Source organism: Eubalaena glacialis, chromosome 18 (genome assembly GCF_028564815.1).
Source record: "Eubalaena glacialis isolate mEubGla1 chromosome 18, mEubGla1.1.hap2.+ XY, whole genome shotgun sequence".
NCBI classification, from domain to species: domain Eukaryota; kingdom Metazoa; phylum Chordata; class Mammalia; order Artiodactyla; family Balaenidae; genus Eubalaena; species Eubalaena glacialis.
Window position 1 is genome coordinate 1,604,877 of NC_083733.1, and position 570,101 is coordinate 2,174,977.

Here is a 570,101-nt window from a genome sequence, read left to right on the forward strand (position 1 = left end):
AGAAACACTACGTTGTTATAAAGCAGAAACTAACACACCATTGTGAAGCAATTATACCCCAATAAAGATGTTAAAGGAAAAAAAGGAAACACTGTGAATAACTCTGTGCTGTAAATTCCACAACCTAGATGATATGGACCAATTTCTTGAAAGACACAATCTGACAAAACTCACCCAAGAAAAAAAAGACAATTTGAATAGGCCTACACTGTATTAAAGAAATTGAATCAGTAATTGATAACCTTCAAGAATAGAAAGCATCTGGACCTGGTGGTCCAGTGGTTAAGAATCTGCCTTCCAACGCAGGACATGCAGGTTCGATCCCTAGTCAGGGAACTAAGATCCCACATGCCGTGGGGCAACTAAGCCTGTGCACCACAACTACTGAGCCCGCGCACTCTGGAGCCCGTGAACCACAACAAAGATCCCACGTGCCACAACTAAGACCCAACGCAGCCAAATAAATAAATAAATAAATAAATAAATAAATAGAATTGGGTCTTAAGAATGTGTTAAAAAAAAATTAGGGACTTCCCTGGTGTCGCAGTGGTTAAGAATCTGCCTGCCAATTCAGGGGACATGGGTTCGAGCCTTGGTCTGGGAAGATCCCACATGCCGTGGAGCAACTAAGCCCATGCACCACTACTACTGGAGCCTGCGCTCTAGAGCCCACGAGCCACAACTACTGAGCCTGTGTGCCACAACTACTGAAGCCCGCGTGCCTAGGGCCCGTGCTCTGCAACAAGAGAAGCCACCGCAATGAGAAGCCCCGCTCACTGCAACTAGAGAAAGCCTGTGCAGCAACAAAGACACAACACAGCCAAAAATTTAAAAAGAAAAAGAAAATAGAAAGCATCTGGCCCAGATAGGTTCACTGGTGAATTCTACCAAACACATAAGGAAGAAATTATATCAATTCTCTACAATTTCTTTCAGAGGACAGAAACAGACGGAATACTTTCTTACTCATTCTATGAGGCCAGAATTACCCTAATACCAAAACCAAACAAAGACACTGTAAGAAAATAAGTCTATAGACCAATATCTCTCATGAACACAGATGCAAAAATCCTCAACAAAATATTAGCAAAGTAAATCCAACAATGTATTGAAAGAATTATACACCACAACCAAGTGGGCTTTACCCCAGGTGTGCCAGGCTGGTTCAACATTAGAAATCAGTTAAAGTAATCCATCACATCAATAGGCTAAAAAAGAAAAATATGTGATTATATAAATAGATGCAGAAAAGGCATTCAACAAAATCTGACACCCATGCATGATACAAACGCTCAGTAAAGCAGGAATATAGGGAAACTTTCTCAACTTCATAAATGCTATCAAAATAATCTACAGCGAAAGTGTACAAGAGAAGGAGGAACCAAGATGGCTGAGTAGAAGGACGTGCTCTCACTCCCTCTTGCGAGAACACCAGAATCACAACTAGCTGCTGGACAGTCATCGACAGGAAGACACTGGAACTCACCAGAAAAGATACCCCACATCCAAAGACAAAGGAGAAGCCACAATGAGATGACAGGAGGGGCACAATCACAGTAAAATCAAATCCCATAACTGGTGGGTGGGTGACTCACAGACTGACGAACACTTATACCACAGAAGTCCACCCACTGGAGTGAAGGTTCTGAGCCCCACGTCAGGCTTCCCAACCTGGGGGTCCGGCAACGGGAGGAGGAACTCCTAGAGAATCAGACGTTGAAGCCTAGTGGGAATTGATTGCAGGACTTCAACAGGACTGGGGGAAACAGAGACTCCACTCTTCGAGGGCACAGACAAAGTAGTGTGCACATCGGGACCCAGGGGAAGGAGCAGTGACCCCAGGGGAGACTGAACCAGACCTCCCTGCTGGTGTTGGGGGGTCTCCTGCAGAGGCAGGGGGTGGCTGTGGCTCACCGTGGGGACAAAGACACTGGCAGAAGTTCTGGGAAGTACTCCTTGGCATGAGCCCTCCCAGAGTCTGCCATTAGCCTCACCAAAGAGCCAGGTTGGCTCCAGTGCTGGGTTGCCTCAGGCCAAACAACCAACAGGGAGGGAACCCAGCCCCACCCAGCCCCACCCATCAACAGTCAAGGGGATTACAGTTTTACTGAGCTCTGCCCACCAGAGCAACAGTCAGCTCTACCCACCACCAGTCCCTCCCATCAAGCCTCTTAGATAGCCTCATACACCAGAGGGCAGACAGCAGAAGCAAGAAGAACTACAATCCTGCAGCCTGTGGAACAAAAACCACATTCACAGAAAGATAGACAAGATGAAAAGGCAGAGGGCTATGTACCAGATGAAGGAACAAGATAAAACCCCAGAAAAACAACTAAATGAAGTGGAGAAAGGCAACCTTTCAGAAGAAGAATTCAGAATAATGGTAGTGAAGATGATCCAGGACCTCGGAAAAAGAATGGAGGCAAAGATCGAGAAGATGCAAGAAATGTTTAACAAAGACCTAGAAGAATTAAAGAACAAACAAACAGATGAACAATACAATAACTGAAATGAAAACTACACTACAAGAAATCAATAGCAGAATAACTGAGGCAGAAGAACAGATAAGTGACCTGGAAGACAGAATGGTGGAATTCACTGCTGCAGAACAGACTAAAGAAAAAAGAATGAAAAGAAATGAAGACATCCTAAGAGACCTCTGAGACAACATTAAACGCAACAACATTCGCATTATAGGGGTCCCAGAAGGAGAAGAGAGAAAGGACCAGAGAAAATATTTGAAGACATTATAGTCGAAAACTTCCCTAACATGGGAAAGGAAATAGCCACCCAAGTCCAGGAAGTGCAGCGAGTCCCATATAGGATAAACCCAAGGAGAAACATGCCAAGACACACGGTAATCAAATTGGCAAAAATTAAAGACAAAGAAAAACTATTGAAAGCAGCAAGGGAAAAATGAAAAATAACATACAAAGGAACTCCCATAAGGTTAACAGCTGATTTCTCAGCAGAAACTCTACAAGCCAGAAGGGAGTGGCATGATACACTTAAAGTGATGAAAGAGAAGAACCTACAACCAAGATTACTCTACCTGGCAAGGATCTCATTCAGATTTGATGCAGAAATCAAAAGCTTTACAGACAAGCAAAAGCTAAGAGAATTCAGCACCACCAAACCAGCTCTACAACAAATGCTAAAGGAACTTCTCTAAGTGGGAAACACAAGAGAAGAAAAAGACCTACAACACAAACCCAAAACAATTAAGAAAATGGTCATAGGAACATACATATCGATAACTACCTTAAACATGAATGGATTAAATGCTCCAAGCAAAAGACACTGGCTTGCTGAATGGATACAAAAACAAGACCCATATATATGCTGTCTACAAGAGACCCACTTCAGACCTAGGGACACATACAGAATGAAAGTGAGGGGATGGAAAAAGATATGCCATGCAAATGGAAATCAAAGGAAAGCTGGAGTAGCTATACTCATATTAGATAAAATAGACTTTAAAATAAAGAATGTTACAAGAGACAAGGAAGGACACTACATAATGATCAAGGGATCAATCCACGAAGAAGATATAACAATTATAAATATATATGCACCCAACATAGGAGCACTTCAATATATAAGGCAACTGCTAACAGCTGTAAAAGAGGAAATTGACAGTAACACAATAATAGTGGGGGACTTTAACACCTCACTTACACCAATGGACAGATCATCCAAAATGAAAATAAATAAGGAAACAAAAGCCTTAAATGACACAATAGACCAGATAGATTTAATTGATATTTATAGGACATTTCATCCAAAAACAGCAGATTACACTTTCTTCTCAAGTGTGCATGGAATATTCTCCAGGATAGAGCACATCTTGGGTCACAAATCAAGCCTCAGTAAATTTAAGAAAATTGAAATCATATCAAGCATCTTTTCTGACCACAACGCTATGAGATTAGAAATGAATTACAGGGAAAAAAACGTAAAAAACACAAACACATGGAGGCTAAACAATACGTTACTAAATAACCAAGAGATCACTGAAGAAATCAAAGAGGAAATCAAAAAATACCTAGAGACAAATGACAATGAAAACATGACAATCCAAAACCTATGGGACGCAGCAAAAGCAGTTCTAAGAGGGACGCTTATAGCTATACAAGCCTACCTCAAGAAACAAGAAAAATCTCAAGTAAACAATCTAACCTTACACCTAAAGGAACTAGAGAAAGAAGAACAAACAAAACCCAAAGTCAGCAGAAGGAAAGAAATCATAAAGATCAGAGCAGAAATCAATGAAATAGAAACAAAGAAAACAATAGCAAAGATCAATAAAACTAAAAGCTGGTTCTTTGAGAAGATAAACAAAATTGATAAACCATTAGCCAGACTCATCAAGAAGAAGAGGGAGAGGACTCAAATCAATAAAATTAGAAATGAAAAAGGAGAAGTTACAACAGACACTGCAGAAATACAAAACATCCTAAGAGACTACTACAAGCAACTCTACGCCAATAAAATGGACAACCTGGAAGAAATGGACAAATTCTTAGAAAGGTATAACCTTCCAAGACTGAACCAGGAAGAAACAGAAAATATGAACAGACCAATCACAAGTAATGAAATTGAAACTGTGATTAAAAATCTTCCAACAAACAAGAGTCCAGGACCAGATGGCTTCACAGGTGAATTCTATCAAACATCTAGAGAAGAGCTAACACCCATCCTTCTCAAACTCTTCCAAAACATTGCAGAGGAAGGAACACTCCTAAACTCATTCTATGAGGCCACCATCACCCTGATACCAAAACCAGACAAAGATACTACAAAAAAAGAAAATTACAGACCAATATCACTGATGAATATAGATGCAAAAATCCTCAACAAAATACTAGCAAACAGAATCCAACAACACATTAAAAGGATCATACACCACGATCAAGTGGGATTTATCCCAGGGCTGCAAGGATTCTTCAATATACGCAAATCAATCAATGTGATACACCATATTAACAAATTGAAGAATAAAAACCATATGATCATCTCAATAGATGCAGAAAAAGCTTTTGACAAAATTCAACACCCATTTATGATAAAAACTCTCCAGAAAGTGGGCATAGAGGGAACCTACCTCAACATAATAAAGGCCATATATGACAAACCCACAGCAAACATCATTCTCAATGGTGAAAAACTGAAAGCATCTCCTCTAAGATCAGGAACGAAGGAAGGATGTCCACTCTCACCACTATTATTCAACCTAGTTTTGGAAGTCCTAGCCACGGCAATCAGAGAAGAAAAAGAAATAAAAGGAATACAAATTGGAAAAGAAGAAGTAAAACTGTCACTGTTTGCAGATGACATGATACTATACATAGAGAATCCTAAAAATACCACCAGAACACTACTAGAGCTAATCAATGAATTTGGTAAAGTTGCAGGATACAAAATTAATGCACAGAAATCTCTTGCATTCCTATACACTAATGATGAAAAATCTGAAAGAGAAATTAAGGAAACACTCCCATTTACCATTGCAACAAAAAGATTAAAATACCTAGGAATAAACCTACCTAGGGAGACAAAAGACCTATATGCAGCAACCTATAAGACACTGATGAAAGAAATTAAAGATGATACCAACAGATGGAGAGATATACCCTGTTCTTGGATTGGAAGAATCAATATTGTGAAAATGACTATACTACCCAAAGCAATCTACAGATTCAATGCAATCCCTATCAAATTACCAATGGCATTTTTTACGGAACTAGAACAAATCATCTTAAAATTTGTATGGAGACACAAAAGACCCCAAATAGCCAAAGCAGTCTTGAGGGAAAAAAACGGAGCTGGAGGAATCAGACTCCCTGACTTCAGACTATACTACAAAGCTAGAGTAATCAAGACAATATGGTACTGGCACAAAAACAGAAACATAGATCAATGGAACAAGATAGAAAGCCCAGAGATAAACCCACACACCTATGGTCAACTAATCTATGACAAAGGAGGCAAAAATATACAACGGAGAAAAGACAGTCTCTTCAATAAGTGGTGCTGGGAAAACTGGACAGCTACATGGAAAAGAATGAAATTAGAACACTCCCTAACACCACAAAAACAAACTCAAAATGGATTCGAGACCTAAATGTAAGACTGGACACTATAAAACTCTTAGAGGAAAACATAGGAAGAACACTCTTTGACATAAGTCACAGCAAGATCTTTTTTGATCCACCTCCTAGAGTAATGGAACTGAAAACAAAAATAAACAAATGGGAACTAATGAAACTTAAAAGCTTTTGCACAGCAAAGGAAACCATAAACAAGATGAAAAGACAACCCTCAGAATGGGAGAAAATATTTGCAAACAAATCAACGGACAAAGGATTAATCTCCAAAATATATAAACAGCTCATGCAGCTCAATGTTAAAGAAACAAACAAGCCAATCCAAAACTGGGCAGAAGACCTAAATAGACATTTCTCCAAAGAAGACATACAGGTGGCCAAGAAGCACATGAAAAGCTGCTCAACATCACTAATTATTAGAGAAATGCAAATCAAAACTACAATGAGGTATCACCTCACACCAGTTAGAATGGGCAACATCAGAAAATCTACAAACAACAAATGCTGGAGAGGGTGTGGAGAAAAGGGAACCCTCTTGCACTGTTGGTGGGAATGTAAATTGATACAGCCACTATGGAGAACAGTATGGAGGTTCCTTAAAAAACTAAAAATAGAATTATCATATGATCCAGCAATCCCACTACTAGGCATATACCCAGAGAAAACCGTACTTCAAAAAGACACATGCACCCCAGTGTTCATTGCAGCACTATTTACAATAGCCAGGTCATGGAAGCAACCTAAATGCCCATCAACAGACAAATGGATAAAGAAGATGTGGTACATATATACAATGGAATATTACTCAGCCATAAAAAGGAACGAAATTGAGTCATTTGTTGAGACGTGGATGGATCTAGAGACTGTCATACAGAGTGAAGTAAGGCACAAAGAGAAAAACAAATATCGTATTATTAACGCATGTATGTGAAACCTAGAAAAATGGTACAGATGAACCGGTTTGCAGGGCAGAAGTTGAGACACAGATGTAGAAAACAAATGTATGGACACCAAGGGGGGAAAACCACGGTGGGGTGGGGATGGTGGTGTGCTGAATTGGGCGATTGGGATTGACATGTATACACTGATGTGTATAAAATCGATGACTAATAAGAACCTGCAGTATAAAAAAACAAACAAAACTAATACTAAAAAAAAAAAATAATAATAATCTACAGCTAACATCAAGCTTAATGGTGAGAATCTTAAAGCTTTCCTGACTAAGGTCAGGAACAAGGCAAGGATGTCCTCTCTCACCACTCCTTTTCTACATCGTACTGGAAGTTCTAGTTAATGCACAAGAAAAGAAAATTAAAAATATACATATTGCGAGGGAAGAAATAAAACTGTGTTTGTTCACAGATGACATAATTGTTTATGCAGAAAATCCAAAAGAACTGACAAAAAAATAAACACTGCAGGGACCAATAAGCAATTATAGCAAGGTTGCAGAATACAAGGTTAATAGGCCAGGGTCAAGCACTCGCCTGTATATCGCAACATGCAAGTGGGATTTGAAATTAAAAACACAATACCGTTTACATTAGCACCCCCAAAATGAAATAGGCAAAAATCTACCAAAATATGTATAAGATCTGTATGAGAAAAACCACAAAACTCTGATGAACAAAATCAAAGAACTAAATAAATGGAGAGATATTCCATGATCATGGATAGGAAGACTCAATATTGTCAAGATGTCAGTTATTCCCAGGTTGATGTACAGATTCAATGTAATTCCAATTAAAATCCTAGGAAGTTATTTTGTAGATATCGAAAACTGACTGTAAAGTTCACATGGAGAAGCAAAAGACTCAGAATAACCAACTCAGTATTGAAGGGGGACTTGAGGACACGGGGAGGGGGAAGGGTAAGCTGGGACGAAGTGAGAGAGTGGCATGGACATATATACACTACCAAATGTAAAACAGATAGCTAGTGGGAAGCAGCCGCATAGCACAGGGAGATCAGCTCGGTGCTTTGTGACCACCTAGATGGGTGGGGTAGGGAGGGTGGAAGGGAGACGCAAGAGGGAGGGGATATGGCGATATATGTATACATATAGCTGATTGACTTTGTTATACAGCAGCAACTAACACAACAATGTAAGGCATTATACTCCAATAAAGATGTTAAAAATAAACAAATAAATAAAAACACCTATAAAAACAAAAAAAAAATATATTGAAGGGGAAGAAGAAGATGACCCTACCCAAATTCATGACTCACTCTAAAGCTACAGTAATCAAGACAGTGTGGTACTGACAAAAGAATAGACAAATAGATCAATGGGACAAAGTAAAAAGCCCCACATTAGACCCCCATAAATATAGGCAATTGGTCTTTGGTCAAGGAGCAAAGGCAAGACAATGAAGCAAAGGTAGTCTCTTCAACAAACGGTGCTGGAACAACTGCACATCCACATGCAAAAGAATAAACCTGGGGGCTTCCCTGGTGGCGCAGTGGTTGGGAATCTGCCTGCCAATGCAGGGGACACGGGTTCGAGCCCTGGTCTGGGAAGATCCCACATGCCGCAGAGCAACTAGGCCCGTGAGCCACAACTACTGAGCCTGCGCATCTGGAGCCTGTGCTCCGCAACAAGAGAGGCCGCGACAGTGAGAGGCCCGCGCACCGCAATGAAGAGTGGCCCCCGCTCGCCGCAACTAGAGAAAGCCCTCGCACAGAAACGAAGACCCAACACAGCCATAAATAAATAAATAAATAAATAAATAATAAAAAGAAAGGAATTCCTTTAAAAAAAAAAAAAGAATAAACCTGGACACAGATCCTTCACAAAAATTAACTCAAAATGGATCACAGACCTAAAAGTAAGATACAAAAATAAAACCTTCTAGAAGATGACATAGGAGAAAACCTAGATGACCTTGAAACAATGCCAAAGGCATGATCTATGAAAGAAATAATCATAAGCCGGACCTCATTAAAATTAAGAACTTCTGCTCTGTGAAAGACACTGTCAAGAGAAGAAGACAAGCTCAGAGTGGGAGAAAATATCTGGAAAAGACGCATCTGATAAAGGACTGTTATCCACAACAGACAAAGAACTCTTAAAACTCAACAATAAGAAAACAACCTGGGGGCTTCCCTGGTGATGCAGTGGTTAAGAATCCGCCTGCCAATGCAAGGAACATGGGTTCAAGCCCTGGTCCAGGAAGATCCCACATGCCACGGAGCAACTAAGCCCGTGCACCACAACTACTGATCCTGAGCTCTAGAGCCCGCGAGCCACAGCTACTGAGCCCGTGTGCCACAACTACTGAAGCCCACGTGCCTAGAGCTTGTGCTCCGCAACAAGAGAAGCCACGACAACGAGAAGCCCGTGCACCGCAAGAAAGAGTAGCCCCCGCTCGCCGCAACTAGAGAAAGCCCGTGCGCAGCAACGAAGACCCAACACAGTCAAAAATAAATAAATAAATTTATAAAAAAAAAAAAAACCAACCTGTACTCAGCCATAAAAAAGAATGAAATAATGCCATTTGCACCAACATGGATGGACCCAGAGATTGTCATACTAAGTCAGACAGAGAAGAGAAATATCGTATGATATCACTTATATGTGGAATCTAAAAAAAAATGATACAAATGAACTTATTTACAAAACAGAAACAGACTCACTTCAAAAACAAACTTGTGGTTACCCAAGGGGACAGCAAGGGTCGGGGGGGGGGGGAGAGATAAATTAGGAGTTTGGAATTAACATATACACACTACTATATATAAAACATAACCAACAAGGACCTACTGTATAGCACAGGGAACTATATTCAATATCTTGTAATAACCTATAATGGAAAAGAATCTGAAAAAGAATACATATACATATACACGTATAACTGAATCACCTTGCTGTACACCTGAAACATTGTAAATCAACTATACTTCAATAAAAAAACAGAAGTTAAAAATAAACTAAAACAATGCAATTAAAGTATGGGCCAAAGGAATTCCCTGGCGGTCCAGTGCTTAGGACTCCGAGCTCCCACTGCCAAGGGCCTGGGTTCAGTCTCTGGTTGGGGAACTAAAATCCCACAAGCCGCGTGACAAGCCAGAAGAAAAAAAAATGGACCAAAGACCTGAACAGACCCCTCACCAAAGAAGACAGACAGATGGCAAACAAGCATCTACAAAGATGCTCCACTTCCTGTGTCATCAGGGAACAATGAGACAACAATGAGACAGCACTACACACCTATTAGAATGGCCCAAATCCAGAAACTGACAACACCAAACGCTGGCGAGGGCGTGAGGAAACAGGAACTCTCATTCATTGCTGGTCAGAATGCAAAGTGGTGCAGCCACTTTGGAAGACAGTTGGGCAGTTTCTTACAAAACTAACCATCCTCTTATCGTATGAGCTAGCAATTGGGCCCCTTGGTATTTACTCAAAGGGGTTGAAAACTTATGTCCACATACAAACCTGCACATGGATGTTTACAGCAGCTTTATTCATAACTGCTGAAACTTGGAAGCAACCAAGATGCCCTTCAGTAGGTGAAGGGATGAATAAACTGTGAAATAAACATCCAGGCAGTGGAATATTATTCAGTGTTTAAAAGAAATGATCCGTTGAGCCATGAAAAGACACGGAGGAATCTTAAATGCATATGACTAAGTGACAGAAGCCAATCTGAAAAGGCTACAGATTGCATGATTCCAAGTCTGTGACATTCTAGAAAAGGCAAAACTATGGAGACAGTGAAAAGATCAGTGGTGGCCAGGGGTTGGGGGGAGGGAGGGGTGGCCAGGTGGAGCGCAGGATTTTTAGGGCAGTGAAACTACTCTGCAGGAGACTATAAAGGTGCATACACGTCATTACACATTTGTCCAAACCCACAGAATGTTCAACACCAAGAGTGAGTCCTAATGTAGACTTTGGACTCGGGTGATGATGGTGTGTCAATGCAGGGTCATCCTTGGTAAATTCTCTGAATACGCTTGTGTGTAGAGTTTTGTGGAACCCATGTTAATATTTTACATATGCAAAAAAAAAAAAGGATGGAGCGGTGACTCTCAACAGATTCTAGATAGAAACAAAAGAACCAAACCGTGTTTCACATGAGTAATGTTCGGGCAGGGAAAACTCACCCACGTAATTTTTGAACAGCCTTCTGATTAAAGACAAAAAGAAATGTAAGCAATATTAAAGTCTGGTTAATAGGTTTGTTTTTCACAGTGGTGTGGGTCAGCAATTCTGAAACTATTTCCTGTGTATTCTAGGATTGAGCACAGAAGTAAATATGTGGAGGCCAATGGAAGCCAGGTTCCTTGCTGTCGGAGGAGGGAGTGGCGAGCGTGGAAAAGGGGGGCAGCAAGAGTGCACCGGTGGTTCAGGACGCAGGTGGAGGTGTCGGCGGGAAACGCGTGATGTGTGTGCAAACACTACGGGGAAATTCGGATGCAGGCGTGTCTTGCCCCTTTCTCTTCTCCTCCCTCCTCCCTCTGTGCTTCCCTCCCTCTCTTCCTCCCTTCCCTCCTTGCCTCCGTGCAGCCACTGAGAAGCCTTAGAAGCAGAGGCACAGTGGCAGCAACCACGCCCAGCACCAGATCCTGGTTTCCAGATATACCACTCGCCACTAAAGGGAGGCTTCTTGGAAGAAATGCCAGCTTGAAGGGCTGCGACAGAGGATGCCCAAGATGAGCTGGGAATGTCTTTTTTTTTGCCAGAAAATAAGGGAGTGTTTGAAGAATGATGGGAACATGTCAAAGGGACAGAGTCCCACTGGCCAAATCTGTGACAATTTGGGCGTCAAACTGTATCAGTAATGGATTATAACCCACAAATATATAAAAACCCATGAATCCATACTGATATAAGTATACAGATGAAAACAAAAGTGGGAGAAAAGAAGATCTCCTCCCCATGGTAGAAACCCCACTAGTGCATGTCAAAGAAATGACAGAATTGGAAAATCACAGTTTATTAAGTTCAGGACATTTGTACGTTCCCAAAGCATCTCACCGAGTAGTTATCCATCACTACGGACAGGCAGGCTAAAGACTGGCTCCCAAAGACACATCGGGCCCTAACGCCCTCACCTGGGAGTGCATCCCACACAGAGAAAGGGTCTTTGCAGATGTGAGTGAGTGATCTAGAGGTAAGGAGAATTTCCTGGGCCCTGACTACAATCGTTTCTATCATTTTAAGAAGGAGGCACAGCCTGGGGTGACGCGGACGTGAGCCCAGGAACACCTGGACCCACAGGAGCTGGAAGGGGCAGGAGGGACCCTGCCCTGGATTTCTGACTCTGGCCTCCAGGACTTGGAGGGAGTAGATTTCTATTCTTTTGAGACCCCTTGTCTGTGGCGCTTTGTTACAGCAGCTGCAGAAACCTCATACGACTGCCGCCTCCCAGTGGAGAAACCTGGGGGCCCCGTTCAGCAGGTGGTCAGTTACCATCACAGCAAGGGGCCCCCGGGCATCCGGTGCCTCAGGTCGGGGGTCGGGACACACCGAGGGGCGCCGCCTGCCTCACTTGCTGCCATTCCCACCGCAGACGCCCAGCGGAATCTCAGCTCTGGAGGCACCAGGCACGCCAGCGAGGGGCATCCTACCTGCCAGACCCCCGCAGAGCCCCCGCGTCCCTGTATGGAGACAAGGACAGGCCGAGACTGAAGGACAACAAAGAGCCGGGCAACGCGTGCAACACTGGCTCCGGGTCGGTTCCCAGACCGGGAATAACTTTTTCTTTTTTCTTTCTTGGTATAAAGGGCCTTATTGGGACAGTAGGCAGGATGCGAACAAGGTCTGTAGATTAGATGCTAATTTTTCAATCTCAAAAGTTGAGCCGTGGTCATGGAAGGGGCTGTCCTTGTGCTGAGGAAACATGCCTGAAGTATCTGGGGGTGAAAATGAACGAAAACTTCCAGGGGAGGCGCCCAGACCTGCGTCCTGTCCTGCTTCCCCCGGGTGGCACATCTGCCCAGGACGCACACCTGCACCCCTTCCTGGGGCAGCCGGGTCCTTACAGATGCCTGCACCCAGGGCCAGGCAGTGCCCTCACCCCACCCCCCACGTGTGGGCTGTGGGGACTGGCGCCCCTCGGCCACCCTGGTGCCCCCCTACCCCCCCGGGACCCTCCACGGCCCCAGCCCCATTCCTCCTTGGAACATTCTTGAGGCTTGGCTCTGCTGCGGACTTTCCTTGGTTTTCAGGCCTGCTTTCCAGATCTGTGTTAACCCATCATTTATCTGGCCTGTGCGCGCCCCAAGAGACACCACTCTTCCCCTCCACGACGGCTCAGGAGACCCAGCTTCCTCTTCATAGAGAAGGAGGGGCGGTGCATCCCTGAGGCCCCGCCCCAGCCACAGCAGGCACTGTGATGGGAGACCCCGTCCCCGTCCCCGTCCCCGTCGCCTGTTACGTGCGGGGCCGGCTCTGGCCGTTCTCTCTCCTTGTGCAAACTTTTCTGGGGAATTCCAGCACGACCCCAAGGCCCCTGACCCCACCTTCAGGATTGCCACACGGGTGCTCAGCGCGTTAAACTGATGTGAAGGGAAAGGCCGTGACGCGGGTGGTGGACTGTTAATGGCTGCTGACCAGGGGATTAGAATCCCGAAAAACGGCTCTTGCGAAACAGCCCGAATGCGGGACTCTGCTTGGCAACAGATTTCCAGGCACAGAGATGCCTCAGGAAACCTTCTCCGGCTCCCCCCGCCCGGGGGGCCCCTCAGATCTCCCGGAGGACACAGGGAAGTAATCAGGGGACAGGAGACACTGACTTTGTTTCGGGAACACTTTCCACTGCGGTTTGAGGTTATGTATTCGGATATGATCTTCCTCGTTCACCATTTATTTTCTTAAAGTAACGAGCTCCTTCAGATTCTCGCGGCCAAGAGCTTCGAGGACGTCAGGGGTGAAATCGGGGTGCTGGGGAGGTTGCAGGCTTTGGGCGAGGCTGCCTGCCCTGTCCTCCAGCAGGACAGGGCAAGACCCTGTGCCCTCAGCAACCCCTCCGAACGTGCTCCCCACTTTCCACATTAGCAACCAAAAGCTGGCCCCGCTCCGGTTCCTGCTGGACGCCTGCAGCCCACCGCCCGCCAGCTTCCTGGACGCCAGGAGGCTGGGGCCAGCACCCAAAGTGGAACTCCTTCGCTTCCTAGTAACTGCTCCACTGCCCATGTCGGGCTGCTCCAGGTCTGTGGGGTGACGGTGGGAAGCTGCAGACTTCTGAAAAGCACATGGCGGGCCCCACCCCACGGCCACCAGCTTCCAATAGGCAAGTCCAATCGAGCGGGGACCGTAGCAGAGATGTCTAACCACCCCGAAGCAGCCCAGCCGCCCCGCTCTGTCTGCACCTCGTGCCTGGTTCCCTCCGACAAAGGTGACCCTGAGCTCTGGCCAACGAAGCCTCTTGTCTGCTGGAGAAAATCCTTCAGAAGCTTGAAGCGGAACCTCTCTTCCCTCTTGTCCGCCCGCCGCCCTCTGGACAGTTTTCTGCGCTGAAGGGCAGGAGGGCCTGTTGTGAGCGGCTGAAGAGAAGCAGAGGGGCCGCTCGCAGGCCCACACAATTCTGCTTTGCTCTGGTTCCCAGGAACCTCAGGGCCAAAGCTCTGGTCGCCTCTAGCCACTCTGAGGGGCTAGGACGTACTTCTTAAAAAATTCTTCTTACTTAAAAATTCATACTTGTTACGGGTTGAATTATGTCCCCCCCCCCAAATACATGCCCAAGTCCTAACCCCCAGCACCTGTGAATGTGACCTTATTTGGAAACAGGGTCTTTGCGGACGTGATGAAGTCAAGACGAGGTCGTCAGGTGGGCTGTAAACCAATGACTGGTGTCCTCATTAGAAGAGGGAGACTTGGACGTGCAGACACAGAGAAGGAGGCCACGGGAGGACAGGGGCAGAGACGGGAGGGAGGCGGCCACAGGCCAAGGACGCTGGAGCCCCCAGGAGCTAGAAGAGGCAGGAGGGACCCTCCGCTGAGCCTCCTGAGGACACTCGGCCCGCTGACACCTTGACTTTGGACTTCTGGCTCCAGGACTGTGAGAGGATAGACTTCTGTTGTTTGAAGCCCCTGGTTCATGGTCATTTCTTACGGTGGCCCCAGGACACCAGCACGAGGACCTGCTCGGTTGAGCTCCCACGAGGACTGAAGATACAGTGTGGGTAAGACCCGGGCACACCCAGTGCCCCCGAGCAGCAGGCTGATGGCGGAGGCTCCAGGGCACGGACAGAGATGGGTAGCCCCCAGCTGAGGCTCTCGGGCACCCAGGCCAGGTCACAGCCCCTGTGGAGGCACCCTGCCTCCCCTCCGCCTCCCTCTCGGCTCCGACTCCCTGGTGGCTGATCTGAGCCTTCCTCTTGTTCCCAAAGTATCACTCAGGCTGCCCTTGTCACAGGGCACTTTACCCAGCTGTGCGAGGCTGCAGCGCTGCTCAGCGAGGCCCCGTACACTGTAGGACATGTGCCGCGCGCCAAGGGCCACACGGGCAGAGACCCCTCCTGGGGCCGTCATCGCACACCCCTGTCCCCGTCACCTCCGCGCCCCGGGTGCTGGCCCAGGGAGACTCCCTCGGGGACAGTGTGGGGCCTGAGGACATCTAAGCGGGCAGGAGGATGAGAAATGACACACGCCCCTCGGGGCTGCCCTGGAAGTGCAAGCTTGGCTGTGTTCCCCCAAGTTCCTCCCCAGAACCGTAAACCCGTTCTGTGCCTCAGGTTCTAAGAGGAGATGAACCTGGATCCTTCAGGGCCAGAGCAAACGCGTCCTGCTGGGTGGCTCCGTCGGGGACGAGGGCACCAGGTGAAGGATGAGACGCCACCTGAGGCAGGTACACAGGGCACCTGGCCCCAGTTCGCCCATTACAGCTGACCCGACCTCGGGAACCTCAGGGATGCCGAGCAGGGCTCACCGGGGCCTCCATGCCTACACGTGGCCGGACGGCCAGAGCCCAGCCCCCAGGCTGGGGCTGCAGGCACCTCCTGAGGGGCAGCGAAGCTCGGTCCCTTCTACATGGCCTCGCCATGAGGGCTCACGGGACGTGATGTCACCCTCATCTCACACGGAAGGATACAGCAGCCAATGCACACTGTGGGTCACTGGGTCCCAGGCCCCTGAGCCCTGCTAGGAGCTCCCTGAGGCTGCCCTTCCCTGGGTTAGGTGCTGCCCTCTGGGGACTCTGAGATGCAAATCTCCCTGGAGGGGCCACTAGTTTGGGGAGTTTGGGGAGAAGGGAGGGGGTGGGGGAGATACCGGAGAAGGCAGGGAGGGGAGAGCCCAGCGGGCAGGCGGGGTGAGGCCAGCAGGGTCTGTCAGCCAAGAGCATGGAGGGAGCGGCCTGGGGCTCAGCAGAGCCCCGCCCACCAGCAGCCACGGCACTTCTGGGAAATTCTTAGCCTTTCCAAGCCTCAGGTCCCTGACTGGTAAAACATGGGGCCAAGGCAAGCGACCGGGGGAGCCACGCCCGCCGTGCCCGCCAGGCGTCGCGCTGCTCGGGGCCTCTGGGGTCCCTCTGAGACAGGCGCTGTTTTCACCCCGCTGTCCACTCCAGGGGTTGCAAACTGCGGCCCACGGCCGAGTCTGACCTGTGAACTGAGACCGGTCTTCAACCCTGCATTTTTAAAGAAAGAAGCTGCAAAGCAAGAATAAGTGACAAAAACGTATTTACCATTTGGCCCTCTGACAGAAAAGAGCTGCTGCCTGGTCCAGATGGGTGAGCTGGGGCGCAGAGCAGGCTGGTGGCTCTCAGGGCCAGGGAGAAGCGCGCAGCCCGGCGGGGACCACGACAGCGCTGGCGCCTGGGGGCGTCTGTGGACACAGCAGGGACACGGAACTGCCCAGGCCCCTGCCCAGTGACAGTGTGCCCGGATGGACGGGCCACCTCATCGCACACACAAGGGACTCACTCTGTCCCCAAGGCCAGGGCCACCGCTCCCCCTCCTGCATCCGGAGCAGCTGCTGGGAATGGCATCGGGGCCTGGGCCTGAGCGTGGGCGGAGGGCGTCTTTGGGAGAACCTGAGGAGCTGACGGCTATTCACGCCCAGAGACTAGGCGTCAAGGCTCTCAGAAAACTGGAAACACGTCTTGTTTGTTAGGATTTTTCTCCGAAGTCACATCCCACGCCATGGCTTTAACAGTGAGACCAGGCAGAGTAAACCGGCTGCCCTTACCTGGCCGTGCCGTGACATCCAGCCCACGGCCATGCAGACGACAAGCAGAGGCACGGCCGGCCGTTCAAAAATACGTCCTTGTATCGAAGACCATTGGTCCGGCGACGGGAGAGGGTTGGTCTTCCTGCTTAGCTCGGCTGCGGGAGCAGCGGGGCCGAGGCGTGCAGAGGATGCGCTCCTCCTGGGGGGCCTTCGGTTCTGGTGACAGAGGGCAGGTAGCCACCCTCTGAATGAGGGAGTGACAGTTTCTCGGTCTCCCAGGCTCCAGGGAAGGCTTCTGTCCAAGCCCCAGAGGCAGTGCCTGGACACAGAGCTGCCCCTCTTCCCGGGGCACCCTGGAGAACCGGGCACGTCGCTGCTGAGCCTGCTTCCCGATTCCATCTTCTCCAGGAAAGCCTGCCAGGGTTTGGCGGTGCCAGCGCTGCGTGCCTGCCCCATCGCCGGCCCTTCACTTCGTGCACGTGTCCCTTTCATCCACCGGCCATCCTCCCCACGGGTGGGAACACCTCCCCTTGCTTACTGACAGTCCCACTGCTGGCGGATGGGACCCGGAGGGGCTGGCCGAAGAGCGCGGCATGAACGGCCCGGTGACGGATGCTTGCCCGGCACTGGCTGGATTTTTCCTCTGAAAACACCTGTTTTATAATGAAAAGGTCTCATCTTTTCTGGAAGCTCCATCGTCCACTGTCACATGGGCTTTTCGTCGCGGGGCTGTCGGATGCGGGAACCCAGGGGAGGCCACTGGGGACGAGCTCACAGGTGCAGAGCTGCCCAGGCAGGCCGGGCTGGTGCCCTGCAAGGCTCCCAGACCAAGGAGCCCGGGGCCCCAGGGCCGCCGTGCTGCGGCCATGAACCCACAAGCGCGTGTGCCCGGGACCCGTCTATGTGCCTGGCAGGTGCACAGCCACTGACAGGCAGCCCTTAGAACGTCATGTGTGGCCACTGCCGAGGAGCTGGCCAGGGTTCCTCGTGCAGCCTGGACCGTCCCTGCGAAGCCAGAGTGGGAAGCCCAGGAGGAGGCATTTTTGGGAGAGAGGGAGGGCCAGGCCTGGGCCATCAAGCCACAGCACAGAGCCTGGTAAGCCCCAAAGGCACCAAGGGGAGCCCCTGTGGAACCTGGGCTGACACCGGTCACCGAGGAGACAGCAGCGTTCCTGTAAGTAGAACGAGAGCGATAAAGAGAGGGTCTCTCTCCCCAGCCGGTGCTGGCTCGCCCCGAGTTGACATGTACAGAATCTGAGCCACGCGGGCTTGTCACCATCACATCTGTGCTTCATGGCACCCCTGAGAAGCCAGCACAGTGACGACCCCTACTCTTAGGAGACTGAGACTTGGCAAGGTTTGGGGACTGGACCCAGCCCACAGAACCACTCGTTAACCAAGCCGGAATTCAAAGCCGGGTTTCACAGTCCAGAGGCCTGGGCAACTAGCAACCCATTCTGCTCATCACCCATCCATCAAACACCTGTCAGCCCCACCCTCAAAATGCACACGGGCTCTGGCCGCTTCTTACCTCCTCCCATGCTGCCACCTGCGCCCAAGCCACTGTGGACCTACTGTCCACTACAGCCACCTTGAACCACGGGTGCTATTTAAGTTGAAAGTCATTAGAATTAAATACATTTTAAATTCACTTCCTCAACTGCACGAGACATAGTCCAAGTGATCGAAAGCCACGTGTGAGTGATGGCGATTGCATTCGTGCAGATGTAGAACATTTCCACTGTAGCAGTAAGTTCTACTGGACGGTGCTGGTCTGGACACTGCCGTCGCCCCCACTGGTCTCGCTGCTTCCACGCTTGAGCCCCAGCCCAGCCTCCCGTCCACCAGCAGCCAGAGCAAGCCTCTAGACCCAGGAGGTAGAGACCCATGTGGGTCAGCACCTCCTCGGGTTTCTGCGCTAGTGTCAGCTGCCAGAGGCTTCCCTGCTTTCTCCACCTGAAACAGCATCTTACCCAGTCTTTACCCTTTAAACCACACAATCTGGAACACACCCATGTGTTGTCTGTTCACCCACTGCCATGTGAGTACATGACGGCCACTTATGTCTGCTCTGTCCCCAGAACTGGGGACATAGCAGGTGCTCATTAAATATTTTTTGGATGAATGAAGAAATTCGCTTTATCTAGCTTTAATGGGCATGGTGGTTTAAAAATAAGCTGTGAAATGTGTGGACACTCCTCCCGTTGAAAGGTGGTGCCTAATTCCCTTCCCTTCAGTGTGGGCTGGGCTTAGAGATTCGCCTCTAATGAATAGAGGTTGCGGACATGACAGTGTGTGACTTATGAGGTCAACAGGCACCACCTCGCTCCCGTGATTCATGGCTCTGGGGGGCGGTGGCGGGGGCGTCAGCTGCCAGGTTGTGAGGAAGCTCAAGCAGCCCCATGGGGCCGTCCACATGGCAGGTGAACCCAACAGCAGCCAGCGTGAGTTCTCCAGGCGTGAGCTTGGAGGTGGACCCTCCAGGCCCGGCAGGCCTTCAGGTGACCACAGCACAAGCCCATCTTGACGGAGAGGCTGTGAGGCCACAGCCACCCTGCCAAGCTGCTATCAGAAATTGTGAGATGGAGCACAGCTGCTGCATCTCGGGGTCATTTGTTACACAGCAGTGATAACTACCACAATGGGAACGGGCTTTGTCTGAAACGCAACGTCACCCCAAGACTTTGGCCCACACGCCCTCGGGAAAGACACCTGCTTTGTTTGCGCCTTGAGTCCCATGTGACACGTGGTGACAGAGCACCGGCTGTGCAGCCAGCACTGAGAATAGAAAGAGGAGCATCTAGATGGCGGGTGGTCCGTGGGAAGAGGCATCCCTGCCAGCTTCTGTCTCACTGGCCCCAGAGCCTGCTCCCCGTCTCTCTGTACAGGGGGCAGGACCCCTGAGGCCACGGCTGGTCTAGGCCGCTGTCCCCCACTCCCCGCAGCACGGTTCACATAAAGGCCTCGAGAGAGGGCATAGCCAGCCTCCTAGATGGGATGTCCGGTAGCGCTGTCCAAGGCCAGTAAATCACGACCTGATTTACTGGGGCAGCAGCCACGAGGCTCCAAGGACCGTCAAAGGCAGAAACCCACGGACAAATTATGAACAAGATGTTTCTCCTCTAGAGACCCTTGGGGACCATGACCCAGGTGAGAAGTAACTGGCTGTTCAAGAGCGAGATGTCCCCTCCACGACGTCCTGCTGGAGGCACAAGTGGGGCTGATCCTCACGAGGCCTCGCGGCCCCTGGGGAAGAGCTCTGTGTGGGGCAGGGCCTCGCCTTCCTGCTGTGTGGCCTTGGGCACCTGGCTGCCCTCTCTGAGTCTCACTTTCCCGTCTAGGATGAACGGTGACACCAGGGTGCGAAGGGCCATTGTGAGGACCCAGGCAGAGAGTGAGCGTGAGACAGGCCTCGGGGTCCATGGCGCGTGACCACTACATGGCCCTCCCCACTCCCTGTGGCATCTGTGCAGCCAGTTCTCAGTGGACCCGCCAACCCCTCCTCCTCCTGTTTAAGCCCCGTGGGCGGAGCCCAGGCTTCCCCAGTTGCGGCGTGGGCAGACCCAGGGAGAGCTGAATTGCGCTGGCCCTTCCCTCTGAGAGTCACAAAACCGTCCCACTCAGAGCCAGCCCCTTACCTGGTCCAGGCAGCAGACCCGACCCCGGACCGGCCCCTCTGAGCTGGCGGCCGACGAGCTTGGGTGCCATCCAGATGAACCCAGGCTGGGATTCAGGGCACTTGTCTGCTAAGCACAGCTTCACACACTCAGTGCCCCTCGGCGCGGGCCACAGCCCTCTCTGGGCCTCAGTTTCCCCCCAGACTGAAAGGGTAGGGCTGGCCTCAGAGGTGCCAGCGTTCCAGGTGCAGCCGGGCAGGCGGGGCTGAGTCAGAGCCCAAACCTCAAGTGAGAATAGACTATTGTTGATTTGACCCGAGGCCTCGGGAGAGGCTGTGGATGGTGCCGCGGCCTCCTCTGGGCAGGATGGTTCCAGATGCCCAAATCAATCATTGTGGGACCGGCTATCTGCCCGTCAAATCATCCTCTTTGGAGTTCCATCTCATCTTCCCAAACCCACAGAGGATGTCCTCGACCAGTTTACTCAGAATATAAATCACTCTGGAAGAGATTTCTGTTTAGATAGCTCAGGGCATGAAAACCAATAAGAGAGTCATCAGGCCCTTTCTTGATGTCCACAGCTCTGCTCTCGTTGGAGCGTCTGTGGTACCCCAAAGTCCCAGAGCAATTGTCCGTTTCTACCCTTTCTCTAAACGAAATTACACACGCCTCACCCATTCGGCGAGGACTGTTACTACCTGTGTGTCGGGCCCTGACGATGTGCCAGGGACACCCGCCAAAGCAGGCCTGACTTCCAGAAGAGAACTGCAACTCATTCCTAGACCAAGGTGGGCAGCAGCCACAGCCTCACATCCACTCCCGACCAGCCTCTCGCTTCCCCAGAAAACCCTCACATCCACAGCCTCGTACCAAACCATCAGTGTGAACTAAACTGTGGATTTTCAAAACACCACTTACCACGGCCCCCAGACAGCCCTGGTCCACCCCTCCTGGCTTCCTCTAGCTGTCTCAAGGCTGGGAGATTTGTTTGTGCACACTGCAGAAATTCACACTCATCTGAGAGCATGTCCGTGCACACCTTATTTATTGCCGAGATGTGTGTGTGATTACAACGCAGCCCAGCTGTGTTCTGAGAACAGACGGTTTGCAACAAGACTGCCACCACGCCGCGAAGCCTGGGCCCCCTTGCCAGACTGGCCCCTGATTGGCGCTCAGAGAGAATTACTTCCTGGGAGAGCAGCGGGGTCTCCCGAAGAAGGCTTCCGTGAGTGTCCACGACCGCCTGGCTCCCTCGAACTCCTGAAACCCGACGCTCCCTCGTCCCTTTCCAGGACAGAACAACAGGACGTTTCCCTTCGGCCGCACAGTCCTGGCACCAGAAAGGTGGATTTATGCAAGTCTACTGAAACGTTGACAAACCCCTGGACTGGAAAATAAAGAAGGGCTTAAATCTGCCCCAGAGCGAATCACAATGGGCGGGGAAGGAGGAAAGGACACAGCGTGAAATTGCAGACCTTGCCCCATGCCCGTCGGAGGCTACGTGGTGAGGCCACCCTCTCCAGCAGGAGCTGAGTGCTTCCAGACGCCGGCCGAGCACCTGGTGCCCGAGGCCACCAGGCCTGGGAGCCACAAGCGTCCTGCGGGCAGATGATACAGTTAACACAGACCATTTCTTCCCCATCACACTGCCTGGTGTGTGCAGGGAAAGTGACCTCTGCCAAGTCTTGGGACAAACCTGACTGGTGTCCCATGTCTGCACCCTCCCCCCGGGGCTGGGATGACCTGACAGGACCCTGAAGTGGTTAAAAGTGAGCTCTGGCGCTGGCCAGCTCAGTGCCATCTGCTGGCCACGTGACCTGGGCAAGTGTCTTCATCTCCAGGTCCCTGATTTCTCATCTAGAAGAGGAGGATAATCAATAACTCCAAGCTGGCTGATTTGTGAAGGGAAATAACCAGGTAATCAAGGTCAAGAGCTCGAGAGAGTGGCTGGACCAAAGTCCATGCTCCACAGGTACTGACCCTCATCATCACCACCACCATCATTACCATCACCAATATCATCAACATTGTCAGCACTATCATCACCACCATCACCATCATCACGTCAACAATATCATCAACATTGTCTGTACTATCATCACTACCACCACCATCACCATCATCGTCACTGCCACCACCATCAGCAACACCATCACCGTCACCATCATCATGACCACATCAAACTACCTTCCAAGGCCCCACCTCCAAATACCACCCCGCTGGTGGCTAGGGCTTCAGTGAATGAATTTGGGGGGGATGCAAACATTCAGTCCTCTCTCCTTGAGAGAGGCAAAATTGACCAGTAACTCACCACCAAACACAATCACTACTTCCTATCTGCCTATATTCCATGAGAGCAGGAATTGTTATTCCTTTTAAAATTCTCAGCTGGGCCTATAACCGTGTCTTGGTGTTTGGGGACTGACGAAAGAATGAATGAATGAGGTTTATCACTTGGCTCCCAGGAGAGATGCTGGAAGAATTCTGACTTTTGCCCCAATACATACCTCTTCTTTTTCCTCTCCCTCAATGCTGCCTCTCCTACTCTTGTTTATTCGGCTCCCTTAGCCCTTTCTCTCTTCTGTGACCGAATGAAGAAAAATAAATATATTTAAAAAGAGTTCAAAGTACCTGCGGATGCATCTTGTCAATTAATCTTCCTGAAACCCTCGGGGTGGTGACGTCATTACCCCGTTTGCCAGAAGTGAGACAAGGCCACACTGTCGAGGCAGCTTGTGATCTCAAATCCAGATTTTCAGACCCCAAATCCAGTACCCACCCAACTGCAGGATGCAGTCTGGTCTGTTCATGGCCCGGGAACCCCTGGCCCCAGCTGGAACCTGGGCCGCCTTTGTGCTTTCCAGAAAGAAGCCGGTCTGGTGCCTGCAGATGCCAGACGATGCTACAGCAACAACTAAGGACACGTGGGACGAGCTGGGGCCTCGGGGCCTCTGGGGAGATGCTGGCCAACCCTAGGACTGCCCACCTCTGTGCCTGGCACCTGAGATGTCAGGTGTCCTGAGGGTCGAGCAGCATCCATTGGACTTTGGGTTTTCGGCAGGCTGGAACCTTTGGTGGAGCCTTCAGGCTCCTTCATTATGGTTCGCCCAGCCCAGAGCCCCTTTCCTTAGGCCTGTCCCCAACACCCAGGGTCCAGCCACGGCCAAGTGCTCAAGCCATGGGGGAGCACCCCTCAAGACCTCAGTGCCGGCAGTTCCCAGGGCTGGACTGAAGTTTGTGGACACCAGTGCTGCTGGGGACCTGGTACAGATATTGACAGATATTCTTTCAAAATAGTGAGTACTTCAGTAGGGCTGTTCAGACCCTGACTCTGTCTGTACAACTGGCACTTCCCTTTCTTCCTGTTTGTAACCTTCAGGCTCTTCCTCAAGCAGCCTCCCAAACACTGCTCTACTGGCCAAAGGGCATCAGGAGCCTCAGAGGGATCAGGACAGGAGCCCTCAAGGGGATCAGGACAGGAGCCCTCAGGGGAAGTAGGACAGGAACCCTCAGGGGAAGCAGGACAGGAGCCCTCAGGGGAAGCAAGATAGGAGCCCTCAGGGACTTGCTGTCAGGTGGAGAGAAGGACTCAGAGCAAAAGCCAACGACTTCTCAGGTAGTCTGGGCTGGGGCCACGGTCATTGCCCCCAGTCCACTAGTGATGGGCTTCCCAGCAACAGCACACACGGTTCTCTCAGGACCCCGTGTCCATATCCCGAGGCCCAGGCCCCGGCCACTGCAGACGGAATGCTCCCCCAGCAGCAGCAGACGGCCCCTCATGTCTCCCTGCCCTTGACGGCCTCCTGGACCCGGGCCACTTGGCCATCCACGGCCCTCCCGCTTGGCGGGACAGTGCCGGCAGCACACCGTGCTGTGCTTGGCGCGAGCCCTGACCCGAGGAAGGATGAGGCGGACAACAACAGCCACGCTGATGCCAAACAAGCTGATTTCACAACACAAGGGTCACCTGCCAGGGCACCTCCACCCCAGCCAGGAGGGCGCCAGCCCCTCGTCCTCATGGTGGGTGCGGGGACAGAAGGGAGGGGACAGCACGACGGCACGTCTGCTCTCAGCGATAACACACCCGCCTCTGGCAACGACCCAAGGGTGACCCATGCCTACCTGGCAGGCCTGCTGCCACAGCCAGAAGGGCACGGAGACCCTGCCGGGAAGCTGGGGTCCAGGGGGCGCCTCCACTTAGTGCACGCATTGTCCACGGCCGCTCTGATCGTGCAGCGGCAGCTCCGGCTGGGTGGCTGGACTTCTGGGTCTCTGGGGTCCCGCCTGCACAGGGGGGCAAGGACGCCGGCCCCACAGGGATGCCGGGCCCGGGGCGGGCGAAGGCAGGGGGCGCGTGAATGGAAAGCCAGCCTTAAACCTTGTTTCCACCACCCTCCAGAGCCTGCAGAGCTGCTGGGAGCTCTAGCCCTGGTGTGCGGGATGCTCATTACACGCGAGAAGACGGCACAGCAGAACAGAAGCGCAGACCTTAAACCAACACGCTTATCCTGCGGGTAAGCAACATGGGGCACCCCCAGGAAATCTGAAGACCTGAGTTTGAATCCGAGCCCTGGCCTTCCAGCTGTGGGACCTGAGTCTGGGGTCATCGTGTGGGAAATTGAGACCCCGGCACCCACCGTGCAGGATTTCGGGCCCCACTGCTCCCCTTCCTCACTCTGTGACGTGGGGTCACAGCACGGGACCCAAGGTGGGCAGGAACTGAGGGGGGTGCAGGAAGGACTCGCCCCTCCCGCCTTCGCCGTGGCTGGGATGGGGGCCCAGCTTCACCACAGGGGCGAGATTAGCTTCCCCAGAGACTCGGGGAGATAGTTCAAGGCACCCAGATCCTGTTCACCCAGGAGAACTCCTTAAACCCAGCACCTGTGCTAAGCCCACATAACTCTCTCCAGTGTCTAAGGGAACCCGGAGGCTCTCCAATGCTACACGCGGTCCCCTTTGCTGGAAAGGGACAGCATTTGGGAGCTCGCCTAGAATGATGACATTCTAATCCAGCAGCACAGGAGGACACAGAAAAGAAAACGTTTCGATTAAAAAGAGACATCGGAAACACACAGCACACCCTGCTCTGCCACCTGCTGCTGGGCGTCCCCGGACAAGTTGTCGAGCCTCTCTGAGCCGCAGTGTCCTCCTGAGGATGGGGTTGGCCACACTCCTTCTCAAGGTCACTGAGGACTGGAGAGCAGACGTCTGATGCTCAGCTCGGCGCCTGGCACGCAGCGGATGCTACGTTCCCTCCCTGCGCGTGATGTGAAGGCTCAGACGCCCACACGTGGGACAGTGATGACCTGGCGAACAGCTGAGGCTTCTTCCCACAAAGTTCAGAACGTCCCTGGTGTCAGAGAGAAGCCCGAGCTGACTGCAGACGTGTGATTGCATTCACATGGAGCGCCTTTCTTTTTTTTTCCCAGTGCACATTTGATGTGGTCACTGGAGTCTTAAATGTTTATAGCTGTTTGCAAACACGCTTCTGCCCCACACTCAGGAGGCAACGGCTAAGTGGAAGTTGAGCATGTGTCCCCCAGCTTCGTGTGACACAGACTCCACACAGGCGGGAAGGTCATCCTCTGGTGTGGTCAGAAGGTCTGCCACTCAGGGTCTCAGGACCAAAACGCCCCCGGGGTGGAGACACTCCCGAGGCACTGCCTTCTGTGTGGTCAGCGTGTTAGCCAGGACGGCCACGGCTCCACGGGGTCCGTGCCCCAGCTTCTGGGACAGCACTTCAGTCGCCCCCATGGCACCCCCACCCCCACCCCCATCTCTACTCAGGTCACGTGGCCTGGGCAGAGCTGACCAGCTCCCAGAACTGCCACATGATCCAGCCCATCCGAGCAACCGTCGCCTGGTCTCGGGGACTGGTCCAGGGGGCAGTGGCCCGTGAGGTTCTGGGACACGGCTGGGAGCCCTGGAGAAAGGAGCTCGTGCCACACAGGGGTGTGACCAGACCCTGGCAGACGCCACCCTGCTGTCATGAGGGCCGGCCCTCCTGAGAAGGAAGCAGCGCCTCGAGCCGGACACATGCCCTCAGGGCTCAGGGCAGCAGGTCCGCTGTGCTGGCGGCGCCTAGGCTGGGCTTCTGCCCTTGCAGCCAAAGGGCCCCGAGTGGTAAACTTCTCTCCTGGCTTCCCCGTGACACCTCCCCAGGTGGCCCGGCCAGCCTGCCGCCCTGCCTGCAAGCCCTTCCCCGGTGCCGTTCATCAGGGCACAAGGCTCGCATCCATAAGTGCCGCTGGCTGGGCGACCCGGGGCCAGTCACTCACTCCCTCTGAGCCTGTCCTTCCTCTCTCCAGGCAGGAGTGCAGCTGCCTGCCCCTCTCGTGGATTCCTGGGAGGGTCAGAGGTCATGGACATGGAAGCACTTCCCAACGGCAGGTCCAGGCTAGGCCAGGGACCACGGAAGCCCCTTCCAGCTAGCAGGGAGCCAGCAAATGAAGGTGAGCCCTTTGGCCCCATGTGAGGGGCTGGACTGTGGCCCAGAGACGTCAGGTACTAATCCCTCAACCTGTGGATGCCGCCCTACATGGCAAAGACGCTGCGGGTGTGAGTTAAGATGAGATGCTCCTGGACGGCTTGAGTTCGGTCACAAATATCCTTAAAAGAGGGAGACGGAGGGAGAGGAGAGGGGGCAGGGATGGAGGGATGCAGCCCCGAGCCCCCGGGAGCCGGAAGAGGCAGGAAGGACCCCCCAGAGCCTCTGGAGGGAGCTCGGCCCTGCGACACCTGGATTCGGGGGCTTCCGGCCTCCAGGTCTGGGAGAGGACAAATTTCTGTTGTTTAAAGCCCCAAGTTTGTAACAGAGGCAAAAGAAAACTAATATTCCACGGAAGGCAAAGCGTGACTGCAACAATTTGCAAAATCCCATTTACACGTTTATACACACACCGCCCTCGTTCAAGCAACCCCGTCGCACTCCCGGGCTCTGCACCAGCCTCACCTCAGCCTCCGTCTCAGCCCTGCCAAATCCAACAGGGATGCTTATAAAGCACAGTTTTGCTTGTGCTACTCCCAGCCTAGAGCCTTCAATGGCTCCCTATTGCCCTCAGGACAACGACGAATCTCAAACATGCATCATACGGCTGTGTGTGGTCTCATCCTCATCTACTTCTCCAGCTCAATCTCTGCTACCCTCTCCTTCCCCGCCCTCCTTGCTCCAGCTAACACGAGCCTCTGTTAATCTCACAAACATGTCATCTCTTCCACTATGCGAATCAAAAGTGTGAGGTGTGCAAAACGCCCAGCATGGCGCCTGGCGTGTGGGGGCCGTGGAGGGGAAGGGTGTCGGTGCTGGTTCAGCCACTACCCAGGCAGATGCCCAAGGGTCCCTCTTTTCTCCTCTAAAATGTGTCGGTGTTGGACCTGAAATTGGCCTTTAAAGCCTTCCCCACTCTTGTGAGTCTATACTAATCAAAACGTTTCAGACCAAGAAAAAAAAAGAGAGACGCCCAGAAAACCGGGAAGGTTTGGGCCTGATGTATCCAGATTAGCTACATACGTGGATTCGGACCCACCCACCAATCCGAAGCCCGAAGCCCAAAGCCCCATGTACAAGCACCCACCTCGCAGCACAAAGGATCAAGATGAGGAAACAAGACAGAAAAGTCAGGGCAGGACAGGTAGGGGTCGGAGTTAGGAATGGTGCATGAGGCTCTCCAAAGTTCCCTGGAATCTGCTTCCCTCCTGGTTGGTTAGTATTTCTGTGGCTTTTTCTGCAGTGGCAACCAGTACAGGTAGCAATTCCCTGCCCCCAGGATCCAGCCCAGTGCCCCGCATACAGCAGAAGCACAATAAATCCAGTGCTTTCCAGAGAGGAGTCCCAGGCCTGTGCAGGCATACGCGTCCACGTGGCCCAACATCCCTCCCCGAGTTAATTCCTCCTTGAGCTCACGAGACCTCTTGGGTACGGCGTCCAAGCGTTACCATGTTCATCATTCTGGTGCTATTTTGAGAAGTGCGCTCAGAAGCTTTTGCTGTCAGAGGTGACGGGGCAGGTATACAGCTCAGAAGGTACCACTGAAGGCGTGCCCTCCCCCCGATCTTATCCACGTTTGCTGAACCTCCTGAAACTTTAAAAAGTGCTGCTGTGTACGTAATGCCCTTCAGTGTTTTTATTTTTATTTTTTTAAATTAATTAATTTACTTATTTTTGGCTGCGTTGGGCCTTCGTTGCTTCGCGTGGGCTTTCTCTAGTTGAGGCGAGCGAGGGCTACTCTTGTTGCGGTGCGCGGGCTTCTCATCACGGTGGCTTCTCTTGTTGCGGAGCACAGGCTCTAGGCGCACGGGCTCAGGAGCTGTGGCGCACGGGCTTAGTTGCTCCATGGCATGTGGGATCTTCCCGGACCAGGGCTCGAACCCATGTCCCCTGCACTGGCAGGCAGATTCTTAACCACTGCGCCACCAGGGAAGCCCGCCTTCAGGGTTTTAGTAGAGCATCTTCCCCTCACTGGGGACAAGGTTCGGGAAAGAAGGGTCTTCCTTTTCAAATGGGAAAATGAGGCAACACCTGACTTATGGAGCATCCGTCCTACAAGCATGTGCAAAGACTGCTAGAGACACAGGACATGGGGTCGCTGCTCCAGGGAGCTGAGGGGCTAAGCCAGCACTTCTCAAACTCTGGTAAACACAGGAGCCCCCTGGGGATCTTTTTAAATGTAGACTTTCGCGCAGTAGGCCTGGGCAGGGTGAGGGTCTGCATTTCGCACAGGGTTCCTGGGGAGGCTGAAGCTGCCAGCCCAGCACAGCCATCAGTGTCCCCACCTCCTGAACCAGAAGCTCTGGGACTGGGGTCCATGCTTAACGAGCCTCCAGGGGTTCTGGTGCTCTGGCAGGCTCACGCACCACGGGATCCAGACCGTGTTCAGCAGACGTCTGCCCAGGAGCTGCCACGATGACATCACTAAAGAAGCCTGCAGTGTCCTACCAGGTCACACAGCCTCAGAATCCTTCTCAACACAGCAGCTGGGGCAATCCCCGGGAGTCACACTCAGGATGACGACAGACAGTCTCCCACGATGTCACAGATGCTACAAAGTGACATGGGACCTTGGGGGAGGGAGCCAGTCGCGGTGTTTGGGGTGAGGGAGATGTCACGGAATTGGTGAAACAGGAACAGACACCGGGAGGATGGGGGACGGGGGCATTCTCAGGCTAATGAGGTAGGCACTCGGGTGGGATAGCAGCTTGGGCAAAAGCGGGGCGGGGGCTGTGTAATGAATGCTCATGGTTTGCTCGGAAACAGTGAGTGTGAAACAGCTTAGGGCCAGACCAGAGTTCCAGAGTGGAAATGGGGTCACGGAAGGAGAAATGGTGGGAGAGGCAGAGCCCAGCAGGCTGGAGGCCGCGATCCCAGCAGGAGGGTCTGGGAAACAGACCCCAGCGGCTGCCCCTACCCCTGCCTCCCAGCCCAGGCTGCTTCCTGAGACCCTGCTAGGGGGAAGAGAGACTGGGGATGCCACGGGAGGAGGAGAAAGAGGATGGAAGAGATTCGAGCCACTCCAAGATAAACACTCAGAGAAACTGAAAAAGTCGGGACCGATTACACTAGCCATGGGAAAAAAATTAGCATTAGGCACTGCATTTTAATAAAGCATCTGTCTGGTTTTGATTTCACAGATGTAAAAAAAAAAAAAAAATGCAGGCAATCTGGAATTAAGTTGGACTACTTCAAACTTCTATAAACTACATTTGGGATTCGCTCAGCATTTCTGAGGTTCAATTTACAGAGACTTCTTCAAGTCAAAAAAAACCCTAAATAAACTCTGGGGGGGACGTTGTCAGGGTCGTGATTCATAATCTGTTTCCACAAAAAGCATTATGCACAGAGTGAGGCAGGCTTTCCTTTATTATTCTAATTGGCATAATCTAGCCTTGTTCTAATTACAGAGAGGCTGTGAATTGCTGCATTTAGAAGACCTGCAGGAGATTTTCCAATTTTATCAAGGAGAACTTGGTTATTAATAGAACGTGTGGGTTCTTGGGTTGAACACAAGCCTGCACAGCGGGCACAGAGGGTGCTGGGGTTCTGGGGACCCCAGCAAGACGGGAGAGGCCGTCAGCTTTGAGGGTCTTTCGTGGGCAACGCCGGGCAAGCACGGGACCACTGGGCATCCACACCCCTCCACGTTCAAGGGCTTTCCCACCAGGAGCGCTGGACCCCCAGCCGCCTCTCACGGGAACGTGGCGGGGCCTCAGCAGGAGCTGACCTAGGGCCAGACTCCCACCCGCTCCTCCTGCTAACGGAGGGCACTCCCCACACCCTGCCACCCCCCAGGACCCCCCTCCCTACCCTGGGCAGTCCAAACTCACGTGGACCGTCCAAAGTCCAGGGTCCCCGAGGGTCCGTCTGACCAGCAGCTACTCTGGAACCCACCCTCCGCTCGGTCACGGGCTGCTTCCTCGAATCCTTTGGCCAATGCACCGCCAGCCCGACCAGCCCCGGGCGGGCCGACCCTCCAGCGAGGGCAGTTTGCTCCCTCCATCCACCTCCCAGCAGCTCCCTCACCCGGGCTGGCGCATTTGAGCAGCCGATGCCATCTGGGCTGAGCTACCTCTTCCTGGGAAAAGGGGGAGCCCTGCCACATTTCGGGGGTACTGGGGCTCGCACTTATTGTTTAGAGCTATCGTCTGACTCTTCAGCCCCTCTGGTGCTCTCCGGCAGAAAAGGCTGGTGCCAAAAACAACTCTGCAGCACGTGACCCAAGCCTGGCTCACCTCCCCGCAAACACGTCGAGTGGAGCCTGCGGGTGGGGCAGCCCTGACCCTCCACACTCGCTACCCAGGCTGGCTGGGGAAGAGCAACTCTTGTTTCCAGAGGCTCCTGGCGAAGCCTCCCATTACGGGCTGATTTATAAGGAAAGGGGATGAAGAGGCCAAGTTTGCATACCCGTCAGCATGACCCAGTTTGACAAATTCAGCGACCCAGCGGGAAAGAGACGTCCTTGGATGTGGGGGCCTGGAGGCGGAGCTGGTCCTCCCAGGAGGAAGGTCACTGGGCCAGGCTGGACTCCTCCTCCTGGGGCCCCAGAATCTAAGATACTGTCACCGTCATCATCGTCAGAATAACAGCGTCTACTTCAGGTGGAGCGATTTCTAAGCGTGCAGGATACTTGTGTTGTCTCACTCACCCCGGGGCAACCCCAGGGAGTGGGAGTGGGAGCGTGTCCACACGTCTGTGTGAGCGTCTTGTGTATGCACCAGCGTATGCACGTCTGTTTAAGCGAGCGTGTTTCCTGGGGGTACTCGCGCCCGCGTCGCAGCACAAGCCCAGCCAAGGCAGGCAGGAACCGAGGGCCAGCGAGGGGGTGTCCCCTGAACACAGCCATCAGCAGCACTTGCTTAATGACAAGATTATGGGAACAGCATCACGGGAGTCTAATGCCTCCGGCACTTTCCACACACCCGTGAAGGCCGTCTTTGTGGTCCTGGAGTTTTTTCTTGCATCACTGGTCTTTTTGCTTGTGTAAACAGTGGCGCTTTATTGCAGACTTGAGAGGTGCCCGCAACCTGAGATGGGGAGGTGACAGGGCGTGGGCGCTGCCCGCTGCCCAGCACCACTGCTCGGCAGTGATCAGAGAGCAAACAGCCCCGACGCCAAAAGCAGAGGAAACCGAGACCACAAGGCCAAGAAAAATTGCCTTTTTCTTTCCAGTCTCCTGCTAAGATAGCTTTCCAGTTGGCTGCGCCTTTGGGGGGATGGCACAAAGAATACGTTAAATAGCCGGTTCCTCCCACTTTCCAAAGGGATCTTCCAGCGGCAGGCCCGGCCGTGGCTCTGCTGTGCCTCCGTCATCGCTCTCCCCGTGTCGCTGGGCGATCTGGGCCCTTTGCCCCGACGCTGCCGGGCCGGGGACACGCCAGGCTGTGGAGCCACCCCAGCACGGCCCGGGGAGCAGGCCTTCTTCACATGGAGCCGTGTTGAGGACTGCGGAATCGGTCAGAGACGTGCGGTCCTCCCTTTGGGGGAAGGCAGCACTGCCACCTGGGAGGGGGTCTTCCCGGCTGTGGACACGAGGCCAGGACAGGTATCTGCCAACTTGGAGCCTCTGTGTGTCCGCCTCACCTCCACATAGTTAGGGCTACTCAAACACTGGCTTGCTTGCATCTGCTCTCCCAGTACACCCGTCATTTTGTCATTTTGTCATTTTGTCAGCGGGTTACCGATCACCGCCTGCCTCGGTTCCCTTAACCATTTCTTGTCCCGGCCCCAGTCTCCACTGAGCCTTTCTCTATGGCTGCACCTGGCACAGTGGCACTACAAGGTCGGGTCCTATTTCCCACATGGCACCCTTGTACGCCCAAGAGCTGGACAGGAGTGGGGCAAGAGGGTGGGCATCTTCGGGAAAACGAGTTTGCTTACTTATGGGTGAGCTGTCAGGGGCAAAGTCAGTTGGATAAATCCTCAAACGTCTGGGCTCCTTCCCAAATGCTGTGGACCTCTGACCCCCGTGCTGGAAAGCCCCAAAAGAAAGTCTCACAAGCTGGGCCCCTTCTGCCCTCAGCACCTCCTTCAGCCTCGTAGGAGAAGAGGGGAAGGGAGCAGGTGGGAGCGAAGTGCGTCCTCAGGCGGGTGGGCTGGGAAGGATGGCTCCAGGCACGAGTATGAGCGCCTGGGGGAGTTGGGGGCTGGCATCTCTGGGTTTAACCTCAGTCTCTGTGTCCATACGGTACCCGGTTAAATAGACACCAAAGGCAGCGGCATGGAGCCAGTGAGGGACGCGTCACTGGGCAAGGGCGGAGGTGGGTGGGCCAGCCTCACCTCCCTGACCCACTGGGGAGGCGAAGGCAGGAAGGAGCAGGGAGAGGGGTTTGTGCCAGAACCTTTGCCTCTGCTGCTCCCAACAAAGCTGCTCCTTCCCTCCTGCCTCTGGAGGGGCTCCCCCTCTGCCTGGAGCACCTCCTCGCATCCAAGCCCACAGGGTCCCCTCCTCCCACGGGACGTCTTTCCTGTCCCCCCAAACAGACAGGTGGGCTGCAATGATGGGATCCCCTTTTAATTGAGCACCTACTACATTTGGCAGGTCCTGTGCTGATGGCTTTACACATTTTAACTAAGTTCTGGCTTCCTGAGGCATAATTTACATACGGTAAATTTCACCCCTTTCACATGTGCAGTTGGATGACCTGACAAGTGTTTCTGGCGAGGCTATCCCTCCCTGGCAACAGAGACACAAAACACCGGTCCCTTAACAGACGGTCCCTCACCTAGCGCTGGCCCCAGGCAACCACCTCTCTCTTTTCTGTCCCTGTGGTTTCACTGTTCTGGAACGTTCTGTACGTGGAATTCCACAGCACGCAGCCTTTGAGTCTGGTCTCGTCCACTTACTACAATACTCCTGAGACCCATGTGGTTGTATCAGCATCCTGTTCCTCCTTATTTCAGAGTAGCTTCCATTGTATGGACGCACCACTGTCTGTTCATCTGGGCACTAGTTGACAAGCACTTGGGTTGGTTCCAGTCTTTGGCTACTATGCATAAAGCTGTTATAAACATCTGCGTGAAGATTTTGTAGGAATGTAGGTTTTCATTTCTCCCCAGTAGACACCGAGAAGCAGAATTGCTGGATCCTATGTAAAGGGTACTTTAACTATTTAGGAAACTGTCAAACAGTTTGCCGACAAGGCTGTGCCACCAGTAAGGTGAGACATTCCTGTTGCACCGCACACCCGTCAGCGCTTGGTATAGTCTGATTTCCTTTACCTTTCCTTTTTTTAAATTTTCTTATTTTAGCCATTCTAGTAGGTGTCTAGTGGTAATTCACAGTGGTTTTAATTTCGATTTCCCTAACGACTAGTGATGTTGAGCATCTTTTTGTACATTACTTCATGTATTATTTCAAATCTTTTACCTGCCTCTTATTGGATTATTTGTCTTAGTATTGAGTCATAAGAGTTCAGTATTCTGGCTACAAGTCCTTTGTCAGATGTGTTTTGCAAATACTTGCTCCTAGTTTGTGGCTTGTCTTTTCATTTCCTTAAATGTGTCTTTTAAAAGCAGATTTTAACTTTGATAAAGTTCAATTAATGAAGTTTTTCTTTTGTGGTCATTTTTGGGTATCCTAAGAGTCTTTGCCTAACAAATTATCACAGAGATTTGTTTCTGTTCTCTTCTACATGTTTTATGGTTTTAAAATTTTACCTTTAGATCTATGACCTTTGTAAGTTGAATTTTGTATATGGGCAAGATCTAAGTCAAGGTTTATTTCTCTCTTTTTTGCATATTAATATCCAGTTGTTCCAGTACCATTTGTTGAAAAGACTGTCTTTATTCCATTGAGTTATATGGGCACCTTTGTTGAAAAATCTATTGACCATCTGTATGTGGGTCTACTTCTGGACTTTATTCTGTTTTGTTGATTTACATGTCAATCTTTATGACAATGTCACACTGTCTTAATTACAGAGGCATTATAGTAGGTCTTAAAATCATATAGTGTGTCTTGCAACTTTGTTTTCCTTTTTCAAAATTGTTTGAGCTATTTAAGTTCCTTTACATTTCCACGTTAAGTGTTAGAATTAGCTTGCCAATGTCTACCAAAATAAGTCTGGTGAGATTTTGATTGGAATTGCACTGAATTGATAGATCAGTTTGGGGGGAATTGGTATCTTAACCAAACTGAGTCTTCCAATCCATGGACATGGTATATAGCTCTCCAATTATTTAGGTCTTCTCATATTTTTTCTCATCAATGTTTTGTAGTTTTTAGCATACAAACCTTGAACATACTTTGTAAGATTACCACCAAGTATTTCAACTTTGTGATGTTACTGTAAATAGTATTGCCTTTTAAATTCAATTTCCAAGTGTCCATTTCTAGCATATATAAATACAATTAATTTTTATATATTGACTTTGTGTCCAGCAACCTTGTTAAATTTGTTAGCTCTTGAACTTTTTTTTTTCTTTTTTGGCAGACCATTTGGGATTTTCTACATAGATGATCATGCTGAATTACACATAAAGGTGATTTTATTTCTTATTTCCAATTTGAATGCCCTTTACTTTTTTTTTTTTTTTGGAGTGACTTCACTGGCTGGAAACTCCAGCCCAATGTCAAATAGAAGTGACAAGAGCAGACATCCTACCTTGTCTCTAATCTTAGGAAGAAGCCTTCAGTCTTTCACTGTGAAGTGTGATGTGAGCTATAGGTTCTTCACAGATGTTCATTATTTGTCCATTATTATCAGAGCCTGAGGTTCTCTTCCACTCCTAATTACCACAGTTTTTTTTTTTTTTTACAAATCAATAATGGATACTGAATTTTGCTAAATGCTTTTTCTGTATATATTTAGGTGATCATATGGTTTTTCTCTTTTAGACCATTGATATGATGAATTACATTCATTTGTTTTAAAATGTTGAATTAACCTTGCATTCCTAGGGTAAAAAGAATTGGTCGTGATGTGTCATTCTTTTTATATGTTGTTGGATTTGATCTGCTAAAATTTTGCTAAGAATTTTTGAGTCTATATTTATGAGGGATATTGGTCTGTAGTCTTCTTTACTTGCAATATCTTTGTCTGGTTTTGGTATCAGGGTTATTCTGGGCTTGTAAATTGAGTTGGGAAGTGTTCCCTCATCTCCTATTTTCTGGAAGAATTTGTGTAGAATTGGAATTGTTTATATCTTAAATATTTGGTAGAATTCACCAGCTACCAGCTATCTGGGCCTGGAGTTTATTTTTGTAGGAAAATGTTTAAGTATGAATTCAAACTTTATATTATATAGAGAGCTGTGTGTGTTATCTAATTCTCCTTTAGTGACCTTTAATAGTGTGTGTCATTCAAGAAATTTGTTCATTATATGTATATTATTAAATTTATTGTCATAAAGGTTAATAGTCTCTTATTGTGTGCCTTACTATTGCAGTTTATGTCTGTAGGATCTGTAGTGATGTCCCTCTTTCATTCTGGATATTGGTAATCGTGACTGCTCTCTGTTTTCCTTGATCAGTCTGGCTAAGGCTTTTCAACTGTTGTTTTGCTCAAAAAACCAGCTTTTGATTTTGTTGATTTTCCTCTACTATTTTTCTGTTTCCAAGTTCACTGATTTCCGTTCTTATCTATATAGTTTCCTTTCTTCTGCTTACTTTGGATTTATTGTGTTCTTCCTTTTTCAAGGCTCTGAAGGGTGGAAGCTTAGATTATTGCTTTGAGAACTTCTTTACCAACAGGTACATCTAATGCTATAAATTTCCCTCTAAGTGCTGCCTTACCAGCATCATCCTATAAATTGTCATATGTTGTGCTTTCTTTGATATATACATCTATCTATCTATCTATTTATTTATTTGGCTGTCTCAGATCTTAGTTGTGGTGTGCGGGCTCTAGAGCATGCAGGCTCAGTTGCCCTGCGGCATGTGGGATATTAGTTCCCTGACCAGGGATTGAACCCATGTCCCCTGCATTGGAAGGCGGATTCTTAACCACTGGACCACCAGGGAAGTCCTGTGCTTTCTTTTTTGTTCAATTAAATTATTTTCTAATTTCTCTTGATTTTTTGACCCGTAGGTTACTTAAAAGTATGTTGTTTAATTTCCAATATTTGGAGTTACATATTATTGATTTTTAGTTTAATTCTGTTGTGGCCAGATAATATACTTCACATAATTTCACTTCTTTTAAATTTGTTAAGATTTGTTTTATGGCCCACCATACTTTGTGAATGTTCCATATGCACTTGTAAAAAAATGTGTACTCTGCTGATATTGGGAAAATTGTCCAATAAATGTCAAGTAGATCAACTTAGATGATATTATGATTAAGATTTCTACATCCTTACTGATTTTCTACTTGTTCCATAACTTACAGAGAGGCATACTGAAGTTTCCAACTATATTTGTGGATTTTTCTATTTCTACTTTACTTTTTGTTTCACGTGTAGATGAGGGCACATTTACAGTGTTAACGTCTTCCTACAGAATGACACTTTTTTTTTTTTTTTTGGCTGCGTTGGGTCTTCGTTGCTGCGTGCAGGCTTTCTCTGGTTGTGGCAAGAGGGGGCTACTCTTTATTGCAGTGCATGGGCTTCTCACTGCGGTGGCTTCTCTTGTTGCGGAGCGCAGGCTCTAGGGACGCAGGCTTCAGTAGTTGTGGCTCGCGGGCTCTAGAGCGCAGGCTCAGTAGTTGTGGCGTACGGGCTTAGTTGCTCCGTGGCATGTGGGATCATCCCAGACCAGGGATCGAAGTGTGTCCCCTGCATTGGCAGGTGGATTCTTAACCACTGCGCCACCAAGGAAGTCCCCAGAATGACACTTTTATTACTATAAAATGTCCCTGATAATCTCTGGTAATTTTCCTTGTTCTGATGGCTACTCTGTATGATGTTAATATCTTTATCCCAGCTTTCTTTTGATTTGCATTTTCATGGTGTGACTTTCTCTGTCTGTTTACTTTCAATCCACTTATGTTTTAATGTTAAAAAAATTTTTTTGAGAGAACATATATTTGTGTCTTATTTTCTATATAATCTTATCTCTATCTTTTCATTGGGAAGCTGAATTTAAATCTATCATCTTACTATTAATTTTCCAATTTGTCTTAATCTGTTCCTTTTAAATTTTTGTCACTATTTTCCTCCTTCTATTGGATTATTTTTTATGATTCCATTGCTACAACCTTATTGATTATACCTCTCCTTTTAGTTTTTAGTGGTTGCAACAGGGCTTAAAAATATAACTTTAACATATTAAAGTCTGTCCAGATAATATTAAACCACTTCACATATAGAGAAATAACTTTACAACAACATATATGTTCTCATTTCCTCTTTCCATCCTTTGGGCTATTGTTGTCATATATTTATTTTGACCAGCTATAAACCCCACAGCACAGCACTATAATTTTTGTTTCACATGGCCTATTTTTGTGTGTGTGTTTTTGAAATATTCACTGAGCATAAAATTCACCTATTTAAAGTGCACAGTTCCAAAGGCCAGAGGTTCTCAAACTGTGTCAGAATCACATGGAGGGCTTATTAAAAGGCAGATGGCCTGGCCCCTCCCTCTAGAGCTTCTGACTCAGCAAATGTGGGGCTGGGCCTGAGAATCTACATTTCTAACAAGTTCCCAGGTGACGCTGATGCCCTTGGTCTGGGGCCACCCCCACCATGAGAATCACTGCTGTAAACAAAATTACTAACACAGGTTATCAACCTAACTTGAATGATGATATATCCATACTGGGAGGATGGGGAGAGGTGGGTTGGGGTTTAAGGGAAAAATTCTGATGGCCCATTAAGTGGTCTGATCCAGTGGGTCTGTGGGAACCCAGGACACCTGGCTGTGAAAGAGAAAGGGCATCCTCCAGTGACAGCGCTCAGCACCCTCTCTTTGCCCAGGCAAGACTGCAATTCTAACCCAATAATCACTTTTAATGAATGAAGGAATCTTTCTCCTCCTTCTCCCCTGATGTGGTCCGTCTCCTCTTCAAGCAAACCTAACATGTGGGGAAACCTAAGTCGACCCAAAATATTAGTTAGCCAATGAATATTTGTTTTACAAAACATTATTTTTTTTTTTTGCTTTTCCAACATATCAAGTCTAGACACCTCCTTTAAAAACAGAGTCCAGGGTATACTGAAAACAGGCAGAATGATGACAAAAGTTCATCTCACGCTCTACCCTTTGGTGGCAAAATGAGGAGTCCTCTTGAGGGTAAGAAGCAGGCGATGGTGCTCCTTTTCTGCATCAGTGCCCTCGGGAAGGGCCCGGCGCATCAGCAGAGCAGATGCCACTCAGGGGCACGGCTCCTTTCACCCCGGCCTTCAGAGGCCAGTTCATAACCTGTGGTGCCCCTTCCCTCCTCTCCCCCAATTCTCACAGCCCAACCCCCGAGCCCCTTTTACCAGAGCCCCCCCAAACCTTTCCCCTCTATTCTCCCAGCTGTCACCCACCCCCCAAGCCTGGGGCCGGTCCTCCCCTCCCATCTCCAATTCTGCATCACGTGACAGAGGGAGGGGGCGGCGGGGTGGTCTCGAGAGTTCAGTCACTGGAATAGGATTGAAAAGTCACAAAACTCCTAGGAGAGAGAATAAAGCGTCACATTCCCCTGTGGCCTACGTTACAGACCGAGGAGCTTTCAGAAGCTGTGGATCACAAGAGTCAACACGACCTCCATGAGAAGTGAGCCAGGCAGTGTTTTAAAAGTGGAAAGAATTCGGTGAGTGAGTTTCACTTTGCTGCAATAAAAAAGCCTGGCTACGTCCTGACGGTGACTGGCCCTGGCAGGAGTGGAAGCGGGATATGAGGGCACATCCCCAGGCTGCTTGGGATGCCAAGTGCCAGGAAGGAGAACGGACACCTCCCCGCTCCCAGAGTAACTATAGAATATGTTGCTTCCTGTCGAGGTAGTGTTCTGATTTCGATGGACTCCCGTGGCAAGAAAAACAAGTTCATCTGCCAGTGGGGAGTGAGGCTGGGGAGAGGGGAGAGAAGAACAGGAGGGACAGAGGAAATTCCACAAGTTACAAAAAGTTGGGCCCCTCCATTCCTCAATAAATAGTGTTTTAATTTGTTGTGATTAATTCAACGTTTCGTTTTAGTTATGAAAGTTGGGTATGTGTGGTCTGGCAAACACGTTCAGCTTAGCCCCCCCCCCCATCCGCTCCCAGTTTCTCCTTCTCTCCCTGGAACTCCCCCCACCCCTTTTAACCCAGATGAGTGAAGGAATAAATTAGTCCGGAAATGTTTCTGCTCCAATAAAACATTATCACCTGTCAATCACCAGATAAGTACAGGAAGGCCTCTCCTTTGCTTTACCATTTCTATGGCCTCGGAAAAGCGTGCCGGGTTCCAAAATTAGAACTTCTTTGCCACATGCCACATGGGAATGAGCCACACCCCATTCTGTCAAAGCTTTTAGGGCCACGCATGAGAACCCATCATTTCACCATCCACGGTTCACACACGTATTTCACGTAATATCTGTTTGGATTTAATTGACTCTTTTTTTTCCAAAGCCGCTTTTTACCCAAACTTACTACAAAAGCAGATGAGTATGCAAGATGATGTGCTGGTCATTTGCGAGTTGTGATAGATGCTCAGATGGCCTTTGGGCTGACAGGTCTGGAACGACCTGCAGCGGGCAGCTGAGAAGCCCGCCAGGGGACAGAGACGCAGTGATAACAATAAAAAATGTGCCCACCTTAACACTGGTATTTCCCTCAGCTGGTTTTTTTTTCCCCACATCTTTATTGGAGTATAAATGCTGTACAATGGTGTGTCAGTTTCTGCTGTACAACAAAGTGAATCAGCCATATGTATACATATATCCCCATATCCCCTCCCTCTTACGTCTCCCTCCCACCCTCCCTATCCCACCCCTCTAGGTGATCACAAAGCACCAAGCTGATCTCCCTGTGCTATGCAGCTGCTTCCCAGTAGCCATCCATTTTACATTTGGTAGTGTATATATGACAATGCTACTCTCTCACTTCATCCCAGCTTCCCCTTCCCACCCTGTGCCCTCAAGTCTGTTCTCTACATCTGCGTCTTCGTTCCTGCCCTGCCACTAGGTTCATCAGTACCGCTTTTTTAAATTCCATATATATGCGTTAGCATACGGTATTTGTTTTTCTCTTTCTGACTTACTTCACTCTGTATGACAGATTCTAGGTCCATCCACCTCACTACAAATAACTCAGTTTCGTTCCTTTTTATGGCTGAGTAATATTCCGTTGTATATATGTGCCACATCTTCTTTATCTATTCGTCTGTTGATGGACATTTAGGTTGCTTCCATGTCCTGGCTGTTGTAAACAGTGCTGCAATGAACATTGTGGTACATGTATCTTTTTGAATTACAGTTTTCTCTCAGCTGCTGTTTCGAGTTCCAAGTTCAAGACGTTTTGGAGCAGGACCTGCTCTATTATTCTGTGGGAGAGAGGGCAATGTGTGAAGCCCGCTGCACCGGCTCAGGGCACCACCACCTCCACCACCCCGAGTTCTGTTGGAGAGGGTTCTGGCAGTGTCTGGAGGGTACTGGATGGGCCTGGGCTTGCTCCTCGGCGTCCCAGGACAGATCTCCTTCTCCGGCGCCTCTGTGCCTTGACTGACAGGACACCAGCTCCCCAGCCAGCTCCCTTGATGGCCCAGGTCCAATTCATCATGTTCTCTCTACTGCATCTCTGGGTCCTCAGAGAGAAACGCCAGCCGCATCAGTTCACCCTGGCATCTCCGAAGACAGAAGCACCCAGGGGTGGCACACACGAGGCCCTTCGTGATGATGGATGTGAGCCTGAATTCACGAGCGTTTGCACAGGCTGGTCCTAATAACACAGGATCACCAGCAACTGTAAGCATGTGACAAGATGCAACTGGAGCCAGGCGCCAGACATCTCTAGCCCACCAGGCGCAGACCTGCTCACCCCCAGGAGTCAGGGAGGCATAGCAGGAAGTGGGTGCATCTTTCAAAGGCAAGAAGGGCTCTGTTCAAATCCTAGCTCCACCACTTACCAGCTGCCTGGTCTTGGAGAATTCTCCTGACCTCTTTGAAATTAATCCCCTTGTGATCAGAAAACACACTTTGAAGGGTTTTAATCTTCTTAAATTTATTGAGATCTATTTTATGGTCCAGAATGTATTCCATCTGCATGAATCTTCCCTGTGTGTTCTACTGCGGTTGGGTGGAATGTTCTGTAAATGCCCATTAGGTAAAGTTAATTGATAACGTTTTTCAAGTGCTCTGTGTCATCACTGGTTTTCTACTTGTTCCCTCATTTGTTGGGGGAAGGAGGGTTGTGACGCTTCCTGATGTGTCTGCTTTGCTGGGATATGGTCTCCAGTTACCCAGTCAAACGCTCATCTGGGTGCTGCTGGGAAGGGATTTTGCAGGTGTGATTACAGTCCCTAATCAGTGGACTTTAAGGAGATGATCTGGGTGGGCCTGGCTTAATCAGTCAGAAGACCTTAAGAGCTGGGCTGAGGCTTCCCCAGGGAAAGAAGAAATTCCTCCCATGAACAACAGCGTTGGCTGTGTCCGCACCCACGTCAACCTGCTGTCACATTTGCTTTGCAGCCTATACAACTGCATGAATGGACTTTTCATCTTCTTGATACAAACACACCTCCTGTGGGTTCTTCTGCTCTGGCTGAACCCTGACGAAGCCCAGGGTATCGAAACTGCCAGCAATAATCGTCGTTTCTCTATTTCTCCTTTCAGCTCTATCAGTTTTCATTTCCTGTATCTTGAAGCTGCTACTGGGGGTATACACATTCAGCATTTGTGTCTTCTTGATGAATTGACACCTTTATCTTGATGCATGGACTTCTCTGTCCCTGGAAATACTCTTTGATGTGAAATCTACTTTGTCTGCTATTAGTACGGTCACTGCAGTTTTCTACTGGTTAGTGTTAGCAAGGTACATCTTTTCCCATCCTCTTACTTTTAACCTATCTGTGGCTTCCTATGTAAACTGCACTTCTTGAAGGCAGCATTTACTTGGGTCTTGCTTCTTTATCCTACCTTGCAATCTCTGTCTTCATTTTGAATGTTAGACTATTTCATGTAATTATGATATAGTTGGGTTTAATTATGTAATTATGATATAGTTGGGTTTAAACCTACCTCCTTGTTCTGGGTTTCTATTTGCCCCATCTGTTCTTTGTTTTTCTTTCTTATTGTCATGTCTTCTTTTAGATTAATCAAGGGTTTTATTTTAATGATTCTCCTTTATTCCCACTACGGGCTTATTAGTTACCCCTTAATTTTTAATTTTTACTGGGTGTTCTAGAGGTTATAATATACCTCTTTAACTTATCACAACCTACCTTCAAGTAATATTATTCCCCATCACATTTGGTGTAAGAATCACTCAACAATATACTCCTATGTCCCCCTCCCATCCCTTGTGCTATTATTGTCACAGATTTTACTTCCTTGTAAACTATAAACCCCCAAATACATTGTTATTATTCTTGTTTTAAACAGTGAAATACCGTTGCAGGAGACGTAAAAATTAGAAAAATATCTTTTACATTTACCTATTTAATTAGTATTTCTGGGTCACTTCACTGCTTTGTGTAGATCTAAATTTCCATCTGGGATTATTTGTTTTTCTGTTGGAAGAACCTCCTTTAACACTTCTTGTAAATCGGATTTGCTGACAATGAATTCTATTGGTTTTTGCTTGCCTGAAATAGTCTCTATTTTATTTCCAATTGTAAACCGCATTTTCACTGGCTAATGAAATCATTGTTGACAGGCACCCCACCCCCCACCGCCCTGAGCACTTCAAAGATGCTTCCCCATTGTTTTCTGGCTTGCATGGTTTCTGGCAAGGAGTCTGCTGTCCCTCGTGGTTCTGTTCCTCTGTCCACAATGTGTCATTTTTATCTGGTTGCCTCTAAGATCTCTTTTTATTACTGGTTTTCAGCAATTTGTTTATAATGTGCCTTGATGTGGCTTTCTCAGTGTTTACTCAAAACAGGCTTTATTTGGCTCCTTGGATCTGTGGGTTTCTAGTTTCCATCAAATTCAGAAAGCTTCTGGCCCTTATTTCCTCAAAACAGGTTTTGTCCCTGCCTCTTTCTCTTTCTAGAACTCCAATTACACACAGGCTAGATGACTGGATACTATCCCACAGGTCACCACAGTTCTATTATTTTGTTTTTTAAGTCTTTTTTCTCTCTGCTCTAATTTGAATAGTTTCTATGGCTTCAAACTTGCTGATCTTTAAATCTACAGTGTTTACTCTGCTGTGAATTCTATCCAGCATATTTTTCATTTCGGATATTAAATTTTCAACACAAAGTTCCATTGTGACTTTTTTATATCTTTCATTTTGCTTCTTATTGTTTATTGCTCTTCCCTCTTGAATGTATGGAACATATTTTTAGTAGCTGTTTTAACATCCTTGTCTGCGAATTCCATCATCTCTGCCACATCTGGGTATTTTTCTACTGACTGATTTTTCCCCCTGGTTTTGGGTCTGAATTTTCTGTTTTTGCATGCATGGTTAATTTTGATTGAATGCCAGACACTGTGAATGTTCACTGTTGCTTTCTTGTTTTTGTGGTGCTCCTTTAAATGGTCTTGGATTTTATTCTGGTGTGCAGTTCTGAGTTATTTGGAATCAGTTAGACTCTTCCGAAGCCTTTTTATCAAGTGTCATTAGGGTGGGTCCAGAACGGACTTAGGCTAAAACTAACTTACTGCCATTATTCAGAAAATACTCATGAGGATTCTACTAATGCCCAGTGTATTCTAAGGTCTTTCCATCCTGACTGGTGTAAACACAAACTATCCTAAGCCCTGTGTGAGCTCCAAGGATTGTTCTGCCTGCTCCTTTGGGCAGCTCTTTCCCCAGCCATCTGTCCTTCCCTCACATACATGCACACATCAGCCACGACCTGGTGGGGCCTCTCTGCAGCTCTCTCTGCCCCAGCACTCTGCCCTCCAAGTCTTGCTAATTTGGCTTCCCTGAACTCCAAGCTCTCTCTCCTCCACTCAGTGAGACCACCTCTATTTCACTTCCCTTCCCTACAGTGAGCTGGTGCAGTCATGGGCCCTTGTTTGTCCCTTTCACTGTCTATTGTCCAGTGTGTGAGAGCTGTGCTTGGCACATTCCCTCCAGCTTTCTGGTCATTTACAGCAGGAAGGTAATTCCCATGCCTGTTACCCCACACTGGCCAGAATCAGATGTCCAAAACCAAAAGTCAGTAACATTTTCAGAAGAGGTTTTTGGTCTAATGTAGAGCTGATTTTTTTTTCCCACATTTTAAATAGAACCCCTAAGATCCATTCTTCTCTACTGTCATTATCATTTCATGAAATAACAAAAAGAATACCATCTCAGGATAAAGGGTATTTCTCCCCAAAGTAGGACAGCTGTGGGTCTTACACCAGTTTATAAACTCTCTGCAATTTCTTTATTTAACCACAGACTTGAATGTTTTTTCCTAGGCTGACACTGAAGACAATATTGATCAGAGATGATGGAGATACCACGCTTGGAATAGGAGTTAGGAATGTGGTTTATTATTATTAGGTGTGTGTATGTGAAGCAGAAACTGTGAGCATGACCTTCGCATGTGTCTTCCTGGCAGAATCAAGGGCAGATGTTCTGCTTCGGAAGCCAAAGTGACACAGGGACAGGTACTTGTCACCAAGACCCAGGGCAGCGATCTCTAAAGCGGGCTCCACACACCTCTAGGTGCCCCCAGGCTGGCACTTCATATCAATATCGTATTGCATTCTCAAAGGGATCCTGGAGCAGGTGGCAGGTGGCCCACCGCCATGAGAGGTGGAGCTAGGGTGAACCTGGGTCCGCCAAGCGTCAGGTCAAGGTGGTTCCCAAATACCAGCTGTTCAAGTACCTCCCTCAAACATTTGCCAAATCTCCGCAATACCTACCTGTTATTCACTTAACATGTTTCTTTAACATCATTTCTAAAAATATCTAAATTTATTTTAAAAAGAAATTTACGTCACTGCCACCAATGAGAAATCAGTATCATTTGCTTTTTAAAGAAAACCCTCAGGGACCCATGAAAATAATACACTATGATTAACTTCTAGCCAGATGCTCCTGCTTTCCTGGGACTTTCTCATTCTTCATTAAAAAGAGAGACCGGCAACTTCCGGAGAGGTATTAGAGTCATATTAATACCTAACTGAGACTTTCTCTTAGATATAATTGGAAGTTTTGAAAAAGATTCTGCAGCACCCAGTTAAATTTGGCTGAAAGAACACACGCCATATTTCTCTGCCCTTTAACAAGAACAGAACTAGAGCAGGGGCAGAGACGGCACACACCCACCAGGAGCAGTGGGGGTCAGAGGTGGACACTGTCAGATGGAAGATGAAAACCAAGTGGAGAGAAGGCTAGGGGGGGTCCCAGTGATGGAGAGCAGAGTTGAGGAGCCTGAGCGAGACGGAGGCCCTGTTCAAATAGAGAACTTGCCACTGGCTCAGGAAGTGAAGACCCCAGGAGTCCCCGAGGGTGGGAGTGTGGGCTAAGATGGGGAGCAAGAGCCCTGGTTGGACCCCGTCCCCTCTCCTCTCCACCCCCAATCGGCTGAGACCATCCTTCTCCCACCCTGGCAAAGGCAGGGGTTGTTCTTGAATTGGGGAATCCAGGCACAAGTCAAGATGACGGCTGGCTGCCTCAATCCATTAATTAACCACCAGGCTGCAGGCTGCCTTCCACGCCCAAGACCTGCACCCCTTCCTCCCACTCACTGGCGAGCAGCCTCTTCACCGGCAGCTGGAAACCAGAGGACCCCCTCCAGAGAAATGGTCATCTGGGGAGCTGTGAGCACAGATACTGACTTTGGGAATCCTCCTGTGAAACAACTGGCTCCTGGGTCACTGCCCTCCTGGGAGGCCCTCGTCAAGCCTGGCTTAATTCAGAGTAACGTGCCATCCTGCTCACACCCACTCTGAGAATGGAGGTCAGCCATGGACCCCGGACAATGAGTGGAGACCCTCACAACAAAGACAGAGATCAAACCCAAAAGCTGGGAAAAAAGAAGGCGGCAGAAAGAAAAAAGAACTCTCAGGAAACAGAAAATGCAGGGAGGAGAAGAAAGCTCCAGAGAAGGCACAGTTAATAACTGTCAGGAAGGGAAAGATGGTGTATCGATGAAAGAAGAACAGGGTGCCATAAGAAAGGAAGAATGATTCAAATAAGAAAAAAATCTTGGAAATTTAATATATATTCGTAAAACAAAACCAAAAATATCATGTAAAAGTAGGAAGAAATTGTTTGAGTTGAACAGCTAAAGAGAAAGAGATAGATTGAGAGATTAAAAATAGGGAGAAGAGGTACGAGAATAAAAGGACCAACCCAAAAGGCCCAGGACCTGACCAGTAGATGTTACGGAACACACAAGATGGAGATAAAATAGTACTATTTTAAATTAAAGGTACAGTAAAAGAGAATTTCCCAGAAGTGAGGGGCAGGAATCTTCATAATGAAAGACACTGCCAAGCTCCCAGGCAGCTCCTAGAAGAGACCCACACTGCAGCCTCACACCATGAGATTTCAGAAGGGAGGGGGCCTAGAAGTTTCCAGACACACGAAACACGTCACAGAGGATCGGGAATCAGGTGGCATCTGTTTTTCAATGGCAACCCCAATACCCTTTAACATTTGGAGGGAAATTATTTCAAACCCAGTATTCTGTAGTCAGACAAGTTATCGAGTGTAAGGACAGAATAAGGACATTTCCAGACACACAAGTTCTTAAAAACTTACCCACCGTGCACTGTTTCCCAAGAAGCTAGGAAGGGAAGGCGAACACCAAGATAAGGCAAGATGTGAGACGCGGAGAAACAGTGCTCCCAGCTGTGGCCGAGGGTGGACAGAAGCATGGGGAGGAAACCCCCTCAAACAGTGGAACCGTCACCTATCCGCAGGGCTTACCACGTGGAGAGAATCTTAGGGTTGAGATAGATGGCTTGGAGAAGAAACAGGGGACCAGACGCAGAAAACTAAGCTTGTAGGAGAGAAGCGTCTATTAACCCCAGAGAAAACAAAAGGTTGTTGCAGAAAAGAAATGTGACTCTAGCACGTCGTGCAGCCTGATGGGAACGTGACTGACACTGTCCATAACGCTTCACACGCTAAGTACTGCTTTAACCGAGGGGCACCGTTTAGCTCCATGAGGATGGGGGTGCGGAAGAGGCTGCAGGGGGCGCAGGGTGGGGAGTTGTGCAAGAGAGATAGAGGGTGTTTAAAATGTGAAAGATCAGGAAGTAGCAATAAAAGCGAAATACTTAGAGTTAGTGAAAAATAATCAGAAGAAACAACTAACAGAGAGACGTGTGAGCCCGTCTGGGAAAGAGGGTTTGAGGTGGGAAGAGAGGCAGGGAATGGTCTTCAGTGGAAAATAACGTCTTGTTGGACTTTCAACACCATGTGGACGGAGAGCTTTGGGGGGAAATTACGTTGAAAAACAAAGAGACAGGAAAAGAATGGAAAGGGACTGAGTTTCTCACGACGGCCATCACCTTCCCAAATCAAGTTTGCCTTGTTTGGCCTGCAAGGACCATCTAAGGGGTCTTGATTTTCCTCTCCGTGAACGTTGTACGTGGTGAGCTGGCCAGTGGGCACTGTCACCGGGCTTCCTCTGGTTTCTGGAGCAGACCTGGAGCCCACCAAGCAGAAAGTCCCTTCCCCCCAAGGGTGACAAGGACCAGGAGAGCCACCGGCACCACCAAGCAGTCCCCCCCAGAGAAGATTCTCAATTTGGACACAAATGACAAGTGGGGCAACTCAGTCTGTATGGGGAGGGGCCGTCCCGAACACTGTGGGGTGCTGAGCAGCACCCCTCCTCCCACGAGACGCCAGGAGCGCCCCCCTCAGCTGCAACATCAGAGCTGTCTCCAGACACTGCCACGTATCCCCTCGGGACAGAGCCGCCAGATTCAGCAAATAAAAATATAGGACGCCCAGTCCAATTTGTATTTCAGATAAGCAATGAATAATTTCTAGTATAAGTATGTCCCAAGCAATATTTCGGATATACTCATACTGTTTAAAAACCTTATTTGTTCGTCTAAAATTCCAGAATTCATATTTAGCCAGGCATTCTGTATTTTACCTGACACCCCTACCTGGTGGGCAAATGTGCCCCTGGTTAAGAAGTGCAGCTCTGGAACAAGTCTTTCAACTCTTCTCGTGGCACATCTCCATTTGTAAGTAATTTTGTTTGCTTGTTTATAAAGTGTACACACGTGCTATCTGATCACTATATTGGCCATACTGTTCAACACATATGCACAGCGAAATTTTAAAAGAATGGTATTCAAAAGTCCATAGAAGTTTTAATATTTTCTTCTCACACCCAAGGGTCCCCTTATTCACCCCATTTGAGAAGGCACGTGTGAACCCACCTGAGACTGGAGGAGCATGACCTCCAGGGGCCACCTGCTGACCCCCTGGGGGTTTCAAGAAAACCGCTGCCCTGTGACACTGACCTTCACACTGGGATAGGACCACCGTTACCAGCCCTGATTCCTCATCATTCACATGCCTGTCGATGCAGCAGGTGCTCACAGGGCCGCGTGTGCCGAGGGCTGTGTCCCAGGCTCCAGACCCGCAGACCCTCTGCGGAGCAGAGGGGTGACCTCCTGGATGCGGGACAGACCGTAAATACTGAATACATCCCGGCGGGGCCGTGTGCCATGGAGAGAAGTCAGGAGGGAACAGGGACAGAGGTGTTCGAGGAGGTGGCCTTGGGGCAGAGCCCGAGTGGAGGGCGGAGCCGGGCAGCCCGGAGGGCTCTGGGCAGAAGATCCCAGGGCGGCAGCCAGGATGCCGGCCCCAGGCGGGAGGAGGACGGGTCTCTGAGGGGGCGCAGGACCTCTCTGACTGCTTTTTGGAGAACAGACTATAGGGTGGGGGGACGGGGAGACCCATGAGCAAGCCTTGGCCATGGTCCAGGTGAGAGAGGAGGGCTTGGGCTGGCAGCAAGTGATGGAGGTGATGGCAAGCTTCTGCATCTCTCTTAATAAAGGCGCCACAGGACCTGCTGGGTGACTGCGTGTGGGCGCGAGAGCGTGGTCCAGGATGACTCGAAGGTTCTCGGCCGAGAAGGTGGAAACGTGGCACTGCCTGTACAGCTCAGGAGAGCTCGTGGGAGGAGCCAGATGGGGCGGGGGCCGAGGCTGGGATGGGAGGACAGCGACGGTAAATGGTTTTCCAGAAAGGACGGCTCACCGTGTATGAGCCACCTTCCTGCACCACAGAAAATCAAACAGACGTGCTTGTGAAGGTGACCTGCAGGCTGGCAAGGCCAAAGATGGATTAACGTCGGTTGCCCTTGTCGCTGATCTCTTCGTGGTCGTGGTGGGGAGTGAACAAGGACGGAAGGGATGTGCTGAGTCCACGGGCAGAGACGGAGCACAGGGCACTGGCGGCTGCTGTTCCTGGGAATCATAACGACGACCACACGACGGACGTGCGGCTGGCAAGCCCCTTCCCACAGTGACCTTGGCCTCCATCCTCACAACAGCCCCCAGAGGCATTATCATCCCCAGCAAACAGCGAAGGAAATGAGGCAAGAGCGGGGAAGGGACTTGCCCAAGGTCACCCAGCGAGCTGGCGGCTGAACTGAGACCGGGACTCAGGCCCCGGCTACCAGCCGGTGCTCCCCGCACCCCACCCGAAACCATGGAAGCCCATGGGAAGATGCTCAACGCACCAGTCCTGAGGGAAACACAAACCAAAACCCTGGCGAGGAGCCACTGCACACCCACCGGGACGGCCAGGCTCACGGACACTGACAACCAGGCCACGGGAACTCCTGGGCATGGCAGCGGGAGTGCCTTGTGGTGCAGCCACTTTGCAATGTGTTCTGGTGGTTTCTCATGTTACATCTATCTCACCGTACAACCCAGAAATCCCAATGAATACACACAGAGCACCGACTGGACACTGGGGAGAGACCGGCAGAGACGCCAGCCCGAGTGCAAGGGTTCCTGACAGCTCTAAGCGCGGCCCCGAGAACCAGAATCGCCCAGACGTCTTGGATGGATGCGTCTGTATCACGGAAAACCAGCCAGCAGTCACGAGGAGCACAGGACTAACGCCTGTGACAAGGTGGCTGTCGGATGCCTTGCAACCAGTGAAAGAAGACAGACCCAAAGGGCAGGTCCGGTCATTCCGCTTCAGGGACGTTCCAGAAAAGGCAAAACTGATCTCCAGCGACAGAAATCAGATGGGGACTGCCGGGGGCTGGCGACGGGAAGGGTCGACTGCAAAGGGAATTCTGGGGGGTGACGGGGTGGTGACGGGAGCATTCTGTATGTTGACTGTGGTGGTGATGCAACTGGACACATCTGTCCTCACTCAGAACAGCACAGTGAGAGGGGTGGATTTTAGTGATGTCGATTATATCCCAATAAACCTGGCTTAAACAACAACACACGTCAGACCACGTCCATCTCCTGCTGCAGACGTGTCGGCAACTTTTCATTACTCTTGGGATACAACGCGTGCTCCTCTCCTCAGCCTCTTCACCCGCCTCCCAGCCGCCCCTCCCGCAGGTCTTCCCGGTCCTCAGGGACCCTGCACACTCTGTTCCCCGCCCCGCCCACACCCTTCCTTCTCCAGCTTCAGACCCTCGTCCCACCACCTGCCGGAGGCGGCGCCTGTCTTGCGCCCAGGAGTCTTTCCCTCCATCGCGAGTGGCAATCACATTCCCGCTTAGCTGTCTGCCTGGCAGTTATCCATCTCCCCACGAAGGACACACACAATGCCTCTTTCTCAACACTGATGCCTGGCCCTTGTTACAGCTCGTCACACAGTAGGTGTTCAATAAAAGTTACTGAATAAGAGAATGAATGAGCGAACAACTAAGTTCTGGAGACAAGATACACACAAAGTGACTTCTCTACACCCCATTCTTTGGCAAAAGAAAACTCTATCAAAAAGGACGCAGGGCAAGGTAACACAGCCACCCCTTGGGCCATCGCAGATCAGCGGCGGGGACAAGTGACGAGCCCTACCTGTCGCTGCGGCAGGTCTCCAGATTCACGGCTCAGAGCTTGCTGTCAGCCTGAAAAACAGAAGGGAAGAAAACAGTTAATAGCTTTGCTGAAGTCTAGGCTTTCCCAACTGCCTGGCTTTGCTCAGCCTACAATCAGCAGAAAATTTCAGCCAAGTCTGGTGCCTGCTTCACCACCAGAGCTTCTGAGTTTCGGACCAATCATCAGTCTTCTGAAGTCGAGGTTCTATTAAGGCTTGGCTCAAACAACAGGGTCAGTAAGAGGCTTATAAAAAAGATTTGAAAGGCTATCTGTGCACCAATTAGCTCTTACAAAACTGTATTTTGATGAGCACCGTGCAGATGAATCAGCTCCACGTGGCTCCCTTTCCCTGGAAACACCCTTGGGCCTGAGAATTAAAGCTGGCGGTTGGGAGAGGTGAGGCCGGGGAGGGGAATCTTTGGGGCCCGACTGCTTCACAAGTTTTGCCAGATTCCTAGCGGAGGGAGGGGGTAAATAGTTGAGGACATCTGGCTGATATAAAAACACCGCTGGATTCATCCTTCCTCGAAGCAAATATTATTCTCATTAAAACATAATCAAATCATCTTTGGGGAAGAGCCGTCGTGGAGGAGGGCAGCACAGAGAAGCCCTCTGGTTACACGCAGCCCCGCTCAGCGGCTGGGCTGGGGTAGGGAGGCCCAGGCAACGCCCCCCCACCCCCCCGCCCCCACCCCCCACCCCCCCAGCCTGGCTCCCTCCACCGGCTGGTGAGACTCTTGACCAGGGTCCTGGCTCCTCCCTTCCAGTTGGGTCTCTGGGACAGGAAACTGCCTTCCCAATTCTCAACCAGGTCCGGAGCGGGAGGTCTCAACACGGAGACATCCCACAGCGAGAGGGCATGCTGGGCGTTGCTTGGTCGAATGCCAGCATCAAGGGTGTGTGAATTTGGTAGACGTGGTACCACCTACCATCAGTCAGCTCCCAGTAAGGGAGATTACTCTTCGTAAGGGGAGCTGGCCCCGTCCAACCAGTTGGAGCTCTTAGGAGCCAAAAGTGAGGTTTCCCAGAGAAGAAAAAAGTTCTGCCTCGTGACTATAACAGACACCCTGCCAGGGTTTCCAGCCTGTTGACCTGCCCTACAGATTTTGGACTTGTCAACCCCCAATCCTTAAAATAAAAATAAATTTCTCTCTCTCTGCAGATAGATAGATTAGATAGATAATTGATTGATAGATGATAGATACCCTCTTGGTCCCGTGTCTCTGGAGAACCCTGGCTGATACACAGAGAAAACAAAGATCTGTGAGTCCCCCAAGGCTAGCCCTTGAAAACTCCTCACCCAGGTGGCAGTACAGACTGGTAGCTAAAAATGCTGACTCTTGGTTTATATGAAGTTCTGCAACAGGCAAAACTAATCAATGATGGAAAGATTAGGACATTGGCCGCCTCACTGGGGTGCAGGCAAGGACTGACTGGGGTGGGGGCTCTTTCTGGGGGGATGGGAAATTCCACGTGCTGATACGGGAGGGGTTCACAGGTGTCTGCTTACGTTAAAACTCAGCGAATGGTACACCTAAGGTTTGTGCATTTCACTGCACGGAAAGTTTACTTAAAAACATAAATACTGAACTCTAGCTGGTGAAATGTGAACCCAAGTGTTACGGGGTGAAGCGTACTGGAGTCTGCGGTGGCTGTTTCAAATGCACACAAAAATAAGATGGACCCACAGATGCAGAGAGGGATGGAGAGCTGGATCACCAGCTAATAAAGTGAGTGCAGCTCGATGCTAATGGTGGGATCAGGTGGTGGGTGACGTGGGTGTTCGTGATAAAATCAGGTCAACTTCCCTGTGTGTGTGAATGGTGGGGCCGGCCTGTCTGCGGCGAGTCCTTAACTGTGCTGAACACCAGCTGCAGAACTGATCGGCGTCTCCACCTCTGCGCCTCTGTTCCCCCAACTAAAAATGCTGCGCGATGACAGCACCCGCTTTCAGGGCTGTGTGAAGGTTAAAAGGTAATGTGCTCAGAGCACGTGGCCAGCACCGGCACGACAGCAAGCGCTCAGCATCAGCAGCCATTCTTAGCAGCCGCTTCTGCTTGCAACGCTAGGAACCAAGAGGCTGAGATGTGACTTGTTAGACGGCCCGAAGTCCTGAACCTCGGACACTTCTGAACACCGGACTCCTGAGTGCGCACCGCCCTGAGACGGGGACAGGACAGGGAGCAACATCCTCATTCCATGACCTTCAACCAGCATCAGGGGACATCACGCTGGAGGCTCGTGGGGACCAGGATTAACAAGCTACGGTCACCTGAGGCAGCGTAAGCCAAGGGCCTGGGGAGCCCGGACCGGCAGGAGTGTGTGCTACCGTGACAGGCGATGGGCAGCCTCCTGGGGGAGTTACGCAAGGTGGGTAGGACTTCAGCGGATGGACGTGGTCCCAGATTGGATAAAAGATGCCCAGTGATGCAAGGTTCTGGTTCTGTATTCCATGTGGGTACAGAATATAAATATACTTGATTTTTAAATGTGGACCTCCTCAGAAGATTCTTCCACTGGTCCAGAACATTCCACAGTGAAATGATAGCAGTGTTCCCAAAGACCCCCGTTCCAGGACCACAGCGTGTGACTCCGCTGGTCCTCCTACGCTTTTGCAGGGAAACATGTCAGCATCCTTCCGTGAGCGACTTTGCTCTGTGATCATTGTGCTTCACTAAAAGCTTCCCGAAGTGAAGTTTTCTGGCACAACATTCATTGAAAAATTTGAAGTTCCCAGTGGATTTTGAATAAAATGCACCCCAAATGTAAAGGGCTTGTTTAACAATTAAATGCCACTGTGGGCCACTTTATTTACTAAGGACCCCACAGCTCTGAGCCCGCTGGATAAGGGTGGCAGTGAGCACAGGGGGAAGGACGACGGCCCGGCTCAACTTGCTTTTGCTTTTCAATTCAGCATCAGCTGCATCACACCGGTTTGGCCGTCCAGTCGCTCCACTTCCTTCTTGTGAACTGGGAGAGCCTCAGCTTCTCTCGCGATGGGGAGGATTTTCTGATGCAGTTATCGCTTGCTGGGCAGCATCATCAATTCCAAGCATACTTCTGCTCCATAGACTTCTCAGTTTGGCAAAATCTTGTTTTCAGCATGATGTGTGTTCCGCCACAATTTGAATTTGTATTATCACTGCAAAAATAAATTACTGTACCTTCAGCGTTGAATTTTTAATCTGGATCCGAGAAAGCCTCTGCACTGTTTCCTATGCGGCCCGCTGCTCTGTCGGCTGGCGGCGTGGGGCTCCTCGTGTCCCACAGGCCACTGGTGGGGATGGCACAACAGCCAGAAACCAGAGGCTGGCAGGGCAGCAGGCTCCACACGTTAAAAATAAATTCATTTTTTAAATCTTTAAATCCTAGCTAGATTCTCTTGCCACCCAAATCTCCAGCCTGATGTTTGCTGTCTTTGCTTCAAAGGGAGATTAGTGAATGTTAGAGACACGACTAGTTAGTGCCTGACCGAGTCTCCCTCCTGGTCACACCACTGTCCGTGACCAGGGACAGAGAATGCTGGGCTTGCGTCTGTGACAACAAGAGAGCTTTTGCACAACGGGAGACATGAAACATCCCCTAGAATATGGCAAATGATTTTAAATTATAGGAAGAATGTTAAGATAAATATTTAGAGGCTCTGAAGGAATGCAGCTCTGTTTCGAAGGAAAATGAAACATTGGAAAAACAGGCTCAACTGCTGTTTTCATTTCCAGAAGCTGCGTCGGATGCAAGAACCACGTGGGGGAAACGTTCTCCCCGCTCCCCGCACCCCAGACCGTGGCTCCACGATCCTGATTCACCCTCTCCTTTCGCAGTCTCTCTCCGGCCCCCATTCCACGCGCTGGCGCTCTGCAGAGGGTGGAGGCCAGTAAACCGGCCTGTTGCCCAGAAGCTCCGAGAACAGTGGGGTGGACACCCACGCCCCTCACCCAGCAGGCACCCCTGTGCCCGTGTGGGGACGGCCCGCCCCTCCTTCCGCAAGTGTCCGCAGGGCGTGTCCGGAGAGGGTAAGTGCCCAGCCCAGCGTCACAATGGAAAGCACATCATTCTTCCCCTCGGCCCCAGCCCAGGCCATCCAGGGCAGACCAAGGACCAGGCCTCCCAACAGGCAGGGCGGGGGAGCACAGCACCTGCAGAGGAGCGGGCACGGCCACGTGGACGCACCGCCAGGACCGGCTCCCAGGGCTGGGGTGGGAGGCAGCAGAGGGCCTCGTGTCTTACCCTGAAGGAGGAAGGAGCCGGACGCCTCTGAGCAGCTGAGGGAGGTACTGGAAAAGTCCCTCATGGCAGAGGGAGGGAGGGGTCCCAGCGAGCAGAGGACGCTGCGCCCAGGTCCTGGGGTCCCCACTGGCCACCAGCACTCAGCAGTGACCAGGATGGCCAGTCCCTGCCCTTGTGGGGATGTACAGTCACATACTAACGTTGCAGACACGGGGGCTGCGGGGGAAGAAGGCGTGAGCGGGCGAGACCCGCTCCATCTCTGTGTCGGGGGGCTCTGGTCGGGGAGGGCTGCCCACAGGGAGGATCTGGGCATTTCTTCAGTAGCCCCACTTCGGACCAAATCAGACTTTCCCGACAGCACCCACCCACCGAGGCACTGCCGATCCCCGAGAAGGTCTGCATGGCGTGGTCACCGACAGCAGGTTTGGGGGACCTCGGGAGGGGGATGACGGAGAGGGAGACCTGAGAGATGGGCACTGCCCACCCTTGAGGGGACAGCACTGCCCTTGACGGGAATGCCAGAGGCTGTAGGGGACAAGTCTCGACCAGCCCATGAGCAGCAGCTGAGATGGTAGAGTGCCAGCAGGACACAATCTACGGATTTTGCCAGGATTTTGTACAGGAAGTGGAATTAGGGGCAAACAGGACGCCTGGAGTAAAGAAGCAGCCCAGAGGCACGATGTGAGTCGTGAAATGATGAGCCACCATCACGCACCCAAGCTCGCAGGTGCTCCGTCGATCCTGGGGTGCAAAACATGCTGGTAGAAAGAGTATCCAAACACCAGGCCCTCCGGACGGACCACGGGTGGTGGTCTTTGCTTCATCCCCCAGCCCACGGCATAGCGACACGAGTGTGGCCCTGAGCTGGAGGTGGCCGCAGACGACAGCTGTGTGCCGGCTGCCTGGTGCCCTGGCACACTTCATGGGGGATTCAAGGAGCCGGAGGATAAGCCAGCCCCGCAGGGGAAGGAGAGCCCCCCACAGCCGCTCTGCGGGAAACGGGGGTCCAGCAGGAAAATCTGGGCCCAGCGGCCTCCCTGGAAAACATTGTCTGGGGCCATGTTTTCTCCGAGGCTTTGTTGCTTTGTTACCAAGGACGCTCTGTTCCAACTCCCTACCCCTCACCTAAGATCATCGTCCATCTTTGTGAAAAGTCAGAGTAATTCTTTCCATCCCCGCTGGCCAGGTCATATTGGCATGCCAACGAGACAGGCTGGGAGGAGGGAAGCGTTACCCCCAAGCTCAGCAGTGGCCACGCTGCCCCCTCCCTCCCAGCCTGTGCCTCTTCCGGGGTGAACGCCTGGCTCCTGTGTCCGCATCATCACCGATGCTCTGAGTGCCTGCTGGGTGCCAGACCATGTATGAAGGCTCCTCATGGGAACTGATCACTGAACCTTCGTGATAGCAATATGATGCAGGCATTAATCTTTATCCTGAGTTTAAGACTAAAATCTGACACTCTAAACCCTCATGAGTATGGTCAATTGGTTTTCAACAAGGGTGCCAAGACCATTCAATAAGAAAAGGACAGGACCTCCCTGGTGGCGCAGCGGTTAAGAATCCGCCTGCCAATGCAGGGGACACGGGTTTGATGCCTGGTCCAGGAAGATCCCACGTGCCGCGGAGCAACTAAGCCCGTGCGCCACAACTACTGAGCCTGCACTCTGGAGCCCGCGAGCCACAAGTACCGAAGCCCGCACGCCTAGAGCCCGTGCTCCGCTGCAAGAGAAGCCACCGCAATGAGAAGCCCGCGCCCCCCAACAAAGGGTAGCCCCTGCTCGCTGCAACTAGAGAAAGCCCTCACAAGCAACGAAGACCCAATGCAGCCAAAAATAAATAAATAAATAAATTTATAAAAAATAAGAAAAGGACAGTCTTTTCAACAAATGGTGCTGACAACTAGACACCCACATGCAAAAGAATGAAGCTGGACCCCTACAAAACAGCATATACAAAAATTAACTCTAAAAGGCTCAAAGACCTAAATGTAAGAGCTAAAGCTGTAAGTTGTAGAAGAAAGTAAAGGTGTGAAGCTTTCGTGACCTTGGATTAGACAATGGTTTCTTGGATGTGACACCAAAAGCACAGCAATAAAATAAAAAAATAGGTAACCTGTACTTAACCAAAATTAAAAATTCTGTGATGGGAAAGGACATCATCAAGAAAGAGAAAAGACACAGAATGAGAGAAAATACTTGTAAGTCACATACCTGATAAAGGACTTGTATCTAAAATAAAGAACTCCTACAATTCAACAATAAAAAGACAAACAACATATACAAATGGGCAATAAGCATGTGAAGAAGATGCCCACCATCATTAGCTGTCAGGGAAATGCCGTGAGATACCACATCACGTTCACTATAATGGCTCTAATTAAAAAGACAGAGGGCTTCCCTGGTGGCGTGGTGGTTAAGAATCCACCTGCTTGCCTGCCAATGCAGGGGACACGGGTTCGAGCCCTGGTCTGGGAAGATCCCACGTGCCGCGGAGCAACTGGGCCCGTGGGCCACAATTACTGAGCCTGCGCGTCTGGAGCCTGTGCTCCGCAACAAGAGAGGTCGCGATAGTGAGAGGCCCGCGCACCGCGATGAAGAGTGGCCCCCGCTTGACACAACTAGAGAAAGCCCTCACACAGAAATGAAGACCCAACACAGCCATAAATAAATAAATAAAAACAAATTTAAAAAAAAAAAAGATCCTTTAAAAAAAAAAGAATCCGCCTGCCAATGCAGGGGACACGGGTTTGAGTCCTGGTCTGGGAAGATCCCACATGCTACGGGACAACTAAGCCCGTGCACCACAACTACTGAGCCTGCACTCTAGAGCCCGCGAGCCACAACTACTGAGCCCACGTGCCACAACTACTGAAGCCCGCGCGCCTAGAGCCCGTGCTCCACAACAAGAGAAGCCACTGCAATGAGAAGCCTACACACTGCAACAAAGAGCAGCCCCCACTCGCCACAACTAGAGAAAGCCCGTGCGCAGCAATGAAGACCCAATGCAGCCAAAAATAAATATATATATTTTTTAAATGCTTTAAAAAAAGACAGAGAACCAGAGTGTTGATGAGGACGGGGGGAAACTGGAACCCTCAAGCGTTGCTTGCGGGGATGTAACAAGGTGCAGCTGCCATGTCTGGGAGCCCCTCAAAAGGTTAGACATGGAGCTACCATACGACCCAGCAATTCCACTCCTGGGCATATACACAAAAGAAGTGAAAACACGACCACACCAAAAATATGTGTTTGTAACAGCATTATTCTTAATAGGCGAATAACAGAAACAATCAAAATGACCACCAAATTAATGGATAAGCAAAATGTGGCCAATCCGTACACTGGAATATCACTCAGCCATACAAAGGAACGAAGCTCTGACACAAGCTAATAAACATGGTGAACCTTGAAAACATCACGCTAAGTGAATGATGCCAGATACAAAAGACCACATATTATATGATTCCATTTATGTGAAATGTCCAAAATAGGCAAGCATAGATTCATGGTTGCTAGGGGCAGGGAGAGAGAGAAATGGGGGGAGACTGCTAATGGGGACAAGGTTTCCTTTTGGGGTGACCAAATAGTTCTGAAAGTGATTGTGGTAATGGTTGCACAATTCTGTAAACAAACTAAAAACTGTTTAATTGTACACTTTAAATAGGTGAGTTGTACAGTACATGAATTACTTCTCAGTAAAGCTATGTGAAGAACAACTGAGGCCCAGGGCAGTAAATGGACCACGTTCCACATAAAGGGCAAAGGCAAGACCTGAACTCAGGCCCTTCAGGTCAAAGCTCTTCACTGCCTGCTCTGTCACCTCCTCTGGACTTACACCTTCACGTAGGTTTTCCCGAAGTCTGGATTTCCGCATCGCCAGTCATCTAGCCCCACGTGCTCCTCAAAGCACGGTCCCTGAGCCAGCAACACCAGCATCACCTGGGAGCCTGTCAGCAATGCAGAATCTCAGGCCCTGCCCCAGACGTGCCGGTCAGCATCTGCATTTTCACTAGACCCACAGGGAATTCGTGTCTACGTTAAGGCGCTGTGATTGTATCCCTGAGGCTGGCTGCTTCATCCCTCCCGTGTGAACGGGAGACATCCGGCTGAAGAAAGAAGAGGAGGCCTCCTGGCCTCAGGAGTAAGAGGCAGTTGCTGCCACTGTTCTGAGGCCAGAAGGAGCGACTCATCAGGGTGGAGCAGGAGCCCTGGAGACAGGCTGCCTGTCCTACACGTGCGCTGTAGGGGTTACAGTCACGGAGACTCTGGGGCACTGTGTTGGAGGGGACTTTAAAAATCACTGAGTCAGCTTCCCATCTCCTCCTGGAGACACTCTCAGTATCCTCAGTGGGGTCATCCACATCCCACAAGGTAAGCGCTACCTCACCTTGCGGCACTGTTAAGCAGGATCAGTCATTTTGGAACTCAATCCCTGATCAGGCAGCAGTGACAGTGGTATGCCTAACACTCTAGCTGCCTGCCAGAAACTGAGACAAATCCTCTCATGGAGGAAGATGACATTGTCCTAGGCCTTGAGTTATCTCTGTATTTTTTCATGTACAATATCCAGCACATAATCAAAAATAATATGACATATAGGGAGATGGGACAACATGATCAAAAATCAAGAGAGGGCTTCCCTGGTGGCGCAGTGGTTGAGAATCTGCCTGCCAATGCAGGGGACACGGGTTCGAGCCCTCGTCTGGGAAGATCCCACGTGCCGCGGAGCAACTGGGCCCGTGAGCCACAACTACTGAGCCTGCGCGTCTGGAGCCTGTGCTCCACAACAAGAGAGGCCACGATAGTGAGAGGCCCGCGCACCGCAATGAAGAGTGGCCCCCACTTGCCGCAACTGGAGAAAGCCCTCGCACAGAAACGAAGACCCAACACGCCAAAAATAAATAAATAAATAATAATTAAGGAAGCAACTTTAAAAAAAAAAAATCTCTGGTACTGTTTTCTCATTTGTCTAACAAGTATAGCAATGCCTTCTATGTTAAAAAAAAAAAAAAAAATCGAGAGACACAACAGACAATAGAAACAGAGCCATGGATTATGGAAATGGGATCATCAGAATATGAACTTTTAATAATCCCTTAAAATACTCAAGAAAATGAAAGACAAGATTGAGAATTTTGGTATAGTGGAAACTATAATAAGGAGTCAAAAAAAAGTTCTATAACTGGGAAATATAATAACTGCAATTTAGAACTTAATAGATTATATCTAACTGAAGAAAGAATTAGTAAACTGGAAGATAAATCAAAGAAATTCTGCAGATGAAAATAATAACTTTTTAGCTATTCTGGTGAAGGTATATTGGTACTTGCTGCAGTTTACATCTGCATTTCCCTAACGACTGATGATATTGAGCACCTTTTCATATGCTTATTGGCCATCTGAAGATTTTTAAATGAAGGGCCTATTCAAAACTTTTGTGTATTTAAAAAATCAGGTTATTTCTCTTTTTTACAAATACTAATATTTATTAGTTTGACAACTCCTAGATACATATTTTAATTTCTACGGTAATTTAAAAGAACAAGAAAGGTATTTATAACTATCAAACTAACAAAGGAGGGTATAAAATAATAAAAATAATTATTTTAAAAAGGCGAGAAAGGAGAGAAAAAGGGACACTGAATAATCAAGACAAATAAAAAACACACAGTAACTTAGATTGGAATGTTAGATGAAATCCCCAATATATTAATCATCACGTTAAATGTAAACAGACTAAATGCTCAAATTGAAAGATAAAGATGGTATCTTTTGTCAATAGGAAAATGTAACTTTTCATCCAAATAAATGACTTTCTTGGAAGCATGTTTTTTTGTCTTTGTCCATCTCCCACTGTCACTACACAGGGAGAAAGAAGCAACCTGCAAATCTGCTCTCATTTAGCTGGAAACATCTGATAATTATTGCTGATAGACTGTTTTGGTTTGCTACTAAAAAGTTAGTTCATTCTGCTAGACAAACTCCCTTTCTAAAAGAAAGGTTATCACTTCTACTTGTCAAGATCCTTTAAATAATGTGTTTTTAAAATCAGATCTGACATCCTTGCAGTTTCTCTTTACAATTCTCACATCTTAGTCCATCCTTGCCTCTAGAATATTGCTTAATGTCTCAAGTTCTGCCTAGGTTTGAGTCCTGACATTTACAGGACTCAGCTCAGGTTGAACAATTCATTTCATCCCCCTGGACCTCAGTTTCCTCATCTGTAAAATGGGATAATGGTCCCTACCTCAAAGGGTTGTTGAGTGGATTAAATAAGCAAAAGCACACGTCTCACATAATGAACACAGAACAAATGACAGCTGTTATTATTATCATAACATGAGGATTTTATTAGTGCTACTCTCCCATCCCCTTCTTGATCTGGTCAGTTCCTCCCGATCCTCTGTCAAGGCTCAATTCAGAAACTACTGGGACTTCCCTGGTGGTCCAGTGGTTAGGACTCCATGCTTTCACTGCAGGGGGCACGGGTTCAACCCCTGGTCAGGGAACTAAGATCCCACAAGCCACGTGGCTTGGCCAAAAAAAAAAAAAATTAGAAACTGCTCCTGTGAGCCCTGTCCCAGCCAATCACCTCACCTCACACACACACAAATGCGCAACTCTGACTACCACAGTCCTGTGCTGCAGACAGGTGTTTAGATGAATTTAACTCACCCCACACTGGAAACAAAAGACCCACAAGGGTAGGAAAGGGACGATATTCTTTCCTCCTCCCTGACTCAATGCCATAGAGTCACATCTTACACGTGAGACTTTAAAGTCAAGTCACAGCTGTGTGGTCAGTGTCCCCTGGCACACGAGTTGGGTGTACACACCCCTGATGCCAGGTCTTGCCCTCCAAAGGTGGAGACCCACGGGGCCAGGCAAAGGACGGACCCAGAGGAAAGTCTACAAGCTGACGTGTGGACCTTCGAGCTGTTCCCCTTTGGAGGGGACCGGCCAGCCCCAAGAAGCAACAGCGGCAGTGGCGGTAAATGGTTCGGGGATGAGAAGCCCAGTGTCCTGCTCACCAGCAAGACTTACGCCATCCGTTGCCACGCATCTTCCCCGTCCTATGGCACAGGAACAGGTGTGGAGCTCGTGGTGAGGATGGAAAGATGCAGAGCTGTGTCCTACAACGGGGTAAGTTCCCAGCTGGGACTCACCTATGCGTGTGCCTGGCGGAGGCTGTGGTGCAGGTGGCTACGGAGTGCTACTGTGTGTCGGGCATGGGACGACCCTGAAGGCACAGGACAGGTCAGACGGTCTGTTTCTTCCAGCACATTCCACTGTCTTCCTTGAAAACCAGTGGGGAGTGGACGTTTCAGGGGAGGGGTCTCTCCACCCTTCACCCCTAACGTGTGGCAGAGGCTCGTCCACGTCTGTGGTTCACGGGAGCGGATGAGGAAAGGGAAGAACAGAACCCCACAAAGGGAGGTCCCAGGAGCACCCGTGCCAGCCTCCTGCGTGCTCGGGGTCTGACCTCGCTCTGAGAACATCAAGGTCAGAAACGGTCCCCGGCAGCCTCTTCCACGTCCGCCCAGGCAGCAAGGTCGCTCTGCTCCATCCGCCCATCCGCGGTGCCCCGAGCCACCCTCCGTCAGCCCCCGCGCTCCGCTGTCACACTCCGGACCCTGCTCTGTCCCTAGACGGCGCCCCATGGCAGGTGCCCACGTTTTAGGCGCTCTCCTTCCTTCCCTCAAGCGGGACCCCGAGCAGGGCCCGCGGCATCCCCTAGGCCCGGGGCCAACGGCACAGGTGAGGCAGGGAGGCCTCCCCTTTGACACAGGCCCCCGGGTCTCCCACACGTCCAGCCCAATGGCCCGACAAGGTGTCAGACTGACCCTCCCGGAGAGGCACCCAGGCCCGGGAGGGGCAGGAGTCGTGTCTGCAAGCCCGCAGACCACCTGCGCTGCAGAAAACGCACCCCATGGAGGGGCAGGCGGCCCCCCCTTCTCTCGGCATCAGAGCTGCCACTAAGCAAACTAGAGCCAGGAGGGGCCAGGTGAGCCCGTCAGATTAACAAGGGTCAGAAGGGACTTTAACACACAGCATCGGCCAAAGTACAGACCACCTTGAAAGTGGGCATCTGAAAGCCAACGTTTAAAGGGCACCTGGATGCAGCAACTGCACTCCTAGGTGTGTGGGTACAGACATCGCTTGAAACCTAGACCAACCTGATTACATCCAAGGGGGCTCAAGGGAAAGGTTTCGGCCAAGGGTGCAAGCTCCAGCCTCCCGTCCCACACCCGCCATGACGGTGAGAGACGTCCTGCCTGGGGAAGGCTGGTGTGGCCGAGCTGGCCCAGTGCCCTGTGCCCTCGCCCGGGTTCCGGAACGGCCCCCGGTCGGCTGGCGCACAGGCATCCATCCTCTGCACTCGGGTCGGTGGAAGCCCCAGAACGAAGCCCCTCTGGTGGGAGGGCCTGGACTCCCTCACGCTCCCCAGCCCAGAGCAGGATGTTGGTTCGGCCGCAGATAACCGGCTGGGCGAGGGGACCTGGGCACCCACAGCGCCGGGTGCCTCCCCATCAAGAAAGACAGAGGAAACGGCATTTGGAGCAAATCCTCTTGACAGAAACTTGCCCCGGGTCCAAAATCATCAGTGAAAACCCAAATGGTTTAAGTCTGGCAACTCATCAGATGGCCGTTTGTGTAGGAAATGTGTAGCGAATGTCCACAGCAAGGCCCTGTTCCCAGCGCTGCGTGCAGATCTCTAGAACCTCAGGATTCCCAGAAAGCGGCAGCTTCTCTGGAAGTGAAGTTGTTTTCAAGGAAGGGAAGGGATTTACCAATTGCTAAGCAGTCTGGCATTTTAAAAACATCCAAAAACTGAAAAAAATCCATCCAGAGACCCAGGTCGACGTTAATTGTTTTTTCCTGTTAGCAAGGACAGTCGGGATAAAGCATCTGGAGGGTGCCCAGCTCCCGGTGACTCAGTCGGGGCTGGCATCAGCCACAGGCCGGGAGCAGACCAGCTGGCAGATCCCAGCGCACCGGTGCTTAGGGGGCCAGGCCGCCACCAGCTGTGCACATCCCGCCTCTGGGGCAGCGGAAGCCCATAGCTGCCCAGGCCCCATTGGCACCGGGAGGGGGAAACACCGTCGAGGCGACAGGACCCTCAGAGACCCTGTGGGGACTGGAGAGCCGGCCCACGAGGCTGTACATCAGCTCTAGAGCAAAGCAGTGCCTGGTGGGGAATTTTAGCCAAATGGTTTTTTTTTTTCACCACATTTAAAAATGAGATTTTCCTTGTGCTGTAGTTTTCAGAATTGTTTTTCCATCAAGGCCTGAGCCACCCGCCCTCCCCTGCCCACCACCTAATGCCCTCGGCCCCAGTTCTCTCTGAAGTCAATTCTCCGCTGGGTTCACCCCCCTCCCACCCCCACCCCCAAGAGCTGGGGAAGCAGGCGTTTTAATTTTTCACTGCACAAGGGCACTGAGAAAGTCTACGGTTGGTGCAGGAAACACACCCTTTACAAAAGTGCCCCCCCAAGCAAGAACGTGTCTCCTGGGTTTCCAGGGTCCCTCAGCTTTGTCACTAAAAGCGGCTTCTGTGCTTTCATTGTGATTAACCCGTGGACGCCCACACTTAGGCGTGTAAAAGTGATGTGCTGCTTCCTGCCCAGCGCTGGGACCGATTTCCTGTGAACTGAAGCTTCTGATTCTGAAGTGACCAGAACGAGGGTTCTTCTGGAACGGTGGGTTGAGCCGCTGAGAACGTCTACCAGAATTCAAGTGGCCGCACAGAGCACGTCCACGGTTTGCTGAAGGACGATCCCAGTGAAGGATGAGGGTCCTTCGGGTCGGCGCCAGTGACCACACGGAGGACACTCGGGCTCTGGAGCGACAGACACGGTGAGGACAAATGACCTCAGCAGAGGCAGATTCCACCCGCAGCCCAGAGGAGGGGTCTCGTCCGGAGCCCGGTGCCCCCAGGGACCTTCCAACACTCCCAGACAGAGTGGGGCGCCCACTGTGCAGCCGGTTCGAAGCAGGGCACTCTGGCCAGTCCTGCTTCATGGCTCCATCGGGGACACACACACACTTGCAGTGTGTGCTCCGGTTTTGCGTTCTAAGTTGTTGCTAAGTAACCGAATAAATCAGGCTGAGAGACACATGGCCCTTCTGGGCCGACCCAGGTTCCCTGAGCCAGTTCTAAGAACCACTCTAGAGGGTGGGGAAAAAATAGATCTCTCTCTCCTTCTCTGTCTTCTTTTTGTTGTTGGATAATAAGAAATCTCCAGACTAATTTCCATCTCTTTTATAAACATCATGACAATTAGTTGATTTTTTTGCTCCATGAATTTCTTTTTTTATCTTATTTAGGAAAAAAAAGCTGGCAGCGAGGCGCGGGTGACGTGTCCTCACTCGGCATGACCTGCGGTGTCAGCCGCAGGTGGCGGGCGCCATGTCACCCAAGCGCCACGTCCGGGAGCACAGCTTTCACCGCAGGGTCTGCCCCGGACCGGCCCGGCTGCGTCGCTCTCTGGGTTCTGCGAGCCTCGCCCTGCAAGCTTCACTCTGAAGGACGCTGGTTCAGGGATGAAGCATCAGGTCTGTGCTCTGGGGATTAGTGAGCTGTGAGCGCTCTGTAAGCACTCTCTTCCCGCATCTGAAACCCACCCACTGGCCGTGACCGCCTCCGGGGCTGTGGGACGCAGACCCTGAGCCTCTGCTCTCAGCACTTGCACTACTCCGTAGGGTGCGGTCCAGCGCTCCCTCGCAGAACCGCAGAACCGGCATTTCTCCAGTGGGGCTGACTTCACGCTGTTGCTTAAATGTGGCTTCTACACAATTAACACCTTCCCACCCTCGCCCACCACGACCAACCTCCTGCCGTCCCTCTGTCCCCGCTCTGCACTTGTGACAGCTCGTATGTAGCTGAGGGTCCTGCATCTGTGTGCGCCGGTTTGCCCCACACTGGACCCAAATCCACGGGGCGGCGGGGTCTGAGCTGAGCTGTGTGAACGCTCACCCAGGGGACGTCTGCTGAGGTGGGGTGAGGGGGAACGCCAGGCCCCGAGAGGCCCCAGGGGAGGCCAGGCCGGGCTCACAGCCCTGAAACCCACAGCAGTAAAACAGCTTCTGGGGCCGGGAGGCAGGAGGGGACGTGGCAAATTAGGAGTGAATTCTGGAAGGACTCCTCTGACAGGTGACAGGGAAGGTTTTCCCCCATGTCACAGAAAATGCTAACTGTCAGAGAAATCAAGAATCCAGCTCCGTCAAAAAATTAAAGTAGAATTTCCATATGATCCAGCAATTCCATTTCTGGGTACATACCCAAAAGAACAGAAAGCAGGGGATCAAAGAGAGGTTTGTACACCCATGTTCACAGCAGCATTATTCATAACAGCCAAGAGGTGGAAGAACCCAAGGGTCCATCAATGGATGATGACAAACAAAATGTGGTCCATCCACAACGTGGAATATTATTCGGCTTTAAAAAGGAAGGAAATCCTGGCACATGCGACAACGTGGATAAACCCTGAGGACATTATGCTAAGTGAAATAAGCCAGTCATAAAGGACAAATCCCGTATGAGTCCACTTATATGAGGTCCCTGGAGTAGACAAATTCATAGAGACAAAAGTAGCAGGGTAGGTGCCCGGGGCTGGGGGAGGGGGAGGGGAAGTGAGTGTTTGATGGGGACAGAGGGTCACCTGGGGAAGATGAACAAGTTCTGTGGACAGTGGTGCTGGTGCTGGTCGCACAACAATGTGAACGTACTTAGTACCTCAGAAATGCACGCTTAAAAATGGTTAGGACGGTAAATTTTATGGTATGTGTATTTTACTACAATAAAAATGAATAAATAAATAAACCAAGAGTCCAGACAGAGTCCTCCCCCGGAAGCCTGGTTCACCAGCCTCTCCTGGGGACTGCGGGCTCCAGACCTGGAAACCCACAGCTCCCACGTGGGCCCCACCCCGCTGTTATCAACCTGCTCACCTGCGGATCTGCGCAGGGGTTTTTGCTGTGCAGTCAGAGGACCACCTACCGCAGAGGCGTCTGGGGCCAGTTTACAATGCAGATTCCTGGGCACCGTTCCAGGCTCTGAATCGATCTCTGGGTGAAGGGGGTGCAACTACTTGTATTTTAGGAGGCCCCGCACACGGTTCTTGTGGCCCCGTAAATGTGAAAAGGCACAGAGGGCGGGTCTGTCCTTCACCCAGAGGCTGCAGATCGCCCTTCAAAACATTGATTCGCAAACCAAAACCCAGCGAAAAGCTCTGACTGAATTCCAGAGAGGAAAGCCACTTGAAAGTGATGTTCACGAACACGTCTTGTAATGTTTCACGGCCCCAGATCTCAACACTGTAATAACCTTTTTTAAAAGGTGTTAGTCTAGAGGTGACCCCCAAACAGCCAGGAATCGTGTGAATTTACAGAAGCAAGGAGTTCGTCCAGAGGGACCAATAAAACCCTGCCCTCTCACTTGCCGGGGAGGCGGCCCAGGCAGCGGGTGCAAAGCTGGGGCCCACAGAAGGGCCCGAAAATCCCAGCCCCCACCGCCAGGACCACGTGCTGCTCCCGGGCTCCCACGGTGGCCCCAAGCCCCAGCTGCTCCCTGGGGAGTTTGCTGCCATGCTGTGAAGTGTGAGTTCTACCCCGATCAGAAGCAAGTCCACCCGGCATCCCGCCGGCAGGAGGGAGGCAACGGCGGTGGGCAGACAGCTGAGAAGTGGTCAGCCACCTGCAGCCAGCCTTGAGGGCCATGGCCAGCCCTGGGGACACCGGCCAAGCAGGCAGCTCACCAAAGACAGTGTCCTTCCCTCCCTTGCAGAGCGCACACCACCCGGAAATCCCAGGCCCGGCCAGGAGCAGGCAGGCCCAGGGGGCCAACCCTGCGGCAGCGTGATGATGCCAGAGCTAGAACCAGGCCCGGGGGAAGGGGCCTGTCTGGTAGGGTGGGGCTGCAGTCACCCAGCCCGGGTTCCGCTCCAGAAGGCCACCCTCCCGGGCGTACTGTGCGCAGAAGAGAGCAGGGGCACCTCTGACAGCCCCTCGCCCAGGCCCCCACAGACGTGCCAGGGTTTGGGGGGCAGTAGGTATTTATCCACTGTGGAAGTTTCCTGGGCCTGCTGTCACAAGTGACCCCAAACTTGGTGGCTCAGAACTCACATCTATGCTCTCACGCAGTCTGGGGCCGGAAGTCCTGAAATCGAGGTGCCGCAGGGCTGGCTCCTCTGCAGGCTCCGTGGGAGGTGCCTCCCTGCCCCCTTGCAACTCCCAGAGCCTCCGCATCCTCCAGCCCGTGCTGCGGGGCCTCCAGCCTCCCTCCTCCAGGAGGTGATCACAGGTGATCCAGGAGAGCCTCCCCATCCCGAGATGCCTCATCTCCTCTGCATTCTGCCGTGGGAGGCCACATCCCCAAAGGTTCCAGGGAGCAGGACGTGGGCACCACTGGGGCCATTCCTCATCCGACCACCCAATGCAGGGGGTGCTTCTCTGAGCTTGGGACCTCCCTGGCGACACTAAACACAGCGGCCCACTGAATCGCCGCCAGAGCCCCAGCTACAGTTCACCGCGGCTCGTCCCTCCAGCCCCTGACCGGCCCTTCCATCCTGGCGGCCCGTGAAATCTGCTCCATCGCTGCGCTCGGGGCTCCGCCCCCGAGGCACAGCCTCTGGATGGCCCCTCTCCCACTCGCAGGGGCACCCCCTGGGCTGACGGCCACCCCTTGCCTGTCTGGGAGGATGGGGAGGGGCGGTAGGAAATCACCTCTGTAAGCCAACAGCATAAAAGGAGACCCCCACTCTGCAGGGGGCCAAGAGCTGCCCAGCCCAGGGCAGAGGCCAGGGAAGGGGGTGGAGAGCCCTACCGTCCCCCGACAATCACGGGGGCGCAGGAGGTGGACGGCACAGGCCTTCCCCAGCCTCTTCTCAGGCTCCAGTCGCCCAGCGGGGATTTGTGGCCCGCTGGGAACTTTCCAGCATCTCAGGCCACCTCCTGACAGCAGGGCCGAGAGTCCTGCTGCAAAGGCCTGTTAGGAGTCTCACTCACAGCGCCCCATGTCCTGCAGTGCTCGTTCCACGTGGGGCGCCAGCCCTGCCTCGGTCTCCCCAGCATCTTCCCTGCGGCGGCGGCCGGGCCCTGGAGGCCCCCTGGGAGAGGAGGGTGCAGAGGCCTGGCCCGGTGCGCTGGCTCCGTAGGGCCCCCGGGGGACCCAGAGCGAGGAGTCAGGAGCAACTGTGGCCCCTCAGGCATCTGGGACATGAGGCCAGCGAGCCCCCTGCCCCAGCCTCTCCCAGGAGGACAGCAGGTCCCTGGCGCAGAGGGGCCGGGCATGAGGCCGCAGGGGTCAGATGGCAAAGCAGGTGCTGCCCGAGAAGCCAGGATCTCGGTGCGTTACTTTGGGAAGGGCACCTGGGATTTGCCTCCAAACAGCCCAGTGGGTGGGGAGCGGGGAGAGTGGGGTATGAGGGGGCTGTGAGGCGGGACGCGCAGCTGGGTGGTGGGTGCACTTGTTCTGTGTGTGCGAGTTTGAATCTTACCCAACTCACTACTTCCGTAACTGCAATCGGTTCGACTGCATATCAGGCTGCTCCCCGGCAACGTGACTCACCGCTGCTCCCGGGACTCGGGTCACTCAAGGTTTAAAAAATTCTGTACTTAATCCCTAAAAAGGCAACAATGGCATTTAACCGTTGCCTGACGTGAGAGGCTCTAGCCCGAAATTTAGGGACATAGCCAGACAATAATATAAAAAGTGCTGCGAAGTCCGCTATGTGGACTCCAGGTTTCATTACTTCAGCTTTGCCTTCTCATGAGAACAAGTGGGTTTTGCTGGGCCACACGGGCAAGCACAGAGGGCTCAGAAAACACATAGCTTAGAGTCTGGGATCAGAGGCAAAAATTAATCTAAAACACTTACACTGCAGCACGTGCTACATCTGTGATCATATCTGTCCTTGAAAACAGGTAGAAAAATGAGCAAGAAAGGACTTGAAACGTAACAGAGAAATGGTCAGAGCAGGTGGAGGGATGAGAGAGAGATTCCACCTCCCTCTTCAGAGCCAGGCAGCTGGATTCATCACATGTGATCCTTTATCTTCTCTCCGCCTCCCCAGGACATCAGAGAGCTAAGTTGACACCAAGTAGATATTTGGTCATATTTTATTCTACTTGCGGCCACGCTGTGCGTGATTGTTGAAGCTACTCACAACCCAGTGGACAAACGGACACAGCTGCAGCTGGTAGCTCCCCACAGCCCCCCACGTGCAGGACCCGTCCTGGACCACCCCAGAGAGCACCCAGGCTATGCACCCAGGGGTCCAGCCTCCCCCGCCCAGAAGGTACTCCAGCCCAGGTGCACCATCTGAGCTCTGTGGTCCGACTGTGGATCATCCACCCCTTGCCTTCTTCCAAATACCACTCCTCCTGACCCAAGGTGTTTGGAATCCTTCCCGGGAGCACAGGGCTTTCGTTCCACAATCACAAACCAAACGTAAAATGAGAATCAACCTACAGAAAGCAACACCTTGGCTTAAATTCTTACTAAAGTGTAAATGACTGATAGCCGACTCCTCAAGGCCCAACAGACAAAGTCTGGGCTTCTTTCTATTAAAGTCTTCAAGGCCTCCCCCACCCCTTCCCTCCCCATCTCTGCCATCTCACTCCTCCTGGGTGCAATCACCTCTCCGTGCATCTCTCTCCCCAGATACACTGGTTCTGCTTCGAACACTTTGCTGTTTCTCCAGCGCCCGGCACATAGCTGGCTCCTGGTAAATGTTTGTGATGGAAAGAAGGGAGGCAGGGAGGGTGGGAGGCCCAGGACCAGATGCTATCGGAGGCCTTGGGAAGAGTCAGGCGGCTAAAACACACACAGAAACAGCAGCGTCCTTGCTCTGGCTAAGGACACAGACTGTGTCACTGACCCCAAACTGTGCATAAGGAGGGCCGGGATCACATGCCAGCGCAGGTGTCACAGCTCAGGGACAGCTCCTGGGCCACTGGCGTGAGCGCCGCACGGTGGACCCAGGCTGCGGGGAGAGGCTTCGCGCTCCTGGTCGGCTCTGTGCTCCCCTCCCCTCCTAGCTCTTGGCAGCTCGGCGGGGCAGGGATATCTGCTGGGGTTCATTTGCATCCACTTTGGAACAAATGGATTTCTTCCATATTTATATCATAGAATAAACAGAGCTTTTCCTGATCAAAGGCTGCCTGGGTCTGGAGACGATTACCAGGAGTGTTTTCCCAACTGAGTCACACTGCGCATTCGGAATACTAACCCTGTCTGTTTCCTTCACGTGATCCAGCTCGGTAACCGTCAGGATATTCCTGAAAAGAGCAAGACTTCACACCCTTGCGGGCACGCACTCCCCGCCTGGAGAGCTAATGGAGCGCCCGGCTGGCAGAGTCAGAGCAAGCATGCCCACCGCCACCACGCACGCGCCCCCCACCACGTCCAGAAACAGCAGTCCACGAGGTAAACAGCAGGGTCGCCCACCCTAGAAACAGGGGTGGAGCCTGGCCTGGCGACACCCGCCGGGTCATACGGCCTCAAGCGAAGGAGAAGATCTGAAGCCACGCCAGAGACCGCAGCCCTGCTCTGGGTCACGGGGAGACGAGTGAGGCTGGTTTACAGAAATGTTCTGGGGACGCATTTCCATCAATAATGAGGGTGCGGGCACAGAGTCAGTGCACGGTGATTTGGGGGGACAAAAGGGAGGAGAGGTAGAGGGGCCTGGAAACCCAACCTCCATTCAGATGGGGAACTGCCGTTAACAGTCGGGTAGAGGGATGGAATTCGGCCGTGCGCAAGCTGTTTCCCGGCACATCCCGGGAGCGGGGAGCGGGGACCCGATGGCCTGGGGGAGGCTGGGCTACTGACACACCTGCCAGGACGGATGGCCGGCTGGGCCAGGGTGTCCCTCGGCCCTGACGGACACTGTCCCCACACCTGGGCGGTGCCCCAGCCCCCAGCCCAGGTCTCTGACTCTCGATGCTGATTTCTTGTCACTTTCTAAGAAGGAGCCCTCAGGCTTTACCTTCCACATGCCCTCAGACCGCATTTGTATTTCTTCCCCGGAAAATGTCTTTTCGGGTCCTTGGCCCGTTATGGGTTATTTTCATGTTATCTATAGAAGAGCTGGTCTGAATATATACATCAGATATCTGTGAGCCACACTTGATCTGAACGTCTACGTCTGTATAAGCGTCCTGTTGCTGCTGTAACAAATTCACCAAACTTATTAAGACGACGGGAGCTGATTCTCTCACGGTTCTGGAAGGCAGACATCCAAAACGGGTCTCTCACTGGGCTGAAATCATGGTGTCGTAGGGTTGGTTCCTTCTGGAGGCTCCAGGGGAGAATCCGTCTCCTTCTTTTTCCAGCTTCTGGAGATGCTGCATTCCTTGGCTCGTGGCCGTGTGCCAGACTGACCTTCACTTCCATGGTCACATCTCCTTCTCTGACTCTGACCTTCCTCCCTCCCTCCTGCAAGGATCTTGTGATGACACTGGGTCCACCCTGCTCCAGGATGATTTCATCTCAGGAGCCTTAACTTCACCTCATCTGCAAAGCCCCTTTTGCCACATGAGGTGACCTACCCATGGGTCCCGGGCATCGGGACACAGGTGTCTCTGGGGGCCGTTGCCCCGCCTATCCCCCTGCCTTCTCCACATGCTGCCAGCGTGTCCTCCTGGTCTGAACTTGTCTTGCAACGTCTCCTTTCATGTCTTTACTACACAACAGTTTAACTTTTTACATCATTGAATGTGTTCATCTTGTCCTTTATGGATTTGGAGTTTGGGATAGCATGCCTTTCCTGCACCAGAATTATGAAAATACTGTATTTTTATTCTAATCCTTTTATATTTTGTTTTGATATTTTGCCATTTAATCCACATAGGCTTTATTTTGTACGTGAGGTAGGGCTCCAACTTTATTTTTTTCCAAAGGTGGATTAATTGTACTAACAATACTTTTGAATGATCCTTTCCTCTGTTTGAAATGTTTCCAAATTCCTAAATTCTCATTTAAAGGGCCACATGCTAGATTCTACTCATTTTCTAAATCCACTTACCTGTCTCTGCACCGTGCTTCTGAGTTAGCATCGCCTCAGGCTGTATTTTAATAACGAGGAGGACAAGGCCCCCGACTTTCCCCAACATCTCCTAATCGCCTCTCTCATATCCCATCTACGCATTGTTAATCCCAGGAGTTGTCACTGGACTTTCCCACTCTAGCCTCTGTTTTCTAAACAGTTCTGTCTTCTTTTCCACACCTCTTTTCTTTTTCTCTCTTCTGTGTCTTCAGATCCTTCTTCCAATTAGCTACTTTTCTCACTGGCTTTGCTAGAGTTTTTTCAGTGTGACTTACCCAGTGAGTTCTTTTATTTTAAAGGCTACATTTTTCATTTAAATATGTTCTGCGGGTTCAATCCCAAATTCATTTCTCCTGTTCTGGTCTTTCATTCTGACTCCTTCCTTTATAGTTCATAATTTTAAATAAACATACTTATTTCATTTTGTTCTATTATTTCTAGTTGACAGAGTGCTAATCCTAGATTGGTTAGTTATTCCTCACAAGAGTTCATTTCCTAGTGTGGTTTTTCACTACGTGCCCATCTCGGGCAGGAGTTGTTTTTTCTGAGGGTGTCTGGGGACCCTGCGTTCACCAGCCCCCTCGTCCTGGCCTCTGTTTTACCCAAAGTCTCATCTGCTTGATTCTGTCCCACAGAGACAGTATAAATGCAGTCCCCAGACGCACAGGTAGTTAAGGTTTGAGCTTATTTTTCGGGGCAAACTTCCTGCTCTACTCAAATCCCTGGGAGCTTCTTCCTCACTGGGAAATCTACTTGTCTATTATAAAGTATTAAACAATGGTTAAGTTTTATATGGCTCTCTCCACACCAAACTAATAAAAGTTGAGAAAAATTTTATAGACATAATTCAAATAAGTCATATCAAAATCAACTTTCGAATCTGAGTTCAAATCTGTGAAGCAAACTGGAGGCCTATATTCTCTGACTCTCAAATGTGTTTAATGGTTCTACCTTTTAATTTACGTGAATTGTTTCTCGCTAGCACTGAACTTGTGCAGAAGGGTGTTGGCAGCTCTCGTCACATTTTTTTTAAAAGTGGGGGTGGGGGGCTTCCCTGGTGGCACAGTGGTTGAGAGTCTGCCTGCCAATGCAGGGGACACGGGTTCGAGCCCTGGTCTGGGAAGATCCCACATGCCGCGGAGCCACTAGGCCCGTGAGCCACAACTACTGAGCCTGCGCGTCTGGAGCCTGTGCTCCGCAACGGGAGAGGCCGCGACAGTGAGAGGCCCGCGCACCGCGATGAAGAGTGGCCCCCGCTCGCCGCAACTGGAGAAAGCCCTCGCACAGAAACGAAGACCCAACACAGCCAAAAATAAATAAATAAATAAATTAATTAATTAAAAAAAAAAAAAGTGGGGGGGGCCTCTTCCTCACTTCCGCAGGAAAAGGGCAAAGGTTTTCAATCCACTTTTGATGGTGCTGCAGCTCTCTGGTGCTTCGAGCTTCATGAGAGGCTCCATTGTTCACGCCAGCTCCCCTACAACGCACGTGGTTGTAGGTGCCCTGGTTGTGGGCGCCCTGATTATCAGGGATAAGCAGACCTACACCGAGGGAGCCAGGCCCCCAGCCAGGCGATGCCATACTGGGCAGGGAGCTCCTGCCAACAGCAGGCCTCCGGGTGGCCTCGGGGTGGCCCCCTCCCAGCTCCACCCCACCTGGGGTGAACTCTCTGACGGTGTCACTGACAGCAGTCCGACAGGCCTCAAATTCTTCTCACCAGATGCCATCAGAGTGGGCTGGAGCCCCACTCAGAGCGGCCGGCAGGCAGCGGGGGCCGAGAAATTCCTCAGCAGACATGCACTCAGGATAAGGAAGCTTTGGGAGGCGAAGGAGGGGAGAGACGGGGATGCCACCCGGGAGCCGAGAAGGTCCCTCCGGAGCCCTGCCCTGAGGAAGGCCCACGGCCCGTACCCCAGCCAGCCGCCTTCCACCTCCCATACGGGCGGGGGGGCCCTGGCCACCTGCACCTCCTCGAAGACACACCAGCCAAGCAGCCATCAGGCCTGACCAAGGGAGCCGAGAGGCCCCCGGAGCAGGGGCATGGCAGACCCCCGGGCCGGCGGAACGGAAGCTGGGGGGCAGCAGCCTTTGTAGGAATTACTTGGATTCCTGTCTGAATGTTAAACGGCCTCACTCCGGATCTGGGATCCCACCTCCAGGGCCAGATCCTAAGGCATTAATAAGATGTTTACACAAGGATGGATAAATAAAGATGCTCACCACCACGGGGTTTGTAGTAGAAAAAATCCGAATTACCTACACCCATCAATCAGGGATCTATTAAATAAATGCCGATGCATCCGAGAAGACCCCCTCTTTCTCCTTCACTCCATACCCCAAGCCCACCCGGCACACAGGAGCCAGTTACTCTCCATCAGGGTCTGCTGACAGCATGAACACACAGAGTGGGGTGGCCTTCCTGTGACGCCATCACCCCCAGATGCCCCAGGAGACCTGAGCTGGAACCGACCGCGGGGCTTTGTGCCCAGAGTGCCAACCGTGCCCCGTCACCTCACAAAGCCCCCATCCGCCCCAGGTCATCTCCGTCCATGGGGTGTCTGCCGCACGGGGCCCTGCCGACCTGCTGACGTGTCTTAATTCACTTAATCCTCCCTCACTGGGGCTGCCAGGCAGCCTTCCAACCTCACTTACAGAGAAACTTGGGCCGACAGGCTGGATGGTCACTTGTCAAGGACACCAGCAAGTCTCTGCTCCAGATATTTCCATCGGTCCTGAAATTTGAATCCACTCTTGCAAGATAAAGGTTTGTCACCACCGAGAACATCCAAAGAAAGGAGATACGGACGCTTTAAACGATTCCAAAAATGCTTTGATAAGTGGCAGCCGAGCCAGGGTGGGTGAGCGTGTGGAATCCGGGGCCGACCTGCCGCCCTGCCTCGTGCAAGTCCTGACTAGTTTGTGAAACCGGGCGGACACAGCTCAGGAGGCCTGGAAACGATCCCAACGCCAGTCAGAGAGACGTCGCCGAGCTCAGCACGCAGCAGACCTGCGGGCGGCAGGCCTAAGCTGAGCCTGTCGGCCACAGCGCGGAGCTGCCATACCCACCATCCGCAGTCCGGTTCTTTGGTTCATATTTACAGCCAGGAAGGGAGTGGAGCAGGGCAGGGAGGTGTCTGAGTGGCCCGCGGCTACTGGAACAAACAGCCTCGAACTTGGTGGCTTAAAGCCACACAAATCGATCCCCTGAAGTCAGGGGGTCGGAAGTCGGACCCAAGCCTCACGGAGCTCAGCCAAGGCGTCACGGGGCTGGTTCCCTCTGGAGGCTCTGGGGGGCCGGGGAGGGTCTGCATTCTTGGCCCTTTTCAGCTTCCAGAAGCTCAGGGCCCCTCCCTCTGTCCTCACAGCAGCCGCCCCCAGCCCCTCTCTGACCCTCACTCTGCTCCCGTGACCATACCTCCTCTCCTCTCAGACCTCCCGCCTCCCCCGTAAGGGCCCTGTGGTGACACAGACCCCCCCCCGAACACTCCATCTCAAGGTCCTCAACTTAGTCACGCCCGCAAAGACCTCACGGCATATCCGCGGACTCTGGGGGTGTGTGGTCTGGTGATGGCCATCCTTGGGGGCCATTACCCTGCCAAGCACAGCAGCAGGACCTCCGGGGCCGGGCGCCGAGGGACGAGGCCAGTGCACAGGTGGCACCGCCCCAGGGCTCCATACAGAGCTGCCCGGCAGGCGCTGGTGCAGCCTCCACAGGTGCAGGGCTGAGATTCAGGCAGACCCAGCGCCCATGGCCACACGGCCAGGAAGCCAGAGTCTCCTCCCGACACGACGCCGCTGCCCCAACCGAACACCCTGGCGGGCCGCACCCTCACGCGAGGCCGAGATGGGACTGGACCCCAACTTGCCCTCTGGCCGTGCTGTGACCATCGCCACCGCTAACCGCCAGCCCGGCTTCTGAAGCTCTTCAGATCCGTCCGGGAAGGGCAGACACACACACAGAGACACTAGATGTACAGTCACATTTGTGAAGCACCTGAGTGGTCACTGCTTTCAGTCCTGATTTCACAGAGAAAAACCCTCTGGGAAAGGCCAGGCTGTTCACTCAGGCCGCCAGAAACGGGGTGATGGAGGCCGGAGGCCGGCCGGGACCCCCCCTGTGTGTGGAGCGCACGGGTCGGCAGAGCGCCGGGGAAGGAATGATGAGAGGCGGTGGCGGCGGTGGCCGGGGAGACCCGAGGTCAGGGCCGGGCGAGGGCGGAGGGACCCCGGGGCCCCGAGAACCTCCCGGCTCTGAGCTGGGACGGGAAGCAGGCCGTGGTCCTGTGACATTACCACAAGGGAGCGTGGGCTAGCTGAAGTCATCGGCAAGGCCGGTCCGCGGAGGGTAATTTCCAAAACGTGGCCGAGAGTGACTGAGAAGCATCGGAACTCCGGGCCACGATGCAAAGCAGATGGAGGGGCGGGACGTGTCCTCCCAGCTGACGGGGCTCCTCGGGGCCAAGGACAAGCACCACTGTCCTCAGCTCCCCGAGACGGATGGGGGACAGGCGCATGCTGCGTCCTGCCTGGCCCAGGCGTGCCCTGTGTGGGCAGCTGGGGACACCCACCCCCAGGAGGTCACAGAGGTGAATCTGACCTCAGCTGTGTCCGGGGGGAGCACACATGCCCGTCAGCAGTGGACAGGGCAACGGCTGGCCCCTGTCCCACGCGCCCCTCCTGGAGGGGGCGCCCACCGAGACGCCCAGCGGGGACGGCTCTGCCTCCTATTTCCGCTTTCCCACGCCCCGCCAGGCACAGCTGCCCCCAGCGCCCTGGCCCCGCCGAGCCCCGCCAGCCTCATCCCCCAGCATCTGCAGAACACTCGCGCCGGAGGGGGGAAATGTGAAACCGCGCTTGCCCAAAAGCTAGAAGATCCGGGAAGGGGGTTAGGGAAGGGCTGCCCCCCCCCCACCGAGAGGGGAGGGCGGGGGGCACTAACCAGCCCCCGTCTGCGTCTGGACGGGTCGCAGGCTTAGCCAACACTCCAAGTCTTTGTTTTGTTTTGCTTTTCATTTTTTCAACAGTCTCTGGCAGAGAAAAGCGGTCATTTTTAAATTTATTCAATGGGGGAGGATGACGTGTGTCAACTTTTCACTTTACAAAGACTCAACCCAGGATGGCCCAGACAGCTCCCCAGCAAGCCCTGCCGCAATGCCCGTTGTGAAAACGCAAATTTGTTCAACACGATTGATGTATTAGGGAACAGTCTGAAGATAAGACAGATCGCCTGTTTTTCTCATGCACGATCTCGCCCTCTGGAAACACTGGGGAACTCGGACACCCAGCTGAACAGAGCCTGGAGGGAACACAGACGCGCACACACCCCAAGCCCACGGCCCCTGCGCTGGGCACACCCACCTTCACCCCAGCCAGCCCCCCTGCACCTACGTCCCCTGCAAACTCCCATCTCTGCCAAGTGCAGGGTCACCACGGTGGCTATGTATGCACCCACTGAACATGGGGAATGGTGCCCTTTTCATTAGGTTCTCATCTTTACGTGTCACTGATGGAGTTTTGAGGGCTATGCCCCCAGCCCCATCTTTCCCGCAAGCCCTGTGGTTTTTATTGCGTGAATTTGCAGGACATGGTGATTTTTAGGAATTCATGTGTTATAGTACAGCAGAATCATCCGTGTTACTGTGATGTGCAGTTTTTCCAGAGAACACCCTTGCCTACTGCATGGATTTGGATCGTGTATGACCGTGAGGCAAGGACCAGACTGTGGCGAGCTGTAGAGCATGACCCCCTCACCCACACGTTTATAATAATCCGTTCAAGTCAGACAAGCGTTTTTCACTAAAAAGAAAGCTCTAAAAATCTCTTCCTGCAGCATGACCTGGTTTTGAGTATAAGAATTCAGTTACCAAATTGGTAACTTTTTCAAATCAAGGACCAAAGAACTTAAGGATTCCCTCAGAATAACTTCAACGGCTGGTTAAACAAACCCTTCAATGGAACAGGAACTGGTTTATCACCTGAATTCTAAGCACCAGCCATCAAACCAAGCAAGACTCTAGAGTGAGAAACAGGCACTTGGACAAGTGGATATAATACAACACAGCGCCCTCAATAGTAAGTACATGTCAAAGACGGGGCCACCTCCCCTGCCGAGTCGCACATCGCGGCTCAGAGAAGGAAGGACCGAGAGCAACTGCGGGTGGTGGGGACCTCCCGCCCGCCAGACGGCACCCCCAGCTCATCCGAGGAGCTGGGGGAAGTCTCCAGACAGCCTGAGCTTGACCCCATCCGAAGGCGAGGGCGCCGAGGCTCAGAGAGGGTTGGTGACTTGTGCAAACGTGCACAGTGAGGGGCAGAGCTGGGTACGGACGCAGCTCGCACTGCCAGGGAGGTCTCCTCGGAAGAAGTGCAGGCACCTCTGGATTGCTGGGGGAGTTTATACTCTATGGCTATATTACAAATTGTTTTCATTAACTGACTTTACTCCTTCTTAGCTATTTAGACGACAGGCGTAGCACAGTGGGAGTTTCAGGAGCAGAGGTGTGTGTTTCACTTGTTCGTCTTGGTGCAAGGCCTCCAGTAAAGAGAAGGGCCCCCTCCATTCTTTACCCCGTTACCTTGTGGCCCTGAACGAAGCCTGAGCGCTGTCACAGCGGCAGTGACGCACCGACAGCAGACAGCCTGCTTGCTTTTACTGCCGCCCCATCTCCCTGTCCCGGCCGCCGCGTCCTCGCAGCCCAGGTGAGCAGAGCCGGGACCGAGTCATGGGAAGCGGGCAGCAAAGGCCCTGGCAGGGGTCCTGGCCCCTCCCCGGGCAGCCCTGGGAATCCACGGTCCAGAGGGGCTTGCTCTACCTTGCGGAGGTGGTGAAGAAGTGCAAAGGGCAGACGTCACACCAGGGGCAGAGGGACACCTGGACAGGTGGGGGGAGAAATCCCTGCTCCGCTGGGAAAGGTCCTCTCGCCTGGGCTGACGGTTTTCACACCACAGAGGGAGCACCCTTGCTTAGCTGCTCAGGTTCCGCAGGTGGAGAGAACATTCCAGAGGAGCCGGGCCAGCTCGGGAAGTGGGGCAAGTGCAGCAGGAAAATGGGTGAGTTCCCAGAGCATTAGTTTCATTGGAGGATTGGAGGTGAGAACAGGAGATTAAACTGCTCAATTATTTTAAACATTAAATATGGCTCTATGGTGGGATTAAATGTAAAACTTCAAAGAAGTGCCATCCTACAGAGCGCTGCACCAGCCCCGTACCCCAAATCGCCGTCAGGGTCGGCGCCCGGGCACGGGCCATAATGACCTGATCCCCACGTGCAGACTGCAGTGTGTGGAGGGTGCCTGCCCGCTCCTTCCCAGGACACACACATCTTAGCATGAAATCGCAATTCATACAGATGAGCTTCCTGCTTATATGTTCTGGAACGTGTTTCCAAGGGAGGCATTTGGGAAGAAACTCTGATCTTCAGGGTCGGAAAGACCCCTTTAAGACCCATTTACCCTCTGGTAACTCAGGGGTAAGCGCTGCTTCAAGTAACAAAGTTTTCCTCCTAAACACAGCTCTGGTTGTCACCAAATCTCATCTTCTTCGTCTCTAGAATAGATCCAAATCAAAAGGAGACCCACACCCACCATTAGCCTGAATCCATCTGAATCCCACACACAACAGTCTGGGGAGACAGGGTGACCTGTAGGTCCCTCCTACTGCAGCCCAGCACGTACCATTTTTCATACGTCAGTCTTTCTAATCTAAACGCACAATTACTGCCATGTCTGAATACACCCTGTCCTATAGCTCACTTCTTATCTTTATTTGTAAGCCCCAATACAAGTATTGAGAAATCAAACTTGACACTGCCGTGACAAATGAAAAAATCAGAATCAACCGACTACATAGAAAGTAACCGTAAGAAACACTGAAAACAGGTGAAACAATTACATTCTAGCTGGATCCTGAGGTCCACGTGGCTTCATCACTGAAGTCTACCAGAAATTTAAGGAAAAAAATAACATTAAAATCACACAAACTGGGACTTCCCTGGTGGCGCAATGGTTAAGAATCCACCTGCCAATGCAGGGGACACGGGTTCGAGCCCTGGTCCGGGAAGCTCCCACGTGCCGCGGAGCAGCTAAGCCCGTGCGCCACAACTACTGAGCCTGCGCTCTAGAGCCCGTGCTCCACAACAACAGAAGCCACGGCAATGAGAAGCCCGCGCACCACAACAAAGAGTAGCCCCCGCTCGCCGCAACTAGAGGAAGCCCATGCACGGCAACGAAGACCCAACACAGCCAAAAATAAATTAATTAATTAATTTTAAAAAATCACACAAACTCATTAAGAAAATAAAGAGAGAGGGAATGATCTCTTATCCACATTATGAGGCCTGTTACTCTGATACCAAAACCAGACAAAGACGTTACAAGGAAACAACAGGCCAAGACCCCTCATGAACACAGACACAAAATTCCTTAGCAAAATATGAGCAAATCATCTCCAGCAACATATGAAAATGATAGCACATAATTACCAAGTGAGGTTTGTCCCAGGAATGCAAGGTTGGTTTTACATTTGAAAATCAATCAACAAAATTCCCCATTTCAAGCGGAAAAAAGGAGACAATAAGATCCTCTCAAAAGATGCAGTGAGGGGCTTCCCTGGTGGTGCGGTGGCTAAGAATCCGCCTGCCAATGCAGGGGACACGGGTTCAAACCCTGGTCTGGGAAGATCCCACATGCCGTGGAGCAACTAAGCCCGTGCGCCACAACTACTAAGCCTGCGCTCTAGAGCCCGCGAGCCACAACTACTGAGTCCACGTGCCACAACTACTGAGCCTGTGAGCCTAGAGCCCGTGCTCCACAACAAGAGAAGCCACCGCAATGAGAAGCCCGCGCACCGCAATGAAGAGTAGCCCCTGCTTGCTGCAACTAGAGAAAGCCCGTGCGCAGCAATGAAGATCCAACGCAGCCAAAAATAAAAATAAATAAAATAAATAAGTTTATTAAAAAAAAAAAAAGATGCAGTGAAAGCTTTTCACAAAACTGAGCAACAAATTACGATAAAAACTCCAAGCCAATCAGAGATAGAATAAAACCTCCTCAACCCGATAAAGGGCATCCATGTAAAATCCAGAGCACACACAGGCCTTAATGGTGAGATACTGGACTTTCCCCACTAATGTGAGGTACAAGGCAAGGGTATCCGCTTGCCTCACTCCTATTTTAATGCTGGAGGTCAGGCCAGAGCAGAAGGGCAGAAACAGACAACACGGGAACACAGGTTGGAAAGGAAGAAGTAAAACTTCTACTCTCATAAACAACAAGGTCCTACTGCACAGCACAGGGAACTACGTTCAGTCTCCTGTGATAAACCAGAATGGAAAAGAATATGAAAAGAATATTAAAAAATGTACACATATGTATAACTGAACTACTTTGCTGTACAGCAGAAATTAACACAACATTGTAAATCAACTATACTTCAGTTAAAAAAACAAACTTCTATTCTTGGGCAATGTGAATGTCTACCTAGATAACCCCAAGGAATTAAAAAGAAAAAATGACTAGAACGAGAATTGAGCTAGGTCTCAGGATAAAGGTCAATACTGAACATCGGTTGCATTTCTCTGTATAAGCACAAGCAACTGGAAATTGAAGAAGAAACTTAAATATCACTTACAACTGAATCTTAAAATGCTCAGAGAAACGTTAACAAAATGCGTGCTAGACCTGACGATGAAAACTACAAAGCATTACTGAGAGAAGTTACAGGAGACCCAAGTAAAAGAAGAGGCAGACTATGTTATGTTCATGAATCAGGAAAGTCAATACAGCAAGATGGCAACTCTTCCCAAACTGGTCCATAGATTCAACCCAATCCCAGGCAAGGACAAGCAGGTTGTTTTTGTAGAAACTGACAGAGCAATTCTAAAGTTTAAAGGGAAATACAAAGGATCTGTAATAGCCAAAACAGCTTTGAAAAAGAAGAACAAATTCAGAAGATGGTATTTAAGGCACACTGTGAAGCCACAATGATCAGGACAGGGTGGTATTAGTTCAAAGACAGATATCTAGGTCAGAGGAAGAGACACAGAAATAGACCCACATGTAAACAGTCAATTCATGTTCAAAAAGGTACCCAAGTAATTTGCGGGGGGCAAGGACAGTCTTTTCAACAAACAGTGCTGACACAAGTGCATATCCATATGAAAAACAAATATGAATCTCAACCTTTACTTCAGACCATACACAAGAATTATCTTGAAATGGACCATAGATCTAAACATAAAAGCTAAATTAATAAAACTTCTGGATGAAAACATAAGAAAAATTATTCATGACCTTGGGATAGACAAATAGTCCTTGGAGAGGACACAAAAAAAGCATGAACCATAACAAAAATTGATAAGTTAAACATCATTAACTTCTGTTCTCCAGAAGATATTATTAAGAAAATGAGAAAGCAAGGCCAAGACTGGGAGAAAAATATTCACAAAACACGTATCTCATCAAGGATTTGTGTCCAGACTACATATAAAACCTCTCAAAACTCAGTAATATGAAAAATATCCCAATAAAAAATGAATCAAAGATTAATGTAGACACTTCATCAAAGATTGCTGACAGGCTCATGAAAAAATGCTCAAAATCATTAGTCACTAGGAAAATGAAAATTAAAACCACTACGTGTACCACTACACACCTATTAGAATGGCTAAAAAAAAGTTTAAAACGGCTGACAGTACCAAGGGCTAGCGAGGATGGGGGGCAATGAGGCATCCCGGTGATCGTGTGAGGGGCGCCCTCTCTGGGCTCATGCAGGCCTGGCCGTGGGGGACACCGAGAGTGGGCACCTCACTCACTTCAGCCTCCTCCCAGCCCTGACACCTGAACTCGGGTACCTTGCTGGTCCAAGTGCACAGGGAACAGCCACGCTGGAAAACACCTGGGTAGTTGCTCATGAAGCTAAGCCTACATTAGTCTAAGACCAAGCAATTCCACTCCCAGGTACGAGCCCAGAAGATGAAAATGGCAAGTGCACGCAGAGGCTTGTACAGGGAGGTTCACAGCAGCTTTATTCATCACAGCCCCAAACTAGAACGAACCCAAATGTCCATCAACACGGGAACACACAAACATCCAAACAACCCACCACTGCCGACAATGAAGGGGGATAAACCTCCGCTAAACAACACTACACAGGTAGATCTCAGCAACGTTACGCTGTGAACGAAGCCCGACGCACAAAAGGTACACGCTGGATGGTTCCGTTTACATGAAATTCTAGCTAATCTGTGAGAGGAAGCAGGTCAGGTGGGGCGATATGACTGGGCTGATGAAAGCGATTTATCTCGATTGTGATGTTGGTTACACACATGCATAAATTTGTCCAAACTCATCAACATGTAAAATTCAAAAGATTAAAAATATCTAACATGAAAAAATTAAAATTAAAAAATTAGAATTTAAAAGGACTCAGGAGCATCTTGGAGGGTTCCCACTGGCCAAGGATGGATTTGAGTATCAAAAACATAAAGACTGCAATAGATTAAAGCAAAGCAGCATACGAACAACCCTGGCCTCACAACCACACTAAAACACACGCGTGGGTTTTGGAGGGTGCTAGTTCATCAGGATGAATGCTTGGTTTCCCCCTCCCTGCTTTACTTACCAACATGATCCTGTATGAAGCAGGAAAGTCCTTCTCTGTAAAGAACCATCGCTAAGACACGCAGAAGGAACGATAGACAGTCAATCCCTGATGCAGCCTCGGACACAGGCTCACTGACCCGCCGCTGAAGCTCCCGGCGGAAGGCAAGTAGGGCCTCTTCCAGTGGACCGAGGGGCCCCGATGTCCCAGCCCACCAGGCAAATCCACACTGAGGTTCACTTTAAGGACTTGGGTAGCAGGAGTGGGGTGGGCCGGAGAGGGAGGAATTGATGAAACAAAATTGCAAAATGTGGATAATTAATTAGCAGGGGCGGTGGAGGATTCATTTATACTATTTATTTCTGTGTGGGATTGAAAAAAGGGAGGGAAACAGCTGGGATGGGGAAGAGAGGCCACTCCATCTCATTACACATTTTAATGAAACTCTAGCAGCCAGTGGAATAAGGAAGAAGAGGCGTCTTTTGACAAAATAAAGCCTGAATTATAAAGAGTAAACTCGACCAAAGCCAGGACCTAGCATGTTAATATTTACATAGTTACATCAGAACTATGCAATTTGGTGTTGCAACTGCTTTGCCAATTAGGGATTAGGAAGGCAGGACTTGAAGGTTACCGAACAACAGACAAAATGATTTATTATTCTGAGGTCACTGGAATAAAGTATAGATATGCTTAACTATTTCTGGAATTTCACCTACTCACTCTCACACAGGCCCAGGGCCAGACTGGGGCAGACAAGCCAGCACCATGGTCCACAGCCAGACGGCAAAGGCCGTGCGGCCAAAGCCGAATTCCTTTCAAGGACGATTTCACTCCTCTGCTAATAATGGCCTTCTGAGTGTTAAGTGCATTTGCCCATCCAATAACCATAATCGATAGTTTTGAAATTTTCAGCCTGTGTTGTGGTGTTGGATGCATCAGCTTAGGTTCTATCTTCTGTCTGACTTTGGACAAACCTCTTAAATTCTGAGTTTGTCTTTTCTTTTTTTTTAAAATTTTTGTACTAGGGTTAACCTCTTGGAGAGCTTTGATGCGGATGGGGGTCCTAGTGAGGGCGACACTTAGCACAGGCCCGTGCAGGACACGCAGCAGGCATCCGGCCAACGAAGCGTGGGGACAAAACATCCGCACCTTATCATGGGGCTTTTCCAGGACCTCAAAAGGCAAACACCTGGGTCTGAGGTCCAGGAAAGGCCAGCCCAGGCTGAGGCCACGTGGGTGCCACGGGAGACCACGTGGGAACTTTGGCCTCTGTCACCCGGACAAGGGTCCCCGTCCTCAAAGCCCCTAGGAGACATGGCAGAGGTCCACCCTCCAGCTCCTCTGCCCTGTGCCTTCTGTCCGCCAGAAGCCAAGTGGAGAGGGTGCGTGGGAACCATCTGTCCTCGCCCACGAGGTCCACCGGAGCTGTGGTGACTCACGCTTTCTGGCAGACTGGACGCTACCAGCCCCGCCAGCACAGCTGAGCGCTCTGTGGATGCAGCACGGCGCCTGCCCCGGTGGGGGGAGGGGGGGGGGCGGGTCTCGCCTCCACTTCGGGGTTCAGGCCTGGGACACCCAGCCTCCTGCCAGTGATGAGTTTTCAGGTGACCCTAGTAACTGACATCCGGCCGCATCCCCCAGCCGCATGAGGTTCAGGGGAGCCCCTCGGCTTCCTTTCCCAGCCCTGTAGCTAGTGACGCCTCCTGAAAGGGCCGATGACATCACCCCATGAAATGGAAACAAAGCTCAGAGGCACGAATGCGTTTATCATCTGCCGTTCCTGTGACTTGCATGAGGCAGAGGAAGGGGCCTGGAGTCCCTTGTCGAGCCCTGGAGAGAGCGCACGTCCAGAGGCACCGCCAAGGAAGGACGGCCCCCGGGCCTGCTCCACACCCTCGAGGACTGGGCTCGTCACCCACGTGGAGCCAGCTTTGCTGGTGGCTTCTCCCTCCAGAACCCCGTGTGGACGTGGGGGGCTCCTCAGCTCTGTCGGTGGGAGATCCAGGCCCCCGGTGCTGTGAGCGACCTCCCCAGAAGGGACTGCTTGCCAAACTGTGAGCGACTTGGTCAGGACAGGCAAACCAGGCGGGCTCCCCAAGCCGGCCAGCCGTCCCCCACAGGATGCTCAGAACAGGCTGCGGGCGTCCACACCCCTCACGCACGGTGAGCTGTCTTCCCTCGCCTGTGCCCACTCTGATGTTTCCCAATTAACAAAGACCAGGGTTTGGGGAGTGGGGCGAAGCCTACTTCCTCAAAGCGCTCCACACGTGGGGGGAGATGCTGGGAGCAGCGCACCTGCCCCGACATCCAGGCCCGCTGACCGGCCAGCAGCTGCCCTGGCGGGTGGAGGCCGCCGGGCAGAGGACAGCTCCCACGCCTGCGCCTCCAGCTCCGTGGCGCCCCCCCCCCCCCACCGTGGATGGCATCCAGGCCCGGGCCCTGGCCCCTGGCAGTAGCAGGCGTCATGAATCTCTGCACACCGCGGGAGGGACTCTGCCAGAAACGTGGGTGTCTGGTTGCTTTGAGCAATTGGCTTGGAATGGGAACCAGTGAACAAGAAAAAAAAAGGTGATTGCCAGCAGCCGGAGGGCATTCTCGCTATGCGCCACAGTGATAACGCACCGCGGGCGCCCGTGTGCCCGGGTTCGGGGCCAAGGGAGCTTGCTCTGAAGGAGGACTGGGGTGGTGGGGGGAGACAGGAGACAGGACGGTAAGTTTTAACGGCTCCAGCCGAGCCAAGAGCTGACATGAAAGCACGGCTGTACCGCGTCCCCCGAGCCCCTCGGCTTCTACAAACCTGATGCACATAAGCCTCTGCAGAGCCTTTCCTCCCTCCATCTCTTTCCTTTACACTCAGGACAACTTGGGGGCTGGGGGAACGTCATTACCATTCAACAGTTACCAGTGTCAGGAAACCTGCAAAGACTCTGAAATGGAGAAAGTCCCGTCTGCCTCTCCGCCCTCACTGCCGGCGACGCTGCCAGCCCTGTGCCCGCAAGGGGGTGATCACGGCGCAGGGACTCTGGTCCACAGAGAGGCAGGTGCAGCAGCGGACGGCTCAGCCCACGTGTAAATCCGCAGACTTTCCTCATTGGTGCCTGCATGTGGAGTTCTCTGAAACCTCTGAAACATGGGCGACATCTCCCTGTTTCCCTTGTTGTTAACGAGTTACATAAAATCTCTGACATGCGTGCATTTTGTACTGTTTACAGTCCGAATTTTATCTTCTTTTTGAAATGATCCTTTTCCACTGGGGTCTCACTGCCAGGAAATGGCCGGGTGTGGCTGCGAGCCCAGATCAGCCCACTCGGTACAGAAGAAAACAGGACAGTGAAGCTATCTGGTGCATCGATAATGGGGCGAACATCTGCATTTCATTTACTCCTCACTCTCCAGACGAGGAAGCTTATGTTCAGCTTCACACAGAGATTAAGTGGAAAGTGAACCGAATGCAGACTGTGCTCCTCAGTCCATTACTGGCCCCAAAGCGGGCCCTCCACCCTGCATGGCCGAACACTGGGTCCTCCCTGCCGTCCGTTCTTGTGGCGGCTGACATGAGGCCCTAGCCCCAAGGCCTTCACCCCTCTGAGCCCGGCTGCGAACGGCCCTTGAGGAAAGTCCAAAGGCCTGAAGCACCGCCCAAGCCTCTGGAGAAGCCCCCCCACGCCCCCGCATACCCCAGAAGAAACACAGCACCTCTGAAAGCTCTAAGGCAACTTTTTAACACAGAGGTGCTGGTAACAGCCATCCACAGAGAAAAACATGTCTACAGGCGTGACTGCCTAGAAAAGAAAGACAGGAGGAAGGGAGGGAGGGAGGCCGGCCTCTCGCGGCCATTTGTCCATGGCCTGGGGATCTGGCTCCTGGTCTGCGGCAGAGACACACTGAGACTTTAGTTATTAGAACCCAGCCTGCATTCTCGAAGAAGTCCCAAACTTTAGTGCTATAAACATCACCTAGGGGCGTGGCTTAGAATGCAGATTCCCAGTGCTGCCCGTAGGGATTCAGGATCTGACCTTCTCCGGGGGGCCCAGCAATCCGTATTTTCGATGAGCAGCACTTTCGTTTCTGAATCAGCCTAATCGGGGGTCCATCTGCCGTCCCCAGGACGGATAAAGAACTCCATGACCTTGGGTGGGAAAAAATTACATCTTCATTTAGTGAACTGTAGCGTTTCCTTCAAGTACAAACGTCGGTCTCAACGTGGGGGAGAATCTGCGGCACCTGGGCCTCTGCTGCCGGTGGGATCGCCTGTGCTCAGCACTGCATCCAAGTCCAGAAGCTGCTGGGCAGCCACTCAGCTCTGTGAGGAGCTCACACCTCACTCGCCGGATTTACTTTGTTGGGAATCTGTCCCACGATGGAGCTGGGCCCCTTTGTACGTCCAGAAGAGAGTTTTTATTTTACACGTTTAGAAGTCTTTACTCCGAGATGGGGTCCATGGCACCTGGGGGTTAGGGGCCCTGATCTGAGCCAGGACCACCAGCAGCACAGCCGGGGAACGAAACCCCTGGGTGAGGGAACGGAAACCCCCCCGGGGTCTGCCGCTGGTACAGGTGCAGGGTGGTGCCCCTCCCCCACAGGAACGTGGCAGCACAGCGATGGGAGGGGTGGGAGCCGGCCCTGAACATGTGCTATGTCCTTCTTCCTCTCATCCGGACCACTGTCTCTCAATCGTGATGCTGGGACAGGAGACCAGGTAACAAGACGCCATCCACAAAGGCCAGTTGCTACTTAGAGAGAAGGAGATGCTCACCTTCGATCAGGCTGCAAAGGAGGGCAGAGGCCGCTGCACCCCAACACACAGCCTGTCAGAGCCTGTCGGTTGGAGACTAGGGCCCAGAGAGGTCAAGGGGCTTACTGGAGGTCACACAGCAGGAAGTTTCAAAGCTGGGCCTCTAACCAGGTTTCAGGCCCCCGAGTGTGCTGCCTCCCCCTTCACTAAGTGGCCTCCCGTCCACAGCAGGACAAGCGCAGAGCCTGTGGGAGAGCCTCTGGGCTCACGGGGGCTTCCCTCCCTCTGACACCTGTCGGTGCTCCCCACGGACAGGGCTTGTCGAGGCTGGGAGACCACTCCGGTGGCCAAGGACCCACAGGCACCGCTGGGCTCTCGGGCCAGAGCGGCTCCACACTCTCTTGGCCTCTGCTGCCCGAGGAGCCCGGCCTCAGCACAGCCCAAGCCCCGGGCCGGGTCAACACTCGGGGAGGACAGTGGGCTGCACCCCGCCGAGGGCTTCCCGGCTGAGCCACCGCTGCTCAGACACACCTCACCGCAGCCACCCTCCACGAGTGGAGCTGGGTGACCCGGGTGGACCCAGACTCGTCCGCACTGAGGACGGAGGGTGACGAAGACCCCCAGGACGTGAGGCAGCCGGTCCAGCCGTGGGGAGTGGGCCTCCAGAACCAGTGTCAGGTTCAAATCCCCGCTCTGCCACGCACTGGCTGTGTGACCTGGGGCTGGCGGCTTCACCTCTCTGCACTCGCTCTGCCTTCAGCGTCTGGCGCACAGGAGGCGCTCAGTAAGTACCTGCTGGCTGGACACTGAGCGCACACGTCGATGGCAACAGCCACAATGTAACTAAACTACACAACCTTCAAATGCTCCCCCTCCCAGCCCGCCTGACAACTTGGTAGGTTACTCACCCGTTACCAAGGCTCAGAGAGACAGGCTTCCCCTGGAGCTCAGCAGGGTCAAGGCCTTCCCGGGAAAGTCCCGCCTTCCCTGGGGTCTGATCAGCCGGAGTCCCCAGAGCCTCCCCGTGACTCAGACGCCGGCTGTTCACAGGACTTAGTCACTTCCCCAAGTTAAAAAGATTAAAGGGACAAAATAAGAATTCGTGGTGCTTTTTCTTCGATTCTCCCCTTCTTTAAAACGTTTAATTTCTTTGTTTTTCTTTTTTTGGCCATGTTGCATGGCATGCAGGATCTTAGTTCCCTGACCAGGGATCAAACTGGTGCCACCTGCAGTGGAAGCGCGGAGTCTTAACCGTTGGACCGCCAGGAAAGTCCCTAAAATGTTTAATCTTTAAATAATGATAAATGCACAGGAAATTGGAAAGAAATGTGCAGGAGGTCCCGTACCCCCCTCCACATTCCCATCTTCCCCGCGGTAACATCCTGCACAGGTGGAGGAGGGCATCAGAGCTGCCAGACCAGGAGGTCCGTACAGGCCTCGCGCGTATTCAGGTATGCCAGCTCCATGAGCACATGTGTGCACGTGTGTGCACGTGTGTGCGTGTGAGCAGCTCTCCACTCACAGAGTTCGTTCCTTTTTACTGCCGACGAGTTTTCCACGGTGGTGAAGGACATCACAGTGGTTTCCAGTTTGGGGCTGTTAGAAATACAGCTGCAGTGACTGTTCTCATGTGAAGATAGGTCTTCATTTCTCTGGGATAAGTGCCCCCAGAGTGTCACTGCTGGGTTGCTTGTTGAGTTTTAGAAGAAAGCGCAAAACTGTTTTTTCCAAGAGCTGTACCGTGTTGCATGCCCCCAGCAACAGACGAGACCCAGCTTCTTTGCATCCTCCTGGCACTTGGTGTTATCACTGTTTGGACTGAGCCATGCTGGCAGGTGTGTGGTGGTATCTCACTGTGGTTTTAATTTGCATTTCCCCAACAGCTAATGATGTTGAACATCTTTTCGTGCCCTATTTGCTACCCGTATCTCTCTTCGATGAAGTGTCTGTTCATGTCTTTTGCCCATTTTCTAACTGGGTTGTTTTTTACTGTTGGCTTTTGCGAGTTCTCTATGTTCTAGACCCAAGTCCTTTGTCAGCTCCGTGGTTTGCAACTGTCTTCCCCTAGCCTGGATCTCGTCTGTCCGTCTTCTCCACAGAGTCTGTCACTAAGCTGAAGCTGTTCATTTTGATCAAGCCCAGTTTATGGGTGTCAGTACATTTCTGACAACCCTTGGAGGGGCTGTGCTTTGCATGTCAGGTCTAAGAACTCTGTGCCTGGCCCAGGTCCTGAAGATTTTCTCCTGTTTCTTTTTTCTAAAGTTTTGTCCTTTTCTGTTTTACATTCAAGTCCACGACCCATCTCGCGCTTGCTTTAGTATGAGGTGCACGGTAGCTGGGTGTCCAGCTTCTCCGGCGCCAGTTGGTGAAAAGGCCATGGTCCCTCTGGGGAGTGGCCTTTGCACTTTTATTGCCGGTCAGCTGGGCACGTCTGAGTGGGTCTGTTTCTGGGCCTTCTGTTCTGCCCCATTTTCTGTCCTCTGTCCCTCCGCTGACGCCACCCTGTCTTGATGGCTGCAGCTCTGTAGGTAAGTGTTAGCAACAGGTAGAGTGGTTCTTCCCACTTTAAAAATCTAGGTTCTTTGCCTTTCCACATAAATTTTAGAATAAATTTGTCCATGTCTACCAAAATCCATGCTGGGTTTTTATTTTCTTTTTAAAAATAAGCATTTGCAATGATCTACATTCATGCAGGCATGTTTGCAAATCCCTGGCCAACAGTGCCCCAAACATTTTCCCAAAGTTTCAGTAGATGTGAACGCAACGTCCTTGGCCACCAGTGTTTACCACTTAGTAAGTGGCCTCCTGGGTGGCCCTCCTTTGGGCCAGTATCCCCTGTCCCCTTGAGCTGGCCCCTCCCTCAGCAGATTCGCAAAACCAGGAGCCTCTCCCAGCAGCGTGGCTGGTCCTGGGAGGAGCATGTAGCAGGCTGGGAGGAAGCATTCCTTAGAAAAGTGGCTGGCCACCTGTGCTGCAGCAGTGTTCTGAGGGCTGTGAACAGCCAGCCTCACCCAGGGCTCCTGAGCCAGGAGGGCGGGGCAGGGCCCGAGAGTCTGCATTTCCCAGGTGATGCTGCTGCTGGCCTGGGGGCCCCACTTTGAGAACGCCTGCATTACATGATAGACTGCTGTTGCATTTTTAAGTAAAGACTGTATCGTTCATATTATTTAAAGGAAGGGTGGAGAAATGAGAAAAATGCTTTCTTACAAAGTCAGTCTAATTTTAATCATATGTTGGCGACTCATAGAATCTTCCCTGAAGGAAAAATCACAGAGTGCAGGACACGTAACATGAAAGCAGCTGTCGCACGTCACACGTGTGGCAGGACTCAAGTCACACGCACGGAGGGCTCTGTGGTATCAGCTCATTCATTCTCCTGTCGTCCACTCAGGGCTGGAAGGTTACCTGTTCCCCGAGCTGAGCCGGGTCAGAGATGGGGACAGCCAGGCCCTTCTTACAGGAACAACTATGCACTACCTGTGTGGGATGATAACGCCCCAGAGACGTCAGGTCCTCGTCCCAGAACCTGTGATGTGACCCCACCTGGAGAAAGGGACTCTGTGGGTGTGACTGAGCTGAGGATCTTAAAGTGGGGAGATGGCCCTGATTATCCGAGTGGACCCTGAGTGCAGTCACAGGTGTCCTTAGAGATTTGGCACAGAGCCGGGGAGAGACCAGGTGACTACTGAGGCAGAGGCTGGAGTGATCCGACCACAAGCCCAGAACGCCTGAGCCACCAGAAGCTGAAGAGGCCGGAGGGACCCCCCCCCCCGGGAGCTGCCAGCGGGAGCACGGCCCTGTGACACCTCGATTCCAGCCCCGTGAAGGTGATCTGGGGTTTCTGGTCCTAGAGCTGTGAGAGGGCACGCTTGCTGCTGTAACTCCCCAGGTCCGGGGCCATTTGCCACAGCTGCCCCAGGACACTCACACCGCGTGTGGGCACCTGCATGTCTTATTTAATCCTTACGAGAGGCCGGTGAGGCGGCAGAGACCTCGGTCACCATTCAGCACAGGAGAAAACCTCTTTCTCTAAGCTCAGTCAAGTAACTGGCCCACAAACCCCAGCCTGCCTCCAGAGCCCCCCCGCCCCGCTACCCCCCACTCTCACCCACATGCCCAGGGCCAAATTCCCCTCCCGCAGAGCAGAGCTCCCCAGGCTGCTCTTGGGCCACCACTTCTGTGGCCACAAGCCCACGCTAGGACATCCCCACCCAGGAGGGCAGATGCTATGAACTCAGCCTGTCCTAAAGTTTACCCCCAAGGCCTACAGCAGCTAGGGACCATGTCTTCAAGGAGGAAGCAAAATGAGAAGATGTCTTTTGGAGACAGTTGTTGTGCTCAGGGCATCTTTATTATACTGGGGCCACCAGACACTGGACCAGAGAATAGACAGAAAGGGGTATCAGTTAGGATGGAGCAGAAGTCCAGTGGCAGAACGGGGCCCGATGCCATCAGGGACCCAATTCCTCTCTTTCCACTCCACCATCCTTAGCATGTGGCTTTTGTCTTCATGACACAAGATGGCTGCTGCACCTCTGAGCATCACATCTGCCTTCCAGACAGGAGGGGGAAGGGTAAACAGTGCTCGCAGGCTGAGTCTGTCCCTTCTAAGCAGGAAACTCATTGCTTCCCTAAAAGCCTTATGAGGAACACTCGGCTACCATCTCCTTGACCTGAGCTGCCACATGACCAGCCCTAACCACAAGGGAGCCTTGGAAGTATTTTTAACGGAGCCCACTGTCACCCCAGACAAGTCAGGGTTAAATCAGGAAGGGAGGAGAGAAGGGATGCTGGCGTGTGCCAGAAAGCCCTGACCACACGGCTGCACGCGGGGCCGTCAGTGGTTTAGACGCCAGCCTCTCTCAGGAGGTGACTGCCCCACCCGCCGGGACTCACATGATTAGCACATCATGCCCTGTGTTCTTAAAGATCCTTATAACGTTTTTTCTGATTATGAAAATAATATATATTCACTGTAGATAAATTAGAAACTACAATGACGCATAAAAATAATCCAACCCACCAGGAATAAATACTGGGCCCATTTGGGGCTTGCGCACTCCCATTTGCCGCCTTTGCACACCGCTATTTTAAGTGTGGCTTCGACTGAGTCATGCCCTAAACACAAGGAAAGGCAGTGTGGTCGAAACAAGTTTGGGGTTTCAGGTAAGATAATCCCGTCTTCATCCGGGATCCACCATCTGCTGACCCCGTGACCTTGGACAGCGTTTTGTTTTTTTATCTCTGGTGGCGTCTGTGTCCTCACCTGCAGAACGAGGACCGGGTATGGTGAAAAGTATAAACAGCGCGGGTCAAAGCCCTTGGCACAGGCGTGTGGAGTCGATGGCAGTGCCAGTGCAGGTCAAGGGGGGCCCACTTATCCTCCACATGGTAAACTGGGATTTAGCTTTTTTGTTCGGTAGATTTGATTTTTCCAAGTGTATGAGGCTCGTGCAGATAGCTAAGACCCTTATCGGAACCGGTGCACAAATCTCTCCCCCAAAGCAGGAAGGGGTCTCTTCTTGGTTGTACGTTTGTGCCCCCAAATCCAGATCCCTGCCGCAGCGGACAACCTGAAGCCCAGAGCCCTTTTCCGGCCGTGCCCTCTGTCCCCCCTGACTGCCCAGGAGGGGTGCGTCCTGCCCAGCAGCCTCGAGGCCCAGGGTCCCAGGAGCTCAGTCCAAGCTTCACGTTCAGCGACCCAGCTGCTCACCACTCTTCTCCCCACTTGCAGGTGGGGGCCAGGCTGGGCCCCGCTGTCGGGAAGGGGCGCTTCTTTGGTGTCACCCAGACAATCAGGGGCAGTGGGGTCCGTGTCACAAGGCACAAGTCTGGCACGGAGCCCGCCGTCCTCCCCCCAGCCCTGTGGCCGAGCAGGAACGCCCTCACAGCAGGTCCCCACGTTCCTGGGGAGGCCAGAACCTCTGCCCAGGGGACCGCGGCGGCTGCGCAGAGCAAACGCATCCCTCGTTCATCCTGTTGCGGCCCCCGCCTCGCCTCACCCTTCACCCAGCAGACACAGTGGGGGCGGGGGTGGCGGCCCACAGGGCTGGCCCTGGACGCGTCCCAAAAGCGGCCCTTTGCTGACCGTTTACAATAGGCCGGAGGCCACGAGAGCCCTGCTGTATGGAGAAAACCGAGGGCCCGAGGTCATAGTGCAGCATCCCGCCAACACGCTGGGCTTCAAACCCAGCTTCCCAGACGCCTGGTCCCCTCTCCTCGCCTAGGGCATCGCCAATCCCGGGGAACCTGGCCACTCCACGACCAGGTGCCATGGGAACCGGCTCTAAGTAAAAAGAGCGTCTCTCAAGGTCCCCAAAGGCAGCAGCACCGCCAGCCCCACTGCAGGAGGTGGTCTGATGTGCGGGCGGCAACAGGCGGTTTGCTTCCCGGTTCCCTGCAGCTCCTTGGACCCCAGTGTCTCTCCTGGGGCCCCAGAGAGGCCAAGACAGGCGAGCACGTGAGACACAGGCCTCTCTCTCCATCATGGCTGCACCAAGGTTGTCGAGAGGTTGGCACCTGCCCGGTGGGTCCTTCCCAGCTCACCTGGGCCCCTCATGAATAACCCATTCAGGGTGAGCTCGCCAGGAAAGCCCAACCTGCACAGCTACCTGTCCTGGTTGAAGGCCTCAGAGGGTCCGCCTCGCTCGAGACCCACCGCTCTGATGCCCACCTCTGACGGAGCAGCTGTCTCTCCTGGAGGAGGTATTTGCAATGAGAGGCTTTTAACAGCCACACGAGGATTCTTAGCTGGCAGCTGCCGCTCACAATAGGAGAACATCTTTTCCACGCTGGTTGGCACGGAGACAAAGGGACGATGGCCTGAAGAGAGCCCACGAGGCCGGGCGCCAGGCTGGGTGACCTCGAGCAAGTCAGGTCCTGCAGGTGGAATCGCTCATTTGTGACACAGACCCTGTGAGCAACCTGCGTCAGAACCATCTGGGGACACCCAGGGACACTCCCGGAGCGTCCTTCCCAGAACCAGAGGGTGAGAACCCAGGGGCTGGGGGAGCCCCCAGTTCAGCCCAACCGTGAACCAGAGGGGGCTCTCCGAGTGTGGACCCTGGACCAGCGGCAGCAGTGCCTCCTGGGAACGTGTGAGAGATGCAGGTTCCCAGGCCCGCCCGGGCCTGCTGAATCAGACACCCCGCGCTGTTTTACCCCCGCCCTCCCCATGGGTTCTGGTAAGTGGCGTCACACTGGGTCATTCCAGAAGGGGCTGGAGTTGGACGTCCTGTGAAAGCCACTTCCCACCCTAAAACGTTAATGTTCCATGCGGTTTCTTCCTTGGAGGGTTTGCATTTCATAGCTGAGCAGTGAGGACAAAACAGGATTGTAAACAGGGGATCCAGGCCATGTGGTGTGTGCCTCAGGGACACTGTTTTTATAGCAGAGGGTTTTCTCAATTCGCCCCACGTGGGTGGCCACTGCTCGGGACACCTGCTCACATCCACCAGATGTTCGCAGGTAAGACGTGAACTCGCTGATGGAGCCCCCGTCCCGGGGGCTGGAATGGAACGCAACACCCACATGGCCTGACGGGCCCAACGTCAGAGGCTTAGTCCCCAGCCTCGTATGAGGACCCCATGGTTATGCCCGGCCCACCTGGACGATCCACGAAACGCTCCATCTCCAATCCCTGACGCAACCACACCTGCAAAGTCCTTCCGCTGTGTCAGGTCACATATCCGCCCTTCTGGGGATCAGGATGGGGGTGTCTTGGGGGCCACCTTCCAGCCCCTCACAGTCACCTCATCTCAAAACAGAAAGTCATAACCCACCCTCACGGGCCTAAGAAGGCAGAGGCACGCGGGACACGCACCCGCCCGTGGGCCTGGCGAGGTCCACGTGGCAGGGGCGGCAGGGACCACGCTGAGGTCACCCTGCCACATGGAGAGCGGCAGCCACCTGGGGTCCCCTCTCCTGGCTGGCAGCGACCCCCTCGCCCCAGACTGCACAGGATAAACACCTCCCAGGCCCTTAACCGGGACAGGAGCAGCCTCAGGCCAGCCTTGCCCACCTGCCTGCACGCCGCAGAGCAGAGGAAACCATGGGTGAGGAGGAGGTGGGGTGACACCCCAAGACAACCTCGTCAGCCCAGACAGGGACAGACTGACCACATCCTCCCCGCTCTGGTCACATTTGCTATCTGGGTTGCTTTTTAAGGGGAAAAGCTGACCTTTCAAGAGAAACGAATTAGGCAAATAAAGGAGACGCATAATTAAGGGGACACTAAAGGAAAGCGCTGGGACCTGGCGGCGAGCATCCAGACACCTGACCCCCCGAGATGGTACACGGGCTCCTCCTCCGGCCTCATCCGTGGGCGTCTGCTATACCCCCTGTCCCTCCGTTGGAGGAATGCTCCTCAGGAGCCCCATCTGCCAAGGACTATCCGTTAATTACGAGCAGGGGAGGCGCCGGGGGCAGGACGGAGCGGGGACGGGCTCGTAACGCCTCTGCAACGCGCTGACCTCAGAGGTGCAGGGCATGTGATGGGGGCTGGAAGCCGGCCCAGCGCTGGCGCCCATCCACGCCACTCCCTCCGCGGGGACCCACCGGCCAAGAAGGAAACGCGCTGTGCTGGCCCAAACGTTGCCAGATGTGGTGAGGCAAGAGATTCTGGTTATTAAATCCTCGATTACTCAGAGGGGGATGACCTGGAAGATGACTTCCTCATGGACTCCCGAAACCAGCCTGCTGGGCCTGGGCCCAGACTCCGCCTTCCTGAAACTTGGCCTGGTCCGCGCAGCTGGGCCTGAGGACGTGTCCTTCCATCCACACACACATGGGCTGGTGTCAACACTTGCCTTCTGAGTGTGCCCGGCCCTGGCTTCCAGGATCCAGGCTTTTCCCTTCCAACCAAATCTGCACCAACCAGAAGCCACCACACAGCTCACTGTCACCCCTTCCCCAGCCCACGGCAGACATCATCAATCAATCACCAAAATTCCAAAGCCAGGGCTTTGGAATCCTTTACAACACAGTGCTTCAGGCAGGTCCTCAATACTCTGTCCACCTGAAATGACACATATTCACTTATCTTGCCTGACATGGCTGTTTGCTTTCAAATACACACCTCATACACCATTTTGAAAATGTCCCCCAGTGTCTCCCGGAAATGGCTTTTACACTTGCAACGGTGGAAATTCCTCTTCACGTCCAAGTGGTGAGGGAAGCCAGCAGGGTCCCACGCATTTATGGTGAAAGGTGTCTGGGCTGCTGACTTAGCAAATCTGGCCACAGGCAGCCAGGGGTCACAGCCTTCTGTGTTTATTTGTCATGACATGGAGAACAGGGCAGAACATAGAATCTCCACGAGAAACGTGAAGCAGTGCCCTGGATGAAGCCCGAGCCTCCCCCTGAGTCTTTGGACGTCTTCTGAGGCTCTGGCGGGAAAGGCTGGGGTCTCACCTAGAGACTCAGGCTGCCACGTGGATGCACCTTGAAGATGTGATGCTGAGGGAGGAGGCCAGACACAAACGCCAAATATTATCTGATTCCGTTCAGGGTACACGTCCAGACCGGCAAATCCACAGAGACACTGAGAGGGTTAGGGGCTGCCAGGGGCTGAGGAGATGGGGTGACTGCTGGCGGGAACGGGGCTTCTGCTTGGGGTGACGAACATGTTCTGAAATTGTTATGGTGAGGGCTGCACCACTCCACGAACACACTAGAAACCACAGAATTGGACTCTTTAAATGAGTGAACTGAACGGTACGTGAGTTACAGCTCAAGAAATCTGTTGTGTTTTCTGTAAGATCACATCTGGGAGGCAGATGACCCCTCTCCGCTCAGCCAGGTTGCCGGGGGGCTCAGAGCTTCCGGCCAGGTGGCCTTGGCAAGCGTCTTAACTGCGCTGAGGTCCAGCTTCTGTGACCATAAAATGAGGTTAAGATAACTCACCCCGCTCGTCTATGGGGACTCACGTGAGGATGAAAAACCACGATAGCAACGGCCTGGCGCGCAGGAGACAGGAAAGACTGAGTTGCCACCACATGGCAAGGGCTTCCCGAGATTCCACGTCATGCCAGATTCTTGCACAAAGCAAAGTGACACTTCAGGAGAAGCAACCTCTGAGGCTGGTCTCTGGCCAACCTCATCCATCTCCCTTCCTGTTCTGCCACTTGAGCCCCTCCCAGAAATCCCGCTAACAATCCAGGGCCTTCTCCTCTGTGACAGCGTTTAGCGGATACAGGGCCCTATGGAAGCACACGCGGTACGTGGCAGAAGGGCCAAGAAATGCTTCCTAGCAGCTCGCGTTTCCATCTGTTTCCCCACTAGATCACGTCAGTGCTGAGTTCATACCATCATTCTGGGCTCTCTGAATTACCCACCAGTAGACGGTAGACATAGATCTAACCCCGTTAACTGTTGGATTTTAAACACACACACACCAAGTTTTCACATCGTAAGAGGCCTCCAGCTGGGCCTCACCTTCTGCCTAGTGGGGGTTTTCTAGGGTAGCACTCGGGTGTAATGGAGAATAACAAAGGAAGGGGCGAACGACTTCAGCACAAAACATGGGACTTATTATCGGAACCCTGGGATTAATATTTCTGTCACTCACTAGGTATGTGTCTTGGTCAAGATCCTCAACCTCAATTTCCTCATTTGAAAATGGTAGTTGCAAAATCAAATGAGATAAGAAAAAATAAAAGCACAACACACAGGGCCTTTGGGAAGCTGTCTATTATTATCAGTGTTACTATGTTGTTATTACCGTTACCATCCCAGCTCTGCAGGCAACAGGATTGCCAAGTCTCATCTTTCATCTTTCCTTTACCATTTAAGAGGTGGGCTTTTGTATTTTAATTTAAAAACAAACAAATAAAAGAAACCAGAACCCATGGGGGGCTGCCATCCTTCATCGCTACGAAGGCCCGCGAGTGAGGGCGGTGGGTGCGTCTGCACGTGTGGACGAGCCCTCCCGGGGTGGTTCAGAAAGTCTATGCACAGAAACTGCGACTGTCACTTTTGCTGGTGGCCTGACCGTATAATGGGAAACAGACACATCAAAGCACCAGGAGGCGACCTGCTTTGAAACTTGCTCAAGTGAAACCGTTATGAAGAGACTGGTGGCCCCATGTCTGGTAAAATGGCTTGTTACCCACAGTGCAGGCTTGTGACAGGTTATATGCAACCACGAGCCCCCCATTCCGCCCGTGGTGGGTCGGGGGACCCAGCCCTGTCTCCACACTTGCTCAGAACAGCCATAATGAGATGCACATTGAGCAGAAAGTGTCGCTAATCGGGCCTGTTTGCGGCACATCCGAGCCTGGGTGGTGAGACAGAACACTGTCACCGGGGACGTATCACAGAAAAAAAAAAAGAATAAATCGGGCAAAGAATAGAAGGCCCGAAGGAAGGAGGGAGACCCTGACTGCGCCCTCAGAGCAGAGACCACAGACAGATCTCTACGCGCCAAACGAATCTGCCTCTGGGCTCTGGCTTTCGGTCCAGCACTTGAATTGTCAACAGGAAAGCAGAATGCTTTGTTTTGCCATAAAGATGTTTCCAGACTGCATTTGTTGTCACGACTTGGTTGCAACTCTGCATGCATTAAGAAGAAGACACAGCCAGCCCTATCACCAGCACATCCCACCTCCTAATGAAAGCACTTCATCTCACACCCCGCTGCCAGCCGGCGGGGACCCAGAGGACCTGCACTTACCCCGGAGGCGGCCGTGGCACGTCTGCCGCGTGTCCTGCGGGTGGCGTGTGACGGGAAGGCTGTTGACGTGTCCTCCCCTACTCCGCGGGCCCAGGTGCCTGCGGAAACCGCAGGGTGGCTGGCGCTGCCTCTCCCCGGGCTGCTTCGCCCTCAGCTGGGACGTCTCAAGTTCCGGGCGGTCTGGGATTCCCTCTCCCCTCGCACACACTTAACCCTGCTCGTGCCTGCCGAGGCGCGGTTGGAAGAAACCCAGTCTCGTGTGCTCCAGGACGAAGGAGCGGCGCCTGGTCCCCGGCTGGCTTCCCTCCTGCTTCTCCTTCGTAAACCGAACACATGTGCAAGGAGCCGGAAGATGCTTCTCTGCAGAGCGGGCCCGCTTCTTAACCCTCCGGACCGCCTCCCCGGGCAGCGAGGGCGCACCTGCCGGCAGGGATTTCTGGAGACGTCCACCCCGGGGCTACCAGCCCGCAGGTCTCTGGGGGGCTGCCTTTGGCCGGGATCCTTTGGGGGCTTCCCTCAGAGCGTGGAGCGGCTCAGACCCACTCGCAGGCTCGGGAGGCTAGTGGGCGCGGGGGTCGGGGGGGCGGAGAAGCATGGCCGGGCGGATACCAGCCTCCCCGCTGGTCCCCCTCGGATGCTCAGCGGTCACGCTCCTTCCGGGACCGGCGTCCTCGTCCAGCAGCTGTCCACAGCGCCCACACGCACACACCAGTGACCCCAGGGTGGGGAGGGGGGCTGCACGTGCCCGTGGGGGGGGAGGGTCGCCTTTCCTCCGAGCTGCACCCCTGAGGTGCCCATTTTGTACTCCCACCGCGGCGCCCTCAACTCTCGTGAGCCCCCGGGGAAACAGAGCCCGAGAGCTTAACACGGCCATTGTTGATGTTGACCCGAAGCGGGTCCTGAAGCCCCACCACCCGCCAGGCTGGGATTCCACGGCCGAGGCAGGAACGGGAGCCGGCAGCGACCCCCTGAGAGCCAGCGGCCGGAGAGGGAGAGAAGTCCCCGCCCCTGAGGGCCCCCAGCCACGCTCACGCACGCATGGCACGCACGCTCACGCACGCCCCCACGTGCCCACGCACACGCTCACGCACGCCCCCACACACGTGCCCACGCACACGCTCACGCACGCCCCCCACACGTCCCCACGCACACGCTCACGCACGTCCCCACGCACGTCCCCACACACGTGCCCACGCACGCACAGGCGCTCAGGTCCTCCCTCCCGGTCTGACCACGTGGACCTTGGGAGGCCCTTGTTATTATGCTCCCGGTCACACGAGGGTCACGTGACCCTCCCAAAGGGTCTCAGGAATCCTCCCTCTTGACTAAGACCCCTTCAGGAAGGACCCTCAGTAGCCATTAGATGGGGAGCCTGAAAAGACGCGTCCCCGATCTTGGTTCAGATTCCTGGTTCCAGAACTCAGCTGATGCCCCAAGAGCTCCAGTCCACAGGGGACATCCCTGGGGTCTCCTTCAGTGGCTCCCCCTGAAGTGGCTCCTGCTCCCACGTGGAAGAAAGGGGTGAGACCCCCCCTGAGCACGCACACCGTGGTGGAGAGGCAGCGGTGTGTAGGGGCCCTGTTGGGCTGCTTCCTGCAGGCCTGCAAGGCCTGTGCTTGCCCAGCCTCAAGACCAAAGAAGGAGCCCGGAGTCGGTGACAGAGACTTCAGTGGTTTCATGGGTGGCGGAGCTTACGTATCTGAAGCAAGAAGGTCCTGGAGCAACACCCCACCGTGTGCGGTGAACAGCCGGCAGGACGTGGCAGCCTCCAGCGGGGAAGGGGAGGTTACCAGTTACAGGGGAATTGCCATCAGGTGGGCTCATTAGTTACCAGGGAAACCAGCGGAGGGGCGCGCCCCTCTCCTCCCCTTGATGAGAACAATCACCAGCTGGCCCGGGGCAAGTATGTAGGAAGGTCAGTCAGGTGCTTCGGGTGTAGGTGAAGCAGGCGCTGGACATGCAGGTCCATACAGGTCGGACCCTGACTCTGGAGCCAGCTGCCTGGGTTCAAATCTGATTCCACCACTTACTGGCTGTGCTGCTTGAGGCAAGTTGCTTAACCTCTCTGAGCTTCAGTGTGCAAATCCGCAAAATTCAGATGATAATACTACCTCTCTAGTGGGGATGGTGTTCAGGATTAAATGACTTTTAACACATGTAACATTCTCAGAGGTGCTATTACTAGAACTCAAAGGAGAGATTCTACCATCCCCTGGTCCTGACACAGGGCTCCTGGGAAGCCCTGTAGTTCCAGCACATAAGAGCAGGCCCCAGGCAGTGAATCTGCCGACACGTATCTGCAGCCCTGAAAACGCTGTGAACCTCTAGGGCAGTCACTCCGTGGGCACTCCTCTATGGAAGAAGTGCCAGATCCAGGACACATGTTACAAGGATGCTGACTAACTGAAAACGAAAGGCCCCCACATAGGGGGCTGGTTAATTAGGAAACATAATGACACAGGTTAGCATGCAGCTCACAGGGTGATGCTTGAGGGGCTGCTACCTTGTGGGCTTTATACCTGAATACATATTTTTAGATATAATTTTAATAGGTTTAATAGATGTTAATATATATATTTAGAATTCTATCTAGAATAGACAAAATAAGATCTCCAGGATGCAGGGTCAATGCATTCAAATAAAATGATTAGAATTTTTAAATCATCTTAACTGATGTCTAAGACATTAAATGCTGAATCGGGGAGGTGGGGGAGGGTGGAGAAGAGAAGAATGAATAAACTAAAATACCCCCAGACTTTAATCTTGGACTTTTCTACAATGAGCAGGACTGCTTCTATAATCAGGAAACAGACATTTGCAAAACAAAAAGCCAACCCTGACCTCTCCCTCATGTTGTCACAGGCTCTTCCTTTGAAATGTCTCTCTCGTTGCTCCCACTTCTCTGTTTCTGCTCTTCTCTGCCTGACCAAGCCACCTCCCTCCTCCAAAGGGCCACCCGCTGTCCCTTGCCTGGTCTCCGGGCCCACAGCATCCTGGCCCACTGTCACGCTCACCACCTAGGGTCTGCTGGTGTTCTTGCCCGACTTACAGATGGGAGCCGAGGCTCCCAGAGGCTAAGTGACCTGCCCAAGTCACCCAGCTAACAGGTGGCAGGGCTGAGACTTGAGCCCAAGCCCTTGGCCTGTGAGGTGAGGAACTCCCCCGTGGGGACCAGGGCGAAGGTGCCGAGTCCCACGTGGGGCTTCCCTTTTGGGGCTTGTCTGGGAGCTGCCCTTGGGGGCGGTGGCCTCGCGATCCATGTCACAGTCATCCCGGCGTCCCCATCATCACAGGGAGCATCTGGGGGCAAGTCTGCACCGCCCTGCAGAGGAGCAGGGGACGCGGGCCCTCAACCAGTAAGGGAACATCACAGGTGTCCAGGAGCGGTGCGTTTGGGCAGAGAATCCCAACACGGCGGCTATTTCAGGGTGAGCGTCCAGGGAAGGCCCCTCTGAGGAAGGGGCGGGAGGGACCTGGGGCGGAGCCGGCCGAGTGAGGGACCTGGTCAGGTTGGCAAGGCACCTGGCCGGGCTGCTGTCCACCCGTCATTCAATCAAACGCTCACCTGGGGGCTGGGGTGAAGGCACCTGTGGGATGTGGGTAGCCTCTGCCATCAGCCGACTTTAGGTGAAGGAGATCCCCCTCCGTGATGTGCGGGGGGCCTCGGCCACTAGGCTGAAAGCCTTTTGGAGAAATTGGAGGTTTCCTCGAGGAAGAAGAAATGCCGCCTTCGGGCCGCAGCGTCAGCGCCTGGCTGTTCCCAGGCGCCAGCTCCACAGCCGTGTGCGCCCAGCCCTGTAAGAACTCTTTCTGCATAAAAACGTCCTACGACTTCTGTCCCTGGTACAACCCTGCCCAGTACGAGACCGAACCGGTCACTGAGTGTCAACTGTCTGAAGGGACCTCATGAGTTAGGAAAACGTGGACGTCCCCGTAGTGCCTGCTTCCTAATGAGTTTCGTACAGTCGGGCAGCTGTGCTCCAGGCAGGTAGAGCCTCTGTGGTCGTTTACAGAATCAGTGAACTACGCTGTTTGTGGCCACTTCTATTTAAAGAGCCCAGCTGGGCATCCTGTCCTCCGCACAGTGTTTCCTGGGGCACTTTTTCCTGTGGCAAAATGCGATTAAACATAAACCATCTCAGTTTAGACCACTGTGTCCAGAAAAACCATTTCCTAAGATGTGGACTGCCTGATGTGTTGGAGTCTCCTTTTTAAACCAAGTGCTTGCTCTGTGTTGTAAACAAGGCCTGGAAACACTTTTAAGCATCAACGTGGCTGATGTGAACCAGCGGTTTCAGCCGCGGCTGCATTCAGAACGCCCGGGTAGGTCTGAGCTTCCTGGAACCCGATGTGTCCCAGACGCTGAGCCGGTGTCGGGCTGGGGCCGGCACCGGGGGCTTCGAGCTACCCCCGCTGCTCCCAATGCATGGCCGAGGCTGAGCGCCTCTGGTCTACCTACAAGAACTCTGATTTAGGCATTTCAGAGGAAGGCTTTTCCTTCGTGGGGCAGACACAGGCTCGCCCCCTGCTAACAGCTTGCCCAGCTTTGGGGAGGAGCCGAGACCCAAACCTGGCCTCCCAAGTGGTGAAACTGCTAGTCTGGTTGTCACGTGAGGGTGTGCCCTGCTTGCGGCCCTGCGGGTTGGAGTGGACCCTCCGAGCAGGTCACTGATGCTGATAGGAGTACAGTTACCCCAGGATGACTAAGAAGGGACCTGGGCAGGAAAATGAGATGGTTTTGTCTGTCCCGGGTGTATCCCCATGTCTAGGTTCTGTGCAGGTCTGGGTGCTTGTTCCAGCCACACCCCCTACTGTGTAATTAGTCACCCCCAAACTCAGTGGCTTCTCTCACACCGTCGGTCGGCCAGGCCTCTGGGGAGGGCTTGGCTGGGCGGTCTTCACTTGGGCTGTGACATGCAGTTATGGTCCTGTGTCAGCCGGGGCTATGGCCTCATCTGAAGGCTGGACTAGGACAGGAGGGGCACTTCCAAGGTGACTCCATCACGCGGCGGGTACGTTGGTGCTCTTGGCCAGAGACCTGTGTTTCTGCAAGTGGCCCTCTCCGTGGGGCTGCCTGAGTGTCAGGACACGGTGGCTGCCGCCATCCAAGAGGCCAAGGCGGAGGCTGCAGTGCCTTTTACAGCCTCAGAAGTCAACCCCATCAGCTCCGCCATATGCTATTGGCCACACGGACCAGCCCTGATTTGATGCGGGAAGGTGATGCTGACCAAGAGGCAAGGATCAATGGGGTCATCGTGGAAGCTGACCACCACAGTGCTGTCTTAGAGAGAGGGTTCAGAGAAAAGCAGTGGGAGGGTCCAGGGAATCAGATTAATCAACCTGAAAATGACCAAATTAGACAGGAGGGTGATCAGCATTAAATCATGGAAGGTGGGCTGACGGTGAGCTTACAGAAAGAGCCAAACGCACAATCTATGGGCCAAAGTCTTAGCCCTCCCACTTCCCATCCGGGGCTGTGACCATCAAAATGGGGACGGTGGTGGTGCCTGACCCCCTTCTACACCCACCTGTTAGGAGTTCAAAGGAGTAACAGAAAGAATAATGAAGTGCCAAAGAGTGATGCTGTTGTCATTAACAGCTTTACTGTGATATAATTCACATGCTGTACGTTTCACCAATATGAAGCCTGTGATTCAGTGGTTTGGGTCTGCCGTCACCACGACAGACTCATGAGGCCTTTTGACACTTGAGAGGGTATTTTCGGGCCCTGAAGAGAAATGCCAGTCGATGTGGCTAGTTCAGCAGGGAACTCCCTTGCCCCTGGAGGTACTAGGAACCACGAAGTTCAGGCTGAAAAGGACATCGGAGGGAAGAGAGGTCTGGACGCGTCAGGGCCGAGCCACCTGTGCGTGGATATCACCAGAGAATCCGCTTTGCTCCCGTGATGCTGGCGTGAAGCCTGGCGGCCTGTCCCGAAGGGCCTCAGCACCACAGTCAGAACCTGTTTCCTGAATCCAGCGCCGAGTTCACGGGCCGACATCCCTACCCACGTTCTCTGGCTCTGTGGGGAGAGGGTCCCAGCGGCCGGTGGTATAATTCCGCCCTCCCCTCCTGCAGAGGCTTCCCAGCCCCTGCAGCTCACCCTGGGACCCGTCCAGCCCCGCAGGGTGGGGAGCTTGGGGGTGTAATGTCGCCCCCCGATCCGACCCTCCTTTCCTTTGTGCTTCTGGCTCCAGCCAGGCCGTCCTGCAGCCAAACCTGGGAGAAGGGGTGGGTGGGTCCTACAGGCCAGAGCACCGGCGGGGGACGGTGGCGCAGCCCCGCGAGCTGGCCGGGCGCCTGCACAAAGGAAACGGGCACTGACCGCGTGACTTTCCTACCGATCGACCACATTCGGTGGGCGTCAGGGTGCGGCTCTGGCGGCCCAGGGAAAAGGGACGTAAGCACTGGCTGACGGTACATGTGGATTCGGACTCACTTCTCCCGGCCCCTTTCCTCGATCCTCGGCAAGTCCAACCAGCAGAAGGCCCCGTGGGCCCCCGAGCCAGGTCACGGGGTGTCCTCCAGAGTGAAGAGCTGGGGGCTCCGTCGTGAGCCCAGGAAACAGCAAGTCCCAGCCACCCCGGACGCAGGTCAGGGGGTCACCGCACTGACCACTGGCCTGCCCTGGCCTAAGTGCAAGCTGTTTCGCCAAAACACTCCCTCCTCCCCTCCCCGGCTGCAGCCTGAGAACACCTGCCTCGCCCTCCGCCCCCTGGCCCTCGGGCGGGAGCCAAGAATTCCGTGACAGACGCCCAAGCCGTAGTTCACGGAATCGCTCCCCACCACTGGACACGGAGGCCTGCTCTACCTTCTGCCAAGGTCAAGAGCTGCTGCAGAAATCTGCTAGGAGGGCCTCGAGGACGGACTCTGTTCTGAGTTCTGCCCCGGTGCAGGTTTCCCGCTGAGCCCAGGCTGCTCCATCCATCAAATCACAGCCTCGAGGGACAGCTTCCTAAGGCCCACAGAACCCTGCCAAGGACCGAGTGAGGAACTCTGTGCATCAGTAAACTGAACACACGGCCCGCCTGGCAGGGGAAGTGAGCCGGCAATGGGGAAACTGATCATGAGATAAACACGGATATAAATGTGTGAGTGAGTGCATTTGTGCGACGGTGTCTGTGAGTGTGGACCTGCGTCTGTACAAGTCCTAGTTCTGTCCACTGAGAGGGCTGGCAGCTGTGACACCCCAGCAGCAAGGACCCAGGGCACCCCAGCACCCAGATCATGGTTTCTAAACACCAGCTTCCACTGACAGTGGCCGGGACTCCTTGGAGAGATGGCCGATTCCAACCTGGGCAGGAAAACACCAGATGCTCCTGGAACATCTTGAAACACCAGACGGCCAGGAAGCCGTCCAGGGCCCCCGGGGGCCCCCAACGTGCTTGGAGCCAGCTTGACAGGGTGCCCTGACAGTAACAGACTACCCCCTGTTGAAGAAAATTGTAATTCATGCGCTTATACTCAGATGAATAGACAAGTAAGTGGGAGTCTGAGGGAGCATGGGATGTTTGTGTAGTTTTAAAGTGCTTTCCTACAAAACAGTTACTTACAATAAAGAGGGAAGGAGTAACTGCAGGGGAGGCTGATGCCCTTCACATGGCCAGTAAAGGGATGAACCGAACCACCCCCCTCCGCCTGTGCGTGGAGCGCATCCGCCCTCCCCAGGTTGGGGGCTGACCCGTCCACAGGCCCAGCTCTGCTCGTCCCTCCACCGGCCTCTCCTGACCCGAACGGAGCCCTCCGGACTGTCCACCTCCTGCTCTGCTGCCCGAGGCCTCGCACCGGACGAGGGCCCAGGCTGGAGGGACTGCAGGGCCTCTGGTCCGTGGGGGTGGGGTAGGGGGGTGGTCAGCAAGGAGGGCCCCCAGGACCATGGGTCTGAGCAAGGCCCCAAGGGACAGGCGTGTCCCAGCGCCCAGAGCACCCACAGGGGGCCCCGGGCCTGGTCCATCCACCGTCCACTCCTCCACGGATGCTGAGTGCAGGCACCAGGGTGAGAGGGCATCCCTTCACGGTGCCTCTGCCCTCTTGCCCGTGCTCCACTGCCACCCCGTCATCCCCGCCGAGGAAAGGAAGGGCTGCCCCGTGGTGGGAAGCCAGCTGTGCCCAGAGGGGCTCCCGGCCTTGCGGGGAAAATGGGGGCCTCCAGGGCTTTCTGGTCTCCCACCCCGCCCCCTTTTGCTCACAATAACTCCCGCACCTGACGTCCCGGGTCCCGCCTCCACCCACTAGATGCCAGTAGCACGCCCGCCCCCAAGCTGCAACCCCCCAGCGTTTTCAGACATTGACCAGCATCTCCTGCGGGGTCAGGATCACCCTGTTGAGAAACTCAGTTTCCTCCTATACCCACCCTTATCCCCTCTGTTCGCTGGCAAGGCTCTGGCACCCGTGGCTTGTGGTTGAAACGACTCCACCAGCCCCGCGTGAGCCAGGGAGGCCGGGATGGGGGCTCCCGCAGGCACTCGAGCGGTCCCGGTCCTCTGGGGCCTGATCCCAGCTGGAGAAAGCAGCACGGGAATAAAGCAAACTGTACTGGGTGCACGAGATATCCATCTGCAGGGCTCGTGATAAACTCCAGCAAAGACCAAACACAGGCCTGCAGTCAGCTACACCCACGGCACTGAGATCATCCTTGAAAACAGCAAGGCCAGGGGGAGCGGGGCCGCGATAAGCCGGGTCTGGGCTCAGGGGTCCTGGAGCTGCCCCAGGCCTCGCGGCCCGGCCAGCAGGAGGTCCTCACTAGGCAGGCCGCCCGCGGGTGGGCGGAGAGAGCCTGGGACTCCAAGGAGCGGCCTTGCCCCACACCCACCAGCCTGGCCGGGAGCCAGGGCCCCTGTGTGGTCACACCCGGAGGTCCTCTCAGGGAGCAGGGCCAGCACGGTCCTCCAGGGGACAGTGCACAGGGAACGAGCTGAAGGCCAGCCTCGCCGCCCGCATCCCAGGCCAGAGCCCTCGGCCCTCCCTCTGGGCTCTTCAGCCACCAGCTCCCTCGAATCGGGGAGCTGGTGACTAGACGGAGAATAAATCCAGGTTTTGTGAGGCCAAGAGCTTACGCAACTTTGGGGAGTCTTTTGCAGGAAAAGCAGTACAAAGTCACGGACACCCGACCGGCACAGCGGTGAACACTCGGCTCCTGCTCTGCCGGTGCCGCAGTGGTGGCGGCATCCCTGCGTCACCACCGGGTGCATCGGGCCCGGGGGCGCTCAGACTCCCCCTGGGCGCCGCCCCTATCTACACCCAGGACAGCTAGCGGTGCTGAGTTCTACTAGAAGAGACAGCAAACCCGTCAACACACCCCACTAAACCCAGACGCTCCGTATCCCCTGCCTGCTGCCCCGGGACAGGCCTCAGATGAGCCGGAGCCACTGCAGCGCCCGTGCCAGGAGGGTAAGGGTGATGGGGGGGGCGCACCGGTGGTCATAACCAAATACAGCTACGACGTCACCGTGCAAACTTTACGGAAGGTCACTCCCATGCATGGGAGTGCATGGCGAGGGCCCCTCCCCAGGCCTCAGGAGGCTGGAACTGGGGTGGGGGTAGGGAGTCCCAGTGGGCACCTCCCAGGGTCAGGCAGGGGCTCAGGTCCAGCCGGGCAGCAGGGGCGTCTGCAGCCAGTCCTCCCGGCTCTGCCCACTTGGGCTTGCAGCCTGGTTCTAGGGTGGCACTAAGCAGCCGAGTCCCACGGGAACCTCAGACCGCCATCCAGCTGTGCAGGCGAGCCAGGCCGCCCACCCTCCCCTCACTCCTGGCTTCCTCTGGGCATCACGGCCCCTCGGCCCTCTGCCCGTCCTCCCAACGAGAGGGCAGCTGACCTAGAAACCCAGCCTGAGCGTATGGGTCCTACGGCCTCATGGAACGAACCCAGTGGTAAAGCAACACGACAAGGACAGTCACAACCACTGCCTGGCAGCTGTGCCCACAGCAGTGACCCTCACACCTGGCATCTGCCGGCGCGGCGGCTGGACACCCTCTGCCTCGCCTTCTCCTCCCGGCAACCGAGGAAGAGGAGGAGCCAGGTCTGAGCTGGAAACGCTCGGATCCGGGTTCTCTGGGCGAATCTCACTCCTTGTAGAGCCAGCCAGTGGCCGCTCGCTCCCCCAGGGCCGTGGCATGTGGGTTTTCAGGGAGGGAGCAGCGAGGGCAGGTGGACGGCAGGCTCTGTGTGATCTGGCACCGTCCTAGAAAGTGGGCAGCGTGGGTGAGTGGTCTTTGATGCCATTAGAGGGGGAACCAGAGCCTGACCCATTTCCACATTTTCTGGCAGAGGAAATGGACAGAGAAGAGGCACGGCTCGCACGGGCCCTGCTCAGTCTGTTATTCCATCCGACTGGTAGGGCGGCCGCCGACTCCTTCCCCTAAACCAGCTGCTGGCTGCTGCCCCCAACTCCACTCTGGAGGGTCGCCAGCCTTCTCAAAAGCCCCTGGGCACCTGGCACGCGTCCCCTACTCGGGGTGTGTGTGGAGGGGTAACCGAGAAACCTCAAGGCTGACTGACCAGCCCTGCGCCCGAGCAGGGGGCAATGGGGGCTCTGCTCTGACCCCTCCTCCCGGCGCCCACGGTCAAGGACAGGAACAGGCTTCCCGAGGTGGCCACCTCTGGACGCAGCGGGAGGAGCTCCCCCCAGCTCGTGTGTGTGTGGAGCTGGGCCCTTTATTACCCTCCGCCTGGCACAGTCCAGAAAGCGGAACCCGGGACAGGGTTACGGCCTGGTGACTTCAAACGGCTGGGCCGCGTGGGGTGGCGGGGGACAGACCCTTCTGAAAACGAGACTCACGGGGGGGATGAGAGGAGGCCCATCCAGGTGAGGAGGGGTCCGAGCTCTGAGCCCACCCAGGCCAGGCCAGAGCGGCAGCCTCCGAACTTCCTGGCATGTTCATTTGTGCTGCAACCAGAGGATGTGTGTGGGAGGGAACAGGAGTGGCCGGGGTTGGGTTGGGGGGACACTTTCAAGGAAGGTACGTGCTCCCCGAGCCACGGCCACCCCAGACCACGCGCTGACGCCAGACCACGTACAGCCCACCTCAGGAGACTAGAACAGCCGGCCAAAGGACTAACCCTCTGGGAGGCCCTGGGAAAGCAGGTTGGGGTACGGGGCATGGGGAGGGGGGCCAGGATGTGGGGCGGTGAGAGGTGGGGGTCAGGTCAGGGGCCGGGTGCCCCCCGGGCCTGCTTCCTCCTCGCCTGGCTGAGACGGGGGGTGATTTTAATGCACAGTCAGGATTCCGTGGGATGCAGCACAGAGAGCGCTCAGCACATCTGAGGCTCTGAGGCTGAGTCCCAGTGGCTGACCTGACCCCAAGGTCACCTCCAGTGCGGAGCCCCACGCAGACACTGAGAGTGTGGGTTTCTAGCTGTGCTCCGACACTTGCTTGGCAGTGACCCCTGTGCTCGCCTCCCTTGATGAAACAGTGAGGCTCTGCCAGCAGAGTGAGGGCGGGAGGAGCTGGAACAGGCTGGGGAGGGGAGAGTGGGCTCGCCGGGCAGAATCACGCGTCCCCTGGGAAGCACAGGGTCCTCCCCCGCTGATCTGTGCAGGTAGGCGAACAGTGGGATTTTCTGTGTGGGCTTTTGCTAGATGAGTAAGAGTTCAAGCAGGTTGAGGAGGGAAGAGAGGGCGTGAGGGGCGAGGCGGTCAGCGGGTTATGGCTCCTGACTGGCTCCCGACTGGGTGAAGGATTCCTGGGCTCAGGATGCCAGGGAAGGGGGCCAAAGCCCAGGAGACTCCAGGGCCAGGGCAACAGGGTGCCTTGTGACCCACCAATGGGGACAGGTCTCCCTCGGGAGGTTCGTGATTTTCCCCCATAAACATCGTATGCATCTTTAATTGGATTTATTTCTTGATATTTTATATATTTTACAGCTACTTTAATGAAGGCTTTTTAAAGTTTCATTTTTATGTGACTGCTGATGGAATGTAGAAATGCAGTAACACTCTGTACAGTAAGTCCCCTACATACAAAGCTTCAGGTTGTGACCTTTCAAAGACGCAAACATGCCCCTGTATGCCAGCTGTTGTACCATACTACTGTACTTTTCAAGGTACTGTACTGTAAGATTAAAAATCTTTTATTTTTTGTGCTTGTTTTTTATGTATTATTTGTGTGAAAAGTATTATAAACCTATTACAGTACAGTACTATGTAGCCAATTGTGTTAGTTGGGTACCTAGGCTAATTTGTTGTACTTATGAACGCACTCTCAGAAGGGAACTCGTTCATATGTAGGGACTTACTGTAAATTGGTTTTGACCCCAAACCTTGCTAAGCTCTCTAACAGTTGCGATAACATGTCTTTGGAAATTGTTTGGAATTTTCTAGAACACAACTGCATCACCTCAAATAATGACAGCTTTGTCTCTCCCTTTCCACTCCTGAAGCCTTGTTTGTTTCCTTCTCTCCCACGGCTTGGAAGGCCTTCAGCTCAACACTGAACCAAGTTCCTGGGGTCAATGGTGAGCCTGCTGCCGGCTGGCCGGGCTTTGTGGAAAGCCTTGATCAAGGTGAGGAAGTTCCCTCTTATTTCTAGAATGCTGCCTTTTTTTTTCTTTTTTTTTTTTTTAACATTTTGAATAGAGGCTGAATTTTTTTCAAAGGCTGGCTCTGCTTCTGTGGAGCCAATCGTGTGACTTTCCTCCTTAATCTCTAAATGTGTTGCGTCACAAACCAGGCTGCACTCCTGAGCTAAACACACATGGGCACCAAGGAAACCTGAAGGATTTATTGTGTTCATGCTTGTGAATTCATGTATTTAGTTGAGGGAGCTCAGCCCGGTTCCTAGAAATAAAATAAAACCTCAAGCCCGATGTGTTTCTCGGTACCAGCAAGTCAGGCAGCGAATGATCTCCTGTCTGTACTTTGCATTGCCAGATTTGATTTGCTAATATTTTGCATAGAATTCTTTTTCTCTGAGTAAGATTGGTCTGTAATTTTCTGTCCCTACTTATCTTCTTCGGTTTTGATGCCAAAGATATATGAGCCTCATAAACTGAGCTGGGAAATGTTCCGTCTCTGTTTTCTGAAGGAGTTTGCAAAAGGGTGGGATAAGTCCTTCTTTGAGTGTTTGGTACACCATTCTTCATTTTGGCTATTTTCTTCTACCCTATTTTCCAGTTCACCAATGATCTCAGCTCTGCCTAATCTGCCACGATACCTACATCCTGAATTCGCCATTTTGATTATTCTATGAAAGTTGTACAATGACGCTTTTGTACTTTGAGAAAGTTTTCAGGTCACTGTTTAAATTCTCAGTGTTTCTCTCCCTGAACATCGTAAGCAGATTGTTGGAAAGCCTGAGATGAGTCCAACACCCGTGGTCCACTGTTTATGTTGGTTGCGTCTGTGCTGCGTTCGCTCGCGTTTGCCTGCTTATCCCTGATTGTGTGCTGGGTAGTGAGTGTGCACAACTGCTTGAGGACTGAATTCCATGCTGTCTTCCTTTCACAAGGATCGTGTTTGCTTCACCCGGCAGTGGGGACACAGCAGTGCAAGACCTCGGCAGCCCAGCGTCTGTACCCCAAGAGGAGCCCCCGTCCTGTGCCCCCTTCTTTCTTGCCTTCTTTCGGAGCCATTGGGTACTTTTCCTCACAGCAACTTCCCCCCTATTAGTCTGGAAGCTATAGATACTGTTCCTAGTCTTTTAAGGGATAAGGAAGGACAACTTAATGGCCTGAAGCCCAAACTACTAGTTCCCTACCATCTTCCCGAATACTCCCTTCATCACATGCTACTTCTTTTTTTTTCTTTGTAAGCCCCACAGACATTACTTTCTCCTACGCGGCCGATTTTCTGGACAACTCACATTTACCACTTTCTCTGTGCTTCCTTCCTCCCCAAATCTCAGATCCTCCGTCTGGCACCACCTGCCTTCTGCCAGAAGCGTAGGTTTTAAGATGTTTTAGTGCTGGCCGACCGGCAGCAAACTTTGGCCCTTTGTGTGTCTTATTTAGAAAGAAGAAGAAGACAAAAAAAAGCTTTTAGGGTGAAGAGTGACAAGGAAAGCATACAAATCACGGCACACCTTCCCACAGCGCCAGCGCACTCAGATTAAGACACGCAGAGATGCCAGCCCCCCGCCCGCCCGCCTCACCACTGCCTCTTCCTCCCTGGATGATTCTAACGCCAGGGAGGAAGGAGGCTCGTCCTGCCCCTCTTGAAATGGGCATAAACGGGGTCACAGTCCTGCCTCTGTCCCCACCCATCGGTGTGACGGCAGGCCACCATCCACTCCCACGGCTGTTGGCGTCCCGTGGGAAGGGCAGGCCAGGCCAGAGGAGGCACCCGCACTGCTGTGAAGGGTGCGGCGCCTGGAGGGGCTGCTGGACCACCCGCCGGGCGAGCTCTCCCCAGTAGGAAGTCTGCGCGCTTCCGCCCAGCCCCGCCCACGCCTCGCGGGAGGCCCCACCCGCACACCCCTCAAGGTCGTTAGTCTTTCGAATCTTGGTGATTCTGGAACCATCTCACGGTGGCTTTGACTTGACCAGTGGAGCACTTTGTCAGACGTTCGTTGGCCGTTTGGAGGTCCTCTTGCTGTGGTCTGTTCATGCGCGCATGTCTTTTGCCTTCCTTCGGGGGAGTAGCACGGGGGCAAAACTCACTAATCATTAAATAATTTGGCAGCAGTGAATGAATGACCGTTATAAACCCCGCTTCTGAAAATGATCAGACGGTTTCCTTCCTCCACCCCATCCCTCTTTCCCCGTCTCCCTAGGGGCACCCGCGCTTTGTCCATTCCAACATGGACTTGTCTGTCTTTATTCCCTTCCTGGTAGTAAGAGACCTTATTATCTTACAGGTCCAGATATATGTCCTTTATTGGCTAGAAGGGCGGCAAACACCTACCCCGCTCTGTGGCTGCTGGGGTCAAGGTCATGCTGCTCACACAAGACGGAACATGAGCCTCTTTGTTTGTTCGGTGCAAGAGTTTATAAAGACGGCTGTTCTTCCGTAAACATTTCCAAGCACTTAACAGTGAAGTCATCTGAGCCTGGAATTTTCCTTGTGGCAAGTTTTTAAGTTATAAATAAGATTTCATAAGGATAGGCGCTATTAAGAGCGCCATCAGGAGGGGGCAGTATAGGAGTTCCCAGTGCTCATCCCCTCCCAGGAATGTCCCTTTGAACAACCATCCACACGTGAAAATGCTTCCCAAGAGCTAAGGACTCCAGGTGAGGGATTACAGCACGTGGGTGGAGCACAGAAATAAGACAAGACACAATGAGGAGGGTAGAAAAGACAGTTTCACATTACCCATCCCCGCCTCCCCTCCCCCAGGCATAGGCTGTCCAGCAGAGAGACACCCTCCCCACTGGGGAGGGCCAGTGACATGAGCGCCCAACTTCACCCTGGACTCTAGCACCCGCAGGTGGCTGCAGGTGCCCGGCTTGCCCCAGGGAACCCAGGCACCAGGCCTGCCCACCGGCTGACCAGGTACCAGCGGGAAGCTGCCCAAGGACTCCAGCAGCAAGCCCACCTGCGGACACCATCCTATGACCCACCCGGGTTCCTGGATGGGCCGACTGGTGAAGGACTTTCCCTGCCAAACCCAGTCTGTATAGTTGGAACAGGTGCCTACTTCTTCTAATGTTCAGACACCAACACAAGGCCACAAGATCACGAATAATCAAGGAAACAAGATACACAAAAGGGAACTAATACATCCAAAAAAAACAAATCTTTATAAAAAAGAAAGGGAACTAATGCAACTCCAACAAATGACACCAAAAAATGGAGGTCTATGAAATGTCTGACAGAGAATTCAGAAAAATCCTCTTAAAGAAACTTAGTGAGCTACAAGAAAACACAAATAGACAACCAAACGGAATTAGTAAAACAATGCATGAACAAAATGAGAAGTTCAACAAAGAAACAGAAAACAAACACACACCACCCATCCACCCCCAGAAACCCTAAAGTTTAAGAATACAGTGACTTAAATGAAGAATCTGATAGAGAGGTCCAACAGCACAAAGAATCTGTGAACCAGAAGGCAGCCCACTTGAAATCATCCAGCCAGAGGCGCAAAAAGAAAAAAAGAATGAAAAAGAGTGAAGAAAACATGTGTGAACTATAGAACACCGTTAAAAGAAATAATGGGTACAATACTGGAATCCCAGAAGGAGAGAAATAATGGCCGGAACTTCCCGAAGCTGGAGGGGAGATTTAGACCTCCAAGTTCCTAAAGCTCATAGATCCCCCTAAAATTTCAACCCAAAACTATCTTCTCCAGGACACAGTACAATAGAACTGTGTAAAATGAAAGCCAAGGGGAGAGTTTTAAAAGCAGCAAGAGAAAAAGAAATTCGTCACATACAAGGGAAGCCCCATGAGGCTATTAGTGGGTTTCTCGGCAGAAGCTGTGCAGGCCAGTGGGATGATATATTAGAAATGCTGCCAACAAAGAACACCCAGTACAGCCATCCTTCCGAAATGAAGGGGAAATAAAGTCTTTTCTGAAGAAATAAAAGCTGAGGGAGCTCCTCACCACTGGACCTGCCTTACAAGAAATGCTTTAAAGAGCTCTTCATGCTGAAATGAAAGGATGCTAATCAGTAACATAAAAGCACATGAAAATATAAAACACACCAGCAAAGGTAAGTATACAGTCAAACTTAGAATACTCTAACACTGTAATATGGTGGTGTGTTAATCACTTAACTCTAGTATAAAAGTTAAAGGACCAAAGTATTAAAAATGACCTATAGCTACAATTAATTTGTCAATGGATACACAAGGTAAAAAGGTGTAAATTGTGACATCAAAAAGATAAAATGGGAGAGTTAAAGGGTAGAGTTTTTGTATATGGTCAAAGTTGGTGTCAGCTTTAAAAGGATTGTTGTTAAACCTACAGGGGATACACAAAAGATGAAGAAAACGGAATCAAAGCACACAGTATAGAAATCATCAATTCACAAAGGAAGACAGCAAGAAAGGAACGAGGGAACTACAAAACAGTAAGAAAACAATAAGATGGCATTAGTAATTCTTCATTTATCAATAATAACTCTAAATGCAAATGGATTAATTCTCCAATCAAAAGTCACAGAGTGGCTGAACAGTAAAAAAACAAGACTCAAATGTATGTTGTCTAAAAAGAGACTCACTTCAGCTTTGAGGACACACACAGGCTCAAAGTGAAGGGATGGAAACGATATTACACACAAACAGGGAACAAAAGACAGCAGGGGAAAAAAAAAAAAAAGACCGCAGGGGTAACTATACTTACATTTTTTAAAAGTTTTGACTTTGAGTCAAAACTGTAACAAGAGACAAATAAGGTCATTATATAACGATAAAAGGGTCAATTCATCCATTTATCAAAAGGATATAACAATCATAAATGTATACAGTGCTCATGGTGCTGATATTTTAAAAAGATAAAATTGACAAACATTTAGCTAGACCAACTAAGAAAAAAAAGAAGATTCAAATAAATAAAATCAGAAATATAAGAGGAGACATCCAAGTGACACCACAGAAATACAAGGGATCGTAAAAGACTACTATGAACAATTACACACCAACAAACTGGATAACCTAGAAGAAATGGATAAATTCCTAGAAACATACAACCTACCAAGGCTGAATCACGAAGAAATAGAAAACCTGAACACACCAATACAAGTAAAGAGATTGAGTCAGTAATCAAAAACCTCCCAACACAGAGAAGCCCAGGACCAGATGGCTTCACTGGTGAATTCTACCAAACATGTAAAGAAAAATTAATGTCAATCCTTCTCAAACGCTTCCAAAAAATTGAAGAAGGAATATTCCCAAACTCATTTGCAAGGCCAGCATTACCCTCATACCAAAGCCAAAGATACCACAAGGAAAGAAAACTACAGACCAATATCCCTGATGAATATGGTTGCAAAATTCTCAACAAAATTCTAGCAAACCAAATTCACCAGCACATGAAAAGGGCCATACACCATGACAGTGATCCCTGGGATGCAAGGATGGTTCAACATACACAAACCTATAAATGTAATACACTATATTAAGAGAATACAGATAAAAATCATACCATCTCAATAGATGCAGAAAAAGCATTTGAAAACTAAAATATCCTTTCACAATAAAAACTCTCAACAAATAGTTATAAAAGGAACATACTTCAACATAATAAAAGCCATATATGACAAACCCACAGCTAACATCATACACAATGGTGTAAAGTTGAAAGTGTTTCCTCTAAGATCAGGAATAGGACAAGACAAGGGTGCCCACTCTCACCATTTCTCCTCGATCTAGTATTGGAGGTTCCAGTCAGAACAATTAGGCTAGGGGAAAAAAAAAAAAAAAAAGACATCCAAGTCAGAAAGGAATAAGTTAGTCTCTGCCTGCAGATAATATGATCTTATATATAGAAAATCCTAAAGGCGCCACCAAAAAACTGTTAAAACTAATAAACAAATTCAGTACAGTTACAGGATACAAAATTAACATACAAAAATCAGTTGTTTCTGTTTCTGTACACTAACAATGAACTATCTGAAACAGAAACAAATAAAACAATCTCAATTACAATAGCATCAAAAACAATAACTTATTTAGGAATAAATTTAACTAAGTAAGTGAAAGATCTGTACATTGAAAAATTATAAGACATTGATGAAAGAAACTCAGGACACAAACAATTGGAAAAATATCCTGTGTACATGGATTGGAAAAAGTAATATGGTTAAAATGTCTATACTACACAAAGCCATCTACAGCTTCCATGCAATCCCTATCAAAATTCCAATGGCATTTTTCACAGAAATAGGAAAAACAATCCTGAAATTCTTATGGAACCACAAAAGACCCGAATAGCCAAAGCATACTTGAGAAAGAAGAACAAAGCTGGAGGTATCACGCTTCCTGATTTCAAACTATATCACAAAGCTATAGTAATCAAAACAGTATGGTACTGCCATAAAAACAGACACAGACCAATGAAAGAAAATCAAGATCCCAGAAATCAACCCACACATATACGGTCAACTTGTATTTAACAAGGGAACCAAGAATATTCAATGGGGAAAGAACAGTGTCCTCAATACATGGTGCTGGGAAAACTGGATAATAACATGCAAAAGAACGAGATTGGACCCCTATCTTACACAACTCACAAAAATTAACTCAAGGGCTTCCCTGGTGGTGCAGTGGTTGAGAATCTGCCTGCCAGTGCAGGGGACACGGGTTTGAGCCCTGGTCTGGGAAAATCCCACATGCCGCGGAGCACCTGGGCCCGTGAGCCACAACTACTGAGCCTGCGCGTCTGGAGCCTGTGCTCCGCAACAAGAGAGGCCGCGATAGTGAGAGGCCCGCGCACCGCGATGAAGAGTGGCCCCCGCTCGCCGCAACTAGAGAAAGCCCTCGCATAGAAACGAAGACCCAACATAGCTATAAATAAATAAATAAATAAATTTATAAAAAAAACAAAAAACAAAAAAAACCAAAAATTAACTCAAAAGGGATTTAAGACTTAAATGTGAGACCTGAAACCATAAAACTCCTAAAAGAAAACAGAGAAAAAGCTCCTTGACACTGGTCTTGGCAACAGTTTTTTGGATATGACACCTAAAGCACAAGCAACAAAAGCAAAAATAAACAAGTGAGGTTACATCTAACTAAAACCCTTCTGCACAGCAAAAGAAATAATCAACAAAGTACAAATGCAACCTACAGAAGGGAGAAAATATCTGCAGACCATCCATCCGATAAGGGGCTAATATACAAAATATATAAAGAATTCACATAACAGCAAAAAAACAAATAAATCAATGGGAAAATGGGCAAAGGACTGGAATAGATACTTTTCCGAAGAAGACACACATATGGCCAACAGGCACATAAAAAGAGGCTCAACATCGCTAATTATTAGGGAAATGCAAATCAGAACCACAACGAGCTATCCCTTCACACCTATCAGAACAGCTATTATGAAAAAGACAGAAAATAGTTAAGTGCTGGCGAGGATGTGGAGAAAAGGGAATCTTTGTGCACTGTTGGTGGGAATGTAAATTGGCACAGCCGTGATGGGAAACAGTATGGAGGGTCCTCAAAAAAATTAAAAATAGAGCTACCATATGATCCAGCAATTCCACTTCTGGGAATATATCTTAAGGAAATATAAATTTTTCTCTAAGCACAGCTTTCGATGTATTCCATGAGTTTTGATATGTCGACCTGTCGTATTTAATTGTCAATTAGAAATACTTTTCCACTCTGATCTCCTATTTGACCTTCTTCCTGGTCTGGTGTGGGGGTGACTTGAATAAGGTTCAAAAGAGCAGGTGGGAAGAACAGAAAGCGTGCCCCGTGACCGCCGCATGCTGTGTTCTACACGTCGATTAGGTCAAGTGCACTAATCACGCCGTCTGGACATCCCACACCTTACTGACTTTTTTTCTGTGCTGTGTTTCCTAAACGTCTGTTATAAATATTGACTTTGATGCCTTACAATTGTACAGCATCCTGATCCTTTCTCTCCAGGGCAAGGAAAGGGGGCTTTACAACGATTTAGCTCCTTTCCTGCCTGCCCCAACCTTCAGAGCAATGTTTTCCAACATTTTATTGTGAGGCAGTTTACGTGGAGTACTAGATACACCTCCTCGTTGTTGTATTTGCTCCCCCCCCGCCAACCTTCTGCTCTCAGAATCTCCTCCTGGGTCCATATTCCTGCTCTTGAAGAAAATGTCTTACAGCTTCCTTTATAGGTTGGAATCGTCTGCAGGTGACACCCTCATTTTTGTTCCTAACTGTTTTTTTAAATGTTGCCCAATTCTTTATTCTTAATAACCTTGAGAGATAATTTATATCCCCAAAACTTCACCCCTTCGAGTGTGCAATTCACTGACTTCTAGTGAATCTACAGAGTTGTGCCAACAGCACCACTAATTCCAGAACATCTTCATCCTCTCCAGAAGAATCCGCATTTGCAGTATCAGTCACTTCCTACCTCCCCTCCCCCAGCCCAGGCCACCGCTCATCTGCTCTCTGTCTCTATGGATTTGCCCGTTCCGGACGTTTCATATCAACAGAACCACACAGTATGTGGGCTATTGGGTCTGGCTTCTCTCATTCAGCACGTGTTCAAGGTTCATCCACCTTGTAGCCTGTGTCAGTGCTTCTTTCCTTTTACAGCTGAGTTACAAGGCTGCTGTGTCGGTGGACCCCATTTTGTAGGCTGTTCCCAGTCTCCGGCTATCGTGAAAAGTGCCGCTATGAATGTTCGTGTGCACATTTACGTGTGGACATACGGTTTCAATTCTCCTGGGTGTACACCTCAGAGCAGAGCTCTGGGCCAGATGCCAACTGTCACCGGCGTTCTTGAACAGCTGTTCTACTAAAGACCCGATTCCGTGTAGAGCATTTTTCCCTCAACGCCTCTGCTTCTGATGTTCCCGCCCCCCATGAGGGTGGCCCATCCTTCCTCTCTGGCTGCTTCTGGATTATGCTTGTCTTCGACGTTCTGCGTGTGTCCAGGCATGGCTTCCTCTGTATTTCTACGTGAGATCTGTTCTGCTTCCCCAGTCCTTTACGTGTCATCTTCCTTCTATTCTCTCCTTCTGGGATTCCAGACACACGTTAATTAGACCGTCAATATGGCATGCTCCTTCGGACACGACTTTCTCTAAGGACCCCCCAGAGCTGGGCCTTTCTGGGGCTGGAAGAGGCCATGCCATTCAACAGCGCAGCTTACTTGTGGGAGCGCCCCAATTCTGAAGGCTCACGCTGCCTCGAGGGACACCGCGCCTGGAGACACTCCATCGTGCAGCCCCCTGCACCCCAGGCCCCATCACGGGACTGCCAGGACAGCCACGCCCCTTCCTCTGGAAGGGCCCACACAGCTACATCAGGGCCGCCACAGGCCCAGGGGCCATCTCCTAAGAGGAAACAACGTGACAGCCGCTGTGGTCATAAATACATTTTATTCCATTAGAAATGCACAATCACAGTGCTGACAACATCCCCCTAGAAAAGTAGGTAAGCAACGTTTCCATCAAAATTGTTAGTCTTCTTTTGCAAATACCTATTCTCATTACGCTGAACAGAGCACACAGCAAAAGGCTTCTGCTACTCCACTTTTTTTTCAATTTTGTTTTTTGTTATAAACACCATAGCAAATTAAAAAAGCTGTTTGAACAGAGAAAAATATCGTAGTTCTTGATTTCCTGCGTGTACTTAACGCAACCGCGCTGTGCTTCCCGCTCCTTCCCCGGACACGGCGGGGTGATCAAAAGAAACAGGGTCTTCGGGCGGGGGCAGCAGGGGCTACCGTCGTCTTTATTTACCGGCGCGCTCTCCCCGAGGATGAGGCACTCGGATGCACTTGAGCAGAACGTGTGCGGGCCCCCTCCCGTGCGAAGCCGAGGGACGGGTGCGTGTGAACGGTGCGGGTGACGGGAACCAGCGCTGAGCGGTGGCTCTGGCTCGGGCCCTGTCTGGTCGGCGGCCGTCCCCTCACTGGATCTGGATGGCCCCATGCTCCAGCTGCATCTCGGACTGCAGGGTGGGCTGCAGGGCGTCGGCCGCCTGCAAGAGGGGAGAGGGGGCTTTCTATCAAAGGGCCCAGTGTGCGCGTCCAGGCCACTCCCTGGTCACGGACACCAGCGGTTTTCAGGCACAGAGTAAACGCACACCCGAGCTGGAGGGTGGGGCTGGGGGCCCGAGTGTCGCCCCTGCTCTGGGAGAGGATGCTCCCGGCAGCTGTGACAGATCCGGGGCCACGGTCCGTCTCTGCGGGGCCCTGTCTTGGCCCCTGCTCCCCCCCCACCTACCCACCGCCTCCCACACGTGCCCCTCAGCTCCCGCCACCAGCACTGCATTCCCATTCCCACCCCTGCTTCCCACTGGGCGTGCACTCCAAGTGGTCAGCATATTCACAGTTTTAAGGTAGTTTAAAGGAAAAAAACACAGTCTTGGAATAAGTCACTGACCATCCATCTCAGCCACCAAGAATGGGCTCCCAGATGGAGATCACTTGGGGGGTTTTTCAGACTCCCCTAAGCCGCTGGTCAAAGGCAACATCAGACTCTCAGAGGTGGGCTCCGTGGCTCCCCTGAGGACCTGTAGCTGGAGGGGCCCGGCGGGGGTGGGTGGGGCGCGGTGCGCGGAGGAGGAGGTGGAGAAAGTCACACAGCGGAGGCAGAGTCCCGGGCGGGGCCAGCACTCCGCCTACGACTGCAGCTCAAGGGGCCGTTTGCGGAGGCAACACGGCATTTTCATAGCGGGGGTGGGGGGGTGGGGGGGTGGGGGGGTGGGGGGGTGGGGGGGTGGGGGGGTGGGTGCGGTTCCCCACCCATCTGAGGACTCAGCACAGGCCTCCTCCGCGCCGTCCCGAGGCCACGAGAGGGGCTGGGCTGGAGGGACGACACAGACGTGGACCTTCTGGAAAAGGGAATGGACTGGCGCGCGCTGGCAGCTGCAGAGGGGGGCGCTCCAGCCCTGCCACAGGCTGCGGGGGCCCCTCCCCTTGAAGATCTGGAAGAGGCGGCTCTGAGCCCAAGCACCCGGGATGGCGGGGCAAGGGCGGTGGGGGGGGGGGGGGAGGGGGGCTGGGCTGGGCACTCGGGAGACCCACACTCTGATGGGGAACCCTGCCCTTCCCCCTCGTCCTCAAAACGCGGCAGGAGACCGGGGCCCCAGGCAGGAGCGGAACACAGCGCAGCGGCGCCAGCACAGACGGGGCGCCCTCTCCCCTGGCCATGGCTGCTCTGGGGAACGGGCCCACCCCTCACGCAGCCTCTGGGGCTCGGGGGGCTCGGGGGCCTCGGGAGCCAGACCCGTCCTTCCCCAGGCACCAGGTGAGGAGTACGACCCCGTTCTGAGCAGCAAACTCTGGAAGGAAACCCACAGGAGGGCGGGAGGCCTCCTGCTAATGAAGAGACCATCGGGAGACCCGTCCCCGTGCATGAGGCGGGCGGGGGCCCAGGGAGGAGGCTGGGCCCCGGGGACCAAGCCCTTCTGCGGGGAAGACACCCCGGGAAGTGCACATGTCCCCCTCCGATCTACTGCTCTGTGTCCTACGTGGTCCCCAAGACCTGCCGGGTGTGACTAGAGACCAAGACACTGGCGGGAAGTCAGGCGCCGGGAGCTCAGTGGACATGGCTCCCCTCGACAGTGACACCCGCACAAAGACCACAGACCTGGGCCAGGAAGACCCGCCACACGACACGCACCCCAGATTCAAGGCACACATTCTGACTACCCCCGTGCGTGTGAAGCAGCAATGACATGGGCGTCAGACCCGCCCAGCTCGGACGGAGCCCTGGGGTCCTTCTTTAGGACAGATGTCCCTCGCACCACATCAATAAGCTCGTCCACACCCCCACCCCAAGTTCTGTGGGCTCTCTGTCGGCCTCATGCCCTCTCGGTCAATCTCCAGAGTGGCACATGCCTCTCTGATCACCGCTGCACAAAAGCACAAGTGTCCAGGCCATGGCTGCTGCCCACGTGGCACAGTGGACAGGTCTGGGGAGAGCAGGGGGCTGCGCCTTCTCCAGGACACACGTTCCAAAACTCTGGGCCAGGTGGGGACTTGTGAACCAGGGTTAAGTCCCCACAGGACCGCTGATCACCCAGCCAGCCACCTGGTCACCAGGGCCACCTTGGGCCACCTGCCTGGCCCTGCTGAGCCGCATTCCTCAGCAACTACCAGCGGGGACAGGACACGACACCTACACAGCGACCAGCGGAGGCCGGGAGGGGAGGGGGACCGCGTGGAAACTCGGGGCTTTAATTCTAAGCGTCAAGGCCGACGGCATGATACGCGCACCTCATCAGTGCTGGGCAGAGGAGGGGGTCCAGGGAGGAGGCAGGGAGGGGCCAACAGGCTGAGGTCACACGATGAGAGCCCCCCGCCCAGAGGTGCTCAGCAGTGAGTCAGCAGTGAGTCAAGCCCACAGCCCGAGGTTTGAGGGCACCCGTGTCACCCTGGCCCCAGCAGCCTGAGCTGCTCCAAGGGCACCCTCTCCGGACCACGCCCTGACAGACCTTGATCACACCGCCCCCAAACAGGCTCAGGCACGAGCACGGGGGCCCACGCCTGGCTCCCCCATACCCAGGGGTCGCCCGACCAAGCACACTCACTGGGGTCGGAGGTGCGAACGCTTCGAACATCTCGAGCAGCAGCGCCCCCGCCGAACTGACGGCTCAGAAACTGTCCAGATGGAGCCCAAGCGCTGCTTTTCTGGGGCTCCCGGGAGAGCGCCAACCGCGAGCAGCGCGGGAAGAGGACCGCAGCCCAGCGCGGCACAGCTCGGCCCACCAGAGGCTGCCACGGGGGAAAAGGGCAGAGGCCACAGGCAAGGGTTGCCAACTGACTGCCCGTGGCCGGCAGGTGCGCAGACCCTGGGTCGGCCCTGCCCCAGCCCGAGGAAGAAAGAGGTCTCAGGTACACTTAATTTGGCCTCTAAATTTATAGGTAAACATTTGCATGAGACAAGAGTATCTCAAGAAATGGTTTAAGGCTGGTATCTGGGCCAAGAAGTAACCTCTCACCTTTACACTTTCAGGCACTTACAAGACATGGAGTCCCAAGCGAGCATCTACGTCCACACCATGCACCTCTCATGGATCACTTACCTTCCTCGCGGGAGAAGGCCCAAGGCAGAAATGCCCAAGCGTGTTCACTACCTGCAGGAGGCCCGAGCCCTGTCCACTTCCCAAAGGGAGGACCCACCTGGGCTGCAGCGGTGTGGTCGGTCACCGGTGCCAGCTGCACGTACTGGACCTGGATGTCGCTGCCCTGGAGTGGCGAGCCGTCCACCCCCGTGGCAGCAGGGTCCGAAGAAGCCACGGCTATCAGCTGGGCCCCCTGCAGCACCTGCAGACACAGAGCAGAACCGCGTCAGCACAGACGGCGCCGGGGGAGGCCGCCCCGTCCTACCTGGACCGCGGGGCGGGGCACCTGCTGACAAGGGTGTGGCGTGCAGGTGTGCCGTGTGGATGTGCACGGCAGGACCAGGCCGCTCCACTGCATCTGCAAGTCACCTCCCTCAAACATCCAAGTGCTGGACACAGAGAGGGGCTTTTAGGCCTTACAGGAAAAAATACCCAAAGAGTGAACTGAACGCAGCGACGTGGCCAAGCGCGGGTCTGAGATGGAACAGGAGCTAGAGCACCTGGAGACCTTCCCAGAGTCACCGCTTTCTCAGGTTCATGGAAAGGGGAGCCTGAGGGCAGCCAGGAGGCCAGGCAGACGGCAGCAGGGCCTCGACCCTGGCGCAAGCAAGACACATTCACTCGAGCGTCAGGGAGAAGCGGCCCCCAGACAGTGGGCCACTGATCGAGTCTGAGAAACAAGCAGAAATGTGCATGTGAGTCACAAGACCCCAGGCTTCAGAGGGAGTCGAGAAGGGCTCTGGGTGTGGAGAGGAGACACAAGCTGGAGGGTGAGGCCCAGATCCCGGGGGAGGATCCGACTTGCCTCCAAGGAGACAAATCACGGATCACGGACCCCCGTCCTGCGCACCAGGAACCCCACTTGGACTGTGCCTGGAGGGAGGGACAGATGAGGCCCCCGTGATGGGCTCTGGGTGACGCCATCACTCACGAGCGCCCACACCAGGCCCACCGCGCCCTCCAATAGGCAGGCAGGCGGACTGGTGCCTCGAGGCCCCACAGGGAGGATGGCGAGCGGCCGGGGGGCTCCAAGGCTCTGCATTCACGGGCGTGAGCTGCCATGAGCTGTGGGGCTTTTGACTTGGGGCTGCACTCCCACCCCCTCAAATTACACGCCCACGGCACCACCTCCTGGGGGCGCTTGTCAGCTGCCCTCGGCGGGGCAGCCGTAGTCACACTTCCTGACCAGCCCACGGCCTCCCACACGGGGTCAGAGCTGAGGATGCTGAAAATACAGTCTGCGGTTTCAAACGCGATTCTAGTTTTTGATGAGCTAAAGTTCTATTTCTTTAATAATGAATCCATCAGTGGAAAAAAACAGGAAAATTCAATTTTCAGGATAAAAGACTGAAGTCCTAACTGGTTTTCCTTTTGTGTCTTCAGAAGCCATCTGCAAACACAGTTTCACATCTCGCAGCGGCCAGCTCTGCTGGGCAGAGTGACGGCCCAGAGACGGGTACGTCCCAATCCCGGGCCCCAGGCCATGTGCCCTGACAGCAAGGGCACTTTACAAATGGGACTGAGCCAGTGATCAAGGTGCGGACGGCGTCCTGAAGCATCTGGTGGCCCCGTGTCACACAGGCGGCTCAGAAAGCAGAGAATCTTCCCACATAACAAAGCGCGGACACCACGCTGATCTGGAAGATGGAGAAGGGGCCACCAGCCAAGGAATGCAGCACCTCTGTCTCCCCAGGATTCTCCAGAGGGAACCAGCCTTGTGACCCCTAAACTTCAGCCAGCAAGGCCCGTGCTGGACTCATGACCTCCAGACTGTGAGAGGACAAACTTGTGCATACTCCACCATGTGTGGTCACGTGTCCCCGCAGCCACAGCCCATGTAGATGGCCATGCTCATCTCCTTGGCTTCCTCCTTCCGGGCAGGAACCGGCTTCTAGGTCCCCAAAGAGCTGACCTGACAACAACAGCTCTCTGTAAAACACCACTCTGTCCTGTATTAACCGTTTGTACTAATGAGTTCACGAGAGGTTTTAAAAAATTGGAGAAAACTGACGTCCCCTCTATTATTCATTTTCTCTTCCCCAGAACTTATCCACCACCAGATCATTCATGGTCAGAAAGTAAGACATGGGCCTGCCCAGTTCTGCAGTTCTGCCACCCCGTCGCCAGGGAGCAGCCACGCCCTGGACCCCGTGGGGACGAGCAGCCTCGGGCAGCAGCCGGTGCGGCCCCAGCAGGGCAGAGGGCAGCGGAGCTCAGGGGCCACCCACACTCAAAGCCCAGCGCCCCCTCCCCAGGAGGCCAGGAGGGCCTCCGGCCCACACACTCCCAGCAGGGACAGAAAGTCAAAGGGTCCAAGCTGGGAAGCCAGCGGGACCTGAAGACAGCGGGACGGGAAGCTGAGTCTAGTCATTTTCCCACAAAGAGTAAAAAGTCAAAAGCCCACCCCAAATCACCCAGCCACAACACGTTTCCTTACTCTGAGCAAACCGAACAGACGGGCCTATTCCGACTCTCACAAACTACGTGTCAGGACGAGGGCCCCCGGGGGTGACCTCCATGGGGGCGGCTCTGCCAGCCGGGCCGGCAGTCCCCCACCCCCAGGCGCGCCCGCTCCCCACTGGCCCGCGCCCCAGCCGCCTGCTCGGCCGTCCAGCCTGCTGGACCACCGCCCCCTCTCCACCGCTGGCCTCCCCTCCCCTGAGGAAGGGTCCGGCAGCGGGGACCAGGGACTCCCACGTCCCTGAGGATGGGGCCAGCAGCGGGGACCAGGGACTCCGGCGTCCCTGAGGAAGGGTCCGGCAGCGGGGACCAGGGACTCCCGCGTCCCTGAGGACGGGGCCGGCAGCGGGGACCAGGGACTCCCACGTCCCTGAGGACGGGGCCGGCAGCGGGGACCAGGGACTCCGGCGTCCCTGAGGAAGGGTCCGGCAGCGGGGACCAGGGACTCCCGCGTCCCTGAGGACGGGGCCGGCAGCGGGGACCAGGGACTCCCGCGTCCCTGAGGACGGGGCCGGCAGTGGGGACCAGGGACTCCCGTGCCCCTGAGGACGGGGTCGGCGGCGGGGACCAGGGACTCCCGCGCCCCTGAGGAAGGGGTCGGCAGCGGGGACCAGGGACTCCCATGCCCCCGGGCCCCTCTGAGCCCTGGCTGCCTCGGCCACCGTGCACCTGACTCCAGACTCAGCTATCCCACGCAATGGGAACATGAGCTCCATGATGACACGGGTGGGAGGGGTCTCTTCTGTTCACTGCCAGATCCCCAGCGTCCAGCAGTGTACCTGACGCTCAGTAACTATTTCTGAAATAAGTGAAGATCACGCTGATGTTGATGAGGAAAGAGGACGAGGAACAGGAGGGGAGTGGAGCGGAGCTGGTCCCGAAGCGCAACATTCAGAAGCGTGTCCGCACGCCCTTCGCCCTGGCTCTCTTGTGGTCCACTCTGCCCCGAGCCTGGCAGTTCTGGGGGAACTTAAGAGACTCAAACGAAAAGCTTTCCGAAGAAAACAGAAGGAAGGAGGGGTTAAGCATTAAGGAGAGACCTTGTCAGCTGGAGGATACAGACTGGTTGGGACGCCTTTCTCGCCAAGAGTGACAGCTCTGGAGCCGTGAGCGGGGAAGAGGCAGGAAGAAACACACAAGCCAGGCTCACGGCCCGCCTGCTCCGTCCACCCACCCGGGGCCTCGGGACCAGACGCAAGGCCAAGCCCCTGGCAGCCTGTGAAGAGACGCATGCACATCCCCAGCCGGGCCCTGGAAAGGCAAGGTCAGGCTAGGGCATCTGGATCCCCAGGCTGGTCCTGCATCAAAGCCGGACACCGAGAACCCAAGGAGCGGGTACGCACACGTGCTCTGCAACCTCAAAGCACCAGCCGAAGGCCGGCCCGGCACAGCACGGAGGGCTCAGGGCAGTCATCCGCTCACGGTGGGCGGGGGGAGCGCAGACACGTTACACAGCGAGATTACAGCGAGCAGCTGACAGAGATAGACGGAACTTACCAGCGAGTCTGAACGTACGAAACGGACGTTGGCTTTTTCTCTGAGTCTGAATCTAGCCACGTAAACCATCTCGAGTTAACTAAAATGTCTCTAATGACCAAACCCCAGCGAGCGGCTGGCCTTCACCGGACACTCCCCAGCACCCGCTGCCCACACGCGCGGAGACCCCCACGCTGCTCCCTCAGTTAAGGACCCACTGCGTGCAAGGCACCGTGGGCAGGACGCGACCCCCAGGAGCCTACATTCTGGAACAATCCCCGGGCTGTGAAGGGAAGTGACTGCTTCTCAGGACCAGCAGATGAGAACTGGCTGGCGTCCAGATGCTCAGCTGGGGGGACCTGGGCCCGTTAGACGGCAAGGGAGAGAGCCAGGGGAGGTGCCAGAGGAGAGCGCCACTGAGGGCTGAGGCTGGGGGACACAAGCTGCGAGGCTGCAACCAGTGCTCCCCTGTGCCAACCCCACCCCCGCCTGCAGGTCCTGGACTCGACTACAAATGTTAACTATTACAACGTCGTCACAGTTTTGTCACTGTTGTACACGGTGAATTTAAAGTCAAATCTAAGACTATCTTTTAATGAAACTTATGAAATCATGGAACTTCTTTCCGAGCTCTGCCTGCCCTCTGGTTTTGGTGATGAGCCACCACTCCCTACAAATGGAAGGTGTACTGTGGTACCTACGAGTGATCTTTTTCCTCTCCGCATTCTCAGTAAAGTGACTTTTCACGTGATCTGCACAGCTGATTAAATCTTAAGAATTACAATGTCAGAAACCCCGGAATCTAAACGTGCAGCGTTTATAACAAGGAAGGTAGGCCCATTACCAGCCTGGCGGGTAAATAAAACATAGGAAAATATTCTCAACTGGGAATTCTTTCAAAATGCCATGCCCTTTAGACGTTTCCACACTGGTTTGGTCTTGATAAGCGATTCAGGAATGAGTTGAACACTTAGCGCTGAGCGAGCCTGAGCACGGACAGGAGGGAAAGACCTTCCGGGCCTTTCGATATCACCCCCGCCCTCCAGGCGCTGCCCTCCCCCGCTCCCCCCAGAAAAGTGCAGGGAGGGGGTCTGCTCTTCAGGTGGGGCGGCAAGGACAGCCAAGGGAGACAAGCGTCTCCATGGAAAACGGGGCTCCGACTCCAGTGGGCAGGAAGGGGCCCGCTTCTCACGTGGCACTCGCACGAGGGCACCTCCAGGCTGGGAGAGGCTGGCGGTGACACGGCCTCCAGGGCTGCTCCGCCCACCAAAGCCGCCTCGCTCATCCGCGGTTTCAGTTACCCGCGGTCAACCGCGTCTGAAAATATTAAATGGGAAATTCCAGAAATAAACAAGTCCTAAGGTTTGGCTCGCGCGCTGTTCTGAGCACTGTGATGAAATCCCGTCCTGACCTTTGTCCTGCGTGTCCCGCCCGTTAGCCACTTAGCAGCATCTAGGTTATCGGCTCCACTGTCTTGGGATCACAGGGCTTGTGCTCAAGACACCCTTCTGTTACTTCGCAATGGCCCCGAAGCACAAGAACAGTGATTCTGGCCATCTGGATGTTCTCTTACTGTGCCTAATTTGTAGAATAAACTTCATCACAGATGTGTACGTACAGGAAAACCCTAGTACAGGTCTGGTGTTACCCGTGGTTTCAGGCGTCCTCTGGGGGTCCTGGAACACATCCCCCGCAGACAAGGAGGCACGACTGCGGCGCCTTCCTGCAGCCTTGGGAAGGCACCACCGGGGCCTCGCCTGGCTTCCCTCCACAGCGGCACACGGGCCCCGGGGGCCTCTGCACTTGGGTGGGAGGGTCACACGGGCCCCCACTGTGGGCCCCTGCGCCAGGCGCCTGCCCCGAGTGACCGGCGGGTACCCGGATGGGACAAACAGCTTGCTCGGTGAAGCCGTCCTGGACACGGACTCAGAGCAAAGCCCTGTTGGGCTTTGGTGGACGGGGAGAGCGGCCCCCACGAGGAGGCCCGGCTGCCCCATCCGCCTCCAACTCCGGCTTAAGAATATGTCTTCTCAAAACCGGACGAAGCTTGGATGAGAGAACGGCCGTGAGAAGGAGTCAGAAGGCCGGCTCTGCAGTGCCCCGCCCCGCCCCCCCACCGGCCCCCGCTGCTCAGGGCAGGAGCGACCCCCCCAGCACCCGGAGCTGGGACATCGCAGGGCAGCCAGCAGCACACCCGGCAGGGACAACCCCACAAAGGACAACCCAAAGGGCCTCTCCCGAAGGAGGGGCAGGAGCAGACGCCCTGGAGGCGGGACGCTTCTCCTGAGGGTAAAACGAGCGAGCGAAGCCAGGACAAAAAAAAAGTGCTCCGCGGGCCAACCACACGGGCGCCCTCGGCGGGGCCACCGCGCAGCTCTTGACACACACAGTCAGGCTGACCTGGATCTCAGCTGGTGACAAGGACTCCCACTGCGCAGAGCAGCAGGACCCCCGCGGCACCCGAGGCCACTGGACACCCGCCGGGGGTCCTCGCTCTGGCGGGGGACGGGGGCGGCCCCAGAACGAGCACAGAGTCAGCCTGCGGCCAGAGGTCCCGCCGGACAGCGAGGGCCTGGCTCACCTGGCTCCCACTTCTCCCGACCACGAGCCGCGGCACCTTCCTGCTTCCTGCTCATTTCTGTTTGCAGCCTTTTCCCAACAGGCGGTGGGGGGCAGAAACAACTGTCTAACTGGAAAGCAGCGAGCTCCCAGGACAGTAGCCAGAAGCAGCGCCTCCGGGCTTCCCAGGGCAGCTGCCCGCGGCTGGACCGGGCGAGGGAGCCGGCGGGGCCCGCTGCCTCGGAGAGACACGCATGCGCGGACGCGGGTGCAGCTCGCGCCACCTGGCCGGCCTCGGTCACAGGCTTCCCTGGCGTGTTTCTGAAGCAGAGCCCATTATTTTCAGACCAAAGAAAAATGGCACAGTGTCCGAATCTGAAGCAGCCGACTAAGGGAATCCTGGATCTACAAGCGCTGTTTCTCTGGAGTGCACACATCTGGTTTTTCTCTATATTCCGCCAGTTCTGAAACGCTGTCTGATACCCAACTGAGATAATGCAAAACTGGTGCAAAGCCTAAAGTAAATGCAAGGAGCCCAAGGACTTTCCAGTAATACTTAGAAACAAAACTCTCAATCCAACCAAGAATCCACCCAGACACACACACACACACAAAACACCAAGCAAAAAACCCTCATGCACTCACAAGACAGGCATTGAGCACAGCTTAATTAAGTGTGTGGCCAGGAGAAGGATGAGACCCTCACACCTGAGGCCTCCGGGAGAAGCCAAGGTCACTGACCTGTGTCTGCATTCCGCTTGAACCCAGCTGGTTACGGTAATGCACTCAACCAGTGGACTTTTCCAAACCTGGATGTTAATTCAAAGAGCAGCTTCCCCCACGACGGAAAGATGAGGAGGTGAGAGGAAGATGCCGCAAACCGCCAACCGGCCAGGAGACCCCGCGACACAAAATCTATTTTGTACATTTGTACAGCAAACGCCAGAAACAAACAACCATTCTTAAGCCTCTAAACCCAGGGGCAGGAACGCTAATCTGCTTCCTTGGATCCCACCTGGAGTTCCTGCCCACGAGGGGGACGGCCAGACACAAGCACAACTGGCAAGGAACCCCAGAACACGACAGAACCGGACCGAACAGCGCTCCCCGGGTGTTCCTGGAGCCCTCAGCGCGAGGCCTGGCCTGGAGACTCCTCACAGGACTCAGGGCTCCAGCCAATGGATGCAACGTTTTAGAAAAGCATGCTACAGCCAGGCCAGCAAGCTGGCGCTTCCAGAGCTGACAGGCCAGCAGTCAGGAGCCAGATTTACAGCTCGGGGCGGTGGCTCCCGTCAACACAAGCAGCTTCTGCCCTCTGCTCTGTTCCTCCTTCCAGCATCGGGCATGAGCTTCAATCACAATCCGGAAGAAAGGAAAACAAAGCCTAAAAATATGATAAAGCAAAAGCGGAAGTCTGGAAATGCGTGGTATTCAGCCCATCATTCCAGAGAGGGCGGCGCTCCTGGGAACAGATCTTAACCATGTGTCTTTAAGACCTTCCAGTCGAGTGAGGTGGGGGTGAGGGGGAGTGGAATAACTCAGCCAGAGTCAAATCCAGGGCCTCCACTTGCCCATGGGCTCCAGGCCTCTGGCTTCTAGAAGGGTCAGGTGGGGGTGGGTAGGGAGCGGGTAAGACAGCGCTGGAAGAACAAAAAAGGTGTTAATTACGCATGTAAGTGACCTGTCCTGTCCCGGGGAAGGAAGAGGGTGCCCAGCCATCACCCTCACAGCGACAAGGAGCTGAAACGCCAAAACGTGGACACAGACGTTGCAGCTGCCATCGCGACCAGGAAGCAGAGCACAGGCCGGGGTCGGGCTCAGGCCGGCCTCCCTCCCTCCTCCCCACCCCCCGACTGTGTGCTCGACTCCCACTGTTTCTTTATTTAATTTGGAAAACTCACCCCACAGAACCACAAAAATTACTGTCGTGTTCACTGTGATGGGATGAAAGAAAGAACTTCCAAAAAGAGATGACGCAATTTTCCTACTGAGTTCCAGTCAGCAGGGAGCATTTAACAAAGGACCCACCATGCAAATGGCCGCTGGGACCCAACTCCACCCCCGGGGCCGTGTCCTCCCCAGGAGCCTGCCCGCCTGAGGCCGCGTCTCAGAACAGTCCATGCTGATGTGAGGCACACGAGATTAGTGTGTGGTCAAGAAGGTATACGGGGACCAGACAGCCCAAATCCCCTTTCTGCATCCACAGCAGAGCTGCCACAGGTCCCAAATCCTTCCCGGGAACAGACAGGGTGCTCTGGACTGAGCGTCGAAGCCCTGATTCCCTGCGTGATGGGGCGCGGGTGCGGAGGTGGGGCCTTCAGGAGGTATTAGGGTTGGACGAGGCCACGAGTGTGAGGCCCCTACGAGGGGTCAGTGCCCTTCTAGGAGGGGGAGAGACACAGGACCCCGCCCACTGGCACACCAAGGAAACCACGTGGGGACATAACCAGCAAGAGGGTCCTCGCCAGAACCCGACCGCAAGGCACCGTGGTGTCGGGCTTCCGGCCTCCAGAACCGTGGGCACACATCTGCCGTTTCTGCCCCGTCCATGGTACCCGATGACAGCCGCCCAACCCAGACAGGGGGAGATAGGAGACAAACATCTCGGCCCCTCCCTGTGCCCTGCAGAGGGGAGCTTGGGGCTGCGCTCTGAGGCAGGTGTGCCATCCGCAAACACGCCCGGGCTCACAAAGAGAAGCTCCGTTCGTGTGACAAGTGCTTGTCTACACCGCACGCCGTGCTCAAGGGTCAACTGACGGACACCAGGAGTCAGAAATGGTGCAAACGTTTAACTTCGGGTGTAAAGAATGCCTTCCAACTTCCTCTAAGTGAAAAGACACCTGAAAGCAGCCCTCCACGCTCAGCCAATAGGAGCCTGCCCGGGGGAGGGGTGGCCCCGAGGGAAGGGCACGTCCACACTTCACTTTACAGTGCATTCCGCAGCAGAGCCAGTAGCCAGTGCGGGGCTGTGTTGATGACGCTGTCCCGCATGCACTGGAAACGAGACACCACCACCACGTGTGACCGCTAACGAGGGGGGGCTGGACGGCGGGGAATCTCACAAATCACATCCCACAGCTGCGGGCTCCAGCTGCACCCCCGGAGAGGGAGCATCCAGGCACTGGGGCTCCTTCCGCCACGCTCCCTCACTGGGTAAACCCATGGAAGCCAGTGGACGAGGGGGCCTGGGGAGGATGGAGCCAGGAGAGCCCAGCTCCCACAAGAGAGCGCCCGACAACCAGCGATATGTGTCTGCACCTGCCCGGCCGCACACGGGGGAAAGAGGGCATTGAGGGCTGCCGGCGTCAGGGTCACACGACCGCCAGGGCCAGTGGGTTTGCATGGGAGCAGCAGGGCAGGTGGGGTCCTGGGGCCTCAGCCCAAGAGCTGCAGTGCTGGGCACCGGGCACAGATGGCCTCTTGTTCGTTATCACGAGTGGCCAGGGAGGAAGCTGAGACTCAGAGGCTAACTTACGTGCCCAGGACCGTGAGCCAGAAAGAAAACAACCAAACAGAAGAGGCTCTGAAGGCGGTTGTTCCGACTCCCTCCAGGCTGCCCCAGTACAGCACGAGGCCAGATCCAGTCACATGGGACGGGGATGCGTTAGAAAGAGTCAAAGAAGAGTTACACAGCAAATCAGACAAGAAGAAACCTCAAAAGCGTCATTTGACTTTAGAAATCAATTCCCTTTAAAATATAAGGAAGAGCCGCACTCTCAACCTCTCCCCATCAGCCTCTGTGATGAAAAGGCTTTGAGCCCTTCGTTCCATCTCCTTGCCAAACACCTGCCCATCTGGCATCATCCACCTGGGGGTATCCATCTTCCGGCTCAGGGGGCTCCGGGGAGCTCAACTCAGGTGCCGGGGGAGCACCGCCCTAAATGGAAGATAATTCTCTCAAAAAGACCCACCTGGCAGTTACATCACAAAGACCTACTTTTAAGGAGCCCCGCTTTCCCTCCTGTTCGCCGTGCCCGGTTTACCTGAGTGCCCCCCGTCCCCTCAGAGCCTGGTCTAGATGGCTGACGGCCGCGGCAGTGGCCGCGCATGTGGCCTGGGAGGCACCTGTCTCCCCCTCTGCACCCACCCTCTCTAGGTAAAGCATCTACTAGCAGGCGGGGTGGCTGTCACTGGGCTGGTGGCCCACGCCGCCCCCTTTCTAAAGGGCTCCGCTCCAAAGTTGGCCGTCCACACCAATGTGCATCTTTTGCCGCAGGAAGGCCACCGTCAGAGTCTGGGCCGACCTTCACCGGTCAGCACGGGGGGCGTGTCTATAGAGCAAGGGGACAACGTGGGAACGTTACGTGGGCACGGGGCTGAAAGCAGCAGCTCAACAGGCAGCTCTGAGCCGGGTTGGGGCCACCTGAGGAGCTGTCTGCTCGTTTTACTTTGGCGTCAGCAAGAAACATCGCCTGGATTCTTGAAATCAGTGACTGTATTTGCCTACACACGAAAATAATTCTAGATTAGTTTTCTACCCTGAATGCCTGTCATGCTCAGCGTGCCTATCGGTTCAAGAGTCCTTCAGTGCCTCCCTCCCTCTTCCTCTCTCGCACACCTGACAGGGGTGCCAGGAGCTACCCTCTCTCTCCAGTCCAAGCCCAGTGGCACGTCACACGGATTTCATTTCATTAGGGGGTCGTAAGTCCTCAGAAGAGATGTAAAGAAAGACGGGAGCGGAGTTTGCCAGTACACCTGCAAATGTCCCCCTTAGTACATGTGTGAGAGGAAACTCAGCATGAGGGGAAGCCGTCCCGATTCCTCGGGATCTTCTTGACCACAAATCGACCTCTGCTCTGGAGCTGCATGGAGCCCGAACATGAGCTTGGCGCCGGTCTTGCCTCGGGGGGGGGGTCAAATTTCTGAACACAACGCCCACAGGGCCCAGGCTGGGGGCCCAACCGCGTCCTCCAACTCTGCCAGGCATTCCAGCCCCGCCGGAGCAGCGGCCTGAGCCCGCACCCGGGCGCCCTGATCAGACCGGGCCTGTGATTTCTAGACAAAAGATTCCTCACGAACACACAGTGAAGCCAACGGTCACCCTGAAGTGCACCCTCACAGGGAGTAAAAGTGGGAGATGACATTGTGCTTGAAAGGTTTGTCTTCTGCAGTAACTCTGCTGAGTGACTCAAGGGCTCACTCGTGTCCCAGCCCCGTGACAGCTCTCACACCACAGGCCCGTCTGGTGGCCCCGGCCCCCCGGCTCAGCTTCCTGCAACTTCCACCACGTCCTCCTGAGACCTCCAAGCCCTGGAGACCCGTGGCGCTGGGAGAGCCCAGCGCCAACTCCGGCACCCCACCCGCCCAGATCCACTGTCTAAACTCAGACGCCTCACCCGGTACAGCGACTCCCCTCTGGGCTGCAGCCACCAGAGTCCACGCATGACCCCACCTAGAGCACGCACAGCGAGCCTCCAGTCTCTACAACGTGGACGGCCAGAGCGCCTGGGGCTTGCTCGGGGAAAAGCCGGGGCCTGGGCAGAACAGGAGGGAAACGTCCCCACGGGTACTTTCCATCCCCTATTTCTCTGACTGTAAGGAAGTGAACCATCTGGAAAAATGGCCAGCACTTCACCCCATTACAGGGCTGGCCTTCCACCCACCCTCCTCCACAGCTAGAAATCCAGAAAGTAAATTCCTGGTGCAGGAGTGGTAACTCGGTTCCTTCCAACAGACAGCAGCTGCCCTGACGGCGTCTGGAGTACAGTTGCTGGGGTACTTAGCTGCTCTGCACCATCACCCAAACGGCAGGGACACTGGTCCAGCACCAGGCATGGGCTCCACTGTCCGCTGCACGCACGCCCTTCACGGAAAACACAGACAGTGACAGAAAAGCTTCAGGAGAGCCCAGAGCAATCACCAAACCTTCCTTATGCAGAAAAAGTTCTACAACTTAGGCCTCACTAAAAAGAAATTTGGAATTAGTCAGAGTCACAATTTTTCAGCCTACTGAGCTGTAAGGTTTAAGTAAGTACCCCTCTGGACATTTCCAAGTTATTACTCATGACTAAAATCATCAGTGAACATATGCTACATATTAAAAGGCTTAAAAATAAAAGTCTATCAAAATGCTTTCAACTCACATGTATATCTTACAGTTAACTAATGCTAATCTGAAATAATTACTATTGTATTCATTCATCAACAAGGAATCACTGAGTACTGACAACTGATACTACACTGGGTACTGTGAAGAACGGAAATGAACAAAATTTGGATCTAATAGCATTAAAGCTATTTAACTTAACATTTTAAACGTATATTTGAAAATGATGAAATTGATCAAAAACGATTCTCGAATTTTAAGGCCTGTCACTCCTCCCTTGACCGTCTGGAGTCAAAGCCTTTGAGGTGGGGCTTGACCAAAGGGGCTCAGGGCCGTGGGCGATGCGTCCAAACAATCGGAAGGGCCTTTGGGGTTTTCTTGTAAAGCTACTCAGCCTCAACTGACCTGAGCCTCCAAAGACATCGTGACTCCAATGACCTACAATACTGGAACTTACGTGTACTTACGTACACGTAAGTACCCACGTGGTGCAACTTCTTCTAAAAACACCATTACAATATCCTTCCCAGCCCGAACCTCAACCTCCTCCTGGCCTTGTCCGACAGGAAACCGTCTTGTTTGTCACCAGCTCCAGGGACAAATGACAGGCCTGGATTGCCATGCCAGCGTCACTAACTGGTCATCCTCAGCCACACCTCCCATGGGCCCAGGAGGTAGCGAACAGCGAGTCCTGGGAGTCGGGTGCCCCTCCGGCAGCCCCAAGCCCCCGCTGGGGACCAGGATTCCCGAGGAACGGAGCCGGCAGCAGGAGACGCTGCCGGGTCCCGACGGGGCCAGCTACCCCAGGCAGGGCGACAGCCTGCAGCGCCACGCTCGGCTCCCACGGCCAGGCGGCAGGAGACACGCTGTTGTTTCTGAGACTCTTCTAGGGTATTCTGGGGAACCATTCAACACCAACTCCCTCCACATCCGGCCTTTTCTCATTTAAACGATATTTTCCACCATTTCTGATAGAGAAGGCTTTTCCATGAGGGGTTAATTCCCTGAGCTACCTAGGTTCTCCAAGATGTGTGTCTGTGTTTTGGAAGGAACGTATTTTCTTGAAGGGAACATTTTTATTAGAAGTGAAGTGACAGTGTGAGGGCTTACCTGGTGGCGCAGTGGTTAAGAATCCGCCTGCCAATGCAGGGGGCACGGGTTCGAGCCCTGGTCTGGGAAGATCCCACATGCCGCGGAGCAACTAAGCCTGTGCGCCACAACTACTGAGCCTGCGCTCTAGAGCCCGCGAGCCACAACTACTGAGCCCACGTGCCACAACTACTGAAGCCTGCGTACTTAGAGCCCGTACTCTGCAACAAGAGAAGCCACCGCAATGAGAAGCCTGCGCACAGCAACGAAGAGTAGCCCCTGCTCGCCGCAACTAGAGAAAGCCCGTGCGCAGCAACGAAGACCCAACGCAGCCAAAAATAAAAATATAAATAAATAAATAAATAAATAAATATTAAAAAAAAAAAAAGTGAAGTGACAGTGTGTACCATCTGCAAGGCTGAGACTGCTCTCCTGGCGTGCAGACCACTAAAAGTGGACTAGAGCCCCTGGGAATGGCAGACACTGTTTCACTGCTACAGATAAAGGCACCCTCCACACACACCACACACCCACACCACACACACACACACACACACACACACACACACAGCCCTTCTTCTCATCCACCCCAAAAAAGGCCTACACTCCAAAAACGTCCTACACATAAAATGTTGGATACTTCCCATCTCTTCTAATCTTTTTCCCAGCTGGGTTTATAATGCCTCATTTTATGGAAAAAGTTCCGAGAGCTACTGAAATTTACTTTTAAGCAAAGTATAAGGATGGACATAAATGCCAAAGAACTCGAGAGAGGTTTAAGAGTCTCGAGAATGCCAGGGCTGTTTAGTTAGATACTGGTGAGGTTATCTGACAGATGCAGGACGAGAGTAACCTGGACACATCACCGTGTTGCCTTTTTTTAACACGTGACCCATGCATGTGTGTGTTTCTGTGTGTGTGTGTGTGTGTGTGTGTGTGTGTGGCATATTCATTATTGCAGAGACGGGCTTTGCCAGAACACACACAACTCCCAGGTTTCCAAGTGTCCTGACGTCGTTCAGCCTACAGACAGACGGACAACTTTTTTCATACGCATCTTAGATGACGTTAACCACAACTGTAAAAGAATAAAAATAAAAATCTACCAAAATACGCATCTAGTTGAAACAGTACTAAACCATTTCGTGATTCACAATGTAAGCAACATGACTAAAGCTCCAGTCTTTAAAGATTCCCCATATGGCTGAAAATCTCCCAACTATGGAGAAAAAATTGACCCAGATTCAGATGTTCCAACAGATACGATATTGCCTGGCAATGGAGCCGGGACCAAGTGAGCGTTCACATCTCACTAGATCTGAATCGCCTGGATCCACATGCCCTCTGGAAGCAGCTCTGTGAATCTTCACGGCTCTGCTCCACACCTGAGTGCCTACTGAATGCACGATGCGACAGGCAAGGAACAGCGCGTGGATCTGCCCCTTACCTTTCTCACACACTCCTAGCTTAAGTTACCTCCCCCCAGTAAAACTCCTAAGGGCCAGGCAGAGGGAGATCTGTCACTTTGGTCTCCAAAGAACGAGGCAGAGAAGACAGATCACAGCTCACAATCATCAAAACTCGCTTGATCCCTTGATGGTGGTGATGGTGGTGTAGGGGGAGGTGACGCTGGTGGAGGTGACAGTGGCTATGCAGTCCTGGTGGTGGAGGTGACAACAGTAGTGATGACAATGGAGGTGGAGGTGACAGTGGCTGTGCAGTCCTGGTGGTGGAGGTGACAACAGTAGTGATGACAATGGAGGTGGAGGTGACAGTGGCTGTGCAGTCCTGGTGGTGGAGGTGACAACAGTAGTGATGACGATGGAGGTGGAGGTGACAGTGGCTGTGCAGTCCTGGTGGTGGAGGTGACAACAGCAGTGATGACAGTGGAGGGGGAGGTGACAGTGGCTGTGATGTCCTGGTGGTGGCGGTGACAACAGCAGTGATGACCGTGTTCTAGAGACCTGGAGCCAAGGCGGGGGCTTGAGGACTCATATGAGAGTTGGGGGCTGCATCCATCCTGGACTTGACTTCCCTGCACAACCCTGGAAGAGCCACTGCCTACTGTCCCCACGTGTAACGGGGAATAACATCCCCTAGTTCACATCATCAACAGCAACACAAGAGGGGCTGGGATGTCAGAGGGAGCACACGTCCAGCTCCAGAAAGGGACATCGGCCCCGTGGACAGCGGGCTGGCTCCTCCCATGGCTGTGGCACCAGGGGTGGCCCTGCCGCCCATGGGTCACCCACACACGGTGGGGAGGCCGGAGCATGACACTGGAGGTGCAGGGGGGCCCAGCCTCCTCCTCCTGGGTTGTGTTCTGACCTTTAGTGACAACTCAGTATTAACTAAAACAAAGGTGCCAGTGCCCTCCCAGGAACGGGCCTGCCCTCGGGTGCTGACGAGCCCTGGAAACAGAGGCGCCGCAGACACGGTGGCCAGGGGACCTCGCGGTCACCCAGCAGCAGCTGCTGCTTATCCCAAAACAGCCTGCTCGGGAGCACTGCTTCTTAGTCACACGAATAAATGTTGCGGTCTTTGCTTTGTTTTCTTAAACTCCCCCAAAACCAAGATGAACAGAATGCAAAACTTAGAAATCGTATAAATCTAGATTTTAAAAATCTCAATTCTTTAAATGCAGAAAAGGACATTTTAAGACTGTTCTAACAGTTCAAGAAAAATTTAACAATACACAACAATCATAAAAAATGCACCCAACTTTTACCATCAGCCAAGCTGCCCCAACGAAGCACACAGTTAATAAGTGTCAAGTTTCTCGATGCAGATTTTATGCCACTCGGGTGGGTGGGCTGAGATCTCAATGCCAGCACTGACAGACTAACCCCCAGCCCACCAGCCTGAGCGGGGAGGCTCATTTCTAGGGCTCGTGGTGCGTGATTCACCCAGTAACCGTCTCCATGGAAATCCACTGGGCCTCTCCGGGCACTCAGGCAGGCCCCTGCCTCCCCGTGAAGGACACGGGCCCTGCCCTTCAGGAGCTCACGGTCAAGCCACGCCGGGCCCAGAATGGATGCCGAGAGATGTCACATCCCTCTTTGCCAGCAACATCCTCTGGATTCAGACCAGGGCGTATACATCCCACACCGCCCTCAGGAGCGTGGTCACCATGGGGCCTGCGCGTCTGCACCCCAGCTCTCAAAAGCTGGTGACATCCGCCCCACGGACCCTGCCACCGTGCTGTGAGGCCCTGGGCCACTGGGGGAGCCTTCATGGAGAACCGAGGGGCTGTGGGGACAGCCCAGCTCCAGGCCCGGGAGGGATCCCCTAGACAGGGCAGCCCCGAGCCTCCAGACAACCCGGTGACATGACGTGGAGCAGAACCACCTCCCTCCTGCTGGGCCCAACGAACCCCGAATGGTGAAGGGTAATAATTTTTATTTTTTTTTAATTTGTTTTTGGCTGTGTTGGGTCTTCGTTGCTGTGCACAGGCTTTCTCTAGTTGTGGCGAGCAGGGGCTACTCTTCATTGCGGTACGCAGGCTTCTCATTGCAGTGTCTTGTCTTGTTGTGGAGCACGGGCTCTAGGCGTGCAGGTTTCAGTAGTTGTGGCATGCGGGCTCAGTAGTTGTGGCTCGAGGGCTCTAGAGCGCAGGTTCAGTAGTTGTGGTGCGCGGGATTCAGTAGTTGTGGCTCGCGGGCTCAGTAGTTGTGGCTCGAGGGCTCTAGAGCGCAGGTTCAGTAGTTGTGGCGTGTGGGCTCTAGAGTGCAGGCTCAGTAGTTGTGGCTCACGGGCTCAGTTGCTCCGCGGCATGTGGGACCTTCCCGGACCAGGGCTCGAACCCGTGTCCCCTGCATTGGCAGGTGGATTCTTAACCACTGCGCCACCAGGGAAGCCCCAAGGATAATAACTGATTGTCTTCTCTGGCCCCGAATTCGGCGGTGGGGGCGGGGGTCGTCCAGCAAGAGACGGCTGCAACCAGATGCCGATCAGACCAGCAGCGCAGGGACGCGCCCCAGTGCTCACAGTCTCACAACAAAGCTCGTGGTTCCCGGCATGCGTTCGTCTACACAGCTGAAGGGTGACTGGTTTGGCACTGGCTCTAGCCGGGGCAGATTCAGAGCCAGGTGCCTCTGTGCCACAAGGCCAGCGCCAACGCGGGTCCCCAATCCTATGGCCTCACTGCCAGCCGCTGCCCCCCGAACACGACCGAGCCGAGAAGAGCCACTCGGCCCGCTTCCCTTGAACTCACGCACGCTGAGCAGCGCAGACGCTCAAAGCAGAACAGTCAGGAGGTGCAGCAGGGGCAGCGCCCCGTCTGTGTCACTGCATGTGTCCCCTCGGAACCCTCCTGAACTCCCCAGACGAACCCAACGCGGGGTCACACTCGTGGACGTGACAGACACGCTCGGCCCCACACCCGCTCCCTCCTCAGCAGTGGTCTTCACTTGAGGGGCCAGACATGAAGCTCTAAGTGAAACAACACACTTCGACGCCTCAGGCAACCCGACCCCCAAGAAAACAGTGACCTTTAGAGAAGTGAGAGGGAAAGAATAAAGCACACGCACACGCCCCAGGAGACGTGTGGCTTTGACATGAAGCGCCTGTGACCCCACAGAGCCCCGCCACAGAGCAGGGCCTGCCCGGACCCACAGCCCCTTCCCGCCAGGAGGACGCCCTCCGCTTCCCCACCACCATCTGCCCCCTGGAAGCCAATGTGACACGGAGAGCATTTCCAGAACAAACGTCCTCTTTCGGCCACTTCTTTCCTCCAATTCTCAGAGTTCACCTCCCGTGTAACATCTATACTTCCAGATTTAGTTCTACAACTGCACTGCCACCTCCTAAACTGAGTAAGATTATTTTGCTTTTCCTCCAACTGATTAGAGAAATCAGAAAGATTATTTTGAGTTGGCTAAATCTTCAACCACATCAAATTCATCAGAACCAAAGCCTGTACCTCTTGCTGTCTAAACTGAATACCCAGATATTCCCTATAAAGCCATGGCCATGTTTTTACCCAAAATTCACCATGCAAATTCAGAGAGCCCACTGTTTGAGTCGCAGGTGATTTCTGAGAAGCCAGGCGGCGCTGTGGTTCCATGGGAGCCAGTCCCCGGTCTGAGAGCATCACCCTCAGCCTTCCCTGCCCTTCCTAAGGGTCAGATCCCTGAAGTCCCAGCACCTGCTGCTGCCAGCACCCGGGGACCCCGCTGACTGGGGTCAAATTCAGACAGTTATCGACAGTACACAGTCCTGCGGTGTGAAGAGAAAGCACCCGAAACTGTCATGCATTACTGCAAAGTCACCCAGCCCCGGCCGTGAGCGGCTGAAGCAGGACAGAAGCCATCGCGGTGCTTTAAGGGCCTGGGAGTGAGCAGAAACCCTCTGTGGACAAGACAGCACAGCGGTGGGTAAGGCGGGTGTCTGGGACGGGCAGGGAGGCCCTGCCACGCGCCCAGGCACGACATCAGATGGGAACGCCCCCTGCACGTGGTGGGGCTGTCCCACACCCCACCCTGCTGCCCACGCACGGCCAGGAGGAGTTGGGAGGGAAACGGTGAGGCCGCCTCTCGAGGCCCGAAGGCAGACTCACGCCCCCAGCGCACCTCCGAGCTCTAAGGAGGGCGGACAGACCTGGAGCCAGAGCCGGGTTGACCTGGCCCACCGGTGAGCTGGGACGAGTGAAAGCCGGCCGGGGAGCAGTGGCCCCAGCTCGGGATGTCCTCTCTCTCCCCCAGACGGGAACCCCTCCTCACCTGGAAAAGCTCCTCCGGCAACCGCAGGGTGGGGAGAGCAGGTCACCAAGCACCCACTGGGGTCCAAGGCCCAGTGTTTGCTGGCTGGACTCACAGAGGCCCCACTTTGGAGGCTCAAATTCAAGCCTTAGCGGTTGAAAGGGGCCCCATGACCTGATTCCCCAGCAACGAGCCCAACTGAAGTGACTGCTCCGTCCACAAGCTCTGGGGCCTGCCTGCCAGCCAACAGCACAGGAGGCTAACGGCATCGCTCCCGCAGCCAGGCCCCCGCTGCCCACACACTCACGACGGCGGGTGGACGTGTCCGCTCCTTTCGAAGAGCAGCATCTTTTTGCTTGAACACAGACCCTCACTTTTCCCCCAAAACAGCCTGCATTTCGAGGGGCAGAACATCAGGCCAGCACAGCCCCAGAGGCAACCAGACTCCAGGCGTGCAAGGCAAACTGTTATGTGACTGAAGTCGAGGATTTATGGACAACGCGAGGAAAGGTCTCAGCAGAAGGACAGACGCTGTGCTAAAGGGACACAAGGCACAATTTACTGCTCCCTAAACATGTTTTTAATCACATCAATCTTAATTAATGCACCAAACCAGGTCAACTTCTAATCCTGTATAATTCATTTTAAAAATTTTAAATATCTTGCTAAGGTTAAAAATGTCCACATAACCTCACAAACATCTCTAACGTATAAAACGGCAAAGCCAAGAAAGCACGTGTTGCCAGAGTGAACCCGACATGAACCTCGCGTGCGGACTTGCTGACCGATGGAACCCTCTGGGGACTGTTCTGTCTGCACTCGGCCAACTCGACGTCCGGGTCAGGGAGAGGCATCTCAGCATCCGACCATGACTGTCACCCCACTGGCAGGGACGGGGTGAGAAGTGCGACTGGGACATTTTTCCAGTGACCGGAACCCGTGCTCTCAGCCCAACTGGAGCTTCACCTCTAACCCCCATGCTCTCCTCTCCACCACCCTCACCCCTCCACCCCGGGTTTGAGTGCCTAGCCTCACAGGGCCTACCTGGGAGTTGGGGGGGCCCCTCAACCCTTAATCTGCTCCAACAGACGCAAGCGGCAGATCACGGTATGTGAGGCCCAACGTGGGCGGCGGGGCCCACGTTGCAGTGTGGAGAAGGCCGCCCTCCCGCTGGCAGAGGCTGGCTCGACGCCCCTGCGCTGCTCCCCGCTGTAACCGACCCTCCAGGACAGGGCTCCTCTCCCTACACCTTCCCCGAAAGCACAACGGAAAGGCAAGCAAACACAGCTGCCCGGAAGCGACGCCCCTCCCCAGGCCGCCGGGTCACCTTGGGCCGCCTCACCAGCACCAGGAGCAGAGACAACCAGAAGCGCAACTCTGGGAAATCAGAGGTTTTGTTTCAATGCTCAAGTGACAAAGCGTCCCCAGCTTTCCTGACCTGGAGTAAAAGCCCTGAGAAGGATGCTAAAGAAGAGGTTTAACTAAGGTTAAAACTCAGTGCAGCTTTTAAAATTCTGCAATTCTTTGGCTTTTTGGCTCTTTGGCAAGGCAGCTATTTTTATATATTAATACTGCTTTAGGACTTTGATTAAAGCGTTCAAGATGACACTTTCAACGAAGAAACTCCAACTTGGACGTCGCACTCGTCCCAAGGCGCTCCAAGGGCTCAACGGGAAACCCTCGGGGCGTGATGGCCTTTGGTTTCGAGTCCAGCAACGCACACCCTGCGTGACCGTTTGTGGCAGACACGAGGCCCTCGCCGAGGACGTGGGAAGCGCACACAGTGTACCGGGGGGGGGGGGGGGGGGGATCTCGGCTCTGCGAATGACGTCTGTGATTATCTCGATAGTGACTGAGCTCCATGCCCATGATTCCTAAGTTACGTTTTATAAAAAGGGAAGATCCTCCAGACTCTCTTTCGTAACTATTCAGGTTATAAACATCTCTGTAACAGAAACTCTTCATGAGGACGTGAAAATGTCAATCCTCGAATTCACCAGCAATTTCACTCCATCTTAGAAAGCAAATTGCCCCTCGAACGCCTCAGCCGGGCGCTTCACTCTGTAGACAGTTCACATCAGGTGAGCTCAATGAGGGTTTCAGGGTCTTTTTCTCAGGACCAGGAAAAAAGGCAGTGGTTGGAGTTTGACAGCAATGAATGAGAATGAAACCTGCCTTATTCTAATAGACAGCTGCTGCACAACAGCCCAGGGCCCCACCGTCCACATGCCCCATCCCCGTGTGTCCCCGGGGCCAACGCTCCCACTCCTGCCACGCTGGGATCCACCGCAGGTGAGCACTTACCTGCCCATCTTGTCCCACGTGGTGTATCTGTAGATTGCCCTGCAAAATGGATGAATAAGAGTGTGATCAAGGACAACAGCTTCAAGATGCACAAGACAGAGGCAGAACATCCCCAGGCCATTAGTGAAAACCAGCAAAACCATTAACATCAATTCCAACATGGTCCCTTGTAGCCATAAAAATCCCAAAATATCAATACTTAAGCTGAGTTTACAGGTGCTATTTTTTCTTACAAAAACAAACAAAACAAACCAGTTAAAAAAACATTGTACCCATCCCCCAACCCTGACCCCCAAATGGAAATGTTTTTCTTCTAACTCTTCACTTTGAAACAATCTCAGACTCACAAGAAGAACCAAAAGTAGTACAGAGGTCCTGCGTCCCATCACCCAGCTTCCCCTTTGGGACACCTGACACATCATGGGGCATTATGGCAACCACGAAATCAATGGGACGTAATGCAATTAACCAGACTACAGGCCTACTGAGATCTCACCAGCTGGAAATTCATTTTCATTTGTTTAAAAAAAATAATAGTTGTTTTAAGTCTGGTAGGAGCTGCTAAATGTCTCTTTACAGATATCCTCATTTTGACAAAATAACTACCTAATTTTTAAGTGAACAGAGTAAGGTTTCATTGTGATGAGAAGACTAATTGCATATTGTAACTTTTTACAAAGTAATCATTACACTATCAGCAATTTTTTCTAATTCAGTGCATTCAATTCCTAATGGAAGCAAAAAAAAAAAAAAAAAAACCACTGGATTATATAGAGGAGGAATTCAGTTAAGAAAACTAAAAAAAAAAAAAAAAAAGGGCAAAATTGATACTAAAAATTGAAATTCAAGAAGTATTCTAATGAATTTTTAGCAGAAACAATATAAAAGCGGATGTGCATTGATTTCTCCTTTTCCAACCCTAACCATTTTCCTTCCTTTCAAGGGCCCCCAGCAAGGCAGGCAGCAAGGTAGGCGTGCTGGTTGACGGGCGGCCCTCTGTGGGCGTGGCCTCCCCCTCACCTGTGCCTGGAGAAGAGAAGCTCCCCAGCCCCCAAGGGGGCGTCTGCGCTTAGCTTGCTGCCCACTCCCCCCGCCAACATGCTGCTCTGTGTGAGCTCACAGACACCCACCCCCAGCCCGCTGGCCCCACAGGAGGCAGGGGGTAGCCCACTCCTTATCTGCGGTCAGGCCTCCCGGGACCTGCCCCCCACCCCCGTGCGCTGCTCCCCTTCACCGCTCCCCCGCCCCCGCTAGCCTCCCCACCCCCCGGGCACCTACCCGGCCGTGCGCCCCACCTTCCCATGGACACACCTGTCCTGTCATCTGACGACGACTCACAGGGATTTGTCCACCTCGGAGCCGTCCCCTCAGAACCTGCCCACCTCTTCCCTCTGACTGTGGGGCTGGGGGCTGGGACTGAGAGGTCGGGGGCACTGACGTCACCCACTTAAGGAAAGCAGCCTGGTGCACGGCCGGAATACGAGGAGCCAGCAGGCACCCCTAACCGAGTCCCAGGCTTCCCGGAGGACTCTGCTGAGACCCGGGGGCCAACAGCCCCTGGCACTGGCAGATGCCCGAGGCCAGAAGCAAGCCCGGCCCTCAGCTCCACCCACGTGGCACACGGGGAGGGGGGGCGTGGTATCCAGGGCATGCACTGCTCCCAGGCGGGGCCAACGTGCAGGAAGCCACGCCCCAATCTGCGGGCTGCAGCCCTGCGCCCCAGGCCCCGACCTGCCTTCGGAGGGTCAAGCTGACCTTCACACACCAAGCCCCCTGGGCAGGTACGAGTGCAGCCAGGAAGGCCTCCTGCCTCTGTCCTTACCGTGGAGTAACAGTAAAAGGACACCAATGGGAAGAGGCCGGGATGGCGGGACCGCAGGCGGTCGAGGCTGAGTCAGAAAAAGCTGCGCCGAAGGCTCACAGGACCTTCACGGGCTCTCTCACCAGAGTCCCACCTCCCTCAAGTCCCGCACTGGCCCCACGAGGACATGTGAGGCCACGGTCTCAAGGGCAGCCCCCTCGTGCTCCTCCCACCCCTGGGGCTGCAGAGGGCACTTCAGCCAGGAGCAAAAGCCTCCATATAGCAAGTGTTCACCAAGAAACCCAGATGGGGCCACGGTGCAGCAAGGGCAGGAAGGTGTGGAGGGCAGGCAGGGCCTCGGGTTGGTGCCCCAGGAAGCGGGAAGCAGGCGGTCTCTGCTGGACACCTGTGTCATCTGGGGATGCCCAGTTGTCCACCGCACTGGACAAAGGTTGGAGTGCAGAGGGCCCGTGGGCACAGAGCGGGCCCTGGGCTGGCAGCCAGACTCACCTCGCTGTCCTGCGTGATCTGCACCTGCTCCCCTTGAGGCACCTGGGCGATGTGGAGGTGGCCCTGTGGGATCCGCAGAAGAGAAGACACCAAGAAGCATCAGAGGAAACAAGAAACGCTCTCCGAAACGTCTGTTCCTGATTCTCCACTCGCCGTTCAAGAAAAGACAGCTAAGGCCTGAGTGGCCAGTATCACACAGGCATGGTGTGAGCTTACTAAACACCCTCTTGAAGTTCTACTTTAAGGACATAACACAGAACACTTTGCAGTAATTCTTAAAGGGGCAATGAGGCCTAGGAAAAATCTGTTAAATCTTTAAACGTTACTAAACAGGCAAATTTAAGAATGTGAAGGTCATACATGAAAAAGGAGAAACCACAACTTTCCAGAAAACTAAACTGACAAGTTTTTTGTTTGTTTTTTTTTTAATTGTACTATCAACTCAGAGGGACCAGAAACCTCATGGACTTTCAGAGAGGGTCCCTAGTGACCTGGGGGTGCTGGAGGCTACACAGCAGCATGACTAGGAGGGTGGGTGGCAGTTGTACACGTGTCTACACAGAAAACACGTCAGCCAACTCTTTTTAAATCAAAGAAACACGTGACTATTTAAACAGCTGAAGTAAACAATAAACGTGGTTCCAAAGTATCAGACTCCAACTAAAATGCATTTATGTTTGTAGATACAGGCAGACAAATAATTCCTGTAAATCTTAACTTAGCTCAACGAAATAAATATCCATTATCTTATTTAAAATTCTACCTTAATCAAAATGGACCTGAAAATAAACTACTGTTGAATTTTCTATTGCTTTCATTTTACTACATCTATGTAAACCCTGTATCACACTTATCTATTCTGGAATTCTTTCAAAGAGCTTCCTTACTAACGAGATCAGAGTAACTGCTTTTGTGACTGTCAGCTAAACAAAGAATCACTGTTTATAACTGCTCCGTCTCCCCTGGAAGAAGAATGACTCTTCACAATCCTCCTCAGTGCTCTCGGGAAGCCCTCCCTTTCCAGACGGCGTGCTGAGTGCAGCATCAAACCAAGGCCGCCTGGATCAGAACCAGGTCTCCAGGAGTCAGCCCTGCAATGAGGCCCAAGGCGAGGAGGCTGGGTGACTAAAGCATCCCCAGGATCCCCTGGAAGCTCCTGCCCTGCTCTCCCACGAAGGGTCGGGAGGAACGTCCACCTGGGCCGGCAGCGCACAAGGGCGACTCGTCCCACAATTGAAAGAAACTACACAATGACTAAGGCCACCAGCTCTCTCCGCTGGCCCCAGAACGAAGTTATTCTTCTCCCCTCAGTAAAGGGTGCCCATGCTTCTGAATGGAGAAAATGTCTATGACACATCTCGATGTCTCCCAGGAGGACAGGCAAAGTGCACAGGCAGGGGAGCCGCGAGGGGCCGGCAGAGAGGTCTACGACACGTAGGAGGCCTACCCTAACTAGTTCTACTTGGACCCCATCCCAAGGTGTCAGCGGGATCCAGAAGTGCCGGGAAAGCTAGTCGTGGCGCCCCTCCCCCCGCTTCCCAGCCGTGCCCTCCCCTTCCACTCGCAAAGGCAAACTGGCGAGAAGTACATACTACTTGGACCTGTCCGTCCTCCCCGATCTGGTGGATCTGGACCTGCTGGGCGTTGGCCAGGGCGTAGTGCAGGGCCTGAGGCGGGGGCTGCTGCAGCTCACTGGCGGGCGGTGGCGTGCTCATCATGGTCTCTGCGGGGAGATGCACACGAGCCTGAGCTGCCAGCCTGGGGCCGAGCCCACCTCTGCCTCCCTCTCTCCCCAACCACACTGCCCACGGAGATGAAGGGAGAGCCCTCGTTCCTGGACTTCCAATGTGCAGCGTCGTGAGCCACAGCTGTTAGACAGCGGGGCTTTCTCACCTGTAGTCAGCATCTAAAGACCCGATGACCCACAGACACAGACGGTTCCCACCCACTACATAAGTGAAGCTCCTCAGATGTAGCGACAAAAATGGAAAACAAAAAACAGGAACAAAGTGCATACTAAACTCTGTGTCAGACCATCGCAAGGTAGGTCCATGGATAATTAAACTAACTTGGGGGGGGGAGGGACTTCCCCGGTGGCGCAATGGTTAAGAATCCGCCTGCCAATGCAGGGGACACGGGTTCGAGCCCTGGCCCAGGAAGATCCCATATGCCGCGGAGCAACTAAGCCCTTGCGCCACAACTACTGAGCCTGTGCTGTAGAGCCCAGGAGCCACAGCTACTGAGCCCATGTGCCACCACTACTGAAGCCCACGTGCCTAGAGCCCGTGCTCCACAACAAAGAGAAGCCACCACAATGAGAAGCCCGCGCACCGCAACGAAGAGTAGACCCCGCTCACCACAACTAGAGAAAGCCCGCGCGCAGCAACGAAGACCCAACGTGGCCAAAAGTAAATAAACAAACAAACAAACAAAAAACTAACTTGGGAGAAAAGCTCCATCCACTCAATTAAAGGAACACTTCCAATAAAAGTTTACTTTCCATGTTTAACCCAGAATGAGATACATTTGTTTTCATGTGTTGTGTATTACTTTTAACTGTAATACTATCTCAATCAGAAGAATTTTCTTATACACTTAGAACATTAGGACTCAGAAAAAAAATTTTTTTTAATTTTCAATGTATATACATATTTTTCTTCTAAAGAATGGATTACTCAAAAAGACTTCTAAAGATAAAAACATATTACATTAGAATGAAATTCTGTGAGAAGTAGAATGCTGATATGAATGGAAAGAGGAAAAAGATATAAAATGTCTGATTCTTGAAGAAAAGAATTTTCATGCATTTTTTAATAGCTTAATGGTGGGTAACAAATTGACATGGTATAGATTCCACTGGCTGCCTTTTAAAAAGTTACAATAAAACAGTGTTAAGATGTTAATCCTTACAAAATTCAAGTTATTGAATTTACCACGTCATCAATAGCTCCCTCTAATTACGCAACGTGAAGACCAATTTAAATCTATGTTTTACAATCAATACTGATATCAAAGTGCAGTGCAAAAAATTGCATCTGTTACTTGCTTGTGGTCAAGAATAATCCAAGAGATACGGCAAGTGACCCCAGGCAAGGACTCACGCCGAGGGAGGACCACGGCCCCCGGCAGTGACACGGAAAGGGCAGCCCCTCAAAGGCCTCGCCCCACTGGCCGCGCTCCCCCATGTCCAGAGAGACACACAGTCAGGAGCTGGTCCTCTGCGACCCTAACGTTCTGGGCCCTACACGGGAGGGAGAGCTGTGGGGAGAGCTGTGGGGAAAAGCGCTGGGGGCGGAGGTTTACACAGTAAAATGCAGCCACCTTAAACTCAAGCACATATGAAAGTTCACATGGTGTGGCCAGACAGCAGTGTGAGATACAAACGTTTTAATAAACTGATATTTTTAAAATCCCTTGAAAACCAGTGATGTTGTGGTCTGTGTTCAAATTGGCAGTACTAATTCAGCTTTAAATAGACCAGCCTCGGCTCAGAATCTCCCTTGTAGCATTTGTCTGCTGATACTTCAAAAGAGAACACGACAACTCCAGCTGGAATTACTACCAATTCAGATTAACGGAATCCTGGCTAAATTACATGTTCCTGGATTATGTCTGTCACCAGAATAGCCTTAAGGACCAGATTCGCTGGGTCAGGCCACGAGTCCGCAGGAAGAACAAGGACGAAATCCCGGGGCCCTTTAACCAAGCACCCTGTGCTGTATCGAGTTTGGGCCAAGTAGGCAGTACGTTAAAGTAGAAGAATATCCAGTCAACAGAAAGGTACAGAACAACGTACTTCCAAAAGAGTTTGATAAAAGAAGAACATGGTCCGTGTTTCTCTCAAAACTCCCAGGGCTCCAGCGCCCGAGGAGGGGCCGCCCTCTGGCTCCCAGCGGACCGCCCGAGAGCAGTCCAGACCCGTCCCAGAGCCCAGAACTCGCCCCTCGTGCTTCCCAGACACACAGCACCTGAGCCAGAGCGGGTGCGATGGTGCCGGCCTCCCTCAAGTGCTCCTTAAAAAGGCGCACCTTGACCCCCGCCCCGACGCGGTGCCCCCTGCTGCACAACCCAGGCACAGAGACCGGGTGGGCAGAGGCAGCAAGGTGCCGGGTGGCACCACGGCGTCCGTCCTCTGAGGCCCAGAAGGCAGCTGGCCCATCAGGACGACACAGAGGGGCCCCTGCTCCTGAGAAAGCGCCCGTCACTCTGGCCATGGACGGTGCCGGGGCCGGCAAGAGTCCATTCTGAGCCACACATCCTGAGGCTCAGCACCTGCCCGGCCACGGCACTGAAGAGCCCCTCATGGTGGCCATTCGCCACCCGCAAGAGGCCACGGGACCTACAGCAGCACTGAGAGTTGCTCAGACCCACAGCCTGGGGACCTCCCTGGTGGTGCAGTGGTTAAGAATCCACCTGCCAACTAAGCCCATGCACCACAACTACTGAGCCCGTGCGCCACAACTACTGAAGCCCGCGCGCCTAGAGCCCGTGCTCTGCAACAAGAGAAGCCACCGCAATGAGAAGCCTGCGCACCGCAACGAAGAGTAGCCCCCGCTCACCGCAACCAGAGAAAGCCCGCGCGCAGCAACGAAGACCCAACGCAGCCAAAAAGAAAAGCAAAAACAAAACAAAACCCACAGCCTCTTAGGAGGAACCCTGACGTGTTTATGGACAGAAAAACAGAGGAACTGAAGACACGCAACTACCATTAAACTGAATTACTGTCATTCAACTGAAAGAAACACTAATAACTAGAAGAAAAACAAACAACAAGTGAGCGAGGGTAAAGACAAAGCATGAGATCACCAGCCTGTGACAGAGATCAGACCTGAGGGACAAAGGCCACCTGAGTCCCCAACCACAAGGTCAGAAGCGGATGCAAGGTGGCCGGCCCAGCAGCCCAAGCACAGCTTCAGGACCCAGCACCCTCCTGCTCCAACGTGGTCCGGACAGGCTCGGGGCCTCACGCAGGTGCTGGCTGGCAACGCCGAGCCTCAGACCACCGCCCGGAGGCAGGATCTGAACTGAACACGATCCCGAGGGGCCCGCCTTCAAGTCAGCTCGTCACGTGTCCCGGGCACCTCCAGAGGTGGGGACGCAGGTTCCACAGCCCGCCTCGTCTGATGGGGACAGGCACTGAGCATGGCCGTGCTGGCCAGGCGGCCCCGGGGTAAGACGGCCGATCCCCGGCCATGATGAAACCTGCATCCCTGGAGCCACAGCCCCCACGCCTACCCTCTTAAGACCACAGAGCCAGTCCGGTTCGGCAAGGAGCCACCCCCAGCGGGCCCCCAACTGCTACCTAAGTTCCCACGACAGAACCCCGGTGGTGACAGAAAGGCCGGACCCCTCACCGAGAGACTCTTCAATGCAGGCCCCGCACAGAAGTTCCGCTCAGGGCATGACCTGTCTGGCCCACGAGAGTCGGCCACCCCCAGCTTGCATGATTCACATGGCAAGTTAAGGCCAAGTATCTGATAACCACCAAACCACTGAGGAAAACCGCTTCCTGCGGTCTGGCTCAGAAAGATTCATAACCCTGCGAGGACTCCAGGTGACCTGGTTTGTCACCGCAGCGTTTCCAGAACGAGAGTTCCGCCCACCCTGCCCACTGCTGCCCCTGAATCCCGGTCCCGACCCCGGTCAGGGCTCAGGTCCTGAGAGCCACTGCCAAGGGAGCATCCGCGGGAGTTAAAAAACCATTTCTGTTACAACGTTTTGAGACATCTTCGGTGACAAGCGGTGCTGGTCTCCTTGTCACTCCTGGTGAACTTTCCCAGCTGTCCTTTCAATGCCTGAAAAGAAAGCCTAAGAGCTTCCCGTTATCTTGAGGATGAGAATAACCGAGGCTGCGTCCTCACCACGGCAGTAACGAGCACGACTTAGGCTTCACCCCAGCCTTCACCTGCAGGCGCCACGCAGATGGTGATAGTGACAGCGAGCCAGCGACGTGCTGACCCACCAGGCAGAGGGAGCTGCGCTCAGGGCGGCGTCCGAGGTGGTCCTGGCCCGGCTCCTGCCGCTGCAGCTGAGCCCAGGATGCCCTCCACCTAGACAACTGCCACGCGAGCCTCTCGGGGTCCGGCCGAGGCTCCCCGCCTCTCACAGGGCACGTGCGGGCACAGAACCACGGTTCTCGCGCTGACCGCCCCCGGGGCCACCTGCCTGGGCCGCCCCGCGTCGTACCTGAGGCACCGTACGAGGACGAGGACGGGGTTCTCCTGGAGAAGCTCTTGACGGCCAAGCTCTGGCCTCGCTGTTTTCGCCGCCAGGCCGTCCGACATTTGGAGTCGATGCTCTGTTTGATTCGATACCAGTCGGATTCCGTGATTCCAAATTTATAGAAGAGGTGACCTGCAAGAACACACCCGAGGGGAGGCTCTGTGAGGCGCGGGCCTTCCGCGCGGCCGGCGGTCAGGGCGCAGCGCCAACAGGAAGCGTGACGGGCGAGAGCCGCCTCAGGCCTGCCTGTCGTGTGCGATGCTCGCTTTTCATTGATTCAGCTTTAACCTATCTGACGTGATCCACCCCCACCAGATGCAGTCGGGCAACAAGCTGGAGGTGAGGGTTCCCACAAGCGTCCCGGATGCCCCGCGCGCCAACTGTCCACCCTGATTTCACGCGCAGCCTCTCAGGTCCTGAGGCCGAGACGGGACGCCAGCTCGTTCCTCCTTGCTCATGCCTGCCTGGCTGCCTCCTTCCCTCCTCTCAAGTCTCGGCTCCAGCGTGAGCTCAGTAATGCTCCCCTCAACCAGCCCACTTCACCCCCCGAGTCCTCCCAACGCCGCCCCCGTCCCGGCGCTCTAACACTTTAGAGAACTTAGATACTGATGGCGTTTACTCCGCCTCCCCCACAAACACAGGGATCTTTGCTCTCCTCATCCACGCCTGCCGAGAGCCCAGAATGTCCAGGCGCATGACAGATGCTTACACATTTGTTGCCTAAATGCTGGTTACAACTCATCTGAAGACTTTCTTCCACTGCTACTTGAGTCTAAGGCTTACGGAACTTCCCTTGCCTCTCCATCTGCCTCCCTCCATCAGAATGAAACTCCCTAAGGGCGGACATAATCCACTCCCTGGGGCCCCCACCGCACGCCCAGCCCAGCCGAGTGGGCATCACCTCCACTGAACTGCTGGCCGCAGAGGGCGGGGCAGCCCTCTGGCACCCACACTGTCCGCCCCTGCGTTACGGCGAGCTCTCAGTGCGTGATGTGGGCATCTGAGACCCCTTACCAGCAAGGAGGAAACCGGGTGGCAGATGGAGACCCCTCCCTGCCAGTCCGCCCACCTCTCACTGGACCACTTCACCTCTTCCTTGTGCTGAATCAACAGGGAGTAATGGTCAGGAACACGGGAACCACAAAAAATGCTTTTCAACAGGGTGACCTCCTTTCTAGCTGGTCATGAAGCTTCGCAGATTAACGGGAAAATAAATGGATGAAATTCAAAAATTTAATAATAAAAAGATTCAGCTGGAAAACTTGCTGTTTTGGCTACGAAGAGCATCCAGTTTGGAGCGTCTGCTGAGAGATCATTTGATGCCCAGTCCCTAAACTCTGCTCTGTGGAGAGCACAGACCCTAGGAATAATCAAAACAAAGGAAGTCTTTGTTTTCTTAACTACTGTATTAAGTTTCTTTTGTCTTGGAAAGACACTTAACTTTTTTGTGAACCTAAGCCTAAGGCATTTTTGACTCCAAACAGAATGACAACCAAAATGTCTGTCACCTTGATAAAAAGAAATTGAGTTAAGGAGGGGCAGGGTTTACAGGATCAGAGAGAAGATGAACTGCAAGGTAGTCTCAGCCCCACTTTGTCCTCCTGCAGAAAAGGAAGCACATAAGGAGGTGGCACCTCTTTGCTGGTTTTCAGGTCATCTCTAAACTAACTGGAGTCATCGCAGTATTTACTGAGACGGCTCCATTCCGGGTACGGCTCTAGATGCAGGCTGGGGCTCACAAAGTTCTGGCCAGTTACCCACTTGAGTGACAAGAGAACCCAACTACCAACTGTAGTTACCACAGAACTCAAATACTGACTGAGCCCAACTATGAGAACAAGAACCGTATAGTCACAAGGGGACCCGACCACTAACTACAGCTGTACAGTCACAGGAGGAGCCAACTACCCACTACAGCTACAGAGGAGCCCAAATACAGGCAAAGAAGTGGCGACCACACGTATCCAACCACCTCATTAGGTACCTGCTCCAATAAAGAAGGGCACCCTGCAGACCACCCTCAGATCCCCTCATGCCTTCCCACGCAAGAAAAACACCTTCCGAATGCCTCTAGGGATTAATGAGATCATGCAAAATTCCAAAGCTTGTTAGTAATAGAAGAGAATATATACAACACACACGTGGGCACACAAACATAAGAAATGAGCGAAAACATTAATACTTAAATTCCACTTTGTAAAAACCAATCTGCCAGTTCCAAACCTGGCATACATCCTTCGAAGAAAAAACGTACACTCGTAGAGTTCTGCATTGGCCATTTCAAAATTTTTCTAAGACATCTTAATACATAGTTCCTTCCAACAGTGACTCAAGACTCCAGCTCGATGGCCAATGCCCCCGTGAAGGCTGCCAGGAAACACTAAGGAAGGAGCCAGCAGCACCGATGCCTCCCCCACCGAGAGCCGTGGTGCAGGAGGGCACAGGGGGCTCGGCTCCACCCCAGGAGCCTCATGGGTGGGCTTCCTCTGACTTTGCTAAAGGCGTTCAACTTTTCTGCCAGCCCTGAGCAACCTCAGCTGAGTGAAAGGAGGAGGAACCTCTTACAATGAGTGATAAAAAGATTACTTTGAATTAACTGGTATTTCACACTTGTTGAAGCATTTTATCTCCAGTCATTTGATGCTCCTAAGAAAACCTCACAAAGTAAGAACGTCAATCTCCTCACTTCAGCTCCAAACCGAGTTATCAGTGAGGAGTGAGAACCAGCCTTAAAATTCAGGCCTCCGGCGCCCACCCAAGTGGAGAAGAAACGGCCACAGAAAGCCCAGCAGCGCCTCCCTCTGCCCGGACAGCAGCGGGCGCCCGGCCGGGACGCTCGGGAGCCGGGGAGGAGGTGGCGGCACCCCCCCCCACCCCGGCGGCCTGGACACAGTCTCATCCGCAGACGAGCCATGTAGCCCCCCAGCAGCCCGGGGAGACGAAGCAGCGGGCAGGCCCTGCACTGCTCCCAAGTGCTGCCCGGGCGCCCCCCGAAGATCTGAGCGGGGTCCTGTCCCTGCTGGCCACCTCCCCCTTTCCAGAATGCCCATCACTGACACTGGTGGTTCCCGGCTCTCATGTGAGCCCCACGAGGGGCTGAGATGCACCGCAGGAAGGACAGACAAGATAAAAGGCACAGGGCTGGTAATCCTGTGTCCTTGGGGAGGGGCGTGGGGTGGGCTTATCGGTCACAAAGGAATGAAAACCAGGGCACTGCTAACACAGCCTTAAGTTCCAGGGAGAGGGAAGCAGCAACCTGAGCGCTGGCACCTGACGTCTTCACGTGCCGCTCTCAGCTCCCGCGTGGGCACCGCGGGGTCCAGCGTCCCGGCCGCAGAGCCAGGCTGGCCCCCTCTCCCCACACAGGGGAGCCCCAGGCGCTGGGCACGGCACCATGAGTGACACCGCTCCTCGGTGCATGAGGGGAGCCCAGGGGCCGCGGAAGGCCGCTCCAAGGTGACCATGAGCCAGGGCGCCCACTCGCTTCCGTTCCCACAGGCTCCGCCCCGCCCCCAGCCCACATTGACCACGACTTCCTCCCAGCTCCCAGAGACACATGCTGGGCCCAGAGGAGCCTCATCACCCAGGTTCCAAAGAACCCAGGCCCTGCGTACTGTGCTGAAGTGTCCCCCAGAATTCATGTCCATTCCAGGACCTGGGAACGTGACCTCCCTTGGACACAGGGTCCCTGCAGACGTGATGAATTAACTGCAGATGCAGTCACGCTGGAGTGCAGTGCGCTCTAAGTGCAGGATGACTGCTGCCCTCAGGAGGAGAGGAGACACACAGACGCACACAGGCGCAGACGGCCACGTGACGACGGCCCCGGAGACCGGAGTTACGCTGCTACAGCCCACAGAGGCCACAAGCTGTGGGTCTCCGCCAGAGGCAAGACAGACTCATCCGCAGCCCTCCGAGGCAGCGTGGCCCTGCCGGCGCCGTGGCCTCAGCCTCGTGGCCCCAGACCCGGACAGGGCACCGTGTTGTCGGCGGAGCTCGGTACGGCAGCCCCGGGCCACTCAGGCAGCCCGCCGCACGCGAGTGAAGCCCCCGCAGCAACACCGTCTGCCCCGGGGGACTGACCCGACGACAGTCCTCCGTGGACACGTGACTCCTCCATCTGTGCCCAAGCTGCTGGGGGGCTCGTGGGATCTCACCATGTCGGCGCCCCGCTCACAGACGTCTTCAAGGACCTGTCGACGCTGGGGAGCGCGTCCACCTCACCTCTGGTCTCATCAGATCAGCCAGGCTTGTCCCGCAGCCTAAGCAGAGGCCTATGTGACCCACCAGTAAAAACCCTAAGAACTAAGGCTATAACATTCTCAATTCGAGGGGGAAAAAGGCAACTGCTACATTCTTAGGTCATATGCCTCATGAAAGCGTGGCCAATTTTTTTAAAGTTACAATAATGATCTACTTTTGCACAGAGCACACAAGCTACACGGCTGCTTATCCAAATTTCTGGGAGGCCCGTCAACCCTTGGGAACCCTGAAGAAGGTGGCATGCCGCACGACTTCTCTCTCCCGCAGTAACCTTGTTCCCTTGCTAGAAGAAGTGCCTATGTGTTTCAAAATGCTGATTCTTTTCCCTTAAAAAAGAAAGGGAGGAAAATACTTCTGACAATCAGAAAAGAGAAATGTTAAGTCCAGCCTTGTCCACAGCAAGGTGGGCGTGGCTGGTGGTGGCAAATGTACATTCTCTGGGTCAGGAATTCCTCTATTTTAAGGACACCCACAGGCTTCCCCTGCCTGAAAAAGAAACTGTAGGGACTTCCCTGGCGGTCCAGTGGTTAAGACTCTGTGCTTCCAATGCAGAAGGCACGGGTTCGATCACTGGCTGGGGACCTAAGATCCCACATGCTGCACGGCGAGACCAAAAAATTAGAAAAAAAAAAAAAAAAAGAAAAAACTGTACGCTAAATGTACAGGGCAATTTGGGCTGCTTACACACAGCAGCTGTCCGCACGGCTCCCAGCCAGCCCCCAGACACCCCCCACCCTTCTCCCAGGCACAGGAGCCTCCGAGAGAACGCAGGCAGGCCAGCCTCGCACCAAAACACTCTCCAGCCCACCGCTGGCTCCACTGTAAGCACGACCACCCGGCTTGTAACTCAGAAGCTTGGGGCAGTAAACCTACCACCCGCTGCCTAGAGAACCGGTGACCCCTGCAACACGCAGCAGCCATGGCGGCCCCCAGGTGACCCTCAGGCCAAGCCTGACATTCCGGCTCATGTTTCCAGAAGCCCTGGCATCAGCCGGCGCGCTGTGAGGGTCCCGGCTGGCACCGTGCTCTAGAGCGGGGACGCTGCCTGCCATGAAAGCAACATTCTTTTGGAACACGGTCACGCCCATCGGTCCACGTTGTGAGAACGGCTGCTTTCAGAGCCAGGTAGGCACGACCCAGGCCTCACAAAGCCTAGAACACGGACAGCAAAGCCCTTACGCATCTGTCAGTTGGCCCGGGCTCTGCCCACTGTGCCCGGCTTTCTTCCCCTCCGAGGGCTGACCTCAGCGCGTCCCACGGGTGGGTTCTCAGGAGCCACCCCACATGATTCCCAGGCTCCGAGACACACACGGGGACTCGGAATGGCCGGGGCCATGAGCTGGGGACCAGGAGGACGAGCCCCCTGGGGTGAGGCAGGGACCAGACGCCCTGCTGAGTACCTGTCAGGAAAACCTGCAGCCAGACCACACCCCAGCTTCCACCAAGGTCAGTGTGCAGACACAGGAAAGACCTCTCCGCCCTGTGCGTGAAGGCTCCTGGAGAGCTCCTCTCCCTGCTTCTCACCGCCCCTCACCCAAAGGCCCGGGGATCGCCGTCAGAGCCCTGTGTGAGGAACGAGGTCCCCCGGGCAGGATGGCACCCCTTCTCTATTGTGAGATAGTGAACTCCGGGTAATCTGTCTTCCATTCTGTCTTGCTAACTTAGATTTAAATTTCACGCCAGCCGCAGCGGCTCTCCAGCACCAGGTTTTTCAGACGTGGCCACCTAACCCTTCTGCTGGAAGCCTACTTGCTTCTTTTGCGTCTTTATCGTAAGCCGTGTCGAACACCTTCTGGGTCGGGTGGGCTCTCAGGTGAGATCAGGCCAGCGGGTGCTGGCGAGAAGGAAGCGGGCATGCTGCACCCCTTCCAGATGTCACCCAGACGATGCCGTCACGACAGACTCCAGCCTGCGCCACCCTCACAGCCACGCGGGGGATCCAGCTCAGCATGACGAGGTCCCCGGCCACCACCAGCGAGGGCAGCCCAGAACCCCAGCCCTCTGGGACAGGGACGAGGCGGGTGGCCTGCCTGTGCCCCTGGGAAGCCCGGGAGAGGCCGCTGTCAACGGAGGGTAGGGAAGGCTCGGCTCTACCCCTCCTCCCTCCTCGAGGGCGGCCCCAGGTCAGGGGAGGCCAGGGTCTGAAAGGCCCCCACTCCCCGGTGTCTTTGCCGTGGGCCAGGCCCTGGGCAGCCCTTCCTAAAGGAAACGTTCGATCCACAAACTCCTCTCCTGGCTCCAGGACCAGATCTGACCCAGAGCCCCCTCCCCATGACAGCATGGGTCCCGCCCCGCTGCACCCACCCCCAGCGGAGCCTCCCCACGACCGGGACGGGGGTGGCGGCAGACACAGGAGGCCGCACTCACAGCGGATGCCGTAGATGGTCAGGGGGTCGAGCTGCTTCTTGCCGTGCTTGCCCTGGCCTGAGAGGTTGGAGACGGCCTGCACCTCGCGGTGGAAGAGGTAGTCCAGCAGCGTGAGGGCCATCTTCTCGGCGGTGCGGCAGTTGGTGCTGATGTGCAGCATGTCGGAGGGGATGATGGCACAGCGCACCCGCATCTCGGGGTTGTTCTCGTCCCCCAGCCACGTCCCGTTCGGGTAGTCCTCTGCAAGAGAGAGGGGTCTTGGTGAGCTCCAGCGACTCCCCCCGCTCTCTCTACCTCCAGCGAGGCAGCCCGGGGCGTTCACAGGACAGGCAGGGGGCCCACAGAGAGAAAGAGGGCAGCTGGCGCTCCTCCCGCCCAGGCAGAGAGGCGGGAGACCCCCTGTCTGCAAGCCCACCGGCACCCCGCCAGCTCCGTCTGGGACGAGGGACGATTTCGGAGGCACACAGTGGGCGCTGGGCTTCCCGGCTACACCCTGACCAAGTGGACCAGCGTCCCCCACCCAGCCTCCCTCTCTGTCACAGCCTCCCAGGAGTTGCAGGATTGAGCATGTGTGTGAAAGGGCTTGACGGTTGTCAAACAAACATCAACTTTAAAAAGCCTTATCCTTTGGCAAAAGGAAACTCCACTTATGATCACAAATCAAGAGGACTCTTGACTCTGCTTGGACACCTGGCCGCTTTCCAAACGCTCCCTTCTGATCCTAACGTGGAGGCAAGTTAAGGTGTGAGAGGCGGCCCCTGAAAGCACCAGCACTGGGGCGGGGGTGGGAGGTGGCGGCGATAAGGGGGAGAGTTAGAACTTCAAAGAGGGACCCAGCTTCCTGCTGAGGCCGGCGGGGCTTTAAGTCGTGTCCCAGCCAGGGTCATCACTGTTTCAAGATTTCTCACGCGATTTATTTTAAAATGTCCTGATATTTACATTCTGGCCTCTATGCGCAAAGAAGGCCCCACAGAGGGCAGCCAGCCCCGCCTGGCTTTGCCGCAGGCCTGGAACAGAGCACGAGGCCCAGAGGCCAGCCGGTCTGTGACTCGCACCCCCTGCCCTGCCACGCCACAGGCAGCCGCTCCCGGCCGGGCTCCTGAATCACACGACGTCCTCCGACACCAGGCGAGGCTCTGCAACCCCGTCAGGACGACCGCGTCACCACTGGGCCGGGGCGGCCGCTGGAAGGGCCGGGGAGGCTGAGCTCCTGACTTTAGCTAAGGACAGAGAACAAATCACAAATCTGATTTTTGGAACTCGGAATAAGAGATAGGTCAGAAGAATCATTTCTCAGGAACACGGATGGTTTAGAAGTGAAGAGGGAGAGCTACGAGCACAGGCTCGGATACGTGCAGTTTTCTCGCTGGCAGCCACCTGTTACGTTTACCTGCCTACAGGAAAGCTAGTGGACACGTGATCTAAACGTGGATGGGAAGCGACTTCTAAAGGCACTCTCAGTCATCCCTGGAATGCCAAGAAGGCTCCAACTCCTGGGGAGTTTATTAGTTTACCTACAGATACTGGGCAACTCTATGCCTGGCACTGGGTCTAGTGCTCAGGATCTAAACCCTCAGCGAATGTAGAATCACAGGCTTAATTACACCAAACAGAGTGGAAGGACCACCCTCCCTCCACCTGCGGCCATCAAACCACGAAGCAAGTAGAGGGAGGGACAGGGAGGGGAGTGGGAGGGGAGGGGAGGGGCAGGCCGCTGCGGGAGGGGCGCAAGGACAGTGGGCTTCGGGCTCCACCCCAACCGCCACGAAGCAGAGAGCCTTGTGCTTTTCTCAGGAACAAGTATCATGAATTCTACAAGGCCGGCTCCCGCATTTAGATAATATCTTTAAAGCAAAGTAAACACTGGGCAGGAGCTCAGCATCCTTTTCCAAACCGCGAGTCAACATCTCGTCAAAGTGACGCTGAGCGTGCGTGGAGGTGGCGGGATGGCCGTTCCGTCCAAGAGGGAGGCTGGCTCGGCTTCTCCACCACTGACTCCAACTGAGAGCCGGCTTCCCCAGGGGCTGCCCGCACACACGCCCCCTCCTTGGCTCCCCAGCCCCGGAAGCATCCTCTTCGCCAGAGCCCTCGCACATGCACCACGACAGAACCAGAGGCTGCGGGGCTGGGGGTTGGGGGGCAGGGACAGAGTCCTGCCAGCCCCCAGCAAGGGGGCCTCGGCTCTCTGGCCGGGGCAAGGAGTGCCCCACCTGTCCAAGCCCCAGACCTGGCCCTACTGCTCCAACAGCGATGCGCCAGAGAAAGGGCCACCCTCCTTGCAGACGCCACCCCGGACAGCCTCAGCCTCCCAGCTCCAGCGACAACCGAGAAAGGCGGGGCCGCGCCACGCCGTCCCACGCACACAGCGGGGGGCACACATGGGTAAAGGCAGACACTGTCAAACTGATCCAAGAGGAAGGAACGAAAAAGCGACCTCATCTATTAAACTTAATTCTTAGGAAGGCAAAACACCACGTTAAATGAATGAAAAAGTTCACAAAGGAAAGCCAAGCCTCATTTTTACATAAAGAATCATCATCCTCAGACTGATCAGAAACTCCCCGGTCTTCATGGATGACCTCCGCGAGCCGTGCTGCAGACGAGAACATGGAACGGGCCGGACGGGCTCAGTGAGGAAGCGACCGGCTGGCCACCGTGAGCGGGGGCGGGGGGGGGGGAGGGGGGGGCGCGTGGCCACTGGGACGGGCTCTGCGGGCCCGCGAGGGCTGTTTCCTCGCCCAGCTCCCCGCTGACACGTGGCCACGGACGAACGCCCAGCCCCAGAGCTGGCAGACGGGCCTCCAGGAGTATTACCAGGACATTCTGGAGGAGGAAAGATGGCATTTTAAATTCCTACACGAGTTATTATTTCAGGGAATACTGCTCCCCCCAAAAAATAAATTAGTCTAAAAATTAACTATTTTCCCTCCCTATCACTCCAGAAAATAATGGCTTAAACATCTCTGGTAACATAGGGAATTGTCCAGAAAGTTTCTTTCAAACACCTCAAAATTTTGGAAGGCATTTTATAACCTGTCTACAACCTAACTTCCTTAATGCTGGAGTCTCAGGTGTGTGGTCATCTGACCAGCAAGAAGCCCGAGCTAGGCAGACAAGAAACACAGCCTGCAGCACGTCTGACCGACACAGCCACTGCCGTAGGAACAGGGGGCCCGTCCGGGGGCAGGGAGGACCAGGGCTGCACGGTCACCGTCGAGACACTCCCGGGAGACGGCAGCACCTCTGCGCTCCCCGGCCCAGACGCTCGGGTGCACAGTCCTCACCCAGGTGCGCGGGCCACACCTGCTGACTCAGCCCCAAGGCACCTCTGACCCAACCCGAGAGCGCGAGCCCAGCCTGGGCCCAGCTTCCCACCAGTGACAATGAATCATGTCTTTTAAATGTAAAACAAGACGGAGCACCTGCCCACATAAATATTTGAGAAATTTGAGAAATTCGCCTTTTGACAATTCAGAAAGGATATATTTATTTTACTAAAATAGCTTGGTCCAGTTTTGGCATCTGAAACAATAGATTCTAGTGGCTTTATTTAAAAACTACCAGTTGGGTTATAAGAAAAATAAACTTGCTTTCTATTCCAATCATTTAAATCTTTAATTAAATTAACTGACATTTCTAAAAAACCTATTCAAAGAAAAACCTTCAGCAGTAGCTTGAACTTTCTTACCAAACAGTTCAGAATACAAATATTTCTTTTGAAGGTCTATTTTAGTTCTAGGAAAATGAAACGAACAGGAGAAAGCCCCAAGATGAAAAGGATGACCACAGTCTCAGGGTCGCCAACTTGACAAAGAGAAAAAGCAGCTACCTGTCTCATGCCTCCCCCGCTCCCCACCCGCTGACACGCATGCATACATACATGTGTATATATGGAATACACACGTGCGTACATGCACGCACACACACGCACAGGCACACGTCCCGAGGTAGTTGATGCACACACCAGCACGCCCACTGACACGAGGGAGCCTTGGTTCCGAGCCACTCGGCCGGGCCCGGGCCTAGGCGTGGGCGTCCCTCTCTCCCAAGTATGGAGCTAATCGCGTGGGGCAAAGACAAGACAGTATCTACTCCGCGCCTCCTACATGCCAGGACTTCACATGCCTTACCGCAATTCAGGGACTCTGAGAAAACGCGACACAAGGCGTCACCAGTCCTCCAAAGCAAAGGGCAAACTGCAAGTCCTCCGACGGCAGCCTGCATGCCCTGCACACATCTCACGCAGGCTGGGAGGTCACCAGCCACTCCAAATGCCACCCCGGAACCAAGCCCAGCCCAGCGCCCGGGCTCTCTCCAAAGACACCGGTGTTCCGTCCAGGGGGCCCCAGAAGCCTCTAAGTCCTGTGCGGGCAGCTGTGATGGAAGGAAGGGCCCCCAGGATGGGCCACTCGGACACTTGCTGCCTCGGCTCCCAGACGCCCCGGGCGCCGGTCCCCCTCAGCGGTCACTCACAACAGGCTCGGTCTCTGCAGCCACGAGAGGGGACCACCAGGGAGGCGTTTCAGTCTCCACCCAAGGGATGGTGACGACGCAGGCTCTGGGGTGAACGGGGTGTCCACACACGGCCCAGGGGTCACATGAGGTCAGGTCCTCGAGGCCGGCTGCAGCACCTCCGGGCCAGCCTCAGAGGACACCTCGTGCCCACGAGCAGGGATCAGGCTGCGTTTCCATCGGGCTTTTATAAAGGCTGCCCAAGCTGGTCACGAACTTCTCCACATGTGAGGTGCGGGCTGGGGGTGGGGGGGACCAAGTGGCCCCGGGAAGGGGCTCAAGGAGGCTTTCCAGAACAGGCCCTGTGGGCCGCCTCCCAGCATGGATCACACTCCGTCCTTAGAAGCTGTCGCCTGTTTCTGAGCCCTTCTGAATTAAGGTGTCTACACCCTGACTGTGAGCCTCGTTCAAGGGTGACACCTGCAGTGAATCGGTAACACTCCAACCAACCACAGACCCTGACAGCTTGCCTTCCTGGCTTTAGACACAGTGAACTACGTGCCTGTAGCCCAAGCACCTCTGCTCCTTTGGGACGGACGTGACATCTTTAAGCTATGGACAGACTGACAATCTGGGGTTTTTAAACTGGGAATTCGAAAGGGTTAGGTTACATACAGGATAATGCTGTAGGGAAAGGGAAAACACAACGTCTCCGGCACTGCAGCCGATTCCGTCCCCCGAGGCTGGGCCCATCCCACAGAACCACGTGGCCACACCTCGGACGGAGCCCAGCCTCTTCCGGGGAATCCCGCCCGCTGAGCACAGTCGTCATGAGCTCAACTGTGACGACAGCGAGTGTCCAAGGAACTTGGCGGAAAGAGCGGGAGCGCTGGGCAGAGACCGGGTGTCCCTATGCTGGGTCCCACATGCCGACCCGAGACTCGGCAAGGGACGCTGTGATGCCACCCCCCAGCCACTCTTCTCTGATCTGGGATCAGTGACCATTCACTACGTGGTCCTGCACAGAGACCCACTGACGTTGTTACACTAATCCTCTTCCTTAACCCTGCTCTTGTCAGCAGCCAACTTATGACGGCTGCTGAAATGCGTTTTAGTGTTACCAAATACACAAAGAATTTATGCAGCGACTTCCCTGGCGGTCCAGTCATTAAGACTTTGCCTTCCAATGCAGGGGGTGCAGGTACGATCTCTGGTCGGGGAGCTAAGATCCCACATGCCTCGCGGCCAAAAAACCAAAACATAAAACAAAACCAATATTGTAACAAATTCAATAAAGACTTTAAAAATGGTCCACATCAAAACAAATCTTTAAAAAAAAAAAGAATTTGTGTTAAGAAAAGTTCATGTAAAATAAATTATGTGAACAAATTCTTAAATGTTTCTGGCTAAATTTCCTCCTCAGCACACGTACAGCTGCAGTTTCGTGAACACAGCTATTTGTACTGATCTTGTTTCGTAGCCCACAGCCCAGCAACACCCCGGAGAAGATGCCCCAGGGTGACCCCTGCTGTGCCTGACAACCCTCCCGAATCACCTGCTCCTCCCAGACTTTATCTCCCTGCCCTGCCCCCCACCCCAGCACATCACAGATATGTGCGTATAAATCATTTCACTGACTCGGGGCTTTGCAACATACACAAGGCTGATTTCTGACAATAATTCAATTATAACAGAAGTACCTTCCTATTAAAGGCAAGTACCAAACATTTTACATGCAGGATTAGTCAAGTTCTGTAAGAATTATCAAATGCATAAACAGCAGGAATTTAAACTCTTTATTAAGAATCTAACTAAATCCCTTCATTAATGAACAGATCCCATTTTTGGTCCATTTTGGCTTATTTGTTTCTCTGACTCAGTTCACCAGCTTAATCTTTGAACGATGAACCCCACACACTTTCAGTACTTACCAAAGATCGGGGTAAACGAAGACCTTGTGCCAGGGAAGAGAAGGGCAAGAGCTAAGAAATAAGCCTACGGCTCACTGCTTCCCACAGTCAGCGTTTCTCTGATCCAAATGGAGTTGGTGCCGTGACAGCCAGAACTGCCGATTAACGCACGGGTAAATCCCCTGGCACCTCTGCAGTATAATAAAGATCTGCTAGGGGACGGCATGCCAATTCGTGCAGACAACGCGGACTTCTTAAGAAATAGCCATTCTGAAACACTGTGGTTCTCTGCAATCAGGCACAGAAATACTTTTATAAGAAGAGAAGAACATCTGTCTATGTGCAGCCCTGGGCTCTTATCAGGAAGTAAGATGACTCCACCTAAGGCCGAGCCTCCAGCCCTTCAGCGCCTACATCTTATCCCCATTTCTCTGCTAGGAACTAGCTGACTGGACGCTCCCCAGTCGAGCCAGCTATTCTGGTCCCAGGAGGACGCGGGAGGGAAGCAGCGAATCCGACTCTCAGTGCAGCATAAATGTCACAGGATGTTGGCCACATGACGCCACTACAGGCCAGTGCGAGACGTTCGCAGATTAGCTCTTTTGCCCACATTTACGTGCACACACCGGCGGTCTCTGTTCCATCTTCCCAAACCCCGTGCCAACCAAGGTAGCTCAACCTGACATTCTCAGGACATAGAACTGCGGGGGTCGGGGGGGGGGACACCTTCCCGAGGACAGTGGCAGCAAGCTTGCACTCAGACACACAGAAAACCTGTACTTTTTCCCTACAGATCTTAATACTAATAAGCTCAAATTCTGATCCCTTTTTGTAAGCTCACATTAGAGTCAGTCTGCAGTCCCCCCTGAAATATATTTCACATTAATCAGATCACATTAGGGAATACAAACTTAAAAGATGACATTTTTTGTTCTTATGATAACCCCAGACTCCCCCCAAATTATCCAATGTCATGTTTCAGAGCTGAGGCCGTTTAAACCAAACAAATTAGGCCTAAAGTACACAGCCAGACCTACAGGAGTATTTACCCAAAATCCACATGGAAAAAGAATAAGAACAATTAGCTTTCTCTGCAATTGTTGCAGATGTAATTTTCATTCGATATCCACTAAGATGAAGTCAGGAGCATCCCTCTTTTCCTCAAGTCTAATGAGTAAAGAGACTAGCTGCCCTGACCCAGCAATTCCACTCCCAGGTATCAGCCCAAGAAAAATGAAAACATACACAAAAACCTACCCACAAACGTTCAGAGCAGCACTGTTTGTGACAGTCAGAAAGTGGGAACAACGCCAGCGTCCATCGATGGGTGACGGATAAACAAAGTGTGGCCCATCTACACAGTTAGACGGGCCGCCATCTGGCCATAAAGAGGAATGAAGGACTGGTGCACGTACAACGGGAGGGCACCACATGCTTCCACTCGTATGAAACGTCCACAACAGGCAACCCCACAGACAGGAAGCAGATCAGAGGTGGCAGGGCTGGAGGCTGGAGCATGGGGGTACTGCTGTGGGGTCTCTTTGGGGTGGTAAAAATACCCTGCAATTAGATAGGGGTGACGTGCACGCTCTGTGAATGGACTAAAGCCCACCGGCACATCTGCTTTAAAATGGTCAGTTTTATGGAATGGAAATTAGACCTCAATTTTTTTTCTAAGTTGCCCAATTTGCTTTTTCTCTGTGCCCTGCTCTGCCATCTCAACCCTAGCAACTTTTGTTAGAGGTGAATGACGTTTTAAGGAAAACGTTTTCAATGCTTCAGATGTGGTAACAAGTCTAACAGGAAAATCTTCGTAGAAAAATCTATACTGTGCTCTTAGGAAAAATCAATGACTCAGATGGAGAAGCAGAAACACCTCTCCAGCCCTTCCTAGTTAACAAATCATAGGCTTGAGGACTCGGTGACACGATGCTACATCTGCCCGAGTTCCCTCCTCTCTCTCTCCGCGCTGTTTTGGGAAACATCGACTCAGCCCTCGAGAGAAGGACAAAGCTGCCAGGCGGCAGGAACCCTCTGGAGGGCATGCCAGGCCGCCACCCGGACCCAGAGCCAGGTGAGAGTGGACCCCAGACCCAGCAGGAGAGAGGACGCTCCCCCTATATCACAGTGGGCAGGGGCAACGTGGACTCAACCTGGACGTGCAGCCCCTCTGAGTCTGCGTGAGGCCCTCGTCAGAGACACAGGACAGAGCTGTGGTCAGACAAGTGAGCCGACCGATAGCTCTCAAGTTACAGCTGTCCATCATCAGAAAGCCTCCAGAACCAGATTCAATAAGCACAACTGACTGAAAACGATTATGTAAATCTGTATTAACGTGGAGAGATTTCTACTATGCAATGGGGAAAAGCGAGTTACAAAATCGTAAATCTAGCGTGTATGTTAACGTAGAAAAAGCCCAGAAGATTTCTAGAGATCTCTGGATGAGGAATGTCTCCGGTTATTTGTACTGTCTTTGTCATTTTCATATCTTATCATCTTTCAAAAACAACATATATTACTTTTCTAAAAAGCAGGGAAAAAAATTACAGCTGACCCCAGAACAATGTGGGGGGTTTCGACCCTCCATGTGGTCAGGGATCCACACGTAACTGCTAGTGGGCACCCCGTGAACGCAGCGCCCCCATATTCACGGCCCCCCGTGTGCAGACCGTACAACGCTGTCCTATCTACTAGTGAACAGTCCACGTGTCACGGACCCGCGCAGTCTCAGCCCGAGTTGTTCAGGAGCCGCGGCACACCCGTTACCGTCCACGCGGAGGAGAGGAGCAGCGTCCAGGACGCACCTTCCGAGTTCAGGGTGATGAGGGTGACGTTGCTGCCGATGCTCTGACTTCCTGACTGTCCACAGTTGGAGACGGAGTCGCTGGCCTCGGACCCGCTCTCCCCGTCCTCATTGTGGCTGTCCTCCTGACCGGGCACCTTCACCACGATGGTGTTCTGCCGACGCCCGGGCACCGCGCTGCGCGGGAAACAGAGACACCAGCAGTGTGGTGAGAGCAGCACAGCAGCACGCAGAGGCGGCCCTGTACCCCGACGTTCTCCCCTTCACGTCTCAGGGGGGCTACCTCTGCACGCGCGCTGGGCCACCAGCCTTCCCTCAGCTCTTTCTACTCAGATTAATAGCAGGAAACAGTCTGTGGCTCCAAGAAACTGTATGAAGCTTGAAACATTTTAAAAAATGTTTACATCACAAAAGAAGTGAAATCACAACTCGCTGTGACTCAAGGCCTAGAACGCTGCCTTCTGATCATGGAGGTGACCCTACAAAATGCTGACTTCTGAATCAGGGTGAGATTGAGGCCGTGTCAAAGGAAAGGCTGAGTGAGAGAAAGTATGTCTGCAGACCCAGACTGACTGCACCGATCCACTCCGTCCCGAGAGATGTCCTAGAAATGACCCGGCCTGTGAAGACGCAGCTCTCACTCCCAACTAGCCCAACGACAGAAACCACTCGAGTGGGTTAAAAAAGCCAGTCGAGGATCTCCTGGGGGATAGTCTTACCACCACAGGGGACCCTGACACAGAACAGTAAGACGCTGCCAGGAAACCAGAACACCCGCCAGCTCCAAAAAGTGCTCCATTACCTGGAGACACGCTACCGCCTTCTGAATGACCTTTTCGACTTCCTTCGAGACGCTGCCGCGCATGGGGAAGGGGAAGTAGCGCGAGGTCCCTGCTTGCCGAGGCAAACCCTGGGGGGCTCCATCCTGGGGTCTGGACCTCGCTAAACGCTCCAGACCTGGCCACGACTCCGCCCTCGTGGGCACGAGGCACACGGACCCTCTGCTGCTCTGCCGGCCCACGGCCTCGGCCCGGAGCGTCCACGGCTGGGCTCCTGGGGGTCTGGGGCCCTGGGGAACCCGGGCTACAGCCAGGAAGAAGCGGGACCGGCTGCAGGAGGGCCTGTGAGACTCGCCGGGAAGCAGCGCGGTGAGGCCGACGCCGGCGGGGCGCCAGCGCACGAGAGGTGACGGTGCCCTCCACGCACTCCCGCCTCTGACCCAGGATACAGGCAAAGCGTCTCCAAAGAAAAAGGAGTGGAAAAGGCACCACCTCGAAACGCCTCCACCACTTCGCCAACCAGAGGGGGCGTCGCCGACCCGACATGCTCGGACAGACAGACAGACAGACAGACAGATGGGAGTGAGGTGAGAGGACGGGATCCGCGGACCGTGGTGAGCACACAGGGCACGTCCCGCCGGCACGCGCGGCGGTGGACACAGGCCGGGCCGTCCTCCCCAGACCCTGGCCGCGGAGAACCCTGGGCCCAACGACACGGGCGCCCCAGGACGCCGCCCTGTCCCCGGGGCCCCGGCGGTGGCGGTGAGAGGTGGGGTGTCGTGCTACTGACTTGCTAATGATATTTTCCAGGGGATCCGGCGCCCTGCCGCTCAGGGGGTCTTCCATCTTGGCTACAACGGCGTTCTGCCGATCACTGTTGAGAATTACTGTAGTCTGGGGGACGACGCTAGGGAACAAAAGAATCACAGAAAAAAGAAGACCTTAACACGACAGCGTTCATTGTCAGAGCACAGAGTCATCAAAAGTCAGCGCCCACGCCCCGAGCTCCAGAGGGGAGGCCCCGGCAGGGCTGCGCAACGTGCACAAGTGACACCGGGCAAAGGCGAGCCGGGGGTGGGCTTCTTAATGGAGAGTGTCTAGCTCTGCTCCTTGCTGGCATTGTCAGGAGAGTCGGGTTAGGAATATTTACATCTTTACAGAGAAGAGATGGAGGTGTCACAGCTGTCATTGTGCAAGGTTTCTGAAGGAGCAGGTCTGCATGAAAAACAGCGTGAGACTTACTCACTGCATCCGAGCGAATTCCCATCTGAAATCTAGGCTTTCGTGACCACTGTGCTTATCAGTTCCGTCCCAGGATGTGAGTGTCATGCACAGAAACGGGCGAACACCCGCGGAGGGGCTGCGGGGGAACCGCCGGGCACTGACCTCTGGGTTCTGCTGGGCCAGTGCAGGAACCACAGCCAAGGGTCCGGGGACTTTGCTTCGAAGGAAAAGATGCTACAAAAGAATTGTGCCCCACCGGGGGCTCTTCCCGGAGGGAGACGTGTGTTTATTTATTTTTTTATTTTTTGAGACGTGTTTAAACACGCGGGAGCCAACGGCTCGTCTCTGGGCACAACAGTCGTCGAGATTTTTTGCTCATTAACCTTCCAGCCCTCAGCGCTTCCCGCCGTGCTTTGTGCAGAAAGAACAGGCACTCGAGATGTACAGCAGTGTTACCTGAGAACAATGTCATGCCTTGGTCTCGCTCTCCAAAAACCAACTCGGGGAAACCCTGTTTTTACAGGAGGAAAGCTCATGAACCCAAAAGCACCCATGAGAACCCAGCCCCCCGTCCCAGCCACACCCTGTTAAATGTCCCCAAAATCAGAGGCACAAATGGCACCGTTTCATGCTGAAGTGAATGGCAGGACCACAGGGTGTTTTCCTAAAATAGAAGCATAATCACCTGCATTCCACTCAAAGGCATTATCATTTTCTCGGCCATGCTACTTAATCATCAGTGACACCTGAAACAAACCACCAGATCCTGACCACCTACCCCCAGGTCAGGCACCACAAGTGACCAGGTGGTCTCTGACTTGGTACCGAGGTCGCACACAGGGTACCCACACAAAGGCGTTCCCTCTCACCCCGATAGGACATCACGATGGACATGAGCACATTCAAAGTCTGAGATGTCTGCCGGAAATAAACAGGTTAAAATGGATTCACGCCAACATCCGGCCAAGTCGTTAGACTAAACATACCTCTGTTTCCTAAAGGACCTTAAGATCAAGGAAATGCTGGTCTGAGACAACCAGCTTCAAGCTGGAGCACAGGGAGCCCCGGGACACCCGACCGTCGGGGGTCCCTGGGTGTGCAGACCCCGCAGGGCCTCAATTCCCACATGCCCTCCTTCCAGAACGTTCTATGTCCTAAAGATGATGCCCCAGGAGAGCACCTCTGGCCAATGTGGTTGTTCCCTTTCACAAAGCCTCCCCGCAATCACATTCAGGCACGCCGTCCATCCAGACGTAAGACAGCAGGCGCTCTGCGGGGGTCACTCCTTACCACTCGCCTCTGACAAAGCGCACGGAGGACCTACTTAGGGTTTCAGCTCACAGATAATCAAAGTAATCTGTGATGACAGACCACTAAGATTGCTGGCACACACCTGCAAGAAATGAGGACCTCCTTCATCTCCCACATATTTATCTATGTAAACAAAGTTTCTCAGAACTTCAAACTATAAAAACTGAAAACAGAAATGGAACCAACATTGAACCCTGCGTCATTTTAAGCGATAGATTACTCATAACCCTCCAGAGATTCAGGAATTAACTAACACTAAAGCCCCATCCATCTCAAGGGTAAATTCACAATACTGCATTGTTAAGAGTTAACTATAAACTGGTAATAATTTACCCTGTTTTGTTCAACTGTGTACTAAGAACCGTAATGAGACCTCAATCCAGAAGAGCTTTTTTTTTTAACCCTCCAGGCCTCACGGTTACAGGAAATACATTTTTCAGCTTCAATTTCTATCCGTATTTCTGTTGCAAAGGAGTGTACCAGCCTGGTTGACAGGATAAAATTTTGTGAAGGAAATGAAATGGGAATGAAAGTTCAAAAAGCAAAAGGGACAATGTAAAATTGGACTGTCCAAAGCTTATTCATCAGGGGATTTTTTTTTAATGGATGACAGTATTTAGATTATAACGGAAACATTTAAGTGAGCAATGAATCTGTTTTTAAATACCAATATTAATATTACAGAAAATACACCTTTCCAATAATGCAATTACGTCAACCTCAAATTGTACAACTTAATGTTTTGTTTTTCAAAAATTATGGAACATCCACATCACATCAGGAAGACAGCAGTAGTCACCCTGAGCGTCCGTGCGGAGCAACTGTCACAGCACGTCAGGGTCCTGCCGAGGCCGAATCACAGCCCCAGGTACCCAGTCAGACGTGACTCTGAGTGCTGCTGGGAAGGGGCTCTGCAGATGTGATAGAAAGTCCCAGTTGGTTGATGTTAAATTACTCGAGAGGCAGATCACCCTGGGTGGGCCTGGCCTGATCGGGTGAGAGCTTTAAAAGGCAGTTTAGGGGCTTCCCTGGCGGTCCAGTGGTTAGGACTCTGCGCTTCCACTGCAGGGGGCACAGGATCGACCCCGGGTTGGGGAACTAAGATCTCACATGCTGTGCGACACGGCCAAACTAAATAAATTAATTAAATATTTTAAAAAATAATAATAAAAGGCAGTTTAGGCTTTCCCTGATCTTGGAGACTCCAAACAGCTCCTGCCCATGGGGTGCCACCTGGTGACGATGCCCCCTGCCTGTCCACCTGCCACACAGACCGCACACGTGCTTGGCTGCTCCACAGCCGTGTGAGCCAATTCCGCGTGGGAAGCCCTTAGAGCGGGTGCCGGCTGTCCCCCCCCCCACACCCCCCGCACTGGTTCTGCTCCTCTGGGAATCCCGTGTAAGCTGCAGCATGACACCGAGGGCGGGAAAGCGACACTGGGACCCTGCTGGCACCGACCCCAGGCCTCGTTCAGATCGCACCAGTCTCCGCGTGCGCCTGTCGTGCTGCCCCCCAGACACGCCCACCCTCCCTCCCCGGCGCGTCCCCGCACCCACTAACCTGCTCCCTGTCTACCGCTCGGACGCTCGGAGGATGTCACAGAGGTGGGAGCACGGGGCGTGTAACCTCGGAGACGCCTCTGCTGACACCTCCCAGGAGGCCAGGCCCGAGCATGTGCCTAGGGGCACACCCGCATGTTTAACCTTTCACCCAGACAGGGGCTTTCGGGGTGTTTGCAGGTTTGGTTATTACAAACAAAGCTGCCATGGACATTCGTGTGGAGGTTCTGTGTGAACATGAGTTTCCATTTCTCTGGGATAAGTGCCCAGGAATGTGCTTGCTGGGCCACATGGTGAGGACATTTTAACTTCGAGAAATCCTTCCAATCTGTTTCCAGAGCTGCTGCCCCGTCTTACACGCCTACCAGCAGCGGCGAGAGGCCCGGGGTCTCCGCGCCCCGCTGGCATCTGGAGGGGTCCCTGTTGTGTCTAGCTGTCTCCTAGCCTCGTTTCCCTTGCTGAGCGTCTTTTCACGTGCTTACTCACCATCCACCTCTCCTCTCTGGTAAAATAGCTGTTTCTGTTTTCTGCCAACTTTCGAATTGGATTGTTTGACTTTTCACTGTTGAGTTTTGAGAGGTCTTTATTCTAGACATTCCACTAGTCCTTTATCAGATATGTGGTTTGCAAACAGTTTCTCCTGGTCGGTAGCTTGTCTTTTCAGCTCCTAACAGGTCTTTCAAGGAGCGTAAGTTTTTAATCTTGATTGAGTCCACTTTCTCTTTTATTTTTCGTGGATAGTGCTTTTGGTGTGACTGTCTCAGAAGCCTCTGCCTAGCCCCAGGTCCCAAAGGTTTTCTCCTGTGTTTTCATCCCAAAGTTTTACAGTTTTACATTTTATGTTGCAATCTGTGATCCATTTTAAATCAATTGCTGTTCAAGGTGTGAGGTTTCCACCGAGGTTCATTTCTTTCATTTTGCCTGTGGAAACTGCTCCCGCACCATTTGTTCAAAAAGCTGTCCTTCCTCCATCAAACTGCTTTTGCACCTTTGTCAAAATCTAGCCGGCATATTTGTGTGGGTCTATTTCTGGGCTCTCTATTCAGTTCCACTGATCAATTTATCTATTCCTCGGTCATTCTGGTTTTTAAAACTTTATGTGCTCAGTTCATTCTTTCACAATTTTAAACCATTATCTATACCTTTACTTAGAACTGAATGTCAGTTTTCAAAGTTCCTGTTAAATAAAAACTTAACCAAAAGGGAAAAGGGCAATGCCTAGACCCACAGACCATCCTGACTGTTTTAATTCTAAGATGAGGCTAATGTGCGAGCTGAACACTCTTGCCTAATTCTAAGATTATGCTAGTTACACACAGCTGAACACTCCTGCCTAAGTACATTATCATTCACAAGTAAAGCACGCCCTACAGCTTGTGACCTGTGACCACGTGCCGAGGGCTGCCCGCCCTGGCAGACAGCGACCGCGAGCGCAGGGCCCCCACCACCTCCGTGGGGCAGTCACGCGGGGGCCGTCCCCCTCAGGCAGGACTGCCCCAGGGCCCCGCGTGCAACAAAGCCTCAAAGCTGGAGCGGGCACCGTGGTACCTTCCCCGCGCAGATAGCCAACAGCCCGTCCAAGATCACACAGCTACTCAGTGGCAAAGGCAGGTTTGAGCCCAAAGTCCTCAAGCGGCAGAGCCAACGTTCTTTACCAAAGTCAGTGAAGCCGGACCTGCACCCCACGACTCCCTGAGCGTCAGAATCTCCTGGGGAAGTGAGGGCCCGCCCGGAGAGCCTGGACTTCTCTTTTTTTAACAATTCCCCCAGGTGATCCTGATGGGTGCCCCTGGTTTAAAACAACAGCAAGCACAAAATCCCCGCCCACTGCTCCCAGTAGCACCAGCTTCCCCCAGAGCCCACCCGGTCCAGCCCACTGTGCGATGTGACCTTCCGTCTGCTTTGTTCAGTGATGCATCCCGGCTGCCCAGGTGAACGCCCAGGACACCGGCAAACCTGCGTGTTCAAGGAGCAGCCTCAGATCTGAGGGGCAACCTCGGGCTCACTCGGCTGGTCCATACGGTGAAAAAACAGAACAGAGCAGGCGCCCATAGACGCGAGGCCCAGAGCACAGCCCAGGATGCCGTCTACACTCAGGGCAACCTGCGTCCTGAGGGCTGACTGGGTGCGCCCAGCAGGCACCACGAGGCTGGCTGATGTCGGACGCTCGGTGAATGATGAGGGTTAGTGTCAGCGATTTCTCACCCTCCCGGGATCGCTGAAGATCAAGGAACACTACGCACTCACACGCGTCACCCCCTCACAGCAGCCCTCGCTTACGATTTTTATTCTCCTTTGACTGATGAAGAAACTGATGCTTAGAAAGGGTAGAATCTGCCCAAGGTCTCATCACGTACAGGTGACGCAGCCTGGATTCAAAGCCAAGAATCTCTCATGCCCTTTGCCACTTGTTGGTGGAGAACAGGAATAATCCTATTTCAACTACTGCTACCACTTACCCTTTCAGTGTTGGGGATTTTAATGGTTTTATTTTGATGGATTTAAAACCAAATATCTTCAGCTTTCAGAGCTGTCCTGGAAAACATTTTCCAAGTTCACTTACAAAGTGGCCTTCAACTTCCCTTCAGTTTCAGGAAACTGCTTTGTGAGTAGGTCAGAACGCCCTGTGCTGCTGTCCTAAAACACCGACTCTTCTGCCCCTTGCTCCTCAGTCCCACCATGTGACCATGGTTTGAATGGACACCGAGGCTGCCATCAGTGAACAAGCGGCCACGGACGTGGCTCAGGGCGGGCGGAGGCAGGTCGGGCATGGGGTCAAACCCCACCAGCACTCCTTAGGCTCCCTGGTGGAACGGGGTCCCTTGGGAAAAATCAGGTCTGTCCAAGCAGCACGGTCACCCCTTATTTCCAGTTTCCAAGGAGCAAGAAGAACGTCCACAAGCGCTGACTGTGAGTTCTCTGAGCAAAAGCTCATCCGGGAGAGGAGACCCGCCGCCACCCACAGCAACGCGCCGTGGACACCAGATGCTCTAGGGCTGGGGCCGGGCTGGCGCGTCCCGAGCGTCCACAAGTGGGCGTCCACACAGGCTGGGGGCACTGCCGTCTTAGGAGAAACTTCTAACCTTCCCAAGACAAGCCTAGGCGACTTAAAATGCCCAAAGGCGAGGCTGCGCGGCGGGGGGGCCGGGCCACGGTGTCTGCACCAACTCCCAGCCGGCAAAGCCAGCCTCCAGTGTGACCTGCGACCGCAACTGCGCACAGCACCGCGGTTCACAAGGAGCTGCCGCCTGCAGCCTGTGGTGAAAGGGACGCTCACGTACTGAGGTGTGGGCATCACTCTGGCCCACACCTGCGTCAGCTTGACTTTGCGGCCTAGCGGACACTCACTGTACATCTGCTTTAACCACTAAAGAAAAGGCCACAGTGCTCAGAAGCAGAGAGTGTCCATGCGAAAATACCACGAAATGCCCCCTCCCCGGGAGGCCGGTGCTGCTCCTCCTTCCACGGTAAGCCCCCCTTCCCAGGGGCCAAGGCCACGCCGGCTCGCTGTGCAGAGGCTGGTCTGTCCCGCGGGAACCCTGAAGGAGTGTGTGTGTCCCTGACCTGTCTGATGCTCCCGTTCTGACAAGATATGAAACTGTGCTGAAAACCCTGCTTCTCTGGAGCAGTCTTCTGTGCTATAGTCCTTAGTTTCACTCACGTAAAACTCTTCTCTGTTCATATTATAGATTGTTTATTGATTATTTTCGTCAACACGTGAGTGAGGCAGTCCAGTCGGGCATTATTTCTGCTCACACAATGATGCCCAATTTTGTTTTCTGTGGTGGGGGAGGAGTTCCAGCCGAATATTAAAAAGTGTGTGGGGGGGCTTCCCTGGTGGTGCAGTGGTTGAGAATCTGCCTGCCGATGCAGGGGACACGGGTTCGAGCCCTGGTCCGGGAAGATCCCACATGCCGCGGACCAACTAAGCCCGTGTGCCACAACTACTGAGCCTGCGCTCTAGAGCCCGCGTGCCACAACTACTGAGCCCGCGCGCCACAACTACTGAGCCCACGTGCCACAACTACTGAAGCCCGCGCACCTAGAGCCCGTGCTCCGCAACGAGAGAAGCCACCGCAATGAGAAGCCTGCGCACTGCAATGAAGAGGAGCCCCCGCTCGCCACAACTAGAGAAAGTCCACGTGCAGCAATGAAGACACACGCAGCCAAAAATAAAGAAATAAAATAAATCTTAAACAATAAATAACTACAAAAATAAAAATAAAAAGTGTGTGAAAGTGTTTGCCTCCCTCTCTCCTACCACTGAGCCTCACTACAGTATATCTGCTGACACTGATCCTTCTGCAATTCAAAATTGTCACTCATCCAGCTCAGTTTGGGAAGTGTATATAATATTAATTTTCTGAGTTTCGTGTAACCCTCTACTGACAGAAGCAAGCTCGCAAGAATCTCAAGTAATCCTCTTTTCTGCTTATGAGAATATGCCAGCAGGAGGGTAAGACACATATCCTTGGCTTTCCACTTATAGTCCTGCCTCACATACAAGAACCGGGGTCCTAGTAAAATACGAAATTGTGTCCCACGTATTGTACTTACAAAAAGAAAATTTTTTACTTTTTTACCGGGGTCCTAGAGTTTCAATAAGAGCAAAAAAAGAGGGGTCGGGGGGACACTCCTCAGTTAAACAATAAAACCAGATGCCCCGAGGTCCTCACACCTGAGAGGCAGGTAGGGTGGGGTCCACCATGACCCCCTGCCCCCTTTCATAGGTGCACCTGTTCTGGGAGATGCCGCACAGCCAGGCTCCATTTCCAGGTGCCTTCCACGCAAAGGTAGCCCCGGGACAAGTGCTCACGCATCCCAGAGGCCTTAGGGAGTAGGATGGAGGGCATGGGGCCTCAGATCCCTGCGGGGAGAGCAGCGGGAGGACCAGAAATGCCACTCGGCACCAAGAACATGAGCAGGAGGCACAAGTCTCAGGGGCCCTGGGCTGTGGCAGTTCACGTAATCCAGCCAACACCCAAGCATCTAAACAGTCACTAACACTTGTCTTAAAGGGTTTATTTCTCTAGCTTGCAGGTTAAAGATTAAAAAGTCATAAAAACCAGGATCCAAAAAAATACTCTTAGGAATAAGAATAAATTAGCATTAAAACTTTGTTTCCAATATCAAAGGGGATGAGCAAAATACAGTGTAAAACCAACTCCCCCAAAATAACCAACTGCACCAGAGAAATGGGGTAACCTGCTGCCACGAACGTCAAACCCCAGCTGCCTGGAGCCAACAGGGCCCAGAAGGCGTGGGATCCAACCCACCCCCACCCCACAGAAGCCACAGCCCCCAGGACAGGACTCTGCAAGTGCAAAGCCACAGCCCCGAGCCAGCAGAAGAGCCGTGCGTCCCTTCTTCTCCTTCCCGAGGAGCTGCAGAGACGCCTGCTCACAGAAAGGCAGGCCTGGGACTGGGGGACACCCCTGGTAGCCCTAGCCTGGCGCCCACAGCTCCGTCCCCAACGAAAGGAGAGAGGGCGCCTCTAGGACTGGGCAAGGGAGGTCTTGCACAGCCCGAAAGGAAGCGCTCGAACTAAACAAAAGACCCACAAGGTGGGGGGGGGGGGTGTCAAAGGCCACGGGAGCCACCGAAGAGCACTCCCGCCGGCCACAGCTGGAACCGTGTGAGCCCCAGCGCCCGCCCTGAGGCCAGTGCCTGAGGGGCAGACGCTCCCCGGGAGGCAGAGCGCGACCACGGCTCCCTGAGCGGGGCTGGCGCAGGGCCCGGGGAGGACAGCGCCTGCGCAGAGGCCAGGCCTGCCGCCGCTCAGCCCCGGGACCCGCCTCCACACCACACAGGCCACGCCGCGCTGCACCCCAGCAGAGGCGGTGGGAGGCCTTCACCTCTGCGACCGCCCTCCCCAAGCCACCAGGGGCACCCCACGAGACACCTGACCAGCGCACCCCAAAAAGCCATACAGACAAGGGCTGAGTAAGTGCCACAGGCCAGGAGCCCGCGGAGACTCAGCAACTGAATGTCACGTGGACCTACAGTGAAGAGAGAATATTATACAAATAAACTCCAGAGTTTCAACAAACAGGAAATCTCCTGAGGGACACAAATCAAACAACACCGCCTCAAGAAGTTCCACGTTTATTAAAGTTCTGTATTTATTAGGGAGACTGAATTCATAATTAAAACCTAGGCCAGATGTCTTCACTGGCAAACTCTACCAGATAGTTAAGGAAGAAATGAAACTAATCCTATAGAAACACTTTCAGAAAACAGACGATGGGGCTTCCCTGATGGCACAGTGGTTAAGAATCCACCTGCCAATGCAGGGGACACGGGTTCGAGCCCTGGTCCTGGAAGATCCCACATGCCTCAGAGCAACTAAGCCTGTGTGCCAAAACTACTGAGCCTGCGCTCTAGGGCCTGTGAGCCACAACTACTGAGCCCACGTGCCACAACTACTGAAGCCCACACGCCTAGAGCCCATGCTCCGCAACAAGAGAAGCCACCGCAATGAGAAGCCCGTGCACCACAACGAAGAGTAGCCCCCACTCGCCGCAACTAGAGAAAGCCCGGGCGCAGCAACGAAGACCCAACGCAGCCAAAAATAAATAAATAAATAAATAAATTAATTAATTACTTTTTTTAAAAAAACAGACAACGAGCTCACCTTCTGAGGCGAGCATTATCCTGATAACAAAACAGATAAAGACACGTCAAGAAAGAAAACTACAGACTAATACAGTCCATGAACAGAGATGCAAAAATCCTCAACCAGATATTAGCCATCACTCCAAAAACATAAAAAGGTACTACCCTATGATCAAGTCAGGTTTTATTACGACAGAAATGCAAGGCTGCTTTAGTATCCAAAATCAATCAGTATAATTCACCGTAGCAACAGAATCAAGAAGAAAAACCAAATGTCATCTCAAGTAGGTACATAAAAAGCATGTAAAAATTCAGTGCCTGCTCAGGACAAAAACTCTCACAAAATAAGGAATCTAAGGGAAATTCTTCAACCAGATAAAGAGCAGCTATGAAAAATTTACAGCTAACATCACACTTAAGGGTGAAAGGTTGGATGCTTTCACTCAAAGACCAGAAATAAGGTAAAAATATTTTTTAAAAAGTATACACTGAAATGGAGATCCTAGCCAGTGCAGCAAAGTAAGAAAAGGTACAGAACTTTGAGAGGAAGTAAAACTTTTTTAAAACCCTACTGAAAAGCTACTAAAACAAGTGAATTTAGAAATAATTCAGGATAAAGGTCAGCAGAGAAAAGTCTACTGTATTTCTATATACTACCAATGAACACGCAGAAGTTAAAATTTAAAGCACAATACCATGTATTAGAGCATCTAAAAGTATGAAGCACTTAGAGATAAATTTAACAAATGCATGTAAGAGCTTTACAATGAAAACTGTAAGACACTGCTGAGAGGGACTGAAGACCTACGGATGTGGACAGGTGTACCTTGGGCATGGGTCAGAAGACTCGGCGGTGTTAGGATGGCAGTTCTCTCCAAGTGGGTCTTCAGATCCAACACAACCCCAGTCATGGGCGTGAGTTATCCTAAAACTAGAGAAGTACTCCAAATTATGAGAATGTGCATGATCTATTAAAACTTTTGACTATATCTGCTTTGGTGATTAGACTGTATCTCTAATCTGTAGTCATGAGGTTAACAATCCCCTAAATGGTATGTATGTAAACTGTATGTTTTCTTTGATCGGTAGCCCTGACATGTACAGGGCATCAGGATTAGGCCACCAGAAGTGTGCAGCTGTGAAAGGTAACCAACACCAGTCAGGAAAAGAAGTCATATGTACACAAAATTAAACGGAAATCGCAAAATTCAAAATTCGATAAGGAAAGGATGAAACAAATCCCTCATGGCTAAAACCAAACCATTTCTTCACAATTCAAACAAGCCTATCCTGTCACAGTCCAAAGCCTATGAAATGCTGTACTTTTGACCTTAAACTCTGAACGATATGACCACCCGGAGACTCTGGGGCTGCACTGCCAGAACCGAGATGCCCAGGAGGAGGCCCCTTCTCTACCCAGGAGCCATGAGGGCTCAAAAAACCAGAACAGCCTTTCCACAAACATCCATCAACATTCTTTTTTTTTAAAGACCCTCTGAGAAATAAAACAAAGAATCAGCAATCAGCATATTAGAGGGAATTTAAATAATTTAATAATTTAAATAATTTTTTGATCAAATAGTTCAATTCTCTGTGGGTGAATAACCAGCTTAGAGGAAAAGAAAGAAGAAAACTTTCCCCTTACATGTAAACTTTCATCTTACATGACACATCTCTCTGAAAGAAAAACTTTAAAAGAAATCACTTTTTTTTTTTTTTCCAGTTTTGAGTATTAAAAGAAGCCTCTCGGGACTTTGCTGGTGGTCCAATGCGTAAGACTCCGCGCTCCCAATGCAGGGGGCCTGGGTTCGATCCCTGGTCGGGGAACTAGATCCCACATGCATGCCACAACTAGAGTCCACATGCCGCAACGAAGAAGCCCGCATGTCACAACTAAGAAGCCCACATGCTGCAACTAAGAGCCCTCGTGCCGCAACTAAAAGATCCCACATGCCTCAACGAAGACCTGTGTGCTGCAACTAAGACCTGGCGCAGCCAAAATAAATAAATAAATAAATAAATATTAAGGGGGGAAAAAAGGAAGCCTCTGATTCATTACAATTGTTTTAAAATTATAGGAACACACTAAAGCTTTAAAAGAAATGTTTAAGCTTTTAAATCTAAAAATTTGTTATATGTCAATAATATCTCAATAAATAAACCATTTGTACATTAAAAAATAAAGAAGAGGGACTTCCCTGGTGGTCCAGTGGTTAAGAATCTGCCTTCCAATGTAGGGGACGTGGGTTTGATCCCTGGTTGGGGAACTAAGATCCCACATGCTGCAGGGCAACTACTGAGCCCGCATGCTCTGGAGCCCATGCGCCACAATTAGAGAGCCCACGCACCACAACTACTGAGCCCACGCGCTCTGGAGCCCATGTGCCACAACTAGAGAGAAGCCCGCATGCCGCAATGAAGAGCCCGCATGCCACAACTAAGACTAGAAAAATAAATATTAAAAAAAATATATATATATATAAAACAAAAAAAAGAATAAAAATCAATTGCTTTTAAAAGAAACACAGGGCTTCCCTGGTGGCGCAGTGGTTAAGAGTCCGCCTGCCAATGCAGGGGACACGGGTTCGAACCCTGGTCTGGGAAGATCCCACATGCCGCGGAGCGACTAAGCCCGTGCGCCACAACTACTGAGCCTGCGCTCAAGAGCCCGCGAGCCACAACGACTGAAGCCCACACGCCTAGAGCCGGTGCTCCGCAACGGGAGACGCCGCCGCAATGAGAGGCCCGCGCACCGCAACAAAGAGTAGACCCTGCTTGCTGCAACCGGAGAAAGCCTGCGCCCAGCAACGAAGACCCAACTCAGCCAAAAATAAAAATAAATAAATAAAAGAAACACAAGCATTTTCCTAGTTAATCAGTATGTTCAGTTCATGAAAACAAACAAACCTGAACCAGCTGGCTTTGAGTCACTCTCAGTAATCTGGCTCCACAGGACCCCGCTGGGCAGCAGGGACAGCTCCCTGGGTCCCCACACTGCACATGGGCACTCGCACTGGCCTCCCAGAGGGCATCTACCAGGACAGCAACCCAGGTGGGCCTGCACCCCAGGCTCAGCTCGGTCCTACCTACTGCCTGTCCTCCAAGTGGCTGTGCCTGGCCTCAAAGAAGCTCAGAACACGGGGTTTTACATTAGTCCATATAAACGTCCCCGTCCACACACTTGATCCCGTCACGCCACACAATTCAATGGAGGCCGTTCCTGAAATGCTCACGAGGGCACGTAAAGGGTAAGCTGCCAGGTACTGAGTTGTGCAGCTCGTCAGAGAAAGCCTCGGCGCCTGCCCCTTCCAATGCCAGCGCGACACAGCTTTAGGGTTGAAACCTCACGTCGCTACACCTAGGATCACAATGAGGCAAAATCCCAATTTATGGCACACTTACAAGGAGGAAAAAAAGCACCCACCTAAAAGAATTCAAGTCCATTTTTCTTTTTCCCAAGTAGAACACCATTGCTGAATGAAACCCCATCCAAGTAACCTTACAAACATGTTTATTACAATGATTAAGCTTTAGCATCAAAGAAAAAGGTTTTCTTTCTTTCTTTCTCTTCTTTTTTCTTGAATTTATTTAAAGGATCTCATTCAGGCGTAGCATCTGAAAAATCTGGATCCAAAATGCCAAATAGGGTTGGCAGCAGTCCACTGCCTTCTGTGCTCTGGGAATTCAAGAGAATAAATAAATAATTCTCAGAGCTGATAGCAAAGTCTAGTCCAGGCCAGTTTTAATTAGAAATAACCCACAGGCGAGTGGATTTCGGTGCGTCCCACAGCTGCGGGGCTGCTCTGGGCCAGGTGTGGCCTCTCCGAGTGGAGGGGTCAGGGACGCTGCAGTGGACGACAACTCACCCACCATCCAGGGTCCTCGTCACAGCCGACAAGCCCCTCAGGGTCATCCTCGTTTGTCCTGGGAGATGACAGACTTCCCAACAACACTCACAGCCAGTGCCAAGTGGCCTAAGGAATCTTAAGTTATTTTTTAAAGCACATGATCCGGATATAAAATAATCTGGGATTCATATGCTTCTAACTGTTATTTTAAGTATCTGAGGTACAAAGTACTTGTAGAAGTACTTTATTACTCAGAATGTTAACCGATTTTTCATTGTTTTTTGGAGACTTCCTTTTCTGTGTTCCACTACCCACACTTAAGACACACATTTCTCATTTACTTATGTGTTTATAAATTAGTCATTTTCTAATTTAAATATACACTTTTTTCATTGATATACTAGGATTGAATTCTTGACCTTTACTTCTCCCCAAATTTTCTTGTTAACAGCTTTCAATTACTGGCAATTTTTATTTCTCATTTTTAGAACATTCATGGAGGGAAATGCCAGATTTAGTATCCTCTTTGAAAATCATTCATAAATAACCTATTCTAAACTATACCTAAGAAAGCAAAGGAATGACCTTTCCTTCTATTAATCTAACATTAACTTGTATAAGTAATGGTTTTATTAACAATAGTAATAAATCTGCTGCCAACATACAATAAGTGCATTCTATAATGGGTTGATTTTATGTCACAATACGACCCTTTAAAACCAGAAAAGCTAACTGAGTTGGATTAACTAGATTATACATCTGAGTCTGTATTAGGAAACTTTACTCTGATCTCACCACTTGTCAATGCACATGGAGGTCTCGCCACGACGACAGCTTCTCCCCAGCGGAGGAAGGCACTCTGGGGTTACTGACAGGGAGAGTCGCTAACACGCCCCCACGAGCCCCGCCCTCACCGGAATGCTGGAGAGAGAAGGGGCCTCCCTTCAGTCTGGAAGTGCCTTCCCCCAGGCAGCCAGCAGCACCATCGTCAGGCGGGACGTGGCCCGCGAGACAGGCCGCGCTCAGCAGCAGGCCGGGCGTGGCCATGGCAGGTCCGTCATGGGCATGCAGGAGAGGCCAGGGTTGGTGGCCCCTGCAGACCTGCCCTTCTCCCCCATCCTTCTGAAGACGGGCAGACTGGAAACAGTACAACTCTGTGACTCAGCCCCGTCACCCCATGGTGTCAAACGAGGGCAACCTGCCCGCCGAGGCCCTGACACCCAGGGAAGCCCCAAACGAGCGGCCTCGGGGTCCAAGTACAGCTGCAGAGCCACCTGCAGCCCCGAGGACTCGTCCTCGTCCGCCCGACCTCATGGAACGGCCACAAACCACCGACGGTGGAGTCTGAGCGGCACGCCCCTGGGTCCTGAAGACGACCTCTTCCCGACAAAGTGACACACCACCAGGAGAGCCATCCTTACTCAGGGCAGGAAGCCTGTCTCACTCTCGCCTCATCTCTCAGAGCAACAGTCCTCGAGGGCGGGGCCCGGGGGCGCACTTGGTTATACCTGAGACCCCACGGGTTTAGCGGGCAGAGCCAAGGAGGCTGACAGCCTTCAAGGCATGAGACAGCCTCCCCGACAAAAACCTTTCCCACACAAATCTCAAAGGTCCCATTCATGTGAGTGAACAACATGCTTCTAACTCTCTGAGCCCAGAATCTTACTCCATTCTACACTCATACACAAAGTATTTTTGGATAGTTTCAATATAAGGTGAATTTTCCCGGAATTTCACTATTGTTTGAGTCTAGAAAAAACTACACTTTGATTTATGTGAAACTTCATCAAGAACTGCTCATTTTGCAATATTCTACCACCAACTGGTATCTGAGTCCCAGGGTGACAGCTCTCCCGGTTGCCAGCTCTAACATGGGAGGTTGGGTCCTATTCACTAACTCCTTATGTAGTTCCCCCAGCCTTTTCCATATCAAAATATATGTTATTTTATTATACATGACCATCCTTTTATTTCTCCTTACATTAATTAAGACATTACATTAGTTTTTTAATTATATTTTCTAAACATTGCATTTTAGGATATGAGGGCATTACAAAAAAATTATTCTTTAAAAAAGGCACTGTCTGGGACTTCCCTGGTGGTGCAGTGGTTAATACTCTGCGCTCCCAATGCAGGGAGCCAGGGTTTGATCCCTGGTCAGGGAACTAGATCCCACATGCATGCCACAACTAAGAGTTTGCATGCCGCAACTAAGAGTTTGCATGCCACAACTAAGGAGCCTGCCTGCTGCAACTAAGACCCAGCACAACCAAATAAATAAATAAATAAATAAATGGACAACGAGCTTCTTTAAAAAAAAAAAAAAGGTACTGGTCCTGGTAGGTCTGAGCCTCACTGCCTGCAGACAGGACACGCTCCACAAATGTTCCCTGGGAGAAAAGATACGGCTGACCCATCAGGACAAGGTATAAACACAGGGGGAATCACCACGGACCAACAGGCCTTCCCTTTGGGGACAGAGACCCCTGGGGTCCCCCACCCCGGCTGGAGAGCAGCTTTCGGGGCCATGCAGGGTCTCCAACACCCCAGGACACTTCTGAGAGTTAAAGGAGGCCCACACTGCAGGCGTCATCCACGGCTGTCCCAGGCAGACCAGGACAGGCAGCCACCTTGACACGAGGCACATACTCGAGCACCCTCCTCAATTCCACGTGCCCCAGGGCACACGCGGGCGGACCTGCAGACGCGGCAGCAGCCTGGCCGCGGCTCCCCCTCCTCTGAGCCCCACCGCCCTCCTCCGCAGACACACGGGAGAGAGGCAGCAGTCGGCCCAGAGAGCCGTGACAAGACCCTCGGTAAAAGCCCCGAGCTCTCGTCGAGCGCAAAGACAAGTGTTGTCACCGTCACAGTTGAGACTTCCTCGTAGCCCGCTGTGGGCAAGGATAAAAACCCCAATGGGGCTGATGGAAGGAGCCGCCCACGACCTGAGCTTCCGCTCATCTCAGCAGAGCCCCTGACGGTGCCCCGGACCAAGGACAGGCAAACAGGTCAGAGACAGAGACACCCTTCCCATCGGCCCACACTCTCCAGAAGCTTCGATTCAAACGGCACCTGAACTACTACACGTCACTACAGTTAGGCTCTAGATAGAAAAACAAAATACAGGCACAATAAAAACTACAGACACGAATGGAAAGTTTGATATACTCAAGTGAAATGTATAAAAAGCTACCTATGAAGAACAAGATCTCTCAAGACTAGCCAGATGGAACAGAAAAAAAAGAGAAGAAACGAACGTACAGCTTCAAAGCTCCGGTGGGCCAGTTCCAAAGAAGAGACGCACCAGCCTGGCTTATGTCAAAAAGAAACTGTGAGGACGACCCCAGCCGCCCCGCAGAGGCCCCGTGTTTCTGTCCAGTCTGACTAGGATCCCGCCCTGAAAGCGCCGAGTGGCCCGGGCCCGGGAAGGGGGTTCTTACCATCGCACTTTGTTGCAGGTCTGGGTGGCGCCGAGAGGAGAGCCCGCCACCATGGGCACCTGGATGGGGCTGTGCTGCTTGTTGGTGACCAGATCCAGTTTCTCTTCCAGTGATTTACATGTGGCCTCCAGAGCCTGCAGCTTGGCTTCAATGCTATCCAATCGCAAGCAGATTGTCTGGTTAATGGAATACAGGAATGACTGCAAGTGAAAAATAAGAAAGCTTCAGGAAAGGCATCCTGAACTCCAAGGAGACAATTCCAAGGAACATCAAGCAGCTATTTCCCAGACTCAGCTGTATCTATTCCCACAGAACAATCCCCGCACTTCAGCTCTTTAGTTATAAGCCAGAAGCATTTCACTAAACAAGCTCGACCTTGTGCCCTCACAACGTGACTACTTAATCGGGCCCTTACTTCTCCGTGCAGTTGCAGTTCTTAGTTACACTTAAGTCCGTATAACACAAGATGTAAGTGGACGTTAAGACGCAAGTTTCTATTAATCAGTAAACTTACACATAAAACTAGTCAAGTTCTACAATGAAAACAGATTACATCCAACATCAAAACGGCCCGGAAACCCGCCTGCTCATGTTAACGCTCCCCCGAGCCCCACCCCCAAGGTGAAATGTGGCGATGAGGCTCCCGCGCGTGGGAGCAGCACGCCTGCCACCTAGTGGCCACAGAAAGAGCAGCCTCGCCTTCCACTGCTGCCACCCAAGTCCCGCCGACCACAGGGACGTGCGTGGCTCCAAAGGCAAGGAACGGCTCAGACAAACACCGGACAGGAAGCTCGCCCCTTCCCACGGCGGCCACTCCTGCCCTGAGTCGGCAGGGACACAGAGGGAAGCAGGCTGCTCCCCCCGCTGGCCTCACCAGCTGATACTGGGACACGGGCGCCAGCCAGGAGCAAGCCCCTGGAGCATCCAGCCGCCCAGTTCAGCAGTGAGGGGGCAGGGGGGGCAGCAGCCGAAAAGAGTCAAGAGTTCGTATTTCACCTTTTCTCTCTCCTTTTCTGCCCTTGACTTCAAAGGGGAAAATGCCCAGAGTGCCAGTTACATCAGCAGGAAGGGGACAGACCGCGGAGAGCAGACGGGCACAGGGGCCATTCAGAGCAGACCGGGACCCCAGCGCACGGCGGCACAGAGGCCGGCCCCTCTGCTCACTAGCCGCGGCTGACGCACTCTGGCGGCCGCTCCCCTTCCTCATGGGAGGTGACCCCACAGCTAGAGCCACGTGGTCCATCACACCGTGCGGCTGGAATCAAGGCCCGGGAGGCGAGGAAAATGGATACTCTTATTCAGTGCTTTTAACAGACTGAGCTGATCTTTTGCAGAGTTTAAACACATCTAACTGCCCGGTCTGTACGGCAGTAAGGGCAGCAATGGGGTAAATAAAACCCACACACTGTCCCAACAACCTGCTGTGTCTCAAGCAATCACCCCCCTGACAAGTCCCATCGCGGGAGAGCTAACACATGAGAGAGGGTGAAATCCCACGTCCTCCGCTGACTCCCCGAAGAAGGACGGGACGTGGAGGCACGGCAGACCGTGAGAGGGTCATGTGGAGACACAGCATTGACGGCCCATCCCCTGAGAGCGACATCGAGGCAGCGTCCGAGGCCCACCCTGACCTAAGACGTCGTGACAACTACTAGCCGCTGGCTGAAGTCTTGAGATACAATCACCGATGACCCCATTATTTTTTATAATTTGAAGACATCAACCATGTGGCTCCCAAATTCCCTAAACACAGTGAAACCTCATTGTCTTAATTCTGAATTAGAAGTGATTCTGCCTGGAGTTTGGACGAACATCACTGTTATACACTAATAACACAAGTTCACAAATTAATAAAGAAACGCAGAGAATAGTACTTTTAAATAAGTCTTCTATATACAAGGGATATTAACCAAAAATCATCCAAATCTATTCCTTTTAAAGAGCTCTGAGCAACCTAAATGTCCATCGACAGATGAATGGATAAAGAAGATGTGGCACATATATACAATGGAATATTAGCCATAAAAGGAAACGAAATTGAGTTATCTGTAGTGAGGTGGATGGATCTAGAGTCTGGCATACAGAGTGAAGTCAGTCAGAAAGAGAAAAACAAATACCGTATGCTAACGCATATATATGGAATCTGAAAAAAAAATGGTTCTGATGAACCTAGTGGCAGGGCAGGAATAAAGACACAGACATAGAGAATGGACTTGAGGACACAGGGAGGGGGAAGCTGGGGCGAATTCCGAGAGTGGCATGGACATATATACACTACCGAATGTAAAATGGATAGCTAGTGGGAAGCAGCTGCATAGCACAGGGAAATCAGCTGGGTGCTTTGTGACCACCTAGAGGGGTGGGGTAGGGAGGGTGGGAGGGAGGGAGACACAAGAGGGAAGAGATATGGGGATATATGTATATGTATAGCTGATTCACTTTGTTATAAAGCAGAAACTAACACAGCATTGTGAAGCAATTATACTCCAATAAAGACGTATTAAAAAATAAAGTTAAATTAACCAATTTAAAGTGAAAAAAAATAAAATAAAGAGCTCTGGCAATCTGGTGAGCACACTTTTCCCAGCACACGGGTGCTGGGTTCAAGCCGGGGCCCGAGGCCCTGCTCACCGACCAGGGCACGGGGCTGAGGCGGGGCCGCTTTCACTGCACCTTATCCACGTCTGACTGCTGTGCTGTTTACCACACACGCCTCTTTTGTGATAAAATTATAACTGCATTTTATTTTAAGACATAATGTGGGGTTACTGAAGCAGCGGCCCTCTATCCATTAGTATGAAATAGAAATTTAACTGAATGTGTCTTTCTACCACCCCACGTATCTCTACGCTCACGCTGCTTCTCCTTGTTAAAAAGGTGAGCCGGATGTTTCTAACCACAGCCCTATAGAAGCAGAGGGTACAGGAGAAGTCGCTTAGGTTCTCTGCACTGCTGTCCTAACTTCTCACAGGTGCTGGTGTTTAGCTCTGTGGCTCTGCGAACTGCAGACCAAACAAGCAAACCCAAGAACCAGCCATCACCCACGACTGACTCAGTGGTTTCCCAGAACCCATCCAGCAAACTTTAAAATTGAGGTGACTTAAACGATAGGCACAAAAGTGCTTCATCACTAGTAGAAAATATTCGCCACAGGAATTGTGCACTTTCCCTCCATGCACAATAGGTCCACGGGTCTACGGAGGAAGAGGCCTCATGTGGCAGCGATCCCAATTAAACAATGTGATTCTTCGAGGGAAAACGTCATGACTTTATGCATTTGTGGGGGGTTGAACAGTGACTCCCAGAAATGATACGTCTACATCCTCACCCCCAGAACCTACAAATGTGGCCTTTCTTGGAAACAGGATCTTTCCAAATGTAATCAAGTTAAGATGAGGTCATCCTAGGTTAGGGTGGCCCTAAATCCAATGAGACTGCCCTTATAAGAGACAGAAAAGGAGAGATACAGACACGGAGGAGAGGCCACGTGAAGACGGAGGCAGATACTAGAGTGACGCGGCCACAAGGCAAGGGACGCCTGGGGCCCCCAGGAGCTGAAAGAGGCAGGAGGGACCCTCCCCCAGAGCCTCTGCAGGGAACTCAGCCCCGGTAACATCCTGATTTCAGACTTCTGGCCTCCAGGACTGCGAGAGAGTAAATTTCTGTTGTTTTAAGCGCTCCCCGCTCCACCCCGCGTTGTGATAATTTGTTATGGCAGCCCCACATAAGATACAAACAAAAACATGCATTAATATTTTTACCTTTATAGAAGGGTCCTGGCAATTGATCTCTAGTCGCTGGCGTTTCAAAGCTGGTTCATCTTCGTCTGTCACCACATGATTCTCCAGTACAACTGAAAATTAAAGGCAGAGACAAAAAAAACTTTAATACAAAAGGTTTTACATAGCTGTTTAATATTAAGATAGTAAACAGTTCTGACACCTTAAGTATAAAGGTGTCACCTTAAGGTTAAATGAGAAATGGCACAACCTGCTTCATATTTTACTTTTTACAGATTTAACTTAAAATTCTCAGCCAGGCAGAAAATAGGATCTCTCCCTAATCTCAAGAAAAACTGAGATACCGGATAAATTTTTTCCCTAATGCGCCACTGAGTTGACCCCAACACCAAGACTGCAGGCTTCTCACTCAATGCTCTATCCAGCTACCCTTTTCTGATAGAATCCAATCGCTAATAATGATTTCTTTCCGACTTTAAAATAAAGTCTTGTCAGCCGGCCACCTCATTCCAAAATCAAAGCCACTCTCTGAATATTACATTTTCTGAGGTGCTGGTCATCAAACTCGTCTCAAACGTAACACGCTAAGTTACAGGGAAAGCTGTTCCCCCCGGCCAGTGTGGCTGAAATCAAGGCCTCCCACCAGCACCTTCCAAGGGGTCTTCAGGGCTTCTCCACGGATGAGCAACTCGGCCCAAGTTCAAGGCCGGCACAACATGGTCCCAAGCCCGGTGCCTTTACACCTGTATGTGCCAGGTGATTCGTCTCAAAACTCTAAAATGTAAAGATGCTGAACAGACCTGCGACTCTAACGAGAACCTGTCAGGGGTCCCAGGCGAGACCAGTAAGCTGGCTTCCAGAGGTAAGTTGTCACCCAAAGCTCTACCTTGCAGAAACCAGCCACGGGCCAACGATGCCAGAAGCATCCTGCTTACCAGAGGGCTCTGCATCGTACACTGTGTCTCCACACCTCAAACACCTCCATAAAATGTGTGGGAATGAGTTCTCATTAAGGTAAAAAAGGAAAAATCCGTGGCTACAAGTGCAAAACACAGGTTCTCAGAACCTTCATCGAAGCCTACCTACTCCCACTGGACGCTGGTAATTAAGAAAGGACTGGGAGGACGGGGGGACTCCGGCAACCGCTAGTCTAATCCCTTTAACTTGCTGAAATCCAGTCCAGAGAGGTTAAGCGACTTGACCAGGGTCACACAGCTGGCTTCCTGTAACTACAGGAAGAAGACTCCAAGCCCTTGGCAGAGCGAAGCACCTCAAGGCTGTAAGCAAAGGGCAGTGGAAATAGATGAGGGAAAGGAGACACAGCCCGTGGCGGTGACAGGGGCACACACCTGGGTTCCGGCGCTCACTTTCTACGGGCCGCGGGGCTGCTAGTTTACTTTCTTCTTGGTCCTTTTTTACTTTGTTTTTTATCGCTCTGCATGCATTACTTTTAAAATCAGACAAAAGAACTCAATGTTCATTTTAAAGCCATCACGATCACCTGGAATGACAGGCCCGATGAAATTTACAATCGTATGTGTGTGCAGATGGGCAAAGAGACTGCAGCCATGTGGTGAGTGCGTGCAAAGTCACAAGAACCTAAGCATTTTGATTTTAAATGGAAATCAGAAAAAAACGGAAGGACATACATGCCAACAATTTAAAAGCAGTTCTATCACTAGGAGTATGGGAAACTTTTATTTCTTCTACTTGCTTGACTATATGTTTAAGTTTTACAAAGTTCACATTTTAGAAATGAGGAAAAAAATCATCTCAGTCTTAAACCCACTCAGGACAAACGTGTGGAATGCAGCACAGTGCTTGCCGGTGTTGGGGGAGTCCTCTGGGGCCAGAGATGGCAGGCCTCCTGTCTACGAAGGCCTCAGGGAGCCCTGCACACAGTAGGTGTTCATTACACAGCCATAGCTATACTTCCCAGTTAGTTAAGGAACCCACACGGAACACCACCAGGATCAGAAGTGACTCCTCTAATCCTTCTTTGGACTGTAATCTACAGAGAGAGAATTTAATTGGGAAGTAAACTGTCAGAATTTTAATAGTTCTAAAAATGCTTAAAATTTATATAACTGGAACATTTTTCTTTTACAGCATTGCAGTGTGAGTGTTTTCTAAAGAAACTGTCATCCACCCACCAAAATATGAACAGTTGTTTTTAAAATTGTGATGTACAGTGACAGTGCTGCTGTTTTTTTAGTTCACTGGTTTCTGAGGTGTGGTGCTAAATGAGGTCAAGCCTTCACATTCTCGCTCTAAACAAACTGGTTCACTTTTACAGAGAAAACTGGGGTTAAACAGCTACATTCAGACGCCCTGACTTGGCTCAAGGATCTGGCAGGTCTTGATCTTGTTCTTGAACTTGAACTTGTAAACAAAGTTACCAGGTGATAGTGCTTCTTATAAACAAATCAGAGGCAAAATGACAAAAACTGACTAAAGAATAGCATTCGTGAAAGGGTGCCCCAATCTCTTCGTGAGTGCTTGTTCAATCCCAAAATCATGTGCTACCCACCCTTCCGTACATAACTAATTTCCCAGTGAAGCTTTTTCAACTAACACAGCAAAGAGATCATACAAGATAGACATCGTCACACTTTCTTATGAGATTTCTAAAAATTCTCTTTTCTGTGGGGAAAAAAGTTAGCATTTCAACTCTACTATTCCAGAAAGAATAACCAGACAACCAAAACACTATGTGATTTAATTGTGTATGCTTGTTATTTCAAACTTAACAGAAATATAAAACACATAAAACTTTATTAAAAAAAAAAAAAGGAGGACCCTTACTAAGAAATCCTTTTATAAAATAAAGTGCTAACAAAGTATTTCATAGGTGAAGTAGCTCAAGATGAAGTTCTTGAAATTTAGGGTTTCCCTTATAAAGTGTCTAACATCTAGTTAAAGTTCCAAAGTAGATAGGTCCCTTTAACGTCACTAAGGAAAATTACCAGCCCTGGCAAAAGGGCAGGAAAGTCACCTCACAGAATAATCGGATAAAGCCTGTCTTACCAAAACTCTGAACATACACAGCGGTTCTGCTTCTGGGAACTTACCCTACAAAACCATTTGCTGCAATACACAGCAAGGACCTTTGTAGCAGGGTGTACTTATAAGAAAAACAGTGCAAACGATGTGAACAGCGTGCCCGGGGAAGAGGTGGATGAAGGAGGGAGCAGTGCGCATGGAGCACCTCGCAGGTGTCCACGCGCAGGGCAGACTGTGCACAGCAGCGGAAGAGGCCCAGACGTGACCACAGGGGGCTTTAAGGGGGAGTCAGGGGAGCGGGGGGCGGAGCAGGAAGAGGGCCCGGGGCTGGACAGCCACGTGCGGTGCAGAGGTGGGCCGAGGGGAGGCGGAGGGACCACCGGGATGGGCACGGGGCTGACAGAGCTCACGCGCTCTGGTCCGGGTTTTTCATACAGGGCACGCACCGCTTTCTCTCTTGCTTTACTGAAGGGAGAGGAAACTTGTGGAAGCGCTTTGGGGCTTTTACAGACTCGGGGGAGCGCCGGCTCCCTACTGCCCGCGCTCTGTACCTGGGTGGTCGGGACTCAGCTCCTCCACGGCGATCTGCACCACATCCGCCAGGTCCTGTTCTGACATCATCCAGGACGAGAGGAGAGTGGCCGGTCAATGGGCAGGAATCAGACCCACGAAGCACGGGGTTTCTGTCACCTAAAAACAAAAGCCAGGACAGCGGAGGGGGAGATGAACGATCGTGACCTTGAAATGCTGGAAACTGCTAGCCACGATCTGTATCCAAGAGGACACCAGAAGCCTGGGTTTTTTAAATATAGGGTTCTTCTTACCCCAAACCACCAAAAGGTTAGTGCCCTTTGAGAACTGAGAAATGGCCCCCAAACATTTCTCACTGCCTCTGTCCTTCAGCACGAGACTAGTCCCCACCTCGCTGGTCCACTCCCACATCCCGTCCTAAGTCACCTTCCTAAGACAGCTAGAACGCATCACCCCAAGCCAGACGTCCCCGGGTCCCCTTCTTGCCCACGGAACACGTCCTGTCCCTCGCCTGCCCCTGCCAGCTCTCAGATCCACTAGACACACCACACCCCGGAAACCATCGAAAACATACCTCCCGAATTTTACCCGAACGGACCCTTCCGCCAAGGCTGTCCCCCCGCCCCATTTCCACTCCTTGCAGCGCCCTCCCCTCAGGCAGGCAGAGAGTGGCGGCTCCTGGGAGGACTGAGCCCAGCACCAGCCCCCTGCCCCAGCCCAGGGCCTGTCCGCCACCACCCTGCCGCCGCCGAGATGGCATCACATCTGCAACGCAGTGCGTTCCTTTCTTCCTGATCCTCAAACACTCTGATTAGGCCTAGACACACCGTCTCCAAAACAGAAATGAGGCCACGTCTCTCCAAATACGACCTATCAACACAGCGGTCTAAATGCAGTACTTGCAAACAGGGTGCCTGGAGATCAGGAATCAATGCTACCATAATACTTTTATCATTCTACACTTTATATTTTAATTACCTATAAACAAATATTTATGAAAGAAGTAATCTATCTTCCCCAACTAGACTGCACGTTCCCTGAGGGCGGACAGTGGGCACCCAACTCTACAGCACAGCGCCTGCCCCGTACGTGCCCACCATCCTGAGGCACACCCCACCCCCACTGTGCCCACGCAGGGCAGCTGAATTAAGAGGTTCAGATCACCTAGTCTCAACCAGGAGTCTACTGACAGCTCCTTTAAATGGCTAAGTTCCAACGGCATAAAATTAAATTTGCAGGTTCCACACATGATCTTAAATCCTATAAATCCAGATTTAAATTCTACAGCTTAAACGGTAGCAGCTCCAGAATTTCTTAGGGACAACCATTTGCAGGAGAAGAAGCCAAGCTCCTGCCTTAAATTTCCCTTCACAGAACGAATGCAATGCTTTCATGTAGGTGCAATCCATCAAATGGCCAAGGTGTGTTACCGCCATTTAGACACCTCACGTGAGACTGAGGAAAGCACAAAAGCACCAAATGTCCCTTCCAGAGCAGACGCCGATGACAAACAACTGGGGGGGGGGGGGGGGGTGGGCCAGGGGACCGCAGAGGTACTGCCGCCAAACCCTTTAGAAGTCCAACTAGGGAGGGATGGCAGTGACAGAGAGTTTTAATCTCTCAAATGAGGACAGCGAACCCAGGTCAGGGTCTGTAACAAGCTGAGAGATCGCGTGTTTCCTAAAGAACCCCAAAGCATGAGCGAGTGGGCAAACCACTGACAGCACGAGGTCCTCAAGGGAGCAGCAAGGAGGAAGCAGGGGTCAGAGAGAAGGAAAAAACGGGTCTGCTTGGGAACACTGGCTGAACCCAGGAGGTGAGCACCACTGGGGGCAGACAAACACCAGGGCAACATTCTGGGCCACAGACTCTCCAAGACTACTCATCCAAAGCTCCCTCCTGCGCTAAATACACTGGAAAGAAATGACTAGAATAGAATACGAAGCGTACAGGACAGGGAGAATGAGAGTCTCATTACAGGGGGGAGAGGAAAACAGCCAGGAGACCGCAAGAAAACAGCTACCACATTTTTTACAACTTTCTAAAAACAACAGAAAATAGAGCTCTAGGACACGGAAATTAGAAAAACTATTCTAAATCTAGCCTTCCTTCCATACATCCAGGAAAATCAATTCCACAGAAAATTAATGACAGAAAATATTGAGGTCAAATCTCATGCCAAGGTGATACATATTAAAAGCGAGGGGCTTCCCTGGTGGGGCAGTGGTTGAGAATCTGCCTGCCAGTGCAGGGGACATGGGTTTGAGCCCTGGTCTGGGAGGATCCCACATGCCGCGGAGCAACTAAGCCCGTGTGCCACAACTGCTGAGCCTGTGCGTCTGGAGCCTGTGCTCCGCAACAAGAGAAGCCACAATAGTGAGAGGCCCGCACACCGCGATGAAGAGTGGCCCCCGCTTGCCGCAACTAGAGAAAGCCCTAGCACAGAAACGAAGACCCAACACAGCCATAAAAAAAAAAAAAAAAAAAGTTTAAAAGCGAATAGGAGCAAAGTAGCATCACTACAGACAGTGAAAGCATGCTAGAAAGACATGTCCCTAAGAGATGAAAACTCTATCCTAATATTTCAAAACAAACTAATATTCATGAAGGAAATTATATAAGGTATCACTAACCATAAACCAGCATTAGAAAAACTCAGAAATGAGGGGGGAAAACTCAGAAAAGATTACAAATAAAAGGAAAATAATTTTGGAAATGAAGGCTAAACTAGAAGGAATCCAAGAGCGAGTAAATACAATAAATTACACAGTAAGAAAAACAAAATGGGGGCTTCCCTGGTGGCACAGCGGTTAAGAATCCGCCTGCCAATTCAGGGGATGCAGGTTCGAGCTCTGGTCCAGGAAGATCCCACATGCCGCAGAGCAACTAAGCCCATGCACCACAACTACTGAGCTTGCGCTCTAGAGCCTGTGAGCCACAACTACTGAGCCTGCGAGCCACAACTACTGAAGCCCGCGTGCCTAGAGCCCGTGCTCTGCAACAAGAGAAGCCACCACAATGAGAAGCCTGCGCACCGCAACGAAGAGCAGCCCCCGCTCGCTGCAACTAGAGAAAGCCTGCGTGCGGCAATGAAGACCCAACGCAGCCAAAAATAAATAAATAAAATAAATAAATTTATTTTTTAAAAAAAGAAATGAAAGAAAAAAGTTGAAGAAAAAGTAGCTGACAAGCAAAGAGGATGCAACATGTGCTTAATAGGGGACTCTACAAAGAAAACCAAAGAAAGCGATGAAATGGAATACTACAAGCAAATCCGAAAAAACTCTTCAGAAATGAGGAGAAAACATTTGAAACTACGTATGAAAAAGACACACCATAAACTTGGGGCAGGGCAGGCAGAACAACCAATACCAAGACACATTCTAGTAAAATTATTTGAAGAAAAAAAGAAAAATTATTTTAGACATCTAGACAAAAATACTGGACACCTTAAAATGGTAGGGGGCCGGGCAGATTATCAACTACAGCAGAGGGAGGGGGACCCACACACACAAGACACTCGAGGAAGTAACGGGAGCCTTTACATCCAGACAAAGTGAGCTTCAGGCACGCAGGCAGCCACCTGCACCAACACACAGCACTCAGAGGACAGCGCTCCCACGAACCCTTCCTGAAGAAACTGCTGGAAAGCAAGACTCAGAAAACCAAGACCACTTGGAGACGCAACATGTGAACTGGTCAGTGGTGAGCAGTCTACGTTTACGGGGAGAACTGAGACTAAAGGAGAAAGCACAGTGTGCAACGGCTCTGTGCTCTGACAACGGAGATACAATTTACCCGCTTAAAAATGGGGAGAAAAATTGGGAGAACACACACACAACAAATTTTAACAATTTTAACAATCACACTGAGTGGTGGTGTTGGAATTCCCTCTGAGAATTTTGCGCAAATGAGGATCTACAGGATATTCCAATTCTGTCACTCCCGATGTCCTGACAAGCAGATCCAGAGGTCGGGCAGAAGAGGCCTCGGGGCTGCGGATTTGACTCGGGGCATGTACTGGAATTGGAGGTACGAACTCAGGCGTGTGTGCAGAATCCAGTAGCTGAATCCAGTAGCAGCGTGCCTCCCTACAGCCTACACTGTGAAATACTGCCTCTCACCAAGAGATGAGGGCTTCTTGGAGAAATGGCTAATTCCACATCTGAGGCAAGGAATATGCAAGATAACATCTTGTCATCCCAGATGTAGGGAAGCGATCAAAGACATCAGGGCTGTACCAAAAGGACTCAGAAACCAACTCAAAGATGCTCCTCCTGGCCAACGTTGGGAAAAAATGACCCTCAACAAGGATAACCACGTCAATGGGCTGAAAGAGAAATATTTTTAAATTCATTAAACGGGGCGGGGGTGGGGGGCATCAAAAAGGCCCCTATAAATTAAAGGAGACTTCAATGACAACAACAAACAGGCAAAACTATGATTTTCTCTATTTGTATTATATATAATAAAAAGGTTTTTCTTAAGGCAAAATTCAAACCAAGTGGAAAATACTTGTTACACATGCACCAAAGAGCTAATTTCCTTTCACAGCCACAGAAAAAAGACCAATAAACCTCATCAAAAGGAGCATAAGAATGAGAGCAAATTCTCAGGGAAAAAAGTCACAAACGTTTTAAACATGAGAAGACACAACCTCTCGCGTATTTTTTAAAATGCAAATTTCAATCAGACGCACAGTGTGACAGGCGTGCTGGAGGCCTGTCAGGACGTGGGCGCTCTTTTGCACGTTTGATGGGAGCTTAGCGCTGAAGACCAATAGGCAACAGGCATCAAAGTGCTGCTGCCCGGCCCTGACCTTCCCACCAAGGAATCCTCCCAGCACAGAGTCACATGTGTGTGCAAATATCTACCCACCCGAGAAACAAAACAACCAAGGCATTGCTTTTAGCAGCAAAAGAATGGATGATGCAACCAGAATGCTGTTTTAAAAAAACAAGTCTGGCACAGCTGAACAATGAGAGACTAGGCAACGGTCTAGAACAGGGGTCCCCAACCCCCGGGCCACGGACCGGTACCGGTCTGTGGCCTGTCAGGAACCGGGCCGCACAGCAGGAGGTGAGCGGCGGGCGAGCGAGTGAAGCTTCATCTGCCGCCCCCCATCACTCACATCACCGCCTGAGCCATTCCCCCCACCATCTGTGGAAAAACTTGTCTTCCATGAAACCGGTCCCTGGTGCCAAAAAGGTTGGGGACCGCTGGTCTAGAAGAACCAGTCAGAGCTCTCTAAGGAACAACTCCCGAGATGCAGTATTACACGAACATAAATGGGGCAGAATGTGTACAGCACACTTTGTTTAAAAAAAATATGCTAGACATGCACAGACTATCCCTGGGGCACAAAGATGAAAGGAAATTATATTTGCCCTTTTTTATCATGTACATTTATCAGCTTTTCAAAAGTAAAAGTACTTTTTAAAAATGGTCAGACAACTAAATATTGAGGCGTCCACTGTGAGGAAATCCTCACTTCCGACCTCCCTCATATGCAGTACGACTCTCAGCCCTGGCACCCGTTCAGCCTCACCTGCAGCCCCAGGACTCAGAGGCAGGCGGGACCTACAGCTGGGAGGGCCCACCAGGCCTACCCGGGTTATTCTAAACCTGGGTCCTCTGAAGGTGACCTCTGAGCAGATTAACTGTGGTTGGTACAAAGACCAAAGTCACTCATGCCATAACTCGGTCTTTTTTCCAAACTAAGAACCAAAGCAAGGATTATTAAAGGGGCACAGTGAACTCCTTCATGAAGGCAGTGGTCCTCAGTTAGATAATACCACCCTGCCCACCTTTGAATTGATGGATTTAAAACGTTTTAGGGTCACACACTGCTCTCAGGATCTACTTTTTAAAAAATTACAGATCCTTTTCCAGGAAAAAAGCACAGACACAGCCCTGCCAAGTTTCAGAGCCTCATAATTACCAGAGACTGCTGGCTGCCTACCCCAGTACCTGCTCTCCCTGATGCTCAGTGTTACAAGAATTCGAATTCACAGGGCACGGGGCCACCAGAGAGCACAGCCTCTCCTGCAGCACACTGTGGCCACGTGACCCACTCTGGCCAATGGGGTGTGAGCGCAGACGCAGCGCGGGGCAGCTCCTGGACCCTTCCTCCTTCTTGCCCTCCTGCTGCTGGCCTCCCGGACTGCCTGCCTCGGACTTCCTTATACCAAAGGAAAATCACCAATCACCTGCTCTAAAAACAACACATTTCGGAATCTGCAGCATGCAGCCAGGCTTAACCTCCGTGACTCACCCTGAAGCCCATTCATGATGGCCCTGGGGCCACACGTCCCAGGTTAAATACCTGTCTCTCACAAATGGCTGGTGGAAAGTTCTCAGGTGCCCAACTCAAGCTTTTCCTGATTTCTAGAAGCTCCATGAGTGACTTAAGAAAATACTCCGAGCTCACCATAAAATCCTGAATCCTACCCTCTTCCAGATGAGGACACCACACAATTATCCAAGCTGTTTACTCAAAATGATTCCACTGCCAGGATGAAGAGTCATTTAAAATTCTGCTAACAGTGAACGTTTGAACAGAAAAAATTAGGGCAACAAGCCCAAGAAAACTGGAACAGAACGATGCATGCAGTTGCCAGTTTGGCAAGTGAAATCTGCCATTTCTCAGAAGTCCTGGAGATAGTCCAGTCTTAATATCACAAAGCAGCGGGACTGCAATTACTGTTCAATAATGTCTCTGAACAGCAACGACTACGAGCTTGTGAAGAGAGCATCTTCCAGGGTGCGGGTGGAAAAGAGCCCACCAACCAAAATCAACAACCCAAGTGCTCACTCTCAGGGGACTGGTAAAGTAAACGACATGAGACACCACAGTCATTCACGTGAATGGAAAGGTCTCCAGAACACAATACTAACAGAAAGGAGTGTAAGAGGAAAATTGCATGTATGTGTAGTCACGTGTCCGTGTGTAGTCATGTGTCCGTGTATGCAAATGCACACGAGATGCTCTGGAATGATACACACTGAACCAAGGTGACACAGGAGGGAAAAGGTACAGATAAAACAAGCTGACCTTCATCCTTTATCCTTCTGGACTGTTGAGCTTTCTTTTTTTTTTTTATTTTTGGCTGCGTTGCGTCTTCGTTGCTGTGCGCGAGCTTCCTCTAGTTGTGGCGAGCAGGGGCTACTATTCGTTGTGGTGTGTGGGCTTCTCACCGCGATGGCTTCTCTCGTTGCGGAGCACAGGCTCTAGGCACACGGGCTTCAGTAGTTGTGGCACACGGGTTCAGTAGTTGTGGCTCGCGGGCTCTAGAGCACAGGCTCAGTAGTTGTGGTGCATGGGCTTGGTTGCCCCGCGGCATGTGGGATCTTCCCGGACCAGGGCTCGAACCCGTGTCCCCTGTATTGGCAGGCAGATTCTTAACCATTGCACCACCAGGGAAGCCCCCGGACTGTTGAGCTTTCTATAAGTACATATTACTTATTGTGCTTATTATTATTATAGAGATTGTTTTTCTAAAACAGAGCAATAAGTACACAGATGAGGCCAAGCACATCAAATCTGGAAAAAAATTAGGGAGTCTTCTTCAACCCTGTCTTAAATCCACCTCCCAGCCTACAGCGTGTGAGCATCCACAGCCATGACCACTCGCGCAGGTGCGCCCTGCCGTGCCCTGCCCTGCGATGCCCCTTCTCCTGGACCATGGGTCAGACTATCCCCTCTCCCTGCGGCTCAGCGCTGGACATCTTCTCGTCCACACTGAAGTACCATCTATCTGCCGAGGCTCACAATCCACTTCACCTCTGACCTCTCCCAGGAACTCCAGATCTACGTGACAACCGGCCTCCAGGCCACCTCCCCTGAGTGTCTAGTCTCAACGTGAAGGAACCCAAACTGAACCCATCCCTCTCCACAACCAGCCGACACTTCCAGACTTCCCACCCCAGGTGCTCAGGCCAGAACCTTTGGGCCTTGGTTCTCCTCTCTCATCCGACCTGTAGGCAGAATCTCCCACTGTCCTCACTCTGGCCTTGTCATCGCACATCTGGACCCACGCACTGGCCCCCACCTGGGTCTCCCTGCTCTGCCTTTGCCCCAGAATTACTGCCAATGTTTAAAAGCTACGGGATCATGTTAAAGCCCATCTCAGCATCACTGTCTGCTCAAAGCCCATTGAAGGTTCCTCAGTCATTCAAGGTGCGCGCCTGGCGCCCAGCACCAGCCAGCCTCTCTCCGCGCCCCTCAGGCTCCCCTTGCGACTCCTCAGTCCGCCATCTAAGGAGGCCGCCCCAGCTGGGCAGGCACATGCCAGCTCAGCCCTCACCCTCCGAAGTCCACCTGCCCCTCGGCCAGCCACTCCTCACCCGTCACACCCACCACCAGCACCCACGTCCCTGCTGCCCTTTCCTGCTTTATCACAAAGCCCTTATATCTAACCTACGACACAGGCTAAATACCCATCTTATTTAGCACCTGTCTCCCCTGCTGGAAGACGAGCTCCACTGGGCCGGAACGCTCACCATCTTGCTCACTGCCCGGCTTGGGGCCTGGCACACCATGCACGTCCATGCCGTGGGTCTAGTGGGAGAGCCCAAGGGAGAGTCACCCCCCAGCACAGAACTATGAAGGGCCGCACATCTGCTGACAAACCGTGAAGGAAGGGCGGCAGAGTTCTCTACGTCTGTGTTTTGATTTCAATAAGGACTGTACCATAATTAAGTCACAAATCTGTTTAGCTTACAACTGTGAACTTCAAGCAAATGACATGTTAGGTTTAACAGTGAAAATACAAGCTGCTCAGGGGTTGTCAGCAACAGACACGAGCAGCTGTTCATCAGCAGAAACACAGAACTATGTAAATATGTTATTTTTCTCTATTAAAAAGAAGTGTTGAAATAAAAAAAAAACACAGAACTGCACACTTAGTTTTAATTTTGCTAATTTTTAAATATTTCGGACACCCGTAAAATAAAACCAAAAGGCCACTGAAACAGGAAAAAAGAAAAGCTACTGTAACCGAGCACACGACTGAACTTCAGCAGACGTAACCAGGCAAACCCCCTGTGCCCACCCCGGGAATTTCTCAGTCACCACCAGAGCGACATCACACGGGTCATCTCATTAGGGATGTCACAACATATGGGGTTTTTAGGGCAGACACTCTGCACAGAGCTGTTTCTCCCATCAGCCCTTGAACAAGCGCCCCACTGAACCTGTCTGCAGGAGGCTGTCCCTGGGAGGCGCACACTACAGCCACCGTGTGACCTCCGACTCTGCTCTACCAGAACTACTTCCCAGCCGTCAGATCCCTGCAGGCGACCCGTGTGAAGAGACGCGGCCCGGGTGCCATGACGTCATGGGTGGAAGCGGGGGCGCGCCTAGCTCACCGTGGAGGGGCCTCGGAAGTAGGCCATGCCAGGCTGACCTCCCTTTACAGATGCCAAATACACGGACTGAAGACAGTCCTCGGAGGGGCAGGAGCGGCCCTGATGAGTACAAGAGACAGAAGACCCTGAAGACAAGTCTCGGAGAGCAATCGCGCAGGAGACAGTGGGAACCGCCAGCACCCAGGCCCAACGGCAGCCCCGCCCCCCAGGCCCCGGTGCCCCAGCCACCCCCACCCCGCCTCTGGCACCGGCTTCACGTCCACCTGAGCAGCAAGGCCAAGTCCACACACCGTAAAGACCAGAGCAGTAACCTCCACCCCCAGCAGGAAGTGGCCCAGTGGTGCCCAGTTAAAAAGCTCAACTTCCAGAAACAGGGCACCTCCAAGAAAATAAAGATCATCCCATTCAGTCAGATCCATCTGGATATAGATGTAGTAATAAAATTAATTAAAAGCCAGTATGAAGTAAGCAAAGAAATCAACTTTTATTAAACTGAGACGTGTGAACAAGACTCAGCTTACTGATTTTCCCCAAGTCAGTGTGGGGTGGCAGGGGGATGCTCACAGGACAAAGAGGGAAGAAAGAGAAAACGTGACTACAAATGACCAGCCAGGTACTAGGTCATTGGGAAGCACTGATTCTTCAGAAAATCCAGGCCACACTGTTTCTTCTTCAAAACAGCCCCCCTAAAAATGTTTACGTTTGAAATTAGGAGAAGAGGGTCAAACTAGCCTCAGATGGCAGGTCTTTCCCCTCTATAGTTAACACGTTTGATTAAACTGGCCACTTCTATTCACCTTTTCCAAAATATATAAACCTCCTCAAATACAAACCACAATGCAGGAAAGAGAACTGGCCGACTTTAAACTGATCCCACAGCACCGCTGTCTTACTTCAAGACACACTGGTCTCAGGACCCCCTTCCCCATCTGAAAGTTAGTGAGCTTGTACTCGTGGACGTGTATCTATCAATATCACCATCTCTGATATTAGAACAGAAAATGTGTGAATACTTTATTCATTTAAAAATTACAAAAACTCATACATTACAATATTAACATACAAAACTTTTTTTTTTACCAAAAATAACTACTAGAGGGGCTTCCCTGGTGGTGCAGTGGTTGAATCTGCCTGCCAGTGGAGGGGACACGGGTTCGATCCCTGGCCCGGGAAGATCCCACATGCCGTGGATTAACTAAGCCCGTGCGCCACAACTACTGAGCCTGTGCTCTAGAGCCCGTGAGCCACAACTACTGAAGCCCGCGCACCTAGAGCCCACAAGCCACAACTATGGAGCCTCTGCTCTACAGCCCGCGAGCCACAGCTACTGAGCCCGCGTGCCGCAACTACTGAAGCCCGTGCCACGTGCTCCACAACAAGAGAAGCCACCGCAATGAGAAGCCCGCACACTGCAAGGAAGAGTAGCCCCAGCTTGCCACAACTAGAGAAAGCCCGCGTGCAGCAACGAAGACCCAACACGGCCAAAAATAAAAACAAATTAATTAATTAGTTAATTAATTTTAAAAACATAACTACTAGAGTTTCCAAAACAACAGCAGCAAAATCTTAGCAAGAAGAGAGACATAGTTTTGCATTTTTACAAATCTCTTTAATGTCAGACTTACTGGAAAACAACTGGGTTCTCATATCTATTACTGCATGAAAAAGAGGGCAGTGCATCTGAACAGCCCGTTCAGATAACTGTGGATATTCCTCTGTAATACAACACCAAACCTCAACAAGGGCTTTATTTCTCCCCAAAGGTGAGCTGCAATGTGGAATCTAAAACTGTACTGCTGAACTTTTTGTTACTTTATCACTTTAAAATCTGTCTTTAAATGGACATTTACCCGGGTCTGATTTGGTCATTTGGAAAATACTGGTTCAGTGAGTTATGCAGACCTTCCGAATGTTGTTCATTACAGATTATCTAAAGCATCACATTCCTTAACATCAGCACTGATCTCATCAGAAAAGTCCTGGGGACTTCCCTGGCGGTGCAGTAGTTAAGACTCAGCGCTTCCACTGTGGGGGCACGGGTTCGATCCCTGCTCAGGGAACTAGGATCCCGCATGCCGTGCAGCGCAGCCAAAAAAGTAAATTAATTAATTAGTTTTAAAAAAAGAAAAAGAAAAGTCTTGAAGTATTAGGAAGCTGCCAGGTTCACAGTGGCAGATACAAGCTTTCTGAAATTCCAATTCCACTTGGAAGTACAAATTTTACCACTGGCAATAGTGTTAGCTGCTTTCCTTGCAGTGACAGGCTAACTCTGTCCGTTTAGTAAGAAATACTGGTAATTTGTCAATTATTCCGTTATGGTGGTCCATGAGAAAAAGCGGCCAGTTCAGCTAGCAACCCAAGTAATTGCAGAAGGGCCCGTCTTCCAGGCAACCTCCCAACTCCAAAACGCAGAAGTGCTTTCCACACACTTCCTGTTTTGTTACACAGAGTATTAAAAAGGGGTGTACTCAGGGCTGAGATTTAACAGAATGAATGATTTTTACTGCTGCATCAAGGACATTCTTAGATGAGAATGGCTTTTCTGAATTGCATGGCAGTAAAGAATCCAGCAACAATGGTAGCTCGGGGACTCGGTCCAAATGTCAACAGGCAAAAAGAGGCAAATGACCTCTTGACAATCATGAAAACTATTTTGACCTCAAATACCCACTGGGAATGTCTCAAGGACATCCCTGGGGTCTGTGGACCACGATGGCAACCACTGCCTTCAGGAATTATATCTCTAGAAAGAAAGCATAAGAACCACATGCACATTAAAACGAATTTCAGATAATGTCTGCTATAAAATAGAAACCATACAAGCAATTAAAAGCAACGTTTACTTGATTTACCAACTGCCAACGATAAATGTAAATACATTGCAGAGGCCTGCATATATCTCGCAATAAAAGTTTTAGTTTCTACATAGACAATGCCCATATTTTAATTCTTCTCTGGTAGCTCCTAAACTGCTTACACTGTGAAGTATTATTCTGATAACATAAAATACTAAATCTGCCAAAGATGCAGGACTATAATAATGTACGAGGACTGTAGGCTTAAACACCTTAACCTTATTTCCTAGTTCTGTGACAAGCCTTAATGAGTGTCTGTGGACTACTTATACAACTAATATCAATGATCTTATTGCATTTATTCATACATTCTTCAAAAAACAACCCCCAGGTCCTGTGCTAGACACACGCTGAAGGGAGCAGAGCTAGCCCTGCCCACAAGACACTTACTAAGGCAGTAAGTCGGAGAAGTGACACTGGGGGTATCCTGGGATCGACTGCCCGCCAGGGCTGAGGGTGGACACCGGTGGGGGGCTGCAGCAGCCGCCTGGCCAGGAGGATCAGGGCACGCTGCCCAGAACCGGCGGAGAGCTGAGCAGTCGGGAGGAGGAACGAAGGGGTCAGAGATGCTGGTCTACCGGCCAGACTCTTGAAAAGTCCATGGCATGAAACAAACTGGCAGAGGCTGCGGAGACCTGCCAATGTAGGGAGGTCCAGGGGCGGGACAGGGGAGAGGCAGCCACAAAGAATCTCAGGGGAAACTTGAGTATGGACCGTATCTTCAGTGACATGGAATCACGGCTCCTGTTTGTAGGTGCAGTTATGTAAAACAATGCCCTTGCTCCCAGGACACGAGTGCTCAAGCCCTTAGGGGTGACATGAGGTGACCTCTGCAACTTACTATCAAATGCAGGGAAAAACAGAAACAACGCAATGTGCCAGAACGTCGCCCCGTCGCGCACCCAGATGCAGGGTGTATACCTGTGTGTCCATCGGGCCCCTCTAGGAAGTGCCCCCTAGAGTCCAGCGAGGAGGCAGCCAGGATCACGGATTCAGTCAACAAGCTCAGGTGAGCTCGGAGAGCCAGCGCCCTGGAGGAGGACACCGTCCCGGGCACGGCCACGTACGACATAATGGTGGAAAAACAGCCTGTACCATCTCTGCTACGTACCTGCAAATCTCAGGCGATTGCAAAATAACTGTTTCAGAAAAAACAAAAATAATAAAACCCTCCAATCCACTCTGCCGCCCGCCAGCTGCCATCACGTCCCTCCAGAGCCAAACTCCTAGAGCACATTCTGGAACCCTCGCCCACACCCGTCCGCAAACACCATCCCTTCCCACACCCTTCAGGACCCCAAACAAAACACTGGTTTCCAAACTCACCATCGGACTGGACGAGAGCCCTGTGAACGATTCCTACCGGCCTCCCCGCTCGGCACTTCTCGCTCAGAGCACCCTGGGGTCCTCCTCCTCCCCGGGGTTCACCTCTGGCCCCACCTACGCTGGGCCGTCCAGCGGCACCGGGTCTGAGCCTCACGCCGCGGCACCCGGAGCCCCTTCCGGGAACCAGAGCCCAGAAGCACGTGTCCCGGGGGCGCACAGCAGGTCCTTACAGGGAGTGACACCCACACCCCCAAATCACCACTGCCGCCCGGACCCCTCACCAGTGCTTTCCCTGGTCCAGTATGTCAAACCACACTATGGCCATTTGACAATAAAATCCGCTCCCACACTTCCAAAGCCGAACTCTGCCCCCATCCCTACTCTTTCCCGAGAGCACCGCTCAAGGAGATCCCACCAACCCCCCCAGAAAGAACCCTGCAACTCCTCTTTTAACTCTCTCTGCTGTCACCCCCAGTATCCGACCATCACCAGGCCCGGGGGCCCTGCCCGCCTGCTCCTTCCCACCCGACTCCTCTCTTCCTCCTCTCCCACTGCACCTGCGCCGCTGGGCTCTGCTTCCTTGAACCCGTGAACCGGCTTCCCTGTCCCTGCCTCCAGTCCCTGGCGATTAGGCGTCATCTCTCTGTAACCCACCCTAAGGTGGAATCCACGGATCTGTCCCTTCGTCCCTCCCAAAGCCACACATGGTGAGGCGGGAAGCCAATCCCCTCCCATCCATCCTGCAGATGAGTTCCAGGCTCATCCCTCCCAAAGGGCTGTCGTCACAGCGCCCGGCTTGGCATCACATCTAAACTCTATCCGCATTTCAGGCCTCTCCCAATCCGGCTCCTGCCTACCTAGATACGACCTCATTTTATTCAGTCACTCAACAAATGCCTTCTAGACCAAGGGTTGGCCCCGTGGACCAATTCCAACCCTCCACCTGTACAGCCCATGAACCAAATCAAAAGAAGAACAGTACGTCCTGACATGAAATTACATTAAACTCAAACGTCAGTGTTCACAAATAAAGTTTTATTGGAACACAGCCGCAACCAGCTGTCTGCACACTGGCTGGGGCTGCTCGGGGGCTGTCACGGCTTGTCCAGTGACTGACAGCCTCACTGTAATGTAAAAACCTCTGCTCTGTGCGCTGGATCATCACGCCACAAACACCCTGCTGGGCACATGGGAGCGACCCGTAAATCCTGGGCGAGTGAATAAAGAAACGACCTTGGGGTTCACGTGCTCTGTAAGCACAGATTCGCCTGAACTAGTCACTGGCCTGGCAGCTCCTTCAATCCTTCAGCTACAGGGACAGAAGAGATCTTGGTTCTAATCATCTTTCCGTTAAAAAAAAAAAAAAAGGTAAAACATGAAACATTTGGAGACTACAGGCAATGCTCTCTCCTACACTTCACTTCACTTGTTGCTGTGTTTTTTACAGTTAACATGGAAAACACTCAGAGACGTGAGGACAAATTAGATGACAGGTCAATTTTTTTACCTCTACAGAAGAAAGTTATGTCGCAAAGAGCCACAACACATCATGCTGAATTCAGGGTGAAATTAAAAATTTTTAAAGTCATTTTCCCACTGACATGTGCCCATATAAGAAATACTGGCCCTAAAATTATAAGAATTCAAACTCAACATTGCAAACTGTCTAAAACCATCTGATAGAATTTAAAATTGTCAATAAAATATCAGTGAATATCAAATAATCTGCCAAACTTACAACACTCTATAGCAACAGAATCTACCACAATTTACTTTCTGAGAAGCGCAGGAGAAAAGTCACCTCCCTGGAGAGAACAAGAGGCTGTCTTAAGCCTGATGACTGTCAAGGGCGGCTGCTGGGCCAGCTGTGTGGAGTTCACACTGGAGGATTCCTCACAGTAGAAACACACATTTATCAAGGGTCCTCGCGTTTCTAACAAGTGTATACTTTACAACCATGCCCAAGCATTTAACTAGCAAGTTGTACTATTTAAATCACCTCTAAGCTCCTGTCCAGTTCTCAAATTCTAAGATTCTGTGACGTAAGTTTATCACAGACAAAACTCTGACTACATGCAAATTTCTATCAATTAAATCTGCCCCATATAAACTGGTAAGCATAAAAAGATACAGGGCCTGGTGGGTGAAGCTGATGATAATAACAGTAATTATAGGAGCTACCATTCATTGGATCCTAAACACATATTAGCATTATTTCACTGAGTCTTCACAACCTTGGATGTAGGTGCATCCCCGTTTTACAGAGATAGGCCCATCCCCTCACCATGAATATTTATTAAGGCAATATGAGACCGGAGAGCAGGTGGGGTGGCGGGGGTGGGGTGGGGGGGGGTAGGCATGGGGAGCAGGGCCCGGTCACTCGGTAACTCACTTTGTGTCGGGCTAACTAACCCCACTGTCATCCATCACCACATGTTCCCTTTGCCTCCCCTGAGAGCAGGGCTGTGCATCCATCCATCCTTCAGCTCCCTCCAGAAACTGAAATCCGTTTATCACTCATCTGCCCCTCCTGTTTATTCCCATGAACTGCAAAGCTTGGGGAGGAGGGTGGTCAGCCGTCCAGGGTAAGGATGCCAGTGTCCTAATCTTTTTCCACCTCGAAATTTCACAGAAACCAAATAATACTAACAACCATGTGCCAAAATGTTAAGGAAAGCTGTAATCCTAGCCAGGAACATAAAAAAAGACGATGAACACCCAGCTTGAGCAGTCATTAAAACAAGTAACGAGGACAGGTGACAGATGCAGGGACCACTCCAGAGGTTTCTGACGCACAACTGACATCAGGCAAACACAGCCCCTCAGAGGCAGGGCCCATAACCAAGGAGAACAAAGTAATCTGATCTACAACAGAAAATGGACAAAAGTGTAAGGAGCCCGTCAAGGACGAGTCGCAGATGCTGGCTGACCCATGCACGGTGCTGGCATGGCTCGGTGGTGGCAGACACAGCCCCCGCCACTGTCACCTCGGGGGCCAAGGAGCCAAGTTCACAGTCTCCATTTTACTCAAGATCATAATTCTCAATGTGTAATTAAAACTTAGTCATGGGGACTTCCCTGGTGGCGCAGTGGTTAAGAAACCGCCTGCCAATGCAGGGGACACAGGTTCAAGCCCTGGTCCGGGAAGATCCCACATGCCGCAGAGCAACTAAGCCCATGCGCCACAACTACTGAGCCTGCACTCCAGAGCCCACGAGCCACAACTACTGAGCCTGCACGCCACAACTACTGAGCCCACGTGCCACAACTACTGAAGCCCACGCTCCTAGAGCCCATGCTCCACAACAAGAGAAGCCACCGCAGTGAGAAGCCCGCACACCGCAACGAACAGTAGCCCCCGCTCGCCACAACTAGAGAAAGCCGGCGCGCAGCAACGAAGACCCAATGCAGCCAAAAATAAATAAATTAATTAATTAATTAATTTTTAAAAAAACAGAAAACAGCCATGGAAAACAACACCCTAAAGATTAGAAACTGCACTTAGAACCCCAAAATTACTGGGCCTGATCTAAGACTGATGAAAAGTTCATGCCATTAAAATGTCCATGTAAAGCATGTATTTATAAAGATACTTTAACCTTTTCAAAGCCGCATGCATAGTCAAATGCCTTAATCAGACCAGAATGCCTCCCTCTTACTGCTCCAGAACCCCAGGAAGCCGGTCTGAAACGTGACGAGGACTCTGAACTTCAGGCTGCAAATGGGCGAGGAGGCCCAAGCACCAAGAACGCCGTGTGCCAAGGATCTCACACATGCTCAGATGTGCGCCCCACACCACCGCGGGAGGGAAGCCGTGCGTGGCTGCCCTGCACGCAGAGCAGACACTGCCAAGTCTGCCCCAAAGCCAAGCAGCCACAACACTGGTTTGAGCTGCACAGGTCCACCGATATGCCGATTTTTTTCAATAGTAAATATTTCGGTACTGCACGAGCTGCAGCTGGTTGAACCGAGGAGGCAGAACCACGGATACAGAGGGCTGACTACAAGTTCTATTCAGATCTTCCACTACGTGCAGGGTTGGTGCCCCTACCCCCCACATTGTTTAAGGGTCAACTGTACTTTGGTAAATAAAAGGGTCCAGCACTGAACAGCAGAAGCCCTTAGAAAATAACCCTTACCCAGCCCAACAGGACTATGTAGATTGGAGAGTGACCTTAAAGAACTTTTTATAAATTTAGCAAATGACACCATGTAAGGTCATACTCATTTCTGACCCACAGCTCTAGCACATCATAATCCCACCGCATCCACACGTGCAACCAATGATCTGGGCAGACTTTAAAAACAGCCCGGCATTCTGCCTCTTCCCTCTACTGCCAGTCTTTCCCTTCCCTCTCCCAAACAGAATAGCAGAAGGAAATGATTATGCAAAGTGACTGCTGTCAACAATAAATATGCAGACTTTTGATGTCACTAAACTTGTAATTTGTAAGGAGTATGGTGCCTAATTTATGATAATGTCGGTAAGGGCAAATGTTCTTAGGGAAAAATACATCCAAAGTTAATAAAGGAGTCCCTTTTTGTTTTGCTAAAAATGGACGTTATTGGGATAATTAATAAAATCTGAACTAGATCTGATGCTTAGATAACACAGCTGCATCAATAATAGATTCCTAATTTTGAAAACTGTACTGTGGTTATATAAGAGCAGGTCCTTGTTAATAGCAAACAGCCATTTAAGTGTTTAAGGTTAAAGGGACTTCAAACTGTTCAGGAAAAAATAATAGAAAAATATACACACACACAAACACAGAGAGTTGCAGAGAAGAGAAAGGATAAAGCATATATAAAATATTAGCATCCGAGACTCTAGGATAAGCCTACACCATAATTCTTTGTACTATTCTTGCAACTTCGAAGCCTGAAAAAACCCAAATCCAATTCCTATAAAGAGATGTTGAGGCTATTCTTCCAAAGAACAGCAGTGAGGACGGACAGACGCATTCTCATCTGAAGGTGCTTTGCTGATGCTAATTATACTTCGTGCAGATTTTCCCAAAATACACCCTGCAGATCACCCCAGGCTCCCCAAGTCAGCAGTGAGGAGCACGGCTGCTGGAGGTGGCGCGGCCTGTGGGAAAGGGGCCCAGCGGGAGCGCTCCTCACCATCGGCTCACTCTCGCTGAATTCCCCTGCTTGACTTCTTTCCCCAACTTGCATGAGCACTTGCAGTCTCGAGTCACACACTACGGTCTGAGGGGCAGGTCCAGCCAGCGGTTAGTTTTTGTAGATAAGTTTTATTGGAAAACAGCCATGTCTATTCTGGCTTCTCCAAGGGCAGAGTTGAGTGGTTGGGACAGACCCTCAAAGCCAAAAATGTCTACTCATATAGCCCTTGACACAAAGTTTGTTGACTTCTGCCTTACAGCCGAGCGTTTAACCACATCCGTGGCATCTCCAGACTCCAGAAACGGCCTGGAGACTGAGACAGGGGAAGAAGAAACAGGAACCTTTGTTGAAGAGCAGTGATCGCGGCCTCCTGAGAGGTGCTCCAGGATGGGCTGGCTCTGCCTGCTCCATCTCCTGTTGGCCGGAGTGATTTCTGCTTCAGATTATAGTGGATCCACAGAAATCCCAAAGAGGCAAAGCAGGCTTCCTGAGCTCTTGAATGATCCCTGGAGAACTTGTGAAACAAGTTGAATTGAGTGTTTTTTGTTTGTTTTGGCTGCACTGGGTATTCGTTGCTGCGCGCGGGCTTTCTCTAGTTGCGGCGAGCAGGGGCTACTCTTCATTGCGGTGCGCAGGCTTCTCATTGTGGTGGCTTCTCTTGTCGTGGAGCACGGGCTCTAGGTGCATGGGCTTCAGTAGTTGTGGCATGCAGGCTCAGTTGTTGTGGCTCGCGGGCTCTAGCGCGCAGGCTCAGTAGTTGTGGCGCACGGGCTTAGTTGCTCCGCGGCATGTGGGATCTTCCCAGACCAGGGCTCGAACCCGTGTCCCCTGCATTGGCAGGCAGATTCTTACCAGGGAAGCCCTGAGTGTTTTATTAACAGCTACGCACAGAGGGAACCCCAGGCAGTACACGTTTGTTTTCATCTTACTGCACCCCGTCAGCTTTCTTTCTCCCAACACAGTAGGACTGCATTTTATACAAATCTGAATTATGCAAATTTAAGTTATACAAATGTAAAATAATTAATAAATATTAAACCGTCACTTCACAAAAATCGTGAAATTAGTTGAATCCTGCAAATCTTAAAAATCCACAAAATGTTTAATTTCAAAACTAGAAAGCCAGTTAACTGCAAACTGTGTTTGCCCACTGACAGCTGCAGCAATTCTTCACTGGTAAACAGGATGCCCAGCATTCTCTGTCAGGTTCAGTCAAAATCATGGGTGGAGTGAATGACTTGGCGCCTCCAGGGAAGCTCCCAGCACGAAAGGCAGCTTAAGGCAGCGCTCTGCTCCTGACGCCCACCCCTGGCTCCAGCCCACCAGTTCACAGGACAGGTCCCGTCCCGCCTTCCACCTGCCAACGCAAGTGCAGGGCCACTCTTGGTGGTGACAGCTGGAACCGCAGCCTGAGTCATCCCCCCCCCAGGAAGATCAAGGTGCCCGGGGGCTCTCACCACACTCAAGGGACACACAGTTCACACGAACAAGGAAATGCCAGCAGCACACGCACCAAGTTTTCACTGCCCGTTTCATTCAAACCCATTGCTACTTTAGAAAGGTTTAACTTTGCTTCAAGTCATGTGATGACTTTCCACCTTGAAGAAAAAGGAAAAATCACTAGAGACCAGAAGCAGCATTCTTTGCAGCACAGAACGTAAATCTTTATTACAAAAGGTTTGTCAGTACAGGGCTCTGCCCAAAGCCACTCAGCGCAGTCCCCGCTTCCTGACACCACTCCGCCCGCCCCATCCCTACCTGGGCCCTCCCTGCCAACTCACTTTCTCCTTCAGAGCATTACCTGCACTCATTTACTCTAAATGCTAACACAGAAGGACTTAGGGCAAGGAAAGGGTAGTCAGCTTCCACAGACACTCCATCCCACCTATCTACCTTTTCAGTGATGTAATAAAACTTATTCTCATCTCTTCACCGTCTCTGGCCTTTTCTGGTGGATTTTATTCTTCCATCACTTATGCATTGTCAGCAATCCGACCTTATGGGTCACCAGTCATCACCACCACCATCCCCCCTCCCCAGCATGAGGGTCCTTATAAAGACAAAGCAAATCTTACTGTCCACCCCACCACAGAGGCAGATGATCCAAAACATTTACTCAAATCGGACAGTTCTTGGCTATGGGTAGATGTGAAAGATGCAGAGAATTTAATTCAAAATAGGAATCAATTTCACGTGACTTCCACAATGCTTCGGGTGTACTCTCTGCTAGTGGCTTAGGAAGTTAAGGTTTCCATCACGTTTTAATTCAAGAATACCCACAGGTTTCAAGCAATGGCAGGCTCTGGGTGGTCATCCCAAGCTCAGCTTCCTCTTAGACTTAGTCTGCAGCATTACGATGAGGGCGTGCACTGGGGGGGTGACAAGGGGTCAAGAGCGATTCCCCTGCTCCCTGCCCTCTAGAACTGAAGTCAGCCCCCTCTCTTCCCAGGAGGCAGGCCGGGCACAGCCCCGGATAGTGGACAGAGTCAAAGGCAAGGCAGATGGCATAAAATGAGATCATTAGCTAAAGCTCTCGTTTTTAACTGGTTTCACAACCTACACAAAAGTGAGAAACCTAAGGGTTAAGTATTTTTAAAACTACTCTGAAAGGCAGGGATGATGCTCGGATTCTAAATCTTCTGTGCGGAGTTAAATGAGCTCCAGGTACTATCCTGGAACAACAAAACAAGCGTAACTTTTTAAGAGCAAATTTCAACCATGTGATGCCGCCCCCCCACCCCACCCCCAGCAGCTCTCAAATTTGCCAAAAATGAACATTTCAGAATGGTTCAGGGCAATTCCAGTGAACAATTCATTATGCGATTGTTTTTATGACCATCATATATGTGAAGTCAGAGAACACAATAACGACCTTTATTTCCCTCTCGTAAAGGGAGGACTTTTTACAGTTTTTTCTAAAACATTCTCGTCGAGAACTTTAATACATATTTTCCCCCAGAAGTCTTTTCTTCAAAATGAGAAAATGCTTATTTTTTCCAGGTTTAAATAGCTAAAGTGGTAAAGTTACATGGACATTTTAAAGTCAGTCTGGCATTATCATGTAATATGTATACTTAACTGCACAGCTAAAGTTTTCAGAATTTATAGCGTAGATGAAGGTCATAAGGAAAAACTAAGGCTAGTAAGCTGTAAGCGGTGTTATCAATAAGCCATTTACGCAAACTCACCTAGACCCTGTGCCAGGGATACCCATTTACCAATCCACCAAACAAGGCTTGTGGTTCTTTATCTCTTTTCTCCTTGTCAACCATCTAGCACAGGAAGTATTTCTTCAGCAAAGTGCATATGCTACACCTGGCAGTCCTTTAAAGTGCAAATTCTGAATCTTCCCCTATCTTTCAACACCTGGGGTACTTCTGAGGCGCACTAGTCAAGATTTTGGCACATGTGCCTCAACTTGGGTTTCCTCATGGTTAGACTTTGGGTATGCATTTCTGTCTCAGTGCATATCAAGAAACATGATATCATTATGTCTTATTACTGGTGATGCTGAGATGCTATCTGCCAGGTTTTTCCACTGTGAAATTACTATTTTTCCTTTGTAATTTATAAACATCTTGGGAGAGATACTTTGGGGCTGTGTAAATATCACAGATTGGAAGAGACTTAAGGAGACATGACAACTAAATGCAGAGAGGGATCCTGGATTAGCTCCTGAAACAGAAAAAAGACATTAGTGGAAAACTGATGAAGTTCAGCAAGGTCTGCAGTTCAATTAACAGTACTGTGACGATGTTAATTTTCTGATTTTCATAAGAATATTTGATAATCTAAGACGTCAGCATTAAAGGAAGTGGGTGACGGGCATAGGGAAGCTCTCTAAACTATTTTTGCAATTTTTCTTTAAGTCTAAAGTTCCTTCAAAAGGAAAAGTTTACTGGAACCTCCCTGGTGGCACAGTGGTTAAGAATCCACCTGCCAAAGCAGGGGACACAGGTTCGATCCCTGGTCCGGGAAAATCCCACATGCCACGGAGCAACTAAGCCCATGCACCACAACTACTGAGCCTGTGCACCACAACTACTGAGCCCGTGCACCACAACTACTGAAGCCCGTGCGCCTAGAGCCCGTGATCCACCAAAAGAGAAGCCACCGCAATGAGAAGCCCACGCACTGCAACGAAGAGCAGCCCCCGCTCGCCGCAACTAGAGAAAGCCCGCGCACAGCAACGAAGACCCAAAGCAGCCAAAAATAAACAAATAAAAAATAAAAAAATTTTTTTAAAAAGGAAAAGTTTACAAAGCTCCAGATTCGGATTCCGTATGTTGGACAGGGCCTGAGAGTCTGCTTTTCTCTCAAAAGCCCAGTGATGGTGACGCTTGTGGTCCCTGCTGTGGACCTCCACTAGCAAGGCCCTGGAAAACACAACTGATGTATTTCACTACTCACAACTTTCAAAGGACAATCAAGTAAAATGCATGAAGATTACACTTTGAGCACTGTAATCACTGCTTACCTAGAGGCTTTCCTTAAACTTTGGCCCAGTGACACAGAGAGCAGCTCACTGCAGAGTCTAAAATCACACTCTTTGCTCTAACACTGTCTGTGCTTGGCCTTCCCCAGACGAGCCTGGCACCCTGCAAGGCTGCGGAGCCAGAACGGCCAGCAGGAACGCACACCACCCGCCCACAACTGCAACGCGGAGGCGGCCGTGGGGGCCGTGATCTGGCCATCCATCCCACTGCTGGTGGGCAGCCATCACCAAGGCCACTGGGAGGCAGGAGAGCAGAGCAATGAGAACAGACTCTGGACTACCTACTCACAGAAAGCGACTGGCCCCACAGGTGAACTCTGCTCATCCCATTAAAATGACTTTTAATATCGTATAATAAACCCACAAGAAAGAATATAAGACAATAGGCAAGAGATTTTGCAAATTTCTGGCAGACCAAGAGGATTTAATGGGGGGGAAAGGAAATAGCAATCTGGAGCACACAGGAGTGGATACAACCAAAGGAGGGCTCTAAGCCTGTGGAAGGCGAGGACCCCATACCCAGGATCCTCAGTCGAGGGCGAGGGCTGTGGCTGCCCACAGAAGTCAGATCCCTATACAGAAGAGCTGCACTACGGCCCTCCCTACACCAAGTGGAGCAGCCCCAAATCAAAGGGGTCTTCCTCACGCTGAAAGGCCCAGAGAAAATCTGCCTTCTGGCATTTGAGGTCCCAGCACAATAAAAAGTTCCCAAACACCCGAAGGGAAACCCGCACATTTTCAAAATCAGCCCCACAGGGGACTTCCCTGGCGTTCCAGTGGTTAGGACCCCACGCTTTTACTACAGCGGGCCCAGGGTTCAGTCCCTGGTTGGGGAACTAAGATCCCTCAGGCCGTGCGAATGTGGCCAAAAAAAAAAAAAAAAATCAGCCCCACAGACTCAGATTTCTCTGCCTGCTTCCTCTTGCCTTAGACAACAATTACCAATATTTGAAGAGTACTTGCCATACAAAGTAAGAAGCCAATCTTTTTAAAAAGAAGAAAACAACAAGTGACACTAGAGGAAACAAGAAATCAGAGAACAAGGGAAGTGAAAAAATCCTTAATAGCATCCTCAAAGTCAAGGAGATAATGCATTCATCAGACAATACGTTATTACGAAAAAAAGAACAAGTAAGCCCTTAGAAATTAAAACTTTGTAGAAATAAAAAATTTTAAATAGGACTGGAAGATAAATGGAAGCCCTATCCCAGAAACAAGAATAAAACGACACAGGAAGAGAATAAAAACAGGAGATTCAGAGAGTTAATCCAAGATGTCCATCATCAAACTAACAGGAACTCCTAAAACAAAAGAGTAAAAGCAGACCAGAAGAAATTCTCAAATGACACAAGAGAATTTCAAATTCCAGAGCTGAAGGACACGTCCCCAAAGTCAAAGAGCATTCATGGTGGGACTCGACATTGTTTTGGCATTCTAGAAATGGCTGAACACCACAGAGGATCCTCACGAGTTACCCAAAAGGAATAAGGCTCCTTGGTGGAAAGTTTTCATTGAAATAAAGAAAGCCAAGATTAAAACATGAGACCTGAACAAACTCAGATGTAGAGTAAAAGAAAACATCAGGATGATACCTGGGCTGGTCTAAAGAGTCATCAGTCCAGATGAGAAAAAGGACAGAGGGCTGGGGAAGGGGAAGGTCGGAGAGATCCAACACCATCCTTGAGAATTTAAAACGAGATAAAGAATCCATGGGAACAGAAAGTGCAAAGAAAAAGAAAGGCCATCACAAACAATAGGAAAAAAAAAAAAGCTGTATAGAGGGGAAATGTATTAGCTGGCTGTGAAGCAATATTTGCTCAGCAGGGATAGAAGAGGTGAGATAAGATATGAAAAGCTAACTCATCCTATCACACCAGCAAGTCAAGAATGTATAAAACCAATACAATGCCAGCTTATTACTTAGAGCTACGGAGAACTTCCTCAAGAAACAACAAAAAGATATCAAAGAATTTGAGGAGTGGAACTGAGAAGTGGGGCAGGGGGCTGTTGCTTCTCACCTTAAGTTTTCCACTGACGTTTTATTGGGTACGATTCTTTATTAAAATATCAAGTATGTGTGCAGCTTTTTGAGAACACGGACTTCAGACAGATGGCGTTCAAACCTGGCTGTGTGTCCCGGGCAAGCCCCTTACCCTCCGTGAGCCTCGGTCACCTCCCTGCCACCTGACTGGAGCGCCGTGATGAGAAACGCTGCAAACGCTCGACAGGCCCGGCCGCAGCACAGGACCCACACATGGCAGCCGTTTGCTAAAAATCAACGCCAGTGGAGACAGAATCCCACGTCCCAGAAACACACACTTATTTTAATTGCCAGACAAAGGAGAACTGGAGCTGAATCCACGGAGTTAAGGTTACGGGCGATTCAGGCGTTCCGAGCACCGAGTAGTGGTCCCCACGGCCGTCCCCCTCACTCGGGCCCGCCCCGCGTGAACCTGCCGCCTCCCGCACTTCCGCTCCGCAGCCGCTGTCCCCGCGCCCGCAGCCTCCAGCTTCCCGGGGCCTCTCGGCCCGGAGGGGCCGCACCGCAGCAGCAGCAGCGCGACCCCGCCCCGCGCGCCCCGCGGCCGGACGCCGCTTGTGAGGGGCAGGTCCCGGAGGGGAGGCCCGCGCCGGCCGCCGGCACCGCGCCGGCGGGGCGGGGGGAGGGGCGGCCGGAGCCGGGCGCTGAGGTGCGGCTGGCCGGCGGCTGACAGGGCTGACGCGGGGGCGCCCAGGGCGGCGGGCCGTCGAGGCCGGTCCCCGCGTCGGGGGGGCGGGGGCGGCGGCGCGGGCGCGGCGGCCGGAGGAGGGCGCAGGGAGGAGGGAGGAGGGGAGATCTCGCTCTCGCTCTCGCTCTCGCCCCGCGGGAAGGGGGAGGTGGAGACGCGACCGGCTGCGGGAGCTGCAATTACCGTGTGGGCTGCGGAATTCTCGTGGTGTTTGTCGAGGAGATGCGATAATGGCGTCCGTCCTCGCGAGAGAAGCCGCCGCTCTGCGCAGGCGCTGCGAATCCCTCCCCGCGGCCCTCCGCCTTGCACCGTCTGCGCAGGCTCCCTGGGCGGGCGCGCCGGACGGGGGGGCGGGGCACAGGGGAGGGGCCTGCCGCTCGGGGCCTCCCGCGCGCCCTTCGCTGGCGCTGGTGACCGCCGGGCATGCGCACGCGTCCTGCTGCCGCGCCACAGTTTAGGCTCCTAGGCTTCTTTCTTCCCCGTCGCGCGCTCGGGCTCCTCGCTAGCCCCTGAGAAGTCGCACCGCTGGACTGTTGGAGGAATTTGCATTTTCTTTGAGGCCTAATGAATAGGAATTAGCTCCCCGACGACTACATATCCCGGAGGGCCCTGCGCGAGCTTCGAGCAGTGCATTCTGGGACTCGTGGTTCCTGCGTCTGCGCCAAGCCTGCCGGTACTTGTGGTCCCTCCGCCCTCCGGTCGCCCGACTGCGCCCGCGCATGGAATGGTGGGACTTGTAGTTCAGATGCCGCGGTCGGCTGCTCCCGGCGAGGCTCCAGCTACTGCTCTGGCCATGTTCCCCCGAGTAACAGCGGGTGCTCAGGGGTCTCTAGGGCCGTCACAGGCTTGAGGGCACAGTCCTGGAAAAATATATATTAATTACACGTGATGTATATTTTATATGTAATTGATGTTAGTTATGTATCGTGTATAATATAGGGACTATTATATATGAAAAACATAGTATGAATTTGGCTGTATTTATAGAGCATAAAAGTGCGTTTGTGGGTACTCGTAGGAAAAAAATTCCCAAACTATAGCCAGTTCCCGGAAATGTTATTCCTGCTTACTGGTATTGCTGGGATTACCACTGCTTTTTCACTTTTCTTCTTTATACTCGCCTCTGTTCTCTGAGTTGTTTACAACGAGCTAAAATTCATTTGATCCTCCAAACACGAAACGGTGGAGCTATTTTCATTCGGAAAGGAAAACGCTGTACCGTTAGTTTCCTGCCCACTTCTCTTTCGCCAATAATAACACCGTACTCAGGGCAGTAACCAGCTGTGCGGCCTTGGGCAACCTTGCTGCGTTAGGGGCTCTTCAAGAAATAGCCCTCGGGGGTCTCCTGAGACTGGTCACCGGATTCCTCTGCAGGAAAAGTGCCCTAAAGAAATTCCAAAGAACCACAGAAGGTCAGCGCTGGGAAGATCCTGATAATGAAATGAGATCTGTCCTGTTCAGAGGTGAGGAACAGTTCAAAGAGATTGGAAACATTGCTCAGCAAGGTTACATAGCTGGGAAGAGATGAAAGCGGGGTCTGGAAGCCAAAGCACCTGGGTCTGGAGTCCAGAGTCCGTTTGCAGTGGGAAGAGGGTTTCTGAAGCCAGCCACAAAAGTCCCGGGAGAGCCGTGCTTTCTATCCCCACCTCTGTCTCAATTACAACCAGTCTGAACACATAACTAAAATTCTTGACAAGGATTCATGAATATCTGACTAGAAAGCAGATGAACGTAGGGTGATATTTTTCACACTATTTCAGAATATCACCAAGTCCTCATCTGCAGCTCCCTTCCAGGCATGGGTTTGCCTGCTCCTTCCTTTCCAGGCCACTGCTAAGTCATCCGAAGTCATTTTTAAGCTGATCAAAATGACAATTGTGCTTAGGCTGGAGTGCTTGACTTCTCTTTTCTGTTTTTGATGTTTCAGGTTTATTTACTTTTCACTTTGCTGCCCAGGAAGCTCAAATAGACGAAGGTGTGCAGTATTGACAGCTGATTAACCATGGTTTAAAAAAAATTAAATAGCTAGAAATTAGCGAAGACAACTGCCTACCAATGAAAGTTGACTTCCCTACCACAGGGGACTCTTCTCCTTGCCATCAATCCTTACAAGAATCCAATCCAGGGAATTCCCCGGTGGTCCAGTGGTTAGGACTCCACACTTTCACTGCTGAGGGCCAGGGTTCAATCCCTGGTCGGGGAACTAAGATCCCACGAGCCACACAGCGCAGCCAAAAATATATATATATATAAAGAATCCAATCCAAGTTCCTGGAGTTAACTAGGCTGAAGTCACATCACTGGGGGCTTTATGGAAAGAGAGGGAGGTGCACCCTGGCCTGGATGGCACCAGACGTGGGGGACCACGTGGATGTGCGTGCACCAGGCGTTTGCAAAGATCTCAAAGGCCCCTTCTTCAAAACCGTGCAGGGCCCACTTCAGGCACACCCTGGAATCCTTAGAAGGTCCTGTTCCTGAAGATGCACCCAGCATGGAGAACAGTGAGTTATTTGTGAGGCCCTCAGTTGCCCAGGAAAAGCCTAGAAAACAGTATAACTCCATAGAGCAGGGCTGTGAGAGCAGGCCTGACGTGGGCTTGGAGTCCAAGCTCCCTGTGGCAAGTTGGCCGTCTCCTCTGGGAACTGGCGTTTCAGACTCAGAGCTCATGAGGATATTGGGAGGATTCGATGAAGCAGAGTTTGTAAAGGATTTAGCAGAGGGTCTAACTCAGGAAATGATTATATTACCGTGTGTTGAATTACCTTGCCTTGGCCAGGCACATCTTATAATCCCTTTTCATTGTGAAGAACATGAATTTCAGAGAGGTTAAGCAACGCACCCAGGGTCACACAGCCATGGTAGTGCTAGAGCTTTGAGGAGGAAGGTCGTGAGCTATGGCGGGAAAGGTACTTAGGATGTGGGATATGCGGGTCCTTTTTGGCCAGGGGACAAGTTTTGTTTCCATCCTAAAATAACGGGAAGCCTTTACAAGGTGTGGGGCAAGGGTGGATATGATGAGATTTGCATTTTCAAAACTCACTCTGGCGGTAGTGTTGGAAAATGTGTTGGGGATGGGGAGGAGGGGTCCTGAGTGGACTTAGGGAGAGCAGTTGAGGCTGTGGTAGGGGTTCAGGCAAGAGACGGTGGAGGCCTGAACCAGGGCGGTCACAGTGGAGACGGAGAGGCGGGGGGACCGAATCAGGAGATTCCAAAGGGTGACGTCAACGGGACAGGAGCACGAATCCGATCCTGGGGCAGGGGTGAGGGAGGGGGGCCTCCGGATGCCTCCTGGGCCTGCAGATGTGAGACTGGGTGGACGGATATGCTATTCCCTGAGCCTGCACTGAACAGTGCCTCTTTGTGCCTGGTCCCCCCAGGGGACCTCTCGTGTAGCTCCTCCCCCATCCCAGACACCTGGAAGAGACCTGGTTTGGGGGTGAACCGGAGTCCTGGGGACAGAGCTCAGAGGATGATTCAGGGGGAGTGGGAAGGCGCAGGAGCCAGCACCCCCTGTAGCCCCACTGCCGCTGGCGGGGATTCCACCCAGGCCAGGACAGACCACTGCCACGCGTTCTGGGCCATCGAGAAATTTAAGGAAGTGCCATCAGTAAAAATTCACTTAGTGTAGAATTAACCATTAACCATTTTAAGGTGCACAATTCAGTGGCACCAGGTGCATTCACGATGTTGTGCAACCAACACTACCTTTTTCCCAACCGTTTTCATCACCCTTTACCCGTCATTCCCCTTCCTTCCTCCCCCCTCCCCCCAGCTCCTGGCAACTGTCTGTCTGCATATGTGCCTGTTCTGGACATTTCATTTCGTATCCATGGCATCACACGATATGTGGCCTTTTGTGACTGGCTTCCTCCCCTTAGCATGATGTTTTCAAGGTTTATCCACGTCGTAGTGTGTGTCAGCATTTCGCTCCTTTTTTTTTTTTTTTTAATTACTAAATTTTATTTTTTAGACAAGTTTTCAGTTCACAGCAAAATTGAGCAAAAAAGTATAGATTTTCCCACATACCCTCTGGCACCTCCCCAGCTTACCCCGCATCAACATCACCTCTCGACCCAGAGTGGTGCATTTGTTACAATCGATGACCCTGCACTGACACGCCACCATCACCCCGGTCCAAAGTCTACATTAGGACTCACTCTTGGTGTTGAACATTCTGTGGGTTTGGACAAATGTGTAATGAAGTGTATGCACCTTTATAGTCTCCTGCAGAGTAGTTTCACTGCCCTAAAAATCCTGCACTCCACCTGGCCACCCCTCCCTCCCCCCAACCCCTGGCCACCACTGATCTTTTCACTGTCTCCATAGTTTTGCCTTTTCCAGAATGTCACAGACTTGGAATCATACAGTCTGTAGCCTTTTCAGATTGGCTTCTGTCACTTAGTCATATGCATTTAAGATTCCTCCGTGTCTTTTTCATGGCTCAACGGATCATTTCTTTTAAACACTGAATAATATTCCACTGCCTGGATGTTTATTTCACAGTTTATTCATCCCTTCACCTACTGAAGGGCATCTTGGTTGCTTCCAAGTTTCAGCAGTTATGAATAAAGCTGCTGTAAACATCCATGTGCAGGTTTGTATGTGGACATAAGTTTTCAACCCCTTTGAGTAAATACCAAGGGGCCCAATTGCTAGCTCATACGATAAGAGGATGGTTAGTTTTGTAAGAAACTGCCCAACTGTCTTCCAAAGTGGCTGCACCACTTTGCATTCTGACCAGCAATGAGAGTTCCTGTTTCCTCATGCCCTCGCCAGCGTTTGGTGTTGTCAGTTTCTGGATTTGGGCCATTCTAATAGGTGTGTAGTGGTATCTCATTGTTGTCTCATTGTTCCCTGATGACACAGGATGTGGAGCATCTTTGCAGACGCTTGTTTGCCGTCTGTCTGTCTTCTTTGGTGAGGGGTCTGTTCAGGTCTTTGGCCCGTTTTTAAATCATGTTGTTTGTTTTCTTAGTGTTGAGTTTAAGGGTTCTTTGTATATTTTGGATGACAGTTCTTTATCTGGTGCGTCTTTTGCAAATATTTTCTCCTTCTATGACTGTCTTCTCCTTTTCTTGACAGTGTTTTTCACAGAGTAAAAGTTTTAAATTTTATTGAAGTCCTGTTTATCAATTATTTCTTTCATGGATCATGTCTTTGATGTTGTAGCTAAAAAGTCATTGGCAAGCCAAAGGTCATCTAGGTTTTCTCCTATGTTGTCTTCTAGGAATTTTACAGTTTTGAATTTGCATTTAGGTCTGTGGTCCATTTTGAGTTAATTTTTTTTTTTTTTTAAAGCTACTGTTACCTACTTTATTTATTTATTTATTTATTTATTTTTGGCTGTGTTGGGTCTTCGTTTCTGTGCCAGGGCTTTCTCTAGTTGCGGCAAGCGGGGGCCACTCTTCATCGCGGTGCGCGGGCCTCTCACTATCGCGGCCTCTCTTGTTGCGGAGCACAGGCTCCAGACGCGCAGGCTCAGTAGTTGTGGCTCACGGGCCTAGTTGCTCTGCGGCATGTGGGATCTTCCCAGACCAGGGCTCGAACCCGTGTCCCCTGCATTAGCAGGCAGATTCTCAACCACTGCACCACCAGGGAAGCCCCTTGAGTTAATTTTTATGACAGGTATAAGGTCTGTGTCTAGACTGACTTTTTTTTTCATGTAGACATCCAGTTGTTCCATCACCATTTGAGCACTGCCTCTGCCACTTCCTAGCAAGGGGACTTAGTCATGTCACTGCTCTCAGCTTTGGTTACGTCGTCTGTAAGATGGAAACTAAGGTAAGACCCTTTGGAATACAGAAAAAAAAAATTAAATGAACTTAATAAAAGGAACTTACTGATTCACATAAGTGAAAAGTTTGGAAGTGGACTTCAGGGTATAGGAACAGGAATTGCTTGGCTGAAGCAATGTCATTTTCTCTGCATGTGTCTGTCTCTGTCTCTTTCTGTCTCTGTCTCTCCCTCCCCACCCTTCCCAGCTCTGGGCTCAATTTTCTCTCCATTCTTGGGCAGGATCTCAAAAAGTGTTCCCAGCAACTGTGAACAGTGCATATGTGAGCAGTTTCATAATCCCCAGGGAGAGTCAATGCTTCTCTCCCCATAACCGCAGCAATTCCCAGGGCTAACACTGGCCAGCTCAGGTTCCCTGTGAACCACTTTCCCTCCAATTGGCCAAGCCTCAGGTACATGGTGGGAGGGAGGGGGGGGCGGTCGGCTGGGGGAGAGGGAGTGTCCCAGGGAAAACTCAGGTGCCATTACCAAAGGAGAGGGACCAGGCGTGGGGCAGACATCACAGCATTTGCCCCAACACAAGCCTCCCCGGGCTCTTGTGAGACCCAGAGGAGCATCGGAGCGTGAGCTGTGACGTTGACACTGGCGTCTGTCTAGTGGAGCGGAGGCTCTTTTCTCCCAGCAGCTGTTGAGTCACACTTCCCAGAAGAAGAGGCTGAGTGCGTCTCAGGGCAGGAGGAGGAACCGATTCCCTTGGGCTCCCAGGCAGCCCTGATTCATTGCTTTCCATTTGTCCCAGGACGCAGTGCAGTGAAGCCAGGCAGGTGATGACCGTCAGGACAGCACTGCTGGTTTGACGTCCATGTAAAGACAAAAGTTCAGCTACAAAGCATCCCCTCAGGCTCTTCAGATCGGGAATCAGCAGATCCATAAAATCAATAAAAGTGTATGCCGAAAATCATGGTATAAAAAATCCAGTGGAGAAGCCAAAGAAATTACTGTGAATAACACATGTAGAAACTTTTGTGCGTTTTCAAGATTTTTGCCCAATGTGAGTTTTTCTTTCTTTCTTTCTTTCCTTCTTTCCTCCTTTCTTTCTTTTTCTTTGTCTTTTTTTACTAGAATAGAATTTTTTTATGAATAGCGTATGTATCTTTTGGGATCTTAAAGTACTTTGGAGAGCATTTGGTTGCATTTAGGAGTGAATTTGAATTTCTATCATATAAGAATAAAGCACTGGGAGTTCCCTGGTGGTCCCGTGGTTAAGACACCGCACTCCCACTGCGGGGGGCGCGGATTTGATCGATCCCTGGTCGGGGGACTAAGATCCCACATGCTGTGTGGTGCAGCCAAAAAGAAAATAGAAAGAAAAAGAAGAATAAAGCATTATTTGAAAAGAGTAATGCCAAGAAATTTGAAGGGTCTTATAGAAAGGTGGGCTCCAAACTTTTTTGATCACACACTCATTTCAGCAAAAAGATTTTGAGTCTGCCCCTCCGATGCATGTGTATTTATGTATGAATTAGATCCATGTATCAGATACTAATGTACTGTGTACTCTATGAAACATGTGAAAAATAGAAATTATAAAAGGTGAGAGAGGAAATAAAAATAGAAATTCCAGTCTTTTCTTCCTGCCCTTTGACGGATGTGATTGGGGAGGCCTAGCAAGTCCAAAATCTGATGGGGTGGGTCAGCGAGCTGGAGACCCAGGAGAGTGGTTCGGGGCCCAAAGGCAGAATGCCTGCTTGCCCAGGGGGAATCAGTCTTTGTTCTGTTAAAGCTTTCAACTGATTGGACGAGGACCACCCATTACGGCAGGTAATCTACTTTACTCAAAGTCCACCGATTTCCTTGTTAATCGTGTCCAAAAAACAACCACCTATCCTGAAACATCCAGAATAACGTTTGACCCAGTATCTGGGCACCACGGCTCAGCCAAGTTGACACAAAATTCACCATCACAAATCCACATGAGGAACTTGCAATTCCCGAAGAGAATTGCAGGTCATGTGAAGCTCACTAATTACTGAGTGTTTTATGGGCAAAAGGAGATAGTCAAAAATTAGAAGATGTTGAGTTGGATAAAATGAGGCTCTTTGGCTCACAGTATAAGGTGAGTGGGTGAGAGCAGGACTTAGCACAATCTCTTGGGCAAGCAGCATCGCATGCATCGGCAGTGTCAGTGCATTTCTCCTTCGACCCACAGACATCCAACCTAGGAATTCCATTCAGAGATGTTCAGTGCAGTGTTATTTATAAGACAAAAAAAAAGTCCATCTGTAGGGGGAGTGATCTGATAAATTATGGTATATCTTTTAATGAAATACTGTGTTAAAAAAAAGCTATATACACTGATGGAGAAAATTATTCATGACCATTATTGGTGACCATATATATGTATATTTTCTACAAGAAGCTGCTATCAGCAGTTCACTCTAGGAAAGATAGACTTTTCACTTTTGAAGCCCTTGAAATGTTTTCCATAACACGCATGTATACGGATTTTATATGTTTTTTTAATGGCAGAGAGTTCAGCTACTGTAACAGCAATTGAATTGATGTCTGAGCCAGCCGTGAGGATGTCTGGGACGAGCTGGGTTGGTGGCACTTTCTAAGTGAAGCAGGGCCCTGCCATGTGGCTGCAGGGAGCAGGGAGACCCCGGACCCACAGAGACAGCCAGTGAGGTGGTCTACCTAAAGTAGGGAAGCTGAAGGCAGCAGGGCAGCCAGCCGACAGTGCTGAGGACACGCCCCTAAGAGCCAAGGGGGTCCTCGGGGTGTCAGCTGATGGACTTGTGATGCCAGGACCTGCTCCTTCAGGGCTCAGCCAGCGCTTGCAACTTGGCACTCGGCAGGGGGTAATGGAAGTGGTACCATCTAAGCGCTTTCTTTGCATCAGTTCATTACAACTGATAATGAACACGACAACATAACAGAGTACGTGCTAGTAGTTCCCTACTTTACAGATGAGGAAACCGAGGCAAAAGTCAATGAATGAAAGAATGAATGAATGAATGAATGAAGCCACCCAAGGGCTGGTACATTTCTAAAATGACTCCATGGGAAGAAAAGCGTATATATTCCAGAGTTGGTTTTTGTGGCTTGCAACCCAGGCAATCAAACTCACAGGCCCATCAGAGAATTGGATGGAAGCTGCAGACCAAACTGTGCGTCCGATCAATGGGATTCTCGGGCCCTCGAGAGCCCACAAGTAGACTCAGTGTTCAGGACCCCTGTCCTGTGGGGTTTCCAGATCTAAGAATCCAGGATTCCAGGATCAGTTATGCTACCCCTACTCCCTTGATGCTTATACTTTCAACCTCCCCGCCCCCAAATTTACACACCTTTCCATCTGAACACTGATGTCTCCATTTCACAGGTAGAAAGTCTCTGGGGGAATAAACTGCTGTATAGTCCAAAGCAGGTGTTTTGTTATCTGGCATCTGCAAATATTACAAGCTGTGTAGCTAAGGTGACCATCTAATTTATGGTCCAAATGTGGATATTTTGTGCACGAAAGGGGCACATTCATATTTATGCTGAGGCAGGAGGCAAAGCCTAGGAGCATCCCGGGCCAACCAGGACACCCTACTTTGGGCAGAACGAATTCCTATCAGATGGTGTCTGTTTTGTGGAGAGGTGACGGGCTGCTTCCCAGGAGCCCTTGGCAGAAGGGCCACTTGCTCCCCTGTAGGTACACACAGTGTGGCTCCGTGCCTGGTCTTGAGTGCCCCAAGGCTGGAGGGCTGCGCAGCCCTGAGCCAGGGTCACGCCCAAGATCAGGGACTTTGCTCTGGTCTATTTGCTCCTGTCTGCTCCCTGGCCTGGCAGCAAGCTCTCTGCAAGCTCCCCTCACTCCCTGGTACCCTCACTCTGCTGTTTACCGGGTCAAAGCACAGTGACCAGAGGGACTGGCCACAGCGAGGGCCCTTGTCCCAGTGCACCCACCCCTAAGCCAAACCCCATGTCATCCAAGAAGCCGGGTTGAAATTTAACCATCAGGGCTTTGGATGAGTTTTTACAGAAGAGGTGTGTCCACCCCACTCCTCGGTTGTCTAGATTGAAGTGAGGGCAGATAGTGGAGAAAACCTCCCTCTGGTTATTGGGTCCCCGGGGAACAGAAGCAAATGCTCAGGCTCCTGGGGTCAGGCAGGAGTCATCCAAAATCATCGGGTCTCTCCGTCCTGGTCACGCAGATGTGGGGGACCCTCCGCAATCACCCACTGAGGCTGGAGCGATGGTGCTCTCAGGGTCCCTGTGTACAGAGAAAGAGGAATGATGCTTGTAAGTAGAGCCTCCAGATGCAATTTGCTGTTTGTCTCATTTTATGGTGTCTTTCAAAATGGGAGATGGTCCGGAGCCAGACAGCTTGGCTTCAGATTTCCACATTGTCTTTCCCATGGGAGACATGGGCCAGTCCTTAACCTCAGATTCACAGGGCCATCAGGAAGGCAAGATGCTCGGAGCAAGGCAGGTAGCAAGGGCCCCCCCAGGATGAGCGGTTATTACAGCCCCCATGGAACAAGCCATGCTGCCAGTCATTAGGGCTCCAAACACCAGCAGAGAGCATCTCAGCAAACATGGTAACTAGGTCGGCAGCCAGCTCCGTCCAGAGACTGCCCTGTGTCAGCCTTGTCCCAGTGGCGGTGTCCTTTGTGCTCTGTGCCCTTGGACTCATCCCGCCCTCTCTCTGGGCCTCAGGTTCTTCCTCTGTCAGATACAGGGGCTGCATGGACAGCTAAGTTCACCTCTGACGTCAGTATTCCACACTTGCCAGGTTTCGGTGGTTGGAAGAGCCTGGGCTTCGGAGCCAGTCTCTGGGGGTGTGTGCACTGGTGACTTTTGTCAGAGGTGAGAGCTGGTGGGTTGCTTCACCTCCCCAAGCCTCAGTCTCCTCGTCTGTAAAATGGGGTGATGAAATGCCACACAGGGCCACCTGAAGATGAAACGACGTGAGCACAAAGCCTGGCACACACCGGGCTCTCGGCAAACACTCTTATCTCTTCCCAATTAATCCGTTGGTCCACACCTGAGGCTGATGCCAAAATCCCCGTCTTTCCGCTGTTCTAAGCCTCTCGTTTCATGCTCCCACCAGCGCTGTGTGATAAGTACCACTGTGATCCGCCTTTTACAGGTGATGTAACTGAGGCTCAGAGAGGTTAAGAAACTTGCCGAGGGGCACACAGCCAAAGAGTGGTGGGGCCAGGACTCCGGTCCACGTGGCCTGATGCTCTTCATGGTCATGGAGTATAAAAGAGGGGACAGGTGCTGAGAGACAGTTGTGAAGACGTCCACAGTTAAGTGAAGAAAACCGAGGTGAAGACCCACTTTGTACTGAGCAGTACTTTTGCTTTTTTTGAAAACTCTGTGTATGTTTCTGTGAGCTTGGAGGAAAGCGCCAGAAGGCTGTGCTCTAAACCAGCCAGAGGCAGCTGCCTCTGGGAATCGGGGTGCGCAGGTCTTTCTACATGAGTGTAGACCCTTCTCTATGGTTTGAAACTTGCAAGGAGTCTGGGTGGGGCCTGAGGTTCTGCATTTCTAGCAAGCCCCCAGGGGGGCTGCTGGTCCGCGGACCCCACCTTGAGTGCTGGGTAACTGAAAGATCGGGGGTTGGGAGTGACAAGGCTTCTATTCCAGACCCTTCCAGGCAGGGTCTGCTGTGGATCCTGGGACTTTGGTTTCCTGCTCTCTGAGACCTGTAGCAGCCCCCCAGTCCACAGTCCTCCACCGCCTGCCTCCCCGGGGCTGGGCTGGACCTCCAGGCATGACTCCCTGTGACCATGCTGTGACAATGACCACAGATCAGAACCAACTCGGCGGCGCAGCGCAAGGCCAAGGCGAGCTGCGCTGCGTTCCAGGCGGGAAAGAATCGGTTCCTGGGCGTGGTCCGCGGAGGAGGTGGCGCGAGGGCCCCGCCCACCGGGGGCGGCGTTAAGAGGCCGAGGGTCTGGTGGCCCCAGGCTCCACGCTGGGCCAGGTTCCCCAGTGCTGGCTCCTCTGGGACCGCGTTTGTAGGTTTCTGCCGCCCCCTCGGAGGCTGCAACGGCGCCCACGCACCATCAGGGTCTCCTCTTCCCTCTCTCTGCCCCCAGTGCACGCCCTCTGGAAGGGCCCGGCCTCCGTGCCAAGGGGCGCCCGGCAGTCCCCCATCAACATCCGCTGGAAGGACAGCGTCTACGACCCCCGGCTGAAGCCCCTCAGGGTCTCCTACGACTCGGCGGCCTGCCTCTACGTCTGGAACACCGGCTACCTCTTCCAGGTGGAATTCGACGACTCCGCCGAGGGGTCAGGTGAGCCTGAGCTGGGGTCGGGGCCCTTTGCTCCTGTCACTCCCGAGAGGGGTCGCGGGGTCAGCAGAGAAGCGGACGAGGCACGGAGAACGGCCGAGGCTGGCAGTGGGGACGGGCAGAGTGATGTTCACCTTAAAGCTGGTGATGCCGACCAGCTACGTCACACGTCACTGGGGACAAAACTCTGAACGGTGAGGGCCTCCCTGGGGGGTTACATTCCAGGGGCTGGAAGGAAGAAACAGTGAGCTAAGAAAACGTACATTGCACTCAGAGGGGAAAAGCAGAGTGGGGTAGAGGAGAGTCTCCGAGGTGAGGAGGCCTGGAAGGAACGGAGGAAGGATGGTGGCCGGGCGTCCGGAGCCCGGGAACCTCGCTGGTCCTCGCTCAGAGTGAGACGGGGCAGTGACCTTGCTGATGTCCAGCTGCTACAGGAGGAGGAGGGGAGGGGAAAGTGGGGAGTAGGGACGAGCAGGAGGCTGTCTGGGGGTGTTGCCAGTGGTGGAGGGCTGCAGGGCAGGTGGCAGGGAGGTGGGTCCCAGCGTCCATCTCATTAAAGCCTCACTGGTGGGAACCCTCACCAGTGCTGGGTGGATACTATACAGGTTTGGGAAGTTTCCTTCCACTTCTATTTTACTTGTGGGGGCTGGCTGCCGGATTCCATATGGTGTTTCTTCGACTTTTTCTGTTCTGCCTCTGAGAGTCGGGAATTTGCAACGGGCGTTGGGTGCCTGCGTGACCAGCCCCCACTGAGAACCTTGGGCACCGAGTCTCCTATGGGCAACCCTGGTGGGCTGCACTCCACACGTGTTGTCACAGCTCGTTGCTGGGTTTCAGGGCGTCCCTTGTGACGCCACCAGAGAGGACTCTGGAAACCTGGTCTCCTCCAGACACTACCTCTCCCTTTGCTGACGTTGCTTGCATCCTTTCGCCGTTGTAAGTCTTAGCCATGCATATGACTATACGCTGAGTCCTGGGAGTTGTCCTAGGGAGCCACAGAACCTGGGGACCCCAGACACAGCCCCCAAACCCAGGTCCTCTCCAGGCCAGCCCTCGGTCCACTTCCTCCCATATGCCCAGTCATCTTGTTCACTAAGCCATCGCCCCAGTGAGGATGTACACTCCACGAGGGCAGGATCACTCCGACTGGACACCGCAGGTGCTCGGTAAACTGGTGGATGAATAATGAATGTAAAGTTAAAGGTATAAACGAGTCAGGCAGAGGGACTGGACAGCAATTGAGGCCCAGCCTGACCCGCCCCAACTCTGATGGACCAATGGCTGCAGCACGGCATGGAGAGCCCTTTTTCCCTGTGCCAGGCCCTGTGAGGTGCTTCACGCACACCGTGGCTCAGAGTTTCCAGGGGTCTCTTTCCTCATCTCACAGGTGAGAAGGAGCCCATGTTTCCTGAGCACAGCCTACGTGCCTGGAATGGCTCTCACAGTATCTGTCAGGGTTGCTTCTCATGTAGGGCTTGCCAAAGGCAAGTGGACAGGAGCCCCACCTCTGGCCGACGCAAACCAAAGCATCTTCTTGGAAGGATAAGATTGCCTCAAAGAAGAGAAGGGAAAGTTAGATGTTAACCAGATGTTAACCAGATCTTTTTTTTTTTTTTAAGATTCATTATTTATTTATTTATTTATTTATTTTTGGCTGTGTCGGGTCTAAGTTGTGGCACGCGGGATCGTTCGGCGCACGGGCTTCTCTCTAGTTGTGGCGTGCGGGTTTTTCTCTCTCTAGTTGTGGCGCGCAGGCTCCAGGGCGCGTGGGCTCTGTGGTTTGCAGCATGTGGGCTGTAGCTGAGGCTCGTGAGCTCAGTAGTTGTGGCGCGTGGGCTTAGTTGCCCCTCAACATGTGGGATCTTAGTTCCCTGACCAGGGATCAAACCCACGTCCCCTGCATTGTAAGGTGAGCTCTTGACCACTGGGCCACCAGGGAAGCCCCTAACCACATCTTTAAAAGCACAGGGACCAGGCCAGCTCAGGGATCTGGGGAGCAGAGGTTTATGCATTTATTTACTTAGCGTGCCAACTTTTTTTCTGCCTTTGTTGGTCTGTTCCAAGCCCAGATTCCCAAGGAGCAACTAAAATTGTCCTTTCAGGTGTAATACGGTTTGTATTAATTTTTTTAAAATTTTACGCAGCAACTTTAAAAGATTGAATAAAGAATAATAGTTCCTGAACTTTTAATTGGTTGGCTAATAGTTGTGTGAATATACTAGTCATTTTGAGAAAAACAGATTTGGATGTAGATGAGTTCCTATAGAATCTATACTCTTCCTATATAATTTTTATGTGTAGTCATGGGTCTTACGGACATTGTTACCAAATGCAAGTTCATGTGCCCGACGGACAATGAGGCCAGACGGTACCAAAATGTCGGAGTTTGGAGCAGAAAAAGGTTTATTGCAGGGCCAGGCAAGGAGACAGGTGGCTCGTGCCCCTCAAAAAACCCCAAACTCCCTGAAGAGTTTCAGCACAGCATGTTTAAAGGTCAGGTAAGGGAGGGGCGTCCCAGGGGATGTGATCAGCTTGTGCGCAATTTTCTGATTGGTTGATGGCTCCGGGAGGTCCTGGGCCTATGTGCTCAGGATCATCAATTAGTTAATTTCTTCCTCATTTAGTGGTGGTTTTTAGCATCTGAAAAACTCAGGAAATATGCATGAGATACTGTTATCTGGGTACTTCAGAGAGGAGGTATAGCAGAGGATTTAAGGGAGGGGTCTGTCCCGGGAAGGCCCCATAGGGTCCTTCTCGGTTACAATATCTCTATAACAAGTTCGTTTTCCTTTAAGTCATAAAATGTGAAAAACTTCGAAGGTTACTTTGGACTTTTGTATGTGTATGGTTAAGATACATTTGACAAACTAATTCAGAGTCCCAGGGGAAGAGGACTGGTGGCTGAGCTTGGAGTCACCCTGCCCCTCGTCGGCGGAACACCCAGCACCCTGACCAAGATCCTCACCAAGATCACACGCCCAGGGACGTGTTGGTCCAGGGGAAATCGTGGCGCTGTTTCTAGAAGGGGGAAGGTATGCTGGACAGACAGACATGCAAACACCCCCTTTCAAAAGAGCCCCGGCTGGATGAGCAACAGCACGGCACAGACAGATGCCGCTCTGGAGGGTATGAGCAGCCTCATTCTTTTCTCTTAAGATTTATTTTATTATTTATTTATTTATTTAATTTCTTTTTGGCTGCGTCAGGTCTTAGTTGTGGCACGCGGGATCTTTCATTGCGGCGCGTGGGCTTCTCTCTAGTGGTGACGTGTGGGTTTTCTCTTCTCTAGTTGCAGGGCACGTGGGCTCTGTAGTTTGCGGCACACAGGCTCTCTAGTTGAGGCTCTCGGGATCAGTAGTTGAGGCGAGTGGGCTTGGTTGCCCCAAGGCATGTGGGATCTTAGTTCCCTGACCAGGGATTGAACCCGCGTCCCCTGCATTGGAAGGCAGATGCTTTACCACTGGACACCAGGGAAGTCCCCATCCTCATTCTATGTAAGGAGGAACGGAGGCTGCAGGTGGGGCGGGGGGAGTGACGGTGGGGAGGTCTGGTTCAGGCCCAACTCCTGCTGATTCTAAAGCCCACGCCGCATCACTGCGTCAACCGTGTACTGACACGTCCAGGCACAGCTGGGTCAGAATCCTCCCTCTTTTGGCTCTGCCTCCTTCTGGGGGGATTTGTTCCAGGCGGGGGCTTCCCAAATGGGGGGACAAGGGCGGGCTGCAGCACGGGCCCGCTTCCCAGTAGGGCGGCGCTAAGGGCAGCGCCTCTGTCCCCACGATCGCCGCATTGGCCCCAGGCTGATGGTCGTCGCCCAGCTTCGGTCACTCGTGTGGGGTGAGGCCATCACAGTGACTGTGAGGGATGAGCCCCCCTGGAGCAGGAGAGGACCGAGAGGGGAGGAACCCGGGGCTACGGTCCCCAGAAGAGAGGCACACTCCCCGTGCTCTCCTGGGAGCTCCCACCTGGCGGTTGAACCTGAGCTGACCCCGGCATCCCCCCATCCCGGTCGTTTTCCAATTCAAGGCCTTTGCGCCCTGTTGCAGCCAGGCCTCTGTGCTGACCAGGTCCTGACCCCCGCTTTTTGGCTCCTCCAGCACATTCTCAGTCGGGTTCCAAGGGCCCCTCCCCGCCCTGCCACAGACCCGACGAATTCTCTCGGTGTCTCTCCCTGGCCGTATAAATTATTTGGATAATCCCCCTGGGGCTCACGTCCACACAGGCCAATCTGGTTTTACTTTACTTGTCATTTTCCCCAAAGCCCAGTTTCCTCTTTCTTTCTCTCCTGCTCAGTTTCACATGCTCCACCCCCACCCACGCCCATCTCCAGCCTCTAGCCACTTCTCTTCAGATTCTCTGTCTTCTTTGTTCACCTCCAATGGAAATTGGAAGGTGCCGGGAGCAAAGGAAATGGAAAATGCAGCTGAAAGACGGGAAGAACTAAGAAAAAGTTTTGCAGTAAGAAAATGAGAATTGTGAGACACTCCCATAATTTTTTTTTTTTTAATTCTTCGACAGAAACGGAAAGCCTCGGCAGCAGGAAGGGAAGTGAGTGGAGAAGGTGCACGGTGCAGAAGTAACTTTGCACAGTATGTGATCACTTTGGTCAGGTCACACCAATAGGTGAGCGCAGGAACGCTGAGCAAACCAGATCGGGGGGCTGAGGACATTAGGGTTCCAGCGGGTGAGGGATAGGAGAGCTCAGAGATCAAGGCCCGTCAGCAAGAACGACGATGAATAACAGAGGTGAAGGCAGCGGCTCTTTCCAAGGAACGTGAGACTGAAGGCCAGGGAAGGAAGGGCTGGCAGAGGGGAGGAAGCAAGAAGGAACATAGCGCCGGCTCCAAACGGACCCCGTGGTCACACCCCGCAAACCCCTCACAGGCGAGGCCCCCTTGTCCCAGCGCCCGAGCGATCCTTTTCCTAAGGAGTGACAATGCCGTTTCCGCCCGATGGGCAGTGTAGGTGCAGAAAGCGGGGTGGAAGGTCAAGGATCAAAGGCCACAGATAGGCCCCCCTGCTCCTTGAGGAGACACGTGTGTTTGCTGAACCAGGTCCTAGGTTACCGCCAGCAGTGATGTCGTTACTGCTGCCAGGTGCTTCCGAGTGCCCGTTACACGACAAACCAATGTGCAAATCAGCGTACACTTTTGAAGGCATTTCATTCTCACAGTAACCCCAAGAGACGGGTAAATATGCCATATATGGGAAGAGGACATCCGTGTCCAACATTCAAATCAGGGCTGTTTCCAAATCCCACTCCCTCCCCGCCATCCACAGAAAAGTAAAGAAGCCCGGAATCCATGTCTTGCTGGCACTTAGGGCCTGAGTCCCAGGAGCTCAGATGCCCGGCTGTTGCTCCTCCCGCCCACTTAGCCGCGTGGCCTGAGTGAGCCGCCTTCCCTGCTAGACCCTCCTCCTCTGGGGGCAGCTCATCTTCCTCCTGAAGGGCTCAGGGGGCGGGGAGGGCGGCATGGTGGTCAGGGCCCAGCTCTGCAGCAGAAGGAGCTTATCAGCCAGGTAGTATAAGCTCGTTCCCTAACCTCTCTGACCCTCAGTCTCCTCCTCTGTCCACTGAGGTCGGACACCCGCCCGGAGGGAGGATTAGAAGAGGCCCGTGGGAAGCACTTACCTCCGAGCCAGGAGAAGGGAGCGTTTCACCCGTGATAGCTTAGCTTCACCTGCTGGGGCTCCTCCCAAATAAGACCAGAATAAGGCACAGCTGTGCCCCTCTCAGGCCCCCCACTGGAGGGAACAGAGCGCCGGCCAGGCCCGGCCCGGCTTCCTCTGACTACGGAGGACTCTGTGGTTGGTGACCCCATCCATTAGCCGAAGGAGGAAACATGGAAACTCCAAGCCTGGAGCTGTGAGCAGCCTTCCCGAAGGGTCACTCACTCTCAGGGACCCAAGTGGGCACAGAGGTCACGGGCCTGCTAAGGCTCCTTCCAACACCAAAGTGGATTTTAAGCCGTTTGTAAAGGGGGGCCAATAATGGCCTTTCATCCTCTAAATGACGACTAATAAGGATGCCCAGCGCCACCGGGGCAGGGTCCTGAGCCTGAGCTTCACGGAGTCGGCAGCGGGTGTACACAGCAGGGCCCGGTGAGCGGCCTTTGCTCCTGGAGTGAACGCGTAACTGCAGGTCAGTACGATTTTGAAGTTCACAGACTTCACGTCCATCAGTTGGGGAATCTTCACCCAAGAAAACTGACTCCAGCACGAAAGCCAAAAGGGAGATGCCGGAAGAGTTTGGGGGTCCCTGCTGGAAAGGCGGGCTGGAGATGGGGCCGGCAGGTGGGTCGTGAACGTGGCAGCAGAACTGCTTTGCCATCTCCCAGGACCCTGCATCATCCCACGCAGGGCCCAGGTCCCAGGGGGCCCTTCCTCCACGGGTCAGGCGGGGGGCCTGCAGTGGGCGTGAGCTGGTGCCTCTCAGACAATGCAAGGGGGTGGCAGGGGGGGATGCATTCCGGGAGGGAGTCCTGTGCTGTCAGGAAGGTGCCTGTGGCCACTCGGTCCACACTTGTTTCCTGGGACAGTTATTTTTCACTGCAAATTCGTTCATTGTCATTCTGGTTCCTAAAACCGTATACTTTCCGTCTTCATTCCTTGTATATCCGCTGTTTCTTCCCTCAGGTTCTGGGTGTGGGTATCTTGGGGGACAAAGGTGTGATTTTGGAGGTTGAGTGGAGTGGTTCCCCTCACCCAATCTGTGGAAATGATAATCCCCACCCAGGAAAACACTCCTCCCCCGATGGCCCCTGAATCCATGTCAATCCCTCCCGACCGCACACACCAGCCAGGCCAAGGTCACCAGTGCATCCCTTCCGTCTCTTCCTCCTCCCCCACTGCTCTCCCCGCCCCCCCATCTTTCCCTCTTCCCTTCTTCGTTCCCAGGGCCCCCAGCCCCACTTCCCATCGCACCTTCCCTCCCCCAGCCTGGCCTCGATTGCTGCTACCTTAGGGACACAGGGTCCTCGTGACTAGCCCGGCAGCCTCCCTCTCCTCCTCCCTCTCTGCATCTCCCTAAACCACCAGCTCCTCTGCCTCAGAAAGGCTTGCCGGGCAAGCCTGAGGCCCGTCTGGTGCCAACGCACCCCTACCACTCCTGGGGGCTCGTCAGCGTCGTGGGCAGCTGTCTGAAGAAACACCCCACTTACCGGCATCGGTTGGGAGGTGGAAGGTGGACACTTGTAGGACCGTGTGACATCCCTACCCGCTGTCACACCCAGTGTGGTGACCCCGTTCTCCCTCCGTCCATTGCCAGGAGTGCCCCTCACCACTGCTTCCGCGAAACCACCCAGGAATTAGCCGTTCCTGCTCCGTGCAAGGAGCTAGGCTTGTAAATCTGCAATACAGCCGCGCAGTAAGCACTCGCTGTGCCTGGTGGCGCGTTAGGTCCCAGGACCTCCCCAGACACAGTCTCTGCTCGCAAGGAGATCTCAAGTCAGGAAATGCGGGAAAAGGTGCATTGAAGGATAAACTACGTCAAGGACGGGGATGCAAGTGTCGCCCCCAGACCCCACCTCTCTAGGCAGACATCCATTTCTAAAGACTGGAACATTCAAAGTCTGCTGACGAAGGCTCCCCTGCGTGGCCACTGCCGGCACCTACCCCTTTGCCCTCTGACCCGTCTCCCTGCCGACCTTACGCTCCCGCCACTGGGAGCCTTCGCAGGTCCATCACAGTGGCCTGCTCTGTCCCTCCAGGCCTCTCTGCCTGTTGTCCCTTCCCGCCTACAGCCGGCCCTCCTCTTCGCTCTTACGGCTCAGCTGAACCCCGACTTCCTCGGGGAGGCCCTCTCTGATGCCCCGCACCCCTCAGATCCCCCTAGAGCACCCCGTTCTTGCCCACGTGTCCACGACTCACTGCCTGCCTGCCCCTGGGCAGTCCATACTCCAGGAGGGGCAGGGCTGCCCCGTGTCACCCTCTCCACGCCCAACACTTACTTAGCCGAGGCTGTGGCACATCGTAGGAACTCAATGAATATTTGTTGAATGAATGCATGATTTTTCCTTTTTACGCTTTGTGGCTGGCCGAGCCCCTTCTAAAGGACACTTTCTTAAGATACATTTATCCCTCAAAGTCTTTACGTGCAGGTCCTATCTTGGGAGTAATAGTGGCTATTTCCGGTGACTGCAGATCTCTGCTTGTATGATGAGATGGTGATCGTGATGTAATAACCACCAGAATACGGCCATAATAACAGAAGGTCCTACCACTGATTGAGCTCCTCCGGGGTGCCAGGGGCCGTGCTAGGGAGCGTTCGGTAAGCGCTACTGTATCTGATGCTCGCCACATTCTGACGGGGGTGGGGGCGTCATTATCGTTTTACAGACGTCAGGTCTGAGGTCCAGAGAGATAGGACCACTGTGTGGGACACGCTGCCTGAAACCAGGGGCTGTGCTCACGTTTGCCTGGCTTCAAACTCAGAGCCGATGTGTGGTGGTCCCAGAGGTTAGCTCCCCAAGAGCAATCTGACCTCCCTCATTTCTGGATTTTGGGGTACTGGGGGCGGGGTCGTGCCCCTCAGGCACCACCAGTGCGCTGGCCACCAGCTGTGGCTCCCGCTTTCCTGGAGAGAATGACAAAGACCTCCCTAATCCAGAGAACGCACGGAAAGCCTTTGCCCTTGTGCATGGAGTGTCGGATGGAACGTTAGTTAAATCCTGGAGGGGCACCAAGAACAGGCTGCTCCTCAGCACCATCGAGTTATTTGCAGTTTTGATTAATTAGAACATGTCAAACTGCTCTTGGACTTATTTTAAGCCTTAAAACAGCCATGCCTGCCAACAGTCTGCTTATCCTGGTCAAAGCACCAAACTACAAATTGACGGCTGTTATCAGCGGCTGTTGTGAGAACAGAGACAGTAGGATCTGGGCTTGGAGTCAGCCTCCTACATCTCTGTCCTCGGGGATGCAATTCCCCAGTTACGTCTTGACACACCTGCTCCCAGAGACTGCCAGGGGGATGCATGGCCTCCGGTCTCTGAACAGCCCTGCGGACGGCAGAGTCTGGGGGCTGGCGAGCTAAAGGCGCCCTTGTCACAAATTGGGCTCGCCTGTTTTCTTTTTCTTTCTTTTTTTTAAACATTAATTAATTAATTAATATATTTTTTTCTTTTTGGCTGCGTTGGGTCTCCGTTGCTGTGCATGGGCTTTCTCTAGTTGTAGTGAGCGGGGGCTACTCTTCGTTGTGGTGCATGGGCTTCTCATTGCGGTGGCTTCTCTTGTTGGGGAGCACGGGCTCTAGGCGTGCAGGCTTCAGTAGTTGTGGCACGCGGGCTCAGTAGTTGTGGCTCGCGGGCTATAGAGTGCGGGCTCAGCAGTTGTGGCGCACGGGCTTAGTTGCTTCGCGGCATGTGGGATCTTCCCGGACCAGGGCTCGAACCCGTGTCCCCTGCATTGGCAGGTGAATTCTTAACCACTGCGCCACCAGGGAAGCCCCACGCCTGTTTTCTTGAAGGGAATTACTTGAAGGGAATTACTCTGATTATTTTATTACTGAATTACTGAGATTATTTTATCCAGGGCAGCTGCCTTCAACTGGGTTCCTAACTTTCCTGGCAGGAAAAGATGAGCGTTTGGCTTGAACCCTGCCACGAAAGTCGAGGGGCTGGACCCAAGCAGGCCTGGGGTGGAGTCGCTGGGGGACCTGGGGCAGGTGATTGACTCCTCTGAGTCTCAGTTTCCTCATCTCAAGATTGGGCCAGTAGTAGCTGCTTGCAGGGTCACTGTGAGGAGAGGTCACTGGGGAAGGTAGGGTGCTTTGCACGATGCCCAGCGTGTAGCGGGTGCTGGGTGAATGCTGGCTTGTCAGTTAGTACACTCAGAGCTCACGCTGACTGCCCACCAGGCGCTGGCGATAACGGCGCTGACAGGTGTGGGTGCACAGTGCCCAGGACGCAGGAGATGCTGACCCATGAGGACGGATGAGACCCTTTACTCATCCCATCGCAGAGATGTGCCATGGCTGCCGGCTTTTGTCCTTTGGGTGCTTCCAGAATACCGGGCATTCTGCTGAGAACTTTGCATTTAATCCTGGCAACGTCCCATGGAGTAGGTGCTAGGACCCTCCCCATTTTACAGGCGGGGAAACTGAGGCTGGGAACAGTTTAGTAACCGGACCGAGATCGCCGCGTTTGGAGGCGATGGCGCCAGCACCGACCCAGAGCGCACCCCCGACCACCTGCAGAAACGGGGCACTGTTCTCCGGTTTTTCAGCAGAGACGCTGGCACTCGGCTAGTGGCTGTCTTTGCCCATCCATCTAATTTTAGAGACGCCGTTCCAGAGAGTCTTCCGTCCCTGACTTGAAAGATGCTCGAGGTATACAAGTCTGACACCCGAGCTTGTACTCAAGCAGCTCCTGTACAGTTGATGCTGTTTGTCTCCTGAAGTGCATTTGAAGGAGGGAGGCTGAGGGCATCACAGTGCCCGGTTCCCGGTGCACCGCCGACCGGCCGCAGGGCGCCACTGCAGCCCAGTCTGTGGCACCAGGGCTCCTCTGGCCATGCCTCCCCTCCCTCTTCGCTTCCCTCCTGAGAGGCTCGTGCTGTGCTTTCCTCCTTATCTGCATCTGCAGGTCACAGAGCTGGCGAGGGGCAGCAGCCTGCGGCGTTTGCTGTGAGTTTGCTTGGTCCCAGCTCGGGGTGGCCCCCGCCCGCTTACAGACGACCAGGTGTCAGCCTGCAGTCGGGAAGGAGAGGCCCCACCGAGAGGAACATTCCTCCCTGCAGGCCCGATTCCAAAGCTGACCTCCGTCCACATTCTCTTCCTTAGACAGGCAGCCCTCTTTGGGAAGCAGACAGGAGGGAGTCCCCCTGTGAGAGGCTGCTTCTTGGAGAATTCTGGGGGCAGCTGGATGCGGGGAGAGCGTGGGGCCCTGGTCCCTGGGCTCCAGGCCTGCCCTGAGGGTGACCCTGGGAAAGTCTTCACCTGCCGGAGGCGGGGGCGATGCTCGTGCCCGGCCCCCTCCCCTTCCCTGCTCTCTGTTGGTGGCCACAGTTGGGAGTGGTTTTTCTACAAGGTTATTTTTGGCGGGGTCTGCCTGACACCCAGCTCGTGGTGGGTTTTTGCCTCGTGCACTTGGTGTCGCTCTTTCTGGAGACCTTATGTGGGGTCTACACATCAGAGTCCTCAGATGCTTGAGCTGGGAGGGACCACCAGGACCACCTAGCTAGGAATCCTTTCTTCGTTATTACGTGAAGGAGCCGAGTCCCTGAAGGGTTATTACATGGCGTGTGGTCACCACCAGCATTGTCCTCACCGTCTGACTGCACTCTATGAGGCCCTCCTGCCAACACTGCTCATTTCTTTTTTTTTTTTTTTTTTATTTTTTAAACATCTTTATTGAAGTATAATTGCTTTACAATGGTGTGCTAGCTTCTGCTTTACAACAAAGTGAATCAGTTACACATATACATATGTTGCCATATCTCTTCCCTCTTGCATTTCCCTCCCTCCCACCCTCCCTATCCCACCCCTCTAGGTGGTCACAAAGCACGGAGCTGATCTCCCTGTGCTATGCGGCTGCTTCCCACTAGTTATCTATTTTACATTTGGTAGTGTATATATGTCCATGACACTCTCTCACCCTGTCACATCTCACCCCTCCCCCTCCCCATATCCTCAAGTCCATTCTCTAGTAGGTCTGTGTCTTTATTCCCATCTTGCCACTAGGTTCTTCATGACCTCTTTTTTTTTTTTTTTTTTTTTTTTTCCCTTAGATTCCATATATATGTGTTAGCATACTGTATTTGTTTTTCTCTTTCTGACTTACTTCACTCTGTATGACAGACTCTAACTCCATCCACCTCATTACAAACACCTCCATTTCATTTCTTTTTATGGCTGAGTAATATTCCATTGTATATATGTGCCACATCTTCTTTATCCATTCATCCGATGATGGACACCTAGGTTGCTTCCATGTCCTGGCTATTGTAAACAGAGCTGCAATGAATATTTTGGTACATGACTCTTTCTGAATTATGGTTTTCTCAGGGTATATGCCCAGTAGTGGGATTGCTGGGTCATATGGTAGTTCTATTTTTAGTTTTTTAAGGAACCTCCATACTGTTCTCCATAGTGGCTGTATCAATTTACATTCCCACCAACAGTGCAAGAGTGTTCCCTTTTCTCCACACCCTCTCCAGCATTTATTGTTTCTAGATTTTTTGATGATGGCCATTCTGACCGGTGTGAGATGATACCTCATTGTAGTTTTGATTTGCATTTCTCTAATGATTAATGATGTTGAGCATTCTTTCATGTGTCTGTTGGCAATCTGTATCTCTTCTTTGGAGAAATGTCTATTTAGGTCTTCTGCCCATTTTTGGATTGGGTTGTTTGTTTTTTTGTTATTGAGCTGCATGAGCTGCTTGTAAATCTTGGCGATTAATCCTTTGTCCGTTGCTTCATTTGCAAATATTTTCTCCCATTCTGAGGGTTGTCTTTTGGTCTTGTTTATGGTTTCCTTTGCTGTGCAAAAGCTTTGAAGTTTCATTAGGTCCCATTTGTTTATTTGTGTTTTTATTTCCATTTCTCTAGGACCTGGGTCAAAAAGGATCTTGCTGTGACTTATGTCATACAGTGTTCTGCCTATGTTTTCCTCTAAGAGTTTGATAGTGTCTGGCCTTACACTTAGGTCTTTAATCCATTTTGAGTTTATTTTTGTGTATGGTGTTAGGGAGTGTTCTAATTTCATACTTTTACATGTACCTGTCCAATTTTCCCAGCACCACTTATTGAAGAGGCTGTCTTTTCTCCACTGTATATGCTTGCCTCCTTTATCAAAGATAAGGTGACCATATGTGCGTGGGCTTATCTCTGGGCTTTCTATCCTGTTCCATTGATCTATATTTCTGTTTTTGTGCCAGTACCAAACTGTCTTGATTACTGTAGCTTTGTAATATAGTCTGAAGTCAGGGAGCCTGATTCCTCCAGCTCCATTTTTCGTTCTCAAGATTGCTTTGGCTATTCGGGGTCTTTTGTGTTTCCATACAAATTGTGAAATTTTTTGTTCTAGTTCTGTGAAAAATGCCAGTGGTAGTTTGATAGGGATTGCATTGAATCTGTAGATTGCTTTGGGTAGCAGAGTCATTTTCACAATGTTGATTCTTCCAATCCAAGAACATGGTATATCTCTCCATCTATTTGTATCATCTTTAATTTCTTTCATCAGTGTCCTATAATTTTCTGCATACAGGTCTTTTGTCTCCTTAGGTAGGTTTATTCCTAGGTATTTTATTCTTTTTGTTGCAATGGTAAACGGGAGTGTTTTCTTAATTTCACTTTCAGATTTTTCATCATTAGTATACAGGAATGCAAGAGATTTCTGTGCATTAATTTTGTATCCTGCTACTTTACCAAATTCATTGATTAGCTCTAGTAGTTTTCTGGTAGCATCTTTTGGATTCTCTATGTATAGTATCATGTCATCTGCAAACAGTGACAGCTTTACTTCTTCTTTTCCAATTTGGATTCCTTTTATTTCTTTTTCGTCTCTGATTGCTGTGGCTAACACTTCCAAAACTATGTTGAATAATAGTGGTGAGAGTGGGCAACCTTGTCTTGTTCCTGATCTTAGTGGAAATGGTTTCAGTTTTTCACCATTGAGGACAATGTTGGCTGTGGGTTTGTCATATACGGCCTTTATTATGTTGAGGAAAGTTCCCTCTATGCCTACTTTCTGCAGGACTTTTATCATAAATGGGTGTTGAATTTTGTCGAAAGCTTTCTCTGCATCTATTGAGATGATCATATGGTTTTTCTCCTTCAATTTGTTAATATGATGTATCACGTTGATTGATTTGCGTATATTGAAGAATCCTTGCATTCCTGGAATAAACCCCACTTGATCATGGTGTATGATCCTTTTAATGTGCTGTTGGATTCTGTTTGCTAGTATTTTGTTGAGGATTTTTGCATCTATGTTCATCAGTGATATTGGCCTGTAGTTTTCTTTCTTTGTGACATCTTTGCCTGGTTTTGGTATCAGGGTGATGGTGGCCTCGTAGAATGAGTTGGGGAGTGTTCCTCCCTCTGCAATATTTTGGAAGAGTTTGAGAAGGATAGGTGTTAGCTCTTCTCTAAATGTTTGATAGAATTCGCCTGTGAAGCCATCTGGTCCTGGGCTTTTGTGTGTTGGAAGATTTTTAATCACAGTTTCAATTTCAGTGCTTGTGATTGGTCTGTTCATCTTTTCTATTTCTTCCTGGTTCAGTCTCGGCAGGTTGTGCATTTCTAAGAATCTGTCCATTTCTTCCAGGTTGTCCATTTTATTAGCATAGAGTTGCTTGTAGTAATCTCTTATGATCGTTTGTATTTCTGCAGTGTCAGTGGTTACTTCTCCTTTTTCATTTCTAATTCTATTAATTTGAGTCTTCTCCTTTTTTCTCTTGATGAGTCTGGCTAATGGTTTATCAATTTTGTTTATCTTCTCAAAGAACCAGCTTTTAGTTTCATTGATTTTTGCTATTGTTTCCTTCATTTCTTTTTCATTTATTTCTGATCTGATCTTTATGATTTCTTTCCTTCTGCTAGCTTTGGGGTTTTTTTGTTCTTCTTTCTCTAATTGCTTTAGGTGCAAGGTTAGGTTGTTTATTCGAGATGTTTCCTGTTTCTTGATGTAGGCTTGTATTGCTATAAACTTCCCTCTTAGAACTGCTTTTACTGCATCCCATAGGTTTTGGATCGTCGTGTCTCCATTGTCATTTGTTTCTAGGTATTTTTTGATTTCCCCTTTGATTTCTTCAGTGATCACTTCGTTATTAAGTAGTGTATTGTGTAGCCTCCATGTGTTTGTATTTTTTACAGATCTTTTCCTGTAATTGATATCTAGTCTCATAGCGTTGTGGTCGGAAAAGATACTTGATACGATTTCAATTTTTTTAAATTTACCAAGGCTTGATTTGTGACCCAAGATATGATCTATCCTGGAGAATGTTCCATGAGCACTTGAGAAAAATGTGTATTCTGTTGTTTTTGGGTGGAATGTCCTATAAATATCAATTAAGTCCATCTTGTTTAATGTATCATTTAAAGCTTGTGTTTCCTTATTTATTTTCATTTTGGATGATCTGTCCATTGGTGAAAGTGGGGTGTTAAAGTCCCCTACTATGATTGTGTTACTGTCGATTTCCCCTTTTATGGCTGTTAGTATTTGCCTTATGTATTGAGGTGCTCCTATGTTGGGTGCATAAATATTTACAATTGTTATACCTTCCTCTTGGATCGATCCCTTGATCATTATATAGTGTCCGTCTTTGTCTCTTGTAATTGTCTTTATTTTAAAGTCTATTTTGTCTGATATGAGAATTGCTACTCCAGCTTTCTTTTGATTTCCATTTGCATGGAATATCTTTTTCCATCCCCTCACTTTCAGTCTGTATGTGTCTCTAGGTCTGAAGTGGGTCTCTTGTAGACAGCATATATATGGGTCTTGTTTTTGTATCCATTCAGCCAGTCTGTGTCTTTTGGTGGGAGCATTTAATCCATTTACATTTAAGGTAATTATCGATATGTATGTTCCTATTCCCATTTTCTTAAATGTTTTGGGTTTGTTATTGTAGGTGTTTTCCTTCTCTTGTGTTTCTTGCCTAGAGAAGTTCCTTTAGCATTTGTTGTAAAGCTGGTTTGGTGGTGCTGAACTCTCTCAGCTTTTGCTTGTCTGTAAAGGTTTTAATTTCTCCATCAAATCTGAATGAGATCCTTGCTGGGTAGAGTAATCTTGGTTGTAGGTTTTTCTCCTTCATCACTTTAAGTATATCCTGCCACTCCCTTCTGGCTTGCAGCGTTTCTGCTGAAAGATCAGCTGTTAACCTTATGGGGATGCCCTTGTGTGTTATCTGTTGTTTTTCCCTTGCTGCTTTTAATATGTTTTCTTTATATTTAATTTTTGATAGTTTGATTAATATGTGTCTTGGTGTGTTTCTCCTTGGATTTATCCTGTATGGGACTCTCTGTGCTTCCAGGACTTGATTAACTATTTCCTTTCCCATATTAGGGAAGTTTTCAACTATAATCTCTTCAAATATTTTCTCAGTCCCTTTCTTTTTCTCTTCTTCTTCTGGGACCCCTATAATTCGAATGTTGGTGCGTTTAATGTTGTCCCAGAGGTCTCTGAGACTGTCCTCAGTTCGTTTCATTCTTTTTTCTTTATTCTGGTCTGCAGTAGTTATTTCCACCATTTTATCTTCCAGGTCACTTATCCGTTCTTCTGCCTCAGTTATTCTGCTATTGATCCCATCTAGAGTATTTTTAATTTCGTTTATTGTGCTTGTCATCGTTTCTTGGTTCCTCTTTAGTTCTTCTACGTCCTTGTTAAATGTTTCTTGCATTTTGTCTATTCTATTTCCAAGACTTTGGATCATCCTTACTATCATTATTCTGAATTCTTTTTCAGGTAGACTACCTATTTCCTCTTCATTTGTTAGGTCTGGTGTGTTTTGACCCTGCTCCTTCATCTGCTGTGTGTTTTTCTGTCTTCTCATTTTGCTTATCTTACTGTGTTTGGGGTCTCCTTTTCACAGGCTGCAGGTTCGTAGTTCCCGTTGTTTTTGGTATCTGTCCCCAGTGGCTAAGGTTGGTTCAGTGGGTTGTGTAGGTTTCCTGGTGGAGGGAACTAGTGCCTGTGTTCTGGTGGATGAGGCTGGATGTTGTCTTTCTGGTGGGTTCGTCCACGTCTGGTGGTGTGTTTTGGGGTGTCTGTGGCCTTATTATGATTTTAGGCAGCCTCTCTGTTAATGGATGGGGCTGTGTTCCTCTCTTGCTAGTTGTTTGGCATAGGGTGTCCAGCACTGTAGCTTGCTGGTCGTTGAGTGAAGCTGGGTCTTGATGTTGAGATGGAGATCTCTGAGAGATTTTCGCCGTTTGGTATTATGTGGAGCTGGGAGGTCTCTTGTGGACCAGTGTCCTGAAGTTGGCTCTCCCACCTCAGAGGCACAGCCCTGATGCCTGGCTGGAGCACCAAGAGCCTTTCATCCACACGGCTCAGAATAAAAGGGAGAAAAAATGGAAAGAAAGAAAAAAAGAGGATAAAATAAAATAAAATAAAGCAATTATAATAAAAAATAAGAAAAAAAATTATTAAGAGTAAATTTATTAAGAAAAAAAAATTTTTTTTAATTTTTAAAAATAGATTTATTAATTTTTTATACTAAAAATAAGAAAAAAATTATTTAGAAAAAATTTATTAAGAAAAAAATTTTTTTAATTTTTTAAAATAAAAAACATGAAAAAACTTATTAAAAATTTTTTTTAAAAATAGAAAATAAGGAAAAAATTATTAAGAAAACATTTATTAGGGAAAAAAGAAAATTTTTAAGCCAAAAAAAAAAAAAAAAAAAAAAAACGGACGGACCTAACCCTAGGACTAACGGTGAGAGCAAAGCTATACAGACAAAATCTCACCCAGAAGCATACACATCTACACTCACCAAAAAAAAGGAAAAGGGGAAAAGTTAATATATCCTGCTCCCAAAGTCCATCTCCTAAATTTGGGATGATTCGTTGTCTATTCAGGTATTCAACAGATGCAGGCACATCAAGTTGTTTGTGGAGCTTTAATCCGCTGCTTCTGAGGCTGCTGGGAGAGATTTCCCTTTCTCTTCTTTGTTCGTACAGCTCCCGGGGTTCAGCTTTGGATTTGGACCCGCCTCTGCATGTAGGTCCCCTGAGGGCGTCTGTTCCCCGCCCAGACAGAACGGGGTTAAAGGAGCAGCTGATTCGGGGGCTCTGGCTCAGTCAGGCCGGGGGGAGGGAGCGGTACGGAGGAGGCGGGGCGAGCCTGCGGCGGCAGAAGCCGGCGTGACGTTGCAGCAGCCTGAGGCGCGCCGTGCGCTCTCCCGGGGAAGTTGTCCCCGGATTACGGGAGCCTGGCCGTGGCGGGCTGCACAGGCTCCCGGGAGGGGCGGTGTGGAGAATGACCTGTGCTCGCCCACAGGCTGTTTGGTGGCGGCAGCAGCAGCCTTAGCGTCTCATGCCCGTCTCTGGGGTCCGCGCTGATAGCCGCGGCTCGCGCCCGTCTCTGGAGTTCGTTTAAGTGGCGCTCTGAATCCCCTCTCCTTGCACGCCGCGAAACAAAGAGGCAAGAAAAAGTCTCCTGCCTCTTCGGCAGCTGCAGACTTTTTCTCGTGCACCCTCCTGGCTAGTTGTGGTGCGCTAGACCCTTCAGGCTGTGTTCACGCAGCCAACCCCAGTCCTCTCCCTGGGATCCGACCGAAGCCCGCGCCTCAGCTCCCAGCCCCCGCCCGCCCCGGCGGGTGAGCAGACAAGCCTCTCGGGCTGGTGAGTGCTGCTCGGCGCCGAGCCTCTGTGCGGGAATCTCTCCGTTTTTCCCTCTGCGTCCCTGTTGCTGTGGGATCCGCGCTGATAGCCGCGGCTCGCGCCCGTCTCTGGAGCTCGTTTAGGCGGCGCTCTGAATCCCCTCTCCTTGCGCGCCGCGAAACAAAGAGGCAAGAAAAATTCTCTTGCCTCTTTGGCAGCTGCAGTCTTTTTCCCGGACTCCCTCCCGGCTAGCACCGAAGCCCGAGCCCCAGCTCCCAGGCCCCGCCCGCCCCGGCGGCTGAGCAGACAAGCCTCTCGGGCTGGTGAGTGCTGGTCGGCACCGCTCCTCTGTGCGGGAATCTCCGCTTTGCCCTCCGCACCACTGTGGCTGCGCTCTCCTCCGTGGCTCCGAAGCTTCCCCCCTCTGCTACCCGCAGTCTCTGCCCACGAAGGGGCTTCCTAGTGTGTGGAAACCTTTCCTCCTTCACAGCTCCCTCCCACTGGTGCAGGTCCCGTCCCTATTCTTTTGTCTCTGTTATTTCTTTTTTCTTTTGCCCTACCCAAGTACGTGGGGATTTTCTTGCCTTTTGGGAGGTCTGACGTCTTCTGCCAGCGTTCAGTGGGTGTTCTGTAGGAGCAGTTCCACGTGTAGATGTATTTCTCATGTATCTGTGGGGAGGAAGGTGATCTCCGCGTCTTACTCTTCCGCCATCTTGCCCCTCCTCTCTGCTCATTTCACAGGTGGGACAACTGAGGCTCTGAGAGGCTGATCCACTCGCTCGAGGTCACACAGCAAACGCACTAGTCAGTGCATTTCGGCGGTTCCAGGTGTCTGCTGGCCAGGGCTCCCCACTCCCCTTCCACCATGATACAAAGTGCCAGACAGAAGTGGCACAAAGATCACACTGCTGGTGCTTCAAGCTTTTGTAATTTCCTCAGATGATGTTTTGTACTCAAGGCACGGGTTTGGGCGTCAGACCTGGCTTCGAATCCTAGCTCCCGTGCCCAGGATTACCGACAACCTCTTTAACCTCTCTTAATAAATTAAAAAACAACACAAAACTACAGAGGTCAGTAGGCTCATGTATCCTCACCCCTCAAAGGAAAACAATCACCCCCTTGTATTTTCAGCCACAGAAAATCCAGTAAAGTCTTGTAATTTGAACCCAACAGGGAGGTTTTCTAGCCACCTCAGCCTCTTCCCTGCAGGATGGCTCCTCCACACCCGTGGACTCAGGCTTCGTGATTTACTCTGTTTTTTTATACTTGCGGGGGGATGAGATACTTCTGTGTATGTTTTTAAAGTGAGACATAATTTGTGGGTGTTCAGGAGAATAAAGCCATAGAGCCTCATGACGAGATGCCCGTAACGACGTTCTAGACCAACGCTTTCAAGTGAAGACAGACAGCGAGAAGCTTCATGACTCGATCGAGGGCAGAATAATGGACTGCATCTGTTTTTCCAGTTTATAGTTCAGTACTTTCTGCTACCAGTACCTTCAATGGCAAAAACAAAGCAGAAGCACCCCTACCAGTCGTATTTGACACTTTCAGCAGCATCCGTCACGTCACTAAATGTCGTCCCTGCTTTCGCCGCGTGGAGGAGCTGATGCAGGCAACGCCCACCCCTCCCCCCACCCCGGGAACTCACGCCATCGCTGTGCCCGTGTCCTCCAGACCTGTCCGAGGATCCCAGCGTCACACTACGCTCCCCTCAAATACAGGCGGATGGCCAATCGTTACCATTACGTGTGTAGCACTCGGTGGTGGAAATCTGTTAGCGAAGTGCAGCTGAAGACCGGAAGACCGGCTAAACCCTGGGCATCAGAGCCCCTGGGAGCTCATTCAAATGCAGGCTCCCAGCCGTGGCCCTGGACCTCTTGGGACAGCGCCCATGACCCCACAGCTCAGAGCAGATGCCGCCATGACAGATGCTCAGGGGTGACGAGCTTGTGTGCATCACGCTAACGGCTCTAGGGGATGCCTCACCAGGAATTCAGGGTGACCTAGAAAGTGGTCTTATAGTGAGGCTAGACCGAGGAGGGGCTGCCTGCAGATCAGCCCTGGTGGAAAAGGTTACACCTTATTTTTTTTTTAATATTTATATATTTTTTTAATTTGGTTGCGCCAGGTCTTTTCTGCAGCAGGCGGGCTCCTTAGTTGCAGCACGCAAGCTCCTTAGTTGTGGCATGTGAACTCTTAGTTGCGGCATGCATGTGGGATCTAGTTCCCTGAACAGGGATTGAACCCGGGCCCCCTGCATTGGGAGTGTGAAGTCTTAACCACTGCGCCACCAGGGAAGTCCCCAAAATGTAGCACCTTATATCTCAGAATTTGTTTATTTAAACATCTTGCTCATTACACATTAGCTTATGAAATTATTTGGTGATAGAATTTTATCTGCTCTTCTTTCATTGGAAAGACATCTCTTTTTTCTTTTCTTTCTTTTTTTTTTTTTAATTAAAGGAAAGTCTGGAAATCTTATAGGACTGGCATGGCACGCATCTCCAAAATGGTTTTTCTTTGCCTTTTTGCTGCCTGCGATTGGCTGAGGCCCCTACTGCCACCAGGTGGCAGCACTGGCATCTGCATCACTCAGGTGTTTCCTGTGAGCTGCTGGGGGCCCGCCGGGACCAGGTGATGGGGCCAGGTGACAGGACAGACAAGGTCCCACGTTTCAGTTTGTGGTTTCAGCAGAACATCAGTCTCTTGAGAGCAAAATCGAGTAACCCCAATGTAGTCAATGTCACAGCAACCCCACAGTCTAGCAACTAGACTAACACAGCATTTCCACTGCTTCACCTTCCAGGAATTAGTGGTGGCCCCTTGGAAAACCACTACAGACTAAAGCAGTTCCACTTCCACTGGGGAGCAGTGAACGAGTGGGGCTCAGAGCACACGGTGGACGATCACGTGTACCCGGCAGAGGTTCGTAGCAGCCCATGTGTGGGGACTTCCCGTGTGCCAGGTTCGATGTCGGGTGATCAAGCATCCTGGTTGCTCAGAATGGATTTCCTGGGACACGGGACTTCTGGTGCTCAAACCAGAACCGTTGGCCACCCCACGCATTCAACCTCACGACTATCCTAAGGGGAGGGTACTGTTAGCCCTTTCAGTGAACAGGAGAAGAGACAGGTTCTGAGTGGTATTGTAACTTGCCGAAGTCCGACAGCTGGGGTTTAGGAGCAGAGTCTGTGCCCTTAGCTCTCGCTCAGCCACGCGCTTGCTGCTGGTCGATGAGAGGCGAGAAGCTTCCTGTCCTTCGAGGCGTTCAAGATCTTATACTGAGAATGGAAAATCTTTACAATAGAAATTAGCTTCTTAAAACAAAGTGATATTTGCAGCATTCCAAAATGGGAGTCAATAAAGAAAAGAGTAGAGATAAAGGTCAGGAATTGGGTTTTGGTGGTTATGGGGTGGTAAGTGGTGCCTTACTGGTGTCCCCCAATATTTTATTATGAAACGTTTCCAACTTACCCAAAAGATGAAAGAACTGTATAGTGAGAACCCGTGAGGTTACCACCCAGATCCTGTGATTGACACGTGCCAAATTCACTCTATTGCACCTCTGTCCACCCACCAGCCACCTGGATTTTAGATGTATTTCAAGTTCTGGACTGTTCTTGTCACCATTGTTACGGAAGTAATACTAAGGTTAAAATAGACCCGGAGTCCAGTCAAACCAGAAAGTGAAAATCACTGCGATCACACAGCCAGAGGTGGCCTCTGGGGACAGCTGATAATTAGGGAGTTCCATTGATTGTTATAATTACACACATTTTTACAAATATGACAAAAATGAAGGAACAGCGGCTTGCAACACACTTGCTTTCGGTAAACCTCACTCCTCTGAGTAACTGTGCGCCTGTACCTCAGTTTCTAGTGAGCAGCTCTTTCAGTAAAGGAGTCTGTTGCAGCTTGCTCGTTTAGCAGCGGGGGCAGAGCTTGGGACGCACCAGCGGCTGTCCGTGAGCCAGGTGGCCCGGGGCTGCCGGGCCGTCCCGGCCGTGCTTCCGGCCCATGTTGGAGCGGGCCTTTTCCTGTGGGGTTGGGGAGGCCAGGCCAGCCCCACAGGTGGGGTCCATGAAGGAGGAAGGCTGTGGGCGGGACCTCAGGCCCAGCTGTCCCTATTTCTGGAAGACCACGTGTGACAGTGGGTGGGGGGTTGAGGTGAGCTACGGGAGGGCAGGGGGAGGCCACGCCACCCTCACGGTCCCTGGTGTGCGTGGCCAGGAACATTGGGGCTTGTTGGCAGTGAGGTGCCACCTGGAGCCACGTGGACCCCGCACCCCTGGCAGGGCCGCCCGGGCCCTGGAGTCCAGCAGCCGCGTGGGGGAGGGTCTTGCTGACCACGAGAGGCTGCAGCACCTTCTGGGCCGAGTCCTTGTGGACTCAGGGCCTGGGCCACCATTCAGAAAGGCCTCCACCGCCACGCATGCTGGAGCAGGAAATGCGGACAGACACCCAGGCCCCTTCCTGGTTCTGAGCCACATGCAGCATCGGCCCACGTGCCCTCACACAGAACCCAGGGGTCCTGGTTCTGCCTCTTACTCACCAGGGCCCAGGAAAGCCCGTTCCCCCAGCCTGTTTCCCCGCTGATTCAAATGCTTGTCATCTGGTCCGTTGTGATGCTGACTTGGGACTTAGGAAAACCAACGGAGGGTGTGTGAAGAAAGGACATAGGTGAAGTTCAGAGGAGGGTGACAGATGTAGAAAAATGCCATTTGGGGGGCGTACTTACGTTCAAAATGATCCGTTGTCTATCTGAAACTCAGATTTAACTGAGAGTCCTATATCTGATCTGGCAACCCTCATTCAAGGCTATCTGAGCAGTAGCAAACAATCCAACCACCCATTTCTGTTTGACAAAGTTAAAGCGAGCCTCCCTTCTCTCCCCCTGGAAATGCCGAGGCCCTGCTTTCTGGGCTTTGAGCGAGCTTTGGCTGGGGGAACCGGCCTGCAGCCGTGGATTCATTGAAAGCCTAAATCGGGCACATGTCAACCGCACAGAGGGAGGAGCGGCGGGCTAACCTCTCTCGGCTACGCGGTGATGGAGGGAATTCTCTTCTTCTGGGTTCCAGCTGCATCTAGTTCACTGGAACGCTGTGAAATACCAAAACTACACAGAAGCCGTGATGGGAGAGGATGGCTTGGCGGTGGTAGGCGTGTTTTTAAAGGTAAGCTTGCTGGGGTGCAGCTCTCCTAGTCAGATCTGCTCTCTAAACAAGGTCCGCTTAGAGTGACGTGTGCTTGTTACCCTGTCCCCTGCCCTGTCACGTGACCGCTCGGCGTGCCGCGCTGTGCAGCTGGGGGCCCGCCACGAGGCACTGCAGAAGCTGGTGGCAGTCTTGCCGGACATAAAGCACAAGGTAAGCTACGTATTTTGAAATCAACATAATTGGAAAAGCGACGTTGCTTAGAGTAATGACTACTTTGCCAAAAAAATAACCAAAAAAAGGAACCAGTTGGGTGGAAAGAGCGTTGCAGAGAGGGTCTGAGTCCAGTTCTGGAACTGGGACTCACTGGAGCTGATTCCAGCTGTGTCTCGAGTTGGCTCACCGACTTGGAGGTGTTCCTGCTATTCTCGGGCCCTCCCTCCTCGGCGTAATGGGGTTTCCCAACATTCGGCCATTCAGGCAGCATCTTGAAGGTTTTTGCCTGTCTACCCACCTGTGGTACTATTAGTTACTTAGTATTTTTTATGAAATTGATCCACTTTTTAAAAATCTTTAGCCTTGTCCCAGGCAACAACATCCATTAGCGATAATGTTTGTTTTAAAACCAATTGAAATGTGGACTTCCCTGGTGGCACAATGGTTAAGAATCCACCTGCCAATGCAGGGAACACGAGTTCGAGCCCTGGTCCTGGAAGATCCCACATGCCGCGGGGCAACTAAGCCGGTGTGCCACAACTACTGAGCCTGCGCTCTAGAGCCCGCAAGCCACAGCTACTGAGCCCGTGTGCTGCAACTACTGAAGCCCATGTGCCTACAGCCCGTGCTCCACAAGAGAAGCCACTGCAATGAGAAGGCCGTGCACCGCAACGAAGAGTAGCCCCCGCTTGCCGCAACTAGAGAAAGCCCGCACACAGCAACGAAGACCCAATGCAGCCAAAAATAAATAAATAAATAAATAAAGTTTAAAAGAATAATAAAAAAAATAAAACCAATTGAAATAAATTCTCAACTATCGACATTTAAGAATGTCCACCTGCAAGCCACCTGGCATCCTTAGGGTCAGCCCCATCCTGGGAGAACAGGGAGGCGGGGCAAGGGGTCCTGCAGACGCACCCATCCTGCCCAGCTCCCCTGCACACCTGGCTGCACTCAGCATAGCTCCGAAAAACAGCAAGGCCAGCAAGGTAGCTTTTCTCCAGTATCAGCTGAGAGAGGGCTTTGATGGAGAAATGGAAATTCCTGAAAACTGCAGTTTATTTGTTCAGCACCAAACAAAAGAATTCTGAGGGAAGGAGTCACCCGTGGTCCTTGGACGTGGGGACGGGTGGGTCTCCGACCTGTCTTAACAATGGTGAGAGCGGCTCCAGATGGGAGATGGGGGCCAGCCCTTCCTCGGCATTTTCACAGGGGCTGTTTGATCTGTGTGGCGCCCTCCCCTTGATGTTGACCTCCTGGGACCAGACCAGATCACCCCCCGTTGCCCCGTCTGCCAGCTCAGGAACTCAGCAAGGTCGAGGTGCTGGGAGCATCCATCTCCTCCCTGGTCCGCAGCCAGAGTAAACCTGGACGTTTCCCCAGTAGCATCCACCCCCTCAGGGCATGGTATCCACCGCTGGGTGGGAAAGAAAGAGCTGCTATGAGGTGCTGTGTGCTAAGGGGTCTGTTTGCTTCCCCGAAGGCTCTGGGCAAACATGTAGGAGAAACGGTGTTGGCAGGGGATGGAGGAAGCCGCTGGGCCCAGTTCTGGTCCTGGGCTCCTCCCTGGGCCTCAGTTTCCTCACCTGAAAAATAAGAGTTAGAATCTTAAGAGAGAAAGGCCCCGCCTCGGAGGGCAGGGGTCTGTGTCTTGTGGGTCAGGAGGGTGATCGGCTCAAGTCATTTGTCACAGTCTGTGCTCCTTCCCGGGTTCCCCCAATGTCTGGGTTGATTTTTTAAGTTTTCAGCCTTAGGAGGCACTTCTGTGGTGTCCAGCTCTGTGGGATGGGACAGACATCCCGTAGCATCTGGGTTTGCTGCCATCTAATCACGTGGCTTTCGGAAGTTCTTATCTTTCTTTCTTTATCATGAAACAGACATAAAGGCTGGTTCTGAAAATCCAAGGTAAGAGCCTCAGAGGGCGTCTGGGACGTCAGTGCCTATGGGGCTGGGGTCTGGGGGGGGAGGGGGATTTATCTGTCACCGCACACCCGCAGGTACTTTCTGCATCTTGTCCCATGTGCATATGTGACCTGTGTCCTTCAAGAATCGACTAGACCACACGGTGGAATATTACTCAGCCATAAAAGGAATGAAGCTCTGACACCTGCTACAACAGAGATGGCTTTTGAAGACATCATTCGGAGTGAAAGAAGCCAGATGCAAAATTCTCCGTATTATATGATTCCATTTCTAGGAAATGTCCAGAATGGGCAGATCAGTGGGGCCTGTGGCGGGGTGAGGGCAGGTGGGCAGGTTAGGGGGAATGACAGCTAAAGAGTGTTTACTGGGGCTCTTTTCTTCTGGAGTTCTGTTTTGAGGTAACGAACATGTTCTAGAATCGACTGTGCTGAGGGTTCGCGTGTCCGTCTGTGAATATACGAACAGCCATAGAATCGTGCACTTTAGGTGGGTGGGCGCTACCCACTTTGGGAATCGTGTTTCAGTCATGCCGTTGTAAGCCGTCAACTAGACATCGGTTACAAGGTGGAGCCCGGCACAAGGTGCTTGGCGACCATCTGTCAGAGTGAGTCAGTTTACCCCCTTCCAGCTGCCAGAAGCTTAAACACCACCTCCCCATGGCTGAGCGGTGAGTCAGCACCCGGGGACAAGCCGTCAGTGGCTCCTTGCTTTTGCCTTTGAGGGCCGGGGGGAGGGACACCCACCAGCAGGGAGCCTCGTTCCTCGGGGACCCGAGGACAGGTGCCTCGTGCTGGCTGTCCTCCCAGCCTGCCCAGCACGCGGCCGGACCCCTGGTTCAGGCTCCGCTCCGGCTGGGCACTGGTTGGTGCCCTGCTGCTCCCAGGGCCCCCCCCCTCAGCCTTCCACCTCACTCACTTCACGGGGGGCGGGGGGCGGCCACCGTCCTGGGCCTGTCAACCCGAGGGACCCCGAGGAGCCTTTCCGCTCCGAGCAGAAGCTGCCCAGGAGCTTTGCTTCCAACGAGGCAGAGACCAGCCAAGAGGCCCTGCTTTCTCTCCACAGCATCCAGAGAGCAGCCCCCTAGCCCCTGCCTCTGCCAGTGGGTTTCTTCAGGGGTCCCCAGCCCTGGGCAGAAGCAGGGTGTCCCCATCTCCCCCTTCCCATCTCTCTCTCTTTTTTTTTTATAAATTTATTTATTTATTATTTATTTTTTGGCTGTGTTGGGTCTTTGTTGCTGTGCCTGGGTTTTCTCTAGTTGTGGCGAGAGGGGGCTACTCTTCATTCCGGTGCACAGGCTTCTCATTGCGGTGGCTTCTCTTGTTGTGGAGCATGGGCTCTAGGTGTGCGGGCTTCAGTAGTTGTGGTACATGGGCTCAGTAGTTGTGGCACACGGGCTTAGTTGCTCCGTGGCATGTGGGATCTTCCCGGACCAGGGCTTGAACCCGTGTCCCCTGCATTGGCAGGTGGATTCTTAACCACTGCACCACCAGGGAACCACCCCCCCATCTCTTTTAATCACTTCCGCGTCTCATGTGCTCATTCCAGCCCTGCAGCCTCTCTGCTGATCCCCCAGCCCATCGGGCCAGACCCTGCCTCGGGGCCTTTGCCCTGGCCACTGCTTCGGAGAAATCTCCTCCCCTTCACCCTCTCCATGTCTTTGTTCAGACGTCACCTTCTCAGGGAGGCCTTCAGGGCCACCCCTCCTAAAACACCAGCCTATACTCCCCACGTCTCTTATTTCACTGCCCTACCTTATTTTTCCCCATCACATTTATTGCTATGTAAACTACTAGAGATTTTACTTACTTGTTCTGTGTGCCGTCTGCTCTCCTCCAATAAAAGTGAGTTCCACAAAAGCAGGTAGTTTGTCTCTCCAGTAGCCCCAGCACCTAAGATAGAGTCGGGTTTACTGTGGGTGCTCAAGAATAGCTCTGAGTGAGTGAGTGGTGGTGGGACCCCATCAGGGTCATTAGGAACTCAGAGGCAGGTTTCTCCCTATGCTTTTCTAGAGCATGGAAACCAAGCAAACATGGATTCTGAACATGGGGCTCCCAAGCAGGACACGTGCTGATGGAGCAGCCTGGAGAGCTGGGCTGACCCAGTCCATCAATCCCACCCCTCGCTGATGAGAAGGAAAATTCTGGCACGAGTCAGGGACTTCGGCCAGTGCAGGGCGTCCCCCTGCGCGTTTGTAATTGCCATGGCTGTCACGTTGGGGAGGTCTGCCAAAGAGAGGATCAGCTCTCTTAAAAGTGTAATGTTTTCTGGTGCAGCCGCTATGGAAAACAGTCTGGTGGTCCCTCAAAAAATTAAACATAGAATTACCATGGGATCCAGCATTTCTGCTTCTGGGTATATCCCCCAAGTCATTAAAAGCAGGGTCTCGAAGAGATGTTTGTACACCCGTGTTCATAGCAGCTTTATTCACAACAGCCAAGAGGTGGAAGCCACCCAAGTGTCCATCGATGGATGATGGATAAACTAAATGTGGTCCATCCACACAGTGGAATATTACTCAGTCTTAAAAAGGGGGGAAATTCTGACATAGGCTACAACATGGATGGACCTTGAGGTTATTGTGCTGAGTGAGATAAGCCAGTCACAAAAGGACAAATCCTGTATTATTCCATTTATATGAAGTCCCTAGAGGAGTTAGATTCATACAGACAGAAAGTAGAAGGGTGGGTGCTGGGGGCCGGGGGTGGGAGGAGATGGGGAGCTGGTGTTTAATGGGGACAGAGTCTCAGTTTGGGAAGATGAGGAAGTTCTGGAGACGGATGTGGTGATGGCTGCACAACAATGTGAAGGTACTTAACACCACTGAACTGTACATTTAAAAATGGTTAAAATGGTAAATTTTATGCTGTATGTTATTTGACGTCAGCTTTTAAAAGTGTGATATTTTCACAGCCAAGGTATACAAAAATGAGTAGCCTTAAAAGAAAAACTACAAGCCTGCGGTGGGCATCTCTGCTCAGCGTGGAAGGGCCACATTCTCTTGTTACGGTTTCCAAATGTGACAACCGCGACCACAGCCTTTATCTCGGAGACATGCTCCCCTCCAGGCCACATCGCTGAGATAAAGCCGAGCGTAGTGCCCCCCTCCCTGGCCTCCTCCACCCACCTGAGAGCCTGCGGTCTCCTCCCCCAGGACGCGCGGGCGGCCCTGGGCCCCTTCCAGCCCTCCTGCCTGCTGCCCGCCTGCCGGGACTACTGGACGTATCCGGGCTCCCTGACCACGCCTCCGCTCTCTGAGTCGGTCACCTGGATCATCCACAAGAAGCCCACTGAGGTGGCTCAGGACCAGGTGAGTGGCGCCTGTATCCAACTCACAGAACTGCATGGGAATCCCTCCGGTTTGGTGGTTTCACTAAGATAGTGTGAGCAAGCATCCTAGAGTTTCGTGCTTTGGTGCATTTTAGATGTTCCTGCACAAGAAGAATCTTCCAGTTGAAACAGGAGCTCTTGGGGAGTGAACAGAAGTTCCCCATATCACAGGTCTTCTTCTGACCTTGAGATATTGGTGGTGAGAGGGAGACAGAGACAGAGAGACAGAGATAGAAAGAGACAGACAGAGACACAGAGAGACAGGGAGGGAAGGCGGGGTGAGGGGAGGGAACTGAGGGGGGACAGTTATATTTAGCACCTTCTAATCTTAGTGGTCAGCCTCAGGCATGGAGAGTCTCCCCGATGAAAAATGCTTGGACGAGGCCAGTACTTGCTCTTTGGTCTTCGTTGGGGTAAAGCGACTTTAAAGAACAGAAGTGACATTATAATTGGGACATGGGTCCTTGCCCATATTGGGACCTCCGTGGGTGTTTTAGATGAATAAATTAACTAAGAAAGGGATGTCATAGATGAATGCTGGAGAGCCGTGAAAGAAGTGGGGTCACTGAGGGAGAAGAGAAGCTTTTAGAATCTGTTCCGCTTCTTTGGCTGATAGAACAGTAGGAAGTCAAGACCGCAGAGGGTTTTCTCTCACGCTGTGCTAAGAAGTTATGGAACTATAAGTGCCCAGAGAAAATTCCAGAAGGATTGTATTAGCTATTGCTACAAAATGCTGCATAACAAACCACCCCAAAGCTCAATGACTAATAATAAACATTTATTTTCCTGCTCAAGGGTCTCTGGGAGCTGGGAGAATCTGTTTTAGGCCATGGTTAGGGGTTGGGTTGGGTCCAGTGTCTCTCATGCTTCTTGGACCAGTGGCCACCCAGGGCTGGATCTCATGGCACGTGACAGAAACGCAAAAGACAAGCCAAACCACACATGTACATTTACAGCGTCTGCTTGCATCACGCCCGCTCACATCCTGTTGGCCAAAGTAAGTTATGATGGCCAGGCCAACGCCAGTGGGGCAGGGAGGAGGTGAGTGTCTATTTGTTGAGCAATGCCCTAAGCTGTCACACAGATGTGCACCTAAAAGTTAACCCTGGTTGTCCCATGGTCACAGGTCTGCAGTGGTTCTTATTTTCTTTCTCGCCCTTATTTAAATATTCTATTTTTTCTAAAATAAGTAGATATTACTTATATACTTTTTAAAAAGTTAAAGTATCTTTTTCTCTGGAAATCTCCAGAATCTGGAGAAAGTCTGTCTAGGGCACAGTTTAGGGATGACAGATATGCAGCAAGCATGCTCCACTCTCCCATCCTCTGCCCAAGACAGACATTTCTAATCGATCACAGCAGCATTCATCACCTCGCCTTCAGCTCTATGTTTTCTGAGGGCTCTTGATGAGTCCTTGGAAGTCCTTCCAGCCTTTCGATTCTGTGAAACAGCCTCTAATTTTATTTTATTTTATTTTTTTAAATAAATTTCTTTGTTTTATTTATTTATTTTTGGCTACATTGGGTCCTCGTTGCTGCACGCGGGCTTTCTCTAGTTGCGGCGAGCGGGGCTACTCTTCGTTGCAGTGCACGGGCTTCTCATTACGGTGGCTTCTCTTGTTGCAGAGCATGGGCTCTAGGCGCGTGGGCCTCAGTAGTTATGGCACGCAGGCTCAGTAGTTGTGACGCACGGGCCTAGCTGCTCCACGGCATGTGGGATCCTCCCAGACCAGGGCTCAAACCTGTGTCCCCTGAATTGGCAGGCGGATTTCCAACCACTGCGCCACCAGGGAAGTCCCCAGCCTCTAATTTTAAAGTCATGGGATGGGGCTTCCCTGGTGGCACAGTGGTTAAGAATCCGCCTGCCAATTCAGGGGACACGGGTTAGAGCCCTGGTCTGGGACGATACCACATGCCGCGGAGCAGCTAGGCCCCTGCACCACAGCTCCTGAGCCTGCACTCTAGAGCCTGCAAGCCACAACTACTGAAGCCCGTGTGCCTAGAGGCTGTGCTCCACAACAAGAGAAGCCACCACAATGAGAAGCCCGCGCACCGCAACTAGAGAAAGCCCGCACACAGCAACGAAGACCCAATGCAGCCAAAAATAAATAAAATAAATAAATTTTAAAAATAAAATAAAGTCATGGGATGATGCTATTTGTTTTGGGAGGCTGAAGGTGGAACGTGGGTGCACGTCACCCACTCTTCCCCCAAACCAGAATTGTTACAGAAGTGGTTGAAAATAGCCCTTGCCGGGACTTCCCTGGTGGCGCAGTGGTTAAGAATCCGCCTGCCAATGCAGGGGACACGGGTTTGAGCCCTGGTCCGGGAAGATCCCACATGCTGCAGAGGAACTAAGCCCGTGCACAACTACTGAGCCTGCGCTCTAAAGCCCGCGAGCCACAGCTACTGAGCCCGTGTGCCACAACTACTGAAGCCCACGCGCCTAGAGCCCGTGCTCCACCACAAGAGAAGCCACCGCCATGAGAAGCCCGCGCACCGCAAGGAATAGTAGCCCCCACTTACCACAACTAGAGAAAGCCCGTGTGCAACAACGAAGACCCAATGCTGCCAAAAATGAAAATAAATTAATTAATTTTTAAAAAAGACTTAGAAAAACCATTAATTTAATTTAAAAAAAGAAAAGAAAATGGCTCTTGTCACCAAGACCCCTCTGTCACTCAACAAACGCATAATAAACACTCATTAGATGTCAGATGTTGCAGCAGGAGAGGGTGGCGAGCAGGAGGGATGGAGGGGTGACACAGAGCAGTGACCATAGTCTCTGCGCACTGCTACCCGGCAGGAAAATAGAAACGTAAGTCAATAGTTTAAAGGCAGAGTGGTGAGTGAGTATTACACAAAAATGCAGAGCAGAGCCCCCAACCCTCCCAGGGGGCTGGGGAGGTAGTGTGTGCACCCCCTGGACGGCAGGGACAGGCCTGCCAAGCAGGCTTTTCTGAGAGTCAAGAAGTGGTGAAAACAGGTGCACACGAGTGGGCACACCATGCTTGAGTGCCTGGAAGAGCATGCACCACACCCTACACAACTCTGGGGGCTCTCCCTCAGCCATGCGGACCTGACTTGCTCAATAGGTGGTCACTATGCAGATATAATCCCAGTTCTGTGTTTAATTAAGTGTGAGAGCTATTCTCACAGAGCACATAGTATATTCCGAGAACAGATGTGATGATACATAAAAAATGGTCTCTTAGTTCCTGGAGTGCAAAGTGAATCAAATGTTACATTAGCATTTATAGTATATAAACTAGTTATCTATTGCTGTATAACAAATAGCTGCAAAATTTAGTGGCTTAATAAAACAATAATCATTTATTATCTCTCAGGGTTGCTGTGGGTCAGAATTCAGGTGGTTCTGGCTGAGGATCTATCTCTTGTGGAGTTGCAGTCAGATGTCAGCTGCAGTTATCTGAAAGCTGGGGCTGGAGGATTCATTCCCAACGTGGCTGGCAAGTTGTGCTGGCTGTTGGCTGGGAGCCTCAGTTGCTCTCCATGTGGGCCTCTCCAGAGGGCTGCTTGTGAGTCATTGCAGCATGGCGGCTGCCTTCCCCAGAGCAGGTGGTCCAGGAGGCCAAGGTGGAAGCTGCCATGCCTTTTCTGACCCAGATTGGGGTCACCTCCACCATGTTGCATTGGTCATACAGGGCCATCCCTGATTCAGGGATGGGAGGGGACCACACACGACACAAGGGACACGGGACCTGGTTCACGCCCTAGCTGCACCCAGATTACTCTGCTTGCTCTCCGTTCCAGCTGGCCGCGTTTCGCTCGCTCATGTTTTCTGCACTTGGTGAAGAAGAGAAGACGATGGTGAACAACTACCGCCCACTTCAGCCCCTGATGAAGCGGGAGGTCTGTTCATCCTTCCAGCCACTGAAGATGGTGCAGGATCCTAAATTCACTACATCCAAGCTAACGGGTAGAACTGACTTTAACAAGAGAAAGTATTGTTTCCCAGGCTTCATGTTCTGATCGTATGTAACCTCTGAAATTAAAAATAGAGAAAGAGGTCACGATTTTAGTCAATGTACTTTGCAGTTGCAAGGAAAAGAATCACTTCAAGGAAGCTTAAGCAGGAATCCCCCTGTGGTCCAGTGGGTAAGACTCTGCGCTCCCAATACAGGGGGCCTGGGTTCGATCCCTGGTGGGGGAACTAGATCCCACATGCATGCTGCACTAGGAGTCTGTCTGCATGCCGCAACTAAAGAGCCCACATGCCACAGCGAAGATCCTGAGTGCCGCAACTAAGACCTGGTGCAGCCAAAATAAATAAACAAATAAATAAATATTTTTTTTTTAAAAAAGAAGAAGCTTAAGCACAATAGGGAATGGAAGTCTGGGACACGGAATATCTCAAGGGACCCACAGCAGTGCACAGACCTTAGGGGCCGAGTGAGCTCCACTGACCGGGGTCATCCACCCAGCCCTCACTCAGGTCCATGGTGTCTTCTCTCCAGACAGCCACGCCCTGGAAACACAGAGACTGGGACTAACATCTTTTCTTCCCAATTACAAATTCCTGGTGTACCAGTGTCCTGGGGCTGCTGTAAAATGACCACAAACTGGGGGTGGGGGGGAAACAGCAGAATGTATCTTCCTTCCCACAGTTCTGAGACTGGAAGTCTGAGACCAGGTGCCAGCACGGCTGGGTTCTGGGAGGGTCTCTCTTGGCTTTTTGCTGTGTCCTCGAGTGGCCTTTTTTTGGTGCACGCACACAGAGAGAGTTCTCTCCCTTCCCCTTCTTATAAGGCCACCAATCCTATTGGATTAGGACCCCACCCTCTGACCTCACTTAACCTTAATTACTTCCTAAAAACCCCATCTCCAAAGACAGCCACAGTGGGGGCTTCAAGTTTCAACATGTGAATTGGGGAGGGGGACACAATTCAGCCCATAACAGCCACAAACTGGGGGGCTTAAAACAACAGAAATTTATTGAATCACAGTCTGGAGGCCAGAAATCCAAATTCGAGGTGTCAGCAGGGCTGCTTCCTTCCGGAGTCATTCTCCAGGGGAGAATCTGTTTCCTTGCCTTTTCTAGCTTCCAGAGGCATCTGCTTTCTTGGCTGGGTGACCCCTACCTCCATCTTCAAGGCCAAGGAGTTTTCCAAAGTGGTTGCTCAGGACATGCTACCATTTAACTGTGGTCATTCTGGGGGGTGTGTAATGGTTTCTCACTGCGGGGTCTTTTTAATTGTGGTAAAATACACATAACATAAAATCACCATCTTAACCACAGCTCAGTGGTATAAAGTGCATTCACACTGTGTTGATACCATCCCCACCATCCGCCTCCAGAACCTTCTCACCTTAAACTGTCCCCATTAAACACTAACACCCCATTTCCTCCCCACCGCCCCCAATCCTTGGCATCTACCATCCTACTTTCTGTCTTTAAGATTTTGACTGCTCTAGGAAGCAAACATAAATGGAACCAGGGAGTATTTGCCTTTTTGTGACGGGCTTATTTCACTGAGCATAATGTCCTCAAGTTTCATCCATGTGGTAGCAGGTGTCAGAATTTCCTCCCCTTTTAAGGCTGAATAATATCCTAATTGATGATGGTATTTTTATTTTCATAGCATTAAACACATTCCCCTCTGGTAGAGATGCAGCTCTGCAAACCATCACGTCATCTTCCAACATTAACTGACTGTCAGATAAACACGGAAAAAACAGCCCAGAAAAGAAAGCAAATACTCATCTGCCTACCAAGGTACAGTGATAAACTCCATTTCTTTTGGGGAGATAAAGAATAAACAGACTTATTATAGTCCACAAAAAACATCTAAGACCAAAGGGACCCTATATTACGGATGTGGTTTATTTTGACAGAGGTTTATAGGTTTTTTTTCCAATCACAGGACTTCCTGTGGTATCAACAATTTACTGTCCGGCTTTGGGCTTTTCAATGTTCTGGCACCTACTACAGAGAAAGCAATTCTAAACTTCCTTATACACGTTTTTCCTGAAAAAGTACAACTGCTCACCAGTGCCCATCAAATGACAATGCTGACCAAGCGCAGCACAAGCTTTAATGTCTGCTTACATGGGACACAGAGTCAAACAGGAGAGTTTGGGTGCATTGGTGACTGGTTTGAGCACAGCTGCCCCAGCTGGAGCAGAGCACTGGGTGGGTGGGTGACTACAGCCACTGCAGACCCGTGGGATCCAGGAGGGAAGGAGACACTTTAAAGTTTGGTTTGGAGCCCAAATTGTTTCTTGTCTTTTGGGAAAATGTAGCCAGTCTTGAGTCTCAAGTGAAGTGGGCTTTAGCCCATAGGGAGTTTCCTGCAGCCACCAGAATAAATGGCCACGAATTAGGGCCCTCTTGCCTCCTTCTCATAAGGACCCTATGAGGTTACTGGCCCCCCCCCCCCAGATGCCAGGATCATTTCCCATCTCGAGATGCTTAACTTAATCATACCTGCAAAGTCCCTTTGCCGTGTGAGGCCACACATCCACAGGTCACAGGATCAGGATGTAGACACTCTCTCTGATGGTTCTAGAACTCCACCGTCCCCCAGGGCAGCCCTTGGACACACGTGGCCATTGCGCACTTGAACTGTGTTCAGTGCAATGGAGGGACTGAATTTTCTTTCTTTTTTCTTTTTTTTGAATTTTATTTTACTTATTTTATTTTTTTTATACAGCAGGTTCTTATTAGTTCTCTATTTTATACATATTAGTGTATACATGTCAAGCCCAATCTCCCAATTCATCACACCACCACCACCCTCCCCCGCTTTCCCCACTTGGTGTCCATACGTTTGTTCTCTACATCTGTGTCTCTATTTCTGCCTTGCAAACTGGTTCATCTGTACCATTTTTGTAGATTCCACATATATGCGTTAATATACGATATTTGTTTTTCTCTTTCTTCACTCTGTATGACAGTCTCTGGGTCCATCCATGTTTCTACAAATGACCCAATTTCGTTCCTTTTTATGGCTGAGTAATATTCCATTGCATATATGTACCACATCTTTATCCATTCATCTGTCGATGGGCATTTAGGTTGCTTCCATGACCTGGCTATTGTAAATAGTGCTGCAATGAACATTGGGGTGCATGTGTCTTTTTGAATTATGGTTTTCTCTGGGTATATGCCCATTAGTGGGATTGCTGGGTTATATGGTAACTCTATTTTTAGTTTAAGGAACCTCCATACTGTTCTCCATAGTGGCTGTATCAGTTTACATTCCCACCAACAGTGCAAGAGGGTTCTCTTTTCTCCACACCCTCTCCAGCATTTGTTGTTTGTAGATTTTCTGATGATGCCCATTCTAACTGGTGTGAGGTGATACCGCATTGTAGTTTTGATTTGCATTTCTCTAATAATTAGTGATGTTGAGCAGCTTTTCATGTGCTTCTTGGCCATCTGTATGTTTCCTTTGGAGAAATGTCTATTTAGGTCTTCTGCCCATTTTTTAAAATTAATTAATTGATTGATGGATTGATTGATTGATTTTTGGCTGCATTGGGTCTTTGTTGCTGTGCGCGGGCTTTTTCTAGTTGCAGCGAGTGGGGGCTACTCTTCGTTGCGGTGCGTGGGCTTCTCATTGCGGTGGCTTCTCTTGTTGCGGAGCATGGGCTCTAGGCACGTGGGCTCCAGTAGTTGTGGCTCGTGGGCTCTAGAGCACAGGCTCGGTAGTTGTGGCACACGGGCTTAGTTGCTCTGTGGCATGTGGGATCCTCCCGGACCAGGGCTCGAACCCGTGTCCCCTGCATTGGCAGGCAGACTCCCAACCACTGTGCCACCTAGGAAGTCCCTTCTGCCCATTTTTTGATGGGGTTGTTCGTTCTTTTAATTCTGAGCTGCGTAAGCTGTTTATATATTTTGGAGATTAATCCTTTGTCCATTGATTTGTTTGCAAATATTTTCTCCCATTCTGAGGGTTGTCTTTTCGTCTTGTTTTTAATTTTCTTTGCTGTGCAAAAGCTTTTAAGTTTCATTAGGTCCCATTTGTTTATTTTTATTTCCATTACTCTAGGGGGTGGGTCCAAAAAGATCTTGCTGTGATTTATGTCAAAGGGTGTTCTTCCTATGTTTTATAGTGTCCAGTCTTACATTTAGGTCTTTAATCCATTTTGAGTTTATTTTTGTGTATGGTGCTAGGGAGTGATCTAATTTCATTCTTTTACATGTAGCTGTCCAGTTTTCCCAACACCACTTATTGAAGAGACTGTCTTTTCTCCATTGTATATCCTTGCCTCCCTTATCAAAGATAAGGTGACCATATGTGTGTGGGTTTATCTCTGGGATTTCTATCCTGTTCCACTGATCTATATTTCTGTTTTTGTGCCAGTACCATATTGTCTTGATTACTGTAGCTTTGTAGTATAGTCTGAAGTCAGGGAGTCTGATTTCTCCAGCTCCGTTTTTTTCCCTCAAGATTGCTTTGGCTATTTGGGGTCTTTTGAGTCTCCATACAAATTTTAAGATTTTTTTGTTCTAGTTCTGTAAAAAATACCATTGGTAATTTGATAAGGATTGCATTGGATCTGTAGATTGCTTTGGGTAGTATAGACATTTTCACAATATTGATTCTTCCAATCCAAGAACATGGTATATCTCTCCATCTGTTTGTGTCATCTTTGATTTCTTTCATCAGTGTCTTATAGTTTTCTGAGTACGGGTCTTTTACCGCCTTAGGTAGGTTTATTCCTAGGTATTTTATACTTTTTTTTTGCAATGGTGAATGGGATTGTTTCCTTAATTTCTCTTTCTGATCTTTCATTGTTAGTATATAGGAATGCAAGAGATTTCTGTGCATTAATTTTGTATCCTGGAACTTTTCCGAATTCATTGATGAGCTCTAGTAGTTTTCTGGTGGCATCTTTAGGATTCTCTATGTATAGTACCATGTCATCTGCAAACAGTGACAGTTTTACTTCTTCTTTTCCAATTTGTATTCCTTTTATTTCTTTTTCTTCTCTGATGGCCATGGCTAGGACTTCCAAAACTATGTTGAATAATAGTGGTGAGAGTGGACATCCTTGTCCTGTTCCTGATCTTAGAGGAAATGGTTTCAGTTTTTCACCATTGAGAATGATGTTAGCTGTGGGTTTGTCATCTGTGGCCTATGGCCTTTATTATGTTGAGGTAGTTTCCCTCTATGCCCACTTTCTGGAGAGTTTTTATCATTAATGGGTGTTGAATTTTGTCAAAAGCTTTTTCTGCATCTATTGAGATGATCATATGGTTTTTATTCTTCAATTTGTTAATATGGTGTATCACATTGATTGATTTGCGTATATTGAAGAATCCTTGCATCCCTGGGATAATTTCCATTTGGTCATGGTATATGATACTTTTAATGTGTTGTTGGATTCTGTTTGGTAGTATTTTGTTGAGGATTTTTGCATCTATATTCATCAGTGATATTGGTTGGTAATTTTCTTTTTTTGTGACATCTTTGTCTGGTTTTGGTATCAGGTGGCCTCACAGAATGAGTTTGGGAGTGTTCCTTCGTCTGCAATGTTTTGGAAGAGTTTGACAAGGATGGGTGTTAGCTCTTCTCTAAATGTTTGATAGAATTCAACTGTGAAGCCATCTGGTCCTGGACTTTTGTTTGTTGGAAGATTTTTTTTTTTAATTAATTAATTTATTTATTTATTTTTGGCTGTGTTGGGTCTTCGTTTCTGTGCGAGGGCTTTCTCCAGTTGCGGCAAGTGGGGGCCACTCTTCATCGCAGTGCGCGGGCCTCTCACTATCATGGCCTCCCTTGTTGCGGAGCACAGGCTCCAGACGCGCAGGCTCAGTAGTTGTGGCTCATGGGCCCAGTCGCTCCGCGGCATGTGGGATCTTCCCAGACCAGGGCTCGAACCCGTGTCCCCTGCACTGGCAGGTGGATTCTCAACCACAGCGCCACCAGGGAAGCCCTGTTGGAAGATTTTTAATCACAGTTTCAATTTCATTACTTGCGATTGGTTTGTTCATATTTTCTATTTTTTCCTGGTTCAGTCTTGGAAGGTTATACCTTTCTAAGAATTTGTCCATTTCTTCCAGGTTGGAGGGACTGAATTTTCATTGCATGTAAGTTTAACTAAAGTTGAAATGTCACATGTGGCAGGCCAGCGGCCAGCAAGCTGGATGCGTAGGTCTCTGTCTTGACCTGGTGTGAATGGGTTTGTGCGTTTGTAAACGCATTGAGTGAACTCAATACTAATGCACTTTACACACTCTCGGGGTGTACATTGCACCCCAATTTACAGAAAACACATTGCTGTTCCCTTGGGAGCTGAGGTTTCCAAGGCTCTTCTGGGAGGAGGTGGTGCATGGTGGATAAGTGCCAGGACGCGCTGCCGGGCTGCAGGGGCCGCAGAAGGATGGATCAGGGACTTCGGGTCACTGAGTGGCAGCCCAGCAGGCAGCCCTCCGCTCACATCCTTCCTCAGCTACCCAGGGCATCACGGAGTCACTGCCGCCAGCTAACCTGCGCCACCAGGAAAGGCAGACTCTGTTTACTGAGGCGGGATACAGGTGATCCGTTCTCAGCCAAGATGGTTTAAAACAAACGTGTTTCATCTCTTACAAGGATCAAGTTCAGTGGTGATGCTGCTGAAATCGGATTGACTTGAAGGAGTCAAAACAGATGCTGAGGGCTTCCCTGGTGGCGCAGTGGTTGAGAATCCGCCTGCCAATGCAGGGGACACGGGTTCGAGCCCTGGTCTGGGAGGATCCCACATGCCGCGGAGTAACTAGGCCCGTGAGCCACAACTACTGAGCCTGCGCGTCTGGAGCCTGTGCTCCGCAACAAGAGAGGCTGCGATAGTGAGAGGCCCGCGCACCGTGATGAAGAGTGGCCCCCACTTGCCGCAACTAGAGAAAGCCCTCGTACAGAAACGAAGACCCAACACAGCCATAAATAAATAAACAAATAAATAAAAAATTTTTAAAAAAAATCAATTGACCATAATTTAAAAAAAAAAAAAAAACAGATGCTGAAAATGGAACAAAAGCATAAAGGACATGTCTCTGTCCATCTTCTGAGCTGACGTCCCTGCTCAGTTATAACCGATAACTCGGAGGTGTTTACCCAGCAACAGGGCTACTGCCACCGGTATCAGTGACACAGTGAGGCCGCGTTCCCGGGCCGGGCCTGGGCTGAGTTTTCTCATGGACATTCAGCCGTCCTCAACCCCACCGCGGCTGGAGCCACACAGGGGCCTGGCCCTGCCCGCCCAAAGCCTGTGGTTTCCGGGGTCTGAGGAACGGTGTTTTTAAAAAGCTCCCCGACGACTGGATTGTGTGGGTGGGGATGAGGCCCCAGACACCCCATTTACATTTGTTGTAACAAGCTCTGTGAAAGTTCTGTGGGGTCACCCCCAGGTTTTAATGGGGAAACCGGGCTCGCTGGAGAGGTGGGAGCAGGAAAGGCAGAGCCAGCAGGAAGCCCACCTGGATTGCAGGCCACCCTCCGGGGCCCGTGCAGCCTTTGCTCCCTTCCTCTGTGACGTGTGCAGTTGAAGACAAGTTGTAGCCTCAGGGCGAAAACCCAAAGTCCTGAACTTTACACTTGAGTGAGAAATCTTACGGTATAAGGACCTGCAGTTGTACTTTGATGAAAACTCCGCCCCAAAGACACCTGCTCAGACGTCCTGCAGCTTGTGAGGGTGGTGTTCCCAGCTATGGAAGGAAGGACAGTATTGATAATTGGAGGGGGCTCTCCAGGTTGGGACTTGGGGGAGGGGGAGAGAGCAGCCACGTGTCAACTGTGCACAGGCCATCCATTTCCACAGGGACTTCGGGACAGAGAAAGGCCAGTGTCCAGAGGGGTCTTGCAGGAGGAGGAAGGACCGCAGGGCCCTGAGCCGGACCCCACCCGCCCCACGGTGACATCCTGTCCCAACAGGAGCCCCAAGAGCAAGCGGGTGATTCCATCTCCTCTTTCACGTCGATGGAGGGCCTTCCTCTGTGTGCACAGAAGTCTTTGTCTTGCGGTAGATGTTCTGCTTTGTAGGTTATTTTTGAGATCTGGCGTTAGCCCTGGGACACCGAGATTCTCCCGGGAACCACACGGAGCCCGGGCAGAGAAACCACAAACACACGGAGAGGAAAGACGTCGATCTCGGCCCTCAAAGCCACGGTACAGAAAACAAACACAGGCGCTGCCACTCCCCATCCCGAGGGCCGCTGGGTCTGCACTGGGTCCGCGGGACCTGTCGCCGTGACTGCAGTTTAGGAGTGTGGTGTGGAATTCCTGGCCAGCCTTTAAACTTCAAAGCTTCTCCCTTTGCTTTTATGTTATTTTCTCGTTGTGCAAAAGTACAAATGTGGGCGCCTGCCCACACCCTCTCTGTTGTCTATTCTGTGCCAACCAGGAATCCGGCCCCTTCCCACCCCGGCATTCCCCACGGCCATCCCTGGAGGCCTGGACACCCCACTCTCCCACCTGCCTGACATCTGCTTCTCCTCCTCTCCCGGGACACCCGCTCCCTGGGAGCCCCCAGACTGCGCCTGGTGCACAGCTGTACCCCAGCAATAGCAGGGTTCCTCGTTCTACAGGGCTTGCCCCTCCTGCCAAGAGGCCTCCTCAGAGCTAAGGCCAGCCTCAGGGAGTCCCCTGGTGCTCCCTGCCCCTTACTCCCACGTGCAAGGGGTCAGTGGGTCCCGTTGGTGGCACCCCTCCGTGTCACACGTCCATCTTCCATTCTCCGCGTTCTCACTGCCCCCAGCTCGCCCCATCTCCAGCCAGAATGATATCGCCAGCCCTCTGGTTTCACCACTTCCTTCCAGCATCTCCCCGTCCCCACCTAATGCATTCTTCTCTTAGCAGTGCAGAGATTTGGGCGGGGAATGTCAACTTGACCATTCTGCTTCCCTGTGCAAAACCGAGCCTTCCACTAAACGTGGAATTAAGCACCGGCTTCTTCCTGCGCGATCTGGACCCCCAAGCTCCCTTCCAGTGGAACTCTGCACTCAGGTCCCCACCCCAGCTTGGGCTGCTGTGCCCTGTCTATCGGCACGGTCACCACGCATCCGCTGCACTGTGACAGCCTCTGCCGGGGGCACAGCCTCTGAGCCCACCGGGTCTGGGTCTGGGTACCCATTGCTGTCATCATGCTGTTACCTCGTTCACCGCTGGTTTCCCCCCAAGGGTGGTGTCCTCACCTCTTTGCTTGCTCACAGCACTGAATAAATATCCTTTCGGTGGAAACTGCCCGAGGTGCTCTAGCTCCTGAAGCCGGGTGCTACTGGCCGTCCCCCGTCAGCTGTGTGCGCTGCCTCCGTACCCTTGACGTGCTGACCCCTCCTGGGGATGCCCTTCCCCCTCCAGCTCTGCTCCTAAACTTCTTTCCGTCATCCAGGCTCAGCCCAAAGCCTCCTCTCCTGTGATACTTTCCTCCCATCACCCAGCCCTCTGTGCTGTGCCCCACCTGCCCATGTGTGTTTTCAGACGTATCCCATGCTCTCAGGTGCTTACAGGTCACCCACAGGCCATGGGTCCTCAGACGTTCTGTTCTTCCAAAGTTAGCGATCATGACATGTTAGCTGAGTAGATGGAAGAAAGCTAAGGTATTAGATGCTTCAGGTAACATAATCAGAAATTCACCTCCAATCAGAGAATCTGATGCCTATAATTTGAGAAGTCCAGAGAAAGAAGCAAAGTGCAGCAGGTGTGGATCTGCATGGGGCAGGCGTGGGGCAGGTGTGGAGCGGGCATGGTTCACCATGGAGAAGCAGGGAGCAGCCACAGTGTACGGCCCTCACGACAGGAGGTTGTTAATAAAGAGTTAACAATATCCTCCCAGACATTTCTTTTATTTGTTTGTTTGTTTATTTATTTACTTACTTACTTGGCTGCATTGGGTCTTAGTTGCGGCACGTGGGATCTTTGTTGTGGCACGTGGGATCTTTCATTGTGGCTTGGGACTTCCCTAGTGGCATAGTGGTTAAGAATCCACCTGCCAATGCAGGGGACACGGGTTTGAGCCCTGGTCCGGGAAGATCCCACATGCCGAGGAGCAGCTAAGCCCGTGCGCCACAACTACTGAGCCTGTGCTCTAGAGCCCACGAGCCACAACGACTGAGCCCGCATGCCACAACTACTGAGCCGGCGCTCTAGAGCCAATGAGCCACAACTACTGAAGCCCACATGCCCAGAGCCCGTGCTCCACAACAAGAGAAGCCACCGCAGCGAGAAGCCCGTGCACCACAACAGAGAGTAGCCCCCGCTCACCTCAACTAGAGAAAGCCTGCGCGCAGCAACGAAGACCCAAGGCAGCCAAAAATAATAAATAAATAAATAAATTTTTAAAAATAATAAAACAAAATAAAACACTTTCACTGCGGCTCGCGGGCTCTTTGTTGCAGTGCGTGGGCTTCTCTCTAGTTGAGGTGTGTGGGCTCAGTAGCTGCGGCGCGCAGGCTTAGTTGCTCCGCGACATGTGGGATCTTAATTCCCTGACCAGGGATCAAACCCGTGTCCCTTGCATTGGAAGGCAGACTCTTAACCACTGGACCAGCAGTGAAGTCCTCTCCCAGACATTTCTGAAATACACAATTGAACTCTCCGCTCCTGAAATCTGCCTCTGCAGCTCTGACCTCCCATCCCTACCCTGGTGTATGTGGTGTCTTCCCGTCAGCCTCTGTGCCAGGAGCTGGGAGGAAGGACAAAGTAGCCCAGGTGAGCAGCTCTGAAAACTCTGGCGGCAAAGAGCACAGGTCCCTCCAGACTCGACAGAATTATAAGAGCTGCTTCGACCCCGGCACTGCTTAGCGTGGCATGTGGGATGCAGGCTCAGCCCTTCTCTCTGTCAGGGGCAAGTCCAACGTGAGAGGCAGCTCGTCCCCAAATTTCCTAACACACAGGTTGGGTCACACCTTGGAGGCTCAGCGGTAGGAATGCCTGGCTCCCATGTCTGTGGAAATGTATGTCAACAGGAAAGAAAGATCCTCTGATTCCGCCATCCTTAAGATATGTTCACTAACTGCTGCATTGAAGATAAAAGCTGTATATTTTTTCAGTGTCGAGATTATTCTCTGTCAGAATTTCCTGTGTCAGTTTGCGAGTTTTTGTGTTTGTTTTGCTTCTTTACTGGCATTGAAATAGGGAAGTTATTTTTAAGCAAAGTGAAATCTTCTGATCCTTTTTACTGAATTCTGGAAATTCAGAGGGGGCCACCCTACGGGTGTGCTAGGTCCCTGAACACATAAACACAAATCAAAGGTGTGGACATCAAAAACAGGCATGACACTCAGGCTCCACTTGCCATAGTCTTTGGTTTGTTTCATAATTTCATAATGAAACACACAGCTTCACTCCAATTTGACATCACTGTTTATCGAACACCTCCTGCCAGCGTGTACTGGTTAGCGTGCAAGACAACTGGGGAAAATCAGTGACCGAAACAACAAAGCAGCTCAGGCCCTGGGCCCCGTGGTGTCCACATCAGCAGGGGAGATGGTCCAGAGACGGCAGGTGTAGCAAGCAAGTGGGAGATAAGCTACAGGTGAGCGGGGCTCCAGAAAAAGCAAAGTGTGGGCAGGGAGCCAAGTGACCGGTCAAGGTGGGCCTCACTGAGGAGTTGACCTCTGAGCAAAGACTTGCAGGAGGTGAGGGGGTGGGCCGTGCAGACAATGGGGATGGTTCTGGAAGGTTCAGGAGCGGCAGAGAGACCCGCGTGGTTGGGATGAAGTGCTCGAGGGGCAAAGTGGCAGGAGAAGAGGTCAGAGACCTGCTCAGAGGAGCCACGTCCAGAGTGGGCTTGGGGGTCCCATGCAGGTGGGAGCTTTGCTCCGAGGGGTGTGAGGACAGCTGCAGGGCAGGGGTACGTCTCACTCAGATTCTCAAATTGGGGAGACGCGGGGTGACGGGCAAACCCTAGGCGGAACCCAGCCGGCAGCGGTGGTGAGAAGTGTTGGATGTGGGACACAGTTGCATTGTGATTTCCAGCCATACTGGCTGGGGGTGCGAGAGAAAGTGGGGTGTCAGGATAAAGCCAAGGGGTTTGGTGCAAACAGCTTGGAGGACAGAGTTGCCCTCGGCTGACCTGGAAGGCCGGGGGCAGAGAAGCTCTCAGGAACGCATGGAGAAAGCTGATCAAGGCTAAAGACCTCCCACTACCTGCAGTTCTGACTTTCTTTGGTCATTTTAAGTTGTGAGAGCTACATTTGTAGCCTTAGCCTTTTTGTTTTTCCATTTCCCACTCATTTCTGGAAACTAAAGGGGCAAAATGTGGTAAAGCAGAGGCGTATGCTGAGTGGGGGAAGATTCTCAGACCCTCGGCCAGCAGGGCAGCCCCGTGGGCTGCATAGGAGCCCAGGCTGCTTCGGGGTGACACGTGTAACGCCCCCAAAATGGACTGCTCGGCGGTCGGGCGCAAGGAGCAGGGTCTCATCCCGGGGCCTGAGGGAGCTGTCCAGCTGCATGGGCGTGGGGGGTAGAGACAGCTGAGACCTTCCCATCACTGTGTCCACTCGGGATGGAACTAGGGACGGGGTCAGAACAGATCATGCCGGAGCCCCTCACCCAGTCCTTGCCCGCCCGAGCTGGTCACCAGGAGCTGGCTGAGCGCTCTAAGCCACCTCATCCCCCCACCCTTCACTCCAAATGTCCCTCCCGGAGGTGGCCATTCTGAGGAGGGAGGGGACCCTGGGTCCTGAGGACCTGCAGGCTCACATCAGCATCTGCAGGACCCCCGTGGGGCTCCTGGCAGGACAGCATCCCACCTGCTCTCCCTCCTCCCAGACACAAGCTGGTTCTCCAGGGCAGTTTCCCCAGCTGCTGCTGGCTCTGCGTCCCCCTCACCTCACTCAGGAAAGGCTGGGTTCTCCACGGAGCTGGCGGTGCAGGGATGCAGGTGTTAAGGGAGAGACTCGGGGGGATGCTGCGTACTGGCCAGGCGGGCCCTCCCCGCACCTGGCACAGAGTAACGGAACAGTGAGGTCCAAGGGGGGGCCCACACGTGGAAAGATTTCCACCTTTTGTAACATCTCACAGAGCGGGTTGAGGCCACCAAGACAACGTTCCACAAACTGGGGGCTTTAAACATCTGAAGTCTATCCTCCCAGGGTCTGGAGGCCTGCTACCACCCACTCCCCATCCCCCTCCCCCAGCCCCGGCAACCACTAACGTGCTTTCTGTCTCTCCAGGTTCACCTTTCCTGGACGTTTCGTATAAATGGAACCAGACGCTACCATGCATCCAGCCCTTTCACGGAGCATAGGGTTTTCACAGTTCATCCATGTCGTGGTGTGTGTCAGTGCCCCCTTTTTGTGGCTGAATGACAGTCCCTTGCGTGCATGGGCCACATGTGTTTGTCCATCTATCCTCTGACGGGCAGGCCTGAACTCTCAAGCCCCGTTTCCTACTACAGTATCGCTCCTCCGGAATCGTCAACGAGCAGGGCCCGCTGCCTGAGCCCACGGACAAGGCCAAGCCCGCGGAAGGCGGAACCCTCACAGCGGCCTGTCACAAGCCCGGAGCCCGAAACCCAGGCAAACTCTTATTTTTCTTGTTTTAACTTAATGGAGCCCTCTGTGGAAAATCTAGCCCTAGGATCTCTAGTTTTGCTTCTACCATTTCTCAGAAATCCCCAGGCGTTGGTTCTACCCAGAGTTACAGAGTCAATCACCATGTCCACCATAGGCACTTCAGAAAATCGGGCGACCTCGCTGAGCATCTGAAGGGAGCTGAAAAGTCTGTGCAGGGAAGTCACGTGTCCTGCCGTCCACAAGGATGGGGGGTTTCCAATGAGGGAAGTGAAACTGCCAGGAGCCACAAAGAGAGCTAAAATAAAGCCACTTTTGGCCAGAAGAATCCACATACTCATCAGTCTGGTCCTGGAGGGCAGGTGGCCTGGTTGGCTGAGAGAGAGGCCATAGCATCGCAGCTGCGATTAAAGGCCCACCGTGGGTCTGAGCCCGGGCTGACCACTCACTGAACTCACTGCCTGTCTTATTCCTCCAGCCACAATCGGGGTCTAGCCATGGCTGATGCAATAATTAAATGACATAAAACATCTTCGAGTCCTGGTCCGGGCTCAACAGTCAATGTGATGGCGATGCACACACATCTGCTCGGAAAACAGAACTTAACTTTGGAGATTGCTAAGGGCGGTCCCACCTTTTCAAGCACGCAGACAGGAAAAAAAATAACAGCCGAGCACCATGAAAGCACGGCTTTTAAAAACAAATTTCCAGAAGAAGAAAAGACACTTGCTATGTGAAAAGAACACAAACGTTTGTTCCATACGACTGAGAACAAACACAGCAGTGCAGCCACCTGAAGCGGGGGAAGCTTCCACATCAGTGAAGGTTTTATCGGGTACATTTTTTTTTTCCGGGAAAAAGAATGAGTTCAAAAGGAGAGCCAGGGGGCTTCCCTGGTGGCGCAGTGGTTAAGAATCCGCCTGCCAATGCAGGGGACATGGGTTCGAGCCCTGGTCCGGGAAGATCCCACATGCCGCGGAGCAACTAAGCCCGTGCGCCACAACTACTGAGCCTGCGCTCTAGAGCCCGCGAGCCACAACTACTGAAGCCCGTGCACCTAGAGCCCGTGCTCCGCAACAAGAGAAGCCACCGCAATGAGAAGCCCGCGCACCGCAACGAAGACACAACGCAGCCAAAACTAAATAAATAAATTAAAAAAAAAAAAAAAAAAAAGGAGAGCCAGGACCTAATAGGACTATACATACTTCAGGCCATCACCCTTGGATTCTTCGGAGGGATCAAAACCACAGACCTTGCGCGGTAAGAAGGCCGAGATTGCAACAGCATGCAAAGAACTGTCTTATTTACCCATTTCCCAACTTTCTGCCTCTTCACCAACGGGACAGAAGGATGACACAGGTCAACCTAGGCGTGTACAACCTCACCCTGTCGGAGAGGGCAGGGTGCTCACACTCTACTCTGCCGCTGCCTGAGAGGTTGCACACGCCTTGTCTCACTTAAACCTCAAACAACGTAAGAAAGAAGTACTATTACTTCCCCCTGTGTTGCAGATGTGGAAGCCAAGGCTTGGGTTGACCCCACCAGAGCTTCCTTCTGGAGCCTGGGCCACCAGCCCCTCTGCGTGCATGCGAGTCAGTGCAGTTCTGCACTGGCTGCTGTTACTATTTTGGTGTAAATTTCTTCGATTTTCCAGCCATTTTATAGACACTATTACTACTACTAGGGGCTGCTATTTATCAAGTTGTTTTTTTGGGGAGTAGACACTGATCTGAGTGCTTTACATATATTAGTTCATTTGTAGTAGGTACTATTATTCCCATTGTATAGAAAGTGAAACTGAGGCCCAGAGCGGGGTAGGGTTTGCCCAAGTTCCTTCAGCTGGTATGCAGCGGGGCCCAGGTGGGAACTCAGGCAGTCTGACTCTCAAGCCCATGGTTTACACTGCTGCCATGAAATCCCCCTCCCATCTCCTTTTCCCCAGTTTTACTGACGTATAACCTTGCGTTAGTTTCAGATGTATGACATAATGATTTGATATTTGTTTATATTGCAATATGATTGCCACAAAACGTTCGGTTCTCATCCATGACCTCACATACCTACAATTTTTTTTCTTGTCATAAGAACTTTTAAGATCTAATCTCTTAGCAAAATATACAGTACAGTGTTATTAACTATGGTTCCCATGCTGCATATTAGAACCCCCAGGTCTTACTCACCTTATAACTGAGAGTTTGTACCTTTTATCCACCTTCACCCATTTCCCCACCCCCCCCTCCCCATTTTCTGCAGCCCACATTTTTCCATCAGGAATCTGAAAAAATCACTGAAGGTTTGGAGGTAACAGAACAGAGTTCAGAGAGCGTGCAGAAAAAGCTTCAAGGCAGCTCCTACATTGGCCCAGCGTCCAGCCTACCTTCCTGTGATGGGCTTCTCTCTCTCAAGATTGGAACCAGAGCCTCTGAGCCTCCAAACAGGAGAAAGAGGCTTCCCCAAAGGGGTCATAAATGACACAACTTTTAAGAAATTACTGGTTAGCACTGGAAAGAGTGCCGCAGAGTGAGCGGATTGAACCTGCCTCGGACAAAAAGCTCCTTTGTCATTCTACCACTAGATGGTGCTCTTAGCTAAGATTTTAGAGAGATTTCCAGTAAGGCGTTTTACTGCTTCATTTAACTTGCATCAGGGAATTCTGAGATACACACAAACGTGCACGTATACATCTACACACATGTATAAGTATGTATATATACGTATATATATGTATATATATATATTTCAAAGCAAGTTTGCTCTTGGAAATCTAGTACGGTATCATATGAAAACCAAGCAGAAACTGACAGCGGTGGTGTCTCTGCTGTGGGATGGTGGAGACACCCCTGCGGTGTTATCACCTTCCAGCTATTAAGTCTCCTGCAGCTTCCCAGGAGCCCCCACAGGAGGCACCAACAGTCCACGTGCATGTTCCGTTCCTTCCGCCTCCCTTGTTAATTCTCACTCTAGGAAAGCTGGATTGGAATGTCCTGGTTCCTTCCAACCGGCTCTCTGGCCCCTTAGGGCCCTTGGCTTATCACGGTTGTTAATCTTACACTCTTGTGTGCAATTATTGATTGCTTCTCTGTGTCTGGAGGAGGTACTCACTGCCACTTGCCTGGAGCCCGGTGCAGTGGCCGGCACCTGCAGGTGTCAGCTGCGGGAATACAGGGTGGAGGTGCTTGGGACCTCTCCTTAGAGCATTGCCAAATAACTGCCATCCTCGTGAAAGCAAAATACATCCTGAGATGTACTTAGTGGTAAATAAACCACAAGAAGAGGGGTGGCAGAACGACCAGAAGTACACCATGGAGGTTCAGGGTACTGGTCAGACAAGTTCCATTGCTCTGCTAAGCCTCAGTTTCCTCGTGCATAGAAACAACTGCACCTCTTCTATTAGATAAGGCTTTGCACGCGGAGGGCTCAGCACAGCGCCTGATAAAGGCTCAGGAAGTGTGCTCAGCCCTTGGTCATCTGGTCTCTGCCAAGCAGCACCCTCGGAAAGGACAGTGGGAAGAACAAGAGCAGAGAGATTATTTCTGATTCCCCCTAAGCCACCAACTTAGACATCTTGCAAGCTAATATTTGTGTTGTGTGACCTTCCAGCTGCCAAGATTTCATTTGGTTGGAACACTGCAGATGAAGAGCTGGCCTCTTAAGGGGGGGTTGACTTGGGGGGACGTGGAAGGTCCAAATGACATGCCTTGGCTAAACTTGCCTGCGATGGGATTCTAAATTCTGTGCACATGTCAGTTTAATCAGGTAGTATTTCTGATTCTTTCCTGCTTCCAGGCCTAGGGTGACTGGTCATCCTGCATTCCCCATTCTGACCCCTAGTTACTTGGCCGCCCCTCCTATCCAGGAGCCTCTGGAGTTCTTTAAGTCTAAAGCCCCTTCACCCTGCAGCCTGCCTTTGGATTTTCCAGGTAGATTTGGGGGAGGGGGTTCTCACGGTGCTCCTTCAGGGAACCCCCATTTTGTCAATTTAACGGAGCTTCTGCAGATTCCTGGTTTCCCAGAGTCTGTGTTGCTACCTCTCAAATCTGTGAGCCCCTGAATGCTGCTCTTTGGCAAGGAGGTTCCCCTTGGGATAAAATGAGAATTTCTGAGCCCAGGAATGAGTTCCGATGTGGCCTCAGCGCTTCCCTCTTCTCTGAGATCGCACTCCTTCACCCTGGGATTCAGGACCTCAGGCCCTCTAGCCCCCCCGAGGAGAGGTGGTTCCGATCATCTTTATACTTATCAAGTCCCCAGGGTGAGCAGACCGTGACGGATCCTACCACCCCGGGGCTGGGCGCCCGCCAGCGGAACAAGCGTGCCTTCTGTGAGCCCCAAAGGCGTCCCAAATCCCATCCATCCTGTGCTGTGGCCCCAGGTCGGCCCTGCTGCACCGCCCGCTCCCACACGAGCAGCGGGGCCCCCAGTGCGCGCTCGGGGCCACCGCGGGAGGGGGGCGGGGGCGACGAGGGAGCTAGCTAGGAGAGCAAGGAGCCCAGCGTTCCACGTGCGCGGGGCGGAGCTGGGATCCCCCGGAACCACGTGGGGCCCGGACCGCCCGCCATGCTCCGCGGGACACCGCGTGCTCCACGTGCGCGGGGCGGGGCCGGCCGGTGCTTCTCAACAGAGGCGGGGACCGAACCCCAGCCAGGCGAGTAAACGGCGGCGGGCAGGGCAGGGCAGGCGGCGCGGGCAGGGGGCGGGGCCTGGCGGACGGGGTCGGTAGCGTCCTATAAAAGGCGCAGCGCGGAGCCGGCTAACGTAGCGGCCACGCCGGCCAAGCGGATTCTGGCCGTTGGGAGTCGAGCGCCCCGCGACCGGCCCTGTCCGGCCCTGCCCTGCGCGGCCGGCGCGGCAGCATGGCGGGCTCGGGCCCGAAGCGGCGCGCGGCTGCGGCCCCCGCGGCGGCCGAGGAGGAGGAGCGGCAGGCGCGGGAGCGGATGCTGGCGGCGCGGCGCGCGGACTGCGCGGAGGGCGAGGGTGTGACCCTGAAGCGCAGCATCACGCTGCTCAATGGCGTGGCCATCATCGTGGGCACCATCATCGGCTCGGGCATCTTCGTGACGCCCACCGGCGTGCTCAAGGAGGCGGGCTCGCCGGGGCTGGCGCTGGTGGTTTGGGCCGTGTGCGGCGTGTTCTCCATCGTGGGCGCGCTTTGCTACGCAGAGCTCGGCACCACCATCACCAAGTCGGGCGGCGACTACGCCTACATGCTCGAGGTCTACGGCTCGCTGCCCGCCTTTCTCAAGCTCTGGATCGAGCTGCTCATCATCCGGCCCTCCTCGCAGTACATCGTGGCGCTCGTCTTCGCCACCTACTTGCTCAAGCCGCTCTTCCCCACCTGCCCGGTGCCCGAGGAGGCCGCCAAGCTCGTGGCCTGCCTCTGCGTGCGTGAGTATCGGCCCTGGGACCCCGGCGGGCGGGCGGGTGGGGGGCGCCGAGCCGAGGTCGCCGCGCGCCCGCGTCCCGGGCCCTTCCCCGCACTCCTGGACCATCCCCACATCCCGCGGCCCCGGGCCGACCCCGCAGTTTTAGACTGAGGGCACTAGCCCCAGAACCCACGTGCGTTTCATTCATTCGCTTCCTCACCGCCTTGGGAATTCTGCAGGCAGCAGGGTCCCCGCCCAGAGCCTCTGGCCGGAACTAACCTTCCCACTTAGTCCATCCAGAGCCCTTGGAGCTGAAGCAATATCCTTACTTTCTTGCGAGGCACCCACGTGGAGTGCCTGAAAAGCCAACTTCCCGTCTATTTGAGTTCCCAAAGGGTTACTCTTTATCAAGAGAGAAATTGTACTTTAAAAAGAAAAATACCATAAAAAACCCACACCTCATTCAAACCAGCTAATCAGGAAAGGCTGACTCATACAAAACCAATAGTAATAAGATTCTGTGTGGGCAGTGAATGAGTTGCTCGTGTAGGCAGCAGTGTTGAGTCCCCTGAAGGTTGCCTAGTGAGTTGTAAAAGAGAGGTGCTTGGCTGAGACTTAAATGTGTGCAGGGTGGCTTTGGGGGTCCCAAGTTGTGCTGAAATACAGCCATTGGGTACAGTCCAAATGTTGGCGGATAAGGTCCCAGTATGTTGGTGGAGGAGGTCCTGGTACGTTTGGTGGGCTGTTTTCTGGTGGGATTTCAGAAAAAAAATAAAATCATTTGTACCAAAAGCCACGCAATTTTCTTTGCTTTTTGGCTGCTGCAGTTTTACTCCTACCCCTTGGCAAACATCTACGGAGGCTGACAAGATGGAAGTGTCCTGCTTTCAGAGCTGCCACCTGATTTGAGGCTCTGTCTGCACCTTGACGGTGCACAGAAGTGCAGAGCCAACAGGGCTGGTTTGTGGTTTCCGTCCGAGCCCCAAGACTCAGGGGACTGTGCCATCCCTCGGAGCGGCTTCTGACCAGCAGGACATGCTGATGCTGTTGGGATTCTGGAGCTTGGGGACCAGCTTCCCGCATAAGCTCACTGCGTGGTGGTGGTAGTGTTGAGGGGCTTTCAGAACTCTGAGGCATGCTCTGGGAAGTGGTGACCCCAGGAGACCTGAGACCCTGACAGAGCAACTGCGCTGGGGGAGGGGGGCGTTTTGCCTTTGGGGGGAGTCTCAGCGATGAGGATCTCAGCTTATAAAAACCTTTGGTCCAAATGTAGGAAGAGTCACAGCAACAGTCGATCTGCCTGAGGACGGGGGAACCTGTGGCTTCTGGTGGGCTTCTCAGACGATGCTTTGGGCTGAGTAAGGAAAAGCCCCAATTAAAGAATTTTAATTGTGCGATTTTCATCATTGCTAGATTTTATTTAATGTTTCGGCCCAGGATGTAATGACATAATACTGCCTTTAAAGGGCCCACTTTCTAGTCTTGGAAAATGGATCCCTTACTTTCTTAAACTTTTAGGTTTAAGCAGGTAAAGGCTCGGGATGGATTCTGGAGGGGCTGTGGTGGGTACACCCTCACCAGGACTCCAGTCACCAGCGTGGAGGGTCACGTGAACAGCACCCCTTTTGGTGTGAGGTAGGGTGACGTTCATGTGTCCATCAGCCATTCTCAGCTCTTTTGCTCTGAACCACCCATGTGAGTGTGTTGTGTGTGTGTGTGTGTTTGTTGCTTTTTCTGATGGAAAGGAGGTTTTCAGTAACAAAAAGGGATATGTTGTCTGCAGGAGTGAGCGCTAGTCTAGAGCCTGCTGTGTCTAGAGGGGACGTGGGCCTGTCCGAGGCTGGCGGAACTCGGAGCCGCTGCTCTCACGGGCACGGAGAAAGGTTATGGCCATCCAGGGAGGGGGGCCTGCTCTTCGGGGTGTCTGAGAAGGCAGCAAAAAGCCACAGAAAGTTTCTGAGTGTTGTTCGATTATTGCACACAGGCTGGGTTCTAGAACCTCTCCTCGAGAGGAGAAAGGGCCCTCTGCATCGCGTGCTTCCTGAGCCCCTCCCCGCAGGGGGAACGTGCACCCCTGGCCCAGCAGCCTGCGCTGGTGCTTCATGAACGGCCCCAGGGCCTGCTCTTCGGACAGTGTATCATGGGTTCTGGAGCCACGTTCTTCTCGGGTTTGCTAGTTGATCTTTCCCGTACCCTGGTCTCGCCCCAGGACAGCTCCTTTCTGCTTATTGCGACTCAGCCTGGCTTTGTTGCTTAGAATGATCCCACCGACAGTATAAATGGGGGGAGGGGAGGAGTCCCTTTTCTGGTAGGTCTGACGAAATGGGGCCCTTTCATGGCGTGGCCCTGGTTTTTCCATGTGTTTAATGAGTCATGAAGGTGAGAGAGAGACACGAGCTCCGTAACTCTTTGCCGATGGCCCCGGGAGCTTGGCATGAGTCTAGGTTTGCACGGGTTATTTATCACTTAGCGAAAACTTGGTAGCGTTTGTTTGAGATTCAGGTGACACTGGGTTTTATCTTTGCGGCAGAAGTCACTCGGGAGAGGTGAGGTTCTCGCCTGGCCGGGTTTTCGTCTGCAATTTCTCTAGCCTTCCTGGCCGCCTCTGTCTGTGATGGGTCCAGTGGGATCTGGAGAGGCTGGGCGAGGCATACACAGAGAGGAGCTGCCCAGGGCAGGTACCTGGGAGCCATTGTGGTTCAGAAACAGCTGCGACCTAACTGAGTCCTTTATCTCGTGGAGAAGCTCCTAGGAGAAGGGGTCTGAACAGGCTCCCATCTCCCTCTGCTGGATCGGGGCCTGTCTGAGTTGTTGTGGTCACTCCTGCCCAGGACACGTAGGTGTCAGGGAAGTGGCCGCAGACCTGGTCGCCCGCCCTTCTCTCTCCCTCTCCCACTGGGGAGGACGGCCACCTGGACCCCTTAGTTGTCATGCACATCATCCATCCATCTTGTAGAACCTGGCAGGTCTGCTGGTGGCCAAGAGTGGGACGCTGCGTCCGCTTCCAGCTTGGTGGCCCTTGGTGCGGCCTGGAAAGCACTTTCTTCCTGCCTTCTCACAGGGGACAGACCGGGTTGCCAAGGCTCCCCTAGAGTGAGCTGCCCCCGCCCCCGACTGTCACCCTTACTTGGGCAAACCTGTGTGGAGTGGGGGCAGGGGGTCCTCAGCTGTTGTTCCTCTGGGGACCCGTGACCTGAGATGTTTTCCACTGGTGTCAGGTAAAGAGCCTGCGTTCTGCACGTGGACAGACCCGGGTTCTGATTTGAGAAATTCGCGGGACCTCCCAGCCTCAGTTTCTGCGTCTGTGACATGGGGGTTCATGGTGGGTGTTTGTGAGGACCGTCGGCCACTGCGTGTCTAACGAGCATGGCACCCAGGGACCCCAGTCACACAGTGGCTGTGATTGTTCTCAGCGGTGTTCTCCTTCTGGCGTTCGCCCTTGACCTCTTGAGCCGCCCTGCAAACTGCTCTCCTTCCCTCTATTAGTGGAAAGAAGGAAGGAGAGCGTTAGAGAGGAGGAGGGAAGGCCAGCGTCTCCCCGTCCGGGGCCGAGCTGAGCTGCCCATCGCACAGGTGGCACCGCGGCCCTGCCTGGGGGGCGGCCCCGCCCAGGACTGGGGCACAGCTGTCCCCTGGAGGGGAGGGTGCAGATGAGGCAGGGGTTTGGTGGCTGGGGTGAGCCGTGGCCAGCTGGCCCCAGGCTAAGTTGGTCGGTTGGGGTCATGAGCCGAAGTGGGTGGGGTGTGGCAGCACAGCCTCTCCCCCAGGCTTCCCGGCGTGGCCCCCCTCCTGGCGTGTCCACCGCTGTGTCCCCGGGCCTCACAGGCCTGTCACAGCAAGCCCGGCACACAGCCCGAGCCCGGCTCAGGGTGTCTGGACGCCTGCCAGCCGCCCGGCCTGAGCCCCTCGCCACGTGAAGCAGAGGCTTCTGGGTGTTTCCAAGGAGCTAGCAACCCCAGAGTCGCGAGCTGTGAGCTGAGTGTAGACGACAGCATGGTAATTAGCCCTGAAATCCGACTTCCTGGGCCAGACATGAAAGCGCTCCCGCCCGAGTCACGGGGCGTGACTTCACAGAGCGCATGACTGAGGGAGGGCATTTCTGACCCTTTTTCCCTGGGTCATGGACCCCTTTGATGATCCCGTGGAACGTGCAGACCCTGGTCAGAGGTGTCCACCCTGCTGGTTCACCCCAGACTCGCGGTGAGAGCTTCCCAGGACCCCGGGGCCCCGTCCGGGTTGGGAGCCTCCCCCGCCCCCCAAGAGCGGTGCCCCCGTCACGGCATAAATGGCCCAGCCTTTGAAATCAGTGTCATCACCCCTACTTTACAGCCAGGGAGACTGCGGCGCGGTGGGCGGGAGCCGGGGCTGTGGCGCCCTTCTCCTCCGGAGCCGCCTCTGTCATCCGGCATGGGGACACGGCCGTGTCCGTGCTGAGGGTATCAGGCGTCCGGGACAGTGTCGGTCGCCACGTCCAGGCGCCCGGTCGTCAGGGGCGCACGCTAGTGGATCTGAGGTGTGTGTGTGCCCTGGGCTCTCCGGGAGGCACTGCCCCCGCGCTGTGGGGAGCCAGACCCCTTATAGGGAGCCATCTAGAAAAACCTCCATCTTCCTCTCAGAACTTTGCAGACGAGCTCCCAGGGCAGGGTGGCTGACAGCTGCGCCAGGGGTTCCATCTGCCCAGGGGCCGTGGGCCCTGTCCTGTGCCCACGCTGGCCTCCAGTTCCAGTCCCCTCCTTCGGTGACTCACAGCAGGTGCCGGGGGCCGGGGGGCACGTGATTCCACACCCCAGTCAGTCAGGGTGACCTTCCGGGGCCCTTGCCTGGATGACCGGCTAGGGGAGCTGCCCAGAGCACACCTGTCTCCACCAACGGGCTTTGCGCTGTCCTCTCCCCCCAGCAGGACCACTGCCCAGTCCAGCAGCTTCTTGGCTCCATGGCTGGGGGCCCATGTACATCCTGGCAGGAGTTCCCCACCCGGCTCTTTCCTCAGTGCTGGCAGGATCCTGAATTCTTGCTTGGGAGGGTGGGCTGACCGGGCAGCCGGAGGGAGGGGTGTGGCTTTACCCCCAGGCCTGTCCGTCCAGACCTGCCTTCAGGCAGGGGCGTTCTCTGGGCTGCGCCACCCTCCCCCAGGGGATGTGCCTGCTCCTGAAGCCTCCAGCACCAATCTGGAGAACACTGGGAACCCAATCTGCCCTCTGAGTCACCCTGACCTTGGCTGCTGGCTGACAGCCTGATCATCTGTGAGTCGCCCCGAGCGGAGCCAGTACAGAACCGAGGCCTGCCCAGAGACGTGGGCCCATGGCCCACTGTAACCCCGTGGCCACTCAGCGATTTGTCCCTGTCCACGTGAGCTGCCCAAGGCCAGTACGGGATTCAGCCCTCGTCATGGACGCTGGCTGCAGGGCTGTGTCCTCACCTGGTCCCCTTCTAGGGCACCCTGTCAGCCTGAGTCAGCTGGAAGGCCTGCGAGGGCCCTGGCTCCGTCTCTCCGGCTGCGTGACCCGGGGCCTGGGTGCTGGGCCTCTCGGGGCCCGTGTTTCAGAGCCTGGAGCAGGGCGGGGTGGTCACGTTGTGCCTGCAGAGGGTGTGTGATTTGCCGGCCCATCACGGCAAGGGTCTGGTGTTGGAGGGACTGTCCAGGAACGCAGCACGACAGAGCAGGTGAGCCTGGCACAGCGGCAGGTGGAGGGGCCCTGGCTGGGCACCCCACACAGCAGCAACCGCGTGTTACCGGCCGTCGTGTCAGACCCCTTCAGAGCTGAGGGAAAGGACAAGGCGGGGGTGGGGTGAGGGCGGCCGGGAGGGGCGTGGGGAGAGAAGATTCCCCAGGCGGCCTGTTCCAGGAGGGGCTGACAGCTCGGGCTGAGGGGCCGAGTTCGGGGGTCTGGGCGGGAAGGGAAGGTCACCAGAGTCCGGTTATGAGCACTTATTCCTGGGTCGGGGGGTTGGGGGGCCAGCTCACCTGCTGAGGCACAGAGGGTCGTCGAGGGTCCACGTCTGGCCTCATCCCAGGTGACCAGGGATTGCCCTCTGGCCGTGTGGGGAGGGACTCTCAGCCCGGGCCGTTGTCCAGGGTCGTAGGGTTCTGAAGTCAGCCCTGCCAGGCTCCCCCCAACCCACCGCGCCAGCCTGCTTCTGTGCCCCGCACCCAGCCGTCCCCTCCCCTCCAAGGGTGTTAGTAGACATGTGTTCGTGGTGGGTGGGGCCCTGTGGGACTTGCCCTGGTTGGTGGGTCTCTTCCCTGGCTGCACCTTGGACCACGTGGTCGGGAGGACTGACGCCCAGGCCCTCCCAGGCAGAGCCAGGTCTGCAATAGTGCACACAGTGTGTGCTGGGGGAGCGGGGGATGGAGCCTGTCACGAGCAGCCGGGGTTGAAGACCCCAGTCGAGTGGCCAAAACATGGGAATGGGACTTAGGAGGCCTGGGCGTCCTCACCCCACTTCCCTGGCGACTGCTGTGTGACTTCCGGCAAGTCGGACAACCTCTCTGAGCTCCATTGACCCCCAACTAGCAAATGAGGGGGCTGGGTGGATGCCGCAGTGTCCTCTCACCCTCAGGTGCTGCAGCAGGTTTGGGGGGGTATTCCAGACCACAGAGGTGCGAGCCAGGGATGGAGACTAACCGCGGAGTCCCCTGCACGCACAGCCTCGGCCATCCTCAGCTCGTTTTCACTCGGCAGGCGTGCCAGTCGGCGTGTCTGCATGTTAAAACGCACCCGTGGGGCCAGCAGCATTATTCCTGTTTAGCTGATGAGGAAACAGAGGCTCAGACCCGCTGAGTAACCTGCCCAAGGTCACACAGCATGTTAGAAATCAGGGCCAACTTGGAGGGGGGCTCCCTCCTATGGGTCCTGGCTGTCCTTGGGGCCGGGGTTGGAGGCGGGGGGACCTCTGGGAATCTCTGTATTCTGCAGGGCTCTGCTTCAGAAGAACCCAAAAAAGCGAGACTTGCGGGGTTTCTGCTAACCTCAGGGCTCGGGTGTCAGCAGATCTCAGAGTGGACTGAATCTGCTTTTTTCTGGTGTGTTTTGTTTATTATTATTATTTTTAATTTATTTATTTTTGTTTTTGGCTGTGTTTGGGTCTTCGTTGCTGTGCAGGGGCTACTCTTCGTTGCGGTGCACGGGCTTCTCATTGCGGTGGCTTCTCTTGTTGAGGAGCACGGGCTCTAGGCATGTGAGCTCCCAGTAGTTGTGGCTCGCGGGCTCTAGAGCGCAGGCTCAGTAGTTGTGGCGCACGGACTTAGTTGCTCCGCGGCATGTGGGATCTTCCCAGGCTAGGGATCGAACCCGTGTCCCCTGCCTTGGCAGGCAGACTCCCAAGCACTGCGCCACCAGGGAAGTCCTGGTGTGTTTTGAAATGAAGTGTCAGCCCTGTTCCTGATATGTGCTGAGACCCCCACCACCAGGCAGGTGGAGCCCTGTGGCCAGGCGTCACCCAGCCCCAGTTAGAAATGGAAAACATGAAACACGTTCCAGGGCTGGTCGCATTTGAAAATGTGACTCGGCCTGTTAGCAACTCTTTTTTGCAGGAAATCAGTGGCTCGACAAGAGCGGGGGTGTTTGAGGGGCATCGTCGCAGCTGGACGGAGGTTTCGCGTCCGTTTGCTCCTGCGGCCGCTGCCTCTCTCTGCGGAGATCAGACCCTGGAATTGGAGCCCTTGGTCCCACCTGAGCAGCCCCTGCCCCTGAGAATTCCTTCATTTTCTTTCAGTTTTCCAGACTCTCTGGAGGCTCCGATCTGGAGTGGCCGGTGGTGGGGTCCTGGGTGGGTCAGGAGCCGGACTGAGTGGGCTCTGTATTTGAGCGCGCCTGGAAGCGAGGTCGGCCTTCTCAGATGTTTGGGGTACAGTTGGGTCCTGTGCGTGCACTCTCTTAGAGCCAGTAAAGGTGAATTACACGTCGTGAAGTCACCCACTGGTTCTTCTTGAACTGTCAGAAATGCAGGTTCTCGGGCCTGCCCAGTCAGACGCTCTGGGTTGCGGGGACCTGTTTTACGAGGTCCTCAGGAACTCTGATACGCTTCGGGGTGGGAGACCTATCTGTTATTAGGAGGCAGCAGAGTTAGGGCAGGAAGGGAAGATGCTGGGTGGGGGAGGCACAGGCCTTCCTGGGGGCCAGGCCTGGGATGGAGGGGGCTCTCATCAAGCCCAGTGGATATCTGGGTGTCCAGGACCAGAGCAGAGGGCCCGATGCGCCGAGCACCCACTGTGAACCCTGGGTCCCCGTGTGCTGGGCGGATTTGGACAGTAGAGTAAAGGCAGGACAAGAACGCCAGAGCGACTGGATGCTTTGTCGGTGGTCACCCCCGCTGCTGGCCACTCTCCCAGCCACCTGGGTCACGCAAGCCCAGGGTTTCACTGGCCACAGTCGAGGAGCCTCGGCCCACCTGCAGCCAGGGCTCCGGGTCCAGGTGCCCAGCGAGTGCTGCTATTTGGCGGGTAGAGGCTCCGGGCGGCGGGTGGGCTGGCTGCCTGGGCCCAGGGCTCGTCCGGCCTCAGTCACAGGGGTCAGCTGCTGCCCCAAGAGACTGGACTGGCCCGGCTTCCTGCAACACGCCCAGCCTGCCAGCCACTTCTTCTCCTGTCCCGGGGGCCGCTGGGGACCTGCCAGCAGAGCTGCGGGTAAAACGGTGCTCCTCTGCCTGGCATCTTGGCCCCTCTCACCTGTGTGGGGTGGCAGTTACTGCTGGGCCTCAGACTGTCTTTGCCTCAAGTATTGGCCCTTTTTATTAAGCGTCCTAAAGCCACGTGCAGAAAGCACCTTTTTCAGAGACTCATTTGACGATGCCACTGGCGGCTTAGTAGGACTCACTTGGTAGTGAGGTTCTAGGCTCTGGGGCTCTGACCCGTGGACCCTGCATGAAACCCAAGTGATACCTGCACTCCCCTTTCCATCCTGGGGAGACGGTCCCCACAGACACTGGGCCGGGGACGAGGGAGGGTCCACGGCTGCGACCCCATCAGAGACGTGGGGACAGTAGATGGGTTTTCTGACGAGTGGGGGGCCAGCCATTCCCCAGATGCTTTGGTTTCAGACGGTTCTGTTGCTGTTGGCCTCGGTCATGACCTTGTCTGGTGTGTTTGTCCTCGAGTCAGCAGAGGGGGTGAGGGTGAGGGGACCCCCGGGAGTGCCAAGGGCACTGAGTGCTGGAGAGCATGCGGCAGGCGCTCATACTTTGCCCTTGTTGCCAGGATTGTTGAAGATTTTGTTACCGGCATACACAAAATCCAGGGGCAGCCCTGGTCACTGGGCCTGATAAATCCCATCAGGGTGTTACCCTCTGTCAGAGAGGGAAATGGATTTGGGTGTGTGGGTTTTTTTGTTTTTGTTTTTTTAATTTTTTATTTTATTTTCGAGTATAGTTGATTAACAATGTTGTGTTAGTTTCAGGCGTACAGCAAAGTGATTCAGTTATACGTATACACGTATCTATTCTTTTTCAAATTCTTTTCCCATTTAGGTTGTTACAGAATATTTAGCAGAGGGACTTCCCTGGTGGTCCAGTGGTTAAGACTCCGTGCTTCCAGTGCAGGGGGTGCAGGTTCGGGGAACTAAGATTTGGGTGTGTTTTTTGTGTTTTGTTTTGTTTTGTTTTGGTGTTTTTAAATGAAAACAGGCCCCCTTGCATTTCAAGCCCTCCCTTGCGAGTGGGACAGCCAGCCGGCTGCGCAGCCTGTACCAGGGGGCTGGGAGGCTGGCCCGCAGTGGCTGACAGCTGACAGCAGCCTATGTGTGAAGAGTTATCATCGGGAGGTGGACCCTGGGGCCTGGAGAGTGAGATAACCGGTAGGTCAGGCCGGGGTGAGAGGTCACGCCAGGCGAGGCTGGGCGGGAACCTTTGGGAGCTGCTCAGATAAGCGCCCTCCCGGAGGCTGGTGGCACCCGTACGCTGGTGGGCGGAGCAGTGCCAGCTTCCCCGCCGGCCACCCTGTGCTCAGGGTCTGGGAGGGTCCCGGAGGCGCTACCCAAGGGGGTCCTGAGAAATAACAGATGGGGGAGCTGCCATGCGTCCCCGAGCCCGTGGGCCAGCCCCTGCCCTCGGCCCGGGTGGCCCCCTGGGCACGTGTGGCCCTTGTGGTCTGCAGACAGGACTCTGAACTCAAGCCACCTGGTCGGCCAGGCCGCAGCTGGAGTTGGCGCTCATGGCCCGGCTCTTAAGTGTGACCAGCTGTCCCCAGGGCCACGGGGTGAGAGCAGCCCAGGAGGCCAGCCAAGGGGTTCTCCCTCCCCCACTGGGCAGCACTTCCTGCTGTCTCGGACACGAGGATGGGGTACAGGTGGAGCCCCTGGGGTGGGGGGGGTGGACCAGGGTGTGAGTGCGAGTTCGTGGGTCCGTTGGCAGAGGGACGGTGACTTCGCAGAGGGTGGCGGGCCCTCCAGCACAGCCCCGGGGCCCCTGGCTCATTTGCGAGGTTGAGCTGGGGCACCCCTGCAGGCCAGCTGGGCGGCCGTGTCACAGCAGGACGAGGGCAGGACAGGCACAGCCCTGAAGGGCGGGCTTCCCGCTTGGCCTGTGGGACCAGCCGCCAGGCCCCGCCTGCTCGCACCTTCTGCCCGCAGCCCACTGCCGCTCCTCTCCGGAGGCCGCCGGGCTCTATCTCCCCGGCCCCAGCTGTTGCGGGGTGCTTATCTGGGGGGTGCTGGCACGGGGAACCCCGAGGGGGCCGGCTGCCAGCCGGGGTGCCCTCCCGCCAGTGTGCTGGCCTCACCCAGCAGCCCGCCTGCAGGTGCCCTGGGGTAGACTGCCCTCCCCCTGCCACGCAGCACAGATGGGGGCGCTGCCGCAAGTAGTGGTAGTAGCAGCAGCAGGCCCTTGTGTGACACCCGGAGCGTCTTGTGTCCCCGTCACCCCCCTCCATCCCGCGGGCGTGGAAGCTGAGGCTCTGAAGAGTCAGGCACCTTGTCCAGGTGATGGGGCCTAAAACCAGTGTAGCCGAGAGGCGAATCCAGCCTCCCAGACAGCCTCCCAGCACTGCTTTCCTTAAGGGTAAGAGACACGGGTCCTAGTGAATCCCCTTATTTACTTCAGATTCTACTTCATTTCAGAGTTTTTTAGAAAGGACACTAGGGAGGTTAATAAAGCGTTTGTTTACTCATCAGCTGAAGTCAGTGGACGTTAAAGGTTCAACATATGTTTCGGTTCTTCTTTCTATAAAAGAAGTGAATATTACAAAGTCCGCTTTGTTCTGGGATCCAGCCCATTCCCCTCCCTACTGCAGACGGCCAGCCCGGCCTCGCCCGTCCGCTCTCTGACACGGAGCTGAGCTCATGGAGCAATACCCTCTGTCCACAGGGGCTCGGACACCTGCCGGGTGGGCTCCGCTCCGCACAGGCAGGGTGGCACCCTGTGTTCCTGAAGGGGAGGGCCTTGGGGCGGTAGAGGAGGGGCCCTGGGCCTCGGTCCATCCCGCCCCCAGTGACCACCGCAGTGGGACGGCCCTGGGGCTGGGGCTCTGGGCCAGCCACACCCCCTTCCTGGATCCTCCGAGCCCTTATCTGTGAGGTGGGGAGAGGTGCCCCTGCTCCCCTTGGAGTGCAGACCCCAAATGGGGTGAGTCAAACCAGGTGAGTCGTGCAGCGGTGGCAGTGAGGGCAGCTGGGCGGGGCTGGCGGCGGGAAGAGCCACCTCCCCGTGTGTGGCTTGGCCACGGCTCTCCCCACTTCCTGCCCGGTATGAATGGAGGAGTGTGATGCAATCTGTCAGCCTCTTGGTGCGTCCGGAAAGGAAGGCCTCAGGGCTGTCACATTCCCCATAATGTGCGACTGTCCCGGAAAAGCCCCCTCCCCGCCTTACTGTGCACAGGCTCCCTGGGGCCGGTGGTGGGAAAAAACCTGGGTTGCCCTCCAAGGCCCCCTCACCCTGGGTCCCAGCCACGTGGCAGGTCGCACCAGCCTGGATGCCCAGGAGAAGGGAATTCCGCTGTTCAACCTCCTCCCCGGCCCCCGCCCCCGACCTGGCGGTGGGAGATCAGACGGGCCTCAGAGATCTGGGTCTGCCCCTAGCACCGTGCACAGGGGTCCTGTCTGAGCCTCTGTTTCCTCTTCTGTGCCGGGAATGGCAGTGCTGATGTACTTAATACGGGACAGCTGTCTCCGCATTGGTCCCGAGGGCCTGGACTGAGAGTGTTCCACCCCAGGGCCGCACGGTGAAGGTCACTGGTGCTGTTTGTCCCTTGCACACGTCGGCCCCCTCATCTGAGCCCGGGCTCAGCTCCTGCTGCTGGAGATGGCTTCAGTGCTGTGACATGGATACTTTGTCCCCACGTTCTCACGGCCTCGTGTAAGCCCCACCACGCTGAGGCAGCTCATTTTACCACGAGCCTCTGACAGGCGCGGACTCGGCCAGGGCCCCCATGAGTGAGGGCCACTCCAGGTCCAGGTCCATTTGTGACAGCTCTTTGCCTTCAGGTCTGGTCTGGGAACATCTGAGGGTTTCAGTTTAGGAGTAGCAGCCAAAAGCAACGGGTTTTGAAACAGTTTTCAAGCTGAACTTTCTGAGGGCATAGCAAACAGTCTTGGTCAGCCGCTGCGTCAGCCAGGCTTAGAGCAGCAAAGAGAAAGTGACGGGGGAGGGTGGTATTTGGGTATCAGTTAACTTCCGCGTGGGCGGGGTGCAGTGTGGGCCCCCGGTCCTAACCAGAGCTCAGGGGGCCATTTCCTGTTTTTCTTACACCTGAACTGTCAGGTCTCATGTAGTTAATTAGCCTGGATTTATTTCTTTGTGGCCTTTCTCTAACATTGTAAAAGTACATGTAATTGATTTAGCTGGGAAGAAGCCACGTGGCATCTGCCAGCCCGGGGTTGGTTCTGTCTGGAGCAGAAGCCGGGTGCAGACTTTCTCACCCACCGCAGCCCTTGGGAAAAGCCGGTGTGTGTGGGGCATGGTGGACAGACGCCCTTCCCTTGGGTGCAGGCTGTGCTGGTTAATGTTTGACCGCCAGCCTGCCGAGAATAAAAGGCCCCACTTGTGCCCCGGCCATCTCCCTGGGTAGCTGGCGTCAGCAGTGGCGTGGGCACCGGAGCGCTGGCCTCACGGCGTGCGTGTTTCCACGTGGGACTCGGCGGTGAGGTAGGACTCGGAGTAGGAAGGCACGGGTGTTGAGTGTTGGTTTGTTGCCTTTGTTTTAATCTAATTTTGTTTTGTGGTGAGTTTGCAGAGTGGCTGCTCGCGAGGTCCCTGAACACTAAGTGCTGCCTCCACCTCTGCTCAGGACTTGGAGGGGTCTCCCTGGGGTCCCAGGCGGGGCCTGCATGTGTCGGCGCATTTGGGGAGCCTGGCTTAGCTGCCCCCCCCGTGTCCCCTCCCCCTCCCCGTGGTGGTGACTGGCGTGGAATTTGGGTCTTTAGTATCTGCTGTGACACCAGCCGCAGAGCTGGTGCTTGTTTGCTCTTCTCACCACTGGGACCCTGGGCTGTGCATCTCCTTCAGCCCCCGTGGACCCCCCCCCCCGAGCTTGTCAGGCTGATGCTGCGCCCCCTGTGTCCCTGTGGGATCCTACGAGGACCCTCTGAAGAGAGGGTTCCCACCTTGAGAAGTTTGGGTGCCTGTGGGAGAGCCTGACACTTGTGCTAAGTGTCAGGTGGGAACGGAAAGGTGACTGAGCACCCCCCCCCCCACTGAGATGGCAATTTGTGCGTTCAGCCTGCTCTGAGCACAGCGCCCTCCTCGAGGGCTCCTGCAGGAGGGACTCAGGTGGCGGCGGGGTGTTGAAATTCATTCATTAGGACAAAAAGTCCTTTTTGGCAGCCTGGGGGGCACCTGGGCTCACAGCTCTCTCTCAGCCTGTGACCTCAGGGCTGGGGTTCTCCCCGCCGGCCCCTCTGCCCGCGTTTCCGCGGGACTCACTCGCTGCCCCTGTCTCCACAGTACTGCTCACGACCGTCAACTGTTACAGCGTGAAGGCCGCCACCCGCGTCCAGGACGCCTTCGCCGCGGCCAAACTCCTGGCGCTGGCCTTGATCATCCTCCTCGGCTTCATCCAGATCGGGAAGGGTGAGTGCAGCCCCTGGGGTCTCCCAGCTGTCCCGGGAGGCCCTGCTGAGCCTGGGGGGGTGTGGGGGGAGGGGGAGGGGTCCCCATCTCTGAGCGCCTGGCCCCAGATCCACCGCCTTAGCTAACGGGTGTCGCTGGAGTCGGCGCGTCACGCGGTCCCAGGAGAAGCACTGATGCTGAGTTAGGCGGGCTGAACGTCACCCGGCGGGTCGTCCGTCCCAGAGCAGCGGGAGAAACGGGTCCGCCACGCAGAGGCCGCTGTCCTGCCCACACGGGGCGGGCATGGTGGTGACCGGGGTGGGCGGTGGTTCGTGGGGAGAGCTTGGCGACGTGCCTGCTGCATTAGGAGCACGGCCGAGAGGTGCTGTTGCCAGTGCCGCCGGATCTTCCACACGGGAACGTGCCCCCAGCAGGGTCCCCATGCCCTGTGGATGGCTGCCCACCATGCCGACCCCTCCATGATGGGCGCCGACGCAGTGGCGTTTGGTGGCAGTGTGTCTTCCTGCTGGGCCGCGTTCTCGTGAACGTACCGCCAAGTTTATGCTGTGGGCGGGTGGAGTCTCCTCGTTTCTGGCTACTGAGAGGGAGGCTGTCGGGAACACTCTCGGGGGTGTCTTTTGGTGAACGGAGGTACTGGCTTCTCCAGGACGGCTGGATGGCAGGCCACGGTAGCCCTCTGCGTGGCTGCCACAGATCTGTGGTCTCGTAGGGGCTGAGGTCACTGAGAGGACACAGAGCAACACCACCCCCACCCCCGTAGCCCATGTGTCGGGAGCGGGGAGACCAGCCTCTGTGTTGCGTGGCTTCCTGGGATCTCAGGTTCCAGCATCTTCCTAAAGACAAGACTTTGTCTGGAGGACGCTGGCCGGGCTGGGTTCCGGGTACCAGGAGTGCTGACGGGAGCACTAAGGGAGCTGAGGGACCCCCTGCCGTGGAGAGCTTGTAGGTGGAAACCAGTGGGTAGGAGGAAAAATCCATCCTGCGCCCACCAGGCGGTCTAGCTGGGAAGCACGTCAATGTCGTTTGAAGAGGACTTGCTGGTGAAGGGTTTGCTTGGCTGGTGTGATTAGAGACAGGCTGATGAAGAATGTAGGGGGACCGGAGTTTTGTAAAAACAAATTTTAGCAGGGATAGCAAAGAGCCTTTGTTCAGCTTGAATACATAACGTGTTTATAATTCTATTGCCATCGAAAACGTCCTCCCCCGAAGCCATTCCTTTCTGAACCTGGGAGGCACTGCAGTGTCTGCAAAATTCCTGTCCGCTGGTTTCCCTCCCAGATGGATGCCCTCCCTTGTAGAGGACACTTTGTGAAAACAACCCTTTCCCCACGAGAGTCGCCTGACTTCCCCCTTGGGCGGCTGCCCCAAGGAGCCCCTGCTGAACGTTGGCGGAAGGGCCGGGACCCCGCGGGCAGGGGCTCAGCGCGATGGTGCCCAGATAGGCCGCGAGCCACGGTGCATCTGGAGGACATGACCCGCATCTCACAGACCGGCCCACGTGCCGTCTCTGTCCTTTACCAGTGCCTGGCCCCGCCTGGCCTGCCTGGCGCCCAGAGGGGCCTGGGGGCTGCAGAAGGGGCTGGGGCGTGGGGCCTGGCAGGTCCAGGTTCCAGGCCTCTGTGGCGTCGTCCTCGTCTCCAGTGAGACTCGTGGGCAGTCCTGCCCTCCTTCCTGTCCTCCTTCACCAGAACTTTCTGAGGCCCCGGGTGTGGCTCTGTGCTGAGACCTAGTTGAGGACTCGGCCCTGCCGTCTAGGGCTTGCGCTGTGTCTGGTGTGCGGACATCAGACACGTGCACAGGAGACTCGCAGATGGGCAGGCAGGGCTCGTCCCTGAGCAGGAAGGCCCTTCTGAGGGCCAGAGGGACGGCTGGATGAAGGCTCAGAGCTGGTGTGACCGGGGCTGGCTCTGCAGGGCCTGGGAGGGGCTCAGGTGGCTCCGAGGCCGGGGGAGTCATGCATGCGGGGCCTGGCACCACGCGAGGCCTCTGGATTTCCCCCCAGCCTTCTCAGGAGGGGGGCACTGAAATCAGGCCAGCATTTCAGATCCCAGTGGCCACGAAGTGTTGGTGGGGGAGGCTTGGCCAGGGGCGGCCACAGAGAAGCAGGCCCAGCACGTGGTGTGGAGGGGGAGCCCCGAGGACCAGGGCTGAGTGACAACGGTGGGCAGAGGGCACTTCGTGCCCGCTTTTGTCCTTTTACTTCTGTCTGTCGGCCCTTTACCTACAACACCCAGTAGGCCCACGGCCCAAGGTCCGGCCGTTCCAAGACCGGAGGGTGGGAGTGGGGAAGGCTCGTCCCTTGAGCCCCGGCCCCTCCTGGAGGACACACAATGGGACCGTTGTGGTTTTGCTTGGCTGTGTCCTCCGGTGGGCGGGCCCCCGGCGTCTCCTGGAGCGTTTGGAGCAGCTGGCGTCACCCTGCAGATAAAGGGTGCCCCCTGGGGAAGCTCACGGGAGGGGGAACCTGCAGGCCCGGCCCCGGGCCCTGGCCTCCGTGGCAGCTCCTGAGAGATTACCTGGCGCTGAGACATGGGCCCCCGTGTCCAGGAGACCTGGGCGTGGAGGTTCCTGGACCCTGTGCTGATCATCTGTGTCCGGGCACTGCCATGGAGTGACCTCGGGCAGGGGTGGCAGGGGTCCACCTGGGCCGAAGGGGGTCCTGGCAGTGGGGAGGCCCCGGTGGAGCTGTGAAGGCCAGCGTGCCCCCAGGGCTGGGACTCGGCTGGGAGTCACTTGACAGCGTGTGTTTAGTTCTTAGGTTAGTGGGCCCCCAGGGCACAGAGCAGTGATGGCCCGACCCTGCCCGGCTTGTAGCAGGGTCAGGGTCCAATCAAGACCCCACCAGGCCTGTGATGACGGGCACTGTGGGCGGGGACGAGAGCTCCCTCGAGGGACGGCCCACCCTGCGTCCCGTCCCAGGGCGGTGTCCGGAGCTGGTGGGGAAGGCCCTGGGCAGCCCAGCCAGGTGGCCAGAGCCCTGGGGGGCAGGGAGGAGACCCTCGCCCTGGGAGGGTCTGGGTCTCAGCAGGGCCCTTCGCCTGCTGGAGCCTGGATGTCCTCATGTGTGAAGTGGCCACAGCAGCCACAGCAGCCCCAGGCCTTGGTGGCCGCCTGAAACTGTCTTCAGGGTGTGGGCAGGCAGCTCGGGCGGCCTGTGAACAGGGCTGCTGTCCTCACAGGGAGGGGAGACATTTGGGGGGCTCCCGGGCTTGGCCTCCCCTAGTGCAGGACTTAGGGTACCTGTGATGGAGGCCGTCTCAGAGGGGCTCAGGGTCATGCTGGGACCGCAGGATGCTGTAATGGGGCCACGTGGCTGGGGTTCAGTTCTCCCCATGGTCACCTGTGCCCCAGGAGACAGGGGCGGGGCCAAGGGGAGGGCGGGCCGGTCTGCTCCTCACCGAATGCCCGGAGCAGCAGGTCACACGGCAGACACGGGCACCCCTCGGCCACCGTGGGAGGACTTTGACGTGGGTGGTTCTTTCCTCTGGGTGCTCTTTGTTTTTAGTTGAGACCTTTCCGTCGGCCTGCGTGGCTCTGTGCAGATTCCGAGTCCAGAGTCATCACAGATCGGAAGTCACATGCTTTGCTTGTGCCACCCTCGGGGATGAAATCAAAGGCCTGGAAGTTGGCTCTCTCCCCCTGCCGACCTTGCTCACCCGTGCCCTGGGTGGTCAGCTGCTCGGACGGGGCCGCAGCAGGAGGGGGGCGGCAGCCACACAGCCCTGTGCTGGGCACACTTAGCGCCCAGGGGTCTCTGCAGCCTGTGCAGCGCAGAGAGGGTCCTTTGAGGCTTGAAGCTGATCTTGAGGTCCCGGGGCAGCTCCTCCAGTTTAAAAGACGGACGACACCGGAGACAGATGCTGGCCACGGTGAATGGGCACCATCACCACCACCCCCGAGGCAGAGCGGGGAATAGGCACCAGACACCGTGCGCTCAGCCCGGGGTGGGGAGACGGGAGAGAGGGACCCACGGCAAGCCAGCTGTGGGATGCAGCCTCCCAAGGGTGCCTGGTCTCTGGGTGGAGCAGGAGACCCGCTAAGGTCAGGGGTCATACAGAGCTGATCTCAGATGGGGCTTAGTCCCACGGCCAAGCACCTGCTCGCTTGGCCCGTGATGGTGAGGCGGGATCCAAGGCCACGGCTGTTGCATGTCCTGATCACGACTTCATCACTCTGAAGGCACAGTGGAGACAAGGAGTGTCCTGGGGCAGCCGCAGCACAGGACACAGACCAGGGGCTTAGAACAACAGCAGTTACCCCCTCACAGTCTTGGGGCTGGCAGTCCAGAATCAGGGCCGAGCTCCCTCTGAAACCTGGAGGCAGCAGCCTCCCTGCCTCTTCCAGCTTCAGTGGTTCCCGGGCTCGTAGCTGCATCACTCTGCCTCTGTCCTCATGTGGCCCCCGTGTCTCTGTGTCTTATAAGGACGCTCTTGGGGAATTAGGGCCCACCCTAGTCCACGGTCTCAACCTTGAGATCCTTGCCTTGATTACATCTGCAAAGATCCTTTTCCAGAGCAGGTCACCTTCTGAGGTTCCAGGGGGACGTGAACTTTGAGGGGACCCTGTTCCGTGTGCTCCATCACATACACGACCATTATGTGGAACCCCAGAGGGTTAAGGAGGGACCGGGTGGAAGGTTCCTGCACAGTGGACACCCCCCCACCCTGGTTTGGGAAATGACTTTCTCACAGTCAGCATCACCGTCCTGGGAGGAGTGCCCGTGGGCAGTGGCAGGAGGGAAAGCACTGGGCAGGGCGCGGCCTGGTCACCCTGAGGCTCTGGGATTTTTCCAGCTTGCCCCCAGCTGCCATCTCCAGACTGGGCATTGACAGACTGCAGGTTCCCGTGCCCGGGCCCAGGCCAAGCCCTGGTGAGTGTGACATAAGCCCAGCGGGATCTTGGGGGGGACGCAGACACCATGAGGAGCCCTTGTCCTCTGATTCAGAGAGGCTGGCACATCCCCCGGGGCTCCTGGTCCTGTCCCCACGTGCACAGCTCCTCTGAGAGTGGGGTGCCCTGCGCCCCCGGGTCGAGGGTTGCCATGGCTCTGTCTGCATGACGCGGGGGTCTGGGCTGCTTTCCCTGAAATCGGCTCCCTGGGGCCTTGTGAACACTCCCACCCCAGTCACCCTGGTTCCCGAGGCTGCCAGAGGGCCCAGGATGTGGCTCTGCGCTAGCTTTCACCTTCCCGCGGCCCTCTGAGACGGGCAGACGCTATGAAGCGGCCTCGGGGCCTGTCTGCACCGCAGGTGAGCCCAGGGGCGGGACCCACCCCCCGGGGCACCACCTTCTGGGTGAGCAGCAAGTTAGGGGCGGCTTCGGGGCCTGTCGAGAAACCCCAGAGACGGGGTGGCCCAGGGGACCCCGTTAAACTGTGGGTCCTGGGGTTCCCACACCCCCGGCCCCTGCGGCAGGGCCTGCGCTCCCCCATCTGTCCATCGTGATGACTTTCCTGCCTGCCTGCCTTCTGTGGGCCTGGGGGCCCCATGAGGACAGAGCCGGAGTGGGGAGCTCGGCGGTCATGGGCGGGGGCAGGGTGTTAATGAGGTCATCCATCCCATGTCTGGCCGGCACCTGGAGCTCTGTGCTTTTAACAAGGATGGCATCCCGGTTTGGGGTCCGTGGGGGGGACGGCCGAGCACACGAGCCAGGCACCTGCCAGCACCGTCTATAGCGGATCCCGCCCGGCACTGTCTGTTGTGGTGGCCGTCTCATGTGTTGCCGGGTGTTCGCGTCACCCAGACTCCACCCACTGGATGACGCCCCCAGCCGTGACAATCCCAAGTGTCTCCCATGACCGCATGTCCCCTGGTTGCTGGGGCTGGTGGGTGGCTGAGACCACCGCGCGGGGTCTGGGATCTGCCCTGATCTGCCCTCCCAGGGGGGTTTCCTTGTGTGTCCCCTGCGGTGGCCGCCAGGCACCGAGCAGCTGCGGACACACATCATTCCATGAGGGTGTGGCTGCCTCCCTTGCTTCTTGCTGCTCTGGAGACTGCCAGGCGGGTGCCACACACACCCCCCCAGCTCTCCAGACCTCTGCAAACCCACCTGCTATGAGGGCTCCAGCCCCAACAGGATGCCCGGATGGCGCGGGCGGGCGGAGCCGCTGTCCCCGGGCGGGCTCCCCTGAGCCGTGCCTGTCCTGGGGGTCCCGGGGCCAAGTGCCGCGCAGAGCCAGCAGGCCCGGCGCCCGTTCCAAGGCACCCGTGGAGAAGAGGGCAGAGCTCGGCCAGCGTTTGGTCGGGTGCCCGGCCAGGCTGCGGGTCTGATCCAGGCGGCCCTCCAGCTCAGACGGAGGCTGGACAGACCCAGGAGTTCTGCCGAGGGGGCCCACGTGTGCACCGAATCCGGGCGGCTGGCTGTCGGCAGGAGGGAGGTGACAGGGAGGGGGCAGCACAGAGGGACTTGCAGTGGCGGATCGGGGCCCAAAGCAGCCAAATTCCTGGTGGAGCTCCCCTTCAACCTCCCCCCCACCATGCCAGGGGAGAAGCAGGGGGTGTGCTGGCCTCTGTGCACCTGGATGCCCACTTTCCTCCAGGGGATTCGGGCGCTTTGTAGGCAGGGAATGAGGCCCCAGATAGCCAAGAGAGCTCCCAGCAGGACGGCCCGGCCACACCTGTCCTACCAAGGCCCCCAGTGGAGCCCATGAGAGTCTTCAGTCTGCGTTTGGGCCAGAGCAGCTAGTATTTTCTTGGGGTTTCAGAGGCTGCAAAGTCATTCTGTAAATCCAGGAAATAACCGTTCTGCAGCAGGAATTCCATCCACTGTCTCAGGGCGATGACGCGTTTACGTCAGGACTCCGAGCTGTTAGCACAGAGCCCCTTGATGAAAACACAGAGGCTTCCCAGGCCTCGGGGCTGAAAACGGTGGTTCTGTAACCCCAGCCTGTATTTCAAGCCTTGAATTTTATTCTCAGCACGAGCACAGGCTGTCCTCCTGCATAGCCGTGTCTCTAGCCCACACGTGCACGTGCGTGTATCCACGGTGCCTGCACACGCACACGCGTGTGTACAGTGTCACTAATTCAGGATCGTGCTTGAGGTGGGAGCCAGATTTTTTTAAAATAAATTTATTTATTTATTTATTTATCTATCTATCTATCTATCTTTGGCTGCGTTGGGTCCTCGTTGCTGTGCGCGGGCTTTCTTTTAGTTGTGGTGAGCGGGGGCTACTCTTCGTTGAGGTGCGCAGGCTTCTCATTGCGGTGGCTTCTCTTGTTGGGAGCACGGGCTGTAGGCGCCTGAGCTTCAGTAGTTGTGGCTCACGGGCTCTAGAGCGCAGGCTCAGTAGTTGTGGTGCACGGGCTTAGTTGCTCCGTGGCATGTGGGATCTTCCCGGACCAGGGCTCGAACCCGTGTCCCCTGCATTGGCAGGCGGATTCTTAACCACTGCACCACCAGGGAAATCCTGGGAGCCAGTTTTAATGGCTGCACCGAGATCTATCTTCCAGTGTATGCGAAAAGCAGTTCCCCTTGAAGCCCAAGCAGGAGATCGAAGTACGTCCTGATGGGGAAATGGTGCAGACTGAGGAGAAATCACAAGTGCATTACTTGTAAGGAGCCCTTGCTGTGAAAGGCCTTAATGTTACAGAAGTAGTTGCAAGACCCTGACTGGCAGCAGCAACACCCTGTAGGGGTGCGGGGTCTTCTGGAGACCTGGGGTAGCGGGAGCAGTCTGGGGGGCTCCCCCAGACTCTCGGGAGCAGCCGCAGCGTCCGGGAGCGGCGGGGTGCTCAGGATGCCAGACCCAGGTCCGTGGGCAGGTGGCCTGAGCCTCAGCTTCCCCGACTTGTGGGACAGATGCCCCTCCTCCTCCTCACAGATGTAAAGGAAGGCACATTCCAGAACATTCCGTGGGGAGCAGCCAGGCTCTGGGTGCTGTGCCGAGGTGCCCTGTCCTGAGCTGGCTCTCTGCACTGCCCCCGCCCACCAGCCTGCTGACCACCCTGTGACCAGGCGGTCTCAGGACCCGGGCCTCCAACACAGATCCACGTGTGGGTGGCGGGCTGGGTGAGGTGCAAGCCTCCCTGGAGCCTTTTCTCATCACGAGACCATGGCCTCATCTGGGGAGCGGAAGGGACCTCCTGCGTCCCAAGTCCTTCTCCCAGCTCAGGCCTGAGCACGCCTGCAGGGCAGAGTCCAGGCATCCAGAGCATCTGGACCCAGAAAGGAGCTTGGGGTCCCTCCCCTCCCCCCGCGGTGTTTGCCAGAGGAAATCGGTGCTGCCTTGAAGTGCAGGCTTTCACTGGGTAGAATGACGGGGTTTTATGGGAGCCTCCCTGCCATGGGTCCGCTTTTCGACCTCCTCATACCATCACCCTGTTGTGTTCCTGGGGTGACCAAGGCCATCGCCCTTGTGGAAGGCGTGGCGTCCTCCATCCCCCCATCCCCCGAGGGACCTGCAGATCCTCCAGCCATGGGCGGCAGTGACCCATGTAGCAGCCCCGGGGTCACAGCTCAGCCTGGTCCCTCAGGTCCTGGACCACGTGCTTCTCAGCAGGACGGGGCACAGACCCTCCTATCCAGAGCCATGGGGCCTGTGTCACGGCCGCACCCAGAGCCGGGGAGCCAGGACCTAAAACCCTGAGGAGTCTGGCCGACCCCCTGCCCGTTTCTGTCGACACCTGGCTGTCAGGCTGGTCCTTCCTTGCGGAGCGAGTCTTTCTGGGCCTGGGTGTTATAGGGCCATTTCACAGATGGTGTAACAGCCTCAGAAAGGGCCAGACACTGTCCTAGTAGCCAGGGACCCTTCTAAGGCCCCCACGTTTCACGCCTACCATACTGGGTTGAGTGGTGGCCCCCAAAACATGTCCAACGGAATCGGTGGATGTGGCCTTATTTAGGAAAAGGGTCTCTATAGGTGTAATTAAGGAAAGGATGGAGCTGAGATCATCCTGGGTTAGGGGGGCCCTAAGTCCAATGACAGGTGTCCTTTTGGGATACACAAGAGGAGCCACAGCAGAGGTGCCAGTGAAGGCAGGGGCGGAGGTTGGAGCGATATGGCCACAAGCCCAGGACGCCTGCGGCCATTCAGGGTGGAAACGGTCAGCAGAGAAGCTGACCCCCTTGTGTCCAAGAGCCCAGTACGTCCATCTGGGTTAGGGAACAGAGCTGAGCCCACCGTCCCTCACCAGCTGCAGCCCCTCGGGTGCAGCCACGTCCTGGGGCGGGTCCAGATCGTCTTCGGGAGCTCCTGTGCCCAGACGAGAAGTCTGGCTTACACTTAGCAGCTCTGGGCTCCCAGCGCTAAGGGGGAGAGTGGAGACGCAGCCCAGGTACCCTGACTGGGCCGCATCTCGGGGTCTGCAGGGAGCGTCCTCTGAGGCGCCCAGCACCCTGCAGCCCAGGCAAGGCAGACCCACCCCGGTGCCTGCCCGTCCCAGGCATCCTGTCCCTCAGGCACAGATGGGCACTGGGTGTCCACCCGGCCGGGGGTCTGCAGAGCTGCCCTCCCCCTCTTGAGTGGGCGGGGCCAGGGGCCACAGACCTAGCAGAACCGAGTTCACCCTACCTGCCTGCCCCAGCCCCTGGGAGTCTGGTGGCTCACAGGTGCATTTAATCTGTTGCATTTTTGTCTATTACTGTATTTTGATCCAGGAACATTTTGGAACTTGCGGCTTGGCCTCCGTGCCGCGATCCCTAACCCAGAATCCCTATCTGTCTGTTTGGCCCCTGCCAGGTAACGTGTCCAATCTGGACCCCAAGTCCTCGTTTGAAGGCACCAAAGTGGACGTGGGGAACATCGTGCTGGCGCTCTACAGCGGCCTCTTTGCCTACGGGGGATGGTAGGTTCTAGAACATCTGGGCCCTGGGGCACACGTGCCAGGCCCCAAAGTGTCCAGAAATCCACACCTCTTGGCCATCCACGGGTGATTCTACGGGGCAGGGGCAGGAAACCCCGTGCTTCCCAAGGAAGCACAGAGGGGCCCTCATAGCAGTGCTGTTCTCGGCTCGTGTCCTGCCCCCGAGAACGGGGCCCCGAGATAAACCTCTGCTGACACCTCAGGAACGGTGCTGCTTCCCAGGGGGGACGGCGCTGGGGAGGGGCAGGAACATCGCCATCTCAGGAGGCGCCCCCATGCCCCCAGCTGCTCACCAGGAGGGACCTGGGGGTGTGGGCGTCCCCTCTCCACTGGCCCAGGGCAGCCAGGACGGACTCCCCATGGAACCTGCATTCTTTCTTTCCGATGACTGCAGGAGGAACGTATAATAAAAGTCTGCTCTCTCAATTCCAGGAATTACTTGAATTTTGTCACAGAGGAGATGATTAATCCCTACAGGTATGTATGTGAACAGAGATGCGTGTTTTTATCATTTTCACATGAGAGAAGGAAGAAGCCTGGTTCTGTCCAAGAGCCCATCCTTGGGCTCAGCCCAGCCCCCGACAAAAGCAGTGCACGGCCTTCCGGGAGGGCCCCTGGGGTCAGGATCATGGGGGCCGTGTGATCTGGAAGAAGGTTCGTCCTCAGAATGGGCAGGAAGCCCATTTCACAGATGGGGGCGTGGAGGCCGGCAGGGTTGAGTCGCTGGCCCAGGTTTGCACAGCTGCCCTGCCCCAAGCGCCACCTTCCAGCCACTTGCTGGTCACGTGCTGCTTCCCCCACAGCGAGGGACGGGCCTGGCCCCGTCCTGGGCTTCATTTTGGTGATGTGCCCGCCCGGTCCTTGCAGAAACCTGCCCCTGGCCATCATCATCTCCCTCCCCATCGTCACCCTGGTGTACGTGCTGACGAACCTGGCCTACTTCACCACGCTGTCCCCTGAGCAGATGCTCACGTCGGAGGCCGTGGCCGTGGTAAGATGCCACCTGCCGCTCAGAGCCGGCCGCGGCCCTCCGAGCCCACGATGAGGAGCGGGCCGGGCCCCTCGTCTGCACACGGCGCTCCTACTCAGAGGGCTTGAGCTGGTGCTTTACCAAGCCTGCCAGCGGGTGCAGGGCGCTGGCTGTATGTGGGGACCACGGGGGGCTTTAGCAGCGCTGGTGCCCAGGCCACCCTGGACAGTTTTAAGTTCGCACGTCTGTGGTGGTCCCAGCGACGGTCGCTCTTAGAGCCGAGGGGCTGAGTCCATCACGGACCTCCAGCCCCACCTCAGAGGCCTGTCCCGCCTTCCGAATAAATACTGAGCCCTCGGGGAGGGGACTGTGTGGGGGCCAGCCCGGGGGTGGGGGGCGGTGAGGAGCATGCGGAGGGGCCACGCGGACGGCCAGGTGGGGCAGTCGGGGCGTCACGGGGCAGGGCTCACGCTCAGCGTCCGTCTAGGACTTCGGGAACTACCACCTGGGCGTCATGTCCTGGATCATCCCTGTCTTCGTGGGTCTGTCCTGCTTTGGCTCCGTCAACGGGTCCCTCTTCACGTCTTCCAGGTGAGCCCGGCCAGGGCCGCCCTCGGTCCCTCAGGCTCTGGCGGCAGAGCGGTGGAGCAGGCGGGGCTGCCGCGTGGGCAGCCGCTACATGTGGCTTTCTCGTGTGCGCTCGGAGAGTTCTATTTTTTGTTACTTTGAGTAATAACATAGCTGTCAAAACATTCAAGTGACACAGAAATAACCCACATTCCTGCCCAGAGGTGACACAACTGCTGTGTCCGTCCAGGCTCTCTCGTGGGTTCATGTGAACCCTGCGGGGGGCTGGAGGTGACAGGGCCCCTTGCCAGCTGGGTCCGTGAGGGACACCGAGGCCCAAGGCAGGGAGCCCAGCCCTCAGCAGAGGCCCCCTCCGCTCCCCACCTGCCTGGGTCCCTCGGCCGAGGCCGACCGCCTTCCCCTCTGTCCGCAGGCTGTTCTTCGTGGGGGCCAGGGAGGGCCACCTGCCCTCCATCCTCTCCATGATCCACCCGCGGCTGCTGACGCCCGTGCCCTCGCTCGTGTTCACAGTGAGTCCCCACCCTCTGTGGGGCGGGGGTCACTGGCAGGGCGAGGTGGAGGGTGGGCGTGTCCCTCGGGGATCCGTGTCCCTCAGGGATTGTCGGGGGCTCTGCAGAGGGAGTCCAGGGAGTGGCCACACCGTCCTGGCTCTGCCTAGTGTCACCAGGCTGCAGACCGGAGGCCGGGGGGGAGATGCAGACGGGCTATAGCGCGAAGTGTTTCTCCACATCCTGCTCTTCGCCACCCGCTCCCCTGAACTCCAAAGGGCGCTGGATAGTTTTTTGTTTCTCGTTCCAAAATTAATACAGGGTGGTTATAAAAAAAAAGAGAAACAAGAAGCAAAAACAACCTGGAGGCGTGTGAAGCCAAACCTGCCCCCCAGGGCAGCGTGTGGCCTCTGACCCCTCCTTGAAATCCACGCGCCTTGGCCGCTTCTCCGTCAGTGCTTTCCTTTGCCGTGAGGGTCTGCGTGTCCCACAGACCACGTGTTCCTTTAAGACGGGAGTGGGCGCATGCGGGCAGCCCGCCTGCCGGATGTGTCCCGCCGCCGGCAGTGGCTCACGGCCCATCCCCGTGCTTGCAGTGCCTCATGACCCTGCTGTACGCCTTCTCCAAAGACATATTCTCCGTCATCAACTTCTTCAGCTTCTTCAACTGGCTCTGTGTGGCCCTGGCCATCATCGGGATGATCTGGCTCCGCTACCAGAAGCCAGATATGGAGCGGCCCATCAAGGTGAGGGTCCGCGCGGTCCCCACGCGTGCCCGGGCAGCCAGCGTCCCTCGGTGGGCCTCCGTCCCCTCTGCACACCGGGGCTCAGGGCGCCCTTCTCCAAGGGCCCTGGGGAGAACCAAGCAGATCAGTGCATGAACAGCTTCTGATCTAGACGGGGGCCTTGAGTTCTGTTGATGACTGTTTGATTCTAGGTGCTGGGGTTCGTCCAAGGACACGATAGACACCCCCCCCCCCAGCCCCTAATCCTCCTAGAGCTTATCTTCTAGCGAAAGGAGAGGAGCAGAAGTAAGAAGCTTGCAGCACCGGGCGGCCGGGGTGGCCACGAGCAGACTGCACGTGGGTGGAGGGGAGGGGCCCCACCTTATCTGGGGAGGGGCTCATCCCCTGACTTTGCCCCTGAGTGAATGGAGGCTTTTCGGGACCAGGCTGCCCACTGTGCCCCCGGTCGGCTGTCTGTGTCCTCATAAACTCGGTACTGGGCGCAGCTGCCCGAGGGCGACCTTGTTTCTCCAAAAAGGGGGTCACACCCCTGCTGGGGAGGCCTGGTGAGCACGTCAGCTGTGCCCCCAACAGTCATGTCGGAGTGAGAGGGCAGAGCCCGTGGCGTGGCGGCTGCCGACCGGCAGCTCCTGCCCCTCATCCAGTCCTGGTGGCATGTGGCCAGCAGCTGGCACCTGTCCACGGGCCCCTTGCCCACCTCGCCCACCGAGCAGTCCTGCAGTGCCAGCCAGGACGGACCCTCGCTCACCCCAGGGTCTCTTGCCAAGGTGTAGACAGAGGGCGGATTCCGGGTGTAGACAGGCCACCTGGCAGGAGGCACGGTGGATGCAGACGGGACAAGTGTCCCTGGGGCCTTGGCTGTGCTGTGGGTGCCTCTGTGGCTCCTCTTCCGGGCCCTGTGTGGGCGGGGCTGTCTGCTAGGCAGCCACGCAGCCTGTGGTCCAGTCCATCCGCAAGGACTCTCTGAGGAGGTGGGCGCCCCTTGCCTATTAGCGGGTGGCCACAGCCTTCCCAGAGGCATTGCCCCAACACCGGGAGACTGTGGTGAGGGGCGGGGCCAGGGTCCCGCCCTGTGGTGTGGGAACCAGGGGAGCCAGCCTTCCCCGGCCTTGGGAGGCCTGGTTGGTCCAGCTCACCCGCCAGCACCAGCTGGGCTTTGGGTAAGTACCGCCCAGCGCCAGCTGCTGAGGTGGGCGAACGGAGAACAAGGTGGGGTCCCGGTTCTCAAGAGGCCAGCACGACTCAGGGGAACCTCGGGGCCTAGTAAACCCTAGAGACGCTGCACGGCAAGTGTGGCAGCCCGGGGGGGTCGGGCCCTTTTGGATCCAGAAGGATCAGCTGGGCGCAGGGCTTTCCGGGGGGGTCCATGGGAGGGGCTGGGTGGGCTCAAGGGCGAGGCCGGCTCTGGCGGGGGCACAGGGAGGGCGCCGTGCTCCCAGGGGTGGCCAGGACACGACAGGTGTAGGACAGGAGGAGACGTCCAGCTCCCGGTGTCAGCTGTGTCCCCTCCCCAGGTTCACCTGGCCCTCCCAGTGTTGTTCATCCTGGCCTGCCTGTTCCTGATCGCCGTCTCCTTTTGGAAGACCCCCGTGGAGTGTGGCATCGGCTTCACCATCATCCTCAGTGGCCTGCCTATCTACTTCCTCGGGGTCTGGTGGAAAAACAAGCCCAAGTGGCTGCTCCAGAGCATCTGTGAGTACCTCCCCCCAGGCCGGGCCTCCTCCACCCGCCCTGGGGTCTGCCCCGCCCACCTGGCGGTGCTGCCCTGACCTTATCGCACTGGCCCGGAGTGACGCGGCAGGCGGTGCCCACGGCCCTGGGTCAGCGGGGGGTCGGGGTCGGGACGTGTGAGGCCCTGGCCGAGCAGACCGAGCTGGGCGTGTCTGGTGGTGACCTAGCCTGCATATTTCAGGGTAAGGCGCTCTGCTGCGCACCAGCTAATCTCAGAACAAGGGATTCCAGAAAACCAGGCTGCTCTTGCCAAGTAACGAAATCCCCGTCTGCCGCCAGCTTAAACCCAGCCGGCTGAGGAGAGAAAACAGGATCTGCGCTGTGGCCACAGGGCTCATTTACAAGCCTGGTTCAGGACCCTGTGCTGAGACCGCTGTTAGTGTGACAGGCTCCTGCATGGGCTTCAAAATCCCCAGGGTAGCCGTCCCAGAATTCTGATGGGCACCTGCCCGGGGCCCAGGACGCTGTCCGTCATTTTGCTGGAACTTTGCCTCCGGCCCGGACTGTAGTCCCTGTTAAAGAGCTGTCAGAACACACCAAGGGCCTAGAGCAGGGCCCCTCCATTCTGAAATCACCCCCGAGTGATGCCCGCGAAGGCTCTGTGGGTGATGGGCTCACCTGGGCGCCAGCACATCTGCCTGCTCCAGCCCCTCTGAGGACCGCGGTGGGCGTGCTGGCTGCCGGTCCTGGAAGTCTGCCAGGCGGTGGCCCAGGTGTGGTGTCACAGCCCTCCAGCAGCGGGGCCACCATCTAGTTAACGTCCCTCGATGGTCCTGGGGTCTGAACCGGGATGAGGGGTGGAGCCAGCACCTGCCTGTTGCCAGGATCCTTGGCGTCACCTCCCTGAGTAACGTAACTCTCAGGAGGCCTGCGGGCGCGGTGTGCGCGCGCACACACACAAATGGGGAGGTTCCACATGCATTTCTGGCCTTCTGGCTTCTCTTACAACCTTGGGACGCATCACGACGGGGCGGGGTGAGCCCACGTCCCTCGCTGCCCTGACCCCCCAGGCACGGGACCACAGGACCCCCGAGTAACTCCGCTCTTCTCCTGGCAGTTTCCACGACGGTCCTTTGCCAGAAGCTCATGCATGTGGTTCCCCAGGAGACGTAAGCGACAAGATCTGAGAAGCTGCCGGAAAGAAAACGCAGAGATTGTTTTAAACCACCCACCCCTTAGAAAGCGACTCCGGTCCCGTCATCCAGGCAGCTCAGCTGGGGGCCCCCACTGTCCCTCCCCCGGGGTGGCGGCCGGGCCACTGTGAACCCTGGTACGAATTCAGTCCCAGAAGACGGATGTCTGTGGATACCTCTCAAGCGTGGAGGCGGGAACGTTGGACCGAGGAGGCTGCGGGCTTCCTGCTGAATCGGGCCTTCTCCCTTCTCACCTTTGTGTATTTGTACTTTTTTTTAACTTTATTTTATTTTTTTTGGCCGCACTGTGCGCCATGTAGGATCTTAGTTCCCCGAGCAGGGGTCGAACCTGTGCCCCCTCCATTGGGAGCACCGAGTCTTAACCACTGGACCGCCAGGGAAGTCCCTTTATTATTTTTGTTTTAACTTAATCTTGGGTCGCGTCGACGCCACCAAGATGATTGTTTTTTAAAGAAACGTGAGGGGGTCTTTTTTCCCCTAATGCCACCCGTAGCACGATGTGCCTCAGAGGGACCAGATCCTGTCGCCAGATGCCGGCACGTCTCCGAGAATGGAGGGGTTCTGAGAACCCCCTGGCGGAGTTCCGGGCTCGGCCTCGCCCTCTGGACGGTGGCCTGGACACATGCGCTTCGGCTTTGCCGTTTCTCTGTTATTGTAGATGTAGTGACTTGTGTGAAACTAACCCACGTGCTCACGTCTCGTTGCCTTAAAGACCTGCGCTAGCTCCCTTCCCAACCCCCGAAAAGAAAGAACATCTCAATGAAAGGCTTGTAGAAGGAAAGGCCTTGGGCTGATCAACAGTGGTGCCCTGGTGCCTGCCGCGGGCAGGAGGATCCGAGCAGAAGTCAGGGGCAGCTGGGAGACCCCGGATCTCCCACCAGGACGTGCAGATCGGGGCCAGTTTTGGGGCTAGACCCTGTCACTCAGGACAGCTTTGGGCTCCTGACTGTACATCCCTCCCTGGACGCCAGCCTGAGCAAAGGCCAGAGGATTCCGGCAGCTCCTATGGTGGGCAAGTGGGCAGTGCTGTTTCAGGTCTGTTCTGCATCGGTTTTGGAGCCAAGCTCTAGCCCTTTCAAAGCTTCACAGTTGAAATCTGGAAGCAGACGCCGTGACCCCTCATGGGCTTCTCCTCTGTGTTCCCGCAAGGCAGCTCTCCCGGGCCTCGAGGGCTGGACAGCAGCCCTGCCAGCTATCTGGGGCTGGCTCTCAGCTCCTGGCCGAGGCCCTGCTGTCCCCTCCCCTGTCACCTGTCCCAGGCTCGGGGAGCTGGAATCCAGCCCTCAGCGCTCTGACTGCACCTGCTCCGGAGGCCACCTGACTCTCAGGGGGTCTGGCTCCCGCTGAGACCAGCATGGCACGCCCACCCTCCCCTCCGGAGAGGCTGTGCTCGCAGGCTTTTGTTTTTGTGGTTCCCATAGCATTTTCCCCAGGGGAGGCAGCCGAGGCCCAGAAGCTCCTGTGGCCTGGCCACCGGCTGGCTTTCCTGTGCTGTCACCGCCCACAGAGTCAGCTTGGGGAGCGGTGTCATCCAAGGTCAGATCGGCTCCCTCCAGGCCCTTAGGCGCTGGCGGCTCTGCCTTGGCCTCTGACCCCTGACCTTCCCACCAGGGGGAGGGTGAGCCTAGCCCTCGGGCATTGAGCCTCACCGCTCAGCCGTAGCCATTTCCCAGGGGCCACGTGAGCTCCGAGTGGCCAGTCCATCCACTGCCACCCACCTGGGCTCCGGGGCCCCACGTGGTCCAACGGGCCCAGAGAGACCTGACAAGCAGCTTGTTGCGGGGGGCCAGGCTGGGCATTGAGGCTGAAACAGAGGTGGCCACGTGTCCACCCCTCTCTCTTCGTGCTGGTCAGGAGACCCCTGCCCACCTGTAGCTCCTGACATGTGAGGACCGATGTCCACAGAAGTCTCCTCACCAACTCAGTTGTCCCGGGGCTGTAATCCACGCATCTAGGGGCCCAGCTCAACGTCTGAAGGCAGAATGTCACCCAGAAAGTCAGAGGCCTGATTTTAGACTTTCTGTCTTGGGGCCTCAGTTTTCTCACCTGTAAATGGGGGCCGCAGCTGCTGTACCACCTGCCTGGTGGGATTGTGCCCCTTCAGGAGGAGACCGTGGCCATCGTAGCCACCGCAGCCCCTTGCACAGGTGGCGGGCAGGATGCTGCCTGGGGTGCACTGCCCACTGCCTTTCCGCGGTGGTCCAGCAACCTCTGAGCAGATTTTGGCCTCTTCCCTCCAGGGTGTCGGGACGACACTTAGGACGCATCGCGGTCAGACCACTGGCTCTAGATGTGACTTGGCAGAGTGCAGGGAGCCAGGTGTCCCTGTCCCGACTGCAGTGGCCTTCCCACCATGTGCATCTTGGGGGAGTGGGGTGGTGCCACCCCTGCAGGAGTGACGGGGTCCCTTTATGCACTGCAAGGTCAGAGGTAGTTCTGAAGCGTGGCTCTCCCCAGCATGTGGGAAGGCAGGTTGGGGGGCCCAGGCTGTGATTCTTGGGGCTGTGGGGTCCCGTGCAGCCCAGGGCCCCGCCCCTGCCCGCCCCTTAGGAGGCAGGCGTGTCTGTTCTGCGGCAGAGACTCCGCTCTTTCTGACCACACTACTGACAAGTGTCCTGAGCGTTCACCTTTGTGGTTTTTTTTTTTTTTTTTAAGCCAAATTTTGGCGTAACGTGTGCAGCCGTTCTGCTTTGTTCCATCCTCATGTCTCACTAGTGTAAGGGATGCTGTTGGCACAGTGTTTATTTATTGTGGGAGTGGCGTACAGCCCTGCTGCTCTGCGGGTCCCAGCCACGCCAGCCGCCCACCACGATGTCGCGCAGTGACATGTGTGTGACTTCACGCCTCTCTCTTCTGCTAACTGCTAACCTGTTACACGCTTGGCTGTTTCGAGATGGGGAGTTCTGTGTTTTGTGAGGGGTTTTTGTTTTTAAAGAATTATAAGCACTGCGGATGGTTTTCTGTCTTGTATTCAGTGCCAGATCCTGGGTGTAGGGAGGTTCCTGGAGGTGCCTCCCCGGGGTTGGGGTGGGGGGAGGGGTTGGTCATACACCCCCTTGCCCAGTTTGTTCATTCGTTCATTCATTCATTCATTCATTCATTCGCCAACAGCCTCCTGGAGGCCACAGGTGGGTGATCAGGGCCAGGGAGGAGGCAAGGGGGTGAGCGGGAATTTGGATCCACCTCTCAGGAAGGACACTGAAGTTGGGACCGAGGAGAACAGGCCTGGCCGTGGGGCGACAGCCAGACCAGGACCAGCGCTGGGTCGGGAGGAGGCACGTGCCATCTTGGGGTCGGAGGGAAGGGACAAGCTTCCACAACAGCCCTGAGGGTAGTCATCACAGCCTCGGGGTGGAGCAGGGCCCAGAGCCCTGCCAGCCCTCACTCGATGCCAGCAAACTCCATTCCTCGCAGGGCCTTGCGTGGCGGGACGTGGGTGTGCCAGGATGGGAAGGGCGTCGCGGGGTGGCTGCCGCCTGAACCTCAGCGAGGGCAGGAGGCTCATCCACGGCAGCTGCCGAGCGAGGCCAGGCTGCTGGGACCAGGGGCCTTGAGTGCCACTGGGGAGGTTTCCACTCCAACCCCCGGGCTTGGGGCAAGGGAGTACCAGCCACGGGCCAGGTCCTGATGCTGCCCCCAGCGGGTTGGGTGCCCAGGGTCCCTGAGCACCATGTAGCTTCGCTTTTTGCTGGAGAAAACCTATTACTCCAGGGAGACCAGCTGAACAAAATCCCAGGGGCAGCTCTATAAGATGCACAGACCGTGATGCATCGACTAGTGCGTTGAAAGTCCTACTTCCGTCTCCATGGGAGCAGGTGGGACACATGAAAGGCCACTGGCATCCCGATCGTTCCTTGGCCCTCGACGAGTGTGCCTTTCACGGTCACTGATGGAAAAGGGTCTGGACACGAAAGGACAGGTCTCAAACCAACCGGAACAAACTGCCCCACACGTGTGGTCTGAGCGGAGCTGGCTGGTCAAGGTCCTCTGGGACAGGAGGGGGCAAGAGAGAGAAATGTCTCCGGGTGGGGGGACCGGGGCACATTCGCCCAACAACCTATATCACTCAACCCTGTGCACGGAGAGAGCAGTTTGTTTGGAGAAGGTGGGGAAGAAGGTGGGATGCTGGCTGCTGGGGGAGGCCTCTTCTCGTACGTAGTCCCCGAATTCTTGGGAAATTGCCTGGGGAAGTGGCTGGTGGGGTCAGGCTCTCGGCAGCGAGGCAGGGACCTCTGACATCGCTGAGCCAGCCCTACCCGTGGGGTTAGCCAGAACCACCGTGAGGGCGTGGGATCTCGGCAGACTGGGGATGGGGGCCAGGCAAGCGGAACTGGATTCCAGGCAGAGTGGGAGGGGGTGGGGGTGACATCTGGGCCCAGTGGGGAGCTCAGACACCCCGCGATGTCACGAGGGCCCCGGGGAGGAAGCAGCGCCCCGTGGCGCTCCTGCCTCTGGACAGGACCCTTTTGTGCGTCGTAAACGTGTGACCCTTCCCTGGCCTCCAAGGTGGTGAAGGGGGTGGCCCAAGGCCCAGGAAAGCAGCACACCCTCACCCCCAAAGGTGCCCTCTGCACTCGTGGGGCTGCCCCGTGCTAGCAGCATCCCTTGGGGCCCCAGGACCCTTCACCCTCCTGCCGGAAACTGCTCCTCAATTTCTTCATGTGCCTGGCCACGCCGCACAGGCCCCGAGCTGCACTCGTTACTTCCTGGGGTCCAGTCTGGCAAGACCCAGATCTTGGTCCTCCAGCCAAAGGGTGACTTAATCCTGCAAGTAGGAACTCAACGGTGATTAAACTTAAACGGCTAAATCACACCAACACCCCGGGTGATCAGATCTTCATAGAACTTGTCTCTACCCGTTTCACTGGAGAACACATCCTCTCTGGGTCAAAGAGGGGCACAGAAGGTTCCAGAAGCCCCTCTCCCTCATTGACCTCTGTGCAGGCTGGTCGAAGGATGGCATGTGGCCCGCAGACGGGCTCTTACCCTCGCCCCCTCCCCGAGGGAGGGCTCTGGGGCCCAAAGTCGGCGTGGGTCTGGCCCTGCCCACCTCGTGGTCCCAACCTTTCCGAGCCCAGGCAGGTAGTGGCCACCCGCGCTCTCTGGACCAGCCAGGCCCCTGAACTTGGGAATGGGGCAAGTCCAGGGCAAGGAGCCCTCAGGGCCGACGGGGTCTCCCCGCCCCAGAGACTGCAGGCTGGGCCGCTCCTCGTCGCGACAGGCTTCCACCTCATCGTCCCTCCTGCACAGCCGGCGACACTGGTTCCTCCAGGGTGCGAACATTTTCCCATTGCCAAGGGCAGCTCTGTCCCGGGCGGCCATGGGAGCGGGAGGGTGCCCCTGGGCGTGACTGCTCTCCCCGCCCGTCCCTCTGGCTACCGAGACGGTCTCCAGGCTCTGATGGTGGTCTCGTGGGACAGCCCTGCCTGGTTCTCAAGGAGCCACGGGGGCGGGGGGCTGAGTCCCCACTTGTTCCAGTAAAGCTGCTCCTGTTTTATTTCTGGGCTCGGTCCCTTGACTCGGGCTGCGAATCCCCCAGGGAAAGAATGTCACATAGAAGCCAGATCTGGCCTGAGTAAGGAGGGATGTTGGAAAGGTCACTGCAGAGGGTCCCTGACCACAGGATGGGCAGTTGTCTCGGGGGAGCTGGGGGAGGGTTAGGGTCTCCTCCGCAGGGAGGGAAGGGGGCTGGAAAGGGCCAGGGCGGGGGTGGGGTGAGGGCGGCCGGGAGGGGCGTGGGGAGAGAAGATCCCCCAGGCGGCCTGTTTCAGGAGGGGCTGTCACCTCTGGCTGAGGGGCTGAGTTCGGGGGTCTGGGCGGGGAGGGAAGGTCACCAGAGTCCGGTTATGAGCACTGTGTTCCCTGGGTCGGGGGGAAGAGTGGGTCCTTCGTGGGTCCGAGTCCGGCCTCGTCACAGGGAGCCAGGCAGTGTCCTCTGGTCTTCGGGGCGGGGGCGCTTGGCCTGGGCCCTTCTCCAGGATGGCGGCTTGGTGAAGTTCAGCCCCGTCTACATGAAGTCGGGGGTGTTTTCTCCTGTTGTACCTGGCATGCCGCCCCCCACCCCGGCCACCTCCCGCTGCCTCCTGCTGCCCGACACCCTTCACGGGCTGTGGGCAGGAGAGCCTGGCCTTGCTCTCCTCTGCTCACCACGAGCCCCCGGGTTATGGGAGCTGCCTGTCCCGTCTGGGAGACAGAACCTCACCCGATAAGCCCGGTGCATGCAGGTTCCCAGGGCGATGGGTGTGCAGTGTTGAAGTCAGACTTGCGCGCCCACCGCAGGGAAGCAGGAAACAGGCGTTGAGGCCGCCTGATCTCTTAGAAACGTCAGCAAAGCAATAGGAAGCTGCTTAAAGAAACTGGCTCAAGCCCACAATGGAGTCCAAGGCAGCCGTGAAGACCGACAGGGTGGTGAGAAGGTTCTGTGGTGTGGCTGCGCAACGCTGGCGGAGGTACTAGAACCCGTTGGATGGTGTGCTTTACCCGGGTGAATCGTTCAGCATGTGATTTATGTCTCCATAAAGCCGTTACCCCAAAAAAAGGAAGACAAAGACGGAAGCCTCGCCTTATAAACAGCGTGTACCGCTAAGCAGGTATGGAATGGTGGACGTGGTACGCTACCATTTTTACAAAAAAGGGAAAAAAAGAATATACAAGTGTATTTTCCTGAGTATGGAAGGTCTCTGGAAGGGTTCTGCAGAAGTCGGTAACTCCGGCTGTCTCCAGGGTGGGAACTGGAGTACCCAGTGAAGGGGCAGGAAACATAGTTTCATCTTGCACCCTTTATACCTTTTGAATTTTGAATCCCATGGGTGATTTACACATTCACAGAAACAATACTTTTAAATTAGCTTTTTAAAAAATCAGCGGGCTCTTTGGGACGCTGGCACTGTTCTGTACTTAGATCTAGTCGGGTGGAAATTTATCCTGCTGCGCATGAAAGAGTCACATGCTTTTCTACACGTGTTTTTAAATGTGCACTGGACGCTTGGCTGCCTGGCCGTCACCTGGATCTTGCTGTGCACTTTTGATGTGCCCAGCAGACCCCAGGACCCCACCCATCTGACAGCCATAATGCAACACCTACTGCATTTGAGACAAAGACCCACCTCCATAGGACCTTGCACGTCTGCCCCTGGCTGCCCTTCCAAACTTTGTCGACCCACCCACGCCCTCCCTCTGCACCCCACCATGATGGCCGCCTCTCAGCGGCTGGGACACTCCCAGGGCCTTTGCACGTGCTGCTTCCTCGTGGAGCAGCTCACCTGCTGACTTCTCTGGACCCCTCACCCTCTGCGGGCAGAGCCCCTCCCTCTCTGGGCACTGGGATCCTGGGACCTCTCTCAGGTCCCAGGAGGTTTATTGGAATGTCGTGAGTTGCCTTTTGGCTTTTCCCTCGCTCACCTCTGAGAACATGTGGGCTGCTGGGGACTCCCAGAGACACTCAGATGGAAGCCAGAGAAGGGGGACGAGCTGCCCTGAGTCCTCCTGGACGTGAGCGTGCCATGTGCCATGAAGAGTCCCGGCCCAAAGCTCTCCAGTTATGAGAGTTGGAGCAACCTCCACCCCTGCCGAAGCCTCGGTTTTCCCACCTGTGAGGTGGGTGTAGGAGGTGGGGAGAGTTAAGGGAAGGGGCCTCACCCTCCCCACCCCCAAGGCACACCCATGTCTGCGCAGGACCCTCCTTCCCTTCCGGGGACCCTGAGCCCACCACCGCTCCAGGGACAGTTGGGCCCACGGGCAAGCGCACGCCCGTCCTGCACGTGCTCCAGGAGCAGCCAGTGGCTCAGAGAGGCCCGAGGCCTGAGGGAGACGTACTGGGGCTGCTGGGGAAAGTGCCAGGGAGAGGCGGTTTTCTTCCTCGGGTCATGGCTGAGCGCAGCGTGAGTTCTGGAGCCGCTACTTCTCTGGCCGGGGCCTGAGAAAGAGGCCGAGGAGTGGGGGAGAGGCTGCCAGAGGGACCCCTCCCCCAGATGGCGCTCCTCACGGCTTGCCCAGCTGGAGGGCCCCGACGGCAGGTGCCTGCCTGCCTGGGTCGGGCAGCTGGGACGGACGCTGTGGGGATTGGGCCCACCCTGCCAGGGTGGCTGTTGACCACTCTCAGCTGGGCCTCCCCAGGTTGCCCTTGGCCGGAGGGGGCCTCCTCACCCAGAGCTAACCCTGTCTCTGCGGGCGGCCAGCATCCAGTGACAGCTGGACACGTCCCCGGGTGTCCCCAGTTTGGGACTGCAAGCGAAAGCTCAACCTCTCTGTACACAGGTACCAACTCAAATCTCAGGGACAGAGCTTTGGGTGAAGTAGAAAGGGATGGCTTTATTGCTTTGCCAGGCAAAGGGGGACGCAGCAGGCTCCTGCCTCGAAAAACTATGCGTCCCAACCTGGGAGGATCTGATGAGGGTTTATAAGAAGGGTTCAGAGTGGGGTGCTGACAAGATGAGGGGGTGCGCAGGGTCTCAAGTGGTCTCCTAATCCTGATGAGCTTCTCTGGTCCCTTTAATCCTGCCTCAGGTGGTTTCCTGGCTACTCCTCCCTTGATTGCCAACTGTTCACATCTGCCCTTTGGAACTCAGGGAAGGTCATGGAGGCTGGAGTCCTGCCTACAAGAAACGGGGCCAAAAGGGCCTCTATGCCCGGGATTCCCTCAGGGCCCCACTCGGTTTCAGGACAAGCCCGGGGCCTCCCCGCCCCTGAGCTCCCGTGGGGTCGGCTGGGGCCTCGGCCGTGACCCCGTGCAGCTCAGCGGGACATGGAGCGCCCCAGTAAGCCTGCCTCAGAGATGCTCCTGGGAGCCCACCCTAGAGGGGCCAAGCCGGGCGGGGGAGGGGTCTCTTCCACCGGTACGTTCCTCCCTGTGCCGTCGAGCACTGGAGGAAACCTAGGGGACGTGGGGGCTGGTACCCCGGGTCACGGCCCGTCTCCGCCCCACAGTCACGGTGTCCTGGCATCTCTGCCCATTTCTGGAGCTCCGCAACAAGAGAAGCCACGGCAATGAGAAGCCCGCAACGAAGAGTCGCCTCCGCTCGCCTGTCCGTGCCTGCTTCTTTCTTTGGCTCCTTCCAAAGGGAAATCTGCATCTCTCGTCAAAAGTGAGGCGCTGGGGACCACACTGGAGACCTGGCCCGCGACAGCGTGTTTCTGCCGATGTCCTGACAGAGAGCACCGGGAGGCCCGCAGGCCAGGGCGCGGCGGGGAATCATTAATTCTGCCAAAAGGAACTAAACGTCTTGATCTCAATGATCTGGACCAGTTTAGTCCAGCTCTGTACACATTTTTCAGGACTCTGCAGGCGGCACAAATTCCATTCAGATAAATCTCCCTGGGAGCGGGTATAAGTGAGTTCAACCTTTTTGGAAACGGTAAGGCAGCTTTTGCTAGAACCCATGACTCACTAATTCGCTTCTGGGTGTGCACCCAGCACACACTTTCAAGGTGTGTGCAAGGCCCAGGGCAAGTCTGAGAATGTTCCAGTCACCACAGCCCAGGCTGGGAACTGCCTGGGACTCCGTGAACCATCAAGGGAGAGATTGTGGTGAGGTCACATGTTGGGTAATAAACTGTGATGAGGATGATGGGCCAGCCATGCCCGACCTCGGCCACATGGAGAAGGTCCACGAACCTCATGTTAGGTGAGAGAAGCCTGGACCGCATGCCATCCCCATGTGACCCCATCCCAGAAAGTCCGAACTTGGGACTCTTCGTGGAGATGCATGGCAAGCAGCTCTTTGTACCAGTGTCCCTGGGGTGCTGTCACAACTTAACACAACCCAGGGGCTTAAACAACAGGAATTTATACCCTCGCAGTACAGAGCCCTGAAGTTTACAATCAAGGTGTGGGCAGGGCTGTGATCCCTCCTGGGACGATGGAAGAGGGTCCTTCCTGCCTCTTCATCGAGGCTTCTGTCCTCACATGGCCTCTCCGTGTGTCTCTGAGTCTGTGTGCGTTTTACCTTCTCTTACAAGGACACTCTCAGGGATTTAGGGCCCATCCTAATCCAGGATGAGCTCATCTTGAGATCCTTGCCTTAAGTACATCTGCAATGTCCCTATTTCCAAGTAGGGTCCCATCTTGAGGCTCTGGGTGGACGTGAATTGGGGGGGGGGTGTCACCATCTAACCCACTAGAGATTCCGTGGGACTCTCCCTGTCTCCCGATGTGAAGATCTGCAATCTTGGTCCATGCAGAAGTCTCTGGTGTCTGGTAACATGTCCACTGGTGGGACAGCGGGGCCCACCCACAGACTCGACCCAGATGGTAGTGTGCGTGGGTGACGGGGCAGGGGTGAAGCTGGGATCTCGGGAAACTTGACAACCACCCCATCTACACCAGAGTCTTTACACTGCGGAGGAAACAACCCTCCCTGCAAACCACAGTTAACGGGGAGCCAGGGGTGAAGCAGACAGACCAGTGGGGTCTCCCACCTCTGCTCCCCGCCCTCACCCTGCAGGGTAACTGCCCCGGACAGTGAGGGCGAGGAGGCTGGGGGGCCTGGAGCTGGGCCACCACGGCCTCCTGGCTGAGATGGCGGCCTCTCAGCCTCCATGTGTCCCCAACACAAGGGCCAACTCCCAGGGCCGCTGTGAGGATCGGCTGAGTCAGATCAACGTGGCTGACAGGTGTTGATGCCTGGGGACACCTGCTGGGTTTTGCGGTGCTGACCCTGCACCCCATGATATTCCAGCAGCTTCCATTTCTGGATTGGCATTGCTTACGTTAATGAGCATGAATTCAGGACCACAGACCCAGACAGAAACAGCCAGAGGCTGTCGGACCTCACAGCTGAGAGCACCTTTCCATGCTCTGCTCTTAGGACCAGGGCATCCATCGTAACGTGCTGTTTCCTGTCACACTCAGTAGACCCCCTGGTAAACAAGGCCAACCTGCTGCCCCGCCTGGGAGCTCCCAGCAGGGGCTGGAAGAGGGGACTCAGCTGGGGGCTTCACTCGGCCCCAAACCTCCCTCACCTGTTACCACTAGGGTCGGTCACATGCCACATGCTCAGCCAGGCCTTTCCATACTGACTTTTTTTTTTTTGGCTGCACCTCGTGGCATGTGGGATCTTAGTTCCCCGACCAGGGATTGAACCGGCGCCCCCTACATCCAGACTGAGTTCTTTTTTTTTTTTTTTTTTTTAATATATATATTTATTTGTTTGGCTGCATTGGGTCTTCGTTGCTGTGCGCAGGCTTTCTCTAGTTGTGGCAAGCGGGGGCTACTCTTTGTTGCGGTGCACGGGCTTCTCATTGCGGTGGCTTCTCTTGCTGTGGAGCACGGGTTCTAGGCACACGGGCTCAGTAGTTGTGGCACACGGGCTTGGTTGCTCTGTGGCATGTGGGATCTTCCAGGACCAGGGCTCGAACCCACGTCCCCTGCATTGGCAGGCGGATTCTTAACCACTGCGCCACCAGGGAAGCCCCACCCTCACCTTTTTATCCCAGAGCCCAGCGCTCTTGTCCAGGTATGTTCCTAGTTTTGTCTCTGGAATAAGCACCTGAATGCAGAGCTCCACAAAAGGAGGAATCTCTCTGCTGTTTCCTAATTTACAACCCAGCGCTGGAACTGTGCCCGCGGATGCCGAACCGAGTGACCCAGCTTACTCCAGCCAGAGCCCCGTGGTGACAGGAAGTCAAACCCCGGTCTGAGGCTGGGGATTGGCCCCTGAGGAGGAGGAGCCCATCAGGTCACGCCCACCACTCCGTCCTGGTCTGTCCTGGTTTGTCCGGCCCAGGTGCCCCTCATCTGGGGAGAATCCCCACCTCCTTCAGGCAGCTTCCTCTCAAAGGGCTCGGACGGTCAGGGAACTCTGAGCCTTTGCCCTGGCCAGGCCGGGCGGAGCTGCGGGCTCCGGCTCGGAGAATAAGACCCTCCGGGGACCCTCCAGGCAGCCGAACCGCAGCGGGCATCACCAGCGTCCCCGCTGCTTCGAGGACCCGGCGCTGGAGGAGAGAGTTGGCCCCTCCAGCTCCAGCAGGAGGTTAGTGAGAGCGGGTGTGGCCACCGCCTTCCCTCCACGGCCACCGGGCTCCCAGCCTGTGGCTCTGTTTGCCCATTCAGCTCCCCCTCGGCTGCCGCTGCACCTGGGTTGGAGGGCGCCACGCAGGGACGGGCACCCTTGCTCTCCTGTGGGGTGCTGCTCTCCGGAGGGGCCTGCCCTCGGCGTCCCCAAGCTCTGAGCGGTCGTCACGGCTGCGTGGACGCGGCTGCCTCCTTGGCACCAAAAGGGTGAGGCTGTGTCTCTCAGAGGCAGCAGCTCCGTGAGTCACCACGCGGTGGAGGCACGTGGGCGCCGGGCCGTGGCCCCGGGGAGAGGGGCGCAGCAGCGCTGCTCCCGTGGGGACGTGAGAGGCTGGAGCAGCCCTCAGCATCAGCCTGGAGGCCTGTGGGGGACACAGGCCCTGAGACCACGCACCCACCAGGCCAGCAGCGGGGGTGGGCGGTGCCGCCTCAGTGTCCTGGGGCTCAGATGACCAGGAGCCGGGGGCTCAGACAACAGAAATCTATTCCCTCCAGGCCTGGAGGCCAGGAGTCTGAAATCAAGGGGTCGCAGGGCTGGGCGCCCTCCAGAGGCTCCGAGGAAGCGTCCCTCCTGCCTCTTCCAGCCCCTGGGGGCTCCAGGCGTCCCTGGCTTGTGGCCTCATCCCTCCAATCTCTGCTCCATCTTCATGCGGCTTCCCCTCTGTGTGCACCTCAAATATAAGGACGCTACTCCTTGGATATAGGGCCACCCTAATCTCAGTTCACACCCCATCTAAACTTAGCGAATTATGTCTGCAAGGACCCTATTTCCAAATCCGGTCACATCCGTGTATCCAGGTGGAGGTGAATTTTGGGGGGGTCACTGTTCCACCCACAGTGGGGTGGGTGTGTGTTAGCAGCTCCTGGCATGTCTGGCGTAGGTGGTCCTGACCGCTCCCTGGGGAGCCCCGGGTCAGTCCAAGCCCTGCAGGGCCCTGGTGGAATCCAGCCCCCCACCGGCACCCCAGCCTCGTCGCTTCCGTGTGGGTGGGTTTTTCCAACGGGGACAGTTCTCCCGTCTGGCAGGAGGACTGTGTGGGCGCCTACATTCGGATGAGCCTGCAGACGGCTGTCACCTCACTGGTGTCAGGCGCGTTTGCGGGTGTCCGTGAGTCTCCGGAGGGAGAGGGTGACCTCAGGACATCTCTGTCAGGCTGGACACTTGCCGCCCTTTGTACCTCCACTGTGGAGCCACATCGCCGGGCGAGGAGCTGGTCAGGGGAGGGCAGGGGGGAAGCGACAAAATGTCCCGGGGCCTGGGGGATGGGCCTGCTGCAAGTGGGAGGGAGGAGAGGGTCTCCAGCAAGCGCAGGGCCGGGGGCTCAGGTCCCTTCCTTCCTGTCCGCCTGGGGCCAGCACACTTGGCCAAGCACAGACGGCCCTCACCCTGGGAGGGAGGGGGGCGTGCCCGCTGTGCAGAGGTTCAGCATCAGCCTCAGGCCAGAAACCATCTCTGTCCTCTCTCCCAGAGTGTCTTCCTTTTTTAAAAAGTTATTTTTAAAAGACTTGTAAACTGAGGTATAGGGAGTTCCCTGGTGGCCTAGTGATTAGGATTCCAGGCTTTCATTGCTGTGGCCCAAGTTCCTGCAAGCTGCATGGCGCAGCCAAAAAAAAAAAATTGAGGTGTAATTCACATAACATAAAGTCAATCATTTTAAAGTCTACAGTTCATTGGCATTTAGTACATTCACAATGTTGTACAACCGGTACCTCTATCCAGTCCCAGAATATTTTTGGCACCCCAAAAGGAACCACCGTAGCCATTGGTAGTCATGCCCCGTCCCCCTCTCCTCCAATCCCTGCAACCACTGATGTGCTCTCTGTCTCTATGAATTTGCTGCTTCTGGACTTTTCATACACATGGAATCATAGAATATGTGGTCTTTTGTGATGGGCTTCCTTCACTCAGCATGATGCTGTCAAGGTTCACCCATGTTGTAGCTGTGTCAGTGTTCATTCCCTTTTATGGCCGAGTGATATTCCATTGTTTGGCTGGAGTATTATTGTTTGTCTTCCATCCATCAGCGGATGGATGTCTGGGTTGTTTCCACTTTGCCACAGTGAACAATGCTCATTCGGAAGCCCGTTTTCATTTCTTTGGGGCACACACCTGTGGGTGCAGGTTCTGGTCACCTGACTTTGCTCTGACCAGTGGTTTGGGGCCGGCTCTCATCCCTACCTCCCCAAGGCTCCCAGCTGCCCAGCCTGGAGGGGAAGGGGGCCTTGTTCCCACGCTTTGCTAGCCAGCTGCGCCAGGGAGTGAGGTGCAAGGCAGCCCTCCCAAAATGTGACAGGTGCCTCTGCCCTCACCCGCCCCTTTGCAGCCCCTCCAGTGGCACTGAGAAAGTCCCAGTTAGAACGCCTCTCAACTCTTGTGAGTTTCCTTTTTGGCCCACCTGCAGTTCCCATCCTTTGGCAAAACAGCCAAACCTGCTAGAATCGGTGGTGGGGGAAGAAATTTCTAGGTTCTTTTGGCTGGTCTAAGAATTAAATTGACATGAGACTGACTAACGGGAAAAAATCAAACAGAAGTTTAATGGCCAAAACCCTCACCTTAAATATCATCTTCAGCTAAACACGAAAGAGGATGTTGAATGTAGGGGAGAGTCAGGTGTGGGGAGTGAGGAAAAGCCCGGTGGTCCAGGATGAGGCCGTGATGCAGATTTAGTTCATTGACTTCCCCACTGATGAGAGTTTCCAGAGATGTGGTCCTTTCCTTCTGGATACAGAGAAGGAGACACCCTTACAGCTGGAGATTTCCCTTACAAATGTCAATGATTCTTGCAAAAGGGTAACTTTTACTTGGTTTTCAGAGTTTTTCGCCATGTCTGCTGTTTCCTGGAAAATAACCAGCTTAATGTAATACTCCAAAAGGACACATTTGGGGGTGGCAAATTCTGTCCCCCTGCACATCTAAGGTGGTGTTTTGTTTACGTTGCTTTTTACAGTTACCTTCTGTTTATGGCTGGTTTTCCCTTTAAGTAAATAAAGTGAGTCAATTTAAAGAAACATAGTGAGAGGACAAGCGGCTGGGGAGAAAGTGAGATGGTTGGTTGAGTCGTGGGATGACCGGGGTCTGGGAAACCCCAGGAAATCCGTCCTATTGGACCAGGAGGTGGGAGACCGGCCCACTCGTGTTCAAATGTTGCGTTACGACGGTTCTCCCTCTCTCCCTCTCTCTCTCTCTCTCTCTCTCTCTCTCTTGCCCTCTCTCCCGCGCGCTCTCTCTCTCTCCCCCCCATCTCCCTCTCTCCCTCTCTCGCTTCCTCTCTCTCCCGCTCTCTCTCCTAGGGGAACAAAATTTGCCATCCCAAATGTCTCTGGCCTGTGAATTATTTCCAGCTGAGAACAACTAAGGCCCAAAAGACTCAGGAAGAGGCATTGATCTTCCGTCTTAGCTTACTGAATTAGAATTTAGACAGAGGGCCTGTTTCGGGAATATCATGGTCACCAGAGATTTCCACAAGGAATGAGGCCAGGTGTGGTGGGGAAACTCAGACTACAGTCCACTCTGTGTCCCGTTGTCTCTGCAGGCTCAGCAAACATTTGTTTACCAGACATGTGCTTTTCCATCTCCATGTGAATTCCCTCCCTCCCCTTTGAGGTCCCAAACCACGACCCCAACATCCTCATCTGTCTTTACCTGAAGGTGGTGTTTAAGGTGAGGGCTTCAGCCATTTTGGCAAGTTACTCAGTTTTTCTGGGTGATGTTATGAAATTCTGTCTGATTTTTTCCTCTTAATCTGTCTCATGTCAATTTAATTCTTAGACCACCCAGAAGAACCTAGAAGGTGTTACTGAACTGAAATTTGGTCCCCTCACCTGCTGTACAGCAAAGCCAATCTACTGCACTGGGTTGTGGTGAAGGAAAGTGTAGTGTTTATTTATTGATTGATTTTTCATAATTTTTATTGAAATACAGTTGATTTACCATATTGTGTTAGTTTCAGGTGGAAAGTACAGTGTTTATTTGCAGAGTATCAAGCAAGGAGTACGGGCAGCTCGTGGTCAAAAGACCCAAACCCCTGATGGCTTTCAGGGAAGGGTTTTTAAAGGCAACATTTGGGGTGAGGGTTGCATCTTGTGGACTTGCCTCTGATGGGTTGGTGGTGAGGTTACAGGGTGGTGTCCCAGGAATCCCAGTCATCAGCCTTCTGGTTCCAACAGGGCTGGGGGTCTCAGCATATAGTCACCATCTTCCACCTGGGCGGGGGGTTCTTAGTTTCTGCAGGACTTGAGGATATGCATCATATTATTATGTACATCCCTTGAGGAGGAGCTAGGGTTCTGTTTATTGCTTAGGTTCTCATTACTTTTCTTGCTTAACTGCTTTTCCTTTGTTCCTGTGTCCCCCCACTTCCCTAATTAGTAACTGTTTGAGTCCGCTCTCTGGAACTCAGGGAAAGCCCAGGAGACTAAAGCCTTTTTTACAAATGAGAAACGGGGGACACAGAGGGGCTTTTGTACCCAGAGGGCCCCACAGGGCCCTGCTCATTTTCACAGGGTAGAGGAACATTTCTTCATCCTCGACACTCCCTCTTCTCTTCCTTCTGTTCCTTCTTTTTATTTATTTATTTTTTGGCCACCCCGCGAGGCTTGCTGAACCCTCACCCTCGGTAGTGAAAGCACAGAGTCCTAACCACTGGCCCACCAGGGAATCCCCTGTTCCTTCTTCTTTTTGTAAAATTACACATCACAAAGTACACCATCTTCAGTGCATCACAGGATGAGTTGGGACAAACACATACACTGAGTAACCCAACTCCACATAAAGATACCGAACATTACTAAAAAGCCTTTTGAAAAACAGATTCTGGCTCAGCAGATCTTGGGTGCAGCTCAGAGGTCCTTAGTATAAAGGGTCCCTGGAGGGTGCTGTGGGGATCCAGTTGGGAGGTGCTGGTCTGGGGTCAGGATCCACAAGCCCAACCATGGACTAGCCCCTGGGTCTCACCGTCTCCCACCCTCTCCTCACGTGCACACCATGCTCTCAGCCCTGAGCCCTGGAGTGAGCATCCTCCAGCAGGTGGTGATACAATCCATCACAGCCTGTTGGCCTGGACCACGTGGGGACTGCTGTCATTTGAGCAGGTGCAGTCACAGTCACTTAGGGCGCTGGGACCTGCCTGACCAGCACAGGGGCAGCTGATGGGGACCCACCGACTCCTTTCCCCCCACACACACTATTTTCAAATAATATGCATTAATATTCAAAAATCGGGAAACTTCACTTTAAAAAATAACCAAATCTCTAATCTTTTTGTCTCAAAAAAATCCCTCAAAAAACCCAAGGAGCTAGCAATGTCAGGCTGTCCGTCCCCAGGGACTGAAGTGGCTGGAGCACCCAGCAGCTGCCCTGGTATCTAACCATCATCTCTACCTGCCCACTCAACTCATTTCTCTTCCAGGGCTGGCCCCTGGAGACATGTGAGATTTCAACTCCTGGACCATATAAAAACCATCCCTGAGAAAGCAGTAACCCACATAAGGCCACCACATCACAGGACCCCTGGAATAGGGTGACATGTGCCCTGGTCCAAACACCTCTCCTCCCTGGGGCCTGCCTGCAGCTGGCGGTACAAAGGGGCCATAGGTGTAAAGGCCCCAGAGAGAAACGGGGGAAGGTGGAATGTATTGATTGCTTTCACCCAGGATCATTTGCCAGGTGAGACTGGGATGGAGACTAAACTGTGTGGGCATCACCACCTCCCTTTTCTGTGCCAGTGACAGACATAAGCAGTGGATTACAGCTCTCTTTCTCTTGGAGCCAGGGTTTCCCAGTCTTGGCTATCGACATCTGGGGCTGGATCACTTTGTGGCTGGGTGGGGGGAGGAGGGTGATCTATGCGTTGTAGGACGCTGAGCAGCATCCCTGACCTGGACCCACTAGAGGCCAGGAGCACCAGCGTGCCCCCCGCACCCCCTGCTGTGACAACCAAAAATATCTCCAGGCACTGCCAAGCGCCCCGCAGATGCCATTCAGGGATTGAGACAGGACCAGTTGTTTAGAGCTGGCCCAGGTGAAGCCTCTTTGCCGTCCTGTGGGGTGCGCGTGTCCTGGTTTGCATATCCGTGCTCTAGCACCGTGACTCCCTCCAGAACCTCTCTGCATCAGACCAACATGCAGATCCCACACTGGGCTCTGCAGCCCTGCCCTTCAGTGTGGAGCAGTGATTCAGAGACTGGTAAGGGCGGGCGCCTGTCAGAGCAGCTCCGAGGAACGCTGGCCCCGTTACAGCCGGTCTGCAGTTGCATGAGGGCCGGCCTGGGCAGAGACGATGGAGGTGTTCTGTTGAGAAAGAAGCCCCCAGGGGCACGTTCATCTGCTCGCATCAGTGAACCCGGGAGCCAGGTTAAGCCTCCGGCGGCCTCCCCGTCCCCTCCCCCTCGCACAGAGGCTGGCTGCCGGCTGATGCAAGAGGCTCCAGGATTGCGTGGCTTCCTTCCCCAGAGCGGTAGTTCACGTGGGACGTGCGAGTGAACAGGCTGCTGCCGCGGTCGCGCGCACACGGAAAGCACAGGCGGGGATGGCGCTGCCGGCGCTCTGCTCGGCGGGGAGTTGGAGGGGCCCGGCTGGAATCCTGCAAGACGGGGACCACGGAGGGACCCTGCGTCCTCCTGGAGCCCTTACAAATGCTGTGGGCATAGGAGGGAGAAGGGGAAGTCAGAGCGACCGTGTGTGCGTCTCCCCAGGCACACCGTCAGAGATGGGGTGGCGGGGAGGGGCGATGTCCTCAAGAGGGACAGAAGCGCCGGCTTCAGCAGCACTGGGGACTCTGGGCGAGGCGCAGATCCTGGACGCGGTGGGGCTTTCTAGACGTGGGAGCATCGTGGCTGCAGAGAGGGGGGCCGGGTGGCCTTGATGCCGCCTCTGCACGGCAGGCACGCGCCTTTGCTTAGCTGCGTGTTGGGCGGGGAGCTCTGACGCCCGTTAGCTGTCCTCCGTGTCACCATTGCCCGAATGAAGAGAAGCAGGCAGCGGCAGGAGTTCGGGGGCTGTGCCCTTTGTCACGGGGGTTCACGGCCACCACACGACCTTTTGGGCCTGGGTGCGTCTGGGGGACGGGGGCGCGTCCTGTGCGCCGTACGCACGCTGTCGAGCAGCACCCCTAGATGCCACGGCACTGCCCATCCCCCCGTACTGACAGTCGAAGACGCCCAGTGCCCTGGGGGTGCCAGCCTGGAGGCCCCGAGCACAGCCCAGGGAGCTGTCCTTTCCCCTCTGCCCAGCGGCATGTCCCATCCCGTCCCTCAGCCCGCCACGTCCACATCGCCCTGTGCCGTGAGCTTCTTGGTCCTGGCCTCCCTGGAGCCTGGCCGCCCTCTGCCTGGGCTCTGCTGCCCTCCTCGGGGCTGGGCTGCTGGGGGGAGGCTCCTGCCAGACGTCCACAGGAGGGGAAGCTGGCCCCCACCGCCTGATGTGAATACAGGCTCCTGGGCCCACTGGGCTCATCTCGGTCCTCTCGGAGGTCTCCTGAGAGGCCCCCAGCACCTGCTCGGGTGTCTGGAACATGGACATCTCCCTCTCAAAAGTCAGATTTCCCTAGAAAGCGGAGAAGAGACGCTACGGCCTCTGTCCCGCGGCAGGCGTGGTGCTGGGGGCTCCGGGCGCCCCTTCCCTTCCTTCCCACCTGAGTGAACCACGGGTGTTAAAGAAAACATGACTCATCACACGTGCTAAAGATGGTGAGGCCGACTCAGGGACGTCGCGTCGTGGTGGGTGTAGGGCCCCTGCAGTGGGATTTGCAGGAGGGGAGAGCGCTCAACTCTGAATACGGCGTCAGCAAGAGGGACATTACAGCCACGGAGCAGGTGGGGGTCACTGGATGGAAGAATTAATAGTAGGAAGCATCAGGGATGGATGAGGGAGACTCTGGCTACCCAGACCCAACAGGATTCTTGCTGAAGGCAGCCCAGGGGGTCAGACATCACCAGGGAGGGTGGAGATGAGGAGCTCGGGTGGTCAGAAATCAAAGGTGGGCGATTCTGGCTAAACCGACTTAGCAGGCTTCTTGCTAAAATTGGGCTCTTGAGGACATGCCCAAGGATGAGGCCTCATTGAAAAAGTGCTCAGAGGCGCCTGACTAGGGCTTGGTCCAGGGAGAGCCCCTGTCGCAGTGCGGTGGGCGTTTGTTACCTCTGTTATCGTCACTACTCGGGAAGAAGTGGAACTCGGGGAGGCCGGGTCCCTGGCTGCAGGCCCCCAGCGCCAGAGCTGGGCAGACATATGAGGCCGGCAAGGCCACGCTGGGCCCAGACATGTCCCTGTGAAATGTTGGCGTCCGGTGAGGGAGGGCCAGGGGGCCGGGTTTCCTCTCTCTGCCCCGCACGCCCCCGCCATCAGGCCCCAAGATATGGAACACAGTGGACGACCCTTTTCCGGGTGGAGGCCCCTTACTCGACACCTTTCAGGGTTTTTCGGGGAGGCAGATGAGGCTGAGGCCTTTCTCACCAGTGCTCCTAGCTGTTGCTCTCCCTTCAGTTCCACACCCGCAGCGCCCTGGCGGGACAGGCGGCCTCCAAGGAGGGCAGCCTAGGGACCGCCCTTGGAGATGAGGGCCCTGGGGGTGGGCAAGGGCAGGAGCAAGGACACCCCGAGGTGCCTGCAGTGGGTGGGGGAGCGGGGAGACGCAACACCCAGCCTTTCAGGTCCAGGCAGAGCAGGCTGCATCACGACGCCAGGTGGCTCCGGGAAGCTGGGTCGCCTGGGAAGAGGGCAGGGAGAGGCACACCCGCTTGCAGCAGACGCAGCCAAAGATTAGCAGGGCGGGGCGGCTACTGGGTTCCGGGTCGGGGCTCCTGTGCATCGTCCCCAGCAGCAAACTTCAAAAGGGCTCCCCTGGGGCTGGACGAGGCCGGGACAAGCAGTGACTACAGAGCTGTGCCCGGGAGGTCGGGTCAAGTCCTGGCCCGTGGGCCGCAGGGCCTGGCGGACAGCCTCCCTGGCGCCCTCCTCCACGCTCTCCTGGCACCCGGGCCTGCCTCTGCCGGCATGTTCCTCCGGCTCCCTGTTCGGCTGAGCTCCCTGGCAGCCGGGATGGGCCAGGAGGAGAAAGGGGCCCCGTGATGACTGAGCCACAGACGCAGTGGAGGTGTGATGGGGACAGTGGTGGAGCATTCATCCGAAATGGACACTTCCCACCTCCTTCTATTTTTTTTTTTTAAGATTATTATTTTTTTCATGTGGACCATTTTTAAAGTCTTTATTGAATTTGTTACAATATTGCTTCTGTTTTATGTTTTGGTTTTTTGGCCACAAGGCATGTGAGATCTCAGCTCCCCGACCAGGGATCGAACCCTCACCCCCTGCATCGGAAGGTGTAGTCTTAACCACTGGACCGCCAGGCAAGTCCCTTCCCACCTCCTTCTGTCTGTAGTGAGGCTTCTACTCCGGGCTGCCATGTACAGTGGCACAGACTGTACACTGCACAAAGGCAACCTGGCCTGGACTTCCTTCATCAGAGGACGGGGCACCTGCATCTTTGTACAGAGATGCTGTCCACTACCTAAGCCTCCTGTGGGACTGTGCCCACCCAGAGGGGATCTTTTTAACAACACATCTCCCCAAGGGGAAGACTTTTGTAGTTCTCACCAAGCCACCTTCTCCAGCTATGGCCATGTAAAAAATCAGCCCCAAGGTTACTGGCTTAAGACAATTTATTATGAGGGCTCCTGGCTCTGGGCAGTTGGGCTCAGTGGGTGGTTCCTGCTCAGGGTCTCACACAGCTGCAACCATGGGGCAGGTGGATCTAGTGTCCTCTCCCAGCTTCTTGGTCCTGCGCTGGTATGGCGGGACTTGCGGGGGCTGGGCGGGCATCTCTCTCTCCATGCAGCCTCTCCATGGGGCCCTCCAGAGGCTGGCAGTCTCACGGTGGTCGGACTTCTTACAGATCACTTCCTCCAGATTCTATTCATCCAGCAGCCGCGGAGCGCACCCACATTCAAGGAGAGGAGTTGTAGGCCCTACAGACTTTGTATGCCTATCTTAATCCACACTGTGCCGCGTTGGGGTGGCAGCCCAAAGCAGGACCCGATACTAGGACCTGAGGGACCTCAGAATGCGCAAAACCCCACCCCTTTCACGAGCCTCTAGCCTCGTGAGGCGGAGGAGCGTTCCTGCAGGGGCAGCCCGATCACACGGGGATGTCGCTGTGCCAGGACAGGGTGTCCCGTGCAGGGGCTGGTGGCCCATGGCAGGGGTGGGAGGGTGGGGTCTTGAAATGTGAGGGGAGTTCTGTCCTGTCTTTAGATTCCACCTCTGTTCCATCAGCTGGGATGGACCAAGCCTCACAGCTTCCCAGGTGTTAAGGGCAGGGCTAGGAGCTGCCGCCGTGTGAACGGTGGGAAAGGGGGCTTCCTGGCAGAGGTGGTCGGAGCCTCGGGAACCCACGGAAATCAACTTGTGACGGTGGGAGCAGGGAGGGGCGCAAGGGAGAAGGAGGGAGGCTGGGAAGAAGGACCAACACCGGCCAAAGCAGGGAGGCCGGAGCCCTGGGGTCCAGGGAGCAAGCAGTTCCCTGGCTGGGGACGGACCCCGGCTTGTGACCTTGTTGTCCACCACTCCCACCAGGTTGTGCTGGAGCTTGTTAGATGGAGAGGAAACGGCCGAGAGGACGTAGACTCTGTCCTATCAGATGTTCGGCCCTCCTGGAGGGCACCCCGGGCCGCCCCGAGGTGTCGGGGTGTGGAGGCACTGGTCCCTTGGATGGGGGTAGCCCTGGTCCACGGCTGGTCTAGGGGACTTTCCGACAGGGCCATGCGGAGCCTAGGGGAGGGAGGTCCACACCCCGACAACCTGCTGAGGGGTGAACGCCCGAGTCACACCCGTGGAATCAGCAGAAGTCCACCTGCCTTCTCCGGGCTTCTCTTCCAGGTGACCTGCAGCAGGCGGCCGCACTTGCTACGGCTATTTCCTGACCAGGCACCTCTAATCGGGGCTGCTGCGGCTCCTCGGCCTCCCCTCCAACCGCCGGTCACAGAAGCCACAGAGTTGGAAAGGCAGCCTGAGAGGTCTTCTTAGTCAAATGCTCTCTATTAGAAAGAAGAGGAGACAGAGGCCCAGAGAGGGGAACGGTTCGTCTAAAAGCTACGGTTATAGCTCCTCTCGTGTTAACTTTAAGTTTGTTATAAATGCAAACACTACAGAAACCCAAAGTCCTCGGTGGTGACGTTCCCTCCCTCCCTCTCCATCCTCCTCCCCGTCGGGTCCTCAGAGATAAACCTGGCTTCTCTCCCGGTAACATCTCCTCTGAGGGCTGGAGACGACAGCAGTCTGGCTCTTCTGCTGGGGGAAGCTGTGAAATTAAAGCGTCCTCCACCCTCAGGATCATGTGTGCGTGTGGGTAATTGTGCCTTTCAGAACAAGAGTGAGGTTTCTAGGGACAAGTTCCCTAAATAGCTGAGTATTGCCTCTCTTTCGAGTTTGGTTTGGTTTGGGTTTTTGAGAGCTGCTGTAACAAATTACCATAAACCGTGTGGTTTAAAACAATAGGAATGGATTTCTCACAGTCCTGGGGGCCAGAAGTCTGAAGTCCAGGTATCAACAGGTCTGAGCTCCCTCCAAATGCTCCAGAGTAGAGCCTTCTGTACTGGTCAGGTTTCTCCAGAGAAAAAACCAAGAGGATGGCTCCATGTACAGAAAGAGATTTATTCCAAGGAATTGCTCATGTGATTGTGGAGGCTGACAGGTCCCAAGATCGGCAGCCTGGACACCCAGGAGAGCTGTCATGTGGTCCCAGTCCAAAAGCCAGCGCGCTTTAGACCCAGGAAGAACTGATGCTTCAGGTTCCAAAGGCAAGAGAAAACTGTTGTCCCAGTTCAAAGGCCATCAGGCAGGAAGAATTCTCTCTTACTCAGTGGAGGGTTGGCCTTTTTGTTCTATTTAGGCCTTCAACTGATTGGACGAGGCCCACCCACATTATGGAGGGCAATCTGCTTACTCAGTCCACCAATCTACATATATATTTTTTTAAATTTATTTTTGGCTGTGTTGGGTCTTCGTTGCTGTGCGCGGGCTTTCTCTAGTTGCGGTGAACAGGGGCTACTCTTCATTGCAGTGTGCAGGTTTCTCATTGCGGTGGCTTCTCTTGTTGCGGAGCACAGGCTCTAGGCATGCAGGCTTCAGTAGCTGTGGCTCGCAGACTTTAGAGCGCAGGCTCAGTAGTTGTGGCGCACGGGCTTAGTTGCTCCGCGGCATGTGGGATCTTCCCGGACCAGGGCTCGAACCCGTGTCCCCTGCATTGGCAGGCGGGTTCTTAACCACTGCGCCACCAGGGAAGCCCCCACCAATCTACCTATTAATTTCATCCAAAACACCCTCAGAGAAACACTCAGAATAATGGTTGACCAAATTGCTGTGGCCCAGTCAAGGTGACACATAAAATTAATCTTCACACCTTTCCTGCCTCTTCCCGCTCCTGGGGGCTGGCTCCTGGTGTTCCTTGGCTTGTAGCTGCATCTCTCCAATGTCTGCCTCTGTCCTCACGTGACCATTGGAAGATCCAGTGTCTCTGCCTCTCAAACTTCCCTCTTCTGCCTCTTTAAGGACACCAGTCACTGGAGTTTGTAACTTGATCACATCTGCAAAGACCCTGTTTGCAAATAAGGTCACATCCCCAAGTACCAGGGGTTAGGACTATGGACATGCCTTTTGGGGGACACTAAATCCAGTGAGGGTGGGCCCTAGATCCAATCACTGGTGACCTTATATAAAGACACGTGAAGACACAGAGAGGAGGAGGCCTTGTGAAGAAGGACGGAGATTGGAGGGATGCAGGTAGAAGCCCAGATGCCGAGGACCATCGGCCACCAGAGCTGGAAGGGTTAAGAACTGACCCTCTCCTAGAGCTTTTAGAGGGAGCACGGCCCCGATGACACCTTGATTTTGGGCTTCTGGCCTCCAGGACGGGGAGAGAATCAGCTTCTGTTGTTTCAAGCCCCCCAGTTTGTGACAATTTGTTCTGGCAGCCCCAGGACACTCAGACACCCTGTTGGTTCCTATTTCTAATATGCTCCTTTTTCTTTCTTTTTTTAATTGTAGTATAGTTGATTTATAATATTGTGTTTCAGGTGTACAGCAAAATGATTGTTATATATATATATTCTTTTTCAGATTATTTTCCATTATAGGTTATTACAAGACGTTGAATATAGTTCCCTGTGCTCTACGTTAATTACTTGTTGCTTATCTATTTTATGTATGTCTAATATATTTCTGGTCCCTTTAATCTCTATGCCGACCTTGTTCGTTCTGCGTTTTCCTTGCCATTTGTTTCTGTCTTGGGTTTATTGTGAAATCAAGCTAACCGGAAAGTATCTGACTTTTTTTAAAAAATTTTTATTTATTTTATTTATTATTTTTGGCTGCGTTGGGTCTTTGTTGCTGTGCGCAGGCTTTCTCTAGTTGTGGTGAGCGGGGGCTACTCTTCGTTGCGGTGCGCAGGCTTCTCACTGTGGTGGCTTCTCTTGTTGTGGAGCACGGGCTCTAGGCATGCGGGCTTCAGTAGTTGTGGCATGTGGACTCAGTAGTTGTGGCTCATGGGCTCTAGAGCGTGGGCTCAGTAGTTGTGACGCACGGGCTTAGCTGCTCCGCAGCATGTGGGATCTTCCCGGACCAGGGCTCGAACCCGTGTCCCCTACATTGGCAGGCGGATTCCTAACCACTGCGCCACCAGGGAAGTCCCAGTACCTGACTTTTTGACCAAAAGAACTAGAATCATCTTCTCTGATTATTTACGCACATGGACAGCAGTGTCTTGGGGTAACTAGACAGCAGAAGGGTGAAGGTGAAGAGACAGGCCGTGGAGGACCACCCTCCTGGGCCTTCACCATCACCCCTGCCCACTCCCTGACCCCCACGGCTCTGACTCTGGCCCAGAGCTTCCCCGTCAACGCAGGGACCAACGGCTGCCAGTCAGCCAAGACCCCATCCCCTCCTGCCCGCCTACCGTGGGACCCTCAGCTGTTCCTTCCTCTCTGTGCTCTGTGACGCAAAGCATGTCAGCAAACCTGGGCACCTGGGTGCTCAGCTTTCTCACCTGGACCACACCAGTGACCTCCTGCCATGTGTATTAGTTTCCCTTTGGTGTAATTGCCACCAGTGTCGTGTCTTAACACACACAAATTTACTGTCTCACAGTTCTGAAGGTCAGGCGTTCAATCTGGGTCTCACAGGGCTATAATCAGGGGGTCGCAGGGCTGGTTCCTCTAGAGGCTCCAGGGGAGGATCCTCTGCCTTTTCCAGCTTCTAGAGGAGCCGCATTCCTTGGCTTGTGGTCCCGCGCCACTCCGACCTCTGCTTCTGTGCTCACCTCTCCTTCTCTGACTCTGACCTCCTGTCTCCCTGATACAGATCCTCGGGATGACATTGGGACCCTCGGACAACCCAGGGTTGTCTCACCTCAAGGTCCTTCACTTAATCCCAGCTGCAGAGCCCCTTTTGCCATGGGAGGCCGCACATCCACAGGTTCCTCCTGGGGTCAGGTCGTGGTCACCCTGCCCACCTCCCCAGCCTGCTGTCACCCCACAATGGCCAGAGTGCCCTTTCTCCAGATGGCAGGCCCTTTCATGTCACAGCCCAGCTTACCATCGTCCTGCAGCTCCCCTTGGTGCTTAGAACAAAATCCAAACCCCTCCCTATGCCCACTGCCCGTAGGAGGTGGTCCTGTCCCCCCGCCAACCCCTCATCACAGCACAGCGGCCCCTGACACCCAAGTCACTCCAGCAGGGCCCGTCCTCAGGAGCCTTCCCGCCCCTGCCCTGAAGGAGGCCCCATCCTGCCTACCAGGCTGCCCTGTTTCATTCGTTCACCCATTTATCATTGTCCCAAACTACCTGTGGCTCCGTTCACCTGTTCCTGTCTGTCCTCCTCCGAGGACCAGCTGTGAGTTCCGTGAGAGCCGAGGCCTCTGTGTGCCCAGAGCATGCCGACCACACTCACCAAATATTTGTAAAGCAACGAGGAATTCCAGCAGAGGCTAAAGCCGGCCCGTCGCCGGTCTTGGCACAGAGCATTGTCCAGTTCCCGGCCAGTTATTCAGACACACAAAGGGCTCTTGGCCTCGGCGGGGGAAGAACAGAAGGGGCACTGTCCTGTGTAGAGGCTCAAGTCTCGGCCTCTGGGCGTTCATTGTGCCACTTCAGCAAATGAGGTTCCCTCCAACTGTAACAAAACGACACCAGGAGCGGCGACGCTGTGCTTCTCTCTTGTCCCCCCTCCGCCCCCATCATCTGGGAACCTTGCTCGTTTGACCTCCACCCCCAAATCTGAGCTTGGCCTTGGCTACCGGCAGCAGAGAATAATATTTATTGGCGGGGTGCCACAGCTTGGCCGAGCTCTGTAACGAGGAGATAAATGACACCTGCATCTTGGCAGTAGAGTGTGACTGGCTCCTCCGGGTGGGAGAGCCTTGGGGAGCCTGGAGGGTGGTGACTGTCAGAGACAAACGGCAGCCACGCCCGGGAGGCGGGCACGGCCAGGTCCCAGCACGTGTGCCATTCCTGCCCTCCGTCCCAGGGACCTTCACACAGTCTGGCGTGGTTGTTAATTACAGCGAGTTATACGATTATCTCCGGAGAATGCAATGTTGCATGATTTTGCCTAGGGCTGAAAAGATGTGTCCAACAGCCAAGTAGATGGAAGGCCAGTGAAGCAAAAGTCTTCTCTGGGTTAATAGAAATGGAAAACCTAATGTGAGTTTATTTTCATTTGCTCCCCCAGGGAGGAGCCCTCTGGTGTCCTAGAGACCCCCAAGGTGCCCGGCAAAGAGGCAAAAAGCAGACACCCAATGAGGAGGACTCTGCCTGCTTTACACGGGAGAAGGTCCAAGGTGCCCAAGAGGGTCACACGGAGCCTCCAATAGGCTGCGGGCGGGGGCTGCTGTAGGAGTTTGCCATCAGAAGGCCCCCACCTACACCACCACTCATGGTGGGCATGTGGAACACATTTCACACAGGGAATTTCTGCATCCTTGTTAAGCCTCATTTGTATCACATGATGGACAGTTGAAACTGACTCGTGACCATCTCATGGACGGAGGGACCCTGCACATCAGCTGGTGCCTCATGGCCCACCCAGGACCACGGCCTCGGATGCTCGGGGCATGACCCGCTCCCCTCTTCTGGCCTTGTTTGTTGAAACCTGCAGGATCCTATGCGCTAATTCCCAAGGAATGAAACAGCCGGAGGGACCCTAAAATGCCGGACTCTCATTCCAGCGGATTAATGGCTCTCCCAATCCGATTGGACAAGTTTCAGAAGCTGCTTCCCTCCCACTTGACTCCCCTCCTGGTCTTTGGTTCCTCCTGCCTCCCAGGCAGGAGTGCTGGGTTGGAATAAGGGAAACTGCTGAATGCAGACTTGCGGGCCACGTAGAACACAAGCAAGCAAAGAGTGTGAGTGGCTCCTGGCACTGCACTTTGGTCCAAAGATCCACCAGTCTTTTTAAAATGAAATTGACAAACAATAGCTAGTTTGGCTTTGCCTTTTGAACTTGAGGCCCCTGGTAACTGGGCAAAACCCTGCCAAAGAACTGAGGTGACCCCAGAAGGAGCCAGCAGAAGGGGAGGCCGGGCATGCCAGGTGTCAGAGTTGATGTGAGAGATCAGGGGCTGGTCTCAAGATGCCCAGACCGAGTTCCCACAGGCCCTGAGCAGTTAGGCAGTCAGGGAAAGTGCAAGCCGCGTCCTGGTTTCCTCCTTACTTTCAACTCCTGCAGCATAAAATGTACTGAAGCCATTTCTTTGGGGATTAAAGGAAAGTGTTGGTTTTCTGAGAAGTTACAACATGTCCGAGCTCTCGCCCACACGTTACTTTGCACGCGCTGCTCCTCTCTGATGACACCTGGAAACTAAGCCCCTTTTCTCTCCCTGCTGCTCTGTCATCTCCATCCTCTGCATTTCTATTTAAATGTAGAATCAGCTGGTCAGTTTGCATGCGCACAGGATGCCCTCTGGGATTTTGTTGGGTGGCACTGAATCTATAGATCAGTTTGGGACAAACGGACACCTTTCTGAGTCTTCACTCAGTTATTCACATCTGTCCCTCCACCTACTCAGGGCTCCTTAAATTTCTCTTCAATGATACTTTGTGGTCTTCAGTGTTGAGGTCTTACACATCTTTTGTTCCATTTATTCATTGGCATTTGACATTTTTTTGATGCTCTTATAAATGGTAACTTTTTTTTCCCCCAGGGGAAAGCACGAATGCAGTCTTCCACTACCACAAACTATGCAGTCGAGTCTCCCACATTTGGGGAAATCGCAGAGGTCATCACATCCGGAGTGCAATGGATGAGCCTCACCCTGGGAAAACCACCTTCATGATCATGGTATCTCCCCTGCCAGTTAAGGACATAAATGGTAACTTTTGAAGATTTTTATTTTCTATTTGCTTGTTGCTGCTATATATATATTTAAAAAATTGTATGTTAATCTTGTATCCAGCAATCTAGCCACATTTAAGTGTTAATTCTAATCGATGATTGGTAAACTCTTTTGGATTTTCTACATTATGTTGTGTCTGAATAATGAGAACTTACTTTCTCCTTTCCCAAGGCTTATGCCTTTAATTTCTTTCTCCTGCTGTTTCACCCTGGCTGTGTTAAATGGATGGGGTGAGAAAGGATGTCACAGCTTTAGCTATTTCTTCCCCCTTCCCCCCATTAAAAAGCTTATGAAGGATTCTGGGAAGATTGCAGTAGTAATATAGTTTTTGGATATTCCCAGAGCCCCGCTTAAATACAGGTAGTACAACCAGATAGAAAAAGAAGAATTCCCGAGAGCGTACAATGGAGTTTCCCAGAGGCCACGTGACACGCTACAGCCCAACAGATTAAATGTACAAGCAGATGTAAGAATCCAACTGTCTTCTTCTTCTTTTTTTTAATTAAAGTGGTGGGTTTTGTTTTTTTGGTTTTTTTTTTTTTTCTTTTTTGGCTACACCACGTGGCTTGCGGGATCTTAGTTCCCCAATCAGGGATCGAACCTGTGCCTCCTGCAGTGGACGCTCAGAGTCCTAATCAATGGACCGCCAGGGAAGTCCCAAGAATCCAACTGTCTTCTATTAATGCAGACATTAAGACATTTGCAAGAACATGAAACAATGACACTCTTCTTACTAAATGTTGTGTTTTCAGAGATATAGTTACTTTTTATTAAAAAAATTTTTTTATGTTCACATGTAATAGGATTATTACTGCCATTTTAAGTGAATGAAGAAATATATCTTTAAAATAAAAAACATTCCATGGACAACATCTATAGCAAAACAAGGAGCTAAGGTGTTCCCACACAGCCTGGAGCCTCCGTGCGTGGGGTTGAGCCTCTGTAGGCCCAGACCGTGGGGTGCGGGGTCTGTGCGGAGAGAGCAGAGGGCAGTTACATGCTGAGTGTAGGGCCCCCGAACGCCCACACGTGCGCCCTGCACAGTGCGGCAGCAGGCCAGGTTGACATCAGCAGGTGAAGCTGGCAGAGGTGTGGCTGCTGGGATAGTGGGGTGAGTGCGGGGCAAGCTGGTCGTATCTGAAGGGGCTGGAATGGTCCAGGCCCTGTGAGCTCTCGAAATGGCCAAGCTGGGCCTCCTTCCAGGACAGAGCCCTACGTGGAGGGAAAACCGCAGGGCTGGGGTCAGAGTTGAGCAGGGCAGGGAGAATGGGGACAAATGAGGGGGAGGGTGGGGATGAAAGGGGAGCTGCTGCCATGCATGTTAAAATCACATGAGACCAACAGAAGAAGTGTGTCTGTGAAAGAGGAAAAGCCGTTGAACCAGGCCTCCTGCTAAAAGCTCGTGAACATTACATTCACATAAAAAGCAACAGAAAGGGTTTCCCTGGTGGCGCAGTGGTTAAGAGTCTGCCTGCCAATGCAGGGGACACGGTTCGAGCCCTGGTCCGGGAAGATCCCACATGCTGCCGGAGCAACTAAGCCCGTGTGCCACAACTACTGAGCCTGGGCTCTAGAGCCCGTGAGCCGCAACTACTGAGCCCACGTGCCACAGCTACTGAAACCTGTGCGCCTAGAGCCTGTGCTCCGCAACAAGAGAAACCACCGCAATGAGAAGGCCACGCACCGCAATGAAGAGCAGCCCCCCCTCGCCTCAACTAGAAAAAGCCCGTGAGCAACAATGAAGACCCAACGCAGCCAAAAATGAAATAAATAAATAAATAAATTTATTAAAAAAAAAAAAAAAGCAACAGAAAACTATCAAGGTCAAACCCCATACAAAGTTACTACAAGAAAAATGAGAATAAGCGGCAGAATGATATTCCTACAGAGAATGAGAAGACTTCAGAAGGAGGCGTTGAAAAAAAGAGAAAAACTGAAACATGCTGTTTCAAAATAAGCTAAAAATATTTAGGACAATGATACAAAATATGAGAAAAACACCATTATAAGTCAATTTTTAAAACTCAGAAATGACAGACCCCAGAAAAGAATTAAAAATAAAAGAAAAGGGGGCTTCCCTGGTGGCACAGTGGTTAAGAATCCGCCTGCAAATGCAGGGGACACGGGTTCGAGCCCTGGTCCGGGAAAATCCCACATGCCGTGGAGCAACTAAGCCCGTGCGCCACAACTACTGAAGCCTGTGTGCCTAGAGCCCGTGCTCCGCAACATGAGACGCCACCACAATGAGAAGCCTGTGCACTGTAATGAAGAGTAGTCCCCTCTCGCTGCAACTAGAGGAAGCCCACGCGCAGCAATGAAGACCCAACGCAGCCAAAAATAAATAAATAAATAAATAAATAAACCAAAAAAAAAATTAAAGAGAAAAAGAAAAGAAAAGGGACGTCCCTGGCGACCCAGTGGTTCAGATTCCACGCTTCCACTGCAGAGGGCAGCGGTTTGATCCCTGTTCGGGAATTAAGATCCTGCGTGCCAAAAAAAAAAAAAAAAAAAGAAAAAATCATTTCCTAAGTGAAGACTAAATTAGAAGAAACACAAGAGTCAATAAACACCATAAATAATGCTTTAAGAGAAGTAGAAGGTAAGAAGGAGAAATGTTTTAAAATTCAAAAGGAAACAAAGAATGTGGGACAAATTCGTTGAGGGATATTCTAATTCCATCCTCCCAGGTGTCCTGGAGACTCCTAGTGCCCTAGCGAGCTCACGGCGGGAATGGGGTCGGCCAAGCCGCAGAGGCTGGCTTTTTAAACTATATATTTATATCTATAGATTCTTTCAGATTCTTTTCCCTTGTAGGTTATTACAAAATATTGAGTAGAGTTCCCTGTGCTATACAGTAGGTTCTTGTTGGTTATCTATTTTATATGTAGTAGTGTGTTGGCTTTTTAAAACAATAGCCTTTATTTTTCGGAGCAGTTATAGATTCACAGCAAAATCAAGCAGCAGGTCCAGAGTCCCCGCTCACCCTGCCCCGCATGGACTTCCTGTACCACGGTCCTGCACCTGGTACAGTCACCCAGGTTTATTCTCTCTCTAGGTTGGGGGTAACTTCTTTTTTTTTTTTTTTTTAATAAATTTATTTATTTATTTATTTATATTTTTGGCTGCGTTGGTTCCTCGTCGCTGCACATGGGCTTTCTCTAGTTGCGGCGAGCGGGGGCTACTCTTCGTTGCGGTGCGCGGGCTTCTCATTGTGGTGGCTTCTCTTGTTGCAGAGCACGAGCTCTAGGCACGTGGGCTTCAGGAGTTACAGCGTGTGGGCTCAGTAGTTGTGGCTCATGGGCTTCGTCGCTCCGCGGCATGTGGGATCTTCCCGGACCAGGGCTCGAACCCGTGCCCCTGCATTGGCAGGCGGATTCTTAACCACTGCGCCACCAGGGAAGTCCTAGGTTGGGGGTAACATCTGAGGCCACTGCTGCATGGTAAGAGGGGGTTTGTTCTGGTATCATTGTCCCGAGTAGACGGAGGTGGAAGTGGATGTGGGGTGGCCATGGGGAACCAGGGAAAGGGACGGTCACTGAGCCAGGGGACAGCTGAGCAGGAGCCGGAGGGGCTGGAGTGGGTGTCACAGTGCTCCCGGCCTCTCCCAGTTACAGAAAGCTCCTAGGCCGAGGGGCCCCTGTAGGCCGGGGCTCGGGACCTGGAGGAGGGCAGCAGATCCCTGGTCCTGGCTGCACGGCTGCAGCCCCAGTGGCTTTTCTTTGTGCTGTTCCTGGATGTTCCCAGATTTGCAAAATCAACCCAGGGGTATTCTGCAAGGCCAACACGGGGGGAAGGGGAAGGGGGAAGACTAATTTGGGCAGTGCATGTGGAGTGAACTGTAGTTCAGGCCTGCGGGGGAGCAGGGAGAGGGTACAACCATGGGCACGGAGCTCACAGGTGGAGCCACTGCCCGGTGCGGGGCACAGGACTCAGCGCCTCAGCCTCATCCGCCCCCCAAGCTCCGCCCTCCCAGGTGTGCAGGGGCCATGAGCTCTCCCAGCCCAAGACTGTTCAGAGGCCACCGCAGAAAGACCAGGGCCTGGGTAAGACACTGTCCACTTTCTCCAATTCTGGCCTGAAGGGCCGAGCGGCTCTGGGTGAGCGACTCAGAACTCTGGTCAGTTATGCGGCCCCGCAAGGTCATTGCAATTTTTACTGTGGTCACTGATTCAGAAAAGCACTGCTCCTCGGATCCCTGGCTTTGGCCTCGTTTGACAATCACATGAAATAAGGATTGTCCCATGGATGAAATCACTAACATTCCCAGCTCCCTGTGGCCGGCGACCCCTGAGCGGGAGAAACAAGTAACTCAGTGTTCCCTTTGGTGCACGGTGGGGACATTTTGATCTTTGCATCCCTTACCTAGGGGTTTGTTTTGTTTTTCTGAGTGGAACCCCATGACCTTGGGCAGCTGGAGGAAGGTATCCTGGTTACCTGGTTACCAGGAGACCAGTGGTGGAGGAGGGCCCGGCCTCGGCAGGATTCTCTTACAGATTCCCTTCCTTTTTTTTCGAGTAAAGACCTCATCTCGCTGCATGGAAGTGAGTCTTAAATGATGTCCTCTGTCGGTGCTTCAGCTATGGGGTTCGGGGGAGACTCTGGGGGTGGGAGGGCATCAGTGAAACACAGCACGAGGATCTGTGCTATTCCAGGCATGGGTAGGGAAGGGGCAGAAAGGACCACAGTCACAGGAGTGAGGGGAACTCTCTAAGTAATGGGACTCTCAAAAAGAGCTTTAGGGGCTTCCCTGGTGGCGCAGCGGTTGAGAATCTGCCTGCCAATGCAGGGGACACGGGTTCGAGCCCTGGTCTGGGAAGATCCCACGTGCCGCAGAGCAGCTAGGCCCGTGAGCCACAATTACTGAGCCTGCGCGTCTGGAGCCTGTGCTCCACAACAAGAGAGGCCGCGACAGTGAGAGGCCCGCGCACCACGATGAGGAGTGGCCCCCACTTGCCACAACTAGAGAAAGCCCTCGCACAGAAACGAAGACCCAATACAGCCATAAATAAAATAAATAAATAAATAAATAAAATTAAAAAAAAAAAAAAAAAGAGAGCTTTAATCCCTAATGCCACCCAAGATTCTAGACGATTCCTACCCCAGAGAACTCTGAATCTTCACAGCTCAGCAGTGCACATTGCTGAACAAAGCCCGGGGTATATACTAAGTAGTGAACGACTGATACTCAGAATCTCGAGAGCAAGGCCACGGGAGCGGTGAGGAGGACAGAGGGTACCCCAGAGGGATGGAGGACAGCCATTGTGGAGGCTGGCTGGGGAGAGGTCAAAGGAAGGTCTCCATCGTAGCCCAAAGACGTTCCAGAGACAGCCGGACACTTCCACTCAGGGCGTGTTTTCTCCCAAGAGCAGCAGGTGGGGCCTTCTGGGTGGGAGCCACACCAGGTGGGCAGGGGCGCTGTGCGGTCCGCACTCGGAGAAGTGAGCTGCATCTAAATGCAACGATCCTGAATGGGACCAGACAAAGGATATTAGTGGTGTCGACTTAAAAAAATATTCACAACCTAAAAGTTGAGAGTTATGCTTTATTTGGCGGGAATTTTTAGGACTTCAAGCCCAGGAGGCAGTATCGCAAGTAACCCTGAGAGAATTGCTCCCAGGAGGCGAGGACAGGTAGAGCCAGATTATATAGAAGTTTTGCAACGAAAGGCAGGTAGTCTGAACGTCCAAAGATTATTGTTAATTAAAGGAAAACCAGATATCTCAAGTTAAAGGAATTTAGCGCTTTTCTATGTATGGGAAGATGCAAGAGTCTGGGCTCACTGAACCCATTCCTTTGATATGCACCTCAGCTATCTGGGGCCAGTATCCCCTGTTTTCACATCCTGAATTTCCCCAGGGCTCACCATAGGGAGTGGCTGCAGTCTGATGGCTGCTAGGTGGCAGGTATTCTTTTCCTTCCTGAGTTCGCTCAGCGGCTCACCACTGGCAGTGGCTGCAAGCGCTGATGACTGTGACATCCTTTGTTTACTGATGTGGCAGAAAATACTCCACTTCTCAGTGGGGACACCAGCCAAGTCCAAATAACGTCTGCAGTTTAGCTAATAGTCACGTTCCCGTGTTGGTTTCTCCATTTTGACCGACTTACCATGTCCTGGAAGATGAACATACAAAAACTCAGAACCATCTTGGCAACTTTTTTGCAAATCTAAAAGTATTCCAAAGGAAAAAAAAAAGTATCTGATTAAAAAAAAAAAAAAGAGCCAAAGGTGAAAGCAATAGTAAGGCGGGGGAGGGGAGAGGGCAGGTGTGGGGGCAGGTGCAGGGGCAGAGGGCGAGGCCGGAGAGCCCATTATAAACCCGGTGGAGAGAGCCACGTGGGTCTGACTGCAGGAAGCACAGAGGTGGGTCGGCTCTTGTTCTTTCCGACACTTTGATGACAGAGATGACGGTGTTGAAGGTTGAGATTTTAAGAACAAACAGTTGGCCTCCCCATGAGCCCTTGGTACTGCTTTCCTCACCTGGCAGGCAGGAGGGAGGATTCTTGCTGTGCCCAACAGTTGAGCAAACAGTAATTTACAGGTTTCCAGAGACATCTGAAGACACACTGGGTGACTGTGACGCCAGGGATGGCAAACAATCCTTTTCCCAGACATCACCCCCCCGCCCCCGCCCCCGTCATCTTTCCGGATTAGGAAAGCCTGGCCGGCTCCTCTGGGGCCCCAGGGCTCCGGCTGTGCCTGCCCCGGTGTCCTATCTGAAGGCTGGCAGGCCTGGTCCTCCCTCGGTTCATCCTACAAAACGATCACAAAGCCTGCACCGAAACCCCTCTTAAAAACGCAGCTTCTGGGACTTCCCTGGCGGTCCAATGGTTAGGACTCTGAGCTTCCAATGCCAATGCCGGGGGCCCAGGTTTGATCCCTGTTCGGGGAACTAACATCCTGCAAACCACGCGGCGCGGCCAAAAAAACCCTCGAAAAACCAAAAACCAATGCAGCTCCTAACACATCAGGGAGGTAAGAGTTAGTTCGAAGAGCCACTTTTTTTTTTTTTTTAATTTTTTATTTTTGGCTGCACTGGATCTTCTTTGCGGTGCGCAGGCTTCTCATTGCGATGGCTTCTCTTGTTGCAGAGCACGGGCTGTAGGCACACGGGCTTCAGTAGTTGTGGCTCGCGGGCTCCAGAGCACAGCCTCGGTAGTTGTGGTGCACGGGCCTAGGTGCTCTGCAGCATGTGGGATCTTCCCGGACCAGGAATCGAACCCGTGTCCCCTGCATTGGCAGGAGGATTCTTAACCACTGTGCCACCAGGGAAGCCCCGAAGAGCCACTTTTCCCAGCCTCCCGTCCCGGCCCCTCTTGGCCGCCTGCCTGGGGAGCAGCCAACCTCCAGTGTGACAGCGCAGGGGGCACGGTCCGGGCCACGGAGAGCTGTGGGCGCTTCTACTTCCAATGCCGGGGGCTTTCCTGCGGGCTCAGCCCTGGCAGTGGTGAGTCCCAGGCCCTCCTCCCGGACGCCATGCGGGGATGATGCAAGGTCAGTGTCACATGGCCTGTGGCCGTCTGTGGGGAAAGGCTGACCTCTGGTGGCCAGCTCCCATATTGCTGCCTCCGCGCTTCTCCCGGCTTCTACGCTGTCTGCATCCCCCCACGGGAGCCTGGGGACACCAAGGCCTGTCCGTCCCGTCCCGGGTGACGCAGGCCCTCCCCACCCCACGGGCGCCTTCCTGGCTGGGGGTCATGAGGGTGTGTGGGGTAGGGTGAGCTCACCCCTCAGGCCCCTTTCTCCTTGTGCGGACTATGTCCACAGCCCCGTGGCCCTGGGCCTGGCTCCCGGCTATGGGTTCTGGTGGTCCACTAGGACCATGGGGCTGCTCCTCAACCCTAAAGGGGCTCCGTCTTCTCTTGCTGAGCCCGGATCCCCCAGTCTGCGTCCTTCCGCCCTCCGCCCAGGAGAGGGTCCGCTCGGCTCTGTCTCAGCAAAAGTCAGAAGGTACTCAGCCTGCTCTGCCCTGGCCACTCGGACCAAAGTGGCCTGATGCTAAGACAAAACAAGACACCCCCTCCTGCCTTTAAGAGTATTGTCACCAAGTCATTATTTTATCACCAAGTAATGCTGACAGCAGACCCTTCAATGCCTCCTCCATATCAAGGGTCAGAAGTGAGGAGGGGTCAGGGCAGGGGGAGGATGCCCAGTTCACATAGTACCTGGTAATTTCTTTTTTTCTTTGGCCACACCATGCGGCACGTGGGATCTTAGCTCCCCGACCAGGGATCGAACCCATGCCCCTTGCGGTGGAAGCGTGGAGTCTTAACCACTGGACTGCCAGGGAAGTCCCAGTACCTGGTAATTTTTAATGTGGTAAGTCTGGTGACCGGGTTTTCTCTCTCTTTTTTTCTTTTTTTGCTTGTTCTTTTATTATTATTATTAAACATATACTAATGTGAACATTTCCCATGTGCCTGTGGGTAGAGCCCCTGCTAGGCGGCCCAGGCTATGACAGATGTTTCCTCATCTTTATTGCGGTATCTCAGATGTATCCCAGGAAGACGGGGTCTTCTGCCAGCCAGGAAGCAACCATTAACGTCAAATGCACAGCAATTGGTCGGTGAGCAGGTTGTAGTGACACCGTGAGCCTTGCATGCCACCCACTCGAGAGCCTGCAGTTTCATATCCGTGTCCCAGAGACAGCACCCCAAAAACCTACTTTCTGGGCGGTGGGCATTGGCTCCCGAGACCCCACCTGCTGTAGCACTGCTCTTACAGGCTTGCTACTTTTTTTGGATGAATCGAGGGTAACATTAAATACATTACTGTAGGGGAACAAAATTTGCAGGCCAGAGACACCCAAAATGTCTCTGGCCTGCAAATTATTTCAAGCTGAAAACAATCAAGACACCAAAAGACTCGGGAAAAAACTTTGACCTTCCTCCAGCTGCTCGAAGGATTTAGATAGAGGGCTTGTTCCCAGAATAGAGCTATCCCCTGATATGTCTGCAAAGAATATGGGCCGGCGGAGATCAGGGTCCACTCGGCGTCCCATTGTCTCTGCCCAGCCCAGCAAACAGATATTTACCAAACATCTCCATGTGAATGAACTTCCTCCCCTTTGAAGTCCCAAACCACCGCTCTCACCATCCTCTTTTGTGTTTAGCTGAAAATGGTATTTAAGGCGAGGGTTTCCACCATTTTGGTGAGTTACTCAGCTTTTGTGGATCTCTCCCATGTACACGTGTTTTTAAACTTTGATTTTTCTCCTGTTAATCTGTCCCATGCCAATCCAATTCATAGACCAGGCAGAAGAACCTAGAAGGGTAGAGGAAAAGTCTTCCCCGACATGACTCATGTAAAAATATGCCCCATGTCCTCGCCAGCATTTGGTATTGTCAGTGTTCTGGGTTTTGGGCATTCTGATGGGTGTGTGGAGGCGTCTCCTGGCTGTTTTAACTTGCATTTCCCTGATGACATATGTGGAGCATCTGCATTACTTATAAAATCACTAGTTAATGCTGTCATCCTAGAGAGAGGTTATCTGAGAGACTGGGAGGTAAGACATTTTGATGGGATGTTAAGGCCTCGGAGTGGAGTCCCACCTGGGAGGGTCCGGGTGGCAGAGGAGCATGAGGGCCTTGCAGAGCTTCACAGCAATTTCACCGGCGTCACGATTTTGCCCTTGATCAGCTTCCACCCATTCCCCGGAATAACCTACTTTTTGTTTTAACTCTCAACGTTGACAGTGTTTCCGGGGCCCATCGAGGCAGAATTCCCCTCTGCCCACCCCAGGCCTTCCTTCTCAGGCCAGAGCGAAAAACACTAAGGAAGGAAGGGGGGCGGGGGATGGAGAGAGAAAGAAAGAGAAAGAGAGAAAGAAGGGAGGGAGGGAGAGTAAGGAAAAAAAGTTGCCCGCCACTCCACTGCTACAAGGATCAAGCCTTTGGCCCCTGCAGTCGCCCGCCAACAGTGAGGGGAATTCAGGATGGAAAAAAACAGGAAGCACTCTGTGCTTTGGATACAGACCCCCTAGATAGTGAAGTTACATATCTAAGGAAAAGTCTCAATGACCCCAGATTCTTGCATCTTTCCATACGTAGAAAAGCACACTAAAATCATTAACTTGAGATGGCCGTTCTTTGTGATTAGCAGTAATCTTTTCACATGCTTGATTACATATTTTTCCCAGCAAAAAATTCCTATATATCCTGGCTTCTCCCTTACCTCTTCTGAGAGGGGTATAGTCCTCAGGAAGGTCCCCGAATAAACTTAACTGACAAGTTTTACGCTGTGCCTTTTCCTTTCAGTCAAGAGAAGGGAGGAAGGAAGAACAGCCAGTGTGAGATAGGAATTGGGGTGAGAGCCTACACCAAACCCGTTAGTGGGGATGTTGCGGATCAGAGTTTAAAAGTTTGCTATGAGAGGATCAAACCTGCAATCGAAGCTGCTTCTCAGGGAAGATAGGACAGGCATCTTATTCAAAATGTGTCGACTGTGCATTTATTCACCGGTCCTATGTTCCTCTAATAGATCTTTCTAGATCTTCATTTTTATCTCCCTTGAGTTTTGATTTCCAGTGTGTGTGGTTCTTAGTCTTTGGGAGTGAATGATCCACATACAGGACATTATTGTGAAATATTTGACCAGCTCAAACATTCCCCTTCTCTGACCATGCTGGACAAACCTTCTCTGCATCAAGTCGTGCTGTCATTTGGGGGGTTTGATTCATTCACTGTTTATTCATAATTTATTAACATTTAGCAAATAGTGCAACATTTTTGTCCTGGGTATACGAAGGTGAATAAGATACAGCCTGAGGGAGACTGACACCTAGCGGAGGAGAGACACAGCACATGGATAACTATAAAGCAATAAGCTCCTAGCGTATCCTAGCTCCTAGCGTATCCTGGGGACCATTCCAGGAAATGCATTAATGGGAAAATCTTGACTTACTTGGAAATCAGATAACATGAACATTATTCCTGGCATGTCTTTGAAATACTGGGCACCACTTAACCAATTCTCCAATCCGGTCTTTGAGTGCTCTCTAACAACGTAGAACTCTCAGGTTTTGATGTAGAAGAAGTCTTTGTTGCATTTCACATGTTTTATATTAATTGCATCATTCATGAATGATGCAGTTAACGGCCAAGGATAGGAGGATGTGGTTAGGTCTCTGCCCAGAACTTAGGTTTCAGAACTGCGATTCCGTGAAGGGTTAACACCTGGCCCCCTCCAGATGGCCTGAGGTCAGAGCCTCTCTGGAAGAGGCGGGAGAACAGCCCTTCTGGAGAATTAGAAAGTTTAGTGCGTGCGATCTACTTTCAAAGCCAGGCAGCTGGAATTTAAGGGGCCATGGCTATGAACCCTGAGCATAAGTTGTTGACTGTGAGATGATCAGGCTTGAAAACTGAGCCGGTTCCTGGGTCAGGCAGGATTAAAGGGCCAGATGCTCAAAACAGTGATATTATGGGGATATAAAAAAATCAATTTAAAGAATCACCAATATCTCCAACTACTTGGGCAAGGAGTTTTACCTTTTTAAAAACAAATTTAACCTTAGGGACAGATGTGCAGTTTCGCACACTGCATGTTCTCTAGGCTGGTGCCTCGAAATCTGCGTGCAGGAAAGCTGGCTTTGGGCTGTGTTTGGGCAGGTTTAGGGGACACAGTGGCCGGAAAACAGATGAGCAGTTGCAGGCTCACAGGGCAGCACACAAGGTCGTTGGCTTCCTCACAACCTGTTCCCTGACTTGCTGTGATGTTACAGGTGCCTTTCGAGTTTGCAGTTAACATACCCAGCATGGCTCTGTCTTTTGTCGCATTTCCTGCACTATTATCTAGGTTTTGGTGTTTCCTCCTCCCCAATTTTTGCATCTGATGACTTACAGAATGTCCTTGATCTTCATGTGATGGCTCTGAGATGGGTGATAAAGAAGATGGGGCAATGGCAAGAATGAAGAAGGCCCTGCACTTGTAAGCCAAGCAGATGAGTGAAACTACAACACAGATCTTTGCTTAAAATCAGTCAGCAGGAAATTCCCCCCCATGCTAAGCATGGATGTGTGTGGGAGAGAAGAAATACAGGCTGTGCCTGTATTTTCCGAATTTTAGAAGTTAGTATATATTAATGACACACTGAAAAATACCATTTAAAGACTGAAGCAGTGCTGTAATATGGTAGACTAAGTTATCTGGACCAATCCTCCCATTCAAACTAGAAAATGATGGATAAATGTTGAAATGAGTCTGCTTAAAGGCATCAGAAGGGTAACAAGGAGTAAAGAATCACCAAATCTGAACCTAACGGGAAGTACATACAAAAAAAAACGAGTAGAGGCTGGGCTCTGAGATGGCTTTTGCTTCCGGGCATGGGCAAGTGTTGCCATGTTTGACTTGGGTTTGACAGCCTCAAAGAGCAAGGAGAAAGCTCAGCAAATCCAAGGCTGTCCCAGGTGGGAGCTACAGGGCCATTCCCTGCAGATGAAGCTGAGGTGCCAAGAGCTGTGCCTGAGGATGAGGGTGCAGCAGAAGGGAACAGAGAAGGCCACCCCAGTGCCGAGCGGGGTATGTGGGAAGGCAAGGTCCCTGAGATACTGTAACCACATCCAGGCTTTCCTTGGATTCTCAGCCTCAATTTACATCACCTGGGTTGTCCAAAAGAAACTTAAGACACTAACCTGGACTCAGGATGTCATGAGCTGGCAGTGTCCAAGGCTGTCTGGCAGAAGCAAAAGCAATTACCCTTTGGAAAAAGATGCTTTCGCTGAAATCTTTCAAAGGTTATTCACAAGCAGTTCTTCAAGGATACGAGCAGCGTCACTGCAGCACAAACTGATTAACATACATTATTTAAGGACAAGACAAGCTTGAAAACATCTGCAGGGAACTGAAAGCTATAAAAGTGATCCAGCAGATTTGAGAAAAATTGAACCTCTGAAAATTACTAATCATAATAAAAAATTATATGGACAAGTTAGACAGATGTGATGGGGCTGAGCAAACAATCCATGAACCAGCAGATAAAAGGAGGAATTATCTAGAATGCAGCATAGAGGGACAAACAGGGAAAACGGAGAAGAGAGGTTAAGAGACCCAGAAGAGAGAGACGAGGGGGCAACAGCATCCTCTGAAGAGAGGATGACAGAGAAATCCCGGACCTGTAAGGCCACCACACACAGCCTCACGAGGACCAGCAATTCCCAAGCAAAGTGAATACAAAGAAATAAATATCTAAACATATCTTAGTGAAAATGCAGGATAATGGAGATGAAGAAAAAAACGCAAAAGCAGGTGGAGAAAAAAAATTACTTTCCAGAAAGATCTTTAGAAAATCTCCAAATATCTGGAAACGAAATAACACACTTCTAAGTAGCCCAAGCATCAAAGAAGAAATCAAAAAGGGAATCAGGAAGTATCTTGAACTGAATGAAAATCAAAACAACATATTAAGATTTGTAGGATGTAGCTGAAGCAGAATTAAAGGGAAATGGAGAGCACTAAATTCTGAGATCTCTCAAATCAATGAATTGGATTAGAAATAAATAACAGAAAGATCTCCAAATGTTTGGAAATTAAACAGCACACTTTGACCCCAAAGAGGAGAAAGTTTTGTTTTCAGCCACGATGGAGCAGAGAGACTGGGTTTCCCCTTTCCCCTCACATGTCTGTTAAACTGGACAAAATACATGAAACAAGGGTTTTGATGTCACTCCCTCCCTTGCCTTCCCTCTTCCCCTTCTCCCCCCATCCTCTCCTTCTGTACTTATTCCCTGCTTCATTTCACAGAGCATTTGAGGAATGTCATCATGTTTATCTCATTAGAACAAAACCTCCTTGAAGCTGGTGGCTGGGTCTTCTGTTTTGTGTCTCATGTGTCCTGGTACAACATCCCCGCATTGTGGTAACCAATTAATGTTGTTAAATGAAATGATCGTCAGCCAGCTGAAAACCGTGACCCCACTTTGCAGCACAGAGAATCTCTTAAATTTGTATTTTGCTTTTTACTTTTCTAAGCTTTTAAAATTTCACTTGATACTTGCAAGAGTTCTGTGTAGGGGGCTTCCCTGGTGGCGCAGTGGTTGAGAATCTGCCTGCTAATGCAAGGGACACGGGTTCGAGCCCTGGTCTGGGAAGATCCCACATGCCGTGGAGCAACTAGGCCCGTGAGCCACAACTACTGAGCCTGTGTGTCTGGAGCCTGTGCTCCACAACAAGAGAGGCCGCGATAGTGAGAGGCCCGCGCACCGCGATGAAGAGTGGCCCCCGCTCGCCACAACTAGAGAAAGCCCTCGCACAGAAACGAAGACCCAACACAGCCAAAAATAAATAAATAAATTAAAAAAAAAAAATAATAATAACAAATGTTCAAGTACAATTGGTGTCTTAAAAAAAAAAAGAGTTCTGTGTAGTAGGTGGGCGGGTTTAATATGATCACTTTCCAGGTGGGAAAGTACAAAGACCCACTGCATCAATAGCACACTTGGGAGATCTCTCCAATTACACTGATTATTTGTGGTGAGGGTAATTAGATGTTAGGTGCATTGTTAATTTTTTCTCTTCTAGATTTCAACTTGAAGACAGCAGAGGGCGCCTGACCACACAAAAGTTACACTAAATGTTAATAATATATTAGATTTAAGATTATTCACTAAAGTTTCAAAAATGTGAATTTCACTCAAATAGGACCGTGTACTTAATCTTTCTACTATTTTAGGATTCTGATCTCATTTTAAATGTTCTCTTCTCCTTCTTTCTTGGTAATGAGAGTTTCAACCTCACGTAAATCACCATGACACTATTAATTCCAAGAGCCTTCCAATTGAGCTTCAAGATTCTTTCAGATACTAAAAGTACGAAATCCTGCATCTACCAGATCCTTCCAAATCTTCAGCAGGGAATAGGCTCCCCCTTCTGTAGCTCTTAAGAGGCGACCCCTGTAATATGTTGCAGACAGATGCGCTGTGACTGAAGGGCCATCTTACTTCAAGTGTATTGCCTCCAGGTTACCTAATATTCTCAGAAAAGTATAAAAGGATTAGGCATGCTCTTAGTCATATTGCACTAGAGGGAAAGTAATGGTTTCTGAGGAGCACTAGTGAGGCTTTCGCCATTTGTAGCTCATTGTTGAAGGCGATTATGTCTGCAGGTTCAGGGGCCAGGTTCCTGTGAAATTCTGCAGCTCCCTTCCAATTGGCTTCTAGCTGGTTCTTTTCTCTATCATCTCACATGTTCTCCCATTCTCCTACAATCAGTGTTGGGGACGACGGCAGCCTGAATCCTATTCCACCACCCCCCGACCCCCCGTAGTTCCCCAAATTTTCTTTTTCTATTTTTTAAAGATTTAATTTTTAAATTTATTTTTGGCTGTGTTGGGTCTTCGTTGCTGTGCGCGGGCTTTCTCTAGTTGTGGCGGGCGGGGCTACTCTTCGCTGTGGTGCATGGGCTTTTCCTTGTGGTGGCTTCTCTTGTTGTGGAGCACGGGCTCTAGGCGCACGGGCTTCAGTAGTTGTGGCTCACGGGCTCTAGATAGCAGGCTCAGTAGTTGTGGCGCACGGGCTTAGTTTCTCCACGGCATGTGGGATCTTCCCGGACCAGGGCTCGAACCCATGTCCACTTCGTTGGCAGGAGGATTCTTATCTACTCTGCCACCAGGGAAGCCCTATTTTTCTTCTGGAAGACTAGGTTAATGGACAAGGCTTGGAGTTGGCTGAAAAAGCATTCCTCCCTGGCTGCTCAGAGATTAGTAAATTGATTGGATCTAAGTTGATTTGGTTACCGACCAGGATTCTTGGACTCCTTAATCAATAGAAATTGATAAGAGGCCAGAGAAGAAATTCAGGCAAGGCTTTATTGGGACTTGTGCTGCAGCAGGAGGGAGCGAAACCAAGTAACAGGTTCCTTTGCTCGCTTCCTGATGGGGGATGGGGGGGGCGAGCTGGTACCTTACATGGGGTGAGGGCGCGAGCCAGTCCACGGGTTGGTCTCCAGCAGTGGCTTTGGTGGTCTGTCCCCCCCACTTGGCAGTGCTGAGTAGAGGGATCATTTGCAGTGCCTGTGCTTTGCTTCCTGACTCCTCAGAAGTGGCAGTTGGGTCTTTTGTCTTTTTGTATCTTGTTCATAGTTTGCCCCAACTGCCACATGCATGCAGTTATATTTAATCCCTTAGTTTCTTTGTATTTTGTTTGGAGGCGATTTGTCCAGGTGCAAGCACTGCACCAAAAGGTCTCAGGTCCCAGCCTGTCACAATTTCTTTAAGGCTGAGCCTTGTGGTGGTTCACCCACAAAGTAGGAAAAGAGATTATTTCCTGATTTATGCTTTCCCTTTGCCAAATGTTTGCTTGTGCTTGTCCTTAATTTATCCTGTTTCCTTGATCACAAGCCCAAAGATGACACCTTCTAAGCAATGAGAAGCATTTTCACTCTGCTCTGTCCAAACCATAGCATTCCACGTTCTACCTGTGGTTTTTCCCGTTTACTATATCATTTGAGTCAAATGCTAGCGGGCGGTTTTGACTTCCCAGACTTGGAACACTGACTGCTCTTGGAGGGGGTGTCATCAGCCCTGCTCGATCATGGATAAACAAGTCCCCTCACACAGGCCACTTAATGAGTCACCTAGAAGGCGGACTGGCAGGGCTGTTTTTCTTGCCGAGCACAGTACCCTCAGCCCCTAACAATATCTGGCGCTCAGGGTCTGCGAATCCTTTAAGTGCATAAGCGTCTCTATGGGGAGCGAAGCCAAAGCAATCATTTGACTCGTACAAGGGTTCGCGCTGACAAAACGCGGCTCATTTACCGAGTCACCCAGCTGGGTCACTGTGCAATGTGCACGCACTAAGCAATATGCGTAAACACGGCAGACACTGAAGCCAACCTTCAGGCCCGGGCCCGGTGGCGGCGGGAACAACAGGCGTCGAGTCCCCCGGAGGAGGTCTCCGAGCTGAGGGCGGACGGCACGGGGACGGGGACGGGGCCCCACTGCTTCCAGGCGGACGCCACCCAGAGCCCGAGGCCCCCAAGCCCGTTTCCAAAGGCGGAGCACAACGAACCGGTAAAGCCTCCATCCCCGGGCCCAGGCCCGCCCACTCCGCCCACTCCGCCCACTCCGCCCACTCCCTCGGAAGCGCCCGGGGGCGGACCGGAAGTGACGCGCTTTCTGCGCGCCGCCCAGCACGTATTTTTTGAGCGCTGCGCGCCGCTCGAGACTCACAGGCGTCCCGGCATCTCCTCTGACGCGGCGCGATGGGCAAGAAGGGCAAGAAAGAGAAGAAGGGCCGCGGGGCGGAGAAGACGGCCGCCAAGATGGAGAAGAAGGTGTCCAAGCGCTCGCGGAAGGAGGAGGTGAGCGGGGCCGGCGGGCGGGCTGGCCTCCTTCGTCCCGGGTCTCGTGCGTAGCCGGGCCCCCTGTGCTGGGCGCTGGGAGGGGCCGGGCTGAGCGGGCGCGCCTCTGCAAGCCTCAGTCCTCGGCTTTGAAAGGGGGTACGTGATCCTCACGGCAGCCCTGAGCAGTGAGCGTCAGTGGAATAAGTAAGTGGAACTGTGGGGCGTTCCAGAACAGTTCTCTGTGTCTCTCTCCGTCTCTGTCTCTCCCTCTCCCTCCCTCCCCCTCTTACTCTCTCCCCCTCTTTCTCTCTCTCTCTCTCTATCTTTACAAGGGTCTACAAATGGATCAGTGCTGAACTTAGAGGAGAGCGCTCTGCTCTTAATTGACTGTTGCTCACGGGCTCCCTAACCCGGGGCAGTTTATAGTGGTTAATGAGTGTTTGCTGCGTGCCAGGCATTGTGTTCTCTGGGCTTTAATTCTTACAACCAATTGAGTTAGGTAACTTTGGCGTCCCCATCTGACAGGAAATCAGAAGCTAACAGGTTACGCGCAGCTCCGGGTCACACAGCTGTGAGGTGGCTTGGAGCTGGAATTTGACCGGATGTCCCTGATCCAGAGCTCTTGACCACATACGCTTGTCCCTTTTCTTCCTATGGCATTCGTGTCTCCATTTCCTCATCTGTCAAATAATGGGGTTGGGCCTTTCCCCTCCCCGTCTCCTATCATTTTTTGGCAGGGGGACTAAGCGAGTGGTCTTGGGGGACAACTTGGAGTTCTGCCCAGTGCAGAACTCATGTCTCAGATATCTGGTTGACACCTGCACGAGGCTGTCACGCAGATTCCTCCCCTTCTACACTGTCCTATTGAAGCCCCATCTCTTCACCCTGCTGGGGAGACCTACATCACCTGGGCTCACTCCCCTCCAGCCACACAACTCTGTGCTGTGTCTCAGATATGCCACCTTCTTTCTGCACCTCAACCCCAAATACATTCTTCTACACTGGCTCCTTTTCACCTTTCAGCCTGTTGTCGCCTTGGAGAGGCTTTCCCCGACTAGGTCGCCTGTGCTGCCAGACCTACCCTGTCCCAGCCCCTCAGCCCAGTGAGTGTGACACTCAGCCGTTTGAGAAGTGCTGCCTTAGAGTGGTAGGAGGGAAGCTTACCTGGCTCCTGGACCTTGTTTTAATCTGGTGAGATTTGTTCAACGTGCGGGCATGGGGAGCGGCTACTGGATTAACTGGCAAGAAGTGGAGGAGGTGGGGGTTGAAACGAGTCACCCGACAGTCACTGAACCAAAGTTGGGTCCCCTCGCCTGCACGCAGCAAAGCCAACCTACAGACCCCGGGTTGTGGTGAGGGAAACTGCGGGGTTTATTGCAGGTGCTCAGTAAGGAGTCCAGGCAGCTGGTGCTCAAAAGACCCGACCTCCCTGAAGGCTTTCAGGGAAGGTTTTTAAAGACAGGGTCAGGGAGGGGGTGCTGTGGGCTGTGTGATCAGCTTGTGGACGTTCTTCTTGTTGGTTGGTGGTGAGGTCATCGGGAGTCAACATCATCAGCCTGTTTCCAGCCCGTCTGGGGTCTGCATTCCGGGGGCAGCACGCAGTTAACTTCTTCCACCTGGTGGGCGTTTCCGTATCTGCGAAACAGCTCAAAGGACATGGCGCAGAGTATCATCCACAGCTGTTGAGGAGGGACTGAAGGTCCTTGACTTTAAGACCAAACTCTTATTATTTTGTCTTCCTTGACTGCTTTTCTTCTTTCTGCATTTTCTCACTTCTCTGATTAAATTTATTCTTTGGAACTCGGGAAGGCCTAGGAGGCTAAAGTTTTTCTACAGACAAGGGGCAGGCAGAGGACATGTTGGCGGGGGGCGGGGGGGTGTGCGGTTTCCTGTCCCCGGAAGGCTTCACAGGGTCCTGCTCAGTTACATGACGGCAGAGCCTGTGCTCCTAACTGAGGGGTCGACGAGGCCTGCTCCCAACCAGAGACACCGTGGTCGTGCCTGCCCTCGCGTGGCGGGGTTTGATGCTTCCTGCCGGCCTAGCCAGGTGGGTGTCAGTGCCACTCGCCCCAGGACTGATACAGCAGCTCTCCCTCCAGGCCTGCTGCTGCCCGTCGCAGCCACACCTTCCTCCCACCTTGTTCCCGTCTTCCCTTCTGCCTTTAAGGAAAGTAATTTCTCGGGTGAGTGACAGTGGACTAGGAACTCTGAGCTTATTGAGGCTCCAACAGTCACTTCTCCACGCGGGTCTTCCTGTAAGGGTCCAGTGGGTCAGTAACTTGTCTTGAGTACCTAATTACACATAGGAGTAGCAGGATAGCGGATGTTTTTGTGGACTCCCGTGAAGGTGAAAATTGGTAGAGCCAGTTGGGTCCTAATTTGTCAATACCTAGAAAAGTGGAAGCTACAACCTAGCAGTTACACACCTAAAGGTTTACCTTGGAAAAATTACCCCTAGCTACACAAAGACAGGTACTAGAGCGGCCGTGGTAGTATTTCTTGTAAAAAAGAAAATTTTGGAGGTGACCCAGATGTTCGGCAGCAGCTGGATGGGTGGCGAAGCCATATAGCTCTGCCACCGTGACAACGAACGGGTTCAGGGCATCAAACCTTTCTTTCAGCAGTGTTAAGCAAAAAAGCAAGTTGCAAGGGAATATTCAGTACGATAACATTTACGTGGAATTGAAAAACCTAAAACAATAACGTACGTGGTTTAGGGATACATAACGTGTAGTAAAAGTATAGAGAGATGGCGTGAGAGTAAGGAGCCGTCCATTCCAGAGAGTGGCTGCCTTCGGGAAGGTGAAGGGGGTACACACGGTGGGGGCGGGCTTGCGGGTGGCCGTTCAGGCCCAGGGGGTGTGATGCTCTGATGAAAGGAACTGAGAGGAAGCCAGTGCGGCTGGGAGAGTGAGGAAATGGGGTGGGACGTGAGGCAGGAGAGGGAGGGAGAAGGGTCTGGAAGACCCGCTTTCAGGCCCTGCAGAATGTGGAGGCTGGGAACGAGAGCCGGGGTGGTGTGGGGTGGGGTGGGGTGGGAGGAAGGATGGGGGGGCAGATGCCAGGTCTCAGCATGAGCGAGGTGCTGGGCTGAGCATTGAAGAGAAGGATGGGAGACTTTCCCGTGACAGACAGATCGTGCGTCACTGCGGGGTGGGCGGCACTAGTGTAAATGCAGGGACTTAGGGCAGGAAGACTGAGTTCCAGTGCTGCCCAGCTCTGCACGGAAATTGGCGCCTTAACGTCTAAATTGGTTTCTGCGGTCCTAACAGTGGAGACCTTCGTACACGGATTGGCTGCAGCTGATAGATGTCAGGCCCCCACCGCGCAGGCGCCGTTCTAAGCAGACTGACATGTCTGGTTCATTTGGAGCTTATGTTTTGTTATGTTGGTGGGAGGGAGGTGGAAACAAAATAAATAAACGAACAAGAAAACAGCAGACCCTGCTCTGCAGACAGCAAAGCAGGCTGGTGCGGTGGCCCAGGCCTGGGTTTCCAGGGGTGGCTGAAGGTGTTGGCGTGAAGTTGGGTGGGCTTGTCTGAGAGGAAGGCCTTGGGGGGGCGGGGTGAGGGTTTGGAAGGAGATGATGCACATGCCGTGCGCGGGAAGGTCAGGCCCTGAGTATTTGCGCGTGTGTCAGGTTCTGTGTGTTTGAAATGGGAGAAACAAGTTCTAATTCACGGGTGTGACTGGACCCCGGTCAGGTCAGAGGGGCTGGGGAAAGCTGACCCAGGCATCTGGCCACATGGTAGGGTTTAAGAAAACGTCTCACGTGTGGTGGCTTGTCTGTCTACAGGAGGACCTCGAAGCCCTCATAGCCCACTTCCAGGCTCTCGATGCCAGAAAGACTCGGATCGTGGAGACACCCTGCTCCCCGCCTTCTCCAAGGTAAGCAGCACGGACTCTCCAGTGTAGCTTCCGACCTGAAGTTTTCTGGTATAGATTGGAAAACTGCTTGAAGTAGACACCGTGTTTTCATAAGTAACTGGGCACTTGGGACATTTTCATCATGAAAACCCGCCAGATCAGCTCCCACAAAACATTTTTTTCAGTTCCACTTAGGAAGAATGGGAGTGAGGCAACTCAGCTTCATTGTCGTGTAGAAACACGGCGACGAGGTCTCCCGGCACAGCTGCTCTGCTGGTCAGGGAGGTTGTGTGGGTTTGGTCGCTCGCCACCTGGTGACAGTCTGTGGGCAGTCCGTGAGCTTCTCCTTGCTTCTTAGGTTTCTAAAGGCCCATCACGGTGCGAAACTTAAAATCATGATAGCTTTTTGCTGTGTTCGTTCATAATGCTTTCAAATTCTCATGTGAAAAGTGGGACCATTAAATGTAAACTGTCTGTTAGCCATTTTAGGTGGGTTTGTAGTTTATGTGAGGAGCTCCAGCATCTTTTGTAGGATTTGAGGCCCTGTGGAAGGAGCAGGCTGTGGGGTTTCTTTTGTTTTTTAAAAAATTAATTAATTAATTTTTGGCTGCATTGGGTCTTCGTTGCTATGCGCAGGCTTTCTCTAATTGCAGCGAGCGGAGGCTACTCTTCATTGCAGTGCGCAGTTCTCTCATTAAAGTGGCTTCTCTTGTTGTGGAACACAGGCTCTAGGCACGTGGGCTCCAGTAGTTGCGGCTCGCGGGCTCTAGAGTGCAGGCTCAGTAGTTGTGGCGCACGGGCTTAGTTGCTCCGTAGCCTGTGGGATCTTGCCGGACTAGGTCTCGAACCTGTGTCCCCTGCATTGGCAGGTGGATTCTTAACCACTGCGCTACCAGGGAAGCCCCAGGCTGTGGTTTTCACTGGCTTCTTGCTCCTTTCTTCCCGTCCCCTTGGCTCCGGAATGCCAGTTGTTCTCTAATTTGATCCAGGGATTCAGGCTCAATAGTTATTACACCTGCTCCTGGCAGAGCAGAGGCCGGACATGGAGTGCATCAAGCTAGGAGCCCAGGGAGGCTGAGTGACCCTGATAAGGAGATGCCACGTCCTTCGGAGAAGGGGAAGTGCCTTAACTGCACGAGCATCCGGGGCTGTCTTGTTCAGTTGAGAAACGATTTGCTTTGTTTCCCTCAGGCCTGAGTGGAGGCCTTGGTCTAGCACGTCAGGAAGGGAGGTGGTAAGAGTGCCCCCTCTGCTTCAGTGGGTGCAGGGCACGGCCCCGAATCCCACGACTTCGCCCCCGGCGTGCGATCGTCACCTGTTCAGGGTCGGGAGCGGTGTGCTTACCCCTGAGCAGACACAAGCGGCTTTGCAGCCGCTCCCAAAGTTGCAGATCCTCTTGTTCTTCGGCTCATAAATTCCGTTAGGAATCTGCTGTGATTTTCCTTGTAGTTATTGTGTTATCGTTGAGGCCAAGCATAAGAGTCACACATGGTAGGTGGACGTTTTCATCTGAATTGTTGAAGCAGATAAGTCCCTGAGACCTTTGAGGCTTTATCTGTACAGCACCCCTGAGGGAATTCACTTTGAATGTGGGCTGACTTCTTTTGGATGACATTTTTCCTAAAGTATGCTGCCCAGAAAGCCAGGTGTAGTGTCACAATATGATGTGAGACGTCGGCAGTCCCATGGGCCAGCTGGGAAGCTTCCTGGCAGAAGGGAGCCGTTGGAGCTGAGGTCTACTGGGGTGTCGACCTTTTGGTGGCAACCTTAGTACCTTCTCACCTCCACCTCTCTATCGCATTACGGGAAAAACCCAGGAAAACCACCAAGTTTAAGTGTGTACGTCCCCACGTCTTGGCTCGGAGGTAGTTTAATGGGGACATGAGGATGAGGTGCTCGGTTATACCGGAGCCCAGGGCGCACTGTCTTGCCTTGAGGATTTGACTACAGAGTTTCTCAGCCTATAGAATGTCTCTGTCTACAATAAATCCCCAGGAGAAAAACAGTTTTCAGATTTCCCAGACTTCCTTGACCTTGAAACCCTTTTCCCTTTGAGAAGCGTCCTGTGGGATTAATGTGGTGGAGGGCACCTTGGGGAATGCTGCTCTAAGGGCTTCTGCAAGAAGGGTATTTTCCCTCTCAGTCACCGTGCCCTTCATTACTTCTGCTGCAATGGTCAGGACCTACTTATAATTCCCTTATGGCTATTCCCTTGTCCTCGTGTGTGAAGTAAGTAGAAAAGTATTTGCGTTTTCTAGATGGAAGGGATCTGGGATGTATATTGAAATGCTTCAATACTGGACCTCTTAGAACAGTTTAGATTGTGATTTAAGAGGATAGACCTTTAAAACAGGACAGTTCTGGAAAATTGGCACATAAATAGGAGCCCCTAGACTTCCCACTGCTGATGATTTTCAGCCAAATGCTGTGTGAGTAGCCCCTGCCCTCCTAGGAGACTGAGCCTGGGTGTTAGTGTCTTGAGGGTGAGGCTGCTTCTAAGGACGGTGCCTCAGCTTCTGTCCTCAGTGCCAGGCTCCTCTCTCACAGAAGTTTAGGACGGGCATGTCCCTGGTGGCGAAGCCCTCTGATGGAAAGGAGAATGGCTCTCAGTTTGGGCGTCACGTGGTTTGATTTTGTGTTGAGCTGCTGCTTGTGTCTCTTGCAGGTTAAATGCCTCACTCTCCGCTCATCCTGAGAAAGATGAATTAATCCTTTTCGGTGGTGAATATTTCAATGGCCAAAAAGTTAAGTATATATTTTCTTCTTTCCCTCCAAGTTTTCATGGGTCTCATTTAGAGGAAACTTCATTTTAAGCTGATGTCAGATATTCATGGTCCTTTAACTCCCCTCTTGTGTGTCCACATGTCAGAACTGGCCTGGGCCATGGTCCTTGACAAGGCACCAGGGTCCTTTAGGAACCTTTAGGGTCACGCCTCTTAACCGCCTGCATGAGGTGGGCCAGCACCCTGCTGTTCTTCCTCATGATGGGTTTCCAAAGGTGTTTGAATAGGGAGAGTGCTGATAAATTGCAGAGCAATTGATAAATTGTACAACCTGTAATTTTTATTTTTGAGCAGACCAGAAAGCCCTGTGTTTCAGAGCTATAGATGAAACAGTTCCAAAATCCTGAGTTCGCCTTCCCTGCATAGCGGTCCAGAGATGGTCTTTGTCATTGTGTCATCATCCTGAAGGGTCCGGGGACCAGCCTTAGAAAACATGTTTCCTGGGGAGAGCTAGTGATTGAGATCCTACCTTCCATTTGCTGTCGCTTGTGTGGAAGCACCATTCGTGACACTAAATTTCCTCTTCCTTTCTGCAGACTTTTTTCTATAATGAACTCTACATCTACAACATCAGGAAAGACGCCTGGACTAAAGTCGAAATCCCCAACCCACCTCCGAGGCGTTGTGCTCACCAGGTACGTGTCCGTATGGCCATCAGCCTCCCCTCCTCTCTCGCTGGGGCTCTGACTCGGGGTTCCATGACAGACCTTTAGAGCTGGTGACGGCGGGCAGCCTGGTGTGGAGAGGCTGGACCTTGCACCTGGTCCTCACTCTCCAACTTGGACTTGCTTCTGAGCTGCTTCACACTCAGACTTCACCTGTGAGGCTGGGAGAGGAACTCCTGCTCCTCCAGGTGGTGTGAAGCTAGGTGAAAACACCTACGTGGTGCCTGGCATGTAGCAGTCAGGAAAATGCTCCTGTATTTGAGTGAGAGAGGCTCCCACAGGCCCAAGATCTGGTGACCAGAGAGATGAAGACAAAAAGACAGAACGAAAGGTGTCAGCGGTTACTGAAAGTAGCTATTGCAGAGTGAAATGAGTCGTGCCCAGGGACGCTGAGGGAGCAGCGCCAGGTCGGCGTGCTTTCAGCTCGTTTCTGCTCACCGCAGCGAGCGCTGTCAGAGCCGGTGACTTACAGGGAAGGGGCCCTGGTTTCATGGTTCCACCTTCATACGCTCCGCGAGGATGGGCGTCGGTCTGTCTTGTTCATCATTGTACCCGGGACAGTGTTTGGGCTCAAAAGATAATGTGAAAGAGTGCTGCCTCTCCAGGGTCAGCCTACCGCGGCATGACTGAAACGTCCCTCCACAGTGTGTGCTTCTCCTTTTTCTAATCCTGTGCTCAGAGTAACCTCCCGATTGAAATGGGGTCTGCGAGGGGGAGCCGACTGCCTGAACTGCATAGACGTCTCATGCATAGCCGGGCTGGCAGGCATTTGGACTGGTTCATCTTCTGGAAGAGAGGCATGCACTGCTTTCTGGTTTAAAAACTAGACCTTAGGAAGGCTGGGTTTTAATTAATAAATGGATCTTGGTAAGTTCTAGTCCATTCACCGGAGCCCTCTCCAGTTCTGAGAATGCATCCACCCCAGGTCTCCAGGCTAAGCACTTAGTCCTGTCCTGTCGCATCCCGGCCCATCCCGGCCCATCCCTGCCCATCCCTGCGGGGAGCAGTCCCCTCTCAACGCCTCTCCAGTTCCCGGGCCCCAGGAACGCAGGCTGAGGTGCTTCTTTGGTGTTTGTTTTCTTATCCGTTTTAATCAGTTATTAACTCTGTCCTTGAAGAATTAGTGTCATAAGTCTTTGAGATTTTTAAGTCAGTTACTTTGGCAGGCTCTGATTTGTATGTACATCTTGTGAGTACTTTATGAGTCTGAGGGTTAATGTTATCCCTGTAGATAAGGTTGGCTTGCTGTTTACTCTGTGAATTTCACAACAAATCAGAGCTCTGGGAAACAGAAAATTGGTTATAAAGTCTTTTGCCTAAAGGTCATTACAGTTCAAATTCCACTACGTTAAATTCTGAGACATAAAAATTCCCTCATGGGACTTCCCTGGTGGTCCAGTGGTTAAGACTCCATGCTCCCAACGCAGGGGGCCCGGGTTTGATCCCTGGTTAGGGAACTAAATCCCAGGTACTGCAACTAAGACCTGGCGCAGCCAAATAAATAAATAAATAAATATCTTAAAAAGTTTTTTCCTCATTATGGACTAGTTTAATGAATGTGATGATAGAAGCCACATTCTTTAATCAATTAGGGGCAAAATGAGTAGAAGGAGAAAGCATACGTGGACCCTTCATTCTGTCTTTTCTCTCTAGATTTTTGGGGGGTTATTTTATTTTGTTCACTCATTCATTCATTCATTTAGCTGTGCTGTGTGGCTTGTGGGATTTTAGTTCCCCAACCAGGGATCGAACCCATGCTCCCTGCATTGGGAGCGTGGAGTCTTAACCCGGGACTTCCCTGGCGGTCCAGTGGTTAAGTTATTTTAGCGTGTAATTTGAGGGTTCAGTGGCCTTTTCTAAAATGAATACAGCCAGTGAGAGAAGGGAAGGGGTCACGAGGCCCACTGAAGGTGTGCCTGACGACGACCTGTCAGGCCTCACCTGTCAGGCCTTGGCTGGTGCTCCCCTCCCGGCACCCTCCCCTGGGGAGAATGTTCAGACACTCGTGCCTGGACGGGCTGACGGGACTGTTGAGAATGGAGGGGTGGGGGAGTGGGAGGTGCGGGCGCAGACGGAGTTCACGTTTTGTTACTCGCCTGATCGTTTGTTTCTCCCCAAGCAATAACTAACTAAACTCACTTGAAACAAGATGCATTCTCTCATGCAGCAGAACAAAAGATTCCATATGGTTAAAAAAACGTCACCTGTGTTCTCGTCAGCCTTTGTGCGAGCCTGAGCAGTAAGTAGTTTATGGAGAAGAGGTAATGTTTACAAAATGCTTGTTGCTGAGTGAGCAGATTGCACTGACAGTGCCCACATGAGCTGCAGGAAGTGTTTTCCTCCAGCTCAGTCACAGCTGCATTGCCGTCCATCCGAGAAGGTGTTGCAGACTTGTTCCTTGGGAAATTCTGAGCATCTTTAACATGCAAGGCACTCTTCTAGGGCTGCAATACGGCGACAGAAAAGACACATTTGCCATTCTTGGTGATGTCCCATATTTTGTGTTTTCTTTGGTCCTGATGGCCTGGCACGTTTTTAGGACTTGGCTTTCACAAAGCTGACGTGTGTGGCTGATGTCAGAATCCATTCACAGAGTCTGTATGTTGTTTGGACTCCATTGTGCCTTTTTTTTCACCCTTGGAGGGAGAGTCGTGAACTTAAGGTTTTCTAGACGTGATTTTATTCCAGTTAAGACAACAATACAGAAACCCAAACACCTGGGAAGCATACAGCCTCGTGAGACAAGGAGCAAAGTAGATGCTGGCTAGGACAGCCCTGCCTTGTATAGGGAGCAGTGCCGTCCTACTTTGGTCACTGGGCAGTGCTTTGCCTCTGTTAGATCCAGAGAATGTTGGTTGTTTACATGTTTATTTGTTATGTTCATGTTTTCTTCTAAGTCTTTGGACGTATTTATAACTTTTCAAGTCCTTGTCTGCTGATTCTCTCATCTGTGTCATTTCTGGGTCTCTTTGTATTGACTAACCTTGTTGATATGGATCACATTTTTCTGCTGGAACTGTGTGGTTAGATGATAGACTTTGTGAATGCAAAAGCAGATCTTAGGGAAGCCTGGGCAAGCCCCAAAGCTGAGATACATCCCTGAACACTAGAGCAGTTCTTGTCTTTTCAGATTCTCACATGTCTTCTTATTCACAACATTCCCACTGGAGTCTCCATACTCCTTCTCTGTCAGGTTGTCGTTGTTCTGATGCCTTCTGCAGTTTCAGCCTGGCCCACAAGGAGACAGCGTCCTCAGTCTGTGTCACGCTAATAAAGTGGGTGGTGTTTGGGTTGCCCAGACCCCTCCTGCCATGAGCATGACGCCATTCAGCGAAGTGCCGCTGGAGTGTTGACTGTCTGCGTTTGTTTTCGTTCATCAACAGATGATGAGTTTCGTTCTGGTAGGTGGCTCAGCCTCGTGCGGATCACCGTGAGCCTTTGGAGGCTTTCTCTAAGGATGGTAGCTCCATGGCGTGGCCTTTCTGGGGTCTCTAGTGAACGCCCTGGGTATTCGGTGACACCTTTCACTCTGGTTGGAACCTGTCTGTCTCCGAGCCCCCTGTGAGCTCAGGTCGTTTCCAAGTTTTCAGCCTCGCAGTGATGGTGCCCACCCTGTGCCCGGCCTCCGGCGGTCTCAGTCTGCACACGTGCAGCTTAGTGTTTATGGGCTCCAGGGGAGCCCACCCAGACTTCAGGGTGCTCGGCCCTGCAAATTCCAGCTGCCTCAGCATCCTGGAACTCTGGCTTCTGTTTCCTCAGCTCAGCAGGACCACGAGGGTGCGAAACTGCCTGCGGGGTCAGAGGGCTGACCTTGCTCGTTTACCGTCTCTCAGGATCACGGTCCTGCACGTCGTGTTGTCTGGCTGTCGTGCTTCATAGGTTTTGTCCAGTTTCCTCCTTGTTTACAGTGGGAGGGCTGGCATGGTGCTGATTGCTGAGCCTGGTCAGAAGTGGAAGTTTTATGCCTGTCTCTTTATAGTTTTCATCTTCTCTTGAGTAGTATGTTAGCTCTTTCTTGGTGTTTATGGTCTTTGAGGAGGAGGTTAATACAGAGCCCTCAGATCACCGGCCATCAGTCCACCTTCGTGTCGTCCCCGAGTTCTGCCTGTGATGGGATGTGGGAGACACACTCTGGTCACAGTCTGTTTTCTTGCCTGGAGTTTGACTTCATTTTTTAAGAATGGCTCTGAAAACTGCTTATGTAAGTAATAAATATTCATTGTGAAAAAAAAATGAAAATAATGAAAGCAGAGTAAGTCCATTGTCCATTCTTCCAGAACTCCTAATTTATATTTTCTGCGTCTTTTCTCTGCACCTGTGATTCATAGTTCTGTGCATCTATATTTCATATTAGTTGGACTATACACATGCGTACATGTGTGTGTGCACATATATACATGTATATATGTATGTATACATATTCTCCCTGTACTGTTCTTCCCAGTTAATGCATTATTTGTGGTGTTATCATGGGACATTCAGTAGCTTCTATAATATATTTCAAAACTATATTGTATTGCGTAGCGTGAAAGTACTACCTAAACTTCATTAAGCTCAAAAAAATGTGTTAGGTTTGGGCCTGAGCTAATCCTCATGTCCGGTTTAAAGATTTGAAGTGATCAGTTTCTTTCTTTATAATTACTGGGGTTTTAGAGTCCTAGGAAGCTGGCTTGTCTCTTGGTAGGTCAGTCCTGAGAGGATGCACAAGACTGAGTGAAAATGGTGGGGGGGACACATCACCCTAAGTGTGTCACCAGGACCCTCCAGTTAGTCCAGGGCAGGAGCTGCATCGGTGATGGAGCCGCACTTCTGCAGCATTAAGCTTAATTAAGAGAAGGACCGCACTGCAGTGCAAGCCCCAGGGTGCTCGGAGGGTGCCTGGGGGCGGGCCTTCTGGGAACCACCGTCTGACCGCCCAGTGTGTGCTTGTCCATGGCGGTTTGCGAGGGCAGGAGGCATTCACACAGGCTGCTTTGGAGCACCTGGCGTCCAGCTGCCCCCGACCCAGTTCCCCTGCCCCGGCCACACTGTGCCTGCTGCCGTCGGCACTGCTTGTGAGCCCCTGGCCAGACGGCCCCTCAACAGGTTCCCGTCCCGCACCCCCTTGGTGTGAAGGACGGGCCCAGTTGCCTCCTTCGCTGTCTGGGCCCAGGGCTGGTGACTCGCAGGGCGGGCTGGCCCACCAGTGGCTTGTGTGGCTCTGCCAGCCCAGGCGGTCCCGCCTGGTTCCCACGTGGCCTGTGAGCCCTGGGCCTTCAGCAGAACCACAGAGGGTCAGGCCGCGAGAAGGACCTGATGGGGCAGGCATTTGAAGACGAGGTCAGGGCTTGGCACCGGGTGGTCTGGGGGACGGGCTCCGGTTTTACCTGAGAGCTGTATGGCTGTGCCCTGACCTGTCGCCATTCTCTCAACAGGCTGTGGTGGTGCCCCAGGGCGGCGGACAGCTGTGGATCTTTGGCGGGGAGTTTGCCTCTCCCGATGGAGAGCAGTTCTACCACTACAGGGACCTCTGGGTCCTGCATTTGGCCACCAAGACGTGGGAGCAAGTCAGGTAAGGTGAGGAGCATGACCCCTGGGCCCGCTCCAGTCCCGTGCCAGCGTCTGGGGTTCATGGTGGTGGGATCGGCTCTTGTAGGATAATTCCAGGGCTCCGAGGAGTGTGGTTGCCCGCCTGGGAGACCAGCCTGGCTGGTAACCAAAGTGAGGGAAGAGCTTCCCCTTCGCGGAGTGGCCCAGCCCGGTGCCGGCTGCCTGACATCTGGCTTCGTGGAAGGCGTTGCCAGGGTCTCTGGGACCAGCGCCGCATCCGGGCTCATTTTCCTGGTCCTCCCTCCCCTCGTCAGCATCAACGATGATCATGTTTTGCTGCAGTTCTCCTGTCTGTTTATCGCCCCAGAGGAGGCTCTGGGTTTCAGCTTGCTGCCAGTGGAGTGCCGTGTCACTGAGAGGAAGTATCCGGCTAGGTCTGCTTGACATAGGAATAGTGGCGCTTTTAAGAGGAAGGACAGGGAAGCCTTTACGTCACTGTTCAATAAACCAGGCTCGGCCATCGATTCCTGCTTCTGTCGGTGACATTGACCTGTGGTTGTCACGTTCACCCCTGCAGTCTCCGTGGCCAGAGCCACACGCCTGACTCTAGAGAGACTGACGGTGTGTCTGCATATAAATTATGTACAAGAAGAAGCCTAGTAGCACGACGGATTGAAAGTGGAGTCAGTGGCTTTGCCCTCGTGGGGCGCACGCGCGGCTCTGGGCCATTGGCTTTGTACTGTTAAAGCGGCTGCCAGGCTCCCCACCTCAGCGGAGCGGAATTCGGGGGGGTTCAGGACTGCTGTCAGGTCCCGGCACTTGCATCCGAGGGAGGTCCCTGGAGGGTGTGCTCCGTGGTCCCCTGAGGGGCCTTTTAGGAGCCTGTGAATACCCGGCTGTCGGCCTGCTCAGATCAGCTTCCAGCCTGGAGCGTTAGACTCAGTGTAAAGAGTTGACCGTGAGAGTGATTGGAAGGTGCTCAGAGATTCCCAAGCTCGCTAAGCTGCTGGGGAAGCTCTGGAGAGCAATCCTAGTAAAGCTGGACCCAGGGTGAGCCTTGGTGTGCTCTCCCGAGCGCCGCTTGCATCTCCTTCTCTTACTTGCTTTGGGAAACGCATGGCAACTAAGAACTTTTCACATTAAAAATTGATTTTGTTGTGTATATGTTGAGACCTAATTATTTTCTTTTTTTTTAAATTAATTAATTAATTTATTTATTTATTTTGGCTGTGTTGGGTTTTCGTTTCTGTGCGAGGGCTTTTTCCAGTTGCGGCAAGCGGGGGCCACTCTTCATCGCGGTGCGCGGGCCTCTCACTATCGCGGCCTCTCTTGTTGCGGAGCACAGGCTCCAGACGCGCGGGCTTCAGTAGTTGTGGCTCACGGGCCTAGTTGCTCTGCGGCATGTGGGATCTTCCCAGACCAGGGCTCGAACCCGTGTCCCCTGCATTAGCAGGCAGATTCTCAACCACTGCGCCACCAGGGAAGCCCGAGACCTAGTCATTTTCATTTTCCCCTTAATTTAAAGAGTGTTCAGGCCCAGAGCATATACCCTTTTTTGTCTTTCTTGCTTTGCTTCAGTTATTCTTTTCAAAATCCAGTTGTTATTTCTTTGTTCACTTCTGGTGAATTGGTTCTTGATGTTTTCGTTGCATTTTTGTCAGCTTTGGTAGCTTTTGCCTGTAACGTATGGGTGAGGGACGGTGAATGGCTCCGTGAGGAAGCAGCACCCGTGGGGCCTGGTGTTGATGGTGGCGGCATGTTGTGGGGTGTCCCGCAGTGACCTGCTGGGCTGTGTTGTGGCGCGTGCTTTCTCGTGGCCTTCAGACCTTTCCGGTTCCGTGACAGGTATTGCAGGTGTTTGCTCCAAGGAAGCAGGGAGGCACTAGTGACATGCAGTCACTGCCCTTTGCAGAGCTCACCGCGCCTGCTGTCCCTAGCCCCGCCTCATTGCGCGACTCGAACTGTGTCCCGGCGTTACCGGCCTGGTTACGCTTGCTCGGCATTCGAGGCCTCTGTCCTAAGTCAGAAGTTGTTCCTGGTGAGCAGGTCTCGCGTTACTTTTTTGCTGATTGTAATTAAAGTGGGAGAATTCCCAAAGGTATACTGGGGGACCTACTAAATGCTAATGTGAAGGTGCAGAGGCAGAACTGAGCTGCCTTTCTCAGCCCCCCTGCTCTAGCCTGGATAGAGTGGTGTGGCAGGGAAAGGGTTGGGCGCTTTACTTTTTGTCTTTTTTGTCTACAGTGTCTTTTTCTTGAGCCGACCTCCTGGGCCATCATCTCTGGTCCTCGGTGGGCGATGGGCAGCCGGGCAGAGCTGCGCTGAGCTGCTCTCTTCAGCGGCCGGGGTGCGGCGGTGCGTTTCACCAGAGCCCGCGCTCCCTGCGGGGCTGAGGGTCGGGGGGCGGAGGGCCTGCCCCTGGCTTCTCCTCGTACTCTGTCCGCCGGGAGAGTTTAACCGACCGGCTGAATTCCTGTGCTTCTGCTGCTCAGCCCAGTTCCGTTACCGCTGCTTCACGTGCCTACGGTTCCCAGATGCGTTGTGTTTGAGGCTGGCTCTGTTTTTAAGGCCCCTGGTGGGATGCAAGAAATCAGAAGCGGTGTGCGAGAGATACTGTGTGGTGACGACCTCCGTTCCCCTTTGTCATCGTGGGCGCTGGGCTCGGTGCCTAGGCGTGCGCACAGCCGCAGCCCTTCCCCTGCCCTGGCCCAGCGTGTCTGTGAGACCAGCGAGGAAGGTGTGCCCTGTGTGGCCCGTTCCTTGCTGTTACAGTGTCTGCAGCCACCGTGTGTAGGGAGCAAGCACGTCTCAGGGAAGGCTCCCTAAGTGAGTCACACACCGGAAGCCACAAGAGGGTGACTGTCTGACCGTGGGGAATGTTAAGGTTTTTGTATCAGGAATGATGCCACCAGGAAAGTGTGGGAGTGGTGACAGGTTTACAGCGTGAAGCGAGCTCATGTTCAGAGTAGAGACTTTGTGTGGAGTAGTGAGCAGCCAGCGGCCGGACGTGAGAAGGCAGCCACGAGCGGCTCACACGGAAGGTCGGACTGTCAGGCGGTGAGGGCCGGGCAAGCAGGGGTCCCTCCCGCTGGCTGAAGTGTCGGCCGGCAGCACCCGTCGTTCCAGCATCCTGTTGCTTGTGCCTGCCCCTCGACCCCATCTTCACTTTTAGGAATATACCCTAAAGAAATGTTCCCTCTCATTTTGTACAAAAAAGCTTGTACAAAAATATATGTACAAAAAGCTGAGATGCAGAGCAACACGTCCCTGAGTGTGTGTGCATGCACGTGTGCCTGCAGACTGGGCCACAGGGCCGGTGCGGGCACACATGCGTGCACACACACAGTCCAGAAGGGTCTGGATGTTTCCGGGTTTTCTTCTGATTCCTTGATCTTCTCTTCCCACCTGTTCTAGTATCGCTCCACTTTAATCGCTATAGCTCTGTGGTTTATTTGGATAGCAGGAAGGTTTTTCTCATTTACTTAAAAAATTTCTTTGTCATGCACTCATTTTTTTTTTTAATTAAATTTTTTTTATATTTGGTTGCATTGGGTCTTCGTTGCTGCGTACGAGCTTTCTCTAGTTGTGGCGAGTGGGGGCTACTCTTCGTTGAGGTGTGCGGGCTGCTCATTGCGGTGGCTTCTCTTGTGGAGCACGGACTCTAGGTGCACGGGCTTCAGTAGTTGTGGTGCGCAGCCTCAGTCGTTGTGGCTCGCAGGCTCAGTAGTTGTGGCTCGCAGGCTCAGTAGTTGTGGTGCATGGGCTTAGTTGCTCCATGGCATGTGGGATCTTCCCGGACCAGGGCTGGAACCTGTGTCTCCTGCATTTGCAGGCAGGTTCTTAACCACTGTGCCACCAGGGAAGCCCCACTCATTTTTTTCATAAGAGCTTCAGAATGTTCAAGTTTTGTTTTATAAACATTCCAATGGGATTTCGATTGGATTGCAGTTTGTAGATTTCACCTAGGGAGAATTGACAGCTGTCTAATCCTTAGCCTTCCCAGTCGGGAACATTTCACTTCTCTCCTCTTAGGAGTCTCAGTTAGGTTTATTTTTTATCCTTCAGTAACGTTTAAACCGACCCAGAGGTAGAGTTTCAAAGTCAGAGGGCGTGTGTTCCTGGAGCCTTGTCCCCGGGTCTGACTTTCTCCCCAGGCAGTGTGGGCACAGCTGTCTGCAGCGCACAGGTGTCTTGTTTGGGGCAGTTCTTACTTGTTCTCAGGGTCCACCCTCGCTTCACAGTGTAGCACATACTACCGCGGGGTGGCTGCCCTATCTGCACTTTGGAGGGGGTATCTTAAGGAACTTAACGAGGTTTCACAGCAAGAGTCGGTGGTGGAGTGGCTGGGAGACTTGTCAGCCTGGGGAGATGGCTCAGAGCTGAGAGGATACCTCTCTGGGTGATTCTTGGACTTTCGTGCACCGATTAGCGCCTAGGGAGCTCTGAAAATGCATGTTCCTGCCCTCATCCCCCCAAACATCAAGTCGATTCAGAGCCGCTTTAAAACGGGGCTCGGGAATCTGCATTTGACAGTAACCCCTCCCCACCCCCCTTAGTGACCTTGATCCAGGCCGCCCTGGATCACAGCTGGAGGCCTCGCCTACTGGCGTGTCTCATGCTTATTTTGAGCACCGTTCACTAATGTGAAAACAAACGTTGGCTGCCTTTTCAGAAGTAAGAGAACTCATGTAAAATGCCTCTTAGATCCTTAAGAATGAAAAGCAGTGTGGGTATTGCTTTTGTAATTTACTACTTATTCCAAAATGAAAGCGTCACCCCATTGTTGTTTGGCAGGGCTGTGCAGGCTTAATTGACGAGGCCCGGCGTAGCCGCGGAAGCAGGCAGACTAATTACTGAAGTCGGTCTATCGATCCTGGGGGCTGGGTTACAGCGTGTGGGGTTTTGCCTTGGAGCTGCTGCCACTCGGAACTGGGCTTGGTTATTAATAGGCTGACACAATGGCTGCTGTTGGGAGAGGGTGACTGCTGGCAGGTTCTCCTCTGTAATTTTTTCTTACTGACCTAAAAGAAAAGGGAAGGCGCTTCAGCCAAAATTAAGGCTGATTTTGCTATTTCTGGGGAAGATCACTGAGTCTGGGGGAATCCACACGGTGTGAGCTCAAATCATGGGAAAAGTGCAGGAAGAGGTCACTGTGAACCGAATTTATTCGGCCTCCAGGACTTGGCCCCGCACTCTGCATTCTTTTTGCCATGCTGCACAGCTTACGGGATCTTAGTTCCCTGGCCAGGGATTGAACCCTCGCCCTCGGCAGTGAGAGCACCGAGTCCTAACCAGGGAATTCTCTGCATTCATTTTTTAGGAAACATTTTTCACTCCCATGGGGGTAGTTTTACATTTGGGGAGACTGAGACCAAGAAAAGGTTACATAACAGTAAAGGCCAGCAGAGGCAGAGTTAAATCAGTATCTGGTATATGTAGTCCCTTTGTTGGCTTTTAAGCAAGTTTTTCTCGTGGGAGGGCAGGGTGATCGATTCCCAGGCATCCGCTTTGTCTTTCATTTTTGCCCTTCTTGTGTTTCTGTAGCACGTTTACAACGAGCAGACCCTTAGGAGTCTTTATTGTCTTCCTTTATGCACGTTCTCCGTTCTTGCAACATTTAATTGACATCATAACAGTTGGAAAATGAGAGGAAAGTTCGTAGTGTTACTAACGTCAAGAAGACCAAAGCTTAAATGTCAGCACAGCCTCCTGATTTACATTGGACGAGTATGACCAACTTTAACAGATGTTTTGAGATTCCCTTCAGTGTCTGTCTTCGGTGGGACGTGCCTGCACAACTGACCTGATTAAAAAAAAAAAAAGGCCTGATTTGGTAACACAGATTCTGTCTACTAATCGTGTTTTTATTTTTATACCATACACAGCCTCTCTCCCCGTCCCCCGCTGCATCTCCTCCAGGAGTGCATCTCCTCCACTTATGTCTAAGTGTATGTGCACCTGTGTGAGTCTGAGGGCAGTTCGACACCAAAGGCAGGACTCGGCATTTGCCCACCTGCTCAGTCTCTCACAGCGCAGACTCCACTATGGTAGGTTTATTATTATGTAAACACTCCACAAATGGTTTCATTACTAATAGTAATAGTTAAAGTAAAAGAAGGACACAGTTTGATAGGCTGCCTGGATTCTAGAGACTGCTACTAGTTATTCTGTGCAATGTGAGTAAATACTTACTAAGCTCCAAATTTGTTGTTTAATGGTACTTGGAAAAGTGGGGCTGAATTCTGAAGGCGGCCTGTTTGATGAAGGGGGAGATGCTCTTGCCTGCGTTTCCTGCTCTGGCCACATCGGAACCATTCTTGGAGGAGGGCCCTTTCCTTTCCTGAGGATGGGCCACTAGACTAAGTTCCCCGTCAGGTCGGCCTGTGTGGCCTTGAATCTCTGGGATTGTGAGAGAAATTTTTCCTTTGCTCAGTAAATATCTCGGGAAACAGCATGGTACTATGGTGTGTCTTTTGTAAGGTGTAAACTTTCAAATAACTCAGGGAAGCATTTGCATACTGAGTGCTGAACACTCCGTTTGTACCCGAAGCCCATGGAGCTGTTAGACGCGTGTGCATCTTCTGTAAATGTCACCGCAGCAGCTGGCTGGAAGGGGCCTGGGTGATGCTGAGTGCCAGTGTGCCCTGCCGCAGCGCTGCTCTGCACGCAGCTCAGATGTGCTGGAAGCACTCACTCCCACGAAAGTACACATGTATTTTTGCGCTGCTTATAGAGCTGGCTGAGTAGGACATGTTAATTTTTTAAGACTCCATATTTAGGAGTGACGGCAGTTGAAAAGTGCCTGTTGGAGGTTCAAATATAAACGGGCTTTTTTGGGAGGCTTTATTTTCTAAAGGGGTATATGGAGTCTTTTTATAGAAAAAATTTCCATTTTCGGTTACAAAACACAGTGGTACTTGGCTGCTGCCACAGAAAGTTAATTGAGTCCTTGATGCCTGGCTCACCAAAGGACAGAACACCCATCAGATTTGTGGCCAGAGGCTGCAGGAGGCCCTAACCTGGCCGTCTCGGCTCTGGGGAGTCATCTAGAGATGACTTGGCTTGCTGGTGCTGTTTCCATAGGTCACTGGGCCATTACATTCACGGTTACTGGAGTAACATTGGGAGCGTTTTGGGCTCTCCTGTGTACCTTTTTTGAAGTAGAATTGGAAGCAAACCTATTAGTTTTTGAAAGAAAACCTGTTTCCCAGGTTGTACTTGTAAAGTATTGTAACAGACAGTTTCTCAGAAGGGGGGTTTGTTGCTTGCCCAGCACGGTGGTGTTCGTCTCACTCACCTTCTCTGTTGTGCAGCTGTACACTGTGGCTTGTCTCCTAGGCACCCAGCCCCGGGACATGGACAAGCCATGCCAGCCGCTTCAGCCTGTGGAGTGGGGCCGGCTCCGAGGAGAGCGCTGCTCTCACCGTGCAGAGCGCACAGGCAGGGTCAGTGCCCAGTGGCGGCGTGAACCTGCGGCGGTGGTGTCGTGGCCTGGCGCAGACCCTCCTTCTGAACCTCGTCCGTCTGGGATTTTTATCATGAATTTGGAAAAGAAAACATGCTTACTAGATTTGTGGGTGATAAACAGCTAGGAAAGGACTTCCCGGTGGCACCGTGGTTAAGAATCCACCTGCCAATGCAGGGGACACGGGTTCGATCCCTGGTCTGGGAAGATCCCACATGCTGTGGAGCAGCTAAGCCCATGCGCCACAACTACTGAAGCCCGTGTGCCTAGAGCCCGTGCTCTGCAACAAGAGAAGCCACTGCAATGAGAAGCATGTGCACCGCAAGGAAGAGTAGCCCCCGGTCACCGCAACTAGAGAAAGCCTGTGCGCAGCAATGAAGACCCAAGGCAGCCAAAAAAAAAAAAAAGAAAATTAAAAATAAATAAATTAAAAAAAAAAACTAGGAAGAAAAGCAAATAAATTGGTTGGCAATTCAGCATCCAAAATTATCTTTGTGGACCAAATCTGGCAAGATGAAATTGAAGTGGGATAAGTTTTCCTTGTAGGTTGCATATAAATGTAGCATTTAAAGAAGCTGCCCTTGCTAGTAGAAGAGAAGTATTTAGTAAGTTGAAACGCCAGTAGTCATCTGCATATGGTGAGGCTACTCCAAGACTGATGCTTAAAGATCAGATTAGCAGGATATAGTCTTCAGGAATATGGAACTGGTAATTTTTGGTTGACTTTCCATGGATGAGTACCATGGTTGGTTTGAATGACACATTAAAAGGGAAGTTAATAAGCTGAGGGCATTAGGAGAGAGAGACTAGGATGATCAAGCATTTCAAGAAAGGTGAGAAGAATGGAATTTGTTCTAGGTTAGAATAAGGGAAGATCCTGGAGGTCCTCATAGCAGTATGTGATGAAATGTTCATCTCAGATTTGCTAGTGGGGAGACGCTGGGTTGGGCAGCTCAAGCTTCTCTTTCATTTTGAGAGTCTTTGTGTTGTATTTTTTTTAGGGCACCTGGTTTGGGGGAAAGCTTTGTGGAAATAAATGGAGAATAATGCCTTGTATAGAGAAGTGCTGGAGTGGGCAGCTCAGGTTGTAACCATCTTTTGCAGCCTTGACTTAGTGGTTGGATTGTGTAGGTGGGAGAGCCAGATTGAGATGGCACCAGTGCAAAACAAGGTAGGCAGAGGTACCTGGTGAGTGTGCCCGGGTGACCACGTCAGCTCTTTTTACATCAGGTTGTTTCCTTACTGTTGAGTTTTAAGAGTTGTTTGTGTGTTTTGGATAATAGTCCTTTATCAGATGTGTTTTTTGCAAATATTTTCTCCCAGACTGTGACTTTTAATTCTCTTGATACTATCTTCTGCAGAGCAGAAGTTTTAAATTTATAAGTCCAGCTTATCTATCAGTTACTTTAAATGTAGGCCTGTGATCCATTTTGAGTATTTTTTGCGAAAGGTCTGTGTTCAGGTTCATTCTTTTGCATGTGGATGTTCAGTGGTTCCGACACCATTTGTTGAAGAGACTGTCTTTGCTCCATTGTATTGCCTTTCCTCTTTTGTCAGAGATCAGTTGACTATATTTATGGAACTCTATTTCTGGGCTGTCTGTTCTCCTCCATTGATCTACCTGTTTACTCTTTCACCAACACCACACTGTCATGATTACTGTAGCTTTATAGTAAGTCTTGAAGTCAGGTAACATCAGTCCTCCAACTTTGTTCTTCTCCTTCAATATCGTGTTGACTATTCTGTGTCTTTTGGCTTTCCATATAAACTTTAGAATTAGTGTGTTGATATCAATGAAATAATTTACTGGGATTTTGATTGGGACTGTTGAATCTATAGATCAAGTTGGGAAGTACTGACAGCTTGACAATAATGAGTCTTCTTATCCATGAACGCGGACTGTCCCTCCATTTACTTAGTTCTTCTTTGATTTTCTTCATCAGAATTTTGCAGTTTTCCCCATAAAGATTTTATATATATTTTGTTAGGTTCATACCTAAGTATTTCATGTTGTAGTGCTAATGTAAAAAATACTGCTTTTAATTTCAAATTTCACTTGTTCATTGTTGGTTTATAGGAAAGCAGTTGACTTTTGCATATTAACTTTGTTGCCTACAACCTTGCTATAAATGCTTACTAATTCCACAAGTTTTCCTGTCAGTTCTTAAGGATTTTCCACATAGATGATCATGTCATTTGTGAACAAAGAAGTTTTTATCTTTCTTCCCAACATGTATACGTTTTATTTCCATTTCTTGCCTTATTGCATTAGCAAGAACTTTCAGTACGAAGTTGAAAAGGAGTGGTGAGAGAGAATATCCTTACCATGTACCTGCTGTTAGTGGGAAAGCCTCAAGTTTCTCATCATTAAGTATGACTTTAGCTGTAGTTCTTTTGTAGATCTTTATCAGGTTGGAAAAGTTCCCCTTCATTCCAAGTTTACTGAGAGTTTTTATCATGAGTGGGTATTAGGTTTTGTCAAATGCTTTTTTTCAACTGTTGATATGATCGTGTGATGTTTCTTTTTTAGTCGGTCAAATGTGATGGATTATATTGATTTTCAAACCTTGAACCAGCCTTGCATACCCGGGATAAATTCCACATGGTCATAGTGTATACTTCTTTTTATATTTTTTGGATTCAATTTGCTAATATTTTGTCGAGGATTTTTGCATTTATGTTCACAAGAGATATTGGCCTATAGTTTTCTTATAATGTCTTTGTCTGGTTTTGTCATTAGGGTAATGCTGGATAGAGGATAGAAGCTATCCTCAGAGAGATTGTAGAGGATTGGTATAATTTCTTCCTTAAATGTTTGGTAGATTTCACCAGTGAACCCATCTGGGCCTCGTGGCTTTCTGTTTTGGAAGGTTATTAATTATTGATTACTTTTACTTAATAGATATAGGTCTATTCAGATTGTTTATTTCTTGTGTGGGTTTTGACACACAGTTGTTTCAAGGAGGTCCATTTCATGTAGGTCCATTTCATGTAGGTCCATTTCATATAGGCTATCAAATTTGTGGGCATAGAATTGTTCACAGTATTCCTTTATTTTCATTTTAATTTCCGCGTGATCTGTAGTGATGTCCCTGCTTTCATTTCTTTTTTTATAAATTTATTTATTTATTTATTTATGGCTGCGTTGGGTCTTTGGTTTTTTTTTTTAATTTATTAAATTTATTTATTTTTTGGCTGTGTTGGGTCTTCATTGTTGTGCGCGGGCTTTCTCTAGTTGCGGCAAGCGGCCGTGTGTGGGCTTCTCATTGTGGTGGCTTCTCTTGTTGTGGAACATGGGCTCTAGGCACGTGGGCTTCAGTAGTTGTGGCTTGCGGGCTCTAGAGCACAGGCTCAGTAGTTGTGGCGCACGGACTTACTTGCTCCGTGGCATGTGGAATCTTCCCGGACCAAGGCTCGAACCCGTGTCCCCTGCATGGGCAGGCGGATTCTTAACCACTGCGCCACCAGGGAAGCCCTCATTTCTGATATTAGTACTTTGTATCCTGTCTCTTTTTTTCTTAGCTTGGCTAGGGATTTATTGATTTTATCAGTCTTTCCAAAGAACCAGTTTTTCGTTTTGTTCATTTTTTCTCTATTCATTTCCTGTTTTCAATTTCATTAATTTCTGCTATAATTCTTTTTTTTTCTTCTGCTTACTTTGGGTTTAATTTCCTCTTCTTTCTCTAGTTTCCTAAGGTGGAAACTTAGATTACTGATTTTAGATCTTCTTATACGTTCATTCAACCCTACAAGTTTCCCTTTAAGCACTGCTTTCACTGCATCCCACAAATTTTGGTAAGTTGTCTTTTCATTTCCATCTGACTTAAAATATTTAAAAATTTCCCTTGATAATTCTTCTTTGGCCCATGTGTTATTTAGAAGTGTGTTGTTTAATTTCTACCTTTTTTGGGATTTTCCAGTTATTTTTTTTGTTACTGATTTCTAGTTTAATTCTTTCATGGTCTAAGAGTAGACATTATATGATTTCTATACTTTTAACGTTGTTACAATGTGTTTTATGGCCCAAAATGTGGTCTGACTTGGTGAATGTTCTTTGTGAGCTTGAGAAAAATGTGTATTCTACTGTTGTTGGATGAAGTAGTCTGTAGATGTCAATTTTATCCACTTGATTGATGGTGTTGTTGAGTTCAACCATATCCTTACTGATTTCTGCTTGCTGTATCTTATCTGTCCATTTTTGAGAGGGGGGCATTGAATTCTCTAGCAATGATAATGGATTCATCTGTTTTTCCTTGCAATTCTGTTAGTTTTGCCTCATGTAATTTGACACTCTGTTGTTAGGTGCATACCTGTTAAAAATTGTTATGTATTCTTAGAGAATTGACTCCTTTATCATTATGTAATGCCCTTTTTATCCCTGACAGCTTTCCTTGCTTTGAAGTCTGCCCCATCTGAAATTAATATAGCTACTGTTACTTTCCTTTGATTATTGTTAGCATGGTATATCTTTCTTCATCCATTTCCTTTTTTTTTTTTTTAAATTTATTTACTTAAATTTTATTTATTTTTGGCTGCATTGGGTCTTCATTGCTGTGTGCAGGCTTTCTCTAGTTGTGGCAAGTGGGGGTTGCTCAGTAGTTGTGGCTCGCGGGCTCTAGAGCGCAGGCTCAGCAGTTGTGACGCACGGGCTTAGTTGCTCCGTGGCATGTGGGATCTTCCCAGACCAGGGCTCAAACCCATGTCCCCTGCATTGGCAGGTGGACTCTTAACCACTGCACCACCAGGGAAGTCCCCATTCCATTTACTTTTAATCCATATATGTCTTTATAGTTAAAGTGGGTTTCTTGTAGATAACATGTAATTGGGTCTTGTGTTTTGATCCACTCTGATAGTCTCTGTGTTTTAATTGGTGCATTTAAACCGTTGACATTCAAAGTGATTACTGATATAGTATCTACCATGTTTGTTATAGTTTTTCGTTTGTTGCCCTTGTTATTTGTTCTTGTTTTTATCCTCCACTCTTTTTTTTTTTTTTTGCCTTTTGTGGTTTTAATAGAGGATTTTATGATTCCATCTTCTCTCCTTTCTTAGCATATCAGTTATACTTTTTTTACTTTTTTAAGTGGTTGCCCTATAGTTTGCAGTGTACATTTACAACTAATCCAAGTCCACTTTCAAATAACACTATACCACTTCACAGGTGTTGTGAGTACCTTGTAAGAACAAGATAACCCTAATTTCTTTTTCCAATTCCTTGTATCATTGTGTCATTCATTTCACTTATATGTACACATATGTGAGTATATATACACACACAAATATATATTCCTCAGAGGCGTATACATGTATACACACACACTCACGCACACAGGCACGAAAGCAAACATAACCGAATACATTGTTGCTATTATTATTTTAAACAGCCTGTTACCTGTTTGATAAGTTAAGTTTCTGACCTATATTGTTTTCCTTTTCTCTAAAGAACTTCCTTAAACATTTCTTGTAAGGCAGGTCTACTGGCAACAAATTCTCTCAATTTTTATTTGTCTCATAAAGGCTTTATTTCTCCTTCACTTCTGATGGATACTTTCATAGAGTACAGAATTCTAGGTGACTGGGTTTTTTCTCTCAGCACTTTAAATATTTCCACTCTCTTCTTGCTTGCATGGATTCTGGGGAGTAGTTGGATGTAATTGTTATCTGTGTTCCTCTGTAGGTGAGGTGTTTTTTCCCTTGGTTTCTTTCAGGATACTTTCTTTATCTTTGATTTTCTATAATTTAAAAATGATATACCAAGGTGTAGTTTTTGGCATTTATCCTGCTTGGCATCCTCTGAGCTTCCTGGGTCTGTAGTTTGGTGTCTGAATTTAATTTGGGGAAATTCTCAGTAAGTGTTATTTCAAATATTTCTTCTGTTCCTTGCTCTCTTCTCCTTCGGATAGTCCCATTACATGCACATTACACCTTGTGTAGTTGTCCCACAGTCCTTGGATATTCTGTTCTTTTTTTTTCCCCAGTCTTTTTCTCCTTGCTTTTTGGGTTTCAAGGATTCTATTGAGATATCTTCTAGCTCAGAGATTCTTTCCTCAGCTGTGTCCAGTCTAACTACAAGCCCATCAAAGGCATTCTTCATGTCTGTCACTGTGGTTTTCATGTCTTGGCTTTCTTTTTGGTTCTTCCTTAGGACTTCCATCTCTGCTTACATTGCCCATCTGTCCTTGCATGCTGTCTGCTTTGTCCATTTGAGCCCTTAGCATATTAAACATTGTTGTTTCAAATTTCTGGTCTGAGAATTCCAGCATTCCTGCCATGTCTGGTTCTGACACTTGTCTCTTCAAATTGTGTTTTTTGCTTTTTAGTATGCCTTGTAATTTTTTCTCGATTGCGGGACATGATATATCTGTGAAAGGAACTGCTGTAAATAGGTCGCTGGTGATGAAGGGGGAGGGGAAGCGGTCGCTAGTCCTTTGATTGGGTTTAGGTCTTCTAGTGAAGCCTGTGCCTCTGGACCATGAACTTCTCCAGTGTTTCTCAGTTTTTTCCATCCCCTTAGGTGGGACAGGGTGGCTGGAGTGGGCTGGAGGTGGGTATTTCTCTTCCTCCAGGTCATTTTGCCTCTGATAATACGCAGCAGCTTAGGCTGTGGTTAACTAGTTTCCCTCGAGGGCCGGCCTTGTTAAGAACAGGGCTCTGATGTCTCTCAAAGTGGTTCCTTTTCCTCTCCCCCTGCCAGAAGCACGAGGGGGTTTTTCTCTGATATTTACTGTGGGACTCCGGTCAAGCCCCTGGAGGTAAATCTCACAATATTGTGGGTACCCTAGTGATGAGGTCCACCTGGAGTTTTCCACTCTCAGGGTTGTCTGCACTGAGCCTCCAGCTGAACTAGGGGTTTCTACCCTAGTTTCTACCGCAGCACTGGTTCCTCCTGGGGTTTCTGCTTGTGTGTGTGTGTCCCCCGCCCTGAGCACAACTCTTGTGTCCCTGCCCGTCTCTCCAGTCTGTGGGCAGCAGTGTTCCCTGTGTCCTCACCTCTCTTACAGATCAAGAACTGTGGATTTTTCAGTCTGTTTAGCTTTTCATAGGACAGAGTAGCAACTTCCAGGCTCCTTATATGCTGAACCAGAAGCTGGAAGTCCCTTTTCCTGGTTTTTTTTATTGCTGTGTATTTTTATATCTGTTTTATTGAGATACAGTTACATTCTATAAAATGTATACCTTTTATGTGTACAGTTAGATGAATTTCAGCAACTATACATACCTGTGTAGCCACCCCCATACCTGAGACAGAACGTTCCATCACCCTGGAAAGTTCCTTTCTGCCCCTTTGCAGTCAGTTCCCTCCTAACCTTGGGCCCCAGGCAGCTGCAGTCACCAGGGATTCATTTTGCCTTTTTATAATCTCATACAAGTGGAATCACCCAGTCCGTGCTCCTCTGTCTCCCTGCTTCCCTTGTCCATGATGTATTTGAGACCGTCCACGTCGTGGTGTGTGTCAGTAGATGGCTCCTTTCCATGGCCGACGCGTGTTCTGTCTGATGAACACACCACACCTTGTGTATCTGTTTACTCGGAGCACTCTCCACCGCTTCCAGCTTTGGGCCGTCAGGAGTAAAGCTTCTCTGAACACGTGGAGGTGTTTGTGTGCACCTGTGTGCTCATTTCTCTTGAGTAAATGTCAGGTGTCACGTTGCTGGTCGTGTGCTGAGTCTGTGTGTGGCGGTTGTGAGAAGCTGTTGTCCCGTTGTCACCCTCCCCACAGCAGAGAGGGGGCGGGGGAGCGGGCTCCAGTGCTTCCCGGCCTCACAGCTCTGGGTGCCGTCTTTTGTCTCAGGCCCCCCGGGGGGTGCAAGGAGGAGCTCACTTCTGGTATTCAACAGCTGGCATCTAATGACCTTGACCACATTTCATATTTGTGTTAGTCATTTGTATGTCTATATATAATTTTTCTATCTTTTGTGAATTTTGTTTTCATATCTTTTGTGAACTTTCTGTTAGATCTTTTGCCTGTGTTTTTATTGGGTTGTTTATCTTACTGATAAGGTAGTAGGGATTCTTTATATATTCTGCATACAGGTCACTTGCAGATGTATATTTGCAAATACTTCTCCCAGTCCATCACTTGCCTTTTTTATTTTTTAGTGGTTTATTTTGAAGAGCTGAAGATTTTTATTTTGATGGAGTCCAGTTTGTTAGCTTCTGTCTGTATCTACTCCAAGGTCATAGAGATTTTCTCCTGTTTTATTCTAGAGTTTATAATGGTTAGTTATACTCAGGATGGTTTTGGTAGCTTGTGGTCAAATTTGATGGTACCCAGTAAGTGCTTACAGAATAAATTGGTGTAAAAAGTGGTTCGTTTTTATTTTTAATTTAATTTTTCTTATATATTGGAGTATAGTTGATTTACAATGTTGTGTTAGTTTCAGGTGTCCAGCTAAGTGATTCAGTTATACATATACATATATCCATTCGTTTTCAGATTCTTTTCTTGTATAGGTTATTACAGAATATTGAGTAGAGTTCCCTGTGCTATACAGTAGGTCCTTGTTGATTATCTATTTTACATATAGTGGTGTGTATATGTTAATTGCAAACTCCTAATTTATCCCTCCCCCCTCCATGTTTCCCCTTTGGTAACCATCAGTTATTTTTGAAGTCTGTGAGTCTGTTTGTGCTTTGTAGATAAGTTCATTTGTATTATTATTATATTTTTAGATTCCACGTTTAAGTGATATGATATTTGTCCTTGTCTGACTTACTTCACTTAGTATGATAATCTCTAGGTCCATCCATGTTGCTGCAACTGGCATTATTTCATTCTTTTTTATGGCTGAGTAATATTCCATTGTATATACGTACCACATCTTCTTTATCCATTTGTCTGTCAATGGATTTTTAGGTGGCTTCCATGTCCTGGCTATTGTAAATAGAGCTGCAGTGAACACTGGGGTGCATGTATCTTTTTGAATTATTGTTTTCTCTGGATATATGCCCAGGAGTGGGATTGCTGGGTCATATGGTAGCTCTATTTTTAGTTTTTTAAGGAACTTCCATACTGTTCTCCATAGTGGCTGCACCAATTTACATTCCCACCAACAGTGTAGGAGGGTTCCCTTTTCCCCACACCCTCTCCAGCATTCGTTCTTTGTAGATATTTTGATGATGGCCATCTGGTAGGTGTGAGGTGATACCTCATTGTAGTTTTGATTTTCATTTCTCTAGTAATTAATGATGTTGAGCATCTTTTCATGTGCTTTTTGGCCATCTGTATGTCTTCTTTCGAGAAATGTCTGTTTAGGTCTTCTGCACATTTTTTGATTGGGTTGTTTGTTTTTTTTGATATTGAGCTGCATGAGCTGTTTATATATTTTGGAGATTAATCCATTGTCAGTCACTTCATTTGCAAATACTTTCTCCCATTCTGTCGGTTGTCTTTGTTTTTTTATGGTTTCCTTTGCTGTGCAAAAGCTTTTAAGTTTCATTAGGTCCCATTTGTTTATTTTTGTTTTTATTTTCATTACTCTCTAGGAGGTGGATCCAAAAAAAATATTGCTGTGACTTATGTCAGAGTGTTCTGTCTATGTTTTCCTCTAAGAGTTTTATCATATCCAGCCTTACAGTAGGTCTTTAATCCATTTTGAGTTTATTTTTGTGTATGGTGTTGGAGAATGTTCTAATTTCATTCTTTTACATGTAGTTGCCCAGTTTTCCTAGCACCACTTATTGAAGAGACTGTCTTTTCTCCATTGTATATTCTTGCCTCCTTTGTCATAGATTAACTGATCGTAGGTGTATGGGTTTATTTTGGGGCTTTCTATCCTGTCCCATTGATCTATATTTCTGTTTTTGTGCCAGTACCATACTGTTTTGATTCCTGTAGCTTTGTAGTATAGTGGGAAGTCAGGGAGTCTGATTGCTCCAGCTCCGTTTTTGTTTCTCAGGATTGCTTTGGCTATTTGGGGTCTTTTGTGTTTCCATAGAAATTAAAAAAAATTTTTTCTAGTTGTGTGAAAAATACCATTGGTAATTTGATAGGGATTGCACTGAGTCTGTAGATTGCTTTGGGTAGTATAGTCATTTTGACAATGTTGATTCTTCCAATCCAAGAACATGGTGTATCTTTCCATCTGTTTGTGTCATCTTTGATTTCTTTCATCAGTGTCTTACAGTTTTCAGGGTATGGGTCTTTTTCCTCCTTAGGTAGGTTTATTCCTAGGTATTTTGTTCTTTTTCATGCGATGGTAAATGGGATTGTTTTCTTAATTTCTCTTTCTGATCTTTCATTGTTAGTGTATAGGAATGCAAGAGATTTCTGTGTATTAATTTTGTATCCTGGAACTTTTCTGAATTCATTGATGAGCTCTAGTAGTTTTCTGGTAGCATCTTTAGGATTTTCTATGTATAGTATCATGTCATCTGCAAACAGTGACAGTTTTACTTCTTCTTTTCCAATTTGAATTCCTTTTATTTCTTTTTCTTCTCTGATTGCCATGGCTAGGACTTCCAAAACTATGTTGAATAAAAGTGGTGAAAGTGGACATCCTTGTCTTTTTCCTGATCTCAGAGGAAATGCTTTCAGTTTTTCACCATTGAGAATGATGTTAGCTGTGGGTTTGTCATCTATGGCCTATGGCCTTTATTATGTTGAGGTACGTTCCCTCTTTGCCCACTTTCTGGAGAGTTTTTATCATTGATGGGTGTTGAATTTTGTCAAAAGCTTTTTCTGCATCTATTGAGATGATCATATGGTTTTTATTCTCCAATTTGTTAATGTGTATCATACTGATTGATTTGCGTATATTGAAGAATTCTTGAATCCCTGGGATAAATGCTACTTGATCGTGGTGTATGATCTTTTTAATGTATTGTTGCATTTGGTTTGCTAGTATTCTGTTGAGAATTTTTGCGTCTGTGTTCATCAGTGATATTGGCCTGTAATTTTCTTTTTTTGTGGTATTTTTGTCTGGTTTTGGTATCAGGGTGATGGTGGACTCATAGAATGAGTTTGGGAATGTTTCTTCTTCTGCAGTTTTTGGGAAGAGTTTCAGAAGGATGGGTGTTAACTCTTCTCTAAATGTTTGATAGAATTCGTCTGTGAAGCCATCTGGTCCTGGACTTTTGTTTGTCGGAAGTTTTTTAGTCACAATTTCAATTTCATGACTTGTGATTGGTCTGTTCATATTTTCTGTTTCTTCCTGGTTCCATCTTGGAAGGTTGTACCTTTCTAAGAATTTGTCCATTTCTTCTAGGTTGTCCATTTTATTGTCATAGAGTTGCTTGTAGTAGTCTCTTAGGATGCTTTGTATTTCTGTGGTGTCTTTTGTAAGTTCTCCTTTTTCATTTCTAATTTTATTGATTTGACCCCTCTCCCTTTTTTTCTTGATGAGTCTGGTTAAAGGTTTATCAATTTTATCTTTTCAAAGAACCAGCTTTTAGTTTCATTGATCTTTGCTATTGTTTTCTTTGTCTCAATTTATTTATTTCTGCTCAGATCTTTATGATTTTTTTTTCTACTACCTTTGGGTTTCGTTCTTCTTTCTCTAGTTGTTTTAGGTGTAAGTTAGGTTGTTTGAGATTTTTCTTGTTTCCTGAGGTAAGATTGTATTGCTGTAAACTTCCCTCTTAGAACTGCTTTTGCCACATCCCATAGGTTTTGGATTCCCGTATTTTCATTGTCTTTTATCTCTAGTTATTTATTTATTTACTCTTTGATTTATTCAGTGATCCATTGGTTGTTTCATAACATGTTGTTTATCCTCCACATGTTTGTGTTTTGTTTTTTTTTTTAAGTTCTTTCTGTTATTGATTTCTAATCTCATAGTGTTGTGGTTGGAAAAGATGCTTGATATGATCTCAGTTTTCTTAAGTTTACCAAGGCTTGCTTTGTGGCCCAGCATGTGACCTATCCTGGAGAATGTTCCATGTGCGCCTGAGAAGAATGTGTATTCTGCTGCTTTTGGATGGTCTTATGTGTTACTTATGGCCTGTGTTTCCTTATTGATTTTCTGTCTGGATGATCTGTCCATTGATGTAAGTGCGGTGTTAAAGCCCCCTACCATTATTGTGTTACTGTCGATTTCTCCTTTTATGGCTGTTTGCATTTGTCTTACATGTTGAGGTTCTCCTATGTTGGGTGTATATATATATTTACAATTGTTATATTTTCCTCTTGGATTTATCCCTTGATCATTAGGTAGTGTCCTTCTTTGTTTCTTGTAACAGTCTTTATTTTAAGGTCTGTTTTGTCTGATATGAGTATTGCTACTCCAGCTTTCTTTTGATTTCCATTTGCATGGAATACCTTTTTTCCATCCCCTCACTTTCAAACTGTATGTGTCCCTAGATCTGATCTGAAGTGGGTCTCTTGTAGACAACATATATATGGGTCTTGTTTTTGTATCCGTTCAGGCATTCTTTGTCTTTTGTTTGGAGCATTTAAACCATTTCCATATAAGGTAATTCTCGATATGTATGTTCTTATTGCCATTTTGTTAATTGTGTTGGATTTGTTTTTGTAGGTCTTTTTTCTTCCCTTCTTCTTTTGTTGTCTTGTGATTTGATGACTATCTTTAGTCTTGTGTTTGGATTGCTTTTTTTGTGTGTGTGTCTATTGTATCTATTGTAGATTTTTGGTTGGTGGTTCCCATGAGGTTTTGGTAAAGCAGTCTATATAGTGAATATATACAAGATTGTTTTAAGTTGCTGGTCTCTTAATTTCAAACACATTCCCTATATCCTGCATCTGTACTTTCCTTTTCTCACGATTGCTGGTTTTGATATCATATTTGTGTGTGGGTGATTTCCTACCTTTACTGTGTGTTTGCCTTTACTGGTGAGCTTTCCCATTCATAATTTTCTTGTTTCTAGTTGTGGCCTTTTCCGCCTAGAGAAGTTCCTTTAGCATTTGTTGTAAAGCTGGTTTGGTGGTGCTGAATTATCTTAGCTTTTGCTTATCTGTAAAGCTTCCTATTTCTCTTTCGAATCTGAACGAGAGCCTTGCTGGGTAGAGTATTCTTGGTTGTAGGTTTTTCCCTTTCATTACTTTAAGTGTATCATGCCACTCCGTTCTGGCCTGCAGAGGTTCTGCTGAAGAAACCTTACGGGGATTCCCTTGTATGTTACTTGTTGCTTTTCCCTTGTTGCTTTTAATATTTTCTCTTTGTCTTTAATTTTTGTCAGTTTCATTAATATGTGTCTTGGCGTGTTCCTCCTTGGGTTTATCCTGTATGGGACTCTCTGCACTTACTGGACTTGAGTGAGTGTTTCCTTTCCCATGTTAGGGAAGTTTTCGGCTATAATCTCTGCATATATTTTCTCGGGCCCTTTCTCTCTCTCTTCTCCTTCTAGGAGTCCTATATTGTGAATGTTGATGTGTTTCATGTTGTCCCAAAGGTCTCTGAGACTGTCCTCGTTTCTTTTCATTCTTTTTTGTTTTTTCTAGTCTGTGGCAGTGATTTCCACCACTCTGTTGTCCAGCTCACTTATTCATTCTTCTGCCTCATTTATTCTGCTATCGATTCTTTTCAGTGTGTTTTTCATTTCAGCTATTGTGTTGTTCATCTGTTTGTTCTTCAAATCTTCTAGCTCTTTATCAAACATTTCTTGTATCTTCTCGGTCTGTGCCTCCATTCTTTTTCTGAGATCTTGGGTCATCTTTACTGTATTTACTTTTAATTCTTTTTCAGGTAGATTGCTTATCTCCACTTCACTTAATTGTTCTTCTGGGTTTTTATCTTGTTCCTTCATCTGGCACATATTTCTTGCCATCTCATTTTGTCTAACTTTCTGTGTTTGTGGTCTCCTTTCTGCAGGCTGCAAGATTGTAGTTCCTCTTGTTTTTGGTGTCTGCCCCTGGAAGGTGAGGTTGGTCCTGGGCTTGTGCAGGCTTCCTGGTGGGAGGGACTGGAGCCAGCCCACTGGTGGGTGGAGCTGGGTCTTGTCCCTCTCGTGGACAGGCCCATGTCAGGAGGTGTGTTTAGAGGTGACTGTGAGCTCAGTACAACTTTAGGCAGCCTGTCTGCTGATGGGAGGGGCTGTGTTTCCCCTGCTGGTTGTTTGGCCTGAGGCATCCCAGCACTAGAGCCTGCTGGCTGTTGGGTGGGGCCAGGTCTTGGTGCCAAAATGGCGACCTCCAGGAGAGCTCACGCTGGTCATATTCCCTGGGGCCTCTGCCACCAGTGTCCTTGCCCCCACAGTGAGCCACAGCTGACTCACTGCCTCCCCAGGAGACCCTCCAAGACCCGCAGGTAGGTCTATCCCAGGCTCCTGTGGAGTCACTGCTTTGTGCTGGGTCCCAGTGCACACGAAATCTTGTGTGTGCTCTCCAGGAGTGGAGTCTCTTGTTTCCCCCAGTCCTGTGGAGCTCCTGCACTCAAGCCCTGCTGGCCTTGAAAGCCAAGAGCTCTGGGGGCTCCTCCTCCTGAGGCCAGACCCTCAGGCTGGAGAGCCTGACGTGGGGCTCAGAATTCTCACTCCTGTGGGAGAACCTCTACCATATAATTATTTTCCAGTTTGTTGGTCACCCACCTGGCGGGTATGGAACTTGATTATATTGTGAAAGTGCTCCTCCTACCATCTCGTTGTGGCTTTTTCTTTGTCTTTGGGTGTAAAATATCTTTTTTGGTAGGTTCTGGTCTTTTTTAAAAAAATTTATTTATTTACTTACGGCTGAGGTGGGTCTTTGTTGCTGCACGCGGGCTTTCTCCAGTTGTGGTGAGTGGGGGCTACTCTTCCTTGCGGTGCGCGGGCTTGTCATTGTGGTGGCTTCTCTTGTAGCGGAGCACGGGCTCTAGGCGTGCGGGCTTCAGTAGTTGTGGCTCACGGGCTTCAGTAGTCGTGGCTTATGGGCTTCAGTAGTTGTGGCACATGGGCTCAATAGTGGCTCGCGGGCTCTAGAACACAGGCTCAGTGGTTGTGGTACACGGGCTTAGTTGCTCCGTGGCATGTGGGATCTTACCAGACCAGGGCCCGAACCCATGTCCCCTGCATTGGCAGGCGGATTCTTAACCACTGCACTACCAGGGAAGCCCCCCAGTCTTTTTTGTTGATAGTCGTTTAGCAGTTAGTTGTGATTTTGGTGTTTTGTTGAGAGGAGGTGAGCTCGATCCTCTACTCCGCCATCTTGTCTGGCATTGAGGGGCTGCTTTTAGCCTGGCTGCTTGCTGCCTCTTTCCTCAGTGTATGCTGGACATTATCCCCTTGATATGGGGTGTGCAGGTGCGGTGGCCCGTGTGCGCTCCTGGTGTGGCGGGGGCAGCGATCAGCGCCCGCTTGTTGGTCTCCCCGCAGGGGCGGCGGCCCCTGAGGCTTTTGGACAGCGGGGGCAGTGATTGGCCCCTGCTCCCAGTTCTCGTAGTGGGGGTGGCGGCCCGCATGCTCCCAAGAGGGCAGAGACAGTGATTGGCGCCTGCTGGCGGGTCTCTTGGTGGTGGTGGCCCATGCCCTCCCGAGACAGTGCAGGCAGCACTTGGCACCTCTTCATGGGTCTTGTGGTGGCAGCGGCAGCCCATGCACTCCTGGGACAGCAGGGGCAGTGCTTGGGGCCTGCTCGCGGGCTTTGTGGTGGCGGCCCGTGCACTCCCAGGACAGCGGGGGGCAGTGCTTCGGGTCTGCTTGTGTGTGTCTTAGCGGTGGCGATGGCCCATGCCTGCCTCTAGAGCCCATGATGGTGGTGGTGGCTCACACCCAGCCCAGAGCTCGTGTGTCCAGTTGACTGAGAGCACGTGCACAAGGAAGGAAGCTCTTATGGTGGTCCTGCTCCTCTCCTTACGTGCCCCCCAACAATGGCACCTTGCCTCTCTGACAGGCCCGGGCTTCTTCCGAGCACACCCTCAGTTGCCACAGTCCAGCCTCTTCAGGCTGTCTCTGTGTGCCAGCCCTGGTCCTCTCCCTGGGTCTGACCTCCGAAGCCCAAGCTTCAGCACGCAGCCGCCCCCCCGCACCTGTGGATGAGTGTCTCGGGCTGGGGAGTGCAGGGCACTCTCCGTGTTGCCTTCCACAAACTGGCCGTTACGCTCTCCTCGGAGGCTCCAAAGCTCCCCGTCTGTCCAGGCTGATCTCCCTGACGATGAGTGGACTTCCCAGGGTGCAGGAACCTTTCCTCCTTCACAGCTCTCTCTCTAGGGGGTAGGTCCTGTCCCAACTCCTTTCACTTTTTTTTTCTTTTTCCTTTTGTTCTACCCAGTTATGTGGAGGTTTTCTTGTGCTTTCGGAAGTCTGAGGTCTTCTGCCAGCATTCCGTAGATGTTCCGTGCGAGTCGTTCCACTTGTAGATGTATTTTGGTGTGTTTGTGGGAGGAGATGAGCTCCATGTCCTACTCTTCCGCCATCTGCCAAGCTTCTCCTTTTTTTTTTGTTCAATTTTAGATCACCAGGAGGTCCTTCAGGACGGAGTGGACATCGGATGGTGGCCTGGAAGAGACAGTTAATCCTTTTTGGTGGCTTCCATGAGAGTACAAGGTCAGTACAAAGAGGACCGTCTTTCCTGGAGCAGTCAGGAGTGGGCTTCTTATGGGAAGAACCATTCTGAATACACGTGGAAAATGCTGCCCATCCCTTAAAACCTGGGCCGACGGCTTGGGCAGCTGCAGAGGAGGGCCCTGAGCTTGGTTTAATGCTCTGCTGTCACTGTCGCGGGATTCTTCATAATTACTGAACAGAGGTTCCCACAGTTTTATTTTGCACCAAGGCCTGCCAGTAATGTGGCCAGTCCTATCTAAGATGGGCTCTCAAGCTTCCGCCCGTTGAGAACCCTCTGAAAGGCTTGTTCAGACCCTGCTTTGTGACTCCGTTGGGATCGGGCTGAGGATCCGCATTTCTGAGGCTCCAGGTGATGCTGGTGCTGCTGCCCAGGGAACCCCACTTGGAGAACCACGGGGCTAAAATAACTTTAAAATCCGCCCGATGGGGAACATGCGGCAGCCTGCATCCTGCAGAGGGACCTGAGGGGGCATCCAGGTCTCCTGTGCCTGGCGGTGTCGCCACAGTGCTTGTGTGCCCAGCCTGGAGGCATGTTCTCCGGGGGCTTTAAGCCCGTCATCTATACTGATACTTTCCTGAGTGGCCTCATTAGTTCAGCCCAGAGAAAGAAGACACTTGGCGAACAGGGTAGTTCCTGCCACTGTCGTAAAACGCTAAGGTTCTGGGTGAGACATCCAGACTGCTCTGATGCCTGGTGCCGGCCGCGCGAGTGGTGCTTTTCCTCTGACCTTGGGCCGTGTCAGACAAGGTGGGTGGATGGCTTTCTCGCTGGTGCCTCGTTTCACGTGCTCCTCTGTTCCCTACTCCTTTAAAAAATAACATGCTTATCAACTCGTGGTGGTGGCAGCACGCACACTTTTCTCAGTGTGACTCCATTGGCACATTTTTTTTTTTTTTTTTAGAAATCTCCATTTTAATTTTTATCTATTTACTTATTTATTTATTTATGGCTGTGTTGGGTCTTCGTTTCTGTGCGAGGGCTTTCTCTAGTTGCGGCAGTTGGGGGCCACTCTTCATCGCGGTGCGCGGGCCTCTCACTATTGCGGCCTCTCTTGTTGCGGAGCACAGGCTCGAGATGCGCAGGCTCAGTAGTTGTGGCTCACGGGCCCAGCTGGTCTGCGGCACGTGGGATCTTCCCAGACCAGGGCTCGAACCCGCGTCCCCTGCATTGGCAGGCGGATTCTCAACCACTGCGCCACCAGGGAAGCCCCATTGGCACACATTTTTTACGATACTCACTGGCTCGTGAGAATAAGTCCTTGCACATACATGTGGAGAGAGTGGCGCTCGGTACGTTAGCGGGAGTGAGCGTTGCTGTGTTCCCTGTTCCCTACCCGAGCTGAGGCATCCTGGTGTCGATCTGGCTCAGTTGAGGTTTCAGGTTTCTTTCACGAACAAAAAATATTTTCATTAGTTGAGAAAAGGGGATATAATTCTTTTTTTTTTTAAATTCTTTTTAATTTTTTAACATTTTTATTGGAGTATAATTCTTTACAATGGTGTGTTAGTTTCTGCTGTATAACAAAGTGAATCAACTATACATATACATATATCCCCATATCTCCTCCCTCTTGTGTCTCCCTCCCACCCTCCCTATCCCACCCCTCTAGGTGGTCACAAAGCACCGAGCTGATCTCCCTGTGCTATGCGACTGCTTCCCACTAGTTATCTGTTTTACATTTGGTAGTGTATATAAGTCCATGCCACTCTCTCACTTCGTCCCAGCTTACCCTTCCCCCTCCCTGTGTCCTCAAGTCCATTCTCTATGTCTGCGTCTTTATTCCTGTCCTGCCCCTAGGTTCTTCATAACTTTTTTTTTCTTTTAGATTTGATATATATGTGTTAGCATACGGTATTTGTTTTTCTCTTTCTGACTTACTTCACTCTGTATGACAGACTCTAGGTCCATCCACCTCACTACAGATAACTCAATTTCATTTATTTTTATGGCTGAGTAATACTCCATTGTACATATGTGCCACATCTTCTTTATCCATTCATCTGTTGATGGACACTTAGGTTGCTTCCATGTCCTGGCGATTGTAAATAGTGCTGCAATGAATATTGTGGTACATGTCTCTTTTTGAATTATGGTTTTCTCAGGGTATATGCCCAGTACTGGGATTGCTGGGTCATATGGTAATTCTGTTTTTAGTTTTTTAAGGAACCTCCATACTGTTCTCCATAGTGGCTGTATCAATTTACATTCCCACCAACAGTGCAAAAGGGTTCCGTCTTCTCCACACCCTCTCCAGCATTTATTGTCTGTAGATTTTTTGATGATGGCCATTCTGACTGGTGTGAGGTGATAACCTCATTTGTAGTTTTGATTTGCATTTCTCTAATGATTAATGGTGTTGAGCATTCTTTCATGTGTTTGTTGGCAATCTGTATATCTTCTTTGGAGAAATGTCTGTTTAGGTCTTCTGCCCATTTTTGGATTGGGTTGTTTGTTTTTTTGACATTGAGCTGCATGAGCTGCTTGTAAATTTTGGAGATTAATCCTTTGTCAGTTGCTTCATTTCCAAATATTTTCTCCCATTCTGAGGGTTGTCTTTTCATCTTGTTTATGGTTTCCTTTGCTGTGCAAAAGCTTTTAGGTTTCGTTAGGTCCCATTTGTTTATTTTTGTTTTTATTTCCATTTCTCTAGGAGGTGGCTCAAAAAGGATCTTGCTGTGATTTATGTCATAGAGTGTTCTGCCTATGTTTCCCTCTAAGAGTTTTATAGTGTCTGGCCTTACATTTAGGTCTTTAATCCATTTTGGGTTTATTTTTGTGTATGGTGTTAGGGAGTGTTCTAATTTCATTCTTTTACATGTAGCTGTCCAGTTTTCCCGGCACCACTTAAAGGCTGTCTTTTCTTCATTGTATATTCTTGCCTCCTTTATCAAAAATAAGGTGACCATATGTGCGTGGGTTTGTCTCTGGGCTTTCTGTCGTGTTCTGTTGATCTGTATTTCTGTTTTTGTGCCAGTACCGGACTGTCTTGATTACTGTAGCTTTGTAGTATAGTCTGAAGTCAGGGAGCCTGGTTACTCCTGGTCCATTTTTCTTTCTCAAGATTGCTTTGGCTATTTGGGGTCTTTTGTGTTTCCATACAAATTGTGAAATTTTTGTTCTAGTTCTGTGAAAAATGCCAGTGGTAGTTTGATAGGGATTGCACTGAATCTGTAGATTGTTTTAGGTAGTATAGTCATTTTCACAATGTTGATTCTTCCAATCCAAGAACACGGTATATCTCTCCATCTGTTTGTATCATCTTTAATTTCTTTCATCAGTGTCTTATAGTTTTCTGCATACAGGTCTTTTGTCTCTTTAGGTAGGTTTATTCCTAGGTATTTTATTCTCTTTGTTGCAGTGGTAAATGGGAGTGTTTCCTTAATTTCTCTTTCAGATTTTTCAAAATTAGTGTATAGGAATGCAAGAGATTTCTGTGTGTTAATTTTGTATCCTGCCACTTTACCAAATTCATTGATTAGCTCTACTAGTTTTCTGGTAGAGTCTTTAGGATTCTCTATGTATAGTATCATGTCATCTGCAAACAGTGACAGCTTTACTTCTTCTTTTCTGATTTGGATTCTTTTTATTTCTTTTTCTTCTCTGATTGCTGTGGCTAAAACTTCCAAAACAATGTTGAATAATAGTGGTAAGAGTGGGCAACCTTGTCTTGTTCCTGATCAGGGTGGAAATGGTTTCAGTTTTTCACCATTGAGAATGATGTTGGCTGTGGGTTTGTCAAATATGGCCTTTATTATGTTGAGATAAGTTCCCTCTGTGCCCACTTTTTGGAGGGTTTTTATCATAAATGGGTGTTGAATTTTGTCAAAAGCTTTTCCTGCATCTATTGAGATGATCATATGGTTTTTATCCTTCAATTTGTTAATATGGTATATCACATTGATTGATTTGCGTATATTGAAGAATCCTTGCATCCCTGGGATAAACCCCAGTTGATCATGGTGTATGATCCTTTTAATGTGCTGTTGGATTCTGTTTGCTAGTATTTTGTTGAGGATTTTTGCATCTATGTTCATCAGTGATATTGGCCTGTAGTTTTCTTTCTTTGTGACATCTTTGTCTGGTTTTGGTATCAGGGTTATGGTGGCCTCATAGAATGAGTTTGGGAGTGTTCCTCCCTCTGCTATATTTTGGAAGAGTTTGAGAAGGATAGGTGTTAGCTCTTCTCTAAATGTTTGATAGAATTCGCCTGTAATCCATCTGGTCCTGGGCTTTTGTTTGTTGGAAGGTTTTTAATCACAGTTTCAATTTCAGTGCTTGGCATTGCTCTGTTTATATTTTCTATTTCTGCCTGGTTCAGTCTCGGAAGGTTGTGCTTTTCTAAGAATTTGTCCATTTCTTCCAGGTTGTCCATTTTATTGGCGTATAGTTGCTTGTAGTAATCTCTCATGATCCTTTGTATTTCTGCAGTGTCAGTTGTTACGTCTCCTTTTTCATTTCTAATTCTATTGATTTGAGTCTTCTCCCTTTTTTTCTTGCTGAGTCTGGCTAGTGGTTTATCAATTTTGTTTATCTTCTCAAAGAACCAGCTTTTAGTTTTATTGATCTTTGCTATTGTTTCCTTCATTTCTTTTTCATTTATTTCTGATCTGATCTTTATGATTTCTTTCCTTCTGCTAACTTTGGGGTTTCTTTGTTCTTCTTTCTCTAATTGCTCTAGGTGTAAGGGTAGGTTGTTTATTTGAGATGTTTCTTGTTTCTTAAGGTAGGATTGTATTCCTATAAACTTCCCTCTTAGAACTGCTTTTGCTGCATCCCATAGGTTTTGGGTTGTTGTGTTTTCATTGTCATTTGTTTTTAGGTATTTTTTGATTTCCTCAGTGATCTCTTGGTTATTAAGTAGTATATTGTTTAGCCTCCATGTGTTTGTATTTTTTACAGATTTTTTCCTGTAATTGATAGCGTCTCATAGCGTTGTGGTCAGAAAAGATACTTGATACGATTTCAGTTTTCTTAAATTTACCAAGGCTTGATTTGTGACCCAGGATATGATCTATTCTGGAGAATGTTCCATGAGCACTTGAGAAGAAAGTGTATTCTGCTGTTTTTGGATGGAATGTCCTATAAATATCAATTAAGTCCATCTTGTTTAATGTATCATTTAAAGATTGTGTTTCCTTATTTATTTTCATTTTGGATGATCTGTCTGTTGGTGAAAGTGGGGTGTTAAAGTCCCCTACTATGATTGTGTTACTGTTGATTTCCCCTTTTATGGCTGTTAGCATTTGCCATATGTATTGAGGTGCTCCTATGTTGGGTGCATAAATATTTACAGTTGTTATATCTTCTTCTTGGATTGATCCCTTGATCATTATGTAGCGTCTAAAATAAAATAGACTATTTTAAAGTCTATTTTGTGTGATATGAGAATTGCTACTCCAGCTTTCTTTTGATTTCCATTTGCATGGAATATCTTTTTCCATCCCCTCATTTTCAGTCTGTATGTGTCCCTAGGTCTGAAGTGGGTCTCTTATAGACAGCATATATATGGGTCTTGTTTTTGTATCCATTCAGCCAGTCTTTGTCTTTTGGTTGGAGCATTTAATGCATTTACATTTAAGGTAATTATCGATATGTATGTTCCTATTACCATTTTCTGAGTTGTTTTGGGTTTGTTATTGTAGGTCTTTTCCTTCTCTTGTGTTTCCTGCCTAGAGAAGTTCCTTTAGCATTTGTTGTAAAGCTGGTTTGGTGGTGCTGAATTCTCTTAGCTTTTGCTTGTCTGAAAAGGTTTTAATTTCTCTGTCAAATCTGAATGAGATCCTTGCTGGGTAGAATAATCTTGGTTGTAGGTTTTTCCCTTTCATCACTTTAAATATGTCCTGCCACTCCCTTCTGGCTTGTAGAGTTTCTGCTGAAAGATCAGCTGTTAACCTTACGGGGATTCCCTCGTATGTTATTTGTTGTTTTTCCCTTGCTGCTTTTAATATTTTTTCTTTGTATTTAATTTTTGATAGTTTGATTAATATGTGTCTTGGCGTGTTTCTCCTTGGATTTATCCTGTATGGGACTCTCTGTGCTTCCTGGACTTGATTAACTATTTCCTTTCCCATATTAGGGAACCTTTCAACTATAATCTCTTCAAATATTTTCTCAGTCCCTTTCTTTTTCTCCTCTTATTCTGGGACCCCTAATGTTGGTGGGGTTATTCGAATGTTGGTGCATTGGTGCGTTTAATGTTGTCCCAGAGGTCTCTGAGACTGTCCTCAATTCTTTTTTTTTTTATTTATAAATTTATTTTATTTTATTTATTTTTATTTTTGGCTGTGTTGGGTGTTCGTTGCTGCACGTGGGCTTTCTCTAGTTGCCACAAGCAGGGGCTACTGTTCATTACAGTGTGCAGGCTTCTCTTTGTGGTGGCTTCTCTTGTTGGGAGCACGGACTCTAGGCGTGCCGGCCTTCAGCAGTTATGGTACACGGGCTCAGTAGTTGTGGCTCGGGGGCTCTAGAGCGCAGGCTCAGTAGTTGTGGCGCATGGGCTTAGTTGCTCTGCGGCATGTGGGATCTTCCCGGACCAGGGCTTGAACCCGTGTCTCCTGCACTGGCAGGCAGATTCTTAACCACTGTGCCACCACGGAAGCCCCTATCCTCAATTCTTTTCATTCTTTTTTCTTTATTCTGCTCTGCAGTAGTTATTTCCACTATTTTATCTTCCAGGTCACTTATCCATTCTTCTGCCTCAGTTATTCTGGTATTGATTCCTTCTAGAGAATTTTTAATTTCATTTATTGTGCTGTTCATCATTGTTTGTTTGCTCTTTAGTTCTTCTAGTTCCTTGTTAAACGTTTCTTGTATTTTCTCCATTCTATTTCCAAGATTTTGGATCATCTTTCCTATCATTACTCTGAATTCTTTTTCAGGTAGACTGCCTATTTTCTCTTCATTTGTTAGGTCTGGTGGGTTTTTACCTTGCTCCTTCATCTGCTGTGTGTTTCTCTGTCTTCTCATTTTGCTTCACTTACTGTGTTTGGGGTCTCCTTTTCGCAGGCTGCAGGTTCGTAGTTCCTGTTGTTTTTGGTGTCTGCCTCCAGTGGGTTGTGTAGGCTTCCTGGTAGAGGGGACTAAATGCCTGTGTTCTGGTGGATGAGGCTGGACCTTGTCTTTCTCTCGGGCAGGTCTGCGTCTGGTGGTGTGTTTTGGGGTGTCTGTGACCTTATTATGATTTTAGGCAGCCTCTCTGCTAATGTGTGGGGTTGTGTTCCTGTCTTGCTAGTTGTTTGGCATAGGGTGTGTAGCACTGTAGCTTGCTGGTTGTTGAGTGGAGCTGGGTCTTGGCGTTGAGATGGAGATCTCTGGGAGATTTTCACCGTTTGATATTATGTGGAGTTGGGAGGTCTCTGGTGGACCAGTGTCCTGACCTAGGCTCTCCCACCTCAGAGGCACAGGCCTGACGCCCGGCCGGAGCACCAAGACCCTGTCATCCACACGGCTCAGAATAAAAGGGAGAAAAAAGGAAGGAAAGAAAGAAAAATAAATAAAATAATAAAGTTATTAAAATAAAAAATAATTATATAAAAATTAAAAAGTAATTTAAAAAAAAGAAAGAAGAGAGCAACCAAACCAAAAAACAAATCCACCACTGATAACAAGTGCTAAAATCTATACTAAGCAAACCAAAAAAAAAAACGCCGACAGACAGAATCCTAGGATAAATGGTAAAAGCAAAGCTATGCAGACAAAATCACACACATAAGCATACACATACACACCCACAAAAAGAGAAAAAGGAAAAAAATACATATATCGTTGCTCCCAAAGTCCACACCGCCTCAATTTGGGATGATTCGTTGTCTATTCAGGTATTCCACAGATGCAGGGTACATCAAGTTGATTGTGGAGATCTAATCCGCTGCTCCTGAGGCTGTTGGGAGAGATTTCCCTTTCTCTTCTTTGTTCGCACAGCTCCGGGGGTTCAGCTTTGGATTTGGCCCCACCTCTGCGGGTAGGTCTCCTGAGGGCATCTGTTCCCGCTCAGACAGGATGGGGTTAAAGGAGCAGCTGATTTGGGGGCTCCGGCTCGCTCAGGCCGGGGCGAGGGAGGGGTACGGAATGCGGGGCGAGCCTGCGGCGGCCGAGCCCGGCGTGACGTTGCACCAGCCTGAGGCACGCCGTGTGTTCCCCCGGGGAAGTTGTCTCTGGATCACGGGACCCTGGCAGTGGCAGGCTGCACAGGCTCCCGGGAGGGGAGGTGTGGATAGTGACCTGTGCTTGCACACAGGCTTCTTGGTGGCTGCAGCAGCAGCCTTAGCGTCTCATGCCCGTCCCTGGGGTCCCTGCTGATAGCCGCGGCTCGCGCCCGTCTCTGGAGCTCATTTAGGTGGCACTCTGAATCCCCTCTCCTCGCGCACCGCGAAACAATGGTCTCTTGCCTCCTAGGCAGGTCCAGACTTTTTCCCGGACTCCGTCCCGGCTAGCTATGGCGCACTAACCCCCTTCAGGCTGTGTTCACGCAGCCAACCCCCGTCCTCTCCCTGGGATCCGACCTCTGAAGCCGAAGCCCGAGCCTAAGCTCCCCGCCCCCGCCCGCCCCGGCGGGGGAGCAGACAAGCCTCTCGGGCTGGTGAGTGCTGGTCGGCACCGATCCTCTGTGCGGGGATCTCTCCGCTTTGCCCTCTGCACCCCTGTGGCTGCGCTCTCCTCCGTGGCTCGGAAGCTCCCCCCTCCGCCACCCGCAGTCTCCGCCAGTGAAGGGGCTTCCTAGTGTGTGGAAGCTTTTCCTCTTTCACAGCTCCCTCCCACTGGTGCAGGTCCCGTCTCTATTCTTTTGTCTCTTTTTTCTTTTTCCTTTTACCCTCCCCAGGTAAGTGGGGAGTTTCTTGCCTTTTGGGAGGTCTGAGGTTTTCTGCCAGCGTTCAGTAGGTGTTCTGTAGGAGTTGTTCCACATGTAGATGTATTTCTGATGTATTTGTGGGGAGGAAGGCGATCTCCACGTCTTACTCTTCTGCCATTTTGAAGGTCTCCCAGAGTATAATCCTTAAGTGCTTTGGGAGGAGATTTTTAAAGTCGAATTCAAATTAAACAAGGAATGATTTTGTATCCTTAAAGGCATAGTCTGGGTATAATAGTGCTTAAATTTCATGTCTCGTCACAAAGTTCACCAAGTGGTTTTTACAGAATTCACTTAAAAACCAAGCTATTGGGAGGGCAGGTTATTATCTCAAGTTAAAGATGAGGAAAGCAAGATAACTATTAAGTAGTAGAACTTGTCCTCGACCAAAGATTGCGGATGTTCAGTTACTCCCACATTCTGTCGTGCTGCACCCCCCGGCTCCCTGCCCTGGTCCATCTGCTGCCCCTGGTCACGTCTCCTGCTCCTGGTTTGTCTCTTGCCTACACCCTGGTTTTCTGTCCTGGTCCATCTCCTGCCCCTGGTCCATCTCCTGACCTGCAGGTGTTTGGTTTCTTGCCATTTTGGAGAAGAGAGCCTGCTCTGTTTTTTAAAATTCATATTTAAAGGATTGTTGTTTACATTTAAAACCCTTTACAAAGCAAATAATTGTTTGCCATTGCAGACACGGGGGTTCATGAGACGTCAGTGTGTTAATTCAGCACCTGCTGTGTGCGGGACAGTGAGTGGGGTCTACACAGGCCCTTCTCCTGAGACTCACAGGTTACAAAATGAGTCAAGGTTTACAGTGGTTGTAACTTGGAACCATTTCAAACTCAGAACGTTTTTCAAAGCTATTATCTGTTACTTTGTTTAAAATTATTTTTTATGAAGTATTTCAAACATATAGAAAAGTTGAAGTTCCTCACACAGATATCTGTGTGGTCACCATCCATATTAAACCAAGTACAGTTTGACCTTTAAAACCCAACGACAGTTGTTATTTACTCTGCGTGCAGAATAGAATTTTTTTTTCCTGGAAATCTGCAATGTGAAATCTGAGAAAACTGTGGAATGTGGTGAAGTCTTTTAAAAACTGTGCCCCTGGTTCCTCAGTTGATCTACTAAAAGCCGTCCTCCCGCGGAAGGACGCGTTTGATGGAGAGTTCACGTGGCTCATCCTGTTCCCAGTGCCCTGCTTTGGACGGCATTCCGGGGGAGCACAGTGACCTGCACGTTGGCTGCAGGGCGCCAGACTTGGGTGATCTGAGTGCAGCAGGAGAGTCAGGAATCATGTCCGACTGGTGGGGCTGCTTGCTCCTTCCATGCGTGCATGCTTTCTTCCTGCGAACGTCGGGCCCAGCTCTCCGTGTGGAGTACCTGGGGAGCATCTCTGATTCTTCCGTGTAATTCTGACCCAAGGCCCCTTGGCTTTGCCCGTGGCCACCTGTGAAATTCCCGTCAGGACACACGGTTGCCTCTGTGTCTGTGGCAGAACCGCTGCTTTCCTCACACATGTGCTCCCTCCTCAAGGCCCCGTCTCTGTTTTGAGTGCTTTGCCACTGAAGTCCCAGGAGCATTGAGCAGGGCAGGGCCACTGTGCCTCTTGGAATGCCTCAGCCATGTCCTCTTGGCTTTTGCTCGGGCTTGTGGGCTCCAGGAGTTCTCCTCTCTGAGTTTCAGGAATGCTTTGCCCCATCTCTGCCCAGCCCAGGGTCTCCACAGCCCTTGCCAAGCTGTAATATCTCCCTTCTAGGTATGCAGGGTATTGGTACATAGTTCACTGTCCCGCTTAAAGTTACACATATAGAAAACTAAGATAATTATTTGCAAGACTGTGATTGTATAAACTGCGTAACTTTCAGAATGAAAAGACTTTCGGATCCCGGCATGTTACTGTGCTTCTCTGGGCCAGTGTTATGTTTAGCTTCAAATGCAAACTCACATATGCTTGCTGTCCTTTCCTATGAATTTAAACTTTAATTAAACCAATAACATAGTACATATGGTAGCAAATGTATCTTTATTTTAAATCAAGTTCACTTTTTCATGTCACCGCCTTTTTGTTTGTGTTCCTATATTATAACAGAGATTACATCTATTACAATGACCTGTATGCCTTCAACCTGGACGCTTTCACATGGAGCAGGCTGTCCCCGTCCGGGACAGGGCCCACACCCAGGTCAGGCTGCCAGATGACCGTCACCGCCCAGGGCAGCATCGTCATCTACGGGGGCTACTCGAAACAGGTAAGACACGCGTGTGGGATGCAGAGTGACTTCTGTCTGCTGCCTTTTCAGTTTCACCAGTGATGAAAACTTCAAGTAATAGTTCATTAGATTAATATGAACAGTCCTTTCTGTTGAATGAGAAATGGACAGAGGTGGTGTTGATCTGCTCCTGTGCGAACATACTAAGGTTCTTTATAGCCACGTTGCGTTCTCATCCACACGCCCCCGAAACATGCAGCGTAAATGATGGCTGTGGCAGGGAGGTGCCCCAGCCACCTCCTTCCACCCTGCCACACCCCCACACCCCCACTCAGCCAGCCGCCAGCTCTTGTTCTGGAAAGGAAAACTGACTTGGGATTTGTGGTTGTGACCTGCCTGGGGCGTGGCTAGGCGCGTGACAGTTGGGAGGGCCCTGCGAAACAGGCGGCTGTCGCCAGAAGCTGTGCGCAGTGCCCAGAACTGATGCTTTATCACAGTAGATGCTCCTCAGAGCAAAACAGGATGATGAACAGCAAGCCCTTGTTAAGCTGATGCCACTTTAATCAAAGCAGTGCCTAATTCCCAAATGCTGCTTTTCTGCAGCCACACGGACAGCTGGGGGATGATCCGAGTGCCTTTAATTCAGGGCCCACTCACGCCAGGCCTTCGGCATTCGATGGCAGTGAGAAGCTGCTCTGTTTGCACTCACGGGGGATTTACCAGAGTTGGTGAAAGACGTGGGTGTGATACTGGGGTTCTTCTGGGTGGGAACGCCCTCCGCAGGAGCAGCGTAGTGTTGTGACACTTGGTACACGTCTCTCTCAGATGTCTGTGGGTTCCATTAATACTGTATGAGACAGAAATGTGCGAGCAGCGGAAGGAGTGCTGTGTCAAGTGCACGCCCGTCGCTGCTCCGTGGCGTTAACGTCCACCCCCCTTGGGGAGGAGCTGAGGCCCCGCTCAGAGCCTTGCACGCCTGGGGGAGTCTGACAGCCCCGGAGGTTCACGCGCATTCTGGTCCCCCTCTAGTCCAGCGAGGAGACTGAGCGTCTGGCCAGTGTGAGGCGCGTTACTGAAGGGCGGCGCAGGCCACCGGGTGAGGGACTAGCGCCCGAGCCTCGCGGCACCCCTGTGAGGAAGGGGAGGTGGGATGGGAGTTGCGTGCTTTGGGGGGAGCCCGCGGCTGCAGCCTCCTTGCCTCCCCGGCCCCGGGCTCTGCCACGCTGGCCACTGTGTGGAAGCCGTGGCCCCAGGCGGGCAGAGCGGCGTTCTCAGGGAGGGCTCTGGCGTACAGGCCTCGCGGGGTGTATTTAAACGTGATGGCATGCAAGTTCCCCTCAGCTCGGTTCTAAGCAAGGATGGTTGCTGTCGGCGGAGCAGTGCCGTGGGTGCCAGCAGGTGCAGGAGGACGAGGGGCTGAGAGGGAAGGGCTGGAGCCCGGCTGCAGTCAAGTTTGTAACACAAGCAGACGGCACTGAATTCCTGCAGTGTGCCGCCAGCGGGCAAGGCCTCGTGTGGATTTATTTTTTTTTTTAATTTATTTATTTAATTTATTTATTTTTGGCTGTGTTGGGTTTTTTTTCCACACACACACACTGTATTTTATTTTTACAAGAGATAAATAGACTGACACCAAGCATTGTACATGGATGACCACAACAAAAGCAACAGTGATTGCAGTTACCAAACATGAATGTGTTGGATTTTCGTTGCTGCGCGCGGGCTTTCTCTAGTTGCGGCGAGCGGGGGCTACTCTTCGCTGCGGTGCGCGGGCTTCTCATTGCGGTGGCTTCTCTTGTTGCAGAGCGCGGGCTCTAGGCGCCCGGACTTCAGTAGTTGTGGCACACAGGCTCAGTAGCTGTGGCTCGTGGGCTCTGGAGCGCAGGCTCAGTAGTTGTGGCGCACGCGCTTAGTTGCTCCGCGGCATGTGGGATTTTCCTGGACCAGGGCTCGAACCCGTGTCCCCTGCATTGGCAGGAGGGTTCTTAACCACTGCGCCACCAGGGAAGCCCCTCGTGTGGATTTAGTTCCTGAGAGTGCTGGGCTTTTGGCTTGGAAGGGTGGGCATGGGAGTGGCAGCCACTTCCCCTGCTAGCCTGCTGGAAAAGAGGAATATGCAGTCTCAGTAATTGTCTGTGATTGCATCGCTTGAATTGTGCACCTGTTTCCAGAGGAGAACAGAAGAGGCATGCACCTAGCTCTCATTTCCTAGAGACAGCTGCTTCCCATGCGTGACTGACGTTGACCCTCCTTGGTTCTAGGACGGTCAGGTCACATGTCCGGCCCACGGACAATTGGATTGTTTGTTTTCCAAAAGGAAAATAGGTTTTCCCCCCTTACAGTAAACACAATACATACTCGTTAGTTAAACAAAACAAAATGAATTGTGCACACGTATTCCCTGGCTCTGTCGGCTGACAGAACAAAACACCACCACCCAGCAGCAGTCAGCATACCTTGTGCCCAGATCTTGGATTCTAGGACCATCTCCACGAAGTAACCAGGTCTTCTCGGGGAAGTAGCCGATTCTGGAATTGGGGCAAGAAGTGTGCAAGGTGCTCCCGGAGCTGCTTGTAGCGCCAGAGCCCAAGGAAGCGCGTGTAAGAAACCTGCACTGATGGGGTGCATCAGCGGCTCGGGAGCCGACTGAAAGGGTTCCCAGTGGACTGGGCTGGAACTCTGAGCAACAGAGTAAGTAAGGTCGTGTCAGACTGCAGTGCACAGGGGCCCGAATATCCATGAGCCCACGCGATCGCGAACCAGCGATTGAATAGATTAAATGCACGGGGAAAAGCCACAGTGCTCTGTGCAGCATTCCACACAGAGGTGGACCCTCCACCCTCCAGGAGGTGGAGCACGACCCCCTCCTGAAGAGGGGGCTGCGCAGACTGACGCTCTTCCAAGGAGGACAGGCTGGAAAGTTGGGGCGGGGCAGTAACTCGACAGCGAGAAACCTGAGAAACACACCTCAGCCAGGTGAGCAAGGTCCACGTCGGCAGGGATGGGTCTTGGTGACAGCATGCACCCTTGATAGGATGTGATGGGAAGGACACTTGACCTCTGGGATCCACCACCCAAAACCCACAGCCCTGTCCAATTGTGAGAACAGTGTCAGATGAGTCCCGGTAGAGGGGACCCTACAAAACACCTGACTGGCCCTCCTCAGTGTCACCAAAAACAAGGCAAGTCTGAGCAACCCTCACGGCTCAAGAGGCCTAAGGATTCATGACGACTCTGTGTAACGTGGGTCCTGGGACAGGAAAAGGACATTAGGGAAAACTAAGGAAATGTGAATAAACTGTGGGCTTCAGTTAATAGTCATTTGTCAGTATTGGTTCATTAATTGTGGCAGATGTACCACACTAATGTAAGATGTTAACCATAAGGGGAAACAGGGTGCAGCGTACATGGGAACTCTCGGTACCATCTTCTCCGTTTTTCTGTAAATGTAAAACTATGCTGAAGTTAAAAGTTTATTAAAAATAGGGAATTTGAAGGAGAAAGACAAAGAAGTTAAAATTGCCGCGATCATGCCACTGAGGCGAGCTGTTTTCCAGGTCGCTCTCTAGACCCTTCTACACTGAGGTAGAAGGTGTAGCGTGAGGGCTGGGGTGCTGCTCGGGAGGGTAAAGTGTGTGGTCTGCCCAGGGTCATGAGCCTAGTTTGAAGCAGCAGACCGGGGTGGAAGTGGGCCGTGCCGTCCACAGCTCAGGAAAGCTCTTTAAATGGCTGTGCTGGCTTCTGCACAGAGCGTTCGTTGGATCCTCGCACCAAAGCTTGAATCCCATTATTGGGAAGGCGATGGGAATTGAGGGCACAGGGGTTGGAGATGGAGGGTGGCTGTGTAATGATAGGAGGGTCCCTGCGGTGACCCCGCCCACCCAGAGCAGGGCTCGGCTCGGAGCCACAGGAAGCTCTGAGAGGGGAGCTCCGGGGTGTCCCCAGCCTGTGGTCATTTATTCTATCTCTTCGGATGCGGTCTGGATGGAACCTGTTGTGTTTCAGATTTTGAGGCTGGTCTGAAGGCTGGCGAGTCACCTCCATGGAAAACGGGACCACGAGCTTGGGGGGCCTTGCGTGGCTTGGCACAGCACGTGGCATTTGTCACGGCTCCCTTTTCCTTTTGCAGAGAGTCAAGAAAGATGTGGACAGAGGTACCCAGCACTCCGACATGTTCCTGCTGAAGGCTGAGGAGGGAAGAGAAGGTACATGCGCTGTGCAGGTGACAGACCACGCGGCTGGTCTGTGTGTCACTGTGGAAAGCGGGCAGAGGGTCGTGGGGCTGGTGGGGCACTCCATGAACAGCCCCCGTGTCCCGTCTGGGGCGTTGAGGACGCACTGAGTTAGAAACACAGGTGATGTCAGTCCATCCACAGCTCCCTTCTTGGGGGCGGGGCCACGGCATCTGTGTCATCGCTCATTTGTTCTTGCTCAGCGTTAGGACGTAGACTTTTGGAATGCGTCTTGTGGGGTTGAAATGTCCACTTTTTTTTTTTTTATTTGAAGTATAGTTAATGTACAATGTTGTGTTAGTTTCAGGTGTACAGCAAAATGATTCAGTCGTACATAGGTGTATATGTTGTTTTTCAGATTCTTTTCCCTTATAGGTTATTATAAAATATTGAGTAGAGTTCCTTGTGCTATAGAGAAGGTCTTTGTTAATTATTTTATACATAGTAGTGTGTACCTGTTAATCCCATACTCCTAATTTATCCCTCCCTGCTTTTCCCCTTTGGTAAGCATAAGTTTGTTTTCTTTGTCTGTGAGTCTATTTCTCTTGTGAATAAGTTCATTTGCATCATCTTTTTAGATTACACATATAAGTGATCTCATATGGTATTTGTCTTTCTCTGTCTGACTTCACTTAGTATGATTATCTCTAGGTTCCTCCATGTTGCTGCAAATGGCATTGTTTCATTCTTTTTCATGGCTGAGTGATATTCCATTGTGTGTGTGTTTGTGTGTGTGTGTTTGTGTGTATACACACACAAACACACACACCCCCCACATCTTCTATATCCGTTCCTCTGTTGATGGACACTGAGGTGGCTTCCCAGCGCTCATTTTTAAAGCTCAGAAGTCGGGAGGTGGTTAGTTTGCATGGTGCACGTGATGGGAGAGAGGCCTGAGCGGATGGGACCCGTCTGGTCCTGGCTGCCCCTTGGCCCCTGTGAGACCCGTCTCCGTAAGACGAGAGGCCTGCTGGGCCAGGAACGTTTCCTCTTTCCCGCTGTGACGTTCTTCAAGCAGAGGCTGCAGAAACGTCACGTACAAGGCGTTTCTCAGGTCCCAACCACGCCGAATTGCGGTGACTGATGGGGACGTGGGAGCCAAGGTTTAGAGCCCCTTTTACATGTCAGCGCACTTGAACTTGAAAGTGGACCATGTTCTAGGCAGTGGGACCCCAGCCCTCGTTCTCAGCCCCCGCGTCTGGCCGTCAGGCCCTCGGCCCCCAGTGAAAAGTACATGGTGTGTCCTGAGACGCATCCGGCACAGCAGGGAAAGCGACCTCCCCCGACCACGTACAGGGCACGCTGATGCTTTTTCTCTTCTCTTCTGTAAACATTAAGATGCTGGTTGCTGTGAGTGACCTTGTGGCCGGCCCACTAATGCATGCCGCTAGGGCTGCGCCTCCAGGGAAGGCTTGCTCTTGGCTGCTTCTCTCTCTCTTTTTTTAAATGTTCATTAAAGAAAAAACATCCCAGTTCCTTTTTCTGGACGTGTTGGGAAGACTCCCACATGTTTTGTGCCAGGCCACATCTTGAGGGTTGCTGCGTAAACACGGCGCCCGCCCAGAGGGAAGGACCACAGTGCGTGGCCCACGGGAGGTTCTGGGGGTGTCTGTGGTCGGAGGGCCCCACCCGAGGGCACAGTGTACGGGATCCCCCGGAGCTGGTGCGCCCGCCTCTACCTCACCCCTGCCTTCACATCACAGCTGCACGGCGCCCCTGGGCAAGTGTTGGGAGGGTGTGTGGACAGGTTCCCTACCTCAGTGCAGACTGACCCTTGAGGAGGAGGCACGGCCTCCAGGGTGCGCCGGACCCGCAGGCGCAGAACGACGGCCATGGCATTCTGCAGGCCCCCCCTCCCCATTTCCTCTCCTCATCAGGCAGATGGGCCTGGGCTCGGGTCAACCCTTCCGGTGCCAAGCCCACCCCAAGGTCTGGCTTCTCGGTGGCTGTGGCCCCGAACCATCAGACGCTGCTGTTTGGAGGTGTGTGTGATGAGGAGGAGGAGGAGAGCCTGGAGGGCCACTTCCTCAACGACCTGCACATCTACGACCCCGTCAGGAACCACTGGCTCGCGGGGCAGCTGAAGGTAGCGTGGGCCCCAGACCTGCAGCCAGTACAGGGCCTGCCCGGCTGTCACCTCCGTCAGTGATGCCCAGGACCTCCCCGGTCCCTCTGTGAGGCTCTGTGGAGCTGCCACCATCTTTACTGTCACCGTAAGCAGGGACCGGGTCGCCTCTGCCCCTGCTGCTGGCACCAGCCTGAGAGACGCGGCACAGTGGCTGCTCTCCCGGGACTGACATCCTGGGGGCTTCATCAGGTCAGGGACCTCAGAAGCAGGGCCCTATGGCCAAAGGAGGGCGGGTGGTCCACTCTGTGGCAAAGACTGGCTCCGGTTGAAATCCCTTGGCACCTCTGAGGGGAGTCGGGCAACGTGTGAGGGTTGGTGTCTGCCACCCGTTCCCCTGAGAGGTCACACCAGGCAGGGGCGGTGTGGTCCCGGGGTGAGCCCCAGCAAGTGGATGGGGCTCCTCTGGCTGTCGGGTGCTCGCTGCCCCCCATCCTGAATCGCGCTGCCTTGCTCTTTATCAACAGGGGCCCAAGGTGGAGAAGAGGAGGCGCAGGCGGGGCAAAAAAGGGGAGCCCGGGGGTGCCAACCAGCAGGAAATGAAGGGGACCGGGGCCCAGGAGCCCCTGGAGGTGGTCAGAGAAGTGGTGGCAGAGGACGGGACCGTGGTCACCATCAAGCAGGTGCTCGCTGCCCTGGGCCCGGCAGGACGGCCCGAGTCCGACGACGACGACGACGACGACGGCCCCAACGAGGCGGGTGTCCATGCGGTGGAGCCCAGCCCCCGCTCCAACGCCATGCTGGCCGCGAAGCACGGGCGCCTCTACCTCTACGGGGGCATGTTTGAGGCTGGCGACCGCCAGGTCACGCTCAGTGACTTGTACTGCCTCGACCTTCACAAGATGGAGGAGTGGACGGTCTTGGTGGAGATGGATCCAGGTGAGGGCGTGGCACCTCTGCAGTCGCCTCGGGAGCTCCCAGCTTGTCCGCCCTGCACCCGCCGAGAGTGCTGCACGGCTGCGCCCCCTCCCGCCCCTGTGCCCTCAGTCCAGGGGGGAGGGCCCTGCTGCCCGGGGGCCTCTGTGCACGGCCGTCCCTGCAGGGGGCCCGGGGGAGGGAGCGGGCTCACCCCGACACCGCCCGTGAGCCTCAGACCTGCCCCGGCAAAGCGGACTGGACGCACGTTTTCCCCGCGGTGCGCGTGCGCGCCCGGGAGCAGACAAGCGGCCCACCCGTCTCCGCTGCCGTGTCGCACCGCAGGCTGCGCCGGACTCGCTCACTGCTCAGTCCTTGGGTCTGAGGCTGAAATCCCTTAAAATCCACACGTGTGGGCAGAGGCCCTGAGCGGCTGTGCGAGACGCCTGCTGTCTTGGAGCGCAGCTTCTCACTCTGCCCGTCTCTGCCTCGGCGTGTGGCGATGCGATGTTTGCCGCGAGCGCCAGACGCGCTGGGGGCGGGGCGGGGCGGGGCCCCCGCACTCACGTCCGCGTGTCCAGGCGGAAGGTGGGCTCCTCGGGGCGGCCGCGGCTTGTCTGCAGTTTCCCCGGTGCCCTGGCCGTGCTGACACTCTGTGGTTTTCACTTTTGCCTAAAGAATCTCAGGAGTGGCTGGAGGAGACGGACTCGGAGGAGGACAGCGATGAGGTCAGGGGCGCGGAGGGCGGCGGGGAGGACGAGGAGGACGAGGAGGACGAGGCCGGCGGCGCGGAGGCCGGGGGTGAGTGTGCCGCGGGGCCGAGCCCGGCCCCCCCAGGGCTCGCAGCTCAGGTCCCTTCTCTGCCGGAGCCCTCGTTTTTATCGGTAATGAGGGAATGTACAATTTTACCAAGCTTCTGTTAAAATGTGACTTTGCTGTGTGGGTGTGCTCCTGAGGCCAGCTGAAGTGTTTTTCTCGTTGTGTCTGGAGCGCGTGTGCGCGCTTGCTGTTGAAGCAGGGCCGTAGCGGCCTCGTGACGTCCTCCGCGTGAATCCGGATGCTCACAGCGCGTCCGCTCCGTCAGGACTCAGGCTTTCTTCCCCGGCTGAACGCGTTTTCTTTCTTATTCCCCTCCTTCTCCACGGAAGAGCAACGCCCCTCGGCGGCGCCCGGTGAGCCGTTTGCAGACTCCCTGCCCAGGACCCAGCAGTAGTGGGCGAAGCTGGCGCGGGACGACGCCGGGCCCCGGAAGGAGAGTGCTGAGAGCCGCCCGGGCCGTGGCCACGGCTTTCTTTGCTGACTCGGCCTGAGCCGCACACCAGCCAGAGCTTAGACTGCGGGGGTCGGGTTCCCTCAGTCTAACCGCAGTGCGCTGCGTGCGGTTTACAATAAACTGGACTTGGCAGGGGGCGCCGCCGCCAAGGTGGTCTTCCGTGCAGCCACCGGGCCCCGGTGGTTCTGGCGGGGCCTCTGGCTGGGTCGGGGCCAAGATGAGGGCGAGGGGGAGCCGCCTCCACGGCAGGCGGCACCTTGATCGTGAAGTGGAACGCTGCGGGCTTTGTGGGGTTCCCCTCTGCAAAACTAGGAGACAGGTTCTGCCCGCCTGCACGTTCAGCTGTCTCTTTGATTTTTAAAAATTATCGGTCGCCGCCCACCGCCTCCTGTACGCGTTTTCTTGGTTCTCTGGAGAATAAAGCGCCCGCTGTGGGCTGGTCTGCTTGCTCTGCCACGTGGCTTTGCCTGGGGTCCCTTGCAGTGCCGTGTGCCCAGCTCCTCTGGCCGCTCCCCGCCTTTGGGGAGGAGGTGGTGGAGCTGTGCTCTGCTCCTCTTCCCTTCAGGCTCAAGGTCGTCATTCGCACAGCAACAGAAGAGGACAAGAAGCCGGAGGGCGGGCCCCACTGTCCCCACGCGGCCTCGCCGTCCCGTGCCGGGCACGTCTGGGTCTGCGGTGCGTGGGCGCGCTCCCTGGTGCCTGCTCCAGGGTTAATGGCAGGAGGCCGCTCTTCATTTATGTAATCGGGGCAGAGCTTGGGCTTTGAATTCACACCAGGTGAATTCATCTTCATCTAAAATATCATCAATAACAAGAAGGCAGGATTCTTAGTTTTCAGTGACAGGCCGAACGACCCATCATTACCTTGGACGGGTCATTCTGCTCATTACCTGGAAGTTAGAAGTGAAGAGTGGGCGCACCACCCCAGCAGAGGTGCCCGGGCCCGGGCCCGGGAAGGCTTCAGTGGAAGGTTGAGGCCAACTTGCCGAGAAGCAGCCCCTCACCCCAACCAGCACTTACTTTCTCGCCGTGCTCGGCCCCCGCACCTCTGGCCGTGTGAGCTCACTCGTCAGACTTCTCCCGCTTGACTGCACGCAGATCAGAAATAGGAAGCTCTCTCCTCGCCCCTGCCCACCAGAGCCTCCCTCTGGTACGGGGCCTGGCAGAGCCCGTGGGGGTGCCGGTCACTGGGGTTGGGCAGACGCAGGCTGTGCGTGGTGGAAGGGCAGGCGCTCCGGCTTCAGCATCTTACTGGTGGCTCCCCGTGGGTGCTGGGGCAGGCGGGCAGGGCTCAAAGCCAGGCCGGGTGCCACGGCAGGCCCGCGGGGGCCCCAGAGGCCCTCCCGGTACCTGCCCTGCGTGCTCGCGATGCGAGGCCCAGGCGTACAGCTCCCGCTCTCTTGGCTGCTGCCTTGGGAGGAGGTGGTTGGGAGAGCGTCGGCCCCAACGCAGGCTTCTGTTCCTGGGGCGGCTCTTATTACAGAGGAGCCTGCAAGCAGGTGAGACTCCAAGGAGGGTGGTTTGGAATCAAACAAGTTAAAAAAGAAATGACAACCCCCCGAAGAAACTTCTGTTTTGCTCTCTGCTTTGCTGTCCTGTCCACGGGGTTATTGCTGAGGACGCCGTTTGAGTGACAGGAAGAAAAGCCCAAGCTTCACACAAGGAGCTGCCTCTGGTGTGTCACCCCCGTGATTAAAGCATCCCTTCAGTGGGACAGTGGCAGGGAGAGGTGGGCGTACAGTGCAGGACTGCGGGGACCCCAGGGAGGGCAGCAGCCAGCGCACCGTCCCCGCTTCTGCCTGCCGGCAGCTGGTTTGCTGAACCGAATGCTCCTGGCGCCTGGACAGCCAGCACAGAGCCCCAGGCCTCCGTTCCCTGCATTGCTGGAGCCAAAACAGCAGGGTGACAGCTGTATTCAGGGTCAGCGAGGGCCCTGAGTGGACGTCCGTCTTGCCTGCTCCTTGGTTTGCTGACCTGTTGGTAAGACCCCCTCACTGCCCCCCTTTGGACGGGTTCTGCCCCTGTCTCTCGCTGGTGCCCACCAGCTGGCCCCGTCACTCCTGCGGACACCACACCAGAGCCCCTGGAGGGCTTTGTGGGGTTTGAGTGTGAATAGCTGTGCTTTCTCCCCGCTTCCCAGGAGCAGCTCAGCTGGCTGACGGCGTCAGGCTTAGTCAGATAATTTGAGAGGGTTGGTCTAAGGTGGTGATTCCTTGGGGTTGGACTGAATTGAGCAGAAATCAAGGGAAACACCCAGCGAGCTCGGAAATCCTTGTCGTTCACAGAGTCATCTGTGGCGTGTTTGTTAGCATGTGACAGTGGTGTTTGTTGCAGTGTGACATCCGGTTTTTGTACCAAGTGGGTGCAGGCAGGAAGTCAGTGCTCCGTGACAGTAGAAACGCGCTGGGGGACCCGACGCTGGGCGGGGCTGCCGGGGAGACGGCCGCTTCGCTGTCCTCGCGGGGTAGAGGAGGCCCTCCTGAGGCCTCGCTCAGGCACCGGCCAGGTGACACGAGAGAGACTTGTGCTTAGGGAAGCCCCCCCCACCCCCGTGTGGGGGGATGAGAATGTGACAGTGTGCCCGGAGCTTCCGCTGGAGGAGTGTGGCCCGGGAGGGACAGTAGGTCCTGCCTGGGAGGAGCGCGGTGGCTGCGGCTCGGGTGGGCGTGCGATGCCTCTGTTCGCTACTGCCTTCCCAGGTGTCTTCGGTCAGAAAGCAAAGCTGTGTGGAGGCCGTTGGTCCAGAGTGTAGACCGCGGTCACCTGCACTTCTGTGGAAGATCCGTCCGAGGCCAGGCCTGGTCGTCGGGGCTCTGAACACGGGCTCCAATGGAAGCTGAGGCAGCAACCGGCGCAGCTGGTGGCCACGGGGCTGGGACCGAGGTGACCTAGGCTCTGGTCGGCCCAGCCATTCCCCTCGGAGCCCCCTGGACGTGAGCCGTCTGGGGCCGAGGAGCCGCGCGGTTGCAGCCAGTGCCAGGCCTGGCCGGCAGGCTGTGCAAGAGCGGAGCGGGGGCGCTCTCTGTTCCTGGACCTGGGTCAGGACCGGGACCAGGGCAGCTCGTGGAGCGCAGGGGCCCTGAGCCGAGAACTCAGGAGAGGCGGGCTCCTCCCGGCCTTGGGGCAGGGATTGGGGTGCGGGGAGGGGGCTCTCGTCTGCGGAGCTGGGCCTGGAAAGACCACCGTGTGTCGGGAGGGTGTGGAGGTCAGAGAGACTCCAGTCGGGAAGAAAGAGTAACCGCCCCAAGAGACACATGGCTGTCGGAAGTTTAAGAAAGTTAAGGTAGGTTTGGAACAACGCTGCTGGGCGGTCCCTCGGCAGAGCGTGCCTCTGCGAGTCGCCTCTGTGTCCTCCGCTCGCTGGCGGAGGGGAGCAGGCGCGAGGTGGGCTCCCGGGTCGGTGAGGGGCCGGCGGTCCAGTGGGGCAGCGCTGGCGAGGGAAGGGGGCGCATTTCAGATCCCTGCTCTCGGAGCTCTGCTGCTCAGGGTCGTAAGACCCTCCAAATACGGTAGACGGACGTTGTCGGGTAACATAAACCTGGTTCCGTGAGAAGGAATTTGTGTGTGTTCATCTCAAAACGTGGGCAATAGAAGGAATTTGCAGTGAAGACACTGACTTACAACGAGATGATGCAAGTTACCAAACTTCCAAATGGTGACGTTTATTACTAAAAGGAGTGAAATTTTTCTTTAATCTCGACAGCGTCCCTCACTTGCAGATAGTGAAGAATGTAGTAATGGTATGACTTAAACAGTTACATTCGTTAAGGAAAGTTATTTTCATTTCGGAAGTAATCAAGCCATTTTTCCAGCTAAAAGAAGAGAAGAAAGGCAAAGGTAACGTTTTAACTGCTTCATCAGTGAGAAAAATCAGAACACAGTCGACATTGCCTTTTTGTCAATGTGCAAAACGATTGCCTGTATTAACAGACAGTTTACATGTACCAGGACATAAGGAGGGAGAAAAGAAAGTGCAGGTTGAGACCGATGTGTGAGAGAATCCACAGGAGGGCATCTGTGTCAGGTTAGTGGCTTCACCTCTGGAGTGAGGGCCCACCTGCACGGAACGGACCGTGTGGGTTTACTTCAGTCAGGCTACGTCAGGTGGCATTTCTTTGGAGATGGCGGATGGTACCCATAAGCAGGGTCCCGCTGGAGGACATTGTCAGGGAAGCACCAGATCAGCATCAGGGGCACATCTGCCCACACGTGAGCCACGGTTCTGCAGCGCGGGGCGGACCGCCACGCAGCAGGCCCGGCGGTGAGTGCAGGCCACATTGCTGTCACTAGAGCTGGGCTCCCCAGAGGCCCAGTGGGAAGAGCTGGGGGTCCCAGGGGTGCAGGAGCAGCACGGGGGGAGGCGGGCCCCTGCCCCCCTGCATTCACGCCCGTCTCCTCGCTGTACCTGCTCCCGGTGTTGAGAAGCCCTTGCTGGGGAAGTGGAGCGCGGCCCTTCCTGCCCCGTCCCTGCCCTCTGCGGGCCTGGTGTGGGGTGGGAGTCACTCACTGAGCGGCAGTCGGCTGCCTGATGGTCCTGTTGATGGTGTTCAGAGGGGGGGGACCCTTGGGCCAGGCCCGTCTCTTGGTCACGGTTGAACACAATACCTGCCAGAAAACCCCCGGTTTGTTCTGTGGTCCACACGCAGGAGGCCCTGGGATACCAGTGTGCTCTGCTCTAAAGGGACCAGGAATTCTCACGCCTGCCTTGGGTGTGTCCAGTGCTGACCTCTCAGGAGGAGCCTGGTGCCTGTCTGACCGTCCTGGCAGGCGTGGAGTGAGTTACTGAAATGGGCTGAATGAGGACCCGCCAGCGGGTGGAGGGCAGGGTCCAGCCGAGGCCCGTCTCGGCCACTCCTTGGGGCCTCCAGGGTTAGGATTGTGCTCTCACCGTGTTGCCAGGCAGCGGCTGCGCACCTGGAGACCTGCACCCACCTGTGACAGGCAGGACGGGAAGGGTGTGCACGTGTGATAGCCGTGTGAGCCCCGGCGTACCGTGAGGGGTGTGTGTTGGGGGCAGCGAGGTGGGCGCGAGAGGGGTGCTGCCCCAGACCCAGGCCCGGGCCTGCTCACCGAGGCTCCCCCGGGGCTGGCTGCGTCCACACTGTGACCCACCCCCAGGGGTGCCTGCTTCCCTGAGGTGTGGGACGATCTGGAACAAAATGTGTTGCCCGTTTGCATCCCAGGCTCTTCCACGTTGGGGTGGAAGCAGACTCCAGAAGCTGCGTCTGTGCTAACGCATGCGCCGGTTCTGGGGAGCGTTTGGCATTGCTTCCATCATCCTCAGGGGTGTCCACCTGCTTTGGGCCCCCCTCCGTGCGGCCGTCTCCTTCCTGCTGTTCCCCTGGGTGCCCGGCAGCCCCTGCTGGAGGACGGGCCCCAGCATCTCGGTGCCCGGTGCCTCGTACCCACCCTCGAGGGTGGTCCACGTCCTTGAGGTCATGTTGTCCGGGCTCGTGGACATGCTGTACAAGAGCAGTTTCGTTCTCTGGTTTTACACAAAGGCAACTGCACTTTTTCTTCTTTGAAGGCTGAGTTACTGACACTAGTCGGCACTTGGGGCCAGTGGTTTTTCAGTCTTTGCTTCCTGCCCATTTCCTGACACCTGGACAGCCCTGGGCAGGAGAGCGAGACTGACCAGGCCCCGAGCCTGGCTCCCCCTCCCTCCTGCACCCTCATCTGGACTCTCGGTCCTCCTACGTAACTGACCAGCAGCACATCCTCGTCCCTGGCAAGATTAACAGTGACTCTGTCGTGGTGCTGACTCGATGTCACGACAGGACAAGCTGGAGGCTGTCGGTTGACTGTGGGTGGGCGGCCCGTGTGGCAGTGAGAAGAGAGGTCGTGACGTCTGGGAGGCACCTTTACGGTAAGTTTCTGGGACGAAAGGTACGGAGCATTGGAGACGAGACCTGTAAGGCTGAGCTGAGCTCGGTCCAGAGGGGGTGGGCCTCCACCCAGGACGCCTGGAGGACCCGGGGGATGGTACCCAAGCTAAAAAAAAAGGGTGAAAAACAGAAACAGTTCATTTCATTCACTCTCCCGAATATTCGTCTGCTCCAGCGGTCCATAGCGTCTTGGGCTTGTTACCTGGGTCTCTCCCCTGGGCTCTCGGGAACGCCCTTCGGTTTTTAAGTGGGGCGACCGTATAACTTACTGTCCAAAGTGGGACTCTTGAGATGAAAGGGAGCACTCTGATGACCAGGCTGGATGTTGGATGTTTGCCGGGCCCGGCGGGAGTCTGTGGGACCCGCACTGCGTTCTCCGTGCACCCCGGGGGAGCCGTGGGCTTCGTGCGTGTAGGAAAGCGCCTGTCATCCTCCCACACGCCCCACACGGAGGGCGTCTAACAGAGAAATGGGCTTACGGTTGTTAGACGGGGTGTGAAAAGTCCTTGTATTTGGAGCCCTCTCAGCCCTCCCCTGGAATGGCTTCAGCCACGGGCATTGTGTTTTTGTGGCCATGCTGAGCTTTTCTGCATGGACACCATCTTCCTCGTCAGTCGTTTGGGTGCAGGTGTCGTATACCCTGTGCAGCGTCTTCTCCCGCTCTTGCAGGTGAGGTGCGGGTGCAGCTTCCCAGCCTGGGGGTGGGGGATGGCTGGGCGGCAGGCGGGCGGCCTGTCCCCCACTCCCCGGCTCAGCGCAGGTAACTCAATTTCTCTGCCTCTGGTTTTCACATTTCAAGCACGGAAGCAGCTGTTAGGGGAGAAGATGACTCTCACGAGGTTGCTCTGGGATTAATTAAAACCTGTCAGCGCTCCACGCCACTAGGGCCTCGCGACAGCATCTGTTCTTGCCCTGTGCCGCGTGTCCACCAGGAACGCGCCCGGCAGGAGCGGGGTCAGCCAGCCTGGCCCAGAGGGAGCTCACGGGCGCACCTGTCAGTAAACCCAGGCCTCCAGCAGGTAGGAAAGACTGGCCAGGCTGAGCGAAAGCTTTAGGCCTGTCTGCAGGGCAGCCTGGTCTGGAAACCAGGTAAAAACTAGCTTTTGGGGCCTCTCAGACGCAGTACGTCGTGGTCTCCGTGGAATCCGCTCGGAATTCACCCGGGTGTAGGGAAATGGCAGTAACGTGGGTGCTGCTCTGGTTTTCAGTTGTGTTACTGGCAGCCGGACAAGTGATGGGGCGCCGGCCAGCCCCCTGGGAGCCCCCAGCCCTGAAGCCACTGCTTGCCTCAGATGACGGGCATTTGTGCTGTTGCTTTTCTATGTAGCTATGTTACCTCAGGGTGTGTGCATGTGAGTATGTAACCTGCCTGTGTAGGTACCATTTTGTGTCATGCAGTTACTGGAATGCACAAAAGTCTTTCTCATCTTCACAAAGTGTTGCAGACAGAATCACAAGACACACACCCCAGCATGGACGACGCAGAGAGCTGCGAGGAGCAGGCATGTTTATTTGGTTCACTCCAGGGCTGCGGCAGCCACGCGGTTGTAAAAAAGGAACGGAAAGTAAGATGTACAAAAACATGAAATATCCCTTTAGAAAGTAACATCATCAGCCATGTATTTCCTATGGATCCTCCCTCCCTCTCCTGTGTCCCCACGCCCTGAAAGAAGACCCCCCCAAGCGCAACCAAACTGTGAGAAGGAACAGGGGGTGAGTATGTAACAGAAAAAAAAAACTGAATTTAACGGGAACATGCTCTAATCTTTAGTTTATTTCTGGTTAAAAATATAGCAATCCAGTGCAGTGTAGTAAAGAAATCTGCTTCAAAGGTAGCAGAGAAACAGCTGAACATAAGCAAAGCAAGGCAGGGTCCACGGACGGCCGTGCCCAGGACCTTCCCAGGCGTGGGTGCAGGGGCCCCGTCTGGACGGGCCCGGGCCCCACAGACACATCCATGCACGTGGCCGGGGCTGCTCCATGGCTGGGACCATGGGGCATCCAGACCGTCCGGGACCTTATTCTTTTGTTTGGACAGTGGGACAATGCTGGCAGGGAGGGCAGACACACCAGGAACCTGGTTTGGATTGAAACAAGGTATGTTGCATATTTTGGAGATGGATATGTCATGATTTCTCAGGAATTGTCAAGCCACTGGGTTTCAACCACATTCCTGTCCTGGGACCCGACCAGCTCCAGAGTATGGATGAGGCATCTGGAAGCAATACGCATATCTGTGAGGGAAGTCAAGGCAGGCACAGGACAAGAATGTGAAAACCCGTGGGCTCAGTGACACTGAGGGAGGACGACATCGTGTGAGGGCCGTCAGGGCCGCGGACATCTGACAGCCTGGACGCACATCCTGCATCCTCAGCGCAGAAACGCCACGTGCTCCAAGCCCAGGCCCAACGGCAGGCTGTCCAAGTGAGGCCTTCCCCCATGCCCGCGCTGCTCCCTGGCCCCCTGGATGCCCACAGCACAGCAGCCCTGGGGTCTGGGGGTGGGGGGGTGACTGGGGAAAAGAAGGACTTTGCCTTAAGACTCAGTGTCGGGGCAGCGCAGGAGGGCCGGGTTGTGATGTTTCATGGGCAGAAGAGAAAGCAGGTCTCTGCTTCCCTAAGTCAGTGTGCAGCACAGATTTAAAGTAGAAAAAGGCCCAGGCCGCTGCCAGCTGGAGCGGGCGCCCTCTCCCGTGCCTCACGCCCGGGCTTGCCACCTGCTAGCCGCCTCGCAAGCCGCCGGACGCTCCAGGGGCTCTGCCTCTGGTTGCCTCCTTTTCCACGTCCCAGACGGGGATGTGACGACGGTGGTGACTGTATTTTTTGCCATTGATTTGCCGGGATCCCTTCTCTTTCCACGTCAAGCTGGAGGGTCGGCGTGCTGGCCTCCTTCTGCCATGCCACACAGCAGAGTGTTATACAAGCAAAGAATTTTGGCTAAGATCCAAAAAACATGACCCAGAAAAAAAGGCAAACTGTGAGTAATACCCAATTACGTGGTTCTGTGAGAAGACCAGGAAGTTGTCGTTGGGTGTCCGAGCTACGAGCCTTCCCTTCTGTCGTTCTGCTTTTAATGTCCCCCGTTTGTACACCAGCTGCTTTTGCTAATGCGACAATCTCCTCAGATGAAAAAGTTAATAAACAAAATGGCGACTCCGATGTTTAGCAAGATCACCATGGCGACCAGGATAGGCGCCGAGCCCTGGAACGGAAGCAGAAGAGGGGAGGTGAGCCCAAGGCCACACCCCCTCCTCCTGAGCGAAACTAGGGCTTCCCAGAGGGTCGGGGGAACGGAAGGCTCAGGCAGCAGTTAGAGGCTCCCCCGAGCTTCTCAGTGTGGAGTCCTTGGGGCTTTGACCCCTTCAGACCTGCGCGCCTGGGTCCCAGCATAACCACCCGAGCTCTGCACACCTGGGACGCCAGGTGCAGCCTGCCCAGCGTGGCCCCAGACCTGGCGACGGGAGAGCCCTCTCAGTTCAGTGAACAACTGCCCAGGAGCTGCGCGGCCGCCAGGAGACCCTCGCTCTCCTGGGGCACGAGCCCACCTGGTGCTTGGACCACAGCCTCTCCCCCCCGGACCCGCCGTCCTTGAGCCTCTGCAGTGATGGTGCCAAGGCCATGGTGCTAGACAAGGATGAGGGGCGCCAGCCACCCCGACCACCCCGGGCCTCTGCTGGAAGCCCCCTCCCGTGGAACCACTCAGCGGTGAGTACATGCCCAGCTGGAGGTGGCCACGTGCTCGTGCCGCTGCCCGAAGCAGCATTGTTTTAAAGCACCCAAGACGCGCTTGAAGAGGTTTTAAAGCCACAACACGGTTCAGTGGGCTAAATATAGAACCCCTTCCTGCATCTCCCACCCTGCCCATCATTCGGCTTCCTAAAATACCCACACGCGCACCACATGCGTTTCTGGAATAGAGCTGGTATCTAGGTCCCAGCGGGAGCACCTGGGTTCAGAGAGGGCAGGCGCGTCACAGGAGCTAGCCCACCGCCCAGACGGATGCTCACAGTGGCCTCGAGGGCCGCCTTCCAACAGAAAGCTTCTCGGCCCCGGGGTCCGCCTGGCAGGTGCTGAGTCCCAGAGGGCCCCGTGGGGATGCCCCGCAAGGCAGGCGCTCGGCTTCCTCGTGTTCAGATGGGGCTGAGCACGCTGTGCCCAGCAGCGGGTGAGGGGCCTGATGGCCGTTTGCACAGGGCGTCAGCGCTGGGCCGTGGGGCTGAGAAGGCGTTTCACGGGCCATTCCCGCTGCCATTCGGTCAAGGGAGCGGGGAGTGTCTGCTTATGGGTGGGAGCCGGTGGGCCAAGGGCCGGCCAGGAGGTCCCTCCTGGGTGCGAGTGCCCCAGCCCTCAGCCTGGCCCAGGACCTCTGTTCTTTCCTCAACATTGCCCGCCCTCCACGGGAGGAGTGTGCTTAGGGCGGGTCTCACCCGTGAGGCGTGGTCCTCACCCGTGAGCGAGACCCAGCGCCCGCCACGGGGCCTGAGGAAGCCGAGTCACGGCCCCACCCCGCGCGTCTGATCCCACAGGCCTGGGGGACTCTGTCCCTCTCACCCACGTGGGAGCCAGACCCGTGTGTGTCCTGCCTGCTCTGGCCTCTGTGTTTCCCTCCAGGACGCAGGACGTCCCTCCAAGGTGAGGACCGTCCTAGGCAGCAGGGGGAGGTCTGGGGGCAAGGGTGGGGTCTCATGCTGCCCCGTTTCTTCTGGGGAGCTTCCAAAACCACCCAAGTGCATTTGCTGAAAAGATGGCACCTGGGAGTAGCCCTCACGTGGACCCGTCAAAAGCAGTGCAGCCTGCACCCGTGTGGGCTTCCTGCAGAGGAGGGTCCTGAGAGCTGGAGGGTCGGGGGAGACCCAGGGGGACGGGCTCTCAGCCCCCAGACCGCTGGTGTCCACTCACCGTGCTGGCCTTGAGCTCATCCCCGTCCTCCTCGTCCGATTCCAGCGCCACCGGTGAGGACCTCTGGGGCGGAGAGAAGGTCAAGTCCCAGCGCAGCAGCCGGGGCTCCGCCCGGCCCCCCAGCCGCAGGCTCTCCAGCCTCTGAACCGCGGGCTCCGCGCACGAGGCCGGCCTGGCGTGCTCCTTGTTCTGGGACTTGGACCGCGGTCTCTGGGCCCCGAAGCCCCGGTCCTCGGTGCCCCCCTTGCTGTAGCGTCTTTTCGGGGGGTGCACCTCCTGCGTGTATGAGTCCATCCGCAGTAGGGGCTTCATCTCCATCTCGTAGTTGCTCAGCTTCTCCTCGTCCAGCTCCAGCAGCTTGGTGCTCCCCGGGCCGGGGTTGCCGGCCCGGTGGTGGGAAGTCCAGGAGAACGTGGTGGGGGACCCCGTCCGCCGCTCCCGGGGCTTGGGGTTGCTGGGCTGCCTGTGGCCTGGGCCCCGGGCCCGGAAGGCTTCTGCAGGCTGGCCGCTGCGGAGGGCGCCGCTGCGGACGCCCCTGGAGCCCCCGGCCTTCTCCTCTCCCCAGCTGTTCCGGGCGCAGTCCCCTCCCCGGCCCTCCAGGAGCATCTGGATGTCCCCACCCCGCTCCTCGTCCACCGAGACCTGCCGGGAGAAGTGGGCCACCTTGTTCCTCGAGGCGGGGGCTGGTGGAGGGGTGGCCGTGGGGCTGGCGGGGAAGCTCTGCAGGGGGCTGTCGTCGGGGGTGGTGCCCTTGCGGTACAGCTCTGGGCTCTCCTGCTGTAAGGGTGTCCCGGTGGAGATGACCTCGATGTCGTCACTGGAACGCTGACGCTTCGGCCGCTGGTACTCGAGCCCTGGATCAGGGAGGAGACGGGGAGCACAGAGGTGGGTTACTCGGACCTTCTGGGCGGAGGCCCAGTCTCACCTGAGGATGGCAGGGGACCAGGACCGGGCTATGGTGGCAGGTAGCCAGGGCACTCGCTGCCCACCAGCAGGCTGTGGGGCAAAGACAGTGGGAGGACAGTGTTCCCAAGGCCCCTAATAGACCCCCCAACCCCCCTCTGTGGGCACTTCAAGGATGACCAGATTAGGACGGGCGGGGTGGACAGTCGTTCTGGTCCAGGCCCCCAGCTGCAGGGGTGACCCAAGGCCCGAGAGCATGCTGGCGTGGCCTGCTCGGGGATTCTGAGGTCCCACCCCCGTGGACCCCTCCTGACGATAAAAGAAACATCTCGTGCTAGGTGATGTTCTACAAGGCAGGACTTGGACTGTTAGTGGCTGAATTCCAATGTTTCTGTTCCCTATCTTGGGTCCTGGGGTTCTCAAGGCTGCGCCAAAGGCCAGGAATCCTACCAGCAGGGCCAAGAACTGCAGGCTCTGGGAGGAGAGCTCAGGGGGTGGGCCCAGAACACATTCCACCCCAAAACCTTGAGAGGCTTCCACTCGCTCTGGGAAGCGTGAGTCTGAGAGGAGTGAGCCTGACCCAGGTGGGGTGGCGCGTTGGGCTGGGAGGATTGCGGCCTCAACGAGCCTCTCCGATCAGTAACCCCCCTGCTCCAGCCTCCCTCAGGCCCGTCCCCCAAGGGGGGACGAGGGTCTCGGATCTGGCTGACGCGCAGTGGCTCCTAGCTCCTTCCAGCCCCCCCAGCCCCACCCCGAGGACAGGCGGGAGCCCCCCCGTGTCCCAGAGCTGTGCTGACCAACTCGGCCACTGCCAGTCACGCGTGGCTACTGATGGATTAGGTGAGACGAGGTGAAGCTAAAGATGCAGACCCGTGGCCGCAGTCCCTGCGTGGCGGGCAGCAGCCTCGTCGGACAGAGCAGTCACAGAAGGTTCTAGCATAACCCTGGGGGGAGGAGCGCACACAGAGTCTCGGGGGAGAAGCAGACGGGGGGATGCAGTGGGCTGATGGTGGCTGCGGGGCAGAACCGTCGGATGTGCCTTGGCAACCCCCCGGCTGCCCTGCCCCCACCGGCACCGGGACTCACCGTTTTCCCTGTGCTGGAAGGAAGGGGAGAACTCTTTGGCAGTGATCCTGGCGATGCGCGCTTCCTCCTGGGCCTTCTGAGCCGCGGTGAGGGCCGCCTCGGCCTTGGCCCGGGAGTGGGAAGTCCTGGGCAGGAGAGACAGGGAGGGCGGTGAAGGCACGGGGTGGGGGGCGGCTGCAGCAGAGGGGCCGGGACAGGGTGCCTGAGACCTCACTCACTCGGCAAACGTCCCCGGGCACTACCCAGGCCAGGGTGCCCACCAGCTGCTCTGGGCACGGAGCAGACCGCACCTGAGCAAGAGCTGGACCTACCTAGCCTGGGATGAGTCTTCATCCGGGGTGAACCCAGGTCCTGCCGTGAGGAGGCTCCCTCCTTCCTCTGGTCCGGCTACAGGCTAGAGACCGCAGCCCATGACTGACTCATGTCAACCTCCGGGGACGGGCAGGTGCTCCGTGTGGACCTGACCAGAGATGACGGTCTGGGGGCAGCTGTGCCCCCCCCCCCACCCGTGGGTAGAGCGGGCCACACTCCAGGGTGAGCAACTGGCCAGCCTCGAGCAGGAAGGGGGGGGGCTCGACGGCAGGACCAGCCAGCCCTCAGGAGAGGGCGCAGGGCACGAGGAGTACGGCCCGCACGTCCCATCCTGGCCTGCCCCTGGTGCCTGCTTGGCCTCCCCCCGGCCTGCATGAAGGGGCCTCACTCGTCCCAGCGCCTTGCACCTGGGCCCCCGGCCAAGCAGTTCTTCCGCCCAAACCCTGTCCCCTGGAAGCTGGCGTCACTAGCCCTGTGTGCGTGGAGTCTGAGCCCTGATCTCCAGGTGCCGAGAGAAGGCAAGTCTGTGGCCCGGGATGAGGCCCGACGCCCCTTGGCAGCTGGGGTGGGGGGGCGATGGACACAGCCAGTGACGCCACTGCCCTTGGGTAGGGCGCACGCCCCAGGGTGGACACGGGGGCCGCGAACCCACATGAGCCGATGACACCGCCCTGACACTGCCAGCAGCACTACCTCCCGCCCGGCGCTCAGCTGCCCCCCCAGCTGAGTCCGTGTGAGACCCTTCAGGGGGCGGCACTGGGTGCCTGAAGCAGGACAGCACCCTGCTTCTGAGGGTCTCACCTGCCTGCGGCTTCCATTTCTTCCTGCTTGGTGTCCTGGCTCCAGAGGCCCTGCTTCCCACCGGGGAAGCCGAGGCAACGACGACTGATCCCCCGAGACGAGGGCAGCCTGCCCCCCTGCCCCTGTTACCCCCTCCACAGGCTTAACCTGAAGACCCCTCACTCCTCGTGAGCCACTGGCTTCTGTTTCTTCAAAATGCCACTGTGCTAACCAGGAAGAGTTTACAAGAAGAAAACCAACGTATGACGTACACACACGCACAACATGTACATCATCACATGAACATGAGTCCAGGACGCGGAGCAGCAAGTGGGCTCCAGGCCTCTGCCACCCGCCACCCGCCGCGTCGCCTGGGAGCAGGACCCAAAGTCGGGAGAAACCCATGTGCAAAAGCGCAGCGTTGGGCGAAGTCTATCCTTTGCGTGGTTTCTTAGAAATGGGGAAAGACAAGTGTCACTCAGTGTGGCTGCATCCCGTGCCCCTCGGAGTGAAAGCTGAGAAGCACTGCCTTGTAGAAGATTCCTTGGGAACTCCGTGGTTATAATTCCAGCAGAAGAGGGGCAGGAACCTCAGGGGGCAAAGCCAGGAATAAAACACAAATTATGAATACTTAGTTTATCATCAGTTGTGAACACATCAGTTGGTAAACGGTGGCTGCAGCCCACAGGCTCCCACGCGGTGCCCCCCAGCTGTGGCCAGTGCATTCCGCTGCAGCCCTAACGGCACAGCCACGAGTTTACGGCACAGGGGGGCTTTCCTGTCCCGCCCTGAGTTGGAGGCTGGTAGAGGCACGTACGTATCTCAAGAACCGGCAGTGTCACGTCAGAAGTGAGGGTGCAGGTCAGACCTGGTGATGGCCAGTGTGAGGCCACGGTCACCCAAGGTCCATCTGGGGGGGCCAGAACATCGGGGACAGAGAGGAAAGGACAGAGGGCAGGGTGTCCGGCTGCGTGGGGGTCCCATCGGGTGAGCCTACTCCCCACCACTTCTCCCACTCCTGCCCCATCTGCTGGGCTGGGACCCCGGTGAGCAGCCCCAGCACAGACACCCCGACTCGGAGACCCAGGGCATCCCCTGAAATCGTACCCAAGGTGCTCTGCATGCTTTCTCCTTCCCCTGCAAGCAGGGGGTCCACGGCTTTCATTAGATCCCATGAGGCCCCAAAGCCTAAACACGCTGGTCTGGACATGGCCAGCCCCGGACGGGTCGACCTGGTCCCCTTGCCACAGGGCGGCTTCCGTAGCCGAGAAGCACTCTGTCACGGCATGGCCCCAGCTCAGCCCAGAACCAGCTCGTGGGCCCGAGCTCGCCTCTGCTGGATGATGTGGCTTCTCCAGAACGTACCATGGGTTTGGCTTTGGTAGTAACGGTTTATTGAGATATAACTCAGAGCATACAGCTCGCCCCTCTAAAGCATACAATTCAGTGGTTTTTAGTCTGTTCGCGGAGCTGTACAGCCATCACCCGAGCCAATTTTAGAACTTTCCACCACCCCCAAAGGACCCCATTACCTTTATTAATCACCCCATTTCCCCCAAAGCCTCCCCACCAGCCCTAGGCAATCAGTAGAGTTGCCTGTTTTGGACGTTTCACGCACGACTGAGTTGACTGGGGTGAAACACACGTCACAAGGTGCACCACCTGGGAGGTCCCGGGTCAGGGGCGTCCAGCACGTCCACGGGCCATGCAGCCACCACCTCTAGTTCTCGCACCTTCCCACCACCCCAGAGAGAGCCCCATCTCCAGGGCAGCCACTCGCTCCTGCACCCCCCGCACCAGGAGTCTGAGCCACAATTCAGCGTTGACAAAGCCCCTCCCATTGCTGCACAGGTGGCGCCCACCCCGCTTCCCAGCCACGCGGTGGGGCCAGTCCTGGGCTGCTCCTGGGGTCTGAGCCAAGCGCCCCGCCACGCTGTGCTGCCCCTGATCCCGGGGACCCGGGGTCGTCGCTGGCAAATGAGCATCACGGCTGACCAGACGGGGCGCCCCCGAAGTTGGTGACAGCCACCCTGAGCCTCCTGCAGGCCCTCAGAGACCATGTCTGGGACGGGCCCGGCCCTCGGGTGCAGTGTGCTTCCGTCACAGACAACGGAACCCCGAGAAATAAACGTGTCAGGGCCGTGCACCTAGCGGTGAAGGCACCCCGAGTGAGGAGGCTGTGAGGACGGGAGGTCCGGGGCAGCTGAGGGGGACAGGGCTGTCGCGTCCCCAGGCACACCCGTCATCAGAGCGGTTGTCTCGTAGCCCTAAGAGCGATAGGGACAGAGTAAAAGGACAAAGTAGGTGATTAAATAGTTAATCCCACTAGGGGATTATAAGTAAAGAAAAAAGTATGGGAGACCCCTGTGAGTTAATGATCACTCAAGAAAGCAGGTTTGCTTAACCACAAAACCAAGCAGGCTTGCTTAGCAACAAAACTATGCAACAGGAGCATGAGACACATCCCCAAACAATAAAACAATGGCGCCACGAGACCCACGTCCTGCCCAGTGAGCTCACTAAGTTAATGATTCCTAGGACACGCTCCTGTGTGTGCACTGAAAACAAAAATATAAGGAAAAGGTGACGTTATACTAAAACCTGAGATGATTTACCATTTTTAGCATATGTTACCACCTTTTCGCTCATTTCCATTGTGCCATGACAGTCCTGGCTTGACCATGTAGAGACGAGAAAACTCCCCTGCTGGACGTGGGAGAGGATGGAACTGTGACGTCTACTCAAGAATGAGGAAGAAGGTGGTCTTCACCCTCCCTGCCACCTCCCTCACTTTTCCTTTGATTATAAAACTAGCCCACTAAGTTCTGGGTACAGCACCCTCCCGCCCGCCCACCTGTAAGCCTCACAAGTGTCTTATTCTGGTAAATCACTTCTTATCTGTCACTTTGCCTCTGGCTGAATTCTTTCTGCGCTGAGACACAAGCAGCAGGAGCTGCTCAGAGCCCCCAGCGCCACCTAGCGGTTCCAAGAGCAGCCCGACGCGTGCACTGACAGCCGAGCATCTTAAGGTCAGGAGGGAGGATGGAAGCCGGGGGTGAGTACAGAGTGGGCGCTGGAGGGCTCTGAGCTCCCCAGGGGCCAGGGCAAGCACGGAACGGCGTTGATGCCATTCAGGGCACTTGCCAGACATAAATCAAACCCTTGGCTCAGGAGAGAGGTGGCCGGGCCGGGCTCTGGGCCTGGAGGAAGTTTCTGGGCCTCAAGGTTTCTGGGGTGTGGGGGGGCTTCCCGTAAAGACCCCCAGTGCAGGACGTGGGGCCCTGCAGGGTGAGTTCAGTGCCAAATGCAAAAGGCTGGAACGACCCAGAGACCAGCACTGTGGGCCTGGGAGGGGCCCACGCGGGTCCGTGTAGGTTGGGTGGCTTGGGGCCGACACCCCCCCTCGCCCCCCCGAGGACCGTTCCCTGGCGCCTGCTAACAGCAGGTCCCTACACCTGACAGCTACTGTTCTGAAAGCGACAAGTGCCAATGGTTGTGGAGCCCAGACGGGGCTCTGGACCAAGAGGTAGGACCGACCCCCCCAGAGGGATGGGGCGGCAGGAACACAACCGACAGAGGCGGGGCCGGACTGTGGGGACGCTGGGGGGGCGGCGGGTGGTCAGAGCCTTCAGAGCGACGGCCAAGTGCAGCGCGCCGGACAGTTACGGGGACGGGGACGTGAGCGAGGGTCTGTGTATTTTGAAGCAGTGGGTTTGATGGCTCCTCGCTCAGAGGAAGGACATGAACATTCCCTAAATAAGCGCCCACGTCGAAGAACCCAGCTTAAATCCCTTCAAAGGTCAGGCTAACAGGCATCATTCCAGCGCATTTCTGCACACACTTCCCAATGGCACGCATGTAAACACACGTGTGCTGTCCCCTCTGTCCCTGATGGACACGTGGCTCAGACACAACAGCCTCTCCGGGGAGGGGTTCGTCCAAAAGGCCGACAGAGGCCCAGCTTTCACAGTATGTGCTTCCCTGTTTGTCCCGAACCCTCGGAAGTAAAAACAAAAGCACCTCCTGCCCAGCCGACTGCTCTGGGTGGGGCTGGTCTGCTCCTAGGGAGGCCCTCCCTGCTGGACAGTGAGAGCCGGGTCGCCGCCCTCAGGTGGCTGCGTGGACACCTGACTTGGGCCCGGGCCTCAAAGCCAGCGCGGTGGGTGTGGCTGAGCCCCACCCCCCAGATCTGGTCCCCATTTGGACGACCCTTGACTGTTGGCTCCCACAGAGGAGGGCCCGCTGCGCCCGCCTGCTCGGGACGCCCCCTCATACACACACACACACACACACACACACACACACACACACACACAGCCAGAGGGATCGAAGGGGCCATGATCTGGTTCCCGCAGCTTTGCTTAGTAAAAACACACGGACGTTAATTCCCCAACATCATACGTATATTTACACATATACGTTCACACGTATATAAAAAGAACATGCTGCGGCAACCCTAAAATAAAATTAAATCAAGGCGACTGCATTTAATAGAGAAGAAACCTCCCAAGGCATCGCAAAGGCTCCCCTGAAGTGAGACTTGCAGGACTCGGCCGGCAGCCAGGTAACGGCTCCTGTGGGCACCGGTCCCTCCGGGGACACCAAGGAGGGCCGGGCCAGCGTTGTGAGCCGGGCTGCGAGCCCCCGGGCCCCCACCTCCTGACGGCAGCTCCACCCACGTGCCCGGCAGCGCCTGCACCCCCGGCTCCCCGAGAGGAGGGCCCTGCGTTCCTGCCGACCAGGGAGCAAGGCGGGCAGGGCCCCCTCCAACGTGGGACACCATCTCCCATAGACAGCGCAGGGGATGGATAGCCAACCACAGGGCTGCACGAGACAAAGCCACAGGCGTGTCGGATGGGTGGACGGGCGGGGTGTGCGGTGACCTGCCTGTGTCCCTCCCAAACTTTGACCATCTGGGAACCTGGGAATGTGACCTTATTTGGCAATGGGTGTGATAAAACCCTAGATGGCCTGGCCCCTCCAAGTGTCTGACTCAGCAGGTCTGGGGCGGGGCCCGGGAACTTGCATTCCTAGCACCCCTGGATGAAGCTGCTGGTGGTCTGGAGGCCCCACTCTGAGAACCACTGCAGGAAAATGGGAGCCTAGGTCTGCCCTGACCGCTCCTGCCCAGCGGCTACTGCACGTCTGCAGCCAGCCCTCTACACTCTGCCGACACGTGGTGAACCCACTCAACGCGCTCCTGCACCCGGATCGAGGTGTGCCCGCCCCCAGTGCCGCCCCGGGCCCTCCAGCTCTCCTCTGCCCAAGTCGGGGCGTGCCGTCCCACTCGTGGCCACCACCTTCCCCCACCCAATCCACACCTGACTTTCTCCGCTCGCCCTGTTCCTTGTTTCTCCTCCAACCTGAGCCCCCTCCTCCAGCCGGGTGTGTGATACCCCATCCTGGTTTTCAGGGGACGCAGCCTCCAGGCAGCTGTCACCAGTGCTGGTCGCCAAGGGGCTAAAACAGGCCTGGGGATCTCCGAAGAGAGGCCCCCTTCCTGCCCATTCACGTCCAGATTCAATTCAGCACTTGTTGAGCGCCTACTGTGTGCGTGCTGGGACGCCCGGGGTTAGGAGTTGTCCACACGCTGCGTCGTGACACCTGTTGGCGGCCAGCAGTCCGGCTCGTTTCCACGTCCGTGACGACCCTGAGGTCGGTGTGGGGATCGCTTCTTGCTGACAAGTGAGGAAACCGAGGCACAGGGTCTGGGCATCCATGTCCCTTCGCTGGTTCGGCCCAATCGAGGATCCAAGTTCTCTTCCAGCTCAAAAAGGTGCCCCGAGTCCACAATAAGTGATCGATCCAGAGGGTGAGTGACACAGGCTGTCGTGAGCATCTGCCTGGGAAGGGCCTGTACTGGGGTGAATAGCACCCCCAGCAAATTCACGTCCACCCAGAGCCTGCGAACGTTGCCTTATCTGGAAATAGGGTTTGTGCAGATGTAATTAGTTAAGATGGGGTCACGCTGGATGAGAGTGGCCCTGAATCCAATGACACACGTCCTTCCATGGGGAAGAGGCCATATGAAGGCAGAGGCAGAGATTGGGGGGGATACGCCGGGGCGCCCAGGAGCTGGAAGAGGCAGGAAGGACCCTCCCCCGGGCCCTCGGCAGGGAGCACGGCCCCGCCCACACCTGGGCCTCAGACTCCTAACCTCCAGACTGCGAGAATAAACAGCTGCTTTCAGGACCCTGGCTTGCGGCTGTTAGTTACAGCAGCCCCAGGTCACTACCGCAGGCAGCGAGGGGTCCTGCTTGCGCTGCGGGGACGGGGCTCCCAGGGAGCGGCAGGTACAGGCACACCTGGGCACAGCTGGGGAGGTTTCGTCTGCTCGGGAAGCAGCGGTTTTGCACGCCTGCCTGGGTGCGCTGTAGGGCCAGGGCTGGGGCTGAGGATGGGACAGGTACACACGTTTCTCTGGCCACATGAACGACCGTCTTTCAGAGGTGCAGATGTGCCTTGGGCACATTTAGGGGGAAAAGCTCCAAACGGAAGTCAGGTGTCATGGGGTCCCACCTGCCCTGTTCCTCCTCCCGACGGCCCTGCAGGGTCCCGCAGCAGCCTCAGGAACCCCACGTGTGATTCCAGCTGGGGCCGTCAGGCTGGGCGTGAAGCACTCGGTGCCAAGGTCTCCTCGACAGGCCCAGAGGTTCTTGGGGCCCCAAGGAAGGAGGGACGAGGCCCAGTCTGCCCGACAGCCTGCGGCCCTGCCCGTGCTGCCCAAGGCTGTGACCCAGCTCCACGTCCATCTCTCGTCCCCACAGCCCCCAGACAAAGGGGACACCGGCCCTTGTCCTCCGGCGCTCATGCTGTCTTCCTGGCAGGTCATGCTGGCGATGGTGTCTGGACCTCGTAACCACCACCTGTTCCCTCTGTTTTTATAACAGCTTAATTGAGGTTGATCCACACTGCTCTAAGACCCCGTCTTCACGTGGCCATCTTCTCTGGTACAGTGGTCCCCTGACCTCTGTAAGGGCACCAGTTGTTGGACTCAGGGCCACCCTCATCCAGGATGACTGCATCTCCAGATCCTTCATTCAGTTCCATCTGCAAAGACCGTCTCCCCAGGAGGGCTGCTCTCAGTTTCCAGGTGGACGTGTCTTCTAGGGGGTACCGTTCAGCCCACTTGAGGCGGGGATGGAGGCTGGCACTGTTTGGGCTGAGGGGCAGCCCCAGCCCCGGCCACGCCTGCTGAAGGGTGCTTTCATTCTAACTGTTGTTGGCAAGGCTGCCTCGAGGGCAGTGCCAGGCCTGTTACTGTCCCCGACCCCGCATGGGGCTTGTGGAGGGCAGGCGTGTCTAGGGCAGACTCGAGAGCTGTGCTTCCCTTGAAGAGAAGCTGAGGGATCAGAGCCAGGACTGAGGGGAAACAGAGGCGGGAAAAGCACACAAGCCTTCCTGTCGCAGGCAGGGCTCGTGTGTTAGCCCTTTGCTTTCACATCGTTAGATCCTCGCTAAGGGCTGCCTTCCAGCCGAGGAGCCGTGCGTCCCGATAAATGGTGCGTAAACGGAAATGCGCGAGACCACCGTGTGAGTGAGTGAGGGTACAGTCACGGTCACGGCGGCTCCCCCAGTGACAAGGCTAAAGGCAACCCGGTCAGCCCCGAGCCCCTCACATGGGCAGGAGTGGCAGAGTGGGAGCCCTGCGCTGTCTCGCCTTGAGACAGGAGACAGTTGGGCCCCAGGTGAGCGGCTGGGCTTTGTCTCCTATTGACACTGCAAGATAATGGCAAGGCAGGCAGGAGGGAGGAGCTGGGCTCGTTCTTAGGGTCAAGGAGACCTCCCCCACTACACATGTGCAGAGACCTTCCTCAGGGGTCAGAGGAGGGAGGGGGTGCCAGCCCATAACATGTCCTGCCAACCTCCCAGAAACCCTCACGCTGGAATCCGTCTTGGGTAAAAGATGGGTGCACATCTGGCAGGGCCCTTGGTCAGACCAAATATGGACACGAAGCCAGACAAAGCAAGATGATTGGCCAGAGAAAACCCGGAAAACTGCCCCCATATGAGCAATTTGAACCGCCCCAAAAGCACGCGACTCTCTCTCCGAGCCCACCCTTGTGTATTTCTGCGTGTACTTTGCTTCTAATAAACATTCTGTTTCACAAATTTTCTGTCTCTTTGCTGACTTCTTTCTTCAAAGAAGACAAGAACGGGGGTCCCACTTGCAGCCACTAGCCCCTGGTTGTCTAGTGAGTAGGATTTGGTGCTCTCACCGCAGTAGCCTGGGTTCAATTCCCGGTCAGGGAACTAAGACCCCACTTCAAGCCACCGCACACTGTGGCCACCGGAGATCGGCCTCACGTGCACCCTCCCTTCAGCCCCAGGGCCCCACGAGGTGGACAAGGCCCCCATCTTGCAGACAAGACAACTTGGGGCCCAAGGGGTGGAGCGACTTGCCCGGGGCCCTGGGAGGTGGTGGCAGAGCCCGGGGCTCTTGGGACAGGTCGGTGGGGGAGGACACAGACTCCTGACGCCACCGAACAGGAGCTGCATCTCAGGGCCTCGTGTGGCCCCGTCAGCTGCTCCCTGGGTTCCCTATTCAGGACCTCATGTCCCCCCCCCCCACCGCCCCCCCTCCCCACCGCCATGTCATCTCTCCCTGTCCACACCTTCGGGCCGCGGAGGAGAGCAGAGACGGGGCAGGAAATGGGCAGCTGTGGAATCGAGGCTTTTTCACTAGGAGAGGCGCCGACCAGAGCCCGCTGGCCGATGGGGACGTTGGTGACGCAGGACAGGAGGGGGCTGCGGTGAGCACCGGAGCGGGGGGTCAAATCGCCACGTGATCCAATTCACAGGTGAGAGAACCGAGGCCCAAGGAAACGAAGGGACAGACCCAGCATCGCCCCAGGGAATGCAGGGCTTTCGGCCCCCAAGGGCAGGTGGACTCTCTTCCTGCCTGAAAAGCGTGGTTCTTTCTTTCTCAATCCTGAGAAGATCTTTAAGCATTACCGAGAATATATGTATGTTACAGGCTGATTTGTGTTCCCCCAAATACACACGTTGGAGTTCTAACCCTGGTACCGCTGAACATGACCTTATTTGGAAGTAGAGTCTCTTTATGGAGGTAATCAAGTTAAAATGAGGTCACTTGGGTGGGCCCTGATCCACTATGACCAGTGACCTAGGAAGAAGACAGACCAGGACACAGACACACAGGGGGGCGACCACATGAGGACACAGGGAGGAGAGAGCCGTGTACGTGCTGGTGAGAGAGTCTCTGAAACCAACCTGGCGACACCTTGATGTCAGCCATCCAGCCTCCAGGGCTGGGAGGAAATAAATCTGTTGTCCGCGCCCCCGTCCACTGCCTCAGCCGATCCACACAAGTAAGGCAGGCGACTGGCAATATCTTCCAAAATGATTAAAGTCAAAAAAGAACAGTATAATACAAAACAAGTCCCTTGTTGCAACTATTTCAATGGGGTTTTCTACCGGAGCCAGGAAACTCGGGGTCGGGGGAAAGGGGTCTGTAGTGCCTGAACCCCACCTGAGTCCCTGAAAAGGGTATTTCATTTGGTCAGACCCAGTTTGAACATCAAAGACTGGAGCAGCCCAGAGAGCCGGAGAACATTCTGGATCAAACCAGGACAGCCAGCCTCTCTGCCTCCTGCCAGGTCTCCCCCACCTCCTCCCCCCTCTTCTTTTCCTACTAAAACATCTTCAAAGACAGAGGAAGAAAAACTCAAAGTAAAGAAGGAAATGGTGTCCAGTGTACCGGCGGGTCCAGCGAGGCTGACTCACAAGCACAGAAACAGATGGGGGTCAAAAGGCCGTCACAGAGGGACGTGCAGCGCCAGTGCCCCGCACACCAGCTGGAGATGAGCAAGGCCCTGGCTGCCAGGGGCGTGGGGCAGGATCTGAGGCCAGGAGGCGCCTGTGCCCGACACCGAGACCCCGCCCAGGGAGCAGCCTTGGGATCTGTAGAAGGGTCCTGGGGCTGCCGTAACGAATGACCGCAAACTGGGGGCGTAAAGAGAAACTTATTCGCTCCCAGCTCCGGAGGTGGTAAGTCCAACCCTCCCCCCGCTCCGAAGGCCCAGGGGAGACTCTGTGCCGGGCCTGCCTCCCAGCTCCGGTGGGGCTGGCAGTCCTTGGCATTCCTTGTGGGGCTGCAGCCAGCCTCTGCCGCCGTCTTCCTGTGGCCTCTCCCTGTGTCTCTTTGTCTTTCCTCTTCTGTCTCGTATAAGGACACTCATCACTGCATTTAGGGCACCCTGATCCAGGATGATCTCACGTCAAGAGCTTTAATTACATCTGCAAAGACTCTTACTCCAAATAAGGGCATAGTCTGAGGTTCCAGCTGGACAGATCTTTTGGGGTCCACCGTTTAACCTACTATGGGGTATTAATGCTCCATTTCTTTGGGACCTTTGATCCCAGGCCAAATATCACTCCCAGGAAGAAGTCCTGACCCCCTCCCACCCCCAGGAGCATTCTGGGCTTCCCAGGACCGGCGTCATGGCCCAGGAAGGTGTGATGGGGGTGAAGGGGTGAGTGTTGACATCCAGCCTCCTGCTCACTGGCTGCTTCGTCTGGGGCAGGTCATGCCTCTTTGGGCCTTAGTCTCCTCAACTGAAGAAGTTATAGTAACAAGGATCCTTGTGGGATCTCAGTAGAGACTCCTGAGATAAGGCGTGGACAGCACACAGCCCAGTTTTCCTTATTAGTGGCTACTCTGTAGATGAGGCTTTTTAAAAAGCAGCTTTACTGAGGTGTAATTCACATACCATGACATCCTCCTATTTAAGGGTGCAGCTCAGGGGTATTTAGTATATTTAGGTTATGGCGATGGCCGCATGACTCTCATTTTACATTTTCATCACCTTTAAGACACCTCATATCCATTAGCGTCACTCCCTCCCTGTTCCCCAGCTCTCAGCAACTGCCAGCCTGCTGCCAGCCTGCTTTCTGTTTCGTTGCTGTTCTGATGGAAGTATTTCAAGGAGGAATTAAGGGCCAAGGGCTGGCAGGGGAGAGGCAGCTGCATTTGAATCGGGTGCAGCGGGGGTGGGTGCTGGGAAAGGTGGGACGGGTGACCTGGGGGCAGGGCCAGCACCGCAGCCCCTTGCCTGCTCTCCGCGGTGCCCTGGCCATCTCTGAACTTCCTTTGCTGTGCTGTTCTTTTCCGAGTTAAAAGAAACCCTTTGCCATGAAAATACATAAAAGTCTAGAAAACCACCCTCCTGGAACAAAACAGAAAACGACAGAGACGAGGGTAGAAAACTCAACCCAGACACGGAAACGCCTTCCCACAGCAGGGCTCAGTCACCACCGACACCCGCTGGGAGAGCAGGTCTGTTGGGCTCACTTGTCCACTTGCTCCTGGCGTCCTGACCTGGTGCGACCACGTGCCGGACACGTGGGGACACCACGGACTCAGCACACAGGGGCAGGTCCTGCCCCGACCGGGCGGAAGTCCTGATGAGGAGGCCGGTCTGGACACGACCACGGAGCAGTGGGCACTGGCCACGCTCTGGAGGGGACACGGGCCTCCCCGAGGCCTGAGAGGCGAGGAGGAGCTGGCCCGGCCAAGAGTCCCGGGATGAAGAGGCAGCGAGCGCCGAGGCCCAGGGCGGGGGGGCGAGCAGTGTGCAGGGGCGCTGGGGCGGCGGTGGGGATGACCCTGAGGAGGTGGGCTTCAAGCCTGCCACTGTCCGGCTAGTGTGGCTTTCAAAAAATATATAATATACATATACACGCGTGTGTGTGTGTACACGTGTGTTCTTTAAAAGAAGGTTTAGGGGCTTCTCTGGTGGCGCAGTGGTTGAGAATCCGCCTGCCAATGCAGGGGACACAGGTTCGAGCCCTGTTCCGGGAAGATCCCACATGCCACGGAGCAACTAAGCCCGTGTGCCACAACTACTGAGCCCGCGTGCCACAACTACCGAAGCCCATGCTCCTAGAGCCCGTGCTCCCAACAAGAGAAGCCACCGCAACGAGAAGCCCACGCACCGCAATGAAGAGTAGCCCCAGCTCGCCGCAACTAGAGAAAGCCCGCGCGTGGCAACGAAGACCCAACGCAGCCATAAAGAAAGAGAGAGGAAGGGAGGAAGGAAGGAAAGAGATATATACCCTGCTAAATGGACCATTAAAAACAGATATGATGGGGACTTCCCTGGTGGTCCAGTGGTTCAGAATCTGCCTTCCAATGCAGGGGACGCGGGTTTGAGCCCCGGTCCGAGAAGATCCCACATGCCATGGAACAACTAAGCCCGTGCGCCACAACTACTGAGCCTGCGCTCTAGAGCCCAAGAGCCACAACTACTGAGCCTGCACGCCTAGAGCCCGTGCTCCGCAGCAAGAAGCCACCACACCACAATGAAGAGTAGCCCCTGCTCGCCCCAACTAGAGAAAGCCCGCGTGCAGCAATGAAGACCCAACGCAGCCAAAAATAAATAAATGTTTATTTTTTTTTAAAAAAAGGTTTAAATAAAAACTGTGGAGAATGAATGTAAATTCCCCTTCCAACCTTTCCCCCATCTACTCAACACCCCACAGTAGCTACTCTTAATTCTGGTCGACACCCTTCCAGCTCTTTTTCTACATACGGGAATCCTTTGCTTCTCAAAAGTTCACTTTACGCCACTTTGCTTTTACAAAAGACCTACACTCATCCCTGTTTTCCATAACTGAAAGAAGATTTTCATGCTTATGAGAAGAAGAGAAAATCGAAAACAGCGTTCAGTGTTTGTTTTGCAGCGAGAGGGGCCCCGGCAAGCTCCTTCCCAGGGGACCACGTTCAGCATCTCAGCATCAGGCCGCCAGAGCTGTGAAGTGTGTCAGTATCTGTGCTGCGTCCGGACTTTTTTGGGCATCCGACAGCCAGATGTGTCCTGAGGTCATGGCTTCTTCGCCTTATGCCATTCTGGCTCAGGAGAAGTTTCACAGAAGCGCTCTGCTTTCAGATAGCGGGGGAGGCTTGTACTGACAGGCATGCTCATCTGATTTCTGAAGTACGAATGGGGTCACACTCTACATACTTCTTCCTGTGACTCGTTTTTGCCTTTAATATATCCTGAACACCTCTGCTTATGACTTCCCCACTGTTTTCCATACTGTTTCCGATGGCTGCACGAACCTGCACTGCGTGTACGACACCGGCCCTCACACACTCACACACGCTATAAAGTTTGGACGCAGACGTCAGCTCACCCCACTCGGCTCTGCCTCTTGCCTTCTCTGTTGTTGTTTTCACCTAACAGTGTACCTTGGAGATTGTTCCACACCAGCAAACAGGCCTTTCTTGTTCTTTTTAATGGATTTTGTGCCAAAATACATTGAGCCTGCCCTGCTGACAGACATGTAGGCTGTTCTCCATCTTCTGCTTTTACAAATCAAGGTCCAATGACATCCTTGTGCATTTGGTATCTCACACACAAATCCATCTTCAGGACATGTTTCCAGAATTGCGGGTGCCCGTTTCCCCACATCTCCAATTCAGCGGGAATCCTTTTTTTTGTTCCTTCCCAAGCTGACAGGTGAAACAGTATTATATCCGTGTAGTTTTCTCTCTCTTTCGTTAAATATCCTTGTAGTTTTGGGACTTCCCTGGTGGCGCAGTGGTTAGGAATCCGCCTGCCAATGCAGGGAACACGGGTTCAAGCCCTGGTCCGGGAAGATCCCACATGCCGCAGAGCAACGAAGCCCGTGCACCACAACTACTGAGCCTGCGTTCTAGAGCCCGCGAGCCACAACTACTGAGCCCACGAGCCACAACTACTGAAGCCCGCTAGCCTAGAGCCCGTGCTCCGCAACAAGAGAAGCCACCGCAATGAGAAGCCTGTGTACCGCAACGAAGAGCAGCCCCCGCTCGCCGCAACTAGAGAAAGCCCACGCGCAGCAACAAAGACCTAACGCAGCCATAAACAAATAAATAAACTTATTAAGAAGAAAATATTTAAAAAAATATATATATCCTTGTAGTTTTAATTTGCTCCTTGGGAGTGGGCTTCCTTGTTGATCTGTAGCACTGTTCATAAGGAAACGCCGAGGCTGCCACCGCCATCCCTGCCCCATTTTGCAGGTGTGGGAGTGGGCTTCCTTGTTGATCTGTAGCACTGTTCATAAGGAAACGCCGAGGCTGCCACCGCCATCCCCGCCCCATTTTGCAGGTGTGGGAGTGGGCTTCCTTGTTGATCTGTAGCACTGTTCATAAGGAAACGCCGAGGCTGCCACCGCCATCCTCACCCCATTTTGCAGGTGAGAACACTGAGGCCTCTGCAGGCAGGGCCCTGCCAGGGGCACGGTTGGTGCGTTGACCACCTCCAGCCAGAAGCCCAGCCACAGTCTGAGCCGGGCAAGCCCACAGAGGAGGGCCTGTGATCAGGGGGGTGGGCGTGGGCGTGGGGGGAGGCACACCCCAGTTGCCAAGGCAACCCACAGGCTCCCGCTCATTAGAAACGCAAGTCTCTTAAAGAGTCGCCTTTCCAACATCATTTCTCCCTCTCTCCTGCCGCCTCCCCCCAGGCTGTGGTCTATGTTTAGACTGAGCGCCCCCCTCCTCCTCCCTCACCCCACACCCTGAGCCCCCGCACACCAGGAATAGCAGGCGAGCTGCTGCCCCGCAAGTAGCCTATATACCCACTGAGCGAGTGGGAGACGGCCGATCCCAGCACCGCGCTTCCCAGGGGTTGTCTGTGCGCCCAGACAGGGTGGGTGTCGGGAGGGGCCGGGGCAGGGGTGGGCGCTGTCTCGCTCTCCAGCATGAAAGGCCCCTCCCCATCGAGTCCATGTTACTTAGAAGCCAGTTGGAAGTGTGTCTTTGAAATAACTCAGTTGTATTCAGTTTAATGAGGCACCAGTCTGTCCACGACGTCTGGACTGGGCCCAGGACTGCTGGCCACCTAGGCTCTCCAGGAACCTCGAGGTGGCCTGCCCCATCTCCCACCAAACTGCCGTGACCCGGCCGGCTCAGGCGTCATGAGTCATAGGAGGAATACGGGGGTGGGGGGGGGCTGGCCGGGGGATGGCGCCGTGTGTGAGGGACGGACCCTCACCCGGGGTCCGCCCGCGGATCCCAGCACCTGGCTGTTCACACAGCGGAAGCAACAGGCGCTGATCGATAGAATAAACAAAATCAGGCCAGGCCGGGCCCTGGGGGCCTTGGAGAGCAGCAGTATGTTAGTCAGGGGCCGTGCTCCGTGCCCCCAGGCCTGCGGGGAGGGCCCTCCACTGCCGACACCCCGCGGACGCTACACGCGGGCTCCCTTCTGCCAGGGCCTCAGGAACGGGAGGAGTGGAGACAAAGGCCACTCAGAGGCGGTGCCATCTTCCTGGCAGGTCCCCCGAGGCCACCACCCTGCAGCTGGGTACGCGTGGGTGCAGCAGTCACCCACCCGTGCCCGTTCACACCCCTCCTCACAACCCTGTCCTGTCATTCCTTCTGGTCCTGCAGAGGGAGGGCGAGCTGGGTCAGGGCCTCGGGCTCCTAGGAACCAGCTGCCGGCGATGGGATGGGCCTCGCTCCCTCCCTGACCTGCTGCAGAAAGCCTCCCCATCTCCACCCCGGAAGGGCTGAGATGGGCTAAAGGAACAACTCCCATGGCCTCCTGGACACGGGCGCTTGGGCCAGAGGACACGGGGCTGGGTTCCACGTGCAGCCGGACCCTTGCTGTGGGACGCCGGCACATGGCTCCAGCCTCTCCGAGCCCCAGAGCCCCTAAACGTAAGATCCTCATCCAGAGACGGAGCACACGCAGGCCCTCCGCAGGGCCAGGCGCCAGAGCCGTGCCCCGGACTAGCTGCTGTTATCGCCACGACCGTTGTTGTTGCTTTCCCTCTGCCTGACCCAGCTTGGCTTCCCCTCCACCCGGGCGGGTGGCTCTCACATATCCTGCCTCCTGGTGCCAGGAGCCCAACGCCCTGCACTTCCCCATCCCAGCGCCTGCTGCTAGGATGACCCACTTTACAGAAGAGGACGCCGAGGCACAGGGGAGGTTCAACAACCTGCCTCAGGTGACAGACAAGCAGCTGGGCGGGGGGGGGGAGAAGAGATCCTGCCCATCCAGCTCAGGTGCCCGCCTTCCCACTCGGATGCGGCACCAGTCTGGGCGCAAGCTTTAGCCTGAAGGTAACCAGTCTCTCCTTTTCTCAGCCCCTCCCAAGTCAGGTGTTGGGGAGACGAGACACCCGCTCTGGGCGTTGAGCCCCACTCTGCAGGGGGGCATCGTGGATCAGGAATCCTCTACCCACTGACCTGACCAGGTTTCCCGCAGGTGTGGAGGGGAGACCAGGGGCTTTCAGCCGACCCCACCCCTGCACCTCCTGCTTCCCGCACCCCCCGCGGCAGACGATGGCACCCCCGGGAGGGCCCAGAGCAGACCTCCCCCGACTACAGATACCCCTTGTCCCATCTGGCACGAGATGGCAGCGGCCAGCAGCGTCTCAACACTCCTGCGTCCAGCTGGAGAAGCTGGGAGAGATTTCCTTACTAATTTCCTTCAGTCCTCCGAAGGCAGAGCTGCACGAGCTTAACCTCACGGGACCTCAGAGAAGATTATGAGATGTCTGTAAGGTGTCTGGAGCTCCCTGGAGGCCAGATCTGGGCGAGTGCACGGAGCCCGCTGGAGGCGTACAGGTCCCGGTCCCGGCCGGCGTTCCTTGCGGAGGAGGGCAAGGAGGTGGCCCTGGAGTCCAGCTCCTTGGTCAGTACTGTTGAGGGCACGAGGGGCTCAGCGCCAGCCACGGAAGGACCTCTGTAGAGACTGAGCATCCATCACGCCAGGGAGGGAGGGGACGGGACCTGTCCTGTCTCGAGCAGCGCCCGCCTCGATCAGCAGCTCCGACTCTCCCTGGACACCGGGCAGGGCCAGCCTGACGGGGCACTCTGCACGGAGTCAAGCTCCCCCGACCCTTGCACGACAGATGGGAGATGTTATCGCCTCCTCTGTGTATCCGAGTGGGATGAAGGCTCAGCCGTGCTCACCCACCATTTGAGAAGAACCGGAAAGGGTGTTCCTGAAAAGTGTGTGAGCGTGGGACCCGCCTTCAAGTGCTTGTATGGGGGACGGGCCTCGGTGGAATCGCAAGTCCAGGTCAGCTCCACACCGGAGAAGGCAACACTGCAGAAGCAAGGCCAGCTCCGAGTGCCAGGTCAGCTCCACCTGAGGCCAAGCTCTCAAGCATTCAGGCAGCAAATGTGCTGAGGCTGGGACGGAGGTCAGGAGGACTTCCCGGAGGAAGTGCAGCTGAAGGCACAGGGGCCTGGAGCAGACAGAGGAAGGACAAGGAACCAATGTCAGAGGAAACGGGGGGCCGGCATGCTCTGCTCGCTGATGCACAGCCAAAGAAAAGAAACCCCCAAAGCAGGACGGATGGAGCCCGAAAACTCCACTTGTGGCCCAGTGCCTGTCGAGCTAGAGTACAGCACGACACCTACAGACAGAGTCAGAGGGCTGGCCTAGGGCAGGGGGCTGCCACCTGCAGCCCACCGCCAAATGTGGCCGACGCCTGGAGCTGAGAGTGGGTTTTGCGTTTTTAAGGATTTTACAAAAAAGAGAAGATTCTATGACAGAGACCACAGGGCCGGCAAAGCCCAAGATACTTACTGTCTTGTTCTTTACAGGAAAAGCGTGCTGACACTGATCTAGGGGAACTTTGTGGGTCCAAGTCTCACCCCTTTATCTCCGAGGCCCTGAGATGGGGGTACCTTGTCCTAGACCCCCAGCTGTCGCCACCGAGGACTAGGACCCGGTTCTCCACGCAGGTGTCGGGACACTGGTGCTGCACAGGCTGCCTGGGGTCAGGGTCAACCGTTAGATCCGACTTCAAAGCCGAGGACGGAGCCGATGATGACCAACATGCCAACTGGGGACGGGACATTCTGGAGAACAGACGAGGTGCTTTGTCTAAATGGCCTCATCAAAGGGAGGAACGTGGATGTGGTGGGCAGGCGCCAGCTGGGCTGGGCGGGACATGTGCGCAAGCTGGACTCGGGCAGGGGACAGTTTTAGAGGTCAGAGAGCTGCGGGGGGCCCCGAGTCCCGCCCGGTGAGCCTCGCCGGCCCCTCCCCTCCGCCCCCAGCTTCCTGCCCCCGCCGCCACCAGCCCGTGGGCGGGGTCCAGGCCTCAGAGCCACAAGGGAAGGCGTGGTGAAGGCTCCATGCCACGGGCTCACAGGACACCATTCCCACAGCCTGCAGGGGGAAAGGGGTCTCCACACAGACGGGCAGGTGGGAGACACCAAAGCCCCTGCCGGCTCCGGCCTGCGGGACCAGCCCCCAGGATGAGACAGGCGGTCCCAGGCAGCGCTGGCCCGGGGTCCGGGGCGGGGGTCCCTGAGCGCTCCCCAGGGAAGAAGTTTCTAGTGAGCCCGTTACTTCCTGTCAGCTCCTCACGCGCCCACACGTCAAAGGGATGAGCTTGGGGCGACAGTTCCCAGGTTTATCTTGCAAGAAACAACCACTGCATGCTGACTGTTTGCAGGAGTGAGCTAGGTGAGCAGAGATGGGGAGGTTCCCGCTCATGAGATGCTCAAATTCTGAGCAGTGGAGGCTTGGGGACAGACATCCGAGCCGGGCAGGGGGCGAGGCTGACCCTGCCGTGACCTGGGCCTCACAGAGCTATGCTGGCTACTAGGTGGGACCCTGGACAAATCACAGGGCCCCCGGGGCCTCAGTTTCCCCACGTGTGAAGCATGGCCCATGACACCCGTGTCACCAAGGCATCGTGAGGACAGCAAGGGCAGGCGGCCCTCGCTTAGGGGGTTTGAGTCTGGCGTTCCCTCTCCGCCTGCCACCAGCCTCCGCCGAGGTCACTTATTCAGTGACGGCCGTCTGTCCACTAGGCGGCCCCAGAGGCGACAGAGTCTCATCCTGCTGCACCTGCAGCTCTGAACCACTGGCTCCAGTGACCTGTCTCCAGCCCTACCCGGGGCCCTCAGGAAGGACCTGCTGGTCCAATCTTGTTGTGTCTTCAGGTGGTGGCACCGAGCCAGACACCTGGGGACAGACGGTGAAGGAGACTCAGGCTTGGCCTTCAGCCACCGAGCACCGCCCACCGTCTTCCCATCTGTGAAGTGGGACGGTTACCGGGTAGGTGAGTCACCCACACGAGGCCCTGGGACACAGCCAGGCTCGGTGAGACCGAGGCAGTTATACCCAGACGTCCAGGGCCACAGAGTGAGGATGGAGGAGGGGCTTCTGCCAGACCCGGCTGGGGGAGCACGTAAAGATGGGAGCAGTACACACGGCACCGTTTCCCACGTTCGGTGGGCAAACACACACCCACCACAGTGCCTCTGCACGTGACAAACGCGGGAGTTTGGACGGGGCGCGGGTGGGGTGGGTGTGCCCGATGCGGGGCCAGGGGCCTCACACCCGGGAGCACCGACACAGTGGGCTTGGGGTGTCTACGCTTTTGTGTTCCCTTGTGGCTCGGTTCAGCGGGATGTCCGCATTCACCAGGGCTTCTAGCAGATGAAACTGTGAGAAAACAGGTGATTTGTCTTATGTTCAGACTGTTCCCTAATATACCCATCATGTTAAGCAAATTCATGTTTTCATAGCAAACGCTGGGGGCAGGGCTGAACGTACAAATACTCTTCACCCACCAGCCGACCTTGACCCTGGAGACAGCTGTACACGGCCCAACCCTCAGTGGGCTCGGCGCACCCTGGGCCAGACCCAGGTGGACCACAGAGAGGCCGCTGGGGGGTCAGCAAAGGAGGGTCTGAGGCCCCCGAGTCTCCTGCTGTACCCACCCCACAGGAGCTCAGCCCTAAAACAAACCCCCAAAGACGCCAGTGCCCAATTCCACCACCAACAGCCATAAAATTAACCCAGGCCTGTTAGCCGACAGTATCAGAAATCAGACACGAGCCTGGCAAAATCAGGCAGTAGGGCAAAAATCTAACTCTTCCCCTGGTTTCTGTTTCACGGGGATGCAGAGTCCACTGCCAACAAAACCCACTGGCCCCCGGGGTCCTCGAAGGTGGACGGAGCACTTCAAGGCCAGGCACCTCCCAGTGACAGAGGGTGGCCCTCTGCAACTCCTCTGGGCCAGCGGTGGGCAGGGGAAGCCCACGGCCTGTTTCAGGATGGTTTTAAACACACAAAATTAAAGACGTGATGTTACGAAGAAACCGATTGTTCTGCGGTGTAAAGTTATTTACGTTACGTTTGTGACAGTCACATGTCCTGCCAGCTCCTTGGTGAGCACGTGACAGGTCAAGGCCTAAAACCACCAGAATTTAGGCATCTGAAACCTCCACACGTGATGAACCATCTGAGGCTCCCCTGGCAGCAAAGTCCGGGCTCTGCCGCCTCGGGGGCCAGGAGCCTACGTTCATACATGGGGAAATGGGGAAACGCTCATCTTCTCTAGAAGCCAGCGCAACGCAGATGTAACTGTCCCCATCCCATCGCACTCTGAGCTGTTGTGCTGATGGGGGGCGGGGGGATGAGACAGCATTTTTGTCAGTCCGCTCCGTGCCCGGCACTGTTCTAAGCTCTGAAAGGCAGGTACTATTATTATCCCATTCGACAGATGGGAAAACTAGGCTCAGAGAAACTACGGTGAGTTCCAGGAGATCCATCGGGTGTGTCCCAGGAGGACGTGGGATTCCCCCAAAGCTGACATCCAGCCGGGCGACCCCAGACCAGACGTCTCCCTCCAGCTTTATGAGGACTCGCCATCGAGTGCCCAGGATGCCCCATCCTGTGGGCGAGGACAGCGAGGCTCAGGAGGTGACCTGACATGTGATCATGGGCGCATCCAGGAAGAGGTGTCTGCAGGGGGCGTGGAGACCCTCCTGGGAGCTGGTGGTCTCCCCTCCAGGACCCGGGGAGACTGAGGGCTGCAGGGAAACAGGACAAGTGCAGGGCCGAGGGGCCAGTTCTGCAGGAAGCCCGGGGACGGGTGAGTGGACAGTCATCCAGCCACCTCCAGAGCAGAGTCCTGGGAGCGACTCCCGGGGCCCCCTTAGACCCTGAAGACCTCCATCCAGCCAAGAAGGCACCCAGGTCTGCTCTGGAGAAAGGCTCAGTCCCCCGAGTCAGGCTCCAGGGAGAGCCCTTCTAGGAGGGAACTCCCTGGTCTAGAAAGTTCTCCCGGGAAACACTAACAACCCAGCCCCCACTTCCTGGGAGCTGAGGGCTCGGCCAGCACCGTGGCACCACCCCCTCGGTCCCTACCACTGCCTCGGGACGGGTCCTGTGGCAGCTTCACTTCACAGACGGGGAAACCGAGGCTCAGAGATGTGCGGGCGCTTGCCCCGTGTCTCAGAGCAGTGAGTGCAGGACTGGGGCCTGGGCGCCCACACACCCCTGGGGGTCTCGGGAAGCCCTCTCCTCCACAGGGGCCACGGCACACCCGTGACCTCTCACCAGGTCAGCTTGGCTGACACCCTATGGCGTGAAGTATGGGGGACCCTGTCCTACCCAAGACCCCAAGACTTGATGATCCCCACCCAAGGCCATTCACACACCAGGAGGGACGGGCAGTGGCGGCTCTGAGAGGGGGGCACCTCATTCGGCCTGGAGAGGGTCCAGAAGGCCCTGGAGAAGGGGTGCTGGGGCTCAGGTAAAGGACAGCAGGCAAGGGCCCTGCAGGTGGAGGCACAGAACCCGAGAGCCTGGCTGCAGGGGCCAGTGTGGCTGGCGGGGGGTGGGGGGGAAGAGGGTGTCAGGAGAAGAGACCTGGGAGAACTGGATGGGGCTGCCACCTTTGGGACCCAACGGGACCCAGGGAGGAGGGGCTTGGGGAGGAGGAGGGGCTGGGGGAAGGAGAGGAGGAGGGGCTGGGGAGGGGGAGGAGGAGGGGCTGGGGGAGGGAGAGGAGGAGGGGCTGGGGGAAGGGGAGGAGAGTCTGGGGGAAGGGGAGGAGGGGCTGGGGGAGGGGGAGGAGAGGCTGGGGGAAGGGGGGGAGGGGGAGGGGGAGGGGGGAGGAGGAAGGGGAAGGAGGGGGCCTGGGGGAGGGAGAGGAGGGCTAGGGGCCCTGCAAACCAGCGCCAGGCCCCAGACGCAGGGCGGGCTGTCTCCGGCCTGGGCTGGGGCCCCCCGACTGGCCGGGTGTCTCGGCCAGCACCAGTGATGACCAAGAGGTCGCAGACACAGTGGCACCCTGCCGGTGACCGTGCCCTTGTTCGGCCACTTCACGTAATTATTCCGCAGTCAGGCCTCCTGCCGGGAACAGCTAACAAGGGCGCATTCAGTCGGAAAGGCAGGAGCCGGAAAGGCAGGAGCCGGGCTGAGGGGGCAGACGCTGTGGCTCCAGGTCCACACCCAGCCCGGCTCCCAGCCACCCCTCCCCGCCCCGCCCACCAGGCTGGGGTTCAGACTCCCTTACATAAACCCCGCCAGCAGGCCCCATGCAGAGGGCCTGAGAAGGAAGACAGTCAGGAAGGCCGGCTGCTTGTTCAACTTTCCCAGGGCGGGAGCACAGCCCTGCACCCCACCTCCCCGCCACCACTGCCCACACGTGGGGTCAGCTGCAAGTCTTCCTTCTCACTGTCCTCCCTTGCCCGTTATGCCCTGGGTCTGTGTCAGAGTCCACAGGTGGAGAGACGGAGACATAGAGATGGAACCCTTGTCCTAATGCTCTTCCCAAAAGGCAAACACAGAAGTCTCCACCCGGATGCTGCATTTGGGGTTCAACTCCTGGCTCGGCTATTGAACAGCTATGACCCCAGGAGCGGACTTTCACTTGCTCTCACTCATTCGTAAAGTATTTGCTGAGCGTCTCCAAGGTGCCAGGTTCTTGTCTGGCCCCGGAGACACCAGTCAACAAACGGGCAGCACCCTGCACCCAAAGAGTGAGGGGTCTAGGGCAGGTGGGGTGGACAAAGCCAGGTCCCACAGTCCCAAGACAGGGCAGCACAGGCCATGCCACAGGACCCTGGCCCCCAGGGCTCACCTAGGTCCTCAAGAATGGCCGTTCTGTGGCCAGGTGTGGCAGGAACAGCTGCTGCCCTTCCAGTAACCACTGGCCCCACTCCCCTGTAGCAGTGCATGGCCACCTGGAATAAGGACTACATTTCCCAGCCTCCCTTGCAGCTGGGTGGCCATGTGACTACATTCTGGCCAATGGGGTGTGAGCACAGTGCCATGTGCACCTTGGAAGGGACAGCATGGATGTTACACGCAAGAAATAAGCATCTCCTTTGTGCCACTGTGAGCTTCTTTACTATAGCAAACTATACATAACATCTGCTACGTCAACCGTCTGGAGTGTGCAGCTCAGCGGCGGTGGTGTCATCCGCAGTGTCGTGCAACTGCCACCACGATCTATTTCAAACCCCTTTTCACTGCCCCACACAGAAATCCTGTACCAGTAACAGGCAGTCACTGCCCACCCCGCTGCACGGCCCCTGGGAACCTCTACTCTCCTTTCTGTCTCTATGAATTCGCCTCTTCTAGGTATTTCGCATGAATGAAGTCAGACAGGATTTGTCCTTTCGTGTCTGGCTTCTGTCACTCAGCACCATGTCCTCGGGGTTCATCCATGTTGCAGCCTGTATTAGACCTTAAATTACTGTTATTTGGGGTCTTGTCAATCTGGCCTCCTTCCTAACACACCAGGTGCCATGGATGGAACTTTGTACCCCCTGAAATTTAAATGTGAAGCCCTACCCCCCAAATGTGACTATATGTGGAAACGGGACTTATAGGAGGTACCTAAGGATAAATGAGATCATAAGGGTGGGGCCCCAATCCAATAGGACTGGTGTCCTTATGAGAAGGGGAAGAGAGACAGCTCTCTGCATGCGTGGAGGGCAGGCCACGTAAGGACACAGTGAGACGGTACTGCCCGCTCCAAGGAGAGAGGCTCAGAGCCAACCCCGCAGGCACCTTGACCTTGCACCCTGCAGACTCCAGAACTGGGAGAAACTGCGTCTTGCGTAAACCCTCGGTCTGTGAGATTTTGTCACACATTCTGAGCTAAGACACCAGGCAAAGAGGAGGACAAAGATGTCAGGAGTGGGGAGAGAGGCACAAAGCACGGAAGCTGCTCGGTTTCCTCAGCTGTGAAACAGGCGCACGGGCTCCCGTGCTACCCTGAGGGCCTGTGAGGACGGGGCATAGAGACCCCAGGGCACCCAGCTGTGTCCCGCTCAGCTGACCAGCTTGGGGAAGCAAGTTCACGGTCAGGGCACCCTGACAGGTTAACTCGGTATTGCTGGCAACCCTGGAGAGACCCACTATCCAGGCTCCACTGTCATGGGTGACACCCCGACCTTGGCGGCCCCTACTCAGGTCAACTTCCAGAGGTTGGCCAGGAGCCAACCTGGTGGTAGAAGGGAATGCGTGGGGGGCGGTGACGGCAGCAGAGCAGCCGAGATTCCAGGTGCCCTTGGGCCAGCGTACTGTGTGCACTTGCCTCCCTCCTCATTTAACCCAGAACCGCCTCGGAGGCGGGCCGAGCAGGAGCGTGGACAGGGACCGGTGCCTGGTTCTCCGTGCAGCTGTCGGGATGCTGGCCGGCGCTGTGCTGATTGGTTGACAAGTATTTTGACTATCACCCCTGGGAATTGTTATGACTGTTGAAGAGAAATGGGAAATGAAAATCAAAACAAAAATAGCAAATGATTCCTGTGCTACAGACAGAGAAACCAGCTCAGCAAGGAGAGGCAACATTGCCAAGGTGGCTGGCGGGCCTGAGGCCAGGTCTGCACCTGTGTGTGATGGGTTTGTGTCGAAGCTCACGTGCCCGGCAGGGGTGATGCGCAGGGGATGTTGCAATGGGGGTCCCCACCTCCTGCCTCGTACAGAATAGTGAGACTTTGAAGGAGAAAGAGCAGGGCCACAATGAGGCCGGAGACACGAGGCCACAAGCCCTTCCTAGCCCCAAGGCACCACCCCTCTGACCCCCGAGGCAAACTGGTGGCACACAGCCTTTGTCCAAGGTGGGCGACAGGAACCCACTCACCACACCCTTTGGGTGCTCGGCAACAAAGAACAGCTCGCCTGCAGCGACAGGGTTCTCCTGGAGCCAAACCAGGGCAGGGATTTATCTGAAATCCTTGCTGGAATGTCCCAGGTGACCAGTCCATGTGTGTGGTCACCCTTCCACAAGGAGAGGGCGGGGCAGTGACCAGGACCCAAGGAACAGTCTCTGTGGGCGGTGAGAGGACCAGAGCCTGGCAGGAGAATTCCTCTGACTCCTGAGTTAGTGTTCAGTGAGCTTGTTGTGAGTTCCCACTGCCCCGAGGATCCCAAGGTGGAAATGCAATCCCTGAGGGCTTCCTGGGGGCAAGGATATGCTGAGCATTCCACAGGCATCCTCCCGGTCCATCCCAGCTGCCCCAGGAGTGGGTCTATCATCATGCCTGACGTACAGATGGGTAAACAAGTTCAGAGTGAAGGCTCACATGAGGTCGGACTACCACGGCTGGTCCGACCCTACAGCCCCCAACATGTATTACTGAGACGCGTTCCTCTTTATTAGAGAGATCCCCTCCTTCCCCTCCTCGCTCCTGTACCTACTAGGTACTGAGAAGGAAATGGTCATAACTTCAGGGAACTCACAATTCCAACAAATAGATTAAAAACTCCTGCACCACCAGACAGATGCCAACACAGAGGGGAAGAGAAAGTGTTTGGGGATCACAGAAAGGGGGCAGCTGACCCCCTCTCAGAGTTGGGGATGAGTTCAGAAAGGTGCGTCTGAACTGGGTCTTGAGGGATGCATAGGAGGTGGCTGGGTGGAGCTAAGGCATTCCAAGCAGAAGGAACAGCGTGTGCAAAGAGGAAGGTTGCCCAGAGGGTGGTGGGACGGCAGCGCAGGACTGCAGCCGGGGTGGTGGGTCACGGGGCCAGAATACAAGGAGGGCTGTCATCCAGCTGGGGATCTGGACTTTATCCCGAGGCTTGGAAGCACTGGGTCAGAGAGAGCAGGCTGCTGAGCCTACAGCTGCTGACGTGCCCCTCTGCCCACTGCAGAGATGACCCAACACGAGGCACTAGGGACAGGCCGCTGTGCCCGGTCCCGGAGGCAGGCGTGGTGGAGCAGGGGTCCTGTGCCGCCGTCCCGATATCCCCTCTCTGCACTGGTGGAGACCTTCCATGGAGCTGGGTCAGTCTCCACGCAGGCGACACTGGCCACCACACTTGGTCCCACAAGACTAGCCTCCTGGCTGGTCGAGCGGGACCTCTGTGGGTATCGGGGGGCCCGTCTGACAACCAAGCCTGAGGTTACAGAGGACCCCGCAGGGGCTTGGACCCGACTGCCAGACCCCTCTGTTCCCCACGATGCCCTTCGAGAAGAGCAGGCCCCACAGACCTCACATCAAAGCCTCACTGGGGAGCTAGTGCCAGCGTCACAGCCTCGAGGTCCCGAGAGGGGACGGGTGGCCAACTCAAGGGGGCTTGTGGCTGCAGACTTGAGCCCTCCCTACAGGCTTCCTGGGTCCCTACCTGTGCCAGGAGGATAGGGGAGGACAGCAGGGCCCGTGACCCCTGCTGCAGGGACCCCGCCCCTGTTCCGTACCACCTGCTCTGAGCCGTCAGCCGGCAGGTCTCAGCCCCACCCCCGTCTCAGGGGAGTCCCAGGGGTGGTAAGGGGCTTGTCAAAGTTAGAGGCAACAAGCCACATGGCCAAGAGCCAAGCATCTAAATGTATACTTTCAGTATACATTCGTGAATGTATACTTTTAGTCTTTTTTTCTTTGCAAAGATAGGATACTATCCACACGTGATTTTAAAGCCTACATCAAGAACACCCTAGAAGGCAGCTTGTTCCGGGGAAGGAGTACCTCTAGCTGGTGTGTGTATCACACAGAAATGTTCAAAAAGGGTCTGTGAATAAAGAGTGACCCTGGAATTACAGAAGCGACGTGACATGCCTCCTCTACGCACGCACGTGCATTGTGTGAACAGGAAAAAAGACCCTGGGCAGTGGCCCCCGTGGGCGGTGGGGCTTAGAGGCAGTGTTTCGATCTGACTCTTTAATTGAGTAAAAAGAAGAAGAAAGTGTATCGTAACATCACAAGTGGCTGAGGGAAGAGTGAGGGAAGGCTCCCCCACGCCGGAGCGGGAAGCGAGTCTTGTCTCAGAGTCTGGGGGCGCAGAGCCCCACCTCCCTCCTCCCAGCAGCTGCCTCTCTGGGCAGGCGGAAGCCAGGCAATCACCACTTTGCCCACGCGCAGGGCTGCAGGGCTGCAGAGGGACCAGCACCAGGCTTGCCTGGAGATGAGCCACACGGGGAGGGGCCCTCACTGCCTGGGGCTCTGGGGTCCAGCCAGCTGCCTGGGCAGGGCTGGAACCACCCTCCCACACACACACGCTACAGCAGGAGAGGCATCAGCTCAGCAGTCAGTGTATCAGTCAGGCTGGGCTAAGTGCTGTAACAAACAGGCCCAACGATGGGTAACAGCTCAGACGCAACCCATGCTTATTTCTTGTTCATGTACAGCCAAAACCAGGTGTTCCTGAAACATGACCCGCCAATGGCCACAACTGACCAGTGACCTCACCCAGAGGCAGGACGGCCTTTATGTCCTGCTATCTTTAGAGCTGCTCAGAGCACCCAGCAAACGTTCTTACACAAACAAGCAAGCAGAACCAGATCACACCCCTCGGTCTAACTACCGGTTTCAGAAATCCTCGGGACAGTTTCAGAAATCCTCGGGACGGAGGGACCTATTAAGCCCACCCCCAGAGGCACTCAGCAAAGCCCAGACTGTGGGAAATTCTACAGGACAAACAACTTGGTTTTCTCAACAAACAAACTGCAAGGGAAAAAATGCAGCGAGGACTAACACAACATTATAAATCAACTATACTCCAATAAAAATTAAAAATTAAAAAAAAAAGGCAGCGAGGGAACCTGCAGCTTAAGAGACCAGGGACATATCAGCCAATTACAACGTATGATATTATTTCAGTCCTGATTTAAATAAATAAACTAATTAAGAATGAGGCAGCCACCAGAATGAGAACCGCGGCTGGATTTTAATATTAGATATTGGTGTTACTTTTTGGGGAGGATGACAGTGAGGTTATGTTTTTTTAAATTATTTTAATTTTCATAGATGAAAGGGTATGATGTCTGGTATTCTCTTCAAAAGTAACCTTGGGGGAGGGGTGGGTCAGAGTTCAGGTCAACACCGGCTCTGGGCCACACTGTGGTGGAGCCGAGTGATAGGGACGGAGCCAAGGGCCCAGAGCGGAGGCTCATTTGCACCTGCTCTCCGGCTCCCGCCTGGCTCGCGGCCACCCCACTGCAGGGGGAGCCCAGAGACGCCCCCAGCTGTGCACCCAAGAAGGAGGGGACCTGGGTGGAGGGCCGAGAGCCAGCCCTGCACAGTCAGGCGGCACAAGTAGCAGCAGGATGGGGAGGGAACGAAGCCGTGTTTTGTTCACGTTTCCTCATTTCCTCAGGAAAATTCCTACTCAAGGCAGTTTTCCAAACGGAGAGGAAGTGATGACTGTGCCCAAGTCAAAAGGGAAAGGCTGCCGGGCAGCCCCTGGGTCCCCGCGAAGGTGTGACAGCTCCCCTTACAGCCGAGGAGACGACACACAGGTCGTATGGGCAGGTACGGTGTCCTGGGCTGCTGCACACGCCGCGTGGGTCAAAACAGTAGGATTTACTCTCTCACAGTCTGGAGGCCAGAATCTGAAACCCAGGGGTCACAAGGCCACGCTCCCTCCGGAGGCTCTGGGGAAGGGTCCTTCCTGCCCCTCCAGCTCCTGGGGGTCCAGGTGACACTTGGTTTGTGGCTGTGTCCCTCCATCTCTGCCTCTGTCCTCACATGGCCTCCTATAAGGACACGTGCCATTGGATTTAGGGCCCACCCTTATCCAGTGTGGGCTTATCTTAAACTACACCTGCAAAGACCCTATTTCCAGACAAGCTCACATCTGAGGTTCTGGGTGGACATGGATTCTGGGGGGGCACTGTTCACCCCAGCGCAAGCCCCCCACAATAGGTACTGTCCTATACTTTCCATAAACGTGGCCTCTCACCAGTCCCTGGTGTTGGGGTGTGGCACTGAGGCCTGAGACGCGGAGCTGGGGCTCTACTGCCTCCACCTCCCCTTCCCCCATCCCAGGAGCCCAGGGCAGGGATGCGGGCTCAAGGGAGAAGGTGCGGGAGCCAAAGAGGCCAAGCGACAAACACCCTCCAGCGTCCCTGATGCTCCTGCGAGGTCTCAGGAGCTCGGTGGCACCTGAGGTTCAGGGAGGGGGCAGGGTCAGAGCAGCTTCAGTCTCGTCCCGAGGGACCCAAGCTGGGCGGGGGTGGGGGTAGGGCCCTGCTTCCTCTAGAAGATGAGCTCACCAGGGCCTCGGGGCAGGAGGGACCTGGTCTCCCTGGTGACAACTGCAGAAGAGTCAGGTCTGTCCCCAGGGTGGCCCCGCTGCTCCCCCAGGACAGCACTGCCGGCCGAGGGCTCCGAGTCGGGCGGGTCGGTGCAGAGCAGCCTGCTGGGGAAGGGGTCCCTCCCTCAGTGCCGGCCGAACCCAACCCAGAGCTCTCCCGAGCACCACCCTGCAGAGGCCCCGCCAGAGCACAGGGCAGCTCAGCCCCACGGGGCGGGTGCCTCCAGCTAACAAACACAGCCCACAGGGAAGACGACACAAATATTTATTAAAAATCCAAGCTGCTGACAGCTCTCCCAGGAAGATGCACAGATGGCCGACAAGCGCAGGGAAAGATGCTCGAAATGCAATCAGAACCACGAGGAGATCCGCTCCACACCCAGAATCACGGCTAGCATCAGAGACGCCCGGTAACGAGTGTCAGCGAGGATGCGGAGACGTGGGACCCCTCGTGCGGTGCTGACGGGAACGCAAAAGGGGCAGACCGTGCGCAGCAGTGGGGCAGCTCCTCAGAAAGTTAGACCGAGAATCGCCATGCGACCCAGCAACTCCTCTCCCAGGTATCCACCCACGAGAACTGAAAACATACCTCCACCCCAAAATTTGTGCACAAACGTTCACAGCAGCACTATTCATAATAGACAAAAGTAGAAACAACCCAAATGTCCATCAACTTGTGAGTGGATCGACAAAATGGGGTCCATCTGTACCATGACTATTACTCAGCCGTAGAAAGAATGAAGCTCAGACACAGACGACAACAGGGATGAACCTTGACAACACTGCACTGAATGAAGAAGCCAGAAATGGAAGACCACGTATTCTACATACTGTATGATTCCACTTATACGAAGTGTCCAGAATAGGCAATCCACAGACAGATTGTAGATTTGTGGCTGCCAGGGGCTGGGGGAGGCTGGCACAGGGGTGCAGGTTTCCTTTGGGGTGATGGAAATGTTCTGAAAGCAGCAGTGACGGTTGTACAACTCTGAACACACTGGAAACCACTGAGTTGTGCACCTTAAAAGGGGGATTTTTATGGTATGTGAATATGTCTCCGTAGAAAGAAGAGTGGCTGAGGCACTGCTACTTCCCACGTGGACATGAGAACATGAACCGGTACTGCTCCCTGCTGAAGTTGGATGGTTTGCCCAGCGCCCCCCACTAGGGACCATCCCTCCCCCACTGCACGTCCTGGTGGGGTATCAGGATGTCCATCCTCTGACCACCGTCCTCACATTTGAGGTGGGCACATGACCCAGCCTGGCCAATCAGGAAACTCCATCCCTCATGGGTAGTAAGTAGGCAGGTGACTCCAGCAGAGCCAATCCGAGCCTTTCCAGATCATCACTATATGGACCCTGGGAGAAAACAGTCTCTCTTTCCCGCCGGGATCGAGAACTCTAAGGGTTATGTGAACGCACACCTGGTGGCCTTTCCCACCACACGCAGAAAACCTTCTGGAGAATGAAATTATCACACAGAGGAGAGCAGAACCAAGAGAGGGAACGAAAGACAGAGCCCTGACATTATCTGAACTCCTGGATCCACCTGTGCCTGAAGCCAACCCAGGAAATGGGAGCCAATACAGTCCCTTTCTTTCTTTTTTTTTAATACAAATTTATTTTATTTATTTATTTATTTATTTATTTATGGCTGCGTTGGGTCTTCGTTGCTGCGCGTGGGCTTTCTCTAGTTGTGGTGAGCAGGGTCTACTCTTTGTTGCGGTGTGTGGGCTTCTCACTGCAGTGGCTTCTCTTGTGTGGAGCATGGGCTCTAGGCGCGTGGGCTTCAGTAGTTGTGGCGCACGGGCTCAGTAGTTGTGGCCCGCGGGCTCTAGAGTACAGGCTCAGTAGTTGTGGCGCACGGGCTTAGTTGCTCCACGGCATGTGGGATCTTTCCAGACCAGGGCTCGAACCCGTGTCCACTGCATTGGCAGGTGGATTCTTCACCACTGCGCCACCAGGGAAGCCCCCTACAGTCCCTTTCTGCTTGAGCTAATTTGAGCTACGATTCTATCGCTTGCAGCAGAGTCCTGATTAACAGAGCCAAGTCGCATTTTACACAGGCTTTAGGTTTGGAGAAAACCTCAAGTGGTCAGGATGACTCTTCAAAATCCCCTAAAATATATACATTTAGGGGCTCCATTATGCATAATATATAGGTCTTTTAACAATGGAAACTAAGTTCAGAGAGGTGCTTACGCATGAGATGTTCCCATTTCCGATCTTGTTCCGTTCCTCCCTCCGTTTCTCCCTCCTGACTCATTGCTGTTACGATCAACTCCGTAACTTCCATGCTCACGTGGTATGACTTCTCCGGGTACCAGACTGGCTGGGAGAAGATGACCCCCCACCTGGCAGAGCCCATTAATGGGTCTTGGGAGAGGCAAAGGGAGGCCAGGGCAGAGTCTGGGGCGGCGGCGGGGATGGGGGAAGCTGACAGCAGACAAAGCCTGAAGCTCCTGCTGGAGCAGAGGCTGGGCACTGTGCGAACAGCCTGGTCAGCAAGCAGGGACCAAAGAAACCCCCTTCCATTCCGCCAAACCATCTGCGAAGTCCACATACACACACACACACACACACACACACACACACACACACACACGTCTTAGATGAGGATAAGGTAGCCTCTCACGGAAGACGTTCATGGTTAGAAAAAGTTGGGAAAGCAAAAGCAGCGCCTCTGAGCTTGGGGCACGACCCACGAGCACGTAAGACCCTGAGACCCAAAGACACAACTACTGGGGGCGGGGGAGGGGCTACCCAGGAGAGTAGTAAGTTCTGCTCCAAGCCCTCTGGAGGGCAGGCCTGACTCCAGAGGCAGGAGGTGTGATTTACAGGAGTCGAGGTGAAGCAGCAGGAAGAAAGGCATCCATGACCACAGGAGCAGCGGCCGTGGTGCAGCTGTGCAGAGCGCAGACCCCCAGGTTCACATCCACTTGGAACCTCAGAGTGTGACCTTATTTGCAATGGGGTCTTGGTAGATGTAATTAGCATAAGGTCACACTGGATGAAGGTGTCCCTAAATCCAATGACATGTCCTTATAAGAAGGGAGGACAGACACAGAGGCAGGGATTGGAGGGATGCGGACACCAGCCAAGGACACCTGGAGCCCCCAGGAGCTGGAAGAGGCAGGAAGGACCCTCCCCTAGAGCCTCCAGAGGGCCTGCAACCCTGCAACACCCTGACTTTGGACTTCTGGCTCCAGGACTGTGAGAACATTTCTGTGGTTTTAGGCCACCCAGTTTGAGGCACTTTGATACAGCAGCCCCAGGACACTCATATAAAGGACCAGGAGTGTTTCCAAAAAGGACCAATGGTCCAGTGTGGCCCAGAGCCCATGGTGTGTGCAGATAAGCCCAGTGAAGACACTCCTGTCTTCCCTCCAGAACCACCCACTGAAGGCTGTAGCAGTCAGTGATGCCAAACAATGCTGTTTAACAACCCCGCCCCCCCCAAAGTAGGTGGCTTAAAATAATCACTTATTCTTGCTCGTGCATCAGGTCTTCCCAAGTGTCCCTCACCCCCAGGGATGGGGGCTCCCAGGGTGTGTTGTCATGGCGATGGCAGAAGTACAAGGGGGGGTGAGCAGGAACACACCGAGAGTCCCAGGGCCTCAGCCTGGGATGGGCCCTCCGTCACTCCAGGCCGGTCCCACGGGCCCTCCGTCACTCCAGGCCGGTCCCACGGACCAAACAAAGCCCGTGGCCGAGCCTCCAGTGGGAAGGGACCACAGTCACGTGGCCAAGGGCATGGGGAATGAGGAACAAACATGTAACCTACCACAGGCTGGACTGAACTTCCATCTGATGAAACTCCTCAGTTTAAGCTCAAATTAGGGGCTTCCCTGGTGGTCCAGTGGTAAAGAATCCGCCTTCCAATGCAGGGGACGCAGGTTCGATCCCTGGTCAGGGAACTAAGACCTCACATGCTGCAGGACAACTAGAGCCCGCGTGCCGCCAGCTACAGAGCCCATGCGTTCCGGAGCCCGCACGCCACAACTACAGAGCTCACACGCCCTGGAGCCCACGCACCGCAGCTAGAGAAGAGAAAACCCGCACACCACAACTAGAGAGAAGCCCGCATGCCGCAAAGAAAGATCCCGCGTGCCTCAGTGAAGATCCCGCATGCTGCAACTAAGACCCGACGCAGCCAAAAAAAAAAAAAAAAAACCCTCAAATTAAACTCCTCAGATCTGACCAGTGTGGATATGGCAGTCCCCGCACCTAGGGAGCCCCTTCACTCAGGTGGGGAGACTGAGGCTCCACGGCTGTCCAGGAGTCAAGGGCAGGGGAGTCTTCCCTATATCCCCCACCCCTGCCTGCTCTAACAAAGGCAGCCTGGTGTCCCGTCTTTCCTGGTGATGTGTCACTCTTCACAATGACCCTGCCAGGCACATGCTCTCTTCAACCCATTTTACAGAGTTGAAAGTGAAGGCCCAGGGAGTTTATGCACCTTGCCTGAGGCCACAGCACTACTAACAGTGGAATCATTTACCATTTCCCTCAAAGATGGGAAAGAAAGAGGCTCCGGCTGTAACAGGAGGGTTTGGGTTTAGATTTATTTAGAGGAAAAAATCCCTGCTGTCACCAAGCCTGGGGACAGCTCACCAAGACCATTTGGGAACCCCTTTCTCCAGGGCCGTGTGAGAGACAACAGCTTCTCTTGTGAAGGGGTGAGTTCAGTGGAAGGTAGGTTCAACAGCCCCAGAACCCCAGGCCAGGGCCAGGGCATGTCACCCCAGGTGCCTTTCTGATGCCAGGTGGGAAAGCTGCCTGCAGGTGAGTGAGAGGCTCCGTGCGTTCTGTCTGACAAGTGGCACAGAGCAAAGCGGGCAACGATCCTAATCCCATCTGACAGTCCAAATCCCCAGGCCCATGTGTGCAGACCGGAGGTGACAGAGGTGTGGGCAGAAGCTGGCACCCCAAGCCGACACCTGCCAGGCCCCGGGAAGCACCTTACAGACGCGAGACACAGGCCCAACGCCAAGGGTTCCCGGATCTCCGGGATGGAGCCCGAGTTTGGGGCACACGTGGCCCCAGAGGCAGCAGCCTCTCACCCCCAGGGAGCCCTCGGGCTGGTCCCCAACGCAGGCATTTCTCAGGACCTAGCACCCCACTCCCCCAGTCTCTCCTGTTCCTTTTTTTTTTAATGTTGGGAGGGCAGAGCTGGAACAGATGGCTGTCGCCCACCAGAAGGCCTCTCCTGGCACATGGCCGGCCCTCCCCCGGAGGCAGGAAGCCGCAGAGAGCCCAAATCTGCAGGACCTGGAAGCACGGCTGCAGAGCAGGCTGCCTGGTGGAAGCGAGAAGGGGACAGGCAAGCCCGCTCTAGAAGGGGGACACCGGGGGTATGCCCCACCCTCGGCTACAGCCGGGAGCCTATGGGCTTCCTACAGAGCTGTAGCAATTCACCACATACGCAGTGGCTGAGAACACCATGCATTTATTATCTCATAGATCTGGGGGTCAGAATTCCAAAACGAGCCTGTCTTATGGGCCGAAATCAAGGTGTCGCAGGGCTGGTTCCCTCTGGAGGCTCCAGAGGAGATGTTTCCTGGCCTCTTCCAGAGTCTGGAGGCGCCTGCACCCCTTGGCTCGTGGCCACATCACCCCAACCTCCACTTCCATCATCACAGTCCTGACTCTGACCTCCTGCCACCCGCTACTAAGGACCCCTGTGACGATACTGGGCCCCCCACCCAGATAATCCTGCAGAATCTCTTCATCTCAAGATCCTAATATAATATCTGCCAAGTCCCCTTTGCCACAGAAGGTCACACATCCACAGGTTCCAGGGATTATCAGGATGTGGATGGTTTGGGGGGCTGTTATCGGCCTACTGCAGGGAGAAACCCCTCGATGACACAGCAGTCACTCAAGGCCACCCCATCTCCTCCTCCTGGAGCCCTCCCTCCCAGCCAAGGTAAACTGGTACAGCCTTTTGCCAGGCAATATGGCAGCAGCTTCTACAATCTTTAAATGCACATGTCACTCAGCCATGCCTGCTCTGGGGCATCGTGGTGAGAAAGACCCCTGCCAGGAGCACGGGGCGGTGGGGCGCGGAGGACAGGGACAGGCTTTGCAGCCTTGTTTGTAAGACTGAGAGATGGGACGCATCCGAAACATTTGTTAGCAGAATAAGTTGGACCACTGTGGTGCATCCACACCATGGAATATGACGCAGCCGCTAAGGAAACATACCTGACATGGAAAGCGGTCCCGGATAAAAGTGAGGGGAAAAGAAAAACAAGCTATGAAACAAGTCGAGTACAATTCCATCACTGTAACCGGTAATCATGTAGGTGTGACACACTTACCTGTACACGTGTCGAAAAAACCGTGATTCCCTCTAAGGAGATGGACAGCCCACGGTGGGCCATGGTTACTTGATACCGGTCTGCCTTGTTGCGTTAACATTTTTTACAGGGACATGTGACTCTTAACGTTTTAACAAGGAATGATAGGTACATATTTTAAAACAATAATACGCCACTACCCCCCCGCCCCCCACTTTCAGATCCTCCAATATTTTGTTTCCTTTAAGATGGAAAGATGCCTCAGTTAGAGAGCCCCAGGCAATCTCCGGGCAATAATCCACCCTCCCGGTCTGGGAGACCCCACAGGGGGTCTTGTGCGCTGTCCCCCTGCACCCAGGGCTCTGGGGACAGCCTGGTGAAGATCCATCATTCACAGGAGCAGAGAAGCCACAGCAGAAAGCTTAAAGCAAACAGGTCGCCCTGAGGCCCAGACAGATGCCAACTCAGAGCCGGGCATAAAAAAAGCGTCTGCGCACAGCAACATTACAATAAGAAAAAGAATGACATCCTTTTTCTTTCTTTTTTTTAAAAACCAAGACAAGACCATCTTGAAGTCAGCAGAATATTTGCTAATATAAATGTTAAACTTGTAGACTGTAAGTTCCCTAAATGTCTGGAACCATGTCTTACTTATCTTTGTATTTAATGTTTCAGGTAGTTCCTGACATTCAATACATTTACGTGGAATAATTGGGGGAAAAAAAAAAACAAAAAAGCGACTGGGGATTTGGAAGCCCTTCCCCGAGGAGGTCTCACCCGAGGTTTCACACGCCAAACCCTGCCTGTCCCAGGAGCGGGGCTGTATCTGGAGAGCACTTTAAGGAAGCCAGCCAGCACCCCCCATTCACAGTTAGGGTCCCCAGAATCTGGCGCAGGTCTGAAGGGCCAAGAACAGGAACAGGGCAGTAGGCAGCGCCCGAGATGTGAGTTCTGGTCCCGCCTGGGCCACGGCCTGGCTCTGGGACCCGGGCGCTGCCTTGCTGGCACGGGGGCCCGGCTCTCAGGCGCGCTGCCCGCGGGGTCCCCTCTCCCACCGTGCTGGCAGGGATGACCTCCGACCTTCAGAAGGGCTGGACTGCCTGGCGTGAGGATTCTGAGCGCAGCCGTCAATTAGCCACGTCCGCCGTGGGTGCGGGAGAGAGGAACGGCTGCCCACGTGCCAACAACTGCCATCTTCCACACCTAAACGTCTGCTCAGGTCCCGCCCAGCTCCACCCGCCGCCATTCTGCTCACTCAGCAAAGCACCACAAGACAGGGGCGTCAGCTGACGGCTGCACGCGGGCCTGGGGCCACGACGCCGTCGACCGCCCCGACCGCCCAGCAGCCTCGACGCGCAGAAGCGGGTGCCCCGCTGCCCCCACCTCCTGCCCACACACCCCGGCCCGTCCAGGGCTGCCCGCCCCTCGGGGAGCAAGAGATCCTGGAGCAGCACGGCCAACCTGCCTGCACCTGCTCCCCACTCAGCCGCAAGCACAGAGGTCACTCCCGGGAAGCAGAGTTGGCTCCCAGCTCCAGGCTGCGGGTGTAGCGCCAGAGGGCACCAGGCCAAGAGGCGGGGCGGGGCGGGGGGGGGTGCGGACCACGAGCATCTGTTCCACCATCCAGCCCCTGCCTCCCTGAAAGGGCACGTTCGGGCGCAAACCTGGTACCTGCAGGGTGTCCAGGTGGGGCAGCGAGTTGTCACATAATCCCCATGACGCAGGACCCTGGTGCGGGGGGTTTGCCTCTCCTCCCCTCCGTGCAGCCAGGTGACCCACGAGGCGCGACAGCGCGCCCGGCTCAGGACTGGCCCATGCTTGCGGGAGGTCGGGCCCGGCCCCGAGACAGACTAAACCCGCAGGAACTCGCAGTTCTCTCCCGTGAACTTTGCCAGGAGACGCTGCCTTGCTGGACCCCGGCGGGGTGCGCCTCGCACCCTGGAGAATCTGCGGGCACCAAGAAGCAAGAAGGGACCCTCGGCCTTCTCGGGAGCCTGGCCTGGTGGTCCCCTGCCCCACGGTGGCCACGGCCACGCCTCCAGGACCCAGAACCAAAGGAGGTGGCCGGGGCCCCTGACAACGAGAGGGGGTGGGGCCTAAGCAGTTATTCACTCATTCATTCAAAACCAGCTCCTGCGCAGACACAATGCTGAGAAGAAGTCACAGCTGGGGCACAGCAGGGCCTCTGAGGCCATCTGCCTCGCCCAGACAGACCCACCTGGCACACCTTCCCCTCCGGCCCGGCTCCCACTTTTGCCCCTGACAGGGCAGGACCCTCCTCCACCTCCCGCCTTTGCTCACAGGCATGTCTGCGCGCGTCTCCTCTTCCCTGGGGCCTCCTGGGAGATACAAGAGTGGCAGGCCTGCCCGACCAGCATCCCGGGGGCTCCTCAGGAATGCAGGTTCTCAGGCCCCGCCCAGATCTGCTGAGGCAGAAGGTCTGGGGGTGGGGCCCAGCCATCTGCATTTTACACACTTCCTGAGGGTGCCGAGGGCACCTGAGAATCACCTGGAGAGCTTTCAAAGGGTTCTGAAGCCCAGGTGGCATCCCCAGCAAGGAGCTCAGCATCTCTGGGGGGGGGGCTGCCTGTGCGTCTGCCCCCAGGTGATCCCAGCGCACACTGGGGGCAGGGATGCTGGGAACCAGGCTGCAGCCCCGGCTCCCCATCTCAGTGGCGGGGCCAGGCCCCGGCCCTTAGAAGCTACAGGTGTGGTCCACCCTGAAACGGAGGTTAACGGGACCCCCTCTCAGACCCCAAACTCCGTGCCACCCCCGTTTCCCAGGAAAGCCTGTGTCCCTGTCCTCACAGCAGCCGCCCTCCAGGGAAGGTCCCAGGCATCATGACGAGGACACACCAAACCGTTTCTCACTGACTCGGCTTAGCGACCGAGCGCGGCTGGGGCCCGAGGACGCAGCTCCCCGCGCCTGGCCAGAACCTGGCTGTGACAGTGACCGCAGCCCGCCCGGGGCCAGCCGCTCCACAGCCCCAGGCGGCTGCCGTGGCCACTTTCACACTGCAATGGAGGGTGGGCCTTGGGGCTCCCGGAGCACTGACCCGCCTGCATCCACTGGCTTCACTCTCCAGGACAGCCGCCTCTGGTCCTCCTCCTCCTTTTTTCTTCTCTTTTTTTCAAATCTAAGCTCATCGAGAAAACACAGGAAGTGCAGCTCCCACCACAGCCTGGAGCGGAGGCTCGTCCTCATCCCTGCCGTGGTGACCGAGGACACTGTCCCCTCCCACCTCCGAGGGCTGACCGCGGGCACCACGGAGCCGCAAGGCTGGGATCACACCATGGGTGTGCATTCACACCCGCCTCCCCACAAGGCCAGGGGTGGGAGGGGAGGGGCCGGCCCAGCTCAGGGGACGCCTGGGAGGGTGACAGTGGCGCACGCCGGGCCCCACACACGCTGAGGGCACGGCATGTCGCTCCATCCCATCCTTCCACACGGAACCTGGCCCAGAGAGAGGGCTGCTCAGCAGTGACGGGCCCAGGCTGGACGTCTCAGCGAGCCAGCACCCAGTGCACGGAGCCGCCGTCAGGGAAGTTCCCAGGCCTCTGCGGCAGGCGGGCAGCCGCCACTCTCATCTCACAGGTGAGAGGTGGGAAGCCTGGCCCCGGTGGGGCTCCTTAGGGAGCTGGCGCTGAGCTCCGCCCGCAACACCACCTCCACGGACCCTCTCATGAAGACCAGCCCCCCGCAGTTTCTGTGGGAGGTGTCAGAAAACACCTCCCACAGATGTGTCCCATGTCCCCAGTCCCAAGAAATTCGCCTGCGTGTCGGACTTCAAAGTCAATTCCGGGGAATACTGTCCGTGATATCCTCGTGCTTCTGCCTCACGAGCACCTAAATTTCTGACGACACTGTCCCCCTGCCCTGTAAAGTGCCTTGGGTCCACTGAGGTCAACGAGGCAACCAAACACAAAGGTAACAAACAGATGCCCGACTGGAAGGAAGGAAACCCGCCAAACGCCAGCTGGAGTCTCTGGGTGACGCGCTGCTCCCCGCCTTTTCCACGCGGAGCAAGCGTTACATTGGTAACGGAAGAAGGAACTATGGAACCAAATTTGATCTTAAAATACCAGATGCGTAGTCACAAACGCTGCTCCTATTCATCGCGGGCCTGAACACTTCTGGGGGAGTAGGAAGGGGTGAACAGAGCGGTGCAGGACCCCGACATTCAAGGTAGTAATTCCATCTCCCCTTCAGCTTCTTGGAATGGGTTTCGTTTCCAAGACCTCAGATGGGAGCCGCAGATATTCTGCCAGCAAACCACAGCCACCTTTTCTGTTCTTTCAGTGTGGATCAAAGGTCACTGGAAACCAGAACCAAACGAGCTGAAGTTTTATTAGTGACAAGGCTGGGAAGGCCTGAGCTGTAACTGAGCTGGGTGTCTCCCTGGAATGACTCCAGGCCTGCCCCTGGCCGGGAATACAGAATCATCCAGAAAGACTCAGCGTCTGTCCTCCTGAACACCTCCTGCCCGGGCAGCCTAAGGCATTTAAAGCAACCCCAGATCCCCGTCCCAGGCCCCACGACTCTCAGGGCGGACCCGAGGGCCTTACCCTGACCCAGGAAAGTGGAGAGCGGTGGGAAGCTCTCGATGAACTCAAGTCAGGAGCTGTTTCCTTAGAACCCAGGAGCATGGCCACCTGGGGCCCTTGGCTTGCAATAGGGCAGCTTCCTTCAAGCTGTGGCTGGCGGTTCCTGCTGCCCACAGCCGAGTGGGGCAGACCCAGGCTCACACACTTACCTCTGTGCTTCCCAGGGGGACCCAGGGACCCTTCTTCCAGCTCTGAAGTCCCCACCCCGTACCAACACCAAAGACACCTCAACATCCAACACGGAGCCCGCCAATGGTCAGCTCTGGACCCACCGCTTAGGGCCTGGTGGCCCCGCTGAATCCTGAACGCAGTAAGTCTTGCATCCCATTCAGGACAGCTATCGGCCTACAGCGCCAAGCCTCAAGTGAGCCCCCGGGCCAGTGCCCACAGCCGGTCTGTCCAGCTGGTGCCAACTCCAGGGCCCATGGAGAATCTGGGCCTCGGGCTGCGGTGGCCAGGACAGCTTCCACCCTGCTCCCACGTCCCTGCAGCACTGGGCACTCCATGCCCACCTGGGAGTGCGGCCGTGGAGGCAGCACATCTTTCTCTCAGCCCACAGCTGTCCTATGCATGTTACCAAGCAGAATGGCCACCATCTTTATCCATCAATGTTTTACATTAAACACCAGCATATACAACAAGTAAAAGAGAGGAAGGGAGGTCTGCTCCCTTTGAGGGGAGGCTGTAAGACCCAGAACCCCCTCAGATCAACCATTTCCTCGCCCCACCTCTGGGAACCTCTGAGGAACCCCAGAGTTCCACAGGGCATAGTTTGAGAAACACCAGTGGAGGCCTCAACCTCGGCAGCACAACCAACCAAACCAGGCCCCGTGACGCAGAACCGCCCCACGCCGCCCCACGCCGCCCCACGCCGCCCCACGCCGCCCCTGCCCTCCTACCTGGAGGCCGCGATCTCCGCCTTCTGCTTGGCGATGGTGGCCGCCCGCTCGGCCGCCTCCACGGCCCGGTCCACCTTCTCGCGGATCTTGCTGGCGCGCAGCGGGATGAGATTCTTGCGCTTGCCGCTCACGAGGACGTTCTGCTTGTACTTGCCCTCCTCCTTGGTGCCGTCGGGGAAGGTCATGCAGCCGTAGCCGTGCCGCCGGTTGCCAGCCCACTCGCCCTCGTACTTGAGCCCGTCCGAGCGCTGGCTCACGCCGAAGCCCGAGCGCTTGTCACTCTTCCACTCGCCCACGTAGGTCTCGGTGGTGGTGGCGTCGGTGTCGTCCTCGATGGCTGACAGCTCGGCCTCGCCCTCGCCCAGGCTGATGGTGGAGTGGATGTCGCTGGCCGTGGAGCTGACGGTGCTCATGCCGGCCTCGCTGCGGAAGGAGCTCTGCTTGCTGCGCTGGCTGGCCAGGCTGCTCTTGGACTCCGACTTGCGCAGCTTCAGCCCGCTCAGCAGCGAGCGCCGGAACAGCCCCTTCTTCTTGCTCTTGAGGATCTCGGAGTCGCTGTGCACCACGAGCACGAAGCCCCCCCGGGACACGGCCGGGCTACTGGCCACGGCGGGGCAGGCGTCGGGGTGCAGCGCGGCGCCGTTGGTGTGCTCGCTGCGCAGGGAGTTGATGGAGGTCCTCAGGGGCGAGCGGATGACCGCTGCCATGCCGTAGGGGACGCTCTGCCGCACGCCGTAGCCCTGACGCATGCCGCCGACCCACTGGCCCTGGTAGGTCCCTGCGGAGACACAGGAGAGGGTGAGCTTGAGGGCGGGAGGGCAACGCAGCCGCCACGGTCTGCCCTGTCTTGGGGCAACTCGGCGAGGTTTACATCGAGGCGGACAGACCATCAGACCACGGGTGCTTTTATGATTCCTGCCACTGATAGTGTTTTTAAAGACCCTTCCCTCCTGCTTCCCACGGTTGGATTTTGTTCTCTCTCTCTTAGAGGTCGGGGAAGGGGAAGGGAGGAGTCAGAGTCTGATGCAGTCAGGAGTGACCTGCAGAGCTCCCCAGGCCATGTGGGCAGAAGGCCCAACCTGGGAAGACAGGGAGGGGCGTGGAAGAGAAGAAGGAAGAAACATATCCTGGGTGAGCAGCTCCAAACAGGGCTCATGGGGCCCATGAGGGGCAGCTACAAGGACACAGATCCGGGCTACAAATTGGCTACCGACGAGGCTGCCTTGTAAGGTAGTGAGATCCCCATTGCTGGAGGCATCCAAGAAGAGTTGAGAAGACCACTCAGCAAGGACACCTTAAGGCGTAAAAATTGGCAGGCCTGGTATCTCCAAAAGAATCAACATTGCACACCCATGTGCACAGCAGCATTATTCACAATAGCCAAAGACAATGTGGTCCATCCAAACAATGAAACATTATTCAGCCTTCAAAAGGACGGCAGTTCCGCAATTTGCTACAATGTGGATGAACCTTGAGGACACTCTGCTATGTGAAATAAACCAGTCACAAAAGGACACACACTATTTGGTTTCACTTATATGAGATACCTAGGAGTCAAACTCAGAGACACTGAAAGTAGATGGTGGGGCTGGGGCAGGGGGAGGGGAGCAGGGAATTATTGCTTAATGGGTACAGAGTTTCTGTCTGCAGTGACGGGAAAGTCTTGAAAATAGATAGAGGTGATGGTTGTACGACATTATGAGTATGACTAATGCCACTGAACTGTGCACCGAAAAATGGTTCAAGTGGCAAGTTTTATGTTATCTATGTATCTTTTTAAAAAAAATAAATTTATTTATTTATTTTAGTTTAGTTTTGTCTGCATTGGGTCTTTGTTGCTATGCGCGGGCTTTCTCTAGTTGTGGCGAGCGAGGACTACTCTTTGTTGCGGTGCACAGTCTTCTCATCGTGGTGGCTTCTCTTGTTGCGGAGCACGGGCTCTAGGCGCACGGGCTTCAGTAGTTGTGGCACGCAGGCTCAGTAGTTGTGGTACACGGGCTTAGCTGCTCCGCGGCATGTGGGATCCTCCCAGACCAGGGCTCGAACCCATGTCCCCTGCGTTGGCAGGCGGATTCTTAACCACTGTGCCACCAGGGAAGTCCAGTTATCTATGTATTTTACCATAATAAAATAAAAGCAGCAGCACTGGGCCCATATTCTTGCTCTACTTGTAGGCTGTGTGACTCTCATGGGATGGGTCTAAATTTCTCCTGCCATAGGTAGTTATGCAAATTAAATGACACTCCACAGGGCGGGGCTCCCCAACTTCTTCCCTCCTCCCACCCCCGCCCCAACCTACAGCTTTTCGTGCCTCAGGCTGCAGCTGCCCACGCTGGGGCAGAGACCCAGGGCTTGCACCTGGGGTTGTGAGAAGGAGCCTAGACTAGCCTCTCGGTCCTGGACGGCCCCTCCCCTGCCTGGGGTGGGTGGCCTGCGGGAAGCTGGCCCTTTAAGGCCAGACCCGTCTGCCTGGACAGTGGTCTCCCTGTGGCCAGTGCGAGCTGGGCGTGGGCTGCTGTTGCAGGGACCTCTCACCCCCAGCTTACTGCCACTCCCACTTGTGGGTTGGCGACAGGGCTGTCAGATAAAACACAGGATGCCCAGTTCAATCTGAATTTCACATGAACAACAAGTAATTTTTAGAGACATATTACATGGGACATACTTATACTAGAAATGATCTGACTGATGATCTGAAATTCAAGTTTAACTGGGTGTCCCATGTTTATTTGCTGAATGAATCCAGATGCCCCAGCTGGGACCTCCCAAGATGTCACCCTGGGTTTCACTGGTGCCCCCCCGACCAAAGCTGAGGATACTCCTGCATGAAGAGACTCAGCCCACCTCCCTGCCAGCACCCCTGCATCCCTTCAAGGCAGGCTGGGCTTTCAGCTAAGGACACACAGGAGCCCCACAGACAGCCTGGTGGAGGCCGTGGGTATGGGGGCACGGGGAGGAGTTAGGAGTGGAGCAGACATGGGTTCAAATCCCAGCTAGACCCCTTCTGGATCTGTGCCCTTGGGAATATCTGCTTTAACTCTCTGTGCCTCGGTTTTCTCATCTGTAAAACGGGGAAGGTGGCTGTGCTGCTTAAACGCGGTAATCCATGTAATCCGTGTAAAGTGCTGAAAGGTCGTTAATGCTCAGTTAACGGTAACTAATACTCATCATCATCATCAAAACCTTAGGGATAGGACTTCCCCGGTGGTGCAGTGGTTAAGAATCCGCGTGCCAATGCAGGGGACACGGGTTCGAGCCCTGGTCTGGGAAGATCCCACATGCCCGTGTGCCACAACTACTGAGCCTGTGCTCTAGAGCCCTTAAGCCACAACTACTGACCCTGCATGCCACAACTACTGAAGCCTGCACGCGTAGAGCCCGTGCTCCACAACAAGAGAAGCCACCGCAATGAGAAGCCCGTGCACCGCAACGAAGACACAACGCAGCCAAAAATAAGTAAGTAATTTAAAAAAACCAAAAAACCCAAAAAAAACCCTCAGGTGTGAACAGCATTTTACCGCCCAGGTGAGGAAACTGCGGCTCAGAGAGGGGCCAGGAAGCCAAAGGGGTGGGATTCAAATCCAGGGCTCGCCGTCCTCCCCGTACCCGGGCTCTGCACCCAGTGAGCTCCTGCCCACCTCGTCCCGAGGGTGCCAGGCTGGGAGCCACAGCTGGCATCCTGCGAGGTGCGGCGGACCCCACCCCTGAGAAAATGAGTGCCCACGTTCCCTCCCTCAGATAAAGGGGTGATCACAGGGAGGTGCTGGGAAGCAGGCCACCCCGTGCCCAATCACGGAATCCACACCACGTCCCTACAGGCTGGACAGCATCGTTCCCACCTTCCAGACGTGAACGCAGAGTCGATCACATACACGGAGACAAAGGCAAACACCAGCTTTCCCTGAGAGATGGAGCAGGCAGAACAAGGGTCCCAGGTGGGGGCTGGAGCCTCCCTTCCACTCCGAGCTCCTGGGTCCTGCCACCCCGGCCTTCCACAAGCCTCGACACCGCGCCCCTGCAGACCTGAGTGACCAGAACCAACCACGGCCTCCGAGTCTGTTTCCACATCAGCGAAAAGAACTGTTCGGCATATTATTCCTGAATTCCGTGACTCCAGAGGTCCCTGAACAGATTAGCAGAGGCTGGAGAGGGTCAGAAATGTGCACACAGGGTGTGCCCAGACAAGAGCGAATGGTGAGGAAAAGGAGCTAGCTACACAGCCAGCCTTTGCTTCAAAATACATACATCACTCCATGTCCTCAACAGATAGATCCATGGAGACAGAAAGCAGGTTGGCGGCTGCCAGGGGCTGGGGGAGGGGGAACAGGAGTGACTGCTAACGGGGTCGGGGTTTCCTTTTGGGGTGATGAAGATGACGGTCTGGAATTAGATAGAAGTGGTGGTTACACGACGTTGTGAATGAGCTATCTCCCACTGAACTGTTCACTTTAAAATGGCTAGTTGTATGTTATGTGAATTTCAGGTCCCTTACAAAAGACAAGATGGTTAATGATTGGTACACAAAAATGAATGGAAGCAGCGAGAAATATATAATTTCAAATCCCAAAGCAAGATAGAAGACGAGCTGGTCCAGTTCTTGGCGGTTTGAGAGTAGCGTGAGGGACACAGGGCTTCGAAACAAACTCCTGAGGCCAGTGGGGCCCTGCTGGGCCAGCCTGCCTGGCAGTTCTGGAGCCTCGGGAGAGTAGAGCTTGCAGGGTGTGAGCCAGAAGTCAGGAGCCCTGAGTCCAGAGCTGGGCCTTTCCACTCACCCACGACCTGGGACACCTCACTCCACCTCTCAGATCTCAGTTTATTCACCTGTGAAATGGGGGTGATAACTGTACCCACCCCCCAGGCACATAAAGCAGTGGGCATGGCCCCCTGCACATGGCATGACGGGGCAGCTGTGCTGTCCTTGCTTGCAGCTTGCAGTTTTATTGTATTTGCACTTTTGCTCCCAGTCAGAACACACCTCTGATTTTAGAGCTGAAGTCAGTAAGAAAAATGGATTTTGATATTACAGAAATACGCTCCAGATCAGCTCTGCTGTGACTTGCCAGGGTAGCTGGGCCCCGCCGCTTGATAACAAAGGGCTGGTACAGAGCAGGAGAAAGAATGCAGGCCCTCAGCGAGGAGACAGCTTCTCCCAAAGGGAGGCTCTGGGCCGGCCTCCACTGGGCCAGAGTCTTTTCTCCTCCCCTCTTTCTTTCTTGTTTGGGGCCACCAGACAAACGGTTGAATTCAAGGCCCTGATTCCCCATGGTGGTTCCATTGAATCCGGCTGGTTATTTGCAAAAGACTAAATCCACTGTTTTGTTTTATACCCCAAGCAGCTTGCATGTGGAAAGACAGAAGCCAGCCTTGCACAAAGAGAAGACTACGCACGGCCCCGACAGGGCACCACCCTTGCAGTGCTGTGGGGTCTGTCCGGGCTGGTGCAGCCCCCAGGGCAGGGGCAACTTCCTGTCTGCACTCTGCACCCCGCCGACCCCGGGCCCCGCAGCCGTGGCTGCCCCTCTCAGGGAGACGCCCAGATGCAGACAGATCGTCAAGGGGGCACCCCTACTTCTTTCCAGGTAAGCTTGGGAGGGCAGGGTTGCACGCAGGTGACCCTCTCAGGGACTCTGCCAATTCCACTGCCACCTCACGTGCCCATCGCCATGAAGATGAGGGACGACCCCTCTGTCCCCATCACCCGGAACCCAGAATCAGGAGATCTGAGTGGGCCTTAGGGAGGCCCAACCTCCCTAAACATGGCCTGTAAGATGCCAACTGGAGTGACCCAGGCTCGTAGGGAAGAGCAAATGAGATGTGACCACCAGCGGGTCTCAGGCTTGGGTGGTGGCAGTGTCCCTGATCGCAGGGCGAGTTAACACCCCCCCGAACTCCTGACCCAGCCGGGTGGGCATGGCCAGAGCCTCTGCATTCCTGACAAGCTCCCCGGTGAAGCCAACACTGTGCTCGGGGACCCACGCTGAGGGCCACCAAGACCACCGCTCCAGGCACACTGTGGGCACCGGCGCTGTCTGGCTCGGGACACCACCAGGTCCAAGTCCGAAAGCCGACTCCGCCCCACGCCCCTCAGCCAGCGGAGATCTGGGCCTCGACCCCTGCAGCCGGCATCCTGGGCAGTGTGGACAGTTGGCTCTAGCCAAGTCACTCATGCCTCCCCAGGGCCCCACACGCCTCTCGCACGCTTTTATTTTCTTCCTCTGAAGCCCCTGCCCACCCGCTGAAGTTATTCCAACGCTTTCACCACAGAGCCCAGGGGACCAGCCTGGGGACAACGCAGCCTCTGCCATACGTCCAGGAGAGGGCCAGGTCAGTGTGGCCAGATGCGGTGACCTCCAGAGGGCAAGCCCTGGACGGGGGAGCTCTTCTTGGGAGCGGCTTGGAGCCCGCAGCAGACGGGGGCTCAGGCCTGGAGGTGGCTGAACCACCTCTTCTCCTGGTTGCCCCACACGGCGCTCACACGCCCAGATGCCGATGCCATGGCCCAAGGCTTCCCGTCCAGAAACCTCCCACCCAACTGGACGGACCTGGCTTGGCCTGGGGGCACAGATGACGAGGCCCTGGTCAGACTCTGCCCCTGGCCAGCATGTTCTCCCCCTGGGTCGCTGGGACCCTGACAAGGTGATGCCATTGGACTCCCAGGAGGGAGGAGGTGAAGCTCATGTGACTACTACCTGCCCGAAGATGCAGAGAAAGAAACAAGACAGGAGCTGCGGACAGAAGCAGCTGGGCCTCCTCCTCTGAGCAAGGACAAGGTGGCTGCCCCTCGGCTCCTGGCACTCGATACACCCCTCCCTCCTTCCTTGAACCCATCTGTCACTTGATGGCTACTTCTGGGCATGTATGTACCCATATGAACTGAAAGCAGGGTCCCAAGAAGATACTTGTACACCCACGTTCACAGCAGCATTACTCAAAATAGCCAAGAGGTGGAAGCAACCCAAGTGTCCATCAACAGATGATGGATAAACCAAATGCGATCCATCCACACAATGGAATATTACTCAGCCTTAAAAAGGAGGAGTGGGCTTCCCTCGTGGCGCAATGGTTAAGAATCCACCTGCCAACGCAGGGGACATGGGTTCGAGCCCTGGTCCGGGAAGATCCCACGTGCCACGGAGCAACTAAGCCCGTGTGCCACAAAGCAACTAAACCCGTGCGCCACAACTACTGAGCCTGTGCTGTAGAGCCCGCGAGCCACAACTACTGAAGCCCGTGCACCACAACTGCTGAAGCCCGCGCGCCTAGAGCCTGTGCTCTGCAACAAGAGAAGCCACCGCAATGAGAAGCCCGCATGCCACAACGAAGAGTAGCCCCCGCTCACCGCAACTAGAGAAAGCCCAACGAAGACCCAATGCAGCCAAAAATAAAAATAAATTAAATAAATAAAAAAATTTTTTAAAAAAGAGAGGAGATTCTGACACAGGCTACAACCTGGATGAAACTTGAAGACCTTATGCTAAGCGAGATTAAGTCAGTCATAAAACGACAGATACTGTATGATTCTACAGATGAGATTCTTGGAGTAGTTAAAAATCGGACAGAAAGCACAATGGTGGGTGCTGGGGGGCAGGGCGGTTATTGTTTAACGGGTGTGGAGAGGTACAGTTTTACAAGATGAAAAGCTTTCTGGAAATGGATGGTGGTGATCGTGGTGGCACAACGTTATAAATATATTGAATATCAGTGAGCCACATACTTAAAAACAGTTAATATAATAAGTATTATGTTATGTGTATTTTACCATATTTAAAAAAATGAGGCCATGGCGGGGGGAAGGGGGAGCTTAATCCAGTATGACTGGTGTTCCTGTAAGTGACACCAGGAGTGCACTCAGAGGGACAGTCATGTGCAGAAGCAGCAAGAGGGCGGCCGTCTGCAAGCCAAGGAGAGAGGCCTCAGAAGAGCCCGAACCCAGCCTCCAGAGCTGCTAGAGAATAAGTAGCTGCTGGTTAAGCCCCCCGTCTGTGACATTCTGTTACGGCAGCCCTAGCAAACTAATACAGGATTCTCAGTCTCTAGCCAGGCGACCTACCAACTACATAAATAAGAACTAAAAGTTAGGAGAACAAATCTAGAGAAAAGATAGAAAGCCAGGTGCCGAGAACATATCAACCGTGAATTAAAAAGAGAGTCTTCTCCCCTCCTGCGTGACACAGCAAGTTTCTGCGTGAACCAGGAAACCACGCCGCAGGGGACCCAGGCAGGTGAGGAGCATGGGGGGAGGCATGGGACCAGACCCAGGACTATTAGGAGGAAGTCTTCATTCTGAACAGAGACCCTGCCCGCTTCCCTGGCCCACCCAGGTGCTGGCGGCTGGAATTCCTACACCCAGGCAGGATGGGGAGAATTTCTCTGGAGAAACGGGATCAGGCCAGCAGTGAAGCCTGCAAAGAACTTTCAGTCAGCTTTCTGGTACCTTACTGCAATAAGTGAACAGCCCAGGGTCATCAGACGCTTGGAGAAAGCCTCCAAGAGGAAAGAGACCAAAACATACAAATAAATGTGGAAAAAATTGGAGGGAATCATGAAAAATGCAGGGTGTGGAAGACCTAGATGCCAAACATTAAATCCTCATAGAGATGAGGTAGTGTATCCTCAAAATGAGAATCAAAGGCAATAAAAAAGGAAAAAAAAAAGAAAAAGAGCTCCTGGAAGTTAAAAGTGTGATGGCTAAAATAAAAATTTTGATAAGTGAGTTGGAAGATAAATCCAAGGAAACCTTTCAGAAACTAGAACAAAAAGAGGTGGGCAAAGTAGTGAGAAATAGTGAGAAGAAAATTAGAGTCATTCATGAGTCATCCAGAAGGCCCCAAATCTATAAATTAGGAGTTCCAGAAAGCAAGGAAGGAAAATTACCAATGATGTAAAATGGGAAAGCGTCCAAGAATTGAAGGATGTGAGCGTCCAGGCTGAAGGGGCTCACAGACACCCTGCACGACGAAGGAAAGATTCTCATACAAAGTCATGAGAAACTTCAGAACCTCAGTGAGCAAAGGTCCCAAATGCTTCCAGAGAAGACAGACTTCACACAAAGGACTGAGAATCAGCAGGGCATGAGACCTCTTGACAGCAACACTGAGACCTAGACCTCAGTGGGAAATGGCCCCCACCCAAATTCTGAACAAAAATGACTTTCAATCTAGAATTACATATACAACCAATTTATCAAGTCATTAAGCCACAAAAACTATCTTCCATGCATCCTTTCTCAGGAAGCTACTGCAGGATGTACTCCACCAAAATGAGGGAGAAAATCACAGAAGAGGAAAGACATGGGGGGGGGTCCAACAAACATGAGGTGGCAAAGGGAATTTCCAGTAGCAATTTTATATATGTTTACACAAAAATATCACGGATTTGAACTGTGAGGGTCCGCTTACACATGGATTTTTTCCATATTAAAGACTACAGTACTACATGACTCATGGTTGAATCCACAGATGTATCCACAGACACAGTAGAACCGCACATACTCAGGGCTGACCATCAATTACACATGGATTTTCAAATGCATGGAGGGTCGGAGCCCCTAATCCCAACACCGACCAAGGGTCAACTGTATATATCTTCCAGCAAACACTGAAGGAAAATATATAAATCTAAAAAATGTGTATATACTGTATATATATAGAGAGAATCTGGTGGATGTTTCATGCAAAACGCAGCATTGAGAGATATTTTTCTGAGCATTTGGAAGTTGGGCAACGAATTAACCACTGTTTTAAAGAAAACGATGTATTTGAAAAAATGAGGCGATTACTAACTCAAGCTGCACGTGAAAAGTATCAATACATGCGTGTATACAGAAATCAGTGCATTGCTTGCCTCAGCGGTAAGCAATACTCCAGTCTTTTAATAATGAGAGCTATGGATTTAACAGAAGAATTGACCTAACAATGCTGGAATGGTTAAGAAAGGGAAGAGAAAGGTGGTTCTAAAAGACTGAGAATCTTCACCTACCATAGTAGGAAGTCAGTACATAACAGCTAAGTGATCGTAAACCAAGAAAGCAGTAAGCACACAGATGTAGAAACTTGGAGTTAAGTCTCTGAAGACACAGCTGAAGGAGTTTAAAGTTGTAGTTCTGGAAGCAGTAGAGGGAGGGGGCTTTGTTCTAAACACTGTTGTTTTTAGCATTAATTGACATTTTAAACTGTGGGCACATCACCTTGATAAAAATTAAAATTTTTCAAGAGGGATGGGAAGAAAGACTTTCATGAGAAAATTCTCACAATAGTGACGTTATGCTTGCTTTTCCAGCTGTAGAAACTAAGACTCAGGATTTGTGCCTCATGGGGGCCGGGGTCCGAAGCCGGGTGTTGGGGGAAAGCCCTGCTCCTCACAGAGGACGCTGGCCTGGTAGGTGCCCAGCCCGAGTATTTAGCAGGTTGGTGGCAAAGCCAGAAAGGGGGCCCAAGTGGCAGGTCGGTGGCCTTCTTGGGGGGACGGAGGGGACAAGCTTCCCTGAGAAGGCATCAGACATGTCAGATTGGAGGCAGGAAAGTAACCGGAGAGGCCATGAGCATCGCATGCAGATGATGGCCATTCCCGCGCTGAGACCAGGTCACCAGCCAGGAAGCCACCCCAAGGCCGGGAGGGGTCGAGAGCAAAAGCAGACACCATGGAGACCAGCAAATACGGGCCCCACGTTCATCCTTGTGCTGCCCAGAGGGGAGGGGATTCAGGCGCGGCTGGCCTCAAACCAGGGAGCCACCCAGGTATGCCCACCTCCACGGTGCGGGCAGGGGGTCCCCAATGGCCGGGGGAGGACCAGCCTCAAGAAACCACCTCCACCAGCATCCTAGGTCGTGCCCACCGGCCGACTTCACACCAGCAATGCTCCTTCTACCCTCCTCGTCCGTTCATCCTGGGAAGGTTTAGTGGGGTTTGTTTTTGTTTTTTAAGATTAGACTTTATAGCTTTAGGTTTACAGAAAAATTGAGTGCAAGTACAGACACACATGAGTGCGGTGAATTTGTTACAGTCGATAAGCCAATGCTGATACATCATCACTCCTGGTGTTGCCCATCCTGTGATTTTGGACAAATGTAATGACCTGTACCTACCATGACTGTGTCACACAGAATAGTTTCACTGCCCTACAAATCCTCTGCTCTCCACCTATTCATCCTTCCTTCCCCCAACCCCTGGCGATCAGTGTTCTTTTACTGTCTCCATAGTTTTGCCTTTTCCAGAAAGTCATAGAGTTGGACTCATACAGTATGAAGCCTTTTCAGGTTGGCTTCTTTGACTTTGTAGCACGCACTTAAGGCCTCCGCGTCTTCTGTGGACCTGAACCATACTGTCATCCACTCCTACTCAAGAGCATCTTTGTTGCTTACGTTTTGGTGATTATGAATAAAGGGAAGGTCTTTTCCACATCAGAAAAAAAAGAGAGGGACCTAACTTCCGAAGAATGAACCCTGTTAATTTATCTTGAGAATTTCCCCACACTGGCTGCCTTCTCAGTTGCAGGCACCCGGAAAACCTTCCAGGGCAGCCCAGTCAGAAACCACGGCCACGGTGTCCAGGGACACCATCGGCTGACATCTGCTGAGCTCTCACCATCCATGGAGGGCCAGGAGCTGTCATCACAACAGGGGGCTCAGAGAGGTAAGGTGACTTGTCCAAGGCCACACAGCAGGAAGGGGCGAAGATCTGAACCTCCCCATTCAGCTGTCCCCAGAGCTGGAAGGAGCCACGGGGATGTGGGGGCCAGCCCCAGTGCCCCCTGGTCCCCATCAGAGGGGAGGCCCACACCTGGCACCGTCGGCTGATGGGTGCACATCAAGGATGAGTCGGAGAAGTGGCTGGTCTGTAGACCCCAAGTCAGCGTCCTCTCCCCTGGGAGCCTGGTTCCCTCTGAGCTGCACTCCCTGAGGAGACCCCCTCTGCTCGCCTGTCGCCCTGACCTCCCGGGGAGGGCAGAGGCTCCTCTCCCCCCTGCCAAGTGCTCACAGCAGGTCCAAGCCAGTCAGTTCCCACAGAGAGCCCATGAGGGAGACACTGTACCCATTTTACAGACAGAAAAAAACTGAGGCGTGATGAGGTTAAGTCACTTGCCCAAAGTCCTGACGGAAGCGGCTCAGCTAGGACCCCCGCCATGTGTGCCAGATTCCCAGGCCCACGTTTGGGACTATCCCTCTCCACTGCCCACCGAAAAACAGAGGGGTCAGCATCCAAGAACGCAGCCTGCAGTTCCAACTACACCAGGTCCCGCTGGCCTGGGGGTCCTCACTCAGAATGGCAGGATGACTCATCCTGAAGGAGGGTCCTTCAGGACGCAGCTCTGCACCCAACACCCAGGAGCTGGCCGCGGGCGTCGGGAGAACCCTGCGTTTTGCTCGGAGGAGGCCGGCTGCTGCTTCGGACCCCACTGATGTCAAGCACTGTCCTCTCTCTGGTGTGAACGGTTTCGAGGTGCAGGCTCTGGAGACCTGGGCATCCCTCCCTCCAGCTTCCAAGTTTCAGCCCCATATCCTGTCGGGCCTCAGTGAGCAGGGACCACCCTTGTTCATCCTTCATGCCCCTCCCTCTGGGCCTGAACAGGGGAGTCAGGAATAGAACGCAGGGTTCCCAATCCCGCCATCCGGGGAGCACCCTTCCCAGACCCATGCTCCCCTCTCTGGTCACCCAGCCGGCACTGAGGCTCAGCTGCCCGAGGCCCGCAGGGCTGGCCTCTCACAGGTCAGGGGTTCATGGACATAATTGTGAGGTGGGGCAGCAGGGGGTGTAGGGCAGGGATGGGAGGAAGAATCGAGGGAGCCCCCTCACAGGAGAGGGTGCTTGACCAGAGTGGCCGGAAGTCAGGCAGGTCTGAGCTCAGATCCTGGACAAGTGACCTGACCCGAGCCTCTACTTCCCTATCGGCAAAACGGGGTCAAAGTTACTTCTCTCTCAGAGCCACAGAAGACGAGCACAGCCTGGGGGCAAAGAGCCAGGAGCTGGGGTCAGACCGACACTGCACTGCCTTCAGAGCTGGCCCGAGTCACCTGATTTTGCTGGGTCTCCGTGTCCCCTTCCGTGAAGAGTGACAGTGACAATATCCACCCCGTGGGATGCTCGTGGGGAGTAAGAGGATTCACACTTGCAAAGCACCTCAGGATGGTGCAGGGCACGTGGCAGGCGCTGCGTTAAGTACATCACATCAGAAGCCGCGATGGTCTAGCCCATGACCAGGCGGAGGACCTGGGGGGCCACAATGGACAGGGGTGGCCATGGCTGCTCTGTGCTGCAGCTCTCCGGCAGCATCCGCATCACTTGGGACCTTGATGAGATGCAGATTCTCGGGCTCCCTCGGGCCCACTGAAGCAGAAACTCTGGGGGTGGGCGGACCACCGGGGCTGTAACGCCCTCCAGGTGACTCAGATGCCACTCGAGATCAAGAACCCAGGTTGTCCTGTTAGAACCACCCACAGGGGGGCTTCCCCGGTGGCGCAGTGGTTGAGAATCTGCCTGCTAATGCAGGGGACACGGGTTCGAGCCCTGGTCTGGGAAGATCCCACATGCCGCGGAGCAACTAGGCCCGTGAGCCACAACTACTGAGCCTGCGCGTCTGGAGCCTGTGCTCCGCAACAAGAGAGGCCGCGATAGTGAGAGGCCCGCGCACCGCGATGAAGAGTGGCCCCCACTTGCCGCAACTAGAGAAAGCCCTGGCACAGAAACGAAGACCCAACACAGCCATAAATAAATAAATAAAATTTAAACAAACAAACAAACAAAAAAAAGAACCACCCGCAGGACCTTGAAAACTGGTGACTGACACCGAATCCACCCAGAGACACCGGTTCAGTGGGTCAGAGGCGAGGCCTGAGCAGTGGAGGGTGTTAAAAGCTCGCAGGTGATTCTTATTTCAGGACCAACAATCGTTTTCTTTTTTATGGTATGTTTTTTGAGGACCAACGATCTTGTTGCTGAAAAGCTGCCCGACGGTCAAGCTCCCAGCTTCACCCCAGGCAGCAGCCTCTGTCTCACACTCTCCGGGGAGCCCCCGCCGGCTCTTCCCAGGGGCAGGCGCGCTATACACACACACCAAACATGCCAGGAAGGCGGCCCAGGACGCAGGCCGAGCACCCAGGTTAAGACAGAGGATTTGGGCCCAGGTGGGTCACCGAGCCCTCCGAAATGTGACATGAACTATGAGCCGTTATCGCAGGAAAACACTAACACCCACAACCGCACGCAGGGGTTCCACACCACCGGCCTGCCTGGGCCCCAGTGAGACCCCCCACAGGCCTCAGTTCCTGGAGCGCAGGACCCCCGGGGGGGAGAGCGGAGGGCTGAGGCCCGCGTGGGGCTCCTGCTCCAGGGCGACAGGCAGAGAGAGCAAGAGGGGCGGGCAGGACACCCGCCGGACCCCGGGTTCAAGTCCAGCTCCACCACTAAGCCGTGAGGCCAGGCAAGTTACTTACCTGCAGCTTCCACGTGTGTAAAATGGAGATAAAACAGCTCCTAACGCGCTGGGCTGCAGCTCCTAACCGACCGGGTACCAGCACCAGGAGCAGCTCCAGCCTGGCATGAGCGCCAGGCGCCTGTGAGCTCTTTTATCCCCGAGGAGGCCGCCCAGGTGCGTGTTATAGCTCCACGGAGGCCGCCGAGGTGCCTGACCCATCCCCCGCAGCCCTTCCCCCAGGTGCCTGATGCATCCCCATGGAGCCCCCTCCCAGGCGCCTGATGCATCCCCATGGAGCCCCCTCCCAGGTGCCTGATCCATCCCCATGGAGCCCCCTCCCAGGTGCCTGATCCATCCCCCCGCAGCCCTCCCCTGCCCCCCCGCAGCCCTTCCTTCCCCCCCCGCAGCCCTTCCCCCCACAGCCCTTCCCCCAGGTGCCTGATGCATCCCCGTGGAGCCCCCTCCCAGGCGCCTGATGTGTCCTCGGGTCTCTGTATCTCCTCATGGACGTCCTCCCCCCCCAGTCCACCCTCTCTGAGAAGAATGACAGCGTGCCTGGGGACCAGCTGGTCCTGCCCCGCCTCTTTTTCCAAAGCCCTGAAACGCAGAGAGCAGGATCGCTGGTCACGCTCTGCTCTGAGAACCTTCTCAGGGTCCCTCCCACCTCCCCCGAGCACCCGCTTCCCACGGCGTGGGGACACCCCCTACTCTAAATGACTGTTTATCTACCAGGTACCTTCCGAGCGCCAGGGGCTGAGGGTACAGAGAGCAAAGAACCTCCTGGACCTGAGATGTAGGGGGACAGAGAGATGCGAGGTGAACCCCACCATGACGGAAACTAGAGCAGGGCTTGGTGGGAAGGGGCAGGAACGTGGGCAGGGCCACCTGCAGGGGGCGAAACTAAGCAGGTCCTGGGCCCTGCACAGACGGGGTGCTTGAGAAATTAGGAGTTTCTCCAAACATAGACTTCACCGCGTCCAGGAATAAATCTCCAGGTTTGGGTGAGGGGTAGAGGGCCTGTAAGGACATCTCAACTTCCAGGAGATTCTTTAAAAAGAAGCTGAATGGAAATGTAAAATGGTGCAGACACTCTGGAAAACAGTCCAGCAGTTCCTCAATTAAACCTAGAGGTCCCGCCTGACCCAGCAATTCCACTCCTCGGTTTATACCCAAAAATGAAAAGAATGAAATGAAAACACACGTCCATACACCAACCTGTACACAAATGTTCACAGCAGTATTGTTCACCACAGCCGAAAGGGGGAAACAACCCAAAGGTCCATCAATGGATGATGGATAAACCAAATATGGTCCATCCGTATGCTGGAATATTACTGTCTTAATATTCACATGGCACGTAGTCAAGCTATAACATGGATGAACCTCGAAAACATTACAGGGAGTGAAAGAAGCCAGACAGTGAAGGATTCCATCTACATGAAATGTCCACGATGGACAGATCCGCAAGACAGAAACCAGATTTGTGGTTGCCAGGGGCTGGGAGAGGGGGAGGGGGGATGACAGGGCTTCTTTTTGAGGTGATGAAAATGTTCTAAAATTGACTGGTGATGCTGTACAGCTCTGTGAATATACTAGAAATCATGGAATTGTATGCTTTAAATGGGTGAATTGTATGATGTGTGAACTGTACCTCAAACTATTAAAAATAGAGCCTCGGGTTAGTGGAGCCCCTGCAGTCTGAGTGGGCCTGGGGGTGAGGCGGGCCCACCCTTCCTTTGCCCTAGGGAGGGGTCTGGGGGTCTCTGCCCCCTCCTGACAGACATCACAGCTACCCTGACCACCCCAGTGGGGATACCTCCACTTCCTGTGAAGGCCAGAAACAATCCCGATTACTGGGCTCCATGGGGACCCCACAGATGAGGACTTCCCAGAAAGACTGCTCTGCAGCCCAGGGGGGACCGCACAGCTGGGGAGTGCTTCCAAGCTGTGCCCTGAACCTCCACAGGACACCCCCAAGTCCACCCAGAGGCCCCAGTGGCCCATGGGATGGAGAAGGCTCCCGTCAGGACTCCACCCAGGACACGGAGAAGGAGACTCTGATTTCAGACGTGACATTTGCTCCCAAGGGGCGGGGCCGGTGCAGGGGCCCCCCAGCCTGGGGTCTGCGGACTCCCAAGGGTAGGATAGACTTGGGGATTGTGAGGGAAGAAATTACATCCCTATATTCACCAGCCTCCACCTGGGATTTAGGCAGGCAGCAAACCACGGTGGCGTTCGCCAAACCCGTGACCCTGTCACCCATGGAAACAGCACGTCCAGTGAGGGTGGCTGCAAACGCCCTGGGACAGCGTTACACCCAGGCCTGCCGGCCGGAGAGCTGAGGATGAAGCTCACGCCCACCCTGCCGGATGCCAGAGCGGCCAGCCGAGGGGTGGACCGGGCCCAGGACACACCGTGCCAGGGCCCCACGCTGCCCCTGCGGCCCCCATGGACGCAGCTCCAAGCTGTGCTGGGCCCAGTGGGGGGACAGCTGGCCCTGCACCCTGCTGCCCCAGGGTAAGGAGGGACATCGCGGGCTCCACAGGCATCTCTGGAGGGAGCGGCTCTGAGAAGGGACCCCGAGCACAGAGGGAGGAGCAGGAGGGCCGACACGGGGCCCACGGGCCAGCAGACCTCGCCGCCCTCCACTGGCCGGGATGACTCAACGTTCAGGGGGCCTGGGGAGGGGCAGGTCTCTGGCCAAACCGTCTCCCCCAGCCCCACCCTGACTCCTGGTCAGCCCTGGGGCTGCAGCTGGGCTGGGCATCTCCAGGCGGGCTCTGAGAGAGGGCGGGGACCCTGACTCTCTCTGGGTGCCCCCAGCAACCCCCTCACCCGGCTCCTTCAGGTCCCAGCGCCCCGTGCCTCAGGGAACCTGGCCAGACCCCGCCCCTGTCGCTCCCGCCCAGGGCCCACGCTCCTTCTAGGCCCTGCACGGTCCCCGGCCACACAGGCAGGAGGGCCTGCGCCCCTGGCAGACAGGCCCCTGAGGTTGGGTTTTCCGGAAACTTCCCTCAGCCATCACCCAGGGTCCTTGAGGCACGGCAGCCAGAACAGTGGCTCTGAGGGCAGAAGGTGGCTGGGAGAGGCGGTCCGATGGTGAGAAGACCTGAGGAGTTCCCATCCCTCCCCCAAAAGGCCCCCGGACACCTGGGCACTGGCCTGGCTCCTGGCCGGCCAGGCTATGCTGTCCTTCCGCTGGGCGTAAACAGGACCTCAGACGAGGCTGCTCTGACCACCACGGAGTGACACAGGTCACCCAGCCACCCACACAGTGCCAAACCCTCAAGGGGGCCAAAGCGCCCTTCACCATTTCAGTTCCATCCTCGCCCCCCTCCGTAGATGAGTCAGACCCCCATCAGAGGACTGCCCCCCTTTCCAACAGCACCCACTCCAGGGTGAACCCCCTTCCTCAGACCCTCCCCAAACGGCCCGCCCAAAGCCCACTCCCACAGCAGGCTCTTTCTAACACCCTCTCGCTCCAGGGCTCCCCACTGATCCAAGCAGGTGCTCCTGGGGGCTGGCCTCTACGCTCTGAGGGAGTTCTGGGCGTTTCCACAGGAACTCCTCCCTGCTGGCCACTGTGGGTGGGCGGGGAGGCTTGGAGGCAGGTCTGCCTTCCCGAGGGGCAGGGGTGCTGAGGGGACTCAGAAGCCCCCAGGCTGACCCTGCGGCCTGACTGGCTCCGGCTCGGAATCAGCCCTGACAACCCTCCCGCAGCTTGCTGGGCAGGGGGCTTGGGCCTGGGCCCCTCCTGCAGGATGACGCAGGGGGCATCTCCCAGCAGATGGAGAGCTGTCCCCAGGCTGGGGGTCCTGCTCCATGGGCAGCTAAGGCAGACCCGCATTTTCATCTCAGGACTTTGGGCCAAACCGAGAGCAGGTCAAGTAGGATCAAGCCCTGGGCTGCCGGGTGGATGGGCAGCGTTGCCGGGCATCACCTAGAGACCCCCGTGCCCTGGGGACCCAGTTCTACTTAGCGCCCCTCACCGTCCCGAGACGGGGGCACAGGGCTGGACGCTGAGGCAGGGGTTCCTGCCTGGGGCACAGGAACAGCCGGGGTGGCCCTGCTCTGGGTGGGTTCGGGCCACTCTGGGCTAGAGGACAGCCATCCTCAGGGGCTGCTGCTGGCACTTTATGGGAAGGTGTGTGGAAGGGGCTGGGCTCTGGGCTTAGAAACAAGGGGCGGAGTGAGAAATAACACACGTGTGCCCCTGACAGCAAGGAAGGGCTCATTCTCCCTCCCCTCCCCCCCATAACCCACCCCCAACTCTGTCTCTTCCTCCCCAGCCCTGCCTCTCCCCGTCCCTGTCTCTGTCTCCCTCCCTCCTCTGTCTCTGTCTCTGTCCCCTGCCCCCTCCCCTCCCTCTCCGTCTCTCCACTAACACTCCTGTCCTTTCCTCCTCCTGCTTGGCCGCGAGCTAGCAGGGCACTCTGCGCCTGTCAATCCACGGTCACTGTCAACACGGCAGCCTGGATCCAGCCCCGAGAAAACCCTGACTTCTGCTATATTTCTGCCGCATTCTCTCGGGGACCCACGATTAATTTCTTCCACATTGAGCCCTGCACCGTGGACACAGCCGCTGTCCGGGCAGCGTGGCACACCAGGGCCCAGGGAGACTCCGGCCCAGCTGTTGCCTGGGACCTCGGTCCCTGGTGGGTTACCTCCTGGCTCTTGTTTCTCCGGACAATCAGGTTGGTTCTGTGCAGACCCAAAGGGTCAGGCCGTGGCCCCCACGGCCCGGGGGGTCTAGTCCCCAGACATGGCCCCTTGTGCTCTGACCTCAGCCATGCTGGTCCCCCCGTGCTTCCGGGGCGGCCCTGTTCCCTCTGCCTCTGGGTGCTTAAAAATGCTCCTCCTGGTGCGCCTCGGACACCCGCCTCACTCCTGCCATCCTCGGGTCTCTGCGGGAAAGTCGCTCCCCTAGAAGGCTTTCCCAGATGCCCCAGACACCCGCCAGCCCCCCTGTTAGCCTGGGCCCAGCTTCCTCCATCCCATCAGCGTTAAATGTAAAGGACTCACTGACACGGTCCCCAGCCTGTGCAAATGCACGCACCGCCCTGGGGCTCTTGGTTCCCTGATCTCCCTGGGGCCAGCTCATTGCCCGGCACAGTCCGTGCTCAATAAATACCTGTGTGGGTCCCAGCTTCCCTGCAGATACCACTGCTGTTCTCTCGCTGCTGGTAAAACAGACCCTAAATGCAGCCCATCAAAGCCACCTCGTTGAGAACTGGACAGGACCACCTGGCCGCTTAGCTGGTGGGCTGAGGTCCCAACGTTTACTGAGCCCCTGCTGTGTGCCTGGCACCGTGCTAGGTACTCTGGGGGCAAGAGAAAGGCACCCACAATTTATTTCAAGGAATCCACCATCCAGTGGGGGGGGGGGCAGCATGTCAACGGGCACCCTGGGGGTGGCTAGGAGTCAGGCGCTGCAGTTTAAGTCACCGTGGTTATCTACAATACATAAAAAAGCTTTAGAACTCAACAAGTAAGAGGACAAATAACACAATCTTGATGTGGGCAAGGACCTGAACAGACATTTCTCCAAAAGCACACAAATGGCCAAGAAGCGCATGAAAAGATGCTCAATATCATTGGTTATTAGGGAAACGCAAATTGAAACCACAGTGAGATACTACTTCACACCCACCAGGATGGCTATAATCAAAAAGGCAGATAATAACAGGTGTGGAGAGGATGTGGAGAAACTGGAGCCCTCAAACCATGTTGATGGGAATGTAAAATGGTGCAGCTGCTCTGGAAAAGAGGCCGGCAGCTCCTCAAAAGGTGAAACCCAAGAGTCACAATATGACCCCGCAATTCCACTCGTGGGTATTTACCCAAGAGAATGGAAAACATATTTCCACACAAAACTGTGTCCACAAATGTTCACAGCAGCACTATTCACGAGAGTCAAAAGGTGGAACCACCCCAAACGTCCATCAACGAATGGATGGATAAACAAACTGAGGTCTATCCCTACAGTGGAATGTTATTCAGTCTTAAAAACGAATGAAGTCCTGATACATGGGACGTGGATGAACCTTGAAGACATTGAGTGAAAGAAGCCAGACACAGAAGACCACATAGTGTAGGATTTCATCTATTTGACATGTCCAGAACAGGTAAATCCAGAGACAGAGAGCAAATTAGGGGTTGTCAAGGTCGGGGGTGGGGAGGGGCAATGGGGAGTGACTGCTTAATGCATAACGAGGTTTCTCTTGTGGGTGACAAAAAAAAAAGTTCTAAAATTAGGTTGTGGTGATAGCTGCACAACCTTGTGAACTTCTAAAAGCAGTGAATTGTACACTTTAAAAGGATGGATTTTGGGGCTTCCCTGGTGGCGCAGTGGTTGAGAATCTGCCTGCCAATGCAGGGGACACGGGTTCGAGCCCTGGTCCGGAAGGATCCCACGTGTCGCGGAGCAGCTGGGCCCGTGAGCCACAATTACTGAGCCTGCACGTCTGGAGCCTGTGCTCCGCAACAAGAGAGGCCACGATAGTGAGAGGCCCGCGCACCGCGATGAAGAGTGGCCCCCGCTTGCCGCAACTGGAGAAAGCCCTCGCACAGAAACGAAGACCCAACACAGCCATAAATAAATAAATTAAAATTAAAAAACAAAAAGGATGGATTTTATGTAAATTATGTCTCAGTAAAACAATACCATTTGTCTTCTCTCAGGGTGCAGGCTTGATACCACCTCTAGGATGTAATAAGGATAGGTGGGGAAAACGGGAATCGTAGAACCGGGACTGTCATCCACCACTGGTGTCTGTAAATGGTTTACAACAGTAATACTAGCTTATTTATGGAGCATCTGTGCATACTAGGCGCCAGCTCAGAAATCTTTGCCTGGGCTTGCATACAACATTCAGGATGCCCCACGCAGGCTCGTAACCAAGGATCTGGGGTCTGAACTCAGCCCTGTGCTGTGTGATTCTGTGGCTTCCAGAACCCAAATCTCCCACATGACTTTGGCAAGTCGCTCTATCCCCTGGCCTTGGTTTCCTCGTCTGTAAAATGGGCACAGTAACTGTGTGGGCCTGGCCTCACGGGGTGTGGGGCAATCAGATGTCCTAACGGACGAAAATGCTGGCCACGTGGCCGGGACAAGTGAGGGCTGAGTCCCCATCCCGTCTCTGCTCCTGCTGTCCCACCCCCACCCCCTGGGCCTGTCTCCACCCTCCTCCCCTCCCTGCCCTCCTCCTCCTCAGCCGATTCTGAGTCCTGGGGCCCCTCCAGGGACAACCTCTCTCCAGGCTTTTGCTACCGCCTCCCAGAGTATGATGCCCCATTGAGATCCAGACTCACAACCTCCACCGCAGCCTCGCCATCCTCACCTGGCTCCACACCCACCCCTCCCCCAGGGGCCCCTCTGTCCCCGGTGCCTGGGTGCTGACCGTCCCGGACTCTGCCCGCCTGCTCTGCTCACCTCTGAACTCTCAGGGTTCTGGTTCTCCCCAGCCCACTGTCCCCACCTGGACCCAGGCCATCATCCCTTGCCCCCTGGACACCTGCACCGCCTCCCAGGGGCCCCCAGCTTCCTCTCTGTCCCCCCTTTCCTTCCCCACCTGGCAGCCAGAGTGATTATCCAAACACAACCGTACAACTGCCACACGGCCCAGCAAACGTACTCCTGGGCATTCATCCCAGAGAAATGAAGACTCAGGTTCACACAAAGCCTCTACGTCAAAGTTAGCAGCGGCGGGTATTCACAGCAGCCCCACGCGGGAACTACCCCAGACGCCCCTGGACGGTGACGGGGCGGCGCTCCATCCACTCTGTGGAACACAGCTAGCAGTGAAAGGAACCAACTGTCGATGGGAACGATGGCCTGGATGGTCTCCAGAGAATCACGGCGAGTGACAAAGGCTGCTCCCAGAAGGCTACATTCGTAGAACACTCTTGAAATGAGAAATGGAGAGCAGATCAGTGGTTGCCGGAGGCTGAGGAGACACAGGGGTGAGGGGGGAGTGGGTGTGGCCATGAAAGGAGGACCGGGGGTCCCTGTGGTGATGGGATATTCTGTATCGGACTGTGTCAACGTTGGCATTCGGGCTATACCACTGTACCAGAGTTTTGCAAGATGTTACCCTTGGGGCGGACACGGTGGAGGGCTTGGGGATGTGCCTGTATTTTTCTTACAACTGGACGCGAAACTACAATTATCTGGAAACAAAACGTTTGATTACAAAAGGACAAACATCAGATCGCATTGCTGTCCTGCTTAAACCTTTCAGAGCCCTTCCCTGGCCTCTGGACAAAAGCCAACGTCCTTCCCATGGCCCGGAAGCTGTGCTCAGACCCCTCACCCTCTGCCCTCACTCGGCTGCAGCCCACACCTCTGCCTCTGGGCCTTTGCACGTGTCGTTCTCCCCACCTGCTCGTTCTCCTGCTCTCCACACGACTGCCCCTACACATACTCAGCTCTCCGCTGGTGTGTCATTTATTCATCATCCAACCATGGTCCCCCGAGCCTCCCCCTGCTGCAGGCGCTGCGGCCGTACCGGGGGCCACAGTCAGGAACCTGACAGACGGGCCTCTGCCCTCTGGAGCGTGGAGGCCACGGGAGCCAGCGCACAGGCGTGTGTGCACACGGAGGGCCCAGAGGGGCCAGCAGAGGGGCGCCACGCCTGGCAAGGCCACAGACCCCACACCGTCCTCACCAAAGTGGACTTCAACCACTGCAGCTACGTCTCTGAACTCAGCAGTAAGCAGCCCAATGGCCAGGGGTGGGGCCGTGAAAAGGCTATGCACACAGGTTGGCTGCACGGCCCACAGTCCCTTGGCTTTGCTCCTACAACCAGCCTCCGACAAAGCCTGCCCGGGTTTGTGACACCGGCCTGCCAGGTAAGATCCCGCCTGGTACTCCTGGGAGGGGTCCCCTTGCCTCCCTTGGCTCCTGAAACCCTCCCCCATTGAAAACCCTCCCAGCCTCCCCAGAGTGTGGCTGCCACCCACCCCACCTGGAAATGCCTCCCCTCCTCCCATCTGCCGTCCTCAGCCCTGATGCAGAGCCTGGCTCGCGGGGTGGGAGGGACAGGTGCTTCTCAAGGCGTGGTCCCCGGGACCGCCTGCGTCAGGTGGCCCCACTGCAGGCCCCTGGGCTCTCCCCTGGGAGCCTGTCCAGGTGGCCGGGGTTAGGCAATCAGCCCAGAGACTGCAAGGTCAGCCCTGTTTCAGCATTTCCCGTCTCCACTGCCTGCCTGAGCCTCAGCTCCCCACCTGTAAAACGGGGGAGTCACGCTTCTCTCACAGGAAGACCACACGAAAGAAGGCTGTGCAGCTCCCAGCTCAAGGCCAGACACTCACCAGGCCTGAGAGTGACAGCCGTGAGCTGGGGGGAGCAGGATGGGAGGAAGGTCAGAGCGTCAGATGGTGGCTGCAAGGGCGGACCCAGGAGTCCTCCAGGAGAAGCTACGGAGCACCCTCACAGGAGAGGAGGGACAGGGAGAGGCCCGCTGCCCGCTCCTGGCCTTCGCCTTGCACTCAGGCCTATGGGACGCCGCAGGCCCTCCTCCCACTTCCCACTGGCTGTGGGATCTCGGCACGTTTGGACAGCCGTGGAGGACGGAAGGGCTCTTATCCGGGGTCCATGGAGAAGTCTCAGGGAGTCTTCGACCCCCAGAGGTGCCCACAAAACATCGCATGAGTACAGGGACTTGCCTGCCACCTGGGAGAGGACCACAGCTACCAAATGCTCTCACAGGGGTCTGGGAGACCCCACAAGTTTATGCATGGCTGGGCAAAGGCCCAGCAAAGGCTCAGGTCCAGAAGACTGTGTCATCCTTCCCTTTCTCTGCTTCACTGTTAGACCTTGGGCTCCTCTGGGCCTCAGCTTCCTCAACAGTAAGGTATGGGGTGGGGTCGGGGGTGGGCGCTGAAATGATCGCTCCATTGGGAAATGCCATCGCTAGGTGCCACGGGCGGCTCTGGGCCAGCCGAGGCCCACTGCCCCCGGCCATGCGACCTCGTCAAGCCACGGAACCCTGCACGCTTTACTTTCTCATCATCCCTTAAATGGCAGCACATGCTTTACCCCAAAGCAGTGATTTAAGGACTAAAAGAAGTAACATCTATGGTAAGTGCACAGCCCAGTACTTGGGACAAAGTGGATGTTAAAAACAGTGATTATCCTTCTTCCAAAGGAATCTCCTGGCTTTAGGATTCTAGTTAACATGTATGCACCTCGGAGCACGTTCAAACCGAAGCCTGTAGGGCATTGCAGTGGGTTGAAGAGTGTCCCCGAAAAGATATGTCCATGTCCTAAACCCTGGTACCTGGGAATGTGCCCTTATTTAGAAAAAGGGTCTCTGCAGATTCAATGAACTTAAAGTTCTTGAGATGAGATCACGCTGGATTTTGGCTGGGCCCGAAATCCCATGAGAGGCATCCTTACAAGAAACAAAGGGGAGGGACTTCCCTGGTGGCGCAGTAGATAAGACTCTGTGCTCCCAATGGAGGGGGCCCGGGTTCGATCCCTGGTCAGGGAACTAGATCCCACATGCATGCCACAACTGGGAGTTCGCATGCCACAATTGAGGAGCCCACGTGCCACAACTAGGGAGCTGGCGAGCTGCAACTAAGGAGCCCTGGAGCTGCAATTAAGGAGCCCGCCTGCCACAACTAAGACCTAGTGCAACCAAATAAATAAATATTAAAAAAAAAAAAAAAGAAACAAAGGGGAGACACAGACACAGAGGAGGACGCCACTGCTGACAGAGCAGAAACATAACAGCACTTACACGTGGTGCTTGGGAACGCTACAGTCGCTTTCATTTTCATGAGCCACTTGGCCCAGAGTTTTAAAAATCTCTGTCCAGAGCAGCGACTCTCAGCCCTGCCTACTTTTATCACATACCCAAGCCAGATGCCACCGTCCGAGATCCTGGCGGGAGCAGTGCTGCGTGGAACCCAGACGGGTCCCTCCCTGAAGCCGTCCCAGTGATTCCGACGTGTGGCTGAGGCTGCTCTGGACAAGAGGCTGTCAACCCGAGACACATGTCAGAATCACCTGGACACTTTGAAAAAGAATCTCAACACTCAGGCCACACCCAGACCACCTTGTCAGCGTCTCTGGGTGGGGCCCAGGCACTAGCATTTTCCAAAGCACCCAAGATGACTCCGTGAGCAGCCAAGATCGGGACAAGTGTGCTAAAACGGAGCTGCCCGCGTGAGAACCACCCGGGCGTCTTGCAAGCATGGTTAGGGATTCTAAGCCTGCAGGTCTGCGGGGTGCCTGAGATTCTGCATTTCTAACAGTCTCCAGGGATACCATCCCTGGTGGTCCCACTGTGCAGCCGGGGTTCAGAGGCACTGCCCAGCACTGTGGTTCTAAAGGTGGGGTCCTCGGGCCAGCAGTATCAGCATCAACTGAAACTTGTAAGAAATGTAAAGTCTTGGGCGACACCTCAGACCCAGAAATTCAGCGGGGGGCCAGCAATCTGTTTTAGCACACCTCCCAGGCGACTCTCACACACACTCACGTGTGGGACGCACTGGCCTGAGTAACAGACAGTGGCAGGACAGCACCAGCAGCGGAGACTGACCCTCGATTCGCTCAGAGATCTCCAAAAGCACCAGGGAGCCCTCCCTGCATCCCAATCAACACCTCTGACATTCCTGGGAAGGTGGGAGATGGAAATGGAAAAAATTATTATGACTCCATCGCAGAGATGAGAAAACCGAGGCCGAGAACAAGCCTCCTGCAAAGTCAGCAACTTCAGTCGTGGGGTAATGGCCACACTGTCCACCGTCATTCAGACACAGCTCAGGGGCCCCTCCAGGGACGTCTCTGCTGCTCACTCAAGGAAACACACGTCTCTCCCTCCCCTTCTCAGAACTCTCACCTGTGGTACTTCCACTGGGGATGCCCAAAGTCTGGCATAAGAAACCCCTAATTATCTTACATAGTTTAGTTTTGCATACAGGCTACATATTCTTCTTGGTAAAAGTCATGTCCTCCTGTTTCTTGTGTTTTATTTTTCATTTGCTTATTTTTTTCCAACAGCCTACATTACTGCAAACTATGTACTGTATACGTAGTGCTATAGACTGCAGTTTTGTGTCCCCCCTCCCCACCAAACCATACGTTGAAATCCTAAACCCCAAAGTGATGGAGTTAGGAGGTACAGGCTTTGGGAGGTGATTAGGTCATGAGGGTGGAGCCCTCATGATGGGATTAGTGCCTTTATGAAAGAGACCCCACAGCCTCCTTTGTCCCTCCCCTCACATAAGGACACAGAGAAGGTGGCAGTCTGCAACCCAGAAGGTCCTCACCAAACACCAAATCTGCCAGTGCCTTGATCTGGGACTCCTCAGCCTCCAGAACTGTGAGAAATGAATGTTGTTGTTTAAAAGCCCCCAACCCCTGCCCCGTCCATGGTATTCCGTTACAGCAGCCCAAATGAACTAAGACACAGAGTCAGGCTCAGCAAAGATTGCCAGGTGGATTCATCAAAAGTGGACCTGAGCTTTTCAGTCTATATGCCTTGAACATAGTAGGAACTAGTAAATGCTTCTCAATGAATGAACGAATCAAGCTGAGGAAAAGGGATCATTAGAAAGTGTGCAGGTGAAAGGGTACTTATTTTTCTGCTTGTCTTTCCTAGCACTTTACAACGAAAGCTGCTCATTAGACAGTGCTCCAAAAATGCCTTCTGGCCATGAATGCCTCGCAGCATTAGGACATTATCTCTATTATGCACTATATTCAACACCATCCACCTCACTCATGTAACACGCTGGCAGTCTCTATGAGCAACGACAGAGCTGATAACAAAACAAAACCGACCAGGGAATTATGATAGCGATGCTTTAAAGAGCTTTAAAATTCCCCTTTAACTGTCTACATCCAGTTCTAAGTTCTTGCAACAACATGGATGTGTGAAATGATGACAGTGGATGAAATCACCAAACACTACTGCATTTGCACAGTTGATTCGTTCCACAAGTATTTATTGAGTGACCACTGTATGTTGGCACTATTTTAGTGACTGGACACTCAACAGTGACCGGCACAGACACAGCCCCTTCTGCATGACTCTTACACTCCACACCAGCGCTGTCCAAGAGAACTTTGTGTGATGATAGAAATGTTCTGTCTCCGCACTGGACACAGTGTGGTGGTCACGAGTCACAGGTGGCACTTGAGCACTTGCAATGTGGCTTAGTGTGACGGAAGCACCAAGTCTCTAAATTTCATTTCATTGTAATTAATTTAAATTCAAATTCAAATAGCCGCATACAGATTGGGCAGGGTTGGTGTAGATGACTAATCCGATGATGCCCATTTAAAGAGAACAGAAGCAAAACAGTCTTTCATTGGTTGCTACAGACAAAATCGTTCCTTTGCTGCCTATGGTGTGCACTTTTTTTTTTGGCCACACTGCGTGGCATGTGGGATCTTAGTTCTCTGACCAGGGGTCGAACCCATGCCCCCTGCAGTGGAAGCACGAAGTCTTAACCACTGGACCACCAGGGAAGTCCCTGGTGTGCACTTATAACCCCTGTACACCCACAGGAACTGAGCACACACAACCCAAGGCAGAAATAAACCTCAGGTTTTATTTCCATGAGTCCTACTAAAGGACCCCACCCCAAAGCTGCCTCTGCTAACTGGGAAATGCTCTCTTGGTTCACCAGGAGACATCTAGAAGGCACTCAACTTTTTCAGAAAAGACTGATAGGATTGGGGTGAAAAACAAACACCCCCAGTAGTGGTGTTTCATGGAGCATGGAACCCACACACTGACAGAGCGGGAGCAGGAAAACTTCTGGTGGCCGAGTGTGGAGGGGTCAGGGCCAGGTGGTCACTGGCCGGTAGACGCAGTCTGGCTGGAAGAGATGCCCAGAAGGAATTAGAGCAAGGCGGGCTCCCTGGCAGCCCAGGCAGTTTGCTGGGGGCGCTCTCCAAGGTGCTGAAGGGGCAGCTCCTCTCCTGAATGATGGGAGAGCCGGTCCTTTCCTCCAGCCCACAGAGCCTGTCTGGTGAGGCCAGGACCCCTTGCAGTGCCACCTTCATCGACCACGTGACCTTCCACAAGCCAGGAAACTACAAACTGGGGAGTGGCTAATCCAAGAAGGGATGGACCACTGCAGAAATTTCAAACAAACACCGTCCTCTCTTCCAGGGCTCACAAATCTAATATCTTGCTGACATTTAAGGACCTAAGGAATGTTTTATACAGAATTATCAGCTCATGGTTGATAGCTAGCTGTCTTTAGAGCTGTGGAGGCCTGGCAGAAGATGAGGAAGAAAAAGTCTTGAAGAAAAAGGGCAGACATTCCTGGCCCTCCCCTACTGCCACCATCACCGTTTTCCCCCAGGGGCTTCCTCCCTCCACGGCATCCTCAGAAAAGAAGGGCCCACAGCCCCCTTTCCTCGGCTTTGCTGCACGCACTGTTAGCGTCAGCTAGGGCTACTCACTAGCCAGGCGGTGGGTGGCTATTTTCGGAGGGTGCTGATCCTCACTTCCTCACCAGTCCAGTTAGGATTCCTAATATAAAGCTCGTTAGATCGCTCCAGGGCTGCGCTGGATGGGGGGAGTTCTCAGCTACACTCCTTTCTCAGCTATTATTGGCAACAAAGAACTAGTTATTTGCTTTCCCCTCTCCTTTCACCTCATGGAGACTTTTCCCTCCCCAGAGGGGCTGAAAGGCTCTCTGAGGAGATGCTTTTATCTCCAATTGCCTTTTGTTTCTGAAATGAGTTCCTACTGGCGTAATACCCGTGTCCATGGACCTGCTTCCTCCTAAATTGAGCATTTGGATTAAAAAAAAAAACAGTTTACTTTTCACATATTCCTGGCCAAGCACCAAAAAACACGACCAATGGTCATTGACTTTGTTTGGATGAGGGTTTTTCCCCCTTAAAGGGGGCATTAACTGCCTAAACGTGTATTTAAAGTGGAAACAAAGCCGCAACCCATCTGTATCTGAGCCCTGCTCTGCGGCTGGCACCCTCCCTTTACCAGGAGAGCTGCTTCTCAGGAGCAGGAGTTGGTAGAGATCTGGAGTACCTGGCAATGGAACAAAGGCGGAGGGTGCACATGGCTGTGTTTTGGAAGACAGGGTGGAAACCATCTCTGGGTGACAGGTGTACTGTGTGTGCGCGCAGGCACCGGGGAATCTGAATTTTGACTGTGGGCGTGTGTGATTCGTGTGGGCTGAGGGATCTGGGCCGGTGAACGGAATCTGTAACTGAGGGGGAGCGGCCGGGTGTGTGCAATGACTCATATCTTTCGGGCTGTGGGAGGGTTTTATTTGTGGGGGGGTAACTTTTGGTCCGAGGGATCCTGTGTGCATGGCACCCAGCAGGAAATATTTACCTGTACAGCAAAGCAGGGGTCCAGCGAGCGGAGAAGAGGGCCTGGGTGTGGTGTCTGCCCATGTGCATCTGCCTACAACTCCTCTGCTGCACCCAGAGGAGAAGAACGGGTATGGAGGAAGAGGAAGGAACAAGGAGGTAGTTTTGCACGAGGGAGTTTAGAGAGAGGTGTTCCACACAGAAGCACGGGATCTGGAATCGCTGCCCCGAGCGTGAATCCTGGTGCCGCCCAGCGTTCATCAGCCAACTCATCTGGCTCCTCTGAGCCTCAGCTTCCCAATGTGGGAAATGGGAGGATGGAGAAAACCAAGCCCGGAGAGGTACAGGAATTGAGTGCTGTAATTATACATACACTAGCCACATGCTCGGCACACAGTAAGTGTTGAACATTGCCATTTATTATTATTTTCATTATCATCATTATCATGTCTGGCTATTGGTTCTAATAATGATCATTGTAAGTGACATTCATCACATATGAACTGTAATAATAAAAGTGTTAAATAATAACGAATGCTTACTCTATTCCTGGCATTGATGTGTACACCGCCTCAATTAATCTCCACCTACTTTACAGTTATTATCAGCCCTTTGCACAGCTTCAGAAACAGAAGTTCAGAGAAGTTAAGTAACTTGCCCAAGGTCACAGAGCAGAGCAAAGGCACACCTGGGATTCAAGCCCAATGGATGTCAACTCCACAGCATGTGCTCTTGCCACCCTAGGCCCCCCAGGCCTCACCGTCCATGTGGGGTCACCCGACAGACAGTGAAGGCCGCTCAGCTCACTTTAGTGAGCCCATGCCTGCCTTGCGCCCGGGGGAGGATGAACCTGGAGGAGGAGGAGGAGTTGGCAAAAGTGTCCCCAGCTGAAATGGATTCCACACCAATTCCAGCTAAATGTAGACTACATTTGCCGTTGGTGCATTATTCATGAAAATCACCACTTCCCCAAGTCAGCACCGGGAGCTGGGCTGAAGTTCGGGAGCTTTGCTGACGCCTGCCCAATATTCCCATTCCCTGTGCAAAGGAAAAGCAGGATTGGAGTCAGGACCACGAACTCATGAAGGCTCTACTTGCCCTCTCCGAAACGTGGCCCACCCCCGCCCACCAGCTGACTTGGGAGCAGGCGTGGAGACCCACTGCTCTGTCCTGGCGGATTGCGACACCCCACGTTGGCCCTGCTCACCCCACGCACTGCTTGAGGGCAAACATTCTCAACAGTCACCCTCCTAATGAGGAGCGGGGACCACGTTCCAGAAAAGTGGCCCCAGATGTCTGGGCCTGATTATTCCAGGCCAGAAAGGTCAATTCGACTTTCCATCATGCCCTGTTGTCAACCAAAAGGCAGCAGTCAGCCTGGCGCCCTGCATCTGTATGCCTGCCTCGGCTGGCATACAGGTGGTGTGATGTGAGGAAAGAGGGCCCCACCCTGGACAGATCAGGGGTTCAAACCCTCGACTCTGCCACCAAAGGCTGGGGGCTCTATCCTGTCTCGTGGGCTCCGGGGCCTCCCTGGCTCTGTCTGTGATGGATATGACCCTTGTCCCTCCAACGTATGAGACTCAAGCAAGACGGTGCAGAGGGAAGTGCTTTAGGGAGTGGACACGGCGTAGCCGGTTGAATGGCGGGTAGAGACCCAAGGATGTCCGCCCAACGACAGCAGCACTCCTCACAACGACGCATCTGCTCCTACGCTCATGCCCAGCCACAGAATCAGACCCTCTCCTCCCAGTCATCACAGCGAAATTACCACCCTTCCCTCTGAAATGGAAGTTCCGTGAGGGCACAGCTTTCTGTCTGCTGTTTTCCCAGAGTCCCGAGCACCTGCTCAGAGTAGGCACTCAGTAGATGTCTGTGGAACGGAGCATAGAATTCTGTGGGCCACTGAAGATTTCTGGGGAAGGTGGGCCGACTGGGGTGCTGGACCTCACTCTCAGACACTCTGCTGAGCTCCAGAGGGACCGGGGCTCTTCTCCTCCCAGGCTCCAGTCTCTAGGTGCAGGCACAGCTGGGAGCACCTCTGGAGGGACGGATCTGCCTAGCGGCCAGACCACAGCCCCTGGGTGACGACGGTCCCCGGGCTCCCAAAGAGCCCAGCTGGGAGCGCCAAGCTGCTCAGCCGCCCACCTCAGCCACCCACATCTGCGCCTGGGCCTTGCCGTGCCTGCGCGTGCGCGCGCGCGCGCACACACACACACACACACACACACACACACACACACACACACCCGCGGCCTAGAACCCAGGGAGGGCCGTCTGCTCAGCCTGCCCCAGAGCCCCAGGGTCAGGGAAGCTCTCCAACCCACTCCAGGAAAACAACAACAGCACAGAAGAGGCCGCCTGGGACGGGGCGCCACGGCTTTGACAGGCAAGAGTGTTATATAAGTAACTGCCCCTCACGCCTCCTCCCCTCGGGGGAATAACGAACCCTGCCTCTCAGTTGTATAAGCCAAAATAATAATTACTCTCCAGCCCTCCGTCACTTGTGGATGTGGCCGGGGAGCAGGTGTTTAGCACTCGGAGGCAGCGAGCAGGAGGCCACACGTATGCTCGTGATTTCTGTGCCGAAGCACCCAAGTCCCCGCTGTGCCCCACTCCTTTCCCAGGCATGCATGCCTGAAAAATTACTGGGGAGGCATGGAGCCACTTCTAAGGATGAGCTCCTAGGTGGGGGAGGGAGCCTCCGGAGAGCAGGCTTGTTTGGGGTCTGGCTTCCAGAAACAGTAAGTGCTCCACGCCTCTCAGACGCCCTGAGGAGTGGACACCGGACTGTCTGGGACGCGGGGAGGGAGGGACAGCCGCAAAGCTGGCCAGGGCTCCCTGCACAGAAACCATCTTACAGCCGCGGCGGCGGGTGGGCAGGCGGGCAGCACTCTGGCTTCCAGCCGGGAATGTGGTGGCATCTTAGAATGAAGGCACAGAGCACCCCTAAACTAATGGTGAAAATGATTCAGCCACTGACAGGCGAGCTTCCTAGGCTCGCGCTAAACAGATGGGCCTCCCTCCCTCCCTCCCCGCAGCAGCCTGCTCCGGCAGTGCTAGCCCGCGTCCAACCACCTAGAAGTTTATTGCCTTGTTGTGATGGTTTGGGTTCGCAGCCCCCGCCTCTAGCTCTCCCAGCCGCTCTCTTTCCATTGGCTTGGGTTGATCAGGACTAAGGGAGGCCCGTCGGCACCGCAGGAAAACAAGCAGCAGAGCTGGGGCCTGACTCCCAGAGGCCGACACCCAGGGAGCTTTGCCAACAAGGGGAGGGGGCCCTCTCCCAGCCCCCCTGCGCCCTTGCTGGGTACCGGAGGAGGCCGCGGGCCCAGTCTGGCCTTTCCGGCCTGCTCTTGGACGATGCACTGACACTCGGCTCAGCTCCGCGGCTCCCGGGCCTGGCACTGCTCCTGGAAAGCCCCCAACACCCTTCAGCTAGCACAGGGGCACCGTCCCCCGCCAGGCAGTGGGGCAACCTGTAGCCAAGGCCGCTGTGGCCTCCAGGGAGCCCCAGGAAATGCCCCAGGTGCCCACGGCCCTCTGGAGGGAAAAGCTGGACTTCCCCAGAGATAAACAGAAGAGGCAAGAGAAGAAGGTCCCTCCTCCGCCAGCCCCCGCGCGCCCGGCGCACCTACCTCCATCGGAGTAGGTCTCGGTGCCGTAGCCGTCCTGCAGCCCGTTGCTCCAGGTCCCTTCGTACTTGGCCCCGTTGCCCGTGCACTCCCGCACCCCGTAGCGCCCCTTAAATCCGTGCGTCCACTCGCCCTTGTACACCCACTTCCCCTTGCTCTCCAGGCCGATGCCGTGGCGCTTGCCCTGCGCCCAAGTGCCCTGGTACGTGTTGCCGCTGGGCCAGGTGTAGACGCCCAGTACCTCGAAGCCGTGGCTCCACGAGCCGGTGTATTCGCCTTGGCCCTTGGGGCCGGTGCAGACGCCATGGCCGTGCGCCTTGCCGTCCTCCCAGCCTCCACAGTAGGACCCTCCATCGTCAAAATTAAACCTACCCCCACTGGACATGCATGTAACTCGGTTTGCAAATCCCGCAAACGGTGAAAAAAAAAAAAAAAAAAAGGCGATCAACAAACCGGAGTCTTGGTTGGCTGGCTGGCTGGTTTTGTTTTGCTTTTTTTTTTTTTTTTTTTTTTAAGGAAGAATGGAGAAAGCAAAAAACACAGCGAGCAGGTCCCGGGCGGCGGGCGGCCGCGGCGCCGGCTTCGGTGGAATTTAAGTCAATTGGGGGCGATTATTCATTTTCGAGCTGCGCCGCGGAGCCTGACCAGCGTCTCGCGCTCCCGCTGGAGACAGGACCGGAGGGGAGGAGGGCGGGGGAGGGGAGGGGAGGGGAGGGGGAGGGAGGGGGCAGGAGCAGGAGTGTCTGGTGCAAACGGCTCCACCTCAGCTGCAAATGCCCCTCGGAGGCGAGCCCGCCGGGCTGGCCGCGCAGGCCGGGCGGGGACAGCGGCGCTCAGGCCTGGGGCGCAGTCCCCCACCTGCGGCTGCCGCGCTGCGGGCGCCCGAGAGCGGCGGCGGCGGCGCCCGCGGGCGGCGGCGGCACGGGCGGCGGCGCGGGCGGCTGCACCATATTGGGGGCCGCGGGCCGGGCCGGGCGGCGGCGGCAGCAGCAATGCGGCTGGTCGGGCGGCGGCGGCGGCGGCGGCGGCGGCGGGCGGCGAGCGGCGGGCGGCGGGCGGCAGGCGGCGGGCGGCGGGCGGCAGCGGCGGCGTGCGCTCCGGGGCCGGCTCGCGCGCTCGGGCCGGCGCGGCGCGCGCCCGCAGCCCGCGCGCGCGCCCCCGCACCCCGCCGCGCGCGCGCCCCCGCCCGGCCCCCCGCCTCCGGCGCGCCGGCTGCCTAGAGAGGGGAGCTGGTCCGCCTGGTCTAGGGCGCGTGGCGCAGGCGGAGGCCCCGGGCGCTCCGCCTGCCCGCCTTCCCCTCTTGCTCCGGCCGGCCTGGAAATAGGGGTCCAGCCGGGGCGCCCCAGCCCCCGCTTTCCCGGGACTTGGATTTAAAGGGACAGGAACTGCGTAACGGGAAGGCGCCCAGCACCCAGAGCGCTCTCTGCCCCCTCCCGGGAGGCGCGAGGTGAAGCCCTGCACAGCAGGCCCAGGGCGGGCCGGGGGCGCCCCGCATGTTTCGGCTCCCCCACCCCGAGCCTCGCCCCTCGCGCCCGGTTCCCGCCTGCGACGCCTGGCCCTGACTTGACTGATGAGGCTTTTGGCGGACCACAGGTGGTTTTCTCTACGACAAATGATCCGTCCTTTTTCCTTACAGGCAGTTCGGGTCCACATTTGGGGGAAGGGTGATGCTCGCCTTAGAAAACTGGTATTTGGAGATCAGCCCCGCCCCATAAATTAAGAGAAAGTCCGGCTACACGCACATACCTTGGAGTAAAGACACACAAATTCCGTCCCTCCCCCGCGCCCTGGCCAACAGGTAGACCCCCATCCCGGGAGCGGTTGCGCTTTGGGGGAGCAAAGTGGCATCGCCACTCGGGCATTATTAGGTCTCTCTCCACACATACTCCCGCCCCCCACCCCCAAGAGATGGTGTCTGATTCCTGGATCCGAGTATTCTGGGACCAATTTGAAATGCATTTCCTGGACCATAAATCTGTAGGCAGGAGCCCGAGTTCCCAGCTCTCCCGGAACGTGTTGGGCAAATGGCAGCACCCCAGTGCTGCGGGGGGAGACTGCACAGGGTCGGGGCTCGTTGGAGTACAGCGGGTGACTCGGGCCGAGCAGAGTCAGGAATTGCAAGACAGGCCTTGGAGCTGAGATTTAGGACGCCAAAAAAGCTACACTTTGAAGTCTCCACTAGCCAGGGGCCCTGCTCACACCGCCTGCCAGCACTGTTCCCACCTTTGGCCAAACCGGCTCTCACTGGAAAACTAGCCTCTCCTCCTTCTCCCAGAGTTCACGCTCAACTTCTTGTCTTGACTTGAGCACCAAAGCCCCCTCCCTAAAGGACCACCAGCCTGCAGGGCAGTCCTCTCTTTACCACCCCCCTGCAGAGGGACAATTAGGGAGTTTTCAGTTTTGCTTTGTGACTTGCAGTTACAGTGATGCAATGCACCTTCTAGGTGGCGCCTCCCTGTGCTCTCTGGAAGGTTTTTCTAAACTCCTAGGGGTGGAATTCTTGGCTTGAGCACATCTTGTACTTAATGGAAGTTGCCAAATGGCTCTCCGGAACACCTGGAGCGATTTCCTTCTCACCCTGCAGTGCACTGCACTTCTGGTTCTCCACTTCCTGGCTAAAACTCGGTGTTATCAGACTTAGGTCTGCATTTATTTTATTTTGTCTCTCTAAATGGATATAAAATAGTATCTCACGGCTGTTCGGTGTAAATGAAAATTAGGTATCATGAATGTGTAAGGGAAAGGGCTGCAGACTTTCCTCAAGATTCAGATTCAAATCCTGCCTCCATGACCCAGCAGCTGTGTGGCTTTGGGCAATTCCCATCAGTTCGCTGTGACAACTCAGCTCAGCTGAGCGCCCAGTGCCTGGTAGGCGCTCAAGAAGTGGGAAGTGGTGTTATTAGAAGCCCAGCCGCCAGCAAAGGTCACGGCTTTCTACATGGGATGCCCAGCCTTCAGCCTGCTCCCCTCAACACTGCTGACGTAAAATTGCCGTTTCTCTTGGACAGTCTGCACTTTCTTTCATTTTATTTCCAAGCTCTCTTTTGCTGATTCAGCAGCCCTTCCTCACACAAGCAGTGGATTGCAACTGAGATCTCGCTGGGAAATGGTGATTGGTTCCAAGCAATTACTGGTCAGCACCTTCCACCTCTGGCTAATGCATACCCTTCCCCCAGGCAATTCCAATACACGCCCCCCCCATGACCCTCCCTCCTCTCAGATTAGCTCCAACAGTGACAGACTCTCTTCCCTGAAATGCAGATATTAGAGGCATTCATTTTGTGCAATTTGGAAATCATTCTTCCATAAAGTAGGGCTGGCGGTATTGATTTCATTTTGGAGGAAACTGTCCAAGGCTATAAACATAGTACAACCCAGCAATCTCAAAACACAAACCAGGGAGAAAGAACAAAAAGCCAGACCACCATGAGGAATTTCATGGTTCTGTGCACCAGGCTCTGGGGTGAACAGCTCACGTTAGTGACTCCACGGGCAACTCCTCAGGTGACCTGGGCTTCCACAAAGACCAGGTTAAAGCCCGCTCTGGGAAGTGCCCGGCCAAAGGGAAGGTATTGATTGAGCAGGATTCCAGCCCAAGCTGTCTGCTTTGCCAGCCTCCAGGGTGTGCATTGCCATTTCCCATGCCCACTCCCTCTTCCTGGGACCGGGAAGTTTTCCGGTTTCAGCTCTAGAAAGCCTTCCTGGTTTCCCTATATAAAGAACGCCTCCCTCTCACCTCCACAGAAGCCCATGTGTTTCCTTCAGAGACCTGAGCTGCAATCTATAGTTTCCCGTTTGTCTCCTTGAATGTGCCTGTGTTTACCCTACACAGTGAGACATCTGCATCTGGAGCTCCCTTTCTTCATGCTCTCTTCTAACGTGATACTGACGCTCCTCCTGCTGGGAGGTGGGCCGGCTGGTGAGTATAGCAGAAGTGGCACAATGTGATTTCGAAGGTTAGGGTGTAAACGGTGACACAGCTTCTGCCTCACGCTCTTGAGATCCGGGAGCATGGGCCCATCTCACCATGCTGTCAGGAAGCCCAAGCAGCCCGTGAAGAGGTTCACCAGGAGGGAAATGGGCCCTCCAGCCCTCAGCCCCAGCTGGTCTCCCAGCCAACAGCCAGCCCCAGTTGACAGCTCTGTAAGCACACCACCCACGGGGCTTTCCCCACCATGCCTTGTCATAATTCCAATTTCTCTTTTTCCTTTTTGAGGTGTAATTGACACACAACATTATACTAGTTTCAGATGTACAACAATGATTTGATATTTGTATATATTGCAAAATGATCACCACAATAAGTCTAATTAACATCCATCACCATGCAGAGTTACAGAATTATTTTTTTCTTGTGATGAGAACATTTAAGATTTACTCTCTTAGGGCTTCCCTGGTGGCGCAGTGGTTAAGAATCCACCTGCCGATGCAGGAGACATGGGTTCGAGCCCTGGTCCGGGAAGATCCCACGTGCCACAGAGCAGCTAAGCCCGTGCACCACAACTACTGAGCCTGCGATCTAGAGCCTGCGAGCCACAACTACTGAACCCACGTGCCACAACTACTGAGCCTGAGCGCCTAGAGCCCGTGAGCCACAACTACTGAGTCCGCGTGCCACAACTACTGAAGCCTGCGCGCCTACAGCCCGTGCTCTACAATAAGAGAAACCACTGCAATGAGAAGCCCGCGCACCGCAACCAAGAGTAGCCCCTGCTCGCCGCAACTAGAGCAAGCCTGTGCGCAGCAACGAAGACCCAACGCAGCTAAAAATAAACCTATTAAAAAAAAAAAATCTGCTCTCTTAGCAGCTTTCAAATCTGCAACACAGTATTGTTAACTAAAGTCACCATGCTGTGCATTACATCCTGTGACTTATTTACTTTATACGTGGAAGTTTGTACCTTTTGATCCCCTTCACCCATTTCGCCTACCCCACTCCCCTGCAACCTCCAGTGCAATCTGTTCTCTGTATCTGTGGGCTTTTTTTTTTTTTTTAGATTCCACACGTAAGTGAGATGAAATTATATTTGTCTTTCTCTGTCTGACTTATTTCACTTAGGATAATGCCCTCAGGGTCCATCTAGGTTGTTGCAAACGGCAGGATTTCATTCATTTTTATGGCTGAATGATATTCCATTACTTCTATATCTATCTCACATTTTCTTTATTCATTCATCCATCAACGGACACTTAGGTTGTTTCCATCATAATTTCAATTTCTGAACAAAATAGATGATTATTGCTTTGTGAGGCCAGGCAGAGGTCATGTCAACTACAGCTCAGGGGCCACTGCCTGCTTTTATAAACAAAGTTTGATTGGAACACACCATGCCCATTTATTACACATGGCTACAGCTGCTTTTACGCTCAATGGTAGAGTTGAATAATTTGGACAGAAACCACATGGCCATAAAGCCTAAAATATTTACCATCTTGCCCTTTACAGAAAAAGTTTGCCAAGCCCTGTGTATTAGTCTGTTGAGGCAGCCATTACAGAATAACAGAGACTGAGTGGCTTACACAATGAAAATTTATTTTCTGGAGGCTGGAAGTCCTAGATCATGGTGCCAGCATGGTCAGGTTCTAGAGACGGCCCCTTCCTGACTTGCAGATGGCTGCCTTCTCATGGGTCCTCACATGGCAGAGAGAGAGAGAGCAAGAGAGAGAGCAAGAAAGAGAAAGAGAGAGAGCTCTCTGGTGTCTTTTCTTATAAGGACACTAATCCTAAGGGATCAGAGCCCCACCCTTATGACCTCATTTAACTTTAATTACTTCATTAGAGGCCCTGTCTACAAATACAGCCACACTGGGGGGTAGGGCTTCAATATATGAACTGGGGGGGAAACAAATATTCAGTCCATAATACCCTGTTTTATGCCACTAAATTTGGGGAATATCTGTTACACAGCAGTAGCAACCAGAATGGACTGCATGCTTCATGCAGATGGAGCCACATCTGTGTCGCTCACTCTCATGCCCACCAAGCTGGAACACAGTCAGTGTACAATACACTTTTGTTGCATGAACATGCTGACCCAAGGGTTAGTGTTAAGTAGGGTGATGAGAGGGACAAATACCCTATCAGGCATTGGGGAACCTGGATTCTGGTCTCAGTTCTGACACTAACTTGTGTGACACTGGGCAACTCTCCCAGAGCTTCCCGAGGCCGAGTGGCTTTACCTATAAAGTGGGGAGCAAGATGGTTTCCCTGGTCCCTCGGCTCTCAGGCTGTAGGACTTCCCTTATCAGTCCCCGCCTACTCTTCCTACACTTCAGTGTGACCCTGCCCTGCTGTGCCATGGATTACTTATCAGGACTGTGGCCATAGCAAGCATTGAGCAAACCTCTTCAGAAGGGCTTATCTTTTTAGGGTCACCCAGGCCAGCTTCCAGGGCTTGATCTCTCCACCCCAAAACTGGCCCCACTACACAAACTCGTGCAAACGTGGGAATTCTGCCTGGCTACAGCTCCAGGAGCAGCTGTTGAGACAGGCATCCGTGATCTCATCTGCGCAGTCCCCTTTGCTGCCGGGGTGTGAAAACCAGCTCAGCTGTTTCCTCACTGGGAGCCCATTATGGGATGGCTCTGTGCCTCTCTCTCTTCATCTGTAAAATGGCACCAACACCTGTTCCTATTTTGTAGGGTTGGGGCAAAGAGTAAATGACTCAACCCAGGTAAGTAAGGTGTTTGTATGGTCCCCACCGCCTCGTTGGTCCTCAATAACTCATAACTGTTATTATTATTATTCCTGCCCCTTTCCAGGGATAATTTTCCCAAGAATGAGGATGATCTTGTTACAGGAGCTGCCTCTTCCCCGAGGGGGTGGAGAGGTGCTGGAGCCCCCGTGTCCTACCCCTCCCATTCTCTCCTTCTCCCAAACCACCATCATTCATCTTCCAGTTGTAACTCTCCGCCTGTCCCTGCTCAGGATCCAGAGAAGAGATGATAATTGCTTGGAGGTGCCCATGAGGGTCTACACCTTGAGACTGTCCTGGGTTCTTGATTCTCCCCAAACCAGAGGCAGGGAAAGATGTCAGCCCTGGATGGGAGCACAGTGAGGAGTAGACAGGATTCTTGGATGTCCTTGGCCGATTTCTCTGTTGCCAGGACCCTGAGCACCTGATTTCATCTAATTCCTGGCAGTACCCTTTGGGGTCCAGACTGTGACCATCACTTCCTCCTTAAAGATGGGGAAACTGAGGCTCAAGCAGGTAAAGTGAGTGACCCGAGGCCACATATGGCTAGCAAGTGTCAGCTCTGGAAAGGCAAGGAGGGGACTTCCCTGGTGGCCCAGTGGTAAAGAATCTGCCTTCCAATTCAGGGGACCTGCGTTTGATCCCTGGTCAGGGAACCAAGATCCCACATGCCGCGGGGCAACTAAGCCTGCACGCCACAACTACTGAGCCCGGGTGCCTCGACTAGAGAGCCCGTGTGCCGCGAACTACGGAGCCCACGTGCCCTGGAGCCCGCGAGCCACAGCTAGAGAGAGAAAACCCGCACACCACAACTAGAGAGAAGCCCGCATGCTGCAACTAAGACCCAACACAGCCAAAAATAATAAATAAATTAATTAATTAATTAAATATTTTTTAAAAAACGAAAGGCAAGGAGAACTCTTTGGGGCATCTCACTCCTGGGCTGCTCTGGGATGCTGGCACCCAGCCTTCAGGGCAAGCATCCCATCCCCAGGGGTTGATCTGTGTGGAGATGATAACAAAGGAATCCTTTGTTTTTGATTAATTGCTGACCAGCTCCAGGGTCAAAAGTCTGCTCAGGAGAAAAGTTGAGAACTTAACCTGAGCTTTGAAATGCTACCCTAAGACACCCTGCTGGGTGCTTCTTCTCTGCACCCTGTGGCTGCAAGGCCCACATCTTAGTCCCAGGAAATGCTGGTCCCCAGGTCACAGATAAGGCACTGAGGCAGACAGCAGATAAGCAATTTGCCTAAGATAGGCAAGTAAATCCTGTAGGAGGTGGTTCTCCAAGCTTGACACTCCAAGTTCAAGTGTTTCTAGACTCATTCAAACTGTCCTCTCTGCCAGGAGTGTCAGGAACCTTCATCCTTGACCATCCCTCATTAGGACAGCCAGTGGGTGCTTGCTGCAAGCTGGGCTCAGTGCCCTGAAACCCCCAAGCCACATCAGCCCCTAAATGGTGCCACTTTACGGATGAGGAAAGTCTCGGGCACATGAGCTAACCTGCCCGTGAGTGGCAGAGTCTAGATTCGGAGCAGGCACGCGGGCACCCCCTCCTCCCTGCTGTCCGGCAACATCCCCGCCATCCTTCTCCCTAAACTACCCTCTCCCGCTCACTGCTGGGATCACGCCATCAGGAGCTGGCAGCAATAGCAGCAGTAATAGTACCCTGATGCGAGGCAGCCGCTCTGCTCTGCCCGGTACCCACCCCTCACGGTAACAAGATACATGCGCCACGTGGTTCAAGATACAGGATGTTTCCCTGAGCACCTCCCACCCATCGCCTCTCCACCCACTGCAGGGAACAGCTATTCTGAACTGTATCACCACAAATTCGTTTTGCCTTACCCTGGAACTTCATGTTAATGGAATCACACGTGTGTGTATAGCTTCTTTCACTCAACGTTATGTCTCAGATTCATCTGTTTTGTTACGTGCAACTGCACTTTGTTCTTTTCAGTGCTGTTACTATTCCACTGCATGAATGTACTACAATTTATTTCTCTGCTCTCCTGTCGATACACAGGTGTGTTGTTTCCAGTTTGGGGTTATTTTGAATAAAGCTGGTATGAGCACTCCTATGTGTCTTCTGGGGGGCACTCATTTCTCTTGGGTATACACCTAGGCATGAACTTACTGGGACTAGAGGAGAAGTATACAGTTGACGCTTGAACAACGAGGGGAGTAGGGGAACCCACCCTCTGTGCAGTCAAAAAGTCACACATAACTTATAATAGGCCCTCTGTATCCGCAGTTTCTCTGCATCCACGTTTCTGCATCCACAGATTCAACCCACCACAGATCGTTTAGTACTGTAGTATTTACTATCGAAAAAAATCCGTCTATTTTTAAGTGGACCCACACAGTTCAAACTTGTGTTGTTCAAGTGTCAGCTGTATTTAATTTTAGTCTTTAGTTTCCCAAAGTGGTTGAATCAATTCTCACACCCCCAGCAGAGGGTGAGAGTTCCAGTAGCTCCACAGCCTCACCAACACTTGGTAATGTCAGTCTTTTTAATTTTAGCCATTCTAGTGAACGTGTAGTGGTATCTCATTATGATTTTAACATGCATTTCTCAGATAAACACTTTGTAAATTAATTGGGCTTATTTTTTCCTTGTATTCACTATTTAATTTTTATTTTTGATGTTTATATCTATCATTATTTATTGTTTATATCTATTTTTACAGTTTCCTTCTGAGAATATCATATGCTACTGATTTTCTGTTTAGATCGTGAATGTAAGGTTTTCTTTGAAAATAAACCTATCCAGGTTTTTAAAAAGGGGGCCAGGGGAAGATCTATTTAAAGAAAAATATTATGCAAACCACAGGCCATCAGGGATAAGAATGTGCAATTTAGTGGAACAGAGGAGGATCTCTCTGATCTTAAAGATGGAGGCAAAATCAGGCTCTGGACAGAAACAAGAACCCAAGTCCCTCTCTTTTCCTGAGCCCCACTGTCTCTCCTGCTGTTTGCTCTGTGTTTCCGCTCCCCACAGACCAGCTTTCTCTTCTGCAGTGTGCTCCTCCCATCACCTCTCAGTCCAACACCCTGGCAGTCAATAACCTGGACTCTATGGATCCTGACTCCCTGGAGAGATTCAGCTTAGGTCAGCTAGAGTCGGGTGTCCATTCCTGACCCAGTCAGCTGTGGTCAGGGAGTGGGGTCCTGCCCCGTGACAGCAAGAAGAAGACATGATTGGCATTTCTAGTGCAAGTTAGAGGAAGCAGATTCTGAGGCAAAAATTGGGATGTGTGTTCATGAAAAAAATGCTCAACATCTCTAATTATTAGAGAAATGCAAATCAAAATGCAAAATCAAAATCAAATCGAAATACAAATCAAAATCATCTCACTCCCGTCAGAATGGCCATCATCAAAAAGCCTAAATGTACGAGAATTCCCTGGCAGTCCAGTGGTTAGGACAGTGGTGGCCCAGGTTCAATCCCTAGTTGGGCAACTAAGATTCCACAAGCGGTGTGGCCAAAAAAAAAAGTCTACAAATAATAAATGCTGGAGAGGGTGTGGAGAAAAGGCAACCCTCCTACACTGCTGGCAGGAATGTAAATTGGTGCAGCCACTATGGAGAACAGTATGGAGGTTCCTTAAAAAACTAAAAGCAGAGTTGGCATATGATCCCATACTCCCACCCCTGGGCATATATCCAGAGAGAACTATAATTCAAAAAGATACATCTACCCCAATGTCCATTGCAGCACTATTTACAATAGCCAAGACATGGAAGCAACCTAAATGTCCATCGACAGATGAATGTATAAAGAAGACGTGGTACATATATACAGTGGAATAGTACTCAGCCATAAAAAATAATGAAATAATGCCATTTGCAGCAACATGGATGGACCTTGAGATTATCATACTAAGTGAAGTCAGACAGAGAAAGACAAATATCATATGATACCACTTATATGTGGAACCAAAAAAAAAAAAGATACAAATGAACTTTTTTACAAAACAGAACCGGACCCACAGACATAGAAAACAAGCTTTATGGGGACTTCCCTGGTGGTCCAGTGGTTAAGACTCTGCGCTCCCAATGCAGGAGGCCCAGGTTCCACCCCTGGTCAGGGAACTAGATCCCGCATGCCACAAGTAAAAGATCCTGTGTGCCGCAACTAAAGATCCTGCATGCGGCAACAAAGATCCCGCATGCTGCAACTAAGACCTGGCACAGCTAAATAAATAAATATTTTTTAAAAAAGAAAACAAGCTTATGGTTGCCAAAGTGGACGGGCGGAGAGGGATAAATGAGGAGGTTGGGATTAACACATACATACTACTATATATAAAATAGATAACCAACAAGGACCTACTGCATAGCACAGGGAACTCTACATAATATTTTGTAATAACCTATAAGGGAAAAGAATCTGAAAAAGAATATATATTTATAATCTCAATCACTTTGCTGTACACCTAAAACTAACATGACATTGCAAATGAACCATACATAAATAAAATAAAATAATAAAATAAATTGGGATGTGTGTTCTGTCAATGGGACAGATGATTTGAAATTAAGAATGAAAGAGCTTTGAAAAATGGCAGGTATAATTTTACTTCCTTATTTACCAAGATCTAGACCTATTTATGACTCCAGGGGGCGCTGTCACTGGGTCATTCAATTTCTAGATGAAGACAATTATGAAGAAGAGAGTGCCAGAGGAATAAAGAAGGAAGAGAAGGATAAGGAAGAAGTGATTTGCATGGATTAGCAAGAAGGAAAAAGAGAGGCTGTGGTGGTGTAGGTGATGATGGTGATGATGGTGATGATGATGGTGATGATGATGATGATGATGATGATGATGGTGATGATGGTGATGATGGTGATGATGGTGATGGTGATGATGGTGATGATGGTGATGATGGTGATGATGATGGTGATGATGATGATGATGATGATGATGGTGATGATGGTGATGGTGATGATGGTGATGATGGTGATGATGAGGAAGATGATGGTGATGTTGGTGATGATGATGGTGATCATGATTAATTATTACATCTGCATGCCTGGCTCTGTGCCGAGCACTTGACATTTGCTATCACATTTAATCCTACAACAATTTTATGAGGCTGGTACTATTATTATCCCCATTTTACAGATGAGGAAACCTGAGGCTCGGACAGGTCAAGTCATTTGCCCAAGGTGGAAATGAACCCAATCAGCCAACAGCAAAGAATGGGCTTGTAACTACCACACTTTTCTGTCTCGAGTGTGTAAACGTCCCCTCACTGGGGAAGACAAGCTATTATCTGTGGTCAAGCCACATATTCAGACATTTTAATGAATGGTTATATAGCGTTGTACATGAATAACCACCCAGGCCAAGGAGTTGAACGTTATCGTCACCCCAAAACCCACAGTGTGCCCCTCCCCAATCATAACCTCTCCTCTCCCAAACAGAACCATTGATCTGAATTTATCAATATCATTTTTTCTTTATAGTTTGCCACCTGTGTATATGTATCCCTAAACCCTGTAGTTTAGTTTTGTCTGTTTGGAACTTTATGTGACTAGAATTATACTACATGCATTTTTTTTTGCCCAACATTGCGCTGAGGGTCATTCATGTGGTTGTATGTCTCTGGGATTCATTCATTCTCTTAACTGTATAATATTCCATTGTATGAATACATCAAACGTTACTCAGCCGTTCTACTGTAACTAGACATTCAGGCTGGTTGTTCCCAGTTTAGGGCTATTAAAAACAATGACTTTTGCTTTCTGATCTATGTGTTCTGGAATGTGTGCACACATCTCTGTCCCAGGAACACTTATTCGGTCACAAGACTCACCATCAGCATCCCTCTCCAGGGATCCCAGGTCAGGCAGGTGCCTCTTCTCCGAGCTGTGTCAGCACCTGTGCTCCTCTGGCTTTAGCACATGCCACTCTGCCATGTAGTTATCTTTTAATTCATGGTCTCACCCACTCACATGGCAGGGGGAGCGCTGCAAGGTGGGATCCCATCCGATTCCTCTCATCCCCCTCTGCGCCCGGCACGGTGTCTGGCACACATCAGGAATGCGATCGTTGCATTTTGAGTCAATGATGAATGAACAAACCAAGGAATGAATGAACGGTGGGTGTTCCCTAAACGTTTGTTGAACCGAAGCGTGTCACATAAGTGAACGGTGGAGCCCGGAGGTGCTGTCAGCTGGGGCTGTTTTCGATCTGTGTTTGACCTTGTTTGACACAATCTGATGTCACGGCGGTGGCACTGGGGACACAGTCCATGGGCAGAGGAGTGGGAGGATGAGGACGCCTCACTCACACTTTCTGCTCAGCAGGTGGGATGTCGGAGACAGAGACACATCCAGGAAAACGCTTCCCAGCCAGATCGCTTTTCTCTACTCCCTCCTCCTTCTCTGCCTCCCAGGGCTAATGAGTGTGATTAGACCTCATTAGAACAAGGCAGCCAGTGGTTTTCTCCTGCCTTTCCCTCATCTACTGTGTATCTGGAGGGGTGAGCCGGAGGGGTGAGCCGGAGGGCTGTGCGGGGGTGTGTGTGTGTGTGTGTGCGTGTGCGTGTGTGTTGGGGGGTTTGGGCTGAAGAGGCTTGTGAATTTGCTGGCTCATCAAAGGGGAAGATGAAAGTCGTGGAGTCTGGGCAAGGGCTGTGGGCAGGGGCTGAGCTGCCATAGGTGGTGGGTGTATCAAGGATCAAAGCCAGTGTAGACCGGCTCAGAGGCCGGGGGAGGGGAAGTCACGATAGTGGATGGGAGCCCCGACCAGCGCAGACCAGCTTCCTTAGGTGTGCGGGCCAGGCCAGGTGAGTTCAAGCCTGTCCTATCAACGATGGGTCTTGTCAGTGCCCACTGGCCTTGGGATTACACCCAGCCCTCTTAACACGGTTTAGAAGGCCTCCCTGACCAGCGCCTGGCTCTGCCTCCCACCTCCTCCCTTCGTACTCCCTTTCCTGCTCCTAGGTCCCCCGTCACGGGCCTGGGCTGGTTCTGCCTTCACCTGTTCTGTTCACCCGCCGGCTGCATCCTGTCCCATCTCTGCTTAGTAACTCTTTCCAGGAAGTCTGCCTGACCCCCTACCGCTTCCAAGGCCAGGACGGGTGGCCCTGCCTGTGCTGCCACAGCTCTTCGGACCCCCCAAATCGTGGCAGCTGGGGTACCGTGGGGTCCAGGCTTGCTCCTCATCTGTATTCTCTGCCAGATGATTACAAGCAGGGACCATGGCTGCTGGGTTCATGTTCTAACCCAACTCAGTGTCCATCCACAGCGGGTGCTCAACAAGTACATTTTGGGGGTGATGAAATGAAGAAGGTGGGCAAGTATTTGCCGAGGACCATGGAGTGACTCAGAGGTACCTGGGCCTGGGGAGAGCTCCTCCCCTCGTCCAGCTCTGCCCCACACCTTGCCTTCCACATGGATGCAGCCCCCCTTTCCTCCTCTTGAGCGGCTGTGTCCTGCGCCAGCTTGAGCCTGCAGTGGACACAGGGTTGCTAAGAATCCACTACCCTTTGCTCAGGCAAAAGCACTCAGATTCTCCCCGATTCTCAGCCTATGTGTTGGGCATCTTCACTCAGGTGCTGAGGACCTGATTTAGTCCCTGAATGAGGCGGTACCTGAGGGCAGACGTATGTCTGAACTTACCCACTTACTGATACAGAAGCAAACAAATCTCTTTTTGTGTACACCACTCTGAGCTGGGTTTTCTGGCATTTGCAAAAGGACCTTTTCAAAACATCTTTATTGAGATATAATTCACATAGCATATAATACACTTAAAAGTGTATAATTCAATGTTTTTAGTATAAAGTTATAAAGTACCACTACAATGTAATTTTACCTTTCCATCACCCTCCAAAAGAAGCCCCATATCTATTAGCAGTCACTCCTTATCCTCCCCCGCCAGCGCAGCCCCTGGCAAGCACTAATCTGCTTTCTGTCTGCATGGATTTGCCTGTTCTGGACATTCCATAGAGAGGGAATCAGACAATAAGGTCCCTTTGTGACTGGCTTCTTTCACTCAGCATAATGTCCTGAAGGTTCATTCATGTTTTAGCACCAGTACCTCATGCCTCTTTATGGTTGAGTAACATTCCATTATGTAGATGGACCACATTTAGTTTATCCATTCATCAGCTGATGGACATTTGGGTTGTTTCTATTTTTGGCAACTGTGAACAATGCTGCTGTGAACATTTGTTTTCAAGTGTTTTGTGCACATATGTTTTCATTTCTCTTGGGTAAAAACCTAGGAATGGAATTGCTAGGTCATATGGTGACTCTGTTTCACCTTTGGAGGAGATGCCAGACTGTTTTCCAGGCCAGCTGCACTATTTTCCTGGTGACTAGTGATGCTGAGAATCTTTCCATGTGCTTATTGGCCATTTGTATGTCTTCTTTTGGAGAAATATGTATTCAAATCCTTTGCCCTTTTCTAAATTTGTACTTTTATTATTGAGTTGTAGGAGTGCTTTGCATATTCTGGACACAAATTCCTTATCAGATAGACGACTTGCAAATATTTTCTTCCATTCTGTGGGTTGTCTTTTCACTTTCTTCATGGTTCTATCATTTGCAGCACAAAAGTTTTTAATTTTGATGAAGTCCTTTGTATCTGCTTTTTCTTTTATCACTCATGCTTTTGGTGTCACTGCTAAAGGATCTTAACTAACACACCTGACTTCTTTGAAACAACTGGTCACTCCTCATCAATCTACCCCTGCTTGTGTCCTCAGAGCATGGCAGCTTTTCCTCCCAAAGAGAGCCTCGTGCCCTAGGGCTGGGGCGGGGGGCGTTTGAGCCAATGATGTCAGAGTCATCTGCCCCCCAGCAACGTGGAAAGCATCTCAGACGCCCAAACAGAGCAGGTTCTGAGCCACACGCTCCTGTCCCCCACCGTGGCCAGAGCTGATCTGACACGGGAGGCCTTCCTGGAGGAAGGGCCAGTGAAAAGTAAAAGACACAAGGAGGGGGACAATTACAGAGCGTGAGCACAAGTCAAGCTCCACCCTTTGGGGGCCAAGACCCTGGAGCGTGCTTGAGTCTGGTGATCGCAGCCCATCACAGCCTCCACGAGACCCACGTGTCAGAGACCATGCCTCGCCCTGAGCTGGCGGGAGCTGCTCGGCCCGCGGCCACGTGAAGAGCGGAGCAGACCGGCTCCTCCCCCACCTTCCTCCCAAACACAGGCCCTTCACCCCGAGCCCTCAACAGCTCACACAACGTTCGTTCCAGAAACCCCAGGCCAGGGCTGGGGATGTGGCAGAGAACAAGACGGGTGTGGCCTTTGCCCACGCGGCCACAGAGCTGTCTGTAGAAGCTCAGCGCATTCTGCTGACAAATGGCAATTACAGTTACTGATGACATGGAGGCCAGGCTTGGCTGGTAAACAGTGTCAGTTCAGGAATCGCCGACTGAATAAAGAACTTCCAGAAGCCTGGAGTGCACTCAGAGGATGTGTGTTCTGTCCTAAGTCTGCCCCTCGCTAACTGTGTGGCCTTGGGCGAGTCACTCAGCCTCTCTGAGCCTCAGAGTCATCCCATGTCGCATGGGAAGAAGAATCAGCCCCTCCTCCCTGCAGAGAATGAGGTCACGTGTGACTGTCAGTGTTGACCTGGCTGCAGGCGGTGACACTCCCTCTGTTTCTGAAGATCTGTGTGTCAGGACCTGGCCTCGGTGTTACCCACTGAATCCATACAACAACCCCACGTGGGAGGCACGCCCAGGAAACGAAACAGAAGGCCAGGAGGGGGGAGGGGCTGAGCCTATTGGCCCAGTGTCTCTGTGTTCCCTGGACAGCTGGGGAAGGAGACAGGATTCTCATAACTTCTCACCGGTCCATCCCCCCATACCTTCACCCTGCAGTAGGGCCACAGCTTTGGGAAAGGAAAGGTAGCTCCCCGTCATGACAAGGGTCAGGGCCCCCCCGAACTGCAGCTTTCTTCTTTGACAGCAGTTTTTTAAATGTACTTGGTTCATGTTATAACAATTACACTTACTGTACACACTTTGGAAAATACAGGAAAGCACACACAAGAAATGAAAGTCATCATCATCCCAGCGCCCAGCAGTCACACAGGTAAAAACTGATTTCTTTGCTTCCAGCCTTTTTCTTCTGTGCACAGTTAACACAGATATATTTTACAAAATTAGGAAGAGGCTCTTTTGTACTTCCTTTTTTTTTTTTCACTTAGCACATGTCCTGAATATTTTCTCATTTCATTAAATTGCTAGTATCTGTCTATAGCTGTCAGTAACAGCAAACGTTATATGCAAGTATAGTTTATATCCCTTTAGAACTTTATAATGGCTACATCGTGCTCATATGTTCTCAATGCTTTCCAAGTATTAACTCATTTAATCCTCACAACAACTGCATGAGCTAAGTGTACTATTTGTACTATGACCCCATTTTACAGAGGGGGAAGCTGAAGCACAGAGAGGTGCGGCCACTTGCCCAAGGTCACACAGCTGCTAAGGGGCAGGGCCAGGATTTGAACCCAGGCAGTCTGGCTCCAGAGTCCACGCTGCCTCTGAAGTGCCCTCATTATGGGCAGAAATGGAACAGGAACAGCAGTGGGGGGACGGAGGGTGGGGGAGAAGGGGCAAGCTTCCTCCTCTCTGGGGCTGTGGAAGACAGACAGAGAGGTGTCTCTGGGTCCAGCATGTAACTGATGCTGGGCTGTCTGTGCCCCCGTCACACTGTCCCCAGATGGTGGGGAAGCCACCATGCCTGTCTGTGTGGACGTGTGCATCTGCCAGCACCTTCGAGAACCCTGGGAACCCACTTACCACGGAACTCCCAGAGCTGCGGTGACAGGAGGCGGGGGTCCCCTTCTGCCCCTGATTCCCGCCCCCCCCATTGATCTTAAGCACCATGTTCTAGAATGATGGCTGCCCGTGGCAGTGCCAGCATGAGTCACCGCAGACAAGGGCTTCACTGGCCACTGGCAGCCTCGGCAGCAAGAGCTGATCATAGGCCTTGGCTGGGAGGACAGGCGTCTCCCCACCCCCAGGAAGCCACATCAGTGGGGTTCCGGGATGTTTTACAGGAGCAGGAAGAAGGGAGGAAAGCATGGACGTCAGCCCAGTTTGGAGGGGTGTCGTTCAAGTGTACGTGAAGGTCCTACCACGGGCTGGTATCCATGCCCCTAAACCAGAGAGCAGGATGCCCGGTTATAGGGACAGACCACGTCCCACTTGGCCACCCCAGCGGGGGGGGGATGCCCCCTTACTTGTAAAGGACACCGTGATGGCCACGCTCACCCAGGGAGGCAGCGGGACTGCTGCCGGGCAGCCCAAACTCGGAGTGACCCTGGGCTCCTTAACTTTTGTGAGCCTCAGTCCCCTCTTTATCAGCCAGCCCCCTCCCAGGGTTATGCCCGAGGACATGAAATGAATGGCGCGCCCGCTGTGCCTGGAGCAGGACATCACGGTAAGTGCTGTGTTACCAGGTCAAATATTTCCCTGTGTGCATCTCTGATCGCTTCCTTGGGAACAATTCCAAAACGCAGACCGGCCAGGCCAAAGGGCACGTGCATTTTGCAAAGCGGTGGCGGCTGCTGCTGCTGCCTGGTGGTCCTCCCCGTGACAGCGCTGCCCAACCTCCCATGCACACAATCTCCTGGCTCTGGTTCTGATTTGGCAGGACTGGGCGGGGCCCGAGACTCTGCATTTCTAAGGCAGGTGGTGTGATGCCCCTGGTCCAGGACACACCCTCTCCCCCCCCCCACTCCCTGCCCCTGTGGTGGGGGCGCTGAGGCGCTCACGAGTTCCCTGCCAGCCCCTCTTGTAGGAAGCTGGGTGCTCGGTGGGGCAGGGCGGACCACAGCCCCAGGCACCGTTAGTGGCGGGGCTGGAAGGCCGTCCTGGCATGCTGCCTGCGTGTCCCCATGAGGCCTGAATCTCTGCCATTAGCGGCCAGTCCAGCTGGGCTGTTGATGCAGCCAATTCCAGCAAATCCAATCCACCCAGAGAAGCCGAGAGAGACCAGCTCTGTGCACCGAGGCCAGGCGGCTGGGGTCCAGCCCTGAGAGGGGAGGGCCTTTCCTGCAGCCTCCGGCCTGCGGGCTTCGGTCCCCGCGGCGGCACTGCGAGCAGGCCCGGCGCGGACGGCGGGCAGAGGGAGACCCCATCTGGACGGGAGCGTCCGTGCAGCCCTCCTCGCGCTCTCCCCGTAAGAGGCAGTGTGCTCCGCTGGGTTCCCCCTCCAGCCCAAGGGGCTGAAAAGCCTGGGCATTTCCTGGGCTCAGGGATCAAACAAACAACTCTACTCCAGGTAAAAGTAGGGGGGAGGGCACAAAATACGTAGGGTGTTTTTGCTTTCTGTATGAACCACATGAAATTGCCGATTTGGGGCCATTTTTGCCCTCCAAAAGGGCAATTTCATGTGGTTCAATGTTAACCTCACGGCAAACCTTTGGGGTCGTTTTTATAACCGGCCCGTTCTCAGGATGCACGATGCTGACAGACAGGTCCACAATCATGTTTCACACACGTTGCCACCAACACTGACCATATTTCATGGAATCTAAGATGCCAGGCGTAGGGTGCTCTGGGCCCCTCCATCCCCCTGACAGCTGAGTTCCACTGTCAGTGCTTTGGGGACCTTTGGAGGGTCAGTGCCCCCCATCTTCTCTTTCCAGCTTCCTAGAGCCACACACGCATGAAGACTGATGGCCAAGGAGGAAGAAAGAGGCCCCACGGGCTGGCGTCTGCTTCACGCCGGTGGGAGCTGCCCTCCTTTTCTCTCCCACAAAGACTCTTGAGGGTCCATCCCAGGGAAGAGCCGTGGGGAGGGAGGGGAGAGGGAGGCGGGACAGAGCTCCGAGCGGGTGCCAACCTCTGTGTGATCCCGGGAAAGAAAGATGTCAATATGTGCGTGGATTAGGGACTCACCTGGCCCTGACCTTCCCGAATCAGGAGGTGAGAGCTCCCAGGTGTCAGTGTGCTGTGGCCAGGCTGGAGGGGTGGGGTCGGACCCAGCCCCCCCCCAAGTGGGGGTCTCACGTTGGGAGTGGTGAGTGGCACATGCTCTCACGATGAGGCTCTCTGGGTAGAGCAGGGCGGCCTCCGAAGTTGGTCCAAAATGGCAGGGAAAGGAGACTGGCCTGGCCTTGCTGCGGTTGGGGGCGGGGCCCGGTGAGGGATCCTGCTCTTGGAAAGGAGTGTCCAGCAGCTCCGAAGGACGGAGCACCCACCGTCTACCAGCCTGCCTGGATGCGGGGCCTAAGCCTGGAGGAGGTGGGTGGAGGTTTAAAAGCTGCCAGCAGCCCAACATCCAAGATGGAGTCAGACTCTACTACACGCTGACACGACCGCTTCCTGTATCGCAACTCAGTGGCACGTGCGACCTGCACGTGGGTACAAGCGTGAGCATCCGTGCACATCACAGGGAGCGTGATGACCCTGTGAGTCTCCAGCACGTTAGGGTCTATGGGGGTGCATTCACCCCACCTCCCCCCAGAACACCTTCACGGCAGCTCCACTGTCAAAACACACTCAAGATTTTAAATTATGACAAGCTCAGCCTGGACCACACACCCAGGTACCACCACCCAGACTGAACAAATGTTTATCCTTTTCATATTTGCTCTGGAGAGTTTTTTAAGGAGTTCAAGTTAGAGTGGAAGCTCTACCCCATCCTTCCCCTCTCACCAGGCCCAGAGGCGACCACTTGCAGAGTTGCTGTGTGTTCTTCCCACCATCTGCCATCACATGTGTCCTACAGAATTTCCATGAAGATTATCACACCGTTCACATCCTTTAGCAGTTCTTTTTCCCTCCACCAGATATAATGTTTTAGGTTCATCTCTGTTGATTCCCGCAGCTCTCATTCATTTTAAAGGTAGGATAGAGGTTATTCCACCGTGAGAATGAACCCCAGCTGAGTTAACTATTCCACATCCTGGTAAGCAAATGGGGGGTTCTTAATTTTTGCTTCTAGTCATTGTTTTCAGACAAAGAGGACAAAATGCTCAGAGGGGAAGCAGCAGAGGCGGGAGATGGGCACAGGTCTGCAGCCTCCAAATCCACCGTGTCCTCTGCTTCCCCAGCAGAATATCACAGCAGGCTCAGAGCTCCAGTTGAACCGCACACCCTAGCAGGGTGAGGCCACCCGTCATGGTGGTTTAAAGGTATGTCCACAAATTCCTGGATTCTCTGCCCCTTGAGAGGTGGAGCTTAATTCTCCTGCCCTAAGCGTGGCTGCACTCACCCCTAACAAATATAACAGGCGGGAGTGGTGTGGCATCATCAGGTTATAAGAGGACTGGGGCTTCTGTCTTTGTCTGTCTGTCTCTCTCCCTCTCTCTGTGATCACTCACTCTGTGGGAAGCCAGCTGCCCTCTGCAGAGACAAGGCAAGGAATGGAGGCCTCCCGTGAACAGCCAGCGAGGCCCTGAGGGCTGCCGACGACCGCAGAGTTAGCTTGGAACTGGATCCTTGACACCCTGCACGACCACCTTGACTGCAGCCATTCAGGCAGCTCCTGCACTCCTGCCCCACAAAAACCATGAGCTAATACACAGGTGCTGCTTTAAGCCCCTGAGTTTGGGGGTATTTGTTATGTAGCAGCAGATAACTGACACACCTATTCAGCCTCCCTCAGAGGCCAGGAGGCGGGACGCAGGCAGACTTGGGAGTCCAGCTGGCTTCACCACCCACACCTCACAGCATCCTGGCCTCAGAAGGAGTGTGATAGCCCAGGAGCCACCAGCGTGGAGCCATCAGCACATGGGCTGAGCACGGTGGTAAACGCCTCCTCCTCTTTCTCCTCCGACTCCACCATCCTCTGCCAATTCCCTCGCAGCCCTGACCGCTGCCCCTCCAGGGATTGTAATACTACAGAATAAACTCAGACCCAGCTCCCAGCTGCAGGCAACTAGCTCCCTGTTGAGTTTTCTTCCTGAGGGTACATTACTGACACAAAATCCAGCAACTTCTGCCACATGCAGTGTTCTGGAATTTCCCCCATGTCAAGAAGTTTTGGAGTCAGACGGACCTGGGTTTTCAATCCCTTACCACCACCTCTTCTCCTCCCCAAGCCCCACTCTCCTCATCTGTAAAGCAGGGTCAAAACTGTACCCATCTCCAGGACCATCTCCAGGACAGCAGCGAGAATTCAGGCAGGTGAAGGGAGCCGGTGATCAGGGGAGAACCCTCAGCAAACAGGGCTGTGGGTTATCATTCACCTTATTAATACCAAGACAGCAGGAGCTGGTGATGTTGAGCATCTTTGCATGTACCTGTTGGCCATCTGTATGTCTTCTTTGGCAAAACGTCTATTCAGATACTCTATTTTTAAATTGGAGGGACTTCCCTGGTGGTCCAGTGGCTAAGACTCCGTGCTCCCAATGCAGGCGAACGGGTTCGCTCCCTGGTCAGTGAACTAGATCGCACGTGCCGCAACTAAGACCCAGTGCAGCCAAATAAATAAATAAATATTTAAAAATAAATAAATAAATATTTAAAAATAAATAAATAAAATAAATTGGATTGTTTGTTTTTGTGATATAGAGTTGTATGAGTTCTTTATATATTTTGGATACCAACCCCTTATCAGATATATGATTTGCAAATATCTTCTCCCTTTCGGTAGGTTGCCTTCATTCCTTTTTACAACTGAATAATACCCTACTGTGTGGACTATGTGTGTATACATGTGTTCGCACACCTAATAAGAGTTACTGAGCACTTATCATGGGTCCAACGCCGTCCTAAGAGCTTTACACTTATTACCCTTTCAAACCTCACAAGAACCCTGTAAATGGGTCCTACTATTATCCTCATTTTGCAGATGAAGGAACTGAGGCTCAGAGAGGAAAGCGGTTTTCGTAAAACCACACATCTGGTAGATGGTGGGGCCAGGATGCCAAGCCAGACAGCCTGACTCCGCAGCCCACACTCTGAGCCTCTAAGGCTTGTATCTGAAGATGTAAACAAGCCTCTTTTCCCTTCTGAGCCACACAGCGGAGTGACGCCTCCACCCACCACTTTTCCTTTTGTTCCGGCTCCTTTGCAGCCTAGGTGCGTATCTAGAGTGTATCTGGTCTGCATGTTCACTTTACAGTCGGGATAAAAGACTCCAGGGAGAGAACTGACTCCCCCAAGCTCACACGGCCTGAAGTGACAGGTGTGGGTCCGGACCCACCTGGACCCTGAGGACCCAGACGGGAGGCGAGACCCCATGTGTCCTCCAAATTGCAGAACTGTCACCAAGAGCCTGCGCAAGCTCCTGTGTCCTTTCTCCAACAGCCACCAGGAGGGAGTGAGCCTCTGCCCGCAGCATGCTGGGCCGTGTCCACTCCCCACGGCACCTCCCGCCTGACCATTCATTCTTCCGAGGGTGGTTTCCTTTTCTCCCTACTGCAAGCTTTAGTGGGAAAGAAAAAGGCTAGAGACCAAAAGGCTGGGAGCGGCGCGCCCCGCAAGCAGAGGAGCTTATCACCTCCTCCCTGGCTTCTGGCCTCAAACGCTTGCTCCGGGCGGGTGGGGTCACGGGACCAGAGGAGGACGTCGCCTGTGGTGACCGCTGCCTGCGCTCCCCCAACTTGGCCGACAGACAGGCTGGCCTTGGCCAGAAATTATATGTTTTGAAGCTGTTCCTGAACCAGAAGCCCCAGGACTCTGCCTTTTTTGTGGTTAATGTTTGAATTCTCCTTGCAATTCCTTGAATTCTCCTAGCTGTTCTTTTTCCCCTTTGATTTTTTAAAAATATGTTTCGTTATGGAATATATATTTGCTGTAGAAAAATGAGAAAGTATAAATAAGCATAAGAAGATTTTAAAACATCCCAATTCCACTATATGGCGAGGAAATGAACCAACGATCTGGCACAAGGATGACCCTCACAGGCAAGAAGCCGGGCCCTCTGAGGTGCCCTGACTGACCTGTGAATTAGAAGCCAGGAGGGCGGCCAGCCTGGAGGAGGTGCCGGGCCTGGAAGGGAGGCTGGGCCTCTGCTGCTTGGACTCTACACGGTGTTTGCACCTGTGAAAAGGCCCCAAGGTGTGCGTGTATGATGCACATGTAGGTCCAACACCATCTTTACTAAATACTTGCCCTTTCTATTCCCAAGGGATCACCACTATTAACATTTTGGGGCGTTTCCTTGCGGACATTTTCCCATGCATATACACAATTTTTCCCATAGATTTGCTAAATCTATGTTAATTTTCTTGCTAAATTTATGTTATTTTTTGTGTCCTTTTTTATTGTTTCCCTCCAGTCCCCCTATAAGGACCCATATCATTTGAGGTCGTTTCAGAACAAGGAGGTTATCACAACCGTGTCCCCAGCACAATGCCAGGCACACAGTAGGTGCACCGTGGAGGGATAGGGTGGGCGGGGGGAGGGGGAAGGGGCCAGGGAGGGGAAAAGCATGGGGCAAAAACATAAAACGCATCGTGAGACCCATGTTGGGTCCTAATTATAAGAAACTGCAGTCTAACACAACATAGTAAACCAAATATATTCCAATAAAAATTAAGTATACAGCAGAAGCTAACACAACACTGTAAAGCAATTATACTCCAATAAAGACGTTAAAAAAAATTACATAAAGATATCATTGGCACATTGGAGAAATTTGAACACGACGTGGTTATTGATGATATTAAGGAAATACTAATCATTGCGTTAGGTGTCCTAATGGTACAATGGGCAGTTCTTTTTTCTTAACGTCTTTATCAGAGAGCATACTTACTTAGGTGTGGCATGACGAAATGTCTGGAATTTGTTTTGAAATTTTGGGGCAAAAAAATAAATAAATAAGAGCGGCAGGTAGCTAAAACAAGATTGGCAAAATGTTGAAATTGGGAGATGGCTCCATGGCGGGTTATTATGGTATTCTCTCTACTTTTGTGTATGTTTCAAATGGTCCATAATAAGAAGTGGAAACTAATTTTTCTAAAAAAAAAAAAAAAAGCATTGGTCAATACATTTTGGAGATCTACTGCATGACATGGTGCCTATAGTCAACAATTCTGTTTGGGCACATTAAAATTTGTTAAGAGGGTAGATTTCATGTTAAGTGCTCTTGCCACCAAAAACCCCCAAACCAAAAAACAATGACAAAGGGGCAAGAGGAAACTTCTGGAGGTGATGGGTGGGTATGTCTATTACTTGATGGCAGTGATGATTTCATGGGTGTATGCAGATGTCCAAACTCATCAAATTGTATACACTAAACATATGCAGGTTTTTGTATATCAGTTATACCTCGATAAAGTTGTTTTTTAAAAAAAGAGCAAGTGGCAGAGCTAGAAAAGAAAAGCAACATTGGCACAACCACTAGGGTGAGTCCACTCAGCCAAGGGCACCCAATCCAACAGACCAATGCCCTTCCTCATAGCAAACAATTTTATACCCCCATTGCTATCCTGAAATGAAACTCGTAGAATCCTGAACAATATTTCCAACTCCACATAATGCCCAGCTGTAATATGCAGCAGCTCTAGAAGGAATAGACATAAACATAAAATAACAGGTTTTTCAGCGTGTCCATGCTCAGCCCAGCCTCCCTGGACCTCAGCTGCTTGCACTGGTGCACAGGCTCATGTGAGTGCAACAGTGACAGATGGCACCTGACCCGGGTGTGACAGTGGGACCCACCTGCCAGTCACATGGCTTTCCAAAGTGGCGGAAACCTCTTGGCAAAGTTCTGAACCTGACGCAGTGTCCCCTCCATTTGCAAAATGGCTGCATTCCTGCCAACGGTGCAAACTCGTGCAAAACCATGCTTCCCACTGGTGTGTAAAATAGAGTTTGGTCCTAAACAAGCACAGTTACAAACAGGTTTTTCACCTGCATGACCGTCCCAAAGGATGTCCTAGAACCAGGTGAGATGTCAGAAACTGCTCCGGTGGTGTGTCTGAGATCCCTGCCCACACCCTTAAGTGCAGGTGGTACCCTATCACTGTGACAAACGACTTCCTTCCCGAAACTTCCAACTCGGCCTCTAGGGGAGGCAGTGCCCACTCTGCTGGGCAGTCCGCCAGGACTCAGGGGAGCCGGCTTGGATGCATCCCAAGAATGGCCCACTTTTTGCCTTTCCCGGGAATGATGGCAGTCTCGAAGCAGGAGCGGGTGGGGACCACAGCGGTGACCCAGACTAGGGTCCCCCATGTGGCAGGGTCAGAGAACCAGGTGGACCAGGCTTCTCAGGGGTGTCTTCCCAGGCGAGGAGGCAAGTGGGGACCCGGAGTGGGGCAATGCCAGGGGCTGGCAGAGGAAAGCGGAGCTCTGGAATGAGACTGCAGTGAGATCTGGGCGGCCCCACCTCGGCCTGGGTGTGCTGGTCACTGTGATCGATTGGAGGCAGGGGAGGGCAGAGGGCAGAGGCCACGGCGAGGACTCACAGATCTTGTGGGTCAGGCAGGAAAACGCCAGAAAGAGAGACCTCAGAGTGCCACTCATCTAAATCTTTTTTTTTTTAATTAATTAATTTATTTGTTTATTTTTTTCTGCGTTGGGTCTTCGTTGCTGCGCACGGGCTTTCTCTAGTTGTGGCGAGCAAGGGCTACTCTTCGTTGCAGTGCGTGGGCTTCTCATTGCGGTGGCTTCTCCTGTTGCGGAGCAAGGGCTCTAGCCACACAGGCTTCAGTAGTTGTGGCTTGCGGGCTTCAGTAGTTGTGGTTCGCGGGCTTCAGTAGTTGTGGCTCGCGGGCTTCAGTGGTTGTGGCATGCGGGCTTCAGTAGCTGTGGCTCGCGGGTTTCAGTAGTTGTGGCACACGGGCTTCAGTAGCTGTGGCTTGTGGGCTTCAGTAGTTGTAGCTTGTGGGCTTCAGTAGTTGTGGCTCACGGGCTTCAGTAGCTGTGGCTTGCAGGCTTCAGTAGTTGTGGCACGCGGGCTTCAGTAGCTGTGGCTTGCGGGCTTCAGTAGTTGTGGCACATGGGCTTCAGTAGCTGTGGCTCGCGGGCTTCAGTAGCTGTGGCTCACGGGCTTCAGTAGTTGTGGCTCGCGGGCTTCAGTAGCTGTGGCTAGCGGGCTCAGTAGTTGTGGCTTGCGGGCTCTAGAGCGCAGGCTCAGTAGTTGTGGCGCATGGGCTTAGTTGCTCTGCGGTATGTGGGATCTTCCCAGACCAGGGCTCGAACCTGTGTCCCCTGCATTGGCAGGTGGATTCCCAACCACTGCGCCCCCAGGGAAGTCCCCACTCGTCTAAATCTTGAACTGAGCCATTACTGTGGGATAAGAAGGCAGTGCGGCCCCCACTCTGGGTCTCCCCCTGACAAATGACCTGGACCAGGGCTCCCCAGGCCGTCCCCCTAGCCCTGCCTCATCCGCCTTCTTCCCACAGGGACCACTCTGCCCGCCACCGCTGCTGGCGTGCAGTGATCCTGTCCTCAGGCTTGAGGGGCCGCTTACCAAGCGGCTGGTTGTCCCCGGAGTCTGCAAAGCGGCTCATCACTCCAGGAGCAAACGACCTCCTCGAGGCCCCGCGTGTAAGTCAGAGGATAGAGGCCATGCTGCCTCTAGCCTTCAGGCATGGGGAGCCAGACCGGCCCACCACTGGGCTCTGTTTCCCGACGGCCTTGGTCACTCGGGACAACGCATGCCCCGGAGGGAGAGGCTCGCTGAGCACAGGGGAGACCCCTGCCCACCTCCGCCCAGGCCTCACCTGCCAGGTGCGGAAGAGGAGAGGGTGGGGAGGAGCAGTGAGTTTTCCTTTGATGGCTTTGGCTGTGAACTCTCCCTGAGCAAGTCTGGGTTGGTGCTGAGAAGTGAATGGATGTCCCGTTATCAGGAAAGGGCCTTCAGGGAAGCGGGAGGGCCAGACGGGAGGCTGTCCGCGGATGCTCAGCTCACCCTGACTTTATACTTCACCCTCCACCGCGTCCAGAGGTGGGCTGCTGCCTCGGCGACACGGGCTCTGTGGTGGCTGTGCTGCCTCTGTGGCCACCATTTCTCAATTTCTTTAATATTTTTCATTGAGTAAATAAGCAAATGAATGAATCACTCACTCACACGTATTTGTTAAATGCCCAGAGCTAAAAGCTGAGCGAATGAGAGAGAGGAAAAGAGCTTCCTGGTCCGAGCAAACCCCTGGGCTGGTCGGATTTGGAAACTCTGGGTCCCCACCAGCTGTCCCTTCTCCCTCCTCGCCACTGGGAGGCCCAAGGGCTCTGCGGACGCCGGTCTCCAGGAACTAGGCATTCCTCTGCTCCGGAATATAAACACATTCTACTCAGCCTCCGGGAAAGCACGGGAGTTCTTTATATATTTTGGATATTAACCCCTTATGAGACATCATTTGCAAATATCTTCTCCCATTCAGTAGGCGGCCCTTTTGTTCTGCTGATGGTTCCCTTTGCTGTGCAAAAGCTTTTTAGTTTAATGTGATCCCATTTGTTTATTGTTGCTTTCGTGGCCCTTGCCTGAGGAGACAGTCAAAAAAATGTTGCTAAGACCGATGTCAAAGATCGTACTGCTTATGTTTTCTTTTAGGAGTTTTATGATTTCAGGTCTTACATTTAACTCTTTAATCTATATGAGTCTGATAATATATAAAGAAAATATAGAAAGTCCAAAATATATAAACAACTCATATGACTCAATATCAAAGAAACAAACAATCCAATTAAAAAATGGACAGAGGATCTGAATAGATATTTTTCCAAAGAGGACATACAAAACAGGTACGTGAAAAGATGCTCAACATCATTAATTACCAGGGAATACAAATCAAAACCACAGTGAGAGATCACCTCACACCTGTCAGAGTGGCTATTATCAAAAAGACAGCAAATAAGTGTTGGTGAGGATGTGGAGAAAAGGGAACCCTCGTGCACTATTGGTGGGAAGGTAAATTGGAGCAACCACTATGGAAAACAGTACAGATATTCCTCAAAAAATTAACAATAGAACTACCAGGGGATCCAGCAATTCGACTTCTGGGTATTTATCCAAAGAAAATGAAAGCACTAACTGGCAAAGACATACACACTCCCTTGTTCGTTGCAGCGCTATTCACAGTAGCAAAGATATGGAAGCAACCTAAGTGTCCATCAATGGGTGAATGGATAAAGAAGATATGGCATATATATACAATGGAATATTACTCAGCCTTAAAAAAAGAATGAAATCTTGACATCTGCGACAACGTGGATGGACCTGGAGGTATTATGCTAAGTGAAATACGCCAGAGAGAGAAAGACAAATACTGTATGATTTCACTTATATGTGGGATCCAAACAACAAAGCAAATCAGCAAACAAAATAAAACAGAAACAGACTCATAGACACAGAGAATAAACTAGTGGTTGCCAGAGGAGAGGGGGGTGGGGGAAGGGGTGAAATGGGTGAAGGGGATTAAAAGGCACAAAATTCCAGCTATAAAATAAATAAGTCACGGGAACGTAATATCCAGCCGAGTGTTGTAATAATGCTATAATAACTTTGTATGGTGACAGATGGTAACTGGACTTATTGTGGTGACCATCTCAAAATGTATGTAATCATTATGTTGTACACCTGAAACTAATGTAATATTGTAAGTCAATTATACTTTAATTTTAAAAGTCTACTAATAAAAATATGTTTAAAAAGTTAATCAAAGGAAACAACCCAAATGTCCATCAACTTGCAAATAGATAAACACCGTATGTCCCTACAACGCACTATTATCCAGCCACAGAAAGGAATAAAGTGCTGACACAGGCTATAACATGGATGGACCTTGAAAACATGCTGCGTGAAAACAGCCAGACACAGAAGATCACGTATGGTCTGATTGCATTGATATGGGCTATCCAGAGTGGGTAAATCCTTAGAGACAGAAAGCAGATTCACGGTTGCCAAGAGCTGGGAAAGGGGAAATAGGGAATGACTGCTAAAGGGAACAGGGTTTCTTTTGGGGGTGATGAAAATGTTCTGGAATTAGATGGTGGTGATGGTGTAACAATGCTGAGAATGTACTAAATGCCACTGAATTGTACACTTTAAAAGAGTTCAGTGGTGAATTTTATGTCAACAAGAGTGGTGGTATCAAGAGGCTGGCCTGGTATAAACAGAGCTGGAATCTCGAATGAACATGGCCCTGTAAACTACACCTCAGTACGTATTTTGAGTACTTGCTATGTGCCAAGATCTAGGATGAGCCCTCTTCCTACAAGATTTCATTGCATTTTCAAAACCATCTAGGAAGCATCATCACCCCCATTTTACAGATGAGTAATTGGATGCCCCAAGAGGCCGGGCTTCCTGTCCGGTTGAGGGTGGCAGAATGGGGCTTAAGCGGTTCTGTCTAAGGCCACACTCGTAGGCAGGTAGGCGGCTGCCTCTCCCGGGCTGTGCGAGGACCCACTACCTGCGATCAAGGCAAAGGCGGGCCGAGGTTCCTCACTCACAGTCGGCCGGATGGGACTGGCAGGTAGGATGTTCATGGTGGAGAGAAGATGAGGGATGTGTGGCTGGTTTAATCCTCACCGGGGGGCGGGGGCGGGGAATCACCACCTCCCCTCCCCAAGCATCCACTCTCTGCTAGGGCTGGAACTCAGAATGGTGACACAGCCCCTAAGGCCCCAGCCTGCCCATCGGTTAAAGGGGAGTAGCAATGCCAGACCTTCAAGTATGTTGTGAGCCTACACCAGACAACGCAGGTGCGAGGCTCAGTCAGAGAACAAGGCTGTCTGCCAGGATGGAGGCTCCTCCCGGACAGCTGTGTGACCTTGACAGAGATTTCATGTCCTGGGCTTCATTTCCTTGTCCATGAAATGGACTACTGACACTTTGTGGGCGGTGATTCCCCGCCCGCCCCCGCCCCCCCGTGAGGATTAAACAGAACCTCATGTAGATAAAGGGAATGGTGCCCAGCCCATAGCGGGTGCTCAACAAGCCGCATCTGGGTGTGGCTCTGTAACTGCGCCAGGGACCCGACTGTCTGAAAATCACCTGGAGCTTGTCTCAGACGGCAGGTTGCTGGGCCCCTCTGACCCACTGGCTCCTCCTCTGTGGGTGGGGGAGCCCAGGAACTGCATGTGAAGCATATCTGTTTCCAGGTGGCAGATCTGGGAACCCTGGCTCATCACGGAGGGGTGACAAAGGACCCTGTGCACGCAGACAGGGCTGTGCCTTCTCGGACAGGCAGCACAGGCCCGGAGCTCAGCTTCCTGGGCTGAGTAAGCTGGACGGCAGCTGGGCTCTCCACCACTAACAAAAATGGCCTGATAATGAGCTACCTCATTACCTCGCAGACTGTCACTCCCCTCAGCCACCATCTGCCACCTCACCTGTCACCTGGCATGTCCCCATCCCAGGCTGCCTTGAGCCTGCTCCCTCCATATTGTGCCTGCATCCTGCTCCCGTGGGGGGCCGAGGCCCAGGCTGTGCACATCCTCAAGAAGTGTTGGAGCTGTCTGTTTGTCCTAGACAAGTAACAGCAATCCCTAGGACATAATTTAAAAGGCATATGGGGTGCCAGCCCTGTCTCCGTGCCTCCCTTCCTTTTTCCTACCAGAGCTGCAACTTTGCCCAGGGCATCAAGGTCCGGGCTGAAAACGCCTGTGGCCCAGCCCTCCCTGCAGGTGTGGGCCCAGCACCGCCGATGGCACATGGGTGTCAGGGAGGGGCTTCCGGAAAAGCCCTTCCCACTCAGCTGGTGTCTGCCCTCCTTCCCGCCTGAAGGCCAGGATGTTGGCAGTGCAGCCGCCGTCTTGTGGCCACGAGGATAGGAGCTGGGTGAGGTCACTGTTGCCAGCGTGGAGCTGCTGCTCCAGCCAGGACACCTGTGTCTGGATGCCTCAGGGCCCCAGGACGAAACACGCTTATTCCATGGTCTGAGTCTGGTTCTGTTCCCTGCAGCACGTGCAGTTCCCAACAGGCTCGGGGATAAAATGAGAACGAAGTGAGGAGTCTCCTTCTCAGCCCTGTCCCAGCACCTAGCTTCCCTGGAGGCAGCAGCTGACCAGATTCTTGAGGTCTTCCCAGGAATATGGATGCACATACAAGCACCGTGATCACAGGTTGTTCTTTTTCCCCAAGCGGCAGCGGGGAACACGCTGCTCTGTATGTGTCCACTCTGCAGGAAAGCTCAGACTCCCCCAGGGACGGAGTGCGGCGTCACAGGGGTGGTGCATGCATCCTTCATTGTGTGCTGTGACTTGGGGTGGCATCACCACTCCCCCACTGATGGACACTAGGCTGTTTCAAATCCTTCCAGGCGCATGCTTTGTCAGTGATCTCTAAAGATACTGTTTGCCCAGATGGTTAAGACGGTGATGGAGACACAGCGGTGGCCCCGTGAAAACCAGGCCTGCGAGACGGCTGTCAAGGAGGGCGAATTTATGTCTGCCTTCTCCATCCGGTCAATGGCCTGGCTCCGCCCCCAGACCTGGCCCCGCCCACAGCCTCCACCCCAGGCTACATGGCACCGCCCCCAGAAAGCATGGTCCCACCTCCAGGAGGCCTGGCTCCACCCCCTAGGAGGTCTGGTTTCATCCCAGGAGGTCTGGCCCCACCCCCAGGAGGCCTGGCTCCGCCCTTAGGAAGTCTGCCTCACCCTCAGGAGACCTGGCCCCATCCCAGGTTTTTTCCTTTTTCTTAGTACCTGCGTCCCCGCTGCCTTCCTCCTACCCAGCCCCTCCTCTGGACATCACCACTGGAACCAGCCCTCACCATCTAGTTCCCGGGCTGCTGCAGCTGCCTCCCGCCAGCCTCCCAGTCCCCTCCCTGCCCCTTTCTCACCCCCAATAGATGTGTTCACCCCCTGCTTAAAACCCTTCGGGGGGCTTGTTGCCTCCAGGGGCAAGGACCGCCCCCAGACTAGTCTCTTCTGCATCGAGAGCACCCTGCCAAGCCCCGCCACGCCTCTGCTCTTGCAAACCACGGCTCTCCTCTCCGCGGAAAATCCTTCCTTCAACCTCAGGCCGGGTGTCAGCCCCTTGCCCGCCCAGCGAGACCTGGGCACTCTCCTTTGCTGCGGCCGCCCCCGCCGACTTTCATCCCAGTTCTACTGGCTGCCGTGCCCTGTGCCTGCCGCACTTTGCTGTGCTTCTCCCGGCACCTCTCGCTCAATCCTCAATCCGCCTCGGGAGGTCTGGCTACAATTGCTCCTGTCTGACACGAGAGCAAACAGGGCTGTGTGTGTTAGTGTCCCCTGGGCTCCACACATGGGTTTGTCGGTTGAAAGAAGGCACAAATGAGTGGGGCAAAGAGAAATAGAAGAGGCAAGATAATCCCCAGTTTCCATAGCAACAGAAAGGATGCAGCACTATGCGGGGTGGGGGGCAGGGAACATCCTGGGAGCAGGATAAATCATGGAATTTCAAGACAGAAGGGACCTTCAAGGTCCTCTAGTCCAGGAGTTCTCAACTGGGGGCGAGTTCCCCCTGGGGGACGTTTGGCAATGGCTGGAGGCATTTTTGGTTGCTGTTCTGGTTGGGTGGGAGGTGCTACTGGCATCCAGTGGACAGAGACCAGGGATGCTGCAAAACATCCAGCAGTGCACAGGGCGCCCCCCAGCAGGTATCCAGCCCAGAACATCAACAGTGCCAAGGCTGAGAAACCCTGATGTAGTTCAGCCCCTGTTGTAGGTTTGAATCCTCTCTCTGGCATCCTCCCACCCCCTCCAGAGCCGTTTCAGTCTTTGCTTAACCCCAGTGATGGGGGGCTCGCTACCTCTAAGAGCAGCTGGTCCAAGGTGATGAGCTTTGCGTCAGAACCAGAGATGGCAGGACATCTAGGGGGAGAATTTGCACATATGTCTCCATAGCAGAAAAGCACCACTCAGCTCACGCTGAAGCCTTGGAGAGAAACGAGCCTCCAGTGAGCTAAGACACCAGCTCCTGTCTGTCCTCAGGTTTTCCATGGAAGAGGGTCTGCCAGGAACCAGGGGTCTGGGTGGGAATTAAGAGGGTCCTGCTGGTCCTTGGCTCAGGATCTCTCAGCCTGCGGCTGCAGGGTGAAAGTGGGGAGAAGCAAGGGGGAGGCAGGACTTGGTCATCTGCATATCCAGAAGTAAGATTAAGTTTCTGAAATATTAAAGCCTTGTTAATGATATTCATGTTGAAGTATTTAGGAAGAAATGTACATACCCTGAAATACAGAAAAGTAAGATGCATGGATGGAAGGCTGGGTGGATGGATGAGTGGATAGATGGATGGACAGACAGGGGATGGATGGATGGATGCACAGATATGTGTGAGTGAGTACAGAACACTTCTATTAAAGTTTGATTAAATCATGTTACAGACGAGGAAACCAAGGGTTCAAAAGATTAGAGACATTACTCAAGGTCACCCAGTAAATTGTGGGGCCCAGGATTTGAACCCAGGTTAGTCTGGCCCAGAGCTGTGCTCTGTCCACCCTGTAGGACTCACCCCTTCCTCGGGAGGGCATCAAGGGGCACAGCCGCCCCAGGGTTTCTGCAGGAGAGGAGCCCTGGCAGCACCCTGACCAGAACGGGGGTGGTTCCCAGGGAGTCTGTCTATAGGGATAACGGGGTGGGGGCTGGTTAAAAGCTGTAAGTTTCCCTGAGGCACCCTTGGCGCTCCCCTGAGTGGGCGCTCACTTAGATGCTGAAATAGAGCAGTGAACTAAAGAGGCAATCCCTGCCTCGAAGAACTGGCAATTTTCCTCCTCCTCATTGTCACCATTTTCCAGGCATGCTCTAAAGCATGTTCTTAGCCTTTTTTGTGCCATAGACCCTTTTGGCATTCTGGTGAAAGCTATGGATCCCTGCTCAGAATAATGTTTTAAAAGCACACACTAAAATGCATAGGGTATAAGCAAAAGAGTTATATAAGTGTAAAAGTATCATTTTAGATTGAGATCTAGTGATGTGCATTTCTTTATTAGCACATTAAATAACAAGCTCTAATATGACTGTCCCTCCTTCCGGGGGTGGGCCCTTGGGGGGCCACCAGCAGCTGTGGGATGGTACGTGCTGGTGCACGGGTCCAGTGCGTGAGCACTGGGGTCAGACGGACCTGGGCTTGAATCCGGATCCACTGTTCACAAGCAGCACCTTGAGTAATGACGTCACCCTGCCCGTCCTCAGTTCTCTCATCTGTAAAGTGGGGATAAGGCTGGAGGTGAGGATGGTGTTGCTCTGAGACGCCTGCCCTGACTCTGGCTGATATAACCCCACCTGAGGTCTACTCCCACTGAGTCTGGGGCCTGTGTGCATCAGGGAAAGGCTGGTGAAAACAAGGATGTAATTTTTTCTTCCTGTCTAAGTTCATCGACCTCTGAAGTCCCTCCATGAGCCCCATGGGAGCCCATGGGCATTTGCCGTTGGCTGCGGCTGGCAGGGACTCTGGGCCCACCCTGTCCTCCCTGAGCAGTGGGAATTTTTTAACCTCTTGAGCCCCAGTGGCAGTGAGCAAGCATGTCGAGGCTGTCAGAGGGCCATGGCCTCTGCACCTCAAGCCTGCGCCCCCCACCCGCCGGCCTGGAAACCCTTGGGCCTAAAGGTTGAGGTTTTTCTGTTTATTCCTCCTGGAAGGGAAACAAGGCCAGCCCTGAGCCAGGGACAGGCCTGTCAGGGTCACGCAGACCTTGAGCCCGCAGCCGGGCTCCCCTCTGGGCAGCTGGAGAGGAGCAAGGCGGTTTCTGTGCCTGGCATGTCCCTGGGCCCAGCCAGCCAGGAAGGCCACTCAGGGCCAGACCCCTCAGGTCACCAGCCATCCCAGCTGTGTTCCTGAAAGTCTTGGCAGGATGGGAAAGCGCCGGCCAGCCAGGAAGCAGAGACATCACCCAGCTGTGAGTAACCAGCTGCCACGGCTGGGAGTTGGGGGTGGGTGGTGCAGCCTGAGGCTGCTGGCAGGTCTCCGTGGGTGGAAAGGGACTCTGCCCACGCAGCAGCCCAGCCACTCCTCCCCCCGGGGCAGAGTGGAGAAGTGAGGGCATTTCACCTCAGGGGCAAAGGCAGGGCAGTGGCATCCAGCAAGGACTGTGCCCTGGCCCGGGAGAAGCCCTTGCAGGAGACGGTAAGCATCATCTCGGGAGTCAGGCTCCAGGAGCCAAACCTGCTCTGCAGGAGGCCCCGGGAAGGAATGTTGGCTGCAGTTCACAGTAGAGGCCTCTCTGGCCCATCCTACAGAACCGTCTAGACCTGACCTGACCCCTCCTGTCACCTGGAAATGGAGTCCAGCTCCCTTCCTTGCCGCTGACCCTTGCTGTCCTCTTTTAAAAGCCCGTTTGGGGGCTTCCCTGGTGGCGCAGTGGTTGAGAATCCACCTGCCAATGCAGGGGACACGGGTTCAAGCCCTGGTCTGGGAAGATCCCACATGCCGCGGAGCAACTAGGCCCGTGAGCCACAATTACTGAGCCTGCGCATCTGGAGCCTGTGCTCCGCAACAAGAGAGGCCGCGATAGTGAGAGGCCCGCGCACCGCGATGAAGAGTAGCCCCTGCTCGCCGCAACTAGAGAAAGCCCTCGCACAGAAACAAAAACCCAACACAACCAAAAATAAATAAATAAATAAAAATTAAAAAAAAAAAAAAAAAAAAAGCCCGTTTGGTTAATTCTGGGGTGTGGATCTTAAAGAAAACCTGAGCGTAGAGGAAGGGCAGAGCAGCCCCTCACACACGGCCCCGACGGGGAAGCCCCAGGGGCCTCGTCTCCCCAGGCGGGCAGCTCTGTCTGCCGGGTTGTGGGCACACATGTGGGCAGCCGGCCCTCCTCGTCCACTTCACAGTGTGTCAGTAAGCATCTGTCCAAGCTATTTCGTAATCCTGGTAAACACCGCTTTTCCTTGCAATATTTATTTATGCATTTATTGCAAAATCGCCATCTTTCTGGTTGTAAGAATAGTACATACTTGTTGCAAAATATTCAGAGACCAAAAAGTGTGATGAGGAGAGAGAAGATAAAAAGATCACCCTCAACCCCAATGCCTGGGGTTGTCACCGTTACCTCTGGATGCTCACTTGGCCAGATTGTGATTTAAAAAAAAACCTCGGGCTTCCCTGGTGGCGCAGTGGTTGAGAATCTGCCTGCCAATGCAGGGGACACGGGTTCGAGCCCTGGTCTGGGAAAATCCCACGTGCTGCGGAGCAGCTGGGCCCGTGAGCCACAATTACTGAGCCTGCGCGTCTGGAGCCTGTGCTCCGCAACAAGAGAGGCCGCAATAGTGAGAGGCCCGCGCACCGCGATGAAGAGTGGTCCCCACTTGCCACAACTAGAGAAAGCCCTCACACGGAAACAAAGACCCAACACAGCCATAAATAAAAAAAAAAATAAAAAAAATAAAAGATAAAGGGGCCATTTAATTTTAAACAGTTTAATTTTAAACAGTTAAAATTTGTTTAAAAAAAAAAACCTCTATATATCAATATATTTGTTCACTTACAAACTTAAGATCATACCTACATATGTGCTTGCTATTATATATATATATTTTTTTCATTATATACACACATGTATTCACATATATACATATATTCATACGATGTTTTTTATTTCATTTTATAGTCTTACACCTCCACTGAGATTAGGAGAGCAAGGACACCGAAATCTACTGTATTTAGAATTTTTGAATGTACACATATACCTTTCTTTGCGGGGGGGGGGTCGTGTTGGGTCTTCTTTGCTGCGCGCGGGCTTTCTCTAGTTGCGGCGAGCGGGGGCTACTCTTCATTGCGGTGCGCAGGCTTCTCATTGCGGTGGCTTCTCTTGTTGCGGAGCACAGGCTCTAGGGCGCACGGGCTCAGTAGTTGTAGCACGTGGGCTTCAGTACTTGTGGCACGTGGGTTTAGTAGTCGTGGCGCACGGGCTTAGTTGCTCGTGGCACGTGGGATCTTCCCGGACCAGGGCTCGAACCCGTGTCCCCTGCATTGGCAGGCGGATTCTTAACCACTGCCCCACCAGGGAAGTCCCCACATATATGTTTTTAAATGCGGTGGCCAAATTTCTAACATGACTGCCGTTCCCCTGGCCCCTCTACAGCCGGCTCTGCCTGGGCAGGGGCTGCATTCCCGCCTGGAGGCCTGACCCAGACCAGGGTTGCTTCTGTTTCCCATGTGAATCTCCTTTAACCCCACCAGCACCTTTTACATTGTCCCTTCACTAAATTCCTTGAACTGGCTCATCTGTTTCTGACCCTAAAACTGCATTCCACTCTGTTCTATCCAAGTTCAGCAGTTTATTCAACCAAGTCTCTGTTGGGTGACAGTGGTTTCCAATTTTTCACAATAATTGTGAAACTCTGGCACACTTTCCAAGTATGTCTTTGAGATGAATTCGGGGAAGTGAAATTGCTGGATCATAGGACAGGCCCCTTTTAATATTTCTAACCCTCTTTTCTGATGATCCCATAATGTTTCATCTGGGGAAAGCAGCATCATTTATTTTGCCAGCTCCTATGATGGGACATGTCAGTTGTTTCCAGTATTTTCTATGGTAACGAACACCGAGAGGAACATCTTCATGCACAAAGCACCTTGTGTATCTGGGACTGTGTTCTCGCCTGCCTTGCCTGAGAATCTGAAGCGGGTACAGAGAAGATGTACAGGGACCTTTGGGCCCATGTTTCATTTAAAACAGCCATACCCACCAAGTTGAAGTTTGAGTGAGTGACAAATCTAACAAGAATCACAGCTTTATTTTGAGAGGGCTATGTGTCCACTCACATCCAGGCTGTAGCACTCCCATTAGGAGGCAGCCCACGGAGTCCCATGGAAATACCTAACCTGAAAATAAAGCAACAAAAATCTAACCTCAACCTTCTCTCATAACCAGGGCTTCAGCTCCTTATTCCTCCTACAAATGGAAGCAAATACTTCGGGCCACAGGGGATGCTCCAGCGGGCTGGACGGGGCAGGCCCACGATGTGGAGGGAGACCTCAGCCCCCCTGTCTCCTTTTGGCACCCTTGTCCTCAGGCCCCCAGACCCTCTGTGCTCCCCTGCCTGCACTTGCTGTTGTGATCCTTGTGAGTGAATTTTAAGGCAGGGAGCACTGAAAAGCGTAGCCTCTGAAGCTGGATTTCCAACCTGCGTTGCCAGAAAACCACACAATCCGACGTGTGCCTTGCGTCCCACCCTATTTCAGAGATCTTCCAGGTGTATTCAAGGCCTCCGAAGCTCTCATGTTCCACCCGGGAAACTCACAGCATCTGTTCATGTGTTTCCAACACTCTTCCAGCGGAACCTCTGTTTTCCCTTAAATACCTGAGTTTTAACCCCAAAAGAGCACGGGAACGTCAGGAGTCTTTTGAGGGTGAATCTTACACATGGACGGGCTTTCTCCTCACTGCTCTCCAGTGAAACCCTCTCTGTCTGAGTAAGGGCCCAGCCAGAGCCAAATGCTCTCACCCTCCCACCTGACCCTCCCCCAGCTTCCCCACTCCGGGGCCGGTCACTGCCCAGTGGAAATCAAGGAGTTGGCCATCTCTTGTCTGTTCCCTCATCCATCATTTTGAGAAGCATTTGATACTTACGGTAGCTACGGGGCATTTACTGCGCACCTGCTATGCACGTGCTTCAGTGTCTGGTTCTGTCCTTACAACAGCATGACGAGCTGTGTGTAACCAGCCCCTTTTACGGATGAAAAAACTGAGCTCAGAGGTAAAGTCCCCTGCTCACGCTTGTAAGGAGCAGAGGCAGGATTCTTGACCATGCCTCATCCTGGAGCACGGCGCAGGCGTGTCCTCAGAGCACACCCGGGGCCAGGGAGGGAGAAGGACACACGGGACACGTGTACACAAAGCGCTGGCCAAGAGGTCTGCCCCTGAACAGAGAGCTGTGCTGAGTCTGGGGAGGAACCACCTCCCCACGTGTGGCCACTGCCCAGCAGGTCTCAGAGAACAGGCAGCCAGGGAGCCAGCCTGCCCCAGGGCTGCTGTGAGCCGGGTGCTGGGCCAGGCCTGCCCCCTTCCTGCTCCGGTGCACGCCCTCTGCACCAGCTTCCTGGGCTACCATGACAAAGGACCACAAACCACGGGGCTTAAAACAACAGAAATCTATTCTCCCACATTCTGGGGCCAGAAGCCTGAGATCAAGGTGTGGGCAGGGCCGCACTCTCTCTGGAGGCTCCAGGGGAGGGTCCTTCCTGCCCCTCCCAGCTCCTGGTGCTGCTGGCCATCCTTGGTGCTCCTTGGCTTGCGGACGCATCCCTCCACTCTCTGCCTTGGTGTGTGTCTGTCTCTGTGTCTTTTCTTATAAGGACATTTGACGTTGGATTTGGGGCTTATCCTATGCCAGCATGCCCTCATCTTAACTTGAGGACATTTGCAAAGACCCTATTTCCAAGTAAGGCCACATCCATAAGTAATGGGGTTAGAACTCGAACACATCTTTGGGGGGACACAATTTCATGGACACTGTGCTGGGTGTGGGATGAGGGCAATGCTTCAGGGCCAGGCACTTCCCATCAGGCATACACCTGTCCCCTCTCAGGGACGCCAACTCCAGAGGGAGCCCCCAGCACAGAACAAGGGCCATGAACACGTGGCACCCACAGCAACAAACCCCCTGGTGCGGAAGGAAGATCCTGGGAGTAGGAAAGCCTGCAGAGGTAGGAAGGAGAACTCAGGCCTCAGTGTCCCCAGCTTGCATACAGGGGGTTGGGAGGGGGGCACCCCCCCGACCCTGCTGCAAACTGCCTGGTACCACCACCTGTTGGACGGCAGGGGTAGTGCATGGGTGGGAACATTCCAGAAAAAGCTCTTGCCCGTGAGGTCCTCACACCTGGGCCCCCGTCACTGTCACTGGGTTCCTCCCTCGAAGGCACAACCCCTAGGGCGACCAGGGACCTCGTTCCTCGTGTGTTCCCCGCTCCTGGCCCGGTGACAGGAGGGCGGCGAGGGGAGCAGAGACCTTGGTGGTGACCCCGAAGTCACCTGACTCCTTCTCCCGCTGACGGAAGCTTCCAGGCTGCTTCTACTACAAGGGATTCCTACTGTGAACGTTCGTGCATCTCTACACGTTTGTGAGCATTTCCTGCGGCCGCACTTGAAAGGTCCCTGTGGGGTCTCGGGCGGGCGTGGCCTCTGCTCCTGGACACTGCACACGGGGACCTTCTCCGCAGCAAAGGACCAGCCGCCTGTGCTCTCATCCTTGGCATCACCTGGTGTGCGCAGGTTCTTTGAGTTTTGCCAACCTGCCAGTGAGGAGAGGGCCACGCTGTGACTGGTGTGCATGCCCTGCTGCCTGGCCGGGGCCCATGTTTTGCCCACCAGGCACGTCTCTCCTCTTCCACTTGCCTGTTCATTTTGACGTCAAAGTCAACAATCTTTTCTTCTACAGTTTGTGCTTTGGGGATTTTGTTAAAGAAATCCTCCCCGGGATTTCCCTGGTGGCGCACGGAATCTGTCTGCCAATGCAGGGGACATGGGTTTGATCCCTGGTCCAGGAAGATCCCACATGCCGCAAAGCAACTAAGCCCATTCTCCAGAACTACTAAGCCTGTGCTCTAGAGCCTGTGAGCCACAACTACTGAGCCCATGTGCCACAACTACTGAAGCCCGTGTGCCTAGAGCCCGAGCTCCACAACAAGAGAAGCCACTGCAATGAGAAGCCCGCGCCCCACAACGAAGAGTAGCCCCCGCTTGCCACAACTAGAGAAAGCCTGCGTGCAGCAACGAAGACCCAATGCAGCCAAAAATAAAAATAAGTAAATTTATTAAAGAAAAGAAAGAAATCCTTCCTTACTTTAATGTCATAAAGATACGGCTTTTTCCCGCAAAAGTTTTATGTGTTTTGCTTTTTGCCATTATACACCTTTCTGCTGCCAAAAGCCAACCTGCTGTTAAAGAATCATCAGAGACAGTGTCCCCCACTTGGTCCCACCTGGCGTCCTGCCCTCTCGCTGGTCCCTTCTCCTCTCTGCACCCTGGCTCTCCTCACTTCCCCTGCCTGGCCCACACCCCCCCAACTCTAAATTGTCCTCAGCCCATGGTGCAGAACAATTCCGCTCTCCCCAGGCCCCTGCCGCCCACTGCTCCTGCGCGCTGTTGAAGAGCCCTGACTGACGCAGCAGCTCTGATACTTGCTCACCGTGTGATCTTGGCCACGTTTCTCAGCCTGCCACACACACCTGCCACAGAGCTTGACAGGAATGCCCAGCCACGAATGCCTGCTCCGCCTTCAGCCTCCACACCGGAACCACGCCGCACCCTATGCGCCCTGTTCCTGCCCCAGGAGCTGGCCTGTGCTTTCAGCGGAAGGGGGCACCCTTGCTCTCTGGCCTCTGGCTGCCCCCGGGGGCCTTGGTGCAGTCAGCATGAAGGTGCAGAGTGAGGGCTGCGTGTTCAGTCTCTGGATCCCTTCCTGTAGGACTGCCTCGTGCCGGAGTGTCCCTGGAAAGTCAAGGCTGTGGGCTCCACACACTTCCCCCTCCCGGTTCCAGCAATGCCCGCCTTCATACTCCAAGGCCCAGCAGTGGTAGCAGCTCTGCAGCTTTACTGCATCATTTACTGCATTATTCCTGCTGGCCCCCTGCCTGCCCACACCTCTGGGAATCACACCCCGTCAGTGCCCTTCTTAGGATACCCTGATGTGAGTGTGCCGTGCATCTCCTGATGGACAGACCAAGGGCCACCCTTTCTCCTTCAGAACCCCCTGAGGCCCATCAATCGAGATAGGAACCCCTGTAAAAGTCAGGAAGGCCCTGGCAGGCAAATGCGCTAGCAGGTCCCAGCGATGATCAATTTCACTGCTGAGGACTGTGTCTGGGTCAGATCATTGTTCTCCTCGAGATGAGATGTCATAAAGATTTACGATGATGGTTGGCACACTCGAGGGCCAGCCTTGCTGCCGGAAAGTCAAACCGTCCCCGTGCCTCCCCTGGCTCTGCCCTGAGCTCTGATGGAAGCAGCAAGGTGGAGGGAGGGGGTGGGGAGGCGAGGCGAGGCCCAGGTTTTCCCAAGCACTTTATCAAGCTCAAGGGAGGCAGCCTCCTCCCTTCCCACCCCTCCTGCTGAAAGTTAAATTCCATCAGAGAGAGGAAACAGCTGCCAATAAGGGACAGAGGGCGGCAGCGGGAAGGGCAGGTGCTTTGAAGTCAGACCCGCCTGTGCCCAGTGCCCATTTGCTAGTTGGGTGTCCGGGGCAGGCCCCTCGGCAATTCCAGAGTGAGGACAGCAATATCTCCGTGTAGAACCATTGAGAGGATTACAGAAGTGAACGGGAAACATTCCAGCTACAGCAAGTTCTCCGTTACCATTGGCTCTTGTAGCCGCAGTTGGGAGCATTCGAATGATTAACACGAAAAAAGAACTGCTAAACATGTTCTTTGAATATAAGAAAAACGTGCATCTATTTCAATGTTGAAGCTAATGACCATTGGCCTCTACTGCTTTGCCGTCCAGATGAGGACACTGAGGCCCAGAGAAGGTGAGTGGCTTGACTGAGGTCACACAGCAGTAGCAGAACCGGGTCTGGAGCCCAGGCCTCCTGAATGTGTTTTCACAACCTCATGCCATGGCAGACACATCCTAGGGTGGCCCCCTCCCCTCGAGTGTGGGCAGGACCTGTGACTTGCTTCCAACCATGAGAATGTGGGATGTTACTCTCACGGTTACGTTTCATTATACAAGACTCTGTCTTAGCAGAGGGAGTGAGAGAGAAGGAAAGAGCCAGGCTATGAACTGCCATGGGGAGGGCCCAAGAGCAGCCTCCAGCTGACGCTCAGGGACAAAGAGGGGCCCTCGGTCCTTTAGCCACGAGAAAATAAATCCTGCCGACAACCAGAGCAAGCTGGGAAGCTGAGCCCTCCCAGTCGAGCCTCCGAATGAGCACACAGCCCGGCTGACACCTTGATTACAGCCCATGAGACCCTGAGCAGAGGCCCGGCCCAGCTGAGCCTGGACTCCTGACCCTCAGAAACTGCAAGACAGTACTGGGGGTTGTTTCCGGCTGCTAAGTTTACGACAATTTATTATGCCGCACAGGAAACTAACAGACACATGATCCCTCTGAGTCCTCCTGAACCATGAGAAAACACCCCCTTTTCCTACGTACAGTGGGTGGCCAGACCCTTCACCCCCCTTGGCTCGCTCAAGGATGTACTGAGCACCTGGGCTCTGGGCGGGCTGCGTCTGTGCCAGGTACTACGCTCTGCCCGTCTCTCTCTCGGACAGAGACCTCTGGCTTCCAACAGGCACGTGGCTGCCCATAGTCAACACTGCACCTCCCGGCAGGGGGATGCAGCCACGTGAGCGAGTTCTGGCCAGGGACCTGCGAGGAGGGGAGGTGTGAAGCTTCTGAACCATGTCCTTGAAGACCAGGGCACGCCTTCCCTCCCTCCCTCCCTCCCTCCCTGCAGGCTGAAACGCAGCCCACGTGAGCCCACTGGGTACACACTGTGTGCCTGATTGACTGTGTGTCCACCAGCCGGGCCACCCTTCTGGACTGGAGAGCTCGTACCCGCTCTTCTGGGACACAGCCTTTCCAGAAATACCCTCAGCTGAAGACAGCTGCCTTGCCTGGAGCCATACCCACTCTGGTCCAAGTGGGGACACAAAGGCCCAGCCCCTCACTTTGCTTAGGAAACCCCTGAAGGGCCACCCAGCCTCGGAGCTCCCCGTGGGGTGAGGCCTGTGGAGGCTGCATCACAGTGAGGGTCTCCCTTGGCCAGGCAGCACCCCTGGGACCCTCCTCCTGCAGATCTCCACCGGGGGACCCGACCTGCACCCGGAGAAAGGCAGCACCACAGGACAGGGGAGCCACAGGTGAGAAGGTGCCTGCACCAAGTCAGCTGGACCTTGACGTGAAAGAGACAGACAAAGACACTTCCGGCTCTGCTATTTTGGTTTTCTTTGCTGGGGCACTGCAATCGATACCTTAATTAACATACCAGGCTGCACGGATGCACGGGCAGCCCAAAAGGATTGAGCCCCTATAATCACAGGGCGCCCTTTAAACTTCCTCCACCCAGAAGGCCATGCCTTTTAAAACTTAGTCCAGATAGGGGTACCTTTCTTCTGATTTGCACAGACACCCCACGGACTGGCTCAGGTCCCACCTCCCGCGTGGGCTTGATGACTCGCTCGGGAGAAGACAATGAGAGTCCCTTCCTGCCAAAGGCGAGATCCACACGGGATTGGGAATGCTGTACAAACGGGTGGCCAAGGAAGAGTAGGAAATCCTTATGAGGAACTTCTTACAGAAACGCCTCTGGTCCGCGAAACACGTGGCTTCCGCAGGACCACACGGCCCCTTCCTGAGCTCCAGCCTCCACGTGCAGGGTGATTTACGGACCACACGAGGCAGGCCTAGGTGGGAAGCGGCAGCAAGTGATTACGAGGCCGTTAAGAGACCTCGGGTAACGCGATCTCTGCCAGCACTTACAAGGATTTTCTGCTTATCTCCCAGGCTGTGGACTTTAGTATCAAATGTCAGAATCAATTACCAAGTAATTACCAATGAACGTATTCTACACCGACTCCATAAACAGATAAATAAGATGAACTGAGGACCAGAGTGATTTTGGCAGCGGGGCTCGGCATACAGCAAGGCTGGGCGGTGCAGCAGGCAGCCTTTTCCTGAGAATCTGCCGTGAGAACGCAGGGCCACCCCGCTGATGGAAACTGTGCCCACAGGTCCGATGCTCCCGCTGGGGGCCAGGCCTCCAGGGCCCCTCACACTGTCTTGTCCACAGGGGCGCTCCATAAACGGATGATGACTTGGTCATTTATGGTCCCTAAACTAGGTAAGTGCCTTTGCATCTTGCTTTCCAGCTGCTGAGAAGCCGCCAGTCTGAACCACAGACAACGGAAGCAGCTTCGGTTTCAGCAGTGGGGCGGATACCGTCAGGATCTGCCAGGGATCTCTGGAGCCCTTAGTACCGTCTCCGTGTACCCAGAGTGCGGGTGCGTCCACACCTCCAGCAGCTGGCACCTGCGCTATGTCTGGACAACTGCCTTGGCTCTTGCAGGTCACCTGCCCGCATGAGCGAGACGCCTGCGATTTATATCACTCCAGGCAGCCCTTCACCAAGACGGTGGGCTTGGGCAGGAGTGTGAAAACCTGCTCCCTAGGCATCCTCGCGTGGCCTCCGTCCCTCATGTCCAGATTCCCTCACTCCCTAATTGTCACTTCAAAACAAATCGTCATGGTAGGTTCTGCTTCTGGGCAACCTGTCCCAGGAAACAGATCTGGGTAAACGATTCCTTAGTCATCCACACAAAGGAAACGGCATAGCTGTGGTTGGAAAAAGGAATCAGCAGCTACTGCTCCAGGGACACCTTTAGAATCGACTGTTAAATATACACACCCCTATAGATAAAACAGAAAACCAACAAGGACCTACTGTGTAGCACAGGGAACTCTACTCAATATTTTGTAATAACCTATAAGGGAAAAGAATCTGAAAGGGAATATATATATTATACTATACATGTGGAATATATATATAACTGAATCACTGTGCTATACATCTGAAACTAACACAATACTGTACATCAACTATACTTCAATTAAAAAAAAGTACATGCATTCAGAGTGGAAAAAAAAAAAGAACAGACTGTTAACAGTAGATGCGGTATCCTTGTTTTTTGAAGGCGGAAGGATAAGAACGTGTATTATATACATGCTTGCATCTCCATCAAGAAGGAAATACATGGGGACCTCGCTGGCGGTCCAGTGGTTAAGAATCCATCTTGCTGTGCAGGGGATGCCGGTTCGATCCCTGGTCAGGGAACTAAAACCCCACATGCTGCGGGGCAACTAAGCCCGTGCGCCACGACTAGAGAGAAGCCCGCGCACCACAATGAGAGATCCCGTATGCCACAACTAAGACCCAACGCGGCAAAAAATAAATAAATATTTAAAAATTAAAAAAAAAGAAGGAAATACGTGAAAGTAATGAAAGCAGATACTCAGGGTGCAGGGAGTCACAGCCCTCTGCATGTTTAGACTGCCGATTCCACCAATCCAGAAAATTAAACACAATTCCTGGGCCCCACCCTCCAGGGAGCCTGATGCAGCTGGCCTGGGGTGAGGAGCCAGGGTCTTGAGAGGTTCCTGGGCTGACCGCAGCTCAGCCAGGCTTGGGGATGTCATTCCGGGTGGTTTCATCAAGACGTCTGATGACGTCTTGGGACGTGCAACGGAAAACCTCCTCTCATTCCCGGGTGACCCCCGATGACACCTGCGAGCCAGGCTGCGGGGTAGACGTCAACCGCCTTCGCCTGGCGCCCGCTCCTCATCCCGTTGCCACAGCAACAGCAGACACAATGGTTTCCGTGGAGTTCGGGTCTATAAATAATGCCTAGATCAGTCGTTGGGGTGGGAACGGGTGGACTCCGCAGGGTGGTTCGTGGTGACCAGCAGGCCAGGCCGCTGTCCACCGGAAGCGTGGCCCTCGGGGAAGCGAGGTCCGTCTTAAACCTGACTCTGTCCAGTGGTAAGGGCGGTCTCCTCCGATTCTGCAGCCATTTCTGCTTCAGAGAACAGAGCTGGGAGTGTTCCATCTCTGTGACTCTGACACGCGTGCACCCGAGCTGGCTACGCTGGGCCGGCGCTGGGCGGGCAGGTGGGCTGCAAGTCCCTTCTGGGCACTCGGAGACCGAGGAGGGTGCGGAGGGGCTGTTTCTGTGCTGGCGAGGACGGTGCCTATTTCACGTCTTGGTCTTGCTGGGTGAGCTCTGGCAGGACGGAAGGGCTGGGGTCTGAGGATCCGGATCCCAGTCTATCTGGCTCCCCTGGTGCAGGCAGCGATTCTGTCCGTGTCCTAAGGATAGCTTTTTGTGTTTTTTAATATCAGTGTTTCCAGGGAAGCCTCACATTCCCAATCCAAGGGTGAAGGAGGTGATCTGTGGTGAAGTCATTTGAAAATCAAGCCGATGGACGCCGTTGCTCTCTGACGAGGGTGAGTTCTCCGGTGGGAGGCCCGCAGGGCCCCTGGCACGTGGCGCGCTGCGTGGTGTCAGGAGAAGGGCTGGGCATTGCTCTGACACATGGTGGGCGGGCATGGGAGTGGGGCAGCCCCTTTGGAAGGCAGTGAAATGACAGCTCTCAGCACTGACAGGGCAGGTCCCTCCATGCAGCCGTCCTGCCTCTAGGGGTTCTTTCTGACCAATGCCTGGCTTGTGTGTGCTGAGGCATATTGCATAGGCGTGCGAGGAGCCACGTTCATGCGGCTGTGTTTACTATAGCAAAGACAGGGATTGATGTCTGCCGGGAGGGTGGCTGGATACATATAGCTTGGCACCCACATACCAACAACAAGCACACGGTCAGACAAAAAGAAGTGCTGGGTTGTCTGAGCCGATGCACAACAGTCTCTAGGATAAACTGATGAAAAAGAGCAAGATGTATAGATGCTCCTGCTTCTGTAAGAAATGTATGATGCACCGCAAACACGCACGTACACGTGTGCACACACGTACATGGGATACATATACATACACATACCTATGCGTGAATGGATGTGGATAGAGACTATTTCTGAAAACATACACAAGAACCAGATGACTTTGCTTAGCTCTGTGAAGGCGGGTCTGGCGCCCTGAAGAGGTAGGCTGGAGGGAGACTTACTTTCATTGCACACTTTTCTGTAGGGTTTGGGTTTGGTTTCATCATCTGCATACATTAATTTTTCAGTTAAAAACAGATGAGTGGACTCATGCCGTGGAGCCCACATGTCACAACTAGAGAGTAGAGAGCCTGCGCGCCGCAATGGAGACCCAGCGCAGCCTAAAAAAAACAGATAAATGGAGGAAAAGGAAGGGAGAAAGAGGAAACAAGGCCGGAGGAAGGGAGAGAGCCAGGAACGGAGGCTGGAACCTTCTCTTCTTCTAATCCTAGCGCTGCCAAGGTCAGAGGACGCAGGGACCCGGTAGAGGCAATGGAAATGCAAACCAGATTCCGGAGTGTTTTGCTCCAATGCTGCACCAACTCCTGGGAAACCCGTGAATTTGTTTTCCCGACCCAAAGGATGGCAGGGGTTTCAAATTCTCCGAGAAGCAGCCCTCAGGGGGAAGCTTCACTGACCCTCAGCCCAGCTGCTGTCCGCCTCGTGGGCAACTGAGAAAAGGGGGGAAAATGCATGAGAAGGAGCTGGGAAATAGGTTTTTCACATTTCCAAATGAATCCAGATCTCATGCAATTGGGCCTCAAGACTCGTATCTGCAGAGGGTCGCTGTGCTAATGGTGGGGGGAGGCTGGCGCTGGTGGTGAAGGTCAAAGGGCGTCCTCCCTTAAACAGAGTGGTGGCCTGGGTGTGACATAGAGTCTCAAACAAAAAAAAATGGTTTTTCGTCTCAAGGGAAGAAGACGGGAACTGCGGGCTGGGGAGTGTGGGTGTTGGTGTGGTGACTTTGACCTCGTGAATATAAGAACTCGATGTTGTCAGCTACGGTGTCAGGCTCAGCAGGTGGGGTGACCTTGACTTGGGAGCCTGTGTTAGGAGGGATGTAAGCAGGTCTTCAGTGTTTCCCCAGTTGACTTGAGCAGCTTCTCAAACACCAAGATCATGTTTGGAAAACGGAGACACTGGGCACCCCAAGGCATATATATGAAAGAAGGTCTGTTAAAAGTATGGGAAGAAACTATTATCATTTCAACTTCAATTCACCTTATCCTTTTAAAATTTCCCTTTGGTGTTTGATGATGTGCATTAAATCGCGGCAGCAGAGTACAGATGCAGGCTTTATACATAATCTTAATAATACCTAGCTGGGACTTCCCTGTTGGCCCAGTGGTAAAGAATCCGCCTTCCAATGCAGGGGACGCGGGTTCGATCCCTGGTCAGGGAACTAACATCCCACATGCCGAGGGGCAAGCCCGCACGTCGCAACTACTGAGCCCGTGTGCCTCAATGAGAGAGTCCGTGTGCTGCAAACTACAGAGCCCACGCACTCTGGAGCCTGTGTGCTACAACTAGAGAGAGAAAATCCCGCACACCACAACTAGAGAGAAGCCCGAGCGCCACAATGAGAGATCCCGCATGCCTCAACTAAGACCCACCGCAGCCAAAAAAAAAAAAAGAAAGAAAATAAATATTTAAAAATAAATAAATAAAAAGGAAGCACTTAACTTGACCTTTGATTTAAAAATAATACTAATAATAGCTAGCCCTCGTACTGCCCGTGTGCCACAGCCCTGCTCCAAGCTCTTTACGGGTATTCATTCACTTACTCCTCACAGCTCTGCAAGGTACCGTTACCTCCTGCTATGGACTGAATTGTGCCCCACCCCCCCGCACCAGATTCACAAGTTGATGTCCTGACCCCAAGCATCGCTGCATTTGGAACAAGGAAGTAATAAAGAGGAAATGAGGTCCTAAGGGTGGGGCCCTGGTCCCACTGGATTAGTGACATCCCATAGGATTAGCTGGCCTCTCTCCCCTCCATGTGAGGACACAGAGAGAAGGCGGCCGTCTGCAAGCTGGAAGGAGAGTCTTCTCCAGACACCGAATCACTAGAACCTTGACCTTGGGCCTCTGGCTTCCAGAATGGTAAGACAATGTCTGTGGTTTAAACCACCGAGTCTGTGCCCGTCTGTTGAGGCCCCCACAGGAAACTACCACCCGCCTCATGCAGGTGAGGAGGTGGAGGTGTGGGGAAGTTAAGGAGTCTGGATAAGGCAGCACAGCCAGGAGGTGGGACCAGGGCTTGAATCCAGGTGCTTGGCTGCAAAGCCCAGGCCTTTCATTACGTATGTTAGGCCATGCTCTTTTTTTTTTTTTTTTTTTAACTTGTACTGGAATATGTTTGAAAAAGTCTGGAAACTACCAGATTAGAAAGAAAGGGTGAGAGTCTGGCAGAGAGGACAACAGCCCCCAATGATCTCCGTGTCCTAATCCTCAGAAGCTGTATTTACCTTACTTGGCAGAAGAAACTTTGCAGATGTGATTAAGTTAAGGATGCTGAGAGGAGGAGATTACCCTGGAGTATCCAGGTGGGCCCTATGTGCAATGCCAGTGTCCTTACAGGAGGGAGGCAGGAGGTCAGAGAGGAGAGAAGATGCCGGGCCCCTGGCCTTGAAGACAGAGGAGAAGCCGCGAGCCAGGGATGCAGCACCTCTAGAGGCTGGAAAAAGCAAGAGGACGGGTTTGCTTCTAGAGCCTCCAGAAGGAATGCAGCCTGCAGACCATTTTAGACTTCTGACCTCAGATGATACACTTGTGCTGTTTCAAGTCACCAGTTTGTGGTGATTTGTGACAACAGCAGTAGGAAACAGTACAGAGGAAAAAACTGCGGATTTTGGGGGTAAATTATCGAAGGAGATGATATGGTTGGCGAGCTGACATGCAGTGGTGATGCTGTGTGACTTCTGATCTCAGCCCCGAGAGACCCTGCCGTGCCCACTCTCACCCCCTGGAGGCCACCAAGATGCCCAACCTGTCCACTGAGGATGAGGCCACGCGGAGCAGAGAAGAGCCATGCCAGCTGCACTCACAGTTGGCACCGACCGCGGAACAGCCCTGCTCCCCACCCTCCCATGCCTTCCCTCCAACCAGCTGGAACCACAGAGCTACGCCTGGGCTCAGACCCACCCACATTCCTGAACCAGCTCTGTCCTTGGGCAGAACCTCTTCTGGGGGCCAGCGGCTCTGTGATGGGCTCAGCTCGTGCAGATAGAACCCTGTGCCTCTCACCTGTCATGCGCCCTGTTGCTCTGTTTGTACCCCGGGCTCTTAGATTTTAATTTTCAATGACTGGACATTACCTTGCTAAACTCTTTTTTCAATTCTAATAATTTTTTCTGTAGATTCTAGTTTTTCAATGTAGTCATATTATCTGAGAGGCAATGATAGGTTTGTTTCTTCCCTTCCAACCCTGATAAATATTACTTTTCCTATTTTCCTATGCTGGTAGCTCCTCCAATACAATGTTAAACAGAAGCAAAGAGACACCCATCCTTGCCTTGTTCCTGATTTTAAAGACACTATTTTGGGCTTCCCTGGTGGTGCAGTGATTAAGAATCCGCCTGCCAATGCAGGGGACACGGGTTCAAGCCCCGGTCCGGGAAGATCCCACATGCCGCGGAGCAACTAAGCCCATGCGTCACAACTACTGAGCCTGTGTTCTAGAGCCCAAGAGTCACAACTACTGAGCCTGTGAGCCACAATTACTGAAGCCCGCGTGCCTAGGGCCCGTGCTCCGCAACAAGTGAAGCCACCACAATGAGAAGCCCGCGCACCGCAACGAAGAGTAGCCCCCACTCGCCAGAACTAGAGAAAGCCCGCGCGCAGCAATAAAGACCCAACAAAGCCAAAAATAAATAAATTTTTAAAAAATGTAAAAAAAAAAAAAAAAAGACTATTTTGTGCACCATTAAGAATTATATGGGGCTTCCCTGGTGGCACAGTGGTTGAGAATCTGCCTGCCAATGCAGGGGACACGGGTTCGAGCCCTGGTCTGGGAAGATCCCACATGCCGCGGAGCAGCTAGGCCCATGAGCCACAATTACTGAGCCTGCGCGTCTGGAGCCTGTGCTCCGCAACAAGAGAGGCCGCGATAATGAGAGGCCCGCGCACTGCGATGAAGAGTGGCCCCCGCTTGCCACAACTAGAGAAAGCCCTCGCACAGAAACGAAGACCCAACACAGCCATAAGTAAATAAATAAATAAATAAAAATTAAGGAAAAAAAAAGGAATTATATGTACTGTAGCATTTTGGTAGATAGGCTTAAGATATTAAGAAAATTTAATTTTGTTCTTTTTAAAAAAATTTATTTAATTTTTCGCTGCTTTGGGTCTTCGTTGCTGTGCGCGGGCTTTCTCTAGTTATGGCGAGCGGGGGCTACTCTTCGTTGCGGTGCGCGGGCTTCTCATTGTGGTGGCTTCCCCTGTTGCGGAGCATGGGCTCTAGACGCGCAGGCTCAGTAGTTGTGGCACACGGGCCTAGCTGCTCCGCAGCGTGTGGGATCTTCCAGGACCAGGGCTCGAACCCGTGTCCCCTGCACTGGCAGGCGGATTCCTAACCACTGCACCACCAGGGAAGCCCTTAATTTTGTTCTTAATCTTTCAAGACTCCTTATAATAAAAGGATGCTGAGTTTTAGCCATTGCTCTTTCTGCATCTGTGTGAATGATGGAATGGTTTTTCTCCTTTGACCTGTTAATGTGATAAATGACATTTATAGATTCTCTAATGTTATATCACTCCTGTATTCCTGGCATAAATTTACGTTTGTCATGATACATTATTTTTTTATATATTGAAGATTGGGTTTGCTAATATTATGTGTAAGATTTTAGGGTCTATTTCTATGGGTGATTTTGACCTATAACTTTCTGTTCTCACACTACTCTCGTCAGGTTTCACATCAAGATTATACTGGCCCTACAGAATGAGTCTGGAACTACTCCTTTTTTTTGTATTTCTTGGAAGAGTTTTGTGAGACTAGAATGAGAGACTTTAAATATTTGGTAGAACTCTTCCGTAAAACTCACTGGGACTGGTGTTTCTTTGTGGGAAGATTTTAAATTACTGTTCAGTTTCATTATTGGTTGTAGAACTGTTCAGACTTTCTATTTCTTTGGGGGCCAGTTTTAGTCAATTACATTTTTTTCTAAGAATTTTCCTGTTTCTCTGCCACTCCTTGAATTGGAAAAATCCTTACCTGCTACCCCGAGGTTTCTACCTTTTAAATCTTAGGCAGATCACTCTGAATTTGCCCTCATCTCTTTGAAATTCCAGCCTTCTCCTATGTTGGCATCTGTATCAGTACTGTTTGGGCTGCAGGTAGTAGAATATGTGACCAAAAATGGCTTAAACAGCAAAGTATTTTTACCAATGCTTGTGAGCAGTCCAAAGGCAGGCAGTTCCAGGGCTGGTCCAGCGGCACAATGATGTCACTGGGGACCCAAACTCTCTCTTCCTGCTCCTCCCATCCTCAGCACATTGGCCTGCTTTTTACATGATCACTGCTGTAGTTCCAGGCATCTGTGTGTGGACATGAAAGCTCCCAGGAATAGGGACATCTCATACTTTGCATCACTTTTTAAAAAAAATTTAACTATAGTTGAGTTACAATACTGTGTTAGTTTCAGGTGTACAGCTTCAGATTCTTTTCCATTATAGGTTATTACAAGATATTGAATATAGTTCTCTGTGCTATACAGTAAATCCTTGTTGTTTATCTGTTTTATATATACAGTAGTGTGTATCTGTTAATCCCAAACTCCTAATTTATCCCTCTCTTCTCCTTTCCCCTTTGGCAACCATAAGTTTGTTTTCTATGTCTTTGAGTCTGCTTCAGTTTTGTAAATAAGTTGATCTGTAATTTTTTTTAGATTCCACATATAAGTGATAGCATATAATATTTGTCTTTCTCTGACTTACTTAGTATGATAATCTCTAGGTCCATCCATGCTGCTGCAAATGGCATTATTTCATTTCTTATGACTGAGTAGTATTCCATTGTGTGTGTGTGTGTGTGTGTGTGTGTGTGTGTATTTATACCACATCTTCTTTATCCATTCATTTGTTGATGGACATTTAGGTGGCTTCCAAGTCTTGGCTACTGTAAATAGTGCTGCAGTGAACATTGGGGTGCATGTGTCTCTCTGAAATAGAGTTTTCTCCGGATATATGCCCAGGAGTGGAACTGCAGGATCATATGATAACTCTATTTTTAGTTCTTTAAGGAATCTTCATACTGTTCTCCATAGTCGCTACACCAATTTGCATTCCCACCAACAGTGTATGAGGGTTCCCTTTTCTCCACACCCTCTCCAGCATTTATTATTTGTAGACTTTTTGATGATGGCCATTCTGACCAGTGTGAGGTAATACCTCATTGCGGTTTTGTTTTTCTCTAATAATTAGCAATGTTGAGCATCTTTTCATGTGCCTGTTGGCCATCTGTATATCTTCTCTGGAGAAATGTCTATTTAGGTCTTCATTTTTGGATTAAGTTTTGCATTACTTTTTACTGGGGAGGAAAGCTTTCCCAGAAGTACACCCCACACACCCAACAGACCTTCCCCCAGGTCCTGTTGGCTGTGCTGGGCTCCAGGGAAATTCTGGGGCGGTGAGGATGTGGAGTTCTCAACCTCTGTAGTGGGTGGCAGCCCTGCAGGAGTGGGCAGGGCTGGAGTGCAGAAAACCACGTCAGCTCCAGCACCTTAGGGTTTAAGCCCTGATTGTCCCATCTGACTCCCTCCTGATCTCTCTGGCCTGTTGCCACCCAGGCCAGCTTGACAGAAAGTACTAGAACCTGTGGTGTGCTTGTTAATGTTAATAGCAGGCTCTCGGGTTGGGGGAAGCCCTGATTTGAAGGTTTGATTTCCAGGGTGTAAATACTCCCATTTTGGTTGATTTCAAGCTATCAACATGACATCATTGACTACAGAGCTGGGAGGAGACTCGCAAGGCAGGCTCTCACGAGCCAGCACAAGCCAGCTCCCACGCAGCCCAGACCAGAACCCACTAAATCCTGTTAATTAAGGCATCAAGGGACTTCCTTTGTGCCGCAGTGGTTAAGAATCCACCTGCCAATGCAGGGGACACGGGTTTGAGCCCTGGTCCGGGAAGATCCCACATGCCGCGGAGCAACTAAGCCCGTGCGCCACAACTACTGAGCCTGCGCTCTAGAGCCTGCATGCCACAACTACTGAAGCCCACGTGCCTAGAGCCCGTTCTCTGCAACAAGAGAAGCCACCGCCAACGAGAAGCTCGCGCACCGCAACAAAGACCCAACGCAGCTAAATTAATTAATTAATTTAAAATAAAGGCATCAAACGGGCTGGCTGAGATGATGGAGAGAGGGCTGATGTACAAACACTATCCTGATTCCTCATGACCATCCACTTGCATAGTGAGGAAACTGAAATTCAGAGAGGCTAAGGCACACAGTGACTTATGCGGAATCAGAATCCAAATCCAGCCTGTCTTGATCATGTCCTTTCATTCAAAACAAGGCCCAGATGCAGAATAGATTCCATTAGCTCTCATTCTGCACCTACGATGTGCCAGGGGCTGGCTGGTGCCCTAAAGGTGGAGCATTACTCATAACGCCAAAAAGTGGGAAAAAACCAAATGTCCATCAATGGAAAAATGAATAAGTAAACAGCGGTCCATCCAAACAGTGGAATATTATTTCTCCATCGAAAGGAATGAAGTCCTGCTACAAGCTACAGTATAGATGAGCCTCGAAAACGTCATGCTAAGCGAAAGAAGTTACTCACAGAGGACCACATTATATAATTCCACTTATGTGAATATCCAGAATGGGCAAATCTACAGTGACAGGGTTGCCAGGGCCTGAAGGGAGGAGGGAACGGGGAGTGATCGGTAACGGGTAGGGGCTTCTTTTTGGGGCTGATAAAAATGTTCTGGAACTAGGTAGTGATGAGGGTTGCCTAACTCTGTGAATATGCTACAAAGCACTGAATTGTAAAACAAAACAACAACAACAACAACAAAAGTGGAGAATTAATTGAAAAGGGATTTTCTTCGCTCTCCTCTCCCCCAGGCTGAGGCCTTTGTATAAATGTCTCATCATCGTTGAGCAGGACTTTTCAGGTCACCATGTACTGTGCTAAGTGAGCATTTTATATGCATCTTTCTTATTAAGTACTCTCAACCACCCGATAATGGAGTCGTATTACTAACCCTATATTACAGATGAGAAAACTAAGGCTCAGAGAGCAATTAAGCAACTGGCCGAGAGCACACAGTCAGTTGACGGCAGAGCCAGGACTTGGATGCAGGTCCATCTGACCCCAAAGCATGTGCTCTAAACCCTCCGCTGTCAAGTGAGGTCCAGGTCACTGGAGGCTTCCTTTTCCTCCCTCCAGGATGCAAGGTCAGGTGACTCTGCAGCTCGTAGGGCTACTTAGCCTAGAAGCTTCTGTCTTCCAGTCCCCACCCTCCCTCAGCAGGTAAGAGCTGGGGCTGGGAGGGCAGGCAGCCCTGCGCTAAGGCAACAGGGTCCCTGTGCTGTGCATCAACCTCCCCACCTCAGTGCTCAGTTCTGTGGCTGCACAGCTGTGTGACACACACAGGCCCCTTGCATCTCTGAGCCTCATTCTGTTTACCTTAAAAATGGAGGGGTCCTGAAAATCTGAGGTCCTCAACAGGGGCAGTGCTGCCTCCTAGGGGGTGTTCTGAAAATTCGCAGGCATTCCACGAGTGGCACAGTCCCCCAAAATGAAGAATTCCTCCAATCCCTCCACTTTGCGATGTCCCACCAGACCTTCATGTAAATGAAAAGTCCTCTTGTAATTTACGGGTCTAGAACCAGCTCTGTTTTCTGTTTATGTGTCTTTGGCAGAGCTGGAATATACATTGAAAGCTCTGGGAAGGCAACTATAATATCATGTGGTCAAGGGCAGATGGTCATTTCCTCTGTTCAGAGCTTGACTGAAAGTTGTTCACCATTTTGGAAAATCCCATCACCAGCAGCGATGCCTTCACGGTGTCTGAGCCTCCATACGATGCACCTGTGTCATCGTGATTCCCTCTCTGGGCCAAGCGTCTACCACTGCACTGTGTCATCCAGGATGCTCAGACCTGAACGTTTACCTTTTGAAATCCACATTGTTTTATTTTAAATGACTTTTCCTTTATGTTGCAGTTAGGGCATTATATTAATTTTTTTTTTTTTTTTGCAATTGGTGTGTAGGTAGGTTACAATTTCTACGAATTTCATTTCAGAATAAGAAAAGGAGCGTTACAAAATATCTGTTATCTTCTTTAAAAGGTGTTAATTAGGGCTGATGGAGGTCTGGGAACCACTGAGCTACATCATTTCTGCAGATCCCTTCCAGATTTTAAATAATTAAACCTGACCTCCGAAAACTTTTTCCATAATCCTAATGAAACCAAGTGCACAGTGCCTTTTAAATAATCCCAAAAGCATCATTGCACCACCGTGGCCCAAGGGCAGCCAGCGGCTGATTTCAACAAGCTGGGCCTGTGGACTCTTAAGAGGTTGCCTTCTGACCCTGGTAGAAAAACCACCTGGCTTGTAACATGTCACTTGCCTTGTTTATTTCCTTTTCACCTCAAAAAAAAACAGAAAAGTCGACACCCCAAACGAAAAATCTTCCTTATGCCATCTCTTTGTGTTTTGACAAGTTCATTGCTTACCTAGAACATTTTACTGAAGGGGAGAAAATAAGTGGAGCTCTGAGGAAGTCTATGGTAACAAATTTTGATGTGCTTGAGTGAGGTCACGCCATGTGACATTCCTTCCTGTTAATTATTTCTCCCAGGCTTATCTTCCCTCATCTTCTCGAACTTATTATATTTTAACGGCAGCTAGCGGAACGGTTGGGGCACTGCCTTCCCCATCTGTGTGGAACAGAATGTCCAAAACGGTCGGAATCAGGGATGCTGCATGGAGCTGGCAGATGTGCCAGGGAGTGAAAACCGGCAAAAAGAAAAAAAAAAGAAAAAAAAAAAAGAGCAGAATCACACAAAGCCAGAGAGGGAACAGACTGCAGTGAGGGATGTTCTGCATTGAACAGTGCCCCGCAAAGAGTCACATCCCCCCCAAACCTCAGAACACGCCCTTACGTGTAAAGAACAGGGTCTTTGCAGGTATACAGGCAGGTTATGAGGTCATCTAGCATTAGGGTGGGCCCTCTTCTTGTAAAGAAAGGACAGGACCCAGAGAGACACAGAGGGGAAGGCCACGTGACAACGGAGGCAGAGGCTGGAGTGATGTACCACCGGAAGAGGTAGGAAGGACCCGCCTCTCAAGCCTCCCGAGGGAGCACGCCCCTACCCACACCTTGATTTCAGACTTCTGGCTTCTGAAACGGTGAGAGAATACATTTCTATTGTCTTAAGCCCTCCAGTTTGTGGCAGTTTGTTATGGCAGCCCCAGGGCTTATGAAGGAAAACCTGAGAAGGTAAGTGTTAGGGACTGAATGTTTGTGTCCCGCCCAAAATTCGTATGTTGAAACTCTACCCCTAATATGATGGTATTAGGAGGTGGAGCCTTTGGGAGGCGATTAGGATTAGTGGAGGGCTCGGGGTGGAGCCCCCATGAATGGGATCAGGGTCCTTCTAGGGAGCTGGCTGCCTGGGCTCTGCTCTCTGCCACGTGAGGATACAATGAGAAGTTGGCAGCCCACGACCCGGAAGAGGGCTCTCACCAGAACCCGACCACGCTGCACCCTGATCTCGGACTCCAGCCTCCAGAGCTGTGAGAAATACATTTCTGCTGTCTACAAGCCCCCCACCCCAGTTCATGGTATTTTGTTATAGCATCTTAAGCTAAGACAGTAAGTGAGCTGGTCCCCACCCCTTCCCACAGAACCCCCATCCCCACCATGCAGCCATCAGTTGCAAAATTGATTTTAAAATCAGTGGTGCGTGGGATGAAGGACCTGCCTGTCTCCTGTCTTGACGACAGCTGGGTGGTTTATACTCTCTGAGCCCTGGGTATTATTTTAGCCCCAGCGGAATGAGCCACTTCCTTCTACCCTCTGAAGATCCTGGCATTTATTGAGTTCTTACTATGATCCTGGAACTATTCAAGTGGAAAACATCAGTGTAAACATTCTATATATTCTATTTATAATTCTATTAATAAATATGTATAGTCCATATTTTATCCTCAAAACAATTATATTTCATTGAATATTAGACACTACTAGCTGTAAGATAGACCATTATGTTATACACTGTTAAGAATGAAAAAAAATGGGAATTCCCTAGCAGTCCAGTGGTTAGGACTCCACACTTCCACTGCAGGGGGCAGGTGTTCCAACCCTGGTCAGGGAACTAAGATCCTGCAAGCTGCGCAGTGCAGCCAAAACAAAAAAAGAAAAAAAAAAGAACGATAAAAACTGTCATTACTTGTAAACACATCCCAACGTGTGAATCTTAGAATCAATGAAATATAGTTTTATCATCACCCCTATTTTATGGGTAAGAAAATTGAGGCTAACATCACTTCACTATTAAAGGGTAGAACCGAGATAAAATCCTCTGGAAGCTTGCTTGGGGCCTGAGCTCTTAATCAGTGTACACACTGCCTCTCTCATTAGGAATACCGC

The 570,101-nt window shown here is 53.0% G+C and overlaps 6 protein-coding genes and 1 non-coding gene across 17 annotated transcripts; 4 read left to right on the forward strand and 3 right to left on the reverse strand.

Moving 5' to 3' along the window:
• Nucleotides 1–97,807: 97,807 nt before the first annotated feature.
• On the forward strand, nucleotides 97,808–422,749 carry KLHDC4 (kelch domain containing 4). 3 transcript variants are annotated; one of them, XM_061173357.1, is made up of 12 exons: nucleotides 365,863–366,026; nucleotides 369,805–369,896; nucleotides 372,541–372,619; nucleotides 373,195–373,293; nucleotides 378,738–378,874; nucleotides 402,641–402,733; nucleotides 413,690–413,849; nucleotides 417,940–418,015; nucleotides 419,920–420,128; nucleotides 420,635–421,046; nucleotides 421,701–421,823; nucleotides 422,171–422,749. In XM_061173357.1, exons 1-12 carry the CDS (start codon nucleotides 365,928–365,930, stop codon nucleotides 422,233–422,235), a joined length of 1,644 nt encoding a protein of 547 aa, XP_061029340.1. In that variant the 5' UTR covers nucleotides 365,863–365,927; the 3' UTR covers nucleotides 422,236–422,749. The 3 variants fall into 3 exon arrangements, with proteins under 3 accessions (XP_061029342.1, XP_061029340.1, XP_061029341.1); XM_061173358.1 differs by lacking the exon at nucleotides 365,863–366,026 and having other exon boundaries at nucleotides 369,879–369,896; nucleotides 372,541–372,618; nucleotides 373,193–373,293; XM_061173359.1 differs by lacking the exons at nucleotides 365,863–366,026; nucleotides 369,805–369,896; nucleotides 372,541–372,619; nucleotides 373,195–373,293; nucleotides 378,738–378,874 and adding an exon at nucleotides 97,808–97,813.
• Nucleotides 124,506–226,393, reverse strand: BANP (BTG3 associated nuclear protein). Of its 8 annotated transcripts, none has more exons than XM_061174507.1 (14): nucleotides 226,318–226,369; nucleotides 207,285–207,611; nucleotides 200,251–200,389; nucleotides 196,718–196,809; nucleotides 192,957–193,156; nucleotides 175,749–175,865; nucleotides 174,181–174,356; nucleotides 165,015–165,254; nucleotides 158,349–158,516; nucleotides 153,755–153,885; nucleotides 152,163–152,225; nucleotides 149,852–149,890; nucleotides 128,277–128,420; nucleotides 124,506–125,128 (listed from the first exon to the last, which is right to left on the reverse strand). In XM_061174507.1, the coding sequence occupies exons 3-14, from the start codon at nucleotides 200,318–200,320 to the stop codon at nucleotides 125,057–125,059; spliced, it is 1,512 nt and encodes a 503-aa protein (XP_061030490.1). In that variant the 5' UTR covers nucleotides 200,321–200,389; nucleotides 207,285–207,611; nucleotides 226,318–226,369; the 3' UTR covers nucleotides 124,506–125,056. The 8 variants fall into 8 exon arrangements, with proteins under 8 accessions (XP_061030490.1, XP_061030487.1, XP_061030488.1 ...); XM_061174504.1 differs by having other exon boundaries at nucleotides 152,163–152,234; XM_061174505.1 differs by lacking the exon at nucleotides 207,285–207,611 and having other exon boundaries at nucleotides 152,163–152,234; nucleotides 226,318–226,393.
• On the forward strand, nucleotides 235,998–271,040 carry CA5A (carbonic anhydrase 5A). The gene is made up of 7 exons (XM_061173410.1): nucleotides 235,998–236,154; nucleotides 237,963–238,160; nucleotides 259,235–259,353; nucleotides 261,507–261,602; nucleotides 261,732–261,794; nucleotides 266,872–267,027; nucleotides 270,822–271,040. The coding sequence occupies exons 1-7, from the start codon at nucleotides 235,998–236,000 to the stop codon at nucleotides 271,038–271,040; spliced, it is 1,008 nt and encodes a 335-aa protein (XP_061029393.1).
• SLC7A5 (solute carrier family 7 member 5) lies at nucleotides 289,359–322,303 on the forward strand. The gene is made up of 10 exons (XM_061174466.1): nucleotides 289,359–289,890; nucleotides 303,741–303,866; nucleotides 313,545–313,650; nucleotides 314,101–314,145; nucleotides 314,536–314,659; nucleotides 315,126–315,229; nucleotides 315,639–315,735; nucleotides 316,311–316,460; nucleotides 317,975–318,152; nucleotides 319,249–322,303. The coding sequence occupies exons 1-10, from the start codon at nucleotides 289,359–289,361 to the stop codon at nucleotides 319,302–319,304; spliced, it is 1,518 nt and encodes a 505-aa protein (XP_061030449.1). The 3' UTR covers nucleotides 319,305–322,303.
• LOC133079010 (basic proline-rich protein-like) lies at nucleotides 347,379–365,918 on the forward strand. The gene is made up of 4 exons (XM_061174249.1): nucleotides 347,379–347,746; nucleotides 348,545–348,712; nucleotides 365,546–365,829; nucleotides 365,898–365,918. Exons 1-4 carry the CDS (start codon nucleotides 347,704–347,706, stop codon nucleotides 365,916–365,918), a joined length of 516 nt encoding a protein of 171 aa, XP_061030232.1. The 5' UTR covers nucleotides 347,379–347,703.
• On the reverse strand, nucleotides 348,542–348,705 carry LOC133079262 (U1 spliceosomal RNA). The gene has a single exon (XR_009698140.1). It is a non-coding gene; the product is annotated as a U1 spliceosomal RNA (small nuclear RNA).
• A 6,939-nt stretch (nucleotides 422,750–429,688) lies between the features above and the next one.
• On the reverse strand, nucleotides 429,689–511,240 carry JPH3 (junctophilin 3). Of its 2 annotated transcripts, XM_061173360.1 has the most exons (5): nucleotides 510,578–511,240; nucleotides 477,226–478,003; nucleotides 435,068–435,192; nucleotides 433,079–433,932; nucleotides 429,689–431,381 (listed from the first exon to the last, which is right to left on the reverse strand). In XM_061173360.1, the coding sequence occupies exons 1-5, from the start codon at nucleotides 510,957–510,959 to the stop codon at nucleotides 431,301–431,303; spliced, it is 2,220 nt and encodes a 739-aa protein (XP_061029343.1). In that variant the 5' UTR covers nucleotides 510,960–511,240; the 3' UTR covers nucleotides 429,689–431,300. The 2 variants fall into 2 exon arrangements, with proteins under 2 accessions (XP_061029343.1, XP_061029344.1); XM_061173361.1 differs by lacking the exons at nucleotides 429,689–431,381; nucleotides 433,079–433,932; nucleotides 435,068–435,192 and adding an exon at nucleotides 435,381–435,461.
• Nucleotides 511,241–570,101: the final 58,861 nt, after the last annotated feature.

Bases quoted from the DNA above. Each gene is read 5' to 3' on its own strand.
- CA5A (XM_061173410.1), top strand. From the start codon at position 235,998: ATGCTCAGGCTCCTGGGGTCAGGCAGGAGTCATCCAAAATCATCGGGT. The intron at 236,155-237,962 runs GTAAGTAGAGCC...CTCTGCCCCCAG, and splicing joins GAGAAAGAGGAATGATGCTT to TGCACGCCCTCTGGAAGGGC. The intron at 261,795-266,871 runs GTAAGCTACGTA...CTCCTCCCCCAG, and splicing joins TGCCGGACATAAAGCACAAG to GACGCGCGGGCGGCCCTGGG.
- LOC133079010 (XM_061174249.1), top strand. From the start codon at position 347,704: ATGCAGACTTGCGGGCCACGTAGAACACAAGCAAGCAAAGAGT. The intron at 347,747-348,544 runs GTGAGTGGCTCC...TTTTTCCCCCAG, and splicing joins AACACAAGCAAGCAAAGAGT to GGGAAAGCACGAATGCAGTC. The intron at 365,830-365,897 runs GTGACGCGCTTT...CGAGACTCACAG, and splicing joins CGCCCGGGGGCGGACCGGAA to GCGTCCCGGCATCTCCTCTG.
- BANP (XM_061174505.1), bottom strand. From the start codon at position 200,320: ATGATGTCAGAACAGGACCTGGCGGATGTGGTGCAGATCGCCGTGGAG. The intron at 196,810-200,250 runs GTACAGAGCGCG...TTTAATTTTCAG, and splicing joins GCTGAGTCCCGACCACCCAG to TTGTACTGGAGAATCATGTG. The intron at 128,421-149,851 runs GTAAGTGCTCAC...CTGTGTCTGCAG, and splicing joins ACGTGGGACAAGATGGGCAG to GTGCTGCAGGGGGCCCAGCT.
- KLHDC4 (XM_061173357.1), top strand. From the start codon at position 365,928: ATGGGCAAGAAGGGCAAGAAAGAGAAGAAGGGCCGCGGGGCGGAGAAG. The intron at 366,027-369,804 runs GTGAGCGGGGCC...GTCTGTCTACAG, and splicing joins AGCGCTCGCGGAAGGAGGAG to GAGGACCTCGAAGCCCTCAT. The intron at 421,824-422,170 runs GTGAGTGTGCCG...TCTCCACGGAAG, and splicing joins CGGCGGCGCGGAGGCCGGGG to AGCAACGCCCCTCGGCGGCG.
- SLC7A5 (XM_061174466.1), top strand. From the start codon at position 289,359: ATGGCGGGCTCGGGCCCGAAGCGGCGCGCGGCTGCGGCCCCCGCGGCG. The intron at 313,651-314,100 runs GTAGGTTCTAGA...TCTCAATTCCAG, and splicing joins CTCTTTGCCTACGGGGGATG to GAATTACTTGAATTTTGTCA. The intron at 314,660-315,125 runs GTAAGATGCCAC...GCGTCCGTCTAG, and splicing joins CGTCGGAGGCCGTGGCCGTG to GACTTCGGGAACTACCACCT.
- JPH3 (XM_061173360.1), bottom strand. From the start codon at position 510,959: ATGTCCAGTGGGGGTAGGTTTAATTTTGACGATGGAGGGTCCTACTGT. The intron at 435,193-477,225 runs GTAGGAGGGCAG...TCTCCTGCCCAG, and splicing joins GCGGAGATCGCGGCCTCCAG to GACTTCCCACTCCCGGGCCA. The intron at 433,933-435,067 runs GTGAGTCCCGGT...TCCCTGATCCAG, and splicing joins CTTCCAGCACAGGGAAAACG to GGCTCGAGTACCAGCGGCCG.